At 41.8% G+C, this 576,716-nt stretch overlaps 2 protein-coding genes and 2 non-coding genes across 6 annotated transcripts; 2 read left to right on the top strand and 2 right to left on the bottom strand.

Moving 5' to 3' along the window:
* Window positions 1-22,691: 22,691 nt before the first annotated feature.
* LOC126100113 (coiled-coil domain-containing protein 86) lies at window positions 22,692-69,445 on the bottom strand. Its single transcript, XM_049910644.1, has 3 exons — window positions 69,184-69,445; window positions 23,113-23,317; window positions 22,692-23,028 (listed from the first exon to the last, which is right to left on the bottom strand). The coding sequence occupies exons 1-3, from the start codon at window positions 69,363-69,365 to the stop codon at window positions 22,939-22,941; spliced, it is 477 nt and encodes a 158-aa protein (XP_049766601.1). The 5' UTR covers window positions 69,366-69,445; the 3' UTR covers window positions 22,692-22,938.
* A 200,415-nt stretch (window positions 69,446-269,860) lies between these two features.
* On the bottom strand, window positions 269,861-269,935 carry Trnat-ugu (transfer RNA threonine (anticodon UGU)). The gene has a single exon. It is a non-coding gene; the product is annotated as a tRNA-Thr (tRNA).
* Window positions 269,936-334,213: 64,278 nt separating this feature from the next.
* Window positions 334,214-576,104, top strand: LOC126100414 (protein I'm not dead yet-like). 3 transcript variants are annotated; one of them, XM_049911009.1, is made up of 13 exons: window positions 334,214-334,345; window positions 491,525-491,696; window positions 492,011-492,104; window positions 495,462-495,576; window positions 505,578-505,681; window positions 513,214-513,348; window positions 521,505-521,627; window positions 539,901-540,101; window positions 542,817-542,908; window positions 545,588-545,671; window positions 550,174-550,367; window positions 563,995-564,132; window positions 575,173-576,104. In XM_049911009.1, exons 1-13 carry the CDS (start codon window positions 334,247-334,249, stop codon window positions 575,317-575,319), a joined length of 1,698 nt encoding a protein of 565 aa, XP_049766966.1. In that variant the 5' UTR covers window positions 334,214-334,246; the 3' UTR covers window positions 575,320-576,104. The 3 variants fall into 3 exon arrangements, with proteins under 3 accessions (XP_049766966.1, XP_049766965.1, XP_049766967.1); XM_049911008.1 differs by having other exon boundaries at window positions 545,585-545,671; XM_049911010.1 differs by lacking the exons at window positions 334,214-334,345; window positions 491,525-491,696; window positions 492,011-492,104 and adding an exon at window positions 493,632-493,749 and having other exon boundaries at window positions 545,585-545,671.
* Trnat-ugu (transfer RNA threonine (anticodon UGU)) lies at window positions 518,039-518,113 on the top strand. The gene has a single exon. It is a non-coding gene; the product is annotated as a tRNA-Thr (tRNA).
* Window positions 576,105-576,716: the final 612 nt, after the last annotated feature.

Below are 576,716 nucleotides of genomic sequence, written 5' to 3'. Positions count from 1 at the left end.
GCTGGACTGGATGTAGAAAATGTTTCAGCACGGAAAAGGTACCCATTCCCAGACTGATCATACTTGCGGCGAGCAACTAATCTGGTATGGTTCATGAATCCACAGACCAAACTGACAAACTCCAGGTAGCTGAGTAATGAAAAGGCAAAAGATGAAAGACCACCCACTAAGAAAAAATAATAAAGAGTGAAAATAGATCGAAACAATAGCCATAATCTGCAGATATGTATTCACAACCTTAATGCTCAGTGAAATATTTATAAAGGTGTAGTGCACATTTGATTTTATAATGTATGAGTTATGAAAGTGTGTTGCTATTATATTTCTTCAAACAATTACATGGTAGAGCTATTTCTCCAATTTTTGGACAAAAGGTTTTCAAATGGTGTAGTTTTCTGAACTGCAATTTCTTGGGAGTTAAGCTAAAGCCTGTACTGAGGAGTTCTGTAAATAAATTATTATATTAAAACATTTAATGTATTTTATCATTAAAATCTTAAGGACCTGCAGCTTGTTAAAAATGGAAGTGACTTCAAATTATAGTTGGGGGCAGGGGGACGGGGGACAGTAACAAACTGTGATCATTTCCCCAAAACTGAATCCTAGATCTGCGACTGTCCACAAGACTGGTAAAACCCATTAAATACTTAGGGTAGCATTTGTCATTTCAGAAAAGAGTAAGGAAATGTTGACATAGTATTAGTTACCTGTTGGAACATCAATGTGGATCTCCCATGACTAGTCTCACTTACAAATGCTAATAATTTGCACGTAGTACTTAAAAAAAGCTGACTGAAGAGAGAACTGAATAGTGAGAAAATTTTTAGTTACAGTCAGATTATACATCACAATAATAACTGGACACTGGTGGTGATAATATCTAGTTATATTAGTACAGAATCAGATTGTGAAATAATTTGGGTGAAGTTAAATGTTTATGTTGGATCAAATCGAGTGCTTCACATACTCCCTACCTAGGGACATTTGGTGACAGAACATTTCAAGGAAAATTTGGAGAAGATCACTCGTAAATTCTGTTATACACTGAAGAGCCAAAGAAACTGGTACACCTGCCTATGATATCGTGTAGGACCCCCGTGAGCATGCAGTAGTGCTGCAACACGACTGGCGTGGACTCTACTAATGTCTGAAGTAGTGCTGGAGGAAACTGACACCATGAATCCTGCAAGGCTGTCCATAAATCCATAAGAGTACGAGGGGGTGGAGATCTCTTCTGAACAGCACATTGCAAGGCATCCCAGATATGCTCAATAATGGTCATGTCTGAGGAGTTTGGTGGCCAGCGAAGTGTTTCAACTCAGAAGTGTGTTCCTGGAGCCACCCTGTAGCAATTCTGGACGTGTGAGGTGTCGCTGGAATTTCCCAAGTCCATCGAAATGCACGATGGACATGAATGGGTGCAGGTGATCAGAAAGGATGCTTATGTATGTGTCACCTGTCAGAGTCGTATCTAGACACAACAGGGGTCCCATATCACTGCAACTGCACATTCCCCACAGCATTACAGAGCCTCCACCAGCTTGAACAATTCCCTGCTGACATGCAAGGTCCATGGATTCATGAAGTTGTCTCCATACCCATACATGTCCATCCACTTGATACAATTTGAAACGAGACTCGTCCAACCACGCAACATGTTTCCAGTCATCAACAGTCCGATGTCAGTGTCGACTGGCCTAGGTGAAGCTTTGTGTTGTGCAATTATCAAGTGTACACGAGTAAACCTTTGGCTCTGGAAGCCCATATCGATGATGTTTCGTTGAATGATTCGCATGCTGACACTTGTTGATGGCCCAGCATTGAAATCTGCAGCAATTTGCAGAAGGGTTGCACTTCTGTCACATTGAATGATTCTCTTCAGTCGTCATTGATCTTGTTCTTGCAAGATTTTTTTCCGGCTGCAGTGATGTCAGAGATTCCTGATATTCATGATACACTCATGGCATGGCCATACGGGAAAACCCTCACTTCATTGCTACCTCAGAAATGCTGTGTCCCATCGCTCATGTGCTAACTATAACACCATGTTCAAACTCGCTTAAATCTTGATAGCCTGCCATTGTAGCAGCAGTAACTGATCTAACAATTGTGCCAGACACTTGGTGTCTTATATAGGTGTTGCCAACCACAAGGCCTACTGTGCCTGTTTATATATCTCTGTATCCGAATATGCATATGTATACCAGTTTTTTTTTTTTTTTGTTTTTTTTTTGGCACTTCAGTGTAGTATTTAGGAGTAGAGATTCCAACTTGCCAGCTGTGAAATGGGAGATACAAGTGATTAGGGTGGGTGATAAGAACAGGGTTCCATCAGATTCTAAATACTTTGCCTGAAAATTACATTGAGCTGTTACTGCGAGAATGACTAATGAGTTACAGCTTAGATCTCATGATTACAAACGGGCCCAGAATTTTCAGTTCACTTTCGAAGAGCAGGGTGACGCTGATGATATGGCCGTTTTAGCATGACTGACTATAAGTGTCATTAAGAATGTTAAGAAAGATAGGAAGATGATTCTGCTTTCTTACAATGTGCCTTTGACAGATATGAAAGAGCAAAGTTTTGGGGGAAATGCTTCAGGTGAGACATATACTTACATTGGGATAAGCATTTCAAAAATGGGCAAACATTGACTTGGTGACACATGCCCTGAATGCATTGTCAGGAGTACTAAACATGAGGAGGTTTGTAGCTAAGTCTGTCACAACTGTGTCACAACTGTTCCAAGAAAATCAGAAGCTGATAGAACCTCCTATGTATCATGGGCAAGGTGCCTAGAGAGCATACCAGGTGGACACTGCTCTTCTTTCCATACCTGTATATGAGGTCTGTCTAAAAAGTATCCGACCTTTGATTTTCCCGCACAAAATAGACACGATAGCATGGTGCCACTGTACACAGTAAAGGAAGAGACCTTTATGCGCATGCAAGAATTTTGTCCCTGCCTTCCAGCTCATCAGTCACTGCCTCTCGGTCACTGAGTGAGGTGCTACACAACGTGTTCATCGGATTACCGATTCTCTCAAGATGACTGAACGTGTTGAGCAAAGTAACTGCATCAAATTTTGTCAGAAGCTTGGTGATTCTCAAAGCGAAACAATTCGTAAGATTCAGTAGGTGTTTGGAGAAGATGCAATGGGTGTAACACAAATTAAGGAGTGGTTCAACTGATCCAAAAATGGCTGCACATCATCCCACTTGATCCAAAATTTCTGGGCCAAACATGGATTTACAGCCATTTGCCAACCTCCATACTCTCCAGACATGGTTCCTTGCGACTTCTGGTTGTTTCCAAAATTGAAGACACCACTGAAAATATCCCGTTTTGAGACTAGAGATGAGATAATGCAGAACATGGTGATAGAACTGAACACCATTCCAAAAGAGGACTTCCAGAGGCGTTTCCAGCAGTGTAAGGATAGGTGGGCTCAGTGTGTGCAAGCACAAGGGGCTTACTTTGAAGGGGATTAGGGCCCCAACCCTGTCAGGTATTCAAAATATTTTTCCTGGCCAAAGGTCGGTTACTTTTTAGACAGGCTTCATATTTCCCTAAGGTGCCCCAGTATGGCTGGCTCTGGTTTACTCTTTAGGAATGGGTCAGATGTAAAATATGTTTTTAAAGTGTAGGGAACAACTGTAAGGCTGGCACCCACTACTGCCTTCCGCCGAGAGATTTGTGACCCTGCTGCTGTGTGTCATTCACCTTCAGGTGAGTGTAAACCAGCCAGGTAAGGTATATGCAAATGACATTAGGGACTGCAGATGACACTGGAGGCATCAGCTTTCAGTACAGGTGCAGCCATGCCATGCAGTCCAGGGTAGCAAGCTGAATGAAACTTGTGTATGCATCCTGTAACTGCCGGCGGGATCCTTGTTTCTTATGTGTTATATCAAAGGCAGCTATATTGGGAATAATTGCAGGTGTGGATCCAGGATTCGAGGCATTCAGAGCACAAGGGATCAAGTTCATTTTTGATCCTTTTGGACTTATTCCAGTTTTAAGTATTATTTATGAGCTGCTTTCAGAGCATAAATGATTCATGTACAGATACTGTAAATAACCATTGTAGGATTGGCATTTCTGTTGAGCATGAAGGGTAGCAGTCTTTTATTCAGACCACAGTGGGAACCTGTCCATTGTCAAAGTTTGCAGTGTTTCTGTTTGTGTGTGACCTCTAGTTGAAGCAGATTGGTGATAATGAGTGGTTTGTCTGAAGATATGGAAGATAACACTTTGGAATACCAGTGTTTAAGCTCAAGTAACGCAATAATTACTTTGTAATTATGATAGAATTAACTAACAGGCCAATAACCAGACTGTGCTGCTAAGCTTAAACATCAAACAATATTTTATGGTACTTTCACAATTACCGTATGTTATATTAGCACATTTTTCCTTTAATGCAGTAGAGGACACACTTGCTGAGGAAGGTGGTGCTTCTGCAGCAGTTGACAATAGCATCTGCAATCAAGCTGGAGCAGAGAAAAGAGGAAGACAATTTCCTCAACATCGTGAGAAGTGGAAGAGGAGTCTTAGGTAGGAGTGTATTATAAGGAAGGGTGTCAAAGTTCGAGATAAAAGCCTTCCTTTTAACACCTGTTGTTGCAAGATGCAATGCCACAACCAACTTAAAGAAGCAGTGAGAGGAAATATATTTCACTTCTTCCGGAAACTTAGTGATTACGGTTGGCAAAATGTGTATCTTCAGGGACTTGTTCAGTCAGGTCCAATTATGAGGTTTCGAAAAATGTAAGGTTTCAGAAATACTAAAGGCATTAGCTTCAAATTTTTCTTGGAGTAAGGTCTGTAGGAAGGAGGAGGAGAGGGGGGGGGGGGGGGGGGAAGGTGAGAAGTATTTTTTTAAATATCTTTCGAGTTACTAGGAAAAAGACTGTATACATGTGTAAGTAAAGATAACATTTTTAGTGCATTGGATGAAAAGGGTAGGAAAAAGACAACAAATGAAATTGACACAAAAGTTGAACAGACTGGGTGATTATAATTCAATTTCCAGTTTCAAAACACTGTAAAAAAAGAACCACTGCTCAGAATGACATCAAATTTGAATGAAATACTATTGAGGAAGTGGGAAACATTATAACACAAGAAAATTTTTCCACTAGATGGTACTGTAAGCATCATAACATATGTGGTGTCAGCTGCAAATGACATAGGAATTGCAATACTGTAGCTATGGTGTGAGTTGCATATTAAACCAACCATACTGTGGAATGTGCATAACCACACAAGTTTGGCATTCAACAGTTGTGGCACTGTTAGTTAGGTAAGCCCACCAACCATGGGAAGGGTGTACCACACTGGATGGAAAAAACTGATTTTTAATTGTCCAGAGGCCAATAACTGCATAAAAAGCAACAGTGAAATCAGTTTTTAATTGTCTTGAAATTGGCACAAGACATATTCAATGCTTCCATTGTTTTCTGCCACAAGTTGAAATGTTTCACAACAGATCAGTGTGTCTCAAGGGTCATGTTCAGAATGTTTTGTGCAGTGCTTGCCTTCAGTTCAGCTATGTTTGTAATTGGAACACTGAACACAATATCTTTCATATAACACCACAGCCAGAAGTCAAGTGGATTACGATCAAATGACCAGGCTGTAGGAAAATGAAGGCTGACAGTTCTAGCATTTCCAAAAGGCCTCTGTAGTAGCTACTTCACCGACTGTAATATGCAGAGGAGCCCCATCTTGCACAAAAATGATCCTACACACATATCCATGCTGTTGAAGGGCTGGAATGGTGTTGGGGCGCAAATAGTCTTATAGTGTTTATCAGTGATGGTACAGGTAACAGGATCTCATCTCCTCAAAAAAATATGGCCCTATGATAAACAGTGATGTCAACCTGCATCACGAAGTTAACTTTGCAGAATGAAGCGATACCAGTTGATGTGCAAATGGACTTTCTGTTGCCCAGATTCTGGAATTCTGTGTATTAGCATGTCCTTGGAGATGGAAATGGGCTTTGTCTGTCCACAGAATATTCAATGGCCATTAGTTGTCTACTTCCACACCAGCAAGAGCCTGGTGTAGAGCAAGATTACATCCAGAAACAGAGACTTTCAGTGTTAGGCCCTTACGAGTAACTCCAAGGGACAAGCATGTTTCAAGAAACAGAATGTGGGACCTTAATTTTGATAGTGCAAAAGCATGTTTTCAAAAAGAAGGATGTAATACATGATGGGATTCACCATGGCTAGAGACAGTGTGGAGTGTTAGAAATGGTGGGAGTGGCAAAAACAAGAGGCAGAGGGTGTTTTGATGCCATCTTCCTCCGTACCCCCTAAACTACCTCAACATTGGTGTTGCCCTTCCCGTCCCTCAGCAGCTCCCCAAACACACACCACCAACCAGCACTCCCCTACTACAAACCAAGCTTTGCTAACCTCCTTAACATCCCACTGCCTCGAAGACCAGTAATAACTCATAATCACAAGAACCAGTCAGAACAGTACATTGTTGTTGATAATTCTTCCGGGTTATACGGCCGTGGTCCATGGAATACTTCTATTCCTAACGTTTTGTCCAATACTATGTTGGACATCCTCAGAGGTATGGCTGGTCCTGTTGAGTCCTGCCGACTGACGAGTCGGGCATCAGAGAGCGGCCTAAATGCTGAGGAAAGTGGGCGTGGTCTAGCTTGCACATAGTAGCAGAGAGAACAAGACCACGCCCACTTTCCTCGGTATTTAGGCCGCTATCCAACACCCAACTCGTCAGTTGGCAAGACTCAACAGGACCAGCCATACCTCTGAGGATGTCCAATGTAGTATTGGACGAAACGTTAGGAATAGAAGTATTCCATGGACCACGGCCATATAACCCGGAAGAATTATCAACAACAGTACCATCCAGTCGTGAAAGCCTTCATTGTATGACAACAGTACGTTGTTGTTCTCAACCTCTTGTCAAAAGCATTCTCTCCTCCTGAATTATCTGTATTATCCAAGGATCTCACTTTCAGCCCTAATCCTGCTGCTTTGGTGAAGGACTTACTTTCCTTTACACATAATGTCAATTGGAAATATCACTTTGCAACACAATTCCAAAACCTTTCCAACAGCAAACCTGCCTTGAACAGCTCCAGCCATTATCCCAACTTGATCTCCATCACCACTATCTCAGAATCATTCCTTAAAAGCCTTCCAAGAATTCCTCACATCCAGCATTGCTTCACAACCCTTCCTCGGGTCCTTACAAGATGACTCTAACCTGACCTCTGCAGAACTCCAGGTTCTACGTTCCCTAAAAGCTGATGACTCCTTCATTATCCTCCCAGCAGACAAAGGACCAACTATTGTGGTACTTGACCATCAGGAGTATGCTAATGAAGGTCTGTGCCAGTTGTCTGACACCTGCCATCAAGATCCCATCCATGTGATTCAAATTGACCTGCAGTCCCTCCTGAAAACCTCAGGCCCCTCATAAGGACTTTCACCTCAATCCATAGAATTTCTTACTCCACGCAAATCATGCACCTCAACCTTTTACCTTCTTCCTAAGATCTACAAGCCCAGTCGTCCTGGCTGTCCTATAGTTGCTGGCTTCAAAGCAACCACTGAATGTATATCTGCCTTAGTTGATAAACACCTGCAAGCCATAGTACAAAGACTTCCCTCCTATGTTGAAGATAGCAACCATTTCATAAATTGTCCAAAATCCTTGCACATCTCACCCCCACCACACACCTTTCTTGTCACCATTGATGCCATCTTCCATTATACCAACATCTCCCACTCCTTCCTATGGCAATCTTTTCATGGGTCACTTGGATGGGGTTTCCTGGGATCCATAAGCCTTCAGCCCCTGGTTCGGTTTAGACACACTGATGACACCTTTGCCGTATGAATTCATGGTAAGGATGAACATTTAAAATTCCTGGAATTTCTAAGCGCTCTCTACCAGTTAAGTTTCACATGGTCCTATTCTGAATCCCATACTACTTTCTTTGATGTTGATCTCATCCTCATGAAGGCCAGCTACACACTTCTGTCCACATTAAACCTACAAATAAACAACAGTACTTACATTCTGACAGTTGCCATCTTTTCCATGTCAAATGTTTCCTCCCATACAGCCTTGCATTTGATGCAAATGTATTTGTTTGGATGTGGACTCTTTACAGCAATACACCACCACTCTCACATCAGCCTTCACTGAACATAATTATCCCAACAGCGTAGCTCAAAAGCAGATTTCCCAGTCCATCACATCTAATCCTGGTACTGCTGATCTCATCAAAAAACAACTCTTTGGTACACACCACTTGTCACTCAGTATTATTCTGGTCTTCAATATATAAATCAGCTACTTTGAAAGGCCATGACTTTCTAAAATCATGTCCTGAAATTCTGTCTGAGATGTTGCGCCCCACACCTAGAATAGCTTTTTGTCACCCTCCCAATCTTCGCAATATCCTTGTCAGACCCTGTGCTCATTCTGCACCCATCTCCCTACTCTATGGCTCCTACCCCTGTGACCGTCACTGCTGCAAGACTTACTGTATGCACCCTCATACCACCACCTATACCAGCTTTTTAACTGACAGAACATATACTATGAAAGGGAGAGCCACTTGCGTAACAACACGTCATACACCAGCTGTTATGTAAACATTACTGTATGCACCCTCATACCACAACCTATACCAGCCTTTTAACTGACAGAACATATACTATGAAAGGGAGAGTCACCTGTGTAACAGCACGTCATATACCAGCCGTTATGTAAACATTGTTTGGCCTTTTACATTGGCATAACTATCACCCAGTTACCAGTCAGGATGAATGGGCATAGGCAGAGTGTGTATATTGCCAACACACAATATCCTGTTGCAGGGCTACAAGATGACAGTCATGACCTCTGTGCCTGTTTCACTACACACGTCATCTGGATTCTTTTCCCAGATACCAGTTTCTCAGAACTCCACAGGTGGGAACTAGTGCTACAACATGTTCTTGTTTCTCGCCACCCACCTGGCCATAATTTACGTTCGTTCCTTCCGTCTCAGCATTTCTTCACAGTAGCTGCTCCTTTCTTCACTCTATTTTAGTTTTCTAAATCTTCCATTTTCTGACCTGTCTGTTTTTCGCCCTCCCACCTCTGTTACATACACAGCACTTAGCTTTTCACTCTTATTAATTCATGGATGATGTTTTAGTAGTAATCTCTGTCATGCATATTACCCTGTCTTGTACCTTTAAGCTCTAAGATTTTCAAATCTTGTCCGGTGTAGTCCCCAACAATCAGTGTTTCCTTCTCATTCTGTCTGGTAAGTCTCCCCTGACCTGGAGTTCTGGCTGACTTTTCTGAACTATACCCATCCCTAAGCCTCTCCAGTCCTTTTTCTTCACTCTTCTTCCTTCCCCTTCAACTCTTCTGCCAGGAGGAGCAGCCACTGGCTCCAAAAGCTTGTAAAAGTTAATCCTTTTGGTGTGTGTCTGTTCTGTCGCCACTTGGTGAGTGGATTTTTCATCTATCATTAAATTATATTGTCAATAATTATTTTCATTGTTATATTATTGTAGGGTAACATTTAATAATATCTAAATTTACCCTTATTCAGTATGAAAATAAATTACACAAAATACCTCCACCGTTTCAAACATTTTAAGATGATGTAAATTTTTTGCTGTAATTAATTATTCAGCAAAAAAATTATCTTTTTCTCAAAACTTTGTTATTGTGACCAGTGGCATAGCTAGGTAGTTTGGCACCCAGTGCCAGTACTTTAACTTGTTAACCCCACAAGAACATCCCATAGTGTGGCGTCAGGCATGGTATGCTCATTCATGAGCAACCGAAGGCGGCGCCAGAGTTATGAGAGGGTGCGTTCTCCCAGGTGCTCCTCGTAGAGAATCTTGATTATTAACTACTGTGGCGAGCAGGCAAATCGTTCCATTTTAGTCTTCTTTGCAAACTCATATTCTGATGCAGGCGGCTGTGAAAGGAGCAGGTCACAAATCAAATCCGAGTGGTCGTGGAGGTATGTGACGAGGCAGAGAAACTTTGAGTTGTCATCAGACACATGATGTAACTCGAACAGATGCTCGAAAAGCGTGAAACACGATGCCAGGTTGTCCTCGTATATGGGTGGTAGCTTCAGCAGGCAGCCAGGAGGGGGCGACAACGGCGGCTTTGGTGTCTCCTGGGGTAGCGGCTGAACTGAGGTAGGCCTGGATTTAAACCAGGCGAGCTGAGTCCGCAGTAGCGACTGCTGGCATAGTTGACTGTGTGTCATGAAAACACGGCATGGCAGGCACAGATGGTACTGTGGAAATGGGTGGATGGAAGGCACACGACGGGGTGAGTGACGAGTGCTGGATGGAAACAACCCACTTCTGGAGGGCAAGAGACCGGCACGGCAGACACAGGCGGTGCTGTGGGAGCGGCAGGCGGTTGAACGACTGGAAACAGGGACCCCCAAAAGTGAGGGGGGTGGGGGGGTTAAAAACGCCACCCCCGTGGAAACTATCTGATGCATAACATGCTGTAGTGCATGTGGCGGGTCTCTGAGGTGAGGTAAGAGGTCCATGTTAGGCGAAACACTGAATTGTGCATGTAAATTAGACACAACTGGAACACCACATGCACAGAACAGATCCAGCACAGTTTGTAGTAATGGCAGCGTTGCACACGGCCCGACGTTAACTGATGTAGCATGCTGGTGGGTGGCTAAACATATGTTCGAATGGAGATCACTTTGTTCTTGAAAAACTCGATTTGAAGAGAGACAATTCGAAATATATTCATTTCATATTTCATTGTCGGATGGGCATAATCCATTGATGCGAAGTCTGAATCATTGTTCGCTCTAATGGCATATTTGTCGACCGTTGAAAATTAATAAGGTTAGCACATGGCGTTCGTTGAGAACACGTATCACTGTGCGTAAATGGTGAATACGCTACAGGCGAAGAAACGACGAAACTCGGTGAGCGGGGTTCTGCTTCCACATCTTCGAACAAGGCATTGTTGGTATGGTCATTGCACAGTGCATATAACCTGTTGCAGAAGATGCAAAACACAAATGAAATGCGGGGTCACCACTATGGGAATGGGATCGGTAATCAGGATATAGAAAACTTAATTCCCATATACGTTGTAGCTCGTATGTATTTACACTTGACGCTGTGTCCATACAGAATAAAGTATAACAAAGAACTGACTAAAGTAAAGTTAAGATGGAGGCTTGACAGAGCACTTAGAGTTCATAGATATTAAGTTTCGTGGTCAATACAAACTATCGACGCCACAGACCTATCTCGTCTCACAATAAGTCTACCCCTACTCTATCCAGACACTCCAAAGTGTGTATGGGGATTTCATCTGGTCCAGCTGTCTCCCCAGTTTTGCTTTCTCTCAGTGCTGAAACAACTGTTTCTTGTGACATATCCCATATCATGTTCTGGCTGGAGCCACCCTATTCCGAGATGTTTCTTTGATTTTCTTCCTTCAAGAGTTTCTCAAAGTAGTTTTGCCATTATTCCTAAATCTTACTCTCATCTTGGAGTCTGGGCATCATTTCATTGCTTAACTTGGGTGAAATCCTTGGTTGCATTGTCTCTGGCTTTAGCTTTTCAGAGAGATTTGTTCTTCCCTCTTTTGTCTCCAGTTTCTCATATACATCTTTTCATGCACCCACCCTCAAATTGCCAACTGCTCTTTTTGCCCCCTTGAGGGCCAGCTTCTATAGTCGTTTGCCCTCAGCTGCTCCATGTTCATTTCACATCTCCTCGGCATTTCATTTCATTTTCATAACCACTTGTACAGTGTTCCACCAACAGTTTTCTTTGTCAATAAGGCCACTCTTTCCTGAGGTTCTCCCCAGGGCAGTACTTTCTAAACCAGACCATAGCAGCTAAGCACTACATTATTATAAATGGCTACTTACATAAGTTAGAGCTGAATGATAGTACATTCTAGACATAGCGAGTAAAACCACAGAAATGTATGTGCTTGTCCTCTGCTGCTGGGATTTTCAAGAGACAGAATTCAAAGGCAAACTGTCTTACATATCTGCACAATGAACTCAAATAGGTTATTGTGGTCTCCTGTACAATGACTGATCTGATGCAGCTCTCCACTCTAATATATCTTGTGCAAGGCTATTCATCTGTTAATAACTACTGCAACCTACATCCATTTGAACCTGTGTACTGTATTTGTGCCCACATTCCCCTCTACAATAAAATCCTCCACACTTCCCTACATTACAAAACTGACTATTCCTTGATGCCTCAGAATATGATCTATCAACAAGTTCTTTCTTTTAATCAATCTGAGCCATAACTTTTCCCCCCATTTTGTTTCAGTACCTCCTCGTTAGTTATTCGATTTACTTATTTTATTTTCAGCATTCTTCTATAGAGGCGTATTTCAAAAGCTTCTATTCTTTTTTTGTTCAAAATGTTTGCTATCTGTGTTTGATTCTATATAATGCTATACTTTAAACAAATGCCTTCAGAAAAGACACTTAAAATTTATTTTGATGTTGACAAATTTATCTTTTTCAGAAATGCTTTTCTCACTACTGGCAGTTTGCTTTTCACATCTCTTCTACTTTGGACATCGTCAGTCATTTTGCTATGCAAATAACAAAACTCATCTACTGTATTTATTGTTTCATTTCTTAATCCAATTCTCTCAGCATCACCTGATCTATCTGAGTAAACATTATTGCCCTTGTTTTACTTTTGGGTGTAAGCCTACCCATGGTAATGTTTTATAACAATTAAAATAATCAATTTTGATAATATAATGTATTCGGATATGTAAAAAAATATACTCACCAAGCAGTGGCAGGAGAACATACAAGGTCTGTTGAAAAAATTTTGGAACTTTGTCCACAAATTTTTTCTATGATTACCTTTTACTTATTGTGGATGGTCTCCTTCAAAATACTCTCCTCTACAATTGATACACCGCTCCCAATGCTGTTTCCACTTCTGGGAACAGACTTCGCACCCCTCTTGCTGGATCATGCAAAGTGCCATCTGTGAACTTTCCTTTATCTTGTCTATTGTTGCAAGTCTTTGTCCTTTCAATGGGGTTTTCAACTTGGGAAATAAAAAAAAGGCTGCAGGGGACAGGCCTGCAGAGCATGTAGGATAAGGCAGCACAATGATTTCGTTTTTGTGCAACAGTCATGCACCAGCAGGGATGAATGTGTGGGTGCATTGTTGTGATGTGAGACACGTGAATTGTCTTGCCAAATTTCAGGCCATTTCCTTCTCACATTTTCTCGCAGACGTCGCAACGTGTTCCGATAGTAACAACAATTAACACACTGTCCCAGTGCCCTGTGTCAAAAGAAACTATCAGCATGACTTTGGCATTTGACCTGACCTAACTAGGTTTTTTTTAGTCTTGGAGAACCTCTCACGACCCATTGTAAAGGTTGAACCCTGGTCTCAACATCATAACCGTACACCCACCTCTCATCACATTATGATTCTCTTGAGGAATATCTCGTTCTCATTTGCATGATCCAAAAGATCTCACGGATTGCAAGGTAAAGATCTTTCTGGTTTTTATTCGTGAGCCATGGGATGAACTCAGCAGCAACATAATGCATTCCAAGATGCTGTGTCAAGATTTCATGATATGATCCAACTGAAATGTTACCAGTCAGTCTTCAATTGGCATGCACAATTTCGTTGACATTCCTGACATGAGCATCATCAATAAGTGTCAATGGGCATCCTGAACTTCCGTCTGGCCTTTTTAAGCCACGGAACCATTTTTGAGACTGATTATGGCTATAAGCACTGCATCATTTGGTGTTTCTGCGTAAAGGTTTTCTTGAGTTCCACGCAAAATTTAAAGCAGATTTGTTGTTCCTCTAACTCTGCCACCTCAAAATTCACAAACTGTGTGACATGATGTTCTACTCAATACAGCACTGAACAATAATTAACAGACATACAACAATAAAACTTTTGGCAGGTACACCTTTAACACAAATGTGTGCAGGGATGCAAGTGCATTTTGCTCCAATGCACCATTGGTGCGACATTACAAATGTTTCAGAATGTTTTCAACAGAACTTGTATAAAAGGAGGTCTTACTTAGGCCAGCTTTCAGAGCCAGTGGCTCCTTCTTCTGACAGAAGGGTTTGAGGGGGAAGGAAGTGGGGGCAAGGGTAAAGAATAAGAGAAGTTTAGGAAAAGGGGTGAAGTTCAGAACCCCGTTTCAGAGGAGACTTACTGCCCGGTAAGTCTACCGCGAAGGGATTCCGGCTGACTTTTCCGAACTCCACCTCTCCCATTCCTTTCCCTTCACTCCTCTTTCTTCCCCTTCAATTCTTTTGCCAGAAGAAGGAGCTCTGAAAGCTTGCGTAAGTAAAACCTTTTTTATACGGGCGTTCTCCTGCTGTCACTTGGAGAGTAGATTTTTTTATCTATCCAATTTCATGGTAATGCTTTGTGCTTTAAAATCTCTCTCACCTTATTATATAACCTGTCTGAAATCTTCCTGTGTTTCCAGATCCCTTGCACATACAGAACTTTCTTTTGTGATTCTTAAACTCAGTGTTAGCAATTAAATTGTGCTTTGTGTAGAATTCTACCTGTTTTATCCATAATATTTTTCCTTTTCTTCCTTTTTCTACTACAGTATAACCCTGCTTTTACATTCTCAGAATTAACATTTTCCTGTCATTTATGCCATTCTTTATCATTCCCGTAGCACTAGTTGACACTGTCATTCGCTTTCAAACACAGTGCCGGTGATGTATTTTTTAAACACAACGCCTGTTACATATTTTTTAAAGACAGTGCCGCTTATGTATTTTTTTCATGATGAGCCAAACATGTTTCAAGAATTATTCTTGTTGTGAAGTGCAGTATTTACGTGTGTATTTTTTATCATGTTATACAAAACACAATGAGAGTGACTTTGTAAATCATTTGCTCCACACATTTCTTCTCTTCACTACAGATATTGAACACACAGTCAATACAAAAGCAAGAAACAGAGAGAACTTGATAGTCAGCTAATGCCTACGACACAAGAGATGATGATAAAGGCTTCAAATACAATTAATTTCTTGACTGATATTGCTACTACCATCTACCAGAAACTACAAGGCCTGCAGATCTGACATTTGCAGGAGCCATAAATATACATTTGACACCAGGGCCATAAATATGCATTTAACACCCTGGAAAAAACATCATAACTGGTGTGATGTAATATTACATCCACTGCTTATTCCCACTTCCCTAAGTGCCATAATATAACATTAGCTGCATGCTAAGTGTTAAATGATCAGAATTATTTCTTTTATCTCGTCATGCAATTTTTCAATCATCTGCAGAGGTATTAGGCATTTATACTTGTACTGCTGTGTTGAGCATTGGCTTTATGTTTACCTTGCCTAAAATACGATGTTCACAATGCTGTTTACAGTAGGTGAATCATATCCTATCTTCTTATTCATTATGTCTACCCCTACTTGACTGTGTTGGTAACCTTATACGCATATTACCAGAACTCCTATTTTACCTGCCAACTCACTTCAGCAATTTCTAATGTACCTATATATCTATAATGGGCCGATGTGTTTGCTTATTAGGGTGGCCCTTAATTTTCAACTTTCTAACCCTGTTTCACATGAACCTAATATAATATATAATAAATATCATAACTTTAGGAATAGTAAAACATTAATAGACTAAGTAGGAATGGCTGTAGTAGCTAGGCAAGGTTAAGAGTGGCCTCCTCCTTTTAATGATCTGGAGAGTGATGCACTTCAGCAGTGAAGACTGCAAATCAAATAATGAAACTACTGTGGCAACATAAAAATGCAAAAATATCCCAGAAACAGCAGCAACAATCGTCAAACCATGCTGTGACATATAGTAGGTAAGATATAGAAATTGTTCACAAAAAACAATATTTGGAACCAAACAGCATACATGTAATAATGTTTCAGAATCAAAGAACCTACTGATGATGGCGGCATTTGTCACTGAAGCTAGTTTGCGAATGAATAAATAAATAACAAAAGTGTTTTGCATCAAAGTGGAGCCAGAATTCCAGATTGTTGTTTTTGCATACAAACACGGACCAATGGAAGAGTTTCAAGATAAAATTATTGTTAAGAAAAGGCTTCAGCATGTCTTGTTGGTTCTATTTTCAGTAAAATTATTGGAGCCAAACTACTTTCAATCAAACAAGTTTTCAGATGCGCAAAACTATAGACCTATATCTCTGACGTCGATCTGTTGTAGAATTTTAGAACATGTTTTTTGTTCGCGTATCATGTCATTTCTGGAAACCCAGAATCTACTTTGTAGGGATCAACATGGATTCTGGAAACAGCGATTGTGTGAGACCCAACTCGCTTTATTTGTTCATGAGACCCAGAAAATATTAGATACAGGCTCCCAGGTAAATGCCATTCTCCTTGACTTCCGGAAGGCGTTCGATACAGTTCCGCACTGTTGCCTGATAAACAAAGTAAGAGCCTACGGAATATCAGACCAGCTGTGTGGATGGATTGAAGAGTTTTTAGCAAGCAGAACACAGCATGTTGTTCTCAATGGAGAGACGTCTACAGACAAACTAACCTCTGGCGTGCCACAGGGGAGTGTTATGGGACCATAGCTTTTCACAATATATGTAAATGACCTAGTAGATAGTGTCGGAAGTTCCATGCGGCTTTTCGCAGATGATGCTGTAGTATACAGAGAAATTGCAGCATTAGAAAATTGCAATAAAATGCAGGAAGATCTGCAGCGGATAGGCACTTGGTGCAGGGAGTGGCAACTGACCCTTAACATAGACAAATGTAATGTATTGCGAATACATAGAAAGAAGGACCCTTTATTGTATGATTATATGATAGCGGAACAAATACTGGTATTAGTTACTTCTGTAAAATATCTGGGAGTATGCGTGTGGAACGATCTGAAGTGGAATGATCATATAAAATTAATTGTTGGTAAGGCGGGTACCAGGTTGAGGTTCATTGGGAGAGTCCTTAGAAAATGTAGTCCATCAACAAAGGAGGTGGCTTACAAAACATTCGTTCGGCCTATACTTGAGTATTGCTCATCAGTGTGGGATCCGTACCAGTTGACGGAGGAGATAGAGAAGATCCAAAAGAAGAGCGGCGTGTTTCATCACAGGGTTATTTGGTAAGCGTAATAGTGTTTCGGAGATGTTTAGCAAACTCTGCAAGAGAGAGGCTCTGCATCGCGGTGTAGCTTGCTGTCCAGGTTTCGAGAGGGTGCGTTCCTGGATGAGGTATCGAATATATTGCTTCCCCCAACTTATACGTCCTGAGGAGATCACGAATGTAAAATTAGAGAGATTCAAGCGCGTACGGAGGCTTTCCGACAGTCGTTCTTCCCGCGAACCATACACGACTGGAACAGGAAACAGAGGTAAGGACAGTGGCACGTAAAGTGCCCTCCGTCACACACCGTTGGGTGACTTGCGGAGTATAAATGTAGATGTAGATGTACTGGCACTTGAGGTAGTTTCCATTCTTCAGCAAACGTCACAAATTCCTACTGTAAGAACAGACCAGTGCATCAAAAAGGTTTCTCGGTCTGAATGATAAATGGTTCTACAGAAAATTTGACCAGAAATTCAGGCAAGGAGGGGGAAAAAAAAAGATATATTTTTGTGAAAACATGAGAGCCCTTTAACACAGCCCATTCCAATGGTTTGGAACAGATGAAAAATGAAGAAGATAAGAAATTTTTAACAAATCAGCACCAAAAAGGATGCTCTGGCTACATGGCTGGTGTTAATCATAAACTAAATTGCCAGGAAGAAAAAACACAGAAGCGAACTGCAATTCAAATTAACAGAAGGAAAAGGACATATGATGAAATGAAACCTGTTGCTACTTATGACATCACAGTGCCAGAAAGTGATCATTTAACATCAAGAACACTCGCACACACACATATCCATGTGTGGATGGATATGTGTATGTGTGTGCGCGAGTGTATACCTGTCCTTTTTTCCCCCTAAGGTAAGTCTTTCCTCTCCCGGGATTGGAATGACTCCTCACCCTCTCCCTTAAAACCCACATCCTTTCATCTTTCCCTCTCCTTCCCTCTTTCCTGACGAAGCAACCGTTGGTTGCGAAAGCTTGAAATTGTGTGTGTGTGTGTGTGTGTGTGTGTGTGTGTGTGTGTGTGTGTGTGTGTGTGTGTGTGTATGTTTTTGTTATTGTGCCTATCTACCAGCGCTTTCCCGTTTGGTAAGTCAAGGAATCTTTGTTTTTATAGTTGCAGTTTTAGCACCTTTCATGACAATAGTTCTGTTACTCGGCACATCAATAGTCAAAGGAGTTTTGTCCATATTCGCTGCTTGGCTTAGTTCCATAGTGGTTTTCTCTCAGTGCTGAATAATAAAGTGATGGAAAGATAATATTGTCTCTTCATACTCTTGCAGAATTTTCTGAAATAGTTTGGTTTTCGTTCTAAGTCCATGACGCTTCACAAACCTGTAGCACCAGCCAACTCCACCCTTAAAGTCTGTTAATTCCAGTGTAGTGCTGGCTTACGAGTGTGTATTTAAATCACTTTTGTACTAGTTCCAATGCCATTTTGACAGTGACCTTGAATTCGTTTCAATACGTCATCATCTAGTTTTGGCCTTTTTGCATTCAGTCCTCTATTTGAACATTTAGTCTTCCTCATTTTTGTCAGTTGTTCTTTACTAGCTGGCCAACTGCCAATGTTTCTTTTTTTTTCTGTTGGTGGAGGGCCAAAATGCTGCTAGCTCCTGTGTTTCCATGTTCTTCTGCATATGCTACAATTTTCAGTTTACAGCCTGCATCATATGAATACCTAATGTTTTTCCATTACGAAACTAGCTACTAAAAATATTGTACTGTTACCAATAATACAAATCACTTCCAATTCAAATTCACTGGCACTGTAGACTGTAATGACGCATCATTGTGTGATGGCGAGACAGGAGACAGTGGTAGCAAGTTAGTGAATGCCCACAATTCATGTTTGTTGCATCCTGCACTGCTGCTGCTAGTTGAATCTAACGTTGCCAGATAGAGATACATTTCCCACAGCATCGAATATATGCTATTTTTAAGACTGGTGGGAATTATAAATCAAACACTGGATATTTTTGTATTAATTCTGAGTACATGATGCACCTGAATTTTGGAAGAAATTTTTCTAAGAAAAAAGTATGTTGGTTGGTTGGGGAAGGAGACCAGACAGCGTGGTCATCGATCTCATCGGATTAGGGAAGGAAGTCGGCCGTGCCCTTTCAGAGGAACCATCCCAGCATTTGCCTGGAATGATTTAGGGAAATCACGGAAAACCTAAATCAGGATGGCTGGACGCGGGATTGAACCGTCGTCCTCCTGAATGCAAGTCCAGTGTCTAACCACTGCGCCACCTCGCTCGATTTAAAAAAGCATGTCTTATGGTCTGTAAAATGTAATAATTAGTGCTGATTATATTTTATGCACAGATACTACTTACCTGCACCTGGTGGCCGAAATAAAATAGTCACATAGTGTCATTAAATAGTGCTCATTCCACAGGATCCAACTGTGGGCCTCAGGGTGTTGCACATTAATTATTTTAGGCACTATTAATTTTATTGAATTTGTTGATCTTGAATTAACTTTAATTATCCAGTGTGTTCTACTGATGGCACCATCGTAACACGATCCAGTTTAAAATTCTGCATCTGATAGTGGTTCTGCATATTACATGACTATTGGTATTCCCACAATATTAACAACAGTATTCTCGAATTTATGAGTTTCCATTATTTCTGCTGTTTGAGAGGTGGCAACGACTGACGCTCCACACCATGTACTAGCTGGATTTCAGCTACTGGCCACAACAAGTCACATATAATTCGTGGCTTTGGCTGCATTCCTAGCAGGCAGGAAAGAGGGACTGCCTCTTGTTGACGTTATCAATCTTGCATGTTTACCTTGTTCAGCCCTCTGCCATTGGCTGTCTTTCTACATTGTGTGAGAACTTGTCATGTTACAAGCACAGACCTTGCCCAAAGATGACGGCAGGTTACAGCTTGACAAACTGGATGATTACAAGAATGAGTGCTTGAGATTGGGGTTGTGGCCCCAAAACTGATCACAAAGAATGAGATATATGCAAATAAAATAAAAACTATAAAGTGGAGCTATCCAAATTCTGTTATAAAAAAATCTACTACTAAAAGCTTGACAATTATATGATGCTGTGCTTGACATGATTGACATCTCGCTGTTTCAGTGGTGTCAGTAATCAGTTTTTAAAAATTGTTTTAATTACTTTGGGAAGTCACTTATGTAGGTAAAACATATGAATTGGAATATTAAATCTAAGAACCGTTATACACAATTTTCAAAAAATTGCAGGTTTTACTCTTGTGAAAAGTGGATCAACTGATAGATGTTATTCCTGCACTTTGGTGGTCAATATTTGGAAAAGGCTGGGTGATACAGGAAGATTTCTGCTAGATTACATCATGTCAGACAGCAATTCCGAAATCAGATACTGGCATACCCATGAGCAGATATAGACTCAGGTCACAATGTTGTAGTGATGAAGAGTAGGCTGAAGTTTATGAGATTAGTCAGGAAGAATCAATACGCAAAGAAGTGGGATACAGAAGTACTAAGGAATGATGACAGAGAATTTCAGGAATACAGAAATACAAGTCCCTGAGGAATGAAATAAATAGGAAGTGGAGGGAAGCTAAGATGGAATGGCTACATGAAAAAAATGTAACAAAATTGAAAAAGACACGATTATCGGAAGGACTGAGTAGCTTATAGGAAAGTCAACACAACCTTCAGTGCAATTAAAAGCAAGGCTGGTCACATCAAGAGTGCAACAGGAATTCCACAGTTGAATGCAGAGGAGAGAGCCGACAGGTGGAAAGAGTACATTGAAGGCCTCTATGAGGGGGAAGATTTGTCTGATGTGATAGAAGAAGAAACAGGAGTCAATTTAGAAGAGATATGGGATCCAGTATCAGCATCAAAAATTAAGAGAGCCTTGGAGGACTTAAGATCAAATAAGGCAGAAGGGATAGATATCAGTCCATCAGAATTTCTAAAATCATTGGGGGAAGTGCCAACAAAATGGCGTGTAGGATGTATGAGTCGAGAGACATACTATCTAACGGAAAAATATCATCTACACAATTTCGAAGACTGCAAGAGCTGACAAGCGAGAGAATTATCACACAATCAGCTTAATAGCTCATGCAGTTGCTGACAAGAATAATGTACAGAAGAATGGGAAAGACAATTGAAGATGTGTTATATGATGATCAGTTTGATTATAGGAAAGGTAAAGGCACCAGGGAGGCTATTCTGACGTGGTTGATAATGCAAGCAAGACTAGAGAAAAAACAAGACATATTCATAGGATTTGTCGACCTGGAAAAAGCATCTGACATGGTCAAATGGTGCAAGATGTTCGAAATTCTGAGAAAAACAGGGGTACGCTATAGGGAGAGATGGGTAATATACTATATGTACAAGAGCCAAAAGGGGATAATAAGAATGGACGACAAAGAATGAAGTGCTCAGATTAAAAAAGCCGTAAGAGAAGGATGTAGCCTTTCGCCCTTACTGTTCAATCTGTATATCGAAGAAGCAATGGTGAAAATGAAAGAAAGGTCCCAGAGTGGAATTAAAATTCCAGGTGAAAGGATATCAATGATATGATTCACTGATGACATTTACTATCCTGAGTGAAAGTGAAGAAGAACTATACAACCTCCTGAATAGAATGAACAGTCTAATGAGTACATAATTTGGATTGAGAGTAAACTGAAGAAAGTAATGAGAAGTTGCAGGAATGAGAACAGTGAGATACTTAACAACTTCAGGACCGATGGTCACATAGTACAAGAAGTTAAGGAATACTACTACCTAGGCAGCAAAATAACCAATGAGGGATGGAGCAAGGAGGACATCAAAAGCAGACTAGCAGTGGCAAAAAGGGCATTCCTGGCCAAGAGAAGTCTGTTGCTGTCAAACATACGCCTTATTTCTGTGAATGTACATTTGGAGCACAGCACTGTACGGTTGTGAAACATGGACCGTGGGAAAACCGGAACAGAGAATCAAAACATTTGTGATGTGTGCAACAGACATATGTTGAAAATTAGGTGGACTGATAAGGTAAGGAATGAGGATTTGCACTGAATCTGAAAGGAAAAGAGTATGTGGAAAACACTGACAATGAGAAGTGTCAGGATGATAGGACATCTGTTGACATCAGGGAATCACTTTCATGAAACTAGAGGATCTGTAGAGTGCAAAAACTATAGAGCAATACAGGGATTGGAATACATTAAGCAAACAATTGAGGATGTAGGTTGCAAGTGCTACTCTGAGATGAAGAGGTTGGCACAGGAGAGGAATTCGTGGTGGGCCGCACCTAACCAGTTAGAAGACAGATGACTCAAAAAAAGCCTTTGCTGAAGAAAAGAAATTATTAAAATTAAAGCAAATGAAAACAACAACTCAGTATGCAATTTATTTTCTGTATCACTAAGATGTGTCATGCTTCTTCAGTTATGCTTCTAGTTATTTTTACTGATTTTTTTTTATTGTTTCATTACCAAATAAAACAAAGATTTTTTAATCCACATACCAAGTAAATCTCACACAGACATTAAAAGTTGTATACCGACGTGAAATTTTATTTTAAAATTGAAACTTTAAATAAAAATAACATTTTATTGAACATAACAACAGGATTTACAACTTTGACTCCTCATAGCCAGGCCAACACCCTAATACTTGGAGCTCTGCAGACTCGTCGTCGTCGTCATCGTCGTCGTCGTCATCATCATTTTCATCATCATCATCATCGTTTATCAGCATCATCTTCATATGCACTACAGCATATAAAAGTTATGGGGGTTATTAATGTTTCATTAAATCTGTTGTGTCTCGTTTTTCTATCTTCCTAAGAAGCTTCTTCTTCATCTTCTTTATCTTGGCTGTGTTCTTAATCTGAAAAATTCGTGTTCCATTAAATTTATTTAAATTACAATAGAAGAGTGAAACTACAAGTTACATCTCAAGTTAGAATCTTACCACTTGGACTACTTCAGATTTCCTTCTGTTTGCCTCCTGTCTTTCAAGATTAAGCTTCCGCCTCAGTTTCTTTGCTTTCTTTTCCTCCAAAAACTGTTCTTTGCGTGCTTTTGACAATTCTCTTGTTTGTTTGATAGACTCTTGTAATGCACGTCTCTTTTCAAGAGACAATTGCAGACCTCTGGTTTTCACAATGGATGAAGCTCTATTGAAACAAGTTAAATCACATTACTATGTGTGTGGTTTTTAAAATTTTTCTTAAAGAAAAGAAATTAACTTAACCATTGCTGTATGAAAACTGAAGAAAATGAATTATTTATGCATACAAACTGCATTACTAGGAAAAAAATCTTTTTGAAACTTCGGGTCAGATTAAAACCTTATGCTGAGTCATTTCTCGAACCCGACACATTTTAATCCGGCAATACTAATAGCACTAAATGGTCCACAAAATCATTTTTAGTACATTGTTTGTACATATGATATAGAACAAAGGGTAAATGTAATTAAATGATGATTGCAGTAGTCATTGTAACTACATGACAACACATAATCAAAGTACATCGTATTATGAAAAGCCCAGGATGCAATAATGACAACATTATGAAAAGGATAAATTGCTACTCACCTTATAATGGAAATGATAAGTCACAGATAGATGCAACAAAAAGACTGCTAAAAAATTAAGCTTTTGGCCAAAAAGCCTTCTTCTGAAGTAGACAAAACACACACACACACACACACACACACACACACACACACACACACACACACACACACACACGTACAACTCTCATGTGTGATCAATGTCTCTAGCTACTGTGGCCAGACTATGGACTGCAACTTCACCTGATGGGAGAAGCAGTGCAGTTTGGTATGGGTAGTTTGGATAAGGAAGAAACATGGGGTGGCAAGGGGAAGGAATAACAGAACAGGGGTGGGAAAAGATGTAGTGCTGCTCGTGGGAGTGTGCAGGAATGTGGTGGAGCTGCCAGGTGTAGCAGCAAGGTTTGGGGGGAGGGGATGGGGGGTAGAGAATAGGAAAAAGACCAAGGTGGAACAGAAGGTTGTGTAGCATTGGAGTGTAGCAGATATTTCACGGAGAGTTCTCACGTGTGAAATTCAGAAAAGCTGATACTGGTAGGAAAGATCCAGATTGTGTTGACTTTGAAGCAGTCATTGGAGTGAAGTACATCATTTTAGCCAGCATGTTCAATAACTGGGTCATCTAGATGTCTCTCTGCCACAGTTTGTCAGTGGCCATTCATGCATACAGACAGCTTGTTAGATGTCATGCTCAAGTAAAAAACAGCACACAGTTTGCAGCTTAGTTTGTAGAGGAAATGACTGCTTTCACAGGTAGCTCTGCATTTGTTGGGATGGGTGCTGCCCGTGGCTGGGCTGGAGTTGGTGGTGGTAGGAGGATGTATGGGACAGGTGATGCATCTAGGTGTATTGACGGGATATAAGCCATGAGGCAAGGTTTGGGAGCAAGGTTATGGCTTATGTTTGGTGGGCAGTAGAAGACCACTGTTGGTGGGGTGGGAGGGAGGATAGTTGGTATGGTTTTGACTAACTCTTGTGTCCTGAAATTAGGAATCCTAGGCACTATCCTTCCTACTTATAACAGCTCTAAACTGCACTGCTGGGAATTCTCCTGGTAATATATCCTACGTTCCCGTAACCCTCTGGTCTCAACTTTCACTAGCCCCGGTCCTTCCCCTCCGCTCAAATCTACCGCCTACATCTAGCAGCCCTACCCTGTGCCCACCGTGTCCCTGTATGCTTCCACAAGAAGCATTACACCTTCAACCATCCCCATCCAGCTACCCCCTCCCTGCTCACCCCAAGCCTCCTCCTTACCCCCTTCGGCCACACCTTTTTGCTTCTCTCATCAGGCAAAGTTGCAGTCCCTAGTCCAGCCAGAATGGCCAGAGACATTGGTCATGTGTGGATGAGCTGTGCATGTGCGAATGTGTGTGGTTTCTACTTCAGAAGAATGCCTTTTGGTTGAAAGCTTAAATGTAAAGTAGTCTTTTCGTTGTGCCTGTCCCCAACCTAACATCTCTATACAGTGAGTAGCAATCTATTCATTTCATACTATTGTTTTTATAATGTCCTGGACTTTCCATTGCTTGATTTTACATAATAATATAAACTGACATATTACAGTGCTTGTACATATGACACCAATACTTATTATGTGAGATTCGATGCTTAATACAGTTGAAGCAGGTTAAAATATAAAGTAACATAATACACAATTATTTAACTGGACATATAAAAAAAATCTACTCATCAAGTGGTGGCAGAACACACACATAAAACAACCTTCCTCTTCAACCCTTCTGACTGAAGGAGGAGCCACTGACTTCGAAAGCTTGTCTAATTACAACTCCCTTTTATGTGTGTGTTCTGCCGCTGCTTGGAGGGTAGAGTTTTTATCTATCAAATTAAATTACTTTGCCAAAAATTGATTGTTTTCATTATTATAATACATAATTAACTATTTTTGATTAATGAAATTAATACCCCCCCCAAAAAATTATATATATATATATATATATATATATATATAAAAATGAGATCCATCCTTCATGAAATCCTCCCCACTCCACCAAGAGTGTCTTTCCGCCGTCCACCCAACCTTCGTAACCTCTTAGTTCATCCCTATGAAATCCCCAAACCACCTTCCCTACCCTCTGGCTCCTACCCCTGTAACCGTCCCCGGTGTAAAACCTGTCCCATGCACCCTCCCACCACCACCTATTCCAGTCCTGTAACCCGGAAGGTGTACACGATCAAAGGCAGAGCCACATGTGAAAGCACCCACGTGATTTACCAACTGACCTGCCTACACTGTGAAGCGTTCTATGTGGGAATGACCAGCAACAAACTGTCCATTCGCATGAATGGACACAGGCAGACAGTGTTTGTTGGTAATGAGGATCACCCTGTGGCTAAACATGCCTTGGTGCACGGCCAGCACATCTTGGCACAGTGTTACACCGTCCGGGTTATCTGGATACTTCCCACTAACACCAACCTGTCAGAACTCCGGAGATGGGAACTTGCCCTTCAGCATATCCTCTCTTCTCGCTATCCGCCAGGCCTCAATCTCCGCTAATTCCTAATTTCAATCTGCCGCCGCTCATACCTCACCTGTCTTTCAACATCATCTTTGCCTCTATACTTCCGTCCCGACTGACATCTCTGCTCAAACTCTTTGCCTTTACAAATGTCTGCTTGTGTCTTGTATGTGTGGATGGATATGTGTGTGTGTGCGAGTGTATACCTGTCCTTTTTTCCCCCTAAGGTAAGTCTTTCCGCTCCCGGGATTGGAATGACTCCTTACCCTCTCCCTTAAAACCCATATCCTTTTGTCTTTCCTTCTCCTTCCCTCTTTCCTGACGAGGCAACCGTTGGTTGCGAAAGCTAGATTTTGTGTGTATGTTTGTGTTTGTTTGTGTGTCTATCGACCTGCCAGCGCTTTTGTTTGGTAAGTCTCATCATCTTTCTTTTTAAATATATACAGCGGTGTATATGCGGATGGATATGTGTGTGTGTGCGCGCGAGTGTATACCTGTCCTTTTTTCCCCCTAAGGTAAGTCTTTCCGCTCCCGGGATTGGAATGACTCCTTACCCTCTCCCTTAAAACCCATATCCTTTTGTCTTCCCTTCTCCTTCCCTCTTTCCTGACGAGGCAACCGTTGGTTGCGAAAGCTAGATTTTTGTGTGTATGTTTGTGTGTCTATCGACCTGCCAGCGCTTTTGTTTGGTAAGTCTCATCATCTTTCTTTTTAAATATATTTTTCCCACGTGGAATGTTTCCCTCTATTTTTTTTATATATATATATATATATATATATCTATCTATCTCCCATTCCTGATGTCCAGGCAGAGCTTCAAGGAATCCTCGGAACCTTTGGCCCCCTACAAAACCTTTCACCTGACTCCATCAACCTCCTGACCCCACCGACACCCCGCACCCCTACCTTCTTCCTAAAATTCACAAACCCAATCATCCCGGCCGCCCCATTGTAGCTGGTTACCAAGCCCCCACAGAACGTATCTCTGCCTACGTAGATCAACACCTTCAACTCATTACATGCAGTCTCCCATCCTTCATCAAAGACACCAACCACTTTCTCGAACGCCTGGAATCCTTACCCAATCCGTTACCCCCAGAAACCATCCTTGTAACCATTGATGCCACTTCCTTATACACAAATATCCCGCACGTCCAGGGCCTCGCTGCGATGGAGCACTTCCTTTCACGCCGATCACCTGCCACCCTACCTAAAACCTCTTTCCTCATTACCTTAGCCAGCTTCATCCTGACCCACAACTTCTTCACTTTTGAAAACCAGACATACCAACAATTAAAGGGAACAGCCATGGGTACCAGGATGGCCCCCTCATACGCCAACCTATTCATGGGTCGCTTAGAGGAAGCCTTCTTGGTTACCCAGGCCTGCCAACCCAAAGTTTGGTACAGATTTATTGATGACATCTTCATGATCTGGACTCACAGTGAAGAAGAACTCCAGAATTTCCTCTCCAACCTCAACTCCTTTGGTTCCATCAGATTCACCTGGTCCTACTCCAAATCCCATGCCACTTTCCTTGATGTTGACCTTCACCTGTCCAATGGCCAGCTTCATACGTCCGTCCACATCAAACCCACCAACAAGCAACAGTACCTCCATTACGGCAGCGGCCACCCATTCCACATCAAATGGTCCCTTCCCTACAGCCTAGGTCTTCGTGGCAAACGAATCTGCTCCAGTCCGGAATCCCTGAAGCATTACACCAACAACCTGACAACAGCTTTCGCATCCCGCAACTACCCTCCCGACCTGGTACAGAAGCAAATAACCAGAGCCACTTCCTCATCCTCTCAAACCCAGAACCTCCCACAGAAGAACCACAGAAGTGCCCCACTTGTGACAGGATACTTTCCGGGACTGGATCAGATTCTGAATGTGGCTCTCCAGCAGGGATACGACTTCCTCAAATCCTGCCCTGAAATGAGATCCATCCTTCATGAAATCCTCCCCACTCCACCAAGAGTGTCTTTCCGCCGTCCACCTAACCTACGTAACCTCTTAGTTCATCCCTATGAAATCCCCAAACCCCCTTCCCTACCCTCTGGCTCCTACCCTTGTAACCGCCCCCGGTGTAAAACCTGTCCCATGCACCCTCCCACCACCACCTACTCCAGTCCTGTAACCCGGAAGGTGTACACAATCAAAGGCAGAGCCACGTGTGAAAGCACCCACGTGATCTACCAACTGACCTGCCTACACTGTGATGCATTCTATGTGGGAATGACCAGCAACAAACTGTCCATTCGCATGAATGGACACAGGCAGACAGTGTTTGTTGGTAATGAGGATCACCCTGTGGCTAAACATGCCTTGGTGCACGACCAGCACATCTTGGCGCAGTGTTACACCGTCTGGGTTATCTGGATACTTCCTACTAACACCAACCTATCCGAACTCCGGAGATGGGAACTTGCTCTTCAATATATCCTCTCTTCCCGTTATCCACCAGGCCTCAATCTCCGCTAATTTCAAGTTGCCGCCACTCATACCTCACCTGTCATTCAACAACATCTTTGCCTCTGCACTTCTGCCTCGACTGACATCTCTGCCCAAACTCTTGTCTTTAAATATGTCTGCTTGTGTCTGTATATGTGTGTGTGTGCGAGTGTATACCCGTCCTTTTTTCCCCCTAAGGTAAGTCTTTCCGCTCCCGGGACTGGAATGACTCCTTACCCTCTCCCTTAAAACCCACATCCTTTCGTCTTTCCCTCTCCTTCCCTCTTTCCTGATGAGGCAACAGTTTGTTGCGAAAGCTTGAATTTTGTGTGTATGTTTGTGTTTGTTTGTGTGTCTGTCGACCTGCCAGCACTTTCATTTGGTAAGTCACATAATCTTTGTTTTTAGGTATATTTTTCCTTCGTGGAATGTTTCCTTCTATTATAACTATATTATTATTATTATTGGTGTTTTGCCCTTAAAGAGCGCATTTGGACTAAACTACATGGCCAGTTCCTTTTGCTGCCTTCCTTGCTGCCCAAACTTCCCTCATTCGCTCGCTGTGTTTCTGTTTCCGGTCCTCTGTCCATGCTTCTTGTCGGCTTCATCTTGATTGCCTTTTTGGTTGCCCATATTTCTTTCATCTTCTGGCTGTGATCTTGCTTTCGTTCTTCGGTTCATTTTATGCCTGTTCGTTTGTCGCATTGTATCTCATGTAGTTTACTTTTCTTAATGATGTTTCTGAACTTTATTCTGTCATTTATTGTGTCTGCTGTTATGTTGAGCTGGTTCAGGTCGTTTTCTACCTCTGCCACCCATTTGTTGTTTCTAGTGGTTACCCAGTCAAAGATCTGTTTGGTCAGCCTGTGTGATGGCATTCTGTATAGGTGTCCATAGAATTGTAGTCTGCGTTTTCTAATCTTTTCTGTGATTGTCTCCGTATGTTTGTACAGTTCCTCTGTAGGTTTCTTGATCCATATTCCACTGTTGTTAGTTGCGCCAAATATTTTCCTAAGTATTTTCCGTTCTACTTTTTCTAATTGTCTGATACGTGTATGCCCTCGGATTAGTGTGGTCTCTGCTGCATATAGTGCCTCGGGGAGCACCACCGTGTCGTAATGGCGTAATTTGGCTTTTTGTGAGATAGACTTCTTGTTGTAATGATTCCACACTACTTTGTATGCCTTGTCCAGTTTAGTCTTTCTTTCTTCATTTGAGTCTCTGTTATGTCCACTCATTTGTAGTGTTTCACCGAGGTATTTGAAGTTTGCTGTTTTGTAAATCGTGCCATACTTTGTGTTCAGAGATGAGAGTTTCTTTGTGCTCATAAACTGTGTCTTTTCGTAAGAGATCTGTAGTCCAGTTTTGGAAGCGATTTCGTGCAGTTTTTCAATAGCGTCTTTTGTTCCCTTTATACCTTTCGTGACAATCGCCAAATCATCTGCAAAAGCCAGGCATTTAATCTGTAGGTTTCCTAAGGTTATCCCCTGTTGTGATGTTTCCCATTCTTTTATGATCTTATCTAACACCAGATTGAAAAGGAGAGGTGAGAGGCCATCGCCTTGTCGGACACCTGTGCGAATTTCGAAGGGCTCTGATAGTTCCCCACAGAACTTTACTTTGGAGGTCGTGTTGGTTAAAGTTTGCTCTATGATAGCTCGTGTTTTGTTGTCTACTTTGTATTCTGCTAGAATTTTGAAGAGAGTTTTCCGGTCGATAGAGTCGTACGCCTTTTTGAAGTCAACAAAGGTAACGATCAGGTTCTGTTTGTGTTGTAAAATCATTTTCAGGTTCCAAATTTGTTCCGCACAAGACCGCCCTTTACGGAAGCCTGCTTGGTATTCCCCAATCAAGTGGTCGGTTTGGCATTCTAGTCTGTTCAGTAAAGCTTTAGAGAGGATCTTGTATGTGACCGGTAGTAGGGATATTCCTCTGTAGTTGTTCGGGTTAGTCTTGTCACCTTTTTTGTGTAGTGGGTGTATCAGGGCAGTTTTCCAGTCGTCAGGAATTTTCATGGTTTTCCAGATGTCTTCCAAGATCCTGTGGATGTCTTTGGTGAGTTCTGGGTCTTGTAACTTCCAGATTTCCGCGATGATGCCATCTTCTCTTGGTGTTCTACGATTCTTGAGTGACTTTATTATTTCTTTAACTTCTTCTAGAGTTGGAGGTTCACTATCTGGATTGTATGTGCTCGTTTCTGTCATCATTTCTTCCATGGGGGGGTCCGTGTTGAGCAGTTTTTCAAAGTACTTTGCCAGAATGTCACAATTGTTTTTGGTATTGGTTTCTAGGGTTCCATCCGGTCTTCTGAAGCACAAGTTGGGTGGTTGATATCCAGTCATATTTTCTCTGAACGTTCTGTAGAAGTTTCTTGTATTGTTCTTCATGAAGTCCGATTCGATCTCTGTCAGTCGCCGTTTGTCATACTGACGTTTTTCACTGCGAATGATTTTGCTTGATTGCTTCTGTGTTTTCAAGAAGTTCATCCAATTCTCTTGGGATTTATGGCAACTAAATTTTTTCCATGCACTGATTCGTTGGTCAATAGCTTGGTCACATGTGTGGTTCCACCAACGGTGTTTCCGTGTTCGTGGTGCTTGTGCTAGTTTCATGGCCTCTCGGAATCTTCGTGAAAGTTGTGTCCAGTCTGTCGTTTTCTCCATTTTAATTTTGTGTAATATTTGTGTCTGGTTTAAAGTAACGTATTCTGGATCTGGTCTAACAATTTTGTTCTTCTGGAGCTTTTTCTTGGGCAAAAGACGAATCCTGATCTGTAGTAGGTGGTGGTCTGAGTCGAAGTAGCCTTTACGGGTGTCTATGTTCAAAATTTCTTTTTGTGAGTCTTTCTGCACTATTACGTGGTCGATTTGTAGTTCTTGCTTTCCGCTGGGGAATTTCCATGTGGTAAGTTTTTGTGTTGGTTTCTTGAATTTTGTTGACATTATATATATCTAAAAAGAAAGATTATGAGACTTACCAAACAAAAGTGCTGGCAGGTCGATAGACACACAAACAAACACAAACATACACACAAAATTCTAGCTTTCGCAACCAACGGTTGCCTCGTCAGGAAAGAAGGAAGGAGAGGGAAAGACAAAAGGATTTGGGTTTTAAGGGAGAGGGTAAGGAGTCATTCCAATCCCGGGAGCGGAAAGACTTACCTTAGGGGGAAAAAAGGACAGGTATACACTCGCGCACACACACACATATCCATCCGCATATACACAGACACAAGCAAATAACCAGAGCCACTTCCTCATCTCCTCAAACCCGGAACCTTCCACAGAAGAACCCCAAAAGTGCCCCACTTGTGACAGGATATTTTCCGGGACTGGATCAGATTCTGAATGTGGCTCTCCAGCAGGGATACGACTTCCTCAAATCCTGCCCTGAAATGAGATCCATCCTTCATGAAATCCTCCCCACTCCACCAAGAGTGTCTTTCCGTCGTCCACCTAACCTCCGTAACCTCTTAGTTCATCCCTATGAAATCCCCAAACCACCTTCCCTACCCTCTGGCTCCTACCCCTGTAACCGCCCCCGGTGTAAAACCTGTCCCATGCACCCTCCCACCACCACCTATTCCAGTCCTGTAACCCGGAAGGTGTACACAATCAAAGGCAGAGCCACGTGTGAAAGCACCCACGTGATTTACCAACTGACCTGCCTACACTGTGATGCATTCTATGTGGGAATGACCAGCAACAAACTGTCCATTCGCATGAATGGACACAGGCAGACAGTGTTTGTTGGTAATGAGGTTCACCCTGTGGCTAAACATGCCTTGGTGCACGGCCAGCACATCTTGGCACAGTGTTACACCGTCCGGGTTATCTGGATACTTCCCACTAACACCAACCTGTCAGAACTCCGGAGATGGGAACTTGCCCTTCAGCATATCCTCTCTTCTCGCTATCCGCCAGGCCTCAATCTACGCTAATTTCTAATTTCAATTTGCTGCCACTCATACCTCACCTGTCTTTCAACATCATCTTTGCCTCTGTACTTCCGCCCCGACTGACATCTCTGCCCAAACTCTTTGCCTTTACAAATGTCTGCTTGTTGCTGTGTATATGCGGATGGATATGTGTGTGTGTGCGAGTGTATACCTGTCCTTTTTTCCCCCTAAGGTAAGTCTTTCCGCTCCCGGGATTGGAATGACTCCTTACCCTCTCCCTTAAAACCCAAATCCTTTTGTCTTTCCCTCTCCTTCCCTCTTTCCTGACGAGGCAACCGTTGGTTGCGAAAGCTAGAATTTTGTGTGTATGTTTGTGTTTGTTTGTGTGTCTATCGACCTGCCAGCGCTTTTGTTTGGTAAGTCTCATCATCTTTCTTTTTAGAGAGATATATATATACCTAAAAACAAAGCTGATGTGACTTACCAAATGAAAGTGCTGGCAGGTCGACAGACACACAAACGAACACAAACATACACACAAAATTCAAGCTTTCGCAACAAACTGTTGCTTCATCAGGAAAGAGGGAAGGAGAGGGAAAGACGAAAGGATGTGGGTTTTAAGGGAGAGGGTAAGGAGTCATTCCAGTCCCGGGAGCGAAAAGACTTACCCTAGGGGGAAAAAAGGACGGGTATACACTCACACACACACACACATATCCATCCACACATATACAGACACAAGCAGACATATTTAAAGACAAAGAGTTTGGGCAGAGATATGTCAGTCGAGGCAGAAGTGCAGAGGCAAAGATGTTGTTGAATGACAGGTGAGGTATGAGTGGCGGCAACTTGAAATTAGCGGAGATTGAGGCCTGGTGGATAACGGGAAGAGAGGATATATTGAAGAGCAAGTTCCCATCTCCGGAGCTCGGATAGGTTGGTGTTAGTAGGAAGTATCCAGATACTAACACCAATCTATCCGAGCTCCGGAGATGGGAACTTGCTCTTCAATATATCCTCTCTTCCCGTTATCCACCAGGCCTCAATCTCCGCTAATTTCAAGTTGCCGCCACTCATACCTCACCTGTCATTCAACAACATCTTTGCCTCTGCACTTCTGCCTCGACTGACATATCTCTGCCCAAACTCTTTGTCTTTAAATATGTCTGCTTGTGTCTGTATATGTGTAGATGGATATGTGTGTGTGTGTGTGTGTGTGTGTGTGTGTGTGTGTGTGTGTGTGTGTGTGTGTGTGAGTGTATACCCGTCCTTTTTTCCCCCTAAGGTAAGTCTTTCCGCTCCTGGGACTGGAATGACTCCTTACCCTCTCCCTTAAAACCCACATCCTTCTTTGTTTTTAGGTATATTTTTCCTTCGTGGAATGTTTCCTTCAATTATAACCATATATATATATATATATATATATATATATATATATATATATATATATATATAGTTATAATAGAAGGAAACATTCCACGAAGGAAAAATATACCTAAAAACAAAGATGATGTGACTTACCAAATGAAAGTGCTGGCAGGTCGACAGACACACAAACGAACACAAACATACACACAAAATCCAAGCTTTCGCAACAAACTGTTGCCTCATCAGGAAAGAGGGAAGGAGAGGGAAAGACGAAAGGATGTGGGTTTTAAGGGAGAGGGTAAGGAGTCATTCCAGTCCCGGGAGCGGAAAGACTTACCTTAGGGGGAAAAAAGGACGGGTATACACTCGCACACACACACACACACACATATCCATCCACACATATACAAACACAAGCAGACATATTTAAAGATATTCCATGTACCAGTACTGACTGCATACTGCCATGGTGCACTGTCGTCATCAATAAGCAGCTCATATTTTTAGTGAGAATCCTAACAGCATAAGCACATGTAAGAGTATTGAGTATTTTATTGAGATTGCTAAAGTGCATCTCCCACTTTAGACCTTTCTGCATATGTATGCTTAAAAATTTTTGTAGGACTCACACTTGAGAAATTTTTTTCTTCAATGGTGGAAAAAGGGTTCGCAGGCTGGAAGTATTGTATGGCGTGAAAGTTAACTGCAACAGTTTTTTCAGAATTTATGATGACACTATTGGTACTGAATCACTCTACTAAACTACACATAAACAATGTTCCATTTTCCTGCAGATTTTCCTCAGTGGGTGATTTACTTAGAATATTAGTGTTATCTGCAAAGACTACTGTGTTTCCATGTGTTAGTACACCACTGTATGGGGGCAAATGTTTATTGCTCAACATATTTTGTGGAGGATAATAATATTTGTCATAGACCATTTCTAATAATATTTGTCATAGACCATTTCACACATATGTGCCAGGGTAGAAAGAGACCACATTACCATTATCAAATCATTCGGTAGTGTGCTATCACAAAGTTGGACATATGAGCAAAAATTCAAATTTATTGGGATTTATATGCAAAATGATGAAGCCTTGCATACTACAGAAGCGTCCAAAAATAAATGCAACATATGAAAAGTCTGAATGAGGCATTTTGGAAAAGTACCAGGGGGGTGGGTGGGTGAGTGGGGGGGTTTATGGGACAAAACTACATGAAGTTGCATTCAGTACTGGACAGCACAACAACAAAAAATGGGAGCCTGCAACAGTATTTTGAAAAGCATGTAAATAGAACAAAGTACTGGGATGAGGGTTTGCCCCAGGCACACATTTTAAGAATACTAAAAAGTAAGCTGCCCCTACAGATTAGTGACAAAAATTTGAATACGAGATGGAGAAATTTACATTTTTATTTGAATGGAGGATGTCTGAAGAGCAGAGAATGTCCTAGTCTGAAAGCCCATGCACCAACAATACTCATGATGATCCGGCGAGTCTGCATACTTGAATTATAGGGGGAGAGAGTGCAACTCTCACTGCCACTGATGTACATGGTGGAATGTGCTTTACCAGTCAGTCAGCAATGGAATGACCACTCGAAGACTATATGAAACAGAGAATAAAGCATACATGACTCCACAAACTCGACTGGCAAACAAGTGAAAAAGATCGGTGGGAAAGTATAAGCTGCAAGCAAGTGGCCCAATGGACTGACCATCAGAAATGAGAGTGGAATAAATTCCGTACATAACTTGGGCAGTTTAATCATGGTAGATCAATGAAAGAAGAGTTGTATGTGATGAGTGAGCAAGCTGTAAAGTTAAGGAACAGAGGCAATTGACAGTAAACAGGAAAATAGGTGTAGTAGCTGTTGTTATTCTGGACACCGGGGGGGGGGGGGGGGGGGGGGCAAAGAAAAGCACTGCCTCATGCAAATTATTCCAGCAAATCAGGAAACTGAGGGAAGAGAGAACCCTTCCTGTGAGCAGGATAAAAATGAATGGCACAGTTGGCACAAGGTCAAAGCCAGTGGTATTATGAACCATTTTAGAAATGAGTAGTGGGTATGTCACAGAGCTCATGTTTTTAGTCACACTGGGCAAGCAATCCATTTATTTAGGAAGTAGATTTTCCCAAAGAGAAAGATGTCCTGTATTGACTATTATGACACATACATTCCTTTATGTTTAAAAGTTACTGAGAAAACTGCATGTCTGCTGTACAGTTTCAATACTTGAGGATGCTAATAATGCATACTACAAAATTAACAGGACCTGAATGAGTGTAGGTGTTTTAGGGCAGAGACGTTATTAGCAGTACCTTCAAACGACGAGGTCCTGGACACCCATGCAGCACAGATGCCCGCCCTAGTGTCGTATTCTAAGGGCAGTGGTGGCAGACTGTACAACTACCATAGCACAGATGAGGTCTTGTGAGCCCAGATGTGTCAACACAAACTATTGCGAACCAGTTATTAATAGTGGGACTACAGGCACACACAGTTCTAACCTGTCTTCCACTGATGCCACAGCACTGACATGCACAGCTCGACTGTTGCTGTCATAGGATCACTTGGAAGATAGAATGGCACACTGTGGTGTTCAGTGCTGAACCCAGATTCTGCCTGCATACAAGTGATGGTCATTTGCAGGTACGATGTAGACTTGGTGAGCACTGTCTCATTGAGTGCATTTGTCCAACACACTGGTCCCATCCCAGGCCTCATGGTCTGCAGTGCAATAAGCTACGACTCATTCACCTTTAGCGGTTTTGGGGAGGACACTAATCAGCACTCAGTACTGGAAAATGTTGTTAGACCCGTTCTTTTCCTGTTCTTGCAACAAGAAGGTGATGTATTGTTCCAAGTGGATAGTGCTCACCCACACACTGCCCGTGAAACTCAATGTGCTCTGCAAGACATGCAGCACCTTCCCTGGCCAGCAGAATCTCCAGACCTGTATCCCATTGAGTATGTGTGGAATATGACGGGATGAGAAGTAACTCGGGCAACTTGTCAACTGACAATTCTTACAGAACTAGATGAGCAGGTTAGGTGTGGAATAAAGTATACAAAGACAGTACTCGCCATCTGTACGATTGAGTGGATGCCACAGACAATGCCTGCATTGTCCCCCATGGAGGCTACGCCATGTACTAATATGGGTGTTTCGACCCACTTGTGCTACTGATCTGTAAACGTAATCATTTCATGTTCTCCATATGCACTGTTGCAACAATAAATCTTAAGTGAACTAGAAACCTCTAAATGATATACTAACTTTTTTTCCATCTTTATATTATGCTCAAAGCTACACACATATGATCACTTACTTTCAAATTTTTTAATTACCAGCAAAGCAGAAAATCCTTGTTCGCATAAATAGCATAACATAGCGCAAGGCAATTTGTTCACATAAATTCATAAGATAGTGCAAGGCAATAACTCAGATCTTAGTGCATGAAAGTGTTTTTTTACACAACTGCTCAAGGGAATCTGATTCAAATGCATCCTTACAGTTTCCATTGAATGAGCTATCTAAGATTTCTTCTGCAACTTCTCCAGCATTAGTGCTAAAAGGGTTGAGAATCAGTTTTTGGTGAACGTTAGCTTCTGTCATGTTCTATCCTGGTAAGTAATGAATGAATTCATCAGTCAACATTTGCTGAGGTTTTCTTGTACCGTTGCCCTAACTGTGTCGTACTTTTTGTCATAAATGCGCGCTTTTAATGTAATTAATGCAGAATAGTTTTTATCAGTTTTCTCTAACCATAACTTAAGTTTAAATAAAGGCACGAAGTTTATCTTCATAGATAAGTATATTCGCCACATGTTGTAAATGTCTGTTTCCAGAATCTAGCAGTTACAAGTTCCACTTATTCAAGTGTGTGGAAATATCTACAACATAATCCAAACGCGTCTGAGATGGCAGTTTAGAACATTTCTTTAGTAAGTCTTCCACTTTTTTTCTCATCTCGAAACAACTCAACCTCTCCTTTGAGTTAATAATATAATCTTCACAGCATGTTGACTTTCGGCATGCAGCGAACTGCTGTGTAAAAGAGAACGATCTTAAGGTAGGAGTCAATTTCAGTGCACAGAATGGCGTGTATTTAAGGTGCTGCTTTTGACAATATTTACCATATTTACGGCCAACTTCATCGTATTATTGAGGCACGCGGGAAGAGTCTTTTGAAGGTAGCGCCTGGCGACATATGATACAAATGCGTTGTCAATGCCGTACGATTCTTGTTTTATTAGCGCCGCTAGAACGAATATGGTTGTGCTGGAGCGCAATTCGTTCATGTCACAAGCGACGCTACTGATGTTTTCTCCGATGACGCAAATCTTGTACCATGTTTCATTTTTTCAGATTCTCTTAATTTTCCTTTAAAGAATTGTGGTGGTCAGTCAAGAGAAATTAGGGAGGACCGCTTCGAAGTGGAATTTTAATTTCGCTGACACTGAGGAATTGTTCGTGACAACGGCTGCGCATTTAACGTACCGTACTGTTTTATGTCTCCATTAATCCGAATTTAATGTAACTACTATCGTATTTTCTCTTATGCGCCGTATCCGAAAATAAAACCAAAATACAATCGAATGTAAGCATAACATGCAAAAGTGTACGTATTCTGTATTTCTCGTAACAAAATAAATAACTAATATAATAACAAATAAATATACTTTGACTATGTTTATTTTTAATTGCATATCGCTTTGTCATGCGGTACTCTCATTAGGTAGTCAATGAAATATATCTAACTGTTGTGAACTTTTTGTAAAACAAACACACACACACACAGGTATCCTCCTGATGCCTATATTCGCTTTCATAATACTTCGTTTTGATTAAAAGAGTTTAACATACAAAAATGTGTACTTACATCTTCTATGTAAGTCATAAATTGATGGGAATATCACGGGCTGACAGTCAGTAAACCTACAGATGCCGTCGAACCATTAAAGGCCAAACAAAATCACGGACACCAGCGAGCAAGATAAAAGAAAGCGTTCGACTGACTGACCAGCTCGTGTCATCCTGTCATATCGATCGTTACCCTCTCCCGGCCATCAGCACCTGGCCCTATTTAACTGGGCCGCGGCTTTGCACCGCCCGAGTAACAAGGAATTTATTATTTAAAACGAATACAAGCTCGACGTTTTAAACTTTTCGCAGACCATACTTTAGCTCTTGCTGACACGAAACCTACACGTCAACCTAAGCTACAGATTAGTCTGTCATCAAAACCTTCATTAAAAAGTGTCAATGACGACAAGCGCTGGTAAGAGCAGAATGACAGTACCCGATCGTTAATGTACCCACCACACGAATATGGACCAAGTAAATAACAAGAGCCAGGCCACTAGTCACAAGAACTACACATTTTACAAACAAAATGCACAAACTAAATCTATAGCTGAAATATACAAATAAAAAATACTGAACGTGCCATCTGCACAAGGTATGGTGTCGCACTTCAAGTTATGTGTTATACTAGACTCCAAGTATATACCCTTTGAACCAAAACATTATGACCACAAGCCAGTGCGAGATTGTATGCCACTTGGTGATGCTGCTGGCTTCTGAGGTGGTAACGAAGGTGTGCATGCAGAACAGAGGCAAATGGCAAATCATTCTAGTGATGACATGGGCTGCAAAAGAGGAAATCCACTGATGTACGTGACTTCAAAAAGGTCAGATTGTCGCAGCCCAGTGCCTGGGGGCAAGAAATTTGGAAACAGCGAAGTTAATTGGTTGGTTGTTAATGTGCTACTGACATAAGCATCTATGGGAAGTGGTGGAAGGATTGTGAAATCACTAGTAGATGACAAGTTGTTGGATGTCCACACCTTACCACAGAAACTGGAGGCCACAGTTCACACTCTGTAAAAGCTGGATAGGCATATCTGACAATATACAGAGTGCCATACTGGTGCAGGCAAAATGTTTCTTAGCACACCATTCACAGAGTTAACATGGAACATGTAGAGGATTACCTACTGTGAAACTCATGTTCAACAATGTCTGAACATTGTTGAACACTTGTTACCCAGCAGATGATCCTCTACGTGTTCACGTTAACCCTATGAAACTGTCACTTACAACTGCACTGGGCGTGGGATCATTGAGATTGGGCTGTAGAACAATGCCAATGTGTCATCTGATCTGACATATTACATTTCTTATTATCAATGGTTGTGTTTGGATATGCTGTCAATGGTCATGTTTGGATACACTGCCATCCATGTGAATGGCTGCTTGAAACATGCATCATGCAATGGTTGCAGGCCAGTTGGGGCAGTATTGTGCTATGAGGACATCCACCTAGGCTTCCATCGAACTTGTGGGAGTAATTTAAGTCACCATGACAGCTGTGGACTATGTGAACATTATTGCGTGCCACCTGCACCCCTTCATTTTTGATGTCTTCCATGGTGGTGATGCCATCTCCCAAGTGGGACAACTGTCCATGTCAGAACACCAGAACTGTGCTACAGTGGTTTGAGGAACATGGAAGTGAACTCATAGCAATGTAAACATGGGGACGATATCAGGTGGCAGCTCCGCATCCACAGGCCACTAGCCCGTAAATTATGGGAATTGCGTGATCCGTGAATAAACATCTGGTGCCACATACCTGCAGAAACCTTTCAAGGACTTGTTGAAGCCATTCCACATAGAACCCATGCTGCTTTATGTTCCAAGCATGGACAAACACAGTACTAACCAGATGGTCATAATTGTTTTGGCTCACCAGTGTATGGTATATGGGTCATTCCATGTGAAATTAACCAATAAAAGAATAAATTTGAACCTTGATGATTCAGAACTTTTCAATTTTTTGTCATTTTATTCTACCTATCAAAATAAACTGATGGAAAAAGGTTACAGCACCAAAAAACAATTAATGTAGAGTAATGAAATTTCGGGAATACATTTGTCTGGGTAACAGATTTAAATGATTAACATTGAAAGACAACAGGTTAATTTATTTATTTAATCGTATGGCTAGGGACCCCCCGTCGGGCAGACCATTCGCCGGGTGCTGGTCTTTCAATTTGACGCCACTTCAGCGAACTATAGTCGATGAGGATGATAGGATGATGATGAGGACAGCACAACACCTAGTTCCTGGGTGGAGAAAATTCCCCAACCCAGCCAAGAATCGAACCCAGGCCCAGAGGATTGACAATCCATCACGCTGACCATTCAGCTACCGGGGGCGGACAACAGGTTAATGTAAATACAGGATAAACCACTGCAAATGTGAAATGCTGATACAGTAATAACCAGTGTAACCACCAGCATGCTTACATTACAGTGTGCATACAATGTGTTGTTCAGGTGTCAGAAGTAAGTTTTTGGGATGGAGTTCCATGCCTGTTGCACTAGGTTGGTCAATACAGGGATAATTAAAGCTGTTTGTGGATGACACTGGAGTTATCGTCTGATGATGTCCCATATGTGCTCAATTGGAGACACATCTGGTGATGTCGACACAATGTAGAGCATTATCTTGTTGGAATACACCCCTCAAATATTGTTCACGAATGGCAGCACAACTGATTGTAGGCCCCCAACTGGCCGCCTCCTAACAAACATACAGCCATCACTGGCACTGAGGCAAAACCAGCTTTCATCAGAAAGCACATCAGACCTCCACCCTGTCATCTAATGAGGTCTCACACGACACCACTGAAGTCGCAGGTGGCAGTGGTATCAGTGGAATGCACACTACACGGCTTCTGGCTCAGAGCTCTCTTTGAAGTAACTGATTTGTAACAGTCCATTGTTTCACTGTGGTGCCAACTGCTGTTTGAATTGCTGCTGCAGATTCAGCACGATGTGCCAGAACCACATGCCAAACATGACAGTCTTCTCTCTCAGTAGAGTCACGTGGCCGTCTGTGGCCTGGCCTTGTGACCATACATTCTCACGACCATCACTGCCAGCAATCATGTGCAGTAGCAACATTCGTGCTATGTCTTTTAGCAATTCACAGAAGGAACATACAGCTTCTCGTAGCCTTATTACATGACCTCAGTCAAACTCAGTGAGGTGTTGATAATGGTGTCTTTGTTGCCTTAAAGGCATTCTTGACTATTGTCAACTCACCACATCGAATCTCAGAGGTAACTAACACTCACGATAGTTTACGGCATGTATTTAAAGTAAATCTGATTTGCAACCTCACAGTGGTGCTACTAGTGTCACTTTTGTGCGAATTTGTTTAGATGTCCATTTTCATGTACGAACACGCCCACCACCTTTCATTTATGTTGCATAACTCCTTCTTGGTGTTGCGATTTTTTTTCTCATAAGTGGGAGATAAAATCCAAAGTTAAAAATCATTGGGCATTTCACTTGTGAGTTAGTAACTTTTAAAGTTCCTGAAATTGTGTACCTTTTCCCCACATTTTAAAACCTTAAAATGGCCATGTCTCAAAAAGTATTTGACACACAGACTTGAAATTTATACCATTTTATTCAGTTTATTATAGGTTTTAAAAATGTGTGCTGCTTGACCAAATTAATTAAAGTGCTAAATTTTCCCAAACTAAAACTTTTTTAAATTCTGAAAATTTCAAAATCGGAATAATGTTTTGCTTTGGAAAAAAATTATGTTAGTCATACACTATTTGTTAAGGTGTGTGACTAATTTCATGATGGTATTCCAAAGGGATCATATGGAAATTTATTTTACTGCTATTTGTATTGCTGACTATATCTCAACTGCAGTTGGTTTGCAAGCTGGTCCATTACACCATTGTTAAAATATTATTAAGTACTAATTAAGCACATTTCGCTTTACCATTTTAAAAACTTACTAAACTATGCCATAACAATTAAGATAAATAATGAAAGGGATAGTATGCATTTACCATTTTATATAATGTTCAACTTACAGTAGTTTTAGTTCAATTCCATTGGCAATAATTTAATTCAGTAGAGATAAATTGTTGAGATAAAATTAGGAAAGCACTTGCAAGGAAAAGAGGACCATGCTGCTTTGTGCATTACTCTTTAAGCACATGTGCTCAGGGGATAAAGTGGCAGTCATGGTTTAAAACGCTTAATCACCAAATAAAATGTTGAAAGACACACAGAGGAATGCGACATGCACCAAGTGCAAGCCACAGAGTGGAATATTGTACCTGTCATATTCTGACATGTATGGTTCAACATTTAGTTCGGAATTTAAGCATTTCAAACCAGGACACTGGCACATTTTTGTCACTTTGTCGTCTCAGGATGTTCATATAGACCAACTGCTTAATAAATGCAGATAAAATAAGTCAAAGTGGTTTTCTTAACACACACATTAATAAGTTGTGGAAGCACAACACGATCAAACATTAACTTCATTCCAACTATTTGAGTAGGGTAAAGCATATATGCCCACTTCTATGTGAGAAATGATAAGCATGCAGCATAAAAAAGGAGCTTAGCAAATATTTTTTATAAAGCCAAGGCAGTCACAGGGACACAGAAGTATCGCACATTTATTTCTATGAGCAAAGCAAAGGGTAAAGCAAAAATTGTTTCTGATTTTCAAGGATTCTGATGTTCATAAAATTCAAGAGGATACTGATACTTCTGAACAGATTACAGGACTTGCTGCTTGTGCCTACGACAGCAAATGGCGGATGGCTTCTGTGCTATCCAGACATGAGAAAGGAGATGTAAACCTTTTGTTACACATTACTGGGGACCAGCTCTTTCTTTTTCATAATCAAGAAGACCAGATACATTAACTGTAATAAAAAATTCACACTTCTAAATTAAATTCCTCAGCTGCCACTGGAAGAAAACAGACTATCAGATGAAGAGCTGCAACGAGCCTCAGATTATATAGGAAATGAATGTGTTCTTACATCAATTATGGCATTCCTGCTTGGGAGAACAAGGTACTGTAATTGAAAAGAAAAATGCAACACAAAATTTTAGATTTTAATAAGATTGTTAGTGGCTCACCATAACATCCTTCTTGCTGAAGATGACCAAAAACTTTCTCTTTATAAGGCACTCAAACAACACAATGTTATATAACAACAGCTACACCACTATTAATGATATTGACTAAATATCAATGCATCTGTAGAATGAATGCATCTGCAATTAAGTAAATCATTCATAGTGTTTTTTGAGCATGAGTTGTCGTGGTGTACGTTAAAGTATCTTCACAGTTAACATAGAAAAGCCAAATGTGAATTTAAGGGTGTAATTCTAATAAAGTAATAAATTGACTGGCACTAAATAAAAAATAATGATTTGACAGCCTTAGTTGGTTTTTGATATATTACATCTCAGAAACAAGTCCGATGTCCTGCAAACTATGCACAAGGTGCTGCACTTACCAGTAAAATAAAACTTATTTTATTAATATGTTCCACCTGAAACAATGTCTTGAAATTTGACACAAACATTAACAAACAATGTGCATGTAACATACATTTTCCCCAAAACAAAATTTCAGTTTTGAAATTTTCAAAATTAAAAAATATTATCATCTTGGAAAATTCAGTTAGGAATATCATTAATTAGCACATACTTTTAAAGCTTATAAGAAACTGAATGAAATCGTACACATTTTAGGTACGTAAGTCAAACAGCTTTTGAGATACAGTGATTTTAAGGTTTCAAAATGTAACAAAAATTGCATAATTTTGGAAGTTTTAAAAATTACCTAATAACTCATACGTGAAAGGATAAAAAAAATTAATTTGGGAATTCCACGCAAATAGCTATTACAATAAGTGTACAAAAAACTATCAAAAATCTGAGATGTCAAGAACCAGACCACTGGCTGACTTCACATGGACTGACTCGTGTTGTTAAATGAACTGCAGCCTGAGGACCTTAATGAAAGCATGAATGGTAAAGTGTAGGGGAGGGGTAGGGTGTGGTAACATTTCAGTAAATTTCAGGTTACAAATTTTGCCTATGGAATATTTTTTTAATTACCACTTCTAAATTTTCTAGCACAGTCCATTTCCGCTTTTTCATTTACAGTCCAACTTCTTTGCAAGCTTGAGCCCAGCTGTTGGGCATACATCTAAGCAAGCTGTCATTTTTATTTGCAAATCCATCCAGTTCATATTTTTAACTTCTAATAAAGTAATCATAAAGCCTACATCCTTCTTCTGCAGTGGCTTTATACTTCGAGTGATAATTTAGTGATGTCTGATAACTGGGGCTAGGATTTTTATGAGCTAAAAATTACCATAACATGCACAAAAAATGCTGTTATGATCAAAAATTTTCAAAAATACGTACAATATCATGAAAATTGTGCTGTAAAAAACATTAATGTCAGGTAACATTTCTGTTGTAAGATAAATTAATAGGTTACTTGATGTAAAATATGAAATTTTCCCGGCGAACAGGTCACTTGATGTTAATGAAGCACAGATTTAAGAATAAAATACACATGCGAAGCAAGCTAAACTGCGGATTTTAGCCTATTGTCAACCAACAAAACTTCTTTTTATTTCAACTGACACAAGAACAGCATATATGAAATGGATAATTTCATTTGAATTTACATCTATATGGATAAGAGAGAACTTTTCGCCCTACAAAATCAGTGAGATGAAACACAGTGCATGAGACCTTTCAATTTTTGTAACACCTTCCGTTCTCTTTGAAACATCTGTTCCCTCTTTTAACACAAACAACTTCTAATTTATTCACAATTGTTTTCACTTACTCTACCTGCTTCAGTAGTAGCACTTCTGATTGCTCCAAAACAGTTTCTGCAGGAAGAGTAAACCTAAAATTTTATTTTATGTATGAAAGTTTGCCTCAAATTGATTCACTGTTATCAAATGAATCAACAATGCTGATTGAAGTTCTCATAGTAACAGTAGCAGGCATTAATCCAGGAGTTGCCAGCTTGTCAAAATGGAGAATGATGGTAACATGTCATGAGCTAGAAACTGTGATGCTGCAACACGTGAAGTGGTGTTCCAAAAATACCTTTCTGGCACCCTCAATAAATTTGTCAGCATCACTGAATTTACGTAGAATCTTTCCTGCAATGCAGCGTAAGGCCTGAGCTAAACAAGCCACAAACACTATTTTACTGTATAACACTTTTAGTGAATCAGCAGCTTCACTATACAGGGTGAGTCACTTACTACTGCCACCTAGAATAGCTCCAAAAGTATGATAGGAGCTGGAAAGTTTGTGGGACAAATGTTGCATGGGACAACGGGGGCCATAATACAAGGTGTAATTGGAAAGTTTTAAGAATGGATCCGCTACTACTTATTGGTTTGACAGGCATGTATATGGAGGGTGGGGAGTAAGTCATTGCCTTGTCTATTAACACCCTGTGACAGGAAACTGTGTTTCCTTTATTCAATTTGTTGTGGCAGATGGTTGAGTGCAGATCTGTTAGGGCTTGATGATGGATTCTGTCTGCATGAAAATGGGATGCAAAAACAGAGCAACGAGTTAGTATGAAATTTTGTTTTAAAACTGGGAAATCAGCTTCTGAGGCTTTTGGAGATAATTGTATGAGCCAGTCCAATGCTTTTGTTCAAATGTTTTTGTCTCGTTCAACAGATTTAAAAATGGTCACAAATCATTTGAAGATGAACCACTGTCCAGCCTTCCTTCCACCTCAAAAACGAATGAAAATGTTGTGAAAGTTTAAGACTTAGTGCACTCTGATTGTAGACTTACACTTAAATTAGGGAGATGGCTGATGAAGTTAATTTACGTCTCTATTCAGTTCAGTCAATTTTAACTGAAGATCTGAACATGTGTTGAGTGCGCGCAAAATTCATTCCAAAAGTGTTGTCAATTTACCAGAGACAATACCGACTTGAAGTGTGCCAAGAACTGACTCATCAGACTAAAAATGACCCAAATTTGTTAAAAAGGGTAATTACAGGAGACGAATCGTGAATATATGGATGTGATCCTGAAACCAAAGTGCAGTATTCACAGTGGTAGACTCCAGGTTCACTACGACTGAAAAAAAAGCACAGCAAAGTCGGTCAAAGGTGAAGACAATATTTTTTCGATTCTACCGCTATTGTGCATCATGAATTTATCCCTGGAGGACAGACAATGAACCAGGAATACTACAAATGTGTCCTTGAGTGTTTGCACGAAAAGGTGCAGAAGAAAAGGCCTGCATTGTGGAAAGACAGGACTGAGTACTATACCATGACAATGATCCAACTCATCGTACCTTCTCCATTGTTGAATTTTTTACCAAATTCAAAATTCCTGGGCTTCCACAACCACCATATTCCCCTGACTTGGCCCCTGTGGACTTCTACCTGTTTCCTAAACTGGAATTTTCACTGAAAGGGAAGCGATTTGGCTTGATTGAAGACATCCAGGCAAACACAGAGAGCATCTTTAACACACTTCAAGAAAAAAATTTCCAGGAATGTTTCCAAAAGTGGAAACACTGTTGGAGTTAGTGTGTTCAGTCAGACGGGCACTATTTGGAAGGAAACGCATCACAGTAGTATGTAAGTACCACCACAGTACAATTACAAGCCCATTCTTAAAACTTTTCAATTACACTTCGTATGACGTTGATTTTTGTTGCTAGGTGGGGTCGCATCAGAGATATGGAGGCCAGTTGTTTTTTTTTTTTTGTGGTATGCTATAGTTTGGTACTTATTTTATGATAGCGGCTATCGAGATGAATACAATGATGTGTAACAGTAACGTCTTTGAAGATCAACAAAGGTCAAAAAGGTTGCACGAACGTCCATTTACAGAAGTGATGACCACTGGTATCACTACAGCGCTGCAATCTTCTTATCAGGGATTGAGCGGTATTCCTTATCACTTTGGCACTTATCGAAGCACATGCTCTGAAAATGCTCTCTCATATATCGTGCAAATGATAAATATTTGCCGACTATGGCATATCCGTCTAACGTGCCACTGACTTGTAAACGCCATTCGACAGTTTCGCAGTACAACACTAATAGGAATTGTAAGACTCCTATCATTGATTCAAGCAAATGTGAATAATGTATTCCTTTGAAGAACAAGTCAATATTCTTCTCATTTACGGAGAATGCCAACGAAATTCAGTGACAGCTAGACTTATACGCTGAAAGATAGACTTATACGCTAAAAGATATCCTCAATGTACTCACCCTACACGTCGAACATTTAAACGTGTGTATGATAAATTGAGAACAAATGGGTCTTTAAGGAATCGGAAACATATCCGGCAAAGGAAAGTTACTAATGAGGAAACAGAAGTTGGTACTCTTGCCACTGTGGTTCGAGATCCTTGTGTTAAGTCGTTTCAAATTGCACGGGAATCTGGCATGAGCGAGAGTAGTGTTGCTTGTGTTCTGCATCACCATAAATATCATCCTTCCCATATCAGTTTCCACCAAGAATTAACTCGTACGGATTGTATACGCCGCATTGAATTCTGCCGATGGGCTCAACGACAGATTCAGAGGGATGACTCATTTATTAATTTGATTTTATTTACTGACGGGGCTACATTCACGAACCATGGAAATGTTAATTTGGATAACATGCATTATTGGACAACTGAAAATCCACGTTGGCTGCGGCAAGTTGCACGCCAAAAACCGTATTCGGTGAATGTATGGTGTGGGATTCTGGAGGACAGAATTATAGCCCCTATTTCATCGAAGGAAATCGTAATGGTAGGAACTACACCATATTCCTGCAAGAAGCATTAGGTCTGTTATTGGGAGAAATATCTTTAGGAACACGGAACGGAATGTGGTATCAGCACAATGGGTGTCTGGCACATTTTTCGCTGATGGCTAGAAATCAGTTGCAGAGACAATTCCCAAATCGTTGGATCAGACGCGGAGATGTGTCATGGCTGGCTCGTTCGCAAGACTCGATGCCTCTGGATTTTTTTTTCTTTTGGGGATTCATAAAAGAAATTGTTTGTGAAGATGTTCCAATAACACCTGAAGATATGCGAGAGAGAATTGTCAAAGCCTGTGCTTCGATAAGTGCTGATGTGATAAGGTATAGCACTCAGTCCATGATAAGAAGATTGAAACACTGCATTGACACCAATGGTCATCACTTCGAACACCTTCTGTAAATGGTCATTCACGCCACCTTTGTGCCCTTCGTTGACCTTCAAAGACTTTCCTATTACACATCAATGGATTCGTCTCGATAGCCGCTATCAGAAAATAAGTACCAAACTACAGCACCCCATTTAAAAAAAAAAAAACAAAATTCACCTTCACACCTCTGAAGTGACACCACCTAACAACAAAAAACAAACCTCATATTGTGCCCCCCCCCTCCCCCCCCCCCCCCCCCCACCATTGTCCCATGCAACTTTTGCTCCACAAACTTTTCAACTCCTAGCCTACTTTTGGAGTTATTCTTGGTGGCAATTGTTAGTGACTCACCCTGTATAAGGTGGAGCACCCATCACAAAGAGTACTACATTTTCATGCATAATGCCTTCAGGCTGTATTACACCCACAGATCTGTTGAACAATTTATTAATGGTGGAAAAATGAACTTGTGTAAATGTTCACACAGTCTATTACAAACTTTTTTTGTCTGGGCCATCTTGTTCCAAGGTTCCCACAATGACATCAGCAATACATATTTGAACAGAATCTGGTTTCATCAATTGAGAGACTTTTTTTAGCTGTACACACTATCTAATTTGTTGTATTTACTTCCTTTTGTAGCTTCAGCTGATGGTCCTTTCTTAATGTGGAAGAATCAGGAAAATATTTGCCTGTTCTTTTTTCCTATTCCTTTTTTTTATGTTTTTAAGAACTCACAAAATTTTGTACGGTTCAGGTTCCTTAATGTCATCACAAAGGAAAGCTGTATGAAGTTCTTCAAAGAATATCGAATAAAACTGGTGGGGGGAGGGGTCCTCTAGGACCATTTTCTGTAGCTTTTTCCTATTACCAGACCATTAAGTTTGTGTTTTTCTGTTGCCTCATTGTGCTAAGCATTAAATGACTTCTCCAGTTACCCTTACATCACACAGTTTTCAATACAGCATTGTTTCATCAGTCAATAATACTTCCACCATATTGAGACATGAACTGTTGTAATTTCACTTCAATACTTTGCTTGAATTAGGCTTTCTTCTGAACTATACTGCACACACACTTCCAACTTCAATAAGACTGAATAAGACAATGAGACACTGTTTCCATTCCAGGATTCAAAACGAGTTAAGCAAATACTTGCTCACAGAGTAATAATAGGCTGCACAAATTCACTGTTGAGTAATGTTTAAGCCCATACTGTTAACTCAAATGCACCAGGGGAGGAAGATAGATACTTGCCATTTTCTGGGAAACAAAATGTTACGCTCATTCTGAGAAATGTACCACAGAAGATAGAAACTGCATGAGAAAAGTTCTTTACTTCCTGTAAGAGCGAAAATATAATGAATGTGACCATTTACTTACTAAAGTGTGTTCAGCTGGATACAAACGGTCATAAATATGAGTTAAATTACAGTAATTCATTTAGTTTTTCATAAGAAGCATAAGATGCAATTAAGGAACATGTAAGTCTTAATGAAAATTGCGTATCCTATCACAAAACTCCTGAATATTACAACCCTTATAGATCTGCGTTAGTTCTATCAGACATGCCATCTTTTACTGCTTTCATGGCCTTTGCAGTTTCTTTCTCAGTCACATCTAAAAAGCATGATAAAAAACGTGAAACATCCAGAATGGGGGCGGGGGTGGGTGGAGAGGGAAGAAAATGAAACTTTTCAGTCAAGGTATGTGGTGTCATTTCAGTGATTACAAATTGAGTCAGATTTACAATGAGCTTGGAAGTATGAGCCCACATACCAGTATGACACTGCAGACCCCTGGCCTGGATGCAAAAACTGATTTGGTTGGGAAGGAGGTAATAAAGCCTTTATATCCTCTCCTGAAGCAAACTAGCTCACAACTGTTGTAACTGGTTCTTGATATCCTGGATGCTGGCATTGGGATGGAGATGATATCTGAGCTGGGCCCACACGTTAAATTGGGGTCAGATCTGGAAAGCTATCTGGGCATAGGGGTACCTCAACATTGTACTGACAGTTCACAGATGCATGCTGTATATGGCTGAGCATCATCCTGTTGAAAAATGACACCACGGTACTGTCACACGAGAGGTAACATGTGAGATCACAGGATGTCCGTGACGTACCATTGTGTCATATAAGAGTATCGTATCACCCGTGACATGAATGTAAGCCAAATGCTTCGTCATATCATGATGGCAGGAGTGATGCAAATGTGATTCCATGCCTCCTGCTCATGGCATTACTCCAAATACAGCCCTCTGTATTAGGGTGTCAACAGTAGCCTACAAACTGGGTGGTAATTCTCTAGTCCGACCGCTGCTAGTATCTGATCAATTGTGCAGGATGACGAAGACTGGTGCAAGGAGTCCATTATTTGCTCTTGGATGGCAGGTGCACATGTGAAGTAGCTATTATGTACTTGGTGCACAATACGGCGATCCTGCCTCGTGGTCAGATGTCGTCAAATGGAACTTCGACATGTACACCTTCCCTCACGTTCTCATACAGTCCATTATCAAACCACTGTCTCATGTGAATAGCCCACAAATCTGGGTACTGCATGATTTGCTCAGCTGGCTAAATGGACACCAACAATGAGACACTTTCAAGTTCTGTCAGGTGCTGATAACACTGTCTCACATGAGCATGCATCACCTGTATGTCCTTCACAGTGATCACTCAATATCTGACACTGTTCACATCCCTTTACACACTGCACCAGGCCTGGAACAAATCTAAATATGAGCAACACTAATGCACTCTGGTGGACATTCTACCTGTCACAGAGAATTGCAACTCTAATCACTTATATACCCGCCAATGGTGTGTATGTGCGCAACACTGCATTGACATAAAACCATGTCTTCTGAGTTTTTCACTTTTCTGTTTGTTAGCCATTTAAACATAGGATCCAGTCATGAGAAATTCAAACTGTTGAAAGGCACCCATAGTTGAAATGTGTCCCTTCCCCTCCTACACTTCAGGCAATATATACCAGTTGCAGTGGGACCATTCTTCTTACTTCACAGTTTTCTTTTTAGTTCTGATCTGTTGCATGATCATAAAGTGCAAAATTTGTTTTCACTCTTCTGCAATCATTTACAATTCTGAGCAGGATGTATGTGAAATTCCTCCTCACCTTCTTCAGACTCTCTCTCCTGGCAGGTTCATGAACATATGGATTTGTGTCATTGCCACGTCCTATACTGTATGTACAGGACATGTCAATGACACAACTCCATGTGTTCATGAAACTGTTTGCAGCTGTCCATAACAAACATTACAAAGAAATTTTAAAAAATGTGAAATTACGTGTAGTGAGACACTATTTTCTGTCCCTAATAATGGTTAAGGTATGATAGAGCACTCCCCACAAACAAAAAGAATCACAGTTGTGATGTAGCCTGATAGTCTATTTTGGTTGGAAAGTAAAATATGTTGTGAGTTGGTGGTGAGAAAATGAAATAATGGTTCTGTAGAAGATTGAAGTGGAGCCCAAAGTCTATGTTAGCCATGGGCATAATTTGTTCATTATTTAATACCAGTTATGTGGTGATGTGCAAACCCTGCTTTGTATTGTTTCACCCATTTCTAATTTTAGAATGAGTTTGCCATAGTCACTCACTCAATATTTAAAGTTTTTTTTTGTTTTTTGTTTACAGCATCACTTTAGTAGTGTTTGCCCATTTCATTTCTACAAAATACCAATTGATTATAAACAAAAAATAATTATAAATATATTGTATTATGTAAGCAACTGAAGCAAATGCTTATGTCAACTCACTTCGTGAGTTTCTGCTTATCCTGTGACTAGGTAGTATATTATGCATTCAAAATTTTAGAACCATACAGGCACCATAATCAACTGATCATTACTGACATCAAGAACCTACCAATGGATGAAGCCTAATTTACATGGCATGCCATGCATGTACCAGAAGTAGTCTACTCAGACACGACAGCAGCTAATGTAAAATAGATTTTACACCTCAAGAGACTTGTGTCTGGACTACTAACATTTAAAACAGAGCAGTGTTTGGTATGCAAGGTGTATCCTGTTTCCTGCTCTGGATGTATTTGGATATGGAATGAATGTTGGTGATTTAAGCAGCTTGCAGTTTATCGTTTCACTAACCTCTCATCTTCCTATTTCTAGTATGCCAACTATGCCCTTTTGCGCATACATGGTACAAGAATATTAAGCAATAATATTAAGTTTGAATTGCCATATAGTTCTGTTAATATGTTTTATGGTCCTATTCAGTTCATTTTGCTGCTGTCAATGTTGGGGCATTTGAGACGTAGATGTTGCAATAAGAAAATACACGTATTTTAATTGCTCGGCAAACTATAAGTGATTTTGGAATATAGAAAACTGGTTTCCTTTACAAACTGTCTTTACCTACTTTCAAAATGAGAAACATATTCTGGGAAGCAATCTGTCTTTTGTTACAATGTCCACTGACTTTTTCAAAGGAAATAACCTAGCCTTTGGTTGTTGTTGATACTTCTTAGCGGGCTGTTTTCATTACTGATCTGGTTTAAATGCTGTTTGATGGATATAATGAAGTTAACATGAGCAACCAGGGAATAAATCAATTCACTTAAGCAGAACATTTGTATGATTTGCGAAGCTCAATAAAACTATGGTGTGGTAGGAGCATGAGAAATTATTGCTGATGACTTTTGTGTCAGGCTTGTGTCTGGTTTTTTCTGTTCTTCTGATGCAAGAAGTCTAAAGACAAAAATTAACTGACTGAATTGCATAACATTCCACTGTTATGCATAATACTGGTCACTGCAACAAATACCACTCATTACTGACTGACTTTATTGAGGGGCTCACCTTGGCATTAGATCACAGAGCTTCTGTAATGCTATTCCTCCATTTCCTGGTGGAGCAAGGATAACTGTCATTCTTTGGTGACATCTTCATGGCTTGACACCTATGCTACAGAGATTGGAGTGGATGAACACCACCACCAAAATAAGTATGGAAAGGACCACACTGATCTGATAAAGAAATCATAGGCTCGGCATAAAATAATGAGTTGAGGGGAATACTGGTTGGTTGGTTTGGAGTATAAAGGGACCAAACACAGGGTCATCAGTCTCTTTCCCTGATGCAAGCAAGGCTCAAAGTACAAAAACAATGGAATGAACAAAAAACAGGGAAAACATACACAACAAGGAAAAGTAGAAAATGGTATTAGAACCATAGAGTAGATTGTCTGGGCTGGCTGACCACAATAATAAAAGAGGATGAGCCTGCCACTCTGCAACACATTAAAATGTCCACCCCAAAAAGACAAGGCGAGATGAACACATGCAGAGAAAAGACGACAAACAAGACAAACAAATGCAAAGAAAGTGCGACAGAGTTAAAATTGATGGAGAGTGGCGGCCTTAAAGGGAAGGCTAAATGCCCACCCGTAGATGGTACAAAAAAAACCCTCACAAATATAAAACTAAATCTGCTGTTGAGACATTGTTGCCCAACACCGAAGGTAGGGTGCTGGGAAGGTTAAAAGTCCTGCCGCAGAGGGGCTAAAAGTGGACATTCCAGCAAGATGTGGACGAAAGTCATATGTGAGCCACAGTGACACCAAGGTGGGTCCTCGCGAAGGAGGAGGTAGCCATGTGTTATCCACATATGGCCAATGCGAAGCCGGCAGAGAACCACAGAGTCCCTGCAAGAGGCCCGCATGGAGGACTTCTACACATCCGTAGTCTCCTTAATGGCATGCAGTTTGTTGTGCGGACTGAGATTATGCCATTCCATCTCCCAAAGCTGAAAAACCTTGCAGTGTAATAATGATTGCATGTCAGTTACAGGGATGCCGATCTCCAGAAGAGATTTCTCTGTAGCCTGCTTGGTCAGCCTGTCGGAAAGTTCATTTCCTGGTATTCCGACATGGCCTGGGGTCCACACAAACACCATGGAACGACTGGACCATTCCAGGGCATAGATGGACTCCTGGATGGTCGCTACCAAAGGATGGTGGGGGGGGGGGGGGGGGGGGGGGGGGGGGAGAGATAGCAATGGTCGATAGCTTGTACGCTGCTCAAGGAGTCAGTACAGAGAAGAAACAACTCGCCAGGGCATGTGTGGATACACTCAAGAGTACAACAAATGGCCGCCAGCTCTGCAGTGAAAACACTGCAGCCATCTGGCAAGTAGTGCTGTTCAATATGTCCTCCATAAACGTATGCGAAGCCAATATGACCATTAGCCATCGAGCCGTTGGTGTAAATCACTTCATAGTCCCAGTACACGTCAAGAATCGAGAGGAAGTGACAGTGGAGAGCCGTGGCTTTAACTGAGTCCTTAGAACCATGCTGAAGGCCCAGGCGAAGCTTCAGCTTAGGTGTACACCGTGGAGGTGTACGTGAATGGACCTTGATTATAGGTGGTGAAGGCAACGACTCGACTTTAGACAGTAAAGATTGGACGCAAACTGCAACCTTAAACCCTGATGTGGGCCTCCGATGTGAGAGATGAACCACTGTGGGTGGGAAAAGGAGACAGTAAATGCCAGGAGTCCTGATGCCCCAGGAAGACAGGCATCTACCCCTTGGCATATGGGGAGTTTACAGCTCAGGCATCAGCACTGCGATCCCTGTGTTGTCAGGGGCCTACCACCAAATGGGTATATGATGGCCCCGTCACAATGAACTAGCTACTGTGCTGGATATTGAGTACAGAGAAATCCAATATTGTCATGGGGGTGAAAGAGGACAGGAGACGACAGAAGAAGATGACATACCACAGAAAGTGTCCTTGCCCAAATAGTTGAATTGCAAGGGGAGATGCAAAGCCATGACACGAGGTTCAGGAGATCAAATCTAAGGGCAGTGTGGATAACTCATGCACCACTTAAGGCGTCCTTTCCCATACGGCCTGCACTTCTGTAGAATTTGGAAAGTGGCTGGTCAAATCATAAAATGGGACATGAACTTATAGGGCCGAAAAGTGAGAGACTCCTTTTAGTCGCTTCTTACAACAGGCGGGTCTATTCTAGGTATTCCCGCAGGGGGAGGGGAATACTGTTGCCTTAGTTTAATGAATTGTTGCCAAGAACCTACGTTACCTCAGACATTTGTTTTAATAATGTGCCATCCAACCAATTCAAGGAAGCAAAAAAATTCATAACAGTGTGATTAGAGCCTGTGTCGTATTTCCTCTGGCTGGAAAGTCCGAGACTCTGAGGGAAAACAAAGTTGAACACATTCACTGTGGCATCGGTGCAGGCGCGCAACTCTCCAGTGTGGCCCGGCAACATGCGAGTGTTAGCCGGTAACACTCTGAAACGGCAGGTACCGCTCGGAGCTGATGCTCCTAAGCACACCTGAGCTACAGGCTGACATCAAGGCCTTGTAAGATCTGTAGGATCATGTTCTATACTGACTTAATGATGACACCTTAGAGGGATTACTTCAAATAAGCTTCAACTGTATTGTGGTCATGTTTTAAAGTCTGTTTGCTCCTTGACACCTATAGTGGCCACAGTCGTCATTCAAATGTTCATGATTTGTTGATAATGTAACAAAAAATACAATTCAAACAAGCAACAAATCCACTGCATTCAGTAAAAATTTGGATTCCAAAATGCAAATTCTTAAGAAGGAAATAAAAGGAAACTGGATTCATTTGAAATTGTATTTACTTCAAATGCGCATCTTTAAGATCGAATCTGATAGAGGTCGTCAATTTAGTAGCATGTTTGCTCCTGATATGAGAGAATCAGCAGCTACATTTATCATAGGTGCCCAGGGGACGCCCGGATGTGTAGAAATTAGTACACCCTACGTGGAGGCTTCTCTCATGTGCCCCATTACTTCAATTGCGGTGCTATTAAAACAAATTTAGCACAACAAATTCTTTCGCAAAAAACTGAAGTGAACACTTTACAACGCAATAAGTAGACTTAACACACAAGAAAACATTTTCCGAGTACTTGTGAAAAAAAGTTCTAACCTTTCACGTCATGAAAAGAAACCGTGCAATGTCAAAAGAAATATAAGAAGTTGTCTTTGATAATCAGAATTTCCCCGATATTATCGCGTTTTTGCTACTTATGGGAAATTATACAGCAGTTCAAGCAGTATCCTGGTTTGTCTGGACAGGTTGTACACTCGTACGGTGTATCAGCACGCTTGCCTTGTTCCGTGCACTTCTTACACCGCTTCCTCATAACTCGCTTCTTCCCTGCAGTAGCCTCCCGCTTTTGCACAATGCGTGTTTGTGATGTTTCTTGCTCACATTTCGTGGAATGTCCATTGGTGGAAGGAAGCCCTTTATAATGTTCATTCTGTAATCGTACAACGTCATTTTATTTTCTGAGTATTTGTTGTACAGATATAGAGAATTGAAAACTAGTATGTTAATGACATGAAAGAATATTTTTTCTGCCAGCTTTGTTCACATAAGTAATATGATAACATCTGATCTTGTTTATCAGTCCCAGACATACAGGCATTGTACCTAACAATAGGCAAAGGTTTCCAGACTATTTGCTGGCACGCATTCGTCACTTGCTCCATAACATTTAGATGTTCTGTGGAAATGTAGGAAACCTCTCGTCGATCCTTCCATTTTCCAATCATAACTCTATTATAATACCACGCAATTGTCTCTCCTCTCCCAAATTTTGCCTATACAATGTCTTCGAGGGTATATTTCCTATTTAATTTCAGAGCACCTGTGGACAGTGTTTTTAGGTTCAACAGAGTTGTAGCTAAATGAAAACTGTTATAATAATTGTCCAAGTAAATGTGATGACCAACATGCATCTTTTCTGCCATCAAATGCAAAACGACCTTCTCAGCATGACCTTTTCCCCCCATATCACCACTACTTCCCACGTACACAACGCACTTACTGTATTTATGAAACCATCTGGATTGTTGAGCATGTACATCTTAATGCCATATTTATTACATTTGTTTTTTTATGTATTGCCTAAATGACAATCTTCCCCTCCAAAGAATCATAGCTTCATCTATTGATAAATCTTTTCAGGGGTAATACACTTGAGACATTTTCATGTTAAAATAACCCAATATAAGAACTATTAACATTGCAGCACGTCAGCAATCGTGAATAATTTAATGATTATAAAGAATCCGCCTCAATTGCAAATAGAAACCAGATGTTGACCTAGGTTTTGGCGTGGAAAACCACACCTTCTTCGGAACACACTAAAACTACAAACTGCCTAAAGAAGCATGGTCCAACATTAATACAGAACACCCAAAAGGGCTAAAGACTCACATAAAATGTAAAACAAATGGTATGTGTATACCATGTCAATAGCTGTACTTAGCTCAAACGTCAGAAGTGTGCTTCCTCACCCCTTCATTGTCCTTAATATCTAATGACCAACAGAGGTCATTTTGAATAGTGCTATCAGATATGTACCAAAATACTGTAAAAAGAACCTAAAACTAAACTAGTTTCTTAAAATCAGGTACTTGAGGTACTGAACCATGAAGCTTAATCAAGTGAGGTCTGTGAACGCATATAGCGTGGAACAGAAAAACTACCTTTATGTTCTAATCGCTGTTGACTTGGAAAGGTCAAATAATGTAACGGGCTTAATATACATGCGTGAAAGGATGTACATCACTTTCATCGCCCTTATTATCTACTGACCAACAGAGATCAAAGTGATTGGTGCTATCAGGTGTTACCAGAATGGTATGCAAAGTTATGTGTGTATGCATGATGAGACATACGACGTCACTTTAACGTTTTTTAAAAAAGTTAAGGATTTATTTCCTAATTTTAAGCCAGAGCTTGGACTTGGAATGAATATGACTAAAAACATCCTTGCATCACCATATTCAACTTGGATAATTATAACTAAGTGGGAATGGCTACTTGGACCATATTAGAAATATTGGAACTTGTAAGAAGTGAGAATACTCTGAACATGTACAAGAATCACTCATCATAAGGCGTTAAATGAAAGAAAAAGCATGCGTATTGTATTAGTGTGCCCACGTTTGTAAGGGTAGCTGTCATAACTACAATTAAGGGAACCTAGAGCGTGACTGAATGAACTGACCATCCATGACACCAAGCAATGGTATGAATGCATTGGCTATTTTCTATGTCATATGGTAGAATGTGAAGCAATGAGCAAGGGGATAAAACCTTTGAAAAAAAATTTTGTTTTTTAACTGGAGTTGGTTGTTAAAGATGCAGTATTTGTCATACCATAGATGTTTAAAAATCTCCATTTCTTCTAATGTGTCTAATTTCTTACCCTTAACTTCAGAATGGAGCAGCTCGGTACAGGCCGGGGGATTAGGAGCCGTGAGCCATTTGTACAAGATGTTCAGCGAAGGTGGAACCTCACGTACCGTCGCCACTTCTGGTGGGAATATGTTCCTTATATCTAGTAGCTTGAGCTCGACCTGTTTGACCGATATAATATTTCGGACAGTCACCGCAAGTAATTTTGTAAACCCCAGACTGAGAAAGTTTATCACCAGCAAATTGTAAAGAGTGGATCAGGTTCTTTTTCAAATTATTATTAGTGGAGAAGGCTACTCTAAATCCATAGGTTTTAAGTAAACGTCCTAATTTGTAACTTATTTTACCTATGAAAGGAACAGATATAATTGCATCACCTAATGTGGAACCCCGTATTATTATTATTTATTTTCTTACTGTACATTCATGTTACTAAGTGAGAATTTAGCGATAGCTTCCCGCATAACTAATTCCATTTCTAGCGCCTCCGGGGAAAGGGGGATAGCCATGGCAAAATGCAGACTTGAATGAAAGAAAGCCATTTTTTGGGCTTGCGGATGTGCAGAGTTAGCAGGAATAATGTTTTCAGAATATGTATTTTTTCCATTCTGGTAACACCTGATAGCACTAATCATTTTGACCTCTGTCGGTCATTAGATAATAAGGGCAATGAAAGTGACATTGTACGTCCTTTCACACAATTACATTAAACCTGTCATACTAATTTGACCCTTTTCTGGTCAATAGCGCTTAGAATTTAATATAGTAACTTTACATGCTTATCCAAGCGTAGTTATCATATACTATCACCGACCCCAAGTAATTGAAAAATGGGTTATTCATCCCCATGTTTTTAGCCTGCTTCTAGCTGATGGTATTTTGTCTGTCCTGCATGCATACATTTTGACCATCCGTGGAATTTGCTATCCCACATATATAGTTTCAGCCTATCCATGTTATATAGTTCTATAAAATCATCCTTGAACTAGGACAGTATACATACACATGCATTAACTTCCTGTGCCTTCAATCCGGTCATCGGATCACCTTCATAACACATTTTATGCCGATCACATGGAAGAAGACGATTTCTCAATTTGTGCATGTGCGTTCCTTTCCGACATTCTCACAACCTACCCACCGGCGCCACCTCAGTTTACCTAAGAGCCCGCGGCCCACCGAACGTTGGCTGGGGTGAGGAAGCACACTTCTGACGTTTGAGCTAAGTACAGCTATTGACATGGTACACACATACTATTTGTTTTACATTTTATGTGAGTCTTTTGCCCTTTTGGGTGTTCTGTATTAATGTTGGACCATGCCTCTTTAGGCAGTTTGTAGTTTTAGTGTGTTCCGAAGAAGGCGTGGTTTTCCACGCCAAAACCTAGGTCAACATCCGGTTTCTATTTGCAATTGAGGCAGATTCTTTATAATCATTAATCCAATATAGGTCGTATCTTATATAAATGATTGTCTGGTTTCGGGTTTCCTGGAAGTGGATTTTTTGCAAAATGCGGAAAGCGTAATATGCTCAAATACTGGTCTCTGCTTATACTCATTGCTACTCCTCTATTCTCAAACAGTGGTTCTTTCTTCCAGTAGTCTTGTAATTGCGGATATTTAACGTTACCCATATGTAACGAAACACCCAGGAAAATAGTAATTCACCTATACTTAGAGGTTTCCATTTACAGATCCTAGATCCCTCTTATATTTTCGCTCAGCAATATGTTGACTGCGTTATCGTTCGTTTCGTCAACTACAAGTGGCAACAATTCGTCTGTTACCAATAATCTGAAGAAATCCATAGGAGAACTGTCAGCAGGATGAATTTGCAAAACTTTTTCCTTCATAAATGGGTGATACTGCATAGTATGTGGTTCTTTATGCCAGGACTCATCTGGATTATCTCCGTGTGACAGGTCGGGCTCTTTTTCGTCGTCGATTTCCACACAATCGTCGTGATCCGTATCGTCAAATGCGGAACTGTCACGAAACAGATTCGAATGCTGTGCTTCCACGTTATCATCATTCTGCAATTCTTCTGCAGCCTCCAAATGACAATGGTATGCCTTGTCCTCACTACACAGAAAATCACAATAAGTGACTGTTCCACTGTCAATTTAACACTTTTCCTGCTCCTTTTCACACTGGAAGGTCCAGGTGTCGATTCATTAGCCATAATTACGAACAATACACATTCAATAACTGACCACACAAAACAAAAGTTTACACGCTTTGATGCTAGCTCAGACGATGCAACTAGGCTGAGTAAGCGCGGATGCTTATAAGCGACAGCCGCACTCGCTCGTGGCTTGTTTTGACGCTTATCGGCGTCAGCCGCACTGGCTCATGGCTTGTTGTGATGCGTATAAGCATCAGTTGCAGTGAAAGTGTTAAAGCTGGAAGAAAGGCTAAGAAGTCATCAGTAGTGGAGCAAATGCATGGACTGGAAACGATGCAGAATAAAACCACTCTTTTAAAGAAAATACCTTACAAGGAGAGGTTCCCAGAAGTGGGATCAACTTCTTGAAAAATCTGTATGGTGACGTAGGTTAAGGTACGAGGAATCACACCTTGCAACCACTCACCCTGGTGGGTCCTCGTTTGCGAGTAAGCGGTGAAAAAATTTTCAGAATTTTGTGTGATGCTATATAGCTTTAATAATGAAAACAGTCTATATATTTGTTGCATAGTGTAATGTTTAGGATGCTGACTTCACACGCAAAAGGTTGCTGGTTCAAATCTCATCAGACACATTGAAATTTTTTTATTTTTGAATGTTTATCAAAATGAATTTGAAGCCATTTTGACTATTTTTCGATCGTGACTGTCTCAAGAAATATGTACAGGTTTTTTTTTTTTTTTTAATTACTGCTACCAGTCACAAACTTCGTCAACTATTGTATCACTTATTTCTTTAGCGACATGCTTCGAGGGAATACCTCATCTTCAGGCTAAATGGCATTACAAAAACCTTACTGTAAAGTTGTTTTTGTAATGCCATTTAGCCTGAAGATGAGGTATTCCCTCGAAACATGTCGCAAAATAAATAAGTGATACAATAGTTGACAAAGTTTGTGACTGGTAGCGGTAATTTAAAAAACCTTTACATATTTATCAAAATGACTGATCATTATTTTTTTCAGTTGATTGATTTACATTCAAATTTCTTTTATTTGTGTTCCTTTGTCACATCTTTTTAATCAACATTTTAATTTCTTCAATTGCTGTTAGTTTTTCTTTCTATCATTCTTTTTACACTTTGAATCTTTGTTCATGTGAATCTAATCTAATAATCTATCATAACACTTAAAAATTTGAAAATTCTGATCTGTCAGTTAAAAACCAAAAAGATGAAATAATCTATTTATATTGACTGTGCAATGAATGTATTTTTCACTGGAAGCTGTTCATCTTTTTTGGACAGCAATCATTATACAACCATTTAAAACATAAATTCTTATTGCAATATGGACAATATAACATGGCTGGTGATTTAAATAAAAGGAGGAATAATAAGTAAAATGAAGCCAAGCAAAATGAGAAGTAGAAATAATGAATGCAATAACATGGACAAAAATGTCAGATGATGTAATGGAAGTACTTAAGTAAAAGTTAATACATAATAATAACAACCAAACTCACAATCACATGAATGAGATTTCCAAGTGGAAAAAAATGACGGGAAGAAAAATGAGAGCAAATGATGTATTTCATTTGATGAATAATATGATGTGACAAATGAACAGAAAAACTTATCTAAACCAACAAACTGAATAAAAATAATGACCAATGTCATTTCAATAAAGAATGTATCTGACAAGATTCAAATTGAAAACCTTCTGCATTTGAGGTCAGTGCTACACAACCAGTCAGTAAACTGTTACCATTTTTAAACCTACATGGCATGAAACGAAATTTTTTTTCGTTGATTACACATAAAAAGTGCCCACATGGGTGAATGGTTGCAGGGTGTCATTCTTTGGACCTTAACCTACAGCACTGTATAGATTGTTTGTATAAATCGATCCCACCGCTGGGCATTGGTCATTTTGGGAAACAAATGAAACTTAAATCTTGATGATGCGACATGGATATGAGATAGACTGCAAATCCAGCTGGTAGTTAACCACTTCGTTTCGTCAGTGGATTTAACACTGAATGGTAACATTTGATTAAATGATGATTCTGTTATTTATCAGTAGGTTTAATATACGCAGAAGTAAGAATATAGTCCCCAGAGACCTTTACATACCTAATATCATTATAAAATTTGCACAGTACATTCCATTCGCATTTGCATGCAACACTGCAAAGTTAATCATTAAAAGAGCAAATTGGACATACTCTGTCAACAAGTATTGAATGTGCACAAAATTTTAGGTTGGCATAATGACCAACAAACTTTAATTAGGAATGGCTGTTCCCATAAGGACTGTTTCCAATGGAATAACTTTCAAATCTGCATCCTGAATGATTATTGGAATAATCTGTGAACTTTGCATTTTCTCTTCCAATATCAATGCTTCTGAACCCCAAAGATGGAAATTCATTAGTCAACAGCATGCATTTCTCTCTAACTATCTACTTCTCTATGATGATGATGAAATGACATATGATGTTTAACATTCATGCGACATACAGCTTGGGACTAACATTTAAAAAAACTGTCACTTTCAGTAACCACTGTGTCAATAATATTGCCAGAATGCTATGATGAGTATGGATGAGAGTTTTAATAGTAAAGGATTAGTGTGGAGAAACAACACTTGAACAGAAAATGGACTTTAAACAATTATCACTTTCAATAGTGATCAAATTATGGTTGAGGCAGCTGAATAAAGTACTACATGTTGATGTAAATAAGAAAAAGAAACTATCCTACTACCTCAGCATAAAATGATACCATTACCAAGTTTGCTATCCATAGGCGTAAGAGTAATTACGCACAATAAGTGGAACTGGGGAAAAAAGCAACTGAAACATCTTTACTGTGACAAAAGGTGACAAGGGCTGTTCAATATTAGACATGTAACTACAATTCCTCTATAGAGAATACTTTGACCCCTGATATAATGGTGATAGGGTATTATTACTTTACATATGGACAGTGTAACTGATGGTGTTGGTTGAGGTGGCACTATCCAGCGGGAAACTTCAATGTCAGGATTGTTGTTGGAAGTGCTGTTATATTTGCAAAAGGTCACTACGTGTGCCAAATGTGTGATGGCTCCAATTGTGCAGCTTAACAGCCATTTGTTGACAAAAGGAGATGTGTGAGACGATGTGCACCATCACTTTACTCCAGAGATATTGTATATTGGTGGAATGGGTTGAATTTGAAAATTGTAGAAAAGCTACAAAAATGATTAATGTGGTTCCTTCCTGTACCAGCAAAAGTTTTATGTGGCACTGTTGGGAGGATAATTTGAGATGATCAATTCAGTGGGAAACCTGATTCAAATAATTGAGGCAGGCATTACTGTTTATTTGACAACTTATTTTTGGTATCATTCAGCTGAATTGTTTTGTGCCCACAAAATCGACATCCTATTGATTGGGGTGGGGGAAGTAAAGTTATATGTTCTTAAGACTTTTCTGTTGATTATGGTTTATTTTGAAAGTGTGTTTGGTGGGAGTTTTTTTAAATTTATTTTTAGGGGACTGGTTTGTACATATCTGTTTTTCTTCTTTTGGGGGGGGGGGGGGGGGATGTGGGGGGGGGGGGATAGAAGGGATCAAGTATTTTTTTTTTTGTGTTGCTGTTGTGTATTGAATGGTGTTTTATTATTTGGTTTGTGCTAGTTTGCACAGTGGTGTTTTTTCATAGGTTAAGAAGGTTATTAAGATTTTTTGGATTTTATTATGAATGTGCCAATAACTGAAATTAATACCAGATGTATATTGGTTCATTTGGCATGTTATTAGGTTTCATTGTGAACATTTTTTTTTTTTGTGGCTGGTAGATATTGTAGGTTTCACTTTCGCTAAATACTTAAAGTGCAGATAATAAAACATCTTTTTTCATAACTGGCTTGTTATTTTTCAGATACTGTTTCATGCCTGTTTGGTAATCCATAAAGTTAATTTTAGCTATTGGAGTCCCATGGTTAAATGCAAATAACAACCCTGAGACAAACAAAGCCGTGAGATAATGATATGCATGTACACAGACGGCAGAACAATCATAACACAGGCAGCAGTAGAATCACATACACAAGATACAACAGCGTAGTGCATTGGTGGAGCTGTCATTTGTACTCATGTGCTCCACATGAAAAGTTGTCAGACTTGATTATGGTTGCACAACTGGAATTAATTGACTTTGAATGCGGAATGGTAGTTGGAGCTAGACACATGGGGCATTCCAGTTTGGAAATCATTGGGGAATTCAATATTCTGAGATTTACAGTATGACGAGTGTGCCAAGAATACCAAATTTCAGGCATTACTTATCACTATACACAATGCAGCAGCCAATGACCTTTACTTACTGACTGTTGGACCTAGGCGACTGGAAAACCGTTCTCTGGACAGATGAGTCCCAATTTCACTTGGTAAGAGCTGATCGTAAGGTTTGAGTGTGGCGTAGATCCCATAAAGCCACAGACCCAAGTTGTCAACAATGTACTGTGAAAGCTGGTGGTGGCTCCATTAGCTGTGGGCTGTGTTTACATGGAATGAACTGGGTCCTTTGGCCCAACTGAACTGATCATTGACTGGAAATGGTTATGTTCAGCTACTTGGAGACAGTTTTCAGTCATTCATGGACTTCAGGTTCCCAATCATGCCACAGGGCCACAAATGAACTGGTTTCGAGACCATTCTGGGCAATTCGAGAGAATGTCTGGGCCACCCAGATCGCCCATAACAAATACCTTGGAATGTATATGGGACCTAATCAAGAGGTCAGTTCAAGTGCAAAATTCTGGAGTGGCCACACTTTTGCAATTAAGGATGGCTAAAGAGGCGGTATGGCTCAATATTTCTGTGGGGACTTCCAACAACTTGTGGAATCTATGCCACGTTGAGCTGCTGCACTACACCGGGCAAAAGCAGGTCCAACACAATATTCGGAGATATCCCATTACTTTTTGTCACCTCAGTGTATATCAGATTCACATAGTACATGGCTTGTTATGTTTTGGGTGCCATCCTTTCACACTTGGTGGGTATGAGAGTTCATTTTAACTGAATTTATCAAAACCAGTATTTGTGTTATTTTTCCCCCTATGTGGATATCTCACTGCTTTTTCAACTCAAACAAACTGTCACATTTCAATGTGAGGCTACGGCTATGCTGCAGATCACTCTGTAACTACTACCTACATTCCAAAAACCAATATAGATGCATAATAAATATCGTTAAGTGTTCTGCTCTCTGTCTCTCTCTGTGTGTGTGCATGTATGTTATCACATGACACGTCATGGAATGAGGCCGAAGTCAGGAATTGGTAGGTTCCGTTATTACCGACATTAACAACTGATTTTAACGTTAAATGACTAAATGTATGTGAGTTTTGTGTATGCAGAAAACATAATATTTACTTTTAGGTGCTACTGATTACATAGAGCAGACTAGCTACCAAGTCTACCCACATCAATGTGGATATTTTTTTCCAAAAAAAGTTATATCAGAAGTTACTGAAAGACAAATACACCCATTCTTAGCCTATAATACATATTTCTGAATTATCATTCTTACCCTTTGTATTCTGAAAAGTTAATGGTTGTTCACCGAGAATGGCTCCCGCAAACCTGAGGCACACCACATCGAAATAGAGCCCCCCCCCCCCCCCCCCCCCCCAGTGATACTTGTCACAAGTTTGTGACCCTATGGGTTGATTTTTAGTGTCAGACCTTTCAGTAGCTGAATGTTCATTGGTGGTGTTTGTTGTGGAAACAGTAGCACAGTTATGTTTCCCTTCTACAGTTTATAAGAAATATATTATCTCTACAAAAATTTCAAAATGCAAAATGCCAGAAGATGGAGACAACAAAAGATGCAACTGTTGTTCTACAGTTACTTGAGGAGAAAGAGGAGTAGTCAGAGGTGTGATCTGATAAAAATGATAAAGAAATTGGTTGACTGCAAGTTCCCATAATACTGAGTAAGCCCAAGAAGTGAGTGATGAGGGAAATAATTGTTTGTCTCAAATGAGTGATAAGGACGCAGCCAGTTCATCTACATTTACTATGGAAAAGATTGTAAAACAAGATGGGACATATGAGTTGCTCAAAAAATGTGTGTATTCCAGCAAGAATCATAATTATTCATCTTCCCAAAAGCAAAAGTTGGGTCAGTTCGGTCAAGATTGCAATATAAGACATAATGCAAATTATTGTTTCCAGATCTAATATGTACACTGAAAACATTTGTTCAATTACCAGAGCAGCAGACACGTGTTTTACAAACAGCATAGAAATTAGATCTCTCATCAGCATCCTCTATGCCACTGACTGCATTGTTCAAGACAGAATTTGAAGCAGTTGTGGCATAACTCTTGAGGCAGTGGACAAGATTTAAATTTTATTTATTTATTAATTTTGCTGGAAGTGAGAAGATTTTTCATTTTCTGTAATGAGGTTTGCATTTTGATTATGTAAATACCATTAATCCTTGGCATGTGGAAGATAAACTAGCTCCAATCAGAGATGCACTTGAAGTTATTGTTTGTAAGTTTAGCGATTATCTCTCTTTCGTAATGTGTAGCCAGACTCTGTTTATCAGGGAGAACTGCTGCTATGGGCAGTACACACCCAATAACCCTGCAAAATACGCATTAAAATATATACTCTTGTTCGTGCTAAACTGGCTAAACTATTAATTTGGAACAGCTTATTGGATGACAGCCTGCAGGAAAGCTTTGTGTCAGTAATGCTGCTAGTGATGATGTGTTGAGATAAGTGGAACCCACTTCTGGAACAGGAATGTAACAGATGACAATTTGTTCAGCAATGTGAAGTTGGCACAGAGACTGTTGGAAGAAATGAGGTCAATGACAAAGGCAAGAAGAGAGGTTCCAAAATAAACACTCCAAATAAGAGCGTAGGCATATACTACTCGGTGCTTTCAGTAACAAATGGTCCAATGTCATTTCATCCAATGAAAAATAAAACTGTCGGTATATCCACCACGAGTTACGATGATGCAAATGATGACAGTACTGACAGTATGTGGAAACCTCAATTTATCACATTTTGTAATTGCACGAAAATTGGACTCAATCTGCGTGGTTCAGTTGTGTCAAACATCTGGTGTTGCTCGGACAAAACGAGATTATGACACAGGGTTTTATTTTTTAATCTTCTGAATATATGTGCAATTGTGAAAACAACCACTAGTTTATCTCAGTTGTCACAAAGATTTTTCTTTTGTGTGACTGGTATCACCTGGGAAACGATTAAACCTGTAACAACTGTTACTTGGTCTTGAGGAAGAGGGTATTGTCTATCTTAAGAACCATTGGGCTGCAGAGGACATTGCCAAGTCTGTGGAAGATGAAAACGACAAGGAAGTGGCGCTTGAAATTTAAGAGTACCAACCATCTGAAAGATATTTGTGTAACTTTTTAGTAATCAGTCTAGTGGTTATGAATAAAAAGATCCGTTATATTCAGTACAAAGCCATATACATTCAAAAGTATAACACATCGTTACTATTTTATCAAATTAATGCAAGCATTATCACTTACAAATGATTTTCTTTATTCTAGCTACATTTTAATTGGTGGGCAAAACCTGCCACCAACGCGCTTATTTACGTAACAGAAATTTACTCCTTTATTACCGTCTCACGCTGGATTAATTCTGTTAAACCGGTGTTGCATATATCGCGCGGTTCAACGGTAAGTTATACGTCGGGACGCTATATCTAGATTAAATGTGATGACGAAAGTACAAAGAATAGTACTCATTCATGCTACAGACCTTTTCTTTTGTGTTTTCCACACTCTGCCAGACTTTGGGCGTCCTCTGACAACTTTAGGAACATCAACCTCGTTCTCGGAGCTGGATTCTTCTGATGCACCGTTGTTTCTTTTACCACCTACTGCGCTGGACGATAGTACATCTTCCACTTTTAACACTTTTTCAACGGATTCTATACCCATGTCAGCAACCCAAACATAAACAACAAATTCAACTCACGTGCAACAATTCAGATTAATCAAAGATACAAGACTAACCAGAGATGATGGCGTCAGTGACGAACTATTCGCGCCAGTAAAACTCCTGGCCGCGCGGCGCTCCGAACCGGACAAAGGTTGCAAGCTTGCACGGCAGAATACTGTGGAGAGCTGCATCAAACCAGTCTTCGCACTGAAGTTCACAATAACAACATTGTTATGGTTGCTAAACATTCTATTAAAAATTCTATTAAATATTCTATTCCTTGCCTATTATATTAGTTTTAAAAAAACGAGTCTCCAAAATATATATACATGGTTAATGTAGAATACCTAAACTCTTAAACAGGTGCTTACAGGAGTTTCAAGGTTTACATCCTTTATGATTCTAATGGGCTTTTTTGTATTCTGAAAACTCGTTTAGCAGCTGCCAAATTGATGCAGAATATGACACCATAATTAAGGTGGGAAAGAAAGGTGGCGTGACAGGTACTCTTAATTGTTCTTTCACAAGACATCCATATTTTAAATAACATGGAATCTTATGCTGTTTACAATTTTCCATCACAAATGCGGTGACGGACAGCTAGTCATATACCTGGATCTTAAAATGACATGGTAGTCACACCTTCATTAGGTATATAGCAGGCTATTAAAAGTGGTTTCATCCTTCATAAATCAGGAACCACTGTAAGTAAAAAACAGTTGCTTATATGTCTCACTTTTTTCTATTAAAATTTTCTTGTTTGTATTAGTCTCTGTGGATACTATACTATACTTGCTTACCAGTTTCACTTTTTTCTATTAAAACTGTCTTCTTTGTATTAGTCAATGCTGTACACTAACAGTATTCCTGCGTAAAAATAAAACAGCGAGAATTATCAAAGGAATACTGAATAGGTGACTGAATCACATAGGCCACCATATTCAGTGATTTACAAAATTAATTGTAAGACCACTGTAAGCTAAAAAAATGCCTTAGTCCAAAAGCAAACAAAAGTTGCGTGAGTTATTATCAGAACGACGTGATGTACTCAGGATTGACCCAACTTATGGTAGTAATCTAGATTTCGCTTTTAAAGTGAATAAATCTTAGTAGCTTTAACTTCGCTGGGGTGTGGATGTCAGTGATCTACCTTTACCAGTTACATAGATGCCAAGAAAAATATGAGTTTCATGACGTACATCAAACGCTAACAGAGAAGTGTTTAGGCAATTTTAAAGTTTTTTACTTGATTTACAAAAAAAAAAAAAATTACTCGACATTTATGGGCAGGGAGTAATACTTACATTCAACCCATTAATGCCTGAATTAAGTTCTAAATGGAAGATAAAACGCCCATGAGAATGCAGGGCTTCTCCAAAGTGTTGGTAGCTCCATGAAGAATCAGCACATAATGGCACTGGCATTCAAAAACAATTAACCATCAAGCTATTAGCACAGCACTGGTATGATTCGAATTCACGACATCCGGCATTAAGGGCTTAAAATACCTACATAAATGTATTTAAAATAATCCCCATTATACCAGTGGTGTATGGTATGGTCTTCTTGTATTAACTGTGCGAGAAAATCTTCAACACCATAATACATTTCTCAATATTTAATGCACAATGATATTTAACTTGATAGCAATCAAACTCTTTCATTTTTGCCATGCGAAATTTCTTAAGCACAACGGAAATGAAATTAGCCCCATATTTTTCCGTTTAATAGCAGTTAGGCATTTTAGTACACTCGCTGATTTGCTTAGAGCATATGAGTAACCGAGGGATCAAAATGAAGAAAATTACACGAATTTTATAGCTACGAGTACACAATCACATTCCACTCGAGCATAGAGTTCTGTGTCAGTTGTTCGTCTGTCGTTGCAGCCAGGCAGTTATGGTGTACAGCAATTAGTCATGTGATGCTGGTTTCCAGTCCAACATGTCAACATAGCCAGGTATTTTACTGGCGCGAGACAATCCCGTGTCAGTGACACGTGCCGTTTGGGGGAGACTGGCACCGGACACTTGACTACCGAAGGCACCAATAGATGTGTCTGCAGTCAAAGTATCGGGCACAGTATTGTTATCCTACATGATGGCAGCACAGCCCACTCTACACAAGGCAGAGCTTTCAATATAACAACATCATGCAGCTGCCAAATAAACACCTGGTCTTGCAGAATGGCTATCTCACTATGTTGTAAAAAGGAAACTGTTTTCGTCTATGTGCAATTGTATGTTCAACTCTTGCACACATGGACGAATCACTGATATATTTCCGTTTAAATAAATAGAAATGGAATTTTAACAAATGTCAGAAATTATGAAATACAAAATTGGAACATTGTGCAGAAGTCAGATATATGGTAGGATGCAGCATAGGTGCATACAGAAGGGCAATGCTATGATCAACAAATCTGTACAAGAATGAATCAGTAATACTACTCCTTTTTAAATACCCATAAATAGAAATATAATAAATGATGAAAACAAAAAAGTTGTGCAGCTGTCAACTATCACATATCATGTACATGCACATATATACCACATTAAAAAACAATTTTTCCACGACAACAAACGTAAAAGATGATGGCAAATTTATATTGTGCATATTAACTGTAACATGCGCTAAATGGTTTGTGATGTTATTAAATAGCCGCTTAAATCAAAATAAGTCCATTGTCATTTTACTCATCACAAACAATGAGACACAGTGAGATATCTGGTTTGACAAACAATGTACTTCAGATGAGCTGTTTTGATAAATTCATTTCTACTATCTGAATATACAAAGGAAAATACTCGTGGGCAGGTAAAATACTAGGAAATACTGGAGAAATATCCAAACTTGTTTGAACGTTATGTGGTAAGGTAAGATTTTGCATGGTGTTTTTTGAAATTGGTATATACTTTATACTCTTATCACCACAGCTTTTTCATCAGAGAAACCAGCAGATAATGTTATTTGACTTATTTCCAACTGAACGGAATAAGGAAGCAATACACTTTTCCATCTTTATAGTAGTTTGAATTTTTGGAATTTTATCCACTGACAGTGTGTAGAAAAAGAGTTAATCATTTATCAAAATATGCTGTAATTTGTTACTTTCTACAAAGCTACCTACATGTGTTCACCTGATAGTAAAGCTTTTAGTCACATTTTCTGCAAGACACTCTTCATTTTTCTTACATATGTCTTCCACTCTTCGCAGTCTTCTTCCATTTTAATTCATCACAGACACAGATTTAGTTTGTTTACTTAAATAACGCTGACTAAGAAAAATTCTTGGAATGTCATCTTCACCTAATTTTTGTTGAGTCTGTGGGTACTTCCATTTTCTTGCAGATCTTTAAAAGTATCAATTTTTATTATGTCCTCTTTTTCAAAATTCTTTTGTAGACCAAGGATCTCTTGGAAATTATCCAGCCTATTCTCAGAATTGCTCTGTGTGTGTCCACTTATGTTTTTGAACAAGAATAGTGTGGTGTAGTTCTTGCTTGCAAATCCTGAGCATCCTGAGATCTGAAATTTTTATATTCTTAATAACAATGAACATCTGGTATAAGTAACAAACCTCTTTCTACACTTTTCACTAACATGTTATGTCTATTAAATTTATTATGTGGCTTCCAAGTCTTACACTATCTTTAAATATGTTTTTCAATACTTCGTCTTGAAAACAATTTGGAATATTAGCACTATGAAGGGCCACAGTATTGTGAGCAAATTGTAAAGACTGCAGAGACATACATTGGTTCATGTACATTGCGAGACCGAAGTTGGTGGATTCTCAGTTATGAAGGCAGCAACAGTTTTCAAACTTGCAGTGAAAGTGCCGCTTGAAGATAATGATCTGCTGCTTTACTTCGTCTGGTATGTACGATCATTATACCAAAAGAACCTGTCTTTCTAATGATACTTAGAGAACCTAATACAAAGAGAGAATGGCCAACAGTCCTTGAACCATACATAATATACACAAGCGGTTTCCAATTTTGGCCAGAATTTGTGCAGGAAATATTGTCATATGTAGACTATCACAAGAAATGGTTTTGAAACTCACATTATAGCAGAAATTCTAGTGTGTTATTTACTGTGTGACTACTATACATTTAATGTGGAGTAAATTGAAGTGTGGCATGTTGCAGTGTATTAGCCATTTCTTGCAATATTTTGCAAAAAATGGGAAGTGGCCAGAAAAAAGAGTTACATTTGTATTATTTTAGATGCCTTGAAGCGATATCAGTTTCCAGCTTGGATATTTATTATTGAAAATAGTAGCTTCTAAACTAAATATAGTTTTCCCCTCTAAACTCAATATATTTTAGATGAGATCATTATAGACCTAGAAACTGTACCTTACATCAGAAAATTCCAATGTCACACTTTCATAGTGATGTTTAGAAATGCTAACGAACGAAACCATGTAAAATCAGTTTCACAGTGACTGATATCCAAAGACGAAACATCTTTTATAACAGGTAATTGCATTTTCATGTGATTAGTAATGAAACATAAACAGATACTATACAGGATTTGTTATTTGACATTTAAATTCGATAAATGCAATTCAAATGGAAATAAAAAAGTAATCTGGTAAGCGAGATTCGAAGTGCCGATGGCACGATTTGTGACCTGCAATATTGCTTACTGAGCAAAATGTGACATTATGAGAAGCAGGCGAAATATTTTGTAGATAATTGTGACCGGAAATTTTCGAAGCCGACCTTTTTCTTACCAAGGACCAAGACAAAAAAATCTGTAGACCTGATATGATATAGACAGAAAGATTTTTCCAAAAGTCCTCAAAATAATAATTCAACTCAGGAAAGCGCTGCAAACATAGGAGTTGAGAGAGACCCACGGCTAAAAGAGTTGGGGTCACAGCTGATCATCTAGTCAAGTTAGATTTCACCAATGGCCTCTGTCTCTCTCTCTCTCTCTCTCTCTTTCTGCCTCTCTCTCACTGTATATAGGCTCTCTAACGATACTCTGACGGCAGAGACATCTATTGGTACATTCGTTGTTGCAGAATATAACGTTAGTCTCTCCTGAAAGGAGGTTCAGTGATCATGAGGTTGGATTGGAATCACAGAGTAGGAATATCTATGGGGTAAGCATTCAAAAGAGCAGAACAGGATTTTTATCACCAACATACATAGACTCCAAAACGGTACAGTGTAAGGTTTATCTGTAAGCCTTCTGCAGATTTTGATTGTCAATATATTGCCAGTAAATGTATACCCCGCTCGAAACTACTGTGGATTATGTAAAGGCGTTTTATGGGAATCTGAATCATTTGCATTCAATATCTGGAATGAACTTGTCCTAAAGATATTGCAGGATAAATGCTGGGGCACTGTGCTTGTTTGCAACATGTGTCACAGCTCAGATGCCGTAAATAGTTTTCTGTAGGAGTTAAGTTTTGTATTGCAGTTGATTGTATTGTGGTGTCTCTGTTTTAATAAAGTTTGCTGGCGCACCAAAGTGGAAATGTCCATAAAATCAATGATTTTCGAATAATGACATGCAGCATATTAGGAACGCTGGCGTGAAAAAGTTAAGGACGAAAGTAACTTTCGCAAGATGTGTCACTGGCAAGTAACACAGCTCCGTGAAACTTGTGCCTTGTGCAGAAAGAAGTGCAACAATATAGTACAGAAAGTAACTGGAAGAAATACGCAATGAGACGAACAGAAATGGCAGTTTTATTAAAAATCAATAATTATACCGAAGACACTATGATTCATGATGGTCCCCTGGATACTAAAAAACTTAGGACATGGTTATTAATAGGGTGTGTTGTCACCACAGACAGTAACACAACGTGTTCCCATGCTGCCCACAGGGTTGAAAAGCAGTTCTGGCGATAAGGAGTTTCATTCCTCCGCAAGTGCGATTGACAACTGCTGTATGGTCATTGGTACACGTGGACATGCTGAAATGCGCCTCTAAGATGGATCCCACATGTGCTTAATAGGATTTAAGTCAGAGAACGGGAAGGCCAGTCTTTTCACTGAATACCCTCTCCTTCCAAGACTTCCTCTGTCTGTGCTGTTTGACATGGTCACTCTTTGTCATCCATAAAAATGAAGTCAAAGCCAAATGTACCCCTGGAAAGATGGACGTGGGGAATGCTCTCATGAACATTATTGAATATAATAGTCTTGCTGGTCCAGGTGTGGTGTCTTGAGGCATAATGTTGCTTCAGCACACTGACCTCCACCACATGCAGTAGCAATGCAGTCTGAGGGGCCCTGCCACAGTTCACAAGGCCCCCCTCTGCTTCCCACTTCAGAGGCTCGAGTCCTCTGTTGGGCATGGGTGTGTGTGTTGTCCTTAACATGGGTTAGTTTAAGTTAGATTAAGTAGTGCGTAAGTCGAGGGACTGATGACATCAGCAGTTTGATCCCATAGGAACTTAGCACCATCACAATGACCTCCAAATCTTTGAACACAGTACACCCGCTCACTGGTCAATGTTATTGTGACAGTGTACTCCTTCACCATGTGCTTCTTCTCAGACGCATTCGGCCCTGCCTTAGTTTTTATGGATGACAATAGTAGGAGGGGAAAGCAGTTTCTGGGACACTTTCGATATCATATTGATACGTAATTAATTAAATTGTTCCAGCTGATTGATTTATGATCTTAACATATTGTTCTGATAAGTGCTTTTCTGTATAACACCTACCTCTTCCCATAATCTACTGTTAATTGATTTATGACACCCTGGGATAGATTTATGATGCCCTGGAAACTGGCAGGCAAAAGACTCAGTCTGTGCTGGAGATGAAGGATCTCATGACACGAAATTGAAGTCAATGTCAATTACATAGCTTAGAATATACTGTTTATTTATAAAATTCAATTTTAAGAAGTTTAATCTTTTTATTTTGGGGGAAAAGCTCACATCCAGCAACTACATTTCTTAGTTACATAATTACACTGCTGCAGATTGTAGTTGTTGTCTTGATGGAAAATTTTTATGTGTGCACTCACAGGGATCAACTGAGCTAGTGCACAATGCGACCACCAGGAGACATCCCACCTACCCACCCACTGGCCGCTCCCTCCCCATCTCTCCCAGAAAAAATTGCGAAGACTCAATCTGTCCTGAAGAGGTAGGATCTCACGAAATCCAAATCAATGTCAATAATATATTGATGCATATTCTTTATTTAACCAGTTTGTGGGACACAGGACTCTCCCACTTGGGTAGATCATACATCTGCACTCTATACCCCCACTGTAAACACCAAGGAATGGAATGAAGTGAAATATAGCAACCACCATTTGGGGTCCCCTACATGTGTGTCTGTCGTCCAGGCGCTGCCGCAGAGATCAAAACCCGCCCAATGCCTTAATTGCAGATGACAATACTAAATATCAACGACCACGAACTGGATATCTGCCTCTTTGGATCTCGCGACCCTGAACAAATGATCAAGTGGCAGTATTCTGTTGATATGGAAATTCAGACTCCCTTCCTGTCTCTGTCTCTCTCAAGTGGCTACTTCCTCTTTGTGTGTCAACCAATGTCTCCAAACACACAGACAGAGCTTTTCATCTCTTCTCACAACACCATGTTCCTGTTGGCTAATGGTGGGGGCAAAGGGAGGGCTGACAAAATTTCGATATAAAAAATAGAGCGAAATAGTCAATTGGCCCTACCCTATCAAATTAACTCTTTAAAAATTTACAGGAGTCAAATAGATCAGTTTGTGTGTGAACCAATGTCTCCAAACACACACAGAGATTTTCACCACTTCTCACAACACCATGTTCCTGTTGGCTAATGGTGGGGGCAAAGGGAGGGCTGACAAAATTTCGATATAAAAAATAGAGCGAAATAGTCAATTGGCCCTACCCTATCAAATTAACTCTTTAAAAATTTACAGGAGTCAAATAGATCAGTTTGTGTGTGAACCAATGTCTCCAAACACACACAGAGCTTTTCACCACTTCTCAAAACACTGTGTTCCTGTTGGCTAATGCTGGGGACAAAGAAAGAGCTGTCCGAATTTCGATATCTAAAATAGAGCGAAATAGTCCATTGGCACTGCCCTATCAAATTAACTATTTAACAGTTTATAGGAGTCAAATAGATCACTTAGAATACACAGTACTACCATACGATGATGCGTCTTCATTATAAAAAACATTTTTAACGTTTGAAAATCGCAGACAAGCATTTTGCAAATCAGCCAATGCATAAAATGGGGAAAATTACGAAAACTGTCGGAAAATAGTATAAGTTGAGGGAAAGTACCTCAAAATGTGAGGAAATCGAGAGAGAATGTTGGGGTACTTATTTGTTTGCTTGGTGCAGGAAAATTCTTGTATATCAGAATGAGTATGTGACAGCAAGACTAAAATGACAAAAAGTTTACATGAAAGCACTGGGAAGCAGGAAAACAGACTTTTTCGTGTACAATGATAGGACAGCTGGAATAAATTTTATAACATGGATGACTACCAAATTTAGAATAATAAATTTATGTATATTGGATCACAAGCCGAGGTGTAACCCTAAAGATATTGACAACAAGTTCATAGATTTTTATAAAATGTCCTTAGTTGAACAGCATTATATTACCAGCTTTGGAGGAGGGGGGGATGCATGGTTTTCAACAACATTCTGCTGAATGTCTATTGAGGCAACAGAGATACATACAAGTTGAGAGCTGTCTTTGCTTCCTTCCAGGAAAAGATAACCATCTGCCTCTACATTGACATGGATATGCATTAAAGGATGATAGAAAGTAGATGGAGTAATTGGTTGAGAGGAGTTGAAATGACCTATGATTTATTGGTAGACTGGTGATGCATTCTAGAGGGATGGAGATGTTGTGGCAGGTCATTTATCACACACTTAATATTATTTTTGTTCTCTCAGGGTGTATCAGTGGTGTAGTATAACCAGCATTCGACTAATATACAATTGTGTGTCCTGTGTGTGACTTCGAGTGCTGTCTACCTGTGATCGTTAACCTCTCCATACCGCAGTCAGCAGAGGACGTCCAACGCATGTGTGGTGAATCATGTCCACCAAACCAATGGAAAACCTGTTTCAGCACCCTTGTCTACGCAAATTAAGATACATGAGAAGTACTTCATTCCCCTACCACACCTTGGAGACAGATCGAATCTTCAGTGTCATAACTGCAGTGATTGTGTAAGTTAGTGACAGGGGGTTGTAAGGTACTGTAATCCTTGTACATACATTAGCTTGACAGATGTCATGTGTGGAAGGGACTGTGTTCTGTTCATGGAGTTAGAGCAGCATGGCGTGTATTATGACATATCAAATACTGCTACTATTTGTTTGTATATTTCCTCATACGATGTCATTGCTTCATGCATTTTCCTTTGCTGACAATCATTTTATAAGGCTGATGTTAGCATAGCATAATTTCCGAACTTTAATCGGTTGTGAACCTATGTACCTCTGGAAAGCTGCATGGATCACAAAAAATCTGTCTTTTTTCCTTTGGTGTAGGAGCTAGTAGTTTTGTCATCTTAAAGTTTCTCAGCATGACTAATATATCTCAAACCACACCGCTTTAACGTTATAGCATGCTTAAGTGCTGAACTGTGTGGTCTTAGGAGTGTGCGTCTATGTTCTATGACCATTTATCTCTTCCCTCTAAATTCTTGTATGGGTGCTATGAGAGCTGGTGGATCAAAACGTGTTAATACCAGTTTGGCACTTGGTACATACCTCAAAGTAATGAAAAAACAAAATGCATGTCAGTGTACAAAGCTGTAGTCATATATTGCTTGGATGTGTTACAGCTGGAGAACAATGTGACAACTGCATATGAAAGAACAACACAGGAACTTTTCTTGTTGTATGGGTTGCTTTGGAGAGAACAATATAGATTCATATGGAATTATGAAGAGTGCAGTGAATTAAGACATTCAGGTTCCTTGTGACTCATATGTATAAATGTTCGGAAAAATGTTTATCATTCTACATAACTGTATTTAAAAACAATACCGATTTATTATATATATTATTCTTAGTTCTATGTTAAAAACATTAATGACTGTGAAACAGTTGAATGAACTTATGTAATAACTCACTTAGGTCTTGATCTTGAATGAGGATAGATGCGAGAGACTTTACAACCATAATTATGTTTCATTTTGATTAAATGTAAGAGTTTATTTGCTCTTATATCCTTTATTTATGTATCTCTAGCATCGCTACCATTTTATGAAACTAGTGGCTTAATTTTTTACAGTATCAGAATGCACAATACAGCATGAGCCTATGACTGATTGTTGTCGGCCATTTCCATGGGCGCAACCTTTTTTTAAAAAAATATTGACAATATGAAACACCACAGAGCCATGGAAATAACTTACAAAGTACATAATTTAATTACATTATTTAACTTCAGTGTAATTTTAATTTATTTGCAAAGATTATAAAATTTTTCATTAAATTATTGTGGTTGTCGCATAACAGCTATGTTTTGTCTCAGCTACACTGTGTGACTAAAAGTATTTGGACACCCACAAAAGCATACGTTTTTCATATTAGGTGCATTGTGCTGCCACCTATTGCCAGGTACTCCATATCAGCGACCTCAGTAGTCATTAGACATCGGGAGAGAGCAGAATAGGGCAGTCTGCGAAACTCACGTGGTCAGGTGATTAGGCGTCACTTGTGTCATACATCTGTACACGAGATTTCCACACTCTTAGACATCCCTAGGTCCACTGTTTCCGGTATGATAGTGAAGTGGAAACGTGTAGAGACACATACAGCACAAAAGTGTACAGGCCGACCTCGTCTGTTGATTGACAGAGACCGTCGTCAGTTGAAGAGGACTGTAATGTGTAATAGGCAGACATCTATCCAGACTATCAAATAGGAACCCCAAACTGTATCAGGATCCACTGCAAGTAATATGACAGTTAGGTGGGAGGTGAGAAAACTTGGATTTCATGGTAGAGTGGCTGCTCATGAGCCACACATCATGCCAGTAAATGCCAAACGACGCCTTGATTGGTGTAAGGAGCATAAACATTGGACGATTTAACAGTGCAGAAACGGTGTATGGAGTGACGAATCACGGTACACAGTGTGGCGATCCGATGGCGTGGTGTGGGTATGGTGAATGCCCTGTGAATGTCATCTGCCAGTGTGTGTAGTGCCAACAGTAAAATTCGGAGGCAGTGGTGTTATGGTGTGGTCATATTTTTCATTGAGGGGGCTTGCACCCCTTGTTGTTTTGCATGACACTGTCACAGCACAGGCCTACATTGATGTTTTAAGCACCTTCTTGCTTCCCAATGTTGATGAGCAATTCAGGGATGGCGATTGCATCTTTCAACATGATCGAGCGCCTGTTCATAATGCACAGCCTGTGGTGGAGTGGTTACACGACAATAACATCACTGTAATAGACTGGTCTGTACAGAATCCTGACCTGAATTCTTTAGAACACCTTTGAGGTGTTTTGCAACACTGACTTTGTGGTAGGCCTCATCAACCGACATCAATAACTCTCCTCAGTGCAGCACTCCATGAAGAATGGGCTGCCCTTCCCCAAGAAACCTTCCAGCACATGATTAAACGTATGCCTGCGAGAGTGGAAGCTGTCATCAAGGCTAACGGTGGGCCAACACCATACTGAATTCCAGCATTACCGATGGAGGGCGCCATGAACTTCTAAGTCATTTTCAGCCAGGTGTCCGGATACTTTTGATCATATAGTGTACATAAATTCACAGAAATTAATTTACTCTGAAATGATCAGTTATAAATATGCCACACAATAATATGTCTCTACACAAACCCATGACATTAAAGTAGTATTAATTTCAATGACACTGCAATGCAATGTGAACCTGAGACATTTTGTTAATGTATGAGCTAGTACAGTGCTTCAGACCACTCTTTACATGATTCATATTGTGGGTATTAACCCTTCAAATAATATTTCAATAAAAAATGTATCATTTGCCTATGATAAGTTGTGTTGTCACTTTAGTGTATTTGGCGTCATTTGATGTGTAACTATACATATACGAAGTCTGCTTGGAAAATTCCGGAATTTGGTCTAAAACATTTTTCTACACTTACCTTTTACTTATTGTGCATAGCCTCCTTCAAAATACTCTCCTTCACGACTGATACACCACTCACAAGGCCGTTTCGACTTCCAAGCAGGCTTGGTATGCCCTTTGCTGGATCGTGCAAAGCACCGTCTGTAAATTTTCATTTATCTCATCTATCATCTTCGTCCTTTCAATGGGATTTCCAACTTTGGAAATAGAAAAAGGTCCGCAGACGACCAGGTCTGTAGAGTGCGGAGGATGAGGCAGCACAGTGATTTCGTTTTTTGTGCAGTTCTCACACACCATCAGGAATGAATGTGCAAGTGCATTATCGTGATGCAAGAGTCATGAATTGTCTCGCCACATTTCAGGTCGTTTCCTTCCCACATTTTCTCGCAGGTATTACAACATGTTCCAATAGTACCATCGGTTAACAGTTTGTCCCAGTGCCACGAATTCATGATTAAATAATCCTTCAATATCAAAGATAACTACCTGCATAGCTTTGACATTTGACCTGACCTAATGATCTTTTTTTGATCTAGGAGAACCTCCCCTGGCCCTTTTGTGAAGATTGAACCTTGGTCTCAACATCGTAACAGTACACTCGCGTTTCATCATCAGTGATGATTCTCGTAAGGAACATCTCGTTCTCATTTGCACGATCCAAAAGCTTTTCGCAGATTGTGAGTTGAAGGTCTTTCTCTTCTTGCCTCATAAGCTGTGGGACAAACGAGGCAGCAACACGATACATCCCAAGACGCTGTGTCAGGTTTTCATGACATGATCCAACTGAAATTTTACATTCTTTTGCAATCTCTCGGTCAGTCTGGCACACACAATTTCGTTGACGTTCCTGACATGAACGTCGTCGGTAGACGTCGAAGGGTGTCCTGAATGAGGTTCGTCTTTAACCTCTGTCTGGCTATTTTTAAACCATGTGAACCATTCGTAAGCACTCATCACTTTTGCTTACTGCTTCATTTGGTGTGTCTCCATAAAGGTCTTCCTGATTTTCATGCAAAATTTAATGCAGATGTGTTGCTCCTCTAACTCTGCCATCTTGAAATTCGCAAACTGTGTGACTCATCGTTCTCCTCAGTATGTCACTGAACAATAACTAATAGACATACAACAATAAAGTATCTGGCAGTTACACATTCAACACAGGTTTAACCTAACCTAACCTATTTCACTCCAACACACCACAGGCGAGAAATTACGAATGTATGCGCCTACAAACCTTCGATTTAATGAACTGCACTGTACACACAATTAGAACTCACCATTTGAAGTACAGAACCGAACATAACAACTCACATACTAAAGACAACACATTGTTATTAATACTCCATGGTATATGGTCCTCCTACAGCATGGACGACAAAACTTTACACAGGTCTGCACAAGCGAATTCGTTCAGTGGCCACTTGCTCCAGCGGGCCAATACATGTATATTTAATATACTCTATCTCAACACACAGACGGTGTTTGTTTTCGATGTGCTGGAAGAGAGAGAAGCAGTAATATCTTATCGAGTTCTCTACCAGGAGGCATTAGTGAAGTTTTCATAGTTCGTAGTTTTACTCCACAGGATGTCATAAGAATAACGACGAGGCAGAGAGAGAGAGAAAGAGAGAGACTGTGGCATCAGCGAAGTCTGTGGCACCAATGCACTGTCATATTTCTAACGTAATAATCATAGGAATATGATAAAGGAGATAAGAACGTGTAGAGGATGATAATCATAGACTGTCATTCGATATCAACGAATTGTAGGTGTTATGAGTCTGAATTTCTTTGTGCAGTCCACGTAGACTCTGCATGGTTGAGAATTTCCTCCTGTATGTTACTGTGCTATTTTCCTTTTTGTGATAGCACTCTAGCTGGTCAGTGACAGGTGGAGAACTAAACAGCCTTCTAATTAATGGAAGAGTGCTGTCGGAACATGATGGAACTTTGAGAGAATTAGCAGGGTCTGTGACTTCGTGGGGTATATATCTTTCTTGTGGAAACAATGTGGATTCAAATGCATATATCAGAGACTGGAATATTAGTGAGAATACGGTGGTTAAGCAATACTCTGATTAAGGGGGAGTTGAGAAGTGACCTCATAACACCACAACTCTGTGGGTGATCATACATTTTCTACACGTTTTACGAAGTTTGTTTTATTAGTTGTGCTGAATGTTATTCTTGTAGATGGAGGGTCCTATGCCAGAGTGAACCAACTACAAATTACATGTTTCGAGATATTCAGCTCTAAAGTTCAACTTCAGAAAAAAAATCTGATGAGATAATGAGGGCAGTAAATGATCTTCAGCAGATTGCTAACATATACTGAATCTTGTTTATTGGCTTTTCAATCAAAATGCACCCATTACAGGTCTGAAAAAATGAAGGTGATTATAAGGAAGTGAAATAAAGTTTGAATAAGTACATTGTCTCAGCACAGATGTAACTATTAAAGCACTTTTGTTTCGTCACACGTTATGTTTATAGCAGTCTTGTGTCATTCTTCAACAGAAAACGTCATATACTATAAGGAAACTGTGTCTGGTTCATTTTATACAGAATTTTCGGGAATCTCATTCATCTTCTGATAACCCATCTTCACTGGAATATCCAGCTATCTCTGCAGCACTTCGCAAGTTCTTGTAAAAATCATGGTAGATAGGGGGAATGAAGCACAGGATTGACTCAAAATCTTTTTTCTTTGCACTCGTAAGTGGTCTTCCTCTGGGATACTTGAGATTCAGTGCCATGTGGTGAAGATTGGGTGTCCGACCTCTAGCTCATTTAGAGAAACTAACTTCATAGTACTCCACATCATCATTGTGTGTGTGTACTGGAACTGCATTACGTTGGGCTTCTCTTTGCTTATTCTGATGCATCTCATTTTCGTCCAATCTACAGTTAGTCCATCAAACGTTTACCTGTTTCTTAAAACTGATGTTAAGCTGTCAGATCTGAAGAGATCATCACGTTTCATTTCCACCACACCGAACTTTTGTTTCATGACTCTGCATGTTTTCATTATGTTCTGGATTTCATGCATATGGTAAATGTTTTGGTTGCATCACATCTTGTTCTCAATATGACTGAAATCAATGTCATTGGGCAGATAACTGTGGCCTGGGATTAAAAATTTTTGAATGATTTCTTTGACACGCTGAGCAGGATCTTGAACGATACGCATTAGTATTGTTACCAGTTTTAAATTTCTATTTTGGCCCCCTCATGAGTCTGACCAAAACACAACAGTTTATTTCGTAGGATTAGCATTTAGGTATTTCATAAGACACGATTCTATCTCATCTGGTCCTCGACCTGTTATTCCCTCATGCCAAAGTTGCATAGTTCCTTTGGATGTACCCATATGATGGATACCCAAATTGAAGCAAGAAAGTTGACGTTTGTAATACACAACACCAGTGGGAACGTTTGGGAGCGAAATTGTCTTTTGCAGATCAAACACAAGGACTGTGCATTCACCATTTATTGCTTTCTCTTTGTCTTTTCGTAGTGTTGCCCTTGCAAGGTCAACCTGTCGATGATGTAGCTCTCTTTCCATGTTTACATCTTCAAGAGCTTTCACATTGTCAGAAGTATTCTCTAGTGCTTTTAGACAGTTGGTTTTAATTTGAAAGATATCACATTTCTTGCATGTGTCTTTGTGTGGCAATTTAAATGAGAGGTTGAACTTAGTTTTGAAAACTTTTTCATACAATGATTGTGACACAATGTCAGACTCTGCATTTTCTGCTATCAGTTGCTCTTTATATAGCCTGTACATCAAGCTCAAATTGAGGTGACAGGAGAGATACTTCCTATCGGGACTATCCTTCCGACAATAGTGGCTCCTATAGCATGGAAATGAATTAATATGATCTCTGAGGCGACAAATTCTTTCTTCAGGAAATTTATTATGCAGCTCATGTTTTCCTCTTCTGTCTTGTAGTTGACCAGACTTCACTTTCAGAAGAGCTTTGTGAATCATTGCACTGTTAACACAGAGTGTGTTTAGGAACATATGTTTGCAAACCTTCACATCACCTGATGTGGTAGGAATAAAGTAATGTCGAGTAAATTTTTTTAGGGGATCTTCAGCATTTGAGCTTCTGTTTCATACCATCTATCACTGTAATACATATCAAAAAATAAATGTCGATCCTGCAGTGAGACTTTTTCATACCATTTGCGACTACATGTACAGCGGTAGTCCTTTAACGTTTTTCCCATTACTGTTTGCCCCGTCGATGATGTAAATGCGTTTCCGCTGTTTTTGCGAGTCTTCCGAACATTCATTTTCCAGTTACCTGGCTTGCTTTTCTTGGGCTTCACCCTAATTGGTTCTTTGGATTCTGCAAAAAATAAAAATGTTTCTTAATCTAAAACTATGGCGTACACGTTCTCCACTTACATCATTACGAATACAATTTAGCAAGTAAAACAGTTAAATAAAAGTTGACAACAGATGTGCAGTCAAAACGATGCGTTTTCGTACATTTCATTTGCCAAAGTGTACCAACTACGTTCCTAACGCTGACGGCATTCTCGATGTTCAGCGACTGTAATAATCGATCAGGAACATGTCCCTATCGGTAGTTGTGAGTGTTCCACTACGTAGTAAACAATTTACTGCCTAGATGGTAGCACAGCACATCATCATGTAGTTAGTTCACTTTTGCATATGACGCTAGCCTTCAATAATCGCATGCAACGAAGTAATGTTGCACACCATTCTTAGCCAAATGTATGGAGTTTTAAGTATAAAACATACTTTCACTACTTGATTGACGTGAGGACAGCACATATTCATCGCTGGAACCACACTCAATGTCAACATCACTGTCATTTGACTCTTCTGAACTCCTGTATGCAACTTCGTCTGCCATCTTGTTACTCGATTTAGTTCACTCTGGCACCAGAGATAAATGTATATTTGAGACATTCCAGAAGTGCCAACATAAAAAAAATCGCTCAGTGTCCCTCAAGAGTCCTGGTGCGTTTTGCCATATGAATCTTTATAATTTTCTGCATCATTATCAATAGCTAACCTAAAATGTCAAAATTTGTAGTTGGTTCACTCTGGCATAGGACCCTCCAAATATGTTGTCAAGTTAGAAACACTATTTTTAATTTAAGAAAGAGAATACACGTGGAATGTTAACATTTTGTAAGTAGACACGCTGTCCTAGTCAGGGAAAAGCTATTGTAAAGGAGAATAATAAATTGTAAATGCATTATCACTGGGTGTGTGAGTGCACCAAATAAGTAGCAGCTTGGAGTCGTGAGGAGACCGTTGTTGTCACTGGTTGTGTGTAATCGTCGTTGTGGCTATACAAAAGTGCGGAGATAAAAAGTCTGTCTCCCAAGTGCAGAGCAATGAAAAAGGAAATGATTGTTTTGGCGGATGTTTAATATGGGCAAGCTATGTGCATGGCATATATTGGACACAGTACAAATGCAGCAAGAGTAATTCTCATAAAATCAAGAGTACTGTGGGCCCTTGTTATTGGCTATGGTATGGCAAGAAGATCAGCCTGTGCCCTATTTTACCGCTAAATGAAGTTGCTCGACAAACCAACGGCATCATAAAGTGAAGTAAGATTTAGAGTTTCTATAAATAGACGTGTAATAGGCTGACCAGCGTAGTCGGAATTTTATTGCTTAAATAACATTGTTTTCGTGAATATTTCAAGTAAATAATTTTCCTAACTCGCTATCCACATATTGACCCTCATATCCCTTTGTACGAACCGAGATAATTAGAAAATGAACTGAGTATGAAGTGAACATTAATTTATTTAGATTATCAGAACGTATTTTTTCCAACTTTTGGAAAATTACATAATAATGAAATCTTTGACTGTAGTATGAATAATGTCAGAAATAGAGTGATGCAAAAGTCATTTGCTAAAAACAGAGTAACTTTTACAATAAAAAGTTAATAGTAAAACTTTATGTAACTTGGATACTGAATTTCACTTTCAAAGAAGAGTTTCCAATTTACAGTTTGTGGCATAATTTATAACTTTTATTACAAAGATATATCAGAGTAACTGCTAGGTAAATGACAGTCCTTACCAATGAGTATATTCAAACAAGCTTTCTGCTTGCTACAATTATGAGAGTCAGTATTACGGTGAGTAATGTAACAGTAGTTTCTGTCCACAGTCAGCAAACAATCTTAGATTAATTGATTTTTGAAAATTAATACAATATTTTGTATATGTTTGCTATTGTTTATTATCCTTCTACTGTGACGTGTGGTGTGAAGTAGTTGAAAGTGTGCATTAGGTACATTTCCTACATCGGGAAGCCACCTAACTATTCTTATATAAGATTTCTTACTAGTATAAAGTTCAGTTTCACTTTAATTGTTCTTGTTCTAGTGAGCAAATGGTGAATGTTGGTTATTTTCATTGATGACTTATTTTGAAAACAATTTTCCAAATTTTCCACTAACTACTGTTAATTAAAAATTTGTTTTCATAGTAAAAGCATATAAAGTTAATCGAACTTCGTTTCTAATCGTCGTTGCTAAAGTACTGAGCAGTGGTGATCCAGTTATTTTAACTTCATCTACTTCTCTCGGTTTTGCACTATTCTTCGGAGTGGATGCCTTTTTACCATAGATTAGGTACACAGTAATATAGAAAAGCCTAATTAGCTCTAGAGGTAGGAGGGTTATAAGCTCTACACCACTTGTTGGTAAACATATAACAACCTCTCACATTCGTCTTGCAAAGTGACTGCAATAATAAAATTAGGAACTAATACAAAGATTTTTACCGAGACACAATCAGCAGGAGAAATTCTGTCTTTTGTTTTCTCGATAAATACGAAACAACATTCTTCCCTGAGTTTAGTGTGCCTATAAATGGATGGAATGACATCTTAATACGTAGACCAAATTTTAATTTACGTCTATATACTTACTTTGCAAGCCATCATACAATGTGTGGTGGAGGGCACCCTGTACCACTGCTAGTCATTCCATTTCCTAATCCTCTCACAAAGAGAGCGACAGAAACAGGCTGCCGACACGTCACATTATGGGTGCTGATTTGTCATATCTGATCTTCATGTTATTTATGTGAAATGAATGTTGGCAGTGGTTGAATCCTTCTGTGGACAGCTTCAAATGTCAATTCTCAATAGTGTTCTTCGAGAAGAACACAGTCTTCTCTTCAAGGATTCCCAATTGAGCTATTTGGCAAGCATAACCTGACTGTTGGGAAAAAATTACTCACTGTGCAAAGTGACTCTCATGATCAGTATAATTAATTACCAGATCAGTTTGCGTTCAATGATGTACTGCCAGGTGTATGGAAGCAAGGAGTAGAGTACCATGGATATGATTCGGGAACTGGAGCCGTAATCAGGTGTTTTTCGTTGCAGCGATATCTTTTAACGAAATTTCAATCTCCTACCTACACAGGGAGAGATGACCATCGTAATAGGATCAGCTATATTACGGAATTTTTATAAGTGCTACGTAGCAGAAACCTGAAATTTACAACTTCTCTGTGGTGTTACCTGAAGAGACTTCTTGTGTGATGAAGCATTTGATTACTTGAACAGAGTTAAAGAGTTGGTTCAAATAGAAACAGGATGTAGTCATTTGAGAGAGACAGAAACAGGACAGGAGTCTGGAATGCACCTATCAAAAGAATGCAGCCATATGCTACTTTGTTCAGGGTTGTGAGATCAAAGGAGGCAGATATTCAGTCCATGGTCGATAATATTTAGTATTGTCATCTGCAGTTAAGACATTGGGGAGGTTTTGACCTCTGTGGCAGCGCCCAGACGACAGACATGCGCAGGGGATCCCAGATAGCGGCTACTATACTGTTGTACAATCCATTCCTCAGTGCTTACAGTTATTAAATCATGGGAAGTGGGGATGGGGAGTGCAAACGTGAGATATATTCAAGTGGGTATATAATTACAACACAAACTTTGTAAGTTATTTTCACAGCTCTGTGCCATTTCATATTGGCAACATTCAAATAATAGCTTGCGCCTGTGGAAATGGCTCACAACAATCAGTCATAGGATCGTGCTGTATTTCGCGTTCTGTTACTCTGAAAAAATAAGCCACTAGTTTCATACAATGATAGGGATGCTAAAGATACATAAATAAAGGATTTAAGAGCAAATAAACTCATATATTTAATCAAAATTAAACACAAGTATGGTTATAATGTGTCTCACACCTATCCTCATCCAAGATCAAGACATAAGTAAGTTATTATATAAAATCATTCAACTGTTTCACAGTTATTAATATTTTTAACACAGAACTAAAAAAAATATACATAATAAATCGATATTGTTTTTAAATACAATTATGTTGAATGATAAATATTTTTTCTGAACATTTTTGCATATGTCTCTCATGAATCCTGAAAGTCTTAATTCACTAAACTCTTCATAATTCCATATGAATCTATATTGTTCTCCCTAGAGCAACCTGTACAACAAGAAATAGTTCCTGTGTTGTTCTTTCATATGCAGTTGCCACATTGTTCTCCAGCTGTAACACATCCATACAATATATGACTACAGCTTTGCATACTGCCGTGCATTTTGTTTTTTCATTACTTTGAGGTATGCATCAAGTGCCAAACGGGCATTAGCACGTTTTGATCCATCGGCTCTCACATAAGGCTGGACATTGCATGGTGTAAGTTAAACTACTCCCACAATACACAAGTTGGTTGAAATAAAAGAGAGAGGTGGCGTTTTTTATAGAGAAAAATGTGGAAGAGATTACAGCATATGGAATCTTGAAGAATCTGCAGCACTGTGGAGCATCTCCAAACAGCTCTCCAAAGGTGATGGCCTTTACATTTAAACTCATGCTCCACAGTGACAGGGTAGCAGAAGACTCGGTATTCCATTTTCAAAGAGACCAATAGCATTGATTCCTCATATTGGTGGGGCATACTGCACCCAGTTTACCCTTTTGGTGTCTTAGTTGGCGGTCATCACAACTGGCAAATCTTTGGACACTGCGTCATTTATTTTTATCACTTACAACTCCATATGGCAAAAGGGGGGCTTCTGCAGGACTTAAACCACAGACCACTGATAGTGTGGACCATCGGCTGTCAATCACACTCATAGAGGAATGGAATGATTTTCACACATGTAGGTGGGCATATTAGTAGCCTCATTCAACCGCATTTGTGTTGAATTTACCTTAGCTCAACGTATTCTCCAACGATTTTCATAGTTTTACCAGGATTCCCGTAATTAAAAAGCATTTTACTGAATTACGCGAGTTTCAGACCACCACTCTCGACGACTTGTCATGTCAAGAAAACGTCTCATCACATCGATCTCGTGATGCTGTCAGCCAATGACAGTGCAACAGGTTTCTCTATTTCTGTATCATCTCTAAACCAGTCCCCTCCATTACTTTGTGAGTTCTATATACATGTGGACACGTCGCAAACCCTGTTACACTGCATACACCACATGACACAAATACTGTTTCTTAGTGCAGGAAGTAGACATCAGCAGAGAGAAGGTTCAAAAACTACATTCCTTAGTCGAAACATTTTTTTTAAATTTGGTAAGATTTTATTACCATTTGCCATCTCCCCCTACGTGGGAGTCACACAGTATTCTCACATTCGTGGGATAAAGCTGGAGATTGAAAGATCTAGCAATCTACCTTCTATTTTGAAATGAGCTACCCATTTGTTGAAGCTATTGGGTAAGGACCCTGAGCAAAACTCTAGGTGGTCTCTTTCTAGGCATCTCGTAACTCTTCCTCTGTCTTTAACTAACTCTCCCCGCAACATTGTTTCCAATTTAATTTGGATCTGGCCAGAAGTATTGAGGGTACTATTCCCACTATGTTCGATGTCTCATAAAAGAACAGAACAAACTGAGCTCAACATAATCAATTCGCTTCGATATTTTGCTTTCACAAAGAGTATAACATGTGTTCCAAACCTGTACTGACTGACGCTAGCGATATATACTGGTACTCTCATTTCAATACTGTAACCGCCATTCTGCGAATACTGTTCCATACCAATCTTACTCAAGTCACCCGTCCAGTTACACATGATCACTCTAGATGCTTGCATACTGAGGAGTTTAACACTCCTTTTTGGTGAATAGTAGATATGACCCTGATACATTTGAGAGTATTGTGGTGATATGACAGATGAATAATAATAAGAAGAAGAAGCGTATAATTTATGCATATTGGAGCTCCAGATGGAAGGAGTTCGAAACATTTTAAGTAAATAACCTTTGCTATCAATTCTGAAGAATTGAATCGACTAAGGAATGTAGTTTTTGAGCCTCCTCTCTGCTAATGTAGAGGGAAGAGAGAAATGGTCATAGAACATAAATGCACACTTCTAAGGATACACATTTCAGCACTTAAGCATGCTATAATGTTGAAGCAGTGTGGTTTGTGATATATTAGTCATATGGAATGAAACGCTGTTAATACTTCAATGCAGGTAATATGTCCCCAACACATGACATACATTCGCTCTGCAAGTTTTCACAATGCTAAGAAACTTTAAGGTGACATAACTACTACCTCCTACACCAAAGGAAAAAAAAGACAGATTTTTTGTGATCCATGCAGCTTTCCAGAGGTACATAGCACCCACTCTTCACAACCGATTACAGTTCGGAAATTATGCTATGCTAACATCAGCCTTATAAAATGATTGTCAGCAAAGGAAAATGCATGAAGCAATGACACCATATGAGGAAATATACAAACACATAGTAGCAGTATTTGATATGTGATAATACACGCCATGCTGCTCTAACTCCATGAACAGAACACAGTCCCTTCCACACATGACATCTGTCAAGCTAATGTATGTACAAGGATTACAGTACCTTACAACCCCCTGTCACTAACTTACACAATCACTGCAGTTATGACACTGAAGATTCGATCTGTCTCCAAGGTGTGGTAGGGGAATGAAGTACTTCTCACGTATCTTAATTTGCGTAGACGAGGGTGCTGAAATAGGTTTTCCATTGGTTTGGTGGACATGATTCACCACACATGCGTTGGACGTCCTCTGCTGACTGCAGTATGGAGAGGTTAACGATCACAGGTAGACAGCACTCGAAGACACACACAGGGCACACAATTACATATGAGTTGAATACAGGTTATACGACACAACTGGTACACCCTGAGAGAACAAAAAAAAATAGTTAAATGTTTGATAAATGACCTGACGCAACACCTCCATCCCTCTAGAATTCATCACCAGTCTACCAATAAATCACATGTCATTACAACTCCTCTCAACCAATTACTCCATCTACTTTCTATCATCTGTGACTGGATCTGTGATTTCCTGTCAGAGAGGTCACAGTTCGTTGTAATTGACGGAAAGTCATCGAGTATAACAGAATTGATTTCTGGCGTTCTCCAAGGTAGTGTTATAGCCCCTTTGCTGTTCCTGATCTATATGAACGATTTGGAGAGACAATCTGAGCAGCCGTCTTCGGTTGTTTCCAGATGACGCTGTCGTTTATCGACTGATAAAGTCATCAGAAGATCAAAACAAACTGCAAAACGATTTAGAAGAAATATCGGAATGGTGCGAAAAGTGGCAGTTGACCTTAAATAATGTCATCCACATGAGTGCTAAAAGGAACGCGTTAAACTTCGGTTACGTGATAGATCAGTCTAATCTAAAAGTCGTAAATTCAACTGAATATGTAAGTATTACAATTACAAACAATTTAAATTGGAAGGAACACACAGAAAATGTTGTGGGGAAGGCTAACCAAAGACTGTGTTTTATTGGCAGGACACTTAGAAAAATGTAACAGACCTACTAAGGACACTGCCTAGACTATGCTCGTCTGTCCACTTTTAGAATACTGTTGCGTAGTGTGGGATCCTTACCAGGTAGGACTGACTGAGTGCATCGAAAATGTTCAAAGAAAGGGAGCACGTTTTGTATTATCGCGAAATATGGGAGAGAGTGTCACAGAAATGATACAGGATTTGGGATGGACATCATTAAAATAAAGGCGTTTTTCGTTGCGACGGAATCTTCTCACGAAATTCCAGTCACCAACTTTCTCCACCGAATGCGAAAATATTTTGTTGACACCGACTTACGTAGGGAGGAACGATCACCAAGATAAAATAAGTGAAATCAGAGGTCGTACGGAAAGATATAGGTGTTCATTCTTCCCGCGCACTATACAAGATTGGAATAATAGAGAATTGTGACGGTGGTACGATGAACCCTCTGCCAGGCACTTAAATGTGATTTGCAGAGTATCCATGTAGATGTAGATGTAGATGTAGATCCTCTAACGCATATCCATGTCAATTTAGAGGCAGATGGTTATCTTTTCCTGGAAGGCAGCAAAGACAGCTCTCAATCTGTATGTATCCCTGTTGTCTCAATAGACATTCAACAGAATGTTGAAAACCATGCAGCAACTGTTCTGGAAGATATTTGTTAGGAGACACCACATGGCTGTGATTGGTAGAGAGTACAGAAAGGCACATTGTAAATAATATTTGTTGAAGTTTAAATTACGTAAACAGTCTTGTACAGAGTGAAACATGCAATACATTCTGTAGTGGTATATTGCAGCCCCCCCCCTCTCCAAAGCTGGCAATATAATGCTCTTCTGCTAAGAACATTTTATAAAAATCTATAAAGTTGTTATGAATATCTTTGGGGTTACACCTCGGCTTGTGATCCAACATACGTAAATTTATTACTCTACATTTAGTGGTCATCCGTGTTATAAAATTTATTCCAGCTGTCCTATCATTGTCCATGAAAAAGTCTGTTTCCCTGCTTCCCAGTGCTTCCATGTAAACTTTTTCTCGTATTAGTCTTGCTGTCACATACTCATTCCGATGTACAAGAATTTTCCTGCACCAAGCAAACAAATAAGTACCCCAACATTCTCTCTCGATTTCCTCATATTTTGGCGTATTTTCCCTCAATTTATACTATTTTCCCACAGTTTTCGTAATTTTCCCGATTGTACGTATTGGCTGATTTGCTAAATGATTGTGTGCGATTCTCAAACGTTCAAAATATGTTTTTATTATGAAGAAGTATCATCGTAAGGTGGTAATATGTCTTTTTAAGTGATCTATTTGATTCCTGTAAACTGTTAAACAGTTAATTTGATAGGGCAGTGCCAATGGACTATTTCGCTCTATTTTAGATATCGAAATTCGGTCAGCTCTCCCTTTGTCCCCAGCATTAGCCAACAGGAACACAGTGTTGTAAGAAGAGATGGAATGCTCTGTGTATGTTTGGAGACATTGGTTCACACACAAACAGGAAGTAGCCACTTGAGAGAGACAGAGACAGAGACAGGAAGGGAGTCTAGAATTTCCCTATCAAAGGAATGCCGCCACTTGATCATTTGTTAAGGGTCGCGAGATCAAAAGAGGCCGACGTCCAGTTCATAATCATTGATATTTAGTGTTGTCATCCGCAATTAAGATATGGGGCGGGTTTTGACCTCTTTGGCAGTGCCTGGAGGACAGACACACATGTAGAGGACCCCAAACAGTGGCTGCTATGCTTCACTTCATTCCAGTCCTCGGTGCTTACAGTTATTAAATTATGGGAAGTGGGGGTGGAAAGTGCAGATGTATGCTCTACCCAAGTGGGGGAGCCCTGTCTCTCAGAAAAATATGCATCAATATAATATTGACACTGATTTTAATTTCGTGTTGTGAAATCCTACCTCTCAGTCTCTTTCCCACCAAATTTTTCTGTTAGGGGTGGGGACGGAGGGGGCGAGGGATGGGGAAATGTGGCATTCTATGGTAGTGGCATTTTGCACCAGCTCAGTCGATCCCTGCATGTCAAGCTGAGTGCACACAAAAAATTTTTCCATCAGGACAACACTAAAATGTGCGGCAGTTTAATTATGTAATTAGGACATGTAGTTGCTGGATGTGAGCTCCCCCCGCCCTCTAATAAAGACATCCAAACTCTGCACATTGAATTTTATAGGTAAACAGTATATCCTCTGCTATGTATTTGACATTGTCTTCAGTTATGTATCGTGAGATCCTTTGTCTCCAGCAAAGATTGAGTCTTGCCCGCCAGTTTCCGCATGGGGGAGTGGGGGGGGGGGAAGTGAGAGAGGAGAGGGGAGGGTTGGTGGTTTGCCTGGGGGGAGAGGATAATTAATTGATTGATTTAATTATAAGAGGTGTTCAAAAAGAAATGAGCCGGAGGCATAATCACAGAAACCAGTACCTGTATGTTAGTAGTAATGACCCAGGCTGTTGAGACACTTGTGCCTCTGTGACGCAAGGCAGTGAATGGCTGTCTCATAAAATACCCAGGGCTGCAATGTGAACCAGATCCACATGTACAGTTGGACGTCGTCGTCCGAGGAGAATCATTTGCCCCATAGAGCCTTTTTAAGGTGACCAAAAATGGCGTGATCACACGCTGTATGGAGTGTGGCCGAGAACCTTCCATTTGAATGTAAGCAGGAGAGACACAACTGTGTTGGTCGTATGAGGCTTTGCATTGTTGTGGAGTAGAATGACCCCACGGGTGAGATTGCCTGGTCGTTTTGATTTGATCGCTTGGTGAAGGGTGGTCAAGGACTGCGAGTAATGCTGGGCATTCACCATTGTCCCCTGCTGCAGGAAGTCAATCAGAAGGGGACCATCTTGGTCAAACAAGAATGTCAGCAAAATATTTCCTGCTGTAGTGAGGACGACAACGTCCAGCTGTACATGCGGAACTGGTTCACATCGCAGCCTCGGGAATTTTATGAGACAGCTATTCACCATCTTGTGTCACAGTGGGAGAAGTGTCTCATCAGCCAGGGTCAATACTTCTAATATACAGGTAAGGATTTCTGTAATTATGCGTCTGGCACATTTTTTTGTTCGTCCCTTATAATTATTCAATTAATTTGATATAAAAAAATGTGCTTGTATTATCAAGGGGAGGGAGGGGGAAATGCAGATTTCCCAAAGAGGTGGTGGGAGAGGTGGAGGAGGGGGAAGGGGGTCATAAATCAGCCCCATGGGGCCATAAATCAATTAACAGAACAATAGATTAAGGGAGGGGGTGGGATTACATAAAAAACTGCTTATCGAAACAATATGTTAAGGTTATAAACCAATTAACTTGTAACACCTATTTTCTACATATTTTGTATTTGCAATGATATGTCTGTGTCAATTTGTAGTGTTGCTTATATAGAGTGTTGTATCTGCCATGGAAATTCTTTGACTATGTATACATATTTCAGTTATGTGTCCTTTTTGAACGATGTTGTTTATCTGTATTTGTGGATTTAAATGACCATGGGAATGCTTGTCATATAATGCACTGTAAATGGCTTGGTCCATAGTTAGGGAACTTAGGGTTGAATGTAAAAGATTTGAGGAAACCCCTCAGCAATGGAAGTGGTCTGGTGGAGTGGAAAAGGTGTGGTGGGTGAGCAAGTGGCAACACATCCTTTGTGACAGGAAAGGAGTCCGGGCTGAGCAGTGCTGTGGTTAACATCTCGATAGCAGTAGCGGATCATTGTAGCTCATATTCTTGGAGTTCTGAGACCAGAGTAGCTTAAGAGCAGTATTTATAGGCCTTGGATGCTGCATTTGGTGATACTGTTATCATGGCATGGTTTTTGGGTCTATAAAATACAATTCTGACGCCAAGCAGATCTGCAACAGGGCTAGGTCAACAGTACTGCCACGACTGCATCGCCACCATGCTAACAGCCACTACAAATTACTCCACCAGTACCACCATCCTTCCTCTAAATTGTGTATGATTGGCACTGTCTATATGGACCAGGTATTTGCGAAATATGGTTGATTTTAATAATAATCGTAATGTTGCTAAGAACTCTATCTTACACCTGTGATTATCTGAAGTCACAAACGTGGACAGGTAGCCTATCCTAGTGAATTTAGTTACAAGTGTCCTAATGTATTATGGAAAGACTTTTTTGGCAGGTATAAAAATAGTTGTGATTGCTTTCTAATGTTTGGAGTTATAGTGTTATAGTTTCAGTTATAATGTTATAGTTTTAGTTTTATAGTTTGAGAAATACTCCACTTCCTGTGCATTTTTAAATCAATCGGCAGTCATTTCCTTAAATAAATTGTCTTACTTGAAAAACTGCCTGAAAATAGTAAAGTTGATCCGCAGTAAAAAGATTATTAATTTTTGCATTTACGAACTTTGATCAGAATTACAAAGTTTCATCAGTGCTCATTTTATGAGAAAGTGTTTGAACTTGAATTTAATGATGTGTTGGCGTTTGCACAGCCAACTGTATTTGAGTAGGTTAAAAGACTGATTATCAAAGCACATCTGTTATTTGAAGAGTTATAGTTAGTTGTGCTTTACATAATTAATAATTATTGATTAGAATACTTACTAATTCTCATACATATTTGTGTAGTTTTGTTGATGAGCATGGTTCTTCAAACCATGAAAGCTTAGGAGCCGTCATGTATTAGGGTAGTTAGTTAACGAAGCAAAACATATTCTCCTTCAGAGCCACTGTAGTTAGGTTTGCATTCTGTGTAATTGCTTCAAACCGAGCTTAAGAAAGAAATATATACTGTGTTAGCTATTCTAATGAAAGTTGATTAACGCACAGGCATAGAGACCCTGCACTAAGCAATGATGTTATAGGCTATGATCATTAACAGATCCTCTGATTTAAATCAGAACTATTTCATGTTCTTCCCTGTTTAGTATTGCTACTAGTTTCATGTGTGTTGGTGATTGGTTCCAGAAACTGCTGCATCTAGTTCATTTAAGGTACATGTTGTTAAGAGGCATATGTTACTGTTTGCTATCTCATTGGACATTTGTTTGTCTGATTTTCAAGTGAGTAGTAAATTTATATGCAAGGTTAGGTTACTGTGCTGTAGTGTGAACAGATATAAGGAAAGAGTTTAGTGTGTGTGTGTCAAGGAAGGTTAGGTTAGCCTTAGCACTGCCTTTTGCCTTATCATTTGCTTGGAACAAGAATGCCTAATTAGGGTGGCGACTGATATTAATAAATATAATAACAACTTGCTTCTGTGCTGGGAGAACGTCTGTTCCTGACTGACGTCTGTACTGTTAGTTATACTCTGCTGGAGTGTTTCGGAAACGAATCCCAGTTTGATTGTTCTGTTCCCATTAGGTTATCTCACAGTCACAAACTTATCGAAAATTCCTCACAGAGGTTTAACGTTAGCATCGATTGTCGTTAAGGTGGTCTGTATCACCGTTACAAACTGTCAGAATTCAATTAATTTGCATATCAATTTGATATCAAAAGTGTCCCAGAACCGGCTTTGCCCTACTGCTCATAATGAACAGTACAGAAGGAGGAGCTGTTGGGACGAGAGGACATTCGGTGAATAGCTTCACCTGCCTGTGTACCATCGAGTATATGTGAAATGTGATCGAGAAATATATCGCAGCATGTGCATATGCTTCAGTGACCATTCAGCAGTTGTTTACAGCGCTGGTGGAGGAATGAAACGCCCTACCACAAGAACTCCTCGTCAACCTTGTGGCCAGCATGGGAGCGCGTTGCAGAGAATGCATTGCTGTCTGTGCCCTCTGTAGTGATCACACACCATATTAAGAACGATCTCTCGCCTTTCGTGTTGTCCAGTGGACTGTCACAAACAACCGTGACTTCAATGCAATTATTGTCTTTGAATAAAAGTTTCCTGCCTTGTCGTCTCATTGTGTGTTTGTTTCAGTTATCTTCTGTACGATACTGTAGCCGTTCTTTCTATGTATGGCACAAGTTTCACCGAGCAGTGACACATCATGCGAAAGTTATCTTCCTCCTTCAGTTTTGCACACCAGTGTGTTTATCACGGAATGAAATGTTCTTAAGGACAAATCTTTTTATCTTTCCTTTCTGGTGCTGTATGTTTACTCTTTGTTCATTTATCGGGAACTAAATTATTAATCATCCTAACCAAAAGTTCACTACATGCAGAGTGTTTAAGATAAGGTGTTTTTCTCAGTAACTTACAAAATAATAACTGAAAGGGATATTGATTTAGATAGGTTATAAGTGGCTCCGCCTTTTAATTAAGGCATCTCACGTATATCCCGCTGTCTAAATTTTAGAAGACATTCGGACTTGACGGCAGCGAAAGCTTGAAGGATAACTTACGCCCAAGGTATACGTGCCAATTGGAGAAAGTTCGCTATTTTATGCCTGGTGACACGTGCCCTATCTACAACTTGACGTTCAGTACATAATTTTTTTAGGGAAAACGATGGGTTACAGACTCTGTCCTAAACGATGAAAAAAGATTGTGTTAACAATTTTTTTAATAGGTAAGTTTTTGGAAATTGTGAGAGGAATGGTCTATTGATGTGAGCAGATAACACGAGGCACATGGGCGCATCCTCTCTGTAAGATAGGGCGAAGTCTAGCGTCTCAAACTGGCTGTGGGCTGCTTGTTCTTAGACGTCGCGGTTTGGAGATTTGTTGCGGCCATGCACGAACGGCGCTCACAATACAGTACCTTAGTGAGGTCGTAGTAACAAAAAGAAAAGAAGTTTTTAAACTATCATTCTGATATTACTCATTCTTTGACATTTTGCTTAGTCAAAACGTATTCACATGGTTCAGCCTAATGCGCAGGACATCCGTAATTCAATCAACTGTCGTACCATTGTATTATACGAGTACATATCAGAGGGGAGTTATCCGCCCATGTATAAAGAAGCTTTAAAAGATTGAAAACTGAAAGAAGAAATTTTCTTGGTCATTACGTAGCTCTGACAAGGATTCCAGCTCTCTTTCAGCCTCTAGCACTGAAGACACTGCCAAGAACAAGAAGTCCGCTAAGGAGAATACAAGCATGGTCACACGGATCTGATCAGCTGGTCCGAATCGTAGTGAATTCACGACATAGGAGACCAAAGAATCTGTATTATGGACCATTTATTGATCAACTAAGCAGAGAGAGAAATAACACTTTGAAGTCCAGTAATTCCGATTATAATTCCACCAAAATAGTATTGTTAATATGATGAGGTTAAATGAAATTCACACTGATTTGACAGCACTCGATTCGTACTTTAAATACAAGCAGGATTATGCCACTGGTAGGTTATTTACGGTAGGCTTTAATATTTAAGAGTCATTCGCTGACTGTCTAAACAACCTTCGTTATACAAATTAACAACTTTCATACCTGACTGCCCACAACTCGCGCACTCGCGACCCTCTCATTATGAAGGCACTGGTTGGACTCTAATTATTCCGAAATGTCTCAATCAACACTGAAATGGTATACAATACCAGTATTAATCTTCCCAAGAACTGCTTTACTTTTTCGCCTGATCACACGGAGCGCGAACTCCCCGAACCTGCTTCGCAGGCTTGCTCAGGCCCTACATGAGAAGAACGGCTGGTGCCAAGCCACCTGCTTTCTCCCCATCAGTGTGGCTAACTCGGTGGAGTCAAGATGCGTCAGGGTAGATTCGATCCGGGACAGAATCGGTATCTGTCCCCTTACAAGGTGAATGCAAGAAGCGTTACTCTTTCTGCTGAGTCATTACCATAGTTTATTTAGCTATTCTGCAGAGGGATACAGCAACTAGTTATATTTTTAAATAGAACATTTTTAGATGATGTATTTAAATCAACTATGAACATATATATTTAAACCTAATTTCTCCCAATATTACCTACAAACAATCAAAGTTTAGGAGAGTATACAATGCGCTTTAAATTACTGGCTGTGTTCAGATGAAAGTTCTGGTAGCAGATTGTTAATTAGAAAGAAGTGTTCAAACGAGTGCCCATTTTCCTGAATGCACAACTCAATGTGCCTTCTGAACGACAGCAGATGAGATGTAAAGTTGCTGGTGTCATGAAGCGCTGTTTGAAGTTTTGCTAGACTCTAGAATGTATCTTAACACTACCGTATACAAAGCGGATCGGAGTGTACAAATACCAGACTTGGAAGATGGTTATGACGCCACGGTCCTCAGGAAAGGCCCTCGCAGTCGTCCAATTTAACTCCAGTACACTTCTTTTTGTGCCGATATCTAAGGAATCCTGTTTGACACTGAACCCAGAAGCCCAGCTTCAAACACTGCATCTAGGAACCTTGTCGTTTCGTCGCACCAGCAACTTTATATCTCGTCGGCTGGTCGTTAGAAGGTGCGTTGACTTGCGGAGTCCGAAAATGGGCACTCGTTCGAAGGCCTCACATAAATGAACATTTCGCCTCCAGAACATCGATCTGAACACAGGCAATATTACGTACAGCAGGTTACATCACCCTCTCAAAATTTGAACCTTTTTAGCTTTGTAATGAAAGCTGAAAGAATTTTGATTTAAATCTATTACTAGACATTGGTTTAAATACACCATCTACATGATAGAAAAAAATGTTGTTCTATTAACAAATTTTAAATTGCCGCCGTAACACTCTAGAAAATGCTATGTTCATAGTTCCACACGAAGAGTAACGGTGCTTATGTTTATCGATCCTTGTAACAAAGTAGAAAATTTCACGTTCTTCTACGTGATTTGCACGGAATTCTTCCCACATGTCGAAACAAGATGTATGTGGTGTAACTAATTGAAGTAGTCGACACATTTGATTTTAAAGTAAGTAGTATATTCATAACAAAGTCTGATATACAAAAACTGCTGCAAGAATGACATTAAAAAAAACAGGTACAAGATTTACTTGATGTGGCTTCAACCACATGCTTTAAATTACTTTACAATAATACATAACAAGTTCTCACATTGTTGGTTGCATGTTTTCTACAAAATTAAATTTGTGTTAAATTGATAGATTTCGTAATGAAAGAAACGTTGTTCTGACGTAAAGCTTTACACTTGATAATAATGTCATCAATTCATTAATACTGTAACGTGTAAGTATGCTAGGTTGATGACATGCATTAAAATATTAATTACGTCAACATTATGCTGATTCAAATAATATGAACATGTATTCGTCAGTATCAGATAGGGTGCTTTATATGGAACTAAAGGTATTTAATTTGAAAATTCGTGAAAAGAGTGGTTGTTTATTACTCGCAATGGTGAAATGTTTTGAAATTTAGTGATGACATAAATACATTAATATTCTAATTGAAATCTGTTAAATACCAGTCATTAACATTAATACAGTAGTAAAAGCATTGATACATAAGACTGTAAGTTGCCTGTAATGAATGGATATAATGCACGGTGTGGGCATGGTAAACTCTTGGTTGATCTAAAATGATAATTATTTCGATGTATTCAGAATGTGTAGTCCCATTCTGCTGCGTTACAAAGTTAGAGAGAAAAACATCTCATCTGGAACACCGAGTGTATGCAGATACTGAGAACAGTAATGGACCGAATAAACTCCGTTTGTAGAATATATGAAACAGCTTGTAGGCTTATCTCCATTAAGAATGACCTAACGTGTTCTATTTGCTGGGGACTCGTCAGTTCAGTCATAAAGCTGGTCTTATATTCCATACACTTTTATTTTGCTCGTTAGGCAACAGCAACGAACTGTGTCGAAAGCCTTCCGTATCTCAAGCAACCCAGCATCCGCCCTGTGCTCATGGACGAACAGAGCAATCTGGGTTTCACAAGATCGTTGTATGCAGAATTCATGTTGAGTTCTACAACGGAGATAATTGGTCTCAGGAAAGTCATAATATACGAACAGAATGACGTCACTGTTACATGTTCTTAATTGTGTGGATTCCTTGGACTTTTACTGAAAATGGGAATGACTGGCACATTTTTCCAATCGCTAGGAAAGCTCCATTCCTCCAGCGAACTACGGTAGACGGCTGTTGGGAGAGGAGCAAATTCTTTTGCATACAGGTATCTCATCAGGTCTTTTCCTCTGTCGAGCAATTTTATTTGAAATTCTGTCCAGTGGCGACTTGTTTCAATTCCTGTCATTGTGACGGTCGTGTGACGTTTGGGAGTAGGAACGGCAGTAGTATCTTCCTCAGTGATTCAGTTTCGGAAAAAGATATTTAGTCTTATGATCTTCTCTCTATCCCCCATTTCAATGCCATATGGCGAATGAGAATATGGGTGGATGGCTTTGATCCGTTTACTCATTTAACATAAGACAAAAAATTTTTAAAAATATTCTGCCATATCAATGTTTGACTTTCACTTTTGAGTTCGCTGGATGCTTCATGCAAGGCCATGCCTGCGTTAATTGTCGCTTCGTTTAGCTTTTTTTCGTTTGCGACTTTCTGACAGCGTTTACGTGTGCAGAGAAGCTTTCTTTGCCGTCCGAGCAGCTTTCTAACATGGCTGTCGAAGCTCAGAGGGTTTTTCCGACCTCTCACATATTTGCTCGGCACGTACCTGACGCATATTAAACAATACTCTTCAGGATTCTTGAGTTTCTCCCGGCGTATTTGATAATCAAAATATCCACGGGTATGCTGCCGGTCTATAGTGTCCAACGGGCACAATATTTCGGCGATCAAACATGTCGCCATCATCAGGTGAACTGACGGACTGAGCTCCTGTGAACGTGCCGGCACGGAGATCCGTACGCTATGGCTGCTCAGAGGGAACTGGGTTTGGTCGCGGCGGCGGCCGATTTAAATACCCTCCGCCCGCGGCGCGCTCCCTCCGCCGTCCGCGCCCAGCGCCACGGTCGCGCGGTGGAACAGATTGCGACGGCGTCTGAGATGACGTCGGTGTGATGCCTCTGTCCGCCGTGGTCGTCACAACTATACGTCTGCTCGATTTACTCTTGATTAACCCGATCGCTGGTTCCCAAGCCTTGCTAAGATTATAGCCACAGTCCCGGTTTATGAGGTCGTCATTGGTGCGAATTTCGATGGCCTCTCTAACAACGCTGTCCCAGTATCTCGACGTCTGTACCAGAATCCTCGTGCGGTCATACTACAGACGTCGAGATACTGGGACAGCGTTGTTAGAGAGGCCATCGAAATTCGCACCAATGACGACCTCATAAACCGGGACTGTGGCTATAATCTTAGCAAGGCTTGGGAACCAGCGATCGGGTTAATCAAGAGTAAATCGAGCAGACGTATAGTTGTGACGACCACGGCGGACAGAGCCATCACACCGACGTCATCTCAGACGCCGTCGCAATCTGTTCCACCGCGCGACCGTGGCGCTGGGCGCGGACGGCGGAGGGAGCGCGCCGCGGGCGGAGGGTATTTAAATCGGCCGCCGCCGCGACCAAACCCAGTTCCCTCTGAGCAGCCATAGCGTACGGATCTCCGTGCCGGCACGTTCACAGGAGCTCAGTCCGTCAGTTCACCTGATGATGGCGACATGTTTGATCGCCGAAATATTGTGCCCGTTGGACACTATAGACCGGCAGCATACCCGTGGATATTTTAATACTCTTCAGATTTGTCCGTGCAAACTCAACATTTTCAGCCTCAGGGGTTGATAGTGTTTTACGTTGGCTAGTCAGCTAGTCTGAAAACTTTTTCTACATCTATATCTACATCTACATCCATACTCCGCAAGCCACCTGACGGTGTGTGGCGGAGGGTACCTTGAGTATCTCTATCGGTTCTTCCTTCTATTCCAGTCTCGTATTGTTCGTGGAAAGAAGGATTGTCGGTATGCCTCTGTGTGGGCTCTAATCTCTCTGATTTTATCCTCATGGTCTCTTCGCGATATATATGTAGGAGGTAGCAATATACTGCTTGACTCCTCGGTGAAGGTATGTTCTCGAAACTTCAACAAAAGCCCGTACCGAGCTACTGAGCTTCTCTCCTGCAGTCTTCCACTGGAGTTTATCTATCATCTCCGTAACGCTTTCGCAATTACTAAATGATCCTGTAACGAAGCGCGCTGCTCTCCGTTGGATCTTCTCTATCTCTTCTATCAACCCTATCTGGTACGGATCCCACACTGCTGAGCAGTATTCAAGCAGTGGGCAAACAAGCGTACTGTAACCTACTTCCTTTGTTTTCGGATTGCATTTCCTTAGGATTCTTCCAATGAATCTCAGTCTGGCATCTGCTTCACCGACGATCAGCTTTATATGATCATTCCATTTAAATCACTCCTAATGCGTACTCCCAGATAATTTATGAAATTAACTGCTTCCAGTTGCTGACCTGCTATATTGTAGCTAAACGATAAGGGATCTTTCTTTCTATGTATTCGCAGCACATTACACTTGTCTACATTGAGATTCAATTGCCATTCCCTGCACCATGCATCAATTCGCTGCAGATCCTCCTGCATTTCAGTACAATTTTCCATTGTTACAACCTCTCGATATACCACAGCATCATCCGCAAAAAGCTTCAGTGAACTTCCGATGTCATCCACAAGGTCATTTATGTACATTGTAAATAGCAAGGGTCCTATGACACTCCCCTGCGGCACACCTGAAATTACTCTTACTTCGGAAGACTTCTCTCCATTGAGAATGACACGCTGCGTTCTGTTATCTAGGAACTCTTCAATCCAATCACACAATTGGTCTGATAGTCAATATGCTCTTACTTTGTTCATTAAACGACTGTGGGAAACTGTATCGAACGCCTTGCGGAAGTCAAGGAACACGGCATCTACCTGGGAACCCGTGTCTATGGCCCTCTGAGTCTCGTGGACGAATAGCGCGAGCTTGGTTTCACACAATCGTCTTTTTCGAAACCCATACTGATTCCTACAGAGTAGATTTCTAGTCTCCAGAAAAGTCATTATACTCGAACATAATACGTGTTCCAAAATTCTACAACTGATCGACGTTAGAGATATAGGTCTATAGTTCTGCAAATCTGTTCGACGTCCCTTCTTGAAAACGGGGATGACCTGTGCCCTTTTCCAATCCTTTGGAACGCTACGCTCTTCTAGAGACCTACGGTACACCGCTGCAAGAAGGGGGGCAAGTTCCTTCGCGTACTCTGTGTAAAATTGAACTGGTATCCCATCAGGTCCAGAGGCCTTTCCTCTTTTGAGCGATTTTAATTGTTTCTCTATCCCTCTGTCGTCTATTTCGATATCTACCATTTTGTCATCTGTACGACAATCTAGAGATGGAACTACAGTGCAGTCTTCCTCTGTGAAACAGCTTTGGAAAAAGACATTTAGTATTTCGACCTTTAGTCAGTCATCCTCTGTTTCAGTACCATTTTGCTCATATAGTGTCTGGACATTTTGTTTTGATCCACCTACCGCTTTGACATAAGACCAAAATTTCTTAGGATTTTCTGCCAAGTCAGTACATAGAACTTTACTTTCGAATTCATTGAACGCCTCTCGCATAGCCCTCCTCACACTACATTTCGCTTCGCGTAATTTTTGTTTGTCTGCAAGGCTTTGGCTATGTTTATGTTTGCTGTGAAGTTCCCTTTGCTTCCGCAGCAGTTTTCTAACTCGGTTGTTGTACCACGGTGGCTCTTTTCCATCTCATACGATCTTGCATTTCACATACTCATTTAACGCATATTGTACGATGGTTTTGAACTTTGTCCACTGTATCCTCAACACTGTCTGTACTTGAGACAAAACTTTTGTGTTGAGCCGTCAGGTACTCTGAAATCTGCTTTTTGTCACTTTTGCTAAACAGAAAAATCTTCCTACCTTTTTTAATATTTCTATTTATGGATGAAATCATCGAAGCAGTAACCGCTTTATGATCGCTGATTCCCTGCTCTGCGTTAACTGTTTCAAATAGTTCGGGTCTGTTTGTCACCAGAAGGTCTAATACGTTATCGCCACGAATCGGTTCTCTGTTTAACTGCTCAAGGTAGTTTTCAGATAATGCACTTAAAAAATTTCACTGGATTCTTTGTCCCTGCCACCCGTTATGAACGTTTGAGTCTCCCAGTCCATATCCGGCAAATTAAAATCTCCACCCACAACTATAACATGGTGGGGAAATCTACTCGAAATATTTTCCAAATTATCCTTCAAATGCTCAGCCACAACAGCTGCTGAGCCAGGAGGCCCATAGAGACATCCAATTACCATGTCACACTTACTAAACAGATGTATCTTCCTAACCTGCTTCAAGTTCCTATATACGCTATAGTCAGCAATGCTATAACGGCATTATGATACCTGACTCCCTGCTCCACGTTAACTGAACTGGAAAGTTCGGCACTGTTTGTAAACAGGATTCTTGTTACCCTCACTAATCGGTTCACTGATTTACTGCTCAAAGCAATTTTCGGAAAAGGTATTTAGAACATTTTCGCACGTTTCCCTGTCCATATTATTCTACCTAATAACTTCCCTAACTCTGTAACACGAGTGCTGTTGCACAGCAGAATAGTAGTTAAGCCCAGGAGTAAAATTTTGTTGGAACTGGCTGGGATGACGGTAATGGGAACACATCTGCCGGATACGCGGTAATGACGTAGCCATTGTCAATACTCGGAAGAATTTAAGTACAAACAGACAGGGAGCTTATTATCTTACTGTGCACGAGAGATGACGCCAGGAACCCCTGATTCAGCTCTTAGACAACAATGCAGAGCAGACATGCCTGCCTAAGTGGCCGAGCGATTCTAGGCGCTGCAGTCTGGGACCGCGGGACCGCTACGGTCGCAGGTTCGAATCCTGCCTCGGGCATGGATGTTTGTGATGTCCTTAGGTTAGTTAGGTTTAACTAGTTCTAAGTTCTAGGGGACTAATGACATCAGAAGTTGAGTGTCATAGTGCTCAGAGCCATTTGAACCAAGAGCAGACATAGTGGTCTTCTATAATGAGGCTGCATGTAGGAACTCTACCTAGAAATGGCACAAGAACTGTAAACTTTGAATAAAGGAACGCTCTGAAGCCCTGACGTTAAACCCTAGGCCAGCCACGAGCGTTAGCAGGCTCAGAAAATGGGAGCCCATTTGGTTACATGTACTGGAGGGGGGATCACGTTATCGACTGCTACAAGACTCTCACCTCTCTCTCACTCACTCTGTGAGTTAGGCCGAGACGCGGGGTTGCCGCACGGTCCGGGGCGACTTGTCACGGTCCGCGCGGCTCCCCTCGTCAGCATGGGTGCCCCCTCGTGCATGGGTGTGTGTGTTGTCCACAGCCTAAGTTACTTTAAGTTAGATTAAGTAGTGTGTAAGCTTAGGGACCGATGACCTAAGCAGTTTGGTCTCATAAGATCTTATCAAGTTAGACCATTCCATCTGCGTCACAGATACTGATGAAACGTCAGCACTATTAGTTACAGGAAGCCCCAGGTGAACAGACGAACTATCTACGGCAGCCGCCACCTTGCAGTCCAGTGTTCTGAGTCCGCAGCCATCTGGCTGTGGAGGGAACTTCCACTCTGCTAGCTGCATTCCTGCCGATCACAGCAGTGACTGACTGAAGATGAGGGCCTGGCCTATCTTCCATGAATGAAGAATGGATCTGTCTATCTGTGAGCTGTTCAGTTGAGGGACAGGGCACCTGTTCCGCCAGTCCTGGGCAGTACAAGTACCACCTTACTGGCTGTATGCTGGGACCAGTTTCGGGATTTTCTTCATGTCGCTGTTGGGTCTTCCGCCTACACATTATCTTCACAATCGACAGCATGGACATGTAGATTTCGGGCGCCCAGCCTAAGCACAGCTTACTCATCGAAAGTTCTGAGGCTCCAACAGACGCCCACTTCAACATCGGGCTGTAGCGATGCGCTGGCCGCCAGACCCTGCTACGAGAGGGCTGCAGCACTCACCCGTGACAATGCAGGACGCTTCGCCTGCAAATTCCTCGCTGGTCGCTGACGTGCTACTCTGTGCCTTCGTGCAACTGGCATCAGTGCGGCCGCTGCTAGGCAGCGCTGCTAAGAAGACAGAGTGGATGTAAAACTCTTGTTAATGAATTATTTCTAATTAGCGTCCTGGCGCTCCACAGAACTCCACCACCGCACCTCCGCTCATGTATCCTACACTCACGCATTGTCGGGCTCCTACAATACTGTTACATTATCAGGAAATTGAAGTGCAACCTTCTCCAAGTTTTCCCTCAAATATTCCTCCACTACTGCTTCTGAGGGAGAAGGTCTATAAAAGCATCCGATGATCATGTCTGATCCTCTTCACCCAAATTATTTCGCATTCATAATCTGCTAGCGAGGCTACCTCACTAGACATTATAGTACTGCTTGTGGTTATAGTCACATACGCACGATTGGGGTCCTGCCTATATTTACACTATACGTTCCAGTCGAAGTTTAGAAGCTACCTGTTATTAACGTCTGGTTTGAACCAGTTTTCTCTCCCTAGTTCCATGTGGACATTATTAGCATTTATAGCCGAGACTAGTTTTTGGATCTTTCCATCGACACTCCTAAATTAATTAATATTACAAAAAAGTGAAGCACCTGGACGGGGAGGGGAGGGGAGAGGGGCGATCACAAGCCTAATGGGTTGAGAGGATTTGTGATGTTGTTGTAGTGATTACAAAATCAAGTTAAAATTAAAAATACCTTGGGGGCAAGAGAAACGATGTTAGTTTAATAGGGTGAGTGGATATGTGCTGTTATTGCAATGATTACAAAATCGAATTAAAATTAAAAAGACCTTGGCGGTATGAACCCACATTAGTTGGATGTTGCATCCTCTCTGGCCTGAATGCATGCACTGATTCGAGATTCGTTGGAAAATGTTTCACGAAGACGTTGTATCCTCTAATGAGGCAAGCTAACCTACAACTGTTTTGACTGGTCGTCAATTCGTGGGCACTGGCACTGACACAGAGTTAACGCCCGAGCTGTTCCCACACGTGTTCTATTGGGGAAAGGCATGGCGATCTTGGTGGCTACAAGAGTACGTCACCATCATGTAGACATTTCATAGACATGTGCCATGTTTGGACGAGCATTGTCCTGTTGGAAAATGGCACCACGATAGTGTCACACGAGAGGTAGCAGTCTCTACCAGCTTTAGCCTTAAGCCATACACGATGGCTCCTCGTACCATGCCGGTGTAACACTGGAGCGCCTCTCCAAAACATTGGAAGAATCTGATCTCTCCTCAGGTCGCAACATTACACGCTGACGATAGTCATCTGGGGTAATGCAGAACAGCAACTCAGTGCGACGCCATGTATCAGCAGTCAATGCTTCCCGGTTACGGCGGCACTCGAAATGCAGCCGTTTATGTGGTGGTGTTAACCGCAAGCTGCGCTTGGGACGGTAACTCCCTAGTCCGGCTGCTGCTAGTCTCTGACTAGTGGTGCGGGATGACACATGGAGTCCGTTACTTGTTCTCGAACGGCAGGTACAGGTGTGAAGGCGTTGCAGTGTGCTTGGTGCATAGTAACGCGATCGTCCCATGTGGTCGGGCGTGGACGACCGTAACTGTAACGTCGACTGTGCCTGCCCCTCACATTTCTACATCTAAATCTACATGGTTACTCTGCAATTCACACTTAATTGCCTGGCAGAGGGTTCATCGAACCATTTTCATACTACTTCTCTACCATTCCACTCTCGAACGGCGCGTGGGAAAAAGGAACACCTAAATCTTTCCGTTCGAGCTCTGATTTCTCTTATTTTATTACGATGATCATTTCTCCCTACGTAGGTGGGTGTCAAGAAAATATTTTCGCATTCGGAAGAGAAAGTTGGTGATTGAAATTTCGTAAATATATCTCGCCGCAAAAAAAAAAAAACCACCTTTGTTTTAGTGACTGCCAGCCCAGCTCGTGTATCATATCAGTGACACTCTCACCCCCACTGCGCGATAACACGAAACGAGCTGCCGTATTTGCACTTTTTCGATGTACTCCGTCAATCCTACCTGGTACGGATCCCATACCGCGGAGCAATATTCCAGCAGAGGACGGACACGTGTAATGTAGGTTGTCTCTTTAGTGGGTTTGTCGCATCTTCTAAGTGTACTGCCAACAAAGCGCAGTTTTTGTTTCGTCTTCCCCACAATATTGTCTATGTGGTATTTCCAATTTTAGTTGCTCGTGATTGTAATTCCTAGCTATTTATTCGAATTGACAGCCCTTAGATTTGTGCGATTTATAGTACACCCAAAATTTATCGGATTTCTTTTAGCACCCATGTGGATGATTCGCTCTTTTCTTTGTTTAGTGCTAACTGCCACTTTTCGCACCATACAGAAATTCTTTCTAGATCATTTTGTAATTGGAATTGATCGTCTGAGGATTTTACTAGACGGTAAATTACAGTGTCATGTGGCGTTCGCTGTGTTATTCGATGGTTTGGTATTTAACTAATTTGTAAATGGAAATGATAAACTTATTTTATTACATTGAGTAATTACTAAATAATTTTTCTCCCGGCTAAAGATTTGATCAACTTGCTAAAGAACTCCAAGTTAACGTCGTGTTAAAGTGTTGTCTGTAAGTTGTGTAAGTGTCACTAAATCACAGTTCATACAACAGATTCTATACAACTATGGATTATGATGGAAACAGTTATCTTCAGCAAAATGATCATTAAAACCACAGAATATCAGCCGCGCACAACACTGACGTATGTTACCTGAAACAATATTCTTCGCAACTCGTGCGTAATTAATTTCGGCTCCATACATCAGCTAGAAAAGTTTGTTATAACGATCGTGCTATGAGCACTGTTTTTAAAGAACCAATCTGATTCGAATTATTTTCATTAAAATGAGTTCGGGACCACCGGTGCACATTTATTTTTACACATTTGTATTACGTTCAGCATTTATGTCTGCAGAGTTGCGTAATTTGAATTTGCCGCTGAGATAATTGTTAAGATGGCGGCAGACAATTGATAGAGACTTTCTATTGTTAGAGCAAATAAGTATTTTAAATGCTTATTGAACTTTACAGAAACTCTACTTTCGTATTGAGCACTATTTAGACTTCATCAGGCAAACATTTGATTTGTTTCTAAGGAAAACACAGACAAAAACGCAATACAAATCGCTATCATCAATGGCTGCGCTCCTTGCAGCGGAAAGAAACAATTAACACAGATAATGCTTACTGAGAGAGGAATTACAGTTACAAATAATTATTCACTCATGTTTATAATAATAATGCACTCTATTTTCAAGTAATAATTAACAAATAATTGCAATTTCTTAACAGACCTCAGTATGATACGCGTCTTGCGTGCTGAACCTACAAAAGCCAACCAACAAAAGGTAAAAACAAAGGAAGACAAACGCAGATCACAAAAGGAATTTACAATTATCATTGTCTTTGTATGATACACATCGATATGTCCAATTAGATCATAGAATATTATATAAATAATTAATATTATTATTTTTTCATGTGTCGAATAGGTAATGTTTATAACTGTTAGAGGCATAATTTCCTCTCGTCGCACTATAGCCAAAAATTTATCTCGTGGATGTTACAGTCATCTGCAAACAATCTAAGGGGGCTGCTCAGATTATCACCTAGATCATTTATATAAATCAGGAACAGCAGAGGACCTATGACACTACCTTGGGGAACGCCAGATATCACATCTGCTCTACTCGATGATTTACCGTCTATCACTACGAACTGTGACCTCTCTGAGAGGAAATCACGAATCCAGTCACACAACTGAGACGATACTCCATATGCACGCACTTTGATTAATAGTCGCTTGTGAGGAACGGTGTCAAAAGCCTTCTGAAAATCTAGGAATATGGAATCGATCTGAGACCCCTTGTCGACAGCACTCATTACTTCAACTACTGTTTTGCACAAGAACGATATTTTCTGAATCCGTGTTGGTTATGTATCAATAAGTCATTTTCTTCAAGGTGATTCATAATCTTCGAGTACAGTACACTCTCCAAAATCCTACTGCAAATTGAGGTCATTGATATGGGTCTGTAATTCAATGGGTTACTCCTATTTCCTTTCTTGAATATATGTGTTTGACCTGTGCTTCTTTCCAGTCTTTAGGAACAGACCTTTCGTCAAGTGAGCGGTTGTATATGATTGCTAAGAAAGGCGCTATTGTGTCCGCATACTCTGAGAGGAACCTTGATTGGTATACCATCTGGACCGGAACACTTGCCTTTCTTAAGTGATTTGAGTTGTTTTGCAACACCTAAGATATCTACTTTTATGTCACTCATGCTGACAGCTGTTCTGGTTTCGAATTCTGGATTATTTACTTCGCTTTCTTTCGTGAAGGAATTGCAGAAAACTGTATTTAGTAACTCCGCTTTAGTAGCACTATCATCGGTAACATTTCCATGCACTGTCACTGCCGAATGCCCCACAAATCTGGATATTACTCTTTTCGAACAGTAATTCGAATAGAGACCCACAAAGTGGCCTATTTCAAACTATTTCAGATGCTGATAACGCCGTCTGACATGAGGAAGCGGCATCCCCATGCCCTTTCCATTGATCACTCAACATCTGGCGATGTTCACGCCCTTTATACGTCCTAGCAGGCGTAGTAGAAACGCCACACACCAACAACACTAAGGCACTCTAATGGCCGTTTAGTCTGTCACAAAGAAATGCAACTCTAATAATTTAGATACCCGCGAATGTTATATGAGTGCACGAAGTTACATCGACATCCAACCACGTCTTCTGGGTGCTTCCCTTTTTTTGTCAGGCATATATATTAATATTCTGTTTTTCCGATCTGCCATGACAATTGTTACCCTCTGTAAGTAACTGGACTGATGTTATTCCCTTTCTGGAATCAGAACGTCACTTATTGGGCCTGTGGAGGTAAGTTCCAGCAAAAAAAAAAAAAAAAAAAAAAAAAAAAACAACCTCACATATGCCCGTCACACATTCTCGTCTACCCTTGTAACCATTTCCTGTGTCTAGTGCACCCCTGACCTATTAAGAGGGTCCTACAATTCTCCACCCGATCCGATAGCGGAGATTGAGAATTCCGCACCCAACATATTCACATAATCGTCTGCGTCTAGGACCGCCAAGTGTTGCGGAAAAAAAAAGAAAAAGAAAACGCACAGGTAACCTAAAGTTGGATAGCAGGATGGGGATTAGAAGCTCACTAGTCCGCATTGCGAGTCGTGTGCCTTAAGCACCCGTTCTGCAGTAACGTACAAGGCGTGGCGCAATAGTTTAGTAAAGTGTTTATGGTTTTTCACAACGCGAGTACCAGGAGCCGCGAAGTTCTGAAGATTCTATTGATTTTGAACGCTCCAGAACTAAAGTAGACGTGAAATAACTTTAGTGAAAAAGTTCAGACAGATACACCCTAAGACAAAAAAAACGACACACCACGAAGGAATTACCCGAATGGGACGGAATTTAGTAGCTGTGACGTACACGCACAAAAAAATGATAAAATTTCTGAAAAAGTGAATGATTCATTCAAGAGAAAAAGTTTCACAAATTGAGGAAGTCAATAACGCATTAGTCCAACTCTGGCCCTTATGCAAGCAGTTATTTGGTTTGGCACTGATTGAAACAGTTGTTGCATGTCCTCCTGAGGGAAATCGTAGCAAATTCCGTTCAATTGGCTTGTTAGATTAACAGAATCTCGAGGTGGTTGTAGGGCCCTGTGCTCCAAGCGCTCTAAATTGGGAAGAGATCCGGTGATCTTGCAGGCCAAGGTAAGGTTTGGTAAACACGAAGACAAGCAGTAGAAACTCTCACCGTGTGCGGGCGGGTATTATCTTGCTCAAATATAAGCCCTGGATCGTCGACATGAAGGGTTTCAAAACGGGGCGAAGAATATCGTCGACGTACCGCTGTGCTGTAACAGTGCCGCGGATGAAGCCGAAGGGGTCCAGCTACGAAAAGAAATGGCTCCACAGACGATCACTCCTGGCTGTCGAGCCGAACGGCTGGCGACAGTCAGTTCGATATCCTGCCACTGTCCGGGGCATCTCCAGACACGTCTTGCCTGGTCATCGGTGCCCATTTCGAAGCGAGACTCGTCGCTGAAGAGAATTCTACTTCAGTTAATGGGATTCAGGTTGAAGACGTCTGGGGATATCTTCACAACAGAGTACGTTTGGAGCATTGTGGACGCGGCCCTCCTTCCAGCTCGGGATTTTGACGATCTAATGCGCCAGCTGCACAGAATTTGGCACGATATCCTTCACCAGGACATCCAACTACTCTATGAATCAATGTCAAGCCGAATAACTGCTTGTGTAAGGGCTAGAGGTGGACAAACGTGTTATTGACTTGCTCAGTTTGTGAAGCGCTTTTTCTTCAATAAACCATCTAGTTTTTCTAGAATTGTAATGATTCGTTTGTCAGCACAAGTACATCACATCTACCGATTTCAGTCCCATTTGGATAATTCCTTCATGATGCGTCGTTTTTCTTTTGTGTTAGAGTATGTTATGATCTGCTTGTCGGTGTTACATAAACGTCTTTCCATTCGTATACTATTGTGTTTTAGCTCCCATCTGATTTCAGATCGCCTTCATAGAACGCAATATCTTTTTGCTAAATATACAGGCGTCAGCAGAATTCTTCCTAGAGGCGGGTGGGGGAGGGGGTAAGGTTTGTCAGTTTTGATATAACTCTTTCTGTGAGACTGAAACGTGTCGTGACCCAAAAACTAAATTTGACAATAAGTACACAGGACTTATTGGAACTTAAAATATTGACATTTATCTACTTAGTTTTCGTTAAGACAGATTACCTTTGAACAAAATGCTATTTGGTCTACAACTTTGCTTCTGCCGTTTTGCAATAGACGGCAGTAGCGGCAAGTGGGGCTCGGATGGTCCTTCATAGGTGTAATACAATAAGCTTAGGCATCTGTAAACATTATGCCATAAAAATATTAGTCGATTTGTGATTGCATCATAAGGTTATTCTCGATTAAGTACGTCAACTTACGTACCCATTTCTCGCCATCTGAAGGAAGTTTTAATTTTCTGCTTTAAATTTGCGGCTGCGGCTCTTAAAATGCTGGGTAAGACCAATGGTGAGGGAACTATTAGTGGAAGAACGTGCAGAGAATGTTTTCAACGCCGTAAGAAAGGTGATTTTGATGTCGAAGACCGGCATGGCGATGGAAGACAGAACGTTTTCGTAACTACTAAAACAGACGAAGACAGTCACAGGACAACATTATCGAAAGCAACTGATGCGTTCGAGTTCAGCACTGAAACACAAACGGCGACAATACAGCGATAGACACGTAAAGGTAATTTTGCAGCAGGTTAGTGCTCGACCCCACGTCGCACGTCCCGTCAAAATATTCATGAAAACGTTGAAATGAGAAGTCCTATCGCTCCCGCCGTATTCTTCATACGTTGCTCTCTCTGACTACCTCCTTTTTCGATCAGTGGCATACAGTCTGCCCGACACCTCTCAGGGGGTGTCGGTCTGGTTGACCAGCACTTCCGATCACAAGAACAAGTGCAAAATTGAATCGATTCATGGATCCCCACAAAAGACACCTTCTTCCGCCCGGGATTCGTATGCTATCCGGAAGATGGGAGAATGTAGTGGCCAGCGATGGGCAATACTATGATTCATAATTTTTTTTGTAAGTTTTTCACAATAAAGCCCCGAACTTGGAGAAAAAACGGAGGACGCAAAGTTGTAATCCTAGTAAGTATATTCCAGTAGTAAATGAGTCAACAATCTGAAGTTACATCATCATATGATTAAATGTAGGATATCAAAAGAATTGTGAAATAAAGCTAGAAAGTAGTGGTAAAAATATTTTATTCGTACTTAAGCTGATAATAAGAACTAAAAATCTGAAATAGCAAAAAAACGCAGAATGGCTGAAAAAATCCTGCTGGATATCAACAGCAGTGCCACATTAAGTGAAGGAACAGGGAATAAACTTTTTAAAAAAGTCTTATTCAACTTCGAAGCTATCTTGCTTGCTTCCAAAACTTCACATCTGTTCATGTTAATCGATATATTGCATTATTTTCATTATTTTTTTAGTGTTGACTGGCATAACCGAAGTTGAACAAAAATTGTGTTGAAAGCTTTTTTCTGGTGCTGATTAGGTAATAGGATTAGATGAATCTAGGAAACCTCCTAAAGCCACCACCGAACTGGTGGAATCAGTGTCTAGCAACCTAGGACTGCACCAAGGTATTCTTGTCTCTCTAGTCTATCACATTACTGTAGCAGGCCATTTGAATTGTGGAATTCGTAACTCTGCGGCTGCATGTGGCGCTGTGATACATTTACAGACTTTGAGAAGCTCCCAATCCTGGAGAGCACATTTTTTTTCATTTTGAATTTTCACACTTTTCCCTCTCTTCTAACGTAGAAAATGGTATTTTCTTTCTTCGACTGATGTGTTTGTAATCGTTATAAAGCAGAAGCGCTGTAACAATTATGTCTGAAAAGTCCGTGCTTAGAACTGCGGTTTGGAGTGTTTCCGGTGCTTGGTTTCTTATTGGAGCTAGAAACATGCAGTGAAAATGTTTTGGTTTAGCGCGGATCAGCGGTCATTTGGACAGCCACTCGAACATTTCTCTGATTGTAGCTATGTTACAGTATATTAAGCAAAATTTGAACTACGAACCGGAGCTGGCGCTCAGGCAAGCTGTGCGAAGCGATTAATTCTTTTTGCAAAAGATTTTAATTGGGCTGAAATTACAGCTCAGCTGACGGCAGCATATGTATGTGCACCGGATTTTACGTGCGAAAAAATGCAGAAAACCCGTTTTTCTATGAGAATTTGAAGCGTCCTATTTCTATACTTCAGACTTGTAAGAATCGATTCAAACTTCGCATGGAAGTAGACAAATGGGTAAAGTCAAAACGAAATTTTTTATCCATTAATCTTTGTCTGTTGGCGAGATACGATGGTTTATGAAGTCGAGATATATGTAGCAAGTAAAATTCGATCTTACGTGAATTGAATGCGCAGAAATGATTTAAAGTGCACAAAATTCATAAAAAATGCATTCTTACGATAAAACTGAAAACTTGCTTTCAAAACTGTAGCTTGATTCGTGCAAAAACATGTTTTTGTGAGTTTTTTTTACACACTCCACTTCTATGTTTCAGACTTGCGCGACTCAATTCAAATTTTGTAAGAAGGTAGACAAATACATATAATTAATGGTCGTCCTGTTGTTTTGTGAAAGCTTTACCCGTTGCCACGATAGAAGAAGCGTGGTTTAAAAGGCAATAAAAAAAACTTATACCGTATCAGTTGTCGCCCGAGTCAACAAAAATCTACGTCGATTGCCAAGCCATAGCGGTCTAATGTCAAAATTATGGTTGGGTAAAAGCTGGGAGCCAGAATAAAAAAATTCTTCAAACATAACACAAAAAAGCTGCAAGATGTTGACACACCTACATCTAACAACTTTTTGGCTAAAGTTCCTGAACCTGTGTCCAAAATACAGATGATTTGCCAGCTATAGTAAACAATGTATAATATCGTATGGCTGAAAAGCATATGCGCTATAGTTAGAAAAGTTTTTCTGGGGGAGATAAAATTTCTTGGGATGGATTTGTCGCTGGGGGAGGGGGGGGATGACATCATCTATTCTATCTCGTTACTTTATCTGACGTGATGCATTATATTCTATGAGATGCAAGATATGTCAAGATATTTTGAATGAAATGTTTTTGAAGCTACCAGATAAGTCGAAAACCTAGTTCCCTTCTTTCACATCCCTAACTCTGCCCAGGACACATTCGTCTTTCTTGTGCTATGATACGAGCATTTTTCATTTTTGTTAAGTATGGATGTACGCTCCTACAATACAGTAGGGCTGCGTTTTTCCGGATGGCTACAACAGCTCTGTCATGTAAAATTGAATGCAGAGTCAGCAAGCCATATTGACTTTTCTTTTTCTACAGACAAATAGTAAACTGCTGTTGTGATTCCAGTGTGCGACAAGGGGAGGGGATGTCATTATGGAAATTAGGAACAGAAGACTGCCGCAATGTTTGTGATGTGATGGAAATTGGCGACAGAATCTGTCCTCCAGGGTGTTGGATTGACTCCTTTCTGGAGCTCGGTATAGGCTGAACGAGGAAGCAACAGAAAAAGACTGAAGACATTATTTCGGCACGTTTCTGTAAACGTTTGCGTCCAGCTTGACTGCAGATCAGCCCCGAAACCGCAGCCACATCAAGGAAATACTGTAGCAAGGTTTACTGTGACAACTGCGAAGACACAAGATGCACTCTAAGATTTAAAAAAAAAAAAAAATAAAAAAAAAAAAAAAAAAAAAAAAAAAAAAAAAAAACGGCGCACCACGAAGGAATTATCAAAATAGGATGGAAATCAGTGAATGTGATGTACATGTTCAGGCAAACAAATTATTACAATTTCAGAAAAGTTGGATGATTTATTCAAGGGAAAGAGCTTCACAAATTGAGCAAGTCAGTAACGCGTTGGCCTACCTCTGGCTCTTATGAAAGAAGTTATTCGGCTTAGCACTGATTCACAGAGTTGTTACATGTCCTACTGAAAGATATCGTGTCAAATTCTGTCCAATTGGGGCGTTAGATCGTCAAAATCCTGGGATAGTTGTAGGGCCCTGTACCCATAACACTCCAGCGTTAATTGTGGCGAGACCCGGCGACTTTGCTGGCCAAGGTAGGAGGCAAGTACGTAGTAGAAACTCTCGCCGTGTGCGAGTGGATATTATCTTGCTGACATGTAAGCCGTGGATGGCTTGACATGAAAGGGGAAACACAACGGAGCGTAGAATATTGCCAGCGTACCTCTGTACTTGTAAGGGTGCAGCGGATTACAACAAAAGGCGTCCTGCTATGAAATACAACGGCGTCCAAGACTATCATTCCTGATTGTCGGGCCGTATGGCGGGCGACAATAAGGCTGGTATCCCACCACTGTCCAGGGCGTCTCCAGACACGTATTCGCCAATCATTGGGGCTCAATTCGAAGCATAACTCATCACTGCAGACAATTTTATTCCAGTCAATGACATTCCAGGCTGAAGACATGTCTGGAGACGCCCTGCAGAGCGGCGGCATACTAGCCTTATTGTCGCCTGCCATACGGCCCTACAGCCAGGAGTGCTGGCCTGGGGTGCCACCTGATTTCATAGCAGGATGCCTTTGGTTATCATCCGAGGCACTCTTATAGCACAGCGGTACGTCGACAATATTCTAAGCCCTTTTGCATCCCTGCAATCTGGTTAAATAAACAAGATTCTGCACTGCCTTGTCTCCTGAAAATTGTTTAAACAATATTCGAATGCCTTAAATTTTTTAAGGCAGTGTCATTTACGATATATTAGCCTACTGTCGTGAGATCCACCCAGTCCAACACAGAATGAGCGAGCTTTCCCGCCATTTTTTTCTGGGAGGCGTGGGATGTTCTCTGGTGGTGGCATTCCTAATTGTTTAAATAAATAAATAAACAGGGCGAAATTGTTTAAATAAATATTATATTGATCCTGCCAGTCCAGCAGCTCAACACAGACTGAGCGAGTGTCCCGTCATTGCCAGGGGTGGGTTGGTGGTGACAGCAACGAAGGGGGGGGGGGGGTTGTTGGGGAGGGGAAAGGGATGGGCGAGGGGTCGGGGTTTCACAGAGGGTGGTGCGAAAAGGGACCCACATGCTGGCTGGGGAAAATCCATGACATCATCAAGGGTGGGGGTAATTAATTGATCGATTTAATTAATTTGAATAATTAATATGATATCAGTTGATATCAAAGCGTGCCAACACCCCTGTTGCCCTATTACTAGTAATGCACCCAGGAGCATGATCATTTTGGTGATCCAGATGTTATGATGTGTGGAGGTACAATGTTGTGTGGAAGTACTAATTTCCAAATCTTTTAACATGTTATGTTGTTGCCATGTTATTATGACACTGTACTCGCTTCCCATGTGCTTCTTTTCAGGGTGCAGCCGACCAACTTCATTTTTATGGATGCCAGTGTGTGACCGCATCAAACAGCACAGGTGGAGGAGCTCTTGGAACCAGACGATTTTCGGCGAATGGACTGGCCTGCTCGTCCCCCGCCTTAAATCCCATCGGGCACGTGTGGGTTGCATTCGAGAGTTGCACTGCAGCACCTGCACATGTATCAACCACCATCCAGCAGTTGTCAACCGCACTGGTGGAGAAAGTGAATGCTCTACCACAAGAACTCCTTACCAACCTTGCAGCCAGCATGGGAGCACGTTGCAGACCATAGTGATCACACATCCTATTAACAGCCATATCCCATCTTTTATAATGTTCAGAGTACCATCATGAATCACGGTGACTTCGGTGTAATTGTTGTCTTAAAATAAAAGTCTCATATCAGTTGGTGTTTTTGCATACTTTCAGTTAGTTACCTTCTGTACTATACCGTCTGCCCCCTTAGTTGGGTGGTCAGTGCATCTGACTGCTATGCAGTGGGCCCGGTTTCGATTCCTGGCTGTGTCGCAGATCTTCACCACTGGGTTTTTGTTGTTCTCATCGTTGTTTCATCATCATCGACAAGCAAGTTACCCAACGTGACGTCAACTGGAAAGGCTTGCAATTCGGCGGCCGAACTTCCCCAAGTTGGCACATCCGGCCATCAGTGCCGTACGATCATTTCATTATTTTATCTGTACTTTAGCAGTTCTTTCTATGCAAGATCTAAGTTCCAACGAGCTATGTTACTTGGTAGTGACACACTGTGCAAATGTTACTTTCGTTCTTAAGTTTTGTACACTAGTGAAATTGTGTAAGGGCCGATTGAAAAGTTCCCGTTCGAAGGCCGTACAATCCAGAATCGGCATGCCAATGAGACAAAATAGCCGTGAGAAATGAAGCAATCGTTCCACCGACGCATCAGGTTGAAAGTAGCAGTTTGTAAAACATCATGTCCTCCTGCGTGAATAAGTCCGTAACTGCCTGCTGTACATTCTTGTTCGACAGTAATCGTCGACCCTTGAAGGCCTTTAAGGGATCAGGAGTATGTGGCGGGTGCTCGAGTGTCTCCCGCTTGAGATGTCATAACTTCGGCGTTACGACATGTGCGATATGGGGACGTGAGTTACCATGATAAAGCAGCATCCCTCGTGCGCACCATTGGACAACGGTGGTTTTCGACAGACATGCTGCCCAAAACACAGTCTCCATTCTTCTATGGATGTCTTCCGCTGAGTGTCCTTCGGCAGCCAATCAAAGAGTAACAGCACGTTGGTCCTGTTTAGATAACTTCGCCATAGTTCACATTCCGCATTTACCAACGAGCAAGCCAGGAAGAACGAATACCGCACTAGTCTCTTGCCTACATGACAGTGCTTATGTATCCGCATCGAAGTAGCGCTACGTTTCATATACGCCGCAGCAACACTCTCAGACGGAAACATTTTGGTTCTATGATATCACAAGATGCAGTAACTCACGCCTGCTGGTTTAGGCAACCTCAACGACACAGGAGTTGTTAAGTTTCCGTAGTGTAGCGGGGCCAGGCTAAGCTGGCATGTTTCCGCGTTTTAAGAGATCCCGGGGTGACGTACATAAATTCAAAGATCATATTATGATTGTTATGTAATGGTCGTAAGCCAGTTTTATTACATAACTTGTAACATATCGTATGCTTTCCATCTCGTATGCTTCTCATCGTGGGCAAAAATTATGTCGTAAATTTTTAATAAAATGTTAAAGAATTAATTCATGGGGTAGCCTCGATCAGAGATAACGTAAAGTTACAGATAAGGATCAAATGTTGATCTCTGGCTATCTTCTTACATTCTTTCCTTGTGTAGAGAAGGCGATATGTTCCATTTTTTTTGGTGAGAGTACGATGCCGCCATTAGAGATAAGCGCACGCAAATGCTCTATAGCCGCCACTCTACCGTACTGCAGCCCTGAAACTTAACTAATTTATATTAATTACAAAAGATTAATTATTTCAATGTTAAAAGATTAGACATCGACGAATAGTCAAAAGTTATTCTGCGTCGAAAATGAATTTAAAAATGCTGGTAAGTCGCGTAAGTAATACAGACCGATGGTATTGAATCCTTTATAGTGCTTGCATGGGGGCTTAATGAAATATAATGCAAATAATTTTAATTTTAGTAGCTGTCTGTCCGGTTACGCAGTCTCGTAACCGGTTGGCCCTGACTAGTATTAGTCCGCAATCTGACTGCATAGAATAACAACAAAGCATGAAAGGAAATTTCCGTTAACACAATTAATTAATTAAGTCCCCAGCAACTATAAAAGCTACGAAACAACAAAGCACAAGTGTAACTGTTCTGTGTGTGGAAGTGTGATTCAACGTACACATCTGGCACGGTTCTTCCTCAATACGACAAGATGCTTTAAACGCCATTTACAATGAAGTAATTAAAAAAAACCAGAAATACTATGATTGCACATAGAAACCAGAATTACACTCTAATACATGAACACAAGTCAGATGCTTTGTTGACTGAACCTGTGACAAAAGAGGAATTGTTATTTAGGAAATTTGAAATACAAAAATTTTTTGTTACCTCATATATATTGGCGAAAAATACACTCTGATCATTACAACATCCCCAATCGAACAGCATCGGCTGTCTAGCCCATCAGAACAACTGCACACGACATGCTCACAACTAGTACTGCTATCGACATCCTCTCAAGCACTGACCACGGCAACCTCCGAACTACTACTGCTACACGGCAACTTCTGAACTACTACTGTCCCAGTGGAGGCGGCTGAATAATAGCTTTCGCGCAATCTCTGGCGCTGTGACTCAGTGTAGCCACCTTTCATATGCCCCTCCTCCACGGGCTAGAATTTGATGGTATTTTTGCCAGCATTGGTGCTGAAAATACCACCAAATTCGTCCAAAAAAATATAGAAAAAATAAAAGATAATATTAATAAGTAAATATCACATAACTAAATAAATTTTGGCTTTCACTGACCCTTCAATAACCTAATATACAAAATACAGTAAGGAATACAAATGCTTTCATACATGTGATTTTACGTAATAGTTTACACAAGTATCATTCAATCAGTGGCACCAGCAATGACGAATAAGTGTAGGTAAGAGTCTCATAACATTTCATAAACAGTAAATACACAAAAAATCAGTTTATACAAATATTCACATAAAATCTTTTCAATAGTTCAATAACCAAGTAGCACTCCTCAGAGTAGTTGACAGTTCCAACAGTAGCACCCAGCAATGGTCAACAGGTGCAAATACCAGTCTCATACATTTCATCAACAGTAATTGAACAGCTCCAACAGTGGCACCCAGAAATGGCGAGCAGGCGCAGACACCAACAAGTGACATTATTTCAGTAGAAGCAATTCCATCAGTGGCACCCAGCAATGTTGACAGGTGCAGATAGCAACAAGTGACATCATTTCAGTAGAAATGTGGCACCCAGCAATGCTGAATAGGTGCAGACACCGACAAGTGACATAATTTCAGTAGAAGCAGTTCCATCAGTGGCACCCAGCAATGTTGAGCAGGTGCAGACACCAACAAGTGACATCATTTCAGTAGAAGCAGTTCCATCAATAGCACCCAGCAATGTTGAGCAGGTGCAGACAGCAACAAGTGACATCATTTCAGTAGTTGAGCAGTTACTACAGTGGCACCCAGCAATGTTGAACAGGTGCAGACAGCAACAAGTGACATGATTTCAGTAGCAGCAGTTCCATCAGTGGCAACTAGCAATGGCGAGCAGGTGCAGGCAGGAATGAGTGACATCACATCAATAGTAGCAGTTCCAACAGTGGCACCCAGCAATGTTGAACAGGTGCAGACGGCAACAAGCGATATCATTTCAGTAGAAACAGTTCCATCAGTGGCACCCAGCAATGTTGAACAGGTGCAGACAGCAACAAGTGACATCATTTCAGTGGTTGAGCAGTTCCAACAGTGGCACCCAGCAATGTTGAACAGGTGCAGACAGCAACAACTGACATGATTTCAGTAGCAGCAGTTCCATCAATGGCACCTAGCAATGGTGAGCAGGTGCAGGCAGGAATGAGTGACATCACATCAATAGTAGCAGTTCCAACAGTGGCACCCAGCAATGTTGAACAGTTGCAGACACCAACAAGTGACATCATTTCAGTAGCAGCAGTTCCATCAGTGGCACCCAGCAATGGCAAGCAAGTGCAGGTAACAGTCCATAATATTCAGCAGCAATAATTAAACAGTTCATCAGAGTTCATCAGCAGAAATTAAACATTTCCAAGTGGCACCCATCAATGATAATAGGTGTAAGCGCAAACAACCGTTTGAATGCACACACAATTGCTTTTACAAAATTATTATCAGTGCTTTTACACTAAACGTACAAATTATAGTAAACACACAAATGATATCAGATAATTGTCATATTAACTATTCCAAATACACAAATATCAGTAAACCTATAATATTTATGGGTGTCAGTGCAAGCCACAACAAACAAGTAAAATAATACTTAGGAGGTAGGTCAGTACCATTTATTTGGGATTAGGAAAGGAAAACACACTCACTCATCTTTCATCCACATATTAAGTATTATTGTGTAATTGAATAGTGTTAACTGTGTAAATGCAATTCTGTCAAAATTTGATGTTCAACATGTGTATCAAATAGTAGTGGCAGCAGTGTATAATAGTCAATAATAGTTAGTCAACGTCATAGTCATCATGTCAAGACCAATGTTTGCCAAGCCAAATCAAAATGTACGGTTGCTGAACAACTGTCAGTGTGCCAAGATATGCATATACTTCCTCTCTCCAAAAAAAGTATATACTGCTTATTGATGTAACAAAGTGTGCATGTAGACAATCTTCCTTCCACTGGAGTGTTCTAGTCTGACATCTTCATCCTTGTTCCATATAAACCAACAAAGAAAAAAATATGCTCCTCTTTTATTTTACCTCTTATCCACCAAAACTCCAATAATCATCAGCATCACATAATCTCAATTCTTCAATAATACCTCTTCAATACGTCGATACATATAAACCCTATCACCAATATCATTTACCTTACCACTTATCCATCAAAACTCCAATAATCATCAACATCACACAACCTCAATACTTCAATAATACCTCTTCAGTACATTGATACATATAAACCTTATCACCAATATCATTTCACTTCCATAACAACTCTTTCTTCTAGTCAGTCTCCTCGAACAAGTACAGATAAAATCCTAGTGCAAACTTTAATTCATCATCCCATACAATCTGAAGACACAGTGTCCACACACAACCTCTGTGTAGCCCACCTGAGCCAAATCTTCTACTCGTCCATCATAAAATAAAAGAAATGCGTATATGACCCCTAACAGCCTTCAGTTTGAATAACTTTCAGTAAGTAGGTGCGAGTATGCATATGAATGATCACATAAGACTTTGAATTAATAAATGGTAATATTTCACAGTGTGTGCACCACTTCAAGAATCATGGCAAAACAGAAGCAAACGTGTGGAGTATTTGTTTGTATCAAGTATCACTTGCTATTTCAATTGCTCACGAAGAATGCAGTGTAATAACTGTCAATTGTCTAAAGCTAGTGTTGGTATTTCATGTCGTCAGCTTCCTTTCTATTATAATGAATTAATACAGCCTCCATAAAACCTCCAGTTCATGTGACTTCAATGAAGTTTCTTATACCCATGTAGTTCGTAGAATTATAGCAGTTCATTTCCTTATCTTAAAATATAAAGCACTGAGCGTAAGAAAAACATGCAACGAGTAAATATACCAGTAGAGAACAGAATGTCAACAAGTGGATGCAGCACAATCCCTACAACGAGGCTCTGCCAAGCGAACAATCTATAATCAATACCATGGTGTAACCTGAGCTCTATGTTCGTAGACAGTATATAAGCATTTCTACATACTAAATTAAAGAGTAGTTATGACAACAAAAACAGAAATGTGTAAATATGCAATCCATATGCAAAGCAGCAAGTATATATCTTACATAATAAATAAGTCATTAGCATCATATCGGCATAAGCAAATAAATGTTCGTAAGTAATCTTAATAAGTAAACATGAAGGCGCAAGCAGATAAATCACAAAGTATAAACTTACATACATAACCATATCAGCACAACTAATCAGGTGACAATTATAATTTAAATAAATAGCCACAGCAGGCACATAATAAAAAATATGACATCAGTGAAAAAGCATAGCAGCCAAGCGATGCATAATATATACAAGTAACAACCCAGTTCATTAATAAAACATTGTCAAAATCAGTTAACACAAAGTATAAATCACGTAATCGCGAGCAGCAAATTACGTACAAAGTACATACCTAAGTAGAAATATGTTACCTGACAAATTAATTCAATTAATAGTTACCTTTTTAGTTTATTACTTTCTTCTTCCTGAAATTTTCTCGATAGCAAGTCTTCTTAATGTCGGACACGCACAGAATTTACCTGAAGTTCTTAAATATTTTATACAACTGTATCCTGGAAAAAACTGAACGTTAATAACATTAGTTACCAAGTCACTATAGCTTTATACTGAATCTAACCGGAGAAATTAGACTGTGTATTTGTCTACGGCTGTCAGTGCATTTGCACTGAGCGCTCGATCAGCTGTAGGTAAGCCTAACGTAGGAAGTAATTGTTTGCGGTCAACGGCTACCTTGTGCAGCGCGCGAACTGGCTGTCGCTTTGTGTTATGTGCCGCCGCCAGAACATGGCGCGGCACCCCTGCATTTTCTGCGCGTCCACGCGCAACTGTTAATCTCTCAAGCACGTCATTCCACAAAAATTTTAACGTTCGATATATGATGTATTCCCCTAGAGCGCCGTGATTTAAGAGTTTCTACTTCGACAGTGTTATCATGAATAATTTTGCGAACTCTGTATGTGACACAAACCTTTTCCTTTGTGAGACAAACGATGAGACTTAATTAACACCTTTTGACCAACTGACAAAGTTTTTAAGCGACCAGGACGTTTAGCTGATTTCTCTCTTCTAGCAGCCGCAGATGCAATATTTTGTAGAGCCAGGTTGACAACTTCAGAATGCCGCAGTTTCCGTGTAGGCGGAAGAGGAACTATTTCAGAAATGCGATTTGTCGGTGCTTTATTTTTTATATCAATACAGGCGGTAAAGAAGTTGAATCATTAGGGAGTTCATTCAGAATGTTTTGAAAAATATGAAGATACTGATCCCACGTTCCGTGATTATGATGACAATAAAGACGACACAATTTATTGATTCCCTTCATCCATCTCTCTGAAGCGTTAGATTGAGGGTGAAAAAGTGAAATGAAAATTGGTTTAATCTTACGACACCGTAGAGTACGAAGCCAAATTTAAGAGCGAAACTGTGATCCATTATCTGACATAAATTTATCAACATGACCCACTTCTGTAAGAAAATGTTTGATGAAAGCATTAGATACTGAACGAGCTGTTGCTTTCCGTAAAGGTGTAAAACACGCATATTTTGATGTCGATTCCACTACTACCAAAATTTACGCAAATCCATTAGTAGAACGAACCACTGGACCGAACAAATCGACTGCAGCCATCTCCTTTAATTTCTCTGGAATGATAGGAAACAGCGGTGCTCTGTGAGAAATAGTTGGCGGCTTAGCCTTTTGACATAATTTGCATTTGGCAAGAACAAATCGAATACATTTCTCCATATTACTGAAGTAGCAATTTTCTCGTAATTTATGAAAGCATTTTCTGGGACCAAAGTGTGCATAACTGAAATGTGTATACCAAATCAATTTATTAACCCACTCATCAGGAATGCAAACTAACCAAACAGAGTTGTCGACCGATTTTCGTTTAAAAAGAATGTCACTGCGAACTAAATAATACTGTCTAGTCGCTACACTTTCCTTTCTCCTCCACTTCTCCTTAATGTCCTTCCAGAATGGATCCTTGTTTTGCTTCTGGAGAGAAGACGAAATAAAATTTTCAAACGCAACACCTTGAATATACATCACACAATAAAATTGTTTTCTTTGCAGTCCTCAGCACTTTGTTTCAAACCAATAGGTGCACATGATAAAGCATCAGCAATAATATTAGAAGAACCCTGGATGTAAACAATACTAAAATCAAATTCCTGTAGATACAGCGCCCATCGTGACAATCTTCCATGTGTTAATTTTGTTGACATAAGAAATTCCAGAGCTCGATGATCGGTGTAAACCTTAGTACTGCCATACAAAAATATGCGAAATTTTGTGAAAGCCCATACAACAGCCAAGGCTTCAAGTTCCGTAATCGAATAATTCTTTTCTGTTTTAGAGAGAACACGACTTCCAAATGCAACAGTTTTCTGTACTACAACGCCGTTTTCTTCTATCTCTTGAAATAAGTGTGCACCTAGGACTTTGTATGATGAGTCCGTCGCCAAACAAAAATCTTTAGATAAATCGGGATGTGAAAGAAGTGGAGCAGCAACTAAAGCATCACGAAGTTGTTCAAATTATGATTGAGCTTCCTCATCCCAACACCAATTAGAATTCTTTCCAGATAATTCACACAAACGAGGTGTGGCCAAATTATCCAATCTAACAAAGCGTCTAAGAAAATTACAGACACCAAGGAAACTACGAACAACACGTTTTGTAATAGGAACAGCATAATTACGAATAGCTTCTAGTTTTTCTGGATCAGGAAGAATACCTTGACCAAGAAATTTCACCTGAGAACGACCAAATTCAGATTTTTCCAAGTTCACTGTAATGCCAACTCTTGCAAAAATCCAAAATTTTGTTATGCTCACTCCAAGAACGTTTAGCAATAAGAATATCGTCAACATATGAAGTAATATTGTCACGAAGATAAACAGGTAAAATTTCGTTTAAACTACGAATGAATGCTGCAGAAGATATAGTAAGTCCACACGGTAATTTTCGAAATTGAGAACAGTTACCAAAGACTAAAAAGGCAGTGTATTTTCTACAGTCAGGGTGGAGTTCTATTTGCCAAAAACTTGCGGGCGTATCAATCGTGGATAAAACTTTTAATTCCATGGAAATGTTGAAGAAGTTCATCTAAATTTTGTGGACGGTCAGTTTCAGGAATGATGATATTATTTAACTGTCTGGAATCCAGAACTAAACGAATTGACCCATTCTTTTTAAGAACGACATGTAATGGGCTGTTCCAAGGACTGACTGCTGGCTCAATAATGCCTTGATCTAACATGCATTGAAGTTCACTCTTGTCTCTGTAAGCCAAAGGAATAGCGTACGTTTTCCCCCGAAATGGTGTGCGTTCTTTTACTTTAAATAAATATTGTAAGCCTTGTATAGTTCCTGTGTGATGACTAAATACTGTAGCATGTGAAGTCAAAATTTGGTGCAATTCTTCTCTTGCCACGTCATCTGGCACTTCAGCTTTGTTAACCTTTTCATTAATTAATTCTTCACTATTAATTATATCATCCATCGCGTCTCTGTATCTATTGTCGTTGTCATGAATGAACACATTGTCGTCATAATGCTCAGGGAAAACATCAGAAGTAAGAAACCTTAAACATTTTGTGTCTGATTCAGATTTCGTTAAACACTCGAAAAATTTCAAACATCTCGGCATTCCGGCAACAGTCAAGTTCACACTTCCTTCTTTAAAGTTTAAAATTGCCTTATGTGTGTTAAGAAACTCCATACCTAATATAATTTGTGTACTGAGTAATGGAACAATAATAAAATTAGCAGAAATTTTCCAGAAATAGCTCCTCGAATTGTAGTTTTAGAAACAGGTAACACAGGACAAGCAATAGTTCTTACACATATACGAAAAACTGATTCACTAATAACATTCAATGGGCTCCCAAAATCTAAAACCGCAGTGAACTTATTCTTACCCACACATACTTCAATAACAGGATGTAAAAATGCGTCTACATTTTTTTCCTTTTCGTCCAGCAAAATGTCTCTCATGTCTTCCAGGCGTACGTAGTGTAAAGTCGTAGTGTCATTACTTTCTGAACCGTCTATATTGCTGCTAGAAGCCGAAGCTACAAGTCATTGTCGATTGTTTGCGTCACGTCTTTGATTATTCGCGTCATTTCGCGGATCAATTTCTACGATTTGCACTTGTCTCTCTGAATTTCTGTCACGCGGAGTATGCCAATTAGGTCCCTCCTGTCTGTTACATGTAAATTCTTGGTTGTGTCTGTTATTAAAATTTCTGTTTTCCTGGCTATCTGCATGACTACTTCTTGTTTAATTTCGACTGTCACTTCTGAAATTACTGTTATATCTACTACTCTGGTTATTTCTGTAGTAAGAATTTCTATTATTGTATGAATAATTTCTGTCTTGGTAATACCGATTACTGTTTCCGTATGAATGATCATTCCGGTAGGAATTTCCGTTATTATAATTGTCTGTGTAATTTCTGTTAGAACGTCTGTTATTGTCATAAGGCTGGTATCTACTGTCCTGTCTGTTTCGTCTGTCATTCTCAAAATTACACATATAACGTCCGTTCCGATCATTATACCTTCTCTCTGAAAATCTATTGTAATTACCGTTACTGAAAAAATTACAAGAAGTCCCGTCGTCGTTGTCATACTCAAGTTCTTGTAGCTAAGTCTTAAAAGTCTCAATGTCGCCTTTACGTCTTCCGGCTAAAGCAATATGTCTTATCGATTGTGGCAGCTTAGTGAAGCAAATGCGAATTAATTCAGTCGGGCTATAAGGGCTGGAAAGGAGCTGATTCTTTCGAATCATGTCTTCAAAGTATTCTGCCGGAGTGCGGAACTCCGACTGTTTAAAATTACGCTGCATAATAAGACTATGTTTGACTCTGTCTTGCGTGTTTTAGGACCAATATGCCGATAGAAATGCATGATAAAAATCATTTAAATGATTACAATCTCTAATAAGTGCGCGCATCCGCGTCGCCGGTTCGTTTTCTAAATATCCACACATAAATTCCAGTTTGTGACTTAGTGGCCAATTTGGTGGAAGTGCGTACATAAATTGATCTAACCATGAACATGGATGTATGTCATTCTTAGAATTGTGAAAGATCTTAAATTTCCGAACAGTTAAAAAGTGTTTATAGTCAAAGTTTTCGCCTCGTGACGACAAAAACCTACCGCGTCTGTCCCTGTCCGAATGTCGATTATTGTCACGCCTGGCGCTCTCTTGTTGCATCTCGTAAATGAAATAAATTATTTTCTTCAAAGCCCTCTGCTATCTGTGATTCTAAATTTCTTCTGCTGTCTTTTCCTACGATTTCGCTTTCAATTTGTTTGACTTGCTCTCGTAACACCTCAAATTCCCTTTTAACGCGTTCATTAAATTTTCCTTGATTTTCAACATGTTTATTTATGTTCTGGTACTTTTCTGTTTCTGCAAATGGCAATGGAGCTGTATCATCTGAATCTCTGTCCCCATTTAAACTAAGAGTTGTAAATTTATCTGAAATCTCCTCAACTCTTTCCGATAAGTCACCTATTTGTTCTTTCTGTTTATTTACGTCTTCCGTAAGTGTCGCGACTCGTGTTTCAGTATTGATACATTTAGTAGTTAACTGTTCATACTGTTGTGTTAGGTTATTTATTCTGTCATTTGGTACGGATTCCTCGATTCTTTCAAATATTTCTTCCTTATCGTGTGCACGTTGTAAATTTAACTCTTATAAAATAAATAAATAAATAAAATATTAATTATGTATATAGTGATTGGTTGTAATTAATATTTGCTTATCTGGAACGTGGACGTTTAATTATTTGGTATCAGACGCTTGACAATGGCTTTTTAGTAAAAGCAATGTTATTCGTAGTTGATCGTGAAATAAATAATCGGACTTCGTATTTAAATCGTTTCCAAAGACTGCTGCGGTAGGTGCGGACTCAAAATCTCAATATTAGAATAATTTGCCAGCCATGTCAATACGTCGTACAGAGGTGACCGTCTACTAAACATAAAAAAATTTACACAGTTAGTTAAATTAGATATATTCAACGAATAAGCCTACAGTTAAATAATTCAACTTACTTTCATAAATATAGAATTTTTACAGGGTCGAGTGCCTAGTGAGATTGCAACTCACAGTGTTCTTGTCTAACACCACATATGGCGGTGTGCCAGTTAATAAAATATACGTGCTTCCCGCATCAGCTATTCTCCAGACCTACTTCTTCTTAAATGAAACATAAGAGTGTCATAATTGTATTTTGTTTTATCAGCGGCATAGCGATGCAGTTCTGTGCCATAGGCTTTACTTATTTGTCAGAGATTAATTATTTAATTAAGATTTCGCGTTTTCGAGGAAACTCACGCACGGCATGCAAATGTGCCTTTATATTGCCCCCTGAATTGCGAGGCGAAAGGACACACCTGCAGGCGAGCATTTCACCCAAAGGCACAAGAAAATCTAAGTTATCTACAACTATTTACATGACATACATTATACAGTATATTATATACAAAATTTGAATGACGCGCGTCCGCCGTAAAAGTTCTTATGTTGGCAAAATAGAGTGCGCGCATGCGCAAAAGCGTCAATGTGACTCCGGCACTGCCGTTATATCGTAAATTTAGATCACGCGGCACAGTATTACAGTTCATATTGTTCGTGTGCGCGCGCGTTTCTTAGTCGTTGCACAAAGAAAATATTCCACCAAGATGACATATGAAGAGTACATTCTATGACAGGTAACTTAATTTTAAAATTACAATATTTGTTATAATACAATACAACTTTAGATTGTTGAATGTTTTTAGTTACATAGTATTGCATTGAAATGCTTCAAAGAAAAATGTCTTTTTGTTTCAGGTGCGTTGACCTATACACATCGTGTTGTTATTACAGTTTATATTCATCTGCTGCACAGTAATGTTTCACAGGTCAGTGTCGTCGTGGTCAAGTTTTTTGATCACAGTAACATCGCTGTATAACAACGTAACAGATACATAAGCACGTCCATTTCCTATTTCAATTATAGTCGTTGTGATGCAGTTCGTTGTGACAACAAGCATTGTTTATTACAGATCGGACGTGACCCGTCGAGTAATTGGTTCATATGCAGTTCGTTTTCAATATTCCGTGGAAGCTTGGTTGCAGAACCTCGGACGGCACATAGCTGGCGTCGATCCTTGGACAGTCCAGGTATGTGTGTCCGTCACATTTCGAGAACATTCCATTCCCTGAAGTTCCAACCAAAATTCTTCCACTCGTCGTGTTGTTTTCTGGACAGGCACGTTGTGACCATTTAATCCAGTTAACATCTTGAAGTTAGATACTGTAGTAATGTCACTAGACGATGCACCAATTATGCACTTCACATTTGCAGTTTTTTGCTAAATATAGCTCACCTAAATGTTTGTAGTTACAGTTTCTATCACATAGGTTTCTGCGTAGTTGCAGACTTAGTAATGTACGTTAATGTCTGTGAACAGTGGTTCACTATGCAATTTTTTTTAAAAGTTTTTCACGTTTTGGCACTCGTTATCGTTCAAATTTTCACATAGTAACAGTTACATTATGCCCGCATCTCGTGGTTGTCCGGTAGCGTTCTCGCTTCCCACGCCCGGGTTCCCGGGTTCGATTCCCGGCGGGGTCAGGGATTTTCTCTGCCTCGTGATGGCTGGGTGTTGTGTGATGTCCTTAGGTTAGTTAGGTTTAAGTAGTTCTGAGTTCTAGGGGACTGATGACCATAGATGTTAAGTCCCATAGTGCTCAGAGCCATTTGAACCATTTGAGCCAGTTACATTATACATCATTTTTTTTAAAAAACAAAAGTAATCATACATATACACGTCACATATTTTCTTAGCATAAACATAATACAGTTACACATAAACATGTTTACATCTTCATTACATAGCTATAAATTATTACATTATGTCACATCTGATTACATGAATTGCAGATATTTACGTTCTCTTTAACGGTTTTGCTGGGATTTTATCGATGTTTTTTTTGTGATGTCATCTGAAATTAAGATAGGTTAGACACAACATTCATTATATCAGTAGGCAGGACCAGGCGTTTTAACTACTCAATAAATATTCAAAATAATAAGAGACGGAAAACTGTTAGATTCCTCGCGTTTTGTGCGTGTGTGTATAGTGTCTGTGTGGCCTTGGCTACTGGTAGATGCTTTTCTTGCTGAGAGATGTGCGTCTAATCTATTTCTCGAAGTAAAAGGTCCCTTCACAGATGACGTCTGTCGGTTCGTCAGGTGTCATACCAAGTCAGTGGTACCTACAGTCACAAATGTTTCGTGAAAAATTAATATATCATTCACTGCTACGTAATCATAAATTTTACCTTAATATTCAGTCTTCTTGGTAATGCCGCGGCGTTGAAAGACGAAAGTGGACGAGCGGTTCTAGGCGCTTCAGTCTGGAACCGCGAGCCCGCTTCCGTCGCAGATTCGAATCCTGCCTCGGGCATGGATATATGTGATGTCGTTAGGTTAGTTAGGTTTAAGTAGTTCTAAGTTCTAGGAGACTGATGATCTCAGATGTTAAGTCCCATAGTTCTCAGAGCTATTTGAACCATTTTTTACCGGCTGCATCTCATGCAAGCTATTCTCTGAAGTCTTAATACATGTCCTATCATCCCATCCCGTCATCTTGTCAGTGTTTTCATATGTCCCTTTCTTCGCCGACTCTGCAGAGATCCACGTCGTACTTTATCTAATCAGTCCACATAATTTTCAACATCCTTCCATGCCATCACATCTAAAATGCTTCGATTCTCTTCTTTTCCGATGTTCCTACAGTCCATGATTCGCCACCTTACAATGCTGTGTTCCAACCGCACGTTCTCAGAAATTTAATCCTCAAATTACGGCCTACGTTTGATAACAGTAGATTTCTGCCGGCCATGAGTGTCCTCTTTGTCTGTGCTAGTCTGCTTTTTATGTCCTCCTTTCTTCACCTTCAAATGTTGTTTTGCTTCCAAGGTAGCAAAATTACTTCAACCATCCACTTCATGGCTACCAATTTCGATATTATATTTATCGTTAATCTCATTTCTACTAATCCCTTTCGCCTTTCTTCGGTTTACTCTCAAACCATATTTTGTTCTCATTAGATTATTCATTCCATTCAACAGGTCCTGTAATTCTTCTTTACTTTCACTGAGGATATTAATATTAATACCGTCAGCGAATCTTAGTATTGATACCTTTCGCCCTGAATGTCAGTCCCACTCTTGAACCTTTCTTTTATTTTCGACATGGCTTCTTCGTTGTGTAGATTGAACGATAGGGGCGAAAGAATGAATCCCTGTCTTATACCCTACTTAATCAGAGCACTTCGTTTTGGTCTCCCATTTTATTGTTCCCTGTGGTTTCTTCTGCATATTGTGTATTGCCCGTCTTTCCCTACAGCTTACTTCTATTTTTGTCAGAATGTCAAACATATTGCATAATTTTTCATCTAACGCGGTTTCTAGATCAACACGTCACATAAACGTGTATTGGTTATTCTGAAGTCTTACTCCTGTTATTAAGTGCAATCTCTCTGGTGCCTGTACCCTTCCTATAGCCAAACTGACAGTCATCTAACAGCTTCTACATTATCTTTTTCTTTCCTCCGGTTATGATTCTTCTCAGCAACTTGATTGCATGGGACGTTAAGCTGAGTGTGCGACAGTTCTGGCACTTATTTGCCCTTTCTGTCTTCGGAATTATGTGGCTGATATTTTTCTGAAAGTCTGATGGTATGAAGTAGATCACTTTTACGAGGTTGTTGGACGTGCCTTGGTATTAAAAGTTCAGAAAATAAAAAATAAACTAATTTACTTATACATTTAGAGTCCTACAGGTCTAGAATGACAAGGACGGGACAGATAGTCGGCCGTAGTTTTGTAGTAGGAACCACCCCGGCATTTGTCGGGAATAGTTTAGGGAAATCACGGAAAGCCAAAATCAGGATGGCTTCAGTCTCATAGATTCTAACCATCAACTTGAATGGTTCTTTGGTGGCCCATTCCCCCAATGACTTTAGAAATTCCGAAGGACTGTTATCTACTTCTACTGTCTCTTTTGATCGTAGTCTTCCAAGGCTCCGTTAAACTCTGACTCTAATACTGAAACCACTACGTCTTCCACATCTATTCCAATTTCCTCTTCTAACACGTCAAACAAGGTCTACCCGCAGAGGCCTTGAATGTAGTCATTCTATCTATCCGCTTTCTCCTCTGTATTTAGGATTCCAATTGCTCTCTTAATATTGACATCCTCGCTTTTAATTTCACCGAAGTTTGTTTCGACTTGCCTTCATGGTAAATCAGTCCTTCCGACGACCATTTTTTATCGATTTCTTCATATTTTTTCTTCAGCCACTTCGCATTAGCTTCCCTGCACTTCCTATTTATTTTATTGTTAAGGAACTTACAGTGTTGGCTGTCTTTCCCTGAACGTTTTCGTATTTCCTTCTTTCGTCGATGAGTTGAAGAAGAATTTCTTCCGTTATCCAAGATTACTTGGCAGTTACCTTCTTTGTACCTATGTATATCTGTCCCACTTCAGTGATGGCTCTTTTTGGGATGTCCATTCCTTTTCAATTGCATTATCGCAGTATCTACAGCCTCAGAGAAGTTCACCTCAGTACTTCAGTATCTCACTTCTTTCCACACTGATTCTTCCCGGCGATTCTCTTAAATTTTAGTGTACTCTTCGCCATTACTAAATTGTGATCTAAGTCTACATCTGCTCTTGGTTACGCTTTACAATACGATATTTGATTTTAGAATCTCTGTCTGGCAGTGATGTAATACAGCTGCTACCTTCGCGAGTCCCGGTTGTTTTCCAACTCCTCCTCTTGTGATTTTTGGACAGTGTATCCTCTATTACTAACTGAAATTTATTGCAGAATTCAGTTATTCGTTCTCCTCTCTCATTCTTATGACCAATACCATATTCTCCCGTAATTCATTTTTACTGCATTCCAATCATCCAAGACTACTAGATTATCATCTTCTTTTACATATTGAATTATCATATATACGTTCGTTATCTCTTCATCTTCTGTTTGTGAAGTCGATGTGTATACCTCTACTATTTTGTTGGTGTGAGTTCACTGTCGATTCTGAAGAAAACAACGCCGCCTGAACGGAGCACAGTACCTCACACTTTGTCCTACCTTCCTATTCACAACGAATCCTACTTCCGTTATATCATTTTCTACTGCTGTTATTACCCTATGTACATTTGATTAGACATCCTCACTTTCTTTCCATTTCACTTCACTGACTCCACTTCTCTGAGGCTTACTGTTTTCATTTTCAAGTTTACTAGCTTCCCTACTATGTTCAATCTCCTGACATTCCATGCTCCAACTCGCATAATGTTACCTTTTCGTTTGTTATTTAATCTTTTCCTCGCGGTTACCTCCTCCTTGGCAGTCCCATTCCGGAGATTCGAAAGAGGGGATAATCTGAAATCTTTCACCAATGGAGAGATCATCATGACACTTTTTGAATTACACGCCACATGTTATGTGGATACACATGATTTGCGTTCAAGCAATGCTTTCCATTGCCTTCAGTAGCCTCAAGCCGTTGATCACTGCCGATTCTTCCAACCTTTTAAGAGCAGTTTCCCACTCCAAAAGCAAGAAGGTATTCCAAGTCTGTATATACTCCGTCACCCTCTTTCACAAGGCCGTTGGCCGACCGAGGTGGCCATGTGGTACTAGGCGACCGCTACTGTCGCAGGTTCGAATCCTGCCTCGGGCATGGATGTATGTGAAGTCCTAAGGTTAGTTAGGTTGTAATTTTTCCTCCTATCTACGTAATTCTGTAGCTCTCAATTCGTTCGAGCAATCAATCATTCATGATAGGAAACACAGTCATAGCTCAGTCACTCCAAAATGATTCTGAAATTTTACGTGTTAGAATGAAATCAGGCGATGATTCTTCTTCTCTGCAGGCTCGTGCTTTGCGGCAGTCTGCTAATCTGTACAAATAAAATGCCTCGTAATTTTGGGAGCGTTGTATAATCAGTCGGGAAACCTCAGATCAAGCGGATATTTGGCTTTGATGAAGTTTAACCTTCCGAAGAAGTAATGGAGCTCTTGGATTATTAAATGCAGGTTCGTATCCAGTCTTTCGGAAGTCCCTTCTGATTAACAACTACGCAATATATCGATAAATATCATTAATTCCCAAATGTCACATACACACCTTTTATTTGAAGGAGCCATCTACATATTTTTCCTTTTAATCGTACAGTTCGTATCAATTATCTTCTGTGATAAATCTCAATAATCAGATTACAGTTCTTCCAAACCAAGCTCAGGCTAATCGGCACGAAGACAATCTCGGAAGCTCTCTCTCTTTTTTTTTTCTAACAACCACCAGAGAGAGTACTACAAAGAATACTTATGCGCTCATGGCATAGCTATTGTATGAACTACTTTTCGCATGGATTCTGCGAGTATGAAGATAGAAAATTAGTAAACGTCATTAAAGGGTAGAATGGTATTAGAATAATTCATCGAATATAAAGAGATATTACAAGGTTTAAGTAGTTCTAAGTTCTAGGCGACTGATGACCTCAGAAGTTAAGTCCCATAGTGCTCAGAGCCATTTTTTTCACAAGGCCGTTGGCAGAACGAGGGTGATTCCTTACGCCAGAAGTTATCCGCCGCCGTGGCTGATTTTCTTTTTGAAACTTGAGCAATGGATAGATTCGACCCCCAGATCCAGGACGATTTGATTATAAGGCTAAGACGCTAGTCCGCCTCCCTCCCCCTTCTTTTTACATATTGCCGTATTGTGTCGGACCGACACATTATTTATTACGCAGATGGTGATAACGTCTTGGCTGATCGATGTGTGTTAATCTATCCCGTATAATTGATTACTTGTTACATACGATGCAAGCGTTCGGAATATTTGACTTGTTTACATGTCATGGATGTACTAAGCGCTTGTCTTTCATCTTCTTCTCACATGACCTTCTCTGGTCGCGTGTTGTGCACTGCCATTTGGTGTACAAAATTGTTTCTTTGTTGGACTCTCTTTTCCCTATTCTTTCAGTTTGGGCTTATGGTCGGATTCAGATTTTAACCTCAGTATGATTCTCCAGCTCAACTGTTTATTTTAATATTTTATTCTTGTTGTTGTATATCTAATGAAGAAGGCCAGTGGTCAAAACTTGAATTGAGAAGTGATTCAATGAAGACAGGAGAACTGTGTTATATGAGGGATATTTCGTAAATAATGCGCACTAATATCTTTTTACTTACGCTTATGTTTCTTTTCAATATCTCGTCACAGTCCTTCAGTATAGATTCTCTGCTTCTCCATCATTGAATCTTAAGGCCTTGGAAGCTTTGTTATTCCATCCAGGATACCACTTCCGTTCATCTGCCGAATGGCTTGGGTAACAGTGGTAGAAAGCTCTTCCAGAGAAGGATAACGACGTCCATGCAGACGTTTTTCCAACCTCGGGGATAAGTGGAAGTGTGGAGGACTCAGGTCCGGGCTGTAGGGAGGATGCGGCAACGCTTTCCAAAAGTATTTTTGGGCTAGAACACTGCCGATTCGCAGGCGAGCATTGTCGTGGGAAACGAGTGGCCCAGCCTCGAGCAACTGAGGTCGGGTTTTGTGCATTTTTCTGTGCAGATTTTGATGAAATTACGATAATACACTGCTGTAACGCTTTTTCTTCATGGGACTGTATCTGTCATGATAATTACTTGGTGATCATAAGCAAAAACCATCAATGGGATGAGTTTTTTTTTTTTTTTTTTTTTTTTTTTTGGGCTCACCGAAAATTTTTTGGTCGTTGAGAATCTGATGCTCTCCACTCATTGGACTGTGATTTCAACTCCAGTTCAAAGTCTCTAATCCACGTTTCATCATTAGCGACAATTCGGCACAAGAATCTTTGACCTTCATGGTCGAATCGTTGTTAGAGCAAGGATGCAATGTCCAGGTGTTTCTGTTTCTCTTCAGCAGTCAAACAATGTGGGACCAATCTCGCAGAAATTTTTATCTTCTTCAAATCATTTGTCAGAATAGGGAATAATGATGTTGTTGGAATTCCCGTGGGTTCAGAGAGTTCCTTACAAGTCGCACTGCGATCTTCTCCAAAATTATCTATCACAAGTTTTGCACTTAGTCCATGTGTTGGCGTTTTTGAGCTTCCGGATCTTGGATTATTGTGTATGCTCACACGACCACCACGACAACGATTCACCCAATGTGAAACTGTACTACGCTCCACTGTAAACTCACCACAAACTTCACTTAACGCTCTATGGATTTCTGTCGGGTTTTTGCGGCGTAAAGTTTCGATCTTGATGTACGACCTCTGCTCTTCAACAGTAACAGTACTCAAGGCCTTTTCTGGATCCGTTTCTTCTCTCGCCAAATTTATGTTAGAGTATACAGCGAAAGAACAAAAGCACGTGCTTCTTCGTCAAGTTCACGACTACATCTGATGTAAATTTCCTTGCTCTCACTTAAGACAATTCATAGTAATACCAGCCTGTGCATTATTTATGTGTATGCAAGAACGACCGCTGTAACTCTTGTCGTCTTATGTAATATATTTCCAATTTCTAACTAGGCTGAAGGGCTGCAACATGACAGCTATCAGCCCGAGCCAATTTTCCCCAACCGCCCAACCATCCTCCTACATACACACACACACACACACACACACACACACACACACACACGCGCGCGCGCGCGCGCGCGCGCGCGCGTGCGTATGGGGAAATGAAATGAACAACAAAAAGAAAAAAAAAAAAAGGTTGGAGTCGTCCCTGTTATCTGCGCATCTCATTTAGCACCTCGTCCATCTAGTGGCTGTCATTTTCATGAACAGATTCCACGCTTCGGCATTCAGTGAAATACTAGTGTGTGTGTGTGTGTGTGTGTGTGTGTGCGTGTGTGTGTCTGGTTTGATTATTTTTTTGTTATTATTTGTTATTTTTTCTTTTATTTTCTTTAGATATTTGTATCTCTGTCTGTGTGTGTGTTTGTGTGTGTCATTCACTCATTCTGTCAAACTCGCAGAAGTTCCCTGTCCGTTTATTTATTCGAACCACGCTGTACACTTTGCCTTTTGCGTTTCTTCACGTTTGGTTGGGTTACCACACTACCCGACCCGATATTTTTGCACCTGGCCTTCCGTGTCTGTAATCGGAAACGCGGTGACGTTACAGTAAACAAGTACATTGGTGACTTAGGCTACGGTTGCAGTGGAGCGGCGTGTACGACCGTATCAAAATGGTTCAAATGGTTCTGAGCACTATGCGACTTAACTGCTGAGGTCATCAGTCGCCTAGAACTTAGAACTAATTAAACCTAACTAACCTAAGGACATCACACACATCCATGCCCGAGGCAGGATTCGAACCTGCGACCGTAGCGGTCACGCGGTTCCAGACTGAAGCGCCTTTAACCGCACGGCCACACCGGCCGGCACGACCGTATCATAGCAATTCGGCGGAACAAACCAGTGCTGGTCAGTGTGCGTGGTTATGGCGGGGCACAGCGACGATAAGCGAATCAAACATGTTTGATTCCGAGAGCGGCGTCCAGAGCGTTCTCCGACTGTGCTTGGGTATCTCTGGTGGCAGCATTCGGCAGATGATGTGAATGCGGAGTTTGTACTGTTGCTGGCGCTTGTGTTTATTTTGTTGTGTTGTTGAGAAAATGGTATCAGAGTAAACTTTAATAGCAACTGTTTTTACTTGGCGTCTCTATGGGGCCAGCGAAACAACTATCATCACAACTGATTTATTCTGGACAAGTCATGTGGTGAGGTGACGGAAGAATTACAGATTGTAAGTACAGAATGTATTTAACTAATCTCTTACTTCTTTCGTTGTCCGAAAACGAAAGGCGATATTAAAATGAAGTATCATAGCTGAAAAACACGTGAAGAACTTGTTTCATTCATAGCTGAAAAACACGAGAAGAACTTGTTTCATTATGTGCGAAAAAGTTTTCAAAACCGTCTCATTTGGACAGTTTCACTTGAAGGTCTATTAAAATTGCATGCTCTCTGATAAATGCCATGCGTAGAATGCTCAACGTCTGCTGTATGTTGGACATCGATCCTCAGGGATGCCGAGGTCAATGACAATGTTGTGAGAACATGTACGTTTCACAATACCGTTTGAAATTTCTGGAGAAGTTTCTATTTTTGGCTTCCAAAATATGCTTCACTTTGCACTCATTATTCCAAAAGGGCGTTCAGTTAATTGTCGTGGTCTGGAAGCGTTTGTTGAAATGTTCTTTCCATGAAATGCCTCAAATATGGATACGTTTCATATCCAATGAATACAAAAAGGAACAAAACTGAAATCTGCCACCCGGGGTAGCCGAGCGATCTATGGCGCCTTGTCACGGTCCGCGCGGCTTCCCCCGACAGAGGTTCGAGTCCTCCCTCGGGCATGGGTGTGTGTGCTGTCCTTAGCGTAAGTTAAAGTTAGATTAAGAACTGTGTAAGCTTAGGGACCGATGACCTCAGCAGTTTGGTCCCATAAGACTTTAGCACAAATTTCCAAAAAAAACCTGATGTCTTTGGTAGTGGAGAGTCTGGCAATATGTCAAGCTCCCCTTCTTGTATCAAGTGAGAAACACTAAAAGAATAAAATCTACCACCTTCGCATTCCTTCCCATGTCCCCCAACATCGATTATAATGACTTTCCTCTGCAGACATGTAGCTACTTATAGCGCAACTGAACGAGAATTTTTATAACTGTAAAACATTGTGTCATAATTTGCTGGGTGTTTTAGAAGAATGTGTTTTCTGTCACCATCGCTGAAAGTATTTGGAAAATTCTGTATGTTACATAACAGCATTTACACTAAAGCGCTAAAGAAACTGGTATAGGCATGCGTATTCAAATACGGAGATATGTAAACAGGCAGAATACGGCGCTTCGATCGGCAACGCCTAAATAAGACAAGTGTCTGGCGCAGTTGTTAGATCCGTTACTGCTGCTATAGTGGCAGGTTATCAAGATTTAAGTGAGTTTGAACGTGGTGTAGTCGTCGCACGAGCAATCTGGCACAGCATCTCTGAGGTAGCGATGAAGTGGGAATTTTCCCGTACCACCATTTCACGAGTGTATCGCGAATATCAGGAATCCGGTAAAACATCAAATCTCCGACATCGCGAAAAAGATCTTGCAAGAACGGGACCAACAATGACTGAAGAGAATCGTTGAATGTGACAGAAGTGCAACATCATCGATGTGGGCTTTCGGAGCCGAAGGCCCATTCTGGGCGCCTCAGTCCGGAACAGTGCGACTGCTACGGTCGCAGGTTCGAATCCTGCCTCGGACATCGATGTGTGTGGTGTCCTTAGGTTGGTTAGGTTTAAGTAGTTCTTAGTTCTAGGGGACTGATGACCTCAGATGTTAAGTCCCATAGTGCTCAGAGCCATTTGAACCATTTGACGTCTGGAAACATGTTGCCTAGTCGAGCGTATGGACGTGTACGGGTATAGAGACAATCTCACGAATCCATGGATCCTACATATCAGCAGGGGACTATACAAGTTGCTGGAGGCTTTGTAATGGTGTGGAGAATGTGGAGTTGGAGTGATATGGAAGCTCTGATACGCATAGATACGACTCTGACAAGTGACACGTACATAAGCATTCTGTCTGATTACCTGCATCCATTCATGTCCATTGTGCATTCCGACGGACTTGGGCAATTCCAGCAGGACAATGTGACATCCCACAGGTCCAGAATTGCTACAGAGTGGCTCCAGGAACACTCTTCTGAGTTTAAACACTTCTGCTCTTCACCAAGTCCCCAGACATGAACATTATTGGGCATATCTGGGGTGCCTTGCAATGTGCTGTTCAGAAGAGATCTCCACCCGCTCGTATTGTTACGGATTTATGGACAACCCTGCAGGATTCATGATGTCAGTTCCCTCCAGCACCACTTCAGGCATTAGTCGAGTCCTTGCCAAGTCATATTGGGGCACTCTGTGTGCTCACGGTGGCCCTTAACGATATTAGGCAGGTGTTCCTGTTTCCTTGGCTCTTCAGTATATAAACTAAAAGGTGTTTCACTTAACGAGTGTTAATTACAGGGAAGAGTCAGGAACGAATAATGATCATTAAGTGAAGTGACAATGTACAGTGTAAAATTTACAACGCAAATTAATCATACAAAATACGTATAATAATCAGTTTTTGTTTTATGATCAAATAAGATAGGCATTAACTGACAGACAGGTGTAATGAAATTGAACATTTTAGCTGTAATTGATTACATGAGATTTCCTGAAAATTTACCGTATGTAAGTGCCATACACAGGCAATCCACATAATGTAATTCAGCATTGTAATAAGCATTAATGAGGTTTATGCAGGTGCAATATCTAACTTACAAGTTTTTGCAGTTCTGGATCAAGTTTACTGTTGAAAATGCTTATCAGTTGATGTACGTCTTGCTTATCATTAATTTTACGTATGTAAGTATTTTTTGTATATTCCGTTTTGGAAACGGTTTTTTCATAGAGGTAAGTAGTGCCGAAAGCGGAAAAAGTCACGAGTAAACTTACGCTACGGATCAAACTGTGTGAGTACACGACTCTTATAAAATTCAGGCAATGATGAGTTCAATTATTTATCATTAATCTTATCTTCATCTTTATGTTTTAACCGCTACATTGCAAATCAACTATCTTTATTTGAAGTTCAGCGAAAAGAATTCCTGTATCGGCATTAAAATATTTTGAAAAATCTTGAAATCGCTTGCAACTGCATCAAAATCTGAAAAACGAGACTCAAAATTTATTTTTAGTGCACTAAAAGTTTAGGTTGCGAAACCTACCGGAATTGGAATCTATGATTAATGTGTAGCATTTATTAAAATGCGTGAAACATTTTTTGTTCATTTGAGAGAAACAAATTCTCCGCACAAAGACTGTTGATATATGATGCAATGTACGATAAATGGTTTTCGACCCAACGTCATTTTCTACCGCCTTTGAAACGAGAGCAAAGACATTTTTATTTTTTCCAAACATGTTTTTGCCACCATCAATTGTGATACACCTTAAGTTTTTCCACTGAAGATTGTTTCTATGAACAGCATTTTTTACTCCTTTAAAAATTTCTTCTCCCGTCGTCGTGTTGTGGATACTGCGCATGAACGTCAAGATGCTCTTCGTAACTTCATAATTTTTTTTTATCGCACGAATAAATATTAGCATCTGTGCAATATCTGAAACAACTGTTGACTCATCCAATTGAAAAGAGATTGACTCTAACAGTCTAGTTTTCTCAGAAATTGAGTTTATATATTTCCTGCGAAATCATTTACTCTTCAAGCCACAGTGAATGCTGACAACGTGATGTTTTTTTTTTTTTTTTTTTAATAAATTAGCTTTTCCTGGACTCATTTTCTCAACAGCTCCAATCATGCAATCTTTTTGTTAATTTGCCGTCAGTAAAATGGCTTTCCATGTTTTCCTATTGAGTGAGCCGCGCGGAAAATAGCACAAGTAGAGCTTGCTTGGGTGAGTTGGTAGAGCGTGGTCGTCGTATTGAAAGTACCGTGTTCAAACCAGTGATGACAATTTTTTAACTGTTTACGCACGAAACTGTTATGTGGGAGAACATTTTCCTGACATGTAAAAGGACTTTATGGAGTTTGTAGAAATGTTCTTCTGGCAGTCTGGTTTCCCTTCTTTAGTTGAAAGTAGCAAATCTGTAGAGTACATCGCCGGCCGTTGTGACGGAGCAGTTCTAGGCGCTTCAGTCCCAAACCGCGCTGTTGCTACGGTCTCAGGTTCGAATCCTGCCTCGGGCATAGATATGTGCGATGTCCTTAGGTTAGTCAGGTTTTAGTTGTTCTAAGTATAAGGAACTGATGACCTCAGATGTTAAGTCCCATAGTGCTTAGAGTCATTTGAACCATTTTTTAGAGGACATCTGTATAAATAAGTGTGGTGATCTATCGGACATGTGCTACAGAATAGAGGCCACTCATGATGAAGCAGCTAGTGCATTTGTAGTTTACACAGAATAAACATAAACAATCGGAACAATAGAAAAAGGAAAACTTGGGGAAGTATTAATAATAATAATAATAATAATAACAATAATACTCTAGTGTTCTTCGTGACCTGCACATTCAGAATAACCTTCCAGAAGTAGAAATCACAATTCACATTATTCCAGCAAACACAAGCTGCATTTGTCAACTGCTGTTATTATTTAATCGATTATCCCCCTTTAGGAGAGCGATTGAACTTGAATTCACGATTTTATTTTTGGATGTTTTCCTTCTTCCTCTTCCAGGAACTCTTCATCCTCACAGAATGTTCTCTCTTCCGATCGTCCGTTCACTTTTTACCAGGTTGTTGCGCTGTTCTTTGCTCGAACTTCACATTCACGATTTTACCCCGGCACTCGTTGCGGTGCCGGCCGGAGTGGCCGAGCGGTTCTAGGCGCTACAGTCTGGAGCCGCGCGTCCGCTACGGTCGCAGGTTCGAATCCTGCCTCGGGCATGGACGTGTGTGATGTCCTTAGGTTGGTTAGGTTTAAGTAGTTCTAAGTTCTAGGGGACTGATGACCTCAAAAGTTGTCCCATAGTGCTCAGAGCCATTTGAACACTTTGAACTCGTTGCGGTATTTGAGATTTTCTATGTTGATCTGTTGCATGTCCCTCTGGACCTCCTTTCGCCGCGTCCGTGCTGCATTTCCTGTTTGCTATGATGTCAAGTGGTTTCATTGCTGTTCTGGTGTTCTCCATCCTGTAGACGTATGTGTAGAACTTTGCTCAGCGTTTCCAAATTTCTTCGGTTATTGTGTTGGTCTTTTGACAGAGTTCGTTCTGAGGTCTATTCATCCAAAGGCCGTTTTTGTTGTACGACTGTACTGGACATTACTCATTGCAGTTTGAATAGTTTGGCTCGAGCCCCCACGTGCTATGGCACGAAAATATGTATATTTGTTACCCTCAGCTTAATTGAGCGGCCCAGAGCTGTGGCTGCTCTCACTGTTTGGCTACGTTTCTCGTCATAGGGTGCCAGCTCACACCTGTCGTGAACTCAATTTCTTAAGCTGAAATAAAATATGAAAAAAACAATGCAGGCAGGTATTGCTGTGAAATTAAAAAAAAATATTGAGTTACGTTGATTTATAATTTGAACAAGCAGTTTATTTCTATTTTTCAATATATTAGCTAAACACTTAAAATGCAGTCTAAGGGGCTTTTACGTAAGGGCGGACTTTAACACTTCACTTCACTATAAAATTCATACGTCGCGATCACGGCACTCGACAGTCTGTTCACAATTCGCAAAATACATTCTTGTCTGTTGTCCTAAACCACTATATTGCGCTCCACTTGATCGGTTTCGACCGTCGCCACATACATACTTGTCCCCGAACGTGGCTACCAACCCACTGCTACCCACATGTGTGTGGCACGTCCGGCTCTTAGCGTCGCTCAGAACCAATTCAACTCATGGCCGTCCTATGCATCCCCGAAACGACTGCCTAACTCAAAACAATGTTTGACAAAATGAATTACGAATATTCTAAAACTAAACACAAAAACACATACGATACATTGAAAAATGTGGAAAATTTCCGGGCAATAACAATTTAAAGTCCAATTTTCTGTACCTCCCACCGTTTTATCACAAATAATCTTCTTGTGGCGTAATATTGCTTTTCCCGGATTTTTTATACTAAACATAAATAAACAAATAAAAATACATACATCATTACTCATCTACCTCTTTAAACTATACAGGGTGGTCCGTTGATAGTGACCGGGACAAATATCTCACGAAATAAGCATCAAACGAAAAAACTACAAAAGAACGAAACTCGTCTAGCTGGAAAGGGGAAACCAGATGGCCCTATGGTTGGCCCGCTAGATGGCACTGCCATAGGTCAGACGGATATCAGCTGCGTTTTTTAAATAGGAACCCCCATTTTTATTACATATTCGTGTAGTACGTAAAGAAATATGAATGTTTTAGTTGGACCACTTTTTTCGCTTTGTGATAGATGGCGATGTAATAGTCACAAACGTTTAAATACTTGGTATCACGTAACATTCCGCCAGTGCGGACGGTATTTGCTTCGTGATACATTGCCCGTGTTAAAATGAACCGTTTACCAATTGCGGAAAAGGTCGATATCGGGTTAATGTATGGCTATTGTGATCAAAATGCCCCACGGGTGTGTGCTATGTATGCTGTTCGGTATCCTGGACGACATCATCCAAGTGTCTGGACTGTTCGCCGGATAGTTACGTTATTTAAGGAATCATGAAGTGTTCAGCCACATGTGAAACGTCAACCACGACCTGCAACAAATGATGATGCCCAAGTAGGTGTTTTAGCTGCAGTCGCGGCTAATCCGCACATCAGTAGCAGAGAAATTGCGCGAGAATCGGGAATCTCAAAAACGTCGGTGTTGAGAATGCTACATCAACATCGATTGCACCCGTGCCATATTTCTCTGCACCAGAAATTGCATGGCGACGACTTTGAAAGTCGTGTACAGTTCTGCCACTGTGCACAAGAGAAATTACGGGACGATGACAGATATTTTGCACGCGTTCTATTTAGCGGCGAAGCGTCATTCACCAACAGCGGTAACGTAAACCGGCATAATATGCACTACTGGGCAACGGAAAGCCCACGATGGGTGCGACAAGTGGAACATCAGCGACCTTGGCGGGTTAATGTATGGTGCGGCATTATGGGAGGAAGGATAATTGGCCCCCATTTTATCGAAGGCAATCTAAATGGTGCAATCTATGCTGATTTCCTACGTTGTGTTCTACCGATGTTACTACAAGATGTTTCACTGCATGACACAATGGCGATGTAATTCCAACATCATGGATGTGCGGCACATAGCTCGCGTGCGGTAGAAGCGGTATTGAATAGCATACTTCATGACAGGTGGATTGGTCGTTGAAGCACCATACCATGACCCGCACGTTCATCGGATCTGACGTCCCCGGATTTCTTACTGTGAGGAAAGTTGAAGGATATTTGCTGTCGTGATCCACCGACAACTCCTGACAACATGCGTCAGCGCATTGTCAATGCATGTGCGAACATTACGGAAGGCGAACTACACCCTGTTTAGAGGAATGTCGTTGCACGTATTGTCAAATACGTTGAGGTTGACCGACATAATTTTGAGCATTTATTGCATTAATGTGGTATTTACAGGTAATCACGCTGTAACAGCATGCGTTCTCAGAAATGATAAGTTCACAAAGGTACATTTATCACATTGGAACAACAGAAATAAAATGTTCAAACGTACCTACGTTCTGTATTTTAATTTAAAAAACCTGCCTGTTACCAACTGTTCGTCTAAAATTGTGAGCCATATGTTTGTGACTATTACAGCGCCCTCTGTCACAAAGCGAAAAAAGTGGTCCAACTAAAACATTCATATTTCTTTACATACTACACGAATATGTAATAAAAATGGGGCTTCCTATTTTAAAAAACGCAGTTGATATCCGTTTGACCTATGGAAGTGCCATCTAGCAGGCCAACCATAGCGCCATCTGGTTTCCCCCTTCAAGCTAGACGAGTTTCGTTCTTTGCAATTTTTTTCATTTGACGCTTATTTCGTGAGGTATTTGGCCCGGTCACGATCAATGGACCACCCAGTAGAATGCTGTCGTTAGTTTCGTCCCTCTAAATTTATTTACTAAAAACACAGTTTCACTCAGTCGAATCCCCTATACCGACCTGTCATTCAAAAACGGTACAGGGATTGCTCGATGCAGCTCTGCTAGCCGCATCCGTAGACACTTTGTTTATATTAATCGGCCAAAGCTTCGCCGAGATATTAGCCTTTGAACTCTCATAAATTAACAATGTTTAAGACAACAATAATTTTTAAATTATTGTATATTTTTGTGGCGCGTCTAGATAATTCAGTTTTACATATTTTTCTGTCGATGAGTGCCAACTCGCACCTCTGTGTCACTCTTAGTTCTATTTTTATCAATTTTTCTCTGGCATATAAATTCCTCGAAGCACGATAACACGGCCATACGCGCCCCTGCATAGCGCTCGGATTTTTCCAAGGCCACGTAAACGCTAGCCGCTCTCCACGGGCCCGTAGCAACCGCAAGCCACGTGCTCTGCGGCGGGAAACTGCCGCTCTAAACTCCCGCCACATCTTGTATGCTCACAGTTGATTGCTTCGTAAATCTTCCAAAGAATTTTTCGTTCCTGTTTTTCTATTGCCCTAATTTTGGAGTGACCGACAATAACCATTGTTTCAGCTGCGTATGTTGCTTCTAGTTTTGTACTGTCGTAATTTTGTGTCTGTCGAAATGCTTTTCTTGTTGTAGTAGGCCAGTGTTAATTTATATGCCTTTTGCAGCTCGCTGATCCTTTATTCATTGGCGATTCTGTTTAGCCCTGATGGCTGTATAATTTCGACAAGATATTTAAAGTGGCTGAATTGCGTGATGTTTCCGTGTTTTGTGATTAGGGGCTACTTATTTTCTGTCCGTCTTTCCATGTACTGGGTTTTTTCATACGAAGTTTGCAATCCAGTTTTCTGTTCAATTTCATGTAGTTTTTCAACTGCGTGAATCTTTTCAGTCCTGTTGTTTGTGATAATCGCAATATCTACCGCGAAAGCAATGCACTTTACTTTAGTACGGTTTTCTTTTCTGCTACCAATTTGGACACCTTTTACATGAGGTTCCCATTCTCTGATGATCTTTTCTAGAATAAAATGGAAAAGAATCTGGGATAATCCGTCCCCCTGCCGTACTCCCGCCCAAATTTCAATGGGTTCCGATATCTCCCCCATGAATTTCACTTTGGAAGTTGTTCTTGTAAGTGTTTGTTCTATGATTTTCCGGGTCTTTCGGTCGATTCCAAATTCTTCCATGGTTTTAAAGAGGGTTTCGCGGTCTGTTGAATCATAAGCTTTCCTGTACTCAATGAATGTAATTACTGTATTCCTGCATTTTCTAATGAGTAGTATCGTCTTTAGGCTCCAGATCTGTCCCTCATACGATCGCCCTTTCCAGAATCCGGCCTGGTATTCGTCAAGCAGTGGATTCACCTGGGATTCTATTCTGTTTAGAAGTGTTTTGGAAATGATTTTGTACGCCACTGGGAGCAGGGAGATTCCTCTGCAGTTGTTGGTGTCGATCTTGTCACCCTTTTCATGTAACGGGTGGATCAGAGCGCATTTCCAGTCTTCTGACATTTTCTCCGTCTCCCATATGTCTGAGATTAGGTAGCATCGTTCAGTTTCCAGAGTTCTGCGATAATTCCATCTTCTCCTGGTGCTTTGTTGTTCTTGAGCTGCTTGAGTATTACCGTAATTTCTGCGAGATCTGGGGATTTTTGTCCGGCTGTGTGAAAACCAGAGGTGTGAAGTCAAGTTTTTTCTGAGGTGGTTCACAGTTAAGAAGGGAGCAGAAATACTGGGCTAGTATTTTGCAGTTTATTGTTAGTTGGTTTCCAACGAGCCATCGGATCTTTTGAAGCACAGACTGCGGGTTTTCTCTAAACGTCTTGCAGAAATTCCTTGTATTATTTTTGGTGAAACCCTTCTGAATTTCGTGGAGCCTATAGTTGTCACAATCTCATTTTTCTTTTTGAATCACTTTTGCAGTCTGTTTAAGAGTTCCAAGAAAGTTGTCCCAGTTTTGCTCGGTTTTGTGGCTGTTGAATTTTTTCCAGGTTGCTATTCGGTTGTCTACTTCTTGTCGCAGACTGTGTTCCACCAGCGGTGTTCTCTGGTGCGAGGAGGTTGTCCTAGTTTCATGGCTTCCTGAATTTTCCTTGTTAGTTTCTTCCAGTCTGTCGATTTTTCCTGATTAATTTTTTTGATGATTTGTGCTTTATTGAGTTTCAGGTATTCCAGATAAGGCTTCATGTTTTTGGGTGGATATATTTTCCTAGTATTGGCTTGAAAGTTTCTCCTTATTGGTAGGAGATAATGGTCTGATTCAAAAGCGCCTTTGCGAGGTCTGATGTTTAGAATTTCTTTCATATTTTCCTTGGAAATCATGACGTGATCAAATTGGTATTCGCCCTGCCTCAGGATTGGGCGATCTCCATATGGTTAGCTTGTATATAGATTTTTGAAATTGGGTGCTCATAACTTTAAGTTCAAAGTTCCTGCAGAAGTTAATTAGTTTCTCACCGTTATTGTTGGTACGTTTGTGTTTGGTTCAAATGGTTCAAATGGCTCTGAGCACTATGGGACTTAACAGCGGAGGTCATCAGTCCCCTAGAACTTAAAACTACTTAAACCTAACTAACCTAAGGACATCACACAGATCCATGCCCGAGGCAGGATTCGAGCCTGGGATCGTAGCGGTCGCGCGGTTCCAGACTGTAGCGCCTAGAACCGCTCGGCCACCCCGGCCGGCTTGTGTTTGGTATAAGGGCCTGTTATGTCTCTCAGTTTTCTCTCTTTTCCTAGTTGTGCGTTAAAATCGCCCAATAGGACTATCACATGGTGCCTCGGTATTTTGTAGGTTTCTTGTTCCAGAGTATCCCAGAAATTATCCGCGGCTTCAGGATCGGTTTTGTTACGTTGATTTGTAAGGGCGTGTACATTAATTATTGTGTAAACTTTATTAGCTGATTTTAATGACAGTAATGAGATTTTTTCATTGGGAGAGGTGAAGTCGATCACTGAGTCGAGTGCTGAGTTGTGTACACCGAATCCGGTTCTCAGGAGTAGTAGTTTGTCTCTAACTTTTACAGCAGGTTTGCCCTTGTAGATTCTGAATTTCTCTGTGTTGAATTGTCCCTCGTCATTGAATCTGGTCTCTTGGAGTGCGATGATTTTTATGTCAAATTTTTCCAAGGTGTTGGTTAGAGCTTTTAATTTGCCTGTTTTGGTAAGAGTCTTCACATTAATTGCTCCAATAAAATTCTTATGTTTAGTCTTGAGAGTTTTAAGAGTTCTTGAGGAGCTCCTATTCTTTTGCGCATGGTGTCCCTGATACCCCAGAATCTGATGATCAGGTGTGTCCAGTCTATCGACTGGTGCCTGGGGTAGTGATTCAATGATCGTCATTTCCATCATGCATTCAAGTTTAATTTCAGTTTTTTTGGGGGGGGGGGGCGGGGGGCATCAGTCTTCTGATGAATTCCTTTTATGTGCTAAGCTCTTCATCTCAGAGTAGCACTTGCAACCTACATCCTCAATTATTTGTTAGTTGTATTCCAATCTCTGTCTTCCTCTACAGTTTTTGCCCTGTACAGCTCCATCTAGTACCATGGGAGTCTTTCCTTCATGATGTCCTATCATCCTATCCCTTCTCCTTATCAGTGTTTTCCACATGTTACTTTCCTCTCCGATTCTGCACAGAAACCGAGCGAGGTGGCGCAGTGGTTAGCACACTGGACTCGCATTCGGGAGGACGACGGTTCAATTCCGTCTCCGGCCATCCTGATTTAGGTTTTCCGTGATTTCCCTAAAACGTTTCAGGCAAATGCCGAGATGGTTCCTTTGAAAGGGCACGGCCGATTTCCTTCCCAATCCTTCCCTAACCCGAGCTTGCGCTCCGTCTCTAATGACCTCGTTGTCGACGGGACGTTAAACACTAACCACCACCACCTGCACAGAACCTCCACATTCCTTACCTTATCAGTCCAACTAATTTTCAACATTCGTCTGTAGAACCACATCTCAAATGCTTTGATTGATTCTCTCCTGTTCCGGTTTATCCACAGTCCATGTTTCACTACCATACAATGCTGTGCTCCAGACGTACATTCTCAGAAATTTCTTCCTCAAATTAAGGCCGTTATTTGATATTAGTAGACTTCTTGTGGCCAGGAATGCCCTTTTGCCATTGCTAGTCTGCTTTTGATGTCCTCCTTCCTCCGTCCGTCATTGGTTATTTTACTGCCTAGGTAGCTGAATTTCTTAACTTCATCTACTTCGTGACCATCGATCTTGATGTTAAGTTTCTCGCTGTTCTCATTTCTACTTCTGCTCATTACCTTCGTCTTTCTTCGATTTACTCTCAATCCATACTCTGAACTCATTAGACTGTTCATTCCGTTCAGCAGATCATGTAATTCTTCTTCACTTTCACTCAAGATAGCAATGTCATCAGCGAATCGTATCACTGATATCCTTTCACCTTGAATTTTAATTCCACTCCTGAACCTTTCTTTTATTGCCATCATTGCTTCCTCGATGTACAGATTGAACAGTAGGGGCGAAAGGCTACATCTTTGTCTTACACCCTTTTTAATACGATCACTTCGTTCTTGGTCGTCCGCTCTTATTATCCCCTCTTGGCTGTTGTACATATTGTATATGACCCGTCTCTCTCTATAGCTTACCCCTACTTTTTCCTGAATTTCGAACATCTTGCACCATTTTACATTGTTGAACCCTTTTTCCAGGTCGACAAATCCTATGAACGTGTCTTGATTTTCTTTAGTCTTGCTTCCGTTATTAACCGCGTCAGAACTGCCTCTCGTGCCTTTACCATTCCTAAAGCCAAACTGATCGTCATTTAGCGCATCCTCAATTTTCTTTTCCATAATTTTATATATTATTCTTGTAAGCAACTGGGATGCATTAGCTGTTAAGCTGATTGTGCGATAATTCTCGCACTTGTCAGCTCTTGCCGTCTTCGGAATTGTGTGGATGATGCTTTTCCGGAAGTCAGATGGTATGTCTCCAGACTAATACATTCTACACACCAACGTGAATAGCCGTTTTATTTCCACTTCCCCCACTGAGTTTAGAAATGGAATGTTATCCATCCCTCGTGCCATATTTAATCTTAAGGCCTCCAAAGCTCTTTTAAATTCTGATTCTAATACTGAACCCCCTCTCTCTTCCAAATCGACTCATGTTTCTTCTTCTATGACACAAGACAAATATTCCCCATCATAGAGGCTTTCAATGTATTCTTTCCACCTATCCGCTCTCTCCTCTGAATTTAACAGTGGAATTCCCACTGCTCTCATAATGTTATCACCTTTCCTTTTAATACCACCGAAGATTGTTTTGGCATTTCTTGTATGCTGAGACTGTCGTTCCGACAATCATTCATGAGTTTCCCCGAACATGTTTGTACTTCCTCCTTTCATCGATCAATTGAAGTATTTCTTCTGTTACCCATGTTTCTTCGCAGTTCCCTTCTTTGTACCAATATGTTCCTTCCCAACTTCCGTGATGGCCCTTTTTAGAGATGTCCATTCCTCTTCAACTGTACTGCCTACTGAGCTATTCCTTATTGCTGCATCTATAGCCTTAGAGAACTTCAACCATATCTCGTCATTCTTTATTACTTCCGTATCCCACTTCTTTGCATATTGATTCTTCCTGACTAATACACTACTGGCCATTAAAATTGCTACAACAGGAAGATGACGTGCTACAGACGCGAAATTTAACCAACAGGAAGAAGATGCTGTGATATGCAAATGATTAGCTTTTCAGAGCATTTACACAAGGTTGGCGCCGGTGACGACACCTACAACGTGCTGACATGAGGAAAATTTCCAACCGATTTCTCTTACACAAACAGCAGTTGACCGGCGTTACCTGGTGAAACGTTGTTGTGATGCCTCGTGTAAGGAGGAGAAATGTGTACCATCACGTTTCCGACTTTGATAAAGGTCGGATTGTAGCCTATCGCGATTGCGGTTTATCGTATCGCGACATTGCTGCTCGCGTTGGTCGAGATCCAATGACTGTTAGCAGAATATGGAATCGGTGGGTTGGTTGGTTGGTTGGTTTGGGGAAGGAGACCAGACAGCGAGGTCATCGGTCTCATCGGATTAGGGAAGGACGGGGAAGGAAGTCGGCCGTGCCCTTTGAAAGGAACCATCCCGGCATTTGCCTGGAGCGATTTAGGGAAATCACGGAAAACCTAAATCAGGATGGCCGGACGCGGGATTGAACCGTCGTCCTCCCGAATGCGAGTCCAGTGTCTAACCACTGCGCCACCTCGCTCGGTGAATCGGTGGGTTCAGGAGGGTAATACGGAACGCCGTGCTGGATCCCAACGGCCTCGTATCACTGACAGTCGAGATGACAGGCATCTTATTCGCATGGCTGTAACGGATCGTGCAGCCACGTCTCGATTCCTGAGTCAACAGATGGGGACGTTTGCAAGACAACAACCATCTGCACGAACAGTTCGACGACGTTTGCAGCAGCATGGACTATCAGCTCGGAGACCATGGCTGCGGTTACCCTTGTCGCTGCATCACAGACAGGAGCGCCTGCGATGTTGTACTCAACGACGAACCTGGGTGCACGAATGGCAAAACGTCATGAATCCAGGTTCTGTTTACAGCTTCATGATGGTCGCATCCGTGTTTGGCGACATCGCGGTGAACGCACATTGGAAGCGTGTATTTGTCATCGCCATACTGTCGTATCACCCGGGGCCGGCAGGGGTGGCCGAGCGGTTCTAGGCGCTACAGTCTGGAACCGCGCGATCACTACGGTCGCAGGTTCGAATCCTGCCTCGGGCATGGGTGTGTGTGATGTTCTTAGGTTAGTTAGGTTTAAATAGTTCTAAGTTCTAAGGGACTGATGATCTCAGAAGTTAAGTCCCATAGTGCTCAGAGCCATTTGAACCATTTTTCGTATCACCCGGCGTGATGGTATGGGGTGCCATTGGTTACACGTCTCGGTCATCTCTTGTTCGCATTGACGGCACTTTGAACAGTAGACGTTACATTTCAGATGTGTTAAGACCCGTGGCTCTACCCTTCATTCGATCCCTGCGAAACCCTACTTTTCAGCAGGATAATGCACGACTGCATCTTGCAGATCCTGTACGGGCCTTTCTGGATACAGAAAATCTTCGACTGCTGCCCTGGCCAGCACTTTCTCCAGATCTCCAATTGAAAACGTCTGGTCAATGGTGGCTGAGCAACTGGCTCGTCACAATACGCGTCACTACTCTTGATGAACTGTGGTATCGTGTTGAAGCTGCATGGGAAGCTGTACCTGTACACGCCATCCAAGCTCTGTTTGACTCAATGCCCAGGCGTATCAAGGCCGTTATTACGGCCAGAGGTGGTTGTTCTGGGTACTGATTTCTCAGGACGGATGCACCCAAATTGCGTGAAAATGTAATCACATGTCAGTTAGTATGATATATTTGTCCAATGAATACCCGTTTATCATCTGCATTTCTTCTTTGTGTAGCAATTTTAATGGCCAGTAATGTGTCTTGAACTTCAGCCTACTCTTCATCACTACTATATTGCGACATGAGTCTATATTTGCTCCTGGGTACACCTTACAATCCAGTATCTGATTTCGGAATCTCTGTGTGACCATGATGTAATTTAACTGAAATCTTCCCGTATCACCCGGCCTTTTCCAAATATACCTCCTCCTGTTGTGATTCTCGAACGAAGTATTCGGTATTAGTAGCTGAAACGTGTTACAGAACTCAATTAATCTTTCTTCTATGTCATTCCTTGTCCCAAGCTGATATTTTCCTGTAACCTTTTCTTCTACTCCTTCCCCTGCAACTGCATTCCAGCCCCCTATGACTGTTAGATTTTCATCCCCCTTTACATACAGTATTACCCTTTCAATATCCTCATACAATTCCTCTATCTCTTCATCTTCAGCTTGCGACGTCGGCGTGTGTACCTGAACTATCGTTATTGGTGTTGGTTTACTGTCCATTCTGATAAGAACAACCCTGTCAGTGAGCTGTTCACAGTAACACACTCTTTGCCCTACCTTACAATTCATAACGAATCCTACTCCCGTTATACCATTTTCTGCTGCTGTTGATATTACCCTATACTCATCTGACCACAAATCCTTGTCTTCTTCCCACTTCACTTCACTGATCCCTAATATAGCTAGATTGAACCTTTGCATTTCCCTTTTCAGATTTTCTAGTTTCCCTACCACGTTCAGCCGGCCGGTGTGGCCGTGCGGTTCTAGGCGCTTCAGTCCGGAATCGCGCTGCTGCTACGGTCGCCGGTTCGAATCCTGCCTCGGGCATGGATGTGTGTGATGTCGTAAGGTTTAAGTAGTTCTAAGTCTAGGGGACTGATGACCTCCGATGTTAAGTCCCATAGTGCTTCGAGCCATTTGAACCTACCACGTTCAAGCTTCTGACATTCTACGCCCGACTCGTAGAACGTTATCCTTTCGTTGATTATCACATGTGTACGACTCGATTTTTATTGCGGCCGCCACAACTAGAGGAACGGACGCTGACCAGTGGCCGCCGATCCTAAACAGACGCCAGTGGGTTTGTGATGTTTGCTAGTTTTTGGTCCGCCCTGGGTATTTCATTTCCCCAGCACCACGTATACCTAGAAGATATTTTCCTATCCGCCACCTGGTGAGGCGATCAATGGGGGAACTAACAACCCCACACGGGTTGCCAACCGCTATTATTATTATTATCATTATTAATATTATGTCCGCACGAGTTATGCAATTGTTCCTTTGTAGTTCTGTTGTGGTTGCATATTCTGTGAAACTACGAAGGCACTCTATAGATTTACTACTGTCAAAGGAACAAAGCGAAAGGAGATTCCCTAGAGAAAATTGCTGTAAACTCCAAACCGCCCTTTTAACATATCATAAACATGTCCCATATTACACATTCACGCATAACACAGTAAAAAAATTGTCGTACTTGGTGTATGAAGCCAGGACCCTTGATGCGACGATCTAGCGTTCCGCCTACTTCGCCACTCAGGACATATACGTTTGTTACTCAGTTATGCTTTTTATACGCTCCGTAGTTCTGGTGTTACTCTTAATTAACATTTACGCCAGTTCTGCTGGACGACAGCACGTAGTACGAAGTAAATCGGAGTTTTGGTTGATGCTCTATCGATGTACAACGTTTGGGACCGATCTGAGAGTCTGACTTCTGGAGGTTAGGGTGTAAGACACCGTACAGTAAAACACACTAGCCCCACTATATTTTCCTTTTCAGATCGCACATGTTGCCGCTTCCCGCAATTAGGTACTGTACAACTGCACTTAAATTCCCTACTCACTGGCAGACGTCACTGCCATACCTTTAACATTGTCGAAAGTAGTCGTAACAATATGCAAAGCGGAACACGCGCATCGACTATCAACGAGGCTATGAATTGACCTGGGCACTTGCCCATAAGCGTAAACAAAAATCGCGGAATGGAATCCAACCCCGCTCTCTATGCCACAAATATCTCAATCACCAGTCGCGCGGAGTGGCCGCGCGGTTTGAGGCGCTACGTCACGGGTTGTGCGGCCCCTCCCGCCGGAGGTTCGAGTCCTCCTTCGGGCATGGGTGTGCGTGTTGTTCTTAGCATAAGTTAGTTTAAGTAGTGTGTAAGTCTAAGGTCCGATGACCTCAGCAGTTCGGTAACTTAGGAATTCACACACATCTCAATCACTATCTCGTTATGAAACGAAAATTAGTGCGTAATTCAACACTACAGTATGCTGGTGTGACGAACTGTAGTCTGTCCATCTTTTCCTGGTTCTTGCTAGCCGTGACCACAGAGAACGAAGAGGTAACTACTACTGGCGCCACGTGGCGAGGAGTGGGAAGATATCCCGTAGTGCTGATACCACATTCAGCTCGCACTACCTTCTGATCACTTGATGTGAGGGTGTTAATGACGCACGGAAGTAACAAGGTTTGGTTAAATCGCGCAACAACCTTCACGAGTGGTATATGCCTGTCACAATGTATATGAAATGACATTAAGGCCACAGCTCAAGGTCAAAGGATAAGCTGTTCATCGCGTAATGACTGTTGCTGTGCCACTCAGTGCCAGCTGGTAATGAGTGGCAACGGTGGTAAGCGTTACAAAAGCTTCTAAATTGTACCGAGTGAGACTGTTGATTAAAAAAAAATCGGGAATCCGATACATCGATATTTAAAAACTATCATTATCGATCTCCATATATAGAAATAGGGATCGATAGATCTAAGGAATAAATTCGACGTACCTGCCTATAAAAATATCGGCTGCACATTGTAAATATACTGCCGGTTTTAGAGCTGCATATTTAATTATTGACGTAGAATTAGATATTCTGTACATAAAAAAGTTAGCAGCCTACCTATCCCCCCTAGAGCAAGAATTGAAAGGAAAACAATGCATGTTCACGCTTGGCGATAACCACTTTGCTAACAATGGTAACTGCATGTAAGTGACACAATAAAAGGTGTCCGAAGGGTCCGTCGTTCGGATCATCACGTATAGGATTTGTGCGGAACACTTCATGTCTACTTCTCTATTTTTTCAGTGACCTAGCACTTGTAGTGTCAAAATAGCGAATCGAAACTAAATGTTGCAGTTTCTGTTGGTAGTGTATAGCGCCGATTACGTCAGCATTTCTCTCACACATCTCTGCCCACTGCAAAGGCCAATAATGTTATTTAGATATTTGTTCCATCATTTTCAGCAACTGTTTTTGAACAATGCCGATGTGAAGAAATAGCACAATAGTTGCGTCAAATACTGTTTTTAAAGCAAGTGGTGTGCTATTACTTCACATTGGAAATCTCGTTATTCCATTCACACTAACCCCCCCCCCCCCCCCCGTTGCCCCCTCCCAAAGGCACTAGTGCAGTCGGACTGACTTCTTCGTTTGTGCCACATACACTTGCTTCACACAGTCAAAAGAGAAAAACTGAACGTGCTGAAAGCTCAAAGCGCAGTAAGACCCTTTCACACAGTGAAAGTAAAATTATGCTCTACTACAACTTCAGATATTTACCAAAAATTGCGAAAAATATAATATAAAATAAAAATATCGGCAGTCGATATTGCTATTTTGAAATTGATATATCGTTGGAAGTAAAGTCGCAGATACATATCGATATTTTTAAAAATAATATCGATATTTTATCATCAGTCCTAGTACCGCGTAGTTCCATGCTGTACTAGCGTGTCAGACCTCAAGAAAACTTAGGCAGACTATAGCCAGGTGTTTGCCAATGGGTCTTAATGGATGAGCTAGTATGGCCCTTAGGCTAAAAAGTTTGGAGACTCCTGACAAACAGTCAACGTTACGTACGTTTCAGACGACCACATTAGACGTACTGCGCTCTTCCAGGAAAGCAGTCTTCAATTCGGTCGTGTTAGATCGGCAGGTAAACTGTCAGAACGTATTTTGTTCAGTGACAGCTCAGTCGCATATAAACAAAGCGATCTCTCACACCAATCACATCTTTTCTCATATCTTTTGCATTTTCACATCTGGGTCAGTTAACACTACAGAAATCGTATGACACACTGACGTCAGCGATATAGAACTTTAACTTCGCTGATAGCTTTCGTTTCTCCTTCAGACTTCGTGTGTCCTTCCTCAGATTCTTAGGACGTTCCGCGGAACCAAAGAGGCAGAAATCTAGTTTCCATTGTGCGTATGGCAGGAAAGATAAGCGAGAATCCATTATGCCCGTTATCGACTGATTTTAATCACCCTTGTTTCGAGTTATCGTGAGATCTGCCCAGTAATATCACCTGACGCGAATACAGGAAGAATGACACCAACATTGCAAACAATAACATATACAGTATTACATAACAATCAGACTGACGGCAGTGTGTGATACGAATCGACAAATCTATGTCGCCCTAATCCCATAGCCAGCACTTCTAACTAACTGTACACCTTAAAACATACTCGTTGTTGTTGTTGTTGTTGTTGTGGTCTTCAGTCCTGAGACTGGTTTGATGCAGCTCTCCATGCTAATCTATCCTGTGCAAGCTTCTTCATCTCCCAGTACTTACTGCAACCTACATCCTTCTGAATCTGCTTGGTGTATTCATCTCTTGGTCTCCCTCTACGATTTTTACCCTCCACGCTGCCCTCCAATGCTAAACTGGTGATCCCTTGATGCCTCAGAACATGTCCTACCAATCGATCCCTTCTTCTAGTCAAGTTGTGCCACAAACTTCTCTTCTCCCCAATCCTATTCAATACCTCCTCATTAGTTATGTGGTCTACCCATCCAATCTTCAGCATTCTTCTGTAGCACCACATTTCGAAAGCTTCTATTCTCTTCTTGTCCAAACTATTTATCATCCATGTTTCCCTTCCATACATGGCTACACTCCATACAAATACTTTCAGAAATGACTTCTTGACACTTAAATCTATACTCGATGTTAACAAATTTCTCTTCTTCAGAAACGCTTTCCTTGCCACTGCCAGTCTACATTTTATACCCTCTCTACTTCGACCATCATCAGTTTTTTTGCTCCCCAAATAGCAAAACTCCTTTACTACTTTAAGTGTCTCATTTCCTAATCTAATACCCTCAGCATCTCCCGACTTAATTCGACTACATTCCATTATCCTCGTTTTGCTTTTGTTGATGTTCATCTTATATCCTCCTCTCAAGACGCTATCCATTCCGTTCAACTGCTCTTCCAAGTCCTTTGCTGTCTCTGACAGAATTACAATGTCATCGGCAAACCTCAAGGTTTTTATTTCTTCTCCATGGATTTTAATACCTACTCCGAATTTTTCTTTTGTTTCCTTCACTGCTTGTTCAATATACAGATTGAATAACACCGGGGAGAGGCTACAACCCTGTCTCACTCCTTTCCCAACCACTGCTTCCCTTTCATGTCCCTTAACTCTTATAACTGCCATCTGGTTTCTGTACAAATTGTAAATAGCCTTTCGTTCCCTGTATTTCACCCCTGCCACCTTCAGAATCTGAAAACATACTCACATACCAGTAAAGAGCATTAAAATAACAAAACATACAACACTCCACCTAATAAATCCACCTGCTTTTCACTTGTCAAATGTTGTTCATTGCTATTTGGCATACAAAACTGTTATCTTGTAGGACACTGCTTTCATTATTCTTTCAGTTTGCGGCTTTGTTTGATTCAGTATCGATTCGTGTCACATTTGTACTTTTGAATTGCAATATGTTTTACCTGCTTAGTTGTTTTTTACAAGCTGCTCAGAACATCCATTCTTGAACGTAACCTATTTTATCAAATGAAATAAGTTCAAAAATGTATTACCAAAACTATATCATTTCAAAAGAAAAATCACGAAACATTCAACCAAAATGTAAAATGAGCATCGATACAACACACAAGGTGTGTGCAGTAATTCACTCGAAGACATGTGTTTCTTAAATACCAACAATAATCTAGTCGAGTGACACAGGAAAATAAATTGAAATGTTTATCAGCCTATCAGTTACAAGCGAGTAGTTTATCTGATGATATCGATATTACGTTCCACCTAAAAAGCATCCAGTAACACACTAAGAGTGGTGTATAACTACTTTTAATCACTGCCAGTTCGTAGAATGAAATTTGTTTCTACTCGCGAGAAAATTGCACATATCCTATTCACAGTTTCTTTGCGCAAAGTCACCTTACATGATTTACTTATCATTACACAAAAGAATAATCGAACATGGCATCAATATCACGTTGCAAAATTTTCAACGAGTACGACATTTGATAATAAACCTAGTAAGCTACGTTTCAGGACATGTTGTGCACTATTAGTAATTACTCAGAGCAGTTCAGATTATCTAGTGTGTATCTATAGTGCAAGTAAAACTGATCAACAGAATTTATAGTTATGCTAACTGACAAACCTGGCATTGCTTAGGTATTCATTTTGCCTATTTTCTCTTTGAAACGGAAACAAAAAATGAACTTAATTTGTAGTGTAGTATCGAAAAAAATTCATTTCCATGTATTCGGGAAAACACCTTTGCAATTATGAAACATTCGTACAGAGAAATATGCGTAAAGTACAAATGTATAAGCATAGCTGTTTCGCAAGGATACAACGCATTGTTGTCAAAGTCTCTATGGAAACGCCTCTTAGCCTAAAAGCCGTTTGCGCTTCGCATTTGAAAGCTGCCAAAAGCGCTGACAGATGCAAAGGATTTCCTTAAGTTGACTCGACTGTAGGAGTTTCCTAATAGTAAAGAATGTATTAACATTTCATGTATGATGTGCCACTTTTTCAAGCTTCTCAGCGTTTGTGAGTCGGGTGAACTACACTCATGCTCATAAATTAAGGACAAATGCAGAATGTGGTGCCACACATCGTGGAACTAAACAAAACTGGCGCTAATAGCATAGGCACATAGGGAACTCACACGACACAGATCTGTAAGTCCACGGTATTGGTGATAAGTTGAGCAAACCGTCCCGAAACACATGTGCTACAAAACGCCACTGTTTCCTGCGCATGTACCCCGACATCAGTATGGGATATGATCATCATGCACACGTACCCAGGTCCCAAAACAGGTTGGCATACTGTGGATTAGGTGGTCGAGCGACTGCTGGGGTATAGCCTCCCATTCTTGCACCAGTGCCTGTTGGAGCTCCTGAACTGTCGTAGGGGTTTGAAGACGTGCAGCAATACGTCGACCGAGAGCATCCCAGACGTGCTCGATGGGGTTTAGGTCTGGAGAACAGGCAGGCCACTTCATTCGCCTGTTATCTTCTGTTTCAGGGTACTCCGCCACGATGGCAGCTCGGTGGGGCCGTGCGTTATCATCCATCAGGAGGAAGGTGGGACCCACTGCACCCCTGAAAAGGCGGACATACTGGTGCAAAATGAAGTCCCGATACACCTGACCTGTAACAGTTTCTCTGTCAAAGACATGCAGGGGTGTACGTGCACCAATCGTAATACCACCCCACACCATCAAACCAGGACCGCCATACAGGTCCCTTTCAAGGACATTAAGGGGTTGGAATCTGGTTCCTGGTTCACGCCAGATGAAAACCCGGCGAAAATCACTGTTCAGACTATACGTGGACTCGTCCGTGAACATAGCCTGGGACCACTGTTCCAATGACAATGTACTGTGTTCTTGACACCAGGCTTTACGGGCTCTGACCAGGGGTTAGTGGAAGGCACCTTGCAGGTCTCCAGGCGAATAAACCATGTCTGTTCAGTCGTCTGGAGAGTGTGTGTCTGGAGATAACTGTTCCAGTGGCTGCGGTAAGGTCCCGAGCAAGGCTACCTGCAGTACTCCGTGGCCGTCTGCGGGCACTGATGGTGAGATATCGGTCTTCTTGTGGTGTTGTACACTGTGGACGTCGCATACTGTAGCGCCTGGATACGTTTCCTGTCTGCTGGAATCGTTGCCATAATCTTGAGATCACACTTTGTGGCACACGGAGGGCTCGTGCTACGACCTGCTGTGTTTGAACAGCCAACAGTCGCCCTAGTATTATACCCCTCATAACGTCATCAATAGGTGTTCTCTGAGCCATATTCGACACAAAGTCACCATCAGCACGTCTGAAAACATCTGAACACTTAATCGCTGCACCGTACTGTGACATGCACCAACACACCGCTGCGTATGTGGACTGCTGCCAGCGCTACCGTGCGACGAACGCAAGTCAAATGCACCGCATGGTCATACCCCAAGGTGATTTGCAAACCGCCCACCAGAGCGTTGTTTCACCATGTATCAGCATTATCCTTAATTTATGAGCATGAGTATATGTGTCGTACAATGATGCATTTTTGTAAGTACATTCAGCGGCATATGTAGATACTGTCTGTGGAACATGTTGCGAATAGAGTTACTAGCAAGCAAGTAATAAATATAAATGTCATGCTTTATGCAGCAGTTTTTCACAGCTCTCAGTCTTTATGGTGTCATATCTCCTGAGGTGTGTGTCATACAATGATATCATTTTATAGGTATATTCAGCGGCATATCTGGATACTATCTGTAAAATATGTTGCCGACAGAGTTGGTAGCAAAGAAGTAATAAATTTAAATGTCATGCACAATGCGGCAGTTTTTCACGCATCTCATTGATTGACCTCATATCTCTATGATAGCTAAGTGGTTCATATCCCTTCAGCGATTGTTGCCTGACAGTTAGGAATATGTGTACCAGGTTTGGTTGTACGTCAAGAGGTTTAGGAGGAGGTGTGGAATACACACACACACACACACACACACACACACACACACACACACACACACTCACACACGTACATACATTTTTATAGTATGTATGGATGGATAAAATATATTCAGACATAACATAACACATACCTTTAGCATTTGTTACCGTCCGTTCAGACAATCTTATCACAAACTCGATTTGAGCTAGCCTGGTAGATTGGCATTCCTGTCCTCATACACGAAGTGATACTTGTTTGCAAGTAAACAACATAGCTTACGTTTAATTCACTCCAATTTAATACGAAAGTTTCCTATAGCTTCAAGTCTTAAGACTGACACCTTATCGATTTTCTAATGTTTCACAACCTGGTGCAAGCCTTTTTACCAAATGCCATTTCGGCGGCTTGTGTATCCGAAACGTCAGATATGCACTTGTCATTTTGATGAAGTGCTAGTGAAGTGTAGTGTTGTGTCTGTGTTATGGGTATTTAATATGACATGAAAAAAGGGAAAGGATGAAAGCTGACTTGGCCATTTTAAGAGAAGTAGTCATAAAGCTTTACTTATCACTTCGAAAAAATAAAATTACGTAATTAATATTTTTATTTGTTTGCAGGAAAATGTGTACAGTCCTGCACACATTGAAATCGCCGCAGCACAGTACTGTAGCACGCCGCTAGAGGAGCCAAAACAAAACAGCACAGTTAGTGGGGGTTGCTTGTTGTGCCTGTTGTGGTCTTCAGTGCGAAGACTGGTTTGAAGCAGGTCTCCACGGTATTCTGTCTTGTGCAAGCCTCTTCATCTGCCAGTAACTATTGAAAACTACAACCATTTGAATCTGCTTACTGTATGAATCTCTTGGTCTCGCTATGTAATTTTTACTTTCCAGAACTCCCTCCAATGCTAAATTCGTGGTTCCTCGATGTCTCAGAATGTGTCCTTATCAACTAATTCTTTGTTTTACTCAAGGTATGCCACAATTTTGTTTTGTCCTCAATTCTATGGTATCTCAGAATTTGTATTATAAGCCGGTCCCTTCTTTTAGTCAAGTTATGCTACAAATTTGTTTTCTCCTCAGTTCTGTTTAGTACCTCGTAGTCACGCGATATTCCCATATAATCATCAGCATTCTTTTGTGGCAACACATTCCAAATGTTTTTATCCTTTTCTTGTCTTTACTGCTGATCATTCACTTTACACTTCGGTACAAGAATACACTTCAGACAAATACCTTCAGAAAAGGCTCCCTAACCCCTAAATTAACTCTCCTATGGCCTTTTTTTCACTGAGTAACAAAAAAATGGTTCAAATGGCTCTGAGCACTATGGGACTTAACTTCTGAGGTCATCAGTCCCCTAGAACTTAGAACTACTTAACCTAACTAACCTAAGGACATCAAACACATCCATGCCCGAAGCATGATTCGAACCTGCGACCGTAGCGGTCGCGCGGTTCCAGACTGTAGCGCCTAGAACCGCTCGGCCATTCCGTCCGGCACTGAGGTCCTTAGGGCCCTAAGTAATTTACATGGGATGTACTGGCAGTATTTTAATGAGCTAACATAAAAACATTCATTACAGTTATTCACTGTAACAGTCATCATTCTGTTATCATAAATATTACACTGAAGAAGCAAAACGTAATTGACACGGTGATCATATTGGCCCCAGTGGCCGGTCACACGACGAACTGTTACAAATGGGTTACTTCAAGGATAGCTCCGAGCCAAACCACTGACCCCAGACCACCGCCGTTTGTGACGTCACTAGCGTCAAGCGAGAGCTCATTGGAGGGCAAGGTGGAGGTCTGTTGCGTTTTCTGGTGAAAGCTGGTTCTGCCTCGGTGCCACTGATGGCCGTGCGTTGTTTAGGAGGAGTCCAGTTGAGGGCCTGCATTCAACCTGTCTCCATGCTAGACTCACTGGACCTACGTCTAGGGTTATGGTCTGGGGTGCGATTTTGTACTACAGCAGGAGCACTCTCGTGGTTATCCCACGCATCCTGACTTCTAATTTGTACGTCAGCCTGGTGATGCAAATAGAATAACAAAAAAAAATCACAGTATCAAGAAGGAGTTGTGCGACAGGAACGAAAGGTGAGAGGCGTGTTTCTACATCTGAAAGATGATGTCTATTCAAATTTCACTCCAGTCGCATAAGAGTGTAGCTAATAGCGCCGCTATGAGGAAGCAAATCAAGTTAGCTTTAAATACCGCTATAACGGTCGTGAGTGTTAGCTACCTTTCAGGCTGGACGTGGTGAGTTGAAGTTAGTCGAGAAAGCTTTTAAGGCGACAAAGATGCCATTATTAAATCCTCACTGAGTTTGAACGAGATCATGTAATAGGGCTACGAGAAGCCGGATGTTCCTTATGCGAGGAATTTGAGCAGAAGTTGTCACCCGGTCACACAACGAACTGTTACAAATGGGTTACTTCAAGGATAGCTCCGAGCCAGACCACTGACCCCAGACCACCGCCGTTTGTGACGTCACTAGCGTCAAGCGAGAGCTCATTGGAGGGCAGGGTGGAGGTCTGTTGCGTTTTCTGATGAAAGCTGGTTCTGCCTCGGTGCCACTGATGGCCGTGCGTTGTTTAGGAGGAGTCCAGTTGAGGGCCTGCATTCAACCTCTCTCCATGCTAGACTCAGTGGACCTACGTCTAGGGTTATGGTCTGGGGTGCGATTTTGTACTACAGCAGGAGCACTCTCGTGGTTATCCCACGCATCCTGACTTCAAATTTGTACGTCAGCCTGGTGATGCGACCTGTTGAGCTGCCATTCATGAACAGCATTCGAGGTGGCGTTTTCCAAGAGGGTAACGCTCGTCCGCATGCCGCTGTTTTATCCCATCACGCTCTACAGAGAGTCCGACATGTTGCCTTGGCCTGATCGATCACCAGATTTGTCTCCAATCGAGCAGATATGGGACATCATCGGAAGACAGCTCCAGCGTCGTCCATAAACAGCGTTAACCGTCCCTGACCAAGTGCAATAGGAACGGAACGCCATCGCACAAACTGATACCTGCCACCTGTGCAACGCAATACATACACATCTGCATGCTTGCATTCAACGTTCTGTCGGTTACACCGATTATTAATATGCCAGCACTACACATTTGCAATGGACTATCTCGGGATTACATTGACCTGCGATCTTCGAATGTTATCACTTAAATATGGTGCCTAGACAAATGTATTCCCGAAATTTCATTACTTTGTATTAATTACCTTTAGATGTTGCGATTTTTTTCCGTCAGTGTATAAAACTCCATGAATAAATTTTAATGTGCTGTAAATATAAAAGTGAACAAAACATCACTGGATGCAATTGACTTAGAGGGAGAAATAAAACATGTTTTAAAATAATAGCTTTGAAAACAAGTGCGATATAATGTTCCAATGTGCTTACGGGGCCATATTGATCCCAGTGGTACTAGGAAGGGTTCAGCAGCAGATGAGGCAAGAAATCCTAACAATGGGAACAAAAATAAGAGGGAAATAACGTTTTCACTATTGCAGGAGTTTCGTATTCAAGAACAACCAAACAATTTAAATTGGGATCTTAACGAACCCAGTGATAACGAGTGAAGAAACCATGAATAAATTTTAATGCGTTGTAAATACAAAAATGAATGAATCATCATTGGATGCAGTTGACTGAGTGACAAAAGACATGGGATCCCTCCTAATATCGCGTCGGACCTAATTTTGGCCGATACGGTGCAGCAAATCGAAGTGGCAAGGACTCAAGTCGTTGGAAGTCCCCTGCAGAATTAATGAGCCATTCTGCCTCTATAGCAGTCCATCGGGCAGACCTCTCGATTATGTCGCATTGTTCAGTCGGATTCATACAGGGCGATCTGGGTGGATAAATCATTCGCTCGAATTGTCCAGAATGTTCTTCAAACAACAAGTATGCCTCGGTGAGATGGCGCACTGTCATTCATAAAAATTCCATCGTTGTTTGGGAACATGAAGTCCATGAATGGGTCCAAGTAGCACAACATAACACTGTCGAATCAATGATTGGTTCAGTTGGGCAGAGAACCCAGTACATTCCACGTAAGCAAAGCCCACACCATAATGGAGCCACCACGGGCTTGCATAGTGGCTTGTTGACAACTTGGGTCCATTGGTTCGCGGGGTATGCGCCACACTCGAAGACTACCATCAGCTCTTACAAACTCAAATCGGCACTCAACTGACCAGACCACGGTTTTCGAGACGTTTAGCGTCCAACTGATATCGCCACGATCCCAGAAGAGGCGCTGCAGACGATGTCGTGCTGTTAGCAAAGGCACTCGTTTCGGTCGTCTGCTGTCACAGTTCATTAACACCAAGTTTCGCCGCACTGTCCTAACGGATACGTTTGTCGTGCGTCCCACATTGATTTCTGCAGTGTTGCATTTCCTATTAGCACTGACAACTCTAAGCAAAGGCCGCTGCTCTCGGTCGTTAAGTGAAGGCTGTCAGCCACTGCGTTGTACGTGGTGGGAGGTAATGTCTGAAATGTGGATCTGGATTCGCTGCCGGCCGGGGGTGGCCAAGCGGTTCTAGGCGCTACAGTCTGGAACCGCGCGACCGATACGGTCGCTGGTTCAAACCCTGCCTCGGGCATGGATGTGTGTGATGTCTTTAGGTTAGTTAGGTTTAAGTATTTTTAAGTTCTAGGGGACTGATGACCTTAGAAGTTAAGTCCTATAGTGTTCAGAACCGTTTGAACTATTTTTTGAATACGCTAACGAGATCCGAAATGGAATGTCCCCTGCATCTAGCTCCAACTACTATTCCGCGTTCAGTCTGTTAATTCCCGACATGCGGCCATAATCACGTCGGAAACCTTTTCACATGGATCATCTGAATACAAATGACAGCTCCGCCGATACACTGCCCTTTCATACCTTGTGTACGCGACACTACTGCCATCTGTATACGTGCACATCGCTATCTCACGACTTTGGTCACCTCCGTATATGTCCTATGTGGTTATGGCGTCATATTGACCCCACTGGTACTAGGAGGGTTAAAGTAGTGTATAGCGCCCCTCACTTCCATCAACTCGGCTTGGATTCTTGCAGTGTTAATTCTTCCTGAATGTCAGTAAACGAAGTATCGCAAGTATAGTGCGGTAATTATATTTCTGAAATTCAAGAAGAATGACGCTGCAAGAATTCATGTTGAGTTGATGGATGAGGACTGGAACTATGCACCCTCATACGACACAGTGGTTAGGTGGCGCCGCCGCTTCCAGTGCTGTCAGACAAGTGCCAGACGATCTCCTTGTGAAGAACCGACAGTTGCCCGAGGACTCACGTACCTCAATTTGGTGCTACAGGGAAAGGTGGAAACCAGTCTTGGACACGCTTTCAACGTCCTGAACGTCATTCTGAACATGACAAAGGTCCCCGCCCGCTGACTTTTGCGACTACTCACACACATTCGATCAGATCACGGAACCGAGGCAGTAGCGAAAATGTTGCAACTGCGTCGGGTCAATCCATAGGCTTTACTCGGGCACCCGATTACTGTGGGCGAGCACTGGGTGTATGACTTTGACTTGGAGGCGAAGGAGCAGAGCAAGAGAGCAAGCAGTGCAAACATTTGGATCCCCTACCTTCGAAAAAGGACGAAGAGCGAACCATCGTCGGGCAAGATGATGACAAGTTTTTTTTCTTTTTTTACCCCAGTCGGTAAAAACGGAAACGTTATAAGATCACTTTGTTGTCCCTTTGTCTGTCTGTCTGGCCGACTGCTAAAAACCTTTTTTCTCAGGAGCGATAGGACGTATCAAGCTCATATTTATGCCACATACTATAGCCTACGGTCCGTTGACGGTGTAAAAGGCTTCAGTTTCTAAGTCTACACAATCGAAAGAGAAGTGCAGTTATGTAACGTATCTTGATATTCGTAAACTCACTCATCAAAACCCATTGGGTACTTCTCGTTGACTTGGAATCATGAAATCTGGGGAGAAGCAAGGTTCCACAGTACGAAGCATCCCGCCACGCTGGACGAGCTTGAATCGGCGATCTCTGTGGCATGTGAATTCATTTCGGTTGAGACACTACGAAATGTGATGGCGAATTTCATTCTTCGTTTGCGCCACCTCTGTAGTGCCAATGGTGAACATTTTGAAAACATTGTGATGTGATTGTTTGCAAAGATTGTTTTCATACGATTATTTCACTTATGTATGCTCATATGAGCTGTACAGCGTACAGCGCCATCTGTTAGCAGCTTTTGTAACTATTATTTCAAACTGCTGTATAAACCTCTTACAGCTTTCACAATAAACATACCGTTTACTGCATTCCTCTATCGATCTATGTTTCCGAGATATTTAATTTTGAAATCAGGGAGACCTTTTGTGGACACCCTGTATATAGAGCACAGGCGTACAAGTGATTCTTTTGATTATCAATTCTGCCTCTGGTATTCTCCAGACAATGCACCCAATGACTGTTTCTTTCCTTTGGTGAAGAATAGGAGCAATCATCCAGAGCGACCTCAAGCGGTATCATCACTTAAAGCAAAGTGGGGAAAAGCGGATATCTGACTGAGATTCGTTGGCAGAATCTTAAGCAAATGTAATTCATCCACGAAAGAAGTGGCTTACAAAATACACTGACGGAATAAATACGCAACACCGTACGATAATTAATGTAGACTAATAAAATTTCGGGAATACATTTGTCTAGGTAATATATTTAAGTGATTAACATTGCAAGATCACAGGTTAATGTGAGCGCGAGATAAGCGAGATAAGCCATTGCAAAAGTGCAATGTTGATACGTTATTAACCGGTGTAACCATCAGAAAGTTAAATGCAAACATGCAGACGTGCATGGATTGTGTTGCACACGTGCCGGATGTCAGTTTGTGCGATGGATTTCCATGGCTGTTCCACTTGGTCGGTCAGTGCAGGGACGGTCGACGCTGTTTGTGGCTGACACCAGAGTTGTCGTCCGATGATGTGCTCGACTGGGGACAAAACTGGTGACTGAGCTGGCCAATGCAACGTGTCGACTCTCTGTTGAGCATGTTGGGTTACAACAGCGATATGTCGGCTAGCGTTATTCTCCTGGACAACGTCCCGTGGAATGCTGTCATGAATGGCAGCACAGCAGGTCGAATTACCAGACTGACTTACAAATTTGCAGTCAGGATGCATAGGATAACCACGATAGCGCTCCTGGTGTCATAACACCCCAGACATAACTCCAGGTGTAGATCCAGTGTGTCTAGCATGCATACACGTTGCTTGTAGTCTCCCAACTGGTCCGCTTCTAACCAACAAGCGGCCATCACTGGCACCGAGGCAGAACTATCGTTCGTCAGAAAGCACAATAAACCTCCACCTTGCTCTCCAATCAGCTCTCGCTTGACACCACTTGTTGCAAACGGCGGCGCTTTGGGGCCAGTGGAGTGCTCGCTACGGAGGTGTCCTCGAAGTAAATGTTTTCTAGCAGTTCGTCATGGTACGGGGTGCCAACTGCTGCTCAGATTGCTGCTGCAGATGGAGTACGACGCGCCAGAGCCAAAGAGTGAACACGATCGTCTTCCCTCTCGGTAGTGCCACGGCCCAGTTCGGAGCCCGGTCTTCCTGCGACTGTACCTTTCCATGACGTCATCTGAAAGCAGTTATGTACACTGGCTACATTCCTGTCCAGTCTTTCTGCAGTATCGCAGGAGGAAGATCCACCTTCTCGTAGTCCTGTTACACGACCTGTTTCAAATTTAGTGAGGTAAGGCTTGTCGCCTTAAAAGCATTCTTGACTAATTACGTCCACCTGAAAGGTAACTCACCCTCACGACTGTTACAGTGCGTATTTAAAGCTAACCTGATTTGTTCCTCAAAGCGGCGCAACTCGCGTCACTCTTATGCGACTGGCGGGTAATTACCATAGAATAGACATCATCTTTTAGACGCAGGAATATGTCTACCAGCTTTCTTTTATGTCACACAACTCCTTCTCGGTGTAGCGATTTTTTTTTTACCGTCTGTCTATGTGTTCGATTGATTCTCGAGTTTCTACCATCAGTCTGCAACCGTTGCGAAGTTCAGTTAACAGAAGAGACAGACAAGAGCCAACAACACAGGCGATTTCCGTAGCGGGGCCGTTTAGTGGGCATTGCTCAACAAACTCCATTGGCTACGTGAAAGGCGTTGTGCATCACGGAGAGCTTCACTGTTGAAATATAAAGAGCGTGTAGTGCAACAAGAACCACGCATTATATTAGTTCCTCCCGCATATGTCTCGCCGACAAAATCAGAGTAATTAAGGCTGGTAGCGAGGTTTGCCAACGGTCATTCTTCTTACGCATAATTCGCAAATGAACGAGATAGGGGGTGAAAGACAGTAAATCGAGAAGTACTCTCCGCCACATATCGGAAGGTGGTTTGCAGGATATAGATGTAGATTAGAGCCCCAACTTCCTTCCTTTCGTTTTTTTCTAATGTCTTAACCAATGAGGAGTTTCACTCGGTTTATGATGGCAGGACGGAGAGGGAGAGAAAGAGAGAGAGAGAGAGAGGGAGAGACAGGCGGAGAGAGAGAGAGAGAGAGAGGGAGAGGAAGAAGCTTGATGCCAGCAAGCACCCTACTTCTCTCGAATGGAGATGCAGACTTCAGCGACTACGTTTACGGAGAAGTCTTTCTACACGCATCGTAAATGCTCTCAGACTGCCGTTTGGTTGTACACATCTTACAGTATAAAGGGTAAGTCATTTAAGTAGAAACATCGAAATATGTCGAGGACTAAGCATCACACACAAAGCGTTAAAGACCAAATTCGTGTGAATGGCAGGTGCCTACACAATAGCAATATTTCCACTAGACGGCGTTCTTGTCGGTTAAACAGGAAGTAATCCACCATTAAAAACTGGAGTCCATATCTTATTCGCAATGAAATTTCGAGAACTGATGCATCACAGTTGCGCAAATGATGATGATGATGATGTTTGGTTTGTAGGGTTCTCAACTACGCGGTCATCAGCGCCCGTACAAAGTCTCGATTTTTACACAGCACAAGAGTCGCGCAAAGTGTTTGTTAACATGTTAGGGCATTGAAGCACAAGGAGGTCATTTTCAGCACAGCATGTAATGACTAGATCAGTTCAGTAAATGTAAGTCTTTGCATTAGCTTATTTGTTATTTCTTTATTATTTAATTATTACATGTTTTTCTGTTTGTTGTTGTATCTGCTCGCGGCGGGCAACAATTCGTGCATTCTGTCTTTCACGTTAACATCGGCCAGGCTCAATACGAACAATGTCAAAGGCAGCATGAATACGCAGCTCCAGTGTCTCCAGATCTGGAATGGACTCTGCATACACGATACTTTTGAGATGGCTCCATAACCAAAAACCGCGTGGGTTGAGATCCGGTGAACGAGTAGGCCATGCAGCTGGACCCCTTCGTCCGATCCATCGGCTAGGGAAGGCACGATTGAGATGCGTCCGGACGTTAACGGCGAAATGGGCTGGAGCACCATCATGCAGTAGCCACATAACCCTTCGAATCATCAATGGCACTTCTTCCTGCAGGGGAGGGAAAGTCGCTCGCAAGAAACGCCGATAATCCTGCCTTTTAGGCGACTTGGAAGGAAGGTTGGTCCTAAAGTACGCTCTCCAATTATCCCGGCCCACACATTCCAACTGCACCGGTTCTGATGATTCGCTGTCATTATACCATGGGAGTTCTGCATACATCCCACAGATGATTGTTGTGAAAGTTGGAGATACCACTCCGCGTAAAAATAGCATCTGTGAATAGGATGGATGACACAACTCCCGGAATCGCGGTTGCCTGGTGAAGAAACCATTGACAAAACTGCTCCCGATGTGGAAAGTCCGTCGCTAGTAAGCCCTGCATACGCTGTATGTGATAAGGGTAGTAACATTTGCAATGGAGAACGTTCCACACGGTCGTCTGGATTACCCTGTACTGGTGGGCCAACTGCCTGGTACTGACGTGACAGCCGCCTTCCACAGTGTTAATCACATTTTCCTCCAAGTCTGGTGTCCGAACAAATCGGGTACGTCCTTCATGATTTCCTCCATCGTGAAAAGACCCTGTCTCAGACAGATGGCGAAACACAGTTGCAAACATTGAATGCTATGATTGTTATCGGCGGGGATAGGTCTCCTGATACATCCTTGCTACCCGCCGCCCGTTGCCTTTTGCCTCTCCGTAAGTTAACACTGTGCCGGTGAGTTCTCGATTCGAATGCGGAACCATTGTGTACAACGCTGTATCACATCCTCTACGAGGTGAGTCAGCAAAAGAAGTGAATCGGACAGGACATTAGCAATTACTGTGGCAGGAGAGTGCGCTAGAACGTGACATGTGAGGGACAGTAACACCCTCTAGGACAGGGGCGGGCAGGAATCCTGCACGTGTGCGGTGCACTTGCACGCGTGCAGTTAACAGGCGTTCTGCGTGCACACAGGGGCAAGCTGGCCACCCGCTTATCTCCCCTCGCCACCATACCTTCTGTCCGCTCCTTCCTGTGCAATGGATTTTGTTTCCTAGCTTGCTTTATTGAATGAAGGAATAAGATTAGTAGAAGTGCTTGAAAGATGTCGTGTTTTGAAAGAGTACTTATTACCTACGATGCGTTTTATTTAATTATCACAGGTGGTGTGGAACAAAATTTCTACATACAGACAAATGCAAATAGTTACTTAAATTTTCATCTTTGATGTTTGCTCTTAACCGACACTTACTAATTCAGCAAATGGTTTTCCAGCTCTCGCTACATTAAGCGCAATCTTATAACTGTACGTACCGCTGGGCTATTATTGTTGTCGTCCTGAAAAACTGGAAACAGTGTTCCATAAAATGTTAAATCAGTTAGATGAAAAACATGGGGAAAGAAAGTCGCAGATCTCTCGTGACAACTGTTGTGGATTGGCAAGAGAGCCAACCCACTATGAGAGGAAGCCGAAAGGCACGCGTTTTAGCTCACGCAGGCTGGTGTGAGGTCTGGAACAGGACAAGGAAGTTAGACTTTAGCAAAAAAGGACGTAGCTGTTGGAATACTTAACTTTAATCCGTAAATGGTGAACATCGCTCTTGACGGTACATGTTTTACAGCATCAATAGTAACTGGTAATGGCGCCTTGCTAGGTCGTAGCAAATGACGTAGCTGAAGGCTATGCTAACTATCGTCTCGGCAAATGAGAGCGTATTTTGTCAGTGAACCATCGCTAGCAAAGTCGGCTGTACAACTGGGGCGAGTGCTAGGAAGTGTCTGTAGACCTGCCGTGTGGCGGCGCTCGGTCTTCAATCACTGATAGTGGCGACACGCGGGTCCGACGTATACTAACGGACCGCGGCCGATTTAAAGGCTACCACCTAGCAAGTGTGGTGTCTGGCGGTGACACCACAACAACAGCAACTACGACAGATTCATCTAGTATCGTCAGATCGCTCTTCTTGAGCTCAGTCAATTTCCTCATCCGCTCAGAATCCGACAATAAATTGTACTCGTCCTTCTGAAAATTGTTATAATGGCCTTCAATACCAAACTTACGCTGACCAGCGAGAATACTGCCACATATTAAACATTTCGAATTTTCACATTTTTGCACAAAGAAAAAATTATTCTCCCATTACTTTTTAAAAGATAGCAAATCTCCACTTCTCCGTTTCCTTGTTTCACTCTGCATTTTCCGGTTCTTGAAATACAACGTTCACTACGTAGTGGTGGCTTCGCATCGACGTCCGCAGCTTACCCGGTACTACACTGCCGCAACCTGCCGGCTGTCGCCACTGCGCCGGTCGACGACTGCACGCGAGCAGCACACGTGCAGCGCTGTGCGCTCATGAGCCGCGTGCAACGTTTGCCCGCCCCTGCTCTAGGAGGTAGTCTTGGGTACTCTAACTGTAGCTGCATGGTACAGCGCGTAACAGACCGCAGTCTCTGTGACAAAGTATTATTGAATAAATGGTCTCTAGAGTGGAAACCATGCATTTTCGGACATATGTTCATTATAACTATTTGTTCCGTATCCTCCCATCGATCAGTCCCTCGAGCTTGTACAAGGGCGAAAAAAATCACTGTTTACATTATTTCTAAAGTCAACATCCATTTTTTTCAATACGTACTAAACGTACAACGGTGAATCGTTACAAAGATTTTTTAACCGGCTTTCGACACTGCATACCAATCTTGCGCTAAAACTTAATATTTGTGGAAAATTTTAATATAAAAGAGGCTTCTAAGTATCACAGGCAGAAGGGCATCATGGATGCCCAGCTTCGCTACTGATCACGAATAAGAGACTTTCTTTCCATATTATGTTATTACAAATACCATTTTATCTGTTTTAAAGTACTTGTTAACTGGGTTATTTGTATACAACATTATCATATATGATTACCGTGACCACTGCGGTAGTCCATTCTGCCCATTGTACAATCGTAAAAGTTGGCTTTTCTAAACGAATATACTTTATACTTTCGAAACGACAAACGTACTGTAGAAGTCCTACGTTCATTAGATTCTTCAAGATTACCGCCACACAAACTTATACTAAAGAAAAAGAAAACTATTGTATTGTTGACAAGAAACCTGAACACTAAACAGAGCTTAAGCAGTCATAGTTGTAACAAAACTCAATGAATGTAGAATTAATGCTCAGCTGATTGACACCGGGAAAACTGTTGCAGTACCACGGATAAACTTAACACCATCTGATCCAAGCATGCCTGTTCAGTTGACAAGAAGATGGTTGCCTATTCAAATCGCATTTGCAATCACTGTGAATAAGTTGCAGGAACAAACACTTCGAAGATCAGGGTTGCATTTACCAAATCCCGTCTTTACTTAGCTTTTTCAAGGGTAAGTAAATCAACTAACACCTTTGTATACCTTAAATAAAATGAACAACAAAAAGTACACGAAGTCTTCATTCTTACGTCAAATAGAGTTTACACTGAGGTGTTCTAATGCTAAGTAATGAATTTTATTCAAAATTGTGTACATGGAAATGTATATATAAAGATGTATCATAAATTCATGATTATTATGTCACGTAGTTCGGTTCATTGCACAAGATGTGTTCTCTACATCCCCACAACGGCCATTATCCCAACGACTACACGCATTCCAGATACTCTCTCTATTTAAAACTATAAAAGAGCAAAAGTTTCTCACGAGTCTTCTGGTGTTCATTATTTTACTTAAGAAACCAGAGCTTGAGTAAACAGCTTTGTAGATTTATCTGGGGATATTTGTCTTAATAAATGAAACTTTTTCCGAAAAAAGAGTCGCTGAGTGGTCAGCGTAAATGGCTGCTATCCGAAGGGCCTGCGTTCGATTCGTGGCTCCGCCAAGTATTTTTCTTTCGTGGAAGGACTAGTACAGCGTGCATTCAGCCTCGTGATACCAACTGAGGAGCTGCTTGAGCGACAAGTAGCGACTCCAGGGTTTGGGAAATCGGCAAAACGTCCAGGAGTGCCATGTAATGACCACATGCCGCTCCATACCGCATCCGCATGACGCCAAATGGCAGTGGAGGACCGGCGGCCGGGAGACATCCCTCGGGCCTTGTTTTTAGCTGAAACAGCTTCCAAGTATACAGGCACGTTTTTGTATCTTAATCAGTTGTGATTTAACCGATCAGATGATCTTCACCACCGGAGATACGGAGCCCACCAGTTACGCAACAACAGTGACTAGGAGCGATTAAGACACCACACATGTGACAGTATCGGAGGCGCTGAGATGATGATGTTATTGATTGACAGCTGCGCATTAACAGCAATCTCGTCACAGATTTATTATTCATCAGGTAATCTTACAAGGTTTCGTATAATATTTTCCCAGATAATACTCTTGCACGAAGATGATAGGCTTATGTTGTTTGTTGCATTAGAGAATCGAATTTCAAACACGAAAATCAGAGTAAAGTCACTCGGCACTTCGAGACAGACACATATAGTAGAAGCTTAGCTGAACAAGAATAAGGTGGAAAACAGCCTCTGCACTCTGGAAGGAAGCATCCCAGTAACTTCATGCAGTGTTTTAGGAAATCGTGGAGAAGCTGTATGAGATTGGATGGACCTCCATCTGCGTCTGCATCTACATACATACTCCGCAAGCCACCGTACAGTGCTTGGCTGACGGCAGACAATACCACTACAAGTTCCTTTGTTGTTGCACTCGCAGAGGAAAGGAAGGAAAAACAACTGTCTGCAACCTTCCGTATGAGCCCCAATTTTTCTTATCTTCGTGGTCCTTACGCGGAATGTATGTTGGCGGCAGCAGAATCATTCTGCAGTCACATTCAAAAGCTGGTTCTCTAAATTTTCTCAACAGTATTCCGCGAAAAGACGTCGCAATCCCTCCAGGAATACCCGTCTGAATTCCCGAAACGTCTCCGCAACATTTGCGTGTTGTTGGAACCTCCCGGTAACAAATCTGGCTTCGATATCTTCCTTTAAACCTATCTGACACGGTTCCCAAACACTCGAGCAGTATTCAAGAATAGGTCACACTAGGGTCCTATATGTGGTCTCCTTTACGGATGAACCACACTTTCCCAAAATTTTCTCAATAAACCAAAGTCGCCTATTCGCCTTCCTTACCACAATACATACTTTTTCTTCTTCATATCGCTTTGAAACTTTACGCCCAGATATTTAAAGGGCGTGACTGTGTCAAGCAGGATACGAATAATGCCGTATTCTAAAATTATGGGTTTGTTTTTATCTATTCATCCGCATTAACCTACATTTTTTCCATATTTAGAGCTAGCTGCCATATCACACAAAATAGGAATTCTATCTAAGTCATCACGTACCTTCCTACAGTCACTAAATTTCGACACCTTCCCGTACACCACAGCATCGTCAACAAACAACCGCAGATTGCTTCTCATCCTGTCTGCTATATATATATATATATATATATAGAAAATAATACCGGTCCTATCACACTTTCCTGGAACACTCCTGACGGCACCCTTGTTTCTGATGAACACCCACCGTCGAAGACAACGTACTGGGTTCAATTGCTTAAGAAGTCTTCGAGTCACTAGAATATCTGGAAACCTATTCTATATGGTCGTACCTTCGTTAAGAGTCTGTAGTGGGACACCGTGTCGAAATATTTCAGGAAATTTGGAAATATGGAATATGTCTGTTACGTTTCATCCGTAGTTCGCAGTGAGGAAAGGGCAAGCTATGTTTCGCACTAGCGATGCTTTCTAAAACCGTGCTGATTCGTGGACATAAGATTCTTGCTTTCAAGAAGATTTATTATATTCGAACTTAGAATATGTTAAAAAATTATGCAGCAAACCGATGTTAAGGATATTGGTCTGTAATTTTTGGGTCTCTTCTTTTACGCTTCTTATACAAAGCCGCGCGAAGTGGTCGCGCGGTTAGAGGCGCCATGTCACGGATTGCGCGGCCCCTCCCGCCGGAGGTTCGAGTCCTCCCTCGTGCATAAGTTAATTTAAGTATTGTGTAAGTCTAGGGATCGATGACCTCAGCGTTCGGTCCCTTAGGAATTTTTTTCTTATACAATTTTTTTCTTATACAATTATATGGGAGTCGCCTGCGCTTTTTTCCAGTCGCTTGGGACTTTGAGCTACGTCTTTGTGAAACCGAACTGAGATTCGATCCGTTCCTGGCGACTTACGTTTTTTTAAACTATTTCAGTTGTTTCTCTAAGTCAGGGATGCTTATTACTATGTCGTCCATACGGGACTCTGTTCGATGGTCAAACGACACTATGTCTGCATGATTCTCCTGCGTGAACGATTTCTTAAACGCGAAATTTAAAACTTCCGCTTTTGTTTTGGTGTTTTCAACTACCACACCAGACTGGTCAACGAATGAGTGGATGCAAGCCTCAGGCCCGCTTAGCGATTTCAGACAAGAATTTTCTTGGGTCCTCCACCAGCTCTTTTGCTAAGCTATGAAGGTGGTAGTTGTACGTTTCGCGCATATTTGAGCTCTGCTCCTCCCGAATAGCACTGCCCTTCGAAGATGGGTTGATAAGTCTTGCAAGGTTTAATAAAGCTACTGGAAATTTTGGTAAGTAGCACGACTGTTAGTTATTGTTATTACTGCGACGTTTATTTAAAATGTTTTTCCAAAGCTCTGGTCTCCCAGCCAGACTCAGTGGATTTACAAAGCTCGCTGTAAGATAAGGAAATATCGTCGGCCTTATAAGCGCTTGCTCTTCAACTGTTTCGCAACCACCACCCGACGTAGGCTAAGCCCTGGACCACGCCAGCATCTTCGAGTAAATGCACGCGGCAGCTACGTAGCCGTCGGTAACTTCGCTTTAGACTTCACTAACATTAAAAGAACATGAAGCTAAGTAGACGGACAACATAAGAACTGAGGAGGTTCTCCAAAAAATCGGCGAGGAATGGAGTATGTGGCACACATAGGCTAGACTAAGGAACAGGATGATAGGACGTGTGTTAAGGCATCAACGGATAACTTCCATTATAGTAGAGGGAGTCGAGAGGCAAAAACTGAGGGGAAGCAAGAGACTGGAAATTATCTAACAAATAACTGAAGACTGGTGTGCAGGTGCTGCTCTGAGATGAAGAGACTGACACAGGAGTGGAAGTCGTGGCGGGTCTCATCAAACCCGATAGAACACTGTCGTCACTCCCCTGCCACACGCCCAGTACACCAGAAGAGCACGAGGGGGTGGAGATATCTTCTGAAAAGCAATTTGCAAGGCATCCCGGGATGTTTACGTACGTGTCACCTGTGCGACTCGTATCTAGATGTACCAGGGGCCCCATATCACTCAAACTGCACACGCCCCACACCGTTACAGAGCCTCATCCAGCTTGATCAGTGCCCTGTTGACATGTAGGGTCCATGGAATCATGAGGCTGTTTCCATATCCGTACCCGTCCATCCGCTCGACACAGTTTTAAACGAGACTCGTCCGACAAGGCAACATGTTTCCATTCATCAACAATGTCGGTGTTGACGGGACCATGCGAGGCGTAAAGCTTTGTTTCATGCAGTCATTAAGGGTACACGCGTAGGCCTTCGGCTCCGAAAGCCCATATCGCTGACATTTCGTTGAATGGTTCGCACGCTGACACTTGTTGACGGCCTAGCATTGAAATCTGCAGCTACTTGCGAAAGACTTGCACTTCTGGCACGTTGAACGATTCTCTTCAGTGATCGTTGATGCCGCTCTTGCCGCAGCGATGTTGGGGATTTGATGTTTTACCGGATTCCTGATATTCACGATACACTCGTGAAATGGTCGTACGGGAAAATACCGACGTCATCGCTACTTCGGAGATGCTGTGTCCCATCGGTCGTGTGACGACTATAACACCACGTTCGAACTCACTTAAATCTTGATAACCTCCACTGTTGCAGCAATAGCCGATCTAACAACTCCATCAGACACTTGTTGTCTTATATAGACGTTGCCGACCGCAGTGGCGTAATCTACTTGTTTGCATATCTCTGTATTTGAATACGCATGCCTACACCGGTTTCTTTGGCACTTCAGTATATATTCTGTCCAGATGCATTGATGTGACCACCTGTAAAAAGCCTGAATAACCACCTTTTATACCGCAGACTGCTGCGAGACGTGCAGGAAAAATCACTGAGGTTCTGGAAGGTGCAGACAATGCTACGGACGTGGCCAGCTACATTAGCTTTCTCGGTAGAGGATACATAGCTCTTGTAACCCAATAGAGGTGGTCCCACATATTCTCAACTGGGTTAAAATCGGTAGGTTGGTGGTCAGGGGAGTACGGTTAACTAATCCTGGTGCTCTTAGAACCGCTCACGTACACTGCGAGCTGTGTGACACTTTGCATTGTCCTGCTACTTGCCGCCGAAAAACAACCGCCATGTAGTGGTGGATACTGTCCCCAGGGATTGATGCGTACTTGTGTCCATCCAGTGAGCCATCCAGAATGACGAGAACACCCTGAGAACACCACGAAAAACATTTCCCAGACCATAACGCTCCCTCCTATGGCCTGGTCCCTTCCGACTGTGGTTGCATGGTGTTTGCTTTCAGATGTTTCACGCAGTAAGTTCCACCAGCCATCTGTTCCATGGAGCACAAAACGTGATTCATTTGAAAAGGTTATCTGTCGCCATTCAGTGGACGCCCAGTTGCGGTACTGGCGTGCGGATTTCAGCCTTCGTCGCCGATGAACGGCAGTCAGTATGCGTGCATGAACCAAGAGCCTGTTTTGGAGGCTCGCTCTCCGCAACGTTTGCTGAACGCTCGTTGAGGAGACACTGTCAACAGTTTGTCGTCCGGCGACACCGCAATGGTGTCGTGAGCATAGTATCAACAGTGGCTGGTGACAGCACTTTAGTATCTTTTTCAATTTGTTAGTATTTTGTTTAAGTAACAATAAGTTACACACGTCAATAAGTTTCTTGTTTTTATAAGTTCAAAATGGTTCAAATGACTCTGAGCACTATGGGACTTAACAGCTGAGGTCATCAGTCCCCTAGACTTAGAACTACTTAAACCTAACTAACCTAAGGACATCACACACATCCATGCCCGAGGCAGGATTCGAACCTGCGACCGTAGCGGTCGCGCGGTTCCGGACTGAAGCGCCTAGAACCTCTTGGCCACAGTGGCCGGCTTTTTATAAGTACTTGTGCACTTTCATCATGGCGGGCGAAAGAGACGATACGATTATTTACGATGAATGTGCGGAAGTCTTGTCTGACGTTCCAGACGACTTGGCCGATTGGGAAGAAGACATTGGAAAAAAAAAGGAAGTGAAGCAGAATCGTCGGAAGATAGTGAAATACGTCCAAGAAGAATTCGCCGAACTCTACGGTCGCCAACTGGTTATGATGAATCAGACGAAGAAGACAGACTATGATTTACTGAGGACCAATAATAAATTTGAAGGATTTCCGGGCCCACACATATTTCCCAAAGATACAGAGAGCGTCGTGGATATCGTAGAATTATATATTGGGAACGATCTATTTGAATATATTAGCAACGAAACCAACAGGTATTACAATCAAAATTGCAATAGAAGGAAACTGGATTTAAAAAATGCCAAATTTTACGGGACTCGAACTTAGAAATGGTTTGGGCTTGCTGTCCTTATGGGAATTGTAAAAAAAAAGCAAGAATCGATTATTACTGGTCAAGGAATGCGTTGATAGACACACCGGTATTTCGCAAAACGATGTCCCGCAACCGATTCAGACAAATATTAACATTTTTACGTTTTTCCGACAACTATAAACCGGATAATGCCGACAGGCTTTTAAAAGTGCAATTAGTAATTGATTATTTTTCCAAAAAGTTTAAAGAAACGTTTAATCCAAGCAAAACATCCCAATTGATGAAGGAATGATTCCGTGGCGTGGACAGTTTAAAAAAAGTTTACAATCCGTCGAAAATTACGAAATTGGCATACTCATTCGGATGCTGTATGATTCGAGTACGGGATACATTTCCTCATTCTAGATATATTCCGGAGGTGGAAAACTTTTATCAAAAACAGTGATGGACCTATTGACACCTTCCTATGGAAGGTAGCATCACCTCTACATGGATAATTATTACAACAGTGTAGTATTTGCAGAGAAGTTACTTGAAATGAAAATTCCAGTTTGTGGAACGATACGGCAAAATAGAGGATTTCCGGAAAAATTAAAGCGCGAAAAAGTCAATGCGTTTGAAGCTTGTCACCAACGGAAAGGTGACAAGCGGGCGTCGACAAGCCAAGTAATCCGAATTAGCGCTGCCGGCGCCAAGCGGACGGCAAAGTGTTAATAGCCCCTCGGTTCATCTGGGCGGTCAGGTGATCAACATTTGCACGTCTATTCGTCCAGAAGCATCTCTGCAGCCATTATTCATTTCTGTCATCCTTGGCCTGTGGTGTACTACAGTGCCTCGGCGTTAGTTTTCGATAGCGCAGTATTGCCAAGCGCGGTATACGTTAACCACGGCGGCACGAGAACAGTTTACGATGTTAGCCGTTTCGGAAGTGCTTCCACCCTTGGCCTGAAAGCCAATGATCATGCCCTTTTCGACGTCAGATAAATCGCTTCGTTTCCACATTACGACAACGACTGCTCTGTTTTCCGCGTTCTCCGAGACGCTTTATATCTCCTCCTCTGCTGGTGCTGTCGTCTGCCGCCTGTACGTATTTGTTCCTCGGTGACGTCGCACACAGGCGGTGGTTACACTAATGTGACTAGAGAATGTATGTAGCACATGAACGAAAGTACTAAAATCTGAAGGTAAAAGAGAGAGCGTGAAATTCCTTTTATAACTGACATTTATTGATTTATATCGTGCTATACAGTTTATACTACACAACTTAATAGGTATACTGGAGTCGAAATAATTTGTCATGAGAATTAAGTATTATTGTAGAATTAATCATTATTTACTCTTTATAACACATATACAATCATATATTCACTAGCTTTCTTCTTTGACAAAACAATCGGCAATATTTTAAGGAGTCATTCTAGCATCTTTACGGATGATGGCTGCAGCTGCTTTCATTACTCTCATTCGATCATATTTTTTCCTTGACAGCTCGTTCACTGTGCCATTGGTTCAACAGTTTGTGGCCACTACCACAGCGGGGGAATGCGGAGTTGGCATTATGGCTAACAGGACTCCATCACAATAGTGTTCAGTCAGTTTGATTTCCTTATCTGGAGGACATTCATTGACTTTTTTCTATAAATCGTGCAGTGAAAATGGACATTCCTCGGAATAACGTACAAAACCGCATACTTCTTGGAAAGCACCATCAAAGTTGGTATCATGACTGCGTCCTCTTTTTCGAACAGGGGATGGTTTCGACACTAATGTAGCGTAGCAATCTCGTTCGTGACGGGTTCCTGCAGCTACTAAACACAAGTCACTGTTGATGCGTTGGCAATTTTTTTAAACTGAAATCATCATCATGTTTTCTGCTTGATCAGGGAGATGTTGAGTTTCAAAGTCAAAGAACGAACTTCAAACATTCCACGACATGTTTCTTCCAGCCTATAAGTCACATTTTTCAGCGCGTATGACGGATGTTTTACCGGTGTTTGTCCTTCGGCAGTCAAGAAAAGAAGAACAGCACGTTGGTCCTGTTTGCTAATAATATCGCCATAGTTCACGTCTCCGCCTTTACCACATGCTTGTCGGAAAGACGTGAATGCCACACTAATCTCTTGCCTACATGACGATGCTTCTACACCCGTATCGGATGTCTGGTTTGTGAGGCGCTCAACTGCGCGGTCATCAGAGCCCGTACAAAGTCCCCATTATTAAGCAGTCCAATTTTTTCACAGTCCAATCTAGACACTGTGCTAAATGATTATGAAATAATGAGGACAACACAAACACGCAGTCCCCGGGCAGAGAAAATCTCCAACCCGGCCGGGAATCGAACACAGGACCCCGAGATCCAGAGGCAGCAACGCTAGCCACTAGACTACCACGAGCTGTGGACGCCCGTATCGGCGTCGCCACGTTGTATATACACTGCATTAACAGTCTCACACAGAAGCTTATTCATAGCCACTTAATAGGTTATTTTCATCACGTCGACGTATCTTATGCATTTCAATCATTCCAGTCTCTCCTCCCGAAACAGATTTACTGAAAACAACTGGTAGGGTCAAGCATTATTCTTCTCTCAATCCAAAAAACAGAGTAAGAAGAGGCACGACATAACGCAATAAATTTAACAGTACCGCACGGCTTTAATAAGTTCACGACATAAACTCAATTAAATTGGAGACGTGTAGCAATAGTGGTAGGAGAATGTTGAGTTAATGGAAAGGGGAACTTCCTGTTTTCATTGTTGGCCACCTAATCCAGATTTCAACAATACTGAACACACAAATTTCATCAAGTTGAAAATATACGAAGTATTTCCCTGTACTTAATCGCTCTTTTTATTAACATAACTGACCAAGCAAAAAAAGCTGTAAAATTCTTTAAGAGAATACTGGTCTATTTCTGTACCTATTCATCTGACTTAGAATTAGCAGAAGATCTATACTGTGCAGAATTTTGGGAGAAATATCTTTTTTATAATTATAGTTCTCTTCTAGAAATGAACAATTTTGAGGAAAAATTTTAAAAATGTATGAAATTGATATTGGGTGGGGGGGGGGGAGGAGGCGTATCGTGTTCCCCATGTGGACGAGGGGAACTTTTCTGTTCCTTACTCCTATACCACATGTGAGTATTTTCCCAGAGCTTCAAAACTTTATAAATTTTTTCACCATTTTTTTTACCAATTTGCCTGGGGTATGTATCGCTCTAATAACACTACGTGCCGAAAGTGACAGTTATCTTTAATTATCGTTGGAAACTAACACACTCTCTCATGAAACGATCAGGATATTCGAATGAAGAAGATACCTAGTACCGTATCTTGTCCCTACATTTTATTGTATGGAACATTGCTACAGCTTATTCACTACATTGTATTGTGTAACTTTTTGAAAAGTGAATGATATAAATTATTCTGTTAAATTTGGAATGAAATGCTTTGTTAAAAATTCTCTTTTATGTTTGTTAAAAGCCACGACTAATTTTTCTCAGGGCGCTATCGCCAGAAATATCATACGTTTTCCAACGTGAAGGCATCCATCTTACTCACGATGGATGAAAAAAATCTTCCTTTAATGTTACACGATAAGCCAATTAAACACAATGCTAATTATTTCCTTTTTTGTGAGACCTGATGCTCCAATATAGATGCCTATGTGCAATGGCAGCGTATACACTTATAGAAAATATTTTTTAATAAAACTGTACCTCTGGCCTCAAAATTGAATTGGAAAATATTACAAGACGCCATTTTGTATTTATTGAGATTAATCACTTCAATACATTCAGAATTAAATAACTATTAAAAAGGTTTTTATCATTAATGGCGTCGCTTCAACAATGCACTTACACAAAATGGCCAGGGTAACATTTAATTATTACGTAACTAAATCATGGATAGGGAAGGTACTTTCTTGCTATTAACAAAAACACACTCTACAGTAATTATTTGGATATATATTTAACAAAAATTATAATAACGCTACAGATAATTGTATTAATTACAGACCGTCAGCTAGGTCATCAGAACCAAGACGACACAGAAGACAATGAAACAAAAAACGTGCTTCTTTTTAATACCACGAGACAAAAATGACAGTTATACGATTCTAAGAGCGCATATAGCGCTTCTTTATTGTTGAATATCGATAAGTTAATTTTGTACTCCTTCTTTTTCCGGAGGCTATGCTATAATTGAACATTGACAGTTATCTACTACAATATACAGTAGGGACTGACGCTATTACAACTGTTATTTGTTTTCCTGCCATTAGGTGCTCGTATATGACTCGTACCGTTTGTGCGTGCTTAACTGAAATTTTGATCGCTCAGCGAGCGTGGGGTCCGCAAAATTAACTCCATTTTTCGTTGTTAATTAGTGCTTCGTTACTACTGTTACATGAATATAGACTTCACAGAGTTTTCTCTCAAACAGCACATTTAAACATGCATCACACAAGTAGAAAACTCAAGGTGCTCTTAAACAATAGCGGATCGTGAACGCATGACCCATCCTCAACATTCAGATTTAGTATAACTGTAGTTTTGTGTCACCCTAAAGCTGTAAGATAATAAATAAGGACCAGGTCACACTAATTTTATTGGAGAAGTGTTATTTTGGGATGATTTATTTACACCTCCTCAAACGCCACATTAAAACCATCGAAGTTAGTTCCATGGAATTCGGAAAACTTTGTGTTAATTTATGTGTCACTCATCAAAAGTAAGGCGTAAAAACCTTGTCATAAATAAACCACTACGAGAGATGTTCCCTATCATATATGGTTTAGTTTAGTTTCTCTTGTTAGAAATTCATCGTGACAGTGGCAGTTTCTAAAGGGCCCCCACACACGAGCGTTGGATTGTCGATACATGTTTGTCAGATCATGAGATCTGCCTGCGCATCGCAAATCTGTACGCAAATTGCAGATAGGAGCTGTCGACTACTGATCGCTCGTAATACCCAAGTAATCCGATGTATCGCCGTGGATCATGTGTGGCACTTTATCTGGCTTGTTGTGATCACTTTGTCTCGCTATTAAACATGATTATGTAGCTTTCAGAATTAATTTTCTCTCCGAAGCGGAGTTTGTGCTGATCTGAAACTTCTTCGCAGATTAATACTGCGTGCCGGACCAGCATTCGAACCTGGGACTTTTGGCTATTTTGGACAAGTGCCGCACTAACTAAGCTCTCCAAGCACGACTCACGACCCGCTCATAAAACTCTGCTTTGCCAGTAGATCATTTCCTTGCTTCAAAATTTCAGAGAATGTCTCCTGCATACATTTTGAGACTAGCGACCCGCCAGGTTAGCCGAGAGCGCTAATGCGCTGCTTCCTGGACTCCGGTAGGCGCGCAGGCCCCTGATCGAATCCGCCCAGCGGATTACCGACGTGGATCGATGTGCTGGCCAGCCTGGATGTGGTTTTTAGGTGGTTTTCCACATCCCCCTAGGTGAATACTGGGCTGGTCCCCAGACCTCGCATCAGTTATACGACTCGAAGCCATTGGAAACACGTTCGCACTCTTCCATGGTTTACACTAAACACACACAGTTGGGGTAAACTGATTCCGTCCTGGGGGGGGGGGGGGGGTACGGGGTGGCGGCAAGAAGGGCATCCGGCCACCCCTTTCCATTACCCATGCCAACTCCGATTGTAAAATGCCGACCCTGTGGGACAAGGCACAAGCGAAAGAAGAAGAAGACAGTTTGAGACTAGCACTTCTGGAAGAAAAGATAATACAGAAACATGGCTTAGCCACAGTCTGGGGGATTGTTTCCAAAATGAATTTGCACCCTGCAGTCGAATCTGTGCTGATAAGTTTTATTTCGTTTCGGTATGGATATGTGGAATAAGAACTTTAAAATGGAATTCATAGCTATTCAGGAAGCACGAACCATCCTGAAAAGTGAATTCGAAGCAGGAGTTGCTACTATCATCGAGATGGATACATAAATAAAATAAAAGAAACATCAGAACCCTTATTTTGCAGTGATCAGCATTTTGAAGCTAGTTTGTAGAAGCAAAAATCCACGGAAAATTAATATTACTAATCACAACATGCAGGTCTCCGGCTAGGGACTTTCGGGTATTCATGAAACAACTCATAAATGAAGAAGAACCGGAGGGCCTCAAGGCAGTGCACCAACAAAGCTTGACAAGTGATATGAGACGTGAGGTGGCAGATAAATGACAGTCGCACGGCATGAGTATGACTCAACACCAATAGAAGTAATGTGGCTCCATGTCTTCTTTGGAAAAGGAAGGTGTTCTAGCTTTAGTCAACTTAATTTATGTTTTATATAAATCTAGTTACATACTAAGTAAAACTATTTTTCATTTAAAAAATTTAAAGCCTCTGTTTTGGGGTTTACGTTTATTCTCGGCTATGCAGTCTTTCACATTTGATTTTGAAGAAATTATTCAATAAAAATTTTTGTTCTTTCAAGCGTAATCGCTTGATCTCGCAGTTTGATAATGAATTGATTGTGTTTTCGTTATTGCTTATAGTTATTATGACATTTAGATGTTAAATAACTACAGCACATTTTTCTAAAAGTTTACAGTGAAAAGTATTGTCGCTGGTCAATTTATGTTTGGTGCATATATTGGTGTATAAATTGTTATTGTTTATAGTGTTGGAAGGAGACTCACACCTGTTTCCAGTCTCGAGTATTTGTCAGTTGGACGTGATAGACTGTGACATGCCACAATAGACACTATGACCACGTGCTAAGCAGCGTTGCGGATTGTGTTCCTTTTTAGAATGTGTTTATGAAGTCAATTACAATCATGTTTTAAGTTAACATTGCATTTATTAAGCGTTATTTTCATTTTAAAAGTAGTAATAAACAATCGCAGATTCTGCGGGAGTGTTAGCTGTATACTGTAACTACAATTTTTATTTCCTGAACTAACAACTTCATTCACGAAAAAGACTGTCGTACAAACCCTCTAAATCTGTCTTCAATTTGCGACCTTCTCTCTCATACATAATTATGTGGAAGACAGTATCATTTTAGTTATATCAAAAGCAAAATCCAATTTTCACATTTATTTCTGGAACATACATCATTTGGCCTACAATGCACGTACAAAAACAGTTACTGGGTGTTATGCGTATGAAACAGAGCGAATAAGAAAAATTGATGCATCCAATACGTAGCTAAATCTGCTGTTAGGTCTGCAATTGCCTATCTCTGGCTTTAAAGTGAACTCTTAATGCAATGTCAGAGTGTGATAGTAGTCCACTTCATAAACGCATATAAGATAGAAACACGAGCCATTACTATGCATCTCGCACAGCCACAGCCTTCGGTATGGAATGTCATAATGCATCATGACCAAGTGCCAATATATGTTTACTCGAGACTGTAAAGACATACAGCTCATTCCATAAAGATAAACAGCTCCTTCCAGTTTTAGAAACAATTTCGATATGTATGCAGCAATGTATGACCTAAAATGCACCAAATGCCAACTGGTCTGCACCTACATTTTTCATCATATTCTTTTCCAGGTATGTGTGGTGGGTTACAATAATAACTGAGAGTTTAACAAAAGGAGAGCCAGTTCATTATCAGGATGCAATGTGAAACTATAAAGTGCAAAATAATAATTTTTTTCATCAAATGTGAAGGACTGCATAGTGAGTAACACATGTGAATATTAAAACAGTCGTTTTCAATTTTTATCTAATAAATAAAGTTTTACTGAGAAAATCAGAGGTGTATCTAGCTTTGCTCTATTTAATTGAAACATTAATTAAGATAACTGAAGCTAGAAGATGTATCATGTTACTAACATTGCATCACTTCCATTGGTATCGAGTCAAACACATGCCACGCCACTGCCAAGTATCTGCCACGCCATGTACCAAGTCACTTGTCACGCCATGTGTGCCCTGACAAGACGTATTTACAAAATACATAATAGAAAGATTTAAACAACGAACTTGCTGACAAGGAAAAATGTAATGTACATAGTAGGGCAAACTATGTCCTGCTCCACTCTGCATTGTTGCCAAATTTATTCAAGATGACGGATACAAAATGGCGACTATAATGTTGCAACATTGCAGTGACATCATGGTGGGAAGTTAAAATTTTGGCAGGAAAAGAGCTACCTCCACTAACCTAAACTCCTCCCCTCTCCCTCTCCTCCCACCACCCATCCCATCTCCATCCCCTCCCACCTCCCCTCCCCTGCACCCACCATTCTTTTCCCCCTCCCCTAATCTCCCCTCCTCCCCTCCCCTCTCCTACCCACCCTTTCCCATCCGGTAATTGGCAAGAAAACGAAACAGTCAGTGCTGGGCTCTTGGCTGGGATAGATGTAAGTCTTTTTTTTTGTATGTTCTGATCCTCTCCTATCCCCCATCTGGAAATTGGTAGGAAAAGGACTCAGTCTGTGCTGGGCTGCTGGATAGGATGGATGTAAGTCTTTATTTTGCATGGATTGTTTATGTAAACAATTTGAGTTGTCATTGGCAGTAGCTCCATCCAGTGTGTTCACCATAATGTCTGGAATCCAATTGACTTAGTTCACAACTCCACCACCAGAGGGCACTTTCATGTGTCCCCCTCTCCACACCTGTGATGTAATCCAAGATGGAGGTCTGGGGAGAAATGGCAGGAAGAAGACTCAGTCTGTGTCTAGCTACTGGACTGGAGCAACAGTCGTAATTGTTTACTGTGTCCAGTGGACGAGATGTCTGTGCTGGAGAAGGAGGAGTATATTAGTATCAGAGGACTATGTTGATAGCAATGATATTTCGTGAAGACGAATATGTTTCACGAAATAACGATGATGGGGCTATGTTACACATAGCAACTCATGACGATAAATGAGTGTAACCATAGATCATTCGATAAAAGTCCAGTTAGTCAGTCTTCCGAAGCTCAAGAGACAAGACGTTCACCACAAAGTCTCCACGCCCCGCTGGAAGAGAGGCAATGTGCTGGGTTACACACGGCCAGGGAGCGCGCTGGCTTATGGCACGGCCCGGGCCCGGGGCGTTCCTCGTTCCCATCCCCGGCGCACAGATACTCTTTGTCAATGAACACAAACTGCTTCAGCAGTTATTACATTTAGTGCTGAGGAATATTGTCACATACATAAATTGAAGATGTCACAGGGACTAAATGTGCCACAGCACAAACAGATAGAGAGAGAGCTTTGCAGATGATGCGAGGATATTTAAACGATTACACGTTTTAATCCGAGGTATATCGCCAACGCCACACTTGAACATGGACTCTAAAAAGATCTCGACACACTTGTGAAACCATCCCTGATACACTTCACATGCTTTTGTGGGAAACAGATCACGAAACCGATTCCAGCTACAATATCAGGTTTTACAAGCCAAACGATGGCATTTGGAAGTCGAAATAAATATATTCTGTAACTCTAAACAGGACGCTCACGAGTTTTAGCTGCTTGTTTGAAGCCAATGGCAGAGAAGGAGAAAACTTTATGAATCCTACAGCTATTGTAGTGTTCATCACTTTTCTGAAATGGTGTGTGGGCTTAGTTTCATGTTTGTTGCTGCTGGAGTCAGGGACATTATTTTCCTCACTTCTCGAAGCACTGTCTAAGCACAGAGGGGAAAACCGAAACAACTACGCAAACAGGACTCGAAGCACTGTCCTACAGACGAGAAAAATGACTGGAATGTTCGGCGAATTTTCAATGTCGTACAGCTGCTTGTCTGGAGATGCTCTAAAGCCGCAATGGCAGTTGAGGGACAGCTTCCCTGCAGAGGTGTAAGGTCTACTTGGACGTGTCTCTGAACACTCACACAAAGAAGACATCAGATTACTATCAGATGTCACAGAACTTTCCGCAGATACCCTGCCCCCATCTTCTCCAAACCAGACTATAGAGGCTCCTATGTCCCACACCAAGGGTACTTTGTGAATGGAGCATTCTTGTTGGTTCTTACTGAACTTACTAGCTAAACTGCTGCTGCTGCCTGTGTGGGAACATCGCCCATCGTTTTCTGCAGATGAGATTTTCAGTGGAAAAACTATTTTGTACAATTAGAAAAGAAAAAAAAAACATACAGCAGTCATAGAGCACTGACAGTTAAACCTTGCAAAAGTGCTCTGCAGATTATGAAATACTTCATCAATTACATTGCTCTGCTGTTGTCGAGGAAAGCTTGGATTTTTCAGCGTGAAACCGACCTCCAACAGGACTATATCACCACATACTATATCGATGCGGTAAACACACAATTCGTATCCTGCACCATACAAAATCAGCACTTCTGCATCCTGCATATAGCTACTGACCACTAGGTCGCGAGGAAGACAGATCTAAAAAAAAAGTGCACCTTACGTAGTTACCTTAGTACTAGATATTTACTGCGACGTCAGTCGGTCATTCAGAGTGGCCAACGGTCACAAATCTACTGCCCCTCACGTGCGACCAGAGTGCCCTCAGCGGACTGCGATCACTCTCTGAACTGTTGTACAAAGGCTGGGCTGGTTCCCCTAGCGCGAAGGATGGCCCTGATCTGCTTGATTACTGCTTACGCTTCCCACACCCATCTCCACATAGCACTATCGCTTGCATGGCAGTATCGCTTGCACAGTGTACTTCTGAAAATAAAGAGTGGAAATTATTTCTCCAGAAATCCGAAACTTTAGCGAGGTGGAGCGTGCTGTAAACCACTGAGTAACTAGAAACTTATCTCTACTGCGAATATCTTTAGGTGAATAGTCACAAAACTAGAGGAAACTGGTAGTTCCATTCGTGAATACGGATGTCAGTAAAATAACAGACTCCAAATCATCCTTCTAATTTACAAAGTCAACTAAGGTGTGAGCCGGCCACGGTGGGCGAGCGGTTCTAGGCGCTTCAGTCCGGAACCGCGCGGCTGCTAGGGTCACAAGATCAAATCCTACCTCGGGCATGGATGTGTGTGCTGTCCTTAGGTTAGGTAGGTTTAATTAGCTCTAAGTTCTAGGGGACTGATGACCTCAGGTGTTGAGTCCCATAGTGCTCAGAGCCAGTTTTGAACTAAGTTGTTTCTCCTGTCTAGAGAACCAGCAAACGTCCCTTCCAGCTGTCTTTCACCATCTAAATGCATACAACATACAACACAATCGAAATTCTCTGGAACAAATAATGACAGAAAATATGTAGTAGCTGTCAACTCGACAATTTACATGGGAGGGAATAATGATTCTGTGAAAAGACACGTCCTCATTGAATCTTTTCAAATTTCTATGTCGAACACACATGATCACGAATTCTGCCCAACACATACCAAGTATTAGTTCGCTATTCAACCGCCTATCGGACGACGGGGTTAGGTCAGCTACATTCCTGTACCCCAGCTCAACTAGGGAGGCAAGTATCGGAAATACCGTCTCCTGAAGGCTGTGGCTCTGGAAATATAAATATCTATACCATTCTTATGAATGGACATGAATTTCCACGTAAAAAGATCTTTCATTCCCCTTACAGCTATCGAGGTTTACTCGTGTTATCCATACCTTAATTATGATAGGCCAAAGCCATTTTCTTTGCACATGGCGGAACATGCATATACTTTAGAAGCCCGCTGATCACAGTGGATCTATCGCGCTTCCCCTATTAAGTATAATACTTCGCCAATAACTGAATGCTGACGATACAAAACAATACTGAACGAAAATCCGAGATGGATGGACATCTCTCATAAATTTTTCTTGCGAATGGTACCACTGTATCTTAGAAAGAGAGACGTAATCGTTTTACAAGCCACCATATGTTAAAAACACGATCGTAACGCCTATGTTACTGTCACAAGGGATCTTGGTTCTACAGGCGCACACAAGTATCGCTAACGATGTCCATGTTAAAAAGTTTACTCGCCTTATAAATCGAGGTATGGCATTACTTCCGAATGAAGCGGTTTTCCACACAAATGCCGTGACATTGAATATACACGTTGATTGCCGTCATGTGTATTAACAGACCGACAGTGCAGGTGCACGTCACCGGCGATGTAAGCTCGTAATAAATTCACCGAAGTTAGAATGTGATTTGGCTAAGGAACGTGGTATGAGGCCGGTATTTGCGACTCCCTCATGCCCCCGCTAGGTATTTCTCCAGTATTTGTAACACATTCTATCTCGGTGCCATGTCAGAGGTTCTGAGATATATCCACTGGGTTATAGGCGATGGTTGATTGAGAATGATCACATACGTTAGATAGTGTGCTATGCAACGAATCGCTTTTAAAAAAAAATGCAATGCTAGATTGAGGTCGTAACAAATGTATATTGACTTTTCAGATCTATCGTGTTATGCTTTCTGGTAGAAATGTTGCCACCGATTTGAAATCAACTCTTTCCAATCATTCACATACCATGGAGAAGTCTTTTAATGATTACAGCCACAGATGAATTCAGGGTGATGTGTGTGTGATTGGATTGTGATGGTCTGGCTAACAACAACAGCCCATGTGCTGTATATAAATGAATTTATCACCTCTGGAAGAGCGAAGTGTAAATAAAACTGGTGCACACTTTAAAATAACATGCACATCAAAGCATTAGAGAAGGACCAGTTGTGTAAATATAGCAGTTCCATACAGTGCCTCCATTAAGACCTCACTACATCCTACACTAGGTAGTGTGTTCATTGAAGTATTTATTATATCGTCATGCAGGACTGTGCTCAGGCTATATCAGTGCCAGATTTGTGAAGTAGCATCATATACATCTGGCAGATGGTGTCTGTGTGTATCTGGCAGTACAAAATTCATTATATGTCTGAGAGGATCAGAATTTGACTGTATCAGTACCATCTCTGTCGAGTAGCATATACTCTGTCAAATGTTGTTTGTGTCTATCTGTTACAATATTTATCATATCCTTCTGGACTCTGTTCTGGCTGTGTCAATACCACCAGTGTGAAATGGCAAGTCTACACTCACAGATTGTTAATGACTAGTTTTTTATTATATCATCATCTCACAATGACGGATCTGTGAAGCAACAACCCTGTTTCAGCTTGCAGCAGCACTGGTGTCCTCTGCTCTGATGGGCCAACAAAAATATGACAGTGTCCTCTGCTCTTGTTTGAAAGAATGTGGCAGCAGCAACTGCTGCTCTGATTCATTAAAAATATAGTTGCGTTGGACCCTATTGGTCAGACCTGACCCCACCACAGATGTAAGCTTCCCTCACCAGTGGACTAGTCCTTCATGCTACGTCGTTTTTTTCTCTCTGAGCGTATGAGCGTATTTATTTGAGCTGGATATATTTGGGTGTCCTTTCTTACCTGTCTCATCTTGTCTGTGAACTTCCCTTGGCTTCAAATTATCCAGCCGGAGGTTCGAGTCCTCCCTTGGGCATGGGTGTGTGTGTGTGTGTGTGTGTGTGTGTGTGTGTGTGTGTGTGTGTGTGTTTTGTTCTTAGCACAAGTTAGTTTAAGTAGTGTGTAAGTCTAGGGATCGATAACCTCAGCAGTTTGGTCCCTTAGGAATTCACACGCATTTGAACATTTTTTGCTTCAAATTATCATTTCTGCTTTTGGGATACACTGTCACAGTAGGGTGGAGCACACTTCTAGCAAAGAAACTCAATGTAGGTTGGTCCCAAAAGAGAGTTGGAAGAAAAGAGTCTTTCTGCTAGGTAGTAGTCATGGGAGGGGTGTAGCCAAGAAGGTGCAGAACAAATTACAAATGGGGTACCAGGTCACAATTATTATGAAACCAAGCCTTTGCAAGGTCACATAAGAAATACGGAAATTGTGCAAAGGTTTTGGCAAAGAGAATCAGGTTATTATAATTGGTGGAGCAGGGAACAGCTTGGTTAAGAACAATAATTACAGTATTAGGGGTGGTCTGTATAAAACAGGAGTAACAACTACACACACAAATGTGAGTTTTATGGAGGTCCTGTGGTGCCATGACCAACCACGAGTAAACACTGCTATGAGCTGTGAGAACACTGAGTTGAGTGGGCTGCTGCTGACTGATACAAAAAAATCATGATGTGGAAACCTTATTTGGATCCTAAAATTTGGTCTCAGTAATTAACTTTACAACACAGGTGGATAAAGACAATAGTATCGTAATTAATAATGTTTTCTTTGATGAAGATCAAATGAAGGAAATAACTGTTTACCCAGTAACAAATGCTCTTTCTGATCATCATGTACAATTATTTGGGATAAATAAAATAGCACCTTACAGAATGGATACTCCTCAGTCGAAATCAGTTCGAATATTTGATGTTTTTAAGGATAATTTACAGAAGATGACACGAGATGTAATTTATAAAGAACCAAATGCTAAAATAAAATTTAATGTATTCCATGACAAATTCGTATCATTATTTGAAAACAGTTTCCCGCATAAGCTAATGAGAAAGGACACTATACAGCCACAAGAAAAATCATGGATCAGTAGAGGGATTAAAGAATCTTGCAAAAGGAAAAGGGAAATGTCTCTTTTCGTAAGAACAAGTAAAGGTCCTGCAGTAAATGTGCACTACAAAAACTACTCAAAATTACTATGAAAGATTATTAAAAAATCAGAGAACATGCAGATATTATCAGAAATTAGTACTTCTGTCAACAGAGTTAAGGCTATATGGAACGTAATGAAACGAGAGACAGGACAGTCAGCCACAGAACAAAACAACATCCCTACTGAACCAAATGGAAGGGCTGTAAAAGATGAGTTACAGGTAGCAAATGCACCTAATAATCATTTCTTAAATATAGCAGAAAGTATAGGCGCAAACAATTAAAGATCTAAATCACAGCAGTGTTAAAAATTTAATTTTCATAACTTTCAATCATATGAATGTATCACTAACTCCTCCTTCTCAAATTAAGAAAATTATACATTCCCTCAAAAATAAAAGCTCATGTGGTTTTGATGGTGTTTCAAAAGAATACTAGGAATTTGTTCTCAAATAATAAGCCCAGAGAATTCTGAAATATGTAATGTGTCACTAACTCAAGACTTTTTCCAGAGAGACTGAAATATACTGTTATTAAAATCCTCTTTACGAAAGGTGATAAAAGATATGTCAATAACTACCGACCTGTTTCACTGCTAACATCTTTTTACAAAATTCTAGTACCGTTTATCACTCAGCAAAAATTGTATCTTAGCAAATTTCAGTCTGGGTTGCGGAAGGGTTGCTCTTCTGTGAATGCCATTAACACATTCACTCTCCAGATTTTACAAGCATTAAATAATAAAATAGCACTGGTTGGTATTTGCTGCAACCTCTCTAAATTATTTGACTGTGTGAATCGCAGTATTCTCCTACATAAATTGACATTACATGCAACTGATGGTGTAGCAAACCAATGGATAATGTCATATATAACCAAAAGAATATAAGAAGTTGCACTTAGTAATTCAGCAATATAGTGAAGGAATATAATTGTGACTGGGAGAAACCATGTATGGGGTTCCCCAAGGTTCAGTCTTAGGTCCATCACTGTATACAAACTCTCTTCCATCTAGTATAGAACAAGCAGAATTAGTTCTTTTTGCAGATTACACTAGTATTGTAATCAATCCAAGCATACATACAGAAACAGAAGAAATGATAAACTAAGTTCTTAAAAGTTATACTGACTGGTTGTCTGCAAATGCTCTCACCCTCAATAAAAAAAAAAAAACTTCAGTTCTTTACATCTAGACATACAACACCAACACTAAGTTTAACACATGGTGAGGAAATAATAAATATGGAAATAGGGTGGAAAATTTTAAATTATTAGGGGTCCATATTAATGAGAATTTAAATTGGAACAAAACACATTTTTAAACTCCTAAAACAACTTGGTTCAGCCACATTTGCGCTTAGAATCATTGAAAATCTTGCAAAGAGACAAATCAATATGTTGACATATTTTGCACATTTTCATTAACGCCATGTGGAATAATGTTCTAATGTAACTCTTCTTTAAGAAAGAAAGTCTTCATTGTGCAAAAGCATGCTATAAGATTAATATGTGATGCTCACCAACGACCATCTTGTATACATCTGTTTAAGGAGTTGGGCATTCTGACTACTATTTCACAATACATTTATTCCCTCACGAAGTTTGTTGTGAATAATCTGCTGCATTTAAAAAGAAACAATGGGGTACATAATTATAATACCAGAAGGAAAACGACATTAACTACTCCACATTAAGGATGTCTCTAGCACACAAAGGGGTACACACTGCTGTACGAAAAATATTTGTTCACTTAACCAGTGATATAAAATATCTGACAGACAGTAAAGTAAAATTACATATTTATATTACAAATTAATTTGTGATGTGAATATAGAATGACTCGTTCCATATCATTACGAACTATCAAGCAAAATGTTCCATGGAATATATAACTAACTAACTCTCCAACTACAGATTCAATGTGTTGATGTACTTGATTTTTTCGTGCCAACAGCGAGAACTAAGATCGAATGGGCCATGGCGGAAAGAAGGTTGTAAGTTCAAAAATTGATCAGAGAGATTTTGTGGAAGTTACATGTGTGCAAATACAGAGTCAGGCAGAGAAGTGAAAAAATTTTAAAAAAATTGAAAAATGAAGCTAACTAAAAAAAACACTTTTTGATGCTGAGCTATGTATTTTGCAAGAGCGAAAACTTGATTTGGTATCACCTTTTCAAAATTACGTCATTTAAGTTCTGTCCATTTTGCTGTACACAATCAGTAAATTGATTCTGAGGATTTTATATGACACTGCGTTAAGTGTTCCCTGGGGTGTTGGCAATACTCTCTTGTATCTGAGTTTTAAGCTGCTCAGGGTTTGTTGGTCTAGGCTGGTACACAACGCTCTTCAGATGTCCCTGTACATGGGAGTCACAGACTGAGAGATCTGGAGATAGGGGTAGCCAGGCAATTTCAGCATTCATTGAAATTAGGTGATCCAAATGATTCCCAAACAAACGTTTCATTGCAACTATAGACAGTCTGGCAATATATGAGGAGGGTCCATCCTGTTGAAACTAGGTGTGCCGAATGCCAAGGGCTTGGAAGAAAATGGAGTCTTGGAGCCAAAAATGTATCTGTCATACTGATGTAACATTGAGACGTCACGCTGACAGTGGAAGGTTCTTCATCTTCAGAAAAGAAAGGGCCTGTCACCCCACGACAGGACACAGTACGTTGTACAGTAACTTTAGCACTGTGTAACGGGTGCTGGTGAAACTCAGTAGGATTTGTTCGTGCCGAGTAACGCATGTTCTGATTATTCATGTATCCACTTAGGTCAAAATGGACTTACAAAAATTTTTAATAAAGATAGCATCCTCACTGATTTTAGCCTACAGGTTTTCACAGAATTGTACGCGCAATACAGAAACGTTAGGTTCCATTTCTTGAACAATCTGAATCTCATAAGGATTAAACTGAAGTCTATAGGCGGTCTTGGCATGTTATGATGACCAAGTCCCACAGACGTGGCAGTTTTATGCTCCGAATGACGACGACTCCTTACCTATACAGCTTGTAAAACATCAGTGTTTTCTGGAGTATGTACAAATAATATATGCCCACTAGGCTTTCTGGTTTCTTTCTTCGAAAGCTGAATAGTCTCTTTGAAGTTATGAACCCAAGCAAGTTTTGATTATACGGGGTAAGTCACTAACTGTTGCCACCTAGAATAACTCCAAAAGTATGACAGTAGCTGTAAAGTTTGTGGGACAAATGTTGCATGGGACAACAAGGGCCATAATATGACGTTGCTTTTTGTTGCTAGGTGGGGTCACGTCAGAGGTATGAAGGTCAACTTTGTTTTTTTAAATGGGATGCTATAGTTTGGTACTAATTTTCTGATAGCCGCTATCGAGACGAATTCAGTATTGTGTAACAGTAAGGTCTTTGAAGGTCAACGAAGGTCAAAAAGATGGCATGAAAGTCCATGTACAGAAGGTGTTCAAAGTGATGACAATTGGTATCAATGCAGTGTTGCAATCTTCTTATCATGGATTGAGTGGTATTCCTTATCACTTCGGCACTTGTCTAAGCACATGCTCTGGCTATTCTTTTTCGTATATCGTGCAAATAGCAAATATTCGCCGAATACGGCGTATCCATCTAACATGCCATTGACATGTCAACACCATTCGACGGTTTCGCAATACAACACTAATAGGAACGGTAAGACTAGTATCATCAAATCAAGCGAATGTGAATGATGTATTCTTTCGCAGAAGAAGTCGATATGCTTCTCATGTACGGCGAATGCCAACGAAATTCAGTAAGAGGCAGAGACTTATACGCTAGAAGATATCCTACTTGTACTCTCCCTACACGTTGTACATTGAAATATGTGTATGGTAAATTGATAACAACTGGATCTTTAACGCATCGGAAACATATCCGACAAAGGAAAGTTACTAATGAGGAAACGAATATTGGTACTCTTGCCACTGTGGTTCGAGATCCTTGCGTTACTTGGTGTCAAATCGCAAGGGAATCTGGCATGAGCCAGAGTAGTGTTGTTCGTGTTCTGCAACACTATAAATATCATCCTTAGCATATCAGTCTCCACCAAGAATTAACTGGTACGGATTGTATGCGCCGCATTGAATTCTGCAGATGGGCTCAACTTCAGATTCAGAGGGATGACACATTTATTAATTTGATTTTATTTACTGACAAGGCTAAATTCACGAACCATGGAAATATTAATTTGGATAACATTCATTATTGGGCAACTGAAAATCCATGTCCGCTGCAGCAAGTTGTGCATCAAAAACTGTGTTCGGTGGATGTGTGGTGTGGGATTCTGGAGGACAAAATTGTAGGCCCCTGTTTCATCGAAGGAAATCTTAATGGTAGGACGTACACCACATTCCTGCAAGAAACACCAGGTCTGTTATTGGAAGAAATGCCTTTAGGAACAAGGAACAGAATGTGGTATCAACACGATGTGTTGCTGACGGCTAGAAATGAGTTGCAAAGACAATTCCCATATCATTGGATTGGACGCGAAGAAGATGTGTGATGGTTGGCTCATTCACCAGACTTGATGCCTCAGGACTATTTGTTGTAGGGATTCGTAAAAGACATTGTTTATGGAGAAGTTCCAACTGCACCTGAAGAAAGCCTGCAGTGCAACCAGCGTACGATCGCCTTGGTGTAGCTGAGGAGGGCACAGAATATTTCGTTCGTAACGGACGAAGCTCACAGCTATGTGAGAGAGAACTCTCAGAGCATGTGCTTCAGTAAGTGTCTGTGTGATAAGGAATACCAATCAAACCACGATGAGAAGATTGCACCACTGCATTGATACCAATGGTCTTCACTTCGAACACCTTCTGTAAATAGACGTTCATGCCACCTTTGTGACCTTCGTTGACCTTCAAAGACCTTACTGTTACACATCATTGGATTCGTCTAGATAGCCGCTATCAGAAAATAAGTACCAAACTATAGCATCCCATTTCAAAAAACAAATTTGACCTTCATACCTCTGAAGCGACCCCACCTAGCAACGAAAAACCATCGTCATATTATGGCCCCCATTGTCCCATGCAACTTTCGTTCCGCAAACATTTCAGCTACTACCAAACTTTCGGAGTTAGTCTTGGTGGCGGTAGTTAGTGACTTACCCTATATATGAAGAAGGAACCTGACTAGAGAGCGGTATCTCGTAGGGACGCTGAAAACTTTGTGCAGCTTTCACACTGTCACCATGTCGGCAATACGGTACACACTCACGATGGGGCATGATACGCACCTCTTCACTGCTCCACAGCGACCAAATGTCCAATGGCACTCGTGCAAGCCTGTGTCTAGAAACGCATCCTCGTTCTCAGCGCTGGCGAGTCCACCCCTCTTTTCTGAAGGGGTGACTGCCTTAGTCCCCTGTCGCCTACTAAGCTGTGAGCTTCGTCCGTTACGAACGAAATATTCTGTGCCCTCCTCAGCTACACCAAGGCGATCGTACGCTGGTTGCACTGCAGGCTTTCTCAAACGATTTTAAAGAAACTATTCGGTAGCAAAAGTTGTTTCTCATGCACCTCATAACCTCATTTGTGAACTTCCTCATGAACTGCCGCTCATTTTGTTAACGGTCACAGTTATTGTGATAGTTCTATATTTAGTAAGGAACTGTGTAAAATTTGAATAGTTTGCAATGAAAAATAGGCGTCGCTATGGGTCTGCTTTTGGCGCATGTTAGATCACATATTTCTGCCGTCAAACATTCTGAATTTTTCTTTAAACGTAAGACGAGATCTATATCTATCGCCAGTCTCCAGAAAATGGACTGTATGTGCGATCGTGTGCACCAACGATGAAGTGGAAGTGAAATATTCGTATCATTCCTCATATGTCTTAAATTTAAAAAAAAATGATAGCACGCAAAATGGAGAGAACCCTTGCCACATAGCTAACATGCAAAACTTACTTAACAAGTGCAGTATACGAGTGACTACAGATTGTTTTTCAATAAAATAATGTCGTCTTTGAAGACCATCGACAGCTGGTGAAACGAGAACTAGTACGAGCTTTTAACGATATAAATGAAGGAATCACACTTTTATTTTTATACTGAGCATGAGATTTTCATAATCTATTGGCCTAATCTAATGATTCTGTCGCAATTGCAAATGCATTAGCATGGTACTGGGTTGAAATTGAGTAAACACCACCTTGTTTTGGAAAGAAATGCTACTTATAGCATGGCAACAAGAGAAAGGAGAGAAGGTGTACAATACAGGCGAAAATAAATCGCTCCCTCTGCTTTAATTACAACGTAATCCTGCATTTACTGTGTTTTTATTAATAAACGATTGACTTGAGGAATTATTTGTCGTAAATCCATAACGTATTAATATGACCGTTTGCACACTCGCTGGCTATAACGTTCAAGTTTGCGAAATGCGCGTATGTGTCAAAGCTTAAGTTGCGAGCAACACGCCCCCCCCCCCCTCCCCCTTGTGAGCAACACGCCCCCCCCCTCCTGGCGCGTTGTGCCGTCCGGAAGAGAGCCACCACCACTACCGTTCTCCCCTCCCCTACTACGCTGTTTGCGCAGCTAGTGCCATGTGTAAATAGCATGCACTCTACTTCTCGGCGGTTTGGCGTCCCCCTCCTTCCACCTCTCCACTTACTGAGCATCTTCAGGGCTGCCAACGTCAACTTCAAATGTTCGCATTTCTCTGCTCCATCCTATGCACTATGTGCAATACCACTGTGAGGTGTATATATGAGGAGAGAGCTAACTAAACACTATAATCGCTTTGCTAGTAGGGCCAACGTAAAAGCTAGAAGGGTTATGAGGTGTACTCTATGATCATGTCGTTAGACATCCTTGTCAGCTATTTCACAATACTTCTGTTGTGACTTATAATAGAGGCCATTGGCAAAACGGTCCGTCAAATGTCGATGGGGTCAGTTTTCCTGGTAGAACTGCTGCACAGAAACTACAGATCACGAGAACGAATTCATGATGTTACTTGAGTAACGCAAACAGTACCTTCTTTTAGCAGAGTGTTTTGTTGTCTCAATAAATAGGTTCAGAAGATGTCATGAAGGGGGCCCATGTTCCCTGGTCTGGGCTCAGACTGTTAGTTTTAGTCTGTGGTAAAATGAACGTAGGTGTTCATGAAAATACATGCAACTACAGAAAACTGTTGCACACTCTCGAAGTGAACCTTTGCTGTATCAGCATGATAATGTTCCTGTCCATGAACCAATGACAGTGTCATAATTCGCGGAGAATCTCCTGAATTTTCTCTATCGGGGCTCTTAAAGGGACGACCTGACCTGCCTGAAAATTTATAGCAAAACCATGGCATCCGTTTCAGAATTTCCTTTATCATTGCATCCGTTGGTTGAACATCTTTGAGACCAAGGTGACTAATAGTTGCAAACTTGGTGCTGATCCTGGTAGATCTGGAGTCAATGAATTCTCTCTCCCTTTCTGATTTCTTGAAGGAAACTAAAAGTCTCGATTATCAGTGATCTCTTGCGTTTCCTAAATCGATCGCAATATGAACTGAACACGAGAGTAACTAACGTAGCTGAGAGGAAAATATATTTTGTGTAGCAATTGGCAGCTAACAACATCGATGAATCGATGGAATCAACAACAGCAAAATGTGCTCTTTCTCTTTACTTTTATCAGAAACCCCGTCTTAGTACGCTAACGCCTGCTGTTACCTTCTCATAAAATGCTGTACTCCAGATCTGCAGTTTCTTCCATCTTGTCGATGATATTCTGTGCAAGAATAAGGTGACATAATTCGATGACTAACAGTTTTCGCCACTGCGGTATTTTCTGTCTTTTCATGGTTGTCAAAAAGAAACTAATGATTTAAGAAATCGTTTGAAGATGATGAGTATCTGTGATATCTCACTCACACGGTTTCATGGACATACGGAAAATATACTTCATCATGCAAGATATTTTATCAGCCTGCGCCGTAGCATGATAGTCGTCACGAACGTCGATAAAATGTCTAGTATAAATTGGATAACAGAGGATGTAACTGGTAGTTTCTGTGGGAAGATTCCAAACTGCGAACGCAGAGACTGCCATAAAATGTGGAATTTTTTTATTCCAAACCATCGTAAGCGAAATGTTTGTCTTAATATTACATAAACACCAAAACACACTCCACGTTCTGCACTAAAGCAATTCAATAGCTTCCCTCTTCCGAATTCAGAACTCATCATCAACATATGTTTTTCTTACCATTTATAGCAGCTTCTCATTCTTTCCAACCTATTTCCTCCCCGTCACATCGAAGGAAGCTCTTCATCATCTCATTTCCGAATTTCACACGAACCACGACCTCTTTTTGGAAAGAACGCGATTTCAGTCGAGCTAGAAAAGCACAGCTACAGATTGTTTTGAAAAGTGTCCGGCATAATCACTCTAATTTCAAAAGAAATTATCCTCAGATCATAAAACCAATGTGGAGACCGACAATGACGTATTAATCTACAGAAAGGGAGATGGAGCTTTGGGACACATTGTTTATAGAAAAGCATCACATGCAAACCGATGCCTACATGCGTGTCATCTATTATACCAAAAACAGGTTGGTTTTAAAAGCGGCAGGTCGGTGAGGATGGCGTTTTTAAAAACCCACATGGTTTTGGAGGCACTTCGACAATACGTTTATGGTGTGGCAACAAGGACTAGATGCCCTCATCCAGTCCCTCACTCATTTTGATTACCTTTGCCCCAGCGTCATGTTCACAGTGGAGGTCTAAAGGTATGGAAGGCTTCCGTTTCTGGTCATATTGGTTTACAGAAAGGGTAATGGGACTGAGAAAAGTCGGTTAGAGAAAACAAAACCTTATGGACAGGTATATACGTGGGATAAGTTGTCATCCACTGCACCAATGCCCTGAGGACGTTGGCAAGGAGGCCTTACACCATATTGGGCGCAGAAACTTTCACGCTATGAGCTAGAACTCCTTCAGCTCGTATCTAAGCAGAATAACTACACTGACAAACATATTCATTAATTTGCCGTTTGAACCTTCACCGGAACCAGTAGAAGTATGTAGGTGACTGCTTTCCTACCGTATACTGGTGGCTTGTCTTCAAAGATAACAACGGTTTCAAAAAGATGTAACATTAGAAGTATGTATCGTCTGCGAGTCAAGATTAGAGTTCTCCTAGGCTTATCTAGGACTAAAGAAGTTCGACGTTTACAATTTGCGCCCTTCGCGACTAATGTGTTGAACACCATCGGCACAGACGAGTGCTATGCCTCAGAAATATGCGGGTTGCAGAGTACTGTCTAACCGAAGGGACACAGAATGATGTATGATGAGACATGGATAATTTCTTCTACGTCTCTCTAATGGAACTCTGTCTTAAAGGAACCAGTCCAGATTAGAGCGACTCATAAGACAAGGGCTGCCATCTACGGAAAATGTCGAATCCTGTTTTACGTTATACTGACAAACACTGGTCTTTGGCACGGCTGGGAAAATGTGTTAACCCAGATTATAACGATTCCTCGTTCCTGCCAGCTACCATCACTGGGGCGCTGTACCTTCACTTTGCGTTAGAGGACAGCAGTGACGATTTCTGGAGCATGCACTCTTGGTTTTCCGCGGTCTATAAAAGAGCCACCATTTATTAGTTATGGCGAGATTAGCAAACAGATTTCTCACCTGTAGATAGTTACCAGACGACCACTGAACTATCGTGTCAAGATGATTTTATGATTCGCCTGCAGTCTCGACAAGAACATCATCTCCGTGAATTTGTTTGTTTCTGGCTGTGTGAACGCTACACGTCACTTTTGTGTCTTTGCTTCAGTTCGAGGTTCTTGATAATAAGATCCACCCAGAAATTCGTGATAGCCAGAATGTTCACAAGACTTCACAAGAGAACGACAATCAGTGGACTATCGTTCAGGAAGACTTCCTGGTCCCTTGCAAGCTATGATCGCTAGTGTCAGTTCTCCTGCCTCGGTGGATCTAAAAGCAGATATCCCTGTGATGATATGAAGTGATGCTTTCAGGTTTCCAATGTGTTCTCACTACTTCCCACTGCAATTAACATTAAATGCAACATTATTAGAACAACTGCAGGTAGTGTGGCAGGGTTTAATCCTAAGACACTATAACGCGACACTAGGCGACCCTGTTAGCGTCAGACGACATGTGTAGCTTTTCTCGAGTTGTTCGGCAGGAAGCTCCCGAGTATGCCAAACTAGGCCAGCGTTGTTCAGTACATGCCAGAGGGCCTGGTTGTTACGTGATCTCAAGGAAATGTATGTGGCACTAGTGCTATTACTTACAGCGTTGACTCTTGATAAAATGTCTCTCGGAAAAGTTTAAGAAATTAGTGGTCCATACGTTTAGACGAGACTTGATGGTTCAAATGGTTCAAATGGCTCTGAGCACTATGGGACTCAACATCTTAGGTCATAAGTCCCCTAGAACTTAGAACTACTTAAACCTAACTAACCTAAGGACATCACACACACCCATGCCCGAGGCAGGATTCGAACCTGCGACCGTAGCAGTCCCGCGGTTCCGGACCGCAGCGCCAGAACCGCTAGACCACCGCGGCCGGCACGACTTGATGATCAAACGCAACTCAGCGTGGGCGAGGTGCAGGCTCTCCCCATCATACTACCTTGGCGTAACTTTCTCAGGGGTTTGTTATATTTTATGATAAAAGCTGTTTCCGCCTCGGTGCCAACGATGGTCGTGTGGTGGTTAGAAGGAGGCCTGCAACCAACCTGTCTGCACGCTAGACACACTGGACCTACAACTGGAGTTATAGTCTGAGCCGCGACTACGTATGACAGCAGGAGCACTCTCGTAGTTATCTCACGCAGCCTGACTTCAAATTTGTAGGTCAATGTGATGATTCGACCTATTGTGCTGTCATTTATGAACAGCACTCCAGGGGGTGTTTTTCGATAGGATAACGCTCGGTCATACACCGCTGTTGTAGCCCAGCGTGCTCTACAGGAAGTCAACATGTTGCCTTGGCCTGCTCGATCACCCCATCTGTCTCCAATCGAGCACATACGCAATATCATCGGTCGATAGCTCCAGCGTCATCGGCAAACAGTATTAACTGTCCGTGTATTGACCGACCAAGTGTAATAGGCATGGAACTTCGTCTCACAAACTGATACCCGACACCGGTACAACACAATTCATGCAAGCTTGCATGCTTACAGTCAAGATTCTGATGGTTAAAATTATTATTAACGTACCACCATTTCGCGTCACACCTTGAATTATTGCGTGAACAGTGAATCATATTTTCGGGAAGGAGCAAAAAGTTTAATTTACGAAAGTAAAATAAAATAAGGCAGTCTGCCGCTCAGTGCCCTTCCTATCCCCATGATTAGTTTCGATTAATCAGTTCACAAAGTGGCTGATTTATTCACACCTGCAAATGGGATTGAGTCAGATGCTTCCGAGGCCGAACGGTATTCTCATTTGCTTCCATTTGCTAGCGAAAGCGGTCGGGAGACGATGTGTAACACAACAATCTTCTTCGTACTGTACTGTACGTGCGCAACAAGGAAAAAAATAGTTATTTACAATGCTTACTGACGTTGCTATTTTTGTGGGCAGCAGCGTAGAAGGCCTGAAATAATAGTGACAATAGCAAAATTATTCTGTTAGAGCAGACGCACGGCAGGAGGATGCAGTTCCTGTGGTGTAATAGGCAGCCAGTTACCAGAGAGAGACAGGACTGTCAACACGAACGCACAATGCCCATCAGTCATCCACGCGTGGCGAACCCGCGAACATTCCATTCGTCGACTCAGACGGAAATTCGTGAGCTTCCGGACGACGTGCGGCAGGAAGACGAGTCAGCTCGGAAAATGAGTGCTGTCGCCCGTCAGGCAGAAGAACTGAGGGGGCGTGGGCGCTCGTTGACACTCTGTGTGAGCGCCCAGGGCGGTTCCCACGCTCGCCAACAAGCCAGTGGACTGTGCTACGCGTTTGCGTAAGAAACAACACAACTTGCAATAAAAAATGGCCAGGTGCGAACAGGACTCACGCTCTGAGGGTTCCGTACAAACTTAATCCTGTATACAGGCGTCTGTTTTGTCTGTTATCGTCGTTGATACCTGCAAGATATAGATCCCGAGAATTTCAAGGGTTTGGAGAATATTTTAATTTTAATTTTGAAGCAATATAACAAGTGGCAAAAGATATAATTACATATTAAAAGTTTTCGTATTTTTTCCTTTACTTGTACTATGAAACCCTGCTCCCTGCCAAATTTCATGATTCTAGGTCGACGGGACATACCCTGCAAGTTTAAATGAGTGAGTTTGCTCGTATCAAAATTTGTAACATAAATGGCCTTATTTCTGGATTGCATTGACTTACAAGCAATTAGTTTTTACAGCAACAAGGGGCCATAGAAATTAGTGTTTGACATAACTTACAAATTGATAACTCGACCTGTTCTTGAACAAAAGGGTCTTAACAGACAGACGGACAGACAGACAGTCGGACAACAAATGACAAAAGTGTCGCCGCTTCCTTCACAAAGCTGGTCGCAGGTGATGCTCCAAAAACGAACACTAATACTTTGCATTGACTGTCTGCCGTGGAGGAACATAATGTGTTAGGGTAACACCATCACAGTCGTATACGAGAGTCACCATAACTTTAGACCGCTCCATTCGCACCATCAACAGAACCGGCTCTGCTAACGGTATACTACGCATTCCAGATCGCTGGCAATGGGTTCTACACAACGCTGGTGACTACTTTGAATGGCAGTAACAGGTGCAAACATGTAACTCTTTTGTATCGGTTGTGAATAAATGGTTACCACTATTTAACTTCCAACCCTCGTAATCGCAAACTAATAAATTTCGGATTTTTTTCCTTTACTTTTACTGTATAAGCCTGCTGCCTGCCAAATGTCATGGTTATAGGTGAACGGGAAGTGCCCTATAGGTTTTACTGAATGAGATTTCGAATATCAAAATGTCCATTGACTTAGACGCTTATGTTTACTACACCACCAAGGCACTATAGACCTCAGTATGTGACATAAATTTCAACTTGATGTTATTAAACGTTCCTGACAAAAGGGGTCTTAACAGACTGTCGGACAGGCAGTCGGATTACAAATTAGGAAAAAAAATTGTGCGAGATAATTGCAAATAAACAATTATCGGCCTTTTTCCTTTACTTGCACAGTGAAACCTCGCTTCTTGCCAAATTTCATAATTACAGGACACCGGGAAGTGCCCTGTAGGTTTTGATGATTCATATGACATAAATGGTCCTATCTTTTGACTACATTGACGTAGAAGCTTACATTTATTACACCACCGAAGATCCTTAGACCTTTGTATGTGACATGAATTTCAATTCGACACTTCTTAACAGACGGACGGACAGCCAGATAGTTTGGATAAAAGATGAAAAAAATTTCGCCCGAATCTCGTGGTCGTGGGGTAGCGTTCTCGCTTCCCACGCCCGTGTTCCCGGGTTCGATTCCCGGCGGGGTCAGGGATTTTCTCTGCCTCGTGATGGCTGGGTGTTGTGTGCTGTCCTTAGGTTAGTTAGGTTTAAGTAGTTGTAAGTTCTAGGGGACTGATGACCATAGATGTTAAGTCCCATAGTGCTCAGAGCCATTTTTTGACAAAAATTTCTTATCGTGTGATTTCATTACAAATTAACAGTTTTCGAATCTTTTCCTTTAGTTGTGTTGTGAGACGCCGCTTCTTGTCAAATTTCATGATTCTATGTCAGCGTGAAGTATCATCCTGGTTGTGATGAGTGAGTTTTCGTGTATCGGAAAATTTGTTCAGTAAATGGCCAATCTTTTTAACTGCATTGGCTTAGAAGCCTCAATTTTTCACACCACCAAGGGACCGTAGACAGTAGTACGTGGCATAAAAATTCAACTTCATACGTCTGCCTCTTCCTGAGAAAAGGGTTTTTAACAGTCGGACAGACAGACGAGCTGACGCACAACAAAATGATCCTATAAGGATTCCGCTTTTACCGACTGAGGCACGAAACCCCAAAAAGCAAGGCGATCAGTCCATAGGGACGACGCGATACAGTGCACACGCTGTTTCGTCCTCCAAGGCCCGAATTTGATCCGCCTGCCCTACCAGTAGACAGGCAGTTAAGGCAAGACACTTGAAGTACTTCCTTAGCTACCAACTAAAGGATAAATCCGAAATCCAGCTGGACAGTTTCTGAGGTTATTCAGAAATATTTTCAGAGTATATTCATATAAGGGGCGTGTGGTCTCCGGTAGTTCGTCCCAGAATAATAATATAAGTAAGAGTTATTAGGTTTGTTACATTCACACAAGGTTGAAGCCGGTGGCAACACCTACAACGTGCTGACATGAGGAAAGTTTCCAACCGATTTCTCATACACAAACAGCAGTTGACCGGCGTTGCCTGGTGAAAAGTTGTTGTGATGCCCCGTGTAAGGAGGAGAAATGCGTACCACCACGTTCCGACTTCGATAAAGGTCGGATTGTAGCCCATCGCCATTGCGGTTTATCGTATCGCCACATTGCTGCTCGCGTTGGTCGAGATCCATTGACTGTTAGCAGAATATGGAATTGGTGGGTTCAGGAGGATAATACGGAACGCCGTGCTGGATCCCAACGGCCTCGTATCACTAGCATTCGAGATGACAGGCATCTTACCCGCATGGCTGTAACGGATCGTGCAGCCATGTCTCAATCCCTGAGTAAACAGATGGGGACGTTTGCAACACAACAACCATCTGCGGGAACAGTTCGACGACATTTGCAGCAGCATGGACTATCAGCTCGGAGACCATGGCTGCGGTTACCCTTGACGCTGCATCGCAGACAGGAGCGCCTGCGATGGTGTACTCAACGACGAACCTGGGTGTACGAATGGCAAAACGTCATTTTTTCGGATGAAGCCAGGTTCTGTTTACCGCATCATGATGGTCGCAGCCGTGTTTGGCGACATCGCGGTGAACGCACGTTGGAAGCGTGTATTCGCTATCGCATACTGGCGTATCACCCGACGTGAGGGTATGGGGTGCCATTGGTTACACGTCTCGGTCACCTCTTGTTCGCATTGACGGCACTTTGAACAGTGGACGTTACATTTCAGATGTGTTATGACCCGTGGCTTTACCCTTTATTCGATCTCTGCGAAACCCTATATTTCAGCAGGATAATGCACGACCGCATGTTGCATGTCCTGTACGGGGCTTTCTGGATACAGAAAATATTCGACTATTGCCCTGGCCAGCACATTCTCCAGATCTCTCACCAATTGAAAACGTCTGGTCAATGGTGGCTGAGCAACTGGCTCGTCACAATACGCCAGTCACTACTCTTGATGAACTGTGGTATCGTGTTGAAGCTGTATGGGCAGCTGTACCTGTACACGCCATCCAAGCTCTGTTTTGACTCAATGCCCAGGCTTATCAAGGCCCTTATTACGGCAAGAGGTGGTTGTTCTGGGTACTGATTTCTCAGGATCTATGCACCCAAATTGCGTGAAAATGTAATCACATGTTAGTTCTAGTATTTTTGTCCAATGAATACCCGTTTATCATCTGATTTTCGTCTTGGTGTAGCAATTTTAATGGCCAGTAGTGTAAAAAGAATGAGGTACACTGGTCGCGCAGCTTCTCATAAGCTACAGAGTTCTGTAGTTAATGCTAAACGACGCCAGAGGTGCCGTAAAGAGCGATGCCACTGGACAGTGGATGATTGGAAACGAGTGATTTGGAGCGGTGCTATATCTGTGGCAATCCGATGGAAGGCTGGCTTTGGCGAAAACCTGGACAAGGGCTACCTGCTATCTTGTTTAGCATCAACAGTGACATGCCCAGGACATGTTACAGTATGGTGGTGTTTTCATGTTCAGGGTGTGATCCCCTTGTTGTGCTTAAAAACGTTAAATCTGGAAGGATATGGACAAATTTTAAAACATTCTGTAGTGTGTACAATAGAGGAACACTTCAGAGACGATAGCTGCATCAGAAAGATAATATACACTGTCAGAAAGCATCAACTGTGATTCAGTAATGTACAGATAATGATATTACTGACTGGCCGGCCCTGAGTCCCGACCTGAACCGAATGGAACTCCTTTGGGATGAGTCAGAACGTCGTCTGCGCTCCAGACCCCTGTGTCCAACATCGCTACCTTCTTTGGTTTTAGACACCTCTTCACAGTTCATCGGGGCATAGTCCGAAGCGGGACTCATCACTGAAGACAATTATTCTATTCCAGTCAATCAGATTCCAGGCCGAAGACATGTGTGGAGACGTCCCGGATAGTAGTGGGATACCAAACTGATTGTCGCACACTATATGGCCCGACAACCAGGATTGGTGGCCAGGGTTGCCATTTTTCATTGATAGCAGGTTTCCTTCAATTGTCATCCGTGGATTCCTTAGAGCACAGCGGTACGTCGACGATATTTTACGCCCCGTTTTGTAGCTCTTCATTGCAAGTCCTCCCGGGCTTATATTTCAGAAAGATAATGTCAGCCCACACACGGCAAGAGTTTCTGTTGTTTCTATTCGTGCTTGCCAAAACCTGTCTTGGCCAGCAAGGTCGCCGGATCTCTCCCGAACTGAGTATGTCTGGAGCATTATGGGCAGGGCCCTCCAACCATCTCGGGATTTTGAAGATCTAACGCGTCAGACAGACACAATTTGGCACGATATCCCTCAGGAGGACATCAAACAATTTTGTCAATCAATAGCGAGACGAATAACTGCTAGCATAAGGGCCAGAAGTGGACTTCCATCTTACTGACCTGTGAATTTGTGAAGCTCTCTTGAATAAATCAACCAACTTTTCTGAAATTGTTGTCATTTATCCGTCTGTATATGTATATCAGATCACCGATTTCTGTCCCGTTCGGATAATTCCTGCGTTGTTCGTCCTTTCTATCTTACACTGTACTTGTTAGTGCGGACAAGTATTATTTGAGTAGGAGAAATTTATTTCATTCATTTTCTAGAGAATCCGGGAATATTTTTATTTAATTTCAGCGAACTGATTGACGCGACCAATTGACGAGCCAAACATGTGGACAAGCACTTGGCTTCTTCATTGAGGTTACCTTGTGCACTCAGAAGTGGTCTCTTTTTTTCGGTAATTACGTGCCGCGTTTTATTGACTACCATGTTTCTCGTTAATTCTGACGAATGTTGCATCTCGATTCTGATTAATTCTTTACTGTTGCACGATTTAGTTCGTGGAATACACGAGTGTGGTCGGTACTTGAAGCACGATTGCTTGAGCAGCTGCACTACCAGTGTCGATGGAAAACGTTCGTTTCAGACCTTGTGAGCTGCTCAGCATACCCTAGTAGTTCCTGTGGCGGAGAAACGTGTTTCGTGCCTGCTTTGAGTCCGTGTGAATGACGTAGAATATTAATGCAGGATTAACTTCCGTTTCCCCACGTATCTGATCATCCTCCTCCTCACTCCGTCGTAAGAGGAGCAGGAAATTCCTGTTTAACGTCCCGTCGACAACGAGGTCATTAGAGACGGAGCACAAGCTCGGATTAGGGAAGGATGGGGAAGGAAATTGGCCGTGCCCTTTCTAAGGAACCGTCCCGGCATTTGCCTGAAGCGATTTAGGGAAATCACGGAAAACCTAAATCAGGATGGCCGGACGCGGGATTGAACCGTCGTCCTCCCGAATGCGAGTCCAGTGTCTAACCACTGCGCCACCTCGCTTGGTCCCGTCGTAAGATCCGCAAGCTGATTTCTTCTTTGCAAGTTGTCTCCCATCCCGTAATTAATATCAATAACGGAATGTTATTTTATTATGTGTTTAAAGATATCTTGTTCTCTCAAACGGGTTGCTGTCCCCAATAACAAATTTTGCGAATTAATGAAAGCAGTTTTGCTACGGTCGCAGGTTCGAATCCTGCCTTGGGCATGGATGTGTGTGATGGCCTTAGGTTAGTTAGGTTTAAGTAGTGCTAAATATAGGGGACTGATGACCTCAGATGTTAAGTCCCATAGTGCTTAGAGCCATTTGAACCATTTTTGATATCAGTTTGCTAAGAGTAATTCAGTTTGCTAAGAGTAATTCTACTTCAAGTCACCTCCTTTCCTCCTCCAAAAGGTATCTCCCCATGAAAAGAGTAATTGAAACGCTTGTGAAAGGCAATAGTTTAGTGCAAGATGATCTTATATTCTGATAATCCATACCATTTCCATGGGAAGTCAGGTTTATGAAAGGGAGCGTTTCCGTTGCGTCTAATTCAAAGCATGGACCATACCAAATCCAGTTCAATTGGCAAAAACATCCAGAAAAGTGACGTCTTGCATCTGAAAGGAATCACCGGTGACCACGGAGCTCTAGTACTACCCGGAAAACGTCCTTGAACAACCTCCGATTTTTTTTTCTGTGGCGTTCCTATTCGCTCTCGATATCAAGGGGTGGCTGTTGCTAAATTAGGGCGGACAAAGAGGCGAATTTCCTGACGTACGCATATAATTTTTAACATTTCTACCTTATGAATTATGACCATTTTCCTAAATGGAACTATACTGTACACTGTGTTGGTGCATAAGTTCTTAGCGTTTTTCGAAAAGTTTAATAAACACGATTCACATTAGCCGAGACTTTGGTCTTAATAATGTATTATCCTTCACTGCTTACAACCATCTGCCAACGCTGGGGTAACTTTTCGAATCCGCGACTGTAGAAATCATGTAGTTTTGAGGCGAAGAACTTCGTAGAGCTATGTTCGGGGCGCATCCAGAAACGAAGTTCCCTGAAGGTTGTTCGATAAGAGCGGAAAAGATGAAAATCTGAGAGCGAAAGATCAAGTGAATAAGGTGGGTGCGGAGTGACTTCCCAACCCAACTTCCGCGTAGTGTTTTTTGTCAGTCTAGCAGAAGCAGAATGCGGGTGGCGCTATCGTGGAGTAGTACCACTTCATGCAGTCTTCCTGGTCGTTATTCTTGGACTGCGTCTGCGAGGCGTCTCAGTTATTGACAAATGTCAATAGTGACTGTTACAGCCGGACGGAGTGGCCGAGCGGTTCTAGGCGCTACAGTCTGGAACCGCGCGACCGCTACGGTCGCAGCTTCGAATCCTGCCTCGGGCATGGATGTGTGTGATGTCCTTAGGTTAGTTAGGTTTAAGTAGTTCTAAGTTCTAGGGGACTGATGACCTGAGAAGTTAAGTCCCATAGTGCTCAGAGCCAAGTGACCGTTACATCTGGGGGAAGCAACTCGTAGTTCACCACATCGTCTCTGTTCCACCAGATGCATAACATTATCTGTTGTGGATGGGCGCATGTCTTCGTACGGGGAGTAGCTCTTTTGTTTGGCATCGACCATTCCTTTATTTTTCTTATTTTAGCATAAGAACACCATTTCTGGTCACCAGTAACGGTACAGGATAGGAATGGACGGTGTTGCTCACGAGCCAATTGATGACGAGCAAGCGGAGGTGCGCATATGGTCATCAGCTGATTTTTGTTATTTTGGCTTAGAGGATGCGGTACCCATACACCCGATTTTTGAACCTTCACCACTGCATGCAAATGTCGCACGATGGTGGAATAAACACAGTTCATTACATTTGCCGGCTCTCGAGTACAATGATGTGGATCATTGTGGATTAATGCGTTTAAACGATCTTCGTCAAACCCTGAAGGTCTTCTTGAACGTGGAGAGTCACTAATGTCAAAACGATCCTCCTCAAAAGGGGAAAACCATTTTCTTGCTTTGCTCTGTCCAATGACACAAATGTTTCTGGCTGCCTCCTCTACGTCACCTCTCTATTGAATATGTCAGAAATGTTCCGATTTCTCCATTTGACATTCCATTTTCTAGCGTCCACAGCTCCACTCACTATCTACAAACGACAAAATGACAATACGTAAACTCAAACAGTAACATTGGACTACAAACAGAAAATGACAATCGATAAATAAAGGCGTAGCAACCGGCATACCAACATGTATAACGAAAACGCTACGAACTTGGGCACGAACCTAATACTTTTTATTTCACCTGGACTTGTCGCAGCGCAATTCCGCCACAGACAAAATTAATGTCTTCAGGAGTCATCGGTGTTTCGCTGTTTTTGTTTTGTTTTTATTTTCCCCACAGATAACACTCAAGAGTTGATAAGTGTGGTTTTCCGAACGACCAAGCTAACGATCTCCAAATGTTACGTAAAGATTTGCAGCTATCTACAGGGAATACACAGGACATTAGACATCTTGGTACAAAACAGATTGTCTCCCGTGCAATGGGATGTCCCCCAATAAATGCGGTAGAATACCGGTAAGAAACGGTTGATACCGTCTTGAGGCTGTTTAGAGTTCTGTCAATAAACCAGGCACCAATGATACGACTCTTAAAAAGCCCGTACCACATGTTGACAGACCTTGGTCGTTGATTTATCCATTCTCTCAGACAACTGGCCAGTAGTGCCTATTGCCATAACTGATCAAGCCATGTTTTGCTTCATCCGGAAAAAGAAGAAATCGTGTATAGAACCGTCGTATCACTTTGCAGTCTCAATTCGGAGAAAGGCATTGTCATGTGGCCGCTGATGAGGCGAAATTTGGGAAGGATAAAATACGCAGCAATGAGATATTCGAGGAACACCTATTCGACTTATCTCACTCGCACATTCAAGCAGCGTCGTAGTTACATGTGGACTGCTAAAATCTTAGTTACGTTTCTCACATCAGTTGTCGTTATTTTTCATTAGCTTATTTTATTCTTTACGCTTTCAATTACTTGAACTTTTTCTACTTTTTTAATGTTCAACAATTATAGTTGGTGGTGACTTCATTCTGCCCCAGACATGTTAGCGAAAATAAATGTTTAAAGTCAGTGGTATGCATAAAACAACGTCCGAAATACTACAAAATGGTTTTATCGAAAATTATTTTGAACGATTAGTGCAGAGCCGTAAACGTACTTGACCACTTAGCAGCAAATAATCCTGAGGAAATATGGAGCGTCAGCTTATAAGGAGTAGCGACGACATGGCCGCTGTAGCAAGACTGACCACCGCATCATCCAGATACATCAAGAGTAAACGCAAAATACACTGAAGGAGAAAACCATCGCAACACCAAGAAGGATTTGTGAGACATACACTGAGGTGACAAAAGTCAAGAGATAGCAATATGCACATATAAATATGGAGGTAGCATCGCGTACACGAGGAATAAGAGGGCAGTGCATTGGCAGAGCTGTCATTTGTACTCAGGTTATCCATGTGAAAAGGTGTCCGACGTGACTGGAATTAACAGACTTTGAACGTGGAATGGTAGTTGGAACAAGACGCATGGGACATTCCATTTCGGAATTCGTTAGGGAATTCAATATTCCGAGACTCACAGTGTCAAGAGTGTGCCAAGAGTTCCAAATATCAGGCGTTACTTCTCACCACAGACAACGCAGCTGCCCACGGGTCTTCACTTAACGACCAAGTGTAGCGGCGTTTGGATAGAGTTGTTGGTGCTAACAGACAAGCAACAGTACGTGAAATAAACGCAGAAATCATTGCGGGACGTACGACTAGAGTATCTGTTAGGATAGTGGAGCGAGATTTGTGGTTAATGGGTTATGGAAACAGACGATGGGCTCGAGTGGCGTAGCTAACATCGCGTACAGCACCTATCCTGGACTCGTGACCCTAACGGCTGGATCTCGTGACCCTAACGGCTGGACCCAAGATGACTGGAAAATCGTCGCCTGGTCACATGTGCGCCGATGTCAATGTGCAAGAGCTGAAGGTAGAGTTCCAGTGTGGCGCAGACCCCACGAAGCCATGGACCCAAGTTGTCAACAGGGCAGTGTATGAGCTGGTGGTGGCTCCATTATCGTGTGGGTTGTGTGTACGTGGACTACACTGCGTACTCTGATCCAACTAAACCGATAATTGAGTGGAAATGGTTAGGTTCGGCTACATGGAGACCATTTGCAGCCATTGACGGACTTCATGTTCTCAAACAACGATGGAATTTTTATGGATTTCAGTGCATCATGTCATCGGCCCACAGTTATTTACGACTGGTTTGAAAAACATTCTGGACAGTTTGAGCAAATAGTTTGCCCACGCAGATTGCCCGACATGAATCCCATCGAACATCTATGGGACATAATCGAGAGAATCCTGCACTGGTAACAGTTTCGCAGTTATGGACGGCTATAGAGGCAGAATGGGTCAATATTTCTGCAGGGGACGTCCAACGACTTTTTGAGTCACGCCACGTCGAGTTACTGCACAATTCCGGTCAGTATGAGGTCCGACACGATATTGGCAGGTATCCCATGATTTTTGGCATCTCAGTGTAAACGAAAGTTGGTAGGCGTGTTTCTACATCTGAAATACATTTGTATTCAGATTTCGGACCAATCGAATAAGAGTGGCGATATTAGCGCCACCATGAAGATGCAAATCAGGATTGCTTTAAACACACGCCGTAACGTGCGTAAGCTTTAGTTGCCTTTAAGATTGGACTTGGTTAGTTAATGTTACTCAAGAATGTCTTTAAGGTAACAAAACGCAGTTATCAACACCTTATTGAGTTCAAACGAGGTCGTGTAGTACGGCTACGAGAAACTGGATGTTCCTTCCCCGAAACTGCAGAAAGATTTGGCACGAATGTAGTCACTGTACATGATTCCTGACAGCGGTGATCACGCGAATGTACGGTCGCAAGAAGACTGGGCTCCGGACGGCTATATAGCACTACCGAGGGGAAACACCGTCGTGTTCGGCGTATGGCTTTGGCGCATCGCACTGCATCTGCAGCAGCAATTTGAGCAGCAGTAGGCACCACAGTGATACAACGAGCTGCTAAAAATCGGTTACTTTAAGGACAACTTAGAGCCAGAGGCGCTGTATCGTGCATTCCACTGACCCCAAACCACCATTCGCGACGTACGTTGTGCCAAGGGAGAGCACTTTGGATGGCAGGGTGGAGGTCTGTTGTCTTGTCTGATGAAAGGTGGTTCTGCCTAGGTGGCAGTGATGGTCGTGTGTTGGTTAGAAGGCCAGTTGAGGACCTGCAACTAACCTGTCTGCGTGTTAGACACACTAGAGCTACTTCGGGAGTTATGGTCTGCGGTACGATTTAGTACGACAGCAGAAGCACTCTCGTGGTTATCTCACGCACCCTGACTCCTCCCGTGCATGAACAGCATTCCAGGGGGTGTTTTCCAGCAGGATAACGCTCGTCCACATAACCGCTGTTGTAACACAACATGCTGTGCAGAATGCCGGTATGTTGCCTTGGCCTATAATACAAATATCAAATGAGAAATGCTTTAGTCACAAAATTTAAAAAAGAATACACAGAAGGCGAGCCACTATGTGCTGCTCAGACATATAAAGCCACAGGTAGGTAGGTTTTGGTGTTGCGATTTCTTTCGTCAGTGTATATGTATTTTAAAAAATCAAATAAAATTGCGTGACAAGCTCCTAAGAGAGAGTCTCCACTCCTTCCAAACTAATTATGTAAATGTAGACCAGATGTGACTTAAATTAAGAGAAAAAGTACCAACAGGAAGTTAGACATTTAATAAACATGGTACTAATCCAGGGGATTAGTGTCAGAAAACTGTTGCATAAGGAACGAATAAAGCGTGACGAATTTAAAAGAACGCAAAATCTGCAATACTGGCGATGTTTTACTGAAGCGCGAAACTTAGCAAGATGGTTGTAACAGCTTCCACAGGGTATATCTGTCTCAAAATATGGTAGAAAATCCAAAGAGACTCTGATTTTGTGTACAATAGACCAGAGGCAAGACACAATCAATACCTTCACTGCGCGATACCATATTACCGATGATAGTGCCACTGAAGTGACGTTACAAAACACAGCTTTCCGAAATCCTTCACCAAAGAAGACGAAGTAAATATTCTAGTATTCTAACCCAGAACAGATGTCAACATAAGTAACTTAGAAGTAGATATACTCCATGTAACAAAACAGCTTAAATTACTTAATCAAGGCAAGTCTTCCACTACATATTGTGTATCAAATAGGTTGCTTTCATAGTCTACCGACATAGTCTACATCCATATACAGTCGCTCGCTCAACGAAAGATAGTACCTCGCACCAGTATTCGAGAAAGGAAATAAGAATAATCCGATGAATTACAGGTCCATTACTACTGACATCAATTAGTACTAGGATTTTGCAACACATACACTGTTAGAACATTCTGAATGACCTCGAAGCTAACGGTCTATTAACACATGATTAGCACGGGTCAGATAATAAAGTTCTTGTTGAACAAAAATAGTTTTGTTTCCCGCGAAATGATGACTGCTATCGATAGGTAGCCTCAAATCGATTCCATATTTCTGGTTTTCCAGAGCTCTTTTGCCACCATTTCTCACAAGATACTTCAAATCAAATTGAGCGCCTACGGAATATCGTCTGAGTTATGCGAATGGATTTGTGGCTTCCTGCCAGAAGTTTCATAGTACGTAGTAATCGACAGAAAGTCATAGAAGTTAAACGAAAGTGATATCTGCCTGTCCCCATGGAAATGTTATAGGCTCTCTGCTGTTCGTAATCGGTATAGACGATTTAGGAGACAATCTCATCTAGCAAAGTCACCAGAAGATCAAAACCAATTGTAAATGATCTAGACAAGATACCTATAAAGTGCGAAAAGTGGCAATTGATCCTTAATAATGAAAGGTGTGAGGTCATCCATATGAATATCAGAAGGACTCTTAAATTTTAGTTTCACGATAAACCGCAAAAATTTAAAGACTGTTAGTTCAACTAGAGACCTAGGGATTACGATACGAACAATTTAAGTTGGAAGGGTCATATGGGAAACATTTGTGCTTTACTGGCGTAATACTTAACAGATTCAACAGATGTACTAAAAGACTGCCTACGCTGCTACACTATGCTTGCCCGTCCTTTGCTAGAGTACTGCTGTGCAGAATAGGATCCTTACGAGATAGGATTGACGGTATTTTTCCTTGTGGCGAGATCTTTTCACGTTATTTCAATCACCAGCTTTATCAGATGGTTCAAATGGCTCTGAGCACTATAGGACTTAACATCTGTGGTTATCAGTCCCCTAGAACTTAGAACTACTTAAACCTAACTAACCTAAAAACATCACACACATCCATGGCCGAGGCAGGATTCGAACCTGCGACCGTAGCGGTCGCGCGGTTCCAGACTGAAGCGCCTAGAACCGCTTGGCCACACCGGCCGGCACCAGCTTTATCCTATGAATGCGAAAATATTTTACTGACGCCTACCTGCGTGGGTGTTGTTTACGGACAAATATGTTTGTGTCCTGGTAATCGCAGACATTTGCAGACGACCCCATAATACGGAACGCCTCAACACTGTATCCCACATGCGCAACAAGGTGGTGGTTGAGTGTTGTTCTGGGATAGCATTAAAAGGGGTACAATACAGTACTCGCGGTAGTCGAGAAAAAATATCAACTGCTCTACAGTTCTGAGACAAGATTCTGCGACCATTAATGGGACTGTATCGCCAACATTTTCGTGATAATTTCATCCTGATGGATGATAATTAGCGTGCTCAACGTGCTATTCTCGTGAACACGTTCCTTCAGCATACTAGGATCACGAAAATGGAGTGGCCTGCCTGTTGCTGGACATAAGACCAAATAGAACATGTGTGGAATCAATTGAAACGAGCTTTTATGGATGTCAGCAACGGACACGTTCTGACGAATGATCGCCATAGAAGAGTGGAACCATTTGGACCAGGGCTTGATGCTCTCATCGATGGTATAACACGACGGATTCAGACCAGCATTCGAGCAAGGAGACTTCCACCACATGCAGACGTTGCTGTGAATAACCTCCCATGAGAAATATATTTTTTTTTATTTGATGGTGTTGACACATTTGCGAATGAATTTATGTGCATGACTCAAAGCCAACTTTTGCTTTCTTTGTCATCAATTTCCAAATTTTTGTGGATGCGTGTAGGCGAAACTTTTAAAGGTATGACACCTACTAGAGGTCTGCATTATCTCCGATTTTTACCGGCGCCCCTCTGGCTCTCGGGAGTACGCGGCCGAGCGTCCTCTTCCGCCGGCTGTGGGCAGCCGATCACCAGCGCTCGGCCGGTCGCCAGTAACCGGTGGACTCAGTGCCAGCGAGCGGCGCTACGTCTCACTCCTTGAGATCAGAGGCCACCGCTTCACATTAACCACTCACTTATTTCTTTTACAAATGTATTTCGTTGTTTACAACCAGTTCTATGACCTTAATAATACACTTGTATATGTTACATTTGATGTTTGTTAATACACTCCTGGAAATTGAAATAAGAACACCGTGAATTCATTGTCCCAGGAAGGGGAAACTTTATTGACACATTCCTGGGGTCAGATACATCACATGATCGCACTGACAGAACCACAGGCACATAGACACAGGCAACAGAGCATGCACAATGTCGGCACTAGTACAGTGTATATCCACCTTTCGCAGCAATGCAGGCTGCTATTCTCCCATGGAGACGATCGTAGAGATGCTGGATGTAGTCCTGTGGAACGGCTTGCCATGCCATTTCCACCTGGCGCCTCAGTTGGACCAGCGTTCGTGCTGGACGTGCAGACCGCGTGAGACGACGCTTCATCCAGTCCCAAACATGCTCAATGGGGGACAGATCCGGAGATCTTGCTGGCCAGGGTAGTTGACTTACACCTTCTAGAGCACGTTGGGTGGCACGGGATACATGCGGACGTGCATTGTCCTGTTGGAACAGCAAGTTCCCTTGCCGGTCTAGGAATGGTAGAACGATGGGTTCGATGACGATTTGGATGTACCGTGCACTATTCAGTGTCCCCTCGACGATCACCAGTGGTGTACGGCCAGTATAGGAGATCGCTCCCCACACCATGATGCCGGGTGTTGGCCCTGTGTGCCTCAGTCGTATGCAGTCCTGATTGTGGCGCTCACCTGCACGGCGCCAAACACGCATACGACCATCATTGGCACCAAGGCAGAAGCGACTCTCATCGCTGAAGACGACACGTCTCCATTCGTCCCTCCATTCACGCCTGTCGCGACACCACTGGAGGCGGGCTGCACGATGTTGGGGCGTGAGCGTAAGACGGCCTAACGGTGTGCGGGACCGTAGCCCAGCTTCATGGAGACGGTTGCGAATGGTCCTCGCCGATACCCCAGGAGCAACAGTGTCCCTAATTTGCTGGGAAGTGACGGTGCGGTCCCCTACGGCATTGCGTAGGATCCTACGGTCTTGGCGTGCATCCGTGCGTCGCTGCGGTCCGGTCCCAGGTCGACGGGCACGTGCACCTTCCGCCGACCACTGGCGACAACATCGATGTACTGTGGAGACCTCACGCCCCACGTGTTGAGCAATTCGGCGGTACGTCCACCCGGCCTCCCGCATGCCCACTATACGCCCTCGCTCAAAGTCCGTCAACTGCACATACGGTTCACGTCCACGCTGTCGCGGCATGCTACCAGTGTTAAAGACTGCGATGGAGCTCCGTATGCCACGGCAAACTGGCTGACACTGACGGCGGCGGTGCACAAATGCTGCGCAGCTAGCGCCATTCGACGGCCAACACCGCGGTTCCTGGTGTGTCCGCTGTGCCGTGCGTGTGATCATTGCTTGTACAGCCCTCTCGCAGTGTCCGGAGCAAGTATGGTGGGTCTAACACACCGGTGTCAATGTGTTCTTTTTTCCATTTCCAGTTTCGCCTTTGAGGTTAGCATGTATTCCAGTAATTGTAACGTTAAAAACTGTAATGTCTGTATTTAGTATTTTGTTCCGTTCGGTAGACAAACGGGAACACCGTAGTTAAATCATAGACTATGTGTAGCCTATCTCCAAACTCGGCCACTTATACGTTGTACTAATATTGAATGCAGAATCGGGACGGAATGACGGAGTTAAAAGTAACACTCACGAAATTTTGTTGCACAAATTATGATCTGTAAATAACGTTACAAGTGAATCATGACTATACAATTTGTTTTTCGTCATTGGTGCTCCCTGATACACAGGCGTCATTTGTGTTTCTGGAGCTATTACTACAGCTGGCGGTTTGAACTTCTTCCTGTGAAGTCAATGAAAGTGGAAACAAACATTTATAGAGTTTGAGGAATGTTTCCTTCCTTGTGATTACGTGGTATGTTGTGAATACTTACGTAATTGTGACGGGTCAATAAGAGATCATCTACCTTGTCTGATTCCAGGCACGATCTTTTGCTGGACAGCAGGTGACCGGCCTGGCTAAAATTTCTCTCGCTGGCAGCACTAGTGGCAGGAATACAGAGAACTCTTCCGGCTACTACCGACAGCCTTGGAAATAACCCCGCGTGCGTTTTCCACCACTTCAGAATTTGTCCTTCGGCACAGCTACAGTCGGATTTGGAGAGCGAAAGGTACCTGTCGAGTTCATTGGTAGCAACTGTGTGTCCATCTTCGTCGTCCTCATCCGAACTACAGTCCATCCTGGACTTTTTCATGGGAAGAACTTGGTCACTGTTTGCTTGAATGGACTCTAAACATGAATGAAAACATCCGTAAGATATTCCTGTCACCTTCAAATATGTATACACCGTAGTTAGAATTACTGGTTACTAAACGACTATATTTACGGTGACATTTTATATATATCTCACAAATTACATCAAAACGCATTGTGGAATGTTTAAGCTGCGAAACCTTTCCCAAATATCACATTGTAGACGTATTAAATGTTGATCTAACGAAATATGGCAGATTAGACAAAAAACATTCGTTTACTAATTGGTTTCAGTGAATAAACCTTACCATTTACGGACAGTTCCGAGTACAATCGTCGAACTTCAGCACACGCGGCTTGCTTTTCGTCTGCTGTGAGTTTCTTCAAATGACGCCGTGATGGCCATAGAACCGTGACAACGTAATGGATAGCCTCAATTTTGCACTTATCTGTGATGAAGTATGCTGCTCTCCTTTTTATTTTCGCCATGAGGTGAAACGGAAACCCAGTATACATAACTGCAATCTGATAATTCAACAGTTGTATAAAGGATCGTAACCTATAGAAAGTGTTCTTACATCGTTGTCACTGTCTATTGGTTCACAATGATGTAACAGACTCTTGTACCACAGCAACACACGTTCCAGCGTTGTTATCTTTGCAGTTTCCAAATCCAAACTCGCTTCTTTAAAGGGGGTTAGAAAAGCGACAACGTCTCGTACGCACCCTTCTTGGAAGGTTTCTAAGAGTGTCGATTGCCCCCGGGATTCTATTAGATCTCGAATATCGTCGATTTGACTTATAACGGAAGTGAGCATTAACAGTATACTGTTCCACAGAGTTACAGCTTCTTGCTTCACAGAGTTCCGCAGACGCCCCGAGTGACCCGATCTCTTCAAATAGCCTACTTGCTGATAGTAGACACGACAGGATTTCAGGGGCTTCGTCTTCTAGAAACGTCTCTTGAAATGTGTGACGAAGCTCAGTCGTCAAGCAGTGATCAAAGCAAGGCAAACGGTCGTAAGTTTCAAGTGCCTTCTTCATATTAGCTCCTTGGTCGCTGACAAAGTAACATTTCGTAAGATCATTCTTGTTAATTCCTAACGCAAGCATACGCTCTTCGATTTCGTGCCGCATGTTCTCTCCTGTATTAGGTAGTCCGGAAACTCGGTTGTTATCAAAACAAGCGTTTCTAGCTGCCACTCATCATTCACATAACGCGATGTCACAGTCAAAAAATTTCTCTTCTTGTAGTTATCAGACCACAGACCAGCGTCTAAAGCGTACATTTTGTTCTTTAAGGCACATATTAGATTGGACACCATTGTCACCCGTATTTTGTTTGCCTTTTCTTTAATATGCCGCGATACAGTGGTAGGGTGCGGAAGAACATCATCTATACTGACTTTGCCGTAAGTGGCGCCAACATTGATGAGCTCCTGCGAATAATTCTTGAAGCCAATCTCACTACAAGTATTTAACGGTAGCAAATATAATCCACTCATATCGACCAACCTATCAACAACAACTTTCTTTATGCTACTTGGTACTGCAAGTGGCCGGTGGACTTCTGCTCCGCATTTACTTTTGCAGTGCCGAATCATTCCTGTTGTGCTTGACTGGTACGAAAGTATGGTATCACATGTGGTAAATTGCACGAAACCAGCAGAAGCCTGCGTGACAGGATCCACTACAAGTGCAAAGGATTTCCAAGCTTCACTTTTCGCCTCCTTTTCCGACATGTCTTTCTTCTTCAGGAGTAATGAGCCGCTCCTAATTCTCTCCATAATACTTCTCTTCGTTTCATGAATGGAACGTTTACGACCTATACTTGGTTTATCCATAACGCTGTCTGCGCTGCTCAAAGCCAGGTCGTCAACTGCATTTACACACGGTTTTTAATGCGATTCGGCACCGTAGGGCGCCCGGCGGTTGTACTTCGAGTTCGCTCGAGCGCCCGGCAGTGCTCGACAGTCCAACCGATAACCGAGGGGTGTGGGACAACCGGCCACTGGTGCATTAGACGGCCACAGCCGTATCGCAGCGTGGGTCTTTCCCAGCCGTCGAGCAGCGGCACGAAATGGGAAATGTTCGAGCGGTTGTTTTCATCGAAATGCAGAGCTCTAACACCTACAGGGCTATTACAAATGATTGAAGCGATTTCATAAATTCACTGTAGCTCCATTCATTGACATATGGTCACGACACACTACAGATACGTAGAAAAACTCATAAAGTTTTGTTCGGCTGAAGCCGCACTTCATGTTTCTGCCGTCAGAGCGCTCGAGAGCGCAGTGAGACAAAATGGCGACAGGAGCCGAGAAAGCGTATGTCGTGCTTGAAATGCACTCACATCAGTCAGTCATAACAGTGCAACGACACTTCTGGACGAAGTTCAACAAAGATCCACCAACTGCCAACTCCATTCGGCGATGGTATGCGCAGTATAAAGCTTCTGGATGCCTCTGTAAGGGGAAATCAACGGGTCGGCCTGCAGTGGGCGAAGAATCGGTTGAACGCGTGCGGGCAAGTTTCACGCGTAGCCCGCGGAAAATTGGCTCATGCCAGAAGTGGAGACCGACAGCGCCGACTTCATCTTTCAACAGGATGGTGCTCCACCGCACTTCCATTATGATGTTCGGCATTTCTTAAACAGGAGATTGGAAAACCTATGGATCGGTCGTGGTGGAGATCGTGATCAGCAATTCATGTCATGGCCTCCACGCTCTCCCGACTTAACCCCATGCGATTTCTTTCTGTGGTGTTATGTGAAAGATTCAGTGTTTAAACCTCCTCTACCAAGAAACGTGCCAGAACTGCGAGCTCGCATCAACGATGCTTTCGAACTCATTGATGGGGACATGTTGCGCCGAGTGTGGGAGGAACTTGATTATTGGCTTGATGTCTGCCGAATCACTAAAGGGGCACATATCGAACATTTGTGAATGCCTAAAAAAACTTTTTGAGTTTTTGTATGTGTGTGCAAAGCATTGTGAAAATATCTCAAATAATAAAGTTATTGTAGAGCTGTGAAATCGCTTCAATCATTTGTAATAACCCTGTACTTTGTTTCTTTTTTTTAAATGAATTGTACACAAGTTTCTATGGTACTGGGAAAAACCTTCCCAGAGGATTTCAGCGACATCAGACGAATGGAATTTAATCATCTAGTAACACGATACCAGCACCGCAAGCCACTGTTCCGCCGTCGGGAGAAGAGGTCCAACAAACGTCTGCCCAATTGTACCAAATGTACATAAACACGTAATTCAGGTACGGTTCTCGTGTTTACCTGTGCGGTTGAGGCTATCAATCTGTGCTCTCCTGTTATAGAGATCAGATACGATGCTCCTGAAGCTATCCAAATCATCCTCACCGATGTCTGCTTCTACTTCAGATGAAGCTGTTCATCCTGGAGATCAAAGTGAATTTCAATCTGTTTCGAGCCTGTCATCGTCATTCGGTTCCTAACCTGATCCTGATTAAGTTTCTTCCGCGACACCCTCACTCTCAACCGATTTTCGTTTGCAATAACACAAAAGTAAATCTCTCAATGGAATAAATCCGATCACATTAAATGAAATTAATAATACCTTGTATTAGGAGCCAATAACTTCTATAAATTTTTAAATGACATTTTATTCACTTTTAACTGTTACGCTTTTATTTCACTATTCCAATTTCCGCATTTTTGCCTCTTTCAAGCACCTACAAAGCATAATACAACGAAATGAGATAAATGTAATATGAGAGAAGTAGTATGTACATTTAACTTTCGCAGTTTGTTAACTGTCATATAGTTACAACATTTGATGTCGCGTCATATAAAATTTTAAAATAAAGTTATTATAGGACTGTGTTACTTTTCATGGTAATACAATGATTGGTTGTTATTAAGAATATTAATCGATTTGTTAGTTATGCTTAACAACAGTGGACAACCGCAATCAACACTTATTTGTATGTACTCATGGCACATTTTATTGGAGATAACGTTCAACCCGCCTGGCTAGCCGCGCGGTCTAACGCTCACCTTCCCGAGCAGGGAGGCGTGCCGGCCCCCAGCACGAATCCGCCCGGCGGATTCGTGTCGAGGTCCGGTGTGTCGGCCAGCCTGTGAATGGTTTTTAAGGCGGTTTTCCATCTACCTCGGCGAATGCAGGCTGGTTCCCCTTATTCCGCCTCAGTTACACTATGTCGGCGATTGCTTCGCAAACACTGTCTCCACCATAATTACCCTACCACGCAAACATTTGAGGTTACACTCATCTGGTATGAGACGTTCCCGTGGGTGTCCACTGGGGGCCGAACCGCACGATAACGCTGGGTTCGGTGTGGGGCGGCGGTGGAGTGGGTGGGTGGACTGCTGTGGCCTGTTGTGGGGTTGTGAACCACTGAGGGCTACGGCGGTATGAAGTCTCTCCGTCGTCTCTAGGTCCCCGGCTTAAATACACGTACACAATGACAACGTTCAATTTTAGTTGTAAATTTTATAGTTCGACCAGTCTAAAAAGAGTCACATTGCAAAAAATATTTCAAAGTGGGCAAAGGCTGTTATGGCCAAATGTAAATTCAAGTTTTGAATCACAGTCATAATAACGGACAATACTTCAAACATGAAGTCAGCTGCCTTGCTTTTGAACAGTTTTCTCAGCAGAGAAAAATGCTGATAAAGTCAAAAGAGCAGCTATGTTTTTCAATAAAAGTACTTCTGTCTTAAAAAAAAAAACTTGCTGAATTACAAGGAAATTAAAAGAAAGACCATCACCAATCAATTATCACCATAAAAGATGGAAACTTTTCCATTTGGAAAGTGTTCGATGATACCATCAATCAGCTCCAAGGAAGCCATATCCGGTTCCTAAAGTAATTGTCAAACGAATCAAATGAAACTAAATGGTTCCAGAGACCTTTTCAATTTTCGAACATCTCTGATGTATATATGCGGACAGTAGGAACGAAAGAAAATTTGTACCAATGCCAGGATTAGAACTTAGGTCTCCTGCTGACTAGGCAGATGCACTAACCGCAAAGGCATGGTGCTTCTGCACAACCGAAAAGAATTCCCTAGCACGTTTCCCTCCTCAACACATAGTACCATTTATGCCTCAGCCCACTTGGCATATTGCTACGTTATTTGTGTCAATTGTAAATAATTTCCGGAAATAGAAACTTAATTTTAGTTATATTTCTGTTTTTATATTACATTTTGTTTGCAATGAAAATATGAAAATTACAGCCATGAATAAAATAATATGAAAAAACAACAAGAGTGTATTATTACTGTAATTCCCAAACCTTTATTCAGAATTCTGTTACGATATTTTAAATTTTACTGAGGAAGTAGTTTATGACTTTTCGGAAAACTTAAAACTGTAAGGGCTATAATGGAGAATTATTAGTCCTCTTACTAAATCCTTATGAAAATGTCAAAACAACGTAAAAATGCAGGTTCAATGATCGTGAATTAAAAAGGAAAGACGCGTTTGTTTCACTTGTTTTAGTAAGTGATAGGTGAAGGGTAAGTCGTGAAAAAGAGTTAGTTCATTTCATTGAGTTAGCTGTTCTGATCCGACCCCTGGAAAGAACAGTTTTCTCCATCTCTAATATCCACTATCTGATCAGAAGATTTGGTCTTCTTTTAGTGTACGTTAATATCGAGTTTGTTCCATTTTAGCCTATATAACGGCTTTAACTCTGCTGGGGTTACATCCAACGAGATGTCTAAATGTCTGTGGAGGAATGCCAGCACATTCTTCCTAAAGAAAAGGTAGTAATGTTGGACGTTGAGATCTCGAGCGAAGGCTAAGTTCTGATTCATCCCAATGGTGTTCCATTCGGTTCGGGTCGGGACTCTGAACTAGCCAGTGCATTTCAGAAATATTATTGTACACTAATCAGTGCCTCAGAGGTGCTGCTTTATGAAAGGGTGATAGAATTAGCATCTCCAAACAGTTCCCCTATATACAGTACACACTGTTGTAAAATATGTTCATGTGCTTTCGGGTTTCGCAAGCCCAACGAGAGGATAATACCGTAACCACGTAAAACACCCCCATACCGTAACACCACCTTCTTCACACTTCTCTGTTGGCACAACAGTCTACCTGGTCTGAGATCAGCTGTGTTAGTTCCTTAGCGTTTCCACCTACAGTCACGTAAGTAACAGTCGGTTTGTAGAGCTTTAGAAGGTCTGTAACATCCGTGATGGAATTGTTAGGTGACCGAATTCATAGTGATTTACCCCCGACTTTGAGATCATATTCTGTTCACATAGCGCGATGACCATCGATGTTTTGTACCTTGTCGGAATCGTGAAAAGTCTACTTTTACAACTACATCTACATCGTACTCCGCAAGCCATCTAATGCTGTGTGGCGGAAGGTACTTTCAGTACCACTTTCTGATCCCTTCAAACCTGCTCCTCTCGCGAATAGTGCCTGGGAAGAATGATTGTCGGCAAGCCTCTGTATTGGCTCTAACTTCTCGAATTTTCTCCTCGTCGTCAATACGCGAGATGTATGTGGGTGTAAGTAATATGTTGTCCGACTCCTCCTGAAAAGTGCTGTCCCGAAATTTCAGTAGTAAATCTCTCCGTGATACACAATGCCTCTCTTGTAACGTCTGCCAGTGGAGTTTGTTTAGCATCTCCGTAACGCTCTCGCGCCAGCTAAACGACCCTGTGACGAAATGCGCCGCTCTTCCTTGGATCTTCTCTATCTCCTCTATCAGTCCTACCTGATAGGGATTCCAGATAGATGAACAGTACTCAAGAATCTGGCGAAAAAACACCTTATGTCGATGAGTTACGTTTCCTTAAGATTCTTCCGATGAATCTGAGTCTGGTATCTGCTTTTCCCACTACCTGTTTTATGTGGTCATTCCACTTAAGGTTGTTCTGGATAGTTACGCCTAGATATTTTACGAGACACGCTGTCTCCAGCTATTTTGTCATCAGTAGTGTAGCTGTACAGTAATGGATTTCTTTTCCTATGTATGCGCAATATATTACATTTATTTTCGATCAGGTTCAACCGGCAGAGCCAGCACCATTCATCAATTCTCTTCAGGTCATTCTGCAAATTCTTACTATCTTCTGGCATTGCTACTTTGGTATAGGCAATTGCATCATCTGCGAATAGCCTTAGCTTTAATGAGCATCCGACTCTTTCTACTAGATCATATATATACACTCCTGGAAATTGAAATAAGAACACCGTGAATTCATTGTCCCAGGAAGGGGAAACTTTATTGACACATTCCTGGGGTCAGATACATCACATGATCACACTGACAGAACCACAGGCACATAGACACAGGCAACAGAGCATGCACAATGTCGGCACTAGTACAGTGTATATCCACCTTTCGCAGCAATGCAGGCTGCTATTCTCCCATGGAGACGATCGTAGAGATGCTGGATGTAGTCCTGTGGAACGGCTTGCCATGCCATTTCCACCTGGCGCCTCAGTTGGACCAGCGTTCGTGCTGGACGTGCAGACCGCGTGAGACGACGCTTCATCCAGTCCCAAACATGCTCAATGGGGGACAGATCCGGAGATCTTGCTGGCCAGGGTAGTTGACTTACACCTTCTAGAGCACGTTGGGTGGCACGGGATACGTGCGGACGTGCATTGTCCTGTTGGAACAGCAAGTTCCCTTGCCGGTCTAGGAATGGTAGAACGATGGGTTCGATGACGGTTTGGATGTACCGTGCACTATTCAGTGTCCCCTCGACGATCACCAGTGGTGTACGGCCAGTGTAGGAGATCGCTCCCCACACCATGATGCCGGGTGTTGGCCCTGTGTGCCTCGGTCGTATGCAGTCCTGATTGTGGCGCTCACCTGCACGGCGCCAAACACGCATACGACCATCATTGGCACCAAGGCAGAAGCGACTCTCATCGCTGAAGACGACACGTCTCCATTCGTCCCTCCATTCACGCCTGTCGCGACACCACTGGAGGGAAGACGGCCTAACGGTGTGCGGGACCGTAGCCCAGCTTCATGGAGACGGTTGCGAATGGTCCTCGCCGATACCCCAGGAGCAACAGTGTCCCTAATTTGCTGGGAAGTGGCGGTGCGGTCCCCTGCGGCACTGCGTAGGATCCTACGGTCTTGGCGTGCATCCGTGCGTCGCTGCGGTCCGGTCCCAGGTCGACGGGCACGTGCACCTTCCGCCGACCACTGGCGACAACATCGATGTACTGTGGAGACCTCACGCCCCACGTGTTGAGCAATTCGGCGGTACGTCCACCCGGCCTCCCGCATGCCCACTGTACGCCCTCGCTCAAAGTTCGTCAACTGCACATACGGTTCTCGTCCACGCTGTCGCGGCATGCTACCAGTGTTAAAGACTGCGATGGAGCTCCGTATGCCACGGCAAACTGGCTGACACTGACGGCGGCGGTGCACAAATGCTGCGCAGCTAGCGCCATTCGACGGCCAACACCGCGGTTCCTGGTGTGTCCGCTGTGCCGTGCGTGTGATCATTGCTTGTACAGCCCTCTCGCAGTGTCCGGAGCAAGTATGGTGGGTCTGACACACCGGTGTCAATGTGTTCCTTTTTCCATTTCCAGGAGTATATATATATATATATATATATATATATATATATATATATATATATATATTATATCGTAAACACCAACGGTCCTATTACACTTCCCTGTGGTACTCCGGATATTACTTTTATATCTGTCGATTTAGTTCCGATAAGAGCGACGTGTTGCGTGATGAGTTCTATCTGCAAGAAAGTCTTGATCCAATCGCAAGTCTGCTCCGATGTTCCGTAAGCTGGTGTTTTTTTTTCATTAAACGGCAATGCAGGACGGTGTCAAATGCCTTACTGTAATCAAGGAACACGGCATCAACCTAACCGACGTTGTCCATTGTGCTGTGGATCTCATGGAGGAATAGAGCGAGATGAGTTTCGCAGGATCTCTGTTTGTGGAATCCATGTTGATTTTTATAGAAGAGATGTTCATTTTCAAGAACGTCATAATTCTTGAGCATAAAACATGTTCCATAGTTCTACAATAGATTGACGTCAACGATATAGGTCTACAATTGTGGGGATGTGTCTTATGGCCTTTCTTAGAAACGGGAATGACCTGCGCTTTTATTCAGTCGTTAGGTACCTTTCGTTGCTCAAGCGATCTGCGATAAATTACTGCTAGGAGGGAAGCAAGTTCTTTCACATAATCTTTATAGAATCTTATAGGTATCTCATCTGGTCCTGACGCCTTTCCACTACTAAGCGATTGTAGCTGGTTTTCAATTCCACGATCGGTTATCTCAATATCTGCCATTTCGACGTTCGTACGACGATTGAAAGGAGGGACAGTGTTACGATCTTCCGCAGTGAAACGACTTTGGAAGACCGAATTCAGTACAGGGTGTTTATAAACGAATATCAGGGTTTTAACGCTTTATATTATTTATTATATTTAACTTACAGTTATAAATGATATGTCTAATGAAAGACGAACTCAAAGAGTTTTAACAAGAACCTTATAAATGTTCAATGCGGCACACATCAGTCTGTAGCCGAGTTCTTCCCAAACGTTGATAAGTGTGTCTTCAGTGATTGTAGCCACAGCTGCTTCAATACGGTTTCTTAATTCAGGGAGGTCTCCTGGTAGCGGACGCACGTACACAAGATCCTTGATGAAGCCCAAAAGAAAACAATCGCATGGTGCTAGGTCGGGTGAACGTGGAGGCCATGCAAAGGAAGCCCTGTCATTGGGCCCCTTGTAGCCTATCCAGCACTTGGGTGCAGTGAAATTGATGATACCACCTACTAATGTTATTATCACTTGGAGGATCACAACCAAACTTCAGCCGGAGCGCACATTGTACAGTAACTACAGATTCGGTCTTTGCAAACTGCAAAACACAACACGCTTTCTGTTCACTAGTCGCCGTCTTCGGTACTACAGCTGTCTAGCGGATTGCGGCGGAAACATTGCGCACTGCGCATGCGCACTGGTGCCAAACACAACTGTTTGAGTTGCTCTTTCATTTGACATATCATTTATAACTGTAAGTTTAATATAATAAATATTATAAAGCGTTAAAACCCCGATATTCATTTATAAACACCCTGTATTTTGGCCTTCTCTCTGTTATCTTCCGTTTCGGTGCCGGTGTGATCGCTGAGAGAATGAATAGATGATTTTGACCCACTTACTGATTTTACGTACAACCAGAATCTCCTATGGTTTTTGCTCAGGTCGATTGACAACTTCTTACATTCAAAATCATTGAACTCTTCTCTCATTGCTCTCCTTACGCTTACTTTTTGCTTCGTTCAGCTTTTGTTTTTCAGCTAGGTTTTTACTTCTCTTGAATCTGAGATGAAGTGCTCTTTGCTTCTGTAGCGCTTTTCTAACACGGCTATTAAACCATGGTGGCTCTTTCCCATCCTTTAAAACCTTACTCGGAACGTACTTGTCTAGGGCATATTGAACGATGCCTTTTAATTGTTTCCATTTGTTCTCCACATCTTCGTCCTCATCACCGAATATTTGATGCTGACTGCTGAGATATGCTGTAATTTGTGTACTGTCACCCTTGCTGAGGAAATATATCTTCCTACCTTTCTTAACATTCCTTGTAGGAGTCGTCAACATAGATGCGGTCACAGCCTTATGATCACTGATACCTTCCTCTACCTTACTTTTATTTGGTGACTGTCAATTTTGAGAGTCATAGAAGCCAGACCGTAATTACGTTAACAACTGCCTTTGTAGAATTTAAAGATACAACCATTCTCTCCTTACACCAGGATTTTCGTTGCTTTCAGATTCGTCGGCTCGTCGTAAGAATGGTGGATAGCGAAAGCCGCATTTCGCCTAATGGTGATAGGTAAGAACGATACGAAAAGTGTAAATTTTAATCATGTTGATCCGTTTCACAGCTGTTATATTTTTAAGCAGACAAATATACATAAAGAGCTAATATCACTTGTTAAATTTATTTGTTTTTGTGTTTTAATGCGCCACTTGTTCTCCCCTACAATGTAGTTGGGACTCCGAACAATATTTAAATGTCATTGTTCACTGTTGTAGGGTTTACATCAGAGCTTCGTATCAGATATGAAATAATTGTGTTTCCATTCGTTGTTGCGTACTCGTGTGAGACATTCTTCGTGATATAATTAGTTGCTCGTACTTGTGTGAAACCATGCATCATTTACGGAGTTGCGAAAAATCCACGGTGATCAGTAAGCACGTTTACTTTGAGGCCGAAAACAACAGGGAGCGAGCAGTTTTGTATCACAACCAATAAAGAGAACTACGGACTCTCTGGGTATTGGTGAAATTACAATAAAGCGAATTTCCAGAAAATATAGAGAAACTTCACGTCTTTTATCACCAACAAAGAGATCAGACAGCCGCCAGAAGTTTGCATTGAATGAGTTTACACAGAAAGTCATAAGAAGAAAAATAAAAGATTTCTTTGTGGAAAAGCATTTCCTACAGTAGCGGCTATATTGAAAAGTTTAAAATTGAAGTGGAAGACTTATGGCATAAGTCAAACAACCCTTTCGCGCGCTTTTCGGAAATTGGTCTTCAGGTACAAAAAAGATCAACGAAAACACCAAAATAAGCAAGCTTCAGGAAAAACAGACGAATTCTTGTGGGATATAAGGACACTTGCGAAATACTGGATGAACTTCATTACACTTATGGGAGTTGATGTGGTACAAATTAATTAAGAAAGTTTGGATGGCAGGAACAAAAATAAGTCTTATGCATCATAAAAAGTATACTATCATCACAAAGGAAGTGTTAAAGAAAGAAGGAAATGGCTCGATAAGAGACATTCAAAGACCGTCTGGGTCTGGGAAAAATTGTAATTGGGATCAAAGGTGGATCAGTGCAAATGCTGACTTATATTTGGCAAAAAGAAGTGCAGATTACCATTCTGAGATGACTGCCAGACTCCATGATGGGTCGTTCAGTAACGTCCTTGAGAAATTACCAATGAAATCAGGCTCCACACCAACGATGGTAAATCCAGTATCATGAAATCCATCTGTGGAATGGAGGAAGGATTCTGTTACTAAATGGACACAAGGCGATAACAAAGATTCCATCTAAAGCAACGTCATACGAAGAATTTACTCAAGCAGGCCTACTGGAACATGTACGACCTCACTTCTGGTCCAAGAACACCTTTTGGAAAGTGTATTGCGCTCAGGGGACAGGAAAATTAAGCATCCGTGGCGCACTGTAAGTTCTGCACCTTTGTACTTACCTGTGCCTTTTGTCGAGAACAGGGTAACAAAGAACAACAAGTATTTTTAGATAAATGATACTTTATAACAGTACCGCTCCAGTCTGGAAAGTGTTCCACATGGTGTCTGGTGGAATTCAGTGAGTCATGTGCACAAACTCGAAAACAGATATGAACATAGAGCCACACGTATTGACATTGTCATAGAAGCGTTGCTGACACAACAAGATGACTGGAAACAGCTGCTACGAGACCACAGCCAGCAGCGAAACGGTTAAGATTGTTTATATTTCATTCATCATTCTTTCCTGCAAACCTTTTTCGATTTTTCATTTGCTGTTCAAACATACAGTAGATTTAATTGTTCATTTATTGAGGGATGCTTATATATCAAGCGTTCACTTACAATTTTCCGTTTTATTGCCCTCTACATGCAACAACTGAACGCGCCATTATTGTGCACGGTACCAATATGTTCCAAAAAACCTCGTGCGCATTGCGATTTTTCAGGAGTTATATCTCGAGTTCTATTGATCACAGAGATAAGAGGTCAAGTGTTACAGATAGCCCTTGGCCTAGCGATAATTTGTTTATCTATCGGAAGAACGACGTATTGTAGGATCAAAATTTAAGCATTACGCACTTCCTCCAGGGAAATTGAGCAAATCAGTTGGTTTTTTTCCATTAGATGTGGCCTAGGATAGACCTTATAAAAGCACCATTTGTTCATGAGCGGTTCCTGACAAAATTGTGAAAAACGACGATTTATAGGGACGAAAAGTACCAACTGTGGGGATGTAGACTTTGTATAATTTATATTCATAGCAAATCGTTTAAGTGATTACCATATATTCTTAAAATGATTCTCGGGGTGCCGATATCCATATCCGTTACGGAGATCCAGACGTTTATTTAAATTTGCCGTACTTATACACGTAAAATCACGTAATATCCGGTCTGAGGCATAAATTAAGTTTTAACTGACGTAGTGAACGCGTGGTAACGGTTATAGGGTCAGCAGAGCATGAGATACATGACTGAATTAGAATGTTTTGATTATTTTCTTACTGAGCTGCAACAGCTTCAGGAGTACACGTACTGCCATGAGGAGATTGACGCTAGGAGCAGCACATCTTGCACATGTTATACACATGTACTTTTCTCTCGCTATTCTCCAGGCAGCCTGCATTTTTCTTGCTTTATGAGTGATGACGACCATGAACTTTTCATCCCCTGTCTCTAGAGTTACTGAGTGGTAAGGTTCGAGGCGATAAATTGTGCTGTTCCAAATCATGCTTTTAGTCAGAATTTTTTCACCAAGAATTTATGGTCCGCTATTTATGTGTAGTGAGCAGTGGTATTGCAAGGACAAAAAATGGGCAAAAAGAATCTTAACATGCCTGATAAGAAAATGACTGCTAAAAATTACGTAAAACTTGAAAGAGTGCAAATACAGTGAGATATACCCAATAACATTTATACTCTTTTAAGATAAACACGAGCCACCTAACCACCATATAACGTTGCTCAACGCTGAATATCAACGGGTTCACGGTGTTGTCACAGATAAGATTAAACGATATGACGCTCTCGCTTTAATTTCTGATGGGTGTACAGATGTCACGTGATTAGTTGGACTGTCAGGACACCAGAACCAATTTTCTTCAAGAGAAGTCGTCCTGATGAGTGCAGAGGAACAGCACAATTATCGCCTCAAGCCCTATCATTCAGTAATTCTAGGGACATGGGATAAAAATGTCGTAGCGGTCATCACTCACAATGCAAGAAAAATGCAGGCTGCCTGGAGAATAGAGAGAGAAAAGTACATGCATATAACATGTGTAAGATGTGCTGCCCCTAGCATCAGTCTCCTCATGGCAGTACGTGTACTCCAGAAGCTGTTGCAGCTCAGTAAGAAAATAATCAAAACATTCAAATTCAGTCATGTATCTCATGCTCCACTGGAATCAAAACAGAACGAAAAGTACTGGAATTCGGCTCCAGAAGCTGTTTAAAATTTCCCTCTCCAACTCGTTGGGCTGGAGCTTTAATAAGTTTTGAGAGCCTGATAAAGAACAAAGAGGCTAGTCTAGAATCCATTGTCTCCCCTTCAGTTCGTTTCGATAACACAGTAAGAAGTGCTGTGTTAGAGTGGAGCGCATGGGAGAACCTTAAACGAGTGAGTTGCTCCCTACGACCAGCGTCCACTACCATTAGCCAGACTAACTAGACAGTGCCCTTTTGTCAGGCGTGCACCATCACTGTGCTGGAATTGCAGTAGAGGTGGACCTTCTACAAAACCATAGCTCAATGCTATCTCCAGAAAACAAGCTATATATTACATCTATAATTAAAAACAGAACAAAATTCACCTGCCAGCCTATCTATGCTACGGCAAATCTATTAGATCTACGGTATAAAGTCACTGGTCTGAATGGTGGACGTGAAAGCCAAGCATTGCAGTTCATGAGTTTTTTGTGTCAATTGTTGGGACGTGAAAGATGACATATGTTAGTTAATGTCGCTGAATTCAGGGCTTGCGATGGTTTCTTCTCCGCAGATGGTGTGTGGGCTGCTGCTGAACATGTTTCGCTATATACCTGGTGGAAAGGATTGTGTATCAGGCAGCCGTTGAGCTATCTCGCCTGCAAACTTCTCAGTGCACCACCAACAGCTGCAAGCGGGCGCAATGGGTCAGCGCGTTGGAAGATCCATAGTAAAATTAGAGACAGGCTTGCTCCTGCAACAATCGAAAAGTTAGTTTCCGTGCAGTGGAACTTGTGTTGTATGGAAGACAATGAATCTGTTTGTCCAAACACTTTAGGAAGCTCCACTGAATATACTACATTTCAGATCGAAGACGCTGACAGTGCTACGAAGTAATGCTATATTGAACCGAAAAGTAAGATTCTTATTTAGATCACATTGACCAAATCCATTATCACAAGCAATGATCATTATTGTTGAATTTCACATTAGTTTTCTTATTCTTTGTATTTGGTGCTCAAAAGAATTCTACAGATTCGAATTAATGTAGCGAAAATGTCGGACAAACCTACTGTCATATGATTTAAAGAAAACAATGTTACGTTTAAAGGTAAATAAAGTAACATTCATGAGTAGTTTTCACAAGTTTTAGCCGCTTTTGTTTTTACTTTATGCCATTAAATGAATATCCATATCACTTATCTTTTTAATTATCACCAAACTGCAACATATGAAAATCGTAACATTCTTTCCTACGCAGTAATCCTCCTGTCTGTTAACTACCAATAAACAATATTTATAGGAAAATTGAAACTCTCATTGTTTAGTTCAAGTTTTATACGAAAATTGTTGGTGTGTAAAGTGGAACAGAGGAAGTAGTATCAAAAATTAAAAAACAAGAACAATACAGGTTTATCACATTCCGCTGGAAAAAAGCCATTTCCTCAAATAAGGGAAAAATTTTACAAAAGCGAAAAAATATCAAACATCGCTTTAGTACTTCGTCAAGTTCATATAAACCATGCTTCTGTTGTTCATAAATAACTTACGGAATTTATCACTAATAACAGGCAACTCTTGCCTATGAACATTCCACTGAGTACAAAAATAATAGTAATTATATAGATACCTTTAAGTTTGTGCATATAAACCGTGCTTGCATCAAAAGTAGTTGCTTTAGTTACATAAAATCGCGAAAGTTACGCGATAAACTAATTTGTATTATCTACTACACGCAATTTATATTTTGTAAGGACATGAACCATGAACCATGGACCTTGCCGTTGGTGGGGAGGCTTGCGTGCCTCAGCGATACAGATAGCCGTACCGTAGGTACAACCACAACGGAGGGGTATCTGCTGAGAGGCCAGACAAACGTGTGGTTCCTGAAGAGGGGCAGCAGCCTTTTCAGTAGTTACAAGGGCAACAGTCTGGATGATTGACCGATCTGGCCTTGTAACAATAACCAAAACGGCCTTGCTGTGCTGTACTGCGAACGGCTGAAAGCAAGGGGAAACTACGGCCGTAATTCTTCCCGAGGGCATGCAGCTTTACTGTATGGTTAGATGATGATGGCGTCCTCTTGGGTAAAATATTCCGGAGGCAAAATAGTCCCCCATTCGGATCTCCGGGCGGGGACTACTCAAGAGGATGTCATTATCAGGAGAAAGAAAACGCGTTCTACGGATCGGAGCGTGGAATGTCAGATCCCTTAATCGGGCAGGTAGGTTAGAAAATTTAAAAAGGGAAATGGATAGGTTAAAGTTAGATATAGTGGGAATTAGTGAAGTTCGGTGGCAGGAGGAACAAGACTTTTGGTCAGGTGAATACAGGGTTATAAATACAAAATCAAATAGGGGTAATGCAGGAGTAGGTTTAATAATGAATAGGAAAATAGGAATGCGGGTTAGCTACTACAAACAGAATAGTGAACGCATTATTCTGGCCAAGATAGATACGAAGCCCACACCTACTACAGTAGTACAAGTTTATGTGCCAACTAGCTCTGCAGATGACGAAGAAATTGAAGAAATGTATGATGAAATAAAAGAAATTATTCAGATAGTAAAGGGAGACGAAAATTTAATAGTGATGGGTGACTGGAATTCGAGTGTAGGAAAAGGGAAAGAAGGAAACGTAGTAGGTGAATATGGATTGGGGCTAAGAAATGAAAGAGGAAGCCGCCTGGTAGAATTTTGCACAGAGCACAACTTAATCATAGCTAACACTTGGTTTAAGAATCATGATAGAAGGTTGTATACATGGAAGAACCCTGGAGATACTAAAAGGTATCAGATAGATTATATAATGGTAAGACAGAGATTTAGGAACCAGGTTTTAAATTGTAAGACATTTCCAGGGGCAGATGTGGACTCTGACCACAATCTATTGGTTATGACCTGTAGATTAAAACTGAAGAAACTGCAAAAAGGTGGGAATTTAAGGAGATGGGACCTGGATAAACTGAAAGAACCAGAGGTTGTACAGAGTTTTAGGGAGAGCATAAGGGAACAATTGACAGGAATGGGGGAAAGAAATACAGTAGAAGAAGAATGGGTAGCTTTGAGGGATGAAGTACTGAAGGCAGCAGAGGATCAAGTAGGTAAAAAGACGAGGGCTGGTAGAAATCCCTGGATATCAGAAGAAATATTGAATTTAATTGATGAAAGGAGAAAATATAAAAATGCAGTAAATGAAGCAGGCAAACAGGAATACAAACGTCTCAAAAATGAGATCGACAGGAAGTGCAAAATGGCTAAGCAGGGATGGCTAGAGGAAAAATGTAAGGATGTAGAGGCTTATCTCACTAGGGGTAAGATCGATACTGCCTACAGGAAAATTAAAGAGACCTTTGGAGATAAGAGAACCACTTGTATGAACATCAAGAGCTCAGATGGAAACCCAGTTCTAAGCAAAGAAGGGAAAGCAGAAAGGTGGAAGGAGTATATAGAGGGTCTATACAAGGGCGATGTACTTGAGGACAATATTATGGAAATGGAAGAGGATGTAGATGAAGATGGAATGGGAGATACGATACTGCGTGAAGAGTTTGACAGAGCACTGAAAGACCTGAGTCGAAACAAGGCCCCCGGAGTAGACAACATTCCATCAGAACTACTGACAGCCTTGGGAGAGCCAGTCCTGACAAAACTCTACCATCTGGTGAGCAAGAAACAGGTGAAATACCCTCAGACTTCAAGAAGAATATAATAATTCCAATCCCAAAGAAAGCAGGTGTTGACAGATGTGAAAATTACCGAACAATCAGCTTAATAAGCCACAGCTGCAAAATACTAACACGAATTCTTTACAGACGAATGGAAAAACTAGTAGAAGCTGACCTCGGGGAAGATCAGTTTGGATTCCGTAGAAATACTGGAACACGTGAGGCAATACTGGCCGTACGACTTATCTTAGAAGAAAGATTAAGGAAAGGCAAACCTACGTTTCTAGCATTTGTGGACTTAGAGAAATCTTTTGACAATGTTGACTGGAATACTCTCTTTCAAATTCTAAAGGTGGCAGGGGTAAAATATAGGGAGCGAAAGGCTATTTACAATTTGTACAGAAACCAGATGGCAGTTATAAGAGTCGAGGGACATGAAAGGGAAGCAGTGGTTGGGAAGGGAGTAAGACAGGGTTGTAGCCTCTCCCCGATGTTATTCAATCTGCATATTGAGCAAGCAGTAAAGGAAACAAAATAAAAATTCGGAGTAGGTATTAAAGTCCATGGAGAAGAAATAAAAACTTTGAGGTTCGCCGATGACATTGTAATTCTGTCAGAGACAGCAAAGGACTTGGAAGAGCAGTTGAATGGAATGGATGGTGTCTTGAGGGGAGGATATAAGATGAACATCAACAAAAGCAAAACGAGGATAATGGAATGCAGTCGAATTAAGTCGGGTGATGCTGAGGTAATTAGATTAGGAAATGAGACACTTAAAGTAGTAAAGGAGTTTTGCTATTTGGGGAGCAAAATAACTGATGATGGTCGAAGTAGAGAGGATATAAAATGTAGACTGGCAATGGCAAGGAAAGCGTTTCTGAAGAAGAGAAATTTGTTAACATCGAGTATAGGTTTAAGTGTCAGGAAGTCATTTCTGAAAGTATTTGTATGGAGTGTAGCCTTGTATGGAAGTGAAACATGGACGGTAAATAGTTTGGACAAGAAGAGAATAGAAGCTTTCGAAATGTGGTACTACAGAAGAATGCTGAAGATTAGATGGGTAGATCACATAACTAATGAGGAAGTATTGAATAGGATTGGGGAGAAGAGAAGTTTGTGGCACAACTAGACCAGAAGAAGGTATCGGTTGGTAGGACATGTTCTGAGGCATCAAGGGATCACCAATTTAGTATTGGAGGGCAGCGTGGAGGGTAAAAATCGTAGGGGGAGACCAAGAGATGAATACACTAAGCAGATTCAGAAGGATGTAGTTTGCAGTAGGTACTGGGAGATGAAGAAGCTTGCACAGGATAGAGTAGCATGGAGAGCTGCATCAAACCAGTCTCAGGACTGAAGACCACAACAACAACAACAAGGACATAAAATACACAATGAACTAACACTGAACGGTGTACTGTTGTAATTGTGTGCAAAATAAACAAACAAACAAACAGAAAACAAATAGAAGTCGCAGGTTCGCAGTTTCTTTCGTATACACTTATTTATATTTCTTTCCTTACCAATACTACCAATACGAGCCGTAATCCTACCATTTACTACGTTGTTTATGTGGTGTACAAAACCACCGAACCGTAGTTTTGTAGAGTGCGACTCTAGCACTGAACTACTACATTAACACCCACGATTCCTCCGCTGCAGTACTTACCACGCTAATACCAATCGCTGCGTCTTGCATTACACATCATAGAAATGAAATGACTAATCATAAAATAACGAAAATCTGCCTGTAAATAGAAGAAGGTTTTATCTTTAAACTGTGCAGAGGAGATTATTCTCCTAAGTAAGGTCTGCTTTCTGTTCAAATGGTTCAAATGGCTATGAGCACTATGGGACTTAACAGCTGAGTTCATCAGTCCCCTATAACTTAGAACTACTTAAACCTAACTAACCTAAGGACATCACACACATCCATGCCCAAGGAGGGATTCGAACCTTCGACCATAGCGGTCGCGCTGTTCCAGGCTGAAACGCCTAGAACCGCTCGGCCACACCCGCTGGCTTTGTTTTCTGTGACTCCTCAAAGTTGATATGTCAAAATATGCTAAAAAAAGCGCGTTTATTTTTAAATATTGCCCCATATTCGACTGCACCTTTTCGACTGAATTATAATTCTCTCTCTCGGATGGTAAATTAACACAAATGGTTCAAATGGCTCTGAGCACTATGGGACTTAACAGCGGAGGTCATCAGTCCCCTATAACTTAGAACTACTTAAACCTAACTAACCTAAGGACATCACACACATCCATGCCCGAGGCAGGATTCGAACCTGCGACGGTAGCGGTCGCGCGGTTCCAGACTGAAGGCGCCTAGAACCGCTCGGTCACCCCGGCCGGCTAAATTAACACATATACACGACGATTTTTTCCACCATGTACAAACTCTAGGGACTGATTGATGGGAGGATACGGAGCAAACAAGCTCTAATGAACTTATGTCCGGAAATGCATGGTTTCCATACTGGAGACACTATTCGATCATACTTTGTTACAGAGACTGCGGTCTAATACGCGCTGTACCATGCAGCCACAGTTACAGTATGCATAGTTTCCTCCTACACTGTGGGATTGTTCTTCATACATCAAGCCCTAGCGCCTTCCTCTGCGATAGCATGTGATAATGTTGTGTCCGATTCACTTCTCTTGCTTACTCGCCTTGTAATGGATGTGATATAGCGTTGTACACAATGGTTCCATATTCGAATAGAGAGCTTGCCGATACGGTGTTTACTTACGGAAATGCAAATAACAACCCATTGATTGTGAAGCTATGTTTATGTTTTACGGTTGTAGCGCAGACCTGTCCCTGCCGTCAACAACCTCAGCATTCAAGTTTACAACTGTGTTCCGCAGTTACTCTGAAACAGAGTTGTTTCAGCAAACAGGAAATCATGAAGGACGTACCCGAACGTGGTTAACAGTGTGGAAGGCGACCGCTATGTCAGTACCAGGCAGCTGGCCCCCCAGTACAGAGTAAGCCAGACGAACGTGTGGGACATTCTCCATGACATCTGATATTACCCTTATCACGTACAGCGAAGTCAGGGCTTAATAGCAACAGATCGTCCACAGTTGTTGTTGTTGTGGTCTTCAGTCCTGAGACTGGTTTGATGCAGCCCTCCATACTACTCTACCCTGTGCAAGCTTCATTATCTCCCAGTACCTACTGCAGCCTACATACTTCTGAATCTGCTTAGTCTATTCATCTCTTGGTCTCCCTCTACGATTTTTGCCCTCCACGCTGCCCTCCAGTATTAAATTGGTGATCCTTTGATGCCTCAGAACATGTCCTATCAACCGATCCCTCCTTCTAGTCAAGTTGTGCCACAAACTCCTCCCCAGTTCTGTTCAATACCTCCTCATTAGTTATGTGATCTACCCATCTAATCTTCAGCATTCTTCTGTAGCACCACATTTCAAAAGCTTCTATTCTCTTCTTGTCCAAACTATTTATCGTCTATGTTTCACTTCCATACATGGATACACTCCATACAAATACTTTCAGAAACGACTTCCTGACACGTAAATCAATACTCGATTTTAACACATTTCTCTTCTTCTGAAACGCTTTCCTTGCCATTGCCAGTCTACATTTTATATCCTCTCTACTTCGACCATCATCAGTTATATTGCTCCCCAAATAGCAAAACTCCTTTACTTCTTTAAGTGTCTCATTTCCTAATCTAATTCTCTCAGCATCAACCGACTTAATTCGACTACATTCCATTATCCTCGTTTTGCTTTTGTTGATGTTCATTTTATATCCTCCTTTCAAGACACTGTCCATTCCGTTCAACTGCTCTTCCAAGTCCTTTGCTGTCTCTGACAGAATTACAATGTCATCGGCGAACCTCAAAGTTTTTATTTCTTCTCCATGGATTTTAATACCTACTCCGAATTTTTCTTTTGTTTCCTTTACTGCTTGCTCAATATACAGATTGAATAGCATCGGGGAGAGGCTACAACCCTGTCTCACTCCCTTCCCAACCACTGTTTCCCTTTCATGTCCCTCGACTCTTATAACTGCCATCTGGTTTCTGTACAAACTGTAAATAGCCTTCAGCTCCCTGTATTTTACCCCTGCCACCTTCAGAATTTGAAATTCTCCACAGCGGAAGCCGTTTTGTCACTGGTTTCTTCACCAGGCAACCATGATTCCGGGACTTGTGTCATCCATCTTATTCACAGATAAGGCCACCTTTAAGCGGAGTAGTATCTTCAACTTTCATAGCAGTCATCTGTCGATTAGTATGCAGCATCCCCATAGTATTGTGATAGCGTATCATCAGCATCGGTGCAGCCGGAATGTGTGAGTTGGGATAATTGGCGACCGTATTTTGGGACCTGACTTCCTTCCACGTCGCCTAACAGGCCGGACTACCGGCGTTTCTTGTGTGTGACTTTGCCTCCCCTGCTGGAAGTAGTGGCATTGGTGATTCGAAGGGTTATGTGGCAACTGCATTTTGATGCTCCAGCCCACTTGGCCGTTAATGTCCGTACGCATCTCAATCGTGTCTTCCCTGGTAGAAGGATCGGACAAATGGGTACAGCTGCATGGCCTGCTCGTTCTCCGGATCTCAACCCGTTCAATTTCTGGTATTGGGGCCACCTCAAAAGTATCGTGTACCATTCCAGATATGGAGACACTGGAGCAGCGTATTCATGCTGTCTTTGGCACTGTTAGTATGCAGCCTGGCCGATGTGAACGTGTGAGACAGAACATGCTATGCCGCGTACGCTGATGTATTGAGGCACATGGAAATCGTTTTCAACACATACTTAACTGTGGCTACATGGTATAGTGCGTATCGGACCGCATTCTCTGTAACAACGTACACTCCTGGAAATTGAAATAAGAACACCGTGAATTCATTGTCCCAGGAAGGGGAAACTTTATTGACACATTCCTGGGGTCAGATACATCACATGATCACACTGACAGAACCACAGGCACATAGACACAGGCAACAGAGCATGCACAATGTCGGCACTAGTACAGTGTATATCCACCTTTCGCAGCAATGCAGGCTGCTATTCTTCCATGGAGACGATCGTAGAGATGCTGGATGTAGTCCTGTGGAACGGCTTGCCATGCCATTTCCACCTGGCGCCTCAGTTGGACCAGCGTTCGTGCTGGACGTGCAGACCGCGTGAGACGACGCTTCATCCAGTCCCAAACATGCTCAATGGGGGACAGATCCGGAGATCTTGCTGGCCAGGGTAGTTGACTTACACCTTCTAGAGCACGTTGGGTGGCACGGGATACATGCGAACGTGCATTGTCCTGTTGGAACAGCAAGTTCCCTTGCCGGTCTAGGAATGGTAGAACGATGGGTTCGATGACGGTTTGGATGTACCGTGCACTATTCAGTGTCCCCTCGACGATCACCAGTGGTGTACGGACAGTGTAGGAGATCGCTCCCCACACCATGATGCCGGGTGTTGGCCCTGTGTGCCTCGGTCGTATGCAGTCCTGATTGTGGCGCTCACCTGCACGGCGCCAAACACGCATACGACCATCATTGGCACCAAGGCAGAAGCGACTCTCATCGCTGAAGACGACACGTCTCCATTCGCCCCTCCATTCACGCCTGTCGCGACACCACTGGAGGCGGGCTGCACGATGTTGGGGCGTGAGCGGAAGACGGCCTAACGGTGTGCGGAACCGTAGCCCAGCTTCATGGAGACGGTTGCGAATGGTCCTCGCCGATACCCCAGGAGCAACAGTGTCCCTAATTTGCTGGGAAGTGGCGGTGCGGTCCCCTACGGCACTGCGTAGGATCCTACGGTCTTGGCGTGCATCCGTGCGTCGCTGCGGTCCGGTCCCAGGTCGACGGGCACGTGCACCTTCCGCCGACCACTGGCGACAACATCGATGTACTGTGGAGACCTCACGCCCCACGTGTTGAGCAATTCGGCGGTACGTCCACCCGGCCTCCCGCATGCCCACTATACGCCCTCGCTCAAAGTCCGTCAACTGCACATACGGTTCACGTCCACGCTGTCGCGGCATGCTACCAGTGTTAAAGACTGCGATGGAGCTCCGTATGCCACGGCAAACTGGCGGACTCTGACGGCGGCGGTGCACAAATGCTGCGCAGCTAGCGCCATTCGACGGCCAACACCGCGGTTCCTGGTGTGTCCGCTGTGCCGTGCGTGTGATCATTGCTTGTACAGCCGTCTCGCAGTGTCCGGAGCAAGTATGGTGGGTCTGACACACCGGTGTCAATGTGTTCTTTTTTCCATTTCCAGGAGTGTATGACTGAATAAAAATCACCCTACATATGGAAAACTACACTACACAGACAAACAAACGATTATCATCACGCGCTATGAAACTCTACTGTAAACACTGACGAAAACGCAAGAACTGTGCCTAATAAATTAGATTATCACACAGAGATTCAAAAACTAAACTTCCGAGACACACTGGTGAGGCTAAATAATTCGCTCCTGGTTAGGAACTTGCAAAATGTCACAAAATCGGTTTCGTTCCCGACACAAAAGAAAACGCGAGAACTGTGTCTAGTAAATATTAAATTGACACGCAGAAACCCACAAAGTAAACTATCAAAATACACAGATAAAACTACATAATTCGCTCCTGGTTAGGAACTCGTAAAACGTCACAAAATCGTTTACTTCCCTGTTGCTCCTGATTATCGGCGGACCGCTGCTGATCAGTGTTAATGTTTCGCCATCTGAACTACGTTCTGTCTGCAGCAGAAAATATGTATAGTTTGTATAGTGCACAATGCTTTGTGCACTATACAAACTAAAACAGTAATTAAAGAACGTTATGATTACCACTGTAATCTGCTGCTTCAATAAATTTTTCAGTGACATCCTCATAAGCAATATTATGACACCAATAGTAAAATGTAATCTCACTGCTTCTCTTATAATCATATTCTTTGACAGAAAACAATATCATGGACAAAAGATGTCTATGCTCCGAGTTCAGGGGTTTTTTGTTTCTGGATATGATTGCAGAAAACGATCAGATTACATTTTATTATTGACATCGTATTGCCATCTGTCATAAGTACACTGGCTTGTTTTCTATGACCCTGAAAATGTTTTCTATCATTGAAAATTACTCTCTGAAACTTTGCAGGTTGCCATCTAAAGACATACTTTCCTAAGACCATAGTATTTTGTACATTAGACTTCTGTGTTGATGATTTTTAAAATATCTTTTGTAAGTATAAATAGGGCAACATTTTTCTGCAATTAGATACGGACTTGGTTTCCCGCCAGAGGGAAAAAAATTCAAACTTGTGGTTACCAAAAATATCGTAGTAATACTACACATATGGAAGTGAAAGCATAGAGAGAGGTCCCACAACAACTGACAGAGAGTAATATGGTCTAACGAGTTCCCTTCCATCTCTTTCGTAGTGCCATGTAGACCAACCTACTTCACATCGTTAAATATGGGATTTACAACTGTTTCCATGTTTGCTACTTCAGTTGCTTTTTTGTTTGCGATAGTAGTTTGACATGGCGCGTTTCGACATCACGCTAATATGCTGTGGCTCCCAGTTATTATTATACATCACTGGTGTCTCACAGGTTGTAAACTTTTAAAGAACGTAATAGTTACCAGGATAATATGTATCTTCAATAAGAGCTTTCATTTATTTACTTTTTACTTCTTGTCTGTAATTACAGTTTGAACAGTCGTTAAGATAATCGTGGAATATGGATAAACGTGGATTAAGAGCTCTGATAAAATATTTCACTTTAACAGGTTCTACTCTAAAAACTATGAAAAGGGTGCTATACTCTACATTCATTATTTCTACCTTCCGTTATTGGCGGTTAAAAAGTTGAATCCTAAATTAATACTCGAATGTGCATCCACCGAAGGTAGTGCATATTGAAAACGTCCAAAAACATATTCATCGACGACTTGATAGCAAAAAAAGGTGCCATACTAAATTATTTACAAACAAATGGTCGTTTATGCCCAGGAATCACCTTTTTATCATCCTACAATGATTCAGAATTTTTGGAACTAAGTGCATATGTTACTTTTAGAAGTAATGGAAAGTGACTAATGTAAACTACAGCCTACTTAAAAACGCGATCTTCTTCTAGGTTACTATCAGGTTCTCACAATTTTAAACATATCATTTTGTCACGCATGTTTTTGCTGTAGAGCATACGCTATAGTCTCAATAAAAAATTGAGCTTTGTACATTCGATTGTACTATGTATGTCTGTCATTAAAGTGACCATTTTGTAACTGTGCTTTCGCTTCGTTTGTTTGTGATTCGTACCTAAAAAGGAGTACTGAGACAGGCACGAACAAAGAAAAGTCCTTGGGATTCCAGCAGAGAAATTCAGTGAATTAAAACTTCACTTCATAATGTAGGTTGTCATTCAGCTCGACACATACGCTAATTGGCCTTGTCAGTGTTATAAATGAATGTTCCGGCAGGAACATTGACAAATTGTCAAATGTATGCGGTAGAAAGGAGAACTTTGATTTAGTCTGATTGACATCTGACAGCAAGGAAAATTACTAATTAGTTATGCGGTATTCTATTTTGCTTTGGCGTCGAAGCTCTCGTTGCAATAGCTGGCACCGCTGCAGTTTCTGTGAACCGAAATGTTTTTAACTCTGTCACTCTTTATGAACTGCAAAAATGTATTTAAAAATTTGACGCAGGTAAATCCCTTTCTGTATCGATGCCTACAGGAAATTGAAAGCGGTCATTTCTATAGCAAAGATATCAGAATATCTGATTTCCACACTAGATGACTGCAGTCTAACTTTGTACAACATAAGAACACTATTTTGAATTCTTTACTGTTGGGAAAACGATTTCAGTATATTTTCTCACAGCTTTTACATAGTCGCTACCTTAAAGTTAAAAAAAAAAAACTAGTCTTACGAACTATGAATGTGTTTATACTGTGTGTATGAACGTGAGACTAGTTGACTGAAAGCTAAAAGAATGGACGCACATAATTTCTAGCAAACGTCGATAAGGTCTGTCAATCGAGGCAGGATCCTAGATTCAACTGAGAGTTCGAACATTTGACGCAGCTTGAGGATAAGCAGATTCTGTCAGAAAAATCATCGCGTCTTCAGGACAAGCAACTAAGGTGGAACACGTCTCAGGAGAGAGCGGACTATTACCGTGCAGTAGAGTAATAACGTGCACCGCTTTCTCCAGTCTCCTAGAGGGATTAACGAGCACCACATAGCGCTGCCAAACAGCGGAAGAAATATCAGTCATATCCAGAATTGTGGTCAGGTTGCAATGGCACGAATTCGTAGTATCTCATTATTTGATTTCAACTGTTTTTGATATAAAGTCAGTGGATCGGAGGTACAGAGGTAAGTGAAATATAAATAATAGTGACAATATGTAAAGTAACTGTTTAATCACACCTTTCTTGAACTTGTTTTGAACAGCAAACATTAGAACTTAATGACTTAATTCTTCGGCGTGGACTCCTTGTGACAGGCTTTGTAACACTGCCACGCAAAGATTCGTGCCCGCATATCTAAGCTACCTAATGATGTCCGGGAAACTGACCACTAGATACCACAAGAGGCGGAGCCGCCAGTACAAAAAGAGCCGAGGAGTATAGTAAGTAGAGAAGCAGTAACAAAAGGAATGGATCGGGCAGGAGAGCTCATTGACTTCGAATGTGGATAAGTTATTGCACGTCACCTGAGTAAAAAACCCATCAGGAACATTTCACCCTTCCAAAGCTGCCAATGTCGACTGATGGTGATATGATTCTGAAGTGGGAACAGCCACAGCTGAATCAGTACCAGGCAGATTTCCTGTGCTGCCGGGTACGGACCGTCGACCACTAACGAAAGTAGTTGTAAAACATAGTGTGAAATTAAGGAAAGGAATCACTCGTAAAATTCAAAGCGCTACCAGCGCAATGTGCGTGGCACGTTAAAAAGAACGATGTAGAACACTCAAGCAGCTCCTCAAAAGCGGCACTGTTCTGTAGTTATTGCTAAGCGACGCTTGAAGTGGCGTGAAGAGCGACGCTAATGTACAGTGGATGAGTGATTTGGTGTGATGAATCACGCTATACCCTGTGACAATCAGATGGAAGGATTTGGATTTGGCGAAAATCTGGATAACGGTTATCTGCCATCATGTTTGGTGTCAATAGTGAATTACTTACGGAGAAGATAGTGTTACGGTATGGGGATGTTGTTTTCATCGTTAGAGTGCGTCCCCCTTATTGTGATTAATAAAACGCTAAATACGGAAGGATGTGATCACGTTTTACGGCATAGGGTACAGCGTACACTGGAGGAACAGTTAAGAGACGGTAACTGTATCAGAGTGACAGTTCACTCTGTCATAAAGCAGCATCTGTGAGGCAGTGGTCTGTGGACAATAACGTTTCGGAAAGCCGGCCGGATTGGCCGTGCGGTTCTAGGCGCTACAGTCCGGAGCCGAGCGACCGCTCCGGTCGCAGGTTCGAATCCTGCCTCGGACATGGATGTGTGTGATGTCCTTAGGTTAGTTAGGTTTAATTAGTTCTAAGTTCTAGGCGACTGATGACCTCAGAAGTTAAGTCGCATAGTGCTCAGAGCCATTTGAACCGTTCCGGAAATGGCTTGGCCTGCCCTGAATCCAAATGGCTCTGAGTGCTATGGGACTTAACATCTGAGGTCATCAGTCCCCTAGAGCTTAGAACTACTTAAACCTAACTAACCTAAGGACATCACACACATCCATGCCCGAGGCAGGATTCGACCTGAATCCAATGGAAGAACTTTGGGATCAGCTTAAAGCGTCAACTTCGCTGCGTACGCAAGCAACCAATATCACTGGTTTCTCTGGTTTCGGCTCTTGAGGAAGAATTGGCTGCCATTCCTAATGTCTTGTAGACACCTCGTGTGCTGTGTCAAAACGCACGGGTTACGTTCGCCCTTATTAGTGCTGAGCATCCTACACGATAACTTAATAATAACACCTGGTGGTTACTGTAAATATACATGTACGACGAATTAAAAAAAACTATCTTGTAGGTGAGCCGCGAACATCGATGAAAAAACAGGTGATGAGCGAGCGCGACTTCAGCGATGCAACAACTCGCCTTCGCTGGGTCCAGAGATGTTGCCTGAGCGACGCGCAGTTGCCGGCTGCTGTCGTAGAGAACCGACAGCAGCAACGAATAATAATTAAATGTCAAAATTTGGCGTGGCGCTGTGTGTTTGTTCGTTTTAAATGGTTCCTATGGTATGACATAGTGAATTCTCATGTAGACCTCTCACCGACTAAGTAGATATATCGGTGTGCGTCTAGGTCTGATAGCAGAGCGACCCACTACGTGGTGTAATGAGGCACCGCAGCTGGCGGTTAAGGCTTGGGAGAGGGAGAGGAGTTTTGATTGGTAGTACCAGTTTTTTAATTTGGGTACAGTTCGCGGAAGCAGCATGGCTATTTAGTCTGCTAGGCCCCTGCTCATATATGTGGCTGTGACGGTTGTTTCCTCCCAACGCTGAGCAACGAAATATACAGAGATTCTGTGGGATTTTCTGAATAGTCGCTGGTGATACACTGGTTTTGGCGAATTTAGGTCCACGAGATATCAATTGATTGTCGTCTTGTGGACAGTTTCGATCGTAAAGTCTGTTGTAGTAAATGTAGCGTGAGCCTGGTTAGAGAGAGAAGTAGATTCGTAGGTGCTGAGTTTTTGGCAATCGGTGGAACCGATATAAAAAAAATGGTTCAAATGGCTCTGAGCACTATGGGACTTAACATCTAGGGTCATCAGTCCCCTAGAACTTAGAACTACTTAAACCTAACTAACCTAAGGACATCACACAACACCCAGCCATCACGAGGCAGAGAAAATCCCTGACCCCGCCGGGAATCGAACCCGGGAACCCGGGCGTGGGAAGCGAGAACGCTACCGCACGATCACGAGATGCGGGCGAACCGATATCCTACCCGTGTTGTACGATTGGTGGTTGCGGCTCGGCCAGAGGTAATTGGGTTGCTAGCCGTTTTGTTGAAAAGGTTTGGTAGTGGTTGATGTGTGTGTGTCGAGAAGGGAAAGTCTCGAACACATGTTCTTAGTTGTTTAAATACCACTATCTTACAGCAGACCGAGAATTGGGTCGAATAAATACGAACTGTTTCACTATATTGTGATAAAGTGCACCAGTAGTTGAGTGGATAAGCGATGAGAAAGTAAAGGAACCATTTTACAAGCAGCACGCAGCTAAACAAAAACTTGATTAGCCAAAGTGACGAGTGGCCGAATTCAAGTAGGGAACTTAGCGGGTCGCGTATTGTCAACGCCTGAAGAGGTTCAGAATTGTTTTAAATTGTCACTTAAGGTTAGATTTAAAGTGGCGGTGGCACTTAGGGGTTTTGTTTAATCTGTGAAGTACGTGACGATGTATTATTTACATAACAACGCTGGGCTAAGTGTAACAGATTTAGTGGTAGCATAAACTATTTCATTTCTTATCGTTAGTGGTGGAAGTATCTTAATACAAACTGGTCATAACACGACGGTATATGGAATAGGAATTTTGTAAGTAATTAAAAATTTACGAGTCTTTTCCAGAGGTAATGTACTGCGTTGTGGGAATTTCGTTGTGTGGGAGAACAATTGCAAGCTACTTGGGGCATTTATCTCGATATAATATACACAGGTACTGTATCTAAAGAGATTTGATGCTTGGATTCGACCAGTAGCTTAGATAACGAGAGTTGTTATCTAAATCGGCCTATCTCGTAATTACTGCTTGATATTGGTGATCGTTGTCATTAGAATGTTTGCATGTGTCTATTCGTAGTGTAATCATGACATTGTTCGATCTCGACGTTGTGTACAGTAAGGGTGCTGTGTTTCATTATTCGAAAATCGAGCCGGCTGCATAGTCAGTGGTTTAGGCTGCCGCAGCAGTAATTAGACTAAGGGTGATCGGTCTTCAATTTAATGGGGCTCTGAGCACTATGGGACTTAACTTCTGAGGTCATCAGTCCCCTAGAACTTAGAACTACTTAAAACTAACTAACCTAAGGACATCACACATATCCATGCCCGAGGCAGGATTCGAACCTGCGACCGTAGCGGTCGCGCGGTTCCAGACTGTAGCGCCTAGAACCGTTCGGCCACTCTGACCAGCTGTCTTCAATTTGTTCCTTGAGAGTGCGATTACGGTACGAGCTAGACTTCGAGTAGTCGCCAGGCGCTCCACTACGACTGCAATCTTCTAAAATCATATAGCGATCCGCAGTCATAACATCGACTGTAAAAGTAAAACCTCTACCTAATTAAAGCTGTAGTGGTCGATTGGTTCGCCCAAGTATTTTGCGCGGCAGGAAGCCATACATTAACGGCATAGCGACGTTGGTACAGTACGATCCATTGTCGTAAGTTCGATCTTGGGTACCGCCAGTCGGTGCGTTACACTCGCTGAGAGTGTTCAAAAATGGCTCTGAGCACTATTGGACTTAACATCTATGGTCATCAGTCCCCTAGAACTTAGAACTACTTAAACCTAACTAACCTAAGGACATCACACAACACCCAGTCATCACGAGGCAGAGAAAATCCCTGACCCCGCCGGGAATCGAACCCGGGAACCCGAGCGCGGCAAGCGAGAACGCTACCGCACGACCACGAGCTGCGGACGCTGAGAGTGTTCCCTGTAGAGGTAAAACCATCATAAACAATATCATTGTCCACTAATAATGTATGGATACATTTGATCAGATAGTGTACGAGGAAAGTCATAAATTATTGCTTTCATTGCAGTACAAATAGGACACGTACGTGATCCTTTTCTTCAGTCTGAAACCGCGCGACCGCTACGGTCACAGGTTCCAATCCTGCCTTGGGCTTGGATGTGTGTGATGTCCTTAGGTTAGTTAGGTTTAAGTAGTTCTAAGTTTTAGGGGACAGATGGCCTCAGATGTCAAGTCACATAGTGCTCAGAGCCATCTGAATCATCTGAACGTGATCTTTTTGCGGTGCAGTCCCCTTGCACGTGGTCCATTGTTGCTCAAGCTTCCTGATGCCCCCAGAAAAGAAAGTTTGCAGCTGAGCAGTGAGCCACGCATGCACTGCGTCCTTCACCTTTTGGTCGGGGTGAATCGACGGCCCCTTAATGCCTCACTGAGCGGACCAAACAAGTGGTAGTCGGGAGTGACAAGATCAGGAATATACGGAGGTTGAGCCACTACTTCCGGAGCGTTTCAGCGGTGTGAGCAGCGGTATGTGGACGGGCATTGTCGTGCAGCAACACACGTTTCGACGGTAGTCCTCAGCATTTGCTTCGAACTGCAGGCTTCAGTCTGTCAGTAAGCGTCTGACTGTAACGCGTACTTTCTATTGTTGTGCCACTCATCTGATAATGTTCCAGTACTGGGCCGTGTGCGTCCCAAAAAAACGGTAAGCATCAGTTTTCCTACGGATTGTTGGGTTTTGAACTTTTTCCTGCTGGGCGATTGTGGATGTTTCCATTCCACTTCACTCTCCGGTCGTAATGGCGGAGCCATGTTTCGTCACCAGTGGTGATTCTGTTCAAGAAGCCACCATGTTCGTTACAATAGCAATCCAAATGTTTTTGGCAGATGTCAACACGTGTTTGTTTATGCAACATGGTGAATTGTTTAGGGTTCTATCTTGCACCGACTTCTTGAAACCCAAATCTGTTGTGGATGATTTCTTGGGCAGAATCGTGACTAAATTTCAGACGTTGTGCCACTTCATCAGTAGTCAATACTATCACCTCACGTGCACGTCAATGTTGTCAGCATATATGGCTGTGCATTATCGTCCGGCTCCTCCTTCATGCGTAATATTTGTGCGACAATTTTTGAATTTTGCAATCCATTCATAGACACTCTATTACTACGAGGCACTCTTCCGTATTGCGCCGAAAGTCTTTAGTAGACTGAGGCCCCCGATACATCTTCCGATCACACAAACCGGATCACTGCTCGTTGCTCCTCTTTGGTGCAAACTTGTCATGGAGCGGCCACGGTCTATCTGCAACAAACGGAAGATTAATGAAGGAATTTTACCCTAATTCATTCACTTAAAATTGATCCTAATTTTCACAGGAAGAGCACAACAGCATAGCAACAAAATAAACGAGGGCAGAGGTGATATGAAGAGTAATGTCAACATTGCGGATTATTTTTGACTCAGATCGTGGCCTCTTGGTACTAAGCGAGATATACGACGGATGTAACAGAGCCATTGCATAGTTTTCTCAGAAATCGTGTCTCTAATTTTACTAGATAGGTTTTGCGCTGGAAACGTCGCTTTTCTTCGAAAAATTCCCACGTAATTTTTGCTGACCATCTATGTAAACGAAGCAAGCTGCATCACTTTCTGTAACAGTTTTTCGGAAAACTTATTTTTTGCATAAAAATAAAAATCACAGATTTAGGATTCATATGTTTGTGCGCTATGAAACGTTTTCAAAAGATTGCATTGAAACTACTCGGTAAAAATATTTGAGTCCTTCCTGTCTTACAGTCTCACGTATAAGCTTGTCGATTTGGTGGCTATCTTATAGTTATTGGTCATATTTTATATATTTGAAGTTATATAAATCACCACCCACTTTTCGAAAAACTTGAAGTGAATTTTGAATGGGAAGAGCGCACGTTAATCTGAGGGAAGTAGAAACTGACAGTCTGGAATTGTCATCTTTTTTCGAAATGCATCCCCTACCATCTATAGAAGTCTTTCGAAATCTTCTGTAGTTATCTGCAACGATCTTCTGAATCTCATGCTGCTCTACATTTGTAGAGGTGTCAGGATTATGCTCATATCTGTTTCCCTTTTTAAGAAGTTTACGAAACCACCGACGTTTATGAGCAGTCTGCTGCTTTTCGATTGGTGCATCTTGGGTTATACACACTCTGACTAAAAAGTTTTCTTCGTGCCGTGTAAGTTACGCCAGCACAGTGATTGTATTATGGTATTATATTTTGGGGTAACTCTTCTCATTCTCAAAGGATATTTTTGGCTCAGAAACGGGCGGGTCGGGCAACAAGTGGTGTAAGTTCGCGAAGCTTTTGTCGACCCTTGTTCATTAGTCTGGTTATTTTGACATTGGCCTCTCAATATACAGGGTAATTAAAATTGAAGATAAACTTTCAAAACGCTGTAGAAATAACACCACTGGTCAGAATGACATCAAATTGCAACAGAATATTATCGAAGAAGAGAGAAAACGTATGGCAGAAGAAAAAAATAGTGTGAAAATTGATCAATACAAGCCACTGTATGTGTCAGAATACGTAAATGAAAACAGCAGTCATGCGCATGATCCATTGAAGTTGCTAGAAACACGGTGGGTACACGGCTTTTCCGCCTTTCGCGTCTGCGACGTTCGCCATGACTGTCTCAATACAGGATCGCTCTCTGCTTGTAAAGCTGTATTACAAGAATGATGACTGCACACGTCGCTCTGTAGAAGTTACAGACACTGAAGAGTTTGAAAGAAAAAGGCGTTGGTCTGATGACTGCCATGGATGTGGAGAAAATGATCGGGATGTGGAGAAAATGATCCGGAAATTCTAAAAGATAGGCTCTTTTGGTGTGCAACCTGGTAGAGGTAGGAAACGAAATGATTCGACGTCAGTGAAAGCAGTGGCCACAGCAATGGGGGAGGAGACGATTGGTGGTGAGCAAACGCGTAGTGCATGGAAAATTCCCAGAACAATGGACATACCCATCAGCATGGTACGTAAAGTCCTACGAAACATCCTTCTTTGCTATCGGTTCAAAATTATCCATGTGCACGAGTTGCTTCCTGTTACCTGCCAGCAAGAGAGACCTCTGCTTTAGAATTTCTTGCTCTCATGGAAGTGGACAATGATTGGCCGTGGAAGATTTTGTGGACAGGCAAAAGCCCACTTCCATCTGACAAAATATGTCAATACACAGAACTGTCGAATATGGGCAACGGAAAATCCACAGGCAAATCAACCAGTACCACTTCGTCCTGAAAAGGTCACTGTGTGGTGCGGGTTTACACCGTCATTTATCATAGGGCCATATTGCTTCGAAGAGACAGGTGCTTCCAGTCCTGTTACCACTGATAAGCGCTATGAGTGTCTTTTGCGTAACCACGTCATCCCAGCTCTCCAACAGCGTGGATGTGTGTATGGGATCATTTTTATGCAAGATGGCGCACCTCCGCACATTGCAAATCCAGTTAAGCAGCTGCTGAGGCGCCTTTTCGGAAATGCTAGAATTGTCATCCGCCATTTCCCTACAGCCTAACCGTCCTGATCACTTGATCTCAATCCGTGTGACTTCTGGTTGTGGGGCTATCTGAAAGATGCTGTGTTCAGTGTTCTGATTGCAATCTTAGCTAAATTGAAGGCACGCATTCTGACCACATTCTGAAAGTGACCCTGGAAACATTTCGATCAGTTGTGGAACATGCTGTTTCTCGATTTCAACTTGTTGCAGAAAACGGTGGACAGCACATTGAACACGTTTTTCGCCACTCACACGGAAATTAATAATCCGATTTGATTTTGATTGATGTTTTTTATGCGGTTTTTTGCCTCAGGACAATTAAAAGCCGATTATTCCCATCCGATATGATATGACTTTGCCATGATGGATGGGCTTACGTAACCAATAGCATCACACCTGTACACCCATGTACACTGAATAGTACAGTTCGTTAAACGTCAGACGTACACATTAGGCATTGTATGGTTCAACTGTCATTTGTAATTGACTACTATTAAATTATGGTGCTTGCAGCGCTATCTACTGTTACATTTTGTAACTATTTTTCTTCTGCCATACGTTTTCCCCCTTCTCCGATAATATTCCATTGCAATTTGACGTCATTCTGACCAGTGGTTTAGTTCTATAGCGGTTTGAAAGTTTAACTTTAATTCTAATCACCCTGTTTATATTCTTTACTGTTGTTTCTTCATAACAATATCAGCTTATTCCCAAGAATTAGCAGCTTTGACTCAGTTAATATTAGGCAGAAATCTAATCTGCATTTGGATAGCAGTTCTCGGCTCTTGTGCAGAAATATGTGCAGTATACTGCTGCATCCATTTTCAATAAGCTACCATAAGAATTCAAAAATCTTCGCAAAAATCCACACGCCTTCAAATGGAAACTGAAGAGTTTCCTCATGAGTCACTGTTTCTATTCTGTGAGGAGTTCCCTCATGAGTCACTGTTTCTATTCTGTGAGGAGTTCCCTGAAAAATTAAGCTGATTCCTTTCTTATATTGTTGATTGCGTTTACATAAAATTTAAAAAAATTAAATAACTATGGTGGCAGTTAGAGCTAACAGCGATGAGCAACATATGTGAATTTGACCATCGAATTCTGAGCAGGCAATGTTAAGTAGTGGACGTGCAAATGTGGTGTGTCAACGTTGTCGTGTCAAAAATTGCTATGGAACAATGGAACAACGAACTTAACTTTTCTAAATCAAGTGTTCACTGTATTTTCCAGAATGTTTTGACGAAGAGAAAAGTGTGTACAAAGTTAATGCCGCACATCTTGATTCCTGAATATAAACGATGATGGATGGATACATGCCGTAAATTGACTGAAATGAAAAACGCTGACAATTCTTTTCTGAAAAAAATCGTCAGGGGTTAAGAGACCCGGAATTATCAAGACGAAGCTGCAACAAAACGAATAGATGCAGAATGAGTCTCTGATGTTTCGCCAAAATCTAAGAAAGTATGAGTTAACGTGTGAGTTAAAGAACACCCCAAGGAAGTATTTTTCTGACAGATTCACATTGTGGCGTCGCCTATCACTTGATGTCTAAAATAAATCTAATCGATAACGATGAATTAAAGTGGCTGTAGTACATTTCAGAAGTTTGGTCCCGGAGTTGACTTGTGCTGGCACTCTGTTCCACATACAAGTGAAAATTCAAAATAACTTTTCACAAGTGTTATTATGTAAACACAGTTCACCTGTGTAGTCACATGTATCGACAGGCCATGGTTGTCTAGTGGTGCCAACTTATCTCTGGTAAAAAATCACAAAAATGGACATATTGTAGACCACACAACCTACCCTAGGGTTATTTCACCCTGAATTGGCTGTAGGCGTCTCTCCAAAATCTTTTTACAGACATGTTACTCCCCAACAGTTTACGGGATGCATGGTCACTAAAGCAAAGTATAAATACGTACTTCATTACAGAAGTAAACTGCCTGGTGGCTAATAGCACTATTGTCATTTACATTCATTTTTACACAAAAGGGTTTGTCCCGTGCATATGACAGTAACCGTAATATATATTAAAGTGGTAGCAATAATATTTGAATCTATTCCTTCCAGAAAGCAAAGTAATTTTTGTTGTTGTTGTGGTGGTCTTCAGTCCTGAGACTTGTTTGATGCAGCTCTCCATGCTACTCTATCCTGTGCAAGCTTCTTCATCTCCCAGTACCTACTGCAACCTACATCCTTCTGAATCTGCTTGGTGTATTCATCTCTTGGTCTCCCTCTACGATTTTTACCCTCCACGCTGCCCTCCAATGCTAAATTGGTGATCCCTTGATGCCTCAGAACATGTCCTACCAACCGGTCCCTTCTTCTGGTCAAGTTGTGCCACAAACTTCTCCTCTCCCCAATCCTATTCAATTAGTTACGTGATCTACCCATCTAATCTTCAGCATTCTTCTGTAGCACCACATTTCGAAAGCTCCTATTTTCTTCCTTTCCAAACTATTTATCGTCCATGTATCACTTCCATACATGGCTACACTCCATACAAATACTTTCAGAAATGACTTCCTGACATTTAAATCTATACTCGATGTTAACAGATTTCTCTTCTTCAGAAACGCTTTCCTTGCCATTGCCAGTCTACATTTTATACCCTCTCTACTTCGACCATCATCAGTTATTTTGCTCCCCAAATAGCAAAACTCCTTTACTACTTTAAGTGTCTCATTTCCTAACCTAATACTCTCAGCATCTCCCGACTTAATTAGACTACATTTCGTTATCCTCGTTTTGCTTTTGTTGATGATCATCTTATATCCTCCCTTCAAGACGCTATCCATTCCGTTCAACTGCTCTTCCAAGTCCTTTGCTGTCTCTGACAGAATTACAATATCATCGGAGAACCTCAAGATTTTTATTTCTTCTCCATGGATTTTAATACCTACTCCGAATTTTTCTTTTGTTTCCTTCACTGCTTGCTCAATATACAGATTGAATAACATCGGGGAGATGCTACAACCCTGTCTCACTCCCCTCCCAACCACTGCTTCCCTTTCATGCCCCTCAACTCTTATAACTGCCATTTGGTTTCTGTACAAATTGTAAATAGCCCTTCGTTCCCTGAATTTTACCCCTGCCACCTTCAGAATCTGAAAGAGACTATTCCAGTCAACATTGTCAAAAGCTTTCTCTAAGTCTACAAATGCTAGAAACGTAGGTTTGCCTTTCCTTAATCTAGCTTCCAAGATAAGTCGTAGGGTCTGTATTGCCTCACGTGTTCCAATATTTCTACGGAATCCAAACTGATCTTCCCCGAGGTCGGCTTCTACTAGTTTTTCCATTTGTCTGTAAAGAATTCGCGTTAGTATTTTGCAGCCGTGACTTATTAAACTGATAGTTCGGTAATTTTCACATCTGTCAACACCTGCTTTCTTTGGGATTGGAATTATTATATTCTTCTTGAAGTCTGAGGGTATTTCGCCTGTCTCATACATCTTGCTCACCAGGTGGTAGAGTTTTGTCAGGACTGGCTCTCCCAAGGCCATCAGTAGTTCAAATGGAATTTTGTCTACTCCCGGGGCCTTGTTTCGACTCAGGTCTTTCAGTGCTCTGTCAAACTCTTCACGCAGTATCATCTCTCCCATTTCATCTTCCTCTATATCCTCTTCCATTTCCATAATATTGATCTCAAATACATCGCCCTTGTATAGACCCTCTATATACTCCTTCCACCTTTCTGCTTTCCCTTGTTTGCTTAGAACTGGGTTTCCATCTGAGCTCTTGATATTCATACAAGTGGTTCATACAAGTGGTTCTCTTTCCTCCAAAGGTCTCTTTAATTTTCCTGTAGGCAGTATCTATCTTACCCCTAGTGAAATAAGCCTCTACATCCTTACATTTGTCCTCTAGCCATCCCTGCTTAGCCATTTTGCACTTCCTGTCGATCTCATTGTTGAGACGTTTGTATTCCTTTTTGCCTGCTTCATTTACTGCATTTTTATATTTTCTCCTTTCATCAATTAAATTCAATATTTCTTCTGTTACCCAAGGATTTCTACTAGTCCTCGTCTTTTTACCTACCTGATCCTCTGCTGCCTTCACTACTTCATCCCTCAAAGCTACCCATTCTTCCTCTACTGTATTTCTTTCCCCCATTCCTGTCAATTTTTATGAAATTTAAAATAACTGTTGAATGATGTTCCATAAATCTCATCTTCAAGGGAATTTTGTACTGATTCCAAAAATGTACTTAGATTTTACGAATCTATAATATTTGTACAGTTATGGAGGATTTGATGTTGTTATTAACATTTTATAAATAAATACCTGTGTACCTTGAGTTACCCAGGTATGTCTTATTTCCAGTTCTATTAATCCATCTACTCCTACCCCATCTCTCTGTCCATATCCCCCTCTTTCCTTTCTCCGTGCACCTGCTCCTTGCTCTTTCTCTGCCCACCTTCTCTTCCCTTTCTCTGTCCTCTTCCTCGTCACTCCTGTCCCAGTCCCTCTCTTCTTCTCCCTCTCTCAATCCATTTCCTCCTCTCCCTCATTTCCTCCTCCTCCCCCAATCCATCTCGTCTTCCCCCCCTCTCTCAGTTCACAACCCGCTCCCCCATCTCTCTACCCATCTCTTGTTCCCTTTCTCTGCCCATTTCCTCCTCCTCAACCCTCTCTCAGTCCATCTCTTGCTTCCGCCTCTCTCTGTTCATCTTTTCCCCTTTCCTTCCTTTTCCCATCCCTTCCTCTTAATCTCTCTCCCTCTTCCCTTTATCTGTCTGTTCTCCCCTTCACCTCACTCTGCCCATCTCCTCCTCCGTCATATCTGTGTCCATGTCCTCTCTTCCCCTTGTCTCTCCATGTTACCACCTCCACCCCAGTACAATGGTAGGTTGTTGATTCTTACCCACATTGTTTTTCTTACCGGCTAGTAAAGTAATATGGTTGAAATCCATCCAAGGGTATAAGAGGTGATTCCCACCAACGGATTTGCTCATATACACACGTCATACGTACTTCACATATCCAAGCATATCATAAAAATGTGTGTATGAATGTTTCACATCTCTTCCTAAACCACTGGACCGATTTCAACCAAACTCGGTACACATGTCACTTACTGTGTGGAAATAAGTGCTGTGGGGGTAAAAATCACTTACGTAGGACTGCCGCATCGTGCATGACGTTTAAATTTTTTTCGTCTTTGGTACTAACTCTATTCGCAACACTTTTGCTGACAGTATCCACATATTTCGCTGAATGAACCTACAAAATTATGTCATTGTACAACTCATAGTTCTGGAGATACGACGTCGTAAAGATAGAGCTGCGCGAAAACAGAACTACAGGACTAAATTCGCTGAAGATACAGATGAAATGTGTGCGCAAATACCTGTGAAATATATGTGACAAGCGCTCTTTGTGAGTAAAGCCACAGGTATAAAACTCCTTCTAAACCCCTGGATCGATTTCAACCAAACTTTATACACAGGTAAGAACCAGCCACCTTCTATTGACTTATATGGATATGGTGTGTTCTTTCAGACACCATTGATGACATGCAGCTGTCTAGAACGAAATTAGAATTACATTAATACCTTCAACTGCTAACAGGCGTTGATATATATCAATAGGGACAGGTGAAAATGTGTGCCCCAACCGGGACTCGAACCCGGGATCTCCTGCTTACATGGCAGACACTCTATCCATCTGAGCCACCGAGGGCATGGAGCATAGCGCGACTGCAGGAACTATCTCGCGCACGCCTCCCGCGAGACCCACATTCTCACGTTGTATGTCCACACACTACATTTGTAGTGTCCCACCCCAACATACTCATTAACGCCCGTTAGCAGCTGAAGATATTAATGTAATTCTAATTTCGTTCTAGACGGCTGCAGGTCATCAATGGTGTCTGTTCTGTCGGTCATGTCCAAAAGAACAGACACCGTATCTGTTGTGTACATAGTTCCGCGTAGTCAGCACGTACACACTTTCCCACTAGAACGCGCCCCGCTAAGCACAACAGCGCAGGCGCAGCGCTCGTCCGTCTCCGCACTACGAGATGGCGCTGCCATAGAGACGGACCAAATTCTGCTTCCGCTGATCTGCATATTAATATGTAACGCAGCCAATGAGATTGCTGCTAATGTAGAACCTTTTCTCCTCGCGGATCACACTCGCGCAGTGATACATGAACGCGCGAGGTATTATAATGAGTATACAGACCTCCGATTAGTCAGTCTGCATTTGTCTGCACCAGTCTGTACCAGTCTGCATTTGTCTGTACCAGTCTGTATGAGTTCTACATTTGTCTGTACCAGTCTATAGTCAAGTTTCAGTCTGCGCTTAATAAGATTACCATATTCCTGTACATAGCCATGAAGATAAATGTACAGACACTTTTGTCAGGTATCAGAGGTATATGGAGAATAAGATTAAGATACCAGTACCAAAGGAACTTCAGATTGTCAATTGTAAATAGCATCCAGAACCAAGTTCAGTAATTTTTATGCTTGTTATTATTTTAATAAATGTGTGTGAAAATTAATCAAGTTCTGTTTAAAGTTGGTCACCGTCAATCTGCTACTCTAAGCGTGCAAGTGGCATTTCTATCGTCTGACCTAACGGCAGAAGATAAACACGCCACGATAAGACCACGAGACATATTGCTGACACTCGCCTACTTCGTTAGAGCGACAAGTCAAATAATCTGATGGTGTGTGTACCGAAGGTCTTACAGTACGCACACCACGGTATCCATATAAGTATATAGCTCTGGCGACACCAGCCATGACCTTCTTGTTCTGTGCGGATGCACACACATTCCCCGAACTCTTACGGGACTTGGTAAGAATGTCTTCGACGAGTGATGAGTGTGTTGGGGTGGGACACTACGAATGTAGTGTGTGGATATACAACGTGAGAATGTGGGTCTCGCGGGAGGCGTGCGCGAGATAGTCCCTGCAGTCGCGCTATCCTCTGTGCCCTCGGTGGCTTAGATGGATAGCGTCTGCCATCTAAGCAGGAGATCCTGGGTTCAAGTCCTGGTCAGGGCACACATTTTCACCTGTCCCTGTTGATATATATCAACGCCCGTTAGCAGCTGAAGGTATTAATGTAATTCTAATACCTTCTATTGAGGTGGAGGTGACAGTGTGGAGACAGAAAGGGGAAGGAGGACGTGGACACAGATATGAGGGAAAAGGAGATAGACAGAGTGGGGGGAGAGGGTAATGAACAGAGAAAGCGAGGAGGAGACAGACAGAGAGAGAGGAGAGGAGCAGATGGAAAGAGAGAAGGAGAGGAGAAGATAGGCAAAGAGAGGGGAGAGGAGGAGATGGACAAGAGAAGGGGAGGTGAAGATGGATTGAGAGTCAGGGCAGAGGAGATTGGCTGAGACAGGAGGAGGAGAATATGGCCAGAGCAAGAAAAGAGGAGATGGGCAGAGAGGGAAGAGGAGGTGGACAGAGAGAGGGGATGGGCACAGAGAGAATGGGGAGGAGGTGATATAGCGACCGAGGAGGAGACAGACTGGGCAGGAAGAGATGGACTCAAGAGGGGACCAGGAGATGGACAGAGGGGACTAGAAGCAGATGGAGACAGAGGGAAGGAGTAGACAGACAGAGAGGGAGGGGGGACAAGAAGATGAATTAATAGAACTGAAATAAATACATATCTGGGCAACGCTGGGTACTCAGATAGTATTTGCAAATGTCACACATATTTCATCTACACTGATCAGCTAGAACATTATAACCATTTGCCTAATAGCCGGTACGACCACTTTTGGCACGGATAGCAGCGATGATGTTTCGTGGCATGGAAGCAATGACGCTTTGGTAGCTAGCTGGAGGGAGTTGGCACCAATTCTGCACACACAAGTCGCCTACTTCCAGTAAATTTCAGGGAGGCGATAAGCACTAACGCCGTGTTCAATCACATCCCAGACGTGTTCGATCGGCTTCAGATTTGGCGAGCTGGGGCGCTCGCATGTCACTGGAACTCGCCACTGTGTTCCTCGAACCACTCCATCACACTCCTGGCCTTGTGACGTGGTGCATTATCTTGCTGAAAAATGCCACTGCTGTCGGAAAATATGATCATCGTGATCGGGTGTATGGAGTCTACAACCAGTGTACGATACTCCTTGGCCGTCATGGTGCCCTGCACGAGCTCCACTGGACCCACAGATGCTCACGTGGAAGTTCCCCAGAGCGTAATGGAGCCGCCGCCACCTTGTCTCCGTCCCGCAGTACGGACGTCAAGGGGCTGTTTCCCTGGAATATTACGGATTCGCGCCCTCCCGTCGGCGTGATGAAGAAGGTGTCGGGATTCATCAAAACATGCAACAGCGCCGATGGTCACATGCCCATTCCAGTCGTAGTTGTCGATGTCGCGAAGTTAACATTAGCAGATTGTTAGGGGTGTTCGGTGCATGGTGTGTCCAGACACACTTGTGCTCTGTCGAGCATTAAAGTCTGATGTTAGTTTCGTCACAGTTCGCCGCCTATCCTGTTTTACCAATCTGTCCAGCCGAAGACTTCAACATCTGTAATGAGAGGTGACCGCCCAACCCCACGACGTCTGGACGTGATTTCACCTCGGTTTTGCCACGTGTTGAGGACAATCACCACAGCACTCCTCGAACACCCAACAAGTCGTGCAGTTTCCGAAAGGCTCGTGCCGAGCCTCCAGGCCATCAAAATCTGCCGCCGGTCAAACTCAGATACATCGCGCGCCTTCCCCATACTACACCCGGACAGCGCTCACTGTTACTACCATGGAGGTAAAAATAGAGGGAGACGCCGTGACGTCACAGCTGTGAAGCTATGTGAAGCCGAGGGTAGCCATCTCAATCCGACCAAAACATTGCTGCTGTAAGCTTGTGTGCATAGGTTTGTCGCTCGCTTTTGGAAGGATTTTGCGCTACTATGGTGACTTGTGTGGTGTTCGGATGTACGAATCGTTCTGATTGTGATGCGAAATCGAAGGGAATAACATTTCATGTGTAAGTTGTTTCGTTAAGTGTGATTTTACAACTTCATGTGAATGAACGTGTGCTACATCGGTACTTGTACTATAGCATGTTTTTCTCCTGTATGATTTTAGATTTCCCAAAAATGAAAGTCGGAAAGCTCTGTGGGAGAATGCCGTGAGGAGGAAGAATTGGCGTGCGTCTAAATGGAGCACTATATGTTCTCAGCATTTCGGAGAAGAGGACATAGACTGAACTTCCCTTTCAACAGTAAGGCTCCGAGAAAATGCTGTACCATCAGTTTTCCCTACACACCCAAAACATTTGCAAAAGGCATGTTAATTCAAAGAATTAAATTCTTAATTTTCAAGTTCACGTTTCAGTATAATACGTACGTATCGTCGATAATCGAAGTGTTGAGTAACTCACTTTGTCTTCATCATGTACCAAATTAAAAGTTAACACTACATTAACTGGCGTAAAGTATAGGCCTAAATAGGACACTGTGTAGATTTGCCATTCTATGTACCGTATTTCAGTAAATATTTGTGGTAATGAACAGTGTTTCCCAGTAGTGTAACGTAACTGAAATGTCCCAGTACGTATTACAAACAAGATGTATTTATGGGGCTTTGGAGGGGGGAGGGTATAGCTAACTCAGTTTTCAGTTTCTGTTATTTAGTTTGTGATACACGTTTATTACTGAGTTAACAAAATTGTATCGTTTACATTGAAGGCTAGCTATTCGTAATATTACATTAAAAACTATTTTTAATCAGAAGAAACGCGGAATTCCGCCTTTACGAGATTTTATTTTTGAAACGTCCCCTTAGAAAAATTTTACATGGCTGTGCTTAAGCTGACACACAATATTTTTTTTTTTTAGCGCAACGCAATCTGACTTTCAGAAATCCCTACAAAGGAATGGCCCTGACAAACATTAACCTGTACCTTTCACAAATCACTTACCTCACAAAAATCTTCGTTACTCAAGCTACTGCAATACAGCGAGCGCCACTACTGCCAGCTAAATAAAAGATTCAAACTACAGAAGGCACTAACTACTGATAGGCATAGTTAGCAAATGAAAGATTTTAATAGAGAACAAACAATGTATTTACCTTAATAATCATAATATATATAGCAGTTCATGCCATCCAGTATTACAAATTTCAAAACTCCGCCATCTCTCTCCCCACATCCACCACTGCTGGCGGCTCACCTCCAACTGCGCAACGCTACGCGCTGTTCACATCCAGCTGCCCAACACTACAATGGCAGACAACAATGCAAACTAGCCACAGACTGCACACAGCACAGCCAGTGATTTTCATACAGAGAGCGCTACGTGGCGGCGGCGTTACCAATATAAGAACCTAAACAGCCTACTTACATAGCCCCCATGCTCCCCACAAAAAATTTTACAAATTGTTTTGGGCAGTGGCCAATAATGATTTGATAAAATTTTTCACAATTACAATAACAAAGATATCAAATGCACACACTTATTGATACAATGTTGGTCAAAAGCTAAAATTTTCTCACAGTCCATAAAGACAGTCCAGATTGTTCATTACAGTAAAATTGCAGTGTTTTTCTCAAAGTCTGAGCAGTAAAAGACAATGCACACGGAAGTAGTGGATTTCCATGCAGTCTTGAAGAAATAGTGTTGTCCTTCCAACAAAAAGACAGTGCTGACTCTTGACATGCTGACAGGTAATGGGCCACAACAGAGCAAACCCACAGCAGAGTCATTCGACGTTTTGAAGAATATTGGTAGACCCACTGTAGTCCTGGTAGAGACGGCCAGCAGCCATCTGTTGTGACTGTGCAGGTGCACAATCACCATTGAAGAGTCTTGCGGATAATATAGCAAGTCCATAACCACCACTTGTGCACTCACAAAGTTTTTGGAATTATCCTTAGAACCAGCAATGCTGTTATCCAGTCCCTTGCTGAATCATCAACACACGTGCAAACACTAACAGTCCCTACTTCTCACATATTGTCCATATACTATGACCAACAGAAACGTGTGCAGTGAAATGTAACATACAAGTTACTTAATTTGATGAACTGGTGTCAATTACAATTTTATAACATAAGAATACAATAACAAAGGTACAAAATACATCATTAAAAACATAATAATACAGATAACATTTGTAGTAATACAGGCTTTACAAAATAATAGAAATAAACATATACATCAGTGTTACAGGAATTATGAGATAAGTAGATACGTAAAAGATCAGAATAAATTTTGAAACATCAACTTCAGACATGAGCATTAAAACAAAACAGAATAAATAATGTCTAAGCATATTTACAAGGTAAATAACATATTATTAATGCCAATTATATTTGAGGATAACAGTATTCCTCATCATAGTGAATGTAGCTTAGTATTAGAAGAAGAAAAAATTCTATGAAACTACACAGAGACAGGAAGAAAACAAATACACAAGGGTACACAAACACATAGTGGGATAACACAAAAGGAAAGGACAGGAATTTTTTTCAGTGTAACATTTGGTACTGCAGTCCAACCCAAAACTTCATTCCATAGATCGTTCCTCTTATTTCGACATTTGCTCCAGCCAAAAAAAATCCTATCCAAGCATGCTTTCTGTATTCTGTTCACATCCTTTTTCAAAAATAGTTTTTCTCCACTGTACACTACTTTTTTTTTGGCCAAACAATTTTCTTATAGCTTCTCAATGTATTTCTTCCAATCCATCATAGTTAGTTTCTTATATAGTCTACCCCCTCTTAAGCTAACTTAAATCTACTGAGCTCAGATATATATACCAAGGGACGAGGCAATGCAGCAGCGCAAAACAATTAACACAAACAGCAATGACAAAAATTCAGTTTTGCAAAGCAAGCAACTTTGAAACAACCAATCTGAAGACGTTACATGCGTATATGGTGCAATTAGCTACTGTAATACACGCAGCGCTATAGCACACTGGCAATGTTTTGGTGAGAGTGTCATGGCAGCGAGCCACGCCCCCATGGCTTCAAAACGCAGTACGGCTGGGATACGTAGCGCCATCTCCTCTTATTCTTACCTCCATGGTTACTACATACAGCGTGCGTGTGTCTGACTAGCAGTCTTTCCTCGCCAGGTGACGCTGCTAGCTTCTAGACGAGCATATATCTCTAGCGAATTTCGCCCTCCAGTTTCGTTCTCACGCAGTTCAGTGTTCATGTCGTCATTTTCTGAACTATGTGTTGTGCAGTGATATAATTTTGCAAGTACATTTAGTCGCATATGTGTAGTCTGTTAGGAAAATGTGTCACGAATACACTTAGCAGTAAAAATTAAAACGTCATGCCTTATGCGGCAGTTTTACTGCATGAAAAGTATAAATATAGTACCGGGAGCAATAAATTTTTTCCCTTTCGTCATTTTGTGGGGACTGTAAGCGATAAAAAATTTCGTAAATGTTTCAAATTATGTGTAAAGTTCGTTGCAAGTAACTAAGTGCTCACAGTCTCACATACTGGGACCCCATCAGCACCACTTTGTTGGGTAGGTGGTTCTTACCACAACAGCGCTTGTTTCCATACAGTAAGTAAAACATACAGTAAGTTTGATGAAATCGGTCTAGTAGATTAGGAGGAGATGTGGAATATCCATACGTGCATCCATACGTCCATCCATTTTCATTATGTGTGTAAATTCACCTTTTGCGTTTGGATGACAGTTGTTTCTACAAAACATGCTACTTTGTTTTCTAGGATTGGTTGAATTAACATTACTTTTACGAAAAAGTTCTTTAACTGAATTTTGATACTCTATCATAACGTGCCTCGTTGACACTTGACGCTATTTTGCAATTAGCAGAAGGACTAGGTGTCCATGAAACCTATTACCTTTAGTCATTATGGACCCTCAGTTCATAGTAGCAAAATACGGTGTGCTGAGTTTAACTGGTTTCAATATTAAAAATATGGACTTCTTGCATGAAGCCTTAAATACAGTTTCAGAAGTTTTATTTGATATCTGCAGATTCAACAAGCAGTGAGCAATATTGTGCTGTTAAAAGCATGTCTTGTGCATAACAAAAATAGAATTTTCATAATATCAGGTTAGGTCAGGACTAAAAAACCTATTGCAAGGTGCTGCGATTGACTTTCCTTCAGTAATAGATAAACGATTCTTTAAATTACACTCCTGGAAATGGAAAAAAGAACACATTGACACCGGTGTGTCAGACCCACCATACTTGCTCCGGACACTGCGAGAGGGCTGTACAAGCAATGATCACACGCACGGCACAGCGGACACACCAGGAACCGCGGTGTTGGCCGTCGAATGGCGCTAGCTGCGCAGCATTTGTGCACCGCCGCCGTCAGTGTCAGCCAGTTTGCCGTGGCATACGGAGCTCCATCGCAGTCTTTAACACTGGTAGCATGCCGCGACAGCGTGGACGTGAACCGTATGTGCAGTTGACGGACTTTGAGCGAGGGCGTATAGTGGGCATGCGGGAGGCCGGGTGGACGTACCGCCGAATTGCTCAACACGTGGGGCGTGAGGTCTCCACAGTACATCGATGTTGTCGCCAGTGGTCGGCGGAAGGTGCACGTGCCCGTCGACCTGGGACCGGACCGCAGCGACGCACGGATGCACGCCAAGACCGTAGGATCCTACGCAGTGCCGTAGTGGACCGCACCGCCACTTCCCAGCAAATTAGGGACACTGTTGCTCCTGGGGTATCGGCGAGGACCATTCGCAACCGTCTCCATGAAGCTGGGCTACGGTCCCGCACACCGTTAGGCCGTCTTCCGCTAACGCCCCAACATCGTGCAGCCCGCCTCCAGTGGTGTCGCGACAGGCGTGAATGGAGGGACGAATAGAGACGTGTCGTCTTCAGCGATGAGAGTCGCTTCTGCCTTGGTGCCAATGATGGTCGTATGCGTGTTTGGCGCCGTGCAGGTGAGCGCCACAATCAGGACTGCATACGACCGAGGCACACAGGGCCAACACCCGGCATCATGGTGTGGGGAGCGATCTCCTACACTGGCCGTACACCACTGGTGATCGTCGAGGGGACACTGAATAGTGCACGGTACATCCAAACCGTCATCGAACCCATCGTTCTACCATTCCTAGACCGGCAAGGGAACTTGCTGTTCCAACAGGACAATGCACGTCCGCATGTATCCCGTGCCACCCAACGTGCTCTAGAAGGTGTAAGTCAACTACCCTGGCCAGCAAGATCTCCGGATCTGTCCCCCATTGAGCATGTTTGGGACTGGATGAAGCGTCGTCTCACGCGGTCTGCACGTCCAGCACGAACGCTGGTCCAGCTGAGGCGCCAGGTGGAAATGGCATGGCAAGCCGTTCCACAGGACTACATCCAGCATCTCTACGATCGTCTCCATGGGAGAATAGCAGCCTGCATTGCTGCGAAAGGTGGATATACACTGTACTAGTGCCGACATTGTGCATGCTCTGTTGCCTGTGTCTATGTGCCTGTGGTTCTGTCAGTGTGATCATGTGATGTGTCTGACCCCAGGAATGTGTCAATAAAGTTTCCCCTTCCTGGGACAATGAATTCACGGTGTTCTTATTTCAATTTCCAGGAGTGTATATCTCAACATGGTTATTGAGCGTACAGTACGGTTTGCTCAAGTTGGGAGAGACTATGTGGAACACCCGAGGTACTGAAAACCATTATCGCAACTTTTCTCTATTTTTTTATTAATCCAGTTCCGAACATTTTTGTACGGGCGAGGTATATTGCTGTCTGTATCGATATGTTTTATGATCGTAAACTATCCATTTCTCTTTCTCGCCAGCGGAGATTCGTTTACAGAGCTATATATAATGTCAAAGCATCCAAACAAATATCTGAAAACGTTAAGGCGCGTCTACATTGAGCGTGCCTCGCCAAACACACCCCGCCTGTTGTCGGTACATCAAAGGAAGCGGAGAGTTCGCTCGCCCTGAGTTTGAAATAGCCGCGCCGCGCTGCGCCACCAATTCCGGTTGGTGCGCATGCAGGGTCACAGCTGCAGCGAATCAAGATAGCAAGTTCCGCACTTATTCTGCTGTGCCGTCCTTTAAAAAGAGCAAAAGCCATCGTCCATGTGCAGTACTAGTGTAAAAACGCAGACTAAAGTCGGCGGAAACAACCTTTTCAGTGAATCGCATGTTGGCAGAACTGGACAGTTAGAAAATTTTTATCGGATGCCGTTCCAAAACTTTGAATGTCTGTTCTATTTGAACTACGACTAATAGACACAAACTGTCCAACTGCAATATTTTGTAGAGTCTGGCTGTAAAAAACGTTCCGCTTTCTGGCAGCTAGAGATTCCTTTAGGAGTCTGATGAATCTATTCAAGATATCCAAAGTATACCAACGATTGTCATGTAACTTTGCATATTGTTCTTAGCTTCATCAGTTTCGAAACCGACACCATTGCCAGTAACCATTTTTGTGTTGTTTTTGTGTGATAAATATCGTCCTGAGGTTTCTACAATTCCCACTTTTCTCTACAGAGATGTATAAGATGTTCATTTCCTTCTGAGCTCCACTCCGTAGTTAATGAGAACACGCTACCGCGATACGAAAACAGTTACTGGATCATTGCTACAACGAACATACAGCCGTTCACGAAATACACTGAGATGACAAAGTCTTAGGATAGCGTATTGACATATACAGATGGCGGTAGTATCGCGTACACAAGGTATGAAAGGGCAATACATTGACGAAGCTGTCATTTTTCTTAAGTGATTCAGGTGAAAAGGTTTCAACGCAATTATGGGCTCACGACAGGAATTAACAGACTTTGAACGCGGAATGGTAGTTGGAGGTAGACGCATGGGACATTGTGTTTCGGAAATCGTTTGGAAATTCAGTAGTCCGAGGCCCACAGTGCCATGAGTGTACCGAGAATATCAAGCTTTAGGGATTACCTCTCACCGCGGGCAGCGCAGTGGACAACGGTCTTCAATAACGACCAGGAGCAGCGGCGTTTGCATAGAGTTGTCAGTGCTAACAGACAAGCAACACTGCGTGAAGCAATCGCAGAAGTCAATGTGGGAGTTACGGTTAACATATCTATTAGGGCAGTTCGAAAAATTTGGTGTTAGTTGGCTACGGCAGCAGACGACTGACGCGAGTGCCTTTGCAACCGTGGTTTGGCCCGATGAGTCCCGACTTCAGTTGGTAAGAGCTAATAGAATGGTTCGAGATCCCACGAAGCCATCGGCCCAAGTTGTCAACAAAGCACTGTGTTAGCTGGAGATGGCTTCATAATGGTGTAAGCTGTGTTTACAGGGAATGGAATTGGGTCCTCTGGTTCAACTGGACCGATCATTGACTAGACACGGTTATGTCTGCAGCCGTTCTTGGACTTCACGTTCCCAAAGAACGATGGAATTTTTATGCCTGACAGCGCGCCATGTCACCGGGCCACAACTGTTGGCGATTGGTTTGAAGAATATTCTGGACACTTCGAAAGAACGGTTTGGCTACCCAGATCGCCCGACACGGATCCAATCGAACATTTATGGGACATAATAAAGAGGTCAGTCGTCCACAAAATCCTGTACCGGCAACACTTTCGACCGTAGGGACGGCTGTAGAGGCAGCATGGATCAGTATTCCTGCAGGGTGCTTCCAACGACTTTTTGGGTCCACGCCATGTCGAGTTGCTGCACTACATCGGGCAAAAGGAGGTCCGACACGATATAGGAGGTATCCCATGACTTGTCATCTCAGTGTACGTGGGATGTGACTTGTCACGCTGTATTCTCCATGCCAGCGCAGTGCGATGTTTGAAACGTCCCCTTTGAAAAATTTATGAATGACAGTGCTGGAAAACCTCTTACATTATTTGATTTTCAAGCAGCTGAGCAAAACTGAACGTACTCAGACATTTCTCTCTTTACTTATTCTGATTATCACTAAAATGACACTCAATATTTTTAGCGCAACGCAGTCTGAGTTTCAATAATCCCCACAAAAGAATGGCTCTGACTAACAATAACCTATACCTTTCATGAATCACTTACCTCACAAAAATCTTCGTTACTCGAACTACTGCAATACAGCGAGCGCCAATACTGCCAGCTAAATAAAAGATTCTAACTACTAAAGGCACTAACTACTGATAGGCATAGTTAGCAAATGAAAGATTTTGATAGAGAACAAACAATGTATTTACCTTAATAATGTTCAAAAGTCATTTCATGACCTCCATCTTTACAAATTTCCTTTTTCTGGCGGACACACGTCCAGGTCGTCCGCTTATAGCAAACTCAAAACTCTGGCATCTCTCTCTCTCCACGTCCACCACTGCTGGCGGCTCGCCTCCAACAGAGCAACGCTACGCGCTGTTCTCATCCAACTGCACAACACTACAATAGCGAATATTCCAACAGTGCCAACCAGCACAGTCAGTGATTTTCATACAGAGCGCTACGTGGCGTTACAACATAAAAACCTAAACAGCCTACTTACATATTCACCTGTCGCATGTCACGGAGTTCCGTTCGCACATTAAGTGTTCTGCAACATTGAGTATGACATCTCGTTTCGGGTAGGGTTCAAAACAACCGTAAAATACCGTCCCGCAAGCACCAGTTGGTTCAAATGGCTCTGAGCACAATGGGACTCAACATCTTAGGTCGTAAGTCCCCTAGAACTTAGAACTACTTAAACCTAACTAACCTAAGGACATCACACACACCCATGCCCGAGGCAGGATTCGAACCTACGACCGTAGCAGTCCCGCGGTTCCGGACTGCAGCGCCAGAACCGCTAGACCACCGCGGCTGGCCAAGCACCAGATTAATGATGCAATGTCCCTTAATTCTAGGCAGAATGTCGCGGACCTTAGAGTTGCAATGCAGACGCAGCTATGCGACAATTAGTCGCAGCTTCATGCTCCATCCCAGTGCTTCAGATTGCTTCAAATTGCTGCAGCGCACGCTTTTATTACTTCCGCCTCTCTCTTCCGCGGACGTAAACATAGTGCTGCTACACAGGCGTAATAAAACAGCCCCTTCGGCATCGTTTGCAACCCACTTAAAAGACTACATTAATTTTCTTCTGATTTGGCAGATTTTATCAGTAAATTAAACAGCATAAAGGTACAGCTCGAGGGAATATTAGTTCGTTTTGATGTGGTGTCGCTATTCACTATGGTTCAACTCAGTGAAGTGTTGCAACAATCGAATCGGATTTTTGCTCCCGACGCTGCAGAACTGTTTAAATATTGCCTCACAACCTCGTATTTCAAATGGAACCAAGAGTTCCATGAACAGACGGCTGGAGTCGCTATGGAGAGCCCCTTAAGCCGGTTTTCTGTATGGAAAAATTTGAGGAGCAGGCACTGGAAACTCCGAAGAAGAAACCGAATATTTGGTTCCGTTACGTGGATGATACGTTCGTTTTGTGGCGGCATGACAGGGGAACTGGATCTATTTCACAGACATCTGAACGGTATCAGTCCGAAGAGTCATTTTACCATGCAGGAGGACGCAAGGCGAAAGATTAAATTTCCTTGAGATGCTGGTTTTCATGAAAGAAGATGGTAGCTTGGACCACACGGTTTACTGAAAATCCACGCATAGAGACGGATATCTACACCGGAATTCGAACTAGCACCCACAACAAGAGCGAGGCATTATAAAAATGTTGGCGGATAGAGCAGTCAAAATCTGCGAACCGAGGCTATTTGACGCAGGATTAAAACATCTCAAAAATGCATTGTGGTTATTCGTTCGCTGAGGTGAAAAGAGCGTTAAGACCATCACGTAGAAATCGTAGCGACACTCAAGCACCGGTGAAATCTCAAGTTTTCCTGCCATTCATTACGGACGTAACTGACTGCATAGGAAAAGTATTGAAAAAATGGAACATTGTGGTAATCTACACACCCACACGGAAGATACAAGATCACCTAAAATCGGCCAAGGATGCTCGACTCGCCAACCGCTGGAAAAAGCTGGAATTTATAGGACTCCGTGTAGTTGTGGGGAGGTGTACGTGGGTACTACAAAAAGAACTGTAAAAAACGGCTAGAAGAGCACAAGAGCAACTGAAGGAGAGAGGAGATTGACAGATCAGCTGTTGCGAAACATGCCTTACAGTCAGGAGACCACCACATTCATTTTGACGGGACTGAAGTACTGGCAGCGTCAAGCGGATACCATGAAAGGCTATACGGTCAGGCCATAGAGATTGTAAAACACCCCAGGAATTTCAGAAGGAAGGAGGAGGGGGTGTAATTGAATGACACTTGGATTCCGGTGCTGAAGAAGATGTGTACCGGTCGTCCACCGTGGGATGATAGCAACTGCGGACGATGGCAATCGACAACGGCCAGTTGCGCTCGCTTATTCAAGACACATTACAACACGCCATTGCGCGGAAGCTTGTGGAAGCTAAATTTTCCTGTAGCCAGTAGTGAGCCAGAGTGTGAATTGAACACTCAAAAAAGCTACGATTTCCCTCGAAATTATCCTTCGCAGACGGGGACGAAACGTCGGGATTTAAGGTGAACTCCATTCGATCAATGCGTAATAGCCCGGGACATTTTATTAATTGTGACATTTCCGGCTGTGAAAGTTTACATTTTACAACCAAGAGCTGGGTCAGCATACAGTATGGCTAACTAGCCTAGCCTGCAAGCGAGGTGACGCAGTGGTTAGCACACTGGACTCGCAATCGGGAGGACGACGGTTCAATCCCGTCTCCAGCCATCCTGATTTAGGTTTTCCGTGATTTCCCTAAATCGCTTCAGGCAAATGCCGGGATGGTTCCTTTGAAAGGGCACGGCCGATTTCCTTCCCAATCCTTCCCTAACCCGAGCATGAGCTCCGTCTCTAATGACCTCGTTGTCGACGGGACGTTAAACACTAACCACCCCCCCCCCCCCCCCCCCAGCCTGCAAAACTGACAACCTGATATTAGTGTTAGATTTATTAGACAATAACCACATAAAATAAGAATAACTGACTACTTTAACATACAAATTTGTTCCCCCTTCCATCGTGAATATGCAAAACGACTGAAGTCCATATTTTCATGGTTTTGAGTTATGGGCACAGCAGTGTTCCAATACCCAACACGCGTCGCTTAATACCAGAGACATTAGTCCCTAACTTCTGTACATTATTTCCAGTAACTGAATATTCGTGTTTACCGGCAAAACAGCCTTAGTCCAGGATTCCAGTTGTTTTGCTTGTCAGGTAACGATAATTGTTAAGAGATTCATGTACAGCTTTAAGTTGGTAAAACGTCTACATTCCTTTTGTCTGTGTGGTAGACCTGCGATACCTTATTTGAAAAAGAAAATGGCATCTAACAGCAGTCCTTTATGTATTGGTTTTGTTGAAAGTGAGAAAAATAATGACCAAAAAGGAGGAAAGGAAAGAAAAGGGCTGCACAATACAAGAGAGCTACAATAAAGCGTGCTAAGGTTAAAGGTTTGGAGCACGTAAATCATGTGGGGAAGTTAGTTTCAGCTAGACAAACACGACCTGCTTGTGGGTAAGCAATTTGGATTTAATTTTGTTTCACAATATTATTGTACACAATATTCTTGTACACATCACTGTAGCTTAATGAGACTGGTAATTACTAGTAACGCAGACTCTTGTTTATAAAAATTGTCATATATTTCAGATTCAGGAAACAATGTCTCAACTTGAATTCCGAAATGAAGCAGTTAATAACTTGAAATATTTTGACACTAAGAACGAACAAGATGTGTTCTTGCAGGGACAAACTGAAAGTATTGCCATAAAAAGACGAAGAGGAAGGAAAGACGAGCCTGGAACTGGGGCAGCTATGTTCAAGTATTACGTTAAAGATTCAGACAAGCAGATAGAGGTATGTAAGAAAAACTTCCTCAGTATGTTACAGAATCCAAGATGAAGAGATTGTGTAAGTTGCTGCTTCGTGGCAAGTCTCCTTAAGACAAACGAGGAAAAACAAACCAGGGAACGCAAAAGAGGCTGATATACTTGCTTCTATTAATGTCGACATTGCGTCATTTCCAACTAAACAAACCCACTATGGAAAACACAGATGTTTTCTACTTAAGAAATGAATTAACTGTGAAAACTATGGATGAAATGTTTCTTGCCAAATATCCTGATAGTAATGTGTCTTACCACTACTATCAGAGATACTTCAATAACCATTTCCGTTTGGGATTTGGTAGGCCCAGTGTACACATGCATTACGTGTGAAGAACAGAATATTAAAGTGAAAAGCGGTGCACTTAATGATTGTGCTAAACGTGTAGCTGCAGCAGAACTAGTTCATTAACGTTGCACCAAGAAGTTCTACAAAACACTAGAAGATGCAACCAAGCTATGCACTGAGACAGGATTTTCTTGCTTTAACATTGGACTACATGCAAAATGTATGCTTGCCTAAGATTGTCAACTGACAATTCTAGTTTTCTCTGTGCATAACATGAAAAATAATTCAGTATCCTTCTACATCTACCATTAGCGGCAAGCTAAGAAAATTCCGAATGACTTATGCAGTTTTCTACTCCATTATTTCAATACCTGTGTCTCATCTAGTGTTAAAGAACTCTGGTTGTTTTGTGGCGGCTGACCAGGCAGAATTAGAACAACACCCTCCTCAGGTTTTTAATGGCAATAAGTGCTCAGAGGCGTTCTTTGAACGTCAGAGGACACTCCTTTCTGCCAAATGATAGGGACTTCGCAGTAGTGAAAAGACGACTGAGGCGTCTGGACAGACTCTACACGATGAAGGACGTGTGTGAACATATAGTCAGCTCTAGCACTAAAATTTTACAGTTACAATCTTTGAAAGCGAGGATGTTTATGATTACAACTGGTGGCCACATTAATGAAAAAGAAATACCAGTTCCATAGAGACGTCTGTTAAGGACGTTCCTAGATATAAAAATGTGTCTTTCACTGTTTCAAATTTTATGGTATTCTGCTTTTCTGCAGAACAGATCGGAATAGTTGTGGCGATTCATAGGAGGCATAATTCAACATTCTTTCATCCTTGGGCCAACATATCCATACATCCCAGAACTATCACACAGACATGCTTATCCAAATGGTGTGTGTCCAATCAATGAAAATAAAATTAAAGATATACACAAAATGCTCAAGTATATTCCGGGCTATAATGAATCCAAAGCATTTTACGAGAAAACTGCAGCTTGGGAATCAAAGACAAATGAGTGAAATTACAATTTCGTTTTGGAAATTTTGTCCTGTATGTTTATTTCTCTGGATGATTTACTCTTCTATGCATTCTGAATGTATTTTTCAGTAAAGAAAATACCTTATTACTTGTTTATATGCCAGAATTTTATTACATAAGTTGCAAAACAAGTTAATTTGAAAACGATTTAGGTCCTTCTTTTGTAAACCAAAATTTGAACATGGAGGAAGTACAAGATCATGCTTTTGTAATGATAGTATTATGTAGTTTCGATGTATGTAACATATAATGCAATAATTTAGTGCAATATTCGCTTCAGTAGGATAATAGACAGTTTTTTGTTGTTTCTGAAAATGTACCTCTAGGGATTTAAATATATATATATATATATATATATATATATATATATATATATATATATATATATATATATATATATGTGTGTGTGTGTGTGTGTGTGTGTGTGTATGTAATTTAAACACGAGATTAATAGATTAATCCAAGGTAATTACAAAATGTTGCCTCCCTAAATCCAGTACTTTGACAGCGTTATGATTAACCGCTCATGCAAAAAAATTACTTGATAAAAATACAGCATTTACCAGTATAGGGTGTTCACCAACAGTCCACAGTGTCCGCTACATGACAGCCATCTTCCTGTGCTGCTAGGGCTAACGGACACCCCACTAGATTGGCAGTGTAATTCCGAAATACAATTAAAAAAAAAAAAAAGAGTTTAACTGCTTGGAGTAATAATTGTCCTTTCTATCCCAGAAGGACTCCTATTAGTTTGTCACCTTCACAGAGCCACAAAAAAAAGTACCACAAGCAACTCAAACAATAAAACCAGTCACTCTGCAGCAACAGGAACGAATTGCAAGTAATCAGGGGCACAGAGAAATCAGAAACATCCAAAAGACCCGATACACGTCGCCCGCTGAGTCGTTCGACCGACCAGCCAATGGTCGTTCCTGATGCAATCAAAGGCTAGGGGAAAGGTGGCAAGTGAATCGCCAACTGACAGCTTGTTACCAGGAGGTCACTTGGATGGACGGCAACACACTTTCAATGGAAAACCAATAGCCATCTACCCCTTATGGAATGGAGCCGATGAACACTTCTGCACTTCTGTTAACAATGAAGTTGATACTATAGCTCAAAATCTTCGAATAGTCAACTCCAAAGTACACAATTTGAAAACAAATATGTTTAGTGAGGCCTATAGTAGTGGCAGCATGTTTCTAAGTAACTATAATAATGTTATATTGAAATTGGTCCCAGGAAATTTTAAATTGCTTCTCGTGGATTTTATATATCAGTGCAAGGACAGCTTCACATCTGGAATGCGAGAACTGTGTTGTGTTGGCAGAAGAGCCAACACAGTGTTACGAATGGAGGCCGAAAGGCACGCGTTTTAGCTCACGCCGGCTGGCGTGAGGAGGGAAGGACTATACTGACGTGAGGTCTGGAAAATGACAAGGAATTAGAATTCAGAAAGCGGACGTAGCTAATTTGATACTTAACTTTAATCCATTTATGATGAACGTCGCTCTTGACGGTACATGATTCACGATATTATCTGTTCAGAATACATATGGCGCCTTGCTAGGTCGTAGCAAATGACGTAGCTGAAGGCTATGCTAAACTGTCGTCTCTGCAAATGAGAGCGTATGTAGGCAGTGAACCATTTCTAGCAAAGTCGGCTGTACAACTGGGACGAGTGCTCGGGAGTCTCTCTAGACTAGACCTGCCGTGTGGCGGCTCTCGGTCTGCAATCACTGATAGTGGCGACACGCGGGTCCGACGTATACTAACGGATCGTGGCCGATTTAAAGGCTACCACCTAGCAAGTGTGGTGTCTGGCGGTGACACCACAAACTGCTTAAAAATAAATTATCGAAGCGCTTTCTCAACGGAGAAGCTTTGTCCCAGGCCACCCAGCATGTTAACCCCGAAATGACTTTTGCCGATTGTGAAATTATAATTGAACAAACGGTGGTCAGAAAGTAAACAGGCTACAATTAAGACAGAATTTGTGAATGGTACCAGATATCACGAAGACAATATGAGGATGCGCGAATTTTGTGAGAGACAGCTTAGGACATTAGCGCACCTTGACAAGCTATTAGATGAGCTCATACAAATTGGTGCACTGAAACGGCGCTCGCCTAACCGTACTCTGTGGGGTCTCGTCTATGGACCGGACGATTCAGCAGAAGAACTTCTAAATATGTTGACAAACTGGATCATGTGTGGGAAAATAAGACAAGTCAAATAACAATCACGATCGTAGAGAGAACCAATTCCAAGTTGTCTGGTCCTCTCAATACCATAACAACAACGGAAATAGGCTTTATAATGATAATGATAATAATAATAATAATAATAGAGGAAATAACAGCTATGGTAATGGCCATCACAATCGGAATAGGGATAATGATAATATTAGTAATAATCACAGAAATAACCAAAGTAATAATAGTGAGAGCAGAAACGATACTAGATCAAACGAGAATAGGAATAATAGTCTGGAAAACAGGTAATCACCTCACTGAGTGCCTGGCAGTTTGAGGTGAGAAGAATTGCTAGAAACCAGGCTAATAGTAGAAGAAGTAGACGTAGTTCTGATTACATATATCGTCATCAGACACAGTAGTGATTATCAGGTGAACAAAGTCAATTTTGGGAGTGAATTTTGGGATTTCACACTACAAGAGATGAGCGAAGATGATAGAAAGGTAGAAAATAAGTTTCAACTTTATGGTGATGAGTTGACTAGTGTTTTTGATGATCACTGCGTGTTTAGTAATGACTACATTTAATAATTCTGTGAATATGGTTTAGCCAGTTTGTTATGTAACGATACAGTGCCAGTCTTATCTGAGGTGGGAGAAGTTAATAATCTTGCAACTAGGAAGGATGATGATTTGATGATGATTGTGTTGGTATGCCTTCTGACACAAACACAAGCGATACTGACGATGATTTGGTTGCAGAGAGTATTGAAGTAGATGGGATATTCATATTGATGCTGTGATACTACTGATTATTTTGATCATGATCTTAGTAGATGTGATGATATTGTTGATGTTGATGCTTATGCTTTGCTCTGTGATGAATTAGATGATACGATTTTTGTAACCATGTTGGAGATGAAATAAATAGTAAGATTATAGGATATGATGATGAGGCTTTGATGTTAGTGAAGAAGGTACATGAGAGTCAACTAATCCCCATTGGTGTCAGTGAGATCTTGACCAGGTGTAGTAATAAAGATGAATGAGCTAGGCATGTTAGAAACAAGACACTTGAAGTTTTGAACAGATAAAATGATGCTGAAGTTAATCATGATACAGTTTGGGGTACAGATTTTAGTTTTGATGCTAATGTTAAGCACACACAAACACCTTGTGATACTTTGGATACAGATTCTTTCACTTAGTCAACACAAACTCACATGTGAGAGTTTTGTCAGTTTTAAAAGACATACACTCTAGTTATAAGTTGCAACTGACTGCATTACAACCTGCACCAGTTATTGAATTACAGTGGAACTATGATTTAAATTTTAAGGAGACTGAAATGATTAACTAGCAGAAGATGAAAACATTGATAAGTATGAAATATCTGGTAGCCCATACATTGAGATTTCTATTGGTGCATGAAAAGGAATTTGTTTAGTAGACATTGGTAGCCCTATTCATGGTATTTCTAGTAAGTTAAGAGACGGAATACAGAATGCAAAATATTATACAGAATTTCCATTCAATGGTGTTAGAATTAAAGCAGCCACAAGAAAATTTACTAAACTGATTAGTAGACAGGCTCTGATTTCATTCACAGCTGTTAATTTTCGTTTGAACAAGGTTGTCTAGTGGCATCTGATCTGAACAAACACATTTTATTAGGAATGGACTGGATAGTTAAACGCATTGTGAGTTTTGACTGGGAAAATATGAAGTTTACTATTTGTAGAACTGAAATCTGGAATTCATGGAGAAACTAAATTACACATGAGATTTAATGAAAGCTGTAGCAATCAATTAACAGATATTGACGCTTTTGATGATAGGAATTACACTGAGGAGAATGATGAGTGTTATGATAACCAGTTGCTTAGTAACAAAGTATCACAGTTAGTTTCAGATAAAATAAACGCAGCAGATAATTTGACTAACACAGAAAGAGATTATTTAGATGAATTTTTGTCAGATTATTGTGTAATCTTTATTGAGAAACCAGGTGGAGTGAAAGACTATATGTGTGCATTGAAACAGAGACAACATAATCCTTTTTTCATCAAGCCCTACGATATTCCCATTTGCATAAGAAAAATAATTGAAAGAAAATTACAGAAATTGCAGAAATGGAGGCTAGTAGAGAGAAGCACCAGGCAGTGTAACCTGCTGGTTGCCGTTTCCAAGAAAGATGGAGGTGTAAGGTTCGTCCTTCGTTCTCGACACTTAAATAAATTCTTAGACAGAGACACAGATCATCCTGAATCCATGGAAGAATTTTTGAGCAAATTCCATTACACTTAATTCTTTACTAACCTTGACATGACATCAGATTGTCACCCAGTTACTTTAGAACCCACATCGAGATCATAAAAAGCATTTCTGTGTGATGGCAAGAGTTTTCAGTACAGTCTTGTACCATTTGACCTAAACATACCTTTTGCGGAATTTGTACATGCTTTGGACTTTGTGTTAGGGAGTGATTTACTTTCTTAATTGATCATCTGTGTAGATGACATATTGGTTACTAGTAAAACTTGTGAAGAGCACACAGAAATTTTGAGGGCAGTTGCAGAAAAGGTTAGACAGGGAGGCATGACATTAAAATTAGTAACGTGCAAATTTGGTGTGAAAGAGTTAAATTTTCTATGTCATATAATAAGTGTAGAAGGAATTCTGACTGACAGAAACAAACTTGTGGCCACTGCAGAATTTTCTAAACCAAAGACAAAGAAAAAACTTTGATCATTCTACAGTTTATGTAATTTTTACAGGAAATACATCAGAACACAAGGACAATGCACAATGTCTTCATGAGTTTTTAAAGAGAAATCGTATCTCGGATTGGACTAAAGTGTATCAGGAAGCGTTTGATGAAATTAAGAAACAGCTATTCAAAAGTGAAAACTACACATACCCGATTTGTCATTCCCAGTTTGTTTAACGACTGCTGGAAGTGATTATGGTTTATGTGTACACTTGTTTCAAGAGAGAGAAATTAATGGGAAGATAGAAAACCATTCAATTAGTTTTCGTAGTAGGGGTTTACAAACACATGAAAAGAACTTCACTGTTACTGAAAAGAAACTATTAGCAATCGTTTGGGATTTTAAGAAATACAGAACTACTTAATAGAACACAAAGTAATAGTTTACACCAACCACAAAGCACTATATCATATACAAGAGTGCAAACAGTACCATTACAGAATTACCAGGTGAGTGATTTACTTGCAATGGTTTAATTATACCATCCAGTACATAAAAATGAACAAAATTCTATAGCGGATGCTTTATTTTGATTACCAGTGGGGAGTGAACATGAAAATGAGATCATTCAGGACAAAAGAAATTTCAGAATAGTGTTGTTGTTGTTGATGTGGTCTTCCGTCCTGAGACTGGTTTGATGCAGCTCTCCATGCTACTCTATCCTGTGCAAGCTTCTTCATTTCCCAGTACCTACTGCAACCTACATCCTTCTGAATCTGCTTAGTGTATTCATCTCTTGGTCTCCCTCTACGATTTTTACCCTCCACGCTGCTCTCCAATACTAAATTGGTGATCCCTTGATGCCTCAGAACATGCCCTACCAACCGATCCCTTCTTCTGGTCAAGTTGTGCCACAAACTTCTCCTCTCCCCAATCCTATTCAATACCTCCTCATTAGTAATGTGATCTACCCATCTAACCTTCAGCATTCTTCTGTAGCACCACATTACGAAATCTTCTATTCTCTTCTTATCCAAACTATTTATCGTCCATGTTTCACTTCCATACATGGCTACATTCCATACAAATATTTTAAGAAACGGCTTCCTGACGCTTAAATCTATACTCGATGTTAACAAATTTCTCTTCTTCATAAACGCTTTCCTTTCCATTGCCAGTCTACATTTTATATCCTCTCTACTTCGACCATCATCAGTTATTTTGCTCCCCAAATAGCAAAACTCATTTACTACTTTAAGTGTCTACATTACATTATCCTCGTTTTGCTTTTGTTGATGTTCATCTTATATCCTCCTTTCAAGACGCTATCCATTCCGTTCAACTGCTCTTCCAAGTCCTTTGCTGTCTCTGACAGAATTACAATGTCATCGGCGAACCTCAAAGTTTTTATTTCTTCTCCATGGATTTTAATACCTACTCTGAATATTTCTTTTGTTTCATTCACTGCTTGCTCAATATACAGATTGAATAACATCGAGGAGAGACTACAACCCTGTCTCACTCCCTTCCCAATCACTGCTTCCCTTTCATGCCCCTCGACTCTTATAACTGCCATCTGGTTTCTGTACAAATTGTAATGCGCCTTTCGCTCCCTGTGTTTTACCTCTGCCACCTTCAGAATTTGAAAGAGAGTATGCCAGTCAACATTGTCAAAAGCTTTCTCTAAGTCTACAAATGCTAGAAACGTAGGTTTGCCCTTCCTTAATCTTTCTTCTAAGATAAGTCGTAGGGTCAGTATTGCCTCACGTGTTCCAACATTTCTACGGAATCCAAACTGATGTTCTCCGAGTTCGGCTTCTGCCAGTTTTTCCATTCGTCTGTAAAGAATTCGCGTTAGTATTTTGCAGCTGTGACTTATTAAACTGATAGTTCGGTAATTTTCACATCTGTCAACACCTGCTTTCTTTGGGATTGGAATTATTATATTCTTCTTGAAGTCTGAGGGTATTTCGCCTGTCTCATACATCTTGCTCACCAGATGGTAGAGTTTTGTCAGGACTGGCTCTCCCAAGGCCGTCAGTAGTTCCAATGGAATGTTGTCTACTCCGGGTGCCTTGTTTCGCCTCAGGTCTTTCAGTGCTCTGTCAAACTCTTCATACAGTATCGTATCTCCCACTTTATCTTCATCTACATCCTCTTCATTTCAATAATATTGTCCTCAAGTAAATCGGCCTTGTATAGACCCTCTATATACTCCTTCCACCTTTCTGCTTTCCCTTCTTAGCTTAGAACTGGGTTTCCATCTGAGCTCTTGATGTTCATGCAAGTGGTTCTCTTACTTCCAAAGGCCTCTTTAATTTTCCTGTAGGCAGTATCTATCTTACCACTAGTGAGATAAGCCTCTACATCCTAACATTTGTCCTCTAGCCATCCCTGCTTAGCCATTTTGCACTTCCTGTCGATCTCATTTTTGAGACGTTTGTATTCCTTTTTGCCTGCTTCATTTACTGCATTTTTATATTTTCTCCTTTCATCAATTAAATTCAATACATCCTCTGTTACCCAAGGATTTCTACTAGCCCTCGTCTTTTTACCTACTTGATCCTCTGCTGTCTTCACTACTTCATCCCTCAAAGCTACCAATTCTTCTTCTGCTGTATTTCTTTCCCCATTCCTGTCAATTGTTCCCTTATGCTCTTCCTGAAACTCTCTACAACCTCTGGTTTAGTCAGTTTATCCAGGTCCCATCTCCTCAAATTCCACCTTTTTGCAGTTTATTCAGTTTTAATCTACAGGTCATAAACAATAGATTGTGGTCAGAGACCACATCAGCCCCTGGAAATGTCTTACAATTTAAAACCTGGTTCCTAAATGTCTGTCTTACCATTATATAATCTATCTGAAACCTGTCAGGATCTCCAGGCTTCTTCCATGTATACAGCCTTCTTTTATGTTTCTTGAACCAAGTATTAGCTATGATTAAGTTATGCTCTGCGCAAAATTCTACCAGGCAGCTTCCTCTTTCATTTCCTAGTCCCTATCCATATTCATCTACTACGTTTCCTTCTCTCCCTTTTCCTACTACCGAATTCCAGTCACCCATGACTTTTAAATTTTCGTCTCCCTTCACTATCTGAATAATTTCTTTTATTTCATCATACATCTCTTCAATTTCTTCGTCATCTGCAGAGCTAGTTGGCATATAAACTTGTACTACTGTAGTAGGCGTGGGCTGCGTATCTATCTTGGCCACAATAATGCGTTCACTATGCTGTTTGTAGTAGCCTACCCGCATTCCTATTTTCCTATTCATTATTAAACCAACTCCTGCATTACCCCTATTTGATTTTGTGTTTATAACCCTGTTGTCACCTGACCAGAAGTCTTGTTCCTCCTGCCACCGAACTTCACTAATTCCCACTATACCTAACTTTAACCTATCCATTTCCCTTTTTAAATTTTCTAACCTACCTGCCCGATGAAGGGATCTGACATTCCACGCTCTGATCCGTAGAACGCCAGTTTTTTTTCTCCTGATAATGACATCCTCTTGAGTAGTCCCTGCCCGGAGATCCGAATGGGGGACTATTTTACCTACGGAATATTTTACCCAAGAGGACGCCATCATCATTTAACCATACAGTAAAGCTGCATGCCCTCGGGAAAAATTATGGCCGTAGTTTCCCCTTGCTTTCAGCCATTCGCAGTACCAGCACAGCAAGGCCGTTTTGGTTAGTGTTACAAAGCCAGATCAGTCAATCATCCAGACTGTTGCCCCTGCAACTACTGAAAAGGCTGCTGCCCCTCTTCAGGAACCACACGTTTGTCTGGCCTCTCAACAGATACCCCTCCATTGTGGTTGCACCTACAGTACGGCTATCTGTATCGCTGAGGACACAAGCCTCCCCACCAACAGCAAGGTCCATGGTTCATGGGGTGGTCAGAATAATATATATTCAAGGAATTAAGGGAGAAAGAGAAAGTGTAAAAATCTGTGAACAATTTAGACGAAATCAGAACTGATACAAAGAGTGAACATTGATGAAAAGTTATTTAGGAATGAAAGGTCATGACAAAGTAAAACATTATTACCAGGTTTATAAAGGAATTTTATTTCGAAGACACAGTTTGGATTCAAATATCTGGAAGGTCTGTTAGTGTCAGCAACACACTGACACTTTGGTTATATACATAGACAAAAGTTTCAGACATTGTGGTACAATGAAAGGTATTCAAAAAATTCAGAAAAACGTTTCTTTCAACAACATTGCTAGGAGAGTTAGAAAATGTGTGTCAACATTTGAAATAGGCCAGAGGATGAAGGTTACTAATCAGAAACAGGAAGGTTTTATGTAGAATATTACTCCAAAAGGTAAATCAGAATTAGTAGGCACAGATTTATTTTAACATCTACCCCACACTGAAGAAGGATACACCTATTTGATTGTTGCTATAGATTTTATTTTCAAAACTTGTTAAACTATATCCTCTGAAGAAATCTATGAGCAAAAAAATAATACACTGTTTCACTAATGCTTATTTTCAGAATATAGGTAAAGCACATGCTATCTTTTCTGATAATTGAAGTCAATTTACATCAAATGAATGGAAAGAGTTTGTTAGAGATGAAAACATAAAACACTTTCTTATATATGTTTATTTACCATCTGGTAATCTGAAAAATGTGTGAGAGGGACTGGCACACTCTGTTGAACATCTTGTGCAGAAGATTGTGCTAATTGTTACCATTAGATTAATCAGTTGGAAGATGTATTAGATAGCCTACAGCACACTACCACAGGTTGTATGTCACATGAGGCACATTTCAACAAAAATCCAGCAAATCACTTTATGCATTAATTAGTTCTCCAACATGAACAGAATTGTCTGCAGATGAAGACAGGAGATTGTTAAGAAAAACGTGGAGTTGTATCACAGGAAAAGGAAACAAACATGGAAAAAAACTGAAAGTAGCTCAGTTCAAATTAGAAGATCTTGCCTTAACTCTAAAAGCTATGAAAAATAAGCCATCACCAAAGAAACAAAGAAATTTTTTTACACCGACATGGGACCATTTGAGATTATGGAGATTCTGCATCCAAATGCATACAGATCAACGTACCCTAAATGACACAAATGATTTGTACTAAGAAATAACACTCAATTGAAGCCTTATTATCAATAACAACAAACCCTCAGGGTGGTACACACACGTTGTATACCATGCATGTGGCTAACGCAAGGTTATACAGCCAATGTGTGGCTGGCCAGAGTGGCCGAGCGGTTCTAGGCGCTACAGTCTGGAACCGCGCGACTGCTACGGTCCCAGGTTCGAATCCTGCCTCGGGCATGGATGTGTGTGATGTCCTTAGGTTAGTTAGGATTAAGTAGTTCTAAGTTCTAGGGGACTGATGACCTCAGCAGTTGAGTCCCATAGTGCTCAGAGCCATTTACAGCCAATGTGACATTTGCTTCACAGGAACACTACCAATGTCATATTTTTTGTTCATTCTTTACTTATGCACATATCAACTAATGAAAATTTTAACCTTCATCATTTTACTTAACTTATTTCATCACATGTATGTATCTGATTGAAACTGGAGATACAGTTGACATTTATCTACATTTTATCACTTTCTTTTGATAATTCTACTGGTTGAATGCCATGGCTATATATTTTATCATATGACTTATAATATCAGACCATTAAGGGGGTACATACTCTTGGAGTACCATGTGAGTGGTGAATGCAAGGTCTCCAAGCTAATGCAGTATTTGTTTCACAAAACAGTACCTATGCCACATTCTTGATCACCTTTCTTTGCACACACACCTATCTGATTGAATTTTGAGAAGAAATATTTGAGACACTTCTACATTATATCAGATTTCACTAACTGAAGATTGCACTAACTGAATACTAATTGTTGTGACATGGCAAGACAGCCAAGCCACTATGATTGGTAGCTGAAAGGCACGCGTTTTAGTTCACGCAGGCTGGCGTGAGGTCTGGAACAGGACAAGGTAATTAATATAGCCAATAAGGTACGTTGCTGCTGGAATACTTAACTTTAATCCATAATTGGTGAACATCGGTCTGACGGTGCATGCATCACTAGATAAATAGCAAACGATAATGGCGCCTTGCTAGGTCGTAGTAAATGACATAGCTGAAGGCTATGCTAACTATCGTCTCGGCAAATGAGAGCGTAATTTGTCAGTGAACCATCTCTAGCAAAGTCGGCTGTACAACTGGGGCGAGTGCTAGGAAGTGTGTCTAGACCTGCCGTGTGGCGGCGCTCGGTCTGCAATCACTGACAGTGGCGACACGTGGGTCCGTCGTATACTAGCGGACCGTGGCCGATTTAAAGGCTACCACCTAGCAAGTGTGGTGTCTGGCGGTGACACCACACTAATTGCTACATACTTTGACTTGATGACATAGTTATTCTAGCGCACATGTTAGCGATGAGTTGAGTGAGATGCTCACTACCTCTGAATATACTACTTTTGCGATCTAATACTTCATGATGACACAATTTTCTACACTAACACATGATATAATTGCACTATTCTTACGCACATTCTATACTTATCTGCAAATTAATGAACAAGAATTTTGCTACAAGACGCTGGATCACAGTTCTTAGAAGATACTTTCACATCTCTGGTCCTGATATACTTGTCTGCAGTGAATTCTATGCTACACAAATTGCTAACTCATGATGCTTACATATATTGAATACCTTTCTGCTACAGTACGATACACATATATACACATTTTGATTTGACATTGCTGATGTTACAATTATTTCACTGAAGCTTATGGAAGAATAATGATGACTGAAACTGAGGTAGAAAGACACTATTAAACTTTAATGCTTATGCTTTTATACACACACATACTATAATGATGTTATACTATGATGATTTATTGCTTATTATCTTATAAACATCATGATGATATGTTGAATGCTACAGTCAAACCAATGATTACAGACCCTTAAGTAGAACTTGATTGAACGAAATGAGTTTGCATTAAGGATATTCATGCAGTTCAATTAATTTTATTCAAAATTCTTTTATCTTGAACTCTAATTCAAATTATGTTTCATACAAACCAGTTTCCTATAATGCAAGTGGAACCATTTCTAAATTCAATAGAAAGTGTTCTTATATACACTTTGTACTGTAAATACGTAAATGCACATGAAATTCATGATGTTTGTTTTAAGAAAAGTTTATCCAGTGCAATGATTATTTGTGAGAAGCCCTCACACACCGTAAATTTTAGTATTAGGTTCAGAAATTTATATAATTTGAATTAGAGTTCAAGATGACATAATTTTGAATAAAATTTATTGAACTGCATGAATATTGTAACAAGTTACACAGTTCTTAAGACACTAAATTTATTATTCAAATATCAGTTGTATTTTCATATGATATACTATGATTTTATGACATGATTAGAATCTAAATACTTTATATGTCAAATGTATTTTGAAGCTGACTGAAGTTGTGCATGTCAGGTTTTTCTGTTTAGCTCGCTCCTGGAATACATTGCTGAGAAAACTGTAAAACGAATATCATAAATACGATATCATACACAAATGCAATTGAGACTGTTATGTGAAACTTCGACTGTAGTCATTTGCAAGTTTTATATTTCTTTGTCCTATGTACCTAATGTGTTGATATGCTGAACAAATTAGTCTGTAAGATTATTTCAATTTACATTTTTCTTGTATTCTTTAAAGTCTTGTATTCATGTTTATTTAAAGAAGTTTGGAAGTGCCTTGGCTGTTATTGATTGCCAAGTCTCTGGGGGGGGGGGGGGTTAGTGTAATAAAACAGTCATTTGGGCATCCTTTGTCATCCCTGAAGAGACTACATTTGTTTTATGCTTCATTAATGTACAATACTACAATGCACCTGTAACAGTAATTGTTATGTTTTAGGCAACTTACGAAAAATGTCAATCTCTTATTGTATTCTGCGCTCAATAACAAATTTATGAACATGCTAGGAATATTTTCCTTTCAATAATTAATAAATAATTGATGTAAACTTGCTACATCTGTGAATACAAAGTGTATTATGAAGCTTACAAATTTATTCCCACCAAACCAGCTACCTTTTTCTAATGAACATATTATTTGGAATTCATACACACGATAGGAATACTTTTCGTTCTTTCTTTCGGCTGTAATTAACAAAAATGCAATATGTATTGTTATTTTCTGAAAACTTGTAAGTTACTTTGGAATCCTTAACGAAATTATGTCCGCATTCACACAGAATTGCAAAGCATTATTTTCGCTATTTTTCTATGTATGTGAATTAATTTTTTTTAAACACTATTGTCATTTCTTAAAATTTCTATATTCTGATTGTCAATGACTGTAAATCATATAAATAACAGTGGTTTGCGTATAGCAGGAGGGCAGTTTGTTGCGAACCATCAACAGCATAGCATGTAGAACTTTGTTTACATATTTTTCGCTGCCGAACGTCTTGCATGTGACTAAAGCAATTTTGTGGCAAATCTGTACTTGAAATTTATTTTGTACATTACACAATGAGCTCTGTACAGCAGCGCAGCAGAAGAGTGCAGGAGTATTTTCAACGAAGCTGCTCCTCAAGAATGAAGATTACAAGTTATGTAAATTTCACGAACTGTTTTGGTAACAACATTTCATCTCTAAATTAATGAATAGCTCTGCATTTTTCAGTTCAAACAATTTGGTGAGATAGTTGCATTTCAGCTGGTGGAGACCTACTTTTTAAATTCTTGTGGTTCACCTTGTTAGTGTGGCCACGAAACTTTTGGCATAAACTTTCAACTTTTCTGAGTCTACAAATATTTTCAGTATGAGAAATTCATATTATACACATCCCACACCGCGCTGACGTCCTCACCATCAGCAGTTCCAGCCTCAATGTTGACATCTGTGTTAAACTTAAACGAAAAACAAAACATGAGTGCGGCTTGGTAAGTCTGGCAAATTTCCGCGAAGGAATGGAACATTTTTGTTCTGCCTTATGGTTGGTAATCTTGATTATTCCAAGGATCGTATAAAGAATTTCAAGACTGTGTAGTGAATCTAGAAAATAGAGAAAACCTAGTTACGTGCTGTTGTTAAACTTCTTCATTTGACGGGATGGACCGCCGCACAAGTCAGAATAGAATTGGATGAAATTCACGCTGACTCTGCAACATCATTGAAGGCCACTTATTTTTGGATTAACGAATTTAAACATGGTCGAACAAGCATCAAAGACAAAGTGCGCTCTGTGCGGCTGGTCCCAGTGGAGGTTCGAGTCCTCCCTCGGGCATGGGTGTGTGTGTTTGTCCTTAGGATAATTTAGGTTAAGTAGTGTGTAAGCTTAGGGACTGACGACCTTAGCAGTTAAGTCCCATAAGATTTCACACACATTTGAACATTTTGAACAAAGTGCGCTCCGGCAGTCCAATTGAGATGACCACAAAGGAAATCATTGGCGAAATTAATGATATGGTAATGCAAGACGTCCGAATAAAAGTTCGTTAATTTGCTGAAACTGAGCGAGTGCATAATATTTTGCGCAGAGAATTGGCTATGAGGAAGCTGTGTGCCAGGTGGATGCTGGAATTGCACACAGTAGACCAAAACAAGGTCTAGCACACTTCGAAACAATGCCTGGTGATTTTTAATTGCAATCTGAAAGATTTTTGCACTGGTTTTTGACTGTTGATGAAACGTGCATTCGTCAATGTAAACTATAGACAAAGACTGGTGAAAGTGCACCACAGAAGGCAAAGAACATTTTGTGAGCTAGTAAGTTGATAACCACTGTCCTTTGGGATTCCCAAGGAATAATCCTTACAGATTACTTGGAAAAAGGCAAAACCATTACATGTTTCATTGTTGCATCGTTTGAAACTTGCGTTGGCTGAAGAAAGACCAAGGATGGCACGCGAAAGTGCTCTTTCACCAGGGTAATGCAATATTTGAAAGTGCATGGATTAGGCTTTGACTTGGTTTCTCATCCATCCTGTTCACCAGACGTGATCCAAAGTGACTTCTACCTGTTCCCTAACTAGAAACTTTGCATTGCTGGGAAGAAATTTTCATCAAATGAGGATGTGATAGTTGCAGTCACTGAGTATTTCACAAAGTTTGCAGGAGCTGAGTTGTTCAAGAAGCAAACATTTTTTTTTTCATTTTTTTACCAGACTTAACAAACCACTCTCGTATATCAATATTATAGTAATGAGTTTGAAATTACGTCCATGTGCAGCCAGATGAATGGCATGAGCTGCACGTAGATGCGTATGTATTTCAGGGTACTGGAAGGGCTTCATAGTAAATGAAATCGATACGCGTATAGAAAAAATATAAACTGCATAAATTCAGGTGAAAATAGACCTAACGACAAACTCATAAACACACTAAACATCAGTGAGTAATAGATCTAGATAATGTTCCATTTTCGTGAACTTTTTTCCGAGGATTCATTATGGTGTGCTTCCTGCTAAGTACAATAGACAATTTTTCCTTCTTTCAGGAGCAATGCCACATGAAGAAAAAAGGAATACGAAGGACGTTCTATGCAGTGAGGTTTCACCATGATAGCTGATAAAGCTAATAAGAAGTCCCAGGGTGTTCTGTACAGAAAAAAGCTAACGGCAGTGCGTGTGAAACCCAAGAAATTAAAAGACCACCGGGAAAAAAAAAACACTTAATTCTTAAAATGAAAAGAGGCTGATTGAAAAGTTCGTGCATGTATTCATCAGGCTATTGTTTGTAGTTAGCGGTATTTGGTCTTGAATCCTCGTACTGAATCGCTCTACAAATTGTTGAAATCAAGGAACCTCATATGATAGGAGACAATTTCATCAAGCCTTTGCTTACTAGGTGCTGTGATGCAAGTGCTAGGAGAGCAACATGTGGGAAAGAAGATAAACAAGATATCTCTTTCTAACAACACAAGCAGAAATCCTATCGTGAACATGAGATTTGACATTTTGGACAGGGTACTTACAAGGCGACCTCTAGATGAAGTTAAACGATATTTCCTTCCGTATCTTCATTTCAAGGACCCGAAGATGCACGAGAGCTATTAAGAAAGTAAGGTTCGATCGGTCTCGAAATGGAAAGCACTGTAAAATTCAAAAATGTTTTATTTTGCAACAGTTAGCTACAGATCCCAGCTACGTATCTACATGCAAGGGTTGTCTGAAAAGTAATGCCTCCACCTTCATAAGTCTTCTACAGTTGGCAGCATTGGTATGCAGTAGGTGTGGTGTCACCGCCAGACACCACACTTGCTAGGTGGTAGCTTAAATCGGCCGCGGTCCATTAGTACATGTCGGACCCGCGTGTCGCCGCCATCAGTACTTGCAGACCTAGCGCCACCACATGGCAGGTCTAGAAAGACGGACTAGCACTCGCCCCAGTTGTACGGACGACATTGCTAGCGACTAGACGTACGAGGCCTTCCTCTCATTTGCCGAGAGACAGTTAGAATAGCCTTCAGCTCAGTTAATGGCTACGACCTAGCAAGGCGCCATTAGCCTTACCTACTTTGAGAGTTATAGTATAAATGTCTCAAGAAGAACGCTGTATTCATCAGAGAATAAAAGTTAAGTATAAAGCAACTACGTACTTTTCTTGCTACCATTCAATAGTTATCCTGTTTCAGAATTCACGCCCGTCTGCATTACATCGCGTGCCTTTCGGCTACCTCAGAGTGGCGTGGCTCTTGCTACGCCACAACAGTAGGTACTGGCTTGTTCCGTAGCCTCTTCTCTACAGCTACCGTTGGCGGGAAGCTTTAGCATTTACCGGTTGCGTTGTTACAGTGTAAAGTATGGAACCCTGCGCAGACGGTCGGTCAATGCGATTTAAAAAATGTGCAGTCATTGAATTCTTGACAGCAGAAAGTGTCACCTCAAAGGAGATTCATCGCAGAATGAAAGCAGTTGATGGTGATTGTGTTGATGTGAGTACTGTGCGTCGTTGGGCGAGTAAGTTAAAAGATGATGAGGCGGGAACAACTGATCTCCGTGACAAACAAAGATCTGGACGTCCTGTGGCAGTAATCACCCAGTTTCACAAGCAAAATGTTGACAGAGTAATTGAGGATGATCGTCGTATCACTCAGAGAAAAATTCCAAGCACAATCGGCATTTCACAAGATCGTGTGGGTCACATTATCGCTTTGCTTGGCTATCGGAAGATCTGTGCACGATGGGTACCCTGGATGCTGACTCCTGAAATGAAAGCGCATGGACTTGAAATTTGCCAGGAACTCCTCTAGTGTTACGAGAATGAAGGTGACGCCTTTCTCTGTTCAACTGTGACAGGAGACGAACGTGGGTACACCATTACGACCAGAAGACGAAACGTCAGTCTATGGAATATCGGCAGAAAGACTCGCCCCAGAAAAAGGAATTCAAGACGCAGCCCTCAGCTCGAAAAATCATGTACACAGTGTTCTGGGGCGCAGATGGTATTATCTGTGTTGATGTCCTTGATCGTGGAACAACAATAAATTCAGAACATTACATCACAATGCGGCGAACTTAGAATTGTGAGGACATCATTATGCTTCTGATGAAGACGTTGAGAGAACTGTGAGACTGTGGTTGCGGAAACAGAGTGTCGACTTCTTCCGTGAAGGCTTCAGGAAACTTGTTCATTGTTGGCAGAAATATGTCCAATTGGCTGGTGATTATGTGGAAAAGTGAATATTGGTAATTGAAGATCACATTCTAAGGATTATTTCTACGTTTGATCCAAACCAAGTTAACGAAGGTGGAGGCATTACTATTTATTCAACCCTCATAGTAGTCTCTGCAACATCAGTCATAGCGCTGTACCAACTCTGCAATACCCTCGTTATAGCAGGCAGTCGCCAGCACTTTACGCCAATTGCCTACGCTGGCCTACAATTCATTCCCATTGCCAAAAAGTTGTGTTCATAGTCAGAGGTTCATGTGAGCAGCGGGCTTTGTTGTGGATGATCAAACACTTTCCATTGAAAACGCTTAGGAGCATCTTCAGAGCACCTGCAGAGTGCGACCGAGAACTGTAATGAAGAAGGGAATGCATGACAGTTATGTGGGCTGCAAAATTCCTCACCAGGCACTAATACTTGGCGGGAGACATTGGTTACCAGGCATTTTTACACGACCAGTGTGCGCTCAGAATTGAACAGAGTCACATGACGCGATCGACAGGCATGCTACAGATACTGACCCACACATATGTGCAAAGCTTCATCGGATTTTCACTGTGGTTTCCATTTCGTGCCCGATCGGCTCTTACTTTCCGAACATCTCTTGTATTTTCTGTGGCTCCTAATTTTGGGACGCGGAGAACAGTTAGTAGGGAATCACAAACTGTATTGTTTATTACCGAAATCATTATTCATTTCAAATAACTGAATTGCAGTCACGTTCAGCAACATCCCAAGTGCCACAAAACAACGTTAATCCTTCACACTGGAATTTTATGACCATCAGAACGCGTAGTGGCTAATTAGTAGGACAACACTTCAGCGAGTGCAGCCGACCGACAATACACTCTAGCCAGCCCCATACTGCAATTACTGTGCCACACAAAGCGGACGCATGAAGCGACAACAATCATAGTACCAGAACGCATAATTAGAAGACAAAGATTGCTCTAAAATGCTGGACTCGTTTGAACCAAGTTCTTAGGCGGTATTGGCTGAGCCATTCGTAGCTGCAGTAAAGTAATACGTAATCTTCTATGAAGCTTATGATAAACCTACGACAAATGTCACAAAAAATAACAAATATACTGTCGTCAGTGGATATATAATTCTCACATACTCACCTAAATAATATCACGCCACTTCTTTACACTGCAATCAGATGAAACGATCAAAGATGCATCTTCGTCAAACCACTTGTCTATGTTTGACGTATAAAAGATCACGCCCTGAAAGAAGAGTAACTGTTCTCAGAATCACTGGATACTACTGCACACGGCACAGATGTTTTTCGATCACGTAAGACGTATATTGAGGAAAATGAGATGCATTGGTCTAAGGTGGTAGGTGTATGTACAGAAGGAGCACCTTTCATTTTGGGCATTCGCTCTGGATTCCCCACAGAGGTGAAAGAAATTGATCCAAATACAACATTGAGACAGCATTGTACATCTTTGTACTTTTGTAGACTTCCAGATGATTTGTTGAATGTACACACTCATGTAGAAAAGACTGTAAACCACATCAGATACTGCAAAAAATGCAGGAGTTCTCAAAGAGTTGTGCAAATAAGTTGGACTCGTTTGAACCAAGTTCTTAGGCGGTATTGGCTGAGCCATTCGTAGCTGCAGTAAAGTAATACGTAATCTTCTATGAAGCTTATGATAAACCTACGACAAATGTCACAAAAAATAACAAATATACTGTCGTCAGTGGATATATAATTCTCACATACTCACCTAAATAATATCACGCCACTTCTTTACACTGCAATCAGATGAAACGATCAAAGATGCATCTTCGTCAAACCACTTGTCTATGTTTGACGTATAAAAGATCACGCCCTGAAAGAAGAGTAACTGTTCTCAGAATCACTGGATACTACTGCACACGGCACAGATGTTTTTCGATCACGTAAGACGTATATTGAGGAAAATGAGATGCATTGGTCTAAGGTGGTAGGTGTATGTACAGAAGGAGCACCTTTCATTTTGGGCATTCGCTCTGGATTCCCCACAGAGGTGAAAGAAATTGATCCAAATACAACATTGAGACAGCATTGTACATCTTTGTACTTTTGTAGACTTCCAGATGATTTGTTGAATGTACACACTCATGTAGAAAAGACTGTAAACCACATCAGATACTGCAAAAAATGCAGGAGTTCTCAAAGAGTTGTGCAAATAAGTTGGAGCCAAATTCAATGTGCTCTTGTTCCACTCAAAATTTCGAAGCCTATCACGTCGCAAGTTGTTCAATGAAGTGCTACAGCTTCCACATGAAACTACTTTGTTTCTGGGAACGGCAAAGGAGAAAGGCTTGTTTGGCAGAATAACAGGTAATATATTTATTTCCAAAATGACACGTGTTTCAGATATCTTGTCTTTATAGAACTAAACACGTTTAACTTCGGTTTACAAGGAAATATGGTGAATATATTGGCAGCACAAGTTCTTTTCGCAGATTGGAGCTTTACCAATGCAGGGTTGAAGTTCAAGGCAGTTTGATGATCCCAGAACAGGTAGTGGATCTCGACGCGAACAATGAAAAATGCTGATTCACAAGTAAGTCAGCATTTATAATCAGTAATAAATTATATCAGTAACTATTTTCATGACCTGGAGAACTGACAAGTAAATGCCTAAGTTTTAAGACGTTTTTCAATAAATGAAGGAATGTTTTCATGTAATGAAGTACAAGCCAAAGTATAATTTCTTGAACTATGTGAAGACCACACACGGAAAATAGATTTCTCTAAAACAGAAGAAATAACATTTGGAGAAATATTGGTGACAAGTATCCATTATTATCAGAAAAGCATTAAGAACCGTAGTTCCATTCGACACAACTTACAGATGTAAACGCGAATCTGTGACTGCAGTGGCCATGAAAACAAAAGGAAGGAACAGACTGAACATGAAATACGATTTACAATACACACTGGCCGATACCAAACTGAATATAAGAAATATTGTTAGAAATAAGCAATAGAAACCATCTCGTAGACTTTCGTTATTAGTATAACACCTACAAAACATGGGTTTTATATGTTGAACGTTATTGGACTATAGTGTATTTTGCTGTAATTTTAAAAGCAGGGGTGGCAAACATTTTATTCCCAGCCTAAGCTTTAGTTAGATATTAACTCTATTAAGGGTATCGATTTCTCTACAGAGGCTCGACAGAAATATGGAAACACAGAAAACACAATGTATTACCGTGCCTAATGAAGTGTTCGAAACCTGTTGATATTAAAAACTGATTTCTATCGTCCCGGAATGGATAAATACAGGTCCTACATGGTTTTCAAGGGAATCTTGTGCCATTCTTTCTGAAAATAGTGGCAAGTTCAGGTAACGATGTTGAATAGTGATTAAGCAATCTTCTCTTCAAAGTGGGCCACAAAAGCTCAATAACAATCAGATCGGGTGACTGTAGTGGCCAGGGGAAATGCGAAAATTCATCCACGTACTCACAAAACCAGTCCTGGACGATGAGAGCCTTGTGATAAGGGCCGCTGTCGTCTATACCATTGGGGAACAAACTCTGTACCACGGAATGTAAATGATCAGCGAAAATAGTCGTATGAATCTTTGCATAAATGCGATCTTGCAGAGTAACCATGGCGCCCATGGAAGACCACGTTGTAGCAGCCCACAGTGCTTCTCTTTTGGTACGTAAAGAAGGCGAGAAGATGGAAACAGTGTGAAACAAGACTCATCTGACCAAATGACTTCCTTCCATTGTTCTGCAGTCAAAGTTTTATGGCTCCGTCATAAAGTTTTCCTGTTACGGGCATCTACATCACTGAAGAGTGGTTTTGAAATTCCAGCTCACCCTAGAGTTCGTTCCTTAAGGAAAATGGGTACCGGACACGGCTGCACGGCTGTCCCTTTACGCCTTAAAAACAGGTCTGAGGTATTGCCGACTGGTGAAAGTACGTTTGAATCACCACGGGACCCCTTGCCTGTTGGGACTGTGGCAGATGTTCCTGAAAGGTTCGGACGAGCGCAAAGATTAGTATTGCTTGTCATTGGGAGCTCCAATGTTAGGAGGGTAACGGAGCCTCTCAAGGAAACAGCGGACAGATCAGGAAACAAAGCCAGTGTCCAATCTTTTTGCTTGACAGGAGATCTCGTCTTAGATGTGGGGGAGCCTCTGACGGCACCGACTGAGCACACTGGATGCACAGGGCCGTAAATTGTGGCTCCTGTCGGCATGATTGACGCTTGCCGCCAAAATTCGGTTCCTATAGGCGGTTGGATTCTTTGGTGAAGACAGTTAGCCCCGTTCGCGGGATGGAAGTAGAGCTATCGTTCGTTTTGCAGCATCGTTCCAAGAACGGATTGCATGCCTCGCTTTGTACCCGAGTGGAAGGCTTGAACAGATGCTGACAAGGAACCCCTTGAGTGTGAGGGCCGGCCTGGGCGGCAGAGCGGTTTTAGGCGCGTCAGTCTGGAACTACACGACCGCTACGGTCGCAGGTTCGAATCCTGCCTCGGGCATGGATGTGTGTGATACCCTAGCGTTAGTTAGGTTCAAGTAGTTCTAAGTTATAGGGGACTGATGGCCTTAGAAGTTGAGTCCCATAGTGCTCAGAACCATTTTTGAGTGTGAGGTCACAAAAGGCCAATGGTGTTAACGGCATTCGATGCCCCACATAATGTTTACCATGCAAGCACAATATTGGCAGCTAATGGCAACACGGGGAGGCACTAGAGGTATCCAAAGGTGAGCACAGTATGAGGTTATCAACCGTAGTTGAGCTGATAAGTCGATGAGTAACCCACAACAGTGCTACAGTGCTAGTGGTGTTGATACAAGGCAGAGCAATGGCATCGATAAAGAAAGCAAACATTGCATAATATTTACAAGTTGCCAAATTTGCCATTTCGTCAGAAAGGAACCTAGGAAATTTCGCAGAGTGAGACAGAAGTGGTAGATCAAATATTAGCGTTTCTACAAGATGAGTCAATGGAACATATGGAGTCGTATACGCTCGACCGTGAGGACAATGAACATGAGGAATACAATGATGACGATACATGCTTAATAAGTGAAAGTGATATTGAAACGTGTCGAGCCATGTAGTCCATCATCATTGTCAGAGAGGGAGCCATATTTAGTGAAACGTACTAAAGGGCAATCGTTGTCCAAGGATCGGGTATTAAACACAAATACATACATGGAAGATCATCCACAGCTTAGTAAAAAAAATTGTGATCAGACTTCAAATACGTCCGCAGCAATATGACTGTGTAGTGCATAAGAAAAAGGAAGGAGGACAAGGAGCAGTTGCTGAAAAACTGGTGTTTGCGCGTCGTGGATGCTCGTGCAATTTACAAATGTGCATGAGAGTGACGTACTATGTTATGCACATCAAATTACGCGCGACATAAGGAAGATAACAAAATTTCAAACAAAGCGTCAACTTGACGATGCACAGCAAACTGCGGGAAGGGCCCGAAAATTTGTAGATGAGATAAACAAACCGTTGTTCAGTAAGGAATTTGTTTTCAGCTCCAACCAATTGGAATTTGAAGAAAAAACGCGTATGAATGGAACCCTGAAAATTAGACGTACCAAGAGAGTTGTATCAAAATCAACTAACATCAATGTGTTGACGCTTCTGTATCCTATTATGCCGATGTCAACCTGAGTGGACCGAGCGAGGTGGCGCAGTGGTTAGCACACTGGACTCGCATTCGGGAGGACGAGGGTTCAATCCCGCGTCCGGCCATCCTGATTTAGGTTTTCCGTGATTTCCCTAAATCGCTCCAGGCAAATGCCGGGATGGTTCCTCTGAAAGGGCACGGCCGGCTTCCTTCCCTAATCCGATGAGACCGATGACCTCGATGTTTGGTCTCTTCCTCAAAACAACCCAACCAACCCCCCCCCCCCCCCCTCAACCTGGGTGGTAAATTGGCTAGAAAGTTATTTACTGTGCAGCTAAAAGTCAGAAGTGCTCTTCCCACTACTATTCTTTCCCGAGTGCGTGATCTTGCAAGGGTAGTAGGAAATATTTAGGTCACAGGAAGTAAGAGTGGGAAAACTGGCGTGAGAGAACTACAACTATGGTATGAGCACTGCTTTTGGCTAATAGTTGGTCAAAATAACTTGCTCTTGTTTGATTGCTAGTCTGCGTATAAAAATCACACATCTTTAGAGCAAATTATATCTCCTGAAAAGTGTTTGATATTGCTGTTCATACTACCTGGAACCACTGGACAAATTCAGCCTCTGGATGTTTTTTTTCCGCGCCTATAAAACATATTATTGTACTATCTACAGATATACATTAAAGGATAGCCAGTTTTACGATTAGCTCCACGATAGACCGTTTCACATTCGGTTGCATCCCATTACATTCCACCAGCTCTCACCATCCCGGTACACTAATATGAGTCGACATGCATTCGTTAAGAGTGGATACCCAGCTGAACGTCCTGCACGATTTGTCACTCCGAATAAGTTCACCTTCAATCTTGTAATCTCTGTGGCCTGCTATTTTTCATTCGTTGTTAATGGTTTGTTTTGAACATTTACTGAAAGCTGACGATGCCCATTTTGTGAAGTGTAATACATACACCTCATAGAAGGTTGATATCTGCACCTCCCGGAGACTCATTTTCTGTCCTCCTCCTGACGCACATGGTGAGTCAAAAAAATGGTTGGAATGGCTCTGAGCACTAAGCGACTCAACTTCTGAGGTCATCAGTCGCCTAGAACTTAGAACTACTTAAACCTAACTAACCTAAGGACATCACACACATCCATGCCCGAGGCAGGATTCGAACCTGCGACCGTAGCGGTCACGCGGTTCCAGACTGAAGCGCCTTTAACCGCACGGCCACACCGGCCGGCTCATGGTGAGTCATCAGTAGATAATATCTTTCCTTTCATAACTGTTAACGTATCACTTTCAACTGAGCCTTACTAAAGACTGACCTTCCGACCTCTTACTCAAGAGGTTCCTGGTCAGACGATTCTGTGACAGTCTTGGATGAGAATATCTCGACATCCGCTATCGTTTGGAGAATTGTAGGACGCTCTTTTAGATGTCAGGCAGGCGCAACACACAGGAAGCAGCACCTGGGGTAACGGAGTTCTAAACAGGCCCAATAAGATGCGTTCTGATTCCAGACCCGACAGTGATCGTCATGGCAGGTCGTAGAAAGAAAATGTTACTATACTGTTAGTGAACTGCAGGAGCGACTGTGGAAACTTTCCGGAACCAGTCTCGCTTATAAATGTTAACAATGCCCACATAGCACTAGAAACAGAAAGCTGGCTGGAACCAGATGCTAATAACATTTAAACTGTGGACTCCGATTGGAATGTACATCGCATAGATGGGTTGAACGCTGATGGTGGAGGCGTGTTTGTAGCCATAAAAAAATACAATAATGTCCACAGAGATTAGAAGGGGAGAGTTTTGCACCTCGGAACACTTTTCAGACTTTTGTCTCTAACCAGTCCTGAGCAGAAGTTTAACATATTTTTATGTTCTAGTTATAATGATGGTATTCATTTTTATGTCTTTTTCTGAAGTTAGAAAACTGTTCTGGAAAATTAAGGTTTTTCCAAATGCTGAAACATGTTCCAACGTATAACATGGTCAAGCACCTTGGAGCTACTATTGTATTGAGATTTAAACGCGAAGAAATCAAGAAAATCTTGTCAATATCATATTTAGTCTTCTATCTTTACACTATTATTCTACTACACACCCATAATCAGTAAGTGAAATCAAATTAAGCAGAAGTATTAGCAAAAACCAGTTACAAGTTAAATACATTATTAAACTGAAGTTATTAGAAACTAATACAAATTCCCATTTTCAAGACAATCAGAGTTGTTAAGACACTAATGAAACTTAGTTAACTGGCGAATATTACATGTTTCATTATAAAATATCTTCTTCCGTTTCAAGGTAAAAGACGGTGCATGAGCGACGGAGTATGGCTTAACTGTCCGCACGATATATAATTAGTTTTTAAAATACATAGAATTTTACTTACCATAAAATCTGTAACAATAATTAGCAACATATTTCAAAAACCTTTATTGTACGATACAGCACTTAAATGTATAGACATCTATAAACATTTATAAATGCTGTACGAAATACAACCTCATGTCAAACAACTACAAAGCTGCAGACAAAGGCGAAAACTGCTTATGACGGTCTCTAGTTCGCATTCATTTGTGTGATTCTAAGCACCGATCAAAAACATGTGTTGCAAGGTATACTATCCTTTAGGTACAACACTCTCCTCTACACATGGCTAATGCGAAATAATTTGAGTGAAGATATGGGTTAAAGGTGGGTCAAATAAGGTCGTGGGATGCTTTCATAGATCGATCGCATGCCTCAGGGGCAGTATTGGCGGAACATTTGAGGAGAAACTTGGAGAATATTTCATTTAAATTTCTTTGGCATGTTGTAATATATGGCGGAGATTCAAACTTAATCGCTGTAGAGTGGGAAATTCAAGTGTTAGGAGGCGGGGGGGGGGGGGGGGGGGGGGCGGGGGTAGTAGATGCATGGAATCATGTGAAATTGTTCTTGGTGCCTCATCCGAAAATTACCTTGAGCAGTTAATCAGAGAACCGACTCGTGAAGATAACATCTTAGATGTGAACCTGAATTATACGACTCAGCATGGGACAGGGTATCAGCGATCATAAGGCCATCACACCATCAACGAATACGGCTGTAAATAGGAATACAAAGAAAGGGCGGAAGAACTTCCTGTTTAACAAGAGTGACAAGAAACAGATTACAGATTACCTGAGCGGTCAGCGTCAAAATCTCATCTCCAGCACTAACAATGTTGAGTACAGATGGGCAAAGTTCAACAGCATGTGCTTTAGACAGGTTTGCGTCGAACAAAATTAAGAGGGATGGAAAAGGCCCACCGTGGTGCATCAACTGTTTTAGAAAGCCGCCAAGCTACAAAAGTAAAAAATGCTGCACTGCAAATTTAATCGTAGCCAAAGTCTCACACACAAGCAAAAACTAAATGAAACAAAAATTAGCGTAAGGAGAGCCATGCATGTAGCGTTCACCCAGTTAGAAACTAAAATTCTATCTACCAACTAACAGTCGGGGCTATACTAAAAAGCGTAAAGATGTCGGCGACAACAGAAGAAACAATTCATTTGCTTATCATGTGACAACAGCACTGATGCTAAGCTTAGGATGTGTTCCAAGGCTTTTTGTGACATGTTTGTGCTTTCCAGGAAAAGAGTTCTAACAGCTAGAGTAAACAGAAAAGTGTGTAATATCGATGAAGATGTAGATAGTGATGAAGTTAGCAACGAGCTGAATACAACACGTCTTGGTATATCGCATAGAGACAGTCGTGGAAAACATGGCAGTGATAAGCACCAAATCAGTGAAGTCTCAATATACAGTGTTAGAGATCACATTACAACGTTTCCGAAATACAGTCATTATTCACGGAAAGACCATACAAATAAGTGAAAAATGTGGCTGTAATGCATCGACTGTATGAAAAAGAATGACTTGATTCAGGAATTTTACCCGTAAAATATGAAATGTATGCTAAGGGTGCTGAGTTAAATATAAGCTTCAAGTTATTACTTACAGACACTTGTAAAATTTATGGTGAGTATGCTGTTTCTACTATAGATGCTACTCCTATCAAAGTTAGGCTGCTCCAGCTAAAAGCCGAAAATGCGTACTCTCTGTTGAGAGAATACACAAAGGCTTGTTCCAATAGTGATAGCGACTACTATGCAATGTGCGTTTTCTGCAGTTTGAAAACTGTATTCACATTTGTATTTTGTGCGTTTGATCCTCAGAAAATAATTCATTAGCTAAGAAATGAGTGTATATATGAATAGTATGTAACTAAAAGACAGTGGCTGTTACATACTGATTATAGAGGTACCATGTGCATTTAATTTAACAGTGTCATTTTCCTTCTTCGAACTGAAATTCATGGCATTAATTTTCTTTATGTTCAATGTCACTTCATTCTTTATTGCCCAGTTCTAAACGTCCTTCCCGCTCTCTATACTGAGGCAGTTCTTTGTGCTAGTTTGATTTACAACAGGCTACAGGCAATTCCAACATAAAAAATCAAAACATAGGCATTGTTCTACCTAAGGCAGTTGTGAGTATACAACCTTAGATTCCACATATGCAACTCCAATTTAGATACAATGCGTATGTGGCCAGAAGATACTGCCTCAAGGGATTCGTCAGAAATTGTGTCCTGCATTATGCAAGTGCCCAGTCATCCCTCGACTGAACATTTTATATGAAAGTTAATTTTTTTCATCCTCTTGTACTAGACAAAACAAAAACAATACAGTGATTAATGTGCATTATTCTCTCATTGCTAAAGGACTCTATGATTCCATTCAACATCATTTCCTTGTTCCTGGACGTACCTAATTGTCCAGTGATCGAGATTTTGGCTCAACAGAAAGGCAACTCAGACAAACGGATCATATTTACACAACTGACCAGTAGTATGAAATTGTGAAAATGCCAGAATCAAAGACCCGTTTAAAATCATTCGAATGAAAACAGAAGATTTCAGGGATTTTCAACAGTTAAACCGCAAAACAGTAGAGAATGGAATTGGTGCTAGGTTCAGTATCAGAAAAATAACTACTGTGAAATTCGATAGATAACCATGCATGCTCTTTTTAAGCACACCCACTCAGAAGTAGAACAGTGGCAAGGATTGGAACTCTCCAAGAAGATGCCAGGTCGTCTCACAATTACCAGAAGAGTACCCGTGCGTGATCATTCTTATATGACTAAACTTCTTGTAGAAATACCATTACTCTATCAATTCAGATGGCCCATAATTAGCATCCATGAAGGCAAAAGACATCATGGAAACAATTCTATTTATTCCCCCAGTTTTTCACGACGTTTATCAAAAACTAACATCCGCAGAAACCTTGGACAGTGAAGATAAACTACAAGAGATGTACATTTGTTTTATGTACTTACTATGGGCCAACGGCCTTCCCACACCGGATCCCGTCAGATAAACGAAGCTAAGAGCTGTTGGGCTTCGGTAGCACTTGGATGGATGTCCATCCGGGTCCACCGAACACTTCGGGCAAGCGGGATGTAGTCAGCACTTGTGAAACCAATTGAGGAGCTGCTTCATTGCAAAGTAGTGTCAGGTCACGTTAACTGACAATGGCCGGGAGAGCGGTTTGTTGACCACGTGCTCCTCCATATCCGAAACCAAAGACGCCTGTGGTCTAAGGATGACACGGCGGTCGGTCGGTACTGTTGGGCCATCCGAGGCCTGTTCGGACGGCATTTAGTTTTTTATTTGATACGTAAGGCTCTTAACATAGTTTTGTAATCAGACAATAGTAACTGAGCCAGGATAAAACTCCGACACAACAGTGCAAAATTCCGCACATAAACTATACCACTCGTAGATCTTCATAATGAATACTTTTTACACTGACGTTCACCTATTTTTCCTTTCGCATAATTTGCCTAACAATAAGTTAAGCAATAGAAACTTGACCCTTTATAGCACGAATAATGTTTCAGAATAGCGACTTAGAAAATGCAATTTATCTTGATTTTTTAACAAAGGGGCATAGGTCATCCTAGATGCAGACTCCTCATCTGACGATAGCCAAATTAGAGAGGATATAAAGCGCAGACCAGCAGCATCAAGAAAAGCGATTCTGAAAAATAGAAATTTGTTAATATCGAATATAAATTTAAGCCTTCGGACGTTTCTTCTGAAAGTTTATTGGAAAATTATGGTTTGGGCTCAGCTGTATTGTCACTTCAATATACAGTCAGTTTTGGTAATAAACAGGCTATCCTCAGGCATCTACACACACCGAAAAAGAGAAAAATAAGGCTAGAAATGTAATTACAGTTGGGACTAAGAATGAATCTGAGTGATGAGAAAGAACGTACCGAACCACAGGTCCTACGACTGGAAATAAGGGAAGGACTTTATCCAGCACATGTGGTGGGAAATGTGGTAAGGAAGAGAAATTAGGCTTTTTGTGCACAGAAGAGCAAAGAGTTTCTTTCCGATGTCATATAACTAAAACAAAGTGGCCCTCTGTGCGTTAGCAGAGGAGGTGATCGGCAGATATCTTAGTACTTAGGTCACTGCGCTACAGCCAAGACGTACGTAAGGGTCTGCACTAAATGCGTGTACGCAGCGATAAGGAGAGGAATAGGGGAAAGGGCTACGGAAGTGCGACTTGCGTCAGAGTTTGTAAATGTCAAACGCACCCATGAGTTGGATTCAGTTATGCTGCTAGCACCAAATGAACAAGTGTGCACAGACTTTCCGGTGCAACTGAACCAGCTCTAAGAATTGCCTCTATATTAGGAACAGGAAGGAGGCTTACAATCTGTCGATAAACAATAAAGTGACATTGAACATAAAGAAAACTAATGCCATGAATTTCAGTTTGAAGAGGAGAGATGACACTGTTAAATTAAATGTACATGGCACCTCTATAGATTATGTAACAAATGCAAAATATCTAGGAATGAATCAGTTGAAGTGGTGTGAATACGCAAAGATACTTGTCATCAGCATATTATACCCTTAGAATTCTGTCAGTGTGTAACAACCAGTAACTTTTAGCTACATACTATTCATATATACACTTTGTTCTTAGCTACGATTTTCTTTTCTGGGGAACAAATGCACAAAACATGAACGCAGATTTGAAACTGTGGAAAAGGGTCATAATAACAATAAGCAAACATAGTGGTCGAGCTCGTTATATAAAGATCTGTTAAAAACACTGGGGACTTTTGCTGCACCGCGTAAATACATCGATCAATCAGCTGTACAATTAAAAAAGAATATTCATAATTATTGCACTAACAGTTCTGTCAATGACTTCGGAACAAAAACCAGACCGAACTTACATTTCCCAGAACAAGCACAATACTCAAAACAACATTTTTTCCCACGGAATAATACTGTACTATAAATTGCCAAAGGAGATTAAAGAAATTACTGAAACAAACTTATTTAAAATTGCAGTTAAAAAGTACCTGTTAACAATACATTCTATACGCTGAAGGATTAATTGGATAACACAGAAATAGGTGTTTGATAAGAAATGCAACACAAATAAATAATAATAACGATAATAAAATATCTATCAATCTGCATACCTATAATTTTTCTTTTTTTTCTGCAAAAACTTACTCCCAAAGCTATTCATTGTGTAATAGTGCCACCTTAACCTCTTTCTGAGCTCAACATATCACTTGTTATACAGAGATCCTGACTCAGTTTTTCAGGTTAGCAAATGAGACAGGGCAAAAAATATTGTCCTGAGGTTAGCTAATAGAGGGTATGTAATGTTATGAAACAGTGTGTGTGTGTGTGGTGTGTGTATTAGCTGGTAGTGATAAATGAATGAAAACTGTAGAAAAGCCGTTTACATTATTAAATAACTTACGTGCAAAACAGCATCATACACATAAAGCGAATAAGTCAGCACTGTTGCAGACAGACCAGCCTTTTATTTTGGATTTTGCAGACTCCATTCTTCATCTGGTTTAAGTTTTCCGCGGTTTCCCTAAATTACTTCAGGCACATGCGGAGATGGTTGCTACTCTAGGGCCACCGTCGACTAGCTGTCCCACACTTCTCATACTAGATCTGTGAGTATTTAAATGCCTTTATATGTCATTACCATATTTTAGTTATCCTTAAATTGTAATACCAAGACGTGTCCAATTCTTTGTAAGAATGATGTTTTTGTTGTGGTCTTCAGTCCAGGGACTGGTCTGATGCAGCTCTCCATGCTACTCTATCCTGTGCAAGCTGCTTCATCTCCCAGTACCTACTGCAACCTACATCCTTCTGAATCTGTTTAGTGTATTCATCCTCTTGGCCACCCTCTGTGATTTTTACCCTCCACGCTGTCCTCAAATACTAAATTGGTGATATGCCTCAGAATATGCCCTACCAACCGATCCCTTCTTCTAGTCAAGTTGTGCCACAAATTTCTCTCCAATTCTATTTCATACCTCCTCATTAGTTATGTGATCTACCCATCTAATCTTCAGCATTCTTCTCAGCATTCTTCTGTAGCACCATATTTCAAAAGCTTCTATTCTCTTCTTCTCTAAACAATTTATCGCCCATGTATCACTTCCATACATAGCTACACTCCATACAAATACTATCAGAAACGACATCCTGACACTTAAAATCAATACTCGATGTTAATAAATTTCTTTTCTTCAGAAACGTTTTGCTTTCCATTGCCAGTCTACATTTTATATCCTCTCTACTTCGGCCATCATCAGTTATTTTGCTCTCCAAATAGCAATACTCATTTACTACTTTAAGCCATTCATTTCCTAATCTAATTCCCCCAGCATCACCCGATTTAATTCGACTACATTCCATTATTCTCGTTTTGCTTTTGTTGATGTTCATCTTATATCCTCCTTTCGAGACCATGTCCATTCCGTTCAGCTGCTCCTCCAGCTCCTTTGCTGTCTCTGACAGAATTACAATGTCATCGGCGAACCTCAAAGTTTTTATTTCTTCTCCATGGATTTTAATTCCTACTCCAAATGTTTCTTTTGTTTCCTTTACTGCTTGCTCCCTTTCATGTCCCTCGACTCTTATAACTACCATCTGGTTTCTGTACAAATTGCAAATAGCCTTTCGCTCCCTGTATTTTACCCCTGCCACCTTCAGAATTTGAAAGACAGTATTCCAGTCAACATTGTCAAAAGATTTCTCTAAGTCTATAAATGCTAGAAACGTAGGTTTGCCCTTCCTGAATCTATTTTCTAAGATAAGTCGTAGGGTCAGTATTGCCTCACGTGTTTCAACATTTCTACGGAAGCCAAACTGATCTTCCCCGAGGTCGGCTTTTACCAGTTTTTCCATTCGTCTGTAAAGAATTCGTGTTAGTATATTGCAGCAGTGGCTTATTAAACTGATAGTTCGGTAATTTTCACATCTGTCAACACCTGCTTTCTTTGGGACTGGAATTATTATATTCTTCTTGAAGTCTGAGGATATTTCGCCTGTTTCATACATCTTGCTCACCAGATGGTAGAGTTTTGTCAGGACTGGCTCTCCCAAGACCATCAGTAGTTCTAATGGAATGTTGTCTACTCCCGGGGCCTTGTTTCGACTTAGGTCTTTCAGTGCTCTGTCAAACTCTTCACGCAGTATCATATCTCCCATCTCATCTTCATCTACATCCTCTTCCATTTCCATAATATTGTCCTCAAGTACATCTCCCTTGTATAGACCCGCTATATACTCCTTCCACCTTTCTGCTTTCCCTTCTTTGCTTAGAACTGGGTTTCTATCTGAGCTCTTGATATTCATGCAAGTGGTTCTCTGTTCTCCAAAGGTCTCTTTAATTTTCCTATAGGCAGTATCTATCTTACCACTAGTGAGATAAGCCTCTACATCCTTACATTTGTCCTTTAGCCATCCCTGCTTAGCCATTTTGCACTTTCTGTCGATCCCATTTTTGAGACGTTTGTATTCCTTTTTGCCTGCTTCATTTACTGCATTTTTATATTTTCTCCTTTCATCAATTAAATTCAATAACTCTTCTGTTACCCAAGGATTTCTATTAGCATTTGTCTTTTTACCTACTTGATCCTCTGCTACCTTCACAATTTCGTCTCTCAAAGCTACCCATTCTTCTTCTATTGTATTTCTTTGCCCCATTCTTGTCAATCGTTCCCTAATGCTCTCCCTGAAGCTCTGTACAACCTGTGGTTCTTTCAGTTTATCCAGGTCCCATCTCCTCAAATTCCACCTTTTTGCAGTTTCGTCAGTTTTAATCTACAGTTCATAGTCTTGTTCCTCCTGCGACCGTACTTCACTAAGTCCCACTATATCTAACTTTAACCTATCCATTTCTCTTTTTAAATTTTCTAACCTACCTGCCTGATTAAGGGATCTGACATTCCACGCTCCGATCCGTAGAACGCCAGTTTTCTTTCTCCTGATAACAACGTCCTCCTGAGTAGTCCCCGCCCGGAGATCCGAATGGGGGACTATTTTACCTTCGGAATATTTTGCCCAAGAGGACGCCAGCATCATTTAACCATACTGTAAAGCTGCATGCCTTCGGGAAAAATTAGGGCTGTAGTTTCCCCTTGCTTTCAGACGGTCGCAGTACCAGCACAGCAAGGCCGTTTTGTTTAGTGTTACAAGGCCAGATCAGTCAACCATCCAGACTGTTGCCCCTGCAACTACTGAAAAGGCTGCTGCCCCTCAGTTGAATAAAACTAGTAGGCCTGCTACTACAACTGGGAGTACACTCCCACCTGCAGAATGGTGAACGGACCTAGCGACTACTTTTTTCTTGTTGCAGTGGAAATTAGGATTAGAAGATGAAGGAATTGGTGGCACCGCGGGAACATCACACGCTATGGAACGTACGAGGGCCGTTCAGTAAGTAATGAAACAGATATTTTTCTCGGCCAATTTCGGTTGAAAAAAATGCGGATTTTTTTGTGGGGCGTCGGGGGTATACTCCTTCTTCAGCAGTTTCATGAAGTTCCGATGAGTCGCGGCGCTATGTGTAGCCTTTAAAATGGCGTGTGTAATAGAGGTGATTTCCAAGCAGAGAGCTGTCATCGAGTTTGTTTTGGCGGAAAACCAGAGCATCGCAGATATTCATTGGCACCTGCAGAATGTCTACAGATACTTAACAGTGAACAAAAGCACTGGGAGTCATTGGTCGACGCGTCTGTCATCATTGCAACAAGGTGGCGCAAACCTGTCCAATCTCCCACATGCCGGCCGCCCGACGCAGCTGTGGCTCCTGCAAAGATGTAACGTGGTGATCGATGGATCAGAATCAAAGACCACGCTGCATAACTGGGCGTCTCTGTTGGTAGTGCTGACATCCTCGTTCAGCAGTTTGGGTATTCACAGGTGTGTGTTGGCTGGGATCCTCGCCACCTTACAGGAGACCATAAAGAGCAATGAAGAACCATCTGTGCTTGCGTAATACGACAGTGACCATGCAAATTTTTTGTCGAACACCGTCACAGGCGACGAAACGCGAATTCATCACTTCGAACCAGTAACAAAACGGCAGTCCATGGAGTGGCACAACACCAACTCTCCTCCAAAGAAAAAGTTCAATACCCGCCCTCAGTCGGTGAAATCATGGCGACAGTCTTCTGGGATTCTGTTTGATGTCCTCCCTTGCGGTGCGTCGATCAACTCTGAAGTTTGTTGTTCTATCCTTAGGAAGCTGTAGAAATGGCTTCAGTGTTTTCGTCGCCACAAAAATGCAAACGAACTGCCCCATGACACCGCAAGGCCTCACACAAGTCTGTGCACCCGAGAAGTGATCTCAAAACTTAATTGAACTGTTCTTCGCCATCTACCTTACAGCCCAACCTTGCTCCTTCTGACTTCCATCTGTTTGACCCAATGAAGGACGCACTCCGCGGGAAGCAGTCCGTGGGTCGTGGGGAGGTTATTGATGCAGCAAGACGGCTACAAGGTCCACGAGTAGAATGATACTATGGGGGGATGCAGGCCCTCACAATGAGTTGATGCAAGGTTTCGCACTGAAAGGAGATTATATTGAAAAATATGGTTTTTAGCTAAAAGAGTGGGAACTGGTATGTTTACTGGAATCCTGAATAAAAACAACCTGCTTTCAGGAAAAATGTGTTATGTTAGTTACTGAACGCTCCTCGTATACAAGCGAAGAAGACACGAACGGTGAATCACTGTAGTGATGATACAGGCCACAGGCGGGAAAATCCACAGACATGAGCGATTTTGATAAAGGGCAGACTGTTACGACATGGCGTCAGGGAACGAGCATTTCGGAAACGGTGAAGCTGGTCTTCTGTTCATGTGCAACTGAAAGCGGCTTAAGGACGCTGAAATCACAAATACGCGACAAGGTGTTAGACATCCACATCTAGTCACAGAACATAGAGGCTTGCCTGCTTTATAAAGCCGAACAAGCAGTGGTCTGTGGGAGAACAAGTACAGTGCTGGTTTAGAAGCATGTGTTTATACAGAGTGAGTCACTAACTATTGGCACCTAGAATAACTCCGAAAGTATGATAATAGCTGAAAAGTTTTGGGCCAAGTGTTGCATTGGAAAATGGCAGCCATTATATGATGTTGGTTTTTTGTTGTTAGTTGGGGTCGCTTCAGCGATATGAAGGTCAACTTTGCTTTTTAAATGGGATGCTATAGTTCGGTGCTTATTTTCTGATAGCGGCTATCGAGACGAATCCAATGATGCGCAACAGTAAGGTCTTTGAAGGTCAACGAAGGTCACAAAGGTGGCATGAAGTCCATTTACAGAAGGTGTTCGAAGTGATGACCATTGGTATCAATGCAGTGCTGCAATCTTCGTATCATGGATTGAGTGGTATTCCTTATCACATCGGCGCTTATCGAAGCACATACTCTGACGATTATCCCATGAAAATTTGTCCCACAAACTGTTCTGCTCCTATCATACTTTCGGAGTTGTTCTTGGTGGCATTACTGCAGACATGCCAACTTTCAAAAGCGAAAAATCAGTAGAATTTTAGCGGTGTACTATTGTGAATTACAACACATCCCTGATGATTGAAGTTGCAATAATTCAATACCTGTAACAACTCAATTACATTTGCTTTATTATTTACATGTAAATACTAAATAATGGACATACCTGAGCCTTCAGATTATATAATTTATCATTCAGCATTCTGAACAACAGGAATGATGAGCTCTGCAGGTTTCTTTGGATTCACACACATTCAAGTGAAGCACTCTTGAGAGAACTAAAGTTCAGAATTACGATCCGAGGAAACAAATTACCGTCTATTAGATTTCTGTTTTGACATTAGCACAGTTTTTGCATGAATAAATCACTGTTAAATGACCACACGTTTTCATTTCATAATGCAACCCATATTTGCATGGTATCTTATATCTGTAAGACATCTTTCCCAAATTTAAATCAATTTTATACCGGATGTACATGTTAGGCTTAGCAAATAATCTGAATAGTTTATCACTCTGAATTTGTCCGATTACGGTAGTTACTTATTCAGCACACCGATAGCTGACTTAGCATTCTTCAATAACTCTGAACTAAATTTCTGCTCAAAGCACTTGCCTTTTTGAACTGATTTTAAAATTAAAAATTTCTCCAAAGACGTTTCTGAAAGCATGGACCTGAACTGAGTTTTGGTCTTTGTAACTGTGCTAAAAATTCTCTCACATTCCGCATTACTACGTGGAATTGACAAAATAGCCAACATCACCTTTGCAAGTTTATTATACTGAAGAATCCTATCAGCCGATTTCATCTGATCTACCAATGCCCACTGAACATCAATTCCCTCTGCTACCAAGCTGGCTTCTTCCAGTTGAAAGCTACAGAACTGAGAGTGGACAATATCAACTTCTGTATCTAGGTGTTCACTTTCGCTAGTCAGAATATTAGAAAATCTGTTTATGAAAAATCTAAGGCTGGAAAATGGTTTGCCAATTGTAGAAATATTTGCAACTTCTGCATGCATTAAAACTTCATCTTTGAATGGAAATTTGTGTATCATGTAATCACATGATAATAAGAAACATTTTCTTACAGACTTAAAGAATACAGACTTTTCCTCAGGCTTCAAAGTGGTCACCAAAGCAAATGTAGAATTCCCTATCATCAGATCACAATCATCCTTTTGATTTGCTGGAGTGTGGTAATCTACATCAGTAAGAGAGCTGGAGGTTTTAATAATGAGTGGTCTCACAAATCTTGCCATCACTTTCTTCAATAGTTCCTCCAAAACTGACCTCACTAAGTGGATATGTAGGGCACTTGACTGAAGAGCTACATTTGGGCTCTCAAAGAAAGGCATAAAACTTGAAAGGAAAAGGCATAAAGATTTGTGTAAATTTGATGACAGAAACATGAACGGTCGTTCCGCACGTGATAAAGCATGGTCCACAGTGTCAATGTTTTTCTGCAAAACTGATGATTGGGTTTTTCTTTTAATTGAGGAGTGTGGTGAAATCTTATCACAGTGCTTGGACGTGTGATATGAAGTAGACACATCTACATTTTGAGTGTGTTTTGGAATTTTATAATTCTTCAAAGTTTCCACTTCAAAGTCCTTACTTACAATTTCTCTCTTGAACAAACTAACCAAAGGGTCCCACTGCTCCAAAATCCTATCTAAGCATCTTTTCAACGATAACCATCGTGTAGGCACATGTTTCAGAATTTTCCTCATTTCTGTGCCATGTAAAGTTTGAAACTTCCTAAATTTTTCTTTCCTCTTTGCACTCCTTTCCAAAGAATAAAACATGTCAATAATATTTTCATCAACGTTAAAGGCAAACATTCCGCCCCCTTCTCAACAGCAAAATTAATTAGGTGACAAGAACAGCCTACAATGATTAAGTTAGGAATTTCTTGCTTCAAACATCCTGCCACATCCTTTTTTAGCCCTACCATTACAGAAGCATTATCGGCACCAAAAGCCAGACAGTTTTTTTAATGGAATACGGAATTCCCATAAAGTTGAAAGTAGAACATCAGCAATATTAGCTCCAGTGGCATCCCCTTTTAAACTAGGCACAGAGAGAAGGCAATTTTGAATTTCACGGAGTTCAAGGCTGAAGAACGATACGATAATAGGATATAACTTAAAGTTCGTTTTATTACTACCATCGGTAGCAGTAGCGAATGGACTCGACTGCAAGTGCGTAATAACACTGCATCGTATGTCGTCGCCATTCTGCACGAAAAATAATCAACACCTCCAAGACACGCAGCCAACAACTACTACAGAGTAAACAAATCCCGCAGCAGAACCGAGAACACAATGGTCCTACGTTCTAGACAATGGTCTTGTAGCAGTGATGCTAACCCTGGCGCACGGTAAAGGAGAGTCAAGAATGAAATTGTCGAGCAGAGGAGCGGGGAGGGGAGAGTAGTAACTCTAAATATTTTTCTCCCTGAAACATTTATCCCTCTAACTTCCCCCTAGGCAGCTTAATTCCCCCTAAATTTAGGGGAAAATCCCCCAACTTGGCAACACTGCCTTGTAGACACAACAACGCTAATCATTTCGCTTGGAACGACTATCGACTACTCCTTGTCCACCATAACTTTACGATTGTGTTGGTGTTACCAGAAGCGGAGGAAATTGGCACTAGTTGAAAGATAATCATTTGTCTCCGAACGCTGCCAACGATGAGTTCGTTACTTCCTTGTAGATACGAAGTGCGAGTTACGCCTACTGCCGCTCCCGACAGCCACCACACGAATCTTCGAAGTTAACGTACACAAGTAGCAGCTACATCTTGTCTTCCACCAATATATCGAAGGCGCAGGACTTTCAGATAGTAAGGAAAGTATTGAAACTGCTCTGAAAGTCGGGAGATCAGTCTTCACGGTAGGGAGATCGGGAGGAAGAAGGGAAAATCGAGAGTCTCCCGCTTAAATCGGGAGAGTTGGCACATCTGCATTAGTTAGTGCCTCACGCTGTATAACTCAAAATACGTCACAGTGTAGTTTAACATGAGATGACGAAAGATGACCGTCGCACAATACGTCACTCAACGCGCACACTCGTTTGCACATTTCAAAGCATTTTAAAAAAGTAGGTTACCATGAGATGACCATCAAGGAAGACTAGTTTTAAAGTTTTCAGTCAGCAGACGTTGGTTTATCCATTTCTTTAATCAGACAAGAAGTCACTCCAGGCGCACACTTGTTTAAATATTTCAGAATACTTCACTGATGTAGTTTAACGTTAGGTGACCGAAGACGATCATCACACAATATGCCACACGTGTCACACACTTATTTATACTTATCAAAACACTTCATCAGACAATATGTCACTAAAGGCACACACTTGTCTATATTTATCAAAACACTTCATCACACAACATGTCACTTAAGGCATACACTTCATTGTACATTTCGGAATACTTCACAGATGTAGTTTAACGTGAGATGATCAAAGATGATCATCACACAACATGTCACTCATGCCACACATTTGTTTTACTTATCAAAAGACATCATCAGCAACACGTCACTCGAGACACATACTTGTTTGTACATTTCAGAATACTTAACACAGACACAGTTTTAACGTGAGATGACCGAAGATGATCATGACACAGTTTGTAACTCATGGCACACACTTGTGTGTACTTATCAAAACATTTCATCACACAACACATCACTCACGACACATTTGTTTCAACATTCCAGAATACCTCGCAGTTGTGATTTAACATTAGATGACCAATGATGATCATCACACAATGTCTCACTCACTGCGGACACTTGTTTTACTTATTAAAACACATCATCACACAACACGTCGCTCGAGACACTCACATGTTGTACATTTCAGAAAACTTAACACAGACACAGTTTTAACGTGAGATGACTGGAGATGATTAACACACAACGTGTCAGTCATGGCACACACTTGTTTATACTTATTAAAGCACTTCGTCACACAACATGTCAGTCAAGGAACACACTTATTCATATACACACATCAAAAAAAGTTTTGCATCACACCAGTTCCCAGAACTCCTGAAGACAGACGTTGACTGTGGATAATGTATCACAGACTCAGTTCCTTTGACTGTTCAGAGATGTCATTAAACACGCCCAAAGGCGTAAACAACTATGCACGAGCAGTGCTTATTAGACGGAGGGGGTCCGACAGCCGATCAGTTCCAGTCATTCCACCAGGGAGGAGGTACACGGCTCATGTTGACTGTAGTTAAGCCATGCCTAGACGGTCAATACCGCGGTTCGATCGCATCCGCATTTTTACTTTGTGCCAGGAAGGGCTCTCAACAAGGGAAGTGTCCAGGCGTCTCGAAGTGAACCAAAGCGATGTTGCTCAGATATGGAGGAGATACAGAGAGACAGAAACTGTCGATGACATGGCTCGCTCAGGCTGCCCAAGGTCTACTACTGCAGTGGATAGCCGCTACCTACGGATCATGGCTCAGAAGAACCCTGACAGCAACACTACCTTGTTGAATAACGCTTTTCGTGCAGCCATAGGACGTCGTGTTATGACTCAAACTGCGCGCAATAGGCTGCATGATGCGCAACCTCACTCCCAACGTCCATGGCGAGGTCCATCTTTGCAACCACGACACCATGCAGCGCGGTAAAGATGGACCCAACAACATGCCAAATTTACCGCTCAGGATTGCCGTCACGTTCTCCTCACCGATGAGTGTTGCATATGTCTTCGACCAGACAATTCTCCGAGTGTTTGGAGGCAACCCGGTCAGGCTGAACGCCTTAGGCACACTTCCAGCGAGTGTAGCAAGGTGAAGGTTCCCTGACGTTATGGGGTGGCATCATGTGGGACCGACGTACGCCGCTGGTGGTCATGGAAGGCTCCGTAACGGCTGCACGATACGTGAATGCCATCATCCAACCGATACTGCAACCATATCTGCAGTATATTCGCGAAGCATTTGTCTTCATGGACGACAATTCGCGCCCCCATTGTGGTGAACATCTTGTGAATGACTTTCTTCAGGATAAAGACATCGCTCGACTAGAGTGGCCAGCATATTCTCCAGACATGAACGCTATCGAATATGCCTGGGATTGATTGAAAAGGACTGTTTATGGACGGCGTGACCCACCAACCGCTCTGAGGGATCTACGCCTGACCGCTGTTGAGGAGTGGGACAATCTGGACCACCAGTGCCTTGATGAATTTGTTGATAGTATGCCACGACGAATACAGGTGTGCATGAATGCAAGAGGACGTTCTACTGGGTGTTAGAGGTACCGGTGAGTACAGCAATCTGGACCAATAGCTCTGAAGGTCTCACTGTATGGTGGTACAACATGCAATGTGTGGTTTTCACGAGCAATAGAAAGGGTGGAAATGATGTTCATGTTGATCTCTATTCAAATTTTCTGTACAGGCTCCGGGACACTCGGAACCGAGGTGATGCACAACTTTTTTTGATGTGTGTGTTTCAGAATACTTCACAGATGTAGTTCAAGATGAGATGACCAAAGATGATCATCATACAACACATTAATTAAGGTGCAAACTTGCTTGTATAGTTCAAACCACTTCATAGATGTAGTTTACATCAGATGTCCACAGATTATCTCGTCTCATATTAAATTACAATAAGCTGTGAAGTCTTTTGAATGGATAACCCTACGTCTACTGCCATTAAAACGTTAAAAATGTTCTTCGAATATTCGGCAAGTTTTTCACTGATTCTCATCACATTTTCCGTAATTTGATTTGCCTAACACAAAACCTAAAGCGTAAACTTCTCACAACAGAAACAGCCACTTTGCGTCACCTCACTCAAGAAGAGAAGTAAATAATGTATGACTTACATCCGACGATTGTAATGAACTTGGTCTCCTGGAAACCTTCACATGTTACTCTAAATGTTCGATTCCGTATAATTTTGGCCATATTTGTGTTAATTTTCTTATTTAAATTATATATTCCTCATCAGAAGATATCTTTGAACATATTTGATAACCAAGACTATTTTTCTGATAATACTATTCATATCGATCCATTTCGTAATATTGATAATATACCATGAAAATTAGTAATCACGATAGTCAACTTAAATGATCAAAAAACTAATTTACAGTAAATACAATATAATTATGCTTCAGTTTTTACGTAACCAAAATTTATATCTCTAGTTATAATTTTTCTAATTTTACTATCGATAATTAAAACATTTTATAAAAAAACAGGAAGCTACTATTTTTCATATTGCCTAAATTTGTACCTTTGTTATTAACCATTAAGGCTATAAGTCTTCCCAAAAATAATTATTTTCAGAAAACAAGATATAAATCTGAAAAATAATCAATCAAGACCGTCATGTTCACACTAATTTGGACTGTATCGTGTTCTAGTAGATACTGGAAGATGAGTTCGTAATATATACACAAATTTTGGGCACCATTTTTGGCGCCAGTGTGGTTTTAGGATGTACTGAGTTTGGTGCATGTTGTTCTCTGACTATGTTTCTGTATGGCTCAAATGTATTGCACAACGTATATTATGTTTCAATAACACGCAAATAAAAGACAAAAATGGTTAACAGCGACATAATGTTTCAGCGACTTGTCATTTAAACGACCCTGAACAAAATATTTTCAGTAGGTTATAGAGGAAAAAAGGAACCAGGCCTGACACTGAGACCAAATTTGCAAGATAAGTACAATTTATCTGCAAATATAACGGATTTGCTCTTACTGTATATTTTAATTTTTTAACCTAAGGGATAGTTATAACAACCTCATTATTGTGCTTCGTAATATGTTGCTGTTGTTGTGGTCTTCTGATCTACCCATCTAATCTTCAGCGTTCTTCTGTAGCACCACATTTCGAAAGCTTCTATTCCTTTCTTGTCCAAACTATTTATCGTCCAAGTTTCGCTTCCATACATGGCTACACTCCATACAAATGCTTTCAGAAACGACTTCCTGACACTTAAATCTATACTCGATGTTAACAAATTTCTCTTCTTCAGAAATGCTTTCCTCGCCATTGCCAGTCTACATTTTATATCCTCTCTACTTTGACCATCATCAGTTATTTTGCTCCCCAAATAGCAAAACTCCTTTACTACTTTAAGTGTCTCATTTCCTAATCTAATTCCCTCAGCATAACTCGACTTAATTCGACTACATTCCATTATCCTCGTTTTGCTTTTGTTGATCTTCATCTTATATCCTCCCTTCAAGACGCTATCCATTCCGTTCAACTGCTCTTCCAAGTCCTTTGCTGTTTCTGACAGAATTACAATGTCATCGGCAAACCTCAAAGTTTTTATTACTTCTCCATGGATTTTAATACCTACTCCGAATTTTTCTTTTGTTTCCTTTACTACTTGCTCAATATACAGACTGAATAACACCGGGGACAGGCTACAACCCTGTCTCACCCCTTCCCAACCACTGCTTCCCTTTCGTGCCCACCGACTCTTATAATTGCCATCTGGTTTCTATACAAATTGTAAATAGCCTTTCGCTCCTTGTATTTTACCCCTGCCATCTTCAGAATTTGAAAGAGAGTATTCCTGTCAACATTGTCAAAAGATTTCTCTAAATCTACAAATGCTAGAAACGTAGGTTTGCCTTTCCTTGATCTTTCTTCTAAGGTAAGTCGTAGGGTCAGTATTGCCTCACGTGTTCCCACATTTCTACGGAATCCAAACTGATCTTCCCCGAGGTCGGCTTCTACCAGTTTTTTCATTTGTCTGTAAAGAATTCGTGTTAGTATTTTGCAGTTGTGACTTGTTAAACTGATAGCTCGGTAATTTTCACATCTGTCAACACCTGCTTACTTTGGGATTAGAATTATTACATTCTTCTTGAAGTCTGAGTGAATTTCGCCTGTCTCATCCATCTTGCTCACCAGATGGTAGAGTTTTGTCAGGACTGGCTCTCCCAAGGCTATCAGTAGTTCTAATGGAATGTTGTCTGTTCCCGGGGTCTTGTTTCGACTCAGGTCTTGCAGTGCTCTGTCAAACTCTTCACGCAGTATCATATCTCCCATTTCATCTTCATCTACATCCTCTTCCATTTCCAAAATATTGTCCTCAAGAACATCGCCCTGTATAGACCCGCTATATACTCCTTCCACCTTACTGCTTTCCCTTCTTTGCTTAGAACTGGGTTTCCATCTGAGCTCTTGATATTCATGCAAGTGGTTCACTTTTCTCCAAAGGTCTCTTTAATTTTCCTGTAGGCAGTATCTATCTTACCCCTAGTGAGATAAGCCTCTACATCCTTACATTTGTCCTCTAGCCATTCCTGTTTAGCCATTTTGCACTTAATGTCAATATCATTTTTGAGACGTTTGTATTCCTTTTTGCCTGCTTCATTTACTGCATTTTTATATTTTCTCCTTTCGTCAATTAAATTCAATATTTCTTCTGTTACCCAAGGTTTTCTACTAGCCCTCGTCTTGTTACCTATTTGATCCTCTGCTGCCTTCACTATTTCATCCCTCAAAGCTATCCATTCTTCTTCTACTGTATTTCTTCCCCAATTCCTGTCAATTGTTCCCTTATGCTCTCCTGGAAACTCTGTACAACCTCTGGTTTAGTCAGTTTATCCAGGTCCCATCTCCTCAAATTCCCACCTTTTTGCAGTTTCTTCAGTTTTAATCTACAGTTCATAACCAATAGATTGTGGTCAGAGTCCACATCTGCCCCTGGAAATGTCTTACAATTTAAAACCTGGTTCCTAAATCTCTGTCTTACCATTATATAATCTATCTGATACCTTTTAGTATCTCCAGAGTTCTTCCATGTATACAACCTTCTTTCTTGATTTTTGAACCAAGTGTTAGCTATGATTAAGTTATGCTCTGCGCAAAATTCTACCACGCAGCATCCTCTTTCATTTCTTAGCCCCAATCCATATTCACCTACTACGTTTCCTTCTCTCCCTTTTCCTACTGTTGAATTCCGGTCACCCACGACTATTAAATTTTCGTCTCCCTTCACTACCTGAATAATTTCTTTTACCTCATCATACATTTCATCAATTTCTTCGTCATCTGCAGAGCTAGTTGGCATATAAAATTGTACTACTGTAGTAGGCGTGGGCTTCGTGTCTATCTTGGCCACAATAATGCGTTCACTATGCTGTTTGTAGTAGCTTACCCGCACTCCTATTTTTTTATTCATTATTAAACCTACTTCTGCATTACCCCGATTTGATTGTGTATTTGTAATCCTGTATTCACCTGATCAAAAGTCTTGTTCCTCCTGCCACCGAACTTCACTAATTCCCACTATATCTAACTTTAACCAAGCCATTTCCCTTTTTAAATTTTCTAACCTACCTGCCTGATTAAGTGATCTGACATTCCACGCTCCGATCCGTAGAACGCCAGTTTTCTTTCTCCTGATAACAATGTCCTCCTGAGTAGTCCCCGCCCGGAGATCTGAATGGGGGACTATTTTACCTCTGGAATATTTTACCCAAGAGGACGCCATCATCTTTTAATCATACGAGGTGCATTCAAGTTCTAAGGCCTCCGATTTTTTTTGCTCCGGACTGGAAAGAGATAGAAACATGCGCATTGTTTTAAAATGAGGCCGTGTTCATTGTCAATACGTCCCACAGATGGCAGCACCATACGGCAGATGGAATTTTACCGCCAGCGGCGAGAATGAGAACTGTTTTAAATACTTAAAATGGCGACGTTTCCCTTACTTGGACAGTGTGCTATCATTCGTTTTCTGAATTTACGTGGTGTGAAACCAATTGAAATTCATCGACAGTTGAAGGAGACATGTGGTGATGGGAGTTATGGATGTGTCGAAATTGCGTTCGTGGGTGCAACAGTTTAATGAAGGCAGAACATCGTGTGACAACAAACCGAAATAACCTCGGGCTCGCACAAGCCGGTCTGACGACATGATCGAGAAAGTGGAGAGAATTGTTTTGGGGGATCGCCGAATGACTGTTGAACAGATCGCCTCCAGAGTTGGCATTTCTGTGGGTTCTGTGCACACAATCCTGCATGATGACCTGAAAATGCGAAAAGTGTCATCCAGGTGGGTGCCACGAATGCTGACAGACGACCACATGGCTGCCCGTGTATCATGTTGCCAAGCAATGTTGACGCGCAACGACAGCATGAATGGGACTTTCTTTTTGTCGGTTGTGACAATGGATGAGACGTGGACGCGATTTTTCAATCCAGAAACAAAGCGCCAGTCAGCTCAATGGAAGCACACAGATTCATCGCCACCAAAAAAATTTCGGGTAACCGCCAGTGCTGAAAAAATGATGGTGTCCATGTTCTGGGACAGCGAGGGCGTAATCCTTACCCATTGCGTTCCAAAGGGCACTACGGTAACAGGTGCATCCTACGAAAATGTTTTGAAGAACAAATTCCTTCCTGCACTGCAACAAAATACGTCCGGGAAAGGCTGCGCGTGTGCAGTTTCACCAAGACAACGCACCCGCACATCGAGCTAACGTTACGCAACAGTTTCTTCGTGATAACAACTTTGAAGTGATTCCTCATGCTCCCTACTCACCTGACCTGGCTCCTAGTGACTTTTGGCTTTTTCCAACAATGAAAGACACTCTCCGTGGCCGCACATTCACCAGCCGTGCTGCTATTGCCTCAGCGATTTTCCAGTGGTCAAAACAGACTCCTAAAGAAGCCTTCGCCGCTGCCATGGAATCATGGCGTCAGCGTTGTGAAAAATGTGTACGTCTGCAGGGCGACTACGTCGAGAAGTAACGCTAGTTTCATCGATTTCCGGTGAGTAGTTAATTAGAAAAAAAATCGGTGGCCTTAGAACTTGAATGCACCTCGTACAGTAAAGCTGCACGCCCTCGGGAAAAATTACGGCTTTAGTTTCCCCTTGCTTTCAGCCGTTCGCAGTACCAGAACAGCAAGGCCATTTTCGTTAGTGTTACAAGACCAGATCAGTCAATCATCCAGACTGTTGCCCCTGCAACTATTGAAAAGGCTGCTGCCCCTCTTCAGGAACCACACGTTTGTCTGGCCTCTCAACAGATATCCTTCCGTTGTGGTTGCACCTACGGTACGGCTATCTGTATCGTTGAGGCACGTAAGCCTCCCCACCAACGGCAAGGTCCATGGTTCTTGGGGGGTGCGGGGGTAGGGATAGTTATTACAGCCTAATTATTGCGCTTCGTAATATTTGGTCTGTAAGTAATGGAGTGCATCATACGATGGGCCCAAAGGATCCGAAATGCATCGTGTGGTTGATGAAAACACAAAAAATTGTTACTGAAGACGTTATTATTCATACTTTCTGCGTATTGGATACAGTCACGTTCACAGCTATAAAATATTGATGAAATTTAAAAAGTAAAAAAATAAAATAATAAATTATGTGTCGTGAATCGGAAAAATGGGACGTTCTGTGGAGACCTGTCACGTCTGATTGAGACACACGTAGCCTGTCCAGACCGCTGACAGCTGTCACCCTGGATATCAGCCCTCTGGTGCAACAATGTGATTCGCCGGTGTGGTATGCGGGCAGCGGCTAGTGGCCGGTTGCCGCCAGGCAGTACAGGTGCCCGCGGTTGGTGTGGAGTGGGGAGGGGAGAGGGGGGCTGTGGTGGGGGCTGGAGCTGCCGTAGCGGTAGTTCCGTTTCTCCGCGGACAGGCGTCCGATCAGTCAGTCCTCCGCCTGCGCCGCCGCTGCCGCAATGAGACCGCTGCTGGGTTGGCTGTCGGCGCGCTGGCGCTCCATCATCGTGCTCGTGTGGCCGCTGGCGCTGCTGCCTCTGGCCGTCTCCCCCTACTCCGTGAGTACCGCTGCCGTCCGCCGGCCGCCAACCACTTTCTCCCGCGTTCTCGCAGAAACTGCTCGCTAAATGTACACGTGAGCTATTCGTGGCATCTACATTTACATGGATACTCTGCAAATCACATTTAAGTGCCTGGCAGAGGTTTCATCGAAAGACCTTCACAATTCTCTATTATTCCAATCTCGTATTTATTATATTTATTTATTGATTTATTTAACCTGGCCAGATTAGGGCCACCAGGCCCTCTCTTACATCTAACCACGCGTTCTACTTATTTTACATTGATATGTTTTAGTAGGCATGTTAAACTACATCTAGTACAAAGGCACACCTGGAAAAATACATCTACATTTACATCCATACTCCGCAAGCCACCTGACGGTGTGTGGCGGAGGGTACTCTGAGTACCTCTATCGGTTCTCCCTTCTATTCCAGTCTCGTATTGTTCGTGGAAAGAAGGATTGTCGGTATGCCTCTGCGTGGGCTCTAATCTCTCTGATTTTATCCTCATGGTCTCTTCGCGAGACATACGTAGGAGGGAGCAATATACTGCTTAACTCTTCGGTGAAGGTATGTTCTCGAAACTTCAACAAAAGCCCGTACCGAGCTACTGAGCGTCTCTCCTGTAGAGTCTTCCACTGGAGTTTATCCATCAACTCCGTAACGCTTTCGCGATTACTAAATGATCCTGTAACGAAGCGCGCTGCTCTCCACTGGATCTTCTCTATCTCTTCTATCAACCCTATCTGGTACGGATCTCACACTGCTGAGCAGTATTCAAGCAGCGGGCGAACAAGCGTACTGTAACCTGCTTCCTTTGTTTTCAGATTGCATTTCCTTAGGATTTTTCCAATGAATCTCAGTCTGGCATCTGCTTTACCGACGATCAACTTTATATGATCATTCCATTTTAAATGACTCCTAATGCGTACTCCTAGATAATTTATGGCATTAACTGCTTCCAGTTGCTGACCTGCTATTTTGTAGCTAAAGGATAAGGGATCTTTCTTTCTATGTATTCGCAGCAAATACATACATATAGAGTTTATATTCGTAGATCATAAGTACAGTTATAATTAGACATTACTGAAGAGACGGATTTTAAATAGGAGTGCTAGCAGCAGGGAATATGAGGGCGACTGATGGCGAAGGGAGGAGAAGAATGGAGACATGATGAAACATAATTAAGGAAATATAAAGGAAAAGAAGATTGCGTGGCTGATAGAGATAGATGAAGACGAAGGCATCTCAGGAGCAAGATAGGAGACGCTAGATTTGCTATTTGACAGATGAGAGGATTGGCCTTGTACATTAATTTTGTGGAGAACGTTATGAGGATGATAGTAGGAAATGCTTCAACTTCTTCTTAAAAGCAGCAGGGATTGGATTTTGCGCAAGGTAAGGGGCAATTTGATCCAGAGGCGGACAGCGGCAACTGAGAAGGAGTTTGCAAAAGTTTTTGTTTTGTGAGTGGGCACAGTTAGGATACCAAATAAGAGTGACCTCGTGTTTCGATTATGATGGCATGACAGTTTTTTAATCTCTGAAGCAAGGTACTGGGGTACTTGCGCGACGAGGAGTCGGTGAAATAGACATAGAGTGTGGTAGTCACGCAATTTGTCCGGCCGCAGCCACCCTAGCTCGGAGTATGAAGCACTAACATGATCATATCGACGAATGTTGCAGGTGTAACGCACACAGGAATTCATGGTTAGTTCTAGCCGTCTTTTGTTTTCACTACTCATGCCTTGTTGAATTACATCACAATAGTGGAGGTTCGATAGAACGAGTGCTTGCACGAGCTGGCGTTTCAAGTCCTGTGGAAATATGTTCCGAAACTTTTTGAGAGCATAGAGACAAGCACTTCCGGCACACTGCGACTGTATTGAGATGCTCATCCAGAGTTACACCCAAGTTCTTAACTGTCTTCTGATTTGGTATTGGAGTACCGTCGAGCAGAATAGGAACTAGCTGTTCGCGGAAATCTGAACTTACTAATTTCTGATGGGCTATTAAGATTACCTGCGTCTTTTTTGCATTTAGTTTAAGCCCCAGTTTTTTCGCCCATGTCACTACTAAAGACAGATCATCATTCATCTGAGCGATTGCAGTGTTTACATCTTCAGATCTGACGCTTATGTAGAGCTGGAGGTCGTCGGCATAGAAATGATATTTATAGGAGGACAGAACCGACGAAATATCGTTGACATATAAAGAAAACAAAAGTGGTCCTAAGACTGATCCTTGTGGCACTTCCGAGGAGACACGTTTCCAGGAAGATTTTTCATTTACGCAGACAACACATTGCTGTCTGTCTTTTAAGTAGCTTTCAAACCATATCATTGCACTATCTGAGAAATTAAGCTGTTGCATTTTTCTGAGCAATATGTCAAAGTTAACAGTGTCAAAAGCTTTGCTGAAGTCCAGTAGCGTCAATATTGTTGCCTTTCGGTTGTCGATGGCATATTTCAGGTCATCAGTCACTTTAATTAGAGCAGTGTATGTGCTGTGAAGTTTACGGAAACCGGATTGAAATTTGTCATATAGGCTGAATTCATGTAGGTGTTCAGTGATTTGATCATGAACAATATATTCAAGTGCTTTGGAAACAGCAGGCAGTATGCTAATTGGTCGGTAATCACTAGGCAGTTGCGGGTTTTCGACCTTAGGGATGGGTCGAATTATCCTTATTTTCCATGCAGTGGGGTATATTTCGTTCACGAGGGAAAAATTAAATATGTCAGTTAAGACAGGTACTAAGATATCGGCAACATTCCTAATCATGGTTATACCGATACTGCCATTGCCTATCGCATTAGAAGAGATTCTCATTATTGCTCTTCTTGCCGTATTTATTGTTACAAGTTTTAGATGGAAAGAACGAACACCTACATCTTTCCGTATGAGCTCTGATTTCCCTTGTTTTATCGTGGTGATTGTTTCTCCCTATGTGGATCGGTGTCAACAAAATATTTTCGCATTCGGAGGAGAAAGGTGATGATTGGAATTTCGTGAGAAGATTCCGTCGCAACGAAAAACGCCTTTCTTTCAATCATGTCCAGCCCAAATCCTGTATCATTTCAGTGACACTTTCTCCTACATTTAGCGATAATACAAAACGTGCTGCCCTTCTTTGAACTTTTTCGATGTACTCCGTCAGTCCTATATCGTAAGGATCCCACACCGCGAAGCAGTATTCTAAAAGAGGACGGACAAGCATAGTGTACGCAGTCTCCTTAGTAGATCTGTTACATTTTCTAAGTGTCCTGCCAATAAAACGCAGTCTTTGGTTAGCTTTCCCCCACAACGTTTTCTATGTGTTCCTTCCAATTTCAGTTGTTCGTAATTGTAATACCTAGGTATTTAGTTGAATTTACGGCTTTTAAATTGGACTGATTTATCGTGTAACCGAAGTTTAACGAATTCCTTTCAGCACTCATGTGGATGATCTCACACTTTTCGCTATTAAGGGTTATTAACTGCCAATTTTCGCACTATTCAGATATCTTTTCTAAATCGTTTCGCAATTTGTTTTGACCTTCTGATGACATTATTAGTCGCTAAACGACAGCGTCATCTACAAACAACCAAAGACGGCTGCTCTGATTGTCTCCCAAATCGTTTATATAAATAAGGAACAGCAAAGAGCCTATAACACTACGTTGGGGGACGCCAGAAATCACTTCAGTTTTACTCGATGACTTTCCGTCAATTACTACGAACTCTGACCTCTCTGGCAGAAAATCACAAATCCAGTCACATAATTGAGACGATATTCCATAAGCACGTAATTTCACTTAAAGCCGCTTGTGTGGTACAGTGTCAAAAGCCTTCCGGAAATCCAGAAATACGGAATCGATCTGAAATCGCTTGTCAATAGCACTCAAAACTTCATGTGAATAAAGAGCTAGTTGTGTTTCACAAGAACGATGTTTTCTAAATGAATGTTGACTGTCTGAGTGTTCTTGTCTCGACTCCCTCAGTACGAATCTTCAAATTATTGTAAAGACCGTGGAAACAAGGGCAAGGCAAAACAATAAAATTGCTTCTGTTCTGATGCACTGATTATAACGAATGCTGCTTCTGGAAGAATCTGCAACGGTAATAGTAATATAAATCCTCGGAAACCAAAAATTCTAATTTTCAAGGGAGCGACTACTGAGGTAGGCTTTTCATTTAGCTCATAACGCTTGCAGGTTTTTGCTGTATCTTCTGTCTCATTTATGAGGTTAACTTCTTACCTTTTTTCGCTAGAATAAAGAATTCCAGTTTGTGAGAAAGAAACGCAAGCATAACCTGTGTGACTATTGTGAGTACGTATTTTATTCAGGCAAAATGTATCACAGTTCATACGAAATAAGTTTGGGTATTGATTGTGAAAAAAGTTAAGAAATAAACTTAGTGGCAGTATTGCACGAATGGTGGCTGGAGTGTGGTCACGAAAATGATGAGTTTTAGTCGGCCGGTGTGGCCGAGCGGTTCTAGGCCCTTCAGTCTGGAACCGCGCGACCGTTGCGGTCGCAGGTTCGAATTCTGCCTCGGGCATGGATGTGGTGATGTCCTTAGGTTGATTAGGTTTAAGTATTTCCGAGTCTAGGGGACTGGTGACCTCAGATGTTAAGTCCCATAGTGCTCAGAGCCATTTGAAAAGATCTCCATATCTCTCACCAACTGAAAACGTCTGGTCAATGGTGGCCGAGCAACTGGCTCGTCACAATACTCCAGTCACTACTCTTGATGAAATGTGGTATCGTGTTGAAGTTGCGTGGGCAGATGTACCTGTACACGCCATCCAAGCTCTGTTTGACTCAATGCCCAGGCGTATCAAGGACGTTATTACGGCCAGAGGTGGTTGTTCTGGGTAGTGATTTCTCAGGATCTATGCACCCAAATTGCGTGAAAATGTAATCGCATGTCATTTCTAGTATGATATATCTGTCCAATGAATACCCGTTTATCATCTGCATTTCTTCTTGGTGTAGCAATTTTAATGGCCAGTAGTGTAACTGGGCTGCGACATTTTCTTTTGTGTCCTCTAGCGGCGTTCTACGGTAGGGTAGCGCGGGGATTTCAGAGCGTCCCAGGACTACAGACACCTACGTGCAAATAAGGATAAATTAATTGCGTTATTTTATTTTCTCATGATGATGATTAAAACTGTATGACTACCACCGGTGCAGCCGGCCGGAGTGGCCGAGCGGCTCTAGGCGCTACAGTCTGGAACCGCGCAACCGCTACGGTCGCAGGTTCGAATCTTGCCTAGGGCATGGATGTGTGTGATGTCCTTAGGTTAGTTAGGTTTAAGTAGTTCTAAGTTCTAGGGAACTGATGACCTCAGACGTTAAGTCCCATAGTGCTCAGAGCCATTTGAACCAACCACCGGTACATTTCAATCTCGCCATTAGTCGCCATTAGTTGTGCACGCCCTCTCGTTTGTGAGTTAAAGATTTCAGTATTATAACAGTAATATGTTCACATTAGTGTTTAATAGACCTACGCCACTTTCACGTAACTTGCAAGAAATTGCACTTCAGAAAAGTACGACGTTTTAAAAGCAGTCATCTGAAAATTAAACGAGTTCACGCGCAATTGACAACACTGTGCAGCGATATTAACGTGACCACTTTTCAAAAGCCTGAATAGCCGCCTTTTGCAGCGTGGACCGCTGCGAGACGTACAGGAAAAGAGACGATTAGGTTCTGGAAGGCACTGACTGGTATGTGGAGCCATGCCGCCCCCAGTGTCGTGGGCAGCTGCGCTAGGTTTCTCGGTTCAGTAGCCTCGGTGCGAACAGCCCAGTCGAGTTGGTCCCACTGTGTTTAAGTCCAGTGACTTTGATGGCCATGGGAGTACGGTAAACTCACCCGTAGAATCGTGCACCTAAAATCCGAGCTTTGTGACAAGTTGCATTTTCCTCCTGGAAGATCCCATCGTGACGACGGGAAACCAACTGCACGTAGAGTGGACTTGGTCCGCAAGGATAGATACATACTACTGTAGATCCACCGTGCCTTCCAGAACTACTGTATCACCCAGGAACGCCAGGAAAACATCTCTCAAACCAGAACACTCCCTCCTCCGGCGTGGATCTTTGCGACAACTGATGCAGGGCGTTTGCTTTGAGACATTTCACGTCGTACACACCAAAGGCCATCTGACCAATGAAACATAAAACGTGACTCGTTTCAAAAGGTCACTTGTCTGCACTCACTGAACAAACAGTTGCGGTGCTGTCGCGCAATTTCGGCCTTCGTAGCCGATGAACAGCGGTCTGAACTGGTGTACCTGCTGCGGTGTTCCATACATAGCAACGTTCGCTGAACGATCGTTGATGAGCCCTTGGTATCCCATTCAGTGGTTCATCTGAGATATCAGTTGCTCTACAGTTTCGTGTATTCGGCCGTACACGTGTCCGCAGCCGTCCACTCCTGTCGTCTATAGCCCGTGGTGCACCAGAGTTGCCTCGCGCCAATTTTGGGTAGCGCCATTTTGTCATGAACGGTATATTTTAATCACAGTGCACGTGAACAGTTTACATACGGCGAGCTGTGTGACGAGTTGCATTGTCCTGCCGGTCCACCCACGGCCCGAAAGCCAACGATCATTCCCTTATGGGCGTCAGATAAATAGCTCCTGAACGGCTACGGCATAAAGACAAGGACTTCACTGCTCCTAAGTCCTCTCTCTCTCATGTGACACGATTTATTTACCCTACATTGCTAGTGCTGCCACCTGCTGTCTGTCAGTGGTTACTGCACGAACATCGGTGGTGATCACGTTAACGTGATTGGACACGATACGCACCATCAGCTCAGGCAAGAAGACACATTTTACATCCTGGACAAACTTTCAGAGGAAATTTCCAGAAAAGTCCTTAGGGAATTTTTAAGGAACAATCATTAAATAATCAATACCCGACTTAGTCTCCGTGCACCTTCCCTGTTCCGCTGGGACCTGGAATTGGCCAGCTGCTTCACGGTTGGGATCCGCCATGTCTTTGATTAGGGGGGGCGGGGGGCGTGTGCAATACTAACCGACTGTGACACGCACCAACTATGACAGTAGATACTAGAAATAGGTTAGTTATAGATTTAAAAAGGAAAAAAAAATATTATTTTAGTACTGCAGCGAAACGAAGTCATCCGCCAGCCCAGTGCCAAGGGCACACCCACTGGGGTTAGCTCGGTGGGCAAGACCAACAATAACACGGGTCTGTAGATTGCTAGCACACCTGTAACGCTGTAGGTAGTGTAGACCAACAGGATAAACGAAACTGCACTGTAGGTAGTGTAGACCAATAGGATAAACGAAGTTGCACTCCAATAATATCAGTTGTAGAGGAAGTTAAAATCAACTAGCACTTAGATACACGTATAAACTGAATAACAGTAGACTAGGGATCCCTGTAGTGGTGAGGGAATAATAGTATTATACCTGTAGTGTTAGAAATTAAGCTGCAGAAATGTTAAATAATATGAAATTAGGACCCACTGATGTATTTAGGTATTGGGTTGTTATGTACAATTATACTAATTGAATAATGTGAAGCCGGCCGGAACCGCACTGCTGCTACGGTCCCAGGTTCGAATCCTGCCTCGGGCATGGATGTGTGTGATGTCCTTAGGTTAGTTAGGTTTAAGTAGTTCTAAGTGTAGGGGACTGATGACCTCAGATGTTAAGTCCCATAGTGCTCAGGGCCATTTGAACCATTTTTGAATAATGTGATTGGACCGTGTGTATTAGAAACCAACTCTCACAACTTTGAAATTTTCATAATTTACACGATATAAAGTGAAGTGTGGACGCATTGTTCACTTAGCACTATTTCTGTGAACAAAGCTTTGGAGACTGGCTGTGCAAGCGAGTTAATGGGGCAAATGTTATTTCTTTCAAGAGTCTCCTCTTGCGTTCGGGAAAGTCAGACTTTTCTTAGTGGTGGGTCCATCATTTTCTTATCGTCACTTCCTCCGTGGCATTACAGGCTCGGAGATCCTAATGGCTGGCTAATTCAGAATCTTTTGCCAATGGAGACATCAAGACGATACTTTTTCAATTACATGCCGCATGTCCTATGGTTACACTTTCAATTTCTTTAATGCAGTGGTTTCCATTGTTTTCTACATCCTCCTTCCATTGATAGTCGCTGATTCTTCTGCCTTTTAGCGGCAATTTCCACCCCAGGTGCGAGAGAGTGCCCTGAACCTCTGTCCGCTCCTCTGCCCTCTTTGACAAGGTCGCTGGCGGAACGAGGGTGACTAAGGCCGAAAGTTTTCGGCCGCCATGCTGATCATTTTTATGTAGAATTCAAACATTTTGAAGAAAGCCTATTTTCGCCATCAGCTGTACAATTGTATGTTTGTTCTCTACCATCTTCACAGGAGGAAAATAGTATACGACACTGGCTCAAAAATACATTTTCACCAAACACGAGACCACTGTGACCGTGCGGTTCTAGACGCTTCAGTCCGGACCGCGCTGCTGCTACGGTCGCAGGTTCGAAACCTGCCTCGGGCATGGATGTATGTGATGTCCTTAGGTTAGTTAGGTTTAAGTAGTTCTAAGTCTAGGGGACTGATGACCTCAGATGTTAAGTCCCATAGTGCTTAGAGCCATTTGAGCTATTTGAAGCAAACACGATACTGCGAAATGTAGGACATACATAACTGTCATAGTGTCCGTCTGAACATAATCCAGTTACACTGAAGTGCGAAAGAAACTGGTACATCTGCCGAATATCGTGTAGGGCCGCCGCGAGCGCGCAGAGGTGCTGCAATGCGACATGGCATGAACTAATGTCTGAAATAGTGCTGGAGAGAACTGACACCACGAATCCTGCAGGGCTGTCCATAAATCCGTAAGGGTACGAGGGGGTAGACATCTCTTATGAACAGAACGTTGCAAGGCATTTCAGATATGCTCAATAATACTCATGTCTGGGGAGTTTGGTGGCCAGCGGAAGTGTTGAAACTCAGAACAGTGTTCCTGGAGTCACTCTGTAGCAATTATGGGCGTGTGGGGTGTCGCACTGTCCTACAGGAATTGCCCAAGCAGGTCGGAATAAACAATAGACATGAATGGATGCAGGTGATCAGACAGGATGCTTACGTACGTGTCACCTGTCAGAGTCGTATATGGACATACCAGGGGTCCCATGTCATTCCAACTGCATACACCCACAGAACCTCCACCAGCTTGAACAGTCCCCTGCTGACATGCAGGGTCCACAGATTCATGAGGCTGTCTTTATACCCGTATACGTCCATACGCTCGATACAATTTGAAACGAGACTCGTCCGACCAGGCAACATGTTTCCAGTCATCAACAGTCCAATTTCAGTGTTGACGGCCTCAGGCGAGGCGTGTAGGTTTGTCTCGTGCAGTCATCAAGGGCACACGAGTGGGCCTTCGGCTCCGGAAGCCCATATTGATGATGTTTCGTGGAATGGATTGCACGCCGACACTTGTCAATGGCCCAGAATTGAAATCTGCATCAATTTGCGGAAGGGTTGCATTTCGGTCACGTTCTCTTCAGTCGTCGTTGGTCCCGTTCTTGTAGATCTCAGAGATGCTGTGTCTCATCGCTCGCTCGTCAACTACAATACCACGTTCGAACTCACTTAAATCTTGGTAATCTGCCACTGCAGCAGCATTAAGCGACCTAACAACTGCACCAGACTCTTGTTGTCTTATAGGCGTTGCCGACCGCAGCGCCATATTCTGCCTGTTTACATATCTCTGTACCTGAATACGCATGCCTATACCAGTTTGTTTGGCGCTTCACTGTACTAAGTGTGAAGTTCTCAGCAAGTGTGCATTACTGTTATTGTGCTAATGGACAGCATATTTAGCCGGCCGGGGTGCCCGAGCGGTTCTAGGCGCTACAGTCTGGAACCGCGCGACCGCTACGGTCACAGGTTCGAATCCTGCCTCGGGCATAGGTGTGTGTGACGTCCTTAGGTTAGTTAGGTTTAAGTAGTTCTAAGTTCTAGGGGACTGATGACCTCAGAAGTTAAGTCCTATAGTGCTCAGAGCCATTTGAACCATTTGACAGCATCTTTACATGGATTCTGTTGGGACAGACTACTCTGAGAGTTATGTTCTCACACAACCAAATGTTCTACATTTGGTTGTGTCGTATTTGACGAAAACGTATTTTTGACCCTTTCTCCGGTGAAGATGGTTGTTGTAACTGAAATCAGTAGAGAAGAAATAAGCCGATGGCGCAAATATGCTTTTTTTTCAAAATATTGAACAGTCGTAGACAGTCACCTAAGAAAAGTTATAGCATTTAAGCACTGGCTAGGTTTCGTACCGAGATTCAGACCGTTTTCATTACTAGTCATAGACGTTAACCTTTGCCCACAGGTCGAGGAACAGTGTTGAGACATCAGGTAATAATTTTAGCGGTACTAGAGGGAGCTGTAGAGCAAAACTATAGAGGAAGATAGAGATTGAAATACATCCAACAAACAATTGTACGTTTGGAAAGCAGCACAGTACATGACCTAATTTCATGGCTTGTAAAAAATAAACTAACGCTAAATCACAGTAAGATTCAGTTTTTACAGTTTCTAACACACAATTCAACAAAACCTCACGTTTTAATTTCACACAATGGGCATATGATTAGTGAAACTGAACAGTTCAAATTTCTAGGTGTCCAGATAGATAATAAGCTGTCGTGGAAAGCTCACGTTCAGGATCTTGTTCAAAGACTTAATACTGCCATTTTTACTATTCGGGTGGTATCAGAAGTGCGTGATCGTTCGACACGAAAATTAGTCCACTTTGCTTATTTTCATCCGCTTTTGTCGTATGGTATTATATTTTGGGGTAACTCTTCTCATTTTAAAAGGATATTTTTGGCTCAGAAACTGGCGGTTCGGGCAATAAGTGGTGTTAGTTCACGAACCTCTTGTCGACCTCTGTTCACGAGTCTCAGTATTTTGACATTGGCCTCTCAATACGTATATTCCTTATTGCCGTTTCTTGTTACCAATATTAGTTTAGCCCGCATCTCGTGGTCGTGCGGTAGCGTTCTCGCTTCCCACGCCCGGGTTCCCGGGTTCGATTCCCGGCGGGGTCAGGGATTTTCTCTGCCTCGTGATGGCTGGGTGTTGTGTGCTGTCCTTAGGTTAGTTAGGTTTAAGTAGTTCTAAGTTCTAGGGGACTTATGACCACAGCAGTTGAGTCCCATAGTGCTCAGAGCCATTTGAACCATATTAGTTTATTCCCAAGAATAAGCAGCTTTCACTCGGTTAATTCTCGGAAGAAATCAAACCTGCATTTGGATCGGACTTCCTTAACTCTTGTGCAAATAGGTGTGCTGTATACTGCTGCATCCATTTTCAATAAGCTGCCATTCGAATTCAAAAATCTTAGCAGTAATCCACGCACTTTCAAATCGAAACTGAAGAGTTTCCTCATGGGTCATTCCTTCTATTCTGTCGAGGAGTTCCTTGAAAAATTAAGCTGATTTTTATTGTATTGCTGATAGCGTTTACTTAAACTTACGGACTGACTTTTTTAAGGTTCATGAACATTTATTTTTATCTGTTATTACGTTTATGTTGTAATTTCATGTACTGACACGTTCCATGACCTTGGAGATTTGCTCCTCAATTTGGTGCTACGGAACTTGACGAGTAAATAAAAAAAAAAGATATGTAGTGAACAACGATAGTGAATCATGATGGACTGTGGGATCACCGGAAAAGAAGAGAATAGAAGCGTCTGACATGTGGTGCTCTAGAAGTATGTTCAAAATTAGGTGAAATGATAAGATAATGAATGAGGAGGTTCCCTGCAGAATCGGCGAAGAAAGTAACATACGAAGAACTGTGACGAGGAGACGGAACAGGGAGCTAGGACATCTATTAAGACATCAGCGAATAACTTCTGTGGTACTAGAGAGAGCTGTAGAGGATAAAAAGTGCAGGGGAAGACAGAGTTTGGAATACAATCTACAAATATTTGAGGACGTAAAATGCAAGTACTACTCGAGATGAAAAAGTTGGCATCAAACCTGTCAGGAAACTGATGACTCAAAAAAAAAAAAAAAGTTTGGAGAGGGTTTCCCTTCCTGTCTTCATTACTGAACATACTGTGAAGTCACAAATAGTGTCGGATTTCGTGTCAGCAACACACGGTCAGTCAGCGAGTGAGCACCTTTTTCTACATGGAATGTTTTCTGCAGCCCAAAGCTTCTCCCACATCCATTACGAATCCCACTGCTGTGGGAGAGGTGGTGGCGTCAAGTTCGCGTTCACCAGACTTTGGGTCAGTGTCCTGAATTAAATGTCAATGCCGATAGCAGTGCCTCGCGGAGTAAAGGTATGCGACACCATGGATGGTGATACGTCGGCCTCGTGAGGATGGGCCGCGCGGAGTAGCCTTGTCACGCGCCTCGCCACGGTCCGTGCGACTTCCCATGTCGGAGGTTCGAGTCCTCCCTCGGCATGGGTGTGTGAGTTGTCCATAGCGTAAGTTAGTTTAAGTTAGATGAAGTAGTGTGTAGGGTTAGGCACCAATGACCTCAGCAGTTTGGTCCCATAAGACCTTACCGCAAATTTCCAATTTTCCACTGAGGATGGTAAGCTTGATGGATTCTTTGTTGCATTTCGAGGGGAGTATTTTCCAGGAGTAAGTTTCTTCGTCTCCGTCTCCTGCATCCATAACAAACACAACATCACACTGCACAAGCTCTCGTCACAGTCATCCACAGAACGCAGATGCACTTTTGATAACAGGACGGAAGAAGGCAACGGTGAGTTACCTCTACTTGAACCTTCCCCAGGAAAACAAAGCGGAATTCCCGCATATTCCACCAAAGTCCATGTCTCGTTTATAAGTATCGAAAGAAAAGGATGGTTCGGATTCTGTAGCAGATGTAATCACGTTCAACAGTAGCTCTCAAAACCAATGTAACCAACATTAATTGTTAAATATTACGATCGACCTAGGTATTAGATATTACGTCATAGTTGTTTTCGTTCGGTTGGTAAGTGGGTTCCTAATAATCAGTTACCTCCATTTGATGCCTGACGATCAAGCACTTGTATTGCAGTAAAAGGAGCCAAAGATAATATTGATAAATAATGTTGCGGTGATTTACTGTGACCATGAGATATTATCACAGATATAATGACGGAATGTTTATATTTTCTCTCATTAAATTAATACATTTCCTTCCCAAAAATAACACAATAACATGCTAACTAGGACAACAGCTGCGAAAGAATAGAAAAGCAGAAGCAAAGTTCCTGTTTGGGAATTTCTTAGAACATAAAATGAGTACTTGAAATTAAAATTGTAACTAAAGAAATTCAGTTACTTTCTTGAAATTCAGTCAGTTATCTCTACTGGCTAAGTCAAGCAAAGAAAATAAAGGAATGCAGCCTAGTATTAGACAATGAATTAACGCAGAAGAATCACAGAAATAAAAAACGATACCCACTTACAACTTTGCTCATTGGGTTTAGCGATTAAACAGGGAATTAAATTTCATAATTAACGAAATTCCAAAAAGCTCTCCAAATGAGTCAGAGCCATATTCGATAGCTGAAACAGGAATCATACTGAGGTGACAAAAGTCAAGGAATACCTCCTAATATCGTGTCGGATCTTCTTGCACTCGGCGTAGTTTAGCAACTCAATGTGCCCTCAACAGAAATGTTGAGCCACGCTGTCTCTACAGCCGTCCACAATTGCTAATGTGTTACCGGTGCAGGATTTTGTGCAGGAACTGACCTCTTGATTATGTCCCATGAAAGTTCGATGGGATTCATATCGGGCGATTTGGATGGCCAAATCACTCGCTCGAATTGTCCAGAATGTTCTTCAAACCAATCGAGAATGATTGTTGCCTGGTGTCACGGCGCATTGTCATCCATAAAAATTCCATCGTTTTTTCGGAACACGAAGTACATGAATGGCTGCAAATGGTCTCCAAATAGCCGAACAAAACCATTTTCAGTGAATGTTCAGTTCGGTTGAACCAGGGGCCCAGTCCGTTCCATGTAAACACTGCCCACACCTCAAGAGGCCACCACAAATTTGCATACTGCCTTTTTGACAATTTGGTTCCATTGCTTCTTGGGACTGCGCTACAATCGAACGATACAATCAGCTCTAGCCTACTGAAATCGGGACTCATGTGACCAGCCCACGGTTTTCCAGTCGTCTACGATCCAACCATATGGTAACTACCCCAGGAGAGACGCTGCAGGCATTGTCGTGGTGTTAACAAAAGCACTCGCCCCGGTCGTCTGCTGCTATAGCCCATGAACATAATATTTCGTCGCACTGCCCTAACGAATACGTTCGTCACACATCCCAAGTTGATTTCTGCGGTTATTTCACGCAGTTTTGTTTGTCTGGTAGCACTGACAAGTCTACGCAAACGCTACTGTCCTCGGTCGTTAAGTGGAGGCCATCGGCCACTGCGTGAGAAAAGATAATGCCAGAAATTTGGTATTCTCGGCAAACTCTTGACACTGTGGATCTCGGAATATTGAATTCCCTAACGGTCTCCGAAATGAAATGTCCCACGCGTCTAGCTCCAACTAGCACAATACTACCACCATCTGTACATGTGCATCCCATGACGTTTTGTCGCTTCGGTGACATATATTCTGAAGACCGCGAATATCGCGTTTTTATAGAACGTAAATGATGGGCAGACGGCCGTCGCTTTGGCACTTTTATATTACTTTTTATTTTAATTAGATTGTACTGACATTTATGACTGATGGCCTGTGAAGTTCGCGAAACGAAAGTCGCAAGAGGTCTGACGTTTGATTTATCACTTGCTTTAAGCAGAACATGTCCACGAGGGACGCCTGAACACTATTCAATGAACTGGAGCACGTACCTCACAATAAGCACGTTACAAATCTGAGTGGTTAATGGTTGGTTTCAGAGTCTACTCGAGCAGGGAAGCTAACCGGAATTCGTTGACAAGGCACATCTTCAGATTTCTACCACATGAGGTGGCGCACTACCAGTCTTACCGTCAACTTCATCTTTCAGACGTCATATGCTGGTCACGCGTTAAACAGATGTTTGCTGTCAGCTATCACATTCGCGTATCATAACTAATTGCTACTGATGAGTGGATGTGAGCCAGCAGATTCAAGGAATAACGCACCGAAATCACTTCGCTTCGCTTTATCTTTCAGATGGCGATAAATTATTCCATTGACAGATGCCTTATGCGTTATCAGTCAGATAAGTTTGTATAATTCGAAACTCCTCCTTCATATCGGTGAACTCTCATAACGAGTTTATTTTATTTTCTGATATTGCCGCAGGAGATACAAGACGCTAGCTGGAGCTCAAGAGTGACTGTCTGCGATGTGCGTTCCCAGTTCAGCGGCCGAATCTTGGAATTTATCTGAGAGCAGTCGGACTGATATTGGACAATGAGCACCAGTGCCAGGGTTGTAACAGCTTAACCTTTTCTTGCGGCTCAGTACAAGGCAGAAAAACATAGGAAAGAAGGTATTTCTCTGATACAGATCAAAAAGTTAATCCGGGTCCTTGTTAGCCGACAATGGAGCCAATACGTCGCTTAACGAATTTGTTTGCGTGGCAAACAAATGGGGCACGTGTTACCTGGCATTGTCGTTCTTTCGTGACAATCTGCATTTACTAAAGAGGTGATGGAAGAGCCTTCCGATCTCTACAGTTTTAATGTAACTTCAGTATTTGTGTAACTGAGCTGGGGGCAAGAATTTATAATTTCAAAGACTCTTATAGTCCATAGATTATCCCTGACTACAGAGAACCATCATTGGAGTGAGAGCACCACCTCGATGTTGAAGTCAGGTCGACAATTCAGTACAGCACTAATGAAGAAAAAATTATTAGAATACTAGGCTGTATGTAAAAACCACATGGTTTAGTGAAAGTGTCTTTGATTTGTAATCAAAATTTCCCCGGTCCCCTGCTCGAAATCCTCCACTGCTTAAATTTCGATTAATAATCAGCATTTGGCGGCCGAAGGTTTCCAGCACAAGGAGTCACTCTCATCCTGCCAACGGCTTTGTCAAACAGAGCGGAGAAGCGGCCAGAGGTTCAGGGGAAACTACCTTGAAGGCGGAAGACTCGGCAATGATCACCGGCACGAGCATGCAGAAGGCAATGGAAACCGCTGAATTAAAGACACGTAACGCGTCCACAGGACATGTGGCCTGTACTTGAAATAAATGTCATGATGATCTCTCCATTGGCAAAAGATTCCGGATTAGTCCCCCATTCGGATCTCCGGGAGGAAACTGCCAGGGGGGAGGTGACCATGAGAAAAAAAATTGAATAACCAACGAAAGGATAACGTTCTGCGAGTCGCGGCGTGGAATGTCAGAAGCTTGAACGTGGTAGGGAAGCTAGAAAGTCTGAAAAGGGAAACGCAAAGGTTCATTCTAGATACAGTAGGGATGAGCGAAGTGGGAAGAAGACAAGGATTTGTGGTCGGGTGAGTATAGGGTAATATCAACAGCAGCAGAAAATGGTATAAATGGACTAGGATTCGTTGTGAATAGGAAGGTAGGGCAGAGAGTGTGTTACTGCGAATAGTTCAGCGATAGGGTTGTTCTTACCAGAGTCAACAGCAAACCAACACCGACAACGATAGTCCGGGTATACATGCCGAAATCGCAAGCTGGAAATGAAGAGATAGATAAAGTATATGAGGATAATGAAAGGGCAGTACAGTACGTAAAAGGCGATGAAAATCTAATAGTCATGGGAGACTAGAATGCAGTTGTAGGGGAAGGAGTAGAAGAAAAGGTTACATGAGAATATGGGCTTGGGAAAATGAATGAGAGACGAGAAAGGCTAATTGAGTTCTGTAATAAACTGCAGCTAGTAATAGCGAATACTCCGTACAAGAACCACAAGAGGAGGAGGTATGCTTGGAAAAGGCCGACTGATACGGGAAGATTTCGGTTAGATTACATCATGGTCCGAGCTGCCGAAATCTGATACTGGATTGTAAAGGCGTACCCAGGAGCAGATATAGACTCAGAACACAATGTTGTAGTGATGAAGAGTAGGTTGAAGTTTAAGAGATTAGTCAGGAAGAATCAGTACTCAAATAAGTGGGATACAGAATTACTAAGGAATGGCAAGATACGCTTGAACTCTCTAAGGCTATAGAAGCAACAAAATAAGAAATAGCTCAGTGGGCAGTACAGTTGGAGAGGAATGTACATCTCTAAAAAGGGCAATCACAGAAATTAGAAAAGAAAGCATATGTACAAAGAAGGTAGCTGCGAAGAAACCATGACTAACAGAAGAAACACTGCAGTTCATCAGGTAGACTAATAATATAAGGAACGCGGATGTCCTGAGCAGAATCGGAGAGGAAAGGAGTATATGGAAAACACTGACAAGGAGAAGGAGCAGGATGATAGGACATCTGTTGGGACATCACCGAATGAGTTCCATGGTACTAAAGGGGGCGAGCTGTAGAGGGCAAAAACTGTAGAGGGAGGAAGACAGAGACTGGAATACATGCAACAGATAACTGAGGACGTCGGTTGCAAGTGCTATTTTGAGATAAAGAGGTTGCCACAGGAGAGGAATTCGTGGCGGGCCGCATCAAACCAGTCAGAAGACTGATGACTCAAAATAAATAAATAAAAATAAAAGCCATTTCTCTGCACCTTAATTTTATGACACACAGAATACTAACATAGGGTCTGCGCCTACTCCTCATTAGCGATTTAGGCCAAATTTATGTATATACGAGGGCTTGGCACAGGGCTCGTACAGGGCTTTGTCAGAAACGAAATTTGACGGGATGGGAATTCCAGATGGGCAGGCGTTTCGAAAAAATCACAGTTTTGGTGTGGTTCGGGCGAGGCACGAGCCAATTATGTTAGATGTGTTGCGTAGTTTCCAGCAGCCGAAAGACATCAGAAAGATAAACCAAGGGTTGTGGAGTCGAGTCCCTATGCGGAAAAACTTCTTTTCTCAATTTGTATGTTACTTACCCTGCAAAGTAATCGAAGTAATTCTCAGAACAATTGCATTTTTAATATTTTTAATATTTAAATGGCATGAAAATGAAAGACAATGGATAACTTAGAATTGCAAGTAAATTTCCATGAAGGGGTTGTAAGGCATACATAGATAAGTTTATTATTTCACAGTTGATTATTTAAAAGTGCTGGGTGATATTCATTGTAAAAAGAGGCGAAGCAGTAGTTTTCGCGGTCTCTTTCACACGTTACAAACGTCGCATTGTTACAGTTACACTGTTGTTTAAAAGTTTCTACAGAAAAAACGAACTTGATCTACATTCATAAAAGATCCTCTCTCATCGCAAAGCTGAACAGCAAATCACGCCTAACGCCTCATTTCGCGCATTTTGGCGATGATAGCTGGTGATGTACAACGGAATGGATTTTGGTGCTGTCTTCTCGGGATGCGACTTCTTTTTCCCTCTCGATAAGAGAGCCCTACCCGCACCAAACCTGTTTTCTTTTTTTTTTTTTTTTTTTTTTTAACGCTTGGCCATCTGGAGCTCCCATTTCTGTCACTTTCATTTCTGGCCAAGTCTGGAAGAAATCTTTGGTGATGTGTAGGTTCGGTCCCCTTGTAGGTCAACAGTTTTAAAAATAACAAACATATTTACAGATATCTACTTTCCGAGCTATAGTATCAGGAAAATCCCTGGCTGTGTCATTAATTTCGAATCAACATTTAGGAGGGCCCAAAAAAGCATGTGAGTCACAAGTGGTTAAAGGCCCATCACTCACCTAAAACTTCCCTATAAGCCGATAAAATAACTCTTACTTGCTGATCTTCAATCTTTTGACCGTAGACGCATCGAAATTCCGCGCGGATATAGGTTTTTCTGTTGCCAGGATTAATGATACAATAAGAAACAGGGGAAAGTCTACAGACAAGCAGCAAACTTATGGAATACATATATACTGATCATTAAGAAACAAGAGGCGAGGTAGCCCTGTCACAGTAAGTGGCAACATCAGTCCACAATCCTAGTTTACTCGTGTGTTAGAGGAGCTTCTATAGCAAATACAAAGAAAACAGGAAAAACAATTTCAAATGGTTCAAATGGCTCTGAGCACTATGGGACTTAACACCTCAGGTCATCAGTCCCCTATAACTTAGAACTACTTAAACCTAACTAACCTAAGGACATCACACACATCCATGCCCGAGGCAGGATTCGAACCTGCGACCGTAGCGGTCGCGCGGTTCCAGACTGAAGCGCCTAGAACCGCTCGGCCACCAGCGGCCGGCGAAAAACAAGTGAACAAATAGTAACAGAACGAGAGTCCTGTACACTGAGGTGACAAAAGTCATAGGTTAACGATATGCACATATAAATATGCCAGTAGTATCGCGTACATAAGGTATAAAAGAACAGTGTACTGCACTTTGTACTCACGAGATTCATGTGAAAATGTTTCCGACGTTATTACGGCCGCACAACGTGAATTAACAGACTTTGAACGCAGGATGCTAGTTGGAGCTAGACGCATGGAACATTCCTTTTTGGAAATCGTTAAGGAATTCAGTATTCGGAGATAGTCAAGAGTGCCAAATTTCAGGCATTTCCTCTCACCACGAGAAACTTAACGACCGAGAGCAGTAGCGTTCGCGTAGAGCTGTCAGTACTAACAGACGAGCATCATTGCGAGAAATAACTGCAGAGATCAATGTGGGACGTACGACGAACGTTCCGTTAGGATAGTGCGGTGAAATTTGGCGTCAATGGGCTATGGCAGCAGACGACCGACGCGAGCCTTTGCTAAGAGGACGACATCGCCTGCATCTCCTCTCCTGGGCTCTGAAAAACCGTGACTTGTTCAAAAGAGTTCCGATTTCAAGTGGTAAGAACTGATGGTAGAATTCAGTTGTGGCGCAGACCCTACGAAGCAGTGAATCCACGTTATCAACAAGGCATTGTGTAAGCTGGTGGTGGCTCCATAATGGAGTGGGCTGTGTTTACGAGGATGGAATGATCCTCCGGTCCAACCGAACCGATCATTGACTATAAATGGTTATGTTCGGCTACCTGGAGGCCATCTGGAGCCATTCATGGACTTCATGTTCCCAAACATGTCACTGGGCCACAGCTCTTAGCAATTGGTTTGAAGAACATTCTGGACAATTCGAGCGCCTGGTCTGGCCAGCCAGATCGCCTGCCATGAATCCCATCGAACATATATGGCACGTAACCGAGAGGTCAGTTCGTGCAAAACTCCTGCACCGGCAACTGTTTCGCTGTTATGGAAGGATACAGAGACAGCGTGGTTCAAATGGTTCAAATGGCTCTGAGCACTATGGGACTCAACTTCTGAGGTCATTAGTCCCCTAGAACTTAGAACTAGTTAAACCTAACTAACCTAAGGACATCACACACATCCATGCCCGAGGCAGGATTCGAACCTGCATCCGTAGCGGTCTCGCGGTTCCAGACTGCAGCGCCTAGAACCGCACGGCCACTTCGGCCAGCAGAGACAGCGTGGCTCAGTATTTCTGCAGAGGACTTCCAACACTTGTTGAGTCCATGCTAAGGCGAGCTGCTCTACTACGCCGGCCAAAAGGAGGTCATTCACGATATTAGGAGTTATTCCGTGACTTTTATCACCTCAGTGTATAGTGAATCGTCGTGCACTACTAGAAGTAATCTGTAGGAGAGACGGTGGTTGGTCATGAGGAAAGCGAGATGCAAACACAGAGCCGACAAGCGTGCCAATCCTTACTCAATCAGCATCGGTGCGTTGTGCAGGCAGCTCGCACCGCAAGCTACGTGCTCGCTTAGTTACGGCTGGCATCGCAGGAGCGTGCGCATTCTCGCGACGAGACTGAAATTCTACTGAGGTGGTTTTACACAAGACTGGTTCCAAAGTAATTGAGGCCAGTTCGCGTTAAATAATTATTCATTAATACCGACGTGAATCCGCGTACTAATGAACACTAGTTGAGATCTGCAATCAAATGGGGGCCGGAGAGCCTTTCTCCGTGGTTTTGAGGTGTCTGAGAAAGCGCAGTGGAGTGACTACTCTGACAAGTATCGACACGCAAGTCGCCGAAGTGGCGTCAACTCAAAAGACTTGCACCAGGCGACAGGTCTGCCCGATGGGAGGCCATAGCCACACAATATTTCCATTTTTTTTTTGGAGAAGAACTATCTCATGTAGTCAACCTTACTGGGGGCGGAGGTGCTGCGTTAACAGTTTTGGCGAGAAGAGCGGGGAGACATCCTGGTGCTTAAATTGGACACGCAGTGGTGGTGGCAGAAGAGCGACTCTCGCGAGAAAAAGATCTACTCCCGCACCCACGTGACTGAGGCCAAGATTTGAACGCAACGATCCTGTCCTTTGCTGATTTGCACCATCTTGTGGCTGTCTTCAGTTAATTTATCGGGTTGTATTAAAATTAATTCCCCCTCCCCAATCGGGTGGGGTTGTACCCAGGCAACTCATCGGTGGGTCAAGAAAGCTGTGGAAAGTTGATAATATAAATTTGCCTATTAAAATTCCCGACTTCTATTACGCAGTCGGTCTGTGATTGCTATTATTGGATTTGTAATTTATGTTCTGTATGAATACGTGATTATAAACATTGATTGTTAACAATTAATTATTCTTCCTCTGTTAGCGGGTGGTCTACACAGCTGCTGGGATCCACCACGCGTATGTTCTGCATCACGGAAAAGTATTAAGTTTACAAAGCCCGCTTTGTAGTCTCTGTCCAATGACACAGAAGAAATTGTGTGGTCTCATTAAAAAAACAGACTCAAAATTTGTATAATTCGGAAGCTATAAATGTTGAAAGCTATTAGCGTAGGCCAGAAATGTCAGCAAAATGTGCTCTATAAGTTAGTGAAAATCGCTGCTCGACATACACTATCTGATCGAAAGTGTTTTGACATCCCAATGTAATGCTGAATTTATTTTGGTGACCTGTACAGTAAAATTAACATAAGCTGACAACGCCCTATTCTGTTCTCCTTCGACAGTAAAATCATTAATGTTTATAAATGTTTTATTAAGCAGGTGGTTAGGACGGAGGCCGTAGAATTTGTGAAATCCTTCTTTATGCTCACGCCTCGCTGCCAGTGGTTTCTTTTGGCTCCTGCGGCATAGTGTCGGTGATCTCTCTAGGAATTCACTCGGTAGTCAGTCTGAACTAAGTTAACAGCCCATTAGATAAGAGCGGTTGTTAGGTAGTGTCCACAGCTAGCTTCTGAGAGGAAGAAAGAAAGACTAATACTTGGGTTCCCATAGAGGGCGAAGACTTTGGATTGCCATTTCGGACTGGCTTCGCCTGGAGGAACCATTGTGAGGTTACTTGTGTGTGCGTTGTTAGTAGGTTACGGCTCCAAGTACTTACTCTAGATCTGTCACCTCGAATGGAAACGAAAACAAGTTCCTGGAGCCTAAACACATTACACTCGGTAACTTCAAAAGGATCGATGCCTGGACGCAATATTAACTGACGTTAACTAGGTGAAAGGACTCATCAAAAAGCAAACGCCAATTCCAATATATTAACTACGGCTTTATTTCGTTGCCCTGAGGGTTCGACTTTCATCACTCAAATATATAACACAGCTAATTATGAATCAACGTTAATTAGCCTAAGTATATTACGAATTAATGCAATCATTATTACTGTCCTAGCCTAGGTGTTCTGCTAACTACCAGTTGTATTCTGCAAAGATCCTGACCCACCTCTTATGAATACTTCGAGGATCACAAGGAAACGTTTGGATTTTGTCTGATTATTCACAAAGTCAGCGACTTTGAGACGCTATAACACACCGGGAATGGTCGACCTGTGTTTAAATAGTGTAGTAGACTGTGCAGTCGGGTAGTGTCCTAATATCAGTGTGTTACAGTGAATGAACTTAAGTCAGTTAGTTAAGAGTGATTAATTCCATGTGCAAGATTCTGAATCAAAACAAAGAAATTAAATTTACTGCGCAACTCAACAGCAATAAAACTGTACTCATATCCTCGCCCTGTACATTTACACCCAAACATGCAAAAAACAGGATCAAGGAAATTAAATAAACATAATTTTTGGCATTAAATATAGTTGCTATAAATATATAGTACCTACCTTGTTGAATAATAAGTAAACATGCTTCTAGAAGCGTGCTCATTTACTCGAAATACACTCACCCATCCATTCCATGCAACTCATGTAATATTGTACTCGAAGCAGTTCCAAACACATGTACACCAGGTGACAAATTCTAATACATTGCGGGCAACGGTTCTCGGTCAATCAGAGGTAAACTCACTTACGAAAAGCTCGCGCGCACGTCGTATAACGGACGGTTGCAAATCTATTCATGCGACATATTTAATTACTTATTACGTGAAAAATCATAAACTACGAAACTTGTAAGCTCACTGAATGAATAGGTGCAGGTGTAACTATTATTTTACTAAACAGCAGGAAAATTGTAGGGAGAGAGATGGTGCATACACTATTCAGGGTGGTCCATTGATCGTGACCGGGCCAAATATCTCAAGAAATAAGCGTCAAACGAAAAAACTACGAAGAACGAAACTCGTCTAGCTTGAAGGGGGAATCCAGATGGCGCTATGGCTGGCCCGCTAGATGGCGCTGCCATAGGTCAAACGGATATCAACTGCGTTTTTTAAATAGGAACCCCCATTCTTTATTACATATTCATGTAGTACGTAAATAACTATGAATGTTTTAGTTGGACCACTTTTTTCGCTTTGTGATAGATGGCGCAGTAATAGTCACAAACATATGGCTCACAATTTCAGACGAACAGTTGTTAACATATAGGTTTTTAAAATTAAAATACAGAACGTAGGTACGTTTGCACATTTTATTTCGGTTGTTCCAATGTGATACATGTATCTTTGTGAACTTATCATTTCTGAGAACGCATGCTGGTACAGCGTGATTACCTGTAAATACCACATTAATGCAATAAATGTCAAAATGATGTCCGTCAACCTCAATGCATTTGGCAATACGTGTAACGACATTCCTCTCAACAGCGTGTAGTTCGCCTTCCCTAATGTTGGCACATGCATTGAAAATGCGCTGACGCATGTTGTCAGGCGTTGTCGGTGGATCACGATAGCAAATATCCTTCAACTTTCCCCACAGAAAGAAATCCGGGAAGGTCAGATCCGGTGAACGTGTGGGCCATGGTATGGTGCTTAGACGACCAGTCCACCTGTCATGAAATATGCTATTGAGTACCGCTTCAACCGCACGCGAGCTATGTACCGGACATCCATCATGTTGGAAGTACATTGACATTCTGTCATGCACTGAAACATCTTGTAGTAACATCAGTAGAACATTACGTAGGAAATCAGCATACATAGCACCATTTAGATTGCCATCGATAAAATGAGGGCCAGTTATCCTTCCTCCCATAATGCCGCACCATACATTAACCCGCCAAGGTCGCTGATGTTCCACTTGTCGCAGCCATCGTGGATTTTCCGTTGCCCAGTAGAGCATATTATGCCGGTTTACGTTACCGCTGTTGGTGAATGACGCTTCGTCGCTAAATAGAACACGTGCAACAAATCTGTCGTCGTCCCGTAATTTCTCTTGTGCCCAGTGGCAGAAGTGTACACGACGTTCAGAGTCGTCGTCATGCAATTCCTGGTGCATAGAAATATGGTACAGGTGCAATAGATGTTTATGTAGCATTCTCAACACCGACGTTTTTTGAAATTCCCGACTCTCGCGCAATTTGTCTGCTACTGATGTGCGGATTAGCCGCGACAGCAGCTAAAACATCTACTTGGGCATTACCATTTGTTGCAGGTCGTGGCTGACGTTTCACATGTGGCTGAACACTTCCTGTTTCCTTAAACAACGTAACTATCCGGCGAACGGTCCGGACACTTGAATGATGTGGTCCAGGATACCGAGCAGCATACATAGCACACGCTTTTCGGGCATTTTGATCACAATAACCATACATCCTGTATTCGCCTGATCAATGTATGATGAAGGGCTATTTACAATTTGTACAGAAACCAGATGGCAGTTATAAGAGCCGAGGGACAGGAAAGGGAAGCAATGGTTGGGAAGGGAGTGAGACAGGGTTGTAGCCTCTCCCCGATGTTATTCAATCTGTATACTGAGCAAGCAGTAAAGGAAACAAAACAAAAATTAGGAGTAGGTATTAAAACCCATGGAGAAGAAATAAAAACTTTTAGGTTCGCCGATGACATTGTAATTCTGTCAGAGACAGCAAAGGACTTGGAAGAGCAGTTGAACGGAATGGATAGTGTCTTGAAAGGAGGATGTAAGATGAACATCAACAAAAGCAAAACGAGAATAATGGAATGTAGTCATATTAAGTCGGGTGATGCTGAGGGAATTAGATTAGGAAATGAGACACTTAAAGTAGTAAATGAGTTATGCTATTTGGGGAGCAAAATAACTGATGATGGTCGAAGTAGAGAGGATATAAAATGTAGACTGGCAAAGGAAAGGAAAGCGTTTATGAAGAAGAGAAATTTGTTAACATCGAGTATAGATTTAAGCGTCAGGAAGCCGTTTCTGAAAATATTTGTATGGAATGTAGCCATGTATGGAAGTGAAACATGGACGATAAATAGTTTGGATAAGAAGAGAATAGAAGATTTCGTAATGTGTTGCTACATAAGAATGCTGAAGATTAGATGGGTAGATCACATTACTAATGAGGAGGTATTGAATAGGACTGGGGAGAACAGAAGTTTGTGGCACAACTTGACCAGAAGAAGGGATCGGTTGGTAGGGCATGTTCTGAGGCATCAAGGGATCACCAATTTAGTATTGGAGGGCAGCGTGGAGGGTAAAAATCGTAGAGGGAGACCAAGAGATGAATACACTAAGCAGATTAAGAAGGATGATGGTTGCAGTAAGTACTGGGAGATGAAGAAGCTTGCACAGGATAGAGTAGCATGGAGAGCTGCATCAAACCAGTCTCAGGACTGAAGACCACAACAACAGCAAGACCCATACATCAACACGATATCGACCTTTTCCGCAATTGGTAAACGGTCCATTTTAACACGGGTAATGTATCACGAAGCAAATGTCCGCACTGACGGAATGTTACGTGATACCATGTACTTACACGTTTGTGGCTATTACAGCGCCATCTGTCACAAAGCGATAAAACTGGTCCAACTAAAACATTCATATTTATTTACGTACTACACGAATATGTAATAAAAATGGAGGTTCCTATTTTAAAAGAAGCAGTTGATATCCGTTTGACCTATGGCAGCGCCATCTAGCGGGCCAACCATAGCGCCATCTGATTTCCCCCTTCGAGCTAGACAAGTCTCGTTCTTGGTATTTTTTCGTTTGATGCTTATTTAGTGAGATATTTGGTCCGGGCACTATCAATGGACCACCCTGTATATGTTGGTACTGTTACAATGGCAATGTTGTCGTGGATGGACTAACTACAGTCTTACGACTGGATCTACATTTTATTTTAAAGAGAAAACAGGTACTACCTTACTTCTGCAGTTGACATCTTGATCGCATTGAACAGTCTTTTTCCAAAAATGCCCTACTGACAACATCTGACCTCGCTTCGGATTCCGACAGAGTGTGTCGAAGATGACAGGCGATGCTGGTATTCGGCTGTTCTCCGTTGAAAATAATGTTTCCAGCTCCGTTATACATCTGTTGCATGTGGTGATAAGACTCCTGTACTGTGGTAGCCATCGTCGTGAGCTTGATGTCGTAGAACTGTAGTTACGGAGTACGAACAGTTTGAAATACGCGAAACTGACTAATTTATGGTGTCTATCCGTCCTTTACAATCTCCTACACCGTGGCATCAGCGAAAGTTTCAGTTCAATGTCTGATGCTACACAGTATAAAGCATATTCACTGTCCTCGAAATGTGCAAACCTGAAAACATACGCGCACATTTTTTCAACGATGACCAACCGATCTCTGAAAAGTCTTCTTTCATCCACGCAAAAAGCAGAGCGCACTGTTCACTGTTTATTCGCTATCAGTGTTAATCACTGTCTTTCTGCGTTTCACATGAACCGATGTACATATTTGATATAAATGTTCTATCTGTGTGAACCTGCACGAATACCAGCCACACGAGAAGTCAACAATCAGATTTCTCCTCTTAACCGTTCTGCCACTCGATTGTTCGGTCTCTATAATCAACAACTTCTCTAATAGCAAAAATATATACAGGTACACTGAAACATTTATGTTCCTGTAATATTTGTACGTATTGACATTTATTGCTAAAGTTAATGAATAAAACGAAATAGTAAAGAATAGTAATATTTACATACGCTCCATAGAGCCATACCTTTACAAAGTTACGAACGCTCCCTCGCTCTCATACAAAGTAAAGTTGTTCTGGCGAGTGACCTGCCTAGTTCTGAGTCGGTTACGTTCTTGTCATTCCCGGCTTGCTTGGAACCAAAGATCAAAATGACGTGCAACTCTAAGCGACCAACGAAACTCGACGGCCGCCATATTGAAGATACGTATTTAGATAACACGGGGATATTTTCCGCGCTGGGTCCAGCCGCCTCACACTGGGTCCAGATACACAGGTACGCGCTTTCTTTCTGTGTGCACCCATAGAAGACGCTGATTCGCCCGGAATTCGAGTGCTTGTCCTGAGGATCCGTTGCTCCACTAGATCTCTTGTCTCAGCTTTGGATGGTAGTGGCTTCTTTGGGCACCAAACGCGGCGTGGCCACTTCCGGCCAATCCGTAGGGTTTGAAAACGTTGCACCTTTTCATACAGCAAAGAGTGCAATTTAAAATTGATTTATGCACAGATAAGCCTTTTTGTCCCCAGTACACCGCTGGCGTGTTTCCCGACTCGTACTCCACACACCATCTCATCGTCTGCTAACTCCATTTTAATTGTGCCACTTTATTGACCTAACAGGCGTTCTCTCAAACCGTTTCGGTATTTGCTTTAAGCACTTTGGGGAAACCACGAGAAATTTGAACGCGGAGAGCCAGACAGGTGTCTGAACGCAGCTGCTCTCGATGGAGGTGCAGTGTGCTGAACGTTGTGTCACTTCGCAGACTGGTAGTCTGAGAACAATCAGCAATCAGTGATCGACTTTCGCTTTCTGGCCGCCGACTAATAAGGGTAGTGGCTCGCAGTCCTCACCTTGCCATTTCTCGCTTATTGCGGCCTCGCAGTCAGAATGGCGCGCTGCGCTTATTGCACATTACGCGACAATACTTCCATAAAATTTCGGGCGTGCAACCGCATAAATTTCACTTCTTCTTCTAATATTTCGGCAGTATACCGTCCAGCCATCATCAGAGTGAGACGGGGTGACTGACGCTCCATCACTTGCTCAATCCTCTTAAACCCGCGGAATGCGCCACTGCGCATGCGGTCACAAATACACAAGGCGTTAGAGACGTTCATCGGTGGCAGAGAGTTATAAATATGCATGAAATTAGATCTATGGCTGTGCAGTCCATCCACAAGGTGATATCGATGTATTACTGCGAGGTGCACCGTCACGATGTCTTTGTGAGTTTATTACAGAAAGTGCCGGATTCCATGATTTCTCCAAGCTGTAGCCGCTATCGCCATTAATTAAATTCGTCTCCAACCGAATTTCAATTGCTTCTTGCACTACTGAGTGCCGGAAAGATGAAGTCGAGGATAACGTATCGAAGTTATCTTAAGATACAGAGTGGCCAGTGTCAATACAGTGCTCTGCAACCACCGATTTATTAGGTTATACGAGGTGCATTCAAGTTCTAAGGCCTCCGATTTTTTTTCTCCGGACTGGAAAGAGATAGAAACATGCGCATTGTTTTAAAATAAGACCGCGTTCATTGTCAACACGTCCCAGAGATGGCAGCACCGTTCGGCAGATGGAATTTTACCGCCAGCGGCGAGAATGAGAACTGTTTTAAATACTTAAAATGGCGACGTTTTCCTTACCTGAACAGCGTGCAATCATTCGTTTTCTGAATTTGCGTGGTGTGAAACCAATTGAAATTCATCGACAGTTGAAGGTGACATGTGGTGACGGAGTTATGGATGTGTCGAAAGTGCGTTCGTGGGTGCGACAGTTTAATGAAGGCAGAACATCATGTAACAACAAACCGAAACAACCTCGGGCTCGCTCAACCCGGTCTGACGACATGATCGAGAAAGTGGAGAGAATTGTTTTAGGGGATCGCCGAATGACTGTTGAACAGATCGCCTCCAGAGTTGGCATTTCTGTGGGTTCTGTGCACACAATCGTGCATGACGACCTGAAAATGCGAAAAGTGTCATCCAGGTGGGTGCCACGAATGCTGACGGACAACCACATGGCTGCCCGTGTGGCATGTTGCCGAGCAATGTTGATGCGCAACGACAGGATGAATGGGACTTTCTTTTCGTCGGTTGTGACGATAGATGAGACGTGGATACCATTTTTCAATCCAGAAACAAAGCGCCAGTCAGCTCAATGGAAGCACACAGATTCACCGCCACCAAAAAAATTTCGGGTAACCGCCAGTGCTGAAAAAATAATGGTGTCCATGTTCTGGTACAGCGAGGGCGTAATCCTTACCCATTGCGTTCCAAAGGGCACTACGGTAACAGGTACATCCTACGAAAATGTTTTGAAGAACAAATTCCTTCCTGCACTGCAACAAAAACGTCCGGGAAGGGCTGCGCGTGTGCTGTTTCACCAAGACAACGCACCCGCAAATCGAGCTAACGTTACGCAACAGTTTCTTCGTGATAACAACTTTGAAGTGATTCCTCATGCTCCCTACTCACCTGATTTGGCTCCTAGTGACTTTTGGCTTTTTCCAACAATGAAAGACACTCTCCGTGGCCGCACATTCACCAGCCGTGCTGCTATTGCCTCAGCGATTTTCCAGTGGTCAAAACAGACTCCTAAAGAAGCCTTCGCCGCTGCCATGGAATCATGGCGTCAGCGTTGTGAAAAATGTGTACGTCTGCAGGGCGATTACGTCGAGAAGTAACGCCAATTTCATCGATTTCGGGTGAGTAGTTAATTAGAAAAAAAATCGGAGGCCTTAGAACTTGAATGCACTTCGTAAGAGCCGGATGTACCTGCGGTGCTCTGTGCATCCCTCATGGACTGTATGTGTCGTCTGCCCAATATATGAACGGCCATACTCAGGGGATCGCGTAAACCGCAGACTTCGAAGTACCAAATCATCTTTAACGGAACCCAGAAGTACTACCGTCATTGGTGAAGGGCCAAAAATCACTTTCAATTTGTGTTTACTGAGGATCCGTCTTACTTTTGACGAAAGGCTTCCCACGTATGGCAGAAAAGCCATGGCTTTAAAAGTTTACGTGTGTTCTTCTGCATACCTTACGCACACTGTTGGTTTCATACGTAGAGAGGTGTGTATCTGATAAGGAGAGTACCCGTTGGCTTCAAAAACTCTCCTCAAGTGTAGAAGCTCGTCCTCCAGACTACTCTCGTCAGCAATGACGTGCAAATAGCTGCCACCTGTCTTTCGCAGACGATGAGTGGTCTCAGAACTCTCCGCAGATTTAAAAGGTTAAAGCAAGTGCTGGAACGTCAGTCCTCGGCTCACTCGAAGATGGCTGGAAGTTATACAGCCGAAATTTTATGGAACAATCATTGCGCCGCGAAAATATGAAGATGCACGAACGCGACAATAGTTTCCTCGCCAAATGGCTGCCCTTTGACCCCCCTGGAAAACAGAAAAATAAAATCGCTTGGCGAGGGTACTGACATTTTCAGAAGCTTAAGTCAAACGACTAAAGCCAAAAAGGAAAAACGTGTTTACATATACTCCCATTTCTTCTGAAGAGGTTATCGGCCTCCCACATAGTGAAATCTCGATGGGGCTGCCACTATAGAGCCTCTGACCATTACTCCTGTAGTGGACTGACAAGACAGCCAGTCCACAGTGACGGGTAACCGAAAGGCACGCGTTTACACACGCCGGCTGGCGTTAGGTCTGAAACAGGATACGTAATGAATGCTATAAAGAAAAGTACGTAGCTGCTGGAATACTTTAATCCATCATTTGTATACAGCATTCTTGATGATACAAGTGAGACTCTCTCTAGAAATGGTTAATGGCGCTTTGCTAGGTCGTAGCCATGGACTTAGCTGAAGGCTATTCTAACTATCTCTCGGCTAATGAGAGAAAGGCTTCGTCAGTGTAGTCGCTAGCAAAGTCGTCGTACAACTGGGACGAGTCCTAATACGTCTCTCTAGACCTGCCGTGTGGTGGCGCTCGGTCTGCGATTACTGACAGTGGCGACACGCGGGTCCGACCTGTACTAATGGACCGTGGCCGATTTAAAGCTACCACCTAGCAAGTGTGGTGTCTGGCGGTGACACCACAACTCCTCTGTATATGAATCCGTACACATATGCAGCAGGAGCTTTTGAATAAGCCCATATTCTCGAAGACAATGGAAGTTGTGATCGATTTTCGAGCTGCAAATTGCCACTGAAAAACTCTCAGGGACTGTGTTCAGTAGTACCATGGTATAATTAGTCTGTATTCAGGGATTGTAATGTTAGTGATTCTTTTGTAACTGTCATCGGTGGTCATATGGCCCTCAGGAGGCGTTTGTACACACCTTCCGTTTCGACTTTGCAGGCAGTAACTGTCTTGAGTTTAGGGGTGAACAATGTTTGCAAGATTCCTTCTAGAGTATAACCGTGCCCCACCTACGAGTACGTACTCCTACCGCACATCTTCATCTGTTTCAGCAGAATCGTATCTGCATCTACGCGGATACTCTGCAAATCATACTTAAGTGCCTGGCAGAGGATTCATACAACCGTCTTCACAAGAATTCTCTATTATTCCAAAATCGAACAGCGCTCGGAAAAAACGAACACCTCTATCCTTCCGTGAGACCTCTGATTTCCCTTATTTTATTATTATGATAGTTTCTCCCTTCGTAAGTCGGCGTCAACAAAATATTTTCGCATTTGGAGGAGAAAATGGTGATTGAAATTTCGTGAGAAGATTCCGCCGCAACGAAATACGTCTTTGCTTTAATGATGTCCACCCCAAATCCTGTAGCATGTCAGCGACGCTCTCTCCCCTGTTTCTCGATAATACAAAACGTGCTGACATTCTTTGAACTTTTTCGATGCACTCCGTTAATCCTATCTGGCAAGGATCCCACACCGCTCACCAGTACTACAAAAAGGACTAACAAGCGTAGTGTAGGCAGTCTCTTTAGTAGATGAGTTGCTTCTTGTAGGTGTTCTGCCAAAAAAACACAGTCTTTGGTTCGGCTTCCCCACAACGTTTTCCATGTGTTCTCTCCTATTATATGTGTTCTTTTCCAATTTAATTTAAGTCTTCTGATGACTTTTCTATACGATAAACGACAACATCATCTGCAAACGGTCTAAGACGGCTGCTCAGATTGTCTCCTGAACCGTTTATGTAGCTAAAGAGCAGCAGAGGGCCCATAACACTACCTTGAGGAACGCCAGAAATCACTTCTGTTTTGCTCGATGACTATCCGTCAAATACTGCGAACTTTGACCTCTCTGACAGGAAATCACGAATCCTGTCACATAGCTGAGGCGATATTCCATAAGCACGCAATTTGACTACAAGCTGCTAGTGACGTACACAGAGTCAAAAGCCTTCTGGAAATCTAGAAATACGGAGACAACGGGAAGCTGGATGGACGTATTGATGGATTGCTGCACATGTTGGGCACAGTGAATCGCTGAAGTGTCGTTGCGATCAGCAGTGGTCTGTGGAACATTCCATCATCTGTAGACCAGGTTCTTGATGTCCGCGTAATACATACGCACATCAGGACCGACGCATTGAGCCCAGCCGACCGACTATCATCCAGGGACGAAATCCGGCACGTATTCCACCTGCATGTCACCAATATTTGGGAACCGTCTGCTAGCAGCAGGTCAAAAGTGCCTCTGGCCAGGTTACCATTGATACCACGACACCGTCAAGCGCGGTTAAATGGTTCAAATGGCTCTGAGCACTATGGGACTTAACATCTATGGTCATCAGTCCCCTAGAACTTAGAACTACTTAAACCTAACTAACCTAGGGACAGCACACAACACCCAGCCATCACGAGGCAGAGAAAATCCCTGACCCCGCCGGGAATCGAACCCGGGAACCCGGGCGTGGGAAGCGAGAACGCTACCGCACGACCACGAGATGCGGGTGTCGTGAAACTGTCTACAGGAAAGTGGAATAGCGCTCTATTGTCTTCAGTGATAAGAGTAAGTTCTAACCGTATGCGAGTGATGGACGTACACGTGTATGGAGTAGACCCGGTGAGCGCACTATTCCAGAGTTCATTCGCCCACGACACGTAAGTCTCACCCCAGTCTTCACGATTTTGGGAGTCATCAGTTACCATACGATGTCACACTCGGTGTTTCTGCAGAGTAAATTAACCAGTGACCGCTACATTGCAGAGAGTGTTATAGTGCGTTTAAAATTAGTTGCGACTTTAGACGTTTGGCTCACCGGAGGTGACATGACGCCGTTGCCCAGGTAACACCAACGGCGAGCCGGCTTTCCCTACCACGCTGTCAGCAGTTCGGTTGGTAAAGCGTCCCTGTTGCCACGCCGTGGATAAACTGTACCGCGTAGTGTCGCATTAGAGGCACTGATCTTCATTAGCTTACGTTGTAAAGTGGTATTTTCTGGCGTTGAAGTGTTCTACAGTCGTCAGGTATTCGTTTTGGCGGCTGCATTAATAATAGTGCAGCATGTCAGAACACGAGATTCGCAATATAAGTGGGCGTCCAAGAATACCTTCACCGGCTGTGAAGTTATTGTTCCGTTGCAAAACATTCCTCTGAATTCGACAATGGTAATGGACAATGCGCTATAATACCACTCGGCTGTGATCGAGAAAGCTCCAACAATGCAGTGGAGGAAAGCGGTTATTTTTCCCTATGTGCAAAGAAATGTTCGATTGGATAAAGTTGAACCTAGCTTGTGTAAGGCGAAGTTAATGGAACTTCTAGTACTGTGCAAGCTGAAAACCCTACACCAGGGCTTCCCAAAGTAGTCGATATCGACCTCTTGGGGTCGATATCGGTTTCCTAGGGGTCGACATAAACGAAAACTGATTTTGGGGGTCGACGAGGTCTAAAAATCGACCCCTATTAAATTAACACAAGTTCTTATTTAAAACTTTCAAGATAGGTAGGTACTGTATTTTTTATGTTGTGTTACGTGTACTAAGAATAATTAATATTTTTGTAGGGAATAGCTTGTTGTAGTAATGTAAAGTCTCAAGTTCGTACAAGATGAAAAACTCGGCAAGTCTGTGTGGACAAGTTTGTGCAAGATAATGAGTTCGAGCGTACGTCTTTCAGGCGCGTTTTGACTTACTCTCTATTTGACGCTTACGCGATTTAACACGAACGAATTCATGATCAAGTCCAAACATGTTCCTGATATTTTACTATATAACGAGCTTGCACTTATGTTGAAAGTTCATTTGCGTTTTGAAATTCGTTGGAGCTTGAACGATAATAACTCATATAAGTACTCATTTATTTCAAGAGATTACAAAGTTATTACGTAGCCAAATTAAGTGAAGTAAAGTGACTGAAAAAGTGGTAAACACAACATACAACATATTTTAAATAGACAGGTATAAAAGTATTTGTAAAAATTACTTACACTTAAGTTGTTAAGTAGGTCGCATTAACTAGGCAGCATTTAGTAGCAATAAAGCTGAGTCCTAGATTGCATAAGTCTTTACAATATGTAATAAATGCTATCAACAAGATTCGAAGCAATTCTTTGAACTCTCGGTTATTTGCTCAACTATGTGAGGAAAACGACTAAGTCTTTACTCGATTACTTCTGCACACTGAAGTTCGCTGGCTATCAAGAGACTCTTGCTTAGAAAGATTTTCAGCCATTTTTGAATCAGTGTTGGAGTTTTTACAAGAAAAAGATCCGAATTTGAAAGAAAATCTGAACAATTGTGAAACAGATATTTATTACTTGACTGATATCTTTGGAATGTTCAACAAAGTTAATTTGCAACTGCAGGGTGACGATCTTAACTTGATTCAAACAAAATCAATAATATCGGCCCTCGTGCGTAAACTAATCCTTTATAAACAAAATGTAGACAGAAAAATATATTCGCAGTTTCCGCATTTGTCAAAATTACCAGAAATGCTTCAAGATGATGACATTTTATTATATGTCACTCACTTGGACGCATTACACAAGGATTTTACGGAGAGGTTTGAGGATCTTTTAAATTTACAAATTTCTCAGTGGATAATAAATCCGTACAATACCACAGCCATAGAAGAAGCCAATGTGATAATGCAAGAAGAGTCGATTACCATCAGCACAGACGAAGTGCTTAAGCAGAAGTTCAACCAACGCTATCAGAAGTTCTGGTTGCAACGCAATATTGAAACACAGTATCCTACATTGTGGAACATTGCTGAAAAAGACCTTATCGCTTTTCCATCATCATACCTAGTTGAAAAAAGCTTCAGTGTGGTAACAAACATTTTGATGAAAGAAAGAAACTGTTTGAAAATCAACGAACGTGGAGATTTAAGGCTGCAACTCACCAATATTGAACCGGATGTAGCTAGATTGGTAGATAGTCACCAGGTTCATCCATCACACTGAATGTTTTATTTTCTCTTTGCGAATTAATACTTTTTTAAATATAATTTCCTACCTACTTAAGATTCTTTAAGTACTTAATTTGTAAAAATCATTATAAATTAAACTTGATATTTACTGAATTGTATGTCTTTTTATTTTGTTAAATTTTGATGAGAAAATGAAGTCAACTTTACTCACTTAACCAAGTGCAAAGTTTTCCAATTGGTACCTTAGTACCTAGGTATTTTGTATCAATAGGTAAAAACTAAAGATAGGCCTTGTCTTCTTCTATTGACCTACGTCAGAATGAAACATAACACTCTGTAGCAGCTGTTTTAAGTTAGCGGACCATTACGAATAAGGAGGTTGATCTTAAAAATAGGTAATTTGGCCATGGGGATCTGGGGTAACAGTTCATTTTGGAAAAGGGGTCGCTTGTCCAAAATAGTTTGGTGATCCCTGCTCTACACTGTCATGTCTTCTAAATGGCTAACGCTAAAGAGCGTAGTTTAAACAGGTTCTCTCCGCATCACGCTCATTTAAATCAGACTGAGAATATATGGCATAGTAGAAAAGTAATGTGGCAAGCAGCAACAAGAAATTTACGCCCAGCAAGGTTGAAATGCTGACAAAAGAAGTCACTGCAAATGTTACATCACAGGACTGGTCTCAAGTTGTCAGCCATGCCAAGAATGTGGTTGAGACATGGATTCATGAAGGACTGTGTCGAGTTTTGAGTAATACGTTACTTTTCTTGCTGCTGTGTTAACATTTGCTTCTTCTGCCTAAACACAGCAGAGTTTACAGGTATACATTTCAATAACAGTCTAAAGCAGTTGAAATTGTTGCAGAATCCTAAAACAGAGACCTACCAATAGTTACGAGAAAGCCCATTCTCAGTGTAAAAATAAATGTGCAGCGTCTTCACTTATATTGTTGCAAAACCCACAGCAATTCTCGTTTAACAGTCTATTAGTGGTCCTTAAAAATAACGTTATTTGATTTTTAAAAAATGTAGTTGCTTGAATATCGCAGTAGATATTAAAGTTTCGCATATTAATCATTCTATTTTCTCGACATTGGAGATAGATAGCGATATCATTCGAGGTTTAAAGAACAAATTAATATGTTATCTAAACTTCATATGCAACAACGTATGACCTAACATACACCTAACGCAAATCCATAGCGACCCCCCATTACTCACTGCAAATTTTAAGAATTTCTCGCAGTAGTTCAGCTAATACCGAAATACCACAATAACTACGACCATTGAAGAAACGATAGGTAATTCATCATGAAGCTGACGAATGAAGCTATAAGTTGTGCACGACTCAGAGTTTATTACGATATAGTTTCCTTAAAATCGTTAGCGAAAGACTGCAGAGGGTCCAGCTTGCGCGGCTGACAGGTGATACGTCGTGCATACCTGGCGTTTCGTCGTTGCTGACGCGTTCAACACACGCTTCCCTCCACTTGCTCCGTGCTGAACTGTCAACAGTCGCAACTAAATTGCCGGCCGTTGTGGCCGAGCGGTTCTAGGCGCTTCTGTCCGGAACGGCGCGACTGCTACGATCGCAGGTTCGAATCCTGCCTTGGGCATGGATATGTGTGATGTCCTTAGGTTAGTTAGGTTTAAGTAGTTCTAAGTCCTAGGGGACTAATGACCTCAGCTGTTAAGTCCCATAGTGCTCAGAGCTATTTGAATCATTTTTGAGCAACTAATTTTAAACGCACTATAGTGATGCGTTGTTGCTTCGACAGGAAGGTGATGTACTTTTTCAGCAAGACAGTGCACGTCCATGTACGGCTGTTGCGGCGCAACGTGCTCTGCGTGGTGTAGAACAGTTCCCCGGGCCACCAAGATCACAAGATGTCTCACCAATTAAACACGCATGAGACATGATGAAGCGGGGACTTACTCCGTTCTCCAGGTCCTGCAAGTGCCATTGCCGAATTGCCACAAAAGGCGCAAGATGCTCGGGACAATCTATCGCAGGTTGTCATTCGGCACCTCCGTGATAGTTTGCACGAGAGGATACACGTCTGCGTTACCGACAACGAGGGGAACACTGTGTACGGATGTGACTTTACTGCGACGTGTGTGTTTCATCTGGTGTGAATTTGTTGTCATATACTCCTGCAATGAGTCACCACCTATCACCTTGTTGTTGTTGTTGTGGTCTTCAGTCCTGAGACTGGTTTGATGCAGCTCTCCATGCTACTCTATACTGTGCAAGCTTCTTCATCTCCCAGTACCTACTGCAACCTACATCCTTCTGAATCTGCTTACTGTATTCATCTCTTTGTCTCCCTCTACGATTTTTACCCTCCACGCTGCCCTCCAATGCTAAATTGGTGATCCCTTGATGCCTCAAAACATGTCCTACCAACCGATCCCTTCTTCTAGTCAAGTTGTGCCACAAACTTCTCTTCTCCCCAATCCTATTCAATACCTCCTCATTAGTTACGTGATCTACCCACCTTATCTTCAGCATTCTTCTGTAGCACCACATTTCGAAAGCTTCTAGTCTCTTCTTGTCCAAATTAGTTATCGTCCATGTTTCACATCCATACATGGCTACACTCCATACAAATACTTTCAGAAACGACTTCCTGACACTTAAATCTACACTCGATGTTAACAAATTTCTCTTCTTCAGAAACGCTTTCCTTGCCATTGCCAGTCTACATTTTATATCCTCTCTACTTCGTCCATCATCAGTTATTTTGCTCCCCAAATAGCAAAACTCCTTTACTACTTTAAGTGTCTCATTTCCTAATCTAATACCCTCAGCATCACCCGACTTAATTCGACTACATTCCATTATCCTCGTTTTGCTTTTGTTGATGTTCATCTTATATCCTCCCTTCAAGACACCATCCATTCCGTTCAAATGCTCTTCCAAGTCCTTTGCTGTCTCTGACAGAATTACAATGTCATCGGCGAACCTCAAAGTTTTTATTTCTTCTCCATGGATTTTAATACCTACTCCAAATTTTTCTTTTGTTTCCTTTACTGCTTGCTCAATATAGAGATTGAATAACATCGGGGAGAGGCTACAACCCTGTCTTACTCCCTTCCCAACCACTGCTTCCCTTTCATGTCCCTCAACTATTATAACTGCCATCTGGTTTCTGTACAAGTTGTAAATAGCCTTTCGCTCCCTGTATTTTACCCCTGCCACCTTTAGAATTTGAAAGAGAGTATCCCAGTCAACATTATCAAAAGCTTTCTCTAAGTCTACAAATGCTAGAAACGTAGGTTTGCCTTTCCTTAATCTTTCTTCTAAGATAAGTCGTAAGGTCAATATTGCCTCACGTGTTCCAGTATTTCTACGGAATCCAACCTGATCTTCCCCGAGGTCGGCTGTAAAGAATTCGTGTTAGTACTTTGCAGCTGTGGCTTATTAAACTGATTGTTCGGTAATTTTCACATCTGTCAACACCTACTTTCTTTGGGATTGGAATTATTATATTCTTCTTGAAGTCTGTGGGTATTTCGCCTGTTTCATACATCTTGCTCACCAGGTGGTAGAGTTTTGTCAGGACTGGCTCTCCCAAGGCCGTAAGTAGTTCCAATGGAATGTTGTCTACTCCGGGGGCCTTGTTTCGACTCAGGTCTTTCAGTGCTCTGTCAAACTCTTCACGCAGTATCGTATCACCCATTTCATCTTCATCTACATCCTCTTCCATTTCCATAATATTGTCCTCAAGTGCATCGCTCTTGTATAGACCCTCTATATACTCCTTCCACCTTTCTGCTTTCCCTTCTTTGCTTAGAATTGGGTTTCCATCTGAGCTCTTGATGTTCATACATGTGGTTCTCTTATCTCCAAAGGTCTCTTTAATTTTCCTGTAGGCAGTATCTATCTTACCCCTAGTGAGATAAGCCTCTACATCCTTACATTTGTCCTCTAGCCATGTCTGCTTAGCCATTTTGCACTTCCTGTCTATCTCATTTTTGAGACGTTTGTATTCTTTTCTGCCTGCTTCATTTACTACATTTTTATATTTTCTCCTTTCATCAATTAAATTCAATATTTCTTCTGTTAACCAAGGATTTCTACTAACCCTCTTCTTTTTACCTACTTGATCCTCTGCTGCCTTTACTACTTCATTCCTCAGAGCTACCCATTCTTCTTCTACTGTATTTCTTTCCCCCATTCCTTTCAATTGTTCCCTTATGCTCTCCCTGAAACTCTGTACAACCTCTGGTTCTTTCAGTTTATCCAGGTCCCATCTCCTTAAATTCCCACCTTTTTGCAGTTTCTTCAGTTTTAATCTACAGGTCATAACCAATAGATTGTGGTCAGTGTCCACATCTGCCCCTGGAAATGTCTTACAATTTAAAACCTGGTTCCTAAATCTCTGTCTTACCATTATATAATCTATCTGATACCTTTTAGTATCTCCAGGGTTCTTCCATGTATACAACCTTCTATCATAATTCTTAAACCAAGTGTTAGCTATGATTAAGTTGTGCTCTGTGCAAAATTATATCAGGCGGCTTCCTCTTTCATTTCTTAGCCCCAATCCATATTCACCTACTACGTTTCCTTCTCTCCCTTTTCCTACACTCGAATTCCAGTCACCCATGACTATTAAATTTTCGTCTCCCTTCACTATCTGAATAATTTCTTTTATTTAATCATACATTTCTTCAATCTCTTCGTCATCTGCAGAGCTAGTTGGCATATAAACTTGTACTACTGTAGTAGGTGTGGGCTTCGTATCTATCTTGGCCACAATAATGCGTTCACTATGCTGTTTGTAGTAGCTTACCCGCATTCCTATTTTCCTATTCATTATTAAACCTACTCCTGCATTCCCCCTATTTGACTTTGTGTTTATAACCCTGTAGTCACCTGACCAGAAGTCTTGTTCCTCCTGCCACCGAACTTCACTAATTCCCACTATATCTAACTTTAACCTATCCATTTCCCTTTTTAAATTTTCTAACCTACCTGCCCGATTAAGGGATCTGACATTCCACGCTCCGATCTGTAGAACGCCAGTTTTCTTTCTCCTGATAACGACATCCTCTTGAGTAGTCCCCGCCCGGAGATCCGAATGGGGGACTATTTTACCTCCGGAATATTTTACCCAAGAGGACGCCATCATCATTTAATCATACAGTAAAGCTGCATGCCCTCGGGAAAAATTACGGCCGTAGTTTCCCCTTGCTTTCAGCCGTTCGCAGTACCAGCACAGCAAGGCCGTTTTGGTTATTGTTACAAGGCCAGATCAGTCAATCATCCAGACTGTTGCCCTTGCAACTACTGAAAAGGCTGCTGCCCCTCTTCAGGAACCACATGTTTGTCTGGCCTCTCAACAGATACCCCTCCGTTGTGGTTGTACCTACGGTACGGCTACCTGTATCGCTGAGGCACGCAAGCCTCCCCACCAACGGCAAGGTCCATGGTTCATGGGGGGGGGGGGGGACCTATCACCTTACTTGAGAATAAAATGACCTTGTCCTTGAGTGTTGCATTTTTCTCATCATTGTATGGCAAATACCGCAAAATTGCTCTGGAAACAATTTCTGAGTTGCATGTTTTCGTACGCGCATACCCTGAAATATTCGTCAGAGTATTGGTAGTACAACATCGAATTAGTGAACTTCATCCAGCTGTTCTATTAATGTTATAAAAGTATAGAAGTGTGTGCCTTAAAAGTGATGATCAGTTTATATTACGAGGGTTGACGGAAAAGTAATGCCTCCAACTTCGTAACTCTACAACGGTTGGCAGCATTAGTATGTGGCAGGTACTGGCTCTACAGCTACAGTTGGCGGGAAGCCTTAGCATTGAACGGTTGTGTTGTTACAGTGTATAGTATGGACAATGCGATTTAAGCAACGTGCTGTCATTGAATTCTTGACACCAGAAGGTGTCACCCTCGTCTCGTCTCTTGTCACAATTGAATGGAGAAAGACGTCACCTTCATTCTCGTAACGCGAGAGGAGTTCCTGGCAAATTTCAAGTCTGTGCCCTTTCATTTCAGGAGTCAGCATCCGGGGTACCCATCGTGCACAGCTCTTCCGATAGCCAAGCAAAGCAATAATGTGATACTCTTTTGAAATGCGGATTGTGCTAGCAATTTCCCTCTGAGTGATACGACGATCGTCCTGAATCAATCTGTCAACATTTTGGTTGTGAAACTCGGTTGTTGCTGTCACAGGACGTCTAACTCTTTGCTTGCCACGCAGGTCAGATGTTCCCGCCTCAACACCTTTAAACTTACTCGTCCAACTACGCGCAGTACTCACATCAACACAATCACCATAAACTGCTTTCATTCTCTGATGAATCTCCTTTGGGGTGACACCTTCTGCTGTCAAGAATTCAATGACTGCACGTTGCTTAAATCGCATTAACCGACCGTCCGCGCACGGTTTCATACTTCACACTGTATCAACACAACCGTTCAATGCTAAGGCTTCCCGCCAACTGGAGCTGTAGAGAAGAGGCTGCGGAACAAGCCAGTACCTGCCGCATACCAATGCTACCAACTGTTGAAGAGTTACGAAGGTGGAGGCATTACTTTTCAGTCAACCCTCGTACACCGATGGACCTACATGAATAATGCCAGGGAACTATAGTTTGGCGCTTTGGTCTGTAAATTATCCACAGCAGACGAGAGGGCACACACAGCGTAACCCAAGCAGTATTATAAGGATTGCTCTGTACCAGCCTTACACGTAACTCTCTTGCTAAAGAAGAATCATATCTTCATGTCAGAATACCTTAGAGGAAAAACGGCACAGACTCCGTTAAAAACTGCTCTGCGAGTTTATGACGCTATCGAGAGACTTGTACAACGTGAAACAGAGCCATTACACGTTCTACTGCTGCTGCCATGGAGAAACGTGTTTGTTTTTTAGTATTCCTTTTCGTCTAACTTAAATATCTGTCAAGCAGATGGTACAGGACGGACGCCGTGAAAATTCTTGAAGAATACTGTCTGAGTCAGAATTACTAGATTTCGAGATGATGCCGACTACAATACCGCATCAGCAGAAAGCGGAAGGTTCTGAAAGTAACTAGCTGTTTTGTGGCCTATAACAGCTTTTACATCGGCATCTATTGCAACGAAGCCATTGTTCAGCAGCCAGAAACGTATAAACGGTACGAAGTGTTCTTGCGTCACCGTCGTAATGATGAGGGTAACTGTGGTGAATTCCATCCATTCGCAAAATACGGATACTGTTTACACAGCGGATATGAGCGTCCGTTACTGTTGTTACAAGTTATGGAAGCACTTTAATTTCACGTTTCGCCGCGATTTTTCCTCCAGTACCGAAATTTTGCTTGCTTTCATACCACTAATCTCAGTACAGAATTTGTATACAATTAGTAGCTGATGAGACTGAAAAATTATCTAATCAGTCTTCATTCATTTCACTGTTCCATATGTCCGGTTATTATCGCCTACGTCAAAAGTTTAGGCTCTCGTTAGTGCAACAGGAAGTAAACGGCTGAAAATTTTCATTGGAAGTAGGATAGATTTTTTTTTTCTCTTTGACGGTTTCTCACTGCAGCCGATGGGCATTTATGCTGGAGTCCAAAAATCTTGTACTATCAAGAAATGCTTCAAGATTATCTAAAACAAAACGAAAAAAAAAATCGGATGGTCCTTGGTTCAAATCCACGCACGCTCATCCAGATTTGTATTTTCTGTAATTCCCTTCAATCTCCAAGGCTAATGTGCTTGTGTTCCCTCTTTAGTGACATTGTCGTAGACGCGACGTTAGACCCTAGGGTTCCTTTCTTCCCCATTGCATCTCATTTTGTGTTGGATTCACATTCAGAGCCTCAGTTGAACAGTCTATGAGGTGAATGGTGTCAACAGAGAGAAGCTCAATTTTGGCGGTCGTTATTTTCCACGAAGAAGACGTCAACAGCGGCTGCTCCTGTTTCGTTTTCTCTTTGTTCGATTACATCTGTCTTTTGGGCATTTATGTATCACCAGAAATTACACATGTAATTTTATTCCTAAGTATGCGCCTGTTATGAATGTACTACACTTACCTTAAGAAGACAGAGCAGTTACCGTTTTCGGCTCTCTTTGTCATACAGGATGTCTCAAAAAACACCGACAAACTTTAGGGACAGGTTCCTAATACAATAATAAATAAAAAAATGCCTAGCAAACATGGGCTATAAAATGCATACCTTAAGAGGTAAGAGCACTTGTTCATCTTCGATGCTTGATCTCTTCTACTGCTTTCCATATTTTCGGAGGTGGAAGTATTGATTAAAAAAATCTAGTAAGTATGGGGTCTAAAATACTCCAAGAGCTATCATCTCTTGTTCATCTTTGCTACTGTGAAACAGGTCTCTTCTACTGAACAAGTGCTCGTAGCTCTTACAGTATGCACTTTAGTGCCCATGTTTACTAGACATCTGTTTCTTGTCTTGTTCCATACTACCTCCTCACAACGTATGAAAAGCAAAGACCTAGCAGTAGAAGAGATGTGTTTCATAGCAGCGAAGATTAACAGGTGCTCATATCCCTTAAGGTATGCGCTTTAGAGCCTTTGTTTAATAGATATTCTTTTCTTATTTTCGTGTAAGTAACCCATCCCTGTAAAACCTTTTATAGTATTCCGTTGAGAACTGCATCTGGGTTCATATTAACAGTTCTGTGCCACTGTAGCGAAAAACTAACAGGAACCTATATCCCACTGCCAGCACAGAATGCTGCAGTTCATCCGAATGTGCATCAAAACTACGCCCGAACAGATTTAGCATAACGAAAGTTTTCTTATTTTATTGGTCATTCACAATTTCAGCATGTTAACTGTCGACAGGTTTGAGTGCTTTATATACGTATCGATATGCATGCCGCGACAAATATTACGCGGCAGTACGCATATGTTTCCTGATGAAGAGCAACAGAGGTTGCAGATGCAAAAACTACTGTGATGTGGTTGCCGTCACTGGCGGACCAACTCACTATAGTGTCACTTTCCCACTGTTCCATCTACATCTACATGACTATTCCGCAAATAACAATTAAGTGCCTGACAGAGGGTTCAGCGAACCACCTTCAGGCTATTTCTTACCGTTCCACTCTCGAACAGCATGAGGGAAAAACGGACACAAATCTTTCCATGCGAGCTCTGATTTCTCTTATTTTATTATGATGATCATTTCCTGCTGTGTTGGGGGGCGCCAGCTAAATATTTTCACATTCGGAGGACAAAGTTGGTGAAAAAGTTGCGTGAAAACGTGCTGCTGTAAAGAAAAACACCTTTGTTTTAATTATTGCTACCCAAGCTCGTGTATCCGTGACATTCTCTCCCATATATCGCGATAGTACAAAATGAGCTGCACTTCTTTGAACTTTTTAGATGTCCTCTGTCAGTCCCATCTGATACGGATCCATACCGCGCAGCAATACTCCAATACTCCGGAAGAGGACGGACAAGTGTAGTGTGTAGTCTCTTTAGTAGACCTGTTGCATCTTCTAAGTGTTCTGCCAATAAATCGCAGCCTTTGGTTCGCTTTCCTCGTAACATTGTCTATATTATCGTCCCAATTTAAGTTGTTCATAATTGAAATCGGAAGTATTTAGTTGAATTGACAGGCTTTAGATATGTGTGAGTTATCGAGCAAACGAAATTTAGCGAAATCTTTTTATCACTGATGTGGGTGACGTCAAACTTCTCGTTATTTAGCTTCAATTGCCACTTCTCGCACCAAGCAGATACCTTGCCTAATCATTTTACATTTCGCTTTGATCGTCTGATTACTTCACAAAACGATCAATGAAAATATCGTCTGCAAACAATCTAAGATTGTCTTCTAAATCACTTATGTAGATCAGGAACAGCAGAGGGCCTATAACACTTTCTTGGGGATCGTGACATATCAGTTCTTTTTACTCGATGACTTTCCATCAATTACTGCGAACTGTGACAGGAAATCGCGAATCCAGTCTCACAACTGAGGCGATACTTCATAGGCACGCAATTTGATTAGAGATCGCTTGTGAGGAACAATATCAAAAGACTACTGGAAATCTAGAAATATGGAATCCATTTGAGCTCCCTTGTCGATAGCACTGATTACTTCGTGCGAATAAAGAGCTAGTTGTGTTTCATAAGAACGATACCTGCTGAATCCGTGATGACTATTTGTCAACAGATCGCTTTCATCGAGCTAATTCATAATGTTCGAACAGAGTATACAAAGTGGTCCATTGATAGTGACCGGGCCAAATATCTCACGAAATAAGCGTCAAACGAAAAAACTACAAAGAACGAAACTTGTCTAGCTTGAAGGGGAAAACCAGATGGCGCTATGGTTGGCCCGCTAGATGGCGCTGCCATTGGTCAAACGGATATCAACTGCGTTTTTTAAACAGGAACCCTCATTTTTTATTACATATTCCTGTAGTACGTAAAGAAATATGAATGTTTTAGTTGGACCACTTTCTTCGCTTTGTGATGGATGGCGCAGTAATAGTCAAACATATGACACAATTTTAGACGAACAGTTGGTAACAGGTAAGTTTATTAAATTAAAATACAAAACATAGGTACGTTTGAAAATTTTATTTCGCCTATTCCAATGTGATACATGTACCTTTGTGAACTTATCATTTCTGAGAACACATGCTGTTACAGCGTGATTACCTGTAAATACCAAATTAATGTAATAAATGCTCAAAATGATGTCCGTCAACCTGAATGCATTTGGCAATACGTGTAACGACATTCCTCTCAACAGCGAGTAGTTCGCCATCCGTAATGTCCGCACATGCATTGACAATGCGTTGACGCATGTTGTCAGGCGTTGTCGGTGGATCACGATAGCAAATATCCTTCAGATTTCCCCACAGTAAGAAATCCGGGGACGTCAGATCCGGTGAACGTGAGGGTCATGGTATGGTGCTTCGACGACCAATCCACCTGTCATGAAATATGCTATTCAATACCGCTTCAACCGCATGCGAGCTACGTGCCGGACATCCATCATGTTGGAAGTACGTCGACATTCTGTCACGGAGTGAAGCATCTTGTAGTAACACCGGTAGAACATTACGTAGGAAATCAGCATACCATGCACCATTTAGATTGCCATCGATAAAATGGAGGCCAATTATCCTTCCTCCAATAATGCCGCACCATACATTAACCCGCCAAGGTCGCTGATGTTCCATTTGTCGCAGCCATAGTGGATTTTCCGTTGCCCAATAGTGCATATTATGCCAGTTTACGTTACCGCTGTTGGTGATTGACGCTTCGTCGCTAAATAGAACGCATGCAAAAAATCTGTCATAGTCCCGTAATTTCTCTTGTGCCCAGTGGCAGAAGTGTACACGACGTTCAAAGTCGTCGTCATGCAACTCCTGGTGCTTAGAAATATGGTACGGGTGCAATCGATGTTGATGTAGCATTCTCAACACCAACGTTTTTGAGATTCCCGATTCTCGCTCAGTTTGTCTGCTAATCATGTGCGGATTAGCCGCAACAGCAGCTAAAACACCTACTTGGGCATCATCATTTGTTGCAGGTCGTGGTTGACTTTTCACATGTGGCTGAACACTTCCCGTTTCCTTAAATAACGTAACTATCCGGCGAATGGTCCGGACACTTGGATGATGTCGTCCAGGATACCGAACAGCATACATAGCACACGCCCATTGGGCATTTTGTTCACAATAGCCATACATCAACACTATATCGACCTTTTCCGCAATTGTTAAACGGTCCATTTTAACACGGGTAATGTATCACGAAGAAAATACCGTCCGCACTGGCGGAATGTTACGTGATACCACGTACTTATACATTTGTGACTATTACAGCGCCATCTCTCACAACAGGAAAAAAGTGGTCCAACTAAAACATTCATATTTCTTTACGTACTATACGAACATGTAATAAAAATTGGAGTTCCTATTTAAAAAAAAAAACGCAGTTGATATCCGTTTGACCTATGGCAGCGCCATCTAGCGGGCCAACCATAGCGCCTTCTGATTTCCCCCTTCAAGCTAGTCGAGTTTCGTTCTTTGTAGTTTTTTCGTTTGATGCTTATTTTGTGAGATATTTGGCCCGGTCACTATCAATGGACCACGCTGTATATTCCAAAACCAGACTGCAAAGAGATGTTGGTAACATCGGTCTGTAATTCAGCGGTTAATTTTACTTCCTTTATTGGGTACTGGTGTAACCTGACTAACTTTCGGGGCTTTAGATACAGATCTTTCGTCGGGTGCGTGTTTGTATATGATTGCTATGTAGGGAGCTATTATATCAGCATACTTTGATAGGAACGTGACTGGTATACAATCTTGGGTGGAGGCCTAGTCTTTGTTAAGTGATTCAAGCTCCTTTGCTACACCGAGAACATCTACTTCTAAGTTACTTACGCTGGCAGCTGTTCTTGATTCTAATGCTGCAACCTTTACTTCGTATTGTTTGGTGAAGGAATTTCGAAAAACCTTATTTGGTAACTCCGCCTTAGTGGCAATGTCATTGGTGTCGCGCAGTGAAGGTAATGATTGAATCTTGTGGTTGGTGTACATAACGTACTACCAAAATCTCCTAGGATTTTTTGCCAGATTTCGAGACAGAAAAAGTTTCTCTGTTGAACTTCGCACTAAATTTCGAGCTTCAGTAAAACATCGCCAATCTTGGACGCTTTGCGTTCTTTTAAATTCCATTGTATTCAGTGAGTCCATAGACGAAGTGCAAAACGTCCAACTCTTCATCGGTTAATCTATCCATATTGCCATGTATCACTGTTAACACACGACTAGCTCTGCTGCAAAAACAACCCCCAGACAGAACCGAACAATGTTAAATACAAGCTTGAGGGCAGAGAATAAAATGGGCATTACTGTTGTCAACAGTAAGTGCCGTGAGTGAAAGGAGCAAGTTTGTTCCGAAACAAGATACATAGCGCACACCGTCGACATTTGCATTCTTATGCAGATATTTCCAGTGCAGTACAGATATGAATATTAATGGGGATAATAAATGAAACGAAATTCAATTACTGTGTAACGAACCACCGGAGACCACGTGTTCGTTGAAGCAAAAACACCGAAATTATCCCTGAAGAACTCCCAGCATTTGTCGGTGGAGTCCGAGTTCACCCTGCGTATTCCTCTAAGTTTGTTTTATTGCTCCTGATACAATCTGTAAGCAACCCATTATATGTTTTTATATGAAATGTAGCCCAAATTTACCTCCCGCTCTACACAAAATCTTCTTATTGCCAAAACTATGTACCCACAAACTGTTATTTAACTGAAATTCGTATGCTAAACTTCGACTAAACAGCCTAATTTGAACTGAACTACAACTGGTCTGAATATAGCTTGTCTTTATATTAAATGCGCAACTGAAGTAAAATATTTATCTGGCCCTAATTAAAATTTCCATTTACCTTGCGTCTTGACAACAGTGTTGCAGATTTCTCGAAAGCACAACAGCAAAGAGCAATCAGACGGCGGCTAAGCAAGATTTATATTTCTAAATAAAATTTCCAAACAATATTCAAACAGTTGCATACCACATCGTGCAATGTGGTAACTCGTAATGATAATCCTTTTTTATGCAGTAGGGTGGGGAGAGTAACTATTCCTATAAAATGATATTCTAAGACAACGATTTTAGAATGAAGTATGTATTCAAAAAGACAGAGCAAAGTTTCGAGTGACCTTCACACATAACATTGGTCAGACACAGTGCTGTACTTAACAAAGTGAACAATGATTTGAAACGGTACAATGTTAACAGAGAATTTCTATAAAAACTAAACAACTTAATCAATTGATAACTAATGTGTGACTCATGAAAGTGGGGTGGTCTTTCTCTTGGCTTTGAACAAGTTAACCAGCTGACATTAATCATTCCAACTAACTAGCTGTGCAGTGCTGCAGCCTTAACTCAAACTTCTCTTCAAAAATAATAACGTTATTCAAAATTTATATTCTTTTCGCCTTCCAATACATGCAGGATATTCATCCTTGTTGTCCTATGCAATAAATCTTTCTTCATCTAACTGATACAATCACAAGTCAAAACAGCACTACCGAATATATTCATATCTACCACACTTCAACTAAGAATGATTGAGACTGCAGCGAGGCAAAGACTGTGCCACGACAAGAGTAAAGATATATTAACAGTAACGCAACTTCCTCTTTCTTTGACATGTACGTCGATAACTTACAAAAATCAAAATGACACTCCCTCCTTACAAACCAAATAACTAAACATCATTGGCACTATCTTCGTCAAACTAACCGTTGAACGCTCTAGATCCATTGATATACATAGACAACGTAAAACATTTTGAGGCTTAAATGCTGTACCCCACCAGGAAACTCGACTTGCCCTGAGAAGAGACGTTTCAGATGTCGCGACAACCACAAACCGGTGCTCCCTAGACCGCAGGCTTTATCTTCGGGCTATCTTCCCTTCCCCACGGCTGCTAATGGACCGTCCTTATGGGCTGACAACGTACGGTCGTCCCTAATGCTTCGACGGGCGTCCCCGAGACTGCTGGACCACCTTCCGTCTGGTATACCGTCGTCTTCATCGGTAGTGAACAAGAAGCACCCCTTGGCTCACAGTCTTCTGCCTTGTGTGACACTAGTAAAATGCAGCTTCTAGAGTTCGACGTGGAGAGATGTAATGTGGCGTTAATGACAGTTCTTCGCTATCAGACGGCATATTGCGAATTCAGAACGCTTAGTTCAGTTGCAACAAACAAACGATTTTGAATAAAATGCCAGAACCAGTTGCACGTACATCTTGGATGGGGCAGGAGGAAGAGATTAGTGCTTAACGTCCCGCCGACAACGAGATCATTAGAGACGGAGTACAAGCTCTGAGTAGGGAAGGATGGGGAAGGCACTTGGCCGTACCCGACATTTCTTTTCCTGATTCCTTACTTCGCCGAGTGTTTGGCTCTGTTACACTTCTAATATAATTTGTCGAGTACCCATTGCTCCTCAGAACACTTTCCAGGTGTTGCATTTCGCGTCTGAGGTGCTGCGGCTCACATATTCGTCCTGCTCGCGTTATGAGCGTATTAATCATGCCTCTTTTCTGGCTAGGGTGGTGGTTTGATAGTTTGTGCAGGTATCGGTTCATGTGTGTCGGTTTTCGATACACGCTGTGTCCCAGGTTTTCGCCATTCCTTGTGACCAGCACATCAAGAAATGGCAGTTTTTTGTCCTTTTCTACTTCCATTGTAAATTTTATGTTGGTATGTAGGCTGTTTAAGTGTCTTAGGAAGTCACTGAGCTGTTCTTAACCATGGCTCGACACAACGAAAGGATTATCGACTTATCTGTGGAGAAATTGGCCGTGGCAGAGCACGCGCTGAGTGAAACCGACCACGTAATAAAATTCGCTGACGGGGAAGTTCTGGCTGTAGAGAAGCATTATCACACCCGCTTGTTCACAGAAGCTGTAGAAATACAAAAACACGCGAACAGCTTCAACAAGAAAGAAGAAGGCCTTAAAGTAAACGGATCCTGGCTTTCCGTACTGCAGCGAACGACCGTCGCAGGTAGCAAGAGGAGAACGGCACCGGAAATGACCGCGGAGAAGCCCTCGGACGTTGGCGCGCCAGGTACATACAGTCTGCGACCGCGAGCTCGGCTCCACTTCACCACCAGCAGTGGAGGGTGAAGCTCTGACAATACCAGCCACTCGTGCTGGCGAAACGTCAGTAAAATCATCAGATGAACGTCGGCCGAAGAACCCGAGACAGAAGCCAATAGGCAGTTTGTCAACAAGTGGCTACGAAAGCCTTAACAATTTTGTGTTCCAAAATTTCCTTTGTGTGACGTACATCTGTTGTTTAATAGTAGACGATTTTCACGACATTATTTTTTATTATGCTGCTTTTATGAAGATTGTGGTTGACTTTTTTTGCAACTTTTATCATTACGCTCTCTATTTATGATGCCTATAGCTACATTATTCTCTATTTGATTAATTTCGTTATACTTTGTATTTCGATAGTGCATAATGGCCTAGGGAGGGGAAATCGTTCGCGGTTTTTAAAATAAGAAAACGGCCACTGGTGTTGGGATTTTTTGCAACTTTTATCATTACGCTTGCTATTTATGATGCCTATTGCTACATTCTTCTCTATTTGATTAATATCGTTGTACTTTGTATTTCGATACTGCATAATGGCCTAGGGAGGGGAAATCGTTCGTGGTTTTTAAAATAAGAAAACGGCCACTGGTGTTGGGATTTTATTCGAAATCAATACTACAGTTGCGGAACCTGCATCAACAAGCTCCTCATGCTGAACAAAAAAATTAAAAATAAACGAGCTATGGCGAAACTTTAAACAAGCTACACTTCATGCTCTAGATAAACACTTTTTATATAAAGATAATATATGTCAGCAATGAGCCACATGGTAAAAACGGTATTGTTTACAGAATGTTGAGAACCCAACACAGTTTTAAGCTCTTGATGTAAAATAGGATCTTACAGAGAATTTAATGGCCACTCGTGCACCCGTAAGAAGTAAGGTTTTAGTAAGAAGGGCATGCATGAAGTCAGCAATACCCTTAATTAACATCTTTGCGAAGTATCTATCAGGAAATCCTGGGGAGTCCAAATGCCATGTAAATCCACTGACCTGATTCAAACCATCCACCTAGTCTTTTTCTTAATCAGTCTGGTGTCGAAACTGAAGGCAACAGGCGGCAAGTCACAATATCAAATTTAACGTTTGAAAATACAGTCAAGTAGAATGATGTTACTACCACATCACGTTTGACCAGTGTATACGCATCACGAACAAGACCCTGCTCAAAATAAACCACGAACCCGGAAGTGACGCTATTATTATTTGATTTTACGTTGTCTATAACGGAATTAACCCGTTTTATGGTTCATATTCATACTGAGTCTCTCGAGCAGCGAAGAGTCGCTCATGATGTTAAACTAGCGCAGTTCACTCCTGTTTAAAAAGATGGGGGCCACAAAATTACAGACCAACATTCATAACGCCCGTCCGCTACGTTACATCCGGACATTATGACGTCCCAGAGCGAAAAGAAACTTCTCTAACAGAATAAGCATGAGTTGACGAAAGGACCACGTTTTTGTTACACATCTCTCCGTTTTCATAAATAGAAGCTGCAGCTAAATATCCTTTTTCTGCAGTTCCGAAAGGTGTTCGACAGTGTACCACACTACCGAAAAATGACGACGATAGGATCATACAAACGTCCGGTTAACTCGAATTGTTTTCGTAATTTTTCTAGATAAATTTTAATGCTAAGTTTCTGGAGCCTGCGCCACTGTTTGAACGTCTAGGGATAATAACTACTCAGCGATATGAAATGGTACGAACGCGAAAAATCAGTGCCAGAATATGTAATGGAACACTGAGGTTTTTTCACATTTTCTGGGAAAGTGCGGAGAATTTGCAAAGGGAATCGCGTACGAGTCTCTAGTCCGACCAATTCTGGATTATTACTCCTGCGTTTGGGGTACTTAACTCGTAGGTGGTAAATCGGGACAGATTGCTCCTTACCGCAAAGAAGATACGTTAAGTTGCAGACAGGCATAATCAAAAGGCACTTACGTAAAGCTTTCGGCCATAGCCTTCATCAATAAAAGAGACACACACACACCTTTCGTACACACAGTCAAGCACGCCTTATGCACCAACTCCAGTATCTCGGGCCGGAATGCTGGCACAAGATGCTGCATGCAGTTGGCGGTAATTTCTGCATGAGGTATGCTTGCTTGTGTGTATGAATGGTATGTGTCTCTCTTTCACTGATGAAGGGTATGGTCAAAAGCTTTACATAAGTGACCTTTAATTTTGCCTGTCTGCAACTTAACGTGTCTTTTTTGCGGTAAGGAGCAATCTGTCTTTTCCTACAATGTTGGTAGTAAATCACAGTTTGTTTGCTATGTTACCACTTGGTGCATCTTTTAATGCAGATGCAATGAAAATTATTAGTATATTCGGAATGTTGTCATTTTAAACATCTTTGCATGGTGAACACATGGGCGATATACAGTCTTTTGTTTCCAGAGGTTGTGTTATTGGGTAGCGCGCGGACAAGCAAATAGGTAAAAGTCATGTCGCAGTCTTTGACAGCAGTAGTTATTAAGTCGTGAAGAGGTTCTGTATCATGGCAAAATCAACAGCTTGAATTGCGGATAAGCCCCACAGAGATTTCTATTTGAGATGTTTCGTGATGTGTAATCTGAAGATGAAGAATGATTTTTAAGATGATTGTATAAATAGACAGCGCTTCAGAAAAAGGTAACTTATTCTGAGTTTGTTACTGCAAGCGCTAGTCCAATAATTATTGCCGTGAAAGATTTAATTGTGTCTAATAACGTCTACGGGTCGGTAATCAGGGAGAACCATCAGCCATGTGTTCAGTATTCTAATCAGCCTTACTACATTTAGATTAGTTAAATAGTATTGCGTTAGGAATCCAAGAAAACAACTTTTCTAGTAGAATTATTTTGTATAAGCAGAAATTGTGGTGTATGACAGTGCGGAGAAAGACAATGCTCATAATTCATATTATTTCGATTATATTTTTTTATAATTAAAAGGATAGTTCCAAAGTACTCTTTTTTGTCGTCTATAATTATTTCACAAACCATATCTCCACTGTTCAAAGAAAACATGTGTTTGGTAAAATTTACACTTTCACGCCTTGTACTTTTGGGTGAACAGTAACTAGCAATCCTGAAAAGAGAATCAAAAACTAATTTCTTAAAACAGCTATTTAAAAGAAGTTAGAATAAGGCAAACTGCTGCACAGTGATTTATTTCTTTTCATCATTCTTGCAGTGCAGCCAGAGCAAAGTCAGGATATGCTTTGCAAAGTAAGATTTTGTTGTTGGCCTTAAATGAGCATTTTGAGAGAATATTAGCAACAGTTTTCAATCAATGAAAATGCATGTAAAGTCAGCTGATGCATTTTTTGTACTAGGGCACACTTAAATTATGTAACACTTGGTCATTCTGAGTATTCTTGTGAATCAATCTTTTCACGCAATCTAATTTACAGACGATAAAGTGCATTTCAGATAAATAAAGTCACATTCCCAAAAAGTAATTTGGATAAATATGTTCATGTTCAAAAGTAGGGTAGCTGTGCCGATTCTAGATCGGAAACAGTAATCGGAATTTAGAAGTGAGACAGTTTTCAGATTATAGCGAGAAATTCGGTTACACACAGCTTCAGCATACAAATTTCGGTTGACGTTCGAGGAAGAATGACTAATAGTTCTGCTGCTTCCATCGTACACGAGATTTGCATAAACCATTTAAGAAAAATATTGGAACGTTTTATTTCGAAGGGCACGCCAGAACTTCCTTCCACATCGTTTCGATATTCGTATTGTGCCCCATCACTAATGGGCTCATCGTCGAGCGGACGTTAAGCCCTAATCTCCCTACCCTTCCCTTTCTCTTCTCCATTGTATATCACGCGTAGGGACCAGAAGAATATCAAGAGAGATTAAGGTGCGCAGCAAGCTATGCAGTCATTGTTCCCTCGCTCCATCCGCCAATGAAGTACGACAGACAGTCGCTTATGTTAACTGAATATATCCTCCACCATGCACTGCACAGTGGCTTGCAGAGTATGTATGTAGTAGACTGGTGTGCAAAACTTATGGATTAGAGTAACTTTCACATGATGTGTGACAGTCAGGTAACATAGATCGATGAAACGTGGATCATACATGGAAAAAATTGATACTTTACGGTACAGAAGGTAACTAGGACACATACGCAGTGAGACAAACAGAACTGACATTTTTACGCAAAGACTGTAATTACACCGAAGTCGCCGTGATATATGATAGTAATTAGTATTGCAAAAGGCAGGACAGCCGACCGATCTGGCCGAGCGGTTCTAGGCGCTTCAGTCTGGAACCGCGCTGCTGCTACGGTCGCAGGTCCGAATCCTGCCTCGGGCATGGATGTGTGTGATGTCCTTCGGTTAGTTAGGTTTAAGTAGTTCTAAGTCTATGGGACTGATGACGTCATATGTTAAATCCCATAGTGCTCAGAGCCATTTAAACCATTTGAAAAGGCAGGACATGGTTCTCAATAGGATGTGTAATCACCACGGACAGCAACGCATGCTCTGCAACGTGCTCCCATGTTTGCCACAACGTTGGTAAGGAGCTCTTGCAGCAAGGCGTTCCACTGTTCCACCAGTGCGGTTGACAACTACTGCATGGGGTTGGTGCATGTGGACATCCGCAATACGTCTCCCCAACACATACTGAATGGTATTTAAGTCAAGGGAACGGGCAGGTCAGTCTCATTTCAAGAGCTCGTCCACCTGCCCTCAACGGAACCCAACGTGCTGGTCATTGGGCAAAGATACCACCACCATGCAGTCGCCATGTCACTGTGGAGTGTGAGACAGGGAGCCTTGCATTCCTGTTAAATGTAATTGCAATTACACTCGCCGTTTGGCTTGTGTCTCTTCTTGCCTGTTGCACGATGCAGTGTTCACCTTCTGCTGTTCTTAACTGTGATCGACCACCTCCTCTCCTTCGAGCGTCAGTGCCTGTGGTTAGGAACGCTTCCCATGCACGTTAAACAAATTCCTGATCTACATTCATCACACTTCATCCTTTTCCAGTTTTCCAATGATTCTTCAGCGTTTGAAGTCATCCAAATGTTCTCTGCAGGCCATGTTGTAATGAAGACCACCACCAAACTGCATCGTATGTGCTCGCAGATAGACACACTCTGTCATTTCCTGTTCCTTCAACCGCCTCGTGTCTTTGGGCCTGCCCCATTTGACGCTGTAGTTACGCTGACCTCCTGCCATGTGACGCCCAGCATGCTGTACATGACTAGGAGACCTCTGGTAAAAGCAGACACACTTTCATTCATTTCCACTAAGTAGTTAATACATCTATCAGGGGCTTTAGTTTTGCAGAGCAGTGTAAAACGACTGTGGAGCCAGAAGGGTAAGACAGGTTTGTTTACATTAACGTAAAGAAGCTGAATACCATCGGGGATTGGAAAACAGCAGGAGGTGCTGTGACAAAGGTGGTGAAATTTAAATTCCTGGAACGATATGTAACTGGAACAGACAGGGGAAATGGGGGATTATAGAGAGCCTTCTGTTTGACCAGACAATAACAAGAATATATCTGTAGACGAGAATATCAAACACGGCAAGACAACAATGATGAATGTAGTGCTGTATGCAAGAGAGACGATATAACAATAGAAAGATATGATGCAGAACAAGTAGAGAAATAAATATAAGGCCATAAAAGAGGTGGTGAAAGATAGATGTGAAGACCTAGGGGAGAACTGTGCCGGGACATGAGGACTACATCAGGGGAAACCCGATTGCAAACGGCAAGGTTTGTGAGACACGTGATCAGGACGACTATGGTCAAAATAGTCAGAAGAATATGTGAGACAACTGGTTGTAAATTGGGACAGACAGCCACGGGAAGGGGAGGAAAGCTGGAGAAGCAAGGACACATCAATCAATATGCCAGAGATAAACGATGGAGAAGGGTACAAGAAAACGAAAGAGGGTCACCAAGTGCAAGAAAAAAGGATATTTACGTTCTTGAAAGAAGAGCGAGAGAGATGGAGGGGAAAGGTCAAGAGGTTCTGAGGAGAGAAAAGGAAAACTCAGTCCTTTAAGGCGTTTTCTGTGGCCCTACAGAGGGTTAGTAATAGAACAGGTGAAGAATAGGAGCTATTTCTTCAGACAAGACCTCGAATGAACATACAATTGCCATGTCCATATTTAAAGGCTGCGTAATTAACACAGTACTCTGACTGTGACAACCACCTGCAATCACTCTAGAATTCCATTCACCAAAACTCAGCAGCTAATGTCATGGAATACTTGAAGTGGATTTGACGGCAACTCGACATCCGCGAATGAAATTTTATACGCTCTTCCAAAATGTGAATTCTATATCTTGCGCATTGCGCCATTGTCTACTGGTCAGGAAGGCTGAAGTTGAACATACTGTCGACACACGTCGTTAGAGACAACAGAGTCACATGACATAAGCTACGTGAAGCTTTTTAATCGTAGAACAGTATGTTGTGTAATGCTCGCCTGCGGGAAAACGTCGCATGCCAGATTGTTATGCTTCGTCGACACTTAAACGGTCACGAAACGGAGGATTATGTCCATTCAGAGGTCGCTGCGCGTTCGTATTCGAGGTCAGTAACGCACGTTAGCCGCCATCGGTACTCGACGTTGGCGCAGTGGCAGAGCGTTGCATGGTCTGATGAATCCTGATACCTTCTTCTTCATGCTGATGAGAGGACGCGAATCCGTAATCTTCCAAGGTAACAGGTCCTTTACACCTGTACTGCAGAACAGAGACAAGCTGGTGACGGCTCCATTGTGCACTGGGGAACGTTCACGTGGGCGTCCATCGGTCCAGTGGAGTTCATGCAAGGCACCATAACGGCCAAGGAACATCGTACACTTGCTCCAGACCAGGTACACACCCTCATGAGGATCACGTTTCCCGACGGCAGTGGCATTTTTGAGCAAGATAATGTGCCATATCACAAGGCCAGGAGCGTGGTGGAATGGTTCGAGGAACACAGTGGAGAGTTCCAATTGATGTGCTTGCCCCCAACTCGCTAAACCTGAACCCGCCCGAACACATCTGGGATGTCAGAACTCATCGCCCTCCTCCTCGGAATTTACGTTAATTAGGTGACTTATGTGTGCAGATGTGCCAACTTCCTCCAGTAACGTACCAAAGGTTCATTGATTCCATGCCGCGACGCGTCGCCGCTGTTGTTCGTTCCAAAGGTGGACATACCGGCTATTAAGTAGGTGATGATAATGTTCTGGCTGACACGTGTAGATGTTAAACAAGGTTGGGGCAGACCGCTTTTTATATTCATCGTTTGCTTTTCTTGTCGTCTAGTTCGACGTAGAAGCTACGGTTCTGAAGGAGAATTCCTGTGAAGCTGGTAAAGTGATAATCTCTCGTTAATTGATATAGTTTGTGGGATATGATATGGTAGTGCACAGTATCATAAGCTGCGGAGAGATCCGAGAATACTGCTCCTGTAATCAACCCCCTCTCAAAACCATTCTCAATATTCTGTGACACATTCAGGAGTTGTGCCGTACAATTTTTTCTTGTCTAAATCCAGTTTGTTGTGAGATTAGTTGTGGCTTAGTGACAGGGCTGAGACGACTGAGCAACATTCTTTACAGGATTTTACAAAGGTGGCACAAAAGAGATGTACGACGAAAGTTCTTGGTATCGCAAGCTGGCTAGCTGGGTTTCAGTATGGCGATGATCCTTGTTCTTCTCCAGATTTAGGAATCTTCTGTCGTGTTAGACAGTTGTTATAAAATTGCAGTAACCATCCCATAGTTGCAGGCCCAAAATGCTTCATCTGCTCCAACAATAAACCGTCAAGTCCTGGCGCCTCGCCAGTTTTACACTCATTAATACCAACTTTCAGTTCTTCCAAAGTAAACCTAGCGGACAGCACGTTTATTTTTATTTATTTATTTAAATGTCAAGTTCCGTAGGACCAAATTGAGGAGCAAACCCCAAGGTCATGGAACGTATCAGTACATGAACTTACAACATAAAAAGTAATAACAGATAAAAATAAATGTTCATGAACCTGAAAGAAAATCAGTCCATAAGTTTAAGCAAACGCTATCAGCAATACAATGAGAATCATCTTAATTTTTCAAGGAACTCCTCGACAGAATAGAAGGAGTAACTCATGAGAAAACTCTTAAGTTTCGATTTGAAAGCGCGTGGATTACTGCTAAGATTTTTGAATTCGAGTGGCAGCTTATTGAAAATTGATGCAGCAGTATACTGCACACCTTTTTGCACAAGAGTTAAGGAAGTCCGATCCAAATGGAGGTTTGATTTCTGCCGATTATTAACCGAGTGAAAGCTGCTTATTCTTGGAAATAAACTAATATTGGTAACAAGAAACGACAATAAGGAATATACATATTGAGAGGCTAATGTCAAAATGCCCAGACTCGTGAAAAGAGGTCGACAAGAGGTTCGTGAACTCACACCACTTATTGCCCGAACCGCCCGTTTCTGAGCCAAAAATATCCTTCTAGAATGGGAAGAGTTACCCCAAAACATAATACCATACGACATAAGTGTATGAAAATAAGCAAAGTAGACTAATTTACTTGTCGAAATATCACTCACTTTCGATACCGTTCGAATAGTGAAAATGGCAGTATTAAGTCTTTGAACAAGATCCTGAACGTGGGCTTTCCACGACAGCTTACTATCTATCTGAACACCTAGGAGTCTGAACTGTTCAGTTTCACTAATCATATGCCCGTTCTGTGAGATTAAAACGTCAGGTTTTGTTGAATTGTGTGTTAGGAACTGTAAAAACTGAGTCTTACTGTGATTTAACGTTAGTTTATTTTCTACAAGCCATGAACAGAGGTCATATACTGCTCTACTTGAAACCGAGTCAATGTTGCACACAACATCCTTTACTACCAAGCTAGTGTCATCAGCAAACAGAAATATTTTAGAGTTACCCATAATACTAGAGGGCATATCATTTCTACAAATAAGGAACAGGAGCGGCCCCAACACTGATCCCTGGGGCATCCCCCCACTTGACAGTACCCCACTCAGATCCCACATCACAGCCGTTATCAACATTGTGAATAATGACCTTTTGCTGCCTGTTGCTAAAGTAAGAGGTGAACCAATTGTGAGCTACTCCCCTTATTCCGTAATGGTCCAACTTCTGGAGCAATATTGTGTGATCAACACAGTCAAATGCCTTTGTTAAATCAAAAAATACGCCAAGCGTTCGAAACTTTTTGTTTAGCCCATCCAGTACCTCACAGAGAAAAGAGAATATAGCATTTTCAGTTGTCAAACAACTTCTAAAGCCGAACTGTACATTTGATAGCAAATCGTGTGATAATCAATTAACCTTACATACACAGCCTTTTCGATAACTTTTGCAAACACTGATGGCATAGAAATAGGTCTAAAATTATCTACATTATCCCTTTCTCCCTTTTTATAAAGCGGCTTTACTACTGAGTACTTTAATCGCTCAGGAAACTGACCTTTCCTAAAGGAAACATTTCTAGATGTTCCTTCGGTTTTCCCAGTTAGCAGCTCATGAAGGGCACTTCATTTGTGGTAGCATTGGGTCCTACTTTGGGTATAGTATTACTGAGTCGTCTGAGCAGTTGCCAAGCTTTTCTGCTACTGTTAGATATATCAATATTCTCTAGCGTTTCATTCCGTCGAATTTGATTGGCTTTCGCCAATTCCTGGGACAGTGTTTGCCCTGATTGTACTGTATGCGTGTTTAACGGGTCTTCATCAAACAGTCTAAGGTATTCTTGTACTTTTGACGTTAATTCTTAATTCAGACTCCGAATGTATGTTGTACGGCAACCTCTGTGGATCGAAGCGCGACATCTTCACAGCATCTACATAACGATCGTAGGAGTCTGGCACGGGTTCGATATTTAGTATTACCTCATCCAGAGTTTCCGCAAAACTCCTCCAATTGGCCTCCCTGAAGCCGAAGCGCTTACGGAACTAGATCACATGTCGTTTAACGGCTTCAAACGCTCGACAGCAGATTGGCCTGTGTTGGGTGCTAGATACAAGTAATGATACATTCTTCACACAGTGGTGGGAAACGGTGTCGCTGATGGAAAGCAGGTCTTGGTTATCCCCCCTTTCCAGCGGCCGCTCTTAAATGAAGGTGGCAACTTGCAGTCACGTAAGAGAGTTAATCTTCTGCAGTCAGCCCACTTCAGTACCGCCTCCTCGTTTACATCACTACCCTCGTAGACGCAGACACTACTATGGCTGTTAAAGTCGCCCGCGACGGTGTGAGCGTTCTGGTTTTCAGAATTCACTGGGGGATTGAAGTTAAATTTTTCGTCATGGGGACGTAGACGGATGTTACTGTACAAATGCCCAGCTCAGTTGTTTAGATTTTCTCCGTTCTTCTCTGCTAGAGCAACTGAGTGCACTGTTAGACCGGGTCTTACAAAAATGGCATTACCATACTGCCTATCGTGTCTAATTGCATAACTGCTACTTTTGGTCTTCGTTGAATAATATCTCTGTGCGTTTCTTGTAGGCACAAAACATCACAGTTTATATCATGACACATAGTCTGAAGAGGTTCTTCTTTGATGCCTGATAAGCCTTTAACGTTTATGGTGATTATCGTCAGTTCTGGTCTTGAGTAAGACCCTGCGCTTTTCCTATCGCATGTCGCAACGCTTCTGTGTTGGAAAGATCAGTCGGTTCACGGAAATTTCAACCGTTGCCTAGAACACGCCCGAGTGTACGTAAAGGCGTTAAACACACGCTCTTCTTGGAGGCTCTTTCCGTGTTCCACTTTGAAGCGTGAGATAGCGATATACACATATAATGATGGGGGTAGTATCGAGTACATAAGGTATAAAAGGGCAGTGCATTGGCGGAGCTGTCATTTGTACTAAACTAACCGCAAGACGGGAATTAGAAGACTTTGAACGCGGAATGGTAGTTAGAACTAGACGCATTACACAGTCCATTTCGAAAACCATTAGGGAATTCAATATTCCACTATACAAAGTGTTACAAACGTGCCGAGAATACCAAATTTGAGGCATTACCTCTCACCACGGACCAATGCAGTGGCCGACGGCCTTCACTTAACGACTGAGAGCAGCGGCGTTTGCGTAGAGTTGCCTGTGCTAACAGACAAGCAACACTGCGTGAAAGAACTGCAAGAAGCAACTTGGGTCGTGCGATGAACGTATCTGTTAGGACAGCGAAGTGAAATTTGTGGTTAATGGGTTATGGAAGCAGACGACTCACGCACATGCCTTAGCTAACAGCGCCTGCGGCGCCCACCGGCCTCGTGACCATGTCGGCTGGACCCTATACGTCTGGAAAACCGTGGCCTGGTCAGATGAGTCCAGATTTCAGTTGGTAATAGCTGATGGCAGGGTTCGAGTGTGCCGCAGACCTCACGAAGCTGGCCGATGTGGCCGTGCGGTTCTAGGCGCTACAGTCGCAGGTTCGCATCCTGCCTCGGGAATGGATGTGTGTATTATCCTTAGGTTAGTTAGGTTTAAGTAGTTCTAAGTTCTAGGGGACTGAAGACCTCAGAAGTTGAGTTCCATAGTGCTCAGAGCCATTTACACCTCACGAAGCAATGGATCCAAGTTGTTCACAAGGCACTGTGCAAGCTGGCGGTGGCACCATAATGGTGTGGGCTGTGTTTACACGGGATGGAATTGGTCTTCAGGTCCAACTGAATCGATCATTGACTGGAAGCGGTTATGTTCGGCTACCTGGAGACCATTTGCAGCCATTCATGGACTTCACGTTCTCAAGCATGTCAGCAGGTCACAGTTGTTCGGGATTGGTTTGAAGAACATTCTGGACAGTTCGAGCGAATGATTTGGCCACCCACATAGCCCCAGATGAATCCCATCGGACATTTATGGGGCATAATCAAGAGGTCTGTTCGTGCACAAAATCCTGCACCAGCAGCAGTTTCATAATTATGGACGGCTATAGAAGTAGCAAAGGTCAATATTTCTGCAGGGGACTTACAGCGATTTGTTGAGTCCATACCATGTCGAGTTACTACACCGTGCCGGGCAAAGGGAGGTCCGACACGATATTAGAAGGTATGTCATGGCTTCTGTCAGCTCAGTGTATAGTTGTGTTCTCATTACGACATCCACCTACTTCCAGACTGAGGCATTTAGTGAAATACCGGTCAGAAATCTGAAGTAAGCCTATATTGGTCGAAATGCAATGGCGTTAAAGAAATGCTTCCAAAAGAGAAATCGTTAAGGGTGCCTAACAATTCACTAACATAATTCGCTATATTATCAGCAAATACCAGTTATCACACTCAATTATAAGTGATTCACTGGTCCTATGAAAACAAAATTTCCGACTGTGATCATTTATGTCTTCCACGAGTGATGAACAAAAACCCTGGATATTCCAAATGTAAGATTTCCCCCTCTTTTCGTGAGGTGTCTGCATGATAATTCTATGCACGATGTTCTACCTCACATTATAAACAAATATAAGGAACATGAATTCCTCCACTGCAAAATAGAAGCCTGGACAATTGTAGACTAATGGAAGAGAACCACGATGGACTCAGAAATACTTTAGAAATCGTGACAGTCCGATGAAGCAAACGATAAACAATAATCGGTTCCTGTATTTCACTTCTTTCGTGCACCAGGGCATGTTGCGCAACCTATAATCCATCCTCGGGTGATCTACAGACTCTTTTTGTCTTGACTTACTTTAGTTTCCGCAAAAATTATCTATTTGTCGTTTTATATGAAAGATATATCGCCTAGTGTTAACGTCTGCGGATTTAGTGTAGAGATGTAGTTTGACAACGACACATCCAAAAATCAGCTGATGACTACGTAACTTAGTAGTTTTATGACTTAAAGATAAAAATGAAACCAAGGAATGACCTACAAATGTTGAAATGAAATAAATTCCCAAATGACCACTCAAATGAATTCAGTGGCAACAAGTGAAAATTTGTACCAGACCGAGACTCGAGCATGGATTTTCCGCTGTACGTGAGGAATCGCCTTAACCGTTCGGCTATCCGAGAACGCTTTTCGTCCGACCCAAATTCCTAGCTTATCACGTACCACTTTCGTAGTGCGCGATGTCTGGTGGACAGCGTGCTTGTATAGCCTATGTGGCTAAGGCGACTGCTCGCGTGAAGTGGGAAATCCGGGTTCGAATCCAGGTAAGGCACAAATTTTCGCTTGGCACTATTGAATTCATTTCAATGCCCAATAGCGACCGATATCTGTTCTATCTGACATGTCCGAAAAAGCAGACAACACATATCTATAAAAGCCTTGAAACGTAATGTGTCCTTATAACGCAATGAGCGAGTTTTAAATAAGAATATGGCGACATAAAACTTTCAGTTTTTGATCACATTAACAAAGTGAAAAAAATTAAAAATTTGATTTGTCTACCTTTAAACAAAACATTTACAGCCCTAAAAGTAATTAGAGTACAGTGAAAGATGATGTTGAATTTGGTCCAATAACAGAATATGCCACCTGGCGAATGGTAGGTGATAATGATTTCAATGTCATCTGCCAGCAGATTGCGTAGGGGCATAGCTACCAGAGCGCTACTTTTGTCTACATCTTAATAGAGAATGCTCACAGCCAAAAGGCTGAGTGTGGTGCAAACGTGTGAAGCAAGCACGAAACCGTGCCACGCAGACGCACTCTTGCTTCTTACAGCCAACTCAGCCAGTTTGAGAGGGGTCACATTGTGGCCTTTCGAGTAACGGGATGGTCATTTCGGAGAACTGAGATTCAAACCGGACGTGCCATGTCAGCTGTGCAGTGATGCTAGCAAAAGTGGACACGAGAGCATTCTCGCACTTGTAGACGAGGCTCTGGAAGTCCACGCATCACAGACTCACACCAAGACCGTCTTATCATAAGGGCAGAAGTGCCAGATCGTACAGCTTCCAGAGCACAGATAAGAGCAAATGCGACCCAAAAAGTGACAACACGAACTGTTTGGAACCGGTTACTAGCAGTGGGACTATGGGTACCCACACCTCTAGTCCATCTTCCTCTCGCGCCACGGTATGGACGTGCACGGCTCGAATCAGAGGATCACCTGGAGGATGGAGTGGCGCGCCGGTGTCTTGAGAGATGAAAGCAGATTCTGCCTCCACGCAAGTGATGGTCGTTACGAAGTAGACCTGATGAGCACTGTGTCGTAGAGTGAATTTGTCCAAGACACACTGGCCCAACCCGAGAGCTTGTGGTCTCGTTCACCTTTGATGTTTCTGTAGGGGACACTAACGAGCACTCGGTACGTGCAGAATATTTTTAGACCCATTCTTTTGCCGTTCTTGCTACGGGTAGCAGTGGATATAAAAATGCTGACATTCACTTGTCATTATCTTTTGATAAACAGAGCGATGAGGCGCATTGGCTAAGGCACTCGATTAGAATTGGAGATGATCAGAGTTCAGTTCCATGTCCTACCGCCTAAGAAGCTTGAAGTGAATGTCGGGATGGCTACTTTTAGAAACAAGGAATCGATTTCCCTCGAAACCTAGTCCTATCAGAAATTGTGCCTCATCTCTAACGACCTTGCCCTCGATTAGACTTCAGTTTTTGTCTTCTTTTCTTCCTTGCTTGTACAAGTATGTCACCCAGCAGTATCATAGGTAAACACAACAAAACTTTATAAAATAACTCACCAGGGACTTACAATGAAACAATGACGCTTGAGACCGTGTGGGGTGGATAGGCTGCAAGCATGAGATGAGCCGCTAAACAGTTTTTCCTTCAAATGCCAGTTTTATATTACGTTCGTGCTGTCTAGAAGTGTTCAATTTCTAATAAAATTTTAGAGGCTGGAATGTACCTCTTCATTCAACATGCATCCTCTTCCCCCCTTCTCCCCCCCCCCCTCCCCTCCCCCCACTCCCAATCACAAAAATCAAATGTTTCGACTTTCCAAAACTTGAGATAAAATGAGAAATCAATTTTTACAGAATACTGTTTTTAAAACATAATTTCTTATGATCAAAACAATAAAACCACAAGATTTTGTGAAATCCCATTATACAGACCCTCGTGTTCAGATACTCTTGACTTATTTCTCATTGACACACATAACAGGAGGCATCGCGATGGTACTTGATCGCAGAGACTTCCGGCAGTCGTAAGTAAAAGCTCAACTTATCTTGGTTATACCGTAGATTTATATTATTACACTTATGTTACGTTGCAATTTAATACACGTGCACTATTTTAAATCTCTGGGCCTACTTGTTCCACTGAGTTAAAAAAAATCCCTGGGAGGTGCCCCGCTATCTATTACAGTCCTTAAAATGATTTGTAACTGGATTATTTTGCAATCTGTAATTTTTAATATTTTTCCTATTGTGAAAACGATTGTACGTGCCTATTGTACGATTATAACTTTTTTGTAATCGAAATGTGCATATTTTCAAGCGTTAACTGCTTAAAAACAAGGAAATTTGGATTAAAATAAAGTGTTAGTCAGTTAAGCGTTAACAGCATTTTTATTCACTTTGTTCTGTACTTCTATGTGAGTTTGGAACCAATGTTAGTAAATGCGCTGTGATAATGGCCGAGCAAAGACTTAACTGGCATATCTTACAACGAAGGAAATTTGATACAAAGGATTCAGTTCCTCCGCCGGTATATGTGAAGTACAATAAGCACTGTGATCGATTCTGCCAAATTTACTATATATCAGTCTCACAATTTTCTGTTGTTATCGTCGGCTATTGGAATTTGTACAGCCTCATTTACTTACGGAAAGAAAGACATTCCTGTCGTAATGGGGACCAGACTATGATTGATTGATTGATTGATTTTTTTTTTTTGTCATCAGACATCTGATTGGTTTGTGTGGCCCGGCACGACTTCCTCTTCATTTCAGAGAAGCACTTATACCCAACATCCATAATTATTTGCTGAATGTATTCCAATCTCACTCTTCCCGTACAGCATTCACCCTCCACTACCTCGGAAATTATTCACTGTTGTTTTAACACACAGTGTGACCCAAAAGCGAGTTAATATTTCAAAATTCAATACTTTGCGGAATAATGTAGGTAGAGGGGTAAAAATTGACACACGAGCCTGAAATTACATGGGGTTGTATTGAAACCAAAAACGAGTGCAAAAACTGGCTAACAGATGGCACTGGACAGCAACACGTCAGTGACGCCGCATTATAGTGTATAAAATGAGCTGTACTGAGAAAGATACGCCAGCCATCGCGGCATGTTGACTTTACAGGAAAGGCATTGTCAGTGAAGCTTTACTACCATAATGACGAATGCGCTACAGCAGCTTTACGCAATAAGAAGGGTGTTCGAACGGATTAGGTTCCTGTGACAAGCGTCGTTGTGAAGAAAATGATCACGAAGTTTGGAGCGACGAGGTGGTTAGACGATCGGCCCCACAGTGCTACTGTTACTCGGACAGCTCTAGAACAAAAATAGACAATTTAATGGATGTATCTCCACATGGTGAAGTCAGCTCGTAATATCGCACGTCTCTCCTACGTTCCACGCACTAATGCTTGGAGGGCACTAATGTGTACCCTCCAATTTTATCCCTAGATGATCCAGTGTCACCACGAACTGTTAACCACCGATTTTGTGACGCGGAAAGCATTTGCGCTGTGGGCACTTCAAAAAGTGGGGGAAGATGGTGATTGGTTGTCTAACGTGCTGTGGACCGACAAAGCCCATTTCGTATTCCGACGGTACGTTAACAACCACAACTGCAGAACCTGCGCTACTGAAAATCCTAGAATTGTCGTGAAACCACACTGCATGACGAGAAAGTCACGACGTGGCGCGAATATACCACATCAATCGCGATCGGACCCTTCCTCTTCGGGGTATCGCGGGATACTGATTTTCAAACTATTTGCGTGACGGGTGCTAGGTACGCCAACACGTTATAGAATTTCTTTATACCTAGCCTTGCTGGTATACACCTGCTGGAAGGTACGACTTTTATGTAGGGTGGCACTCCATCCCATATTGCTACACGTGTGGAAGATCTCTTGTGCACATCGCTTGGTGAGGATCGCGTGCTTAGCCGCCACTTCCACCCTGCTTGGCGTCCCAGCTCCGCAGGCCTCAATCCGTGTGCTTATTTGTTGTTGTTACCCGAAGTCCGAAGTCTGCCACGATTATCCGGCTTCATTAGGGATGCTAAAAGCCAACATCCAACGGCAATTTCTCACCATACCTATTGATATGCTGCTCACTGCTATTCACAACATTGTCACTCGACTACAAGTATTGTTGACGAATGATGGCCGACATATTCAGCATTTATTATAAAAATCTGATTGGTGTCCGCCTCCGTAGCGTAGTGGTAGCTTTACCGCCTACCACGCAAGTGACCCGGGTTCGATTCCCGCGTGTTATGTGCCCATCATCATTGACCAGCAAGTCGCCGAAGTGGCGTCAACTACAAAGGACTTGCAATACGGCGGCCGAACTCCGCAGCAGCACAATACGATCAATTCAATTTTATAAAGAACTGGCAATTTTTTGCACTTTTTTTGGTTTCAGTAATACTCCATGTCATTTCAAGCATGTGTGTCAATTTTTGCCTCTCTACCTACATTATTCCGTGAAGTATTGAATTTTCAAATGTTAACGGACTCTTGGGTCGCCGAATATATTCTGTCATCCCGTCGGTTTTTCTTATCAGTGTTATCCTCGTCAATTCTCCGGAGAACCCCATCATTTCTTTTGTTAACAGCCCACTTAATTTGCGGAATCCTTTGTGGTATCGATAGCTACGATGCCACGGCGAAGGTGCAAGTTCTTAAATTGGCACTACGACAGACACCGACGACAGCGCCCTCTAGCAGGCGCTGTGGAGCTCTACGAGCTCCGCTCCAGATTCAGCCCATTTGATTCCGAAGAGACGACCAACCAACATTGTTTCTATTTCACAGTGGGCGAACCACTACTTGTACGCAAAGTTAAGCAAAGGTGATTTTAGTTCACACTGCAGTGCCTGCTCCTACTCACTTCTTTCATCCGGCCTACCCTTGAGTTTACAGGAGCAGACCCACGCGCCGCCTTCCAGGTGGGATACAAAATCCTTCTTAAGCGCCTCATCCAAATGCTTGGATTCTCTTCTTTTCCGATTTTCTCGAAGTCCAAGTTCCATACTACTGTGCTCCAAACGTACATATTCAAAAATTTGTTACTCAAATAAAGGCCGATGTTCTGTGGTAGTAGGCTTCTTTGCCTGCGCTAGTCTGCTTTTTATGTCCTCTCGTCGTCCGTCGTGTGTTATTTTGATTCCAAGTTAGCGCAATTCCTTCACTTAGTCGACTCCGCCGTCACCAGTTTTGGTGTTAAGATTCTCACAAATCTCATTTCTGCTGCTCATCATTACTTTTGTTTTTCTTCGGTTTACTCTCAGTCCATTTTATTTGTACAATAGACTGTTCATTCTGTTGGGTGTGCCCTGTAATTCTTCTTCACTGTCACCGAAGGCAGCAAAGTCATCACCGAATGTGGCCATTGTTATCATTTAAACCATAATTATAATCGCACTCTTGAATCTTTCTTTTATTTGCATCATTGCTTCTCCGATGTATAGATTGAACATTATGGCCCAAAGACTGCATCTCTTGTCTTACATCGTCTTTAACCTGAGCACTTAGTTCTTGGTCTTCCGTCTTTATTGTTCCATCTTGGATTTTCTGTATATTATGTTTTACTCGCCTTTCCTTATAGCTTACGCCTATTTTCATGAACATTTCGAACATCTTGCACCATTTTAAACGGTCAAACACGTTTCCTAAGTCGACAGGTTCTATGAGCGGGTCTTGATTTTTCTTAAGCCTTGGTTGCATCACTGTCGCAACGTCTTAACTGGTATTCGCGTGTCTTTACCTTTCTGGAAGACAAAGTGATCTGACAAGATGAAAAAAAAAAACTGTGTAAGCTAAACAACATAGTTGAATATATGAGTACAAACACGTAAAGCGCAATAATAACGTAATATACAGAAACAGAAAAAGAAGACCGCTTGGGAAATCGCTGTAGGAACCACATTGACACCAAAAGCGTTTGTGGACAGTCGTGTATACAAAAGAGAAGCATCCGGCAAGCTTACGAACAACTGTTCATATGCTGTAAAACAGTTTACTGTAAAGACCAAGTGTACGTGATGTGTACTTTCGAAAGCGCAACGAATTTCATTATGCTTGTTTTTTTTTATTTTTTATTTAATAGTTGCAGGTGCACTGATGATGGAACTATGAAAGCAGACGTACACTGTTGAGCCAAGACATTATGACCACTACGCACTGCGAGGTTGAATGCCTCCTGGTGGTGTTTCGGGCACGTGACGCTGAGGAAAGACTGAGCGGGCAGTGCGACTAGGGCCTCCCGTTGGGTAGACAGTTCGCCGGGTGCAAGTCTTTCGATTTGACGCCAACTTGCACGTCGATGGGGATAAAATGATGATGATTAGGACAGCACAACACCCAGTCCCTGAGCAGAGAAAAACCTTCGACCCAGTCCAGAATCGAACCCGGGCCCTTAGGATTGACATTCTGTCGCGCCGACCTTTTTTTTGGCGGGAGGAAGGTGGGGGGGTGGACGTCACAAGACATCCGTTCATGTTGATCGCTGATTCCTTTACTCAGTTATTTTTATTACAGAGGGCGCGCAGCCCTCTGGCCGAACACGCTGCGCTACCGTGCGGGCAGGAAATCCACTAATATAACCGGTTTTGAAAAAGATGTGGCGCTGCGGCTGGAAACGAGAATCTCTGAAACGGCGAAGCTGGTCGCTGTTGGGGTACTACTGTCGTGAACACCTATGGAAAGTGGTTGAAGGATGGTAAAATAACAAGTGGGACGTATAGTATTGGACGACAACTTTTCGCCACAAAATGTAGAGTTCGGAGGATCCCCTACAGTCTAGTACAGGATAGGCAGTGATCTGTGGCAGATCTGACGACAGAGTACAATGATGGAGCAGGCACAGGTGTTTCGGGGCACACCTTTCAAAGGCCATTGTTGAATATGGAGCTCCACATCACACTACCCCTACGATTCCTGTGTTGGACCCAATAATATTGCCAGCTATTATTGCAGTGGGCACATCGTCACTGACTTTAGGTCGTGGATCAATAGAAACGTGTTGCCTGTCGAATGAATCGCCTTTCTTGTTACAGCAGGTCTATGCTTGGGTCCTTACACGACGTCATCCAGGCGAATGGCTGCACGGAACATGCACCGCGCCACAGATACAGGCTGGTGCCGAATTATGCCATGGGGTACATTGAGTTGGGCTTCAACGGGATCTGTGGTGGTAATTGAAGGCATCATGACAGCAAAGGACTACGTGAGCATTATTGCAGACCACCTGCATCGCTTCATGTTTGAAGTCTTCCCCTACGTCTATGACATCTTCCAGTAGTATAACTGTCCGTGTTGCAAAGTCGGAATCGTGCTACAGTGGTGGCTGGCTCTGAGCACTATGGGACTTAACTTCTGAGATCATCAGTCCCCTAGAACTTAGAACTACTTAAACCTAACTAACCTAAGGACATCACACAAATCTATGCCCCAGGCAGGATTCGAACCAGACTGAAGCGCCTAGAACCGCATGGCCACAACGGCCGCTACAGTGGTTTGAGGGACATTATAGCGAACTCATACTGATGTCTTGGCCAGCAAATGTGCCTGATCTGTATACATATCGGGCGCCAGCTGCGTGCCTGTAATCAACATCCCGTAATTTGCGGGAATTGTGTGTGGACGTCTGGTACCATATTCTACTGGAATCCCGTCAACGATTTGAAGAATCCATGCCAAGCAGGATCTCTGTTGCATTGTGTTTGAAAAGAGGAACAACACACTATTAAAGAGGTGGTCATAATGTTTTGGCTCATCGGTGTAAGTAGACTCCCATCCTGTAAACACACACATATGAAATGAAAAGAAGAACATAACTTGTAAATCTGTGGTGCTTTTGTGTGAATCCTAAGGTATTTCAGTGTATTAACCAATTGATTTGTTTCGATAATGTAGAGTGAGTAAGACATTTATTATCCATCCTTGTACGACAGCCATCGGTAAACACTCCATGCTTATCATACTGCGTACCTCCGTCTATACAATCTCATCTATCTTCTTAATTGACATCAGTCTGTATCCAAAGATTACAAGCATTTACTCAGTCTTACTGCCGTCTTGAAGTAATCCTGGGATTTCATAGAGAGAGAGAAACTCCCCATTATAAATTACCAGTATGTGTTTTGAGTACTGGCGAATGACCAGCCGCTGTATTACACAACTTGTTATGACGTCGAACAAGGGTCGTTTTTAATACTCGTTAATTCCTTAAAATGATGAAGACGATAACTTAGGTATCTTCATTCTGTTTAATATTCATTAGGTTTTACCTTTATCTTCTAGTAACCAATGTTTTCACATCTTGCGCAGTCGTCTATTTTAACGCCAGAATATGTCATTGCTACCACATAAAACGCCCATATTTGGTACTGAGACTTACTTTTGCCTATCCATCCGAAATTCTAATTAAAAAAATATTTTGTGCTTGGTACGAGGGGACTCCAATAATTGAGTTACACACCAATATGAGAGATCAAGTAACTTTTACTGAATGCTCCACGACACTTCAAAGTAACACAGGTACATGACACTTTTTCATCAAAGTCACCATGTCTCTGCGATCAACGATCGGAGCGTTCTACCAATCGTTCAGGTCTTCGACGACAGATATACGCTCCTTGGCCACAGAGCCATTCGATAACCGGTGTGTGAACGATCTCCCTCAAGATATTCTTCCAGCTTGCGGGAAAGATGGAAATGGTGCAAGTTCTGTACTTCCTGATCACCCTGTGGGGTCTTCGTCGAATTGTTGGCGCCATCTCACTGCAGTTGGACACAACACTGCCTTTGTCCATATATACTGCCAGAATATCACTGTGAATCTGTGGGATAAGCAGGTGTTTTGTCTACAAGAGTCATACCGTACCGCGTGCTTCAACTTTGGAGTACGTTTCCAGTTGCAGCACCGTTTCAATTGCTCTCTGTGATACACCTGTTATTCATACCGCAGCAGAACTGTCTCTGCAGGAACCATGAAACATGAACTCTTTTCTGACAACGCGCCACTGTTGTTGCCCAATGGTTTAGCCTGGGACGACATGTATACCCCACTTTCTGAAGTCCCTACGTAGAATTCTACTTTTATTTTCTACACTGTAAGAATGAGTTGAAAAACGTCTTCAGTCACAAATTTTCGTGTTTTATTAACTACACGATGCATTTCGGACCCTGTGGGTCCATCCTCAGGTGGAAGGTGTCTCAATATATGATTTATTTTGCTCTTGAATGAGGTGAAATGCATGTTCTTGTCATGAAAATGTTTGATGTTAGGTTATGAATTTCCTACGTCAAATGCGGAAAATACGTGCGAAACAGAGGAAAAAATTAGCAGTGTAAACTTACTACATAATCCAAGAAAAGCGTTTTTAACTTCCTAACACCGTCATGCATTGGTTACTCCACCGTGTTCATGCATATAACTTCACTCAAGAGGTTTGATGTTAGGTTATGAATTTCGTAAGTCAAATGCAGAAAATATGTGCGAAACATAGAAAAAATGAACGGTGTAAACTTACCACATAGTCAAAGAAAAGCTTTTTCAACTTCCCAACACCATCATACATTGATTCCGCCATCCTGTTGATGCATGTCATTTCACTTAAGAGGCACATTTACATACACATTTTTGTAAACACTACACAGATGTTGTTGTACATGGTGTGATCAAAGATAAATTTATACTAGCGCCAGAGATCTAATTACTAAACAATTGACATATGCAGGGAATAACTTTAGAATATGACTTTAAAATGATTGAAATAACTGTGGCTTGCGAAATTTGTGTATTCAATTAACACAGATTCTGGTTTTTTGATTTTCATGACAGGAACATGCATTTCACATCATTCAAGAGCAAAAATAAATCGTGGGTTAAGACAACTTACACCTGAGGAAAATGCATCTTGTAGTTAATAAAACATGAAAATTTATGACTGAATGTGTTTTTTAATTCATACTTACAGTGTATTGAATACAGTTACGTTTGCAGTTCCAAAATATGGATAAAATTAAATCTAAACTTTGAGTAATATTTTTATTTTTACAGTTCCATATTGGTTACTTTCCCACACGATTCTTAGAATTTGAGAGTTTGCACCTGAACACGAAATCAGGGTGTGCCTAAAATTTGTAGTTTTGTATGCAGAACGAAAATGCAGAGGGACATCAATTACGTCCGTAATTTAACAGGGACCTATAGTGAGTCAGCACGCAAGTACTGACAGAACTGAAGCTGTAAGGGCGGTTTGTGCGAGGCACCTGGATAGTTCAGTTGATAAGAGAATTGCCAGGGAAAGACAAAGTACCCGATTCGAGTCCTGCACGACTGAAAAACTTCATAACCAAACGCGTCTGTGGTAACAACTCCAGGCGATTTACAAACATCGCACCTATAAACAAAATCTTAGAGCACTTTTGAATATAGCCACAGATGATTTCAACAAAACAGCAACAATGCAACAGACCAACAGGTCAAGAAAAAATGTAACCTCCTACTGAAGATTAGTATTCCTCTTTTGCGTAGAATTATCTTTTATATAATGGGCACTGGAACTAATCACCATCTGTACTTATCACGAGTGGACAAAAGAGTTAATAAAACTTTCCATTGAAAAATGAAGTGTCGAGACATTTATCAATGTATATAACTGACGAACTGTTTCCATTATGGTGATTCCATGTCAAGGGATCTAGGGGTCACCACCCGATCTTCTAAGGTTATGTTCAGATTTAATGTGCAGTTGTGCTAAGCTACAGAGGAAGATATACAGAATTATAACTTATAAGTTTCAATACTTTACGAGCAGTAGCTCTTAAAGGAAGGGGGACGAAAGTGTTGCGGGGGGACAAAAGTGTTGCAGCGAAATTTAAAATGTTAGCTCCACGAGTGAAGTGCTGGATATCAGTGAAAGATTGTTGAGGCATATATTGTACACAATCTGAGGGTTTTATCTAATTTTATTCACTATTTTTACTCCAAGTGGCATTCAACTCCATCAATATAATTTTTCGCGCCAAATTTTCTGCTAAGTAGCTTGATCTCTTCATCATCATCATCATCATCATCATCATTCGTGACAGTGGCTAGATTGGACTACTGTGAAAAAAATTGGACTGTGTAAAAATTGGGACTTTTTACGGGCGCAGATGACCGCGCAGTTGAGTGCCCCATAGACCAAAAACATCATCACATTTTCTAACATCGCATTATTTCTTGAAATGTCTAGCAAATATATCTAGAAAATCTGTATGACTTGAACTAAATATGAAACTTGAAGGCTATTTTTTTAATTTTTTAATCATTTTGCAGATTTTATTTTTGCAGATGAGTTATCCTATTGTTGTAAATAGTCTTCACGGGTGTGCCGCCGAATGACGTTGTGCAAATCCCACAATATTGCTTCGGAGCAACTGTCCAACATCATCAGGTGGTTGAACCTCGGTGGTGGCTAGGTACGACTGACAAGATCCGCTTTTTGTTTTCTTTATTGTTATTTTTAGCACCTTATACAAGGCGGGCTGTCAGCAGCAGAGTACGCCGCTCTTCAGCCTCGAGTTTCACAATAAGTAAGACATAGAGGGGGCACAGAGAATACTAACAAAACGGCTGGCAAAACAATGTAGACACTAAAAAACAAAAAACATGGAGCCGTTCACGCTGGACGAGTAAACATCACTGACACTAGCGGACACGGCGCACAGAACACGGATGACAGCGACGGTACACGTGAACAGTGGCGGCGTAACGGCGAACAAACACTAAACACAAACGAAGGCACACACACGATACACTGATGGCGATGACCTCCGGCGCGCGAATGTTCACTGTGCGTGTACGAGTCCGGGGACCTGCCAAGAGAGGAGGAGGAAGGGGAGTGGGAGAGCGAGAGGGGAGAGCAGAGATGCCACGGGCAGGGGAGATAGGGGGAGGGAGGAAGGGGGAGGGGGAGCCCGGGGGAAGAGGGGTGGAGGGAGGGGACAGGGGAAAAGGAAAGAGAAGGGAAGGGAAGAGAAAGGAGGGAGGGTGCCGAAGGGAAAGGACACAGGAAGTGGGGGAGGATCAAAGTTGGTAGGAGGGATAGATGGAGGGGAGGAGGACATCATCAAGGAGAGGGAGCCGGCGGAAGCCACCTTGGGAGAGGGTAAGGAGGGTGGAGAGATGGAGACCGGGTGGGACGTGGGAATACAGGCGCGGCAGCGGGCGGGGGTGGGAGAGGATCGGGGAGACGAGCGGGTGAGGCGGATCGAGTTTACGGGAGGTGTACAGGATCTGTATCCTTTCAAGGAAAAGAAGGAGGTGGGGGAAGGGGATGAGATCGTACAGGATCCGCGTGGGGGAGGGGAGACGGATGCGATAGGCGAAACGGAGAGCATGACGTTCAAGGATTTGGAGGGATTTGTAGAAGGTAGGGGGGGGGGGCGGAGATCCAAGCTGGATGGGCATAACAAAGGACAAGATCCGCATGTCGACGCCGCTGTATATAGAGCACGCGCGTGAAGATTGCGCAGGCGGGGAACCACGCATGCGCAAAAATTTGCAGATAGATGGCGCCAGAATCAAATGCCCTCTGCCGGGAGACGCAGAGCGGCCGTCCTGCGCGTGCGCTGACACTGTGTTTACTAACATGCTGCCAAAGTTATGACGGGTCTATTATCGAAAGCTCTTTGCTTTCTCGTCGTGATTTAACAGCAGCCAATGCAGGGTTCCAGGCTGTACTCAATTGAAATCCCGCATCCCTGTTGATAAGGTTATCAGCTATACGGATATGTATTGCTTCCTTAATGACGCAATCCCAGGAATAGGATGCTGGGGATAAAACTTCCGTCTTTTCATAAATCATCTGATGTACTATGTTCAGACAGTGTTCTGCAATTGCCGGCGTCTCCGGTTGGCGTAGGCGTGTATGACGCTGATGTTCATAGCAACGTTCTTGTACTGTGCGAAATGACTGACCTATGTATGCCGCCCCACACTGACAAGGAATCTTGTACACACCACGTTTCCTCAGACCGAGACCATCCTTAACCGAACCTAACAGGTTCCTCAGTTTCGCAGATGGTCGGAAAGCACACTTGATGTCATATCTTTCGAGGACTCTTCCGATTCTTGGCGACATGGCACCAAAGTACGGTAAGAAGGCCAAGGTGGTGGGTGTCTTCGTATCTTCATTCTGCCCAATAGATTGAACTCGCTTGGGCCTGAATGCATTACGTATTTGTCTGAACACAGGACAACACATGATTTATGAAAAGACGGAAGTTTTATCCCCAGCATCCTCTTCCTGGGATTGCGTCATTAAGGAGGCAATACATATCCGTATAGCTGATAACCTTATCAACAGGGATGCGGGATTTCAATTGAGTACAACCTGGAACCCTGCATTGGCTGCTGTTAAATCACGACGAGAAAGCAAAGAGCTTTCGATAATAGACCCGTCATAACTTTGGCAGCATGTTAGTAAACACAGCGTCAGCGCACGCGCAGGACGGCCGCTCTGCATCTCCCGGCAGAGGGCGTTTGAGTCTGGCGCCATCTATCTGCAAATTTTTGCGCATGCGTGGTTCCCGCGCCTGCGCAATCTTCACGCGCGTGTTCTATATACAGCGGCGTCGACATGCGGATCTTGTCAGTCGTACCTAGCCACCAGCGAGGTTCAACCACCTGATGATGTCGGACAGTTGCTCCAAAGAAATATTGTGGGATTTGCACAACGTCATCCGGCGGCACACCCGTGAACACTATTTACAACATATCCGCCGTGAAAGCCTGAAGAGTTGCTATTCTTGCTTTTAAACTCTAATGGATGTAGAAAGTGGACTAGACCTGCTAAATTTTACTTCTGATCATTTTGGGCTTCATGTTGTCATTTTCTGACCTATAAATCCAGCAAAAGGCTGAAAATGTCGAAAACTTCCCTCATCAACGAGAGGAGGTGTTGCTAAGTATTTGTCGTTCTGTCTAAACTTCAGTCATAACTCTATAATATGTTCTTCAACATATCTCCATTTTCCTGATAAAATCTGAATGCATTTTGTAGTTCATTTTCAACGTTGAATCGTCACATTTGAAAAAAAGCTTTAGTCACTTTAATGAAACTCTATCAAATAATCTAAAAAAAATGAACAAACAAAGATTCAGACGGAACGATTTTTTGGCCGAATAAAAGGTTCGTTCACACCTATGTTGGAAAAAGGGCTCGTGTGGCAGGTCTCATATATCCTGCATACGGGAGACAGGTTGCCTGTATGCAGTATAGCCACTGGTATTGTGGATGTTGTTGTTGTAGTCTTCAGTCCTGAGACTGGTTTGATGCAGCTCTCCATGCTACTCTATCCTGTGCAAGCTTCTTCATCTCCCAGTAACTACTGCAACCTATATCCTTCTGAATCTGTTTAGTGTATTCATCTCTTGGTCTCCCATCTAATCTTCAGCATTCTTCTGTAGCACCACATTTCGAAAGCTTCTATTCTCTTCTTGTATAAACTACACTCCTCGAAATTGAAATAAGAACACCGTGAATTCATTGTCCCAGGAAGAGGAAACTTTATTGACACATTCCTGGGGTCAGATACATCACATGATCACACTGACAGAACCACAGGCACATAGACACAGGCAACAGAGCATGCACAATGTCGGCACTAGTACAGTGTATATCCACCTTTCGCAGCAATGCAGGCTGCTATTCTCCCATGGAGACGATCGTAGAGATGCTGGATGTAGTCCTGTGGAACGGCTTGCCATGCCATTTCCACCTGGCGCCTCAGTTGGACCAGCTTTCGTGCTGGACGTGCAGACCGCGTGAGACGACGCTTCATCCAGTCCCAAACATGCTCAATGGGGGACAGATCCGGAGATCTTGCTGGCCAGGGTAGTTGACTTACACCTTCTAGAGCACGTTGGGTGGCACGGGATACATGCGGACGTGCATTGTCCTGTTGGAACAGCAAGTTCCCTTGCCGGTCTAGGAATGGTAGAACGATGGGTTCGATGACGGTTTGGATGTACCGTGCACTATTCAGTGTCCCCTCGACGATCACCAGTGGTGTACGGCCAGTGTAGGAGATCGCTCCCCATACCATGATGCCGGGTGTTGGCCCTGTGTGCCTCGGTCGTATGCAGTCCTGATTGTGGCGCTCACCTGCACGGCGCCAAACACGCATACGACCATCATTGGCACCAAGGCAAAAGCGACTCTCATCGCTGAAGACGACACGTCTCCATTCGTCCCTCCATTCACGCCTGTCGCGACACCACTGGAGGCTGGCTGCACGATGTTGGGGCGTGAGCGGAAGACGGCCCAACGGTGTGCGGGACCGTAGCCCAGCTTCATGGAGACGGTTGCGAATGGTCCTCGCCGATACCCCAGGAGCAACAGTGTCCCTATTTTGCTGGGAAGTGGCGGTGCGGTCCCCTACGGCACTGCGTAGGATCCTACGGTCTTGGCGTGCATCCGTGCGTCGCTGCGGTCCGGTCCCAGGTCGACGGGCACGTGCACCTTCCGCCGACCACTGGCGACAACATCGATGTACTGTGGAGACCTCACGCCCCACGTGTTGAGCAATTCGGCGGTACGTCCACCCGGCCTCCCGCATGCCCACTATACGCCCTCGCTCAAAGTCTGTCAACTGCACATACGGTTCACGTCCACGCTGTCGCGGCATGCTACCAGTGTTAAAGACTGCGATGAAGCTCCGTATGCCACGGCAAACTGGCTGACACTGACGGCGGCGGTGCACAAATGCTGCGCAGCTAGCGCCATTCGACGGCCAACACCGCGGTTCCTGGTGTGTCCGCCGTGCCGTGCGTGTGATCATTGCTTGTACAGCCCTCTCGTAGTGTCCGGAGCAAGTATGGTGGGTCTGACACACCGGTGTCAATGTGTTCTTTATTCCATTTCCAGGAGTGTATTTATCGTCCAAGTTTCACTTCAATACATGGCTACACTCCATACGAATACTTTCAGAAACGACTTCCTGACACTTAAATCAATACTCGATGTTAACAAATTCCCCTTCTTCAGAAACGCTTTCCTTGCCATTGCCAGTCTACATTTTATATCCTCTCTACTTCGATCATCATCAGTTATTTTGCTCCCCAAATAGCAAAACTCCTTTACTACTTTAAGTGTCTCATTTCCTAATCTAATTCCCTCTGCATCACCCGACTTAATTCGACTACATTCCATTATCCTCGTTTTGCTTTTGTTGATGTTCATCTTATACCATCCTTTCAAGACCCTGACCATTCCGTTCAATTGCTCTTCCAAGTCCTTTGCTGTCTCTGACAGAATCACAATGTCATCGGCGAACCTCAAAGTTTTTATTTCTTCTCCATGGATTTTAATACCTACTCCGAACTTTTCTTATGTTCCCTTTACTGCTTGCTCAATATACAGATTGAATAGCATCGGTGTCAGGCTACAACCCTGTCTCACTCCCTGCCCAACTACTGCTTCCGTTTCATGTCCCTCGACTCTTACAACGGCCATCTGATTTCTGTACAAATTGTAAATAGCGTTTCGCTCCCTGTATTTTAGTCCTGCATCCTTCAGAATTTGAAAGAGGGTATTCCAGTCAACATTGTCAAAAGCTTTTTCTAAATCTACAAATGCTAGAAACGTAGGTTTGCCTTTCCTTAATCTTTCTTCTAAGATAAGTCGTAGGGTAAGTATTGCCTCATGTGTTCCAACATTTCTACGGAATCCAAACTGATCTTCCCCGAGGTCGGAAACTACCAGTTTTTCCATTCGTCTGTAAAGAATTCGCGTTATTATTTTGCAGCTGTGACTTATTAAACTGATAGTTCGGTAATTTTCACATCTGTCAACACCTGCTTTCTTTGGGATTGGAATTATTATATTCTTCTTGAAGTCTGAGGGAATTTCACCTGTCTCATACATCTTGTTCACCAGATGGTAGAGTTTTGTCAGGACTGGCTCTCCCAAGGCCGTCAGTAGTTCTAATGGAATGTTGTCTACTTCCGGGGCCTTGTTTAGACTTAGGTCTTTCAGTGCCCTGTCAAACTCTTCACGCAATATCATATTTCCCATTTCATCTTCATCTACCTCCTCTTCCATTTCCATAATATTGTCCTCAAGAACATCGCCCCTGTATAGACCCTCTATATACTCCTTCCACCTTTCCGCTTTCCCTTCTTTGCTTAGAACTGGGTTTCCACCTGAGATCTTGATATTCATGCAAGTGGTTCTCTTTTCTCCAAAGGTCTCTTTAATATTCCTGTAGGCAGCATCTATCTTACCCCTAGTGAGATAAGCCTCTACATCCATACATTTATCCTCTAGCCATCCCTGCTTAGCCATTTTGCACTTCCTGTCGATCTAATTTTTGAGACGTTTGTATTCCTTTTTGCCTGCTTCTTTTACTGCATTTTTGTATTTTCTCCTTTCATCAATTAAATGCAGTATCTCTTCTGTTACCCAAGGATTTCTACTAGCCCTCGTCTTTTTACCTACTTGATCCTCTGCTGCCTTCACTATTTCATTCCTCAAAGCTACCCATTCTTCTTCTACTGTATTTCTTTCCCCCATTCCTGTCAATTGTTCCCTTATACTCTCCCTGAAACTCTGTACAACCTCTGGTTCTTTCAGTTTATCCAGGTCCCATCTCCTTAAATTCCCACCTTTTTGCAGTTTCTTCAGTTTTAATCTACAGTTCATAACCAATAGATTGTGGTCAGAGTCCACATCTGCCCCTGGAAATGTCTTACAATTTAAAATATGGATCCTAAATCTCTGTCTTACCATTATATAATCTGTCTGAAACCTTCTAATATAAGAAACGCGATTTATATTAGCTGAATAGTGCAGTTATCTTTCTTTCTTGGAGTCATCGTTTCTGATATAGAGAATCTTTGAATTCCAAAATGAATCTTTCATTCTACAACGGAGTGTGTACTGATGAGAAACTGCATGACAACTGTACCCCTACCATCCTTAGGGAATGTTTTTACCGATTGAGCTACCCATGTTAGACTCACGACCAACCTTCTCAAATTCGGTTCTGCCGGAAGCTCCTTTCTGTTTCCCAAATTCTACAGTTCTCCCTCTTTGTTGTTGTTGTGGTCTTCAGTCCTGAGACTGTTTTGATGCAGCTCTCCATGCTACTCTATCCTGTGCAAGCTGCTTCATCTCCCAGTACCTACTGCAACCTACATTCTTCTGAATCTGCTTAGTGTATTCATCTCTTGGTCTTCTCCTACGATTTTTACCTTCCATGCTGCCCTCCAATACTAAATTGGTGATCCATTGATGCCTCAGAACATGTCGTACCAACTGATCCCTTCTTCTGGTCAAGTGTCAAGTTGTGCCACAAACTTCTCTTCTCCCCAATCCTATTCAATACTTCCTCATTAGTTACGTGAGTTCTCCCTCATCCAATGGCAAATGTTTGGGTTCGAGTCCTGGCTCGTCAAAACAGATGCAGTCTCGCAAAAACCATTGTGGTAACTGCAATCTGCCAGGCTTCGCGACCCTCTTATATACTAAATGGACTTAGACGGTGCGCACGAATGTTGATCAATCTGCTACCGAGGAACAGGTCACTGACCAAATAAATCTTGTTACAACATGAGGCATATCTGCCACACCAGTTTAGTGAACCCTCTGAGTGTGGAGCTCTGGAGCAGCATAACTGGAGAAGCAACAGTTTATGCAAGTGATGATCTATGAGGTGCAGAATCTTTGGAATTCGTTTCTTAGCATCTAAGAGTCATAGGAATGTAGATCAAATGCAATGTGACTTCGAAAACATGGTCATTAGAGATGGACCATGAACTCGATTTGGTCTTGGATATCGGATTAAGCTACGGGAGTTCTCCTGATTTATGGAAATTGCTGAAACCCTAATTCCGGATGGCCATAAAGGGATTTGAAGCATACTCGAGACGAATACGATCCCAGTCTCTTAATCGCTGTGCGACCTCGTCCAATCGCAGCAAGTCGATTCATGACCATTTGTGTGTCCATTACACAGACCCGTGTCAACAGGTGCGTTGTTGACGTCAGGTAATGTCTCCAGCCAATTATCGTTTTCACCGAGTTCCTTCTGAAGAGCCCAGTAATCAGTAAAAAATAAACATCCAATGACTCGCATGGAACTAATGGCCTCCACGGATAGCTCCAGCACTAATTATTTTCCCTTACCTTACTACTGATTTGATTCGGTATTTAGTTTCTACATATCTTTTCATCTTTAAATACGTTTAAGTTGTGAGTGCTATCGACAGGGGATTCCAAAATGGTTTCATATTTCGGGATTTTCCGAAGGCTTTCGATACGGTTCGTCACAAGAGGCTTCTAGTGATATTGCGTGGCAGTGGAGTATTTCCTCAGTTGTGCGACTGGATTCGTGATTTCACAGTGGTCACAGTTCATAGTAACTGACGGAAAGTCATTGAGTAAAACGAAAGTGATATCTGGCGTTCCCCAAAGAAGTGTTATAGGTACTCTGCTGCTCCTAATCTATATAAATGATTTGGCGTACTATCAGAACGGCCTTTTATTTGTTTTCAGAGGATGCTGTCATTTGACGCCTAGTAAAGTCATCAGATAATCAAAACTAACTGCAAAATGATTTCGACAAGACATCTGCATGGTACAAAAAGTGGCAATTGATTCTAAGTAAAGAAAAGTGCGAGGACATCCACATGAGTATTACGTAAAAGGAAAGCGTTAAATTTCGGTTACACGATGAGTCTCAGAGCATTCAGTCCAATTAAATAACTAGAGAACAGTTTAAACCGGAACGATCACACAGTTTATACTGTGGGGGAGGCGAACCAAAGACAGCAGTTTATCGGAAAAACACTTAGAAGTAGAAGAAATCCACTTAAGAAACTGCTTGCACCACGTTTTTCCGTCCTTTGCTACAGTATCGCTGTGCAGTATGGGATCCTTACCAGATAGGGTTGACGGAGAAACCGACAAATTCCAAAGAAGAGCATACCGTTTCGTACTGTCGCAAAACAGGTAAGAGAGTGTCACGAAAATGAGACGCGAGTTGGAGTGGTAATCATTAAAATAAAGACGTTTTACGCTGCAGCAAGATCTTTTTACGAAATTCAAATATCTTACGTTGTTGTTTGAATGCGAAAATATTTTGCTGGCGCCCATCTAGACAGGGAGAAACGATCATCGTAATAAAATAAGAGAAATAAAAGCTCGCACAAAAAATTAAAGTGTTTGCTTTTTTGGTGTGCTGTTCGAGAATGGAACGGTAAAGAAATACCGCGAAAGTGGTTTGATGAACAGCCCGCCAGGCGCGTAAATGTTAACTGCAGAGTGGTCTAGTAGATGTAGATGTAGGTACTGAATTGTCATATATCAATATTGTAAAGTTCCTCGCCATGTTTTTCTGTCTATATGTGGAGACTAATTATAGAAATTGCTGTAGAGTTTATGAAGCGGTTTTCACTAATAGAGTGATTCAAGAGAAAGGTTTGTGTGTACAATTTATTACCGATAGACCAGACAAGTTGTCCATCCGTAGTTGACGTATAGTTCAGTAAGCGTAATACACTCAAAAAAAAAATAAATAAATAAAAATAAAAGAACGATGTGCCACGAAGGCATTAGGCGAAAGGGACGCAAATCGGTAGTTGTAATGTACATGTACAGATAAACAAATAATTATAGTTTCATAAAAATTTCACGATTGATTCGAAAACAGAGTTTCTCAAATTGAACAAATCATTAACTCGTTGGTCAACGTGCGGCCCTTTTGCAAGCAGTTATACGGCTTCGCATTGATTGACAGAGTTGTTGGATGTCATCCTGAGGGATATCATGCTAAATTCTGTGCAATTGGCGCGTTAGATAATCAAAATCCGGGACTGGTTGGAGGGAATGCACCTAATACTTCAAATGTTCACAATTTTGGAGAGATCCGGTGGCCTGGCTGTCCAAGGTACGATTTGGCAGAGACAAAGACAAGCAGTAGAAAATCCTGCTGTGTCTGTAGGCGGGTATGTCTCGCTGAAATGTAAGCCTAGGGTGGCTCGCTTTGAAGGGCAACGAAAACGGGGCGTAGAATATCATCGGCATACCATTGTGCTGTAAGGGAGCTACTAACGACAACCAAAGGGTCCTGCTATGAAAAGAAATAGTATCCCAAACCATTACTCTTGGTTCTCGGGCTGTATGGCGAGCAACTCTATTAGTGAAAACCGCTTCATAAACTCTACAGCAATTTCTATAATTAGTCTCCACATATAGACAGAAAAACATGGCGAGGAACTTTACAATATTGATATATGACAATATTGTATGTTAACTGGGGACCTAGAAACGACGGAGAGACTCCGTCCCCGCCCAAGCTGCAGTGGTTCACAATCCCACGACGACTACCACAGTCCACTTCAACCCTCCGCCGCCCCACACCGAACCCAGTGTTATTGTGTAGTTCGGCCCCTGGTGGACCCCCCCCCCCCCACCCCCCAGGGAACGTCTCACACCAGATGAGTGTAACCCCTATATTTGCGTGGTAGAGTGATGGTGGTGTATGCGCACGTGGAGAACTTGCTTGCGCAGCAATATCCGACATAATGTAGCTGAGGCGGAATAAGGGGAACAGCCCGTATTCGCTGTGGCAGATGGAAAACCGCCTAAAAACCATCCACAGACTGGCAGACGGGACCTCGACACAAGTCCGCTGGGCGGATTCGTGCTGGGGACCAGGCGCACCTTCCCACTCCGGAAAGCCGTGCATTAGACCCCTCGACTAACTGGGCGGGCAGTCTGCATGGTACCCCACCGCTGTCTGGGTGTCTCCAGACGAGTCTTCGATGGTCATCGCGGTCGGTTCGAGGCGGGACCCATCACTAAAGACAACCCTACTCCAGTCATTGGGATTCCATGCCGAAGACGTGTCTGGAGGCACTTCAGAAAGCGGTGAAATAACAATCTGACTATCCCCGCCATATGCCCTGACAACCAGGAATGATGGTCTGGGATGGAATTTCATTTTGTAGCAGGACCCCGTTGGTCACCATCCGTCGCACCCTTACAGCACAGTGGAACGTCGACGATATTCTACGACCCGTTTTGTTGTCCTTCACGGCAAGCCATCCTCGTTTACATTTCAGGAAGATAATGCCCGTCTGCTTGTCTTCATGCTTGCCAAACCCTACCTTGGCCAGCAAGGTAGCTGGATGTCTCCCCAATCGAGAGAGTTTGGAGCATTAGGTACAGGACCTTCCGATCAGCTTGGGATATCCCTCAGGAGGGCATCCAACAAGTCAATCAATCAGTGCCAAGCCGAATAACAGCTTGCATAAGCGTCAGACGTGGACCGCCGCGCTATCGACTTGCTCAGTTTCTGAAGCTCTTTCTCTTCAATCAGTCATCCAATTTATAATAATTTGTTTATCTGTAAATGTATATAACATCTACAGATTTCCGTCGCATTTGGATAATTCCTTCATGAGATGCCTCTTTTTGTTCCTCTTAGGGTGTAATTTGCGAATTCTGATGTCCCTAATCAATGGTATAAGGTTCGTTTTAGCCACAAACGTTAGAGTAGCTCATTCATGGATAATGTGACATGATATCTGTTAGTAGCAAACAACTCGAACATTCGTAGGCAAAGAGTGTGCTCACTGCGTGAAGTGATGTTTTGTTTCGCAACTTCGGACTTATCATGCGCAGTATCTCAATCGAGTGAACATTACGGTCTTCTCGACCTTCCTTGTACCATCAACGTATCGCCGCTATTAGAAACGACTCAACTGAAGCTTATTTGAGATATCTAAATGATCAAATGACGACACTGATTTCAAAAGATCACTGATTATCAAAATATTCGACAGTGATAAGAAAGTAATGGACGTCCCAGAAGGAAGACTGCTATTAGATACGACCAGCTGCTCAAAGCATATTAAGTGCTGCGCACTGAATAAGAATAATTGAAAGCATTACATTGTTATTAATAAGTATAGCGATACCGACATCCTGATACAGAGTACGTAACAAGTATTCTAAGCTTTGGTGCAAAGAACTGATAAACTCAATTTATTACTCACATCTACTTGGATATTGTTGCGTGCTTTTAAGATATTCTTTTCAAGGTTATCGATTGCACATAGCTTTTTGAAACACGTACCAATACACTCCATAGAAGGAAGACCAAAGACGTGAAATCACTATGAGGGGTGAGAGACAGCCGGGAAGAGGGACAAAGTGGTGCAGGTATTGACTTTTCCCATCTTGCGTCCGTCGTGATGGGAATACATGCCATAAATAATTTCTTCTTCTAAGCGCTGTTACAAAATGGAACGGTAGAGAAATATTCCGAAGGTGGTTCGAAGAACACTCTGCCAGGCAAGTAAGTGTAAATTGCATAGTAGTCGTGTAGTTGCAGATGCACTTTGGGTGAAGTTCTGTGTTAAGCAGTCCGATGTAATTAGTACAGCTTTGTCCTAATGCACTGTGTGGAACAAGGAAAATCCATTAGTTATTATCTGCACTTGAAACAAACAACACAATGTCATTAGCGAAACAACGGTGGTTCAGATACGCTCCGTTAACACATATTTCTACTTCGTCTGCTCTGTTTAAGGATATGAATATTTCCTCTAGGAGGGCTAAAAATATTTTCATGACATGGCCCATCTTTTACAGTAGTTTTGAATTTGTAACCATTCTGATGAAGTCTTTTGGAAGCTGAAGCACTAACTATGCACTTTTTTGGTGTTCTAAGACATATAGGTTCATTGGGTTGTTCCTCAAGGACTGCCGTAACAGTTACTGTAACACACATTTCTTCTCGAAACCTACGAATCCCACGCAAGAGCGAAAACAATCACATGCAATTATTTAGGGTCCAGAAAAAGGCTCTTACAGTGCTGCCACCATACTCCACTAAGTATTAGGTCTACAACTTTGCTTCCGCCGTTTTGCAATAGACGGCAGTAGTGGAAAGTAATGGTGCAAGTCGTTAGTCGTAAGTGTCGTATAGTTAGCTTAGGCATTTGAGAACATAACGCCGTCAAAATACCAGTCGATTTTTTATTGCATCATAAAGTTATTCTCGACTCAATACGTCAACTTATGAGCCCAATTCTCGTCATCTGCGGGAGGTTTCAATTTTCTGCTTTGATGCGAAGAAATCTGCGGCTGAGGCTCACAGAGAGCTGGGTAAGACCTATGATGAGACGCCTGTTAGTGACAGAACTTCGCAGAAAATGGTTTCCACGCTCCAAGAATGGTGATTTTGACGTCGATGACCGGCATGGTTGTGAAAGAGAGGAAGTTTTCGATGCTACTGCAACCGACGGGAACAATCACAGGAGATCGTTACCGAAAACAATTCATGGGTTTGAGCCGAGCACTGAAAGACAAACGGCCGCACTACAGCGACAGATATGAAAAAATGATTTTGCAGCATGACCATGCACGACCCCATGTCGCGATAGGCTACAATTCGACCTTTATCAAAGTCGTAAACGTGATGGTACGCATTTCTCCTCCTTACATTAGGCATCACAACAACGTTTCACCAGGCAACGCCGTTCAACTGCTGTATGTGTATGAGAAATCGGTTGGAAACTTTCCTCATGACAGCACGTTGTAGGTGTCGCCACCGGCGTCAATCTTGTTTGAATGCTCTGAAAAGCTAATCATTTGCATATCAAAGGATCTTCTTCCTGTCGGTTAAATTTCGCGTCTGTAGCACGTCATCTTCGTGGTGTAGCAATTTTAATGGCCAGTAGTGTAAGTGAAGTGAAAGGCTAGAGAAAACTCTGTGTTCCACACGTGAAATTAACAGCAGGCTACTTCAAAGTGACTCGGCAGTATTAGTAAGATTAAAACAAACTGTTTCAATATAATAGTAATATGACTGTTAGCAGATCATGGAATCAGTGGGTTCAGGATGGTAATACGGAACGCCGTGCTGGATACCAACGGCGTCGTATCACTAGCAGTCAAGATGACAGGCATCTTATCCGCATGGCTGTAACAGATCGTGCACCCACGTCTCGATCCCTGAGACAACAGATGGGGACGTTTGCAAGACAACAACCATCTGCACGAACAGTTCTACGAAGTTTGCAGCAGCATGGACCATCAGCTCGGAGACCATGGCTGCGGTTACCCATGACGCTGCATCACAGACAGAAGCGCCTGCGATGGTGTACTCAACGACGCACGAATGGCAAAACGCCATTTTCTCGGATGAATCCAGGTTCTGTTTACAGCATCATGATGGTCGCATCCGTGTTTGGCGACATCGCGGTGAACGCTCATTGGAAGCGTGTATTCGTCATCGCCATACTGGCGTATCACCCGGCGTGATGGTATGGGGTGCCATTGGTTACACGTCTCGGTCACCTCTTGTTCGCATTGACGGCACTCTGTACAGCGGACGTTACATTTTAGATGTGTTACGACCAGTGGCTCTACCCTTCATTCGATCCCTGCGAAACCCTACATTTCAGCAGGATAATGTACCACCGCATGTTGCAGGTCCTGTACGGGCCTTTCTGGATACAGAAAATGTTCGACTGCTGCCCTGGCCAGCACATTCTCCAGATCTCTCACCAACTGAAAACGTCTGGTAAACGGTGGCCGAGCAACTGGCTCGTCACAATACGCCAGTCACTACTCTTGATGAACTGTGGTATCGTGTTGAAGCTGCATGGGCAGCTGTACCTGTACACTCCATCCAAGCTCTGTTTGATGCAATGCCCAGGCTTATCAAGGCCGTTATTACGGCCAGAGGTGGTTGTTCTGGGTACTGATGTCTCAGGATCTATGCACCCAAATTTCTTGAAAATGTAATCACATGTCAGTTCTAGTATAATATATTTACCCAATTAATACCCGTTTATCATCTGTATTTCTTCTTGGTGTAGCAATTTTAATGGCCAGTAGTGCAATTTAACGCATAATGTTTTTCCACTTTTCCTGTATGCGATATAAATCTTCGAAACTGTACCCCTTGAAGCACCAAACACCTCGCTATCTTGGTAACGGAAACACACACCATGCGAGCACTAACAATTTTATTGCGTTCGAATTCACTTACCTGTGACATAATGTAGTGGCAATTACACAGAACACGACTCTGGCAATGAGTGACACAACGTATTGAGTACAGTGCACGGGTGCCGTTCGTGGTTAAATATAACACAACGTGCAGGTTAGGCTAGCATCTGCATTTTGTTCTAACGTGTATCTTGCGAGGTTGTCTAACTCCGTGACAACTATGTTTAACACTTGTACCTTCAACAAAGTGAAATGTATACGATAATTGGCTGGTTGTCGTTCACTGGTGGCTTCATCAGCGTCTCATTATCCATGCGGACTTATTTTGGACACGTCTGTTGCCTGCTTACCGTATCTCTTCCAACAAACACTTAAGTAACAACAGTTAAATACAGTATCGCAATCATTTATGGGTTTTCGAACTCACTTTCTACACTCGTCGTGTACAAGAAAACTACCACCTACCACAATAAACGAAAACAAAGGAAGGCATTTAACTAAAATCGAACAATTTGGTTAAGTGATTCTCTGTCACAAGTTAAAACTCTATGCCGGAACGTGCGTCGAACCTGATACCTGCTTTTTGCGGACAGTGCGCTAGCAGTTCCTCCGTCACCACGCATACGAATCGATTTAAAGATTCAACTTTCAATGGTTCCGTTCCATGTCTTCAAAATTTCTTAGAGGTCCTTCCACGATCCTGCGGTGCTACCTACCACGTGAAAATGATTGTTACAGACAATTTTACGTAACCATAGGCACCAAAGTAAAATGTTTTCTGGAAAATAAGATTTCGGTACTGTTTCATGTTTACCAGTCTATGAGTGCGCCAATGTAGGATTGTGCATTGTTACCTCTAGTTGACAGAAAGCGTAGGACAAGCCGCGTGAAAACTGAGAACGGCTATTAAGAGCTCGCACTAAGTACGTGTAAAAACAGGAGAAAAATAAAGTATTTGATGATATATAAATGTTTTCACTTGGAATTGTTAATGAATGATATTGAAATAAACATATTTATTTTAGGAGGTATCCAGTAATTTCAGGTGGTAGGCCTATAATCCGACACGCAAAGCAATGAGTGTTGATGTACTTTCTGCCAGGTACAATTTCTGAAGCTTTTGGCAGACAGCCACATTTTGTCAATCTTTCTTGCTTCTACGTCAGTCACCTTCTGGCATTGAATACAAGAACTGCCATACGGTAGCTACTTAACATGTTTGTGGCCTTCACGTCTATCTGTGATAAGTAACTCGCCTGTCACCTGACAGCATTCGTGTTGTGATTTATCTTCAAGTATTTTATCAAGTGGCCATCAAAAGCTATCTCGGATTTAGTACTTCAAGACTCGCTACTGAATACAGTCGTTCTCGTGTCGTGCAGTTATCTTCGATAAACTGTAGTAGGAAGCAAAAGAATTCAAATTGTCGAGGAGAGAGCAGATTTATGTTTTGTTGCTAAATCTCACGGAAATATGAATACTGTTTTCTGAACTTCGGTGCTGACTGAAATAGTGCGATTTTACATCAGGCACTTGTTGGAATATCAGTTGTAGTTTAGTTTCTGTCTTCCAGGGATCGCAGTTATGGTGCTCCTCTTATTTGTTTGCCAGAGAAAAACAAATGTGACTAAAATGTAATATATAACTCATATTATGTACACGATACCTCGCAGATGATTAATATTACGTAACTGTACATAAAATCTAATTTATTAGACTGAACCCCCTCATACTGCTGTCAGAATTTCTGAACATCGTGACCTGGAGTGAAAAAGGAACTGTGCACCAGTTTGGGGACCTTCTCAGAGGTCTTGTGGTGCTTTCTACCGCATCAAAATGATTGTTACAATTTGACGTATCCATTGCCTCCAAAGTAAAATGATCCATTAATTTTAGCGCGTGCAGCCGCATAAAATTTAGTCCTTCTCGCCGGCCATGGGGCCGAGCGGTTCTAGGCGCTACAGTCTGGAACCGCGCGACCGCTACGGTCGCAGGTCCGAATCCTGTCTCGGGCATGGATGTGTGTGATGTCCTTAGGTTAGTTAGGTTTAAGTAGTTCTAAGTTCTTGGGGACTGATGACCTCAGAGTTTAAGTCCCATGGTGCTCAGAGCCATTTTTTAGTCCTTTTCTTAATATTTCGGCCACATACCTTTCAGTCATGTTCAGATCGAGCCGACAGACTGAGGCAAGAGCACAGCCCATAAAGACTGCCACCATCCTTCCCAGACGATGATTGTTCTTAGAGCGTTGTTTCACAGAATATATACACCGAGGTTAGCGATGTCCATTTATACAGATCGTGGCAGTTTCGCGTACACGAGGTATAAAAGGGCAGTGCATTGGCGAAGCTGACATTTATACTAAGGTGATTCATGTGAATAGGTGTGATTATGAGGGCACAGTCCGCCTGCTTAGCTGGGTGGTAACGTGTTCGCCTCCCATGCACGCGTGCCGAGGTTCGACTCCCGACCGGGTTGGAGATTTTCTCCGCTAGGGGACTGGGTGTTGCGTTGTTCTCATCACCGTCGCGCACGTCGCCCAATGTGGCGTCGACTGAAATAAGACTTGCTCTTGGCGGCCAAACTTCCCCGGATGGGGCCTCCCGGCCAGCGATGCCATATAGCACTCCGTCTTCAGGCCACGAGTGGCCTACCGGGACCATCCGACCGCCGTGTCATCCTCAGCGGAGGATGCGGATAGAAGGGGCGTGGGGTCAGCACACCAACCTCCCAGTCGTTATGATGGTATTCTTGACCGAAGCCGCTGCTATTCGGTCGAATAGCTCCTCAATTGGCATCACGAGGCTGAGTGCACCCCGAAAAATAGCAACAGCGCATGGCGGCCTGGATGGTCACCCATCCAAGTGCCGAACACGCCCGACAGCGCTTAACTTCGGTGATCGCACGGGAACCGGTGTAGCCACTGCGGCAAGGTTGTTGCCGCCAACGATGCCATATGCTCATTTCGTTTTTTCATGACGGCACAAGGGGAATTAACACATGTGGAATGTTAGTTGGAGCTAGACGCATGGGACAGTCCATTTCGGAAATCGTTAGGGACTTAAATATTCCAAGATACACAGTGCCAAAAGTGTTCCGAGAGTACCAAATTTCAGACATTGCCTCTTACCATGAACAACGCAGTCGCCGACGTCCTTCACTTAACGACCGACAGCAGCGGTGTTAACGTAGAGTTGTCAGCGCTAACAGGAAAGCAACACTACGTGAAATAACTGCAGAAATCAATGTGGCACGTACGACGAACGTATCCGTTAGAACAGTACGGCGAAATTTGTCGTTATGGGCTATGGGAGCAGACGACCGACGCAAGTGCCTTTGCTAAGGCTGCAGTCACACTGGCTCCGATATTGGTGGATTCCGCCGACGGCTGACATCTTTTCGTATCAGTAAGCCGCTACGTGCGCGGTCACACTATAGCCGATCCTATCTCCCGAACGTACAGACTTCGGACGACAATCGGTGAAATTCAAATCAGTTTGTTTTCTTCGGTCTAATCGACCGAATTTCTCGTACACGAAATGTGGAGCGTGAGAAACTGATAAATTTAGTCCAAGGAAGAGTGAGTTGTAGCATCCTGAGGGTGAAAATGTCATAATCGGGATATATTTCGGAATCTATGGGCTGAAATCGTAGCTTTATTCGAAACCTCAAATAGCCAAAAACTTTATCGGAAATATTAGGCATAGATTGTAACTTCAAAAATTAATTTGTTCAAGCGAAGAGGGTGGCGTGTTTTATATGCTTGTAGCTACTGTACTGGATCTTTTTTTGTGGTAGATTGTCATTAGTTGCCTACAAATTATCATTACTGCTTACTGGCGTTTTATGTCAATAGGGTAGTGATACTGTTAATATGAAGTGGTTTACAAATGTGATGTACGGTATGTATTTCCATTTTTAGGTTTTCAGAGTACTTCATGCTATACTTTATACTTGTCTTTCACTTGTGTGCTGAATGACAGTCACTGAAGGTTAACTTACGTACGTCAGCACAACTTTAAATACATACAGCGAAACAGTGTTTATATCTTGCATTGCAAGATCACCGCGAATTATCTCGAGTGTGTAACAGAACATTTCTCCCATCATCTCATATATTCATAGAAGTTGTCTGGTTATTCCGATAACTGAGGACAGAGTGTTTAGTACTCGCCATGTTCTTAACAAAACAGGAAAGCATTTTGAGGCGTGGTATAATAAACTGGAAAAATAATTTGATCAAGTGAGAAGGGTGGCTTATCTTTTACTTAAAGTTACTTGTAACCTCCCAAGAAAAAATAAAAGGAAAATATTTAAATGTGAATAGACATCCTGCTAAGTGTAACCTTCCCACAAAAATATGAAAATGAAAAGAATGGAATTAAATTGCAAATAGTGCCAAATGTTAGCTTCCACAGTAATAAAACTCAATGATAATAAAAATGTGCAAAAATGTTAAGTCCCCAGAAAATTAACGTTAAGATCAACCTGATAAATTTATATAAGGGCAGCTGCGCTGACCTTAGGCCCTGTGCCGTAATTAATCTGGTAAATTGATTCTGGGAGGAAAAACGTAGCAAATATTGTTTCAATTGTAATGATTCTTTTTTTAAAAAAAGATTGCTTTGAAAACGAAATTATTATTGGGGCATTTCTTGAACAAATTAATTACAATTAACATACATTACATTATCAGATGTGCGCAATGCTGCTTCATTACCTTATTTAACAATATACCTCGTCCTGAATCGTGACCAGAGATGGAGGGAGAGCACGTCCCGGATCCATGTCGACGCCCGCTCAGTACAACTACTGACTGACTACTACTGCAGACAGAGTGCAACTCGCAACTGAACTCTCGCGCGGTCAAGCGCAGACTAGCAACGATAAATAACTCTCTGGTCAGAGATTCTGTCATGCCTCGCCATCGCTGGTACTGTTTCATACTGTAGTGGATCTTTTTGGTTTGTGGTATGTGGACATCAGCTGTCTGCAGATTATTATTGCTGCTTACTGGCGTTCTTTTTTTAGCAGTAGTGTGTTGATTCTGTTACGTGAAGTGGTTTGAAAATGTGGTGTACGTATGTGTTTCCACTTTTCAGTGCCTTAAGTGTTCAGAGTATCTTGCACTAACTTTGTGTTTGTCTTCACACGTATATTGAATGTCAGTCATTGAAGGTTAATTGACATATACCTGCACAATGTTAAATAAATTCAGTAAAACAAATTTCGAGTAGGCACCTACTTGTAGAGGTGTGATTTGAGGTCTATTAAAAACATCCAATCCTCACATTAAAGATGCATTTCTGGTTCAAGCAAAACCAGAAGTGACATGTTGATATTTAACATCTGTCAATTACATCTTTCTGATAATTGGGCCTATACGACGTTCTGAAAAGAACAGTTTCAAAGTTTTTGTGTGATATGTTAGAAGTTATTTACGATGTTCTAAATACTAATTTAAAATCTAATATTTTCATTCGTTCGACAGCCAGTCGAACGAGACATACCGTCTTGCGCGGAGGTATCGAACGGAGCACATTATTTTGGCACGTATTTTTTCTACATTTTTTACAAAAGGAGCCAATGTATTAATTAATGTTACATTACTAAATGTTACCACTGCAGACCTACTGAATTATAGCCAACACTACTGGCAACCGTATGACCATCACTGCAACGTACCTCCACATTAAATGTTCCTTTTCTGATTTCCGACCCACTATTGCGACTCGGTTCTTCGGAATTTGAAAACGTCGTATTTCATTCGTGAAGGGTTGCTGGTAAAGTGGTTTTGATCCTCCGATTATCTTCAGTAGTCAACTGTTTATTAACAGCCTACGTGGCAGCCTTTCTACGGCTAGCATACCGATCCACATAGGGAAGCATTTCCAAACATGTGAAGTTATTGCGGTCACGGGCGAGACGCTAGTGTTGGCGACCGTGGGCTGTCGACCGTGAACATTTGATTTGTGGGCTGGGGGTCTGCATGAAGTCTAGCAGCCAGTCTTGCGTCTCCCGTGTTGCAGCTGCAAAGTCAGAAGCAGGTCATGAGCAGTGTCTCTTCTCTTGTTAATGACGACTTGTGTGCTTATATTAAAACAAAGACTGTCTACACTGATGTCTGTAGTCCGAATACAGGGTGCAACAAAAAGGCATGGCCAAACTTTCAGAAAACATTTCTCACGCACAGAGAAATAAAATGAGCATGGGTCCGAAAACGCTTTATTTCCACGTTACAGCTCATTTTCTTCTTCTCTTCTAATCGCATTGATCATGGGGAACACACAGAAACAGAAGGTACCGACATTATCTGAAACATTTTTTTTTTTTTTTTTTTTTGCCAGCCGGTGTGGCCGAGTGGTTCTAGGCGCTACAGTCTGGAACCGCGAGACCGCTAAGGTCCTGCCTCGGGCATGGATGTGTGTGATGTCCTTAGGTTAGTTAGGTTTAAGTAGTTCTAAGTTCTAGGGGACTGATGACCTTAGATGTTAAGTCCCATAGTGCTCAGAGCCATCTGAACCTCTTTTTTTTTTCTTTTTTTTTTCTTTCTTTTTTTTTTTTTTGATTGCATCTTTCAACGCGTTCGAGCACCTTTTCATAAAGCACGGCCTGTGGCGGAGTGGTTACACGTCAGTAACGTTCCTGTAATGGATTGGCGTGCACAGAGTCCTGCCCTGAATCCTATAGAACACCTTTGGGATGTTTTGGAAAGCCGACTTCGTGCCAGGCCTCTCCGACCGACATCAATACCTCTCCTCAATGCAGTACTCCGTGAAGAATGAGCTGCCATTCCCCAAGAAATCTTCTAGCAGCTGACTGAACGTGCGCCTGCGAGAGTGGAAGCTGTCATCAAGGCTAAGGGTGGGCCAATACCATACTGAATTCCGGCGTTACCGATGGAGGGCGCCACGAACTTGTAAGTCATTTTCAGCCAGGTCACCGTACACTTTCGATCACATAGTGTACATTTCACACCGCCATGTTACACGCTACATTTCGGAGCCCTCTAGCAGCAGAGGGTTGCAAATATGGTTCAAATGGTTCAAATGGCTCTGAGCACTATGGGAGTTAACATCTTAGGTCATCAGTCCCCTAGAACTTAGAACTACTTAAACCTAACTAACCTAAGGACATCACACACATCCATGCCCGAGGCAGGATTCGAACCTGCAAATATGGAGACATGAAGAATAAATGTGTAGAATGTTAGTAACGGTCGTTTTATTTAAAGTAGCTTCAAGAGTTTTCACATAAAAAATTCGGAGAAATTACTTTTCAGCACGCCCTCCGATTTAATATACAGAACTGACAAAGTATATGTTATTCTACATATAAGACTAACATAAAACAGTAAAAATATATAGGCTTTTCTCCGCAAGTAACCTAAAGTAGAACTCTTTTGTGTAATACGACATTTAAGTACATATATATATAAATTTTCCATTATTTACTTTTTTCATTTTAAAATGATCTACCCTACGACTCAGGAGCATAAAAATGTTTACTAGAATATACTAAAATCACAAAATCTTAGTGACAGAATAAAGAATCATTTAAAAAGTATCCTTCCAGTAGAGCGCGCTACATTTGTAAAGCTGAGACTTTTTGGGGACATACAAAGCGCATCGCACGACCACAATGGATGTACCAGCCAGTCCACATCACAAAGAATAATAGCACAATTTGGGTGGTTCAAATGGCTCTGAGCACTATGGGACTTAACATCTATGGTCATCAGTCCCCTAGAACTTAGAACTACTTAAACCTAACCAACCTAAGGACTTCACACAACACCCAGTCATCACGAGGCAGAGAAAATCCCTGACCCCGCCGGGAATCGAACCCGGGAACCCGGGCGCAGGAAGCGAGAACGCTACCATACGACCACGAGCTGCGGACAGCACAATTTGGACCACAGATTCGAGCTGCCTACGAATTTCCAAACTCACTGGTAATAATTTGAGACCAGTCGGATTATTAATAAACAATTCATCAAAGAACTCAATCGTTTTAAGCCGTTTGATTACTTTTCCCCAGCCAGTTACTGACACCGAGGGACTGCCTACATGGAGCGCTATCAAATGGAGAGGTCAGAGTAATTTTCGCATTCTCCATTTGTTTAATGTAGAAAATACTCAAAACGGAGAATTTTCTTTACAGTCCTTGGCCGTTACATTTGAAATTTAGCTGAAGCCACGTGGTGGCGTAGGATAACCAGTTCTCCCTAGTTCGGAGAATTAGCGCTCAAACAGGTGTCCCAAATTGAGGGTCCTAGAGTCCCGGCCTCCCGCCGGGTCGTAGTCACACCTCCGCTTCGTTCCCTCCTCCTGTCACATTGGCTCCGGGGGTCTGCTTGTTAACTGCGGACGCACGCTACGGTTCGGTGCCCAAGTTTACAAATAGGTCCGACAGCCACGCACCGGGGGCTTTCGGTTGCCGATCTCAGACGCCTTCACTTTGCGGACTGTAGTATCATCATCATCATCATCATCATCATTTAAGACTGATTATGCCTTTCAGCGTTCAGTCTGGAGCACATAGCCACCCTTATACAGTTCCTCCATGATCCCCTGTTCAGTGTTAACATTGGTGCCTCTTCTGATGTTAAACCTATTACTTCAAAATCATTCTTAACCGAATCCAGGTACCTTCTTCTCGGTCTGCCCCGACTCCTCCTACCCTCTACTGCTGAATCCATGAGTCTCTTGGGTAACCTTGCTTCTCCCATGCATGTAACATGACCCCACCATCTAAGCCTGTTCGCCCTGACTGCTACATCTATAGAGTTCATTCCCAGTTTTTCTTTGATTTCCTCATTGTGGACACCCTCCTGCCATTGTTCCCATCTACTAGTACCTGCAATCATCCTAGCTACTTTCATATCCGTAACCTCAACCTTGTTGATAAGGTAACCTGAATCCACCCAGCTTTCGCTCCCATACAACAAAGTTGTCGAAAGATTGAACGGTGCGCAGATAACTTAGTCTTGGTACTGACTTCCTTCTTGCAGAAGAGAGTAGATCGTAGCTGAGCGCTCACTGCATTAGCTTTGCTACACCTCGCTTCCAGTTCTTTCACTATGTTGCCATCCTGTGAGAATATGCATCCTAAGTACTTGAAACTGTCCACCTGTTCTAACTTTGTTCCTCCTATTTGGCACTCAATCCGTTTATATTTCTTTCCCACTGACATTACTTTCGTTTTGGAGTTGCTAATCTTCATACCATAGTCCTTACATTTCTGATCTAGCTCTGAAATATTACTTTGCAAACTTTCAATCGAATCTGCCATCACAACTAAGTCATCCGCATATGCAAGACTGCTTATTTTGTGTTCACATATCTTAATCTCACCCAGCCAGTCTATTGTTTTCAACATATGATCCATAAATAATATGAACAACAGTGGAGACAGGTTGCAGCGTTGTCTTACCCCTGAAACTATTCAGAACCATGAACTGAATTTACCGTCAACTCTAACTGCTGCCTGACTATCCATGTAAAGACCTTTAATTGCTTGCAAAAGTTTGCCTCCTATTCCATAATCTCGTAGAACAGACAATAACTTCCTCCTAGGAACCCGGTCATATGCCTTTTCTAGATCTATAAAGCATAGATACAATTCCCTGTTCCACTCATAACACTTCTCCATTATTTGCCGTAAGCTAAAAATCTGGTCCTGACAACCTCTACGAGGCCTAAACCCACACTGATTTTCATCCAATTGGTCCTCAACTAATACTCGCACTTTCCTTTCAACAATACCTGAGAAGATTTTACCCACAACGCTGATTAAAGAGATACCTCTGAAGTTGTTACAATCTTTTCTGTTTCCATGTTTAAAGATTGGTGTGATTACTGCTTTTGTCCAGTCTGATGGAACCTGTCCCAACTCCCAGGCCATTTCAGTTATCCTGTGTAGCCATTTAAGACCTGACATTCCACTGTATTTGATGAGTTCCGACTTAATTTCATCCACCTTAGCCGCTTTATTGCACTGCAATCTATTGACCATTTTTTCCACTTCCTCAAATGTGATCCTATTTCCATCATCATTCCTATCCCATTCTACCTCGAAATCTGAAACATTACTGATCGCATTTTCACCTACATTGAGCAACTCTTCAAAATATTCCCTCCATCTGCCCAAGGCATCTACAGGATTCACCAGCAGTTTTCCTGAACTGTCCAAAATACTTGTCACTTCCTTCTTACCTCCCTTTCGAAGACTGCTAATTACACTCCAGAATGGTTTTCCAGCAGCTTGACCCATAGTCTCCAACCTGTTTCCAAAGTCTTCCCACGGACTGTAGTAGAAATTTGGAAATTTGTGGTAAGGTTTTATGGGACCAGACTGCTGAGATCATCGGTCCCTAAGCTTACACACTACTAAATCTAACTTAAACTAACTTACGCTAAGGACAACACACACACCCATGCCCGAGGGAGGTCTGGAACCTACGACGGGGGCAGCCGCACGGATTGTAACAAGGGGCACAAGACCGCGCGGCTGCGGCCAGTAGTATTGGGGATGTTGTTGCCGTTTTATGAGACAAGTAATGTATTTTATTACCTTGTCAGCAGCCTTGTGTTAGGACCACCGGTGTAAGTTAGCACGATTCGCGTTCGGAAACTTGCAGCTTTCATGTTGGTTGCTACACCGCAGTTACACCGTATGTACCGTGCGCACCCTAAACTACGACTTCACAGAATGTAATGAGGTTAGCTTTTTCAGTCGGCTCCTGCATCTGTTTTCGTAATTCGGGTCTCATTTCTAGCATCTCATCATTCTCTCGTTAAACCATTCCTTGCTCTCTCTAGAATCTGAACGTATTATTATTTACCACAAGGTGCGTTTTTATGTGGTTTCATGTGTTATTCCTTGTCCTACAGCAAGGACATAAAATTAAGATGAACACACCCAGTGATCTCTTCAGTGCGGATGCATATTGAGTCCGAACTCTTATGGGAATCGCTGAAATGCCGTGAGAAACGAGGATAAGGGGCAAGAGGCATTACATTCACATTGTGTGGATGAGTTCAGAATGTGTGTCCTCCGGGAAGGGTGCTAGGAAAGTCTGTGAAGTTGCATTGACCACTGAGTCCGAATGGCTTAGTGGTCAGAGCAACTGCCTAGCAAGAAGGATACTCGGTTTCGGATCCTGGTCCGGCCCAAATTTTCACGTTTCCCCAGTGCTTTATATCAATGCTCACTTGCATCCAACGTCTGTAATTCCTTTGCGTCTTACTTCATAGCGTCTGCTGGATCAAAAATGGTGTCTATTCTGTTGGACATGTCTGAAAGAACACAGACAAACACACACACACACACACACACACACACACACACACACACACTCACGCACCAGTGATCTCTTCAATGCGGTTGCACACCGGGCTCGATCGCTTTTGAATCGGCGAAATGCCGCCAGTAATGAGAATATGGCACAAGGGGCATTCGTACTGTGTAATTAAGCAGTCCATTAGGCATGTTGTTGGGCCCATCTGTACCGCGCTGCATGGTTTCGTGGTTGCAAAGATGGACTTCGCCATGGACGTCGGGAGTGAAGTTGCGCATCTGCAGCCTATTGCACAGTTTGTGTCGTAACACGACGTTCTATGGCTGCACGAAAAGCGTTATTCAACATTGTAGCGTTGCTGTCAAGGTTCCTCCGAGCCATAATCCGTAGGTAGCGGTCATCCACTGCAGTAGTAGCTCTTGGGCGGCCTGAGCGAGGCATGTCATCGACAGTTCCTGTCTCTCTGTATCTCCTCCATGTCCGAACAACATCGCATTGGTTCACTCCGAGACGCCTGCACACTTCCCTTGTTGAGAGCCCTTTCTGGCACAAAGTAACAATGCCGACACGATCGAACCGCATGGCATGGTTGAACTACAGACAACACGAGCCGTGTACTTCCTTCCTGGTGGAATGACTGGAACAGATAGGCTGTCGGACTCCCTCCGTCTAATAGAGGCTGCTCATGCACGGTTGTTTACATCTTTGGGGTGGTATAGTGACATCTCTGAACAGTCAAAGGAACTGTATTTGTGATACAATATCCACAGTCAACGTCTATCTTCAGGAGTTCTGGGAACCGGGTGATGCAAAACTTTTTTTGATGTGTATACAGGGTGGTCCATTGATGGTGACCGGGCCGGCCGAAGTGGCCATGCGGTTCTAGGCGCTACAGTCTGGCACCGCGCCACCACTACGGTCGCAGGTTCGAATCCTGCCTCGGGCATGGATGTGTGTAATGTCTTTAGGTTAGTTAGGTTTAAGTAGTTCTAAGTTCTAGGGGACTGATGACCGAAGAAGTTAAGTCCCGTAGTGCTCAGAGCCATTTGAACCATTTGATAGTGACCGGGCCAAATATCTCACGAAATAAGCATCAAACAAAAAAACTACAAAGAACGAAACGCGTCTAGCTTGAAGGGGGAAACCAGATGGCACTATGGTTGGCTCGCTAGATGGCGCTGCCATAGGTCAAACGGATATCAACTGCGTTTTTTTAAAAATAGGAACCCCCGTTTTTTATTACATATACGTACGTATAGAAATATTTTAGTTGGACAACTGTTTTCTCTTTGTGATAGATGGCGCTGTAATAGTCACAAACGTATAAGTACGTGGTACCACGTAACATTCCGCCAGTGCGGATGGTATTTGCTTCGTAATACATTACCCGTGCTAAAATGGACCGTTTACCAATTGCGGAAAAGGTCGATATCGTGTTGCTGTATGGCTATTGTGATCAAAATGTCCAATGGGCGTGTGCTATGTATGCTGCTCGGTATCCTGGACGACATCATCCAAGTGTCCGCACCGTTCGCCGGATAGTTACGTTATTTAAGGAAACAGGAAGTGTTCAGCTACATGTGAAACGTCAACCACGGCCTGCAACAAATGATGATGCCCAAGTAGGTGTTTTAGCTGCAGTCGCGGCTAATCCGCACATCAGTAGCAGACAAATTGCGCGAGAATCGGGAATCTCAAAAACGTCGGTGTTGAAAATGCTACGTCAATATCGATTGCACCCGTACCATATTTCTATGCACCAGGAGTTGCATGGCGACGACTTTGAACGTCGTGTACAGTTCTGCCACTGGACACAAGAGAAATTACGGGACGATGACAGATTTTCTGCACGCTTTCTATTTAGCGACGAAGCGTCATTCACCAACAGCGGTAACGTAAACCGGCATAATATGCACTATTGGGCAACTGAAAATCCACGATGGCTGCGACAAGTGGAACATCAGCGACCTTGGCGGATTAATGTATGGTGCGGCATTATGGGAGGAAGGAATATTGGCACTCATTTTATCGATGGCAGTCTAAATGGTGCAATGTATGCTGATTTCCTACGTAATGTTCTACCGATGTTACTACAAGATGTTTCACTGCATGACAGAATGGCGACGTACTTCCAACATGATGGATGTCCGGCACATAGCTCGAGTGCGGTTGAAGCGGTATTGAATAGCATATTTCATGACAGGTGGATTGGTCGTCGAAGCACCATATCACGGCCCGCACGTTCACCGGATCTGACGTCCCCGGATTTCTTACTGTGGGGAAATCTGAAGGATATTTGCTATCGTGATCTACCGACAACGCCTGACAACATGCGTCAGCGCATTGTCAATGCATGTGCGAACATTAGGGAAGGCGAACTACACGCTGTTGAGAGGAATGTCGTTACACGTATTGCCAAATGCATTGAGGTTGACGGACATCATTTTGAGCATTTACTGCATTAATGTGGGATTTACAGGTAATAACGCTGTAACAGCTTGCGTTCTCAGAAATGATAAGTTCACCAAGGTACATGTATCACATTGGAACAACTGAAATAAAATTTTCAAACGTACCTACGTTCTGTATTTTAATTTACAAAACCTACCTGTAATCAACTGTTCGTCTAAAATTGTGAGCCATATGTTTGTGACTATTACAGCGCCATCTATCACAAAGCGAAAAAAGTGGTCCAACTAAAATATTCATATTTCTTTACGTACTACACGAATGTGTAATAAAAAATGGGGTTCCCTATTTAAAAAAAAAACACAGTTGACATCCGTTTGACCTATGGCAGCACCATCTAGCGGGCCAACCATAGCGCCATCTGGTTTTCCCCTTCAAGCTATACAAGTTTCTTTCTTTGCAGTTTTTTCGTTTGACGCTTATTTCGTGAGATATTTGGCCCGGTCACGATCAATTGACCACCCTGTATACGCGTATTAACTACATAGTAGACAATCTGAGTAGCCCTACTAGACTGTTTGCAGATGGTGCTGTCATTTACCGTTTTGTAAAGTCATCAGATGACCAAAACTAATTGCCAAATTTCTGGAGACGTTCAGCAAGAATATCAAGACGAGAAAGAATAAGAAATGAAGTAATCAGAGACAAGATGAAATGTAAAAATTCAATTATTGATTTCATCGAGCACAAACAACTTAAATGGTATGGACACATCAGACGAATGGAACAGGAAAGGCTACCAAAATGCATAATCGACTGGGTACCAATTGGAAGAAGAAAAAGGGGACGACCACCTGATACATGTAAACAGGGAGTTCAGTCAGCAATGAGGAAGAACAACATTCCTGAAGATTTATGGACAAATAGAGAAGAGTGGAGAACAATAATTAGTGACTTACTGTAATCTAGAATAGGTGCTGGAAAAATGAACTCACATTGTAAATCCAGAATAATAATAATTTGGATAAGATATCTGTATGGTGCGAAAAGTGGCAATCGACCCTGAATAATGAAACATGTGAAGTTATTCATAGGAGTACTAAAACTAATCCGCTAAATTTCGATTAAGCGATAAGTCACAAAAATCTTAAGGCTGTAAATTCAACTAAATACTTAGAGATTACAATTACAAATAACCTAAATTGGAACGATCACATAGATGATGTTGTGGGTAGAGGAAACCAAAGATTGCGATTATTGGCAGTACACTTAGAAGGTGCAACAGGTCTAAAGAGACTGCTTACGCCACGCTTGTCCGCCCTATTCTTGAGTATTGCTGTGGGGTGTGGGAATCCGCATCAGGTGGGACTGACGGATGACACCGAAAAAGTTCAAAGAAGGGCGGCTCGTTTTGTACTATCGCGAAATACGGGAGATAGTGCCACAGACATGATAATTTAATTGGAGTGGAAGTCACTAAAACAAAGGCATTTTTCGTTGCGATGGGATCTTCTCATGAAATTTCAGTCACCAGTTTTCTCCTTCGATTGCGAAAAAGTTCTGTTGGTACCCACGTACCTAGGGAGAAATGATCATCACGATAAAATAAGAGAAATCAGGGCTCCCACAAAAAAATTTAAGTGCTTGTTTTTCCCGCGTGCTGTTCGAGAGTGGAGCAGTAGAGAGACAGCTTAAAGGTGGTTCATTGAAGCCTCTGCCAGGCACATTATTGTGAATAGCAGAGTAATCACGTAGATGTAGATACTAATTGGCTGGGGAAAATTAATCAAACGGCATAAAACGACTGATTTAGTTTGATGAATTTTTTACCGGTCTCACATTATTATCAGTGAGCTTGGAAATCCGTAGGCAGCTCGAACCTGTGGTTGAAATAGCAAATTAATTGTCTTTTGCTATCTTTCTTTGTGATGTGGACTGGCTGATACAGACGTTGTGGCCGCGCCATGTGCGTTGTATGTCCTCAGAAAGCGTCTGCGTAACACGTTCTTTGGGTGCTTGTCTTTTTCTATTCACGGCAACTGTATCTTGAACGTGAGAGGCAGTCCACAAGCTTACTCATGATTCAACGCGTCCCACATTAGTCAGCTAGTACGTTCTACGGAAGTAAAGTCAAAATCACGTGTCAAGAGTTTAACGAGGCAGGTCGTAGTACAACTCAGAACACAGGAAGATCAGTGCACCCTGTACTGCTGTACACATACGCTAGGAACTCGCCCACTGTACTCGTGGTACTTCGCCATCAGTTGCTTGGAATGTGCAGGCTGACTAATGGAGTGAACAAGGCGGCGTGATAGAGGAAGCACTGCTCAGCTTCCTCTCTCACCCCTTCGTATTCTGCTGCGGAAATCCCGTTTCCTGCATTTAACTCTCTAGAAATGTTCCGACGGCCACGTGGAATAGCCGAGTTCAGTTCCTTGCACTGCTAGAAGCTTTTCGTTGGTGGGAGAACTACAACTGGATGCATTCCATATGAGGACCTGCTGACATGAAAACTTGTAGATCCATGGTCCGGAAATCTGGCAACGGATAGGAGAGAGGGTACGCTGAACGCAACCTCTCCACTCTACGTCCAATGACGTTGGCAGAAGGTGACACGGCTGCCGGTCGGTTTCTCCAGGGCTTTATGACACCGACATTGCTTTTTTCTTAATAGAACTATATAGTTTATTTATGTGGCGTTGGAGAGAGCCTTCGGAGAGGATTTCAGTGACACCGCATCCTTGTAACTTGATCAAATAGTAACAATATAACAGCTTCACAAACCACTCTTCCGTCGTCAGGAGAAGTCTCGTAAACACCTGCACAACTGTACCAAATGTCAGCAAACACATAACTCAGGAACGGTTCCTTCTTTTCCTGTATTTCCGCATCAAGAGAACCGCAATAATGGCCGCCACGCTAACAGGCCGTAGCGCTCTAGGCGTCTTCGCTCTGTCCGTGCGGATATTTTTCTTGTTGCAGACAATACCGTTGCCTGATTCGAAGTATCTTCACTTAAAACTTCCGGGCTGATAGCCCGTGATCGATGTATAAAACTCTTCCATGACGTTTCGTCTCCGACTGCGGGAGACATCCTTACAAATGAACGGAAGAAAAACCTTGCCGTTGGGCGACTGTTGTTGCTCCTGATTCTCTTCCTAGTGCGAATGCTCGATCTATATCCTTGCTAGAATAGCCATTCTTCACGAAAGTTGAATGTAGATGATCAATCTTATCTTTTAAATAAACAGGTTCACAATCTTTGTACGCCCTGTCTACCAAGGTTTTTACCTCTTTTTTGACTAGGGTGGTGGTTTGACTGTTTATGCAGATAACTATCAGTATATGTGGCCTTTCTATGCACCTTATGGTCCAACGTTCCGTCCCGTCGTTAATCACAGACACATCCAGGAAATTCAATTGCCCATTACACTCCGTCTCCACAATAAACTGGATTTTCGGATTAATGTCGTTCAGATGTGTCAGAAAGGTACTCGACTCCTCTAACGTCACAGATCGCATTGGGAAAGTGTTAAGCAAGTATGGAGTGGAAAATATTTTCAGACCCACCAGGAAAATAAAAGAATATTTAAGATAGGCGAAAGATGCACGACACTCTTGCCCACTCCTGGGATATATAAAATGCCTTGTAGTTGTGGACAGGTTTATATTCGTATCACAAATCCGTAATGTTGAACATAATAGGAATTGCCGCCTGGGTCACACGGATATCGGCCGTAGCAAAACATGTTTACCAGAAAGGTAAAAAAATGGTTCAAATGGCTCTGAGCACTATGGGACTTAACATCTATGGTCGTCAGTCCCCTAGAACTTAGAAGTACTTAAACCTAACTAACCTATGGACAGCACACAACACCCAGTCATCACGAGGCAGAGAAAATCCCTGACCCCGCCGGGAATCGAACCCGGGAACCCGGGTGTGGGAAGCGAGAACGCTACCGCACGACCACGAGCTGCGGACCCAGAAAGGTAATCATGAAATAAAATTCAGCGAGACGAACGTCATATCTAAAACCTCGCATTATTATGCGCGCATGTATAAAGAGGCTATCAAGATTGATAAACAGCGTAATAATTTTAACAGGAAAGACGAAGGTGATAAACTGGATAAAATCTGGATGTCAGCGTTGTACCGAAAGCGAGACGATTACTTTCACTCGAGAATGTTGACATTACCAGAGACAGTCTCATAGCCGACGCTACGTGATGGACAGTGGCGCCCTCTTTACTGCCTACATAATCAGCGTTTCCTGGTGTTCTCTTTTTAGTTCGCCACTTTACCTCAGATGATGTCTCCCGCAGTTGGAGTCGAAACGTCAGGGGAGAGTTTTACACATCGACCACGGCCTATCAGCCCGGAAGTTTTAAGTGAAGACAATACCGTCCGTGAAAGCCTACACTATATTATTCGAAGTATGTTAGGTGGCCCTACGACCCTACACGATCGAGCGATCGATATTTTTTTCTCTCTGACGCTAGCCCCGTGGGGCCTCTCCTGTCCTCCACGGCATTGAGTATGGTCCTCTTGCACTCATTTAATCCATATTCACATGACCTCTTGGGATCCCGACAAGCGCCAGTAGCAACACACTGATGAACCAAAACATTATGAACACTGCCCACCGGAGGTTGTAAGCTGCCAAGTGGCATTGAGGGCATGTGGCGCTGTAAGAGAAGTATATGAGCGGAGCAGAGGTGAATAGGGACTCATTCTAGCGACGATAAATGGCACAAATGCGGAAATCCACTGATTTAAGTGACTTCGACAAAAGCCAGATTGTTGTGGCCCAGCATCTAGGAAACGGCGAAGCCGGCCGGCTTTTTGCGTGCTACTGTCGTGAGCATCTATGGAAAGTGGTTGAGGAATGATGAAACCACGAGTAAGCGATAAGAAGATGGACGCCCATGTCTTATCGCAGAACCTGGAGATCGGAGGATCGCCCGCTCTCTCAAGCAGGATAGGCAGCGTCTGTGGCAGATCTGACGACAGAGTACAGTGTCGGCTCAGGCACAACTGTTTTGCAGGACACCGTTCAGGGTACAGTGTTGAACTTGATGTTCCGCAGCAGAGGACCTCTATGTGTTCTCACGTTGACCAACAACATCGTCAATTGTGAATACAGTGGGCATGGGACCATCGAGATTGAACCGCGGATCAACGGAATCGTATTGCCTGGTCGGATGAATCCCGTTTATTGTTAAACCAGGTCGCTGTCATCCAGGTGAATGGCTGCCTGAAACATGCAGCGCGCCATAGACACAGGCCGGTGGGAGTAGTATTATCTTACGGGAAACACTTACCTGGATTTCCATGGAGCTGCGGTAGTAATGGAAGGCACCATGACAGCTGTGGACTAGGTGAACACTATTAGGGACTACCTGTAACCCCTTACGCTTGAAGTTTTCCCTAACAGGGATGGTATCTTCCAGAAGGATAACTATCCGTGTCACAAGACCAGAATTGTGCAGCAATGGTTTGAGGAGCATGATAGTGAATTCACGTTGATGTCTTGGCCATCAAATTCGGCTTATCTGAATCCGATGAAACCCAGCTGGGACGCTATCAGATGCCAGCACAGCGCACACTAACCAGCCACCCGTAAATTTGGGAAGTGTGTGACCAGTGCGTAGGCATTTGGCGTCACAAACCTCTGGAAATCTATCAGGTAATTTTCGAATCCATAGCACGCAGTATCACTGCTCAATTGCGTTCCAGAAGTGGACAACACGCTTTTAAGTAGGTGGTCGTAATGTTTTGGCCCATCAGTCTATAGTGGAACGATAAACCTCAGACTAATCAGGCCATGATTCTACGGCCGTCAAATTACAATATGTCTTGCAGAATTCTACTACATACAAGAGGTAGAATGCGGTCTTTCAGCAATCATCCAAGATTCTAATACGATTTCTGACGGGGAAAATCGCTTTGTAATCTTTCTAGAGAAAGAGAAAAAGAGAGAGAGAGAGACAGACAGACACACACACACACACACACAGAGAGAGAGAGAGAGAGAGAGAGAGAGAGAGACTGGAGGGAGGAAATCTACGACAGGTCTCCTCAAATACACGAGGGCAATTTAAAAAAGGAACCGCAAATTATAAGTATTAATTGCAGCTAACAAGTCACGCATTTGAAACTCCCGAGAAAAAAATGGCTCTAAGCAATATAGGACTTAACTGCTGTGGTCATCAGTCCCCTAGAACTTAGAACTACTTAAACCTAACTAACCTAAGGACATCCCACACATCCATGCCCGAGGCAGGATTCGAACCTGCGACCGTAGCGGTTGCGCGGTTCCAGACTGAAACGCCTAGAACCGCTCGGCCACCCCGACCGGTCAAACTCCCAAGAAGTTAAGATGCTTGCTTTGAAAAAATTCCAACATATGCCTACAGGTGGCACGACAAGTAGGAAAAGTAGTTGAAATAAAATGGCCGGGTCACTAGCTGTATGCACCATAGAAGAAGAGCGAGCAGTAATACGATGTTTTGTGGCCGGAGGGTATAAAACCTCAACAAATCCGTAGAAAGACGTTGGAAAAGTATGGAGATAGCTGCATTAGCGAGAGAAGAGTGTACAGGTGGGTAGATGCCTTTAAGAGTGGACGAGAATGGCCATTACTGACGAGAATGTGGGACGCGATGACGCCATGATTCGTGAGAACCGGCGAATTTTTGTAGAAGCTTTAGCCAGGGAACTGAGTATCAATGTCGGATCCGCTTGTACCAGTATTAGTGAGGTTCTCAAGTACCATCTTTTGGGTGCGCGATGGGTACCTAGGATGCTCACGGGGGAGTACAAGATGATGAGCGTGTTCAGGCTGCCACATCGTTTCTGGCGCCATGTTGAGCTGAACGATACGAGTTTCTGACACGTATCGGCACAGGAGACGAAACTTGGGTGTATCACTATGGACCAGAAAGCAAAACACAGTCCTCAGAATGGCGACACGCATCTTCTCCAGCCAAAATGAAATACAAGTCTCAGCCCTCTGCCGAAAAGGTCCTTTTCACCCTCTTCGGAGATGTGAATGGGCTTATTCTGGAACACTGTCAGTAAAGAGGTGAAACAGTGAACAGCGCCGGCACAGCGCCATGTTGGAGAATGAGCTAAAGCCAGCAATATGGAGCCATCGCAGAGGACTTCTGTCTAAAGGCGCTCTTCACGGCAGGGAGCGGCCCCACACCGGCGCTGCAACTCTTGCTGTCGTTCGGAGAACGAGATTTCGGGTCGTTCTGCATCCCCCATACAGTTCTGATCTCGTTCTTTCGGGTTACTAAGCGTCTGGACCGCTGAAGGACACTCTCAGAGGACCACGATTTGAAAGTGATGAAGAGGTTAAAGAAGCAATGCACTCTTGATTGCGGCCACAACCGAAAACCTTTTATTCGAATAGGACAGAAAAGTTGAAGCAACTGTATAAAAAGTGTATCGAAAACGAGCGTAGTTATGTTGAAAAATGACAACTTATTTGTAACTGTAAGTGAAATATATGCTTCGCAAAAACTACTTTGCTCTTATTTTTTGGATCACCCTCGTATGGGGGCGTGCTGAAAAGTAATGCCTGCGAATTTTTTTTTTTTTTGGAAAACTCAAAGCTTTTTAAATAAACCGAACGTTATTAACAGTCTAAATCTTTATTCTTTATGTCTACATATTCATTGCTCAACATAGTAACCCTGGCGACGAGCGCATTTCTTTCAACGAGAGACCAGTTTGTTAATACTGCCACTGTAGAATATTTGACTTTGTTGACGGAGCCACAACCGCACCTCTGCTTGCACCGTTTCACCTCTATCAAAATGAAGTCCTCGAAGGTAGTCTTTAAGTTTTGGAAACAAATAAAAATCGGATGGGGTCAAGTCTGGATGGAAGGAGGATGATCGATGACACTTCACCCATGTCTACATCTACATGTACATCTACATCATACTCCGCAAATCACCTATTAGTGCGAGGTTCTTTCGGTACCACTATCTGATCCCTCCAGCCGCGCGGGATTAGCCGAGCGGTCTCAGGCGCTGCAATCATGGACTGTGCGGCTGGTCCCGGCGGAGGTTCGAGTCCTCCCTCGGGCATGGGTGTGTGTGTTTGTCCTTAGGACAATTTAGGTTAAGTAGTGGGTAAGCTTAGGGACTAATGACCTTAGCAGTTAAGTCCCATAACATTTCACACACATTTGAACTGTTTTTTTGATCCCTCCAACCCTGTTCCACTCGCGAATAGTGCGTGGCAAGAATGAGTGTCGGTAAGCCTCCGTAGTGGCTCTAATTTCTCGAATTTGCTCCTCGTGGTCAATGCGCGAAATGTATGTGGGGGAAAGTAATATGTTGTCTGACTACTCCTGAAAAGCGCTGTCCCGATATGTCAGTAGTAAATCACTCCGTGATGCTCAACGTCTGTCTTCTAACGTCTGCTAGCGAAGTTTGTTTAGCATCTTCGTAACGCTCTGTAGCCAGCTAAACGATCCGTGACGAAACGCGCCGCTCGTCGTTGGTTCTTCTCTATCTCCTCTATCAGCCCTACCTGATATGGATCCCAGGTAGATGAACAATACTCAAGGATAGTCGAATTGTTGCAGATGTCATATCGTTCATGCGTGGTCTAGCATTGTCATGTTGAAGAAAAGGGCGCTCCACTTGTGGACGAACCCTTCGAATTCCAAATTCTATAACAGTACATTATTTCTTACTCACCGATATAGGTAAGTTGCACACCGCCATGTTGCACGCTGCAATTCGAAGTCCTCTGGCGGCAGAGGGTTGCAACGTGCGACAGCGAAACAGTGAAGTCGACCGAGTAATACCTCAACCGATATGGAGAGCAGAATAGAAATTTCGGGTGCATTATTTTTCAGCATGCTCTCCTATGTGTAGTACAGGTCAGAAACGGAGCATGTACGAGTCTCTCGTTCTGAACACATACTTCACAAATCAAGGCTCCGCTGTTACATCAGTGCTAACGGCCTTCCATCCTTCCCGCTATAGTTCCGCGAGTAAGACGAGTCTGAGAACTGTGGCGTGCGGTCGCTCCGTACCCGTCGACTCGTTTTCTCTTACTGCACATGCAGAAGTGTAAGGCTAGTCGTGACTTATTGTTAGTATGGGAGATAAGTACGCGCCTTGATGTTGTAAAGTAGCACTAACAATGAGAAGTGACCGATTATCGGGATCAGATGGCCTTTAATGAAGCTGTGTCATGTGAGACTGTGAAGGGTGTAAGACAAAAATTAATTGATGCAAAGTACAGAACTGTAGATGTGTTCCATTACAGAAGAAGTGATATCTGGAATTAGTTTCACGCCATAGTCAACACTTCTACATCTACATCTACATCTACATTTATACTCCGCAAGCCACCCAACGGTGTGTGGAGGAGGGCACTTTACGTGCCACTGTCATTACCTCCATTTCCTGTTCCAGTCGCGTATGGTTCGCGGGAAGAACGACTGTCTGAAAGCATCCGTGCGCGCTCTAATCTCTCTATTTTACATTCGTGATCTCCTCGGGAGGTATAAGTAGGGGGAAGCAATATATTCGATACCTCATCCAGAAACGCATCCTCTCTAAACCTGGCGAGCAAGCTACATCGCGATGCAGAGCACCTCTCTTGCAGAGTCTGCCACCTGAGTTTGTTAAACATCTCCGTAACGCAATCACGGTTACCAAATAACCCTCTGACGAAACGCGCCGCTCTTCTTTGGATCTTCTCTATCTACTCCGTCAACCCGATCTGGTACGGATCCCACACTGATGCGCAATACTCAAGTATAGGCCGAACGAATGTTTTGTAAGCCACCTCCTTTGTTGATGGACTACATTTTCTAAGGACTCTCCCAATGAATCTCAACCTGGTACCCGCCTTACCAACAATTAATTTTATATGATCATTCCACTTCAAATCGTTCCGCACGCATACTCCCAGATATTTTACAGAAGTAACTGCTACCAGTGTTTGTTCTGCTATCATATAATCATACAATAAAGGATCCTTCTTTCTATGTATTCGCAATACATTACATTTGTCTATGTTAAGGGTCAGTTGCCACTCCCTGCACCAAGTGCCTATCCGCTGCAGATCTTCCTGCATTTCGCTACAATTCTCTAATGATGCAACTTCTCTGTATATTATAGCATCATCCGCGAAAAGCCGCATGGAGCTTCCGACACTATCTACTTCAGACGAAAATGGTTGTATTGTTGTTTATTTCACCCTCACCGAAAGAAAACATATGTGCTGCGTCAATTGGGCACACACCAGAGTCACTGTTATATCCTGCGACATAAAAGCATGCTATTTCTATATTCTTTTGATCATGGCAACTTGTGTTTGTGGGCTAACAGCGAGTTGTGAAGCTTATCATTCATTTCTGTAATTTATTTTAATAACTGATCACCATTAAGATATTGCACTTCATCCTCATGTCATGTTTTCCGCTAATGTCGTTACACACTCAGCAACGGCTCGAAAGCGTGTATATGTCAATGTATTCTTAAACATTCTCGGAATAGATATTAAATGATGTTGTTGTGGTCTTCAGTCCTGAGACTGGTTTGATGCAGCTCTCCATGCTACTCTATCCTGTGCAACCTTCGTCATCTCCCAGTACCTACTGCAACCTACATCCTTCTGAATCTGTTTAGTGTGTACATCTCTTGGTCTCCCTCTACGATTTTTACCCTCCACGCTGCCCTCCAACACTAAGTTGGTGATCCCTTGATGCCTCAGAGTATGTCCTACCAACCGATCCCTTCTTCTAGTCGAGTTGTGCCACAAACTTCTCTTCCCCCCATTCTATTCAATACCTGCTCATTAGTTATGTGATCTACCCATCTAATCTTCAGCATTCTTCTGTAGCACCACATTTCGAAAGCTTCTATTCTCTTCTTGTCTAAACTATTTATTGTTCACGTTTCACTTCCATACATGGCTACACTCCATACAAACACTTTCAGAAACGACTTCCTGACACTTAAATCTATACTCGATGTTAACAAATTCCTCTTCTTCAGAAACGCTTTCCTTGCCATTGCCAGTCTACATTTTATATCCTCTCTACTTCGACCATCATCAGTTATTTTGCTCCCCAAATAGCAAAACTCCTTTATTACTTTAAGTGTCTCATTTCCTAATCTAATTCCTTCAGCATCACCCGATTTAATTCGACTACATTCCAATATCCTCGTTTTGCTTTTTTTGATGAGATATTAAATATTGAAATCAATTTACAGAAATCTTCGAAAAAGTTTTATCTATGTAAATGTGTGTATAAACAGAACAATTGCTTACGGATCATTCGCTTATGTCATTAAGTCAAGTCGGACATTTTGCGACATTTCAGCTTGCACCCGAGAAAGGCTATAAAACCTAAATCCTGATTGTGTGAAATAAATGAATAACAATTTACAGTTCAAGGGCGCTAAATTTCTTTCACAACGGTTGTGTATGGAGCAGGAATGCCGTAAGTCCACAGTTATACTTGGGAACTCGTGTACCCGCTCTCCTTTCTGAGCTAGTCGAGTCCACTTGTACCCGAACAATAGACTCAGGTCGCGAGTAAACTGCGGCGGAGACTTAAGAGTCGAGTAACAGGCACGCGGAGACGGCAAGTTCCGAGATGATGTCATAGGACTCTCTGGAGAGTTTAAAGCGAGTATACGGAGATCATTTTGATCTCTAGTATCCAGTACGAGAAAAGAAACAGACGTAAAGCTTTCGCTAAGCTGTAGTGGACAATGTCGTGATTCTCCTGATATACGCAAGCTATATTTAGACGTACGGTAGGAACCGTATCAGACAAGGCGTGTACCTTGTTTATGTATTCATATGCTCGTCCTAACACCACGTCATCATCTTTATGGTAGACAGAAGTTGTAAGTGGGCTGCTTGTGTGTTGGCAGCGCTGTGTAGCGCTTTGCACTGGATCTCTGACTGCGCTTTTCTTTGTAAGAGACTCTGTGGCTGGTTGGACTTGTTGTTGGAAGTTAATCTCTTGTACTGTCGGGCAGTTGGAAGTCAGTCGCCAGCAGTGATGGAAGTACTGTTGGGCAGTTGGAGGTGAACAGCCAGCAGTGATGGATGTTAAATGTGAGAAGTTAGCATTGATGGAGGGTAGGCTAACGACCTGGAAGTATCCAACTTGGTGACTGAAAATTATTCATGATTATGTATCTTTGTACTGGATGTCAATGACAATTTAGATTCGTGTCTGAACTAGATGTCACATTATTAAGGTAAAACATACATTATTCGGTTTGCAACAAAATCTTTCCTTTGCTAACCACATGCCTATTAGCAGTTAGTGGCTTTAGTAGTTAGAATCTTTTATTTAGCTGGCAGTATTGACGCTCGCTGTCTTGCAGTAGATCGAGTAATGAAGATTTTTGTGAGGTAAGTGATTAATGAAATGTATAGATTATTGTCAGGATTGCTTTTTAGTCAGGGCCATTCTTCTGAATTAATTATTTGAAGTCAGGTTGTAAAATTTTTTTTGAGCAATCAGATTACGTTGCGGTAGAATATTGTGGGTTTCAGTCATTCAGCAATTTAAGTGCAGTTTCACACATTTAAATAAAGAAGTTTCAAAATGTTCCGAACACCATCAGTCTGTGAATACTGTAGAATCTGTTGTGAGCTACTTCGTGTTTTTAGCCGTTTCTGTGCTATTTTTCTGAGGGAAAGATAAGGCACTCGTCTGGACGACGGCTAAAGGTCTGTTACGAAACCGTCTAAAAGCCACACGCAGGCTGCCCGCCGTACCTGAGTAGCGGTCATTAGCATGAGACACGGATTCTATCCGGCTCTGTATACATTGCGCGCAAAGAGTAGATCACTGTTAGTAAATGACCATATTTCTGTAAATAATAATCTTACATAGCTGCTTTTTATTCTAGCGTTGATCTCATCGCACGGGGTCCGTGATTTAACAAGCTGCGGCAATTTTATTCTGACTTTGTAGTCGGATGTAGCGACACGGAAAACTTCTCCGTACTTCTTAGTATCGAGCACTTTCAGCTCGATCAGCATTTACATCTACATGACTACTATGCAAGCCACAGTTAAGTGCTTGGTAGAGGGTTCATCGAACTACTTCCAAAGTAGTTTCCTATCATTCCACTCTCGAATAGCACCTGAAAAAAAATCTTTCCTTGGAAGCTCTGATGTCTCTTATTTTATTACAATGACCATTTATTCCAGTATGCATGGGAATCACAAAATATTTTCTCATTTTGGTGACAGAAATTTCGTGAATTGTCTCTCGTCAATTTTGTCCGCTTCTTTACTCCACTCATTTGGTGCGCTGCGTTCTCACTGAGGCAGGGCCGAGGTCTAACCACTTTCTCGGTGCGAAAGTGAAAACACCAGTCCCTCAATGACTTGCAAAAGTATAAATAGTCAGAGCTTTTCAAGTATTGAACGTAAAAAATAGCAATCAGGACTAACGCGCGCAAAACCTGTGTGATGATAACCTACAATGGGAGCACATAGCAGTTGGATTTTTGTATGTTTTTACGCTTATGGCATGTGAAATTCAGAACTCAAATATCAATCCCCAAAAGCAGTTCGATGCAAATTCTCGAGAAAATGGACTTTCAACTTTTCCGGCTGCCAGTAATATAATCCTGTGACTGTGGTAGATTAGTCGCCTACCATGTGTGCGGCACATCTTCGATTCCTAGCCCTACCAAACTTTTAAACAAAGGTACATGTTCCTTGGAATACATAAGGCTGAAAAAGAATTGCATTTTTACTGTTTTTTTAATTTAAACAATCTTTTATAAAAGATGAATCATTAAGAATTTATATTTGCAGTGGAAATATGGATCTTTGTGTGCAGTTTATAAATAAGTAAGAAGAAGTTAATTTTTCATAAAAATAGCAATTAAAGATATTATAATTAGCAAATATTTGATGAATTTTATTTTGAAATTACATAGGTACTATAAGATTTCTATAAAAATATTGTCTGTATGAGAGAAAACTGACTACATTGATTTCGAAAACTTCCTCCTCATGTAACTTGTACTTTAGAATTCAGATAATGCATTCAGTCTCTGAGTAAAGCGGACTGTTGGTTGGCCCTGCGTTGCGCATGTGAACAGTGTCGTGAAATAAAATTTAAACTTCATTAAAAGCAAAATTTGAAATAAATAAAATGAACCTAATAAAATGTCAAAAGAAACTAATAGCGTGCTCATTGAAAACTATGTAATTAAAACTCAGAAGCGAAGTACATTTTGAACGTTGCGTGATATGACTTGGAATATCCACAAAAATAAATTACTGCTTTACTTGGCAAAACATAATTGTTTGAAATTACCTGCACTGTTCACTCGAAATTAATCTTTTTGCAAGCACATCTGGCAATCACTACTACACACTGTTTGCACAAGAATACAAGTTGAGATCTGTCCAGAAATAAATGTGACTTACCTCTTATCAGCATGCTTATTTGTGTCTGGAATACTGACGTTCTCGATAGAAAATACAAATCAGCAGATGCAACAGCTAAAGATAAATAATCTACTCTAAATTTCCTTCTCAGTAACAGTCTTTAACTTGGTGTGACCTTATCGTGCAACGCACACACGACATCTTTACGAGTTCTATATGAATCATAGTTTTTACTCTAAAGAAAATCGTTTTCGTGAAATCAAACTCTGATTATTGAGAAAGAGACATGACAACATAAGAAGACTCTACCAGTTATAAAATTCGCTCGTTACAAAACTTACACCTCCAAAATCTTCTGCACCAATATAAAGAACAAGAAAGAATTATAAATGAGTTTTCATCTCCATAATAAAGTGTTACAAATAGTTTCTCGCAGATTCACAAGTATCAGATCTGATTCTCTGAAAGAACTCAACTTTTCGCTACTGTGCCTCAAATGAGAATGTCCCAGCGCTGCACAATAGGCTGCTTCGCAAGTCAACCACCGATAAAATTAAACACAGACTAAAGGATCTTATTCGCCGGCCTGGGTGGTTGAGAGGTTCTAGGCGCTACAGTCTGGAACCGCGCGACCGCTACGGTCGTAGGTTCGAATCCTGCCTCGGGCATGGATGGCTGTGATGTCCTTAGGTTAGTTAGGTTTAAGTAGTTCTAAGTTCTAGGGGACTGTGACCTCAGAAGTTAAGTCCCATAGTGCTCAGAGCCATTTTTTTATCTTATTCACTAATCATACAGTGCGATCATTCATTTTTGTTCCAGTACACTAAAGAAGAATTATTTACACTAGCAGCAAACTTATGAGAACCTTACAGTATTTGAACTGAACGGGAAAAAACGAAAGAAAAGTGATGAGGGAAACGAGTAACGAATCACCGATATTCAGTCTGTAGCGCTACTTATGTTCTTTTTTCCATCTTCAGGTATTTTAAATTTTACGGGGTTGCTAGTAGAACATGCAATTCTATTGGAAAGTTTGATCAACCAGGAATCGAACCTAAAACGCCTACGTGGCAGGAAAGCATTCTACCACAGAATCACATGGCCTGTTGAGAAAAATCGACCTTACTTTAGCAAATTACAGACGTCGGTAAACTCAACGTTCATTTTCCCGAGAATTTTTGAGAGTTGCATCTAACTATTATGGGAGATTAATGTTTTTAGTTCTGAAATTCACTTATCATTGACATAGAAATTACAAAAATCCGATAACCATGTGGTCACCATGTGACACTACAGATACATAAGGACTGCGCACGCCCCTATCTCTGCTATACTCAAATTTGAAACCAACGTCTGTGTCCGATGATGGAGCACAAAAAATGGTTTGGGACTTAACATCTGAGGTCATCAGTCCGCTAGAACTTAGAACTACTTAAACCTAACTAACCTAAGGACATCATACACATCCATGCCCGAGGCAGGATTCGAACCTGCGACTGTAGCAGCAGCACAGTTCCGGACTGAAGGCCACAGCGGCCGGCGATGGAGCACAAGAAGTCGAGTTTTTGTCATTACGCACTATGTGTAGTGGACCACATGTACAGTCTTTCTCATTTATAGCTGAAACCAAGCATTTATTTCAACAGTCGAGCGACTTATATTATACGGTCCAGACACATTAACGTTACCACGTGTCAAGAACCTCAATAACCATCCTTTGCAGCACGGAAGGCTGCGGGACGTTAATCGAGCTCTGGAAGGTACTGACAGGGATGTGGAACCATGCTGACTCGAGTGCCGTGGCCAGTTGCACTAGGTTCCACAATTGAGGATCTCTGGGACAAACAGCCTGATCGTGGTCGTTCCGAAGATTCTCGATTGGGTTTAAATCCGAGGAGTTTGGTGGCCAAGGGAGTAGAGTAAACTCATCCTCGGCCCTTCGAGCCACACACGCACACTGCGAGCTGTGTGACACGTTTCGTTGGCCTGCTGAAAGATGTCATTGCGCCAAGGAAACACAAACTGCGTGTAGTGGTGGACGTCGTTCCCAACGCATACTTACGTTGATCCACTGTGTCTTCGACAACGACCAGATCACTCAGGGAATGACATGTAATATTCCCCAGACCAAACTGCGTGCAGGGTGTTTGATTTCAGACATTTCATGTGTCACATTCCAAAGGCCATACCTCCGATGGAGCATAAAACGTGATTCATGTGAAAAGGCGACTTGTTGCCACTCAGTGAACGCTAAGTTGTGGTACTGGCGTGCACTTTCCAGTCTTCGTCGCCAATGAACAACAGTCAGCAAGGGTGCATAAACCAAGCGGTTGCTGCAGAGGACCATACGCAGCAATGTTCGCTGAATGGTCGTTGACGAGACACTATTGGTAGCCCCTTGGTCCATTTGGGCAGTCAGTTGCGCAAGAGTTGCACATCGATTTGCCCTTATGTATTTCTGCAACCATTGTCACCTATGCCCCACAGTGCACCACTATTGCCTCGACTCCAGTTTCGGGATAGCACCATTTCGCCGTGTGTGGTATATGAGGTGCGACAATAAAGTAATGAGACTGATTTTCTTTGCAAGATGTGGCAACCCTGCAGGCTTGTGTAGGCACAATATCTTTGACCTTGGTGTATAAGCTGCTTCTAGTCCAAGCGGCACATCGATGCAACAGCTCAGCCGTGAGTTGTGCTGTAATAAGTTAACATATGTTTGTGTCTCTCGTCATGGAAAATGGAACCACATAATATTGCGCAATGATATGACATTTCGTTTTGCATTAAATTGGGTGAAAATGCGACGACAACTTACGGTAAGCTTCAGAAGGCTTTTGGAGAGGAGGTTATGTCAAGAGCTCAAGTTTTTCGTTGGCATAAAATGTTTAGTGAAGGCAGAACGAATGTTGAAGATGAAGACCGCAGTGGACGACCATCAACCTCACAGACGGATGTCAACTTGGCCAGGGTGGGTGAACTAGTACGATCTGATCGAAGATTATCCGTGAAAATGATTGCAGAAGAACTTAACATCTATCGAGAAACGGTTCGTCTAATAATAACTGAAGATATTGGTATGAGAAAGATTTGTGCAGAAATAGTCCCCAAAATCTCACACCACAACAGCGAGAAACACAGAAAAATGTGGCAGCCGATCTGTTAGAGCAAACGGAAATCAATCCAGAATTGTTGAGCCGTGTTATCACTGGTGATGAAAGTTGTTTTTTTCAGTACAATCCATAGGCAAAACGCCAAAGTTAGTAATGGTGCTCAAAGGGATCACCCAGACCAAAAAAAGCTCGCATGTCAAAGTCAAAGTGAAATGCATGCTTGTGTGCTTGTTTGATTCCAAGGGAATTGTTCATAAAAAGTGGGTGCCTCCTGGACAAATAGATAACCAGTATTACTACGAAGAAATTTTAGAAAGACGTCGTAAAAGAGTTTTTTGTGTTCGTGTCAACATTGCTGATAATTGGATTCTGCATCACGATAATGCGCCATCCCATACTGCTCTGTCAGTACTGCAATTTTTAACCTCAAAACAAATTTCAGTGCTACCACAGCCACCTTAGTCACCAGATATCGCTCCATGCGACTTTTTTCTATTTCCAAGAGTCGAAACGGCCGTCAAGGGACACCATTTTCAAACAACACAAGATGTCCAAAAGACTGTGACGAAGGTCTTGGAGGATATTACAGAAGATGAGTACCAGAAATGTTACTATCAATGGCAGAAGCGCTGGAAAAAGTGTTTACAATCAGAAGGGAACTACTTTGAAGGAGACAACACTAAACTTGACTAAAACGGTAAGCAACATTTTTTTCACATCAGTCTCATTACTTTATTGTCGCACCTCGTACTTTAACCATGGCGGCACGCCAACAGCCTAGAAACTTTCTCATTTCGGAAATGCTTTCTCCTTTGTCCCGAGAATCAGTGATCAGGCCCTATTGAACGTCAGATAAATCGCTCCGTTTCCGTATTTCGAAAACGACTGAACTCTTTCCCGCGTTCCCCCGACTCGCTTGATGCACACTCCACTGCTAGCGTTCCCACCTGTCATCTGAGAGTGGTATTGCACGTTCATGCCCAACAGCGACGGTGGTCACACTAATGTGACTGGACCATGTAACATTACACAAACAGTAATACATTTAACACAATTTCTCCTAAATTCCTAATAGTAATGCGATGGTTATTGTTTGATGAAGAGAGACAAACTGTTTCTATCATTGTATTTTCATTTTTTCTTTTTAGGGTTTTTTCCTTTTTACTGACAACAGATTTACAGTTCTTGAGTGATCCCTGTATTTGTTGTACTGCGAGTCATTTTGTTCAGCACTTCCACATGAGTAGAAGAGAAAATATCAGTTTGATTGGAAGCATTTAGGTTTCTGACGGTTCCTCAAAAACCCATGTGAAATGTTCTGGTATCTGTTTATAAGAAGTGACATACCGTTCTACCTATAAAGTACGCTTCTGTTTTTATGATTTTTGCTTAACCTGGTATTTTCAAAGAATGAATCTTTCACTGTGTACCACTTTCACTATGCGCTAAACTGAAACTTCCTGGCAGATTTAGAACTGTGTGCTGGATCGGGGCTGGAACGCAGAAGCTTGCCTTTTCGTGAGTATGTTGTTATCGTCTCAGCAATCCAGGTACGACTCACGACAAAGCCTCAAAGTTTTAGTTCCGTCAGTACCTTTCTCAGTAACAGCACTGTCTGTGAAAGGCAACGATTCGAGTCCCTGTCTGGCACACAATTTTAATCTGGCTGGAACCTTTTTTTTTTTTTTTTTTTTAATAAATCTTGTGGGACTTAACTGCTAAGGTCATCAGTCCCTAAGCTTACATACTACTTAACCTAAAGTATCCTAAGGACAAACACACACACCCATGCCCGAAGGAGGACTCCTACCTCCGCCGGGACCAGCCGCACGGTCCATGACTGCAGCGCCTTAAACCGCTCGGCTAATCCCGCGCGGCGGCTGGAAGTTTCAGACCAGGGTAGACTCCACTGCAGAGTGGAAATTCATTCTGGAAACAGGCTGTGGTTAGCGCATTTCTCCGCAGTATCCTTTTGTCCAGGAGTGTTAGTCCAGCATGGTACGTGGGAGAACTTCTGCGTAGTTTGGCGAAGTAAAGCTGTGAGGATGGTTCGTCAGTGGTGATAGTCTGTTCAAAATTACTTTAGGATTAACAGTTATGACGGAAGTACACGGTCCAATCTCTGCCTATTTTCGACATCAACGTGCAATAACCTCTCACAGCTACCAGGTGGCGGCACTATCAGTGCAGGGTGTATCAAGATTTTTGAGAGAACGCTAGTCGTTGTTGTAATATGGAAACGGAGCGATTTATCTGACATCCAAAAGAGCAAGATCATTAGCTTTCGGGCAAAGGTTGCAGGCATTTTGGAAACGGCTGAGTTTGTAAACTGTTCGCGTGCTGCCGTGATTAAGGAATACCGTGCATGTTAAAATGGCGCTATCCAGAACCGGCACCGACGCAACTGTGGTGCACCGCTTGCCAAAGATGACATGGGTGAACGACGGCTGCAGAGATGTGTACTGGTGAATAGACGCACAACCTGTCTCCCAGCGACCATCCAGCGAACGATGCTGCGTATGGGCCTTCGCAGCAGGTGCCTGGTTTATGGTCCTGTACTTACTGCTGGTCATTGGCGACGAAGGCTGGAATTTGCACGCCGGCACGTCAACTGCATGTCCACAGAGTGGCGGCAGGTGGCCTTTTCAGATGAATCGTGGTTTACGCTCCATCGGACAGACGACCGTTGTCATGTACGGCGTGAAACGTCTGTAAGCAAACACTCTTCAACAATCTTCGTAAGGGGTCCAGGCCGAAGGGCATTCCCTGGCTGTCTCTTTTCCGAAAGGCACAGTAGATCAACACAAGTATGCTTCTGTCTTTCGGAACCATGTCCGCCCTACATGCTGCTTGTTTCCCTCGACATTATTGCATCTACCAGCAGGACAATGCAACATGTCACACAGCTCGAAGAGTACGCGCATGGTTCGAAGAGCGCCGGGATGTTTTTTCCGTACTCCCCTGGCCACCTCACTCCCCGGATTTACACCCAATCGAGGATATGTGGGCTTAATGGTTCAAATGGCTCTGAGCACTATGGGACTTAACTTCTAAGGTCATCAGTCCCCTAGAACTTAGAACTACTTAAACCTAACGAACCTAAGGACATCACACACATCCATGCCCGAAGCAGGATTCGAACATGCGACCGTAGCGGTCGCGCGATTCCAGACTGTAGCGCCTAGAACCGCTCGGCCACCCGGGCGGCGAATATGTGGGATCTCCTCGATCGAGCCGTTCGCGCCGTGGATCCTCTACCGAGAAACCTAGCGCGGCTGGCCATGGCTCCACATCCCTTTCGGAACATTTCAGAACCTCCGCAGCGGTTCGCGCTGGAAAAGGGGGTTATTCAAGCTTTTGACACATTGTCATATTGGAAATGAGCGTTTGCCATCATTGGCCGGGAGGCCCCTGGCGGGGTAGGTCCGGCCGCTTTGGTGCAGGTCTTATTACATTCGACGCCACATTGGGCGACCTGCGCGCCGGATGGGGATGAAATGGTGATGAAGACAACACCCAGTCCCTGATCGGAGAAAATCCCCCACCCAGCCAGGGAATCGAACCCGGGCACCTTAGGACGGCAGTCCGTCACGCTGACCGTTCAGCTATCGGGGCGGGCATGTCATATTACTGTGACTAGACAGTATAGCAGGGAGTGAGCCAACGCGGGATGAATTTCCCGTATTCCGCCAATCCAAGAATACCTACAGCCGTAGCAACGACCTGAAGATGCGCAACATTCACCCCACCACCACACTTCCTACTTGCACTGAGTTTGCATTTCAGGCAGCTTCCTCTCCTGTATGAACGCAGCACTCTGTGTTTATTGTCGTTTCCACTGTTGCAAGTGTTATCATTTTATTTGTTGTTATTGTTATTCATGTGTGGTACTGAACAATGTCAGAAGAAGATTGTCGAAAGTTACGAATGGTAAAGTTCCGCGCCGCTCTCTCGGCCAGGCGAATGCCGTACTGGGTCAGTCGAGAGAAAGAGTTTGCGCGCTACGTGCCTAGTTGGAGACTGAAAAACTGATTGGTGGCCCGCTGCTCTCTGTTAACAATATAATCGCTAGAGCTACTGCGGCTCTGAACATAAACAAAAACAGTATTGTGAAGATTGGCAGGCAAGGCAATGTTGGAGAAATAAAATGAAGCTGGAACAATGTCGAAGAAAGGAAAAAATGTTTTATGGATAAGCATATTACCGAAAGAGATCTATTTGCTGAGGGTGCGATTCGTCGTCACGTTTATGATTATTATCGCAGAAAGGAAAATCCTACATTCAGCAAGAAGGAATTAGATGCATTTTCAAGGCACTCGCACACACTTTTTTCATTTCATTAAATAACAACAGTGATAGTTTTACGGCGATACTTCAAGCATCCGTCACAGAATGATGCCATTGGAGTTTTTTCGTTTATCGCCATAGAAATGAAGTAACATATGCATGTTTGAAGTTCGCAATTTTCAGTGGCGAATAACTGTAAACAGAATTATATTTTAGTAAGCTTTGACATTTTAATAAGAAGGCCGAATCAGTAACTACAGAGTGGAGCAAAATATGTGTTAGAAAGTTTTTGTTACAACCTGAAATACCTGTTTTATAAATAAAACTGCCTTCTTCTGCTGCTACTTAATTTATGTATCCCATGTTCGTTTCGCCTTATCTTGTTCTAAGGCATCATCAGTGGGATCTATTAAGGTACAGTTTTGTTAGTTTTAGATTATTAAACAGTTCAGGTCGTGATTGTTTTGCAAAAAAGGAATTACTTAACGATTTGCTGAGCTGCGTTTTCTCCCGTCTGGTCTGGAGGTCTCACTACCACATTTATTACTGCCATATAAGCACAACCAGACCAGACCAGATGTGAGGAAACGCAGATCAGCAAATCGTTAAGTAACTCCTTATCGGGACGTGAACTGTTTAATAATCTAAAACTAACAAAACTGTATCGTTATAGATCCCACTGATGATGCCTTAGAACACGATAAGGTGTAACGCGTATGGGATAAATAAATTAAGTAGTAGCAGGAAAAGGCAGTTTCATTAACAAAACAAGTATTTATATGCTTGCTGCGGAGGATGGCCACACAAATAAACTTGATACAACCTGAAAGTTAAAAAAGAATGCTTTGATTGCGGTTTCCTTCAGCAGCAGTGAGTATGTAGGGCCTTGAACTGAGTTCCATGACGACTTTCTGAAAAACGTCGTTTCGGCTGGACTAATCTCTCTGGAAATTGCAGTACGAAGATCCTAGAGTCTTCCAGGAAAATCTTTGAAGACTGTCCTTCAGATTACCCCATAAGAAATAATCACACGTCCAGTGAACGCTAAGGTGTCAAGGGCGATGATCCGATGTCTGAATGTCGCTGAAGAGAACGGAAGACGTCCGCAGTACTGTGTTTTCGGGCTCCATCCTGCTTGTACAAGTAGTTTCAGAGCATTCGGCCGCGTCGTGCAGCCGGCAAAAATTCGTGTTTCAGGTCTTCTGTATTTATCTTCTGTAACAAATTTGAAAAAAAAAAAAAAGATGGGCCCAATAATGGGTTGTGCATAGATTGCACACCAAACAGTGACTTTTTATGGATGAAATGGACCAGCAGGTTGAATGTGTGTATTCACAGTACCGCTGCTCCAATGTTAGTGCTTCCTTTCTGAAATGTGAATTGAGACACTGGTGAGTGAGTTACAGAATTTCCAGAGCTACAATACAACATTGTCATAAGGAGAACCATTTACGGCATACGATTACACCGCAGCAGGCAAACACTTTCTAACTCATATTTTTCGCCACCCTGTAGCTATAAATGAAGTTCGCCTCAGTACATCACACTACTGTTCATAACATTGTTGCTGTAACACTGAAATAACGTTTTTTGTATCGCCTTTTGTTCTTTCTCCCTAAACCGGCTGGCGTACTTAAGATACATTGTCTCACTACGATAAACACGCATAAACCTTATATTTTGTTATGTTAGAAATACACTGATCAGCCAGCACATTACGACTGCCAACCTGCTGTAGATATAAACTGGTCCAGGCGATAGCAGCGTCACCTGGCGAGGAATGACTGCTGGTCAGAGACGCGCACGGAGCATGTAATATCAGTGAGCGTGCTGTCGTTGCGTAGAATAGGAAAGAGGCGCGATTTATCTGAGCTTCACCGAGGACAGATTGTGAAGGCTCGGAGGCTCGACACGACAACTCTTCGAGTGTTCGAGGGATGCTGTAGTGAATGTCTTCAACACGTGGCGGACCCAAGGTGAATCCAAGTCCATGTCTCATGGAGTTGGCTCACATTTAACTGAAGCTATCTCTTGTTAGAAAACTCTACCAGAGTTCCGGTTTGGAGTAAATGAAACATCATGTACTCTTGAGATTTCATTCGCTTAATGTGTTCACCTAAATTCAATAACAAAAACAGTTTACTGCATGTCGAAAATTAGGTAACGTCGTCAGAAAAAGCATTTTCGTGAACTGTTCGTATATCTTTTTAATTATTTTGTGCCGCTAATAAAACTAAAATGAAAACATAGTGCTGCTATTCCAGAAAACAACGATGCAAATATGCGAGTTGCTTGAAAAGTTATTTTAGCTTGTATTCCAGGCAGGACGTGGCAACTCAGCTCCTCTCCTCTTCGTGCTCCTGTCGAACTGTCAACCCCCAAGTAATTTTGAGTGGACTGTAGGTAGCTGAGACGGTAAGGAAGAACACTGCCCACACGAAGCAACGTTTCCGGTTCGAGTCCCGGTTCAGCAAGCATTTTTGATCTGTCAGCTAGTTTGAAATCATCTCAGGCTGTTTCTGCCTCCTGAGTTGTTTGTGGTACGTCAGTGGCGTACATGTATGTAGTATGGTGCTCATACACTCAATAGTCAAAGAAACTGGTACATCTGCCGAATATCGTGTAGGGTCCCCGCGAGCACGCAGAAGTGCCGCAACACGACGTGGCATAGACTCGACTAATGTCTGAAGTAGTGCTGGAGGGAACTGACACCATGAATCCTGCAGGGCGTCTATAAATCCGTAATAGGACGAGAGGGCGGAGATCTCTTCTGAACAGCACGCTGCAAGGCATCCCAGATATGCTCAATAATGTTCATGTCTGGGGAGTTTGGTAGCCAGCGGAAGTGTTTAAACTCAGAAGAGTGTTATTGGAGCCACTCTGTAGAAATTCTGGACGTGTAAGGTGTCGCATTGTCCTGCTGGAATTGCCCATGTCCGACGGAATGCTCAACGGACATGAATGGATGCAGGTGATCAGACAGGATGCTTACATACGTGTTGTCAGCGTCGTATCTAGACGTATCAAGGGTCCCATATCACTCCAACTGCACACGACCCACACAGTTACAGAGCCTCCACCAGCTTGAACAGTTCCCTGCTGACATGCAGGGTCCATGGATTCACGAGGTTGCCTCCATACCCGTACACGTCCATCCGGTCGATACAATCTGAAACGAGACTTGTTCGACCAGGCAACAAGTTTCCAGTCATCAACAGTCCATGCAGTCATCATGGGTACACGAGTGGGCCTTTGGCTCCGAAAGCCCATATCGATGATGTTTCGTTGAATGGTTCGCACGTTGACACTTGTTGACGGCTCAGCATTGAAATCTGCAGCAATTTGCGGAAGAGTTGTAGTTCTGTCATGTTGAACGTTTCTCTTCAGTCGTCGTTGATCCCGTTCTTGCAGAATCTTTTTCCGGCCTCAGCGATGTCGGAGATTTGATGTTTTACCGGATTCCTGACATTCACGGTACACTCGCGAAATGGTCGTACGGGAAAATTCCCACTTCACCGCTACCTCGGAGATGCTATGTCCCATCGCTCGTACGTCGACTATAACACTACGTTCAAACTCAGTTAAATCTTGATAACCTGCTTTTATAGCAGCAGTAACAGATCTAGCAACTGCGCCAGACAATTGTCTTACGAGGGTGAGTCAAATGAAAACCTTAAATTTGTAATAACAAATCGAAATTTCGCGCCGTTATCCTGTAAGTTGGTAAGCGTGCTACAAACAGCGTGCAGAATGGCCTGTAGGTGGCAGTGTAGTGCAGATGCACACATACCGTCGCAGTATTAATATAAAGATTGCCGCCCCACTTGCGACTTGCACCAGGGAAGAACAGCGTTCTGTTATTCGGTTTTTGCGTAGTGAAGGTGTGAAACCTATTGAAATTCATCGACGAATGAAGCTTCAGTACGGTGATGCGTGTTTGTCACAACAGCAAGACTACGAATGGAGTAGGAAGTTCGCAAATGGTGTGACTTCAGTGGAAGATGCTACTCGTCCAGGTCAGACACAACGAGTTGTGACTCCACAGAACATTGCAGCAGTTGAAGCCATAGTGAAGGAAAACCGCCGAGTGACACTGAATGACATTGCAGCATGTTTACAGGTTAGTCATGGGTCAGCACACCACATTGTGCACGATGTGCTCCAGTTTCACAAAGTGTTTGCAAGATGGATGGCACGGCAGCGGACTCCTGAAATGAGAGAACGACGTGTTGATGCTCGTGAAGAACTTCTTCGGAGCTTTGAACGAGAAGGTAATGGCTTCCTTGCAAGAATCGTTACTGGGGACGAAACCAGGGTTCACTTCCACCAACCTGAAACGAAGAGAGCGTGCAAGGAATGGCTCCATTCCTCATCACCAAAAACAAAGAAGTTTCGAAAGAACCATCAGCAGGGAAGGTTATGCTGACTCTCTTTTGGGACGAAAAAGGCGTCATTTTAGAGCATTACATGCCTAGAGGGGACCACTGTCACCAGTGCATCATACACAGATCACTTAAAAAATCATCTGAGGCCTGCAATCAAATCAAAGCGATGTGGATTGCTGTTAGCAGGTGTCCTCTTGCAACATGACAATGCAAGGCCCCACACTGCCCGTACAACAGTTGCAACAATCACAGACCTGCATTTTGAGTGTCTTCCTCATCCACCATACTCACCAGACCTTGTCCGAAGCGATTTCCAAATGATTGGACCACTCAGAGACGCAATGGGAGGAAAGAAGTTCCGTTCTGATGAAAAGGTACGCCACGCGTTGCATGAGTGGTTGCGCGGACAATCAAAAGAATTTTTTTCTAAAGGAATTTATGCACTTTGTAAGCGCTGGAGGACTTGCATTGAGCGTGGGGGAGATTATGTTGAAAAGTGATACAGCTTTGCACCACTTCTGCACAATAAATAATATTTAAAAAATGTTTAAGGTATTCATTTGGCTCACCCTGGTATATAGGCGTTGCCAACAGCAGCGCCGCCGGCCGGTGTGGCCGAGCAGTTCTAGGCGCTTCAGTCTGGAACCGGGCGGCCGCTACGGTCGCAGGTTCGAATCCTGCCTCGGGCATGGATGTGTATGATGTCCTTAGGTTAGTTAGGTTTAATTAGTTCTAAGTTCTAGGGGACTGATGACCTCAGAAGTTAAGTCCCATAGTGCTCAGAGCCATTTGAACCATTTGAACAGCAGCGCCGTATTCTGCCTGTTTACATATCTCTGTATTTTGAATACGCATGATTATACCAATTTCTGTGGTGCTTTAGTGTATTAGCCATGACAAGGTTAATGGGCTGCGTTACCATTCCCTGGAGTGTCACGCAGCACTTTGATTCTACGAAGCCGTGTTGGGCGTACGGGGCCATGTGCTGGGCGAAATATTGCGAACAACTAGAGGAGTGGTTCAGGGGCAGACACGCCGTCCCGTCACCGCTAGCGAGGACAGGGTGGCATTGTAAAGTGTGCCAGTCTGCTGCGAGGCAAGGGCGCGCTCCGCGCAGACAGCCTCGGTTCGCTGCCAGGCGCCTTGTTGCAGGTCAGGGAGCTAGCGTGCACCCACGTGGCACCTCGCCGCCTCCCGTGTAACGAAGCGATCGACTGCGCCGCGCACAACGCGTGAGAGCAAGCATCGCGGATAGAGACTGGCGAAGCAAGAAGAACAAAGGACACCAGTTCTCTGCTGATAACCGTAACAACCTGTCCACATCCACAACACTACCCTGCAACACTTAATTGCTTTACAAAAAATTCATCAACCACTTGCAAACTACACTCCTGGAAATTGAAATAAGAACACCGTGAATTCATTGTCCCAGGAAGGGGAAACTTTATTGACACATTCCTGGGGTCAGATACATCACATGATCACACTGACAGAACCACAGGCACATAGACACAGGCAACAGAGCATGCACAATGTCGGCACTAGTACAGTGTATATCCACCTTTCGCAGCAATGCAGGCTGCTATTCTCCCATGGAGACGATCGTAGAGATGCTGGATGTAGTCCTGTGGAACGGCTTGCCATGCCATTTCCACCTGGCGCCTCAGTTGGACCAGCGTTCGTGCTGGACGTGCAGACCGCGTGAGACGACGCTTCATCCAGTCCCAAACATGCTCAATGGGGAACAGATCCGGAGATCTTGCTGGCCAGGGTAGTTGACTTACACCTTCTAGAGCACGTTGGGTGGCACGGGATACATGCGGACGTGCATTGTCCTGTTGGAACAGTAAGTTCCCTTGCCGGTCTAGGAATGGTAGAACGATGGGTTCGATGACGGTTTGGATGTACCGTGCACTATTCAGTGTCCCCTCGACGATCACCAGTGGTGTACGGCCAGTGTAGGAGATCGCTCCCCACACCATGATGCCGGGTGTTGGCCCTGTGTGCCCCGGTCGTATGCAGTCCTGATTGTGGCGCTCACCTGCACGGCGCCAAACACGCATACGACCATCATTGGCACCAAGGCAGAAGCGACTCTCATCGCTGAAGACGACACGTCTCCGTTCGTCACTCCATTCACGCCTGTCGCGACACCACTGGAGGCGGGCTGCACGATGTTGGGGCGTGAGCGGAAGACGGCCTAACGGTGTGCGGGACCGTAGCCCAGCTTCATGGAGACAGTTGCGAATGGTCCTCGCCAATACCCCAGGAGCAACAGTGTCCCTAATTTGCTGGGAAGTGGCGGTGCGGTCCCCTACGGCACTGCGTAGGATCCTACGGTCTTGGCGTGCATCCGTGCGTCGCTGCGGTCCGGTCCCAGGTCGACGGGCACGTGCACCTTCCGCCGACCACTGGCGACAACAGCGATGTATTGTGGAGACCTCACGCCCCACGTGTTGAGTAATTCGGCGGTACGTCCACCCGGCCTCCCGCATGCCCACTATACGCCCTCGCTCAAAGTCCGTCAACTGCACATACGGTTCACGTCCACGCTTTCGCGGCATGCTACCAGTGTTAAAGACTGCGATGGAGCTCCGTATGCCACGGCAAACTGGCTGACACAGACGGCGGCGGTGCACAAATGCTGCGCAGCTAGCGCCATTCGACGGCCAACACCGCGGTTCCTGGTGTGTCCGCTGTGCCGTGCGTGTGATCATTGCTTGTACAGCCCTCTCGCAGTGTCCGGAGCAAGTATGGTGGGTCTGACACACCGGTGTCAATGTGTTCTTTTTTCCATTTCCAGGAGTGTATTCCTCTCCTATTCCACTCTCGAATTGCACCAGGGAAAAACGAGCACTCATGTCTATCCGTGTGGGTTCTGAGCACATTACTGCTCACCATGTCCGTCAGATCATTTATGTACATATAGAATAAGAGTGGTCCCAGCACATTTCCCTAGGTCACTCCTGACGGATACCTTTGTCTCTGATAAACTCTGGGTTCTATTACTGGCTGGTTCAAATGGCTCTGAGCACTATGTGACGTAACTTCTGAGGTCATCAGTCGCCTAGGACTTAGAACTAATTAAACCTAACTAACCTAAGGGCATCACACACATCCATGCCCGAGGCAGAATTCGAACCTGCGACCGTAGCGGTCACGCGGTTCCAGACTGAAGCGCCTAGAACCGCAAGGCCACATCGGCCGGCGGTTCTATTACTTACAAAGCTTTCGAGCCTCTCATATATCTGGGAAACTAATCCGATTGCTCTGAGCTTCATCAACAGTCAACAGTGGGACACCGCGTCAGACGCTTTTCGGAACGCTAGAAATACCGAATCTGCCTATTGATCTCTATCCATGGTTTCTACGTAGGTCATCATGTAAATGTTCTGCCAATAAAACGTAGTTTTTGATTCTCCTTTCCGGCAACATGTTCTGTCTGATGATTCCAGTTTAAGTTGTTCGTAATTGTAATTGACAATCAACAATCTTGAAAATTGGAAAAAAAAATTAGATACTTGTAAGATACGAGGTCCGCCAGTTATGCAAAACACCGTTTTTTCAAGTACCCAAACATGTTTCAACACCACTGTGCCATCATCAGTGGGTTTCCGTTTTATTTAATCTGTAATGTGAACATTTTTACTAAAAGATTACAAAATTATGTGGATATTTAATTCTAACAATAGTTCGTTTCTTTTTGTTAATACCTTTACACTTTGTGTGCGTGACTTTTCAGGATCACTTGTCATCTGCAACGAAACGATGTTGATGAGAAAGTTTGTTGGGTTGGGTTGTTTGGGGGAAGAGACCAAACAGCAGGGTCATCGGTCTCGGGAGGGGATGGAAGTCGGTCGTGCCCTTTCAAAGGAACCATCCCGGCATTTGCCTGGAGCGATTTAGGGAAATCACGGAAAACCTAAATCAGGATGGCCGGACGCGGGATTGAACGGTCGTCCTCCCGAATGCGAGTCCAGTGTCCTAACCACTGCGCCACCTCGCTCGGTGTTTGTTGGGAGTTGACCTATCATCTAAAAGTAATCTAGTTTGTCGTGATATTTTGCGCCTATATTCATTTTTACTTACGTTTTCGTAAAAATGAATATAGGCGCATAACTGGTGGACCTCACATCCTACAATTTTAACTGCAAACATAGTCAACCAAGGAGCTGCAAATCCAAATGAAGATTAGATACTCTCTATCGGCACCAACCTCTCCATTTTTGTTTTTATAGGGTGATAATTATTGAACTATATGAAATAAAATCGTCATAATTTCGGAACGGTTTGCGTTAGGACGTTCAAACTGCACGGTTGGCCGCGGGGCGTGATGGGGATTAGTAAGCGCTCTATGTTTTGGTGTAGCGACGAAGCCCACTTTCATCTGGATGGGTTCGTCAATTAGCAAAATTGGCGCATTGGGGGCTGAGAATCCGCATTTCGCGATCGAGAAATCTCTTCACCCTCAACGGGTAATTGTGTGGTGTGCAATTTCCAGTCACGGAATAATCGGTGCGATATTCCTGGATGGTACGGTGGCTACCGAACGGTACGTGAAGGTTTTGGAGGATGATTTCATCCCTGTTATCCAAAGTGACCCTGATTTCGACAAGATGTGGTTCATGCAAGACAGAGCTCGACCCCATCGAAACAGGAGAGTGTTTGATGTCCTGGAGGAGCACTTTGGGGACCGCATTCTGGCTCTGAGGTACCAGAGCCCACTGCATGGGCCTCGGTTGGGCGCCATATTCTTCGGATCTGAACACATGCGACTCCTTTTTGTGGGGCTATATTAAAGACAATGTGTACAGCAATAACCTTAAAACCATGGCTGAGATGAAAACAGCCATTCAGGAGCTCATCGACAGCATCGATGTTCCGACACTTCAGCGGGTCATACAAAATTTCGCTATTCGTCTTCGCCACATTATTGCCAATGATGGCCGGCATATCGAACATGTCATAACCTAACTAGAATATCTGTAGTGACGTTTACACGTTGAATAAAGTGTGTGCACGCCGTAGTTAGTAATAAATTTACGTTTTTTTTCATATAGTTCAATAATTGTCATGCTGTACAAAAGAGATGCATTTTTTTTTTATTCTCCTGTCAGATGTGAGATTTAGAAATTAGGATGTTTGATATTTGCAGGCTTTAGTTAATTCAGCTGCATGTTAAAAACTAATTTCTATAAATATAGAGAGATACAAGGGGGGGTGGGGACAAAAATATGGGAACACCTTAAACATAACATTACCATGACTAATACGGTGTAGGAAACCCGTTGGCACTCAAAATAGTTTCCAGTCGTCCCGCAATGGATTATTACAGCTCCTGTACGGTTTTGAAGGGAATCTTACTCCATACTTACTGCTAAATAGTGGCAAGTTCAGGTAACGAAGACCGAGATGAAGAGCTACCACGCTGCCTTCTCTGCAAAGTAGACCACAAAACTCAATGACACTGAGATCTGGTGAGTGTGGTGACCACTGGAGAAGCTACGATTCATCCTCCTGGTCACAAAACCAGTCTTGGACATGCAAGGTGTCTTAAAAAGGACCCTTTTGTCTTAGAACACAGCATCACCAGTGGATAGCAAACATTGTACCATGAGATGGACCAGATCAGCCAAAATGTTCACCCAATCCGTGGCAGTAATGTGAACTTGCAGACTAACTATACCGCGCTACAGTTGCCTACGTCATCATCGAATTATTTCCGCCATGTTTCACCCTTGGGACGCAAACTCGGCCAGAAGTTGTAAACAGTACGAAACAAGACACATCAAAGCAAATTACATTCTTCCATTGCTTCATAATTCAGATTTCATTGCTTCGGGAACCACTTTTCCCTTTCACGGGCATTTGCGTTATTAACAAGTGGTTTTGGAATTACAGCTCCCTTCGTGTTGTTTTGATGCTGACAGGGTTCGCGAGGGACACATTCAGTTCTGCAGCGACATTTGCAGCTGTTGTCCTCTGTTGACTTGGCAGAAAATCCTAAGAAATTTTGGTCTTATGTCAAAGCGGTAGGTGGATCAAAACAAAATGTCCAGACACTCTGTGACCAAAATGGTACGGAAACAGAGGCTGACAGACTAAAGGGCAAAATACTAAATGTCTTTTTCCAAAGTTGTTTCACAGAGGAAGATTGCACTGTAGTTCCTTCTCTAGATTGTCGCACAGATGACAAAATGGTAGATATCGAAATAGACGACAGAGGGATAGAGAAACAATTAAAATCGCTCAAAAGAGGAAAGGCCTCTGGACCTGATGGAATACCAGTTCAATTTTACACAGAGTCCGCGAAGGAACTTGCTCCCCTTCTAGCAGCGGTGTACCGTAGGTCTCTAGAAGAGCGTAGCGCTCCAAAGGATTGGAAAAGGGCATCCCCGTTTTCAAGAAGGGACGTCGAACAGATGTACAGAACTATAGACCTATATCTCGATCAGTTGTAGAATTTTGGAACACGTATTGTGTTCGAGTATAATGACTTTTCTGGTGACTAGAAATCTACTCTGTAGGAATCAGCATGGGTTTCGAAAAAGACGGTCATGTGAAACCCAGCTCGCGCTATTCGTCCACGAGACTCAGAGGGCCATAGACACGGGTTCACAGGTAGATGCCGTGTTTCTTGACTTCCGCAAGGCGTTCGATACAGTTCCCCACAGTCGTTTAATCAATAAAGTAAGAGCATATGGACTATCAGACCAATTGTGTGATTGGATTGAGGAGTTCCTAGGTAACAGGACGCAGCATGTTATTCTCAATGGAGAGAAGTCTTCCGAAGTAAGAGTGATTTCAGGTGTGCCGCAGGGGAGTGTCATAGGACCGTTGCTATTCACAATATACATAAATGACCTGGTGGATGACATCGGAAGTTCACTGAGGCTTTTTGCAGATGATGCTGTGGTGTATCGAGAGGTTGTAACAATGGAAAATTGTACTGAAATGCAGGAGGATCTGCAGCGAATTGACGCATGGTGCAGGGAATGGCAACTGAATCTCAATGTAGACAAGTGTAATGTGCTGCGAATACACAGAAAGATAGATCCTTTATCATTTAGCTACAAAATAGCAGGTCAGCAACTGGAAGCAGTTAATACCATAAATTATCTGGGAGTACGCTTTAGGAGTGATTTAAAATGGAATGATCATATAATGTTGATTATCGGTAAAGCAGATGCCAGACTGAGATTCATTGGAAGAATCCTAAGGAAATGCAATCCGAAAACAAGGAAGTAGGTTACAGCACGCTTGTTCGCCCACTGCCCACTGCTTGAATACTGCTCAACAGTGTTGGATCCGTACCAGATATGGTTGATAGAAGATATAGAGAAGATCCAACGGAGAGCAGCGCGCTTCGTTACAGGATCATTTAGTAATCGCGAAAGCGTTACGGAGATGATAGATAAACTCCAGTGGAAGACTCTGCAGGAGAGACGCTCAGTAGCTCGGTACGGGCTTTTGTCAAAGTTTCGAGAACATACCTTCACCGAAGAGTCAAGCAGTATATTGCTCCCTCCTACGTATATCTCGCGAAGAGACCATGAGGATAAAATCAGAGAGATTAGAGCCCACACAGAGGCATACCGACAATCCTTCTTTCCACGAACAATACGAGACTGGAATAGAAGGGAGAACCGATAGAGGTACTGAAGGTACCCTCCGCCACACACCGTCAGGTGGCTTACGGAGTATGGATGTAGATGTAGATGTAGATGTTATTCTGCATCACAATCCTCTTTAGTCACCGTCCGTCGCAATCACTGAAAACATAATTTCGTTCGCGTTTTGACTTAGCGGGTGATGTTTTTCCGCTTTCCCTGCATGCGGTATAAATCTTCCATACTGTAACTCTCAAAACGACAAACACTTCGGCTACCTTAGTTACGGAAGGAAAAAAATGGTTCAAATGGCTCTGAGCACTATGGGACTTAACTTCTGAGGTCATCAGTCCCCTAGAACTTAGAACTACTTAAACCTAACTAACCTAAGGACATCACAAACATCCATGTCCGAGGCAGGATTCGAACCTGCGACCGTAGCGGTCGCGCGGGTCCAGACTGTAACGCCTAGAATCGCTCGGCCACCCCGGCCGGCGGTTACGGAAGAGCTCACCATACAAGCATCAGCAATTAGCTCATGTTCGAATAGATTTAGATCCGGCATAATGCACTCACAACTACACAGAATATTGTTCCGACAGAGAACCTTACACATGTGCAGTTCGCGGTCAAATAGAACACCGCAAGCTGCAAGGCTTGGCTAACAACCGCATTTATGTTTAAGAAGCATGTTTTGCGGCGTTTCCATATTTTTGAGCACTCTTTGTAACTAGGCAGGCTTCCGCAGCCAGTGTCACGATGAATAAAATTCTTCTGAGTGTTGTGCCGCGTCATTGTATAAAGTACCTCAAAATATATAAACTACAAAACCGACTTTTCGGCCGCATTACAAAAGCCTTCCTCAGGGCAAGAAGAATTTCGATGAAATATGGAGAGCACGACCAGCTTGTGCGCATTCGAATACCTTTCACCCTCCGGCAGCCTTTCACTGTGTACAGGAGGCGTATGACAAGGCAGAACAGTGGAGCGACATTGAGCGTGGCTCGTGTGTGCCGAACCTTGGATGTCGCTGCACCGGCCTCTGAGATACCGGTCAGGGCATACAGCTTACACGGCAACGCGACTCCGCGACCCCGCGAATACTTGACGCGCACGCAGCGCTCGGGGTCATGGCCAAGGTCAGCCACAAACCTGGCGGGTCCTCTTCTCCAATGGACACCCGTGGTTTTTTTATTGCATTCGCACAGGAGAAACGCGGACGACACAGTGCTCAGAGACAAAATAGTCATTACGAACGAAGCAAAGAGGATGCAAGCAGACTACCACAGACTACATTTGCTACATTTAAAAGTATAACCCTCAAGCTACATCATGGTGTATGGCGTAGGGTACTTCTAGTACCGATACATTTTCAGTTTCCTGATACATTCGCAATTGAGAGATATATACCACATAAATTAATAAGTGATGGTACTGATCCCCCATGGTACACAAAACGGGTCAGATCGTTGTTGCAGAAGCAACGAAAAAAGCATGCCAAATTTCATTCAGTGAGTCGTACGTGGAAGAAGTGATATGTTACCCGACTCTTCTTGGAACGACGCTCTCGGCATTTCAACAGCAAAACTCTCGGCAATACAGAGCGCCTTCCTTGTAGCGTCTGCCATTGGGATTTGTTCAGCAACGCTCTTGCACCAATTGAACGAAATGATTACGTGAGGAAATGTGCTACTCTTCGTCAGACCCTTCTTGCCTCTACTATTAATCCAGCCTACTAAGGGTCCAGACTGATGGGCGATACTCAAGAATCAGTCGTAAAACTATTTTGCGAGACACTTCTTACGAGGATGAATTACATTTGCTTAAGAGTTTTTCAGTGAATCTCAGCCAGTGGCGTACTTTTGTAGCATTAGTTTTGTGCGGTCATTCCACTTTAGGTCGCTTCGGGTAGTTACTTCTAGGTATTTTACGGTTACTGTTTCCAGCGATTTTTCGTCGCCAGCGGTAAACGAACAGTAATGGATCTGATTCTTCAGTTTCTCGCGGCGAAAGTTTTGATCGAACAGTCCACGGGTATACTACCGGCTCATAGTGTTCAACGAGCACAATATTTCGGCGATCAGACACTTCGCCATCGTCAGGTGCGCTGACTAACTGAGCTCCTGGGGGTGCGTGGTTTTGGTACGTGGAAGGTGCACTTCACCCGCCGGACCCTTGAGCACAACTCCCACAAACTATTTAGACATCATTTACAACTGACAAGTCATTTCAATTCTTGGACCTCGGATTGGATTGATGGTGTTACGTGGGTAGCACCCGATCCCGCCCATAGGAAGGCCATAAGACGTCACATATCAAAATTCTCACGTCTCTCAGACAAACCATCACTGGAGGTCCCGCGCAAACCGGTCATCAATCTGACTGGCGTGGAGCTGAGTGATGACGCGGTTTCAGTTCTGGAGAAGGACTTAACTTTGCTCCCACCCCTAAGATCACGCCGGTCGTGGATATCGTCAGAACAGTTAAACAACTTTCGGCACGGCTACTACCCGAAGCAGCTGAAGAAGTACGTCGTGAAACATGCCGTGCTCTGACAAGAACTAAGCCTACGATATCGAGCATTACCAGTAAAGAGAGGGCGGCTATTCGGAACCCGAGAAAGTGCCCTGAGATTGTTGTCTTACCTGCTGAAAAAGTTAACGCTACCGTTGCTCTTTCCCACAAGGTCTACACTGAGAAGATGGAGATCCTGTTAGATGACGAGTCCTACAGGAAGATCAGCGCTTACCCCACAACGAAGATAACGAACAAGACTAGAACTTTTCTCAAGGACGTTGATTTACCAGAGGTGGTCGCCAAGGAACTGTTACCTAAAGAACCTGTACCACCAAGACTTTTTGGACTCCCTAAAGTTCACAAAGATGGGGTTCCGTTGCGCCTCATTACCAGCTAACATTAGGGCATCTGTATATTTGCTGGCAAAATACCTGACGGAAATACTACCTCCTTACGGGGGTAAATGCGCTCACAATATCCGCAATTGTCTGGATTTTGTAACACGCCTCGACAGCTTCAGGGTGAAAGATTCAGATATCCTGGTGAGTTTTGACGTCGTTTGGTTATTCACCAGAGTACGTCTACCAGAGTTACGAGAGCTTATTGGTCATAAGTTTGACAAGAAGCTCACGACCTTCTCAGGTATGTCTGACCTCCATGTATTTATTGTTTAATGGAGAATACTATGAACAAACTGAAGGAGTCGCTATGGCAGCAAATTTGTATATGGAGTGCTTCGAGGAGGAACCTCTGGCGTCATCCAAATGGAAACCAAAGTATTTTTTCTGTTATGTGGATGACACCTTCGTCATCTGGCCCTATGGAAGGGACAAACTCCTTAACTTCCTTACACATTTGAACTCCTTAAATCCCAACATAAAATTCTTAATGGAGATTGAAGCAGAAGGAAGATTACCATTCTTGGACGTCATGGTCAAGAGAAGAGCTAATGCACCCTGGGCCACGGTGTGTATCGGAAGAAAACGCACACTGGCATGTATATGCATGCAGACAGCTGCCACCACCCTTCGCAGAGGAATGGGGTATTAAAAACATGAGTACACAAGGCGCGCACATTTCAGACGCACACAGTCTGCCCCAGGAGCTAGAACACCCTAAAACTGCAGTCTGAATGAACAGGTACCCAGAATGGCAAGATAGGTGTGCTCTCCGTCCCACCACAACAACCTGCGGAGACGGAAGAAGTCAAAGAGGAAGAGCCAGCCACCGTACAGTGGCGCACTGCCGGCTATAATCGGACGCATATTGAAGAAACATGAAGGAAAAACTGTTTTTTACCCGCCCAATAAAACACGAGCGTTATTGGGAAGCCTCAAAGATGATCTCAGGTTGCGGAAGAGCGCCGTATTCCATAATTTTGTATAACGTCTAAGCTCCAAATGTTTCTAAATTATTTGTAACAAATTGTTTTCTCTTGTGAACAGTGATGTATTGCAGATTATCCGCAATGGCATAATATGACTAAACTAGCGCCACTTCTGTAAACAACGCCTCTTTTATCTTTGGTGAGTGATATTGACGTCCAGCGTCAAGTTCAAATGGCTCTAAGCACTATGGGACTTAACATCTGAGGTCATCAGTCCCCTAGACTTAGAACTACTTAAACCTGACTAACCTAAGGACATCACACACAGCCATGCCCGAGGCAGGATTCGAACCTGCGACCGTATCAGCAGCGTGGTTCCGAACTGAAGCGCCTAGAACCGCTCGGCCACAGCGTCCGGCCCAGCATCAAGTACATGTTTGACAACTGACAGACATTTCAACATGGATATCTCCATGGAAACGGCGTCCTAATTCGTTATTACAGGTAGCAAAAGATGGCACATCTATGTTCAACGATGTATTTAGTTCTTTCTAGTGTTTTTGAAGACTTTAAATAACTGACTACTAATACAAACAGGTCACTAAGTATAAATTTCATATTAATAACCCATTTCATTTCGAATAAACAGCAGTAACTAACGATCTAATTATTTCATCTAGACGACCCTCTGGACCTTAGTTAACGACTTATACTTGATTGTCATGCATTTTATGAGGCTGGCTGTAAAATAGATTATGAACTATAAATGAATATAAACTCGTTGCTTGGTTAATTAAATTTAAACGACGAATATTTACGAATGAGGACTCAAATGACATGTAAGTCCTTTCGCAATGGCTGACGGCGTAACCTTAAGCTCTGGAGTGCCCTCTCTCTACCCTGTATAACTCGTGGCTGCTTAGCTATCAGCATCAGCTACAGTGACTGAGGCCTCCAAGGCGGGTCAGGCGCCATCGCCGTCATCCAGATGGGTAATGATACATTAGTTTAGAGTATACTTTTATAACATTGGCCTCTCTATGTAATATAGCACTGTTGATTTTGTTTTTACAGTGCGGCCTCTGATGATGGCCCGTAATTAAAAGGCCGAAACCGGTCAGAAGGTAACACTGGCTCGGTCAAGACTGCTTTTAAATGGTTTTATCGATGTATACCAGATTCCACGTTAATGTGGGAAGGTGGACAGACAGTGCGCGCCGTGGAAGATCGTTGCCGAGAACACCAAAGGCACATTCAGTTGATGTGTCGCAACAAGTCAGCAGTCACAGACGTCCGCCCCCGGTAGCTGAGTGGTCAGCGCGTCAGACTGTCAATCCTAAGGGTCCAGATTCGATTCCCGACTGGGTCGGAGATTTTCTCCGCTCAGGGACTGGGTGTTGTGTTGTCCTAATCATCATCATTTCATCCCTTTCGACGCGAAAGTCGCCGAAGTGACGTCAAATCGAAAGACTTGCACCCGGCGAACTGTCTACCCGACGGGAGGCCCTAGTCACTCGACATTTCATTTCAGCGGTCGCAGATCACTGTTAGACCGAGAATCACGCGACGGAGTACAAAGGTACCAAGATCTTGGCACACACTTCCAATACTGGGACAGCGTCGTTAGAGAGGCCGGAGAAATTCGCGCCAGGGACGATTTCATCAACCGAGATTGCGGCTATAATCTTAGAAAGGTTTGAGAACCAGCACTGAGTTCCATTAAAAATATTCACAGCAAATAAAACGATCTCGCGACCAGGGCGCGGCTGCGGGGGCTGACAGAGCGGCTCGCTGGCGCGGGGTTATTAGCCGGCCGCGCCTCCTCAGGAGCTCAGTTCGTGAGCGCAGCTGACGAGGGCGACATGTCTGATCGCCGAAATATTGTGCCCGGTGACAATATGAACCGCCATTACTCCGGTGGACTATTCGATCAGTAATGGATCTCTTCATCTACTTATTTACGTTCAGGGTAAACTGACAGTTCTCGTACAAATAATCGATCTTCCAGCCTGCGATACAGTCTTCTGGCGTTGCAACTTCCTATTGACATCATCCCATGGAGCGTCCAACGTCATCGACTAGATTATTTATTTATTATGATTGTACTATACTTTCCTTTGGGTACTTCCGAAATCACCTCTACATCTGTCGATTTCGAACCGCTAAGGGAAGACTCCACTCCTAGAACTTCATTTTTTTCAAGGAAAAAATTAATTGCTGTTTCACATGTTTCGAGTGTTCACTCTTAGATACCAAAATGATTTGGCTGTATTCGAATTACAAGTCGTAATTGTGCCTCACGACGATTTTAAGTGATGTAAACAAATTCTTCTTTTGCTACTGCCTTTATCTCGCATCGTGCGCAGGGTCGGCAGGGTTAAGTACGGATTTGGCATATGGTTAATTTTATGGGGTGTTCGGATGCCCCTCCTGCCGCCACCCCATACCCCGAAATAGTGTACCCCAGCTGTCTGCGTCGAGTGTAAATCATGAAATAGTGCGAATGTGTTTCAAATGTCTGCGAGTCGTGTAACTGAGGCAGGACGTGGGGACCAACCCAGTATTCACCTAGAGGGATGTGGAAAACCGACTAAAAACCACATCCAGGCTGGCCAGCACACCGGCCCTTGTCGTTAATCCACCGGGCGGATTCAATAGTAATGTAAACAAATTATTATTATTATTATATTAAAAGGAAGATGATTCGGTTACTTACAATGAAGAATCCGCGCCATTACGTTCCAGTCCAGGTTATTTATCATATTGCAACATCAAAAAGTGTATAATGGACTTTTTTGTGTATATCATAATGTAACGCACCGCTGCCTGCCGGAGTGGCCGAGCGGTTCTAGGCGTTACAGTCATGCCTCGGGCATGGATGTGTGTACTGTCCTTAGGTTAGTTAGGTTTAAGTAGTTCTAAGTTCTAGGGAACTGATGAGCTCATAAGTTACGTCCCATAGTGCCCAGAGCAATTTGAACCATTTAACGCACCGCTCACACACTTAGAAGTTTCGTCACATGGAGGTATGCACACAAAGATGACAATATTACAACCGTAACAATAACAAAGACTTCCACTCTTCATTATGTACATGTATGTGACAGTAGATATTTACAAATTGCTAATGCTACATTACTTACTATTTACATTGAAAGAGAACTGATTAAAATTAAGATAAACAAATAAAGCAGTCAGTTATAAAGTGTTACTGCAGTGATAATACGTAAGTATTATGGTATGCATTGGAACAAAAGTAAATGATAAGGGCGAGACGTACATAAATAAATGTTACAACTATGAACATATTATAGTATATATTGAGAGCATAGTAAATGGGTGCGGATGGATGATCATTTACAAATATTATAAATGTTGCAAAAGTGGACTTTTTAAATTTTTTTATTTTTTACCTTAATTTGGAAAGCAGGTGAATGAAATTTTGAAGAAAGGCTGCATTGGCTAACTCCGTTTGTTCATTGATGAGATTTTGTGGTGATATGCTTTTATGTACATGTATTTCAATCTCCTCACTCACATTCATAAGGCTACCTTTCTCAGCATGGTGCAGCACTTGTACATGGTCCTCAATGCTCTTTATTCCATCACTGTTAGTAGTTGTGTGCATGGCAATTGTGGATTTTGAAATGTTGTTCAAGCGTATGGCATCTATATGCTCTTTGAACCGTGTCCCAATGCTTCTTCCAGTTTGTCCTATATAGTAAGAGGGGCAACATGGACAGCTGAGTTTGTATATGCCAGATTTTTTGTATGGGGGGTTGTTATTCTTTAAGTTGTGAAGTGCTAACTGCTGTAGTTTGTTGTTTGTGTGGAAACTTATTTTAATGTTTGTGTTTTTAAATGGGTTGCTTGTTTCATGGAATATGCTCCCTAAGAAAGGTAGCGCAACATATTTTCCCCTCTTTCCTACTGTGTCTTTAATGTTGGCTCTACACACCTGGCACAAGACGTTCACCGGGCATTCGCCATACCCCCACTCTACCATCGGATCGCCACACTGTGTACCGTGATTCACCACTCCACACAACGTTTTTCCACTGTTCAATCGTCCAATGTTTATGCTCCTTACACCAAGCGAGGCGTCGTTTGGTATTTACCGGTGTAACGTGTGGCTTATGAGCTCGACCATGAAATCCAAGTTTTCTCACCTCCGGCCTAACTGTCATAGTACTTGCAGTAGATCCTGATGCAGTTTGGAATTCCAGCCTGATGGTCTGGATAGATGTCTGCCTATTACACATTATGACCCTCTTCAACTGTCGACGGTCTGTCTGTCAACAGACGATGTCGACCTATACGCTTTTGTGCTGTACGTGTCCCTTCACGTTTCCACTTCACTATCACATCGGAAACAGTGGACCTAGGGATGTTTAGGAATGTGGAAATTTCGCGTACAGACGTGTGACACAAGTGACACCCAGTCACCTGACCACGTTCGAAGTCCGTGAGTTCCGCGGAGCGTCCCATTCTGCTCTCTCACAATGTCTAATGACTACTGAGGTCGCTAATATGGGATACCTGGCAGTAGGTGGCAGCACAATGTACCTAACATGAAAAACGTATGTTTTTGGGAGTGTCCGGAGACTTTGGTCACATAGTGTATGAAATAAAGTGAAGTATCTGTGTCACTTTGAAGCATATCGCAGCATACAATAAAAGTTACTTGGCCTGCCACAATAATGTGTAACGTGTAACTTACTTTTTGAAGAACCCCTTCCCGGTAATTCCTTGAGTCTCAGAGGTATGGTGCCAAGTCTTTCAAGTGGACGCCATTTCGGCAACTTCCGTGGACCTAACCAACATCTACTACGATTGTCCATATGCCTTCGTACGAATATTCATTTCTCGTATCCTTTCTTCTTGGCATTGTCCGCCCCTGGTAGCTGAGTGGTCAGCGCGGCGGAATGTCATACCTAATGGCCCGGGTTCGATTCCCGGCTGAGTCGGAGACTTTCTCCGTCCAGGGACTGGGTATTGTGTTGTCCTTATCATCATCATTTCATCCCCATCGACACATAAGTCGCCGAAGTGGCGTCAACTCGAAAGACTTGCACCAGGCGAACGGTCTACCCGACGGGAGGCACTAGCCACACGGCATTTCCATTTTCCTTGGCATTTACGCGCGATATATGTTGGTGGTAGTAGAATCGTTCTGCAGTCAGCTTCAAATCCTGATTCTCTATCAGGGATTACCATCTGATATCCCGAAGCATCTCCGTAATTCTTGAGTGTTTTTCGAACCTGCCGGTAAAAAATCTAGCCCCTGAACTGTCTTTCTTCAACCCGATCTAGTACGGATCCCAAACACTCGAGCAGTACTCAAAAATAGGTCGCACTAGCGTCCGATATGAGATATCCTTTACAAATGAACCACACTTTCCTTTCATTTCCCAACAAACTAAAGTCTACCATTCGCCTTCCCTACCATAGTCCCCACATGTTCTTTCCATTTCGTATCGCTTTGCAATGTTACGCCCAGACATTTAAACGATATGACTGTGTCAATCAGGACACTACTAATGCTGTATCCGAATATTACGAGTTCGTTTTTTCTACTCATCAGCATTAACTTACCTTTTTCTACATACACCCGCCCAACTAACCCTGTCGGGGAAAGGGGACCAAAATTTTTCCTGGAATCTGAACGACGTGCTGTTCCTGACGACTCTTCGCATCATCGAGAGGTGGAGACTAGGCTGAACGGCAACTGAAATATTCCGTGGCCCGAACGGGATTTGTTCCCACAAACTTTCGGATTTCAGACAAACACTTTAGCACTAGACCACCTGCCACGAGTCAGGGTATAAATAATAGAGAACTTTTAGTGTAAGTGCAACTCCAATATGAAGATATAGGCGCAGTATAGGGAATCATGGTGAGTAGAATCGAACCAGTCAGAAGACTGATGAAAAAAGTGCTTGTTGCCAAAACGGAAAAAGACTTACAATAGATGATAGAGTAGATGACAGTGTGAGAGAATATGGTATGAGCATTGACTTGGGAAAAACAAAGATCTTGAGAATATGTTAAATGTAGGAGTGTAGTCAAACAAACTGGGAGAGACTGAACAGTTGAAATACGAAGAAGGAAGGAGAAAAAGTCATATGTTATGCTCTATCGATCAGAAGCTGAGGTGCCGGGAAGAAAATCTTTAGAGAGCTTTGAGATGTGGTTTCGGAGAGCGACAGAAGAGGTAAAACAGACAAAATAACAAACCAAGAGGTGCTGAAATCTAGATGGACAGGAGGTATTTTGCGATTGACATATCTTCTGCATGTCACTATTGTTGTTGTTGGGGTCTTCAGTCAGAGACTGGTTTGATGCAGCCCTCCATGCTACTCTATGCTGAAAAAGCTTCTTCATCTCGAAGTATCTACTGCAACCTACATCTATCTAAATCTGCTTGGTGTATTCATCTCTTGGTCTCCCTCTACGACTTTTACCTTCCACGCTGTCCTCTAATACTAAATTGGTGATCCCTTGATGCCTCACAACATGTCCTACTAACCGATCCCTTCTTCTAGTCAAGTTGTGCCACAAATTCCTCTTCTCCCCAATTCTATTCAGTACCTCCTCATTAGTTACGTGACCTACCCAATTGATCTTCAGCATTCTTCTGTAGCAACACATTTCGAAAACTTCTATTCTCTTCTTGTCTAAACTATTTACCGTCTATGTTTCGCTTTCATACATGACTATACTCGATATAAATACTTCCAGAAAAGATTTCCTGACACTTAAATTTATAGTCGATGTTAACAAATTTCTCTTCTTCAGAAACACTTTCCTTGCTATTGCCAGTCTACATTTTATATCCCCTCTACTTCGACCACAATCAGTCATTTTGCTCTCCAAATAACAAAACTCATCTACTTCTTTAAGTGTCTCATTCCATTATCCTCGTTTTGCTTTTGTTGGTGTTCATCTTATAACCTCTTTTCAAGACACTGTCCATTCCGTTCAACTGTTCTTCCATGTCCTCTGCTGTCTCTGAAAGAATTAAAATGTTATCGGCAAACCTCAAAGTTTTTATTTCTTCTCGATGGATTTTAATTTCTACTTCAAAATTTTCTTTTGTTTCCTTTACTGCTTGCTCGATGTATAGATTGAATAACATCGGTGATAGGCTACAACCCTGTCTCACTCCCTTCCCAACCACTGCCCCTCGACTAATAACTGCCATCTTGTTTCTGTACAAATTGTAAATAGCCCTTTCGCTTTATATTTGACCCTTGCCACCTACAGAATTTGAGAGAGAGTATTCCAATCAACATCGTCAAAAGCTTTCTCTAAGTCTACAAATGTTAGAAATTTAGCTTTGCCTTTCCTTAATCTATCTTCTGAGGTAAGTCGTATGGTCAGTATTGCCTCACGTGCTCCAACATTTCTACGGAATGCAAACTCATCTTTCCCGAGGACGGCTTGTACTAGTTTTTCCATTGGTCTGTGAAGAATTCGTGTTAGTATTTTGCAGTCGTGACTTATTAAACTGATAGTTCGGTAATTTTCACACCTGTCAACACCTGATTTCTTTGGGATTGGAATTATTTATTATATTCTTGAAGTCTGAGGATATTTTGCCTGTCTCATACATCTTGCTCACCGGATGGAAGAGTTGTCCTGGCTGGCTCTCCCAAGGCTATCAGTACTTCTGATGGAATGTTGTCTACTCCCAGGGCCTTGTTTCGACTTAGATCTTTTAGTGCTCTATCAAACTCTTCACGCAATATCGTATCTCCCATTTCATCTTCATCTATGTCCTCTTCCATTTCCATAATATTGCCCTCAAGTTCATCGCCCTTGTATAGACCCTCTATATACTCCTTCCACCTTTCTGCCTTCCCTTCTTTGCTTAGAACTGGTTTTCCATATGAGCTCTTCCCATTTTGATGCGCATTTTTCGTGATGACGGATGATTTATTTTCGGTTTTACAATTCATGTCTTTTGACTCGATTTCTTCATTCAGCTGATCCAGAAGAATTGCGTGTTACTCAAGAGTTGTTGTTTTGCAAGTTAATCAGTCAGAAGAATCTGATCCATGGTCTCAAAAATACTGTATTACTTTCTAGTAGACGTGCCGATTTCACGTCGTTGGGTGTAGGTTCCACTCCATACTTTGATTGCTGTTCATTTCTGGCTTGAAAATATGGTCTCTTTTTAAAACTATCAGAACGTTTCTCAGAAATTCAATTTTCGTATTTGCTGCTGGCCAGCATTCTACACAGGTGGCACTTCTCTAGCACAAAGTTTTCTCACAGGTGAATTTGAAGTGTCAGTTTCTGTAAATCAGTGATTCCCAAGTTGGGGGTTATTGCTTCTTGACGGGTAAAACGTAATTTACTGGGGGTTAAAAACCAAAGTGTTCAATAGAATGTCAGCCAGGAAACAAATTTATTTTAAAAGATCATTGCTATTATCACTATTTCTTAAGACTGTAATACTGTCGAATGGAATTACCAAAAATTAATTTTCTTGTTCAGTCACTAGCATTAACGCTTGACAATGCTGTGGAGGTTACCAATTATGAAACAAATGTATGAATACCATCTTCCTCTAATAATTGGTCCACTACGCACATACTTTGTACCATGCACCTATGACAGTAAAACTGATTTGTAGTTACTGCAATAGATCAGGAATTGCTTCATTACTCACTTCGCTACAATAAACAAACTGACAACACAATACAACAGTAACTATATAATGGCTGCTACGCTGCTGCAGGGCCTACACTCTATTATCATTATTATCATTATAATTGACAGCAGTGGTCTAACACAAAGCATTGGCTGCCTGATGTCGAGCAATTTCTGCCAGTATTTAAGTGCTTTCCAAAGAGTAGACGTAAGTAAACTACACACATTTTAATTTGCTTAATATGAACTGAGGGTGCAGGATGTATGCGTTGCAGGTATCGCTAGTGAGAGAAATGGTGCGGAGGGCGCGTGTTTTGTAACAAACGTGTACCCTCGATGTGGATAACTAGTTTTCTTTTGTGAGGAGTTTTAGGTAACACCCGCATTGTTCTGAAAATTGTTTCGTTAATCTATCAAAAAAGGTTGTTAGAAATAAGCGTTACCAATTGTCTCATTAGCTTGTGATTTATTAAAACACCTAAAAAAACTAAATATCATTTACCTTTCGTCATTTTAAAAATACAGGTATTCAAAGAAAATTCTTTCTCATTCTAAAATATAGTTAGGGCTAATGTCGATGAAGATGAATGAGAGGGAAGCGGGGAACCAGCTAATATCTGTTTTCATTCAGAGGTAAAGGCCTCAGAAAGGTTGAAAATCAATGTCTTAGGTCTTAATGTCTTGCGTCTCAGCCCAGGCACAGGTTACGTGGTGATGGATTTAGTTGAGGTCTTTCTCTGAAATTAATTATTGTTGATTATTTATTAATAACAAGATCATTCCACTTGACTGTGACATTTGCAAATTAATAATTCAAACAGCGATTACCTGCGTCCTCCGCATGTGTACAGAGTGTTTACAAAACAGAGTCACATGTCCCTGCAGGAGATACTTTTGGTCAAAACTAGAAGAAAAGTTGATATAATTACATTCCTGGAAAGTAGTACCTGTCGAGGTACTTTTTAACTTGTTTTATTTGTGACGAGTAATCCATAGTATTCGGTGGTGTATGCAGGATACACAAGCTGTCACATAGTCGCGGATACAAACAGTGATCCAGGTACTGTCAAATGCTTATTTTTTTTATTTTTTTATTTTTTTTTACGATGACCGGTTTCAGGAAGTAATGACCATCTTCAGATCTCTTCTACACCATGCTCTAAAGCTGTAATGGCATCGTCAAAACATATAAATACACTCAACAAAGCATCATCATATGGAATTAAAAAATATGGTGTAAAATAGGCCATATCGTCCACATAGTCATTTTGCAGCTGGAGTTACTGTACAGTAACTGGAATAAAAAACATTTTTATGCAGGATTCACAAGAGATTACACAAGAGATTAGCACGTGTTGGCAGGTGAAAATTCTCGAGCAATCAAGGAGGTGAGACATAAGGATCGCTTCAGTAAGAATGTACGAGCAGGAATTGTCGGTGACAGACTCATCGGGCTACACTCTTTACCACGCTGATTACGAACGAGGTGCTGCACATCACTAATTTCTGCACGATGAACTACAAGTGCTATTGTAGAACGTTATCCTTGCAGAAAGACAAGGGCTGTGGTTCACACACGATGGGGCGCCACCCGTTTTCTACGGATTGTGCGGCAGTAGGTACTTCACCGCAAGGTTCTATGGGTGACGATTCTGGTCGAGGAGGTCACATAGCGTTGTCTTCCTGTTAATCAGACCTGGCTATGGGGACATTTAGAGGCACTGATGTACGCCAAACCCAAAGAAAACGTGCTGACGTGACAGGTGCATGTATATAGCGCTAGGAAGCCTACATACTCGGTTCGCTAGACAAACATTCAAACAAATCGTATTAATGAGTTTTAATACAAAAAGAAAATTACAATACTTGGCTTTTGCAATTACACAGATGTGTCGCAAGCAAGTGACATACGAAATGACCAGTCTTCTTTGGTATAGATAGTCCCAGTCAGTGCTACATAGAGATTACAAGTGAAGTGACTAGCGTTGACGCTGCTATGGAAGTCGCTGATCTTGAAGCTGCTATTTAACTGAGCCGTTACCAGTCAGTCACAGTGCTTATGTCCTCTTCACATGTGGGCAGCTATTGTTGCGTTGTTGTCCTGGAGATGGGTCAGTCAGTGTGCGATTGGCTGACGTCTTCTCACAGCCATCTCTTCTCTGTCGATCCTGACTGGCGTGCCAGCACTTGAATTTGCGTGATCAATGCACGAGACGCAATCAGAATGGAGCCAGGCGGATCTGAGAGCATGCATGATTCACTGTGAAGAAGGGCTTAAGGGTGTGGTAACCACATGCAGCGCTGCCTGTGGTGAATACTTCTACATAACAGACGGATGGGAGTGAGAGAACAGATACAACAGGTATTGGTTTGCAGACACATCATTATAGGAACTTTCGTCTGGTTCTATCTACTGCCACCTCTTGTGGAAATATGTGGCACTTTTTTAAACACCTTAACAACAGTACATTACAATCATTTATTTTCACAAAATGTTCAGTTTTCACCAAGGCTAGTAAATTTTGGTTATCCTTAACAAAACAGTAATGCAAGACAATTAATATCTTTCCATCAACACAATTAAAAATAAGTAGTACATAATAATATGCCCACTATATTAATAAAAATCTCTCAGGGCCATTCTCCTGGATTAACTGTTTTTTTTTTTCTGTGAGACAAACGGAACACTGGCAGATGGACTGTGAAGCTAGTGCTTAATACTTTCAACAGAAGTGGTTTTAGCCTGAAACCGCCGTTATATTAATTTTGTTTTGAAGTACCAGTGCCTTTCGTATGAAATTGCCGATGATATCCCAAGATAGGGACATCTTGTGGTACACAGACGTACTTCTGTGACGTCATTACGGGGTTCAAAGCAACAGTTGGCGCAGACTTGTGCTACGTAATTGTAGGAGATTATGATACGCGTATTTCTTTTTTCATTTTTTTTTAGTGGTCATATTGAGATCACTGACAATGAAAGTAAGTATATTTAAACTTATTGTAACATAAATTTGAGTTTGTACTATTGCTTTTAAGGGTTGTTTCGAAATGAAGCTACTAGGGCGGAATGTACATTTGATTTATATTTTCTTAAATTGTAGGTCCATTCTTGCTTGTTATGGAAGACTATAATTTGTTTTAGGTATTTCGAGTTCATGTGTGTTTCGAAATGTGGGATTGTGTCTAGTAAAAATGCGAAGTTGCTTTCAAATATATCACGTGAAATGAGCCTGCCTTTGTGACCGAGCGGTTCTAGGCGCTTCAGTCCGGAACCGCGCGACTGCTACGGTCGCAGGATCGACAGGCAGGCATGCATGTCTGTGATGTCAGGTTACTTAGGTTTAAGTAGTTCTAAATTCTAGGGGACTGATGACCTCAGATACTAAGTCCCATAGTGCTCAGAGCCATTTGAACCATTTTGAACGTGAAATGATTGGTGGTTGAAAACCTATAGTAATTCCCAATGGTTTCAAAGTGAAACCACGCCCTTAAAAAGATGTTGTTTACTTTTTGCCAATTTCTTCTTGTATTTGTTGTTTAATACGATAATGTTAATTTTGTGGAAAACTTTTTAATAATTTTTTTCATATTGTTGGGACTCAGAAGGATTAACTGCACATCATTACCAGGGCTGCCTTGTATCCCGGTTTTGTTGAGATTTTCCTGTGAAATTCCGACTTCCTCTAAAACGTATGCCAGACATCACCCAGAGGCTAGCTCTAGCTTCCTGTATTTGGAGACAACTGCCGGCCACGGTGGTCTCGCGGTTCTAGGCGCGCAGTCTGGAACCGCGCGACTGCTACGGTCGCAGGTTCGAATCCTGCCTTGGGCATGGATGTGTGTGATGTCCTTAGGTTAGTTAGGTTTAAGTAGTTCTAAGTTCTAGGGGACTGATGACCACAGCTGTTAAGTCTCATAGTGCTCAGAGCCCCTTGGAGACAACTGACTGACTTGTGTCTCTCATTACAGTCTTCATATCCAATACCCCATATTCCTTCTGATAAGCTATGACGACAGCTGATTTATGCACATTTAACCATGATCGTCAAATATATCCAGCATATTCACAAGCTTCCATCAGTGATTAAAGCTTTGGGACATTCCACATGTAACTCACCTCCAATAGGGGCACCGTACTTCCACTTTTGAATTCGGTTATTCATTTCTTATAAGTTCTTTTGAAACTTCACTGACTTTTGATGGATTTCTGTTGGCAATAAACCAATGAAAATAAATAATTTTATGACGGCACAATACTCCAGTTTATGCACTTCACTGAAACACGTCAAACACGTTAAATAGGTGCATAAATGAAATATTCAGTACCGTACGCTACATTCACCAACATAATAAAACGAAAGTCCCTATGATATCAACACCTTCAATGTGCCAAGTGGAGGAATTTTGTTCTTTCTCTTGCACACAGCAGGATGCGTCAACAAGAGAACAGACGTCGCAGACAAGTAGAGGTCATTCGATCAAACAAGCTATTAAACGGGCCCTTATTCTGCTGCAAGCTTGAGTCTCAAAATCAGCAAGTAGCATTTCGAACTATCTGGTAATAAATGCCAACCATCGAATCGTGGCGGAAAGTAGCTGATTTGCCATTGCCATTCGACATTACATGAGTCACGCACGTAAAATGCTCTACGAACAATGATGCTGCAGCATAACAACATTGTAATATGATTCACGATACGGTGGAAACGCAGTAAAGACATGACATTGCTAATTTCCATATGATAAGAAAAGTTTACTAGTGAATACGATTTAAAAGAACCAAATAGGAAATAAACAACTTCATTATTATAGAGAAGCAATACAGTGTAATAGGTTCCAGCAAACTACAACTCCGTAATCAGAAATTAGAAATCGTAATGGTTAGCAACAGGGAGCGTGACATAATCACCAACAATGATTGCAAAGGTGTTTTCGTGAGACAATAACCGGCGTACTCAGAGGATGACTACGTTGCGGTAAATTTCCTGCCTTATGCGTATCCTCTATACAAAATAAATGCTTTGAAATCTCTAGCATAAATTTAACATATGGCCCACTGTCCTTGCAATCATTTCATGCAGTGTTGATAGTAGACATCGCCTGCACAATTATCAGCAGACGTACATTTGATTTGTGCCCGTTAGGAATAGGTGCATTAATTGAGTAATTGTAGTGCATCTTTCAGATGTTTCTTCTCAAGATGCAAAAGGAGTTCGTTTTTGGAAGGCACTGACAGAGTTGAGGAAACGATATGACAATTATGCTTTGATTGCAGATCGCTGAGTATTATATAATAAACCCCTTCTATACTGGTAGTTTAATAGTTATCATTAATCATAGGTGTAGTGTATCCAATGCGGATTCCTCTGAGGGATTACACAAAAATTGCATGGAATGAAACCTTACTGAGACCTGTTACTGTAAAACACATACTGTAAGTCTCTTTTTCTCTGCATGGTCAAAGAAGTGCTTATGGCTGCCGTTCAAGCAGACCAGATGATTCATGAGGTAAATCCAAATTGTAAATACTCCGGTGATGAATCTAGATCAATTCCCACACTTGTGACACTGTTTTGACAGTGGTAACCAACCTTGTTTGGACCCATGAGAGCAGTTTGAATACTCTCAAGTCCAAGACAACAAATATGAGTTCTGTAACTATCTGATTATAGTCCAAAATCCAAAATATAACTGGTGTATCATATCTTACACACAGTCTCCTTTTGTCCAAACAACTGGTTCCTCTGATGTTATCGGAATCTTAGGAACAAAGAGTACTTCTTGGGATAATAATTGAAAAGTAGGCATTGAGTCAACCAAAATCTAATCCTTAGGTTAAAATGTACAGAATACAATGTACTCGCACATTAAAAAAATGTCTACAGCAGTATCTTTGGCCAAAAACGTTCAAGCTTCCTAAGTGAAAATACAATCAGGGACCTCTTTCACAGAACTGAACTAGAAATATTATATTTACTTTCATTGTCATAAGATAAAAATCTGCTGAAAATAAATACTTTTAGCAGAAAGCCAAAACTGAGCTTTTACCATAACAATCCATGATTGACTTCTCAGTTTTATGAGTCCACAGTATCTCCCGAAAATTATTGATAATCAGCCCTTTCTGTCAATCAACATAGTGTCCACAAACTGATCAGCTTTTGCCTCTATTAATGGCATTCCCATTTGTCCTACTCCTTACTCTGCTAACTACAACACACTCTGTGTTACTGCCTGCTGACAGGATCTCTTGTACTACTTGCATATTTTATCAGTGAATACTCTGAAAGTTTCTTCATATCACAGGGAAAATTCCTTGACATACGCATCAGCTCCAAAACTCTTGAAAGAGTATTCTACAAGTACCAGAAACCTTTTTGAAGTGCCAAACTATAATCACATTATGGAAGGTTCACCCATTCACCAGATGATAGCTAGACTCTGGGAGATGCTTCTCACTGGTATCTCCAATATGTTCTCTTCCAGTGAGTAAGTCCACAGTGTATTTGCCAGTGTCTGAATGAGCAGGAATTCCATAAATTCTGTGCATTTTCATGCACAATACTTAACATATGTAAGCAACACCCCAAATTGCAATTCAGACTGAATAAAGGCTGCATGTATTCAGCTGTGCAGGAGGCCAGGAATTTGGACCATCTTCTTTAATATGCTAGATGTAATAAGAGGATATTGAAGCAAAGCAGGCTTAGAGCTGATATGTTACAATAGTTGCCTTTAATTTAGCTTTCCCTCCTATTTTTTCAGGAAGCAAGATGTGGTTATGTGGTGCTTGTGATGGCTCTCTTCTGGATAACAGAGGCAGCTCCTTTGCCAGTTACATCATTGCTTCCAGTGGTTTTGTTCCCTCTGCTTGGAATACTCAGCACGGATGATGTTTGTATACAGTATCTCAAGGAGACAAATATGATGTTCATAGGTTGGTAATATAGCTCTCTGTATTATACTTAGAAAAGTTAGAGGTATTTCATGTACCTTTAGTTTTCAGACAAAAAATTTAGCAATAACATGTGAAACTGCTAGTTAGCAAGTCAAAATACTGTAAAATATCCTAAGTTTGTAGTCTAATTTACACTATGTCATCATATGATAATGTAAAACATGAGTAAGGTACTCTAACAATGATTAAATAAAAATTCAAAGACGGCTTCACAGGAAAAAAATTAATTAGCTTTTTTTCTATGTCTGAATTGAAGAATATAATTTTAAAAAATTATAACATTTTTTTTACAGGTGGGCTGATTATTGCCATATCAGTTGAACATTGCAACCTCCATAAAAGGATAGCATTACGAGCAATACTTGTTATTGGCACAAGCCCGGGAAGGTACGTTCCTTCAACCTTTTTCATTGCTGATTTCAGTGCCAAAACGTTCAAGATAGAGTGCAGGGGATGACATACAGACTAAATGGTACTGGAATGCTGTGGGTGGCAGGCACAGCAGCCGATAAACTTCTGGGCAACAGTACATAGTACACATATTCCAGACTTTCATGGATTCTGATTTGTTGAGGAAATTAATAAGTATATCATCAGAAGAGTACCTACCAACAATGCTGTAATGCTACACAGTATTACACAGCCATGTCTGCTATGGCCTGATGCTGTGAGGCCACTTAGCAGGCTGCAAGAATAGGCTGTTACTGCAAAAGAAATCAGTGAGGATCATTACCTCAAGCAAAAATTAATCATTGTGAAACAGTTCCTTCTAGATGAGAAGTTCTAACTGTATTCAGCCAAAATACGTATATTTGACTGTTTCATTCACACAAAGATAAGTCATCGATGAACTCTTCTCAGGTGATCAGCCAAGTGGTGGCGTCATCTTGTAGTAACATTTTGATGAGTTTCGTACCCATCATCCTCAAGTGAGGTCACCTCACAAAAATTATTTAATGGATATTCAGATGATACCAATTGAGCAATTTAGAACTAAAATTTTGTGTGAATTAAAAGAACAATTCTTATGTGAGAGGGAGTCAAATGAAAACCTAAATTCTTCTTATTGAACAAAAGTGGAACAAGAGTGTATCATTTTTTGACTTAGGTTCTCTGTCATTTGACATATTTCCTCCAGCATTTAGGAAGTGTGTGGGTTCCTCTGGTGGAAAAAAAAGTGCAGCCACTCATGCACCACCTGCTGTACCTCTTCATCAGAAGAATTTTCTTTTCTCTCACTGCCTCTGAGTTGTCCAAACATGTGGTAATCACTCGGTGTGAGGTCTGCCAAATATGGCAGTGCAGGTCATAAATGATAGCAAGTGTTGCACAGACAGTTTCAGGCTGAGCATTGTTATGTTGCTGCAGTCAGAAGTCCATGTCGCTTTGATCTTATTGCGTGCCAAAGCTGATTTTTTAACATTTGGAATATTACGTACTGGTGATGGTGTTTCCCCTAGTTGTGTTGTATTCCAAGGCAATGCCTCATTCATCCCAAAAGGGAGACATTAAAACGTTCCTTGAAGATGACAGCCCAGAACTTTTTGGGTTTTGGGGATGAGAAATGGAGCAATCCCTTGTTTGCTCTCTTTGTTTTGGGTTGGTGGTAATGTACCCAGGTTTTGTACCCTGTAACAATTCTCACAAAGAATCCATCACATACTGGTTCAAAATTCTGCAAAAGTTCTTCAAGGATGTTAATGCATCATTCTTTCAGGTCCAGAGTGAGCTGCCATGGCGCTCGTATTGCAGACTCTTTGTGAATATCAAGCACTTTATGAATGATGTGAATCACAGAACCATGACTAATATTCAGATTTGAGCTGCTTCATCCACTATCACATGACAATTTATCATCACAATGGCTTCAACTGCTGCAGCAGACTCTGATGCCACAACATAGTGTGCCTGACAAGGCAATGAGTGTGTCACATGAGTGATACCATTTCTGAACTTTCTACTTCCCTCATATGTTTGCTGCTGTGATAGACATGTATCATCATACTGGCAATTCATTTGCCAATGGATTTCAGTAGGTATCGTACCTTCACTGCTCAGAAAACATATAATAGAAAGCTGTTTCTCCTTGATGCATTTCATAAGTGGAGCAGACATTATGAACTAGTATTATGGCTGTGTTTTGCTTGTCTGTAATATGCTGCCACCTGTAGTGCAGTCCTAACATTATGGATTGGTAACAGTAGTGTCAACTTACAAAACAGTGGTGTGAAATGTCGATTTTTTATTATACTTTTAAGGTTTTCATTTGACTGTCCCTCATTTTATGAATAGAGGAAATGAAATATACAGCTTACAGATTTCTATTAATGACTTTTCCTTGGAAAAATTGCTAGAATACTTGTAATGCGATATTTCCATTTTAGGACCTTTATAATGTATACTCTTAGCAGTCTACTGGTAATATATTATATTTATTAACGATCCTATACTTTTTGCAGTTTAAAATAGATTACTCTATGTTATTTGGAAGATCAGAGGATGAGTGTACATAAAAAAAAAAAAAAAAAAAAAACGGATGATTTATTCAAGAGAAAGAGTTTCACAATTTGATCAGGTGAATATTGCATTATGCAAGCAGTTACTTGGCTTGGCATCGATTGATGGCATTGTTGAAGATGTCATCCTGATGGATATTGTACCAAATTATGTGCCATTGGCATGTTAGATCCTCAAAATCCTGAGCTGGTTGTAGGGCCCTGCCCACAATGCTCTAAACATTCCCAACTGGGGAGAGACCCATTGACCTTGCTGGCCAAGATAGGGTATTGCAAGCATAAAGACAGGCATTAGAAACTCTTTTCACATGTGGTTGGGCATTATCTTGCTGAAATGTAAGCCCAGTATGGCTTACCATGAAGGGCACCTCAGACCATCACTAGGTTGTCAGGCTGTATGGTGGGTGACAAACAGGCTAGTATCCCACCACTGTCTGAGGCATCTCTAGTCAGATCTTCACTGGTCACTTGGACTTTGTTCAAAGTGAGACTCCTCACTGAAGACAATTCTACTACAGGCAGTGAGGTTTCAGGCCAAAGATGTGTCTGGAGACACCCCCTGTCAGCAGTGGGATACCAACCTGACTGATGGCCGCCATATGTCCTGACAACTGGGAGTGATGGTCTAGCGTGTCATTTCATTTCATGCAGGACTCCTTTGGTTGTCATCCATGGTTCCCTTTATCACTGTGCTACATTGATGATATTCTATGCCCTTTGTCCTTGATGGCAAGCCATCCTGGGCTTACATTTCAGCCTGACTGCATACTGCAAGGGTTTCTACTGCTTGTCCTGAAGCTTGCAAAACCTTACTGTGGCCAGAAAGGTTGCTGGATCTCTCCCAAAATGAGAACATTTGGAGCAGAGCCCTCCAACATTTCAGGATTTTGATGATTCAACATGCCAATTGGACAGGATTTGGTACAATATATTTCAGGAGGACATCCAGCAACTCTACCAATCAATGCCAAATCTAATAACTGCTTGTGTAAGGACCAGAGGTGTACCAATGTTTATTGAGTTGCTAATTTGTGATTGTTTGTTTGTACATGAACCTCACATCTACTGATTTCCATCACAATTGGATAATTCCCTTGTGATCTGATTTTGTTTTTCATACATGTTTTGTGTGTGTATGTTCTTCATTTACAGATACCTGTTTCTTTGAGAGTTACATAATTTCTATCACTTAAGCAGCGTTAACCTTGATTTTTTTCTGATGTTTTAGGTTGTTATTTGGATTGATGGGTACTACAATGTTTGTATCTATGTGGATATCTAACACAGCAGCTACAGCCATGGTCACACCAATTGCCAAGGCAGTACTAGCAGAGCTGAAGGCTGTAAGTCTAACATAAAATATGTATTTTGCAGAGAATGAAACAAAAAAAAAACATATTTATGGTACTTAACAAATGGACATTTTATATCAATTATATGTTGAAATTCTTCTTGATTTGAATTTTTTGTGAAACAGAGACAGCACATTTAGCTAAACACATTTGTGGAGAAAACTGGTACACAACTGTGTGAATAGTATCTGAACACCATGTGATACACCTAATCATCAACATCATATTTTTCATAATCTTAATCGTTATCATAATTTTCAACCAGTAACTCACAAATGAATCCAGCAATTATAATTTTTACATTTTCATCACACCATTTCATAAAGTGCCTTTCAGTTCATTAAAGTGCCTTTCAGTTCATTAAATATAAGAAAACTAATGCAAATGCAAATAAATTAAAATACCAGAATACTGAATACAACATGCCAGTGATCAGTAGAGAAGAGAAATGAGATTTAAAAGGAGATGAATAAAAGGTAAAAATAGGGAGAGCCAATGTATAAAAAATTAAAATAAAGGGAAACATCAAAATAGTGTGCAGGCACAGGCAGAGAGAATGCAAATTGTGTGAAGCAGAAGAGAAAAGAATGAGGTTGTGGAAGAGAATTCAGAGGGTAAAGAATAGTGTGAATGAAATAATATGAATTTTGAAAGCCAGATTATAAAGCCAGTATCAGTATACAGAGGGTGTAATATGAGAGAAGATGATCTGCTGAATAAGATAAGGATGTCCAACAACAGCATTCAGGCTCAGTATGTGGATTGTCAGCAGGTCATTATCAATTTTCTAGTGTCTAAGTATCTCCCATAATTTTCATTCTTTCTTTCTCTCTCATTCTTTTTTTTTTTACCGTATTTACTCGAATCTAAGCCGCACTTTTTTTCCGGTTTTCATAATCCAAAAAACCGCCTGCGGCTTAGAATCGAGTGCAAAGCAAGCAGAAGTTATGAAAAATGTCGGTACATGCCGCCACAACTAACTTCTGCCGCCGAATATATGTAGCGCTATGCAGGCATGCTTTGTAGGCACAAGGATAAATACTGGCGCCAAAATCTCAGCGTCAGTAAATAAATTTAAAAAAAAGTGGAAGACGAGCTTTTTTTTCGACCACTGCATTTTCATACATTATCCAACGAAGTAAATACAAATTCCGTATTGTTCATCTTCGAATGTAGCACAATTTCACTGTACTACGAAAATCTGACTGGCAAGACTGTTTGGGATGTTTGTCAATATGGCCAACTCTACGTTCTGAATTTTTTCCTATCTGTGAGAAGAGATGGTTGCTAATAGGAACCTGATGAAATTTGAATCATATACAGTATTCTCTTCACCATAAGAATTATACGAATATAAACATTTTGCCATGTATTCTTTCGTGTTTGCTGCTATCTCATTTAAATCCTGTCTGCCTAATAAACTATGAAACTAGAGTGAGACAACAGCAAACGCGGAAGAATACACATATCGTGTCATGTTTATATTCGTATTATTCTTATGCCTAATAGTGATACAGTCAGAAATGAAGCACGGCAAGTGACTAGATTTTTAAATCTAAAATGACTCTAATTTCTGTGCAGAATTTGATGTAATAAAGAAGCGACCGCAAAGATTTTCAAACGGAGAAAAATTTTCGCCTGACTTTCGTTCAGAACATGTTCTATCATACGCAGTCTATTATTTGATTCTTGTTGATCATTATCGAAGAAAGCAGCAGTGTAAGTAACAACAAATTGTGGTCTCTTGCCATTGTTTCACTAATGAGACAATTCCTCTTTTTTTTTTTTATTGTATGCGGCGGTAGCGCGCACAAAAGCAAGCCGTGCCGCGAGCCGCGACAGGCCGTAAACACGCACTATCAGAATGCGACAAACAATGCATGACACAGTGCAGTAATGCATTTTCAGCTTAAGAGTGACGCAAACACCTATAACAAAGAAAACGGAAATTATCAGATCAAAGCAAAATAAGCAATCGATTCAAACCAGACGAAGCACGTGAAAAAGGAAGGGCACCCATATAAATACAGACGGAGCGCCTGACGCATAGCAATGGCTACGTGGTAAAGCTTAACTGCTAAGCTTAGACTCGAACCAAACTACTGTAGCTGTATCGTCATTCATTCGACCTAAATTGTGTCTCATATTACAATGGACAAACTTTGTTTCGATTTGGAGGTGCGGCCTAAAACTTTTCTCTCCACTTGAATTTCGAGTCTCAAATTTCAGGTGCGGCTTAGATTCGGGAAATTTTTTTTTCCTTTATTTCGAGTCTCATTTTTCAGGTGCAGCTTAGATTCGAGTGCGGCTTAGATTCGAGTAAATACGGTAATCTGGAAGTATTTTTGTTTCCTTCACCACCAGCATGTTACCTGATTTTCTATCTTTACCTTTTTTCTGGTGTATAGTATGTGGTCCAGTCACATTAATGTGACCATCATCCCTGATCAACATCAGTTGCACCACTCACAGATGGCAGGTGGCAGCACTAACAGTAAAGGGTATATAAAACATTTCGGGGAGATGCGGAAAACAGTGCACTTGTTGTCATAATGTAGAAATGGAGTGACTTGTCTGACATTAATAGGGCTTGATCATTGGCTTTCAGGTCAAAGGTGTAAACATTTCTGAAATGTCTAAGTTTATTGATCATTCACCTGCTACCATGGATAAAGTATACTGTGCATGGCAAAATGGTGCTATCCAAAGCTGGTGCTGAGGCAACTGGGCCATAGATGACAGGGATGAGTGATGGCTATGGAGATATGTACAGGTGAATAGACATGTAGTTGTTGAGCAACTGACTGCCCAGCTGAACCAACAGACTACCAGCAGTATCTCCTCAATGACCATTGCAGCATATGGTCCCCTGCAGCAGACACATAGTTCATGCACTCATGCTGACTGTTGTTCATATGTGGCTAAGGCTGGAGTCTGCACACCAGTACCAGAACTGGATGTCCACTGAGTGGAGGGAGGTAGCCATTTTATATTGGCAGCACATCTGAAAGCAAAGACTTTCTAACAATTATTGGGAGGGTCGAGCCATGACTAAGGAATATAATGGTCTGGCGAATGTTCTTGTGGCATACCCTGAGTGATCTCATCCTGGAAGGCACAGTGGATCAACCCAAGTATGGTATGCATCTATGCTTGAGCCCCATGTCCATTCCTACAGACAGTTGATTTTTCCTTGACTCAGTGGTATCTATCAGCAGGACATTACAACATGTCACACAGCTCACAGTGCTCATGCATGGTTTAGAGTGCATCAGGATGACTTTACTATTCTGCCCTGGCCACTAAACTCTCCAGACTTAAACTCAATCAAGAAGCTGTGGGACCACCTTGATTGGACTGTTCACACCATGGATTCTCAACTTAGAAACCTAGCATAGCTGGCCATGGGACTGGAGTTGATATTGCTGCACATCCCTGTCAGTACCTTCTGGAACCTCACTGACTCTCTTCCTGCCTGTCTTGCACCAGACAATGCTGCAAAAGTTGGTTATTGAGGCTTTTGAAAGGTGGTCACATGAGTATGACTGGACAGTGTAATTGTGATTGTTAGCTGGTCACCAATTGTTGACACTTTACCATTTGGTAAGAACATGCTGCTCTTCTATCTGAAATGCTAGCATCTATATACTTACATTTTTAATGTAAAGGCAAAGTACAAAATTAGCTATATTAGATTAGGAATATTTATTTCCAGCCACTAAGACAGAATTTATGGAGCAAAGGCTAATAGACATGTAAGTTAAATAATGTAATTGAGTCTCAACTCATTTATGTTTAAATTGTTTCCTAGTAAGAAGAGATGGACTGGAAACAGTAATGACAAAGTGTAAGATGAACATGATGCTCAAGTCAAGGAAATGTTCCAAAAAATTTCTCAATAGTTATACAAAGTGGGGGAAATGATAAAGAAACATCAGGGGAAAAGCTGTTGATAATAAAATCCCAAAAACTGCAAGTAATGAATTGTTGATAAACAATTGGAAAAAATTAGCTAATGTGAGACAAATGGAAGGGTGCACTGTTAGTAAAATTTTACATTAGGAGTTGAAATTTTGAAATATCTATAACAACACCAGTTCCACAAGTTTGCTTACAACACAGTCATATACAGAGATGTCATGTCATCATAAACTGTTGCTAAGTGCAGGAAGAATTGAAGGTGATCAGTGTTTGATCCAATCAGCTGATCATCAAAATGCATGACTAATAAAAGCAATCTATTAAATTTTAGTTACACAATAACATTACTTAATGTGACATACCAGTGATCACAGACCATGAAGATCACATGCGACATGTTCCTCCACAGATAGCGATCTTGTGCTTCATCAAGGATTTGTTTTGTCACCACAAGAGCATCACTTAAATGTTCATCAAACTCCAATGGGAGGCACTATAAGAAATATGCTGTGCATCACAGAGCACCTTACTCTAAAAATTCTGAAAGCCCACCAAACTATATGACTCAAAAAATATATAAATCAACTTATACCTTTCATAATGATCATCAGGAAAAAATTAGAGAACTTTGGGTTTATACTAATATGGACAGGTAGTGACAAATTTTCTTGGTGTACATCATCTATGAATGGAGTCAGAAATGAAGAAAATAATTCTGGTATAGCTTTTACCTTCACCCTCTTACCACAGGGTGTCTCATGACATAAAGATGTAGATGTGTACTAGATATGCAGCTATGCTACTGCAAAATAGAAGCTTTCTCAGGAGAATTTGTGGTAATGGTAGAAATCACATGTAAAGGTCACACAAGCAATTATTGTCTAATGAATATATATTCTCAGTCACTGAGTGAAAGGAAAAAACCTTTTGATATTTTGGCTAGGCCTGGTAAAAGTGGCCTGGTAAAAGTGGTACCTCCATCATGTGATGATGCAGCAGATGTATAATTATGCCATGTGGATGACTGCAGTGAGATATTTTGCAGTGAAATATGTTTGTGCTTTCGATGATTACATAAATGAAAAAAGCAGGGAAGGCAAAAGTGAGCACCATATATAGCCAGCTCCTCTGGAATAATGTGAAATAGGCTTCTGAGTTCAGTGGCAGAAACCAACAGATGGATAACCATTAACAGTGCATTGTGACATCATCACATAAAACATTTCACAGCCTGCCAACTGCAAGCTGTGTGAAACCACATCTCATCACCCTACCTTCTCAGTTCTGAGACAGTACTATATTCCTCCAGAATCTGAAATTGCTGCTTTTTAGTTGAACACTATGACAGTGATTTTGGTTCTGGAAAATGCTAAACTATTAGGACTAATAATTAACACTTATTGTAACACACAGAATTGTTTTATAGGAGCTGTTTCTTTTTCTTGACCTTTTCCACATTCCTGACTATCTCTTTTGTGCTGTACTGCTCAAAATAAAAATATAAAACACTACCAATCATCTACACAAAACTAAGAGAGTTCTTGAAAACAGCATGTTTGTACAGTGTTAAGGAATATTTTGAGACTAGTCCAAAATAAGTTGAAAGACATTTTAATATTAAGGCAATATCTTGAGAAATATGCTACATATACGATGTCAATGACAAGTGCACAAGTTTCTTAAGTTTCATTGACATTCAGGCATTACAGCAGAAAATGAAACTGTGTGCATATACGAGGGTTGTACCAAAAGTAAGGTTCCCAATGAGCTACAGCCTTGACAGAAGGTCCTAAGCTAAATCCGACAACAGTGCCATGCACAGTGGTTCCCCCACTCTTGAGCCCACCTGTCTGTGATTTGCTGCATCACTCAGTGGTGGCTTGGCAGCCATCAGAGGTGGAAATGTTGATCCCCACTCCAACCAAATGTGAGGTTCGAGCAGTAATCTAGTTTCTCCACACAAGGAAGTTACCGCCCATGGAGATTCATCAGTGACTGACTGAGGTTTATGGTGAAGAGTGCATGTCCATTCAGCATGTCCACAAATGGTGTAGGGCTTTTGTTGAGGGTCACATGGAAGTTCACAATGAAGGACTGAGTCAAAGACCACCAGTTTTGGATGCAATTGTCCAGAAGACCAACAGTGAGCTCCTCAAAGATCGAAGGGTCACTGTCCGTGAACTCGTTGAACACATTCCTGAAGCTTCCCATAGCACAATTTATAGAACTTTAACAGAAATGTTGGGTTATCACAAGGTGTGTGCTTGCTAGGTCCCTCAGATGCTGACTGACAGACACAAGGAGCAAGGCCTTGACTGTGCTCGCAAGTTTCTTCAACAATGTGAGGCAACAAGCAGAAGCTGTTGGACTCTGTTCATCGCCACCAAAGAAATTCAAACAAATGCAGTCGGTAGGAAAGATTATGGTGACTGTGTTTTGGGACTGATATCATGCAACCTGAGATGACAATAAACTCAGTCAGATATTGTGAAACATTGGCCAAACTCCGGCGAGCAATCCAGAATCACCAGACAGGATGACTGAAGGAGGGAGTTGTACCTCTTCATGACAATGTTCGACCCTACGTCGCTCGTGAAACACAGGAGCTATTGAAGAAATTTGGGTGGAGTGTTATGCGCCATCCCCCGTACAGTCTGGACTCAGCACTCAGTGATTATCACCTCTTCCCCAAGCTAAAGGAACACTTACGTTGCAAACACTTAAAGAGTGATGACGAAGTCCAAGCAGAGGTCACACACTTCCTCAACGGGTTGGTGGGAGACTTCATCAACTTAAGAATGCAAAAGCTGGAGCACCGTCTTCAAAAGTGGGTAAAAAAAATGGAGACCATGTTGAAAAATAGACAAAAGTGTAAGCTTTTCAACAATGTATAAATTAATAACAACAAACAATGTTTTATATTTGTAAAAAATATGGGAACTTTATGACTTATCTTAGAAGAAAGATTAAGGAAAGGCAAACCTACGTTTTTAGCATTTGTAGACTTAGAGAAAGCATTTGACAATGTTGACTGGAATACTCTCCTTCAAATCCTGAAGGTGGCAGGGGTAAAACACAGGGAGTGTAAGGCTATTTACAATTTGTACAGGAAACAGATAGCACCTATAAGAGTTGAGGGGCATGAAAGGGAAGCAGTGGTTGGGAAGGGAGTGAGACAGGGTTGTGACCTATCCCCGATGTTATTCTATCCGTATATTGAGCAAGCAGTAAAGGAAACAAAAGAAAAATTTGGAGTAGGAATTAAAAGCCATGGAGAAGAAATAAAAACTTGGAGGTTCGCCGGTGACATTGTAATTCTGTCAGAGACAGCAAAGGCCCAGCAAGAGCAGCTGAACAGAATGGACAGTGTCTTTAAGGGAGGATATAAGATGAACATCAACTAAAGCAAAACAAGGATAATGGGATGTAGTCGAATTAAGTCGGGTGATGCTGAGGGAATTAAATTAGGAAATGAGACACTTAAAGTAGTAAAGGAGTTTTGCTATTTGGGGAGCAAAATAACTGATGATGGTCGAAGTAGAGAGGATATAAAATGTAGACTGGCAATGGCAAGGAAAGCATTTCTGAAGAAGAGAAATTTGTTAACATCGAGTATAGATTTAAATGTCAGGAAGGCGGTTCTGAAAGTATTTGTATGGAGTGTAGCCATGTATGGAAGTGAAACGTGGACGATAAATAGTTCGGACAGGAAGAGAATAGAAGCTTTCGAAATGTGGTGCTACAGAAGAATGCTGAATATTGGATGGGTAGATCACATAATTAATTAGGAGGTATTGAATAGAATTGGGGAGAAGAGGAGTTTGTGGCACAACTTGACTAGAAGAAGGGATCAGTTGGTAGGACATGTGAGGCATCAAGGGATGACCAATTTAGTATTGGAGGGCAGCGTGGAGGGTAAAAATTGTAGAGGGAGACCAAGAGATGAATACACTAAGCAGATTCAGAAGGATGTAGGTTGCAGTAGGTACTGGGAGATGAAGAAGTTTGCACAGGATAGAGTAGCATCGAAAGCTGCATCAAACCAGTCTCAGGACTGAAGGCCACAACAACAACCAGTAAACCCAAAATTCCTTAAAGGATCAAACTCCTATGTATAAAACAGCTGATTACTTAAATATTTGATGTTAAGTGTGTAAGGAATAAAGAGATTAGAAAAAGTTTCAAATTATGTTTAAAGTTTATAGGAAGTTGCTAAATGCTCTCATTATGAAATACTGGATGAGTGTCAGACAGTTTGGACTCCTTTTAAAGCAAAAGCTAGTTTTTCACACGTCAGTGTCTCCTGAGCTATATGTTGTACAGTGATGCAATTTTGCATGTCCGTTGAATGGTAAATGTGGATACTGCTTGCTAAATATGTTGCAAATAGAGTTAATAGTAAAGAAGGAATAAATTAAAATGTCATGCAAAATGTTAAAGATTTTCTGCATGAGCAGCAAAAATTTTGTAAATGATAAGATTTTTTCTTTCATCATTTTGTGGTGGGCATAAATAAGAAAAAGTTTTGTAAAGACTTGAAATGATGTATACAGTTTGTTGGAAGTCACTAAGTGCTCTCGTTCTCAAATCTGGATGAATATATCCTGGGTAGAGGGCACACAATAGTTTCCTTGTCTCAAGACATGTACACTGACTGTAATACTTGCCTTAGTGTGTAAACCTTTAACATGAGATTATACCCCTTAATGAGTAGATTACCACACTATTTCATACTTTTAAATTTGGTCAGTAACTATTTGAAATATTGAAAATAAAATTTTTGTTGCCCCTGGAAGCCTTTAGTTAGGCAACTTACAATTAAATTGAGGACCATGAACCAGGCTAGCCATTTAGTGTATATAAGCGTCTATTGCAAAATAATATAAGTGCTCAAAATGTAATTTGCACTGTAACAGTAAATTGGAAATATATTTGTACATTGGTGTATCCAGTATCACAATCAAAGGATGAATGAATGAATAAATGAATAACATACGAATGTGATAGTTGATGGATAAAAGAATTATGAAAAATAATTAATCAGTTGGTATTCAACTTTGCCTCCCTTTATGTTAGAAATATTTTAGAACAATGCTAAATCAGTCATAGAAATTATACATAAATCAGTAACATCTATGTTGTGCATTTGGTTAAGCCCACCACTGTTAAAAATGAGATGACAAATAAACTACACACCACACAGCAGTTACTATTTATTTATTTGTTATTCAATGTATTTAAAGCATCTTCAGGTGTGCAATCTTATTATATTAATGAAATGTATGTGATTACTAAAAATCAGTGTCATCTACACTTCATCAGTGTGGCTTTGAACCTAAAGGTGATGGAGTGAAAACTCCTTAAATATTTTACGTAATGAATAAATATTAGTAGTGATTGTATGCAATGTGTTACATTTGTCACTCCATTAAGCTGCTGGTATGGTGTTATGAAGAAAACAATGGCTTTAAAATGAAGTTTTCAGCAAATGCAAGAGCACAGTTAGTGGGAAAGTATGAAAGCAATAAGTTTATGAAATTTTTCATAGTTCAGTTAGTAAGTAAGAGCATTGGAAAACATGGTGAGATGTAACTGAAATAAGGACAGAACAAAACAAGAAATAGGGTATGTGATAAAAAGATAATGGGAATTTGCTACAGAAGAAAAATAGGGAAAAGTACAGACAGATGCAGCAATGCAAAGTTTGTCTAGAGGAAGAGGGGAGGGGGGGGGGGAGAAGTTCAAATTTCAGGACTCAGAGTGGAACAGCCACCTGCAAGTTTTTATTGCACAGAGAGATTTAATGGATGACAAGAACAACTTCATGCGTCTTTGTTGTTTTTGGTAGGACACTGTTTTCTGGAATATGTTCTCTGTCAAAAGTAATGTTAATATAAATTTGTTCTGCCTGAATGTTGATGTGTAACACACAAAAAATACTGTTGTGAATCATTTTAACAATGAAGTATTGTAATACACATTGTTATGTGTCATACATACATACAAGCACCTGAAATGTGTGCTGTATTACAGCCTGAAACTATAAACCAACCATTTTTATTATTTTCCAGTATGAAAAGGCAGAAAAAAGGTCTGCAATTCTTGCAATTGACGATGCCTTTGCGGAATACACTCAAGAAACAACTGGAAAAGAAACTAAACAGGACAGTCCAGAGTAAGTGCAATGCAACTGACAAGGTCTATAAAATAAAAAATGTAAGAATATTTCTCAGTCTTGAACATGTGGAATGAGAATAAAAAAATATTAAATGCAAACTAAAGATCATAATGAGAGTTTAAGGGATTAAATATAAAGACATAAAGAAAGGTCAATAAGAGGAACAACATTTCATATGAGAATCACATAAAACTAATGCAGTGCCTTAATTCACTATAAAGCAGGACTTTCAGGGCAAAGTTTGATAGTTCCATGTATGAGGTGCATTCAAGTTCTAAGGCCTCCAATTTTTTTCCTCCGGACTGGAAAGAGATAGAAACATGCGCATTGTTTTAAAATGAGGCCGCGTTCATTGTCAACATGACCCAGAGATGGCAGCACCGTACGGCAGATGGAATTTTACCGCCAGTGGCGAGAATGAGAACTGTTTTAAATAGTTAAAATGGCAACATTTTCCTTACTTGAACAGCATGCAATCATTCGTTTTCTGAATTTGCGTGGTGTGAAACCAATTGAAATTCATTGACAGTTGAAGGAGACATGTGGTGATGGAGTTATGGATGTGTCGAAAGTGTGTTCGTGGGTGCGACAGTTTAATGAAGGCAGAACATCATGTGACAACAAACCGAAACAACCTCGGGCTCGCACAAGCTGGTCTGACGACATGATCGAGAAAGTGGAGAGAATTGTTTTGGGGGATCGCCGAATGACTGTTGAACAGATCGCCTCCAGAGTTGGCATTTCTGTGGGTTCTGTGCACACAATCCTGCATGACGACTTGAAAATGCGAAAAGTGTCATCCAGGTGGGTGCCACGAATGCTGACGGATGACCACATGGCTGCCCGTGTGGCATGTTGCCAAGCAATGTTGACGCGCAACGACAGCATGAATGGGACTTTCTTTTCATTGTTTGTGACAATGGATGAGACATGGATGCCATTTTTCAATCCAGAAACAAAGCACCAGTCAGCTCAATGGAAGGACACAGATTCACAGCCACTAAAAAAATTTTGGGTAACCGCCAGTGCTGAAAAAATGATGGTGTCCATGTCCTGGGACAGCGAGGGTGTAATCCTTACCCATTGCGTTCCAAAGGGCACTACGGTAACAGGTGCATCCTACGAAAATGTTTTGAAGAACAAATTCCTTCCTGCACTGCAACAAAAACGTCCGGGAAGGGCTGCGCGTGTGCTGTTTCACCAAGACAACGCACCCGCACATCGAGCTAACGTTACGCAACAGTTTCTTCATGATAACAACTTTGAAGTGATTCCTCATGCTCCCTACTCACCTGACCTGGCTCCTATCGACTTTTGGCTTTTTCCAACAATGAAAGACATTCTCCGTGGCCGCACATTCACCAGACGTGCTGCTATTGCCTCAGCGATTTTCCCGTGGTCAAAACAGACTCCTAAAGAAGCCTTTGCCGCTGCCATGGAATCATGGCGTCAGCGTTGTGAAAAATGTGTACGTCTGCAGGGCGATTACGTCGAGAAGTAACGCCAGTTTCATCGGTTTTGGGTGAGTAGCTAATTATTAAAAAAATCGGAGGCCTCAGAACTTGAATGCACCTCGTAACACGTTTATATGGCTACAAGTTGGTCAACTGAGCATCTTTAACTTATTACAATTTCTGTTTGTGAGTAGTTAAGAAGAAAAAACTTAAGCCTGCATTTGAAAACACCTTTGGTGTCAGTCAGTCTTTTTATTTTCACATAAATGTTATCAAAGAGTTTCAGAACTATATTTCACTCCACTGTGTGCTAAGTGTTTCATAGCTATGTATTTCACTCCAGTGTGTACCAAAGGTTGATCTACCAGAAAGCAGCACAGGTAACTTTCCCTCTTGGTGTTGTTGTTCTTGTCATCAGTCTGAAGACTGATTTGATATCATTCTCCCTGCTAATTTATATAAAAATTTAAACTAAAACAAGTATAAAGGTTTATGTGTTCATTAAACTAGATAAAGAGGCAGTGGTGTCAAGGAGGAATTGGTATAATCTGGACAGGAGCATGTAAAGAAATTTTTGCACAAATGTAGAAGGCAAGGTGACCACATACTTGATAGATATGTAGCTGGTAGAGCAGCTTATGACAGTTTGGAGAGTCACTAACAAACTTAGAAGTACTTTCAGGCAGGGTCCAATGAAGTTCATATTGTATTATAAATAACCTGGTAAGCAATATTAATAGTAAACCCAGACTATTTGTAGCTAATAAATTTATGTATAATGGCATACCATCTGATTAGTCAGAATCTGAAAACATTTCAAAGTGATGCAAACGTTAGCATTTTTATCTTTCTCAATATCTAAAGTAAGTTGACAATTTTCAGAGTAAGCATTCAGTATTGTTTTGATGGATATCTTGTTACACCCACCATTTACAAAACTGTACTTTTTCCAACCAACTGTTGAATGATTAATGTCTCCTCCAATGATGGCACTGTGATTGGGAAATATACATACATTTGAGATGTTTTTGTTAAAGTTTTTGGTTACATCTGAGGCTGACTATGGCGGTTGATAGAAGGACTTAATTACAATTTAATATCCATCTTTGACTCTCACTCTTGTCCAAACATTCTCACAAGCAGATGTCATTTTCTCCCTTCTGAGTTAGCACCATTTAAACATTTGTCCTTTCATCCCTGAAACACCATGTATGTCATAAAAATGGTAGTTCATCATGCAAGGACCCACAGTGATAGGGTTGCAATATATATCATCCAAATTACTGTGAACTCCTCCTACAATTACAAAGTATTGTAGGATGTGCAGTGGATAAAACTTTTACTTTCACTGCTGGGTGTAATCATTAGCTTGGGGCATGAGCAGCATGGTACAGTTTCAAAGAGACAGAGATGGGAGTCCAATGACAACATTTAAAGGGAAATCACACTTCATTAATATGTAGTTACACCAGTTCATTTTTTGTTATTGTAGTCCCTATCAAATATAGTACTGAATGACTTTCATGGCAGTTGTAAATTTTAGAAATTTTTCGTTAAAGTTCACCTCATATCAGTCCCAAAAATGGGACAACAGTGAGCTTGGCCCATTGATAAATAGCCTCTTGCGTAATTAATTTGTGTTGCTAACTGTAATGCATTTTATCTTTACAGAAAATTTTGTCCATAAAACCTCTCACATTTTATTTCTTACTGAAGTACCACCTGCACTTATTTCTTGAGAGCAAATTATATTACTTTAGAGGCTGTATTCACTGCAACCAATCAAAACTGTTGAACTCCTGAAACTCACTTTGTCACACCTTAATTTATATGCAAATTGTTCATGAGGCTGCCAAACAAATAGCCATTTAAGCTAAAAAACATTTTTAATTAAATGATTTAGTCTTCACAATTATGCTGATAAGGACATGCACTGTTTATACAAGGGTCACTCCAAAATAAATGCACACTATTTTTGTAAAAATACAGTTTTCATTCTGCATGTGTGAAAATTTTACAGTGTGTAGATAATCCTTCCTGCTTGTTTTCAAACTTCGTTCAACCTGTTCCCGTGAGTGGCGCTGTCACAGCATGTCTTCAAGATGGCTGCTACACTTGACGTTTGTCAGAAGCAACGTGCTGTCATAGAATTCCTGTGCTGTGAAAACAAGACACTGGGAAACATCCACAAAAGGTTGAAAGAGGTGTATGGAAATGTTGCTGTTGATCACAGTACAGTTAGTCGGTGGGCAAGCAGGTTACTTGATGAAAGCGGGCATGGCAATATTGAGGATTGTCCTTGCAGTGGCAGACCTCAATATGCACACACTCCAGACAATGTGCACAGAGTCAACGAATTTGTGACTGCTGACAGACGCATCACGGTGAATGAACTGTCATGCTACTTTGGGATAGGGGAAGGAAGTGTTTGCAGAATACTGAAAGTGTTGGCGTTAAACAAGGTTTGTGCCAGGTGGGTTCCCAGGATGTTGACAGTGGCTCACAAAGAAACAAGAAAAATTGTATGCTGCGAACTTTTGGAACAGTACGAGAATGGTGGAGATGAATTTTTTGGAAGAATTGTGACAGGTGATGAAACTTGGCGCCATCATTTTTCACCAGAGACAAAGAGGCAATCAGTGGAGTGGCATCATGCAAATTCACCCAAGAAAAATAAATAAATTCAAAACCACACCTTCTGCTGGAAAAGTTATGGCTATGGTGTTTTTCAATTCCAAAGGACTCTTGCTTGTGAACATCATGCCAAGTGGAACCACCATAAATTCTGATGCATATGTGACGACACTGCAGAAACTTTAAGCTCGACTGAGTCATGTTCAACCACATCAGCAAAAGCAGGATGTTTTGCTGTTGCACAACAATGCATGGCCACATGTCAGTCAAAAAACCATGGAAGCGATCACAAAACTTGGATGGACAACACTGAAACACCCACCTTACAGTCCTGACCTGGCTCCATGTGACTATCATCTCTTTGGGAAACTGAAAGACTCTCCTTGTGGAACAAGGTTTGAAGATGATGTCTCCCTTGTGCATGCTGCCAAACATGGCTCCAACAGGTTGGTCCAGAAGTTTACTATGTGGGTATACAGGCGCTGGTTCCAATATGGCATAAGGCAGTTGAGAGGGATGGAAATTATGAGGAGAAATGAAAATATTGTTCCTAAAGGATGTATCTACACACTGTAAAACTTTCAAACATGTAGAATAAAAGATGGATTTTGAAAAAAAATTGTGTGCATTTCTTTTGGAATGACCCTCGTATCATGCTGCTGTCTATTTATGCCACTATATGATTCTTTGTACTTGATTTGATGTCCAAATTGCAAAAGCCATGTACAACACTTTAGCATATTGTCTACTTGCTACTCTCTGTTGCTGACTAGCCTGTTGCACTCTTTTTGCATTTATGTGACACATAATGCTGAGTAAGCTCTTAATCAGTGTTATCATCTTATGTTCTGATCATCACAAGAAGTTAAACTATGGAGACACACTGAGTTTGACTGCACCCATAAACCTCTAAGTGATGCTGTGGTATCAGAGTTGAAAAAGGGACTAAATTTTTCACCCACTCCAAAGACTTTGCCCTTCAAAATTTCTCATGTGATTGTTAAAGGAATAAGGTGAGAGACTTGTAGGGCCACAACTAGGATGCTTGCACCCAAGCAAAAGCCCATCACTGAGGAAAGAAAAGTGCTCTGTTATTTAAGAGATGACACAGAAATAGTAATTTTATCTGCTGACTAGGGAAACACTACTGTTCTCTTTCCTGCAAAATCTTCTTTTAACAAGATAGTGGATTTACTGCAGGACTCAAGATATTTTTGTCTCCAAAAAGATCCAACAGATGGAGTACAATGAAAGACATCTACCTCCTCAAATTTAGCCAATTTTCTGACCATCTGAAAAAGAGCTTAAGAGTATGAACAACAGTTTCCTTATAACTCTAAAGCCTGCCAAAGATACATAAAGGAATTCCGATTTGCCGCATTTTAAGCAATAAAGGAGGTACAACATACTGCATAACAAAACATCTGACTTGTCTTTTGAGCTGTTTGGTAGGGAAATGAGAGCACCATACTTGAAATTCAGAAGACTTTATAAGGTGACTGAAGAACCTGCATCTTGAACCAACTGACATATTAGTGTGTTTTGATGTAGTCTCTCTGTTCACATGAGTGCCTCTGGTAGGTTGACTGCAGCTCATAGGAGCTTAGCTGAAAGAGGATATCTTACATCTTTCCAAGCATGTGCTTACCTCAGATTACTTTTTATTTAATGATCAATATTTTGAGCAAACTGATGGTGCTGCCCTCTGTCTCCCATAGAAGCCAACTTTTTTATGGAAGACCTTGAGGACAAAGCACTTAAATAAGAGGTTTTGAAATGTGTTTTTGCAAATATGTAGACGATAATTCGTGGTATGGCCACATGGGACAGTAATGCTTCCATCATTTTTGGAACATCTTAACTCCATCCACCTTAAATCTGCTTTACTATCAAACTGGAGAAAAGTGAGACCTTTCATTTCTGCAAGTCCTGGTTCTTAGAAAAGAAGATGGCTCCTTGGGTCACAGTGTACTTCATAAACTAGCACACACTGATCTGCATCTATCAGCTACAAGTTGCCAACACCCACCCCAATGCACCAGTGTACATGGGCCCATGTTCAAAAGGCAAGGGCTATCTCAGATGCAGCAGAACTTATCCATCTCTGCTTTGTATTTGTCCAGAATGGGTACTCCAAAAGCAGATTCAAAATGCATTTTAGCTAAGACACACTAATCCTCATTATAGAGCATGATGTTTTTTTCAATTTATGTTGGTGGCGTGTACTTTAAGATTGATGGGCTATTCAGGAGACATCAAATAACTTGTGTCTTCCACACTCTGATGTAAACAAACAACCTAGGTCTGTGGAGACCAGGAATATATAAAAGTCCATGCCAGAGTGGGAAACCTTACATTGGCCCAACATGTCACACTACTAAGGATAGATGTGATGAAGATGGACGTCACACCAAAATAAGGTCAGCCAGAAAAAATCTGCTGTTGCTGAACACTTTCTTGACATGGGACATGACAGGAGCTGTGCACAGACAAAGATCCTCCATCCACCTCCACTCCATCATTAAAGAAACAAACAAAATACAATAAATAACAATTTAATTAACAGAGACATGGGATTTCAGCTCAGAAAAGTGTGGAACTAGCACTGGTAGCATTAACGGATCATCAGCTGCAAACAAATGAATAGAGTGAGATAGCACAGATTGGGAATTGAAGCTAGGACAGTTAAGTAGGGCACCAGAATTTGGCTCATGAACATGCACTTGGACCATGACTTGTGGTCCCACTTTTCCTGTGATGCGCATGAAAAGACCATGGCCCATTTCCCGGGCAGTCGCTGTCCTCATGTGGAATGACATTATAGCCCAGACCCTTGATGCCTGCACTTTTCTAGAGAGGCACTGCATAAATTAGCAAGCCACAACAGCAATTTGTCAGTAGCACCTATAGATGACAAGCAGTTGTCTCATGGAAATACCACACTGTATACACAACCTTATCTAACACAACAACCCATGAAACATTCAGGCAGGCTCTTAATACTTCAGTAACTTTGCTTTTTATGATTTATGGAGTATTGTGGATTAGTGAATGGAAATGTGTAATAGGTTATATGGATCTTACTCAAATGGTTTTATCACTTTTCACACCAAATGAAAATAAAGGCAAAATATGTGGTATGTAAACAGATCACATACTGACCATGGCTCCTTTTGTCCATCTACTGTAGCTGTATTGACATAATGGTAAGTATTATTATGGGTTGTTACTATCACTAAACTCTCCACTTATTGGGCATGGGAGGAAAAGAGTGTTACCTGTTAGATGGGAAACTCCAACAATCAAATATTTTATGGCATTAGTCAAAATTCCTTCATTTAAAATAATGAGAACGGATGATGCAAGCCATTGCAGTTGAAATCTGGAATGAAGAGCACAAAGATACAAATTGCATGATTAGTGTGCTTTCTTTTCACACAGGGATGAAGAGGAAGAGACTCCAGATAAAGAAGCTGTTGCATATTTCCTTGGAATATGTTTTGCTGCCACTTTGGGTGGGACTGGAACCCTCATAGGAACTGGAACAAATCTCATATTCAAAGGATTATTTGCAACGTTAGTATCACCCATATATTTTGCAAAAATGCTTTAATGCTTGTATATTTTTAAATGAGAGTTATATGATGTAATAAATTTAATATTAAAAGAAACCTTATATGAAAGGACAGCTGTATAAAAGAAGAATCAATACAATCTTTATTCCTGTCAGTGAGATCCATCATTTTTTAATTTAATAGGCACAGCATCTATAGTCTGCAATGACAAATATTGACTGCTGTCTGAAACTGAAATAATTCTTGAATGCAGAAAAGTATTGAGAAGGCATTTCGCTGATAATACATTAATTGGTAATACTGTGTAATACTGTGTAATCTAAGTGACACACAAAATTCAGTGAACAAAAGACATGTATATTTGGAAAGCATAATAACAAAATAGACTTTAGCTCCTCTTCATCATAAAATGAAGTAAAATTCCTTCAATTTTAGTTCCTCAGTGCGTTCTTGCTGGCAGAAAGTCAAATGATTAGCAGCAGTGTGCTTAGTCTAAGGAACAATATCAGTCTGCTATTTTCAGTGAGTGTCTGATGATCTCCCCATCCCCCTCATCAGATGTATAAAATCATGTGTAACCTGTATGTTATCAGATGTCCCCAGGTGCTGAAGTGGAGGGAAAATAATATTTAGGAATGAATTAAGGGATATATGAGCAGGAATATCACAATGACTGTTTTTATGAAAGGCATTAGGCTGGTTTATTTGTAGACTATTGAATTGCAGTAGTATCCTGGTATACCACAGTCCAATATATGACGGACTTGGTATGAAGTATGTCCTCCAAAACAAAATATCATTTGTGAATGATTCTGCATTACAATTTACTCCTGCAACCTCCATGATCTCTAAGAATAACCAGAATAGATGGGCGGAATTAAAATTAACCTTTGGTTTGTCTTATCCACATATCGAGATTGTTGCTGGACAGAAGCTTCGAATACACATCTCATGGTTAACATTGTGGCACACCATATACCGGAGATGCTGAGTTGTACAACAAAAAGATTTCACAATTAAAGCTTTTGGCCATTGGCCTTTGTCAACAATGAATACACACATGTGCATGTGCACGTGTGCGTGCACGCGAGCCCGTGCGCGCTCACACACACACCACTTTGATTTACATGGAACAAAGATTTTGTAGCTTACGACGGATAGTTCTCAAGATGGAAATATCACTGTGGAATTTGCCAAAAGATCATTGAAGGAGAAGCAAGGTCTTCCAACAATGAATCTGCTTCACAGTTTCCTGAAATTCTTCACAAAATAATGGTGTATGAAAATTTAAATGATCTTCAAGCATATAATTGTGATAAAACAGCACTTTATTATCAGTTTCTTCCAACCAGATCTCTTGATACAAAAATGAGCAAATAAGACAGGTTTGAAAATGAATAAAGATGGTATAACCCTCTTCTTTGCCACAAATAAATTGAGCAACCATAAGCTGAAATCTCTTTGTATAGGTGAAAGTAAAAGCTCAAAATGTTTCAAGCTTGTAAAAGCATCGTCATTATAATTCGCTTGCAGGCATTCAAAGAATGCTTGGACGACATGACATTTTCACCAATTAGTTTCAAGAAGAGTTTGTTCAATCAGTGACGAAGCACCTGTTATCACATAAGCTAAGGGAAGAAACTCTATTAGTACTTGATCACTGCCCAGCTCATACATCTGTTGAAGTGTCTGTTATTGCCAAAAAAACATGACTGCATTAATTTGGCCACTGGATCAAGGCATCATATGAGCATTTAAGGCTTGTTATTACCATGAACTGCTCACTTCATTAGTAAATTCAGATGAGGAAATGGAAATGTTCTTGAAATCTGCAATTATGAATTGCTGGAACAAGTGTTCTATTGAAAAAAACAAATGCAACAGAAGAACTCTACAGTGACATAGATTTCAACAACAGTGACTAACACTCTGAATGTAATTTTCTGCAGTGCAACATTGATATCGAAGACTTGAACCATTGGGTAATAATCAACATCAAAGAACTGTTTTTGAAGATGACAAGGACATTATTCATGATGTTCAAAATGATAGTGAACCAGTCATGGATGAGGATGATGAAGTTGAAGAAGAAATATAGATGATGTTCTCAGAAAGTCTAGATGATGTTCTCAGAACTTGTGGAATATTGGATAATATAAATAATGTGAGTATGTGGATGGAGTGTCAAAGTGAACCAAACTAAAATGAATTGTAGCACCAGATGAACATAAAACAATACACACTAAAGAAACTGCATGAAATGACCAACCAAATAGAGCTAACTTACTTCTTTAGTAGAATAATTACGTGCTGTAGCTTGCAGGCAATGCAGTAAATTTTTACTCTGTATTTGATGGTGTACTTCATACACTGTATTTAAATTCATGTTATTATTTAGTCAGCATTTGAGTGAAGTTTATCTAAAAGCTGTACCCAATAATTTTCTGAAATGTTTTACTTCAATGTTCCTTAAATGTAAATACAGTATAGTACAGTATGCATAGTATTACATTTTGTTATTTACTGTAAAGAAGAAACATTAAGTTGCAGACACACACTTAAAAGGCACTTTTATAAGCTTTCAGCCATTGCCTTCATCAGCAAAAGAGAATGTAGTATCCTGCCCACTCGTATAATATAGGGTGACTAGGAAGCTGTTTCCTCAGATTGCTAGCACACAATTCAAGCAAATCATATCAAAGTAGTATATTACAGTAAGTTAAATTGACAACACTTAACTTTGCGTATTCACAGAGTTGTGTCGCAAGCAAATAGTGAAATGAAAATAATCAATGTCCTTTGCTATATACAGTTTCAATGCAAGCAAAAAAATTCAGTTCACAAGTCACTGCGGTAGTGTTGGTATGACAGCTGTCTTCCACTCTGGAACTATCACATGGGATGCGAGTAGCAATCTGGATGTGGCGGGGATGGGATAGTAGTGTATGAATGGGGGAGAGAGATGAACACTATCTGGTGGAGTGTGCAGGGGCTAGAATGCCAACAGGTGCAGCATCAGGACGTTGTGGGGCAGAGAGATGGTGAAGAAAGGAGTGAAAAAGGAGAGGAGTGGGGCAAGATGGATGGCTGCATTGGCAGACAGCAACGAACAAAGAGGATGGGAGACGAGAATGGGAAGGAAGTGATAGAACAGGGGTGTGGGTGAGGGGATGGAGGGGGGTGGGGAGAAACCTGTTTGGTGCAGTAAGTGGGGCAGTATGTTACCATAGGTTGTGGCGGTAGTGTTGGTATGACAGCTGTCTTCCACTCTGGAACTATCACATGGGATGCGAGTAGCAATCTGGATGTGGCGGGGAAGGGATAGTAGTGTATGAATGGGGGGAATGTATTATAAGGATAACTACCATCTGTGCAGTTCAGAAAGGCTGGAGATGGTGGTGGTGGTGGGTGGGGGGGGGGGGGGGGGATGATACAGACGACTTTGGTAGTGAAGCAGCTACAGATGAAATCAAGGATGCTATGTTCAGCTGCATGTTGTGCCACAGGGTGATCTACTTTGCTCTTGGCCACAGTTTGGTGGTGGCCGTTCATCCTCGTGGACAGCTGGTTGGTAGAGATACCAATATAAAAAGCTGTGTGATGATTGCAGCAGGGCTGGTAAACGAAATGGCTGCTTTCACAGGTGGCCTGGCTCCTGATGGATTAGCATAAACACATGACAGGACAGGAATAGAAAGAGCTGGGTGGGTGGATTGGGTGGGTCTTGCATCTGGTTCTTCCACAGGTATATGATCCTTGTGGCACAGGTTGGATTGGGGGTGACATAGGGATTGACTAGAATGTTTTGGAGGTGGGGTGGGTGATGGAACATCACTTTAGGAGGTGTGGAAAGGATCTCAGGTATGATGTTCCTCATTTCAGGGCATGATGATAGGTATTCAAAGCTCTGGTGAAGGATGTAGTTCAGTTGTTCCAGTCCAGGATGCTATTGGGTGATGAAGGGGGCACTCCTTTGTGCTGATTCTTGGGGTGTGGTGGGAAGATTGGGGATGTGGGGGGAAATGGCACCAGAGATCTGTTTGCGGACTAGGTGGCTGTTTGTGAAGGTCTTGGTGAGACACTCAGCTTACTGAACAAGGGAGTTCTTGTCACTGCAAATCACCATCCCCTGCTGGCCAGGTTGTATGGCAGGGATTTTTTGATGAGAAAGGGATGACAGCTGTGAACAAGCAGGTACTGTTGGTGGCTGGTGGGTTTAATGTGGACAGTGGTATGGATGGAGAGGAAGAGGTCAATGTCTAGGAAGGTGGCATACTGTGTTGAGGAGGACCAGGTGAAGGGGATGGGGGAGAAGGTGTTGAGGTTGTGAAGAAATGAAGAAGGGTGTCTAGGCCCTGGGTCTAGATCATGAAGACGTTGTCAATAAACCCTGAACTAGACTAGTGGTTTGTCATTTTAGGAGGCTTGGAAGGTCTCCTCTAGGTGACCCACAAACAGATTGACATAGCAGAGTGCAATGCAGGCGCCCATAGCTGACCGAGGATTTGTTTGTATACCTTCCCTGCATAGGAGATATAGTAGTGGGTTAGGATAAAGTTAGTAAGGTAATGAGTATGATGGGCAAACATCTATTAGGCGCACTACAAATGTAGTGTTGTGGACATGTTGGGAATGTGGGTCTCACAGGGAGTGTGCAAGGGATAAGTCCCTGCAGGCGCACTAGCTTCTGTGCCCTCGGTGGCTCAGATGGATAGAGCATCTGCCATGTAAGCAGGAGATCCCGGGTTCGAGTCCCGATCGGGGCACACATTTTCAACATGTCCCCAGTGAAGTATATCAATGCCTGTTTGCAGCTAGGGTGTCCATTTAATTACTATTTAATTGGAAGTTGTGTTGGACTTCTGGGGTTGAATCACTCTGGCAGAAATTATAGGTGGAGGAGATCTTCTGTCACGTAGTCACTGGGATTCACAACAACAGTGATGGAACCTTTGTCTGCATGTAGGATATTTAGGTCATGATTTGTTTCGAGGTTGTGTATGGCTACTCTTTCTTCTACTAAAAGGTTAGTGTTCTGTGGAAGGGACTTGGGGAAGGATGATGAGGTGAAGTTGGAGGTAAGGAATTCCTTGAAGGTGACCAGCGAGTGGTTAGGTTGGAGGGAGGGGGGGGGGGGTGGGAGGATCACAGTTGGATGGCTGTATGAACTGGAAGAGGCAGGATTCAATGATGGAATTGGGTTGGTTTTGGTTGGAGGGACTGGCAGAACAGAAGTTCTTCCATTGCTGGGATTGAGAGAAGAAGAGGTCTTTGACAAGTCCAGCATGGTTAAATTCAGGTGCAGGGCTAAAAATGAGGCCTTTGGATAGGACTGAAACTTCTGTGGAGCTGAGGGTTTTGGTGGAAAGGTTAACAACAGTGTTATGGGAATGTTTTGACTCTGGATTTGGAGGCGAGTTAGTAGGGAGTTTTGGAGGATGTGGCAAGTTGAAAATGTGAACTTGGGCAGGCTTTAGGTACCATGAGAGACGGATGAGGAGGAACACTGTGGATAGGTCAGAGGTTGGGTAGTGCTGTCATGAGGAAGCAGTACGATGTCAGCAAGTTGGATATCTGGAGTGCTCCTACAAGTGCTGGAGAGTAAGAAATTCAATTTTGGAGCTGTGATATATGGAGTTGGGATTGCACAGTAGTAGTATCTCGCAAAGGGAGGAGTGGTGGTTCTGGGATGCCTGTGCAATGAAGATGTGTTTCTGCAGTACAGGTTTGTGATGTCCATGGACTGGCAGAATCTGAAAAGGGCAAGTTCACTGTGAAAGGACAGGTGGATCCAGAAAAAGGAATATTTATCGTTAGGCCATTTGGGGGGATTCCATGTTTTACGCAGCATATGAGAAATAGGATGTGGGACTGGGTTTTAGCTAGGGAAGGGATATTTTTCTGAACTGGGCAGAAAGATGTAGCAGGGGTCACCATGGCAGGAGTGGTGGAAGGAAATGGGAATGACACAAAAATGGGGAAAATAGTTGTTGATGCTTGTGAGAGAAGCTGGATAAGAGAAAAGGCACATAAAAAATACATGAAGACACACACAGATATGCAAAAATATGCAGGATGAGGGATGAAGTTAGATCAAAAGGAATAAATTTAATTATAACTGTCAGAGGAAAGAATCTGGAGCTCAGATCTCAGATGCTGCACCAACAATCTATGTGGGTATGAAGCCTGTGTTGTGTGTGCTAAGTTGCAGCCTGGCACAATTAAAGGACTCTTACATAAAGTTTTTGGCCATGGCCTTCATCAGCAAAAGAGAAACACACATCATTCATACACACAAGATGCTACATCTCATGTGCATAAGACTGCCAACAACAGCAGCTCAAATCGAAATGCATGTGGGATGCAAGCAGCAAGGTGGAGAGAGTGGGCAATTTTAATTGGGCCTGTCTGCAACTTAACATTTTCCTATGTAATTTGTATCACAGTAATGTGTGTAAAATAATGGAAAACTGATGAATTGTATATGAAAAATGTTTCCTTGTGAGGCTATATCTTGACATATCTCTTGTTCAACAATCAGATGATCTGAATACTCTCTGTAATCGTATGTGTAAATCACATTTCACAGTTTTAATCCTTTGACTGCTACAGATGTGCTCTCTGCATTCTGTGCTGAGTGCTGCTTTGTTTTCACTGTACTACTGGCCTAATGCAACTATCTATGCTGAGAGATAGCATTCCAGCTGCTACAAAATACTTGTCATCTTATTATAAGAACAATACTCAGGGAAAATTTAAGTTTATTCACATCTCACCCTCTGATATCTTTGGTCATTATTCATCATAGTGTGCTGCATCAAATTAAGTAAAGCATTTCACAAAATTTTAAAGAGTTAGCAGAAGTAAAAATGTGTGTAGACTTTGTGATTGATTTTAGCTCATATATTGTTGGGAATGAAATGTAGATAAGATATCCAAATCTTATTTCAACTTGAGAGCAATATGATATCTCATTTAATTCTTGAGATATTGATTTTCCTATCTGGTGAACAGCCATTCAATATGCTGAATTCCATCCCTGCATATTGGGAAACATGTGTTCATAACAATCATCACATTTCATAAACAGATCAAGATACTGAGATGAGGCTTTTTTGCAAATGATAGTATGCAAAGCAGCATGTGTATTGTATGATAAATACTCCGAAGTTTTTTATTCTCTGATATATAGAAGTAACTCATCCTCAGCATTAAGAGGATTAGCAGAATGAGGTGCATAAACATGTCAATATCACTTAAGGAACACAGATAGGCAGCATTTAAACATGTCCTTAGCACTTGGGGATTGGTGGAGCACCATGAGTTAACCTTTCCACAGCAGTAAAGCATTAATAGCATGGCAAAAATGGCAAAATAGTTATATAAACATATAAACACACTTTTAATGATTGGTTATGTAAAAATTGTCACAGCTGTTGTTCAACAAAAAGGAAATTTCTTTTCAATACTATCAAAGATTTCTATTGCTCGCCAGGTTAGAAGTGAAACAATACTAATGTATTACAAAAAAACAGCCTGTATGTATTTTTCAAGCCTGAAGTCATTGAAAAGGAAGGAAGTAACAATATACAAATGGAAATTGAAAAAAAAAAAAAATAAATAAAAAAAGCATGTGAGAAAAAGACATGAGGAACAGGTAAAGACTGTAAATATGATGAAGAAAATTAAATGGGAAAATATTATATTTCTAAATATATCATACACTTTAAGTAAAATGAGATAAGACAAGGGAGAGTGGTGAAGGAAGGAAACCAAGAATAGAAACCTTATCACACACTAGGAGTGAGTGGATGATGAAAGCAAAACAAAGTACATATTGGAAAGGTAGTTCTCATTTGCAGAGTTTGGAAGCATGAGTGTTAGTTTAAAGAGTGTCCTATGTGTTTTTTACCATCTAATGGTTTAAACCATCATTTTTTCATCCCTTTCCTTCCTCTTTTTCTGGTTGAAGTAATTCTCAGGTCTGTTTCGTGTTTTGAACATATCAATTTACTGTTACTTGATAAACAATTAGTCATAAAGTAAGGTAACATGTTGGATGAACTTAATTTAATACATTGTAATAATAACCTGGCAATATCTTGCTGTGCAGTAAATAAACTAAACATTGCTATAGTTTCATTGTAATGTTAACAGTGCATTCCCCAATGGTGAAAACATAACCTTTGCTGGTTGGATGATGTTTTGTGTTCCACTAATGCTGCTATGCACACTGGCTGGCTGGCTGTGGCTCATGATACTTTACATGGGGCTTTTTAGGTAAGTATAAATAAGTATTATTGTTAGCATCATGACTCTGTGGTCTTTACATCTTAAATTCTACTTCAGCAATGAGATACTTGAACATATCAAGTAAGAATGCTATTTGGTTTCAGCCCTGAAATAATAAAGATTTGTTAAGAGCTATGGCACTTTTACAAATAAAATTCTCTCTTGTTATTCTGCTATCATCACATATTCTACTGTGAAGTCTGTTACAATTTCCTCTTCTTGTGAATGGTTCTTACCTTTCTATTTTTTTCATGGTCACGTCATTTATGTTCATTTGTAGACTAATATGTATTAATTGTTTAAGGAATTCAACTGAGTTCCATTTTAAATAAATGATTATTCTCTTTGTTCAATAGTGCTGTACACGATCTTATATAAACAATTTGTAATTCTGTCCTTATTTCTACATTCATTTTATTTTTAATGCAAATATTTTAGGTTAGATCTAATCACGACTGTTATGATTATCAGTTGAAATACACACCCATTCATTACATTCATTCATTGATTCATATTCTGTAGATCCCATCAACAAGGATAACCTTCAACAAAGTGGAGTGAGTCAACACATACATTAACAAAATACAAAGAAATCATAGAAACTTAATATGTGCATTTCATTAACAATAGACTATGACTATACTTTTTATGCTATTCAGACTTACACTATCTAAGTTTGAGTAAATTAGATAGAATGATGCCATTCTGAAAAAAGCTTCTGGTTTCTGAGGTTTAGTTATTTTGTATTTGTGTTTTTTGTTTTCCGTCTCTTCCTTACGCACTCTGAAATCCATCTCAATAATGCCGTGTCTGCTGTCATTTATCTTTCTTTATTGTTTGCCCAAATAATGGCTTAACTTCCATAAACTGTTCTACAAATAGCACTGGTTCCATGAAATTTCATCATACTCTCTCCTTTTATTGTATTTTTTTTCAAATTTCTGAAAACTGTGCCATTAACTCAATTGAATTTTTCTTTTTTTATATCTAATGTGGATATCATCTTAGAGATTCATGTGATATTATACAAAGTTGAAAACACTTACACCCATCTTTGTATTTATTTTCAGATTCTAGTTTACATAAAAAGGTTCTGGTCTTGTAAACGCCACACCTTTAGATTTCACAGACAAAATAGTATGATTTCATAAACAGTCTGTAGTGATCGTATCTTTGTAAGGATTTTTCAATGCCAGTGATTATTACTTGGCCATTGGCAAATGAAATAAACATTACACAGAGTGAAGCATCTGAGACAGGCCACCCAAAATATATGCAGAGATGCAGTTTTTACCAAGTTATAGTGGGCAACTTGGCAAATTTCCTTACATTCACAAGTAATTTTTATTGATTATAGTTCCCAAATTAAAACACCAGATTTATTATTTTTTTCTAATGGAACTACATACCTTTTCTGTGGCATTTAAAAGAAGTGTTTTAGAGAACTTGATCACATAACACGTATGGAACTTCGTCAAATAGTATCAAGATAACATCACCACAAACCACTGTCCCACCAGCAGGAGAAGAGATTCCACAAATGTCTCCCCTGTTATACCAAATGTAAGCAAACATGTGACTCAGGTGTAGTTCTTGTGTTTACCTGTATGCTTTAATCCCCATCAGTCTGTGTTGTGCTGTTGTAGCAATCAGATAACTTGCTCGTAAAGCTATTGAGACATTCACAAAGTATATGACAGTCAAAAAAGTGAGTATGATTTGTGGTGAATGTCAACAAACTATTATAGCAGTGGTGCAGCTGTATGGTAAAGAGTGTCCATATCATGCCAAGTACTCATGATCTGTCTTCGCATACATTATAAAATAAAGTTCTAGAAACTGCAGGTATGGAGAATAAATTATGCCAAGGAAAAAGAAGAGCAACTGATGAAAGAAATGAAACTAATATTTTGGCAACAGTAAAATGCAACCCAAATGTCACTAAGAGGTATTTCAGAAATATGAGAGGGATCAAGCAAATGAGCATTCTGCAAACACTACATTACATTGAATTTCATGCTCGTCACATTTCATTGCATCTACAGCTTCACAGTTACCACTCTCAAAATTGGTTAAATTCCTCTAAATGTCTCTACAAAAAGAGCAAAATGATGTGGCATATCTATGCAACATTTTGTTTAAGGAAGAAGCTTGGTTTGCAAAATATGAGCAAGTCAGTCTTTGCAATATGCACTAAAATGTCAGCTGAAAATCCATGCTGACTCAAAGAAGTGGATAAAAACAATGCTCTAGATCTGTCAACATTTGGTTCTTGTTTTTAAAGATCCACATCATTGGTCCCTGTTTTGCTGTTGGGAATCTAAATACACTCAAGTATCTCGAGTTACTAAGAGATGCTGCTGTCGCAGTTTTGGGACCTATTCCATTGAACATAAGGCAGTCAGCATGGTAACAACACAATGAATCTCCCTTCCATTCCACACACTACTGACAGGCCTCTTAAGAGAACATTTGGAGAGCATTTGAATGACCATACAGGAAACGTAAAATGGTCAGCAAATCCATGAAACTTAACACTTACATACTTTTATCTGTGGTGAAAATTAGGATGGTATCAATAAGGAAACACTGACAACTCCCAAAGCCATGAAATGCCTTATACAGGGTGTATATGACTTGGGACAACTGGGAGATCTTGGGAAAACCCGGGAATTTTTTCATCTGGGAGAAAACTGGGAAAAATCTGGGAATTTCAGAATTCCAGGAATTTTTCATTGTTTTACTTTCCAGTTAATTTTTTATAATTTTGACTGGTACAAACAGATACTCTAACAAAGGATATTACTGTATCCTGCTACTGCAGAATAATGCTGCAGCAATAAAACATGAATGAGAGAAACAAACGAAAAGAAACTTCAGTTGCAAAGAAAATGGACCACGTACAACAACAAAACACAGCTCTCATACAAGTGTCTGCCAACAGCAAAATGTATCAAAGGCTTTAGGAAGACTATGCAATGCTTTGTAACAACAAATTGCCTCCGATGAGCACACGTCAGAACTGTTTAAATTAGATTCATTTGAGCAGTTGTGAGCAAGCTCATGTGCATGCGCATTTGAGTCGCATGTGAGAAGTACCTTCTCCTGCTTCTGGCAACAGAAGTGTGGCTGTTATGTGTATAAGCAGAAGCAGCAAGTAGCCAGATGCTACCCAAAAAAATTTTATTCACGCTGCCAAGCTGCCAGATTCATGCATCCTCAGCAGGCCCGGATCTGGGGGGGGAAACTGGGTTGACTGCCTCAGGTAGCAATTTGGCAATTTCAGTTGCTCAGCAGCCTTGTTAAAATAATTTATAATGGAAAACCCAAGAAGTTCTTTTAATTATCTTAGAATGTCACCAGAAGTGTTCACATTTATTCTAAATTGAGTTAATTATGCAATAAGGGAAAGATACTGTAATGATGAAGAACTGTCACCAGAACTGAAAGTACACATCACATTGCATCTGTAGAGTGGCGATATTTCGAAATGAAACATATGTGGTTGGGGAGCACTGCTGCGGTGTTTCAAATAGATGAATACTGAATGAAGAATGGAGCTTCTTGATTTCTGTACCCTTCCCTCCTGTCAACAATATTCCTTAAAAAAGAGTCAGCCAACTCGAACGGTGGGGTTTTAGTCTTGTAGATGAGAGCATTTCCAAAGCTGGAATTGTACTTGCTTGTATTTTTCGTAATTCTGTTGTATATGTGCTCCTAATTCAATAAATTTTGCCCTGCAGCTCAGATATTGTCAAACCATCTATCTTATGATCACAAATGATGGTCTGAGGAGCAGCAATATGTTGTAATCAGCATCACTGAAATGCCATCTTAGGCACCTTGCCACGGTTCACGCAGCTCACCCCGTCGAAGGTTCAAGTCCTCCCTCGGGCATGAGTGTGTTGGTATTGTCCTTAGTGTAAGTTAGTTTAAGTTAGATTAAATTAGTGTGTAAGCCTAGGGACTGATGACCTCAGCAGTTTGGTCCCATAGAACCTTCCCACAAATTTCCAATTTCCACAAACACCTAAGCAAAGCATAGATATCCAAAAAGCAAACAGTATTCTCCATTCCTCACTTCATACTTCAGTTTTATCCACACACTATAAAACACATAACCTCAAAACTCATGCAACTAGTGTCGCCAAAATTGGGACATACCGAAAGCGTTTAGTTTCACCAACAAGTTGGGCAAATGGGCGGCGTGCATGCACAGTTGCTAGTGGCACAGTTGCCTGCAACCTCATGTCGTCATGTAAACTAGGCTTTACTTTCCAGGCAAATTTCCTTTTATGCAAGATGAACTATGTGTGAGTATGTACGATGATTTTAAAAAATCACAGAGCACTGCCTCTCATTTAAAAATAAACTCTTTTACTTTCCAGTTAAATTTTTATAATTTTGACTGGTACAAACAGATACTCTAACAAAGGATATTACTGTATCCTGCTACTGCAGAATAATGCTGCAGCAATAAAACATGAATGAGAGAAACAAACGAAAAGAAACTTCAGTTGCAAAGAAAATGGACCACGTACAACAACAAAACACAGCTCTCATACAAGTGTCTGCCAACAGCAAAATGTATCAAAGGCTTTAGGAAGACTATGCAATGCTTTGTAACAACAAATTGCCTCCGATGAGCACACGTCAGAACTGTTTAAATTAGATTCATTTGAGCAGTTGTGAGCAAGCTCATGTGCATGCGCATTTGAGTCGCATGTGAGAAGTACCTTCTCCTGCTTCTGGCAACAGAAGTGTGGCTGTTATGTGTATAAGCAGAAGCAGCAAGTAGCCAGATGCTACCCAAAAAAATTTTATTCACGCTGCCAAGCTGCCAGATTCATGCATCCTCAGCAGGCCCGGATCTGGGGGGGGAAACTGGGTTGACTGCCTCAGGTAGCAATTTGGCAATTTCAGTTGCTCAGCAGCCTTGTTAAAATAATTTATAATGGAAAACCCAAGAAGTTCTTTTAATTATCTTAGAATGTCACCAGAAGTGTTCACATTTATTCTAAATTGAGTTAATTATGCAATAAGGGAAAGATACTGTAATGATGAAGAACTGTCACCAGAACTGAAAGTACACATCACATTGCATCTGTAGAGTGGCGATATTTCGAAATGAAACATATGTGGTTGGGGAGCACTGCTGCGGTGTTTCAAATAGATGAATACTGAATGAAGAATGGAGCTTCTTGATTTCTGTACCCTTCCCTCCTGTCAACAATATTCCTTAAAAAAGAGTCAGCCAACTCGAACGGTGGGGTTTTAGTCTTGTAGATGAGAGCATTTCCAAAGCTGGAATTGTACTTGCTTGTATTTTTCGTAATTCTGTTGTATATGTGCTCCTAATTCAATAAATTTTGCCCTGCAGCTCAGATATTGTCAAACCATCTATCTTATGATCACAAATGATGGTCTGAGGAGCAGCAATATGTTGTAATCAGCATCACTGAAATGCCATCTTAGGCACCTTGCCACGGTTCACGCGGCTCACCCCGTCGAAGGTTCAAGTCCTCCCTCGGGCATGAGTGTGTTGGTATTGTCCTTAGTGTAAGTTAGTTTAAGTTAGATTAAATTAGTGTGTAAGCCTAGGGACTGATGACCTCAGCAGTTTGGTCCCATAGAACCTTCCCACAAATTTCCAATTTCCACAAACACCTAAGCAAAGCATAGATATCCAAAAAGCAAACAGTATTCTCCATTCCTCACTTCATACTTCAGTTTTATCCACACACTATAAAACACATAACCTCAAAACTCATGCAACTAGTGTCGCCAAAATTGGGACATACCGAAAGCGTTTAGTTTCACCAACAAGTTGGGCAAATGGGCGGCGTGCATGCACAGTTGCTAGTGGCACAGTTGCCTGCAACCTCATGTCGTCATGTAAACTAGGCTTTACTTTCCAGGCAAATTTCCTTTTATGCAAGATGAACTATGTGTGAGTATGTACGATGATTTTAAAAAATCACAGAGCACTGCCTCTCATTTAAAAATAAACTCTTTTACTTTCCAGTTAAATTTTTATAATTTTGACTGGTACAAACAGATACTCTAACAAAGGATATTACTGTATCCTGCTACTGCAGAATAATGCTGCAGCAATAAAACATGAATGAGAGAAACAAACGAAAAGAAACTTCAGTTGCAAAGAAAATGGACCACGTACAACAACAAAACACAGCTCTCATACAAGTGTCTGCCAACAGCAAAATGTATCAAAGGCTTTAGGAAGACTATGCAATGCTTTGTAACAACAAATTGCCTCCGATGAGCACACGTCAGAACTGTTTAAATTAGATTCATTTGAGCAGTTGTGAGCAAGCTCATGTGCATGCGCATTTGAGTCGCATGTGAGAAGTACCTTCTCCTGCTTCTGGCAACAGAAGTGTGGCTGTTATGTGTATAAGCAGAAGCAGCAAGTAGCCAGATGCTACCCAAAAAAATTTTATTCACGCTGCCAAGCTGCCAGATTCATGCATCCTCAGCAGGCCCGGATCTGGGGGGGGAAACTGGGTTGACTGCCTCAGGTAGCAATTTGGCAATTTCAGTTGCTCAGCAGCCTTGTTAAAATAATTTATAATGGAAAACCCAAGAAGTTCTTTTAATTATCTTAGAATGTCACCAGAAGTGTTCACATTTATTCTAAATTGAGTTAATTATGCAATAAGGGAAAGATACTGTAATGATGAAGAACTGTCACCAGAACTGAAAGTACACATCACATTGCATCTGTAGAGTGGCGATATTTCGAAATGAAACATATGTGGTTGGGGAGCACTGCTGCGGTGTTTCAAATAGATGAATACTGAATGAAGAATGGAGCTTCTTGATTTCTGTACCCTTCCCTCCTGTCAACAATATTCCTTAAAAAAGAGTCAGCCAACTCGAACGGTGGGGTTTTAGTCTTGTAGATGAGAGCATTTCCAAAGCTGGAATTGTACTTGCTTGTATTTTTCGTAATTCTGTTGTATATGTGCTCCTAATTCAATAAATTTTGCCCTGCAGCTCAGATATTGTCAAACCATCTATCTTATGATCACAAATGATGGTCTGAGGAGCAGCAATATGTTGTAATCAGCATCACTGAAATGCCATCTTAGGCACCTTGCCACGGTTCACGCAGCTCACCCCGTCGAAGGTTCAAGTCCTCCCTCGGGCATGAGTGTGTTGGTATTGTCCTTAGTGTAAGTTAGTTTAAGTTAGATTAAATTAGTGTGTAAGCCTAGGGACTGATGACCTCAGCAGTTTGGTCCCATAGAACCTTCCCACAAATTTCCAATTTCCACAAACACCTAAGCAAAGCATAGATATCCAAAAAGCAAACAGTATTCTCCATTCCTCACTTCATACTTCAGTTTTATCCACACACTATAAAACACATAACCTCAAAACTCATGCAACTAGTGTCGCCAAAATTGGGACATACCGAAAGCGTTTAGTTTCACCAACAAGTTGGGCAAATGGGCGGCGTGCATGCACAGTTGCTAGTGGCACAGTTGCCTGCAACCTCATGTCGTCATGTAAACTAGGCTTTACTTTCCAGGCAAATTTCCTTTTATGCAAGATGAACTATGTGTGAGTATGTACGATGATTTTAAAAAATCACAGAGCACTGCCTCTCATTTAAAAATAAACTCTTTTACTTTCCAGTTAAATTTTTATAATTTTGACTGGTACAAACAGATACTCTAACAAAGGATATTACTGTATCCTGCTACTGCAGAATAATGCTGCAGCAATAAAACATGAATGAGAGAAACAAACGAAAAGAAACTTCAGTTGCAAAGAAAATGGACCACGTACAACAACAAAACACAGCTCTCATACAAGTGTCTGCCAACAGCAAAATGTATCAAAGGCTTTAGGAAGACTATGCAATGCTTTGTAACAACAAATTGCCTCCGATGAGCACACGTCAGAACTGTTTAAATTAGATTCATTTGAGCAGTTGTGAGCAAGCTCATGTGCATGCGCATTTGAGTCGCATGTGAGAAGTACCTTCTCCTGCTTCTGGCAACAGAAGTGTGGCTGTTATGTGTATAAGCAGAAGCAGCAAGTAGCCAGATGCTACCCAAAAAAATTTTATTCACGCTGCCAAGCTGCCAGATTCATGCATCCTCAGCAGGCCCGGATCTGGGGGGGGAAACTGGGTTGACTGCCTCAGGTAGCAATTTGGCAATTTCAGTTGCTCAGCAGCCTTGTTAAAATAATTTATAATGGAAAACCCAAGAAGTTCTTTTAATTATCTTAGAATGTCACCAGAAGTGTTCACATTTATTCTAAATTGAGTTAATTATGCAATAAGGGAAAGATACTGTAATGATGAAGAACTGTCACCAGAACTGAAAGTACACATCACATTGCATCTGTAGAGTGGCGATATTTCGAAATGAAACATATGTGGTTGGGGAGCACTGCTGCGGTGTTTCAAATAGATGAATACTGAATGAAGAATGGAGCTTCTTGATTTCTGTACCCTTCCCTCCTGTCAACAATATTCCTTAAAAAAGAGTCAGCCAACTCGAACGGTGGGGTTTTAGTCTTGTAGATGAGAGCATTTCCAAAGCTGGAATTGTACTTGCTTGTATTTTTCGTAATTCTGTTGTATATGTGCTCCTAATTCAATAAATTTTGCCCTGCAGCTCAGATATTGTCAAACCATCTATCTTATGATCACAAATGATGGTCTGAGGAGCAGCAATATGTTGTAATCAGCATCACTGAAATGCCATCTTAGGCACCTTGCCACGGTTCACGCGGCTCACCCCGTCGAAGGTTCAAGTCCTCCCTCGGGCATGAGTGTGTTGGTATTGTCCTTAGTGTAAGTTAGTTTAAGTTAGATTAAATTAGTGTGTAAGCCTAGGGACTGATGACCTCAGCAGTTTGGTCCCATAGAACCTTCCCACAAATTTCCAATTTCCACAAACACCTAAGCAAAGCATAGATATCCAAAAAGCAAACAGTATTCTCCATTCCTCACTTCATACTTCAGTTTTATCCACACACTATAAAACACATAACCTCAAAACTCATGCAACTAGTGTCGCCAAAATTGGGACATACCGAAAGCGTTTAGTTTCACCAACAAGTTGGGCAAATGGGCGGCGTGCATGCACAGTTGCTAGTGGCACAGTTGCCTGCAACCTCATGTCGTCATGTAAACTAGGCTTTACTTTCCAGGCAAATTTCCTTTTATGCAAGATGAACTATGTGTGAGTATGTACGATGATTTTAAAAAATCACAGAGCACTGCCTCTCATTTAAAAATAAACTCTTTGAGGACAAGCCATTTGGAAGAATTTCGAGCCCAGATCAGACATTTATGTCGTTATTAAACATTTTACAGGCACATTTGTGTTATGGATCTTAACACGCACAAAAAATATCAACATTATATGTGAAAGCTTATTACTCTATAGGTAGTGGAGAGCGGGTGTGGTAATTCAGACAATAAATAATCGCTCGCAGTCCCATCACTTACTATGAATTATTCTCACAGCGTATACACAATACATATAGCGTAGAGCGCATACTACCGAGAACTTATTTGGCAAAGATGCAGTTCTCACTGTGGTAGGGTAGTGATATTATTGGGGCGTGGGGGGGGGGGGAGGGGGGGGTGAGCCAGTGGTTCTACGTCCCCACAAATCTTCCAGATCAATATTATATGTGAAAGCTTTGCTTCTTCTTGTAACAACACTATGTATATTAATTTAAACCATTAATGTATATTAATTGAAACCATTAACTTTTCCTATTTGTGTGTTCATGCTACTTAGTAGTGATGTTGCTATTGACTGACTGCATCATGTGTCCTCTACTGTGAATATCCGCTGTCATCAACTGGCGAGATAACATGACATGAGCTGTGACTGACTTACAAAAGTGCATTGCAATCTCGATTTCAATGCATCGGAAAGTAACATGCGGTGTTTGGTGGAATTCGCATTTATACTTTTGTAATACGAAAATATGTAGCGCACATGTTGCTGCACGTCAAAGATCTTTCCAAAATGTGTTTTTTTCCCCCTGAGTTTTGTTTTCTAAAGTGCCAAGAAATTCTATGCTGGTGTATAAAAGCAGAGCCATTCAAACGACTGGTAACTTTTACAGTTCTGAGGAAAAGTATGCTGTCACTTAACATGGAAAAAGTGTATTTTACCCAGGAGAAAATATATTTTTAAATGGGAAATCCGGGAAAAACCTGGGAATTTTTTTCCCTTGTCCATGTATACACCCTGCTTATAACATGGGCCTATGCTGCCGTTAAATCCAGATGAAATTAAACATGCTGTATTGTTTCTCCAGAATCGCATGTAGCAATGCTCAGGGTTAACATTTTGAGCACTTGATATGACAGCTGTGATGATAAACACACGAACGATACCTGTTTTTATGTGTTTACTTAAATTTGGTATGATGGGGTAGGGGTACATGGAACCTCTTCTCCTGATGATGGGATAGTGGTTTGAGGTGCTGTTATCTTGATGCAATACATGTTACACCACTGAAATTCCATAGAAGTGTATTTAAAAGGACACTCTTCTGAGACTGGAAAATTGTGGTACCGGGAGCCCCACAAGATTCAATTTTGGGATCAGCCCTGATTTTATTTCATATAAAAGATTTACCTCTAGATATAACATCCCATTCAGTTTTATTCACTAACACGTCTGTTCTCATTGAAAGTGAGACCACAGAACAAATTCCCTAAACTGTCACTGACACCTTAGAAAATTGGTTTGATCTAAATGAATTAAAAGCAAATGTGACAAGGACCCAAATAATGCAGTTCAAAACCAAACAATCAAAATCAAACACCTTCCAAATCACCCATTAAAATCAGGAACTTAGGGAAGTACAGGCTGTAAGATTTCTGGGGATATTTTTCGGAAAAAGTTTGTTCTGGTATTTTTGCATACAGTGAATGGGCAAAATAAGGAAACACCAAAAACATAACACATTAACATCCTGAATACGGTCCATGAAACCTGATGATGTTCAAAACAGTTTCCAGTCACCTTGAATTGCATAAAAACAGGTCCTGTATGGTATTCAAGGGAATCTACTACCATTCTTCTTGCAAAATGGTAGCAAGTTCAGGTAACAATGATGGAGGTGTATAGTGATCACACACCCTTCTCTCCTAAGTAGACCACAAAAACCCAATAATATTTATATGTGGTGATAATGATAGCTAGGGAAGATATGACAAATCTCTGGTGCTCACAAAACAAGTCGTGGATGACATGAGCTATGTGAACTGGCGCTCTGTCATCTTGATACACAGCATCACCATTGGGGAACAAAAGCTCTACCATGAGATGTATCTGATCAGCCAAAATGGTCACATAATCTTTGGCAGTAATACAACATTGCAGAGTAACCATGGGGCCATGACACATCATTATATAGCTGCCCAAATTGTCACCAAACCCCCACCATGTTTCACTCTTGGGATGTAAACTCAGCCAGCAGTTGAAAACGGTATGAAACAGGACTCATCCAACCGAATGACTTTCTTCCATTACTCCATAGTCCACGTTTTATGGTTTTGGCACTAAGTTTTTCTGTTACAGGTGTTTGCATCACTGATGAGTGGTTTTGTAATTCCAGTTCACCCTGTAATTCCCTGCATAGAAGCTCCGTTCATGTTGTCTTCATTCAGGCATGGTTTGCAAGGGTGACATTCAGTTCTGCAATGACTTTTGCAGCTGTCATCCTCTTATTTTCTGTCACAGTCCTCTTCAGTACCTATCTGTCACAATCACTCAACACACACTATCATCTGCATTGCTATGTAGTGCATACTGCTTTTCCACTTTCACTGCATGCAGTATAAATCTTTGATACAGTGCCTCTTGAAACACCAAGTACTTTGGCTAACTTGGTTATGAAAGCACACACCATATGAGGACTAACAGTTGTCCATATTTGGCTTCACTTAGCTCCAACATAATGTGCTCAAAACCACAGAGAACACTATTCTGTGCACTACCAACACTTACAACACAATGAGGACATTGCACAAGTGCCATTCATAGTGTAACCTACAGGCTTGGCTAGAATCTGCATTTATGTCAAGCATGCATTTCTCATGGTATTTCCATACTTTTGTCCAACCCCTGTGTGCTACTTGGCAAAAAAGCTAAACAGTCTGCATTTACAGTGATAATATTGTGCTACACAAGTGACACAGACATTCCAAATTATGTCATTTATCACAGCTAGTTTGAATCAGTTGTGAGATATGGAACAATCTTTAGGAGGAATGCAAGTTGTGTAAATTGGATATTACTACTACAAAAAAACTGTTATTTTAGAAATACGAGTGGGGGCCCAAAAATAACCGGAATTTATTTCTAGAAAGCATATACTTTATTGTTTTCAAATACAACCTTAATCTCCTTCGAAGTACTCTCCATTAGCATTAATACACTTGTCCAAATGTTCATTCCAGTGTTCGAAGCACCTTTTAAATTCATCCTCTTTGATACCTGCTAGCACTTTCATGACATTGCTTTTTATGTCTTCCACATCCTCAAAATGCTTCCCTCTCAAGTCTCTTTTCATCCTCGAAAATAGGAAGAAGTCCGAGGAAGCTAAATCCGGAGAATAGGGCATGTGGGTCAAGGTAGTTGTCTTTTTTGAGGCCAAAAACTGGTGAATGACGAGAGCCGTGTGTGTGGGAGCGTTGTCGTGATGCAGGAACCACAAGCCAGAATCCCACAAAGCCAGACTTTTCGTGACAAACTTCTGCGAAGCCATTTCGTAACCTCCAAATAGAATTGTTGGTTTACTGTCTGGTTTTCAGGGACAAATTCAGAGTGTACGATCCCTTTCATGTCAAAAAAACAGATCAACATCATTTTCACATTCGATTTCACTTGTCGAGGTTTTTTTTGGTCGAGGTGAGCCAGGTGACTTCCAATGTGATGACTGTTGTTTACTTTCTGGATCATACCCATAGCACCATGACTCATCACCTGTAATGATTTTGTTGAAAACATGTGGATCATCTTTGAACGCATCCTTTAGTTTGGGACAGGCTTGAACGCAATGATCCCTTTGATCTCTGGTAAGAAGCTTCGGTATGAATTTTGCTGCCACTCTTCGCATCCCAAATCAATGGTCAAGACGTGCTGAATTGAGCTCCAGGACAACCCGGACAGTTTCTTGAGCTGGTTGATTGTCCTGTGTCGATCTTCACAGATGAGATCACGGATTTTGTAGATGTTGTCTTCGCTGCAAGCAGTTGAAGGTCGACCGGAATGGGGCTGATCTTCAACCACCATTTCTCCCTTTTTAAATTGAGAAAACCATTCGCACACTTGTGTTTTACTAAGAGCATGGTCTTTGTAGGCTGTATGACTCATCGCAACAGTTTCTGCTGCGTTCTTGCTGAGCAAGAAACAAAACTTCACTGCCACACGTTGCTCGTAAGAACTAGCCATTTCCTAGTGTCGCGTCTGCACTGTACGCACACTCAAAGAACTGCCAAAGAAACCACACTTCTCACTGTTGGGTGATGCCGCGTGGCAGAATGACTCAACAGAGTTCCTACAACCCTCTGGCAGTGCAACCTGCTACTACAAGTACACGAAGTGCAGCATTACGATTCCAGTTACTTTTGGGTCCCCCCTCGTATATATACTGCTAAGCTCAGGGATTTGTGCTGACCATTATTCAGCGGTCTAAATATTTTAACTATTCCATGCATTTACGTTTATGAACTGTTTATCTATAAACATAACAATCTAGGATTGTCTATAGAAAACCACTTTAAACATACTTATGATACAAGAAACAAAGATAATTTCATATTACCCACCATAGGCTAAAACTCTACTCCCAGGCTCCTCAGTTTATGATAAGTTCAATGTGAAAAATTTTCACGGAGTGGAACTAGGTTTACTGGGGCGGGGGGAGGGGGGGGGGGGCAATTTACACACTGTACTTGTGCAAAAATATTATTATTCATTCATGGAATTTTTAAGTGATGGTACAGTCTTCTTTGTGGAATAATGTAATAAACTCACGCTGGTGTTGTTGTGGTCTTCAGTCCTGAGACTGGTTTGATACAGCTCTCCATGCTACTCTATCCTGTGCAAGCTTCTTCATCTCCCAGTACCTACTGCAACCTACATCCTTCTGAATCTGCTTAGTGTATTCATCTCTTGGTCTCCCTCTACGATTTTTACCCTCCACACTGCCTTCCAATACTAAATTTGTCATCCCTTGATGTCTCACAACATGTCCTACCAACCGATCCCTTCTTCTAGTTAAGTTGTGCCACAAACTTCTCTTCTCCCCAATCCTATTCAATACCTCCTCATTCGTTATATGATCTACCCATCTAATCTTCAGCATTCTTCTGTAGTACCACATTTTGAAAGCTTCTATTCTCTTATTGTCCAAACTAGTTATCGTCCATGTTTCACTTCCATACATGGCTACACTCCATACAAATACTTTCAGAAATGCTTTCCTTCCCATTGCCAGTCTACATTTGATATCCTCTCTACTTCGACCATCATCAGTTATTTTGCTCCCCAAATAGCAAAACTCCTTTACTACTTTAAGTGTCTCATTTCATAATCTAATTCCCTCAGCATCACCCGACTTAATTCGACTACATTCCATTATCCTCGTTTTGCTTTTGTTGATGTTCCTCTTATACCCTCCTTTCATGACACTGTCCATTCCATTCAACTGCTCTTCCAAGTTCTTTGCTGTCTCTGACAGAATTACAATGTCATCGGCGAACCTCAAAGTTTTTATTTCTTCTCCATGGATTTTAATACCTACTCTGAATTTTTCTTTTGTTTCCTTCACTGCTTACTCAATATACAGATTGAATAACATCGGGGATAGGCTACAACCATGTCTCACTCCCTTCCCAACCACTGCTTCCCTTTCGTGCCCCTCGACTCTTATGATTGCCATCTGGTTTCTTTTCAAATTGTAAATAGCCTTTCGCTCACTGTATTTTACCCCTGCCACCTTCAGAATTTGAAAGAGAGTATTCCAGTCAACATTGTCAAAAGCTTTCTCTTATAGCCTACAAATGCTAGAAACGTAGGTTTGCCTTTCCTTAATCTAGCTTCTAAGATAAGTCGTAGAGTCAGTATTGCCTCATGTGTTCCAACATTTCTACAGAATCCAAACTGATCTTCCCCGAGGTCAGCCTGCTACTAGTTTTTCCATTCGTCTGTAGAGAATAGGCGTTAGTATTTTGCATCCGTGACTTATTAAACTGATTGTTCGGTAATTTTCATATCTGTCAGCACCTGCTTTCTTTGGGATCAGGATTATTATATTCTTCTTGAAGTATTTCGCCTGTCTCATACATCTTGCTCACCAGATGGTAGAGTTTTGTCAGGACTGGCTCTCCCAAGGCTGTCAGTAGTTCTAATGGAATGTTGTCTACTCCCGGGGCTTTGTTCCGACTCAGGTCTTTCAGTGCTCTGTCAAACTCTTCACGCAGTATCGTATCTCCCATTTCATCTTCATCTACATCCTCTTCCATTTCCATAATATTGTCCTCAAGTACATTGCCCTTATATAGGCCCTCTATATACTTGTTCCACCTTTCTGCTTTCCCTTCTTTGCTTAGAACTGGGTTTCCATCTGAGCTCTTGATATTCATACAAGTGGTTCTCTGTTCTCCAAAGGTTTCTTTAATTTTCCTGTAGGCAGTATATATCTTACCCCTAGTGAGATAACCCTCTACATCTTTACATTTGTCCACTAGCCATCCCTGCTTAGCCATTTTGCACCTCCTGTCATCTTGTTTTTGAGACGTTTGTATTCCTTTTTGCCTGCTTCATTTACTGCATTTTTATATTTTCTCCTTTCATCAATTAAATTCAGTATTTCTTCTGTTACCCAAGGAGTTCAACTAGCCCTCGTCTCTTTACGTACTAGGTCCTCTGCTGCCTTCACTACTTCATCTCTCAAAGCTACCCAGTCTTCTTCTACTGTATTTCTTTCCCCCATTCCTGTCAATTGTTCCCTTATGCTTTCCCTGAAACTGTGTACAACCTCTGGTTCTTTCAGTTTATCCAGGTCCCATCTCCTTAAATTCCCACCCTTTTGCAGTTTCTTCAGTTTTAATCTACAGTTCATAACCAATAGATTGTGATCAGAGTCCACAACTGCCCCTGGAAATGTCTTACAATTTAAAACCTGGTTTCTAAATCTCTGTCTTACCATTATGTAATCTCTCTGAAACCTGTCAGTATCTCCAGGCTTCTTCCATGTATACAACCTTCTTTTATGATTCTTGAACCAAGTGTTAGCTATGATTAAGTTGTGCTCTGTGCAAAATTCTATCAGGTGGCTTCCTCTTTCATTTCTTAGCCCTAATCCATATTCACCTACTACGTTTCCTTCTCTCCCTTTTCCTACTACCGAATTCCAGTCACCCATGACTATTAAATTTTCATCTCCCTTCATTATCTGAATAATTTCTTTTATTTCATCATACATTTCTTCAATTACTTCGTCATCTGTAGAGCTAGTTGGCGTATAAACTTGTACTACTGTAGTATGCGTGGGCTTCGTGTCTATCTTGGCCACAATAATGCGTTAACTATGCTGTTTGTAGTAGCTTACCCTCACTCCTATTTTTTTATTCATTATGAAACTGACTCCTGCATTATCCCTATTTGATTTTGTATTTATAACCCTGTATTCACCTGACCAGAAGTCTTGTTCCTGCTGCCACCGAACTTCACTAATTCCCACTATATCTAACTTTAACCTATCCATTTCCCTTTTTAAATTTTCTAACCTACCTGCCCGATTAAGGGATCTGACATTCCATGCTCCGACCCATAGAACGCGTTTTCTATCTCCTGATAACAATGTCCTCTTGAGTAGTCCTCGCCCGGAGATCCGAATGGGGAACTATTTTACCTCCGGAATATTTTACCCAAGAGGACGGCATCATCATTTCATCATACAGTAAAGCTGCATGCCCTCAGGAAAAATTACGGCTGTAGTTTCCCCTTGATTTCAGCCGTTCGCAGTACCAGCACAGCAAGGCTGTTTTGGTTAGCGTTACAAGGCCAGATCAGTCAATCATCCAGACTGTTGCCCCTGCAACTACTGAAAAGGCTGCTGCCCCTCTTGAGGAACCACACGTTTGTCTGGCCTCTCAACAGATACCCCTCCGTTGTGGTTGCACCTATGGTACGGCTATCTGTATCGCTGAGGCACACAAGCCTCCCCACCAACGGCAAGGTCCATGGTTCTTGGGGAGGGGGGAGGGGGGGGAGGGGTAGATGTACGTTAATGTTAGCTGAAGGTTTCTTTGATACCTTGGATGTGTCTCAATGATATTACTTATACCAGTGATTTATGTATGGAGATAATGAGATGATAAAATTCTGATACTGATTCTGACAGTGGCATTGTCCACACCACCAAGAGACTGATGTAGGATAATTTTTACAACATGTTAAAACACAAAGATAAAAGACAGGAATTGTAGCCAATGCTTTTACCCAGCTGGTAATGAAGTGATTTTGTTTAACTACAGACTATCTGCCCTTACGACAGCATTAATATCCGGCTTTATTTTGCTCAGAGAAATTTTAGACATGCACTTTTAACTCCATGTTCTAACAAAGCCTGCCAAGATTTTTCTAGAAACTCAAATTTTATATTTATAATTTTTCACTGACTGACATATTATTCCAGCAGAAGTTTACAGTTTTGTATACAGAAAAAATAGAATCACAAAACAGTTGTAATGGATTTGTGAAAATCATTCTTTAAGATTTGCATATTCTTGAATTCTTATGAAAAAAATAATTTTAGTTCGAGTTTTTTTCTTGAATTGTGTAAGTTTCAAAGGTCTATCCTAAAATGAACAATAATTAGTAGTTTCAAATTTCTAAGTGCATGTAGTTTTCATTTTTTTTTAACTTTTGAATATTTTCCTAAGGAAAATGTCTCTTATGTGAAATACTTACACTGTTATCATTAGCCACATGTAAATTGTGTTTTGAATAATAATACTTATAAAATTATAGCTTGAGAAATAATATATGTACTGGAATTTTACATATATGTATCAAATACATAAAAGAAAGAATAAAAGAAGAAAGTATTTATGTTAAGAGTAATATCAGAGCAAGCTGAGCCATGTTTCATGATCATAATTTTGTATTTGCTTTATTAAAAAAGTTATCGGTGCAGATTTTTTTTCTTAATACATAGTCTTTTTACATTGTTTTTCAGAAGGAAGAAATCTGGAAGTGCGGTGAAAACTGCAGAACAAAGGAAAGCTGTGAAGTTGGTAATCAAAAAGTCGTATCAAGATCTGGGGCCAATGACTTTCCATGAAGGGAGTGTGTTGTTTTTCTTCATTGTTATTGTGCTTTTATGGTTTTTCCGAGAGCCAGAATTCATGCCAGGATGGGCAGCAGCTGTATCTGATGTGTTAGTATTTATACCAACCATAGATTACTTTTTTTGAAAAAAGTGATAGGCTTGGTATAGCAACGAACAGTTATTAAGCCACAGTAAAGTGCCGATTCTTTATGAAGCCCTCCCCCTGTCTTTGTCTTTCCCTCCCTTTTTTTAATTTGGCAGTTATCAGCTAACTGGTTGTGCATTCATATTCTTGAAGATTCTGCTGTTTGTACCTATACTATCAAAGCATATTGTATTTTAGATTAAACAGTAACAGTATCTACTGATCTGAGTCTTGGCATGTGATGAGACTGACCACATCAAGAATTTTTATAAGTTAAGCAAAGTAGCTATAAAACATACAAAATGATGAAATGTGTGTATGATAGAAATTGTTTGACCAAATTAATATTTTTCAGTGGTTTACTGCATTTTATAAGCACAGGAAAGACACTGAAGGCAATCCAGAAGCATGGTCATAACCACATTTGATAGGTACCTTTTGCAAAAGTCATTGAAAAATTTGTGGACAGAACTGTAAGTAGTCAATGTTTGACTACTCATGATGTGGCAGTAAGAGGAAACACATAAAAGATGTTGAAAACTGTTGAGCTTTCCAAGCCAGTCGCTCCTTCTTCTGGCTGAAGGGTTGAAGGGAAAAGAAGAGGGAAGAAGAAGAAGTACTGGTCATGTTTAGGAAATAGAGAGAATTATGGAAAAGTTTCAACAACCCTGTGTCAAGGGAGACATATAGGATGAGATGAAAAGAAAAGATTTATTGTTGGTACCTGTACTGGCTGAGGTTTGCAAACCAGAACACTTACAGGTGGAAGAAAGGGTAATAAACAAGACCAAGACTTGTGTTAGATTGGAAAGCTAAGTGCATTATACATGGTAGATAGGTGAGGAGGATTGGGAAAAATAAATTGGTCAGAAAATATAAGATAAAAGGGAGAAAAGTAAAAGAAAAATTACTGCAGCAGCCTGTAAGAGGACATGAAGTTGAAGTGTGATATTTTCCTGGCAGGCTGCTTTTGTTGCTCTGTCAGTTTCCTCATTCTCCTTGATTCCCATGTGTTCAGGAACCCAGTAGCAGGCCACCTCTTACTTCTGCCTGTGTAGGTGGTGGATTGTGTCCTGGACCATCTGAACTATCCTACCTGCTGGGACAATTTCCTGAATAGCCTGCAGAGCAGTAAGCGAATCAGTGGAGACAAGAAACTTCCCTCCACCAAGAAGTGTCATGTGCTCCAATGCCTTCTTGACCACTGACAGCTCTGCACAGTATACAGGGAAGTGACTTGATAGATGGAGTTTAATGACAAAATGTGGGAAGATAACAGAACACACAACATAATCCTCTAACTTCAATCCAGTGGTAAAAAACTAGCATTTGTGCTCCAGATACTTCAATAAAATGCCATTAAAATCCCATTTTGAAACAAAAGGTGGAGTACTCCATCATGTTCAAGTTAAGAATGGACCTGTCAGTAATCCAGGGAGGAAATTAGCTCCATCCCTGTATAAGAAGTGTTATGTCTGCTACACCAAGCTGTTCAGGATATTCCTTCACATGGGCAGAAAAATACTTATTCGCCTTGCACCCGATAAACCTATAGTGTATGAGTTGTTCAGCTCCAACACTGACTACAGGATAGTCAGAGATGGATTACACTTTGTATACATGTCGAACCATGGTAATAAATGGCTCACCAGCCTTTGCACACAGGTTAGGAATGGGACTGGTTTGGTAGCCAGCCTAATACCTGCATGGTGGACAGCGTCAAACATCTTTATGTAAGAAGGCGTAGCTGATCCATACACTGTTCTGCCATAATCAAGCCAAGTGCAGATGAAGGTTCTATAGCAGGTGATTAAACTGGATTGATCTGCTCTCCAATTTTTACTGATAAGACAGTTTAAAATGTTTATAGTCTTTAGACATGTAGTACACTTCAGGTCATTGAAGTGTGGCAGTGATGTCAACCTCCAGTCAAAGATGAGGCCCAAGAACTTCACTGAGGTCTTAAAACCCAAGATGATTCTCCTCACTGGAGTTTTGGGTAGGGAAAGCATTGACGCAAAGGATCAAAATATACACATACAGTTTTTCTGTGGAGAACTTAAAACCAGTGGTATCACTATGAGAAGGTCACGTAGAGAGATCTTGTAATTCTCAATTGTTTCAGTGTAAGTTTTCCTTGAATAGGGCCTGGATATTGAGTATAGGATTTCTGTTTGCTCCTCCAAAATAATAGTGCAATCCATATGATTTTAGACAGAAGAACATTTCAGTCCTAGATCATCTCTAATGTTAACACTAGAACATTTTTAGATGTGCTTGAGGGTTAAGTTTGTGATTAAAGGGCACCACTGCGATATCAGTCTGTGCATTCCAAGGGAATGTATTGCATTTTTAATGCAATTACTGCTTTCAAGAAATTTTCAATTGATTACTACTATGTGCTGACTCTGAAGGAAACCATTTTGAGTAAATTCTGAACATAGTTCAAGTTTTATTCATTTTATGTACACAGTTCAAATAGAAACTGGATGCATTGTGTAAATCATGTTTTGTGATTCCAGACTTTTGTATTACATAATTTTCCTTAAGAATATGGTAATAAGAATGGGAGATGGATTCAAACATGATAGAAGATTATGCCTGTGACAGTGAGAGTCATAGCATGGAGCATAGCTCACAATTATTTGCTACTGAGGATGATTTTCCTTTCTTTCCAGGGAGGTCCAAGATTCTACTGCAGTTATGTTAGTGTGTTTCCTGCTCTTCGTACTGCCTGCAGATCTTGACTTTCTGAAATTCAGATTTAATGGTAATTGTCTTACACTTTATTTTAAAATTGAAAGCTGTAAATATAATGTAATAATGTAGTAATCTGAGAAGGACTGAATGTTTTCTTATTATGAGATTTTATTCTAAGAAAAGAAGTCTACTACAAACCTATTTTTGTTACTTATGTATGTGATGTGTGATGTCGACTTTTTTGTGTCATAAGTGTGGTTAATATTCCTTTGGTGTGTAAGATACTCCTGCAATTAAATGTTCCCTCTGGAGGGCATAGATTAGTTCACTATTATATCCTTCCTTTAAATTTACTTGGCGTTACTGCAAATTTTTGATGATTAGTTTGTTAGAAGAGATAACTAATAAAACTGCATTGAATCCAATTGGAAAGGAAAGGGCTTTACAAAACAGTTTGGCTAAAAGAAGTGAAAATTTGATGGTACATCATAGTTACAGCCACCAAGAGTACATACATTGACAATGGAAGGAGGTGTGGAAAGAGAGAGGATGAGGAGGGAGAGAAATGTTGGCAGAGACCAAGGCTTGAATTCAGTATGCATGGTCAAATGGAAGTAGATTTAAGTAACTACAGAGAGTTGAAGTGATTTGCACAGGATGGGCTAGCATGGAGAGATCCATCAAACAAATCTTCATGCTGAAGATTACAACAACAACAAACCTTTCACTGAGGCTACTTGACTTCCATGAGTAGTAAAAGGACATATATTGACACTGGAAAAGATACAGTATAATAACCTAATCTGTGAGTTGTGTTAGGATGACTAATAGCAAGGAAAAACATTTACCTGATTTCAATTCTTTGACTGCCCATAAATTAAAACTTACATAAACATTCAAAATTGGGGGGAAATTCTTCTAGAATTTTACTATATTCTACAGTCTGTACTGTGAACCAAAAGTATCCACATAGCTTTGACAGACTGGGCGTGCATTAGAGAAACACAGTGATCTTGTAATTTTTTAAAAAAGTGTATTTTAGTATCATAGTACACAAATGGTATTATTACTGGCTTAGGCTTATTACTAAGTCATTATCAGATAATCCGAATATGATACACAGTAACTCATCAACTGAAGACTGAAGAGACCCAGAGAGGTGCAGACAATGTAAACACACCTGGGATGATCTGATGATGACTTGGTTAATGATATCACTGTATGATCTGAGGCTGAAATATATATTTAAAAAAATGAAATAGCGTTTAGGAAACATTAATGAATTGTGTTACTTGGGGTTAGGAGTGGAAGGAAATACTATTCAAAATTTTATTAAATTGTTTATTTCTCAGATCACATATTCTCAACTATCAAAACTTCTTTTTGTGAATGGGTGCACTTGTCCTTGTCATATTTTGCTGTTGCTAGCAGATTTGAATGGTTTCTTTATTGAATATTCTATGACTGTTGAGGAATACTGCCTAAATGTTCTATACCATCTACTTGAAGCAATCAGAAGATTTGAAGGCTGGAAAAAGTGCTGGCATGACTACTTCATATCTTATGGTTTCTGTTAGATAGGAACATATGCTTTCACCGCTGTTATTGATCATGTAAAAAATTCTAGTGTATTGCCAACATATAATTTTTAATCTGATTTTCCTTATGGATATCTTAGCCTTCTTGCTGAAGCCTTTTTCTGTGAATTGGCTACATATTGTCAGACTTTTGTAAATTTATGAACAGTATTTCCTGTATTTCCTATAGTCATAGAAGTTTCACGATTAGCTATTGGACGACATTGGTATCTCAAGTTTTGTAAATATTTTCAGCAAGTCTTTGTGTCTGAATAGATTCACAATGCTTGAGACACCCACTCTTGACAATGGTCTTCAGGGATGAAAGTAGCTGAGTTTAAAATAAAAGTGCAACTGGTGCTGAGATTCTATTTGAGTCATTCTCTACAGTTGTTGATGCTGTGTGTCTTCCTGCTGATAATGTCAAATGTATTAAATATGCTGGACTTGAAAAATTATTTAGAGCTTGGTTAGCATGTAACAGATAGGTTTAAATCTGTCAGATTATAACAAAAATTGGCAATGCAACAGGTGGCATAACTGTATACAGTTTCAGGTAGAGACACAGTGTATCATTATTTTCCTTTCCAAACTGAAAAGAATGGAAGATGCAGGCAAAATAATAATGTGTAGTTTGCTTCCTGAGGTGGGATACACTGCTGCAATCAAAAGTGAAGACAAGACAATAACCACAGCTTCTATGTGGGATCTTGCATTCCTAAGTTTATCAAAAGCATGCCATAGAAGCAGTTGAAAGTGGAGTTGCAGGGTCCTATTTCACAACACGCATCTGTATCTTCACAGGACCAACAGCAAACCACAAATATATCTTGAAGAATCCTACACCCATTTCCACAGTCAACTTGTGGCTGAGATCTGACTCTAGATCATTTCTTATACAGAATTACTAGAAGTAGCTGTGACTGTTAAGAATGTACTTCAAACAATCTTTTTAAAGAGATATGTCATAGAGTCTTTAATATGTAGTTTGATAGGCTTCAGTCATGCATACCATTTGAAGAAATGTATTTTGAAGAAATGTGAAGGTAAGTTTGAGCAAAACAAAAAAATTTCATAATCTTTTGAAACCCTCCAGACTGTTTCATATCTGTAACAATTTATTCAGATGTGTGTATTCCAGCAAATTAATATTGCATTTTTTTTTATAGCAGATAAACCATGCAAGCCTTCACCATCTCTGATAACATGGAAAGTAGTTGAGAAGAAGATGCACTGGGGTATCATCCTGCTGCTTGGTAAATAAAATTCTTATTTAAAAACTAAGACACAATAGCAACAAAAATTATGCTGCTAGAATAATGATTGTACTGTGTGCCCGGAAAGTCACTGTGCACTGGAATATGGGCTATGGATGTAGATTATGACAGAAGTTCCAGAAAAAGTTTGCAGCACACAAGTTGGCAGAACTCTTTTTCATAGAAATGCAGTTGTTTTTAAATTTGCTCTACTGTTGTGTGACATTCAGCTGTTTGGTGCAGTTGTTGAAAGCTATTGAAAGTGATGTGTAATGTTTAGATGTTCAATTTGTTTTTAAAGTGTGGTACTTTTAACTGTGGAACATATTTTCCATGTTGAAAACGTGTTTTGTAAGGCGAGAAACACACAGATTTAATGTACAGGGCTATTACAAATGATTGAAGCAATTTCATAAATTCACTGTAGCTCCATTCATTGACATATGGTCACGACACACTACAGATACGTAGAAAAACTCATAAAGTTTTGTTCGGCTGAAGCCGCACTTCAGGTTTCTGCCACCAGAGTGCTCGAGAGCGCAGTGAGACAAAATGGTGACAGGAGCCGAGAAAGCGTATGTCGTGCTTCAAATGCACTCACATCAGTCAGTCATAACAGTGCAACGACACTTCAGGACGAAGTTCAACAAAGATCCACCAACTTCTAACTCCATTCAGCGATTGTATGCACAGTTTAAACTTCTGGATGCCTCTGTAAGGGGAAATCAATGGGTCAGCCTGCAGTGAGCGAAGAAACAGTTGAACACGTGTATCTGGACATGCTGGAAAATTGGCTCATGCCACAACTGGAGACCGACAGCACCGACTTCATCTTTCAACAGGATGGTGCTCCACCGCACTTGCATCATGATGTTCCACAGTTCTTAAACAGGAGATTGGAAAACCGATGGATTGGTCCTGGTGGAGTTCATGATCAGCAATTCATGTCATGGCCTCCACACTCTCCCGACTTAACCCCATGCAATTTCCTTCTGTGGGGTTATGTGAAAGATTCAGTGTTTAAACCTCCTTTAGCAAGAAACGTGCCAGAACTGTGAGCTCGCATCAACGATGCTTTCAAACTCATTGATGGGGACATGCTGCGCCGAGTGTGGGAGGAACTTGATTATCGGCTTGATGTCTGCCGAATCACTAAAGGGGCACATATCGAACATTTGTGAATGCTTAAAAAAACTTTTTGAGTTTTTGTATGTGTGTGCAAAGCATTGTGAAAATATCTCAAATAATAAAGTTATTGTAGAGCTGTGAAATCGCTTCAATCATTTGTCATTACCCTGTAGAAGGCATGTGATGAAAAATTCCTGGAAACAGTTGTACCTCATCATAATACGGTACATTGACTTATTGAAGTGCCAAGAAACAGCTCAGTTTATATGGCTAAAGAACTTGAAGTCCACTTAAACTAAACAAAGAGAAATCTTTAGATATTTCTACCTTTATGCAGCAGACCAAAGCAAGCTAGCACAAGAAAAAGAAGTCAGGTTGACGACTGCACATAAAGCAGTTGACAAACATTGAAATTTATCCTGTATAAGTGGCAGCAGTGCACAAGTCAAAATATGTGAATCAGTTACTGCAAATGGTTTGCATTTTTTATTGAGTAAAAGCCACTGATGTTCTGGTTTCAGTTACTATATAGACGAGGCTTGGTACCACCTCTCTGGTCATGCTAATACACAAAACAAATCATAATGATCAACAGAAAATCCTCATGCTGTCCTTGAAATGCCACTACATAATTATAAGACTGGTGCATGGTAGCAATACACACATGTCATACTACTGGACCTTAATTTCACTGTTGTGAATGTTAGTGTTGAACAGAAAAATCTGTAAATATCATGAAAACTGAAAATGCATTGATGACTCTAAATGAAACTTCGTATCATAGTGATGGTTACTACATAGAGTCCAGATGTACTGCAACAAATGACAAATAAAAGGAGCTCATTCAGTAATTTCCAGTCAACCACAATTTCGAAAATTATATTACCAGGTAACAGCAATCTTGAGGCGATTGCAGAGGACAATGTTCTGCTAGAAGTTACCCATGACAACAAGAACAAGTAGATGACTGTTAATGTTGTTGCATATGTTCCACATCTTGGATACAACTTGTTGTTGGTTAGTTAAATATCAAGATCTGGATTATGCTCATTGTCTGATGATGTACAGTCTGGAAAATACAACAAAAATGATGTAATCATCTGTGGAACACCAATGGCAACTGCAATTCAAATACATGGCATGTATCAAGTAGATGAAGTTTGTGATCATGCACATGCTGTAGAAATCAACAGTTAAAATTTATTGTATAAAAGACTGGACATTTGAACTGTGCAAGCATGCATTTATTAAAGGAAAAAATGGCCGATAAACTGAATTGGACAAAGATCAATTTAGATCTATGTAAGTCTTGACAACCTTTGCCTGCATCAAGCAGAAGAGCAAAGGTCTATGTACATACCACATTTTGAAGTCTGTGAATGAATGAGGAGAGGAGGAACACATTATCTTATCGCTTTCATGGACAATTTATCAAGAAAATCATTTGGTTACATGCTAAAACCAACAAAAGAGCTCTGTGGTATGGTACTTCCATTTAGCTCAAAGATCGAGCAGAAAATGGGACTATTCGAAAAATTAAAATATGGTACTCTGAACAGACAAAGGAAAAGAGTTTGTCAATCAACATATGCAACACATGAAGTATTCTAGAGGGAAACATTCCACGTAGGAAAAATATATCTAAAAACAAAGATGATGAGACTTACCAAACAAAAGTGCTGGCAGGTCGATAGACACACAAACATACACACAAAATTCTAGCTTTCGCAACCAACGGCTGCTTCGTCAGGAAAGGGGGAAGGAGAGGGAAAGACGAAAGGATGTGGGTTTTAAGGGAGAGGGTAAGGAGTCATTCCAATCCCGGGAGCGGAAAGACTTACCTTAGGGGGAAAACAGGACGGGTATACACTCGCACACACACACATATCCATCCACACATATACAAGACACCAGCAGACATATTAAAAGGCAAAGAGTTTCACTTTGCCACAACACTTCGATCAGTTGTGGAACATACTGTTTCCCAATTTCAACTTGTTACAGAAAACAGTGGACAGCATATTGAACATGTTTTGTGCCAGTCACATGGAAATTAATAATTCAGTTTCATTTTGATAGATTTTTTTTGCAGTTTTTGGCCTCAGGACAATTAAAAACTGGTGTGATCGATGACTTTTTATGCGGATTTTGGCCTCAGGACATTTAAAAACCATGTCATTGATCTTTTTATGTGGTTTTTGGCCTTGGGACAGTTAAAAAAACGATTTTTCTCATCCCATGTGATATGACCTTGCTGTGGTGGATGGGCTTACATAACTAACAGCATCACACCTTCTCACCCTTGCACACTGAGTAGTACAGTTTGTTTAGTGTCAAACGTACACCTTAGGCATTGTTGAATGATTCATTTATCATTTGTAGCTGACCACTATTAAATTATGATGATTACAGCATCATTTATTGCTGCATTTTGTAACTTATATGTTTTCCCTCTTCTCTGATAATATTCCACTGCAATTAGATGTCATTCTGACCAGTGGTGTTATATTTACAGTGGTTTGAAAGTGTAACTTTAAGTATAATCACCTTGTATATTAACTGAATATATTTTTAAAAGAACCTTAGTCACTGTGTACAGATGAATCAAAATCTCCGTAATTTTCTTGCAAACATGTATTACTATCCCTAACAGACACCTATATGTTTTGTAATATAAATTATATCTAAAAACAAAGATGATGTAACTTACCAAATGAAAGCATTGGTATGTTGATAGAGACACTAACAAACACAAACACACACACAAAAATCAAGCTTTTGCAACCCACGGTTGCTTCATCAGGAAAGAGGGTACGAGAGGGAAAGACGAAAGGATGTGGGTTTTATGGGAGAGGGTAAGGAGTCATTCCAATCCCCGGGAGTGGAAAGACTTACCTTAGGGGAAAAAAGGGACAGGTATACACTCGCACACACACACATATCCATCTGCGCATATACCTTTACATATGTCTGCTTGTGTCTGTATATGTGCGGATGGATATGTGTGTGTGTGTGTGTGAGTGTATACCTGTCCCTTTTTCCCCCTAAGGTAAGTCTTTCCGCTCCCGGGATTGGAATGACTCCTTAGCCTCTCCCTTAAAACCCACATCCTTTCGTCTTTCCCTCTCCTTTCCTCTTTCCTGATGAAGCAACCGTGTGTTGTGAAAGCTTGAATTTTGTGTGTGTGTTTGTGTTTGTTAGTGTCTCTATCAATATACCAACCCTTTCGTTTGGTAAGTTACATCATCTTTGTGTTTAGATATATTTTTCCCACATGGAATGTTTCCCTCTATTATATTGTAACATAAATTTCAACACATAAAACAACTGTGTGAATTAATGGATGAAAAATAACTGTTTGCTCTGTTTTTTAGGTGGAGGCTTTGCAATGGCAGAAGCTACAAATGCATCTGGCCTGAATGATCTCATTGGAGACACATTGTCTGTATTAAATGTGCTTCCTGACTTAGCAATACTAATAATTGTCTGTATTGCTACAACATTTCTAACCCAGTTTGCATCCAATGCAGCCATTTGTAATATTGTTTTACCAGTTCTTGCAAAAATGGTATGTAAAAAGACAGTATTTCTTAGGATAAGTTATTTGACTATAACTTTTCTGTAGGCCTATCACACTGACTGCAGTAGTGCTAGCATAACAAAGCATACTGTGATGTATAACAACAATGATAGAAAAAAAGAATCATGATATTCTGAATTAAATTATACAGGGAATGTGATGAACGCAGAGTCATAGTATATGGAATATAAAATCATTCTTTGGTGGATTGAATGACTGGTAAACCCAACCAATCAAAGAGATCATCACTCTAGCACTTGTAGCGGCACCACTGCTTAGTATAGGGAAAGTTAGTTTTGTGCAATATTCCGAGCACGATTTACAGCCAGGTGCGAGCCAGAGTGCAGTAAGTTATGCATACCAGCAGTTGCGAAGGCAAATAGAGGCCACGTGGGTATAGAACTGCCAGAGAGGGCGCGCACAGCAGTTTCCATGGCGCAAGTCACAGGCAGAAGAGGGCCACTGGCCAACCTAAGCGTTATGCGTACATGATGCGAAGCAGTGTGTTAGTGAAACAGAGGTGCACATACCAGTATAAATAGGGTGTTGTTTTCTAACAAGAGTCATTCAAGTGTGGCAGCTCTCCTGGATGGCGAGGCATGTCACACCGTTGGGCTACATGCAGCAACAGGTGGGGCACCAGCATCCCAGTCCTCGGTGGATCATTGGTTCGACCCACTCTTTGGCTCACTACCACAGGCAGTCATTTCAGCTTCCGAAACATGCCGGAGACTTCCAAGGTGAGGGCTGCAGATTCGGACGCCAGATTGCGGGCGGTCGTTGCCACCGCATTCTCAGCGGTGCCAGCGATTGAGAAGCAGCAGTGGGGCCGGCCTACAGCTCTCGGCGGAGCAGTGATGAGTCAACAGGGATGGTGGCCACTGGGTTGGCTGCTGGTGCAGCCATCCTGACATTATCATAACTCTGCAGCTGGTGTACAAGGCCGGCATGACACAATGCTGAGTTGCACAGTCCTCTGGGGTGCATCCTCATCATTGCGGCTCCCTGTGACGCTTACCAAGGTGAACAGAGCACTGTAGTGGAAACAAATAAATCATTTGGAAAGTTCTCACTGCGTTTCTATACATCACATTTGGCGTCTGATACCACAACATGTGGTGTCAGAGTAGCGGGCGTTGTCTGTCCAGTATGACGTTCGAGCCCACCGCTTGCAGTACAGTCACAAGATGTGGTGAGTGCTGACAAAATTGTTCTTTTTGAGTGTTGGAGATTTTCTATCTTTTTTGTTTTTTTGAGTATGGTTCCTGGCAATCCACATTGTAGATGTTTTGCGTGGGCATAGTATTTTTTGTTGTCAGAGTAAGTGTTAGAGTATTCGGGGCAGTAAGATTTATTTTTTTTCGTGGCATTTAATTACTTTTGTATTGGTTTATGACGATACTGAGTATCACGAGACGGAGCTGTAGGAAGTCAGATAATTCTTGTACTTAATCCTTTTGTTTCGGGACTAACTGGGAACGAAAGCAACACAATGGCAGAGTCAAGGACGCAAGGTGTGTCGGAACCAGAAGCGGTGCGGATTTTGATGGAAAAAGTAGTACAATTGACAGCAGACAATACGCAGTTGAGAAATGAATTAGCATCTAGAAGTGACTGGGGAACCGCATCTGATCAGTCGTTGCCTAGGGTGCAGGAGATTGACCCAGCTGCCGCGAGTCTGATTATTCCGTTTTCTGGCTTTCGTTTGTGGAGGACTTGGAGACTTCAGCACTGATGAATTGTTGGTCTGATGAGTAGTTGTTACATATAGCCAAGATTAGATTAACGGATGAGGCAAAAACACATGTAAGGTGTTCTGAGGCCTTAAGAAAGGTAGGACAGTTTAAGCAGTTAAAGGAAGGGTTTTTACTAAGGTACAAGAAACAGAATAGCGCTCGGTACTTTAGGGAGAAGTTAAGTACAATGACAAAGAGACAGGGGGAGATGGTGGAGAAATTTGCAGACAGGATAAGGGGAAATTAATGAGTATACTTATGAGTTGGGTCAGAGCAATGAAGCAAATAGTGTTCTGTTCCAGGAGGCTGAGCAAAGTGCCCTTGATGTATTTTTGAGAAGGTTGCCAGCGCATATGTCATGGAAAGTGTGTGAAGGGAATCCGAAAAATTTGTATTCGACCATTCAGCTGGCAGTTCAGTGTGAGGAAATAGACTTGGCAACAGGGGTACACAAGAGGCAAACAGTATTTGCAGTGGGTATAAAATATTAAAAGTGTGGTCGTACGGGACATGTGCAGAGGCAATGCACCCAGTCACCGAGGAACAGAGGAAGGGGCGGAAATCAGCAGTGTGGAGGATGGAGAAGTGGAGATAAAAGAGGTGGACAAGTGTTAAATGGCAGAGGGGGCCCAAGACCCACCTAAGGGAGCTCCTGTTTAATTTCAATGCTACGAATACATATGCAGAGGTGGAATGTTCAGTGGTACGATCCATAGGAACTAAAAAGTTTAAAATTTTGTTGAACACAGGGGCGCAAGTGTCAGTGGCTACTAAGAATATAATGGGACGAAGGAAGTTAGACACACCACGTTATAGGTTGCATGGAGTGGGGGAGAAGGAGGTCACGACTTTGGGTTTGGTGACAGTTGACTTTCACATAGGGAAAGTCCGATTTAATGTATGCATGGAGGTGGTACCATGGGTAAGCGATGGTTACGACATGATCCTAGGAGTAGATTTCTTGCATCGACATCATGCCAAAATTGACCTTGGACAATGAACTGTGGAACTTGGTGGAATGTTATTTCTGCTAGGGGAACCTGTTGTCAATGCAGCGCTGTTGTGAGGGACGTTCAGTGTAACGAACAAACCAATTGAACTGCGTACATTAACATTAAGGATTAACTCGCATGAGTTTGTGTCTAGTGGCACCGGGGTAAGTGTGGAGTCAAATTTACCTGTGCGTACAGTATGTGTTATTGAACCATTGGAGGATAATGAAGATTTGGGTGTATTGGGTTGTTTTGTGAAATGTAGTGTTGTACGCGTACAGGAGGGGAATGACGGGCGAGTACATCCCGTTAACATTGATAATTTTAGCACTGTAGATGCGAATTTGAGGAAAGGAGTTTTAGTAGCAAATTCTGATGTGCCAGATGACAAAAACTGGTGTTCGAGGGGTACACGAAGTGATCAACCATTAACTGCCAATAGAACTGCATTGTATGACAAAATTAAGCATTTGGAGGGAGGAGAAATAGAGAATATGGAAGAATTATTGTGGGAATTTAAGGATTTGTTTTTTCCACAAGGGCCATTACCAGCAACTCCATTAGTTCAACATAGGATACCAACGGGGAATGAAGCACCTTTTTACCGGAAACCATACAGAATACCAAAGTATTTGCAGCCGATTGTGGAGGATTTCATTGATCAGCAGCTTGCGTACAGTATTATAGAGCATAGTAATAGTTGCTGGGGAGCGGGCATTATAGTTGTGCCTAAAAAATCTACAGATGGAACTAAGAAATACAGGTTCTGTTGTGACTACCGATACCTCAATAATAAGACAGTAATGGACGCATACCCCATTCCAAACATATCGGAGAGTTTGTATCACTTAGGACAGTGCCAGTACTTTTCTATGATGGATTTGACAAGTGGTTATCATCAGTTAGAGGTGGCTCCAGAGGATAGTCCAAAAACTGCTTTCTCTCCACCTGGAGGCCATTACCAATACATTAGAATGCCATTCAGTTTGAAAAATGCTTCGGTAAAGTTCCAGAGGTTGCTAGACAGTGTCTTGAAACCACAGCAGTGTTTGGTCTATTTGGATGACATTATAGAGTTTTCAAGTAGTATGGAGCAACATAGACAGCGGTTAAGGGAAGTCTTTTTGAGGTTAAGAGCAGCTCGTTTGATGTTGAGCCTGGAGAAGTGTCATTTTGCATTAGAAGAAGTAAAATATTTGGGCCATATTATCAGTAAGGATGAAGTGCGAACAGATCCGAGGTTGGTACAGGCTGTAAGGGATTTTCGGGAACCGAAAACAGTTAAGGAAGTGCAGTCATTCATCGGAATTTGCAATTTCTATCGAAAGTTCCTGAAGAGTTTTGCAGATTTAGCACAGCCATTGACGCTATTGTTATGGAAAGGTGTGAAATTTGAGTGGACAGAAGAGTGTCAGAAAGTGTTTGACAAACTGAAAGAAATGTTAACATCAAATCTGGTTCTTGTGTTCCCAGATTTTGAAAAGGAGTTTATACTAGCATGTGATACATCGAATCGAGCATTAGGGTGTGTTCTTAGTCAAGAAATTGATGAGAAAGAACATCCTGTAGCCTACATGTCTAGGCAGTTGAATGCAGCAGAGGAGAATTACTGAACAACAGAGATGGAGATGCTTAGCATAATCTATGAAATCACATATTTTAAATGTTATTTATATGGGAGAAGATTTTGGGTAGTGACAGATCATGCTGCGTTGAAGTGGTTGTTGGGGTTGAAGGATCCATCCACAAGACTCACTTGATGGGCTGTGAGGCTTAGTGAATTCGATTACGAGGTGGTGCGCAAGCCTGGGAAGTAGCACACTAATGCGGATGCACTAAGTAGGAAGATGGCAAAAGTAGAAGTCATAGTTTATGACCTAGCAGTATGGCAAAAATTACAGTACATGGACAATGATTGTAAATTGTATCAGACACATCCACAGTTTAATATCTACGATGATCTTCTGTGCAGGGAAACAAAGTTAGGGCCAAGGGTAGTAGTGCCAGTGAAGTTGAGGGATGGGGTTTTAAAGGAAGCACATGATTACATGTTATCCGGTCACGGAGGGTGTAGAGCGACGAATAGGAGAGTGGCAGAGAAGTATTGGTGGAGAGGTAGGAAAGTAGATGTGGATCAGTATGTCAAGAATTGTATACCATGTGCCCAGAGAGCAGATTTGAATTAGAAACAGAAACAGATACAGCTACAACGATTACCGGAAGTGACATGTCCATTTTATTTTCTGGGGATTGATGTCTTAGGACCTTCTAGGTGAACACCATTGGGGAACAGATTCTTTCTGACAGTAATAGACCATTTTTCAAGGTATGTGGAGATGGTGGCTATGCCAAATCAACAGGCAGCAGTGGTCGCGTAAGCATTAGTAAACAAATGGATTTTGAATTTTGGTGTACCGGAGATAATAATTACTGACCAAGGGACCAACTTCATGTTGGATTTAATAAAGGAACCGTGTAAATTGTTGAACATAAAGAAGCTGAGGACGAGTGTGTTGCATCCACAGGTGAACGGAAGGACAGAACAGGTACACAGAACAATCGGGAAGATGCTGAGTTTTTATGTGGATTCCCATCACCATCAGCGGGACGAGAATTTGAAGCATATTGTATGTGCATACAATGCAAAAGTCCATACAAATGCCGGTTTGTCTCCGTATGAGGTAGTGTATGGGCGAAAAATGCTGTCACCGTTTGATTTAGTGAAGCTACAGAAAGGAAGGACCAGTGAATCTGTACGCCAATTCGCTAGAACAAGACGGGATGTCTGGAAATGGGTACAAAAGGTGAATATGAAGGATTTGGAAAGGTAGGAAGATGCAGTAAAGTGGAAAGGAAGTTTACCACAGTATAAAGTGGGGCAATGGGTAATGCTGTCCAGCCCCTACATGCAAAAAAGGAAAACAAAGAAGTTCTCACGAGGTATCAAGGGCCATACCAAGTTGTTGAAACCATATACCCCATTGATGTTAAGCTTCAGCTGCCAACTAGAACAATGATAGTACACATTGGGCAGTTACGGCCATTTAACGGTTGCCTGGATGTGATTCCAGGCATGTCACAGGAAGGAAAGAGGAAGAAAGAGAGAGTGAAGAGAGGTGCTAAGTGCAGAGAAAACCAGTAAGATAGAGTACAGCATGAAGTACCATAGAGTAATTAGGCATTGTATTTTATATGTGTTTTCGAGTATTGTGAGCCTGCTAGGGGCAGCAGTCTTTTTAAAGAGGGAGGAAGGGTGATGGTGAGCCCTGTCTTCAGGACACTGAAAAGGTAAGTATAGCATCTGATGTACGTGGAGTGTTGTTGGAGGAAAATCTGTGAAGCTACAAATATGGGACACATGTATGGTGCAGTTATTTTTAGCCAAGGGAAAAGGAATAGATGTCCAAGGGACATCATGGAGCCAAAATTGAGCTTGCAACGGGTCGGGATGCATTGGATCTTCTCCACATATGAAAATTTGGTAGTAGTAGCAAGTTGTTTTGAGCAAGGAGTGTTTACAGAAGCAAAACCTGTAGAGCTCCAAGGAAGCAGAGTTTTAATCAATGGAACTAAGTGTAACATAATAGGACCAACCTTCCACCTGCCAGCATTAATTTCAGGAGTCACACAATTGAATGTTACGCAGCCACAGTTGTACTGGCCAGAAACCACTTTAGCATTTTTGCCAAGGCAGAATCTGACCTTGTTAAATCAAACTCTGGAGCCAGGTCTGTTGAGGTCCGTAAACCAGTTCATTTTAGAGCAAGAGGGGCGCACATCAGCCAAACAGCTTGTTCAGCATGTCACTTAGTATAGGGAAAGGCAACGACAAATAGTGATAATTTTGAGCACCTCTGTGCCAAGTGTCATCGCAGCCTTAACTTTGTTATGTGTTGTTTTCCTTCTGATCAAGCAGAGAGCCAATTCCCAGAGGGATCCGGGGGTAGTCCAAGTCCCAGTAGATTGGATATGGAGGGTGAAGGTAAGGGGTTCAATGAGCATTCAGCGGAGTGGTCATCCATTAAGAATTTTTTTTATTGTTTTTTCCCTCGTGTCGTGCCTAGGAACACTAGACCACATCTAAGTTTTCTAATAGTAAGTAAGTATGTCATAAGTGCCAATCCAAACAAGTTGAAGATTTAGTTAAAGGATGACCCAGTGACCGGGTCTTTCCGAAGAGGGGAATAATGTAGCGGCACCACTGCTTATGATAGAGAAAGTTAGTTCTGTGCGATATTCGGAGCACGAGTTGCAGCCAAGTGTGGGACAGATTGCCGTAAGTTATGCATACCAGCAGTTGCAAAGGCAAATAGAGGCCACAGGGGAGTAGAACTGCCAGAGAGGGCGCACACAGCAGTTTCCATGCCGCAAGTCACAGGCAGAAGAGGGCCACTGGCCAACCTAAGTGTTATGTGTACGTGACATGAAGCAATGCATTAGTGAAACAAAGGCATGCAGCTGAGTATAAATAGGTGTTGTTTTCTAACGAGAGTCATTCAAGTGTGGCAGCTCTCCTGGATGTCAAGGCATGTCACACCGTCAAGCTACACGCAGTAACAGATGGGGCGTCAGCATCCCAGTCCACCGCGGGTCATTGGTTCGACCCTCTGATGCCTACGCAGGGTCTGCAGCCAGCCAGTGGCGGGCCACTCATCAGCTCACTACCGCGGGCAGTTGTCTCGGCTCCCGACACATGCCAGAGACTTCCGAAGCGAGGGCTGCCGATTTGGATGCCGGATCACAGGGGGTCATTGCCGCCACATTCTCAGCTACGCCAGTGAGGAAGAAGCAGCATCGAGGTCAGCCTATGGCTCCCGGTGGAGCAGTGTGGAGTCAATGGGGATGTTGGCCACTAAGTTGGCTACTGGCGCAGCCATTCTGACATAATCGGAACTCTGCAGCTGGTGTACAAGGCCGGCACGACACAGTGTCACATTGCACAGGTCGCTGGGGTGATTCCTCAGCATTGTGGGTCCTTGTGATGCAGACCGAGGTGAACAGAGCACTGTAGTGGAAACAAATAAATCATTTGGAAAGTTCTTGCCAAGTTTCAATATGCTACATTTGGCGTCTGATAATACAACACACTGTAGTGGACAGCAGAAGAAAATTGCACCTACAGTAGAGCTGCTAAGTTTGTTAGCTATTTCATTATTCAGTGTATATTGATTGTAACATCTCACTAATATGTGGAACATTTCACCTGTTTACAGAAAGTTAGACTTTTCCCAGTGAAAGTATAGGTAGGCCTGCCTGCACACTGACCATTTACATGAGAGACTTTAATTTACACAGTTCTTAACTGAAGTTGGGTGAAAAATGTAATGTAATATATTTTGTGAAATGATTTGTCTAAAAGTAAGCATTATGTGCCTTTGAATGATGCTCAAAACATGTATGGCAAGTGATGTGCATCAAACATTGCTCTAATCTATTTCATGTGGCTTTGAATGTGAGTCAAAATCATGTGCAGCAAATGAGGCACATCAAATGCAGAATGGAAAAGAAGAGCAGTAGAAAGACTGGGTGCGAAGGTCAAATGAGGGATGTGTAGTGCTGGAATAGGAACAGGGAAGGGGCCAGATGGGTGAGGACAATGACTAACAAAGTTTGAGGCCAGGAGGGTTATGGGAACATAGAACATACTGCAGGGAAAGTTCCCACCTGCGCAATTCAGAAAAGCTGGTGTTGGAAGAATCGATATGGCACAGGCTGTGAAGCACAGTCAGTGAAATAAAGGATGTCATGTTGTGGGCAGCGTGCTCAGAAACAGTGTGGTCCACTTGTTTCTTGGCCACATTTTGTCAGTGGCCATTCATGTAGACAGACATCTTATTGGTTGTCATGCATACATAGAATGCAGCACAGTGGTTGGAGCTCAGCTTGTAGATCATATGACTTATTTCACAGGGTGCCCAGCCTTTAATGGGATAGGTGATGTTTGTGACTGGAAGTGGAGGTCAACATCTAGGAAGGTGGCTTGTTGGGTTGAGTAGGACCAGGTGAAGCAAATGGGGAAGAAGCTGTTGAGGTTCTGGAGGAAAGTGGATATGGTGTCCCCACCCTCGATCCAGATCACAAAGATGTCATCAGTGAATCTGAACCAGGTGAGGTGTTTCTGATCCTGGGTGTTTAGGAACAATTCCCCTAGATGGCCCATGAATAGGTTGGCATAGGACTGTGCCATGCAGGTGCCCATTGCCATATCCTGGATTTGTTTCAGGTAATGCCTTCAAAGGAGAAGTAATTGTGGGTGAGGATATAGTTGGTCATGTTGACTAGGAAGCAAGTTGTTGGTTTGGAATCCATTGGGCATTGGGAAAGTTAGTATTCAATTTTGGTAAGGCCATGGGCATTAGGGATGTTAGTGTAAAGGGAGGTGGCATCAACAGTGACGAGCAGGGCACCATATGGTCAAGGGACAGGAACTGTAGAGTCAGTGGAGGAAAATGTTTGGTGTATTTTATATAGGAGTGTAGGTTCCGGGTGATAAGTTGAACATGTTGGTCTAGGGGAACACAGATTCTCCCAGTGGGGACACAGTAACCAGCTACAATGGGGCATCCTGGGTGGTTGGGTTTATGGATTTTAGGAAGCATGTAGAAGGTAGGAGTTGGGGGAATGGTAGGTGTGAATAGAGAGATGGACTCTGGGGGAGAGGTTCTGGAATGAGCCTAATAATTTGAGGAGTGACTGGGGATTCTGCTGGATTTTTGGAATGGGGATATGGTGGCAAGGTTTGCAGGTGGTTGTATCTGACAGCCGACAGAAGCCTTCTGCCAGGTCATCCTTGTGTTTCAAAACAACAGTGGTGCAGCCTTTGTCTGCAGTTAGGATTATAAGGTCAGGACCAGCTTTTAGATGGTGGACTACGGTTCTTTTTGTGGATGTAAGGTTAGTTTGCATGTTGAGGAATTTGGGGAATTCCTCCTCCTGGTCGCCATGATCGATTATATTCTCTCACACAATTACTTCTCCTTCGAAGGCATTACCTACAAACAAATCTGGGGTATGTCTATGGGCACCCATATGGCACCATCCTATGCCAACCTATTCATGGGCCATCTTGAGGAATCTTCCTAAACACCCAGAATTCTAAACCCCTCACCTGGTTCAGATTCATTGATCACATCTTTGTGGTGTGGAACAAGGGTGAGAACACCCTAAACACTTTCCTCCGGACACTCAACAGTTTCTCCCCTTTTGCTTCACGTGGTCCTACTCAACACAACAAGTCACCTTCCTAGATGTTGACCTCCACTTCAAAGATGGCTGCATCAGTACCTCTGTCTGTATCAAACCTACTAACCACCCTAACCACCAGCAATACCTCCACATCAACAGCTGCCATCCGTTCCATTCCAAGACGTCCCTTCCAAACAGCCTAGGCACCTGTGGTCATCACATCTGCAGTGACAAGCAGTCCCTCTCGAAGTCTCACTGAAGTCTTCACAGACAATAATTATCCTCCCAACCTAGTCCAAAAACAAATCTCCCATGACTTTTCTATCCAGTCTCCCACCACCTCCCAAAGTCTCACCATCTGGCTACAGAGGAGCATTCCCCTCATAACTCAGTACCACCCAGGACTGGAGCAACTGAATTACATTCTCTGCCAGGGTTTCAGTTACCTCTCATTGTGCTCTGAAAAGAGAAATGTCCTGCCACTATATTGCACCCCTCCCACAGTGATGTTCCACCGGCCACCGAACCAACACAGTATACTCATCCATCTCTACACAACCCCTGCTGCTAACCCCTTACCTCATGGCTCATATCCCTGTAATAGACCTAGATGCAAGACTCATCCCATACATCCTCCCACCACCACCACCTACTCCAGTCCAGTCACAAACATCACCTATCCAATCAAAGGCTGGGCTACTTGTGAAACCAGTCATGTGATCTACAAGCTGAGCTGAAACCACTGTGCTGCATTTTATGTGAGCATGACAACCAAAAAGCTGTCTGTCCGTATGAATGGCCACCAACAAACTGTGGCCAAGAAACAACACTGTCCAACATGACAGCCTTCTCTTCAATGATGGTTCACAGCCTGTGCCATATGGATCCTTCCCACCAACGCCAGCTTGTCTGAATTGCACAGGTGGGAACTTTCCCTGCAATAAATCCTACATTCCCATAACCCTCCTGGCCTCAACCTCAGTGAGTTATTGTCCTCATCCATTCAGCCTCTTCCCTGTTCCCAATCCTGCACTACACAGCCCTCATTCCACCTTCACACCCTGTTGTTTTACATCTCTCCTTTTCTGATACAACTCCCCCCCCCCCCCCTCCCCGCCCCCTGTCCACCTCTCCCCAGCCCTTCGTTTAACCTTGAGACTGCACATAGCTACCCTACCCTCTCTCCACCTTGTTCCTGTGTGCTCCCCAGCAGCAGTTCACTGTCCCTCACCCCTACCCACTATTCCTCCACCTCCCCCCCCACCAGCCTCCTCCTTAACCCCCCGCCCCCCCCTTCGCAGTCACCACTCCCATGATGCACTGATGCTGCTGCTTGCAGTGTGGCTTCAGTTGCCAGAGACTGCAGTCATGTGTGTGCGTGTGTGTGTGTGTGTGTGTGTGTGTTTGTATTTTTGAGGAAGGCCTTACTGGCTGAAAGCTTATTTGTGATTGTCTTTTTGTTGTGTTTATCTGCGACTCAGCTATATGGTGAGTGGACATTTTCCTTTTCATAACATTATTGTGTTTTATTTTTGTTATTTTTAAAACATGTACTCATTGTAAAACTTGACATGTCTCCTGTACATCAAATCAGATGATTTGAAAATTGTATGTAATGAGATGACTAAATCACATTTCATATAGATATGTCACAAATTAACCTTAATGTACACTGTTGAGCAATAGTTGCTGTTTGCTCAAGGATAGAACTTCCCCAAATTATTACAAGATATGACATTAATAAATGAAATTATTGGAAGTATGCTAATTTTGTGACATTTGTAGTACTAAAAGCAGAGTTCACTAAAGAGTTACAGTTGCTGTACCTAGTTACACTAGAAGGTAAGCAAAACATGATTTCCAGGTCAAGGAAGTGACTAGTAGTGGTACAAGGTACCCTCCACCATGCACTGTACTGTGGCTAGCAGAGTATTTATGTAGACGTACATGTAGAAGTTGTTATAGTGTCCATCGCTAAAACTTCACACTTCGCCATTACAGTCATGTACCAATGTTATTTTTGCTTTATACAGCACATAGCAAATCAAGAAACAGTTTTTTTTTCAAAATTGTGGCATTTCTGAATTGTAATTTATTAATTTGTTGCTTTTAATGATATTTAACTGTTAATGTAACCTTCAGGAAGCTAAAGAGTTTTGGTATTTTATACCTCAATGTGCTGCACATTCTCAAAAACACATGGTGTACATAAAGTCTGGGAACACTTTCACTTATTTATTGCACAAGAACCAAAGATATCATACATACATCATTTGAAGAGAAACCCTGAAAGTGTAGTTTGGTAATTTTCCGATAGTCAGTGCAACTCGCAAACATGGCTGGTTCAGGTGCGGAGCGAGCTTTCTGTGTGTTGGAGTTTGACAAAAACAGGTGTGCTACAGCTGTTCAACAGATGTTTAGAACCAAGTATGTTAAAAAGCCACCAACATTGAAGGCCATTTCCCACTGGCACAACAAATTCATTACAACAGGTTGCTTGTGCCCAGCAAAGAGAAGTGGTTGTCTCAGTGTGAGTGAAGTGAATGTGGAGTGCCAAGAGCTCTGTCACTGGATATTCCTACTCGGACATGTTGTAGCAATGGCTGATGCCTCAAATGCAGTCGGACTCTCCATTCATCTTTCAGCAGGATGGGGCTCCACCCCATTTTCATTGTGAAGTTTGTGGGTACCTGAACACGGGGCTGCCACATTGATGGATAGGTTGTGCTACAGAAGGGGGCAGCTGTTTCGTGAAATGGCCTCCCTGATCACCAGGTCTCACTCTGTGTGACTTTTTCCTGTGGGGACACAGTAAAGATCTGGTATATGTACTGCCTCTACCACCAGCTCCAGGACAGAATACGGGAAGCGACTGCCACAGTCGACAATGCCATGCTGGGATGGGTATGGCAAGAATTCGATTACTGTATTGACGTCTGTCGTGCCACTCATGGTTTGCATATCAAATATTTGTAAAAGAACTTTCAGAGTTTCTCTTCAAAATGCAATTTGTATGACATGTGTACAATGTTTAGTTCTTGTGCAATAAATAATTGAAAGTGTTCCTGGACTTTATGTACACCCTGTATTATCATTACAAATTGCCCTTTACAATGAACACAGCTTATGTTCCATCTTTGTGCACAATTAACGTACTGGTATGAGTGACAGTTAGATAACATCCTCTGTTTCCATTATTTTCTCTTGATGGTCTACTTGATAATGCATCTCCCCTTTATCAATGGTTGCAATGATTGTCTTGCGATAATAAAGTGCAAATGAATGTCACTTTTAAAAGATATTTTAAGTAACATCTTATACAATGCTTTTATTCACACAGTATTATTAAAATACTTTCTTTAAGTACTGTCAAATTCATATCACTGAGAAATGTGGAACCGGATTTAAATTCAGGAGGAACAGAATTCAATTCCCAACCCGGTAATCAAAATTTAGGTTTTTTGTGGTGTCTGGGACAGTACCTTTGAATAGGATGTGTTCACTTTTCTTCCCTACGTTGTTCTGTCATGGCATGTGCTCTTTCTCTGATGATGATTTGTCAACAGGGAATTTAGCCTTAGCTTTCTGTTAAATAGAAATACAAATTAAGTAATCAAATCACAGTAAGTTCAATTACGAAAGAAAAGATATGCTTCTGTACTGACTGTATATTACATTTATTATTGTCACTCTGTTTTTCAGGCTGTGGCAGTGGAAATTCATCCAATGTATCTTATGATGCCAGCATGTCTATGTTGTTCTTATGCTTATGTACTGCCTGTGGGTACACCACCAAATGCTTTTGTGATGGGTGAATGCAACATGAAGACATCCGATATGGTAAGATTTGTAATTCAACAAGTAGAATTGTAAAAATACTGTAAGCTACTGTACACTATCATAAGTAACTGGAGCCCTCTGTAGTTTTCCCAGTAGCTTTGGTCAGTTAATATTGTACCCACATTACCTGAATGTTAAGTGTGTTGAATACCTGTCAGGCTTTACCACACATTGATCACTTTGTTCACATATGTGATCAGTGTCTTGACAGATTGGCTGGACACCAGAAGTGTTGAACTGTCTAGAAACTCTGTGAGGATATTAATATCAACACTGAAACTGTCAGTGTTTAATTCAGGTTTTATTCAAAAATGGATGATTTGTAATGTGAAACAGAGGGTTGTTGTAGTAAAGAAAAAAAGGACAGGAAAATCTAGCCTTTGATTGTGATGAAGAACTTTCTATTGACCATCAAATAATAACAATAATTGTATAGATTTCATATGTTTGTGCATGCGAACTGTACTTGCATCAAAAGTAATAGCTTTGGTTACATAAAAGTGCAGAAGTTACTAGATCAATTAATTTTTATTACATATACTAGGTCTGTTCAAAAAATTCTGGTACTTCATCCACAAAATTTTTCTGTGCTTACCTTTTACTTATTGTGTATGGTTTTCTTTGAAATACTGTTCACAATTGATGCACTGCTCCCAAAACTGTTTCTGCTTTCGGAAGCAGTCTTGTTATACTTCTTGCTGGATTGTGCAAAGCACCATCTGCGAATTTTCTTTTATCTTGCCTGTCATTGCAAATATTCATTCTTCCAACTGGGTTTCCAGCTCTGGGAATTAAAAAAAAAGTCTACAGGGGCCAGGAATAGAGAATACAGAGGATGAGGCAGCCCAGTGATTTTGTTTTTTGGTGCAATAGTTATGCTCCAACAGGTATGAATTTGCTGGTGCATTATCATGATGCAAGAGCCATGAACTGTCTCACCATGTTTAAAGCCTTTTCTTTCTCACATTTTCTGGCAGGTGTCGCAACATGTCCTGATAGTACCATCGATTAACACTTTGTCCCTGTGGCACAAGTTCATGATGAACTAATCCTTCAGTCTCAAAGAAAAATATCAGTATGCCTTTGACATTTGACCTGGCCTAATGAGCTTGCTTTGGTCTTGAAGAACCTTCCACGACCCATTGTGAAGATGGAACCTTGGTCTCAGCATCATAACCATAGACCCATGTTTAATCACCAGTCTCTTAAGGAACATCTCGTTCTCATTTGTGCGATCCAAAAGCTCTTCACAGGTTGCAAGGCGAAAGTCCTTCTGGTCTTGACTCATGAGCTGTGGGAAGAACTTGGCAGTAACATGATGCATTTCAAGATCATGTGACAGGATTTCATGTAAGGCATATATGCCCTGGGACAATCGGGAAATCCAGGGAAAACCCAGGAATATTTTCATCTGGGGGAAAACTGGGAAAAACTCGGGAACCTTTTAGAATTTCAAGAATGTTTCATTGTTTTAGGTCTGAGTCAAATTCTTGTAATTTTGACTGGTAAGAACTGATACTCTAACAAAGAATGTTACTGTAGCTCTCTGCTGCAGAATAAACTGCAGCAACAAAACACAAATGAGAGACAAACACTAGTATAAAACTTAAGCTGCAAAGAAAATGTGCCATTTGAAGGGAAAAAAAAAACAACGAAGGCAAAATGTGCCAAAGGCTTTAGGATGAAGATTGTGAGATTGTGCAATACTTTCATAACAACAAGCTGCTTTCAACGAGCATGGCATCAGAACTGTTTGAATTAGGTTTGTTTGAGCAGATGCCAGTGGGCTCATGTACATGTGGAGAAGTAGCCAGAAAATTTTTCTGGTACACTCAAGGTGCCAGATTTACACATGCGCAGACCAGTCATAATTGTGGGGAGAAGTAGTCTCCACATGACCAGTGTTATTGCTTCGTTTACAGCTCTCACATCAGATGAAAACAAAATGGATTTCTGTGGCTGGGAGCTATCAAATGAATAAAAATACTTTCACATAATTATGAAAGACTGAAATACATTGTTAGTTTCTGTTTTATGATTTGATTTTATTTTTACATTATTGGCAATCAAGCATTCACCACTTTTCAGAACAACAAATTAATTTTTTTCGATTTGCTAATCTTTTCTGCAAAGGCAGGCAATTTATTTGGAAGGAAGTGTTTCATTTCACACTATTAGCTAGTTTCAACTGTTCACTTAATTTGAAGTGCACATTTTCATCTTCTCGCATGTGTGGTATTATGCCATAATTAAGAACAGAACATGAGATAATACTCCAAGAAAACTGACATCCCAGAAAACACACTAAAAAGTTTTAACAGAATTTGACATATCTACCTTCTGTGAAACACAATCTTTTTCAGTTACTATAATAGATGTGTTTCAACACTTGTCTGGTTCCTTCTCTAGGCCTGACATTATTTCTTAATTTCTGTTGTTTATATCTTAAATTTACAGAATGCCATCCTTCAGTAAATTTATAGACTGGCAGCACACAGTGTTTCATCATTGTAAATACCCATGAGGCTTTATATTTACTCCTAGAGTAGAATATAATCTGACAATTATACACTTCATTTTATAGGTCCAACCTGATCACACAAATTATTACAATTTCACTATTGCCAGTTTTGGCTACTGCTATCTTCAGATCTGTTACAAACAAAAACATAGTGTAACCAACTAAGTTCAATTTGCTGAACTAAATCTATAAATGCCTGTTGTCGTTGTTGTGGTCTTCAGTCCTGAGACTGGTTTGATGCAGCTCTCCATGCTACTCTATCCTGTGCAAGCCTCTTCATCTCCCAGTACCTACTGCAGCCTACATCCTTCTGAAATGCCTGGTGCTACATAAAAAAAAATAGTATTTACATGATTAATAGCTTTGTATGCCAGCTATACATACTGTAAAATATTCTGATGTCAGTATGTATATCAAATTATCCATATAGGTACGTAGTAAGTACTGGGTACATGAAAAGCCAGTATTGAAAATGTAATGGTTAAAATGCAGTAGGCGTAGTCATTAATTAAAATTGCATCACATGGCAAAATGAGCATCTGACAATATAACATCTACTGACATACAATACGTGGAATTAGATCCACAATGGAAGATTTCATTTCATAGATGTAATTTTATTCTTAAAATTTTTATACTGGCTTTTACACAATTGCATTTTTTACTTTCCCAGTCTAGGAACTTCACATTATTACTATTTGCTCTTTTTATGTGGATTTTAAGTAACATAGCTGTTTCTTATGTAAAATAAAAACTTTTTATTTAGCACCAGGCCATTTATAGATTTAGCATCAGCAAACTGAACTTAGTTGGTTACATGCTGTTATTGTTTGTATCAGATCTGAAAATGGTAGTACCCAAAACCAGTAATAATGAAGTGTAAAAAATTGCGCGATCAAGAGGGACATGTAAAATAAAGTGCCACAATATGACCAAGGACTCATTTTCAGACTTTATGTCTTCAGCCAATGACAGTTACTGGTGTACAGAAACAACTGTTTCATTTTATTTTTTCAAGAAAGTTGTATTTCTTCTTACTAGCTGTCTGCACTGCTCTGTAGATGTAAACTTGACAGGAAATGCTAAATAACAGTATTGCAGAGTATAAATCACAAAAAACCTATGTTAAAATCACCACACTGCAAAATATTAGGGTGCATTGAGTTGTAGAGTCTAGTTTTGAAACGAAAATTGTGAAGGACTGCTTTCTGATTTTGTATTCCTTATCTGCCATAAGTAAAAGCCCTAAGTACAATAACTCTCTATGCGACCTCTGAACAACATACTACACTGCTGCACATGGTCATGTGATGCCACACTAAACACAAGATTCCAAACAGAAATGTGACAAAAGCTGTATGAGCAGAGCAAACACCATGCACGGGCTTACTACATCATCATTGCTGCACATGCAGCTAACATCTGTCATCTGGTGCTCCCTAATAACTGTTCAAACATACCTATTTCTAACAGGTCATGGGAAAATATTATGAATGGTGTTTTGAGAAGCATTATTTTTGAAGCAAATTTCCTTTTATGCAAGATGAATTATTTTAACTGTCAGAATGTGCAATTAATTTCTTAAATCACAGAGGTTTTGGTCCTCATTCAAAATACTTTGAGGACCAGCCATTCAGAAAACTTTTGGGCCCAGAAGACCAGACATTTGTCATCACTCAAAATTTTGCTGGCACATTTTTGTTTGACATAATTTAAAGAGTAATACATAAAAAAAGGAGCAATATTATATGTGAAAGACTAGTGTTTCTTGTGGCAGTACTATATGTATGTAATTAAACAATGAATTTTCCTATTTGCATGTTCACACTATTTAACAGTGATGTTGCTATTGGCTGACTACATCAAGTGTCCTGTGCACTAAATCTCTGCTATCATTTTCTGGCAAGATAACATGACGTGAGCTATGCTGGGCTGATGAAAGCACATCACAGTCTTGATTTTAGTGCTTTGGAAACTAACGTGCTATGTTTAGTGGAATTTGTAATTATACTTCTGTAATATGAAAATGTGCAGCCCATATGTTGTTGTGCATCAAAGATCTTTCCAAAACACACTATTTTTTTGCTGGGTTTTGTTTATTAAAGTGCTGAGAAGTTCTATGCCACTGCATAAAACTTATACTATTCAAAGGCTTAATAAGTTTTACAGTTCTGAGGGAAAGTATACCGTCACTTAAAATGGAGAGAAACTGTATTTCCACTGGGGAAAATGTGTATTACACCCAGGAAAGTTTGTTTTTCACGTGGAAAAAAGTATTTTTTATCTGGGAAGTCGGAGAATTTTTTTGGCCTTCTCCATGTATACTAACTGTCTTGTCATGTTCCATCTAAAATGTTACATTCTTCTGTGATCTGTTGGACAGTCAGTCTTCGATTGTATGCACAATTTTGTTGGTGTTCCTGACATGAGCGTCATCGGTAAACATTGAAGGGCATCCTGAATGAGGGTCACCTTCAACTTCTTCCCAGCCATTTTCAAACCATGTCAACCATTTGTAACACTGAGTATGGCTTAAGCACTCATCACTGTAGGCCTTCTGCATCATTTGGTGTGTCTCTGTAAAAGTATTCTTGAGTTTTACATAAAATTTAATGCAGACACATTGTTCCTCGAACTCTGCTATCTCAAAATTCGCAACCTGTGCTACACCATGTTCTGCCCAATACAGCACTGAACAATAACTAACAGGCATACAACAATGTAACTTCCACCAGCAGTTACACATTAAACAAGGTGTGTGCAGAGATGCCAACCGCATTTCACTCCAACACACCATTGGCACGAAATTATGAATGTTCCAGAATATTTTGAACAGACCTCATAAATGCAATTTACATTTTGTGAGGATATAAAATACACAATGGACTAACACTGAATGTCGTCTGGTTCTAACTGTGCTAATCGTACCATTTACTAAGTCATTTATGTGGTTTATCAAAACTACCATGCCATAGGTTTGGTAGTGCATAACTCTGTCCAGATGGTTTGTCTACATTATTAATCCTCTGTATGCCAAAAGTTACAGATGTGAATTGTCCAGTTCTGAAAAATGGTCCATGAAAATAGAGATCAGTCATTGTTGCTACTATATATTATTTGCATAGATAGTCAACACTACAGGAAGTTCACTGTCACTTCTGATCAAGAAAAGTTTTTGTTCTTGTGATTGCTGTATTTTAATGATAATTCCTCAAAATGATTTTATTATCTCCAGGGTTTAGCCTAGTAATAAAGCTAAATGTAGTGGAAAGTCATCACCTTCCTGTGCACAATTTAAGAATTTCTGGGCACAGGAAACTACACTGCTTAATCTTAACTGCTTCCAATGTCATAATTTGCTGTGTGAAAGGTGTTACTAATGATACTTCAACAACTCATTTGAGTGTTGAGTGTTTTATTTCTACATGAATAATGTAGGAAAATATCGATTGCTACTTACCATAAAGAAGATAGATTAACTTGGAGACAGGCACATTAAAAAAACGCTTACATAAAGCTTTCTGTCACAGCCTTCTTCAGCAAAAGTCAAACACACACACCATTCATATCCATTAGCAAGTACACCTCATGCACACATGACTACCACCTCCAGCATCTCAGGCTGGAATGCAACTACCATGTAGGATGCAAGCAGCGATTTGGAGGGGGCAGGGAAGGGAAATGGATAGTAGTGTATGGGTGGAGAGAGATAGATGCATTCTGTCTGCAGGAGGGCACAGGGACCAGAATGCCAACAGATACAATATCAGGAAATTGTGGGGCAAGGAGGTGGGGGGGGGGGGGGGGGGGGAAGGAGCAAAAAAGGAGAGGAGCAGTGAAGGATGGGCTGGTGCATTGGCAGAGAGCAGCAAACAAAGAGGGTGAAAAATGAGAATGGGGAGGAGATGATAGGACAGGGGGTGAAAACTGTTGGGTGGAGGGTGTGGGGACAGTATGCTACTGTAGGCTGAGACTGGGATAATTACAGGTGTGGAGAATGTATTATAAGGATAACTCCCATCTGCACAGTTCAGAAAAGCTGGTGGTGGAAGGGAGGATCCAGATGTTTTGATAGTGAAGCAGCCATTGAAATCAAGCATGCTATGTTCAGCTGTATGTTGTGCCACAGATTGACCTAATTTCCTCTTGGCCACAGTTTGGCAGTGGCTGTTCATCCTGGTGGACAGCTGCTTGGTAGTCATACCAATGTAAATGGCTGTACAATGATTGCAGCAGAGCTGGTAAAAGACATGGCTGCTATCACAAGTGGCCCAGCCCCTGATGTGGTAGGATAAACGTGTGACAGGACTGGAATAGAAAGTGCTGGGTGGGTGGATTGGGCAGGTCTAGCACCTGCGTCTTCCACATGGATATGATCCTCATGGCAAGGATTTTGGATCGTAGTGGCATAGGGGTGGACTAGGATGTTGTGGAGGGTGGATGGGTGACGGAACGCTGCTTTAAGTGATATGAAAAGGATTGCAGGTAGGATGTCTCACATTTCAGGGAATAATGATAGATAGTCAAAGCCATACTGAAGGATATGCATCAACAATGTAGGAGCAGATAGATTACTTCTTATCATAAAGAAGACATGTTAAGTTGCTGGCAAGTTAAAGACACTTACATAAGGCTTTCAGCCACGTCCTTCATCTGCAAAAGATAAAAACATGCCCTTCACATACACAAGCAAGTACACATGACCACCAATTCCAGCAGCTTGGGGTGGAATACAACTATCACATGGGATGCATGCAGCAGTCTGGAGGGTACAGTAAAGGGAAAGGGACAGAAATGTGTGGCTGGGAGGAGAGAGATGAAGTCTGGTGGAGTGTGCAGGGACTAGAATGATTACAGGTGCAGCATCAGGAGCTGGTGGGGCATAGAGTTGTGGAAAAAAAGAACAAAAAAGGAGAGGAGCAGGCAAACATGGGTGGGTGCATTGGCAGATGATGGCAAACAAAGAGAGTGGGAGGTGAGAATGGGAAGGAGATGATGGGAAGAGGGTGTGGAAACTGTTGTGTGGAGGGTGTGGGGATAATATGTTACCATAGGAGTGGAGAATGTATCATAAGGATAACTCACATCTGTGCAGTTCAAAAAAGCTGGTAGTGGTGGGGAGGATCCAGTTGACTCAGGCTGTGAAACAGCCATTGAAACCAAGAGCGTTATGTTCAGCTGCATACTGTGTCACAGGCTGATCTGCTCCCTACCAATTCTCCACCAAATCCAGGTCCAAAACATTCCTGTAACACTGTTGTTAACCTTTCCACCAAAACCTTCAGCTCCAAAGAAGTTTCATTCCTAACCAAAGGCCTCACTTTTAGCCCTACACCCAAATTTGACCACTGTGGATTTGCCAAAGACTGACTCTTCTTCTTCCAACCCATGCAACAGAAGCATTTCTTTGCTGCCAATCCCTCCAACCAAAACCACCAAAATCCCAACATTCAACCCTACCTTTTCCAGTTCATACCACCATGCAACCATGATCGTACCCCCCCCCCCCCTCCCCACCTCCTAACCTTCCGCTCGTCACCTTCCAGGAATTCCTTACCTTCAGCTTAGCCTCACCATCCCTCCCAAGGTCCCTTCCTCAGAACACCAACCTTTCAGAAGATGTAAGAATAGCCATACATGACCTCAAAATAAATCCTGACCTAATCATCTCTCGGCACCCACCTTTTATATGCTCCCCAAAACTCACAAACCCAATAATCCTGGACACCATGTTGTGGCTGGCAGTTGTGTCTCTACTGAAAGAACTGGCTCTCATTGACCAATCACCAATACCTCCAACCAATTGCCTGTAATTTAGCCCACCCCCCACATGCTTCACCGATTGTCTACAATCCCCACCCCTTTACCTCCTGGTTACCATTTTCTCACTGTTGATGCCACCACCCTATACACCAACATCCCTCATGTCCATGGTCTTACTGGCATTGAACACTACCTTTCCCAACTCCTTCAGGCTCCACAATCTCATTCCTCATACACCTCACCAACTTTATCCTAATCCACAACTACTTCTCCTTTGAAGAAATATACACAAACAAATCTGCGGCACAGACATGGGCAGCAGCATGGCACGCTCCTATGCCAACCTGTTTATGGGCCCTGTAGAGGAACCTAAGTTTCTTCACAACCTCAACACCTTCTCGTCTATCTGCTTCACATGGTCCTCCTCAACACAATGTACCACCTTCCTCCTCTGTGCTCTATCTGCACATCTGTCCACATTAAATCCACCAACCACCAACAGTACCTGTATTTCGGATCTGTCATACCTTTTACACCAAAAAATCCCTCCCATACAGTATGGCCACCCAGGGCAGCATATGTGCAGTGACAAAGACTCCCTTGTTCAATATGCTGAGGGCCGTCACAGACAGGCACTATCCCCCAGACCGAGTCCACAACAGAAATCTCTTATGTCATTTCCCCTTACATCCCCAACCCTTCTATCATCCCCAAGAACCAGCCACAATGCAGTGCCTTCTTTGCCACCCGGTACCAGCCTAGACTGGAACAAATGAACTAAATTCTTCACCAGAACTTTGATTACCTATCATCAAGCACTGAAATGATGGACATCTACCCAAGATCCTTTCCATCCCTCTTAAAGTGGCGTTCCATCACCCACCCAACATCCACAACATCCTAGTCCATCCCTATGCCATTCCCAATCCCATCCCCTCGGCACAAGGGTCATATCCCTGTGGAAGACACAGGTGCTAGACCCACCCAGTACACCCACCCAATGCTTCCTGGTACTGTCATGTCACAGGTCTATCCTACCCCAGTAGGGACTGGGCCACCTGTGAAGGCAGCCATGTCATTTATCAGCTTTGCTGCAATCATTGCACAGCATTTTATATTGGTATGACTAGCAATGAGCTGTGCCCCAGGATGAACAGCCACTGCCAAACTGTGGCCAAGATCAAAGTAGATCACCCTATGGCACAACATGGAACTGAAGTTAATATGCTTGATTTCAATGGCTGCTTTATTATCCAAGACATATAGATCCTTCCCTCCACCACCAGCTTTTCTGAGCTGTGCAGATGGGAGTTATCTGTACAATACATTCTCCGTACCTGTAATCATCCCAGTCTCAGCCTATGGTAACGTGCCGCCCCACACCTTCCACCCCACAGATTCCACCCTCTCTGTCCTATCATCTCCTTATCAATCTCATCTCCCAATTTCTTTATTTGCAACTCTTTGTCAATGCGCCTGCCCATCTTTCCCTGCTCCTCTCCTTTTTTGCTCCTTTTTTTCACTACCTCCCTATCCCACAACCTCCTGACGCTGCACCTGTTGGCATTCAAGTCCCTGAACACACCACCAGATGGTGTTCGTCTCTCTCTCCCTACCCATACTCTACTATTTATTCACCTTCCCTGCCCCATCCAGATTTCTGATCACATCCTACGTAATAGTTATGTTTCATCTCGAGATACTGGAGGTGGCAGTCATGTATGCATGAGGTGTGCTTGCTTGTGTATATGAATGGTGTGTGTTTCTGATTTGCTGATCAAGGCTGTGACTGAGAGATTTCTGTAAGTGTATTTTAAATGTGCTAGTCTGCAGCTTAACATGTCTTCTTTATAACAAGTAGGAAGCTATCCTTTCCAACCTTGTTGATATTCCTACCTGGAGTTTCCATTCATTTATTTCTACACTATTCTACACACAAAGGAATTATAGATATTGGCTGCAAGTGAGCATTGATTGAAATTAAGGGGGAAAGTGGAAAATTTGTGCTGGATAGGGATTTGAACCCAGGTCTCCTTCTTACTAGGCAGGTGCACTGACCACTAAGTCATCCAAACATTGTGGTCAGTGGAACTCTACAGGTTACCCCAGCACACCCCTGTCAGACCCAAATTCTCGACTTACGCACACACTGCTGATGTAGGGCCCCTTGCCCATTATCCTCTTTACTTGTGACATTTCACTGATTTCTGTAAGAGTTCAAGCTTGGTGTATATCTGCACTGGAGAGATCATTGGCCTTATATGTGTGTGTGTGAGGTCTGTTCTTTTGGACAATACATAATTAAGGTTAGATGACCAACGATCTCTTCAGTGCAGATACCACCAAGCTTGAACTCTGATGGGAATTGGCAAAATGCCATGAGTAATGACGATAATGGGCAAGGGGATACATTTATAGTTTGTGGTTAAGTTGAGAATTTGAATCTGAAAGGAGACATACTAGGGTAGTTCATGCAGTTCCAATGAACACAGTGTCTGGATGGTTTAGCAGTCAGAGCATCTGCCTAGTAAGTCTGAGGCCCAGGTTTGAATCCCTGATGGCTGCTGGATCAAAAATCAGACAAAAAAATTGTTGAAGTGTTACATTGATCATAGATTAAGCTGAATACATTAATTCTCCAAAAGCCAAAAGATTTTTGAAGGAAGAACTTCTGACAAATAAATTTATAGAATGATGTGTTGTATACTAAAGGAATTATGCTCAATTTATGAGGATATGTGATTATTTTGTTACAGATTAAAGCTGGTCTTGGAATGTGTGTTATTAGCATTGTCTTTCTGTTGGTGCTATTTCCAACATATGGAGTAGTTTTATATGGTTTGGATGGATTTCCAAGCTGGGCTGCGAATAGTAATACAACCAGAAGATTCCACCACCAATGAAAAGGGGAAAACATGAAACAGAAGGAAAAAATGTGCTGTTGGATTTATGTTCCAGACATTTTCAGGACACTAAATATATCTAAACACAGATACAATGCCTGAAAAGTGTTACTTTTTGCAAAAATTAATTGTATATTGCAATTAGACTGACTAGTGACTCATTTTAAGTCATTTATTGAATTACTGACAGTTTACATATACAGTCTTTTATGCTGTGTGCAGATTTAGAGTCTAGGTTAAACTTTTAACTAGAATCTGAACACACTTTGATCTCATACTTGTCAGTTTTGTGACACGTACTGAGTTATTGTAAATCTATGAATAGTTATTGTTTAGAGGCTGGCAGTTACGAAGCATATGATATTACAATAACTGTGTTGAAATGAATTTAACTGAAATGCTCTGAACTGTTATTGATGTGTGAAGATCACTGCCTGCTCTTAATAGATCGTAAAGAAAGACAGTTGATGGAGTGAGGAATACAAGGGCACAAGGAATAGATACTCAATAGGAATAGAAACAGTTGTACTTTTTACATCTTGTACCTTATTTTGCCAGTTATCTTTTGTGCCAGGTAAGACCAACTTCTGTAATGAAAAAAATGAAAGATTATGAGCACTGCTGAGTAACATCAGTTTATGGAAGGAAACCAGTATTTGACAGGGTGCTGAAACTCACTGTTGTGCCAAAAATATTGTTTGTGATACAGAACTGCATCTTTGTAAATAAAATGCCTTTTGAAGTTTGATAACGAATTGTGATATCATGTATTATATATTATATAATTCTAGTGAAAATACATAAAAAAACAAATAAAATAAACATGAATTACTTTACAATGCATTATTTTTCTTGTAAGTTCCCATACATCAAAAGACAGGTACAGTACATTGACTTATAAAAGAGCAATTTTAATGTCAGGGCTGCCACTGGAACAATGACTCATGAATGAAAGTGGCTGTAATTTACTGCACCTAATGCAGTGCCAAAAGATAAAATATGTAGCAGTTTTCTGGACTATGCTGATGTAGCAGGTTAAAACTGGTAAAATTAAGATTAGCAATCTTTAGAGAAACATTTTTCAAATAAGCTAGGTCAATGTAGCAGAAGTAGAAATTATCTACTGGTATATAAATTTTGAATTATTAATGGAAAATATCATATAAAGATGTGAAACAAATACTAACAAAGAGATAGAGGGGCTGGCCAGTACTTACCTCAGGTCAGTACAGCCGATAGATACACAAAACAGACAGAAAATTTACGTATCCTATCCCAAAGAAAGCAGGTGTTGACAGATGTGAAAATTACTGAACTATCAGTTTAATAAGTCATGGCTGCAAAATACTAACGTGAATTCTTTACAGACGAATAGAAAAACTAGTAGAAGCCGACCT

Source organism: Schistocerca cancellata, chromosome 9 (assembly GCF_023864275.1).
Source record: "Schistocerca cancellata isolate TAMUIC-IGC-003103 chromosome 9, iqSchCanc2.1, whole genome shotgun sequence".
NCBI lineage: Eukaryota > Metazoa > Arthropoda > Insecta > Orthoptera > Acrididae > Schistocerca > Schistocerca cancellata.
Note: the sequence above shows the minus strand (reverse complement) of the source record. Positions and strands in the feature narration are given on the sequence as shown.

What these genes read in the sequence shown, in the direction of transcription:
- LOC126100113 (XM_049910644.1), bottom strand. Translation starts at nt 69,365, where the DNA reads ATGGGTATAGAATCCGTTGAAAAAGTGTTAAAAGTGGAAGATGTACTA. An exon ending in TGGAAAACACAAAAGAAAAG is followed by an intron (nt 23,318 to 69,183) that starts GTCTGTAGCATG and finishes TTGTTTCAATAG; the next exon opens with AGCTTCATCCATTGTGAAAA. An exon ending in AATCTGAAGTAGTCCAAGTG is followed by an intron (nt 23,029 to 23,112) that starts GTAAGATTCTAA and finishes CGAATTTTTCAG; the next exon opens with ATTAAGAACACAGCCAAGAT.
- LOC126100414 (XM_049911008.1), top strand. Translation starts at nt 334,247, where the DNA reads ATGAGACCGCTGCTGGGTTGGCTGTCGGCGCGCTGGCGCTCCATCATC. An exon ending in TGGCCGTCTCCCCCTACTCC is followed by an intron (nt 334,346 to 491,524) that starts GTGAGTACCGCT and finishes CTATTTTTTCAG; the next exon opens with GAAGCAAGATGTGGTTATGT. An exon ending in ATTGGCACAAGCCCGGGAAG is followed by an intron (nt 492,105 to 495,461) that starts GTACGTTCCTTC and finishes CTGATGTTTTAG; the next exon opens with GTTGTTATTTGGATTGATGG.